General features: G+C 45.6%; 16 protein-coding genes and 1 long non-coding RNA gene across 33 annotated transcripts in view; 6 read left to right on the forward strand and 11 right to left on the reverse strand.

Moving 5' to 3' along the window:
• Nucleotides 1–127,957: 127,957 nt before the first annotated feature.
• On the reverse strand, nt 127,958–136,794 carry LOC310769025 (phospholipase A2 inhibitor NAI-like). The gene is made up of 5 exons (XM_083628066.1): nt 136,649–136,794; nt 135,483–135,605; nt 132,998–133,150; nt 128,791–128,937; nt 127,958–128,276 (listed from the first exon to the last, which is right to left on the reverse strand). Exons 1-5 carry the CDS (start codon nt 136,698–136,700, stop codon nt 128,098–128,100), a joined length of 654 nt encoding a protein of 217 aa, XP_083484192.1. The 5' UTR covers nt 136,701–136,794; the 3' UTR covers nt 127,958–128,097.
• Nucleotides 136,795–154,045: 17,251 nt separating this feature from the next.
• On the forward strand, nt 154,046–164,588 carry LOC310769002 (phospholipase A2 inhibitor gamma subunit B-like). Of its 2 annotated transcripts, XM_083628028.1 has the most exons (5): nt 154,046–154,176; nt 155,292–155,414; nt 158,304–158,456; nt 163,001–163,147; nt 164,346–164,588. In XM_083628028.1, the coding sequence occupies exons 1-5, from the start codon at nt 154,125–154,127 to the stop codon at nt 164,549–164,551; spliced, it is 681 nt and encodes a 226-aa protein (XP_083484154.1). In that variant the 5' UTR covers nt 154,046–154,124; the 3' UTR covers nt 164,552–164,588. The 2 variants fall into 2 exon arrangements, with proteins under 2 accessions (XP_083484154.1, XP_083484155.1); XM_083628029.1 differs by lacking the exon at nt 158,304–158,456.
• A 14,646-nt stretch (nt 164,589–179,234) lies between these two features.
• On the reverse strand, nt 179,235–310,222 carry LOC310769234. Of its 2 annotated transcripts, none has more exons than XR_014551556.1 (3): nt 310,144–310,222; nt 303,679–303,827; nt 179,235–179,353 (listed from the first exon to the last, which is right to left on the reverse strand). It is a non-coding gene; the product is annotated as an uncharacterized lncRNA (long non-coding RNA). The 2 variants fall into 2 exon arrangements; XR_014551557.1 differs by lacking the exon at nt 179,235–179,353 and adding an exon at nt 240,630–240,721.
• Nucleotides 191,870–237,006, forward strand: LOC310769035 (phospholipase A2 inhibitor and Ly6/PLAUR domain-containing protein-like). Of its 2 annotated transcripts, none has more exons than XM_083628090.1 (5): nt 191,870–191,972; nt 210,682–210,804; nt 217,195–217,347; nt 235,577–235,723; nt 236,641–237,006. In XM_083628090.1, the coding sequence occupies exons 1-5, from the start codon at nt 191,921–191,923 to the stop codon at nt 236,793–236,795; spliced, it is 630 nt and encodes a 209-aa protein (XP_083484216.1). In that variant the 5' UTR covers nt 191,870–191,920; the 3' UTR covers nt 236,796–237,006. The 2 variants fall into 2 exon arrangements, with proteins under 2 accessions (XP_083484216.1, XP_083484215.1); XM_083628089.1 differs by lacking the exon at nt 191,870–191,972 and adding an exon at nt 209,259–209,342.
• On the forward strand, nt 240,638–254,737 carry LOC310769036 (phospholipase A2 inhibitor gamma subunit B-like). The gene is made up of 5 exons (XM_083628091.1): nt 240,638–240,778; nt 242,141–242,263; nt 246,184–246,333; nt 253,333–253,479; nt 254,382–254,737. The coding sequence occupies exons 1-5, from the start codon at nt 240,727–240,729 to the stop codon at nt 254,534–254,536; spliced, it is 627 nt and encodes a 208-aa protein (XP_083484217.1). The 5' UTR covers nt 240,638–240,726; the 3' UTR covers nt 254,537–254,737.
• LOC310768979 (phospholipase A2 inhibitor gamma subunit B-like) lies at nt 268,178–275,739 on the reverse strand. Its single transcript, XM_083627980.1, has 5 exons — nt 275,660–275,739; nt 274,499–274,621; nt 272,150–272,299; nt 269,416–269,562; nt 268,178–268,453 (listed from the first exon to the last, which is right to left on the reverse strand). The coding sequence occupies exons 1-5, from the start codon at nt 275,709–275,711 to the stop codon at nt 268,194–268,196; spliced, it is 732 nt and encodes a 243-aa protein (XP_083484106.1). The 5' UTR covers nt 275,712–275,739; the 3' UTR covers nt 268,178–268,193.
• On the reverse strand, nt 283,481–291,014 carry LOC310768025 (phospholipase A2 inhibitor gamma subunit B-like). The gene is made up of 5 exons (XM_083625729.1): nt 290,935–291,014; nt 289,785–289,907; nt 286,604–286,753; nt 284,764–284,910; nt 283,481–283,851 (listed from the first exon to the last, which is right to left on the reverse strand). Exons 1-5 carry the CDS (start codon nt 290,984–290,986, stop codon nt 283,592–283,594), a joined length of 732 nt encoding a protein of 243 aa, XP_083481855.1. The 5' UTR covers nt 290,987–291,014; the 3' UTR covers nt 283,481–283,591.
• Nucleotides 310,223–332,171: 21,949 nt separating the features above from the next.
• LOC310769312 (protein RoBo-1-like) lies at nt 332,172–344,616 on the reverse strand. The gene is made up of 5 exons (XM_083628332.1): nt 344,231–344,616; nt 337,006–337,125; nt 336,178–336,333; nt 334,861–335,004; nt 332,172–333,784 (listed from the first exon to the last, which is right to left on the reverse strand). Exons 1-5 carry the CDS (start codon nt 344,274–344,276, stop codon nt 333,582–333,584), a joined length of 669 nt encoding a protein of 222 aa, XP_083484458.1. The 5' UTR covers nt 344,277–344,616; the 3' UTR covers nt 332,172–333,581.
• Nucleotides 344,617–353,912: 9,296 nt separating this feature from the next.
• On the reverse strand, nt 353,913–393,884 carry LOC310768873 (urokinase plasminogen activator surface receptor-like). 5 transcript variants are annotated; one of them, XM_083627756.1, is made up of 10 exons: nt 392,729–392,902; nt 391,157–391,737; nt 367,857–368,312; nt 365,599–365,712; nt 364,856–364,891; nt 359,532–359,678; nt 358,389–358,526; nt 356,792–356,968; nt 355,720–355,851; nt 353,913–354,884 (listed from the first exon to the last, which is right to left on the reverse strand). In XM_083627756.1, the coding sequence occupies exons 3-10, from the start codon at nt 367,936–367,938 to the stop codon at nt 354,682–354,684; spliced, it is 1,029 nt and encodes a 342-aa protein (XP_083483882.1). In that variant the 5' UTR covers nt 367,939–368,312; nt 391,157–391,737; nt 392,729–392,902; the 3' UTR covers nt 353,913–354,681. The 5 variants fall into 5 exon arrangements, with proteins under 5 accessions (XP_083483882.1, XP_083483884.1, XP_083483880.1 ...); XM_083627758.1 differs by lacking the exons at nt 391,157–391,737; nt 392,729–392,902 and adding an exon at nt 393,865–393,884; XM_083627754.1 differs by lacking the exons at nt 391,157–391,737; nt 392,729–392,902 and adding an exon at nt 390,851–391,147.
• On the forward strand, nt 370,140–382,238 carry LOC310768898 (urokinase plasminogen activator surface receptor-like). The gene is made up of 7 exons (XM_083627799.1): nt 370,140–371,270; nt 374,338–374,466; nt 376,537–376,674; nt 377,722–377,865; nt 379,056–379,202; nt 380,087–380,218; nt 381,996–382,238. Exons 1-7 carry the CDS (start codon nt 371,222–371,224, stop codon nt 382,211–382,213), a joined length of 957 nt encoding a protein of 318 aa, XP_083483925.1. The 5' UTR covers nt 370,140–371,221; the 3' UTR covers nt 382,214–382,238.
• Nucleotides 393,885–394,808: 924 nt separating the features above from the next.
• Nucleotides 394,809–409,001, reverse strand: LOC310768903 (phospholipase A2 inhibitor NAI-like). Of its 2 annotated transcripts, XM_083627807.1 has the most exons (8): nt 408,526–408,972; nt 407,077–407,259; nt 405,571–405,690; nt 403,718–403,852; nt 400,479–400,619; nt 399,309–399,452; nt 398,224–398,361; nt 394,809–395,757 (listed from the first exon to the last, which is right to left on the reverse strand). In XM_083627807.1, the coding sequence occupies exons 2-8, from the start codon at nt 407,123–407,125 to the stop codon at nt 395,552–395,554; spliced, it is 933 nt and encodes a 310-aa protein (XP_083483933.1). In that variant the 5' UTR covers nt 407,126–407,259; nt 408,526–408,972; the 3' UTR covers nt 394,809–395,551. The 2 variants fall into 2 exon arrangements, with proteins under 2 accessions (XP_083483933.1, XP_083483934.1); XM_083627808.1 differs by lacking the exon at nt 403,718–403,852 and having other exon boundaries at nt 408,526–409,001.
• Nucleotides 409,002–413,119: 4,118 nt separating this feature from the next.
• Nucleotides 413,120–418,559, reverse strand: LOC310768693 (interferon-inducible GTPase 5-like). The gene is made up of 3 exons (XM_083627338.1): nt 418,423–418,559; nt 417,072–417,699; nt 413,120–415,374 (listed from the first exon to the last, which is right to left on the reverse strand). Exons 2-3 carry the CDS (start codon nt 417,662–417,664, stop codon nt 414,171–414,173), a joined length of 1,797 nt encoding a protein of 598 aa, XP_083483464.1. The 5' UTR covers nt 417,665–417,699; nt 418,423–418,559; the 3' UTR covers nt 413,120–414,170.
• Nucleotides 418,511–429,119, forward strand: LOC310768645 (interferon-inducible GTPase 5-like; the record flags this gene model as incomplete). Of its 2 annotated transcripts, none has more annotated exons than XM_083627185.1 (3): nt 418,511–418,733; nt 423,769–424,471; nt 425,950–429,119. In XM_083627185.1, the coding sequence occupies 3 exons, from the start codon at nt 418,511–418,513 to the stop codon at nt 427,115–427,117; spliced, it is 2,094 nt and encodes a 697-aa protein (XP_083483311.1). In that variant the 3' UTR covers nt 427,118–429,119. The 2 variants fall into 2 exon arrangements, with proteins under 2 accessions (XP_083483311.1, XP_083483312.1); XM_083627186.1 differs by lacking the exon at nt 418,511–418,733 and adding an exon at nt 420,268–420,323.
• A 1,461-nt stretch (nt 429,120–430,580) lies between these two features.
• On the reverse strand, nt 430,581–435,943 carry ZNF576 (zinc finger protein 576). 3 transcript variants are annotated; one of them, XM_083627920.1, is made up of 3 exons: nt 435,864–435,943; nt 434,568–434,793; nt 430,581–433,769 (listed from the first exon to the last, which is right to left on the reverse strand). In XM_083627920.1, the coding sequence occupies exons 2-3, from the start codon at nt 434,785–434,787 to the stop codon at nt 433,180–433,182; spliced, it is 810 nt and encodes a 269-aa protein (XP_083484046.1). In that variant the 5' UTR covers nt 434,788–434,793; nt 435,864–435,943; the 3' UTR covers nt 430,581–433,179. The 3 variants fall into 3 exon arrangements, with proteins under 3 accessions (XP_083484046.1, XP_083484045.1, XP_083484047.1); XM_083627919.1 differs by having other exon boundaries at nt 435,703–435,927; XM_083627921.1 differs by having other exon boundaries at nt 430,581–433,697; nt 435,703–435,921.
• Nucleotides 435,944–438,375: 2,432 nt separating this feature from the next.
• On the reverse strand, nt 438,376–443,692 carry ZNF428 (zinc finger protein 428). Of its 2 annotated transcripts, XM_083627968.1 has the most exons (4): nt 443,464–443,692; nt 442,911–443,024; nt 440,250–440,348; nt 438,376–439,752 (listed from the first exon to the last, which is right to left on the reverse strand). In XM_083627968.1, the coding sequence occupies exons 2-4, from the start codon at nt 442,996–442,998 to the stop codon at nt 439,187–439,189; spliced, it is 753 nt and encodes a 250-aa protein (XP_083484094.1). In that variant the 5' UTR covers nt 442,999–443,024; nt 443,464–443,692; the 3' UTR covers nt 438,376–439,186. The 2 variants fall into 2 exon arrangements, with proteins under 2 accessions (XP_083484094.1, XP_083484095.1); XM_083627969.1 differs by lacking the exon at nt 442,911–443,024 and having other exon boundaries at nt 443,464–443,611.
• An 11,641-nt stretch (nt 443,693–455,333) lies between these two features.
• LOC310768845 (basal cell adhesion molecule-like) lies at nt 455,334–483,144 on the forward strand. 5 transcript variants are annotated; one of them, XM_083627703.1, is made up of 10 exons: nt 462,158–463,052; nt 464,073–464,777; nt 464,941–465,088; nt 468,197–468,321; nt 471,382–471,583; nt 474,262–474,404; nt 476,985–477,150; nt 478,374–478,509; nt 479,631–479,735; nt 481,927–483,144. In XM_083627703.1, the coding sequence occupies exons 3-9, from the start codon at nt 465,010–465,012 to the stop codon at nt 479,719–479,721; spliced, it is 942 nt and encodes a 313-aa protein (XP_083483829.1). In that variant the 5' UTR covers nt 462,158–463,052; nt 464,073–464,777; nt 464,941–465,009; the 3' UTR covers nt 479,722–479,735; nt 481,927–483,144. The 5 variants fall into 5 exon arrangements, 4 of the variants coding, with proteins under 4 accessions (XP_083483827.1, XP_083483829.1, XP_083483826.1 ...); XM_083627701.1 differs by lacking the exons at nt 462,158–463,052; nt 464,073–464,777 and adding an exon at nt 455,334–455,457; XM_083627700.1 differs by lacking the exon at nt 464,073–464,777 and having other exon boundaries at nt 462,464–462,681.
• Nucleotides 483,145–494,280: 11,136 nt separating this feature from the next.
• The window catches only part of CADM4 (cell adhesion molecule 4), a 131,482-nt gene continuing 50,918 nt past the window's right edge, over nt 494,281–574,844 (reverse strand). The window contains exons 2-9 of the mRNA XM_083627646.1: nt 508,866–509,012; nt 507,565–507,717; nt 504,334–504,474; nt 503,232–503,393; nt 501,000–501,090; nt 499,662–499,834; nt 498,415–498,543; nt 494,281–496,679 (exon numbers count right to left, since the gene is read on the reverse strand). Of these exons, the coding sequence (XP_083483772.1) occupies nt 496,570–496,679; nt 498,415–498,543; nt 499,662–499,834; nt 501,000–501,090; nt 503,232–503,393; nt 504,334–504,474; nt 507,565–507,717; nt 508,866–509,012 (1,106 nt within the window). The 3' untranslated portion in view covers nt 494,281–496,569. The remainder of the gene's footprint in view (nt 496,680–498,414; nt 498,544–499,661; nt 499,835–500,999; nt 501,091–503,231; nt 503,394–504,333; nt 504,475–507,564; nt 507,718–508,865; nt 509,013–574,844) is intronic.

Raw genomic sequence — 574,844 nt, forward strand, 5'->3', positions numbered from 1 at the left:
TTTCCAGAAGTCCAGGCAAATTTGCCAGATTTCTCTGATAGTCAGAATCACGAATTTATTTATTTTTGGTAAGTGTCTTTCCAGTTTCCTTTGTTGTACAGTAATAAAATCCACAGTGACTCACAATCTAGATTTCCTCTGTCCCATTAAATGCACTTGTTTTGGGGCTAAAGAATTGGTCCACTTGCTCTTTAAAATAAGTTGGTTACATTTAAGAGCAGGTGGGATGGGGGAATGCAGGGCTTTGTCCAGAGTAGCTAGCGTATTTAAGGGACTGTCTTTTACTGGGGCTGGATATACACAAGCTCAGCTCCACGTCATTTGCCTTATATATGCAGCTGTATTTAGATATGCAGCGACAGTGGCAAGGGGTCTTTATGCTAAGAAGTGGAAAGTTGTGAGAATACCCTGAAAGGAAGAATGGATGGTGAAAGCCTTAGAATTGTGTTTTAATATTCTGCTGGAAGCTACCCAGAGTGGTTGGGGAAACCCAGCCAAATGGGTGGGGTATAAATATTAAACGATTATTAAATGATTATTATTGTTGTTGTTGTTGTTGTTGTTGCTGTTATTATATGCAGAGATGGCAAAGGTAAAGGAGGAGAAGCTACTATAACTGAGGCCCGTCCCCACGTAATGCATTGGATCTGAGGGGTAGGCAGAGGGCAAAGCCTCCCTGGACGGCATGGAGGGGGGAGTGAAATGAGTCTAGATTCCCCACTCCCCATACACACACACACACACACACACAGAGAGAGAGTGGTACCTCTGGTTATGTACTTAATTCGTTCCGGAGGTCCGTTCTTAACTTGGAACTGTTCTTAACCTGAAGCATCGCTTTAGCTAATGGAGCATTCTGCTGCTGCTGTTCTCATCCTGAAGCAAAGTTCTTAAACCGAGGTAATATTTCTGGGTTAGCAGATTCTGTAACCTGAAGCGTATGTAACCTGAAGCATATGTAACCCGAGGTACCACTGTGTGTGTGTGTATATGTGTGTGTGTGTGTGTGTGTGTGTGTGTGTGTGTGTTTGTCTAATGTTGCCACCTTGTAAAATTTATTTATTAATGCATGTTTTTCTTTTTGTAAATGTACCAAAGCATGAAATAAAATAAAATTGGGATTATGAGGTTTTCTCTGGTCAGTCGAGGCTGTACGTGCTGTGTCCAGTGCGTGATGTGGTTGTGGAACTTGCCATTCTTCTGACAGAAGATGTTGTATGTGGGCATGGGGGGGACAAAAATGGTGGGAGTGTCAGTTGTGGGGAGTGAGAAATGTCCCTATTTTCATCTGAGGAATGCTGGAGGGTATGCAGTGGCTACTGAACATCAATATGAAGGTGCTGGGAACAGTCATTTGGAGTTCTGGAGTGAAGTGTCTTCCATATGTTGAAGATGCCCAACTCTAGAAACTCCATAGCACAAACTCTGGATTGGTGCCTGGATGCCATGGTGCATAACAGCCTATAAACTGAGCTTGACCCATGAAAAGCTAGAGGCTTATGACTAAGTGATTTCTGGGTCTTGGAGATAGGTCAATTGCTTGGCAGCCTGGACACAGGGGTTCATGCACTGGTAACCTAAAGACTTGACATTGGCAGTATGCAGTGGGGCTGTCTTTGTATCAGGTCCAGAAGCTGCAGCTATTGCAGAACACAACAGCCAGAGTGCTCATAGCAGCAGGCTACTGGCCACATGTCACTCTGTTGCTGAGAAATTGGCACTGGTTGCCAATTTGCTGCCAGGTAACATTCAAGGTGCTTATGTCTATTTCCACAGATTCCTGAGCAATGTGAGCCCAAAGGGCCTTGAGGAGTGTGCAAACCCTTATGCTACACCTCAAGCAGTGAGTTTCTTTGATGGGGCAATTCTTGTAGCTCCCTACACATCTGAGGTATAGTCAGCCTTCAATTCACAGGAAGCCATTAGTGCAACAGGACAGAGAAAAGCTGTTATTCCTTTCTTATAACACTAGAATTTGTGGGCAGCCAATGGCAGTGAATGCCAGAAGATTTGAGAAAGATGGCAGAAAGTACAGTGGTTACGAATGGGATCTTTTCCGGAGGCCTGGCCATATCCCAAAATCTTCATAACCTGAGGCCCCCTTTCTGCACATGCGTGCGGCGCTGTGGAGCACTTCTGCTGAAGAAACATGGTTTCACAATTTCTTTCTAAAATCACCAAGCTGTTCATTTGGCTGAGTAAGGGAAGCCAAAGGAGAGAGAAAAACGGGAAACTATGGAGGCCTTGAGTAATCTATACCAGGAGTGGGGAATCACTGACCTGGGGGCCAAATGCAGCCACTGCATGCCCCTCCACAGGGCCTATGGGGGGGGAGGTAGTACATCCCTGTTTGGGATCACAAGGGGGACATCAGAAAATGTTTGCATATATTGTGTGAAGACTAGCATTTATATTTTGACTACATAAAATGCCATGATGCCTCTTCCTCCCTCTGCTTCCTCTTCTGTCAACATGCCCCTGCTTACTTGTCCGCATGGAAACAGAGAGTTGGCGCTGAAGTCCTGGTGAAAGGTAGCGTGACTGGGCATGGTGAGAGGTGAATGAGAAGGCGGACTTCCCTTGCCTCTCCTGTGGACGATGTGCTCTGCTCTCTGAGGGGACTGCCACCCGCCTCTGAAGTGTGGGATATTTACCATGCAGCGAAAGCAACACTGCATGTTTGCTAGATAGGCAAATGACAGGAGCTGAAGCCCTCTGAGTATTTTCCTGTATGGTTCCTAGAAGGAAATCTGAAAGACACTCCCACTGTGCCCCATTTATTGAGGGTGTGGGCACTTCCTCTTCCTTTTTGCTCTCTCATCATTATTCTTCCAGCAATGTAGAACCATTTGCTTGTCTGAGCTCCAAAGCTCAGACTCCACCATCAGCTTGACCAAAGTATGTCTTTGTAACTGGATTACCATTTTAAGCCTCTGGACAAAGCTGCTGTATCTGTTACTCTTCAGCAAGTATTCTGAATGAGTATATGTTATCTTTACCTTTTGCAAGCAAGAATCTGTGTGATTATTGTTTTAAGGGGGGGGGGAGGAAAGACTTTTTAAGCAGCAAGGGGATACACTCTGCTGAACTTACAAACATGAGGAAGGGAGGATAATATCTAATAAATACAACTTTTCTGAGCATCAATACACATCTCTACTTGAAGGGCAGCAGGTGATGTCATTATGTGATGTCATACCATCATGTTGTGCTTGTGGGGGGGCACCCACATACTGGGGCTCAGGTTGGTGCCTCTGGTCACAGGTGTCTCCTCCTCCTCCTGCAACAGGCTACTCCCCCCCCCCCAAAAAAAAACCCCAGGAGGGGCATGAAAAGAGTAGAGGTGAGATCAGCTGCACACAGACATGGAAAAATCCCTGGATAGCAGACTTAGGCAGATGTGAGGTGTTTGGGGATCGTCTTGGTAATGATTTCATGGACTAAAACCCACTGGAAATGAGCTATTGTATTCATCAGGCCCGACACTCTGTGAAAATAGTGTTTTTACTAAGAAAGAGTTGACTCAAACTTTTGTGGAACCAGGAGAAACCTGAGTCCCCCTAAAAAATGGAGGCAAAGCTTGCTGGCTCTCTTTAACTGTGAGGCCGAATTGTCTGCCTCAACATTCAGTCTGAGCTGTTACATGACTGAAATGTGTCCCAGTATAGGACTGTCATTGATTAATCTCCCCCAGGAATTTCAAAACGACACTTTAAGAAGTATCTGAATTTGTACAAGAGGGATAGGCCACAACAAACTTTAAAGTAAACACCTTAGAATATTTACATGGTTTTGCAGAAGAAAATATGCTGCACTCATTGACTGAGTCTTAAAGAATTCCTGAAGTATTAGCTTTGGTGGGGGTTGCACAGCACATCTGCTGTGGCACTCCCCATTTTACCTCTAGTGGCGAAATGGGATAGACCATTCTTGACAGCAAGGCAGCCCAAATTCTGCCATTCTTCTCTGGTGGGGTCTTTATCTTCCTTCCATTTCTTTTTTCTCCCCATTTTACCTTAAGTGGAGAAATGGGATGCACCACCCAAAGTCGGCTAATATTAATTGATTAAAATTGGACCTGAAAGTCTGGCCAGGGATTTCACCCCTTTCCGCTGCCAAAGCTATCTCCCACCTCCAAGCACTATTATTTTGCCCAAGAAATGTTGCTTTTGGTAAAGACTCTCCTCCCTGGAAGAGAGGGGGGTGGTTGTGGGCGGGAGCCCGAGCTCTGCCCTTAGCAGGGGGCATTAGCCCCCTGCCTCCCCCACTCACCTGGATGGCGCCCACGCCCATCGGCAGGCACCCAACCAGGTGCCTCCGAGGGGGCGTTTACAGCAGCATTTTGCTGCGGCGCCAGCCTCTCCTCGGCCTCATTCTTCTCCGTCGTCTCGTCGCGAGTCATCGCAGGGAAAGTCATCGCAGGGAAGAGCTCAGCCACGAGGTTTGGTGTCGGGGGGTGTTTGTGTGTGTGGTGGCTGTCTGGTTCCTGGCTTGCCTTTTTAAATTTAGGAGGCTTGCGTGCGCTCATTGCTTTACTGCTTTTAAAAACCTAGGCACCCAAGTTTGCCTTGCTGTCTTGCTGTGTCCCCTTTTCTGTGTAAAAACCTACATTTAACCTTTTATTTTCCCCCACTCCTGGTGCTGGATTTGTTTGGGCGGTTTAAGTGAGAATTACCTTTCTTAAGCTGCAGCTTGTTCCTTTGCCCAGCACATGGTCTCTCCACCACCAGCGAGGTCTGAGTGTGAGTGCTGTCTTTCTATCTCCCTTGTCTCCTCACTTTCCTTCCCCGGCCTCTGCCTTGGTGGCTGTGCATTTTATTTTAATTTTGGCCAGGGTGCCTGTATGTTTTTTCCCTCTATTGCCCTTGCCTGTCCGATTGCCTGGCTGGTCTGGGTGACTGAGTGGGTTTGCCTTACATTTTAATTTGTTGGCCAGGGTGCTTGTACGTTTTCCCCCTCCCTTGCACTTGCCTGTTCCTCTCTAATTTTAAGTCGTGTGTGTGTGTGTGCTGGCAGCGTGTGTTTGTGCCTGCCGTTTGTTGATTTATTACTCTTTTAGTGTGGGTTTGAGTTACCCTGCCATCCCTTCCATTGGTACCACTTAAATCGGGAGCCCCCTCTGAAATTTTAAATGATGCCAGGGCTTAGAATAGACTGTGCACTTAAACCTCACCCCTCTTACTTTATCTAAGCCACCCCCCCCCCTTCGCTTGGCATTTGGGGGAAGAAATAAGGCAGGGCTTGGGGCGGACAATTCAGGGTTTCTGATCAGGGAACCATTCCTCAGCATTGTACATTTATACGTTTAGAACCTTTGAAGGTGTACCTTTGCCTGGTTCTTGTCATTGGCTTCACTTGCCAGTACAGGGTCCCTAAAGAAAACCACTTTTAAACAAACAAACAAACAAACAAACAAAAAAGGTTGCGGCTTATAGACCCTTACTGAAAAGTCCAGGCTAACCCATGGTTTATATTTCCACTTCATTTTGGCTCACTGTAAAGGACAGCTATTTTCCTTTTCTTCTAAACTTTTCCTTGCCCGGCGTGTTCATTTTACCCCCTCCTCCCCCCCAACTCCCCCCAGGCTTTCCTTCTCCTCCCTCCACCCCTCCTCCCTCCCAGCACCCCCCACCCTTTCAGAGTTTCCTTTGCTTCTTGCCTGAGTCATCACAGTTACCAGACAGGTTTTTCAACTGCTGGGGCAGACTTGATTGCTCTGAGTGACTGGCAGTTTGTTAGGCATTGTCTTTAAGCACCTGGCAGTTCAGCAGCTCTGGTTGCATTGTCAGTTTAACTAACCAGCGGTTTGACCATTTGCAGTCTTTTGTCTGTTTAAGCACCCTTATGGAGCTGACCTTGTGGGCAGAGATTTACTTTTCTTTATTTGGCAAAGTTTCCTTTGTTTGGTAGAAGTTTTCCCAGTAGTGAGATATTCCCCTTAAGAGCAACCTCACCCCTCCTTTTCAGAGGGCCACTGGTGTGGGCCTGGAATCTCGTTGATTTCCTTTTCTCTTAATTTGGCTGCAGCTTCTGGGCATTTCCTAGTAAGCAGCTATTTTCAATTCTGTTTGATTACTTGGTGTTGCTTTGCACCTAGATTTGCCTATCATTTAAAAGGGGCAACATTTAATTTTAGGCAATTATCTTCCAATTCTGTCTGACTGCAGTTGGGGTTTCTTTGTGTATGGGTCTGTTCCTTGGAGCCAGGTGCTAACAACTAGCTGAGCGCTGCTGCTTGAACTCTTGCTGGGTTGTAATTTAATAAATATAAATAAATACAAGTGGTGCATTTAAGTGACGTATAGCTTATTCTGTATGGGACCCCATGCATATTCCTTCATTGCAGAGGATTGAATGAGAATTTATTTATTTATTTATTTAAAAGGCTCACTGTTCTGCTGAAATGCTGGTAGAAGGACCATTTCCTTAAGTGTATTTTTCCTACATTTTCATTTGATAGCAGTTCCTGTGTCTGTTGTTCTCTGATTGTTCTATTGTATCATCCCTCTAAATCACTAGGAGTTTTACCTGAGGAAGCAGCTCTATATAATTGATTGTGTGCATCTGCCTGAATTGTATATTGACTAACAGATACATAAATTAATAAGGAAATACTTTCTGAGCATACTATTGCATGGAATTTGCACGGTGTAGTTAATTCAGCTGAAGTTAAGAATTTATATAGCCAAGCATTAATAATCAACTCAAGGAAACATTGTCTTTGGCAGCATTTTCCTTCTGCTGGGCCTCCAGCATTACCTTTTGTTTTGCAAAGTGTTAGTTAAAGGACATTTCCCTGAGAGCAATTTTCTTTGATTCCATTTGATTGCAGTGGGGGGGGGGGTGCGTTGCTCTGCTGTTCCTATTGTTTCATCACTACATGCTTGTGAGTTGCTCCTCAGGAGGCAGGTTTAAATATTTAGCTGTGTCTATCCACCTGACCCATTAGTTTGGTGGCAAATAAATAAATTTATAGACATATACAAACGGAACAGTCAAGTGATGAATAATTATTTCATATCATCGTCAGTTACGGTAGACAATTGATAGTATCAGCAATTAATTCTACTTACAGTGGTAATTGATTGAACAAATAATACTGGATTAGATTTTAATAAATAACACTAATAATAAATAATAATAACAATAAATAAACAAATAAATAAATAATAGATAAATAATAATAGAATAATAATAATAATAAATAATAATAAAATAAATGGATAAATAAAAAATTAAAATAAAGAATATTATTAATAATAATATATAATAAAAAAATAAAGAGAATAAGTGGATGGCATCACATACCAAGATTAAATTGATTAATTAATTAAATAAATCTAAAGATAAATATATAAATAGACAAATAAAATTAATAATAATAAAAATAAAATTAATAATAAATAATTTACATATATTTCGGAACCCTCAGTTGCTTAGATCGTGGTGACAATAATGCCAAGGTTGCAGGTTCGATCCCTGTATGGAACAATTGCATATTCCTGCATTGCAAGGGGTTGGACTAAATGACCCATGGGGTCCCACACAATTCTAGAGAGCCTGCATAGCTCAACTGGTTAGAGCATGGGGCTGATAATGTCAAGGTTGCTGGTTTGATCCCTGTATGGAACAACTGCATATTCCTGCATTGCAAGGGGTTGGACTGAATGACCCTCGGGGTCCCAAACAATTCTAGAAAGCCTGGATAGCTCAACTGGTTAGAGCATAGTGCTGATATTGCCATGGTTGCTGGTTTGATCCCTGTATGGGACCCCTGCATATTGAATGAGATATTATAATATGAAGTAGGAAGCATCATATATATATATATATATATATATATATATATAGTAATAAATAACACACGCACGCACATACTAATTGGATAAACAATTGAACATTTAACCAAATACTTGGAAAAATCGTTATTTATTATAAGTAAATCAATCGTTAATTAGTACATTCGTTTCAGAATCTATAACATGTGCCTGTACAACTGCTTGTAAACAGTAGCACGTGTTTGTGGCAGTAGCTTTAGTGCGTTATCCATGGCACCTAAGAGGAAGTGCTCTGCCGCGGAATCGGCTCACACCTCAGGCTGCATGGGTGCCACATGGACGGGATAATAACCCCAAACCTATTTCACACTACGTAAATGCCTTTAGATCATTCATTGGTGATTATGAGCAGCATTTTTTCGAGCAATCCCTAACCCCATGCCCTCTGCTGCTACCCCTGATATGATACTAGATTCCCAGGTGGTTCCAAAGAGCCCACCTCTCACCCAGGTTGATGACCTCCCAGGCACCTCTGTCGCCCTCTTCAACGATTCTCAGTTCTCAGATGCAGGCCCAAGCTCTCGGGCAGTAACTGCGGCAGTGCAAACTAGGCCTCTGGCCCTCATAACTGCATTGGGTCGCCTGTGCGGAGGCCGCCAGCCTGTGTCAATAACCCTGTTGCGTCCAGTTCTTCCGGTTCTTTGTAGAATAAGCAGCCCAGCAGCTGGAGGGGGAGCTTCCGACAGTTGAGGGGGGACAAACCGTCAGGCAAAAGACGCACCAAGAAGAAGCACGTGTGTAAGAAGAGCAAGTCAAAAATGGGCGACATGATGAAGAGTCAGGACAGCCTGTGCGCTTTCTGGGGTGGCCGCCACCATTAGCTATGATAAAAGTCCGAAGGAAGGCTTCCAGGATCCCTCTAGCATGCTGGGATCAAATTGAAAATGGCACCTGGCTGTGGCGGTCATCCCGTATGTTGAGAAGAAGCCATTAGATTCTTATTGCACGGGTAAGCCGGACCTGAGAAGGGAGCCAAAGCGCAAGGTATGTTGGGAATTCAATAAGGGGTCATGCCAAAGGCAGTCTTGTAAGTATCTGCACGAGTGCGAGAGGTGTGCAGGGGTACTCCCAGCCGTAGTGTGTTACAAAGGGAAGCAGCCCTTTCGGGGAGGCGGGGTTCCAGTTCCAGAGAAGCCCCCGCAGCAGGGAACAGACGATAGGGACCCTCTGGGTCTAGCATTTTCCCTGATCCAGCTCCCTCCTCTCCACATTCTTCGATCAAATTCTTCGATCGGGCAGGCTGTCAGTTGGTCTCAGACACCCACACCACAGGGTCCGACTTTCCAAGTCGGTTAAGGCAGATCTGGAGGTGTGGATGACATTTTTGGAACACTACAATGGGGTATCCCTATGGCAGGATGTTCTAAATTTGTCCTCAGATTTCCAGGTCCAATCAGATGCGGCAGGGTCCCTGGGCTTTGGCTTGTACTTCAGGGGATGATGGTGCGTGCAATGATGGCCAACGGGGTGGCAGGGCCAGGCCATCATGCGGGATCTCACCTTTCTCGAGTTTTTTTCCAATAGTAGTGGCCGTTCACATCTGGACGGAGGAGTTTCGAAATCACCGTGTGTGCTTCAGGACCGACAACCTGGCAGTGGTGAACATACTGGCCAGGCAGTCACCTTGGTCTGCAAGGGTCTCCTCCCTTCTGCGGGCGTTCGTTCTCCGGTGCCTTGAGTACAACATAATTTTTTCAGCCAAATTCATTCCGGGGACCAGTAATGATATAGCCGATGCCTTGTCTCACTTTCAGATATCTCGCTTCCGGTCGCTAGCACCTGGAGCACAACTGTTGCCCGAACCCTTTCCGGAGCACCTGTGGAACGTTGGAGACGCAAAGTGATACAGGGAGTATTAGCGTCTGTCGCACCCTCCACTCTCAGGTCTTACAAGAAAGCCTGGTGCAATTTCCTGGGTCAGGTCTGGGTTATCTGGGCTGTCGCATAACGTGCCACCCACCACTGACGATGTTCTACCTTTCCCATCTTGACGATTTGGGACGTGCTCCCAAAACCTTAAAGATACATGTAGCCGCCATCAGCTTCTTTTCTAAAGCCACATTTTCCTCCGACCCATGTAGCGACTTCCTGATCCGCAGAGCTATTGAAGGTTGGGGCAGGTTACAACCCCCCAGGGCCGAGGGCCGTAAGCCAATTTCTTATGGGTTGCTATCTCAGATACGCATAAGCTCAGGTCAATTTGCTGGACCAAGTTTGAGGCCCGCCTCTTTTCTGCAGCGTACGCTATTGCCTTTTTTTGCGCTCTGAGAGTTGGTGAGGTTGTGGTTGAAGTTAGCGCAGGAGGTTCAACGCGCGGCCTCCTTAGGGAGGACGTGCAGTTGTCCGAATCTACTTTGACGGTGCGGATACGTCAGTCCAAAACTGATCAGGCCGGTAGGGGTGTTCTAGTTAAGCTTACAGTGTCGGCGCAGCAGGGCCCATGCCCGGTAAAGGACACTAGGCGGTACCTCTACCTCAGACCACCCGGCCCGGGTCCGCTTCTGGTTCACGAAGATGGGTCACCCTTATTGAGACACCAATTCACCAGGGTACTCCGCAAAGCTATTGAGGCTTGTGGTTTATCTTCCCAGGAGTATGCTGCGCACTCATTCAGGATTGGCGCTGCAACAACAGCCGCCCACTTGGGTCTGCCTGCGGATAAGATTAAAGAAATGGGCCGGTGGAAATCCAACGCTTATAAAAGTTATATTCGCTAGAATGCACTCTGCTATATTACCCCTACTTACCTGTTTTTTCTGTCCTTTCATCCTCAGCTGTGCTCAGGAGAAGTGTGTGGATTTGCGGACACAGTATAGTCCATTGGGCCCGCGTACGGGCGGTCAGCTGCGGCCTCGCGCCTAATCTTGGTTTACCACCTGGAGTTCGAGTTTCCTGGTTTTCGAGAAGAGGCATGCGTTGGGAAGAGCTTATGCCATTGCTGTGGGAGAAAGTAGCCACGTTCGGCCCTCCCGACATCCTTGTCATTCAATTAGGAGAGAATGACCTTGCTAACAGAAGGAGTGTGGACTTGTTGTGGAACATAAAAAGAGACTTGGATGCGTTTGCTGCCTTGTGTCCCAGAACGACGGTGTTCTGGTCCTCCTTCCTGAAGATAATTTTTTGGCGCGGTGCGCAGAGCTGTATGGCCATTGAGAAACCAGGAAACTCGTAAATCGGGCAGTGGCCCGTTGGGTGCGCTTCATGAATGGCCGAGTCATTTATCATGACTGTATCCGGATCGGCGACCAAGCCTTATACCGGAATGACGGGGTGCATCTCTCAGACCTGGGGAACGACATTTGGTTAGATAGTGTCATCAACAGCATTTGGGATTGGTTACAGCCATGAGGGTATTGGCGGCGAGCCTTTTCGGCTCGGGTGGCGGTTAGGCATTGGAATAATGTGTTGTGGTGTGTCGAAGGGCTAGGTGTGGCCATCGCCTATGCCTTCAATTTTTGGGTATTCCGTTAAAGGAATCTGGCAGTCGTGTACTCTGTCCGATGCCTGCTTGGCGGGAGGCCATGGCACGACCCTCGGTGACATCAGGGGAGAGCCTATAGTTGGATTAGCATCAACAGGCTCCACCTACTGGTGAATAAACCCCCTTGTTTTAGACATCCAATGCCTAAGCCAATACCTTTTCACTGCTGTAATCAATAAAGTTGTGGCCTTTTTCTTGCCCATTAACCTTATATCACGTGTCCTTGCGTATTTATTTCACATTGCGGGGGTCGGGTGCTCGAACCACAAAATGATACAACATACATGATTTGCCATATATATTTATTTTGGACATGATTCAATGACCTCATTTGCGCATGAAAGTCAAATACAGCCTGTCTTTGAGGAGGAGCTTCTAGACTTCTAGAAAGAAAGCCTGGGAGCCCTCAGGCTGAGACCACCCCTTCTTCAACCCCTAGGTGAAACGGTGGTGTCTTCTGTGGCATCCTCGTCGATTGCTCCAGTGCACTCTGCTTGAATGATCTCAAATCCCAATGATCCAAGATCAGTCTCTTGCAACCCATTACACACACCAGCTGTTGCACAGCCTCGGACAGCGCCCAGGATGCTGCTTCCCCCTGTTGGGAAAAACAGACACACATATTTTTGGAATCCAAATCCCACTCCCTCAAACAGAAGGGGGGAATTACGGTAAGTGGGGGGTGGGTCAGCCATTAAAGCAGAAGAAGAAAGGAACAAGGACTTGTGCTTCCTTTGAAAGGGAGAGGAATGAAGCATATGGTCAAGCTACAAGGGATCTTCAATCAGGATAGTTTGTTCCTAATATTTGTTTTTATTTAACCAAATACATACTGAGAGGTGCAGTATCCCCAAGTCCATTGGGGGAGCAATGGGGGCAGTTGCCCACTCTTGTTCCTTTCTTCTTCTGCTTTAATGGCTGACCCACCCCCCACTTGCCGTAATTCCTTCCTGGAAACATGATGAACAGCCCAGCAGTGCCTGAGAGTGAGACGAAGGAGCCCAATGGGCTGCAGTGCCCGAGTTGCATCGCCATCTTTTCAGACGAGTGTGAGGGCAGGAAGAACGTCAGCTGCAGAAATGAGGAGGATCAATGCTTCTATGTTGGGGGTCGCATGAAGTTCGGTGAGTCTTGTATGATGTAGTGCAGCTAGAGCCGCATCTGTACTATGCATTTAAAGCAGTATCACGCCACTTTGAGCCGTCATGGCTTCCTCTAAAAGATGCTAGGATATTTTGTTTATTAAGGGTGCTGAAAGTTATTAGGAGACCTACGTTGCCCTCGCAGAGTAAGGGGATGGGCAGGAGCCCAAGGAGGAGGGATATGTGCGCAGGGAGGTGGGAGGAGGAGGAGAATACAGGGAAGGGGCTAGTGATTTCTGCGGTTCTTGTCTGGAACCCTATGCCTCTTGATTCCATTTTTCCCCCAGCAACACCTTAAAAGCTCATTCAGATAGGCACATTCTCTATTCCCTTTTGCTGTTCATTCCAATGAGTTTTAAATGTTTTAATGGTTTTAACTGCTAATATAAATATTTCTTGTAAACCCCTACTGCAAACAAGTGGTATACAGATTTTGTTAAATAAAAATACATCTTAAAAAATGCACTTTAAATTGGAGGGGGGGCAGGATGGAAACCCACAGGCCCAGGGGCCAAAGGCATTCCTCTTGGACTCTTTCTCTCTGGCCCTTCGGATCCTCCTTAGCCACACCTCCTTTCCCTAGGCCACACCCTTCACAAGCCCCACTTCATACCCTACCTGTATGCTTTGGCCTGGCTGGATTGTTGCCCCTGAACTCTTGTTAACCTGGAGGGAGGACAGAGAGGGGGGTTTGAATGTATGTATAAAATGGCCTGCTGTGTAAAGGTGAATTTTACTTCTGTTTCCATTGGCATGTGGACCTCCCAGAAGGTCACCCAGACTGGAAAAAGGCTCTTGGTCTGAGAAAAGTTGCCCACCCTTCTGTTTGAGGGAGAGGGTTTTGGATTCAAAAAACATGTGTGTGTTTTTCCCAACAGGGAAAAGCAGCCTGAGGGGCGCTATCCGAGGCTGTGGAACAGCTAGTTTGTGTGACTACTATGAGGGGTTGCTGGAGACTGATCTTGAATCATTAGGAATTGAGATCACTCAATTTGAGTGCACTGAAGCAATGGACGAGGATTCCAATGAGCTGTAGCTGAGAGAAGGCAAACCACCACCGCCCAGAAGAACCCACCATTTATGGAAATTGGAGGCCTAGTGGTTGAAGCAGGGGAGGTCTCAGCCTGAGGACGCCCAGGCTTTCTTTCCAGAAGTCTAGAAGCTCCTCCTTAAAGACAGGCTGTAGTTGACTTTCAGGTGCAAATGAGGTCATTGAATCATGTCCAAAATAAATATATATGGTTAATCATGTGTGTTGTATCATTTTACCAAAAGCAACATTTCTTGGGCAAAATAATAGTGCTTGGAGGTGGGAGATAGCTTTGGCAGCGGGCAGGGGTGAAATCCCTGGCCAGACTTTCATTTTTTTAAAAAAATAATATTTATTGCTTTTCCAACAATTTAAACAAAATGAAATATACAATACAATACAAAAACACTACATAATATAACATAAAAACACTACATAACACTAACACAGTAGACTGACAAAACTAAATGAAAACAATTTAAAACACACCAAACAATTTCATTATCTTATCTTTCATTCACTTATTTCAGCGACCTCCTCTCACCTCCCTTTTTGTATTCCACTTCTATTAATTCTTTCAGCAATTCCTTTCCATCTTCCTCTGTTTTCTATCCTATAATTATCTTAACATTCCTAACCTTATTTTACTCTAATAATCTAGTTATACTTAGTTCCTTATCACATTTCTACTAAAGCCATATCACTTCATTTCCACCTTTTTCTAACATTCATTAATTTTACAGCATTTCTGTAAATAGTCTTTAAACTTTTTCCAGTCTTCTTCCACCGACTCTTCTCCCTGGTCTCGGATTCTGCCAGTCATTTCCGCCAGTTCCATATAGTCCATCAACTTCATCTGCCATTCTTCCCGGGTGGGTAAATCTTGTGTCTTCCAATACTTCGTGATGAGGATTCTTGCTGCTGTTGTTGCATACATAAAGAAAGTTCTATCCTTCTTTGGCACCAATTGGCCAACCATGCCCAGGAGAAAGGCCTCTGGTTTCTTCAGGAAGGTATATTTAAATACCTTTTTCATTTCATTATAGATCATCTCCCAGAATGTCTTAATCCTTGGGCATGTCCACCAAAGGTGAAAGAATGTACCTTCAGTCTCATTACATTTCCAACATTTATTGTCAGGCAAATGGTAAATTTTTGCAAGCTTGACTGGTGTCATGTACCACCTATATATCAATTTCATTAAATTTTCTCTTAAGGCATTACATGCCGTGAATTTCATATCTGTGGTCCATAACTGTTTCCAGTCAGCCATCATTATGTTATTGTCAGGGAACTGACATCGGAGCCAGGAGTGGAGGCAAGGCTCCCAAGCGATGCCGCAGAAGTGCCCAGCAGGGAGAGAGGGGACTCATCGGCTGGGGAAGATAATCAGCGTAACACCAGGGATATAGGGGGGCGGATAGGGGAATCGGAGAGGGGGCTCCAGGACTCTTCGCCGGAGACCAGCGGGGAGAGCACAGGTCCTCTGCTACCCACACCCACCCTGCGCAGAAGACTTCCGCGCAGGGAAAGTAGGCGTAGACTTGGCGTCAAAGAACTTCTTTGCTGGAAGAAGTTCAAGAAACGCCCACTGACGGATTCTGCTAGTGACTGAAACAGCCACGAAGTGAAGGGCTGTCCAGCCACGAAAAGGTTTAACCAGGCAACCTCGCCAAGAGTGGTGGCAACTTATGCATGAGCAACCCCATATAACCATTACAGCAATCCGTCAGTCCCTGACGTTGCTTGTGCACAGCGACAGGCAGGCAGCACCATGAGCCAAACCGGAGGAGCCGGCGCCACGGAACAAGCAGCTGGAGTGCAAAATCTGGTGGAGAGGAACCGAGATTTGGCACAGCATGTGGCTCTCTTGACGGCATGGCTGGACGAAAGGCAGACTCAGGATGCACAGGTCAGACCCACCCCCGTTGCAAGAAATGTACCGGGACTGGTACACAAGTTTGGGGGGAAGCCCCAGGACTATAACGCGTTCCAAATGGAAATAGAGTACGCTTTGGAATTGCAGCATGATGACTTTGCTGATGATGGGGAAAGGGTGGCCTATATTGTCGGGCATCTACAGGATGGGGCTCGGGAATGGATCAGGCCCCTAATGGCGACACAAAATGCTGCCTTGAAGAACCTTAGGAAATTCTATCACGCGATGGATACAATGTATTCCAGTGAAGTGGAGCAAAATGTGACTCGACGGGAATTGATGGGGTGCAAGCAGGGGAGCCAATCAGTTAGAGACTACTGGTCAGGTTTTGCGATGCTGATCTACCGGCTCGGGTGGGATCTGGACTCGGAACCCATTCAAATGTTGTTTGAGGAGGGGTTATCCCCAACGGTGAAGGACGAGCTTTCCCGCGCGCCCCGCCCGCAGTCGATGGATCAGCTGACCAAGGCTGTGCTTGCGATTGGAGTAAGGCAGGAAGCGCGGTCTCAGGAGAAGCGCGAAGGGAGAGGGGAATGTTGCCATGACTACCGCATTCCTGAAATACCGAGGCAGCCTTCCCAGCCGGCTGAGCCAATGGAAATAGAGGGCGCGTGAGAGAGAGAGGTTTCAAACTCCAGTGAAGGTCGCAAGAAGGAGGGAAAGGATTGGAAAACCACCAAGAAGTGTTTTCTCTGCCAACGGCCAGGACATTTTGCCAGGGTCTGCCCTCAAAGAAAGGCATGGCAAGGGATGGTGGGAGCCGCTGGCTGTGAGGAGGAGGGGGAAAAGGAGCAGGCGCAGGGAAACACCAATGCTTGGCTGCCAATCAGCGGGCACAGCAGCCAGGCCAGCAACCAATAGAAGTGCCCCAGCCAGACCCCCCCCAAGGCAGCTATAGCCATAGAAGTGGTGCTAGAACTCCCGAATGGGCACCCAGTTAAGTTATTAGGGATGAGCTGGCTGGCACTACATGATCCAGTAATGGCATGGCATCAGCGGACAGTCACCTTTGGGTCAGCTCACTGCTTGGAACACTGTCTGGGGGGGGAAACCGAAGGATGACTGTGGCCAGGGTGGCTGGGATGGCTGTGGAGCCAAAAGGGGAGGTACCACCACACTATGCTGACCTGCAGGAGGTCTTCAGCGAGAAGGAGGTGGATAGACTACCCCCCCCATAGGCCCTTTGACTGCCAAATCAACTTACTCCCAGGGGCTCAGCTGCCGGTGGGTAAACTGTATGCCATGTCGGACCGGGAAATGCAGGAGTTGCGGGAATTTATTGACAAGAACCTGAAAAGATGTTTTATAAGAGAATCAAAGGCAGTGGGGGGCAGTCCGGTGTTCTTTGTGGACAAAAAGGATACTAATCAGCCTAGATTAGTCGTAGATTTTAGGGCCTTGAACCTTGTATCTGAACCCGTGACCTTCCCAATGCCCAGGATTGACGACATTTTAACACGGGTGAGGCAGGGGAAGATTTTTACCAAGCTGGACCTCAGGGGGGCATACAATTTGATCAGGATGAAGGAGGGGGACGAATGGAAAACCACCATGTTCACCCCCCTAGGAGCCTTCGAGTACTTAGTTATGCCCTTCGGATTACAGTCGGGCTCCGCCTGTTTTCAAGCTTTCATGCACCACGTGTTGGGGTCCCTGCTGTACAAGAACTGCGTAGCCTTTTTGGACGACGTCTTAATCTATTCGGACAATGAGAAGCAACATGTCAGAGACGTCAGGGAAGTGCTAAAGAGACTGCAGAAGCACCAGTTGTGGGTCAAGCTGGAAAAATGCCAATTTCACGCCAGAGAAGTCGAGTTTCTGGGGTACAAGTTGTCAGACAAGGGCCTAGCTATGGACCCCAGCAAGGTGCAGGCGGTGCTGGAATGGAAGACCCCCAAAACCCGGAAGGACGTGCAGAGGTTCCTAGGGTTCAGCAACTTCTACCGGAAGTTCATCAAGAACTTCACCCACTTGACAGCGCCCATCACAGATTGTCTCAGTAGCAAAAAGAAGTTCGTCTGGACAGAAGGTGCCCAGCAATCCTTTGAAAGGCTGAAGAAGGCGTTTGCTTCGGAAGAGCAGCTCCTGCACGTGGATCTGCAGAAGCCAATGAGGCTGGAGACCGACGCGTCAGACCGGGCCATCGGAGCGGTACTGTTGCAGCTGGGGGACCAGCAGAGCTGGAGGCCGTGGGCCTTTCTCTCTCTCTCTTTTTTTAAAGATATTTATTGAGATTTTACAAAGAAAATTACAATATAAGAAAAGAAAAAAAAGAAAAAAGAAGACAAAGAAAAAAGATACAAAAATACAGAAAAAATACAAAATATGTAAGAAATAAAAAAACAATTAAAAACAAATCAAACTTTTCATGTCTTATATTTCAATTACTCGTTTCCTGACCTCCTCACACCTCCCTTTTTTGTATTCCAGTTCACATAGTTAATTCAGCAAATCCTTTCCCTCTTTGTTTTTATCCTAATTATAAATCTTGACATGTTAAACATCATATTTTCATCTAATTATCAATCCTTTGATATATTCTTTTAATTTTGTTACTAAAACCATCTCATTTCAATCCTGCATCATATTAACATTCATTAATTTTACAGTGTTTCTGCAGATAGTCTTTAAATTTCTTCCAATTTTCTTCCACCAACTCTTCTCCCTGGTCGCAGATTCTGCCAGTCATTTCCGCCAATTCCATATAGTCTATCACTTTCATCTGCCATTCTTCCAAGGTGGGTAGATCTTGTGTCTTCCAATACTTCACGATGAGTATTCTTGCTGCTGTTGTTGCATACATAAAGAAAGTTCTGTCCTTCTTTGGCACCAATTGGCCGACCATGCCCAGGAGAAAGGCCTCTGGTTTCTTCAGGAAGGTATATTTAAATACCTTTTTCATTTCATTATAGATCATTTCCCAGAAAGCCTTAATCTTTGGGCACGTCCACCAAAGGTGAAAGAATGTACCTTCGTTTTCTTTACACTTCCAACACTTATTATTGGGCAAATGGTATATTTTAGCAAGCTTGACTGGTGTCATGTACCACCTGTATATCATTTTCATAATATTCTCTCTTAAGGCATTACATGCCGTAAATTTCATACCTGTGGTCCACAACTGTTCCCGGTCAGCAAACATTATGTTATGTCCAACATCTTGTGCCCATTTTATCATAGCAGATTTAACCGTTTCATCCTGAGTATTCCATTTCAACAGCAAGTTATACATTCTTGATAATGTCTTAGTTTTGGGATCTAACAGTTCTGTTTCCAATTTTGATTTTTCCTGGAAGCCAATTTTTTTGTCCAAGTTATAAACCTCCCTTATCTGATAATAATGAAGCCAATCTCGCACTTTATCTTTTAGTTTCTCAAAGCTCTGCAGTTTCAGTTTGTCACCCTCTTGTTCCAGAATCTCCCAATATTTTGGCCATTTGGCCTACATATTGAGCTTTTTCTGAGCCTTCGCTTCCATTGGTGATAACCACCTTGGTGTTTTATTTTCAAGTAAGTCTTTATATCTTGTCCAGACATTGCGCAGTGCTCTTCTGACAATATGGTTTTTAAATGCTTTATGTGCTTTAACCTTGTCATACCACAAATATGCATGCCACCCAAAAACATTATTAAAACCTTCTAAATCCAAAATGTCTGTGTTCTCAAGAAGCAGCCATTCTTTCAACCAGCAAAATGCTGCTGATTCATAGTAAAGTTTAAGGTCTGGCAGGGCAAATCCACCTCTATCCTTTGCATCAGTTAATATTTTAAATTTTATTCTGGGCTTCTTGCCCTGCCAGACAAATCTAGAAATATCTCTCTGCCACTTCTTGAAACAATCCATTTTGTCCAAAATTTGCAATGATTGAAATAAAAATAACATTCTTGGCAATACATTCATCTTTATAACAGCAATTTGACCAAACAAGGAAAGCTTCAGATTTGACCATATTTCAAGATCCTTTTTCACTTCTGACCAACATTTGTCATAGTTATCTTTAAATAAGTTTAGGTTCTTAGCGGTCATATTAACCCCTAGGTATTTTACTTTCTTAACCAGTGTTAAACCCGTCTCCTTCTGAAACCTCTCTTTCTCAATCGGTGTTAAGTTTTTCTCAAGAACCTTAGTCTTTAATTTGTTCAACTTAAATCCTGCCACTTGACCAAATTCCTGAATCAGTTCTAATACTCTTTTAGTACTAGATTCTGGCTCCTGTAATGTCAATACTAAGTCATCTGCAAACGCTTTAAGTTTGTACTGTTTAGCTCCGACCTGAATACCTTTGATCAAATGGTCCCTTCTAATCATGTTTAGCAAAACCTCCAGGACCGAAATAAAAAGCAATGGGGAAATTGGGCAGCCTTGTCGTGTCCCTTTCTCCATCTTAAATTCTTCTGTCACCACATTGTTAACTATCAGTTTAGCCTTTTGTTCTGAATAAATTGCACCTATACCATTTTCGAAACCTTGACCAACTCCCATCCCTTGAAGATTTCTCTTCATAAAACTCCAAGAAATATTGTCGAAGGATTTCTCCGCGTCAACAAATATCAAAACTGCTTTTGTATTAATGTTCACTTGCAACTTCTCTAAAATGTTAATTATATTTCTCGTGTTGTCAGACAAGTGTCTACCCAGGAGAAAGCCAGCTTGATCTTTATGTATCTCCTCAACTAGTACTTTTTTCAGTCTTTTAGCCAAAATATCTGCAAAAATTTTGTAATCCACGTTAAGTAGGGATATGGGGCGGTAGTTCTTAAGTTGTGTTTTTTCAGACTCAGTTTTCGGTATAAGTGTAATATAAGCTTCCTTCCACGACTCTGGCGCTTTTTTCCTCTCCAAAATTTCATTACAAACCTCCTTTAGTGGTCGAATTAGCCAATCTTTCAAAGATCTATAATATTTTGAGGTTAAACCGTCCGGCCCTGGAGATTTGCCCAGCTGCATATTTTGGATGGCACCTTCCACCTCCTGATCTGTTATTTTATAATTCAAGATTAATTTATTTTCTTGAGAGATTTTTTGTAGTCCATTTGTTCTTAAAAACTGGTCTATATCAGTCTCTTTCTGTGGCCCTTGTGTATATAGTTGTTTAAAATATCTCTGGAAGCACTTTCTAATCTCCACTGGATTCTGTATATTCTTTCCATCCACTTCCAAGTTTGTGATGGTGTTCAGTTTTTGTCTTTTCTTCATCTGCCAAGCCAGCAGTTTCCCACATTTTTTAGCCGATTCAAATGTCTTTTGTCTCATCTGCTTGATTTTCCATTCTGTTTCCTGATTTATCATTTTCATATATTGTACTTGATATAGCTTTATTTCTCTCAGAATCTCTTGCGACTTTGGTTTCACTCTTAGTTTCTTCTCTCCTTCTTTTATTTTCTCCAAAATTTTGTCTTTTTTCTCATTTTGAGTTCTCTTCTTTATTGCGTTCTGTTGAATCAGAAACCCTCTCATAACCGCTTTGCTTGCGTCCCAGATTACTCTTTTTTTCAACCGTGGTATTCAAATTTATCTCGGAATAGTCTTTCAAAGTTTTTTGGGCCTTCTTGGTAACCTCTGGATCTCTAAACAGGGTGTCATTCATTCTCCATCTAAAGGAACCAATTGGTGTTAATTTCATCTCCATTCTCACAGCATTATGGTCGGAGCAGGTTTTAGGACAAATTTCCGCTTTTCGAATTTTGGGAGCCAGTCCTCTAGTTGTCCAAATTTGGTCAATTCTTGTCCATGTCATTTTGGCTTCAGAAAAGAAAGTTCCCTCCCCACCCAGGGGGTTCTTAGTTCTCCAGATGTCAATTAAGTCCATGTTGTCAGTCATGTCAAAAAAGGTTTTCTTTTTTTTCTTTTCTTTTTATTAAGTTTCATTTAAATAGCCAAAAGGAAAAACAAATCAACCGTTACAAAAAATATATATCCAAACATAACATAAATATAACATCCGTTACAGTTCTTTGTCTTCACACTTAAATCTTTATATCTTTAAATGCTTAAATCATTCCTCTACACACCTATTGACTTCCATCCCTCCCGATTTCAGGCTTCTTAGTATAAATAATTTCTTTCTCCTGCAGCTGATAATTGTTATTGATTTACACATCGTAAGATCTATATCGAACCTGCTATAGTTTTTAGGTTTCTATAATTCCCTTCAATGTATATCATAAATTTATTCCAGTCGCTAATAAACTTTGTATTTTTTTGGTTTCTGATTTTTTGTGTCATTTTTGCTAGTTCAACAAATTCAAATAATTTTGTTTGCCAATCTCTGATTGCTGGGGTGTTTGGATTTTTCCAATTTTGGGCAATTAATATTCTAGCGGCAGCTGTAGCATACTGGAATAATGTCTTATCTTCTTTTTTGATTTCATCCCCAATTATTCCTAGTAGGAAAGCCTCTGGTCTTTTGGGAAATGTATATTTAAATATTTTTTTTAACTCATTATATATAAGTTCCCAATATTTCTTCATTTCGTCGCATGTCCACCACATATGGAAAAAATTACCTTCTTTGATTTTACACTTCCAGCAGATCTTATTTCCTGTTTTATACATTTTCCCTAGTTTTGCCGGTGTGATGTACCACCTATACATCATCTTTTCCAAATTTTCCCTAAGTGTGACACATGCCGTGAATTTCATTCCACTAGCCCATAATTTCAACCACTTATCATATTGTATATTGTATCCCAGATCCATTGCCCATCTTGTCATGACCGCCTTTATTTCTTCATCTTTGGTGTCCCATTCCAATAATATATTATACATTTTGGATAATAATTTGGATTTACCTTCAATTATTTCTATCTGAAATTTGGATTTCTTCTCGTTCATCCCTACTTTTTTATCTTCTATCCATGCTGCGTTTATTTGATGGAATTGTAACCAGCCTGTTAATTTATCTTTCAACTCCTCATATGTTCTCATCTTCCATCCGCTTTCTGATCTTATCAGTAGGTCTTCATAGGTCAGCCTTTCTCCTTCCATATTTACTTTTTTAGTTATTAAAATATCAGTTGGTGATAGCCACCAGGGTGTTTTCCATTCTAGGAGTTTTTTATTTTTCTCCCACACTTCATATAAAGGCCGTCTAATAATATGACTTGAAAACCCTTTATGTACCTTTTCTTTGTTTTGCCATAAATAGGCGTGCCAGCCGAACCTATTGTCGAACCCCTCTAGGTCCAATAAATCAGTGTTTTCCAGATTAATCCAATCTTTGATCCAACAGAGGCAGGCGGCCTCGAAATATAATTTCAGATTAGGTACCGAGAATCCCCCTCTTTCTTTCCGATCTGTAAGAAGTTTGAATCTAATTCTCGGTCTTTTCCCTTGCCATATAAATTTCGAAAGAGTTTTTTGCCAATCTGTAAACATTTTAGAGCCTCTGATCACTGGGATATTTTGAAACAAAAATAACATTCTTGGGAGTAAGTTCATTTTTATTGCCGCCATCCTTCCCGTCCACGAAAGCTTCACTCTATTCCACGTATCTAGGTCTTTTTTAATCTCCTTCCATGTTGTAAGATAGTTATCTTGAATCAGATTTATATTTTTTGTAGTTAGCCAAATTCCCAGATACTTTATTTTTTTTGCCACCTTAATTCCATTTTTTACCTCCAATTTTTCACTTTCATCCTTTCCCAAATTTTTAATCAACATTTTTGTCTTTAATTTATTTAATTTGAAACCGGATACCTTGCCAAATTCTTCTAACAACTCCAAGGCCTTACCAACACTTTTTTGCGGATTTTCCAGGGATAACATCAAGTCATCCGCATACGCTTTTAGTTTATATTCTTTTGTTCCTATTTTGATCCCTCGGATCTCTGGTGTTACTCTTATTTTATTTGTAATTACCTCTAGTACCATAATGAATAAAAGCGGGGATAGAGGGCATCCCTGTCTTGTTCCTTTTTCAATTTTAAATGAATTTGTTAGGTTGTTATTTATAATCAGTTTTGCCGATTGTTTCGAATATATTGCTTTTATTCCATCCATAAACTCGCCCTCTAGCCCTGCTTTCTCCATACTCTTCAATAGGAACTGCCATGAAACATTATCGAATGCCTTTTCGGCATCGATGAAAATCAGCGCCGTGGGTATTTCGTTCTTGCATTCCAAATATTCAATAATATTTATGATATGCCTTACATTATCTTTAAGTAACCTATTTGGAAGGAATCCTGCTTGATCCTTATGTATTAGATTTACTACACATTTTTTAAGTCTGCTTGCCATCACCTCCGCAAAGATTTTATAATCGTTATTTAAAAGTGATATGGGTCTATAGTTTTTCATATTCAATTTATCCGTGTCTGGTTTAGGGATCATCGTAATGTGAGCCTCTTTCCATGTCTCTGGTACCCTTCCTCCTCTTAATATGTTGTTCATGATGTCACATAGCACTGGCGTTAATTGATTTTCCAATACTTTATAATATTTGGCTGATAATCCATCCGGTCCTGGGGCTTTCCCTGGTTTCATCTTCCTTATCGCATCTTGGATCTCTTCTGCTTTTATGGGGTTATTTAATTGAATTCTTTCTTCCTCTGTTATGGTCTTCCCGCTGTAATCTTCTAGATATTTTTCTATTCGGGTTATTTCTTCCTCTTCTTTTTTATACAACCTCTCATAAAATTTGAGGAAATTTTCCTTTATTTCTTTTGGATCTTCTATCAATTGCTCCTCTATTTTTATCTTGTTTATTACGTTTTGTTTTTGCCTTCTTCGTAATTGCCAAGCTAATAATTTACCCGTTTTGTTAGCTGACTCAAAGTATTTTTGTTTCATTAATTTCATTTTCCATTCAATTTCTTGACTTGTTAACATTGAGTACTGAGATTGTAACGTTTTTATTATTTGCATGTTTTGTTCATCTTTCGGATTTGTTGTTAATTTTTTCTCACACTCTCTTAACTGGTTAAGGATTTCCTCTTTCTTTTGTTCTCTTACTTTCCTCCTGTAACTATTTTGCTGGATAAAAAACCCCCTAAGACCGCCTTACTGGCGTCCCAAACTATATCCATACTTGTTTCTGTATTAAGATTCAGGCTGAAATAATCTTTTAAGGTGGCTTTAGCTTTTTCCACCACATCTTCACTCTCCAATAAGTGTTCATTCATTCTCCATCTGAACCCGCCCTGTGATTTGCCTTTTATTTCTAGAATTACCGAGTTATGATCAGAGAGAGTTCTAGGTTGAATTTCACACTTTGTAGTTCTTAATGTAAGATCCCTTGAGACCCAAATTTGATCAATTCTACCCCAGCTCTTGTGTGGCTCTGAGAAGAAGGTGAATTGCTTCTCTGTTGCATGTTTGTATCTCCAGATGTCTATTAAGTCTAAGTTTTCCTCCAAATTATTGAAGGATCTTGGCAGTTTCCCGTTTGCTTTTTTTTCTTTCCTGATTGTCTAATTCTGGTTTCGGCACTCCGTTGAAATCTCCCAGTAATATCGTCTTGTTATACTCTAACTCCAGTAAAATTTGTTCCAGCTTCTTAAAGAATTCTGGTTTATTCAGATTTGAGGCATATATGTTTATCACATTAAGTTTTTCACCCTGGAAATTAATTTGTACTCCCAAAATCCTTCCTTCATCATCTTTACAAATCACTTTGGGTTCCCATTTTTCTTTCACATATATCGCTACCCCTCTTTTCTTTTCCGCTATACAATTTATAAGCTCAACTCCCAAGTTTTTGTGTACCAGGATATGTTTATGCTTTTTAGTCACGTGTGTCTCCTGTAAGCAGATTAAATCGAGATTCTTTCTTTTCAACACATTTATAATTTTATTCCTTTTGGTTTTTTCATTCAAACCGTTCACATTCCACGACAAAACTTTCAAATTCATTTTAATGACTACTTTCCAGTTTACAGTTAACTAATAATTTAAATTCGAGTGGTTTTGTTTTCTCTATTCTCTTCCTCTTCTTCTTCTTCCTCTTCCACTACTACCTCTCCCTCTTCTTCTTCGTCTACTCCTTCTTCTCTGCCTTTATCTTCTTGATCTTTTCCTATGTCTTTTTTCCTTCTTCTCTCTTCTGGTTCCTCCTTTTTTCCTTCATATCATGTCAAAAAAGATTTTCGGTAGTCTGCCGTCTTTAGTAATTACCTGTCTTTGCGACTTGTCCATATTTGTAGACACCACTCCGTTCATATCCCCCATCATGATGATATTATAAATGATATTCTATTCTATTATAGTCCATATAGTCCATATAGTCCAACAATGTCTCATGCAACTTCTTAAAAAATTCAGATTTTCAACTTCCGGTCAGCGCCGGCGACCGTAATGGCGGATTTCCTCTGAACACCGGAGGAAATCGGCTTCGTGGAGCTGGGGTTCTACCGCTACGGCGAAGCGGGGACCCGAAAAAAATCACAGGTGGGGAAGCCTGTGAACTGAAGGCTCGGCGGGCTCCATTTGTGCCCCCCCTCGCTGCAAAGGAGCCTTTTTAAAGGCTCCGGAACGGACCGGGGGTGAGGGGTGCGGAGCTGAGAGCTGTCTACCCATCTCCGCGAAGTGAAGCCGCACAGCCAGGGTCGGAGAGCGCTGATTTCTTTTCTGGCTAATTGGACTCAAAAACAACTACCCGTGAGTAGGAATTTGACATATATTGGGAAGAAATTACTAAGAATTCGGCCGAAACGGGGGAAGGTAAAAACAGGAAGTCTGCCTTCCCGGACTGTTAACAGATCAAAGTAAAGAGACTTCAAAGCTGGGCCTTGGAAAGAGGAGTTCTCGGGAGGATTAAAACCCAATATCTGAAGAGAAAACCTATTCCACTGTTAGCAGGAACAGTGGATAGATATTTGAAAGATCTTAGACCTGCAAGGAAAGAATTTTTAAAATACATCTGCTGACTTTAAAACTTGGGAACGGACTGCCTATGACAGAGAAGCCGATCAGAGGGATCTGTCAAATGGAGAATGGAGTTTAAAGTTTGATTTAGCTCTGCAAAGGATACAGTAGCTGGGAAAGGAAAGGAACATTTTGGGACTAAAAATTTGATACTAAGAAACGGGGACTTTTTGAACATTATTGGATATAAAGTTGCAATAAGAAGTTGGTTTGAGACCCCTAGTGGTAACTACGTTGCAAAGACACTTTAGACTGCAAGCTTTGCTGTGGGAAAATTCCTATTCTATCAAAACAAATTCCTCAAGTGTGTGACTGACCTTGGGAGTGCATGTGAGTGGTATGGCAGATAAAGCAGAGTTGACACAGGAGAAAACTACCAGGTCCGGAAGACAATACAAAGTAGACACTACGAGAAGGCCTTCAACGGGGGGTGTAGTGGGCACAGCAGGAGCTGTTGCCCCACAGGCAAAATTAAAGGTTATGTCAACTGATGAACTGTTAGCCCAAGCACTGGGTAAAATTGATGCATCTTTGGAGAAATTGGCAAACAGAGTTGAAGAGACAAATAAACAAGTAGCAGAGGCCTGTGCAAAAATTGAAGCGAACACTGCAAGCATTAATTTGAATACCTCAAGTATAAATGAACTAGGGAAAAAGGTGAACTCTAATACGCAGTCTATTGAAAAATTATTGGAAGAATCGGCGTCAACTAGAAAATTGACTGAAGAAGCCAAGGAAATTGCAACTGCTGCCCAGGAACAGATTCCACCGGTACATAAGAAATTTGAAGAGTATGATTTGACGTTGTCGATGATAGATCTTGAAAGAAAAGCGAGAAACTTAAGAATAAGAGGCGTGCCAGAAAGTGAGGATAATTTGGTAGAATTTCTTACAAAAGAATTTACACAATTTTGGCAAAAGGACCTGAGGGAGGAAGAATTCACTATTGTGAGTGCTTTCAGACTTGGCAGAAGACAAGGAAAGAACAAAGCAAGAGACTGTCTGATAATTTTGAAAACTAAGGAAGAAAGAGACAAGATACTGAACTTACATTACCAAAGAACCCTGGAAATTGGGGACACCTATGTGGAAATCTTCAAAGATATACCCAAATATATCTTGGAGGTAAGGGCCCACTACAGAGACTTGGTTGCCTTGCTGAGGAAAAACAGAATAATTTTCAGGTGGGAATTCCCCCAAGGCCTATCTTTTAAATATAGAGGAAAGAAAATAAGAATAAGGACAGTGAATGACAAGGACAAGTTTTTGAAAGACCACGAAGAGGACCTGCAGAAGGAAGTGGACTCTGCTGAGGATGTATTGATGCCAGGACAAGGACTCTTGGAGATTGCAAATTTGATATCTGGACGCTCCGGCCCAAGGAGAGATAAGCCACCGACAGAAGAAGAACAACAACTTGGTGCAGTAGGAGGGAAAACTAACTAATCAATCATGTCTCTGCAACTTTTAAGCTGGAATTGTAATGGTTTGAACTCCCCTAGAAAGAGAAAAGAGATATTTCATATATTAAAGAAAGAACATCTGGACCTGATTTGTTTACAAGAGACTCATGTCACGAGGCTACACAGGAAAATATTGGTTAATAAAAGATTAGGGCAAGAATTTATTTCGTCTGACAAAGTTAAAAAAAGAGGAGTGGTGATTTATGCTAAGGAGAAACTCTCACCGAAATTTACCCTTAAAGATGAGCAAGGAAGATATTTGGCCATTGAAATTCAGTTTCAAGGGGAGAAATTTTTGATAGTAGGTGTGTATGCACCAAATGAAGGGAAGTCGGAATTTTTCAAGAAACTGCATGAGACTTTGATGGATTTTATGGACTACAATATAATTTTGATGGGGGACATGAATGGAGTTGTATCAACCAATATGGACAAGGCCCAAAAACAGGTAGTTACCAAAGATGGTAGACTACCAAAAACTTTTTTTGAAATGACTGACAACATGGACTTGATCGATATTTGGAGAACTAAGAACCCCTTGGAGAGAGAAGGAACATTCTTCTCTGAAGCCAAGATGACATGGACCAGAATTGACCAAATCTGGATTACTAGAGGAATGGCTCCAAAGATAAAAAAAGTGGAAATCTGCCCCAAAACATGCTCCGACCATAACGCTGTAAAGATGGAGATGAGGTCAACAACAACCGGTACCTTTAGATGGAGGATGAATGACACCTTATTTAGAGATGAAGAAGTATACAACAAGGCCCAAAAGACTTTAAAAGACTATTTTGAATTAAATTTGCCAACAAATGTGGAGAAAAGAGTAATCTGGGACGCAAGTAAAGCCGTGATGAGAGGGTTTTTGATACAACAGAATGCATTAAAAAAGAGAAGGCAAAATGAGAAAAAAGATAAAATTTTGGAGAAAATTAAAGAAGGTGAGAAAAAATTGAGAGCCAAGCCGAAGTCACAAGAGATTCTGAGAGAAATAAAGATATACCAAACACAATATATGGAATTGATGAATCAGGAAATAGAATGGAAAATTAAACAAATGAGACAGAAGACATTTGAATCGGCGGATAAATGTGGGAAATTACTGGCATGGCAATTGAAAAAAAGACAAAAACTGAATACAATTACAAACCTGGAAGTAGAAGGAAAAGACATAAACAATCCAAATGAGATAAGAAATTGTTTCTAGAAGTATTTTAAGCAATTATACGCACAAGGGCCACAGAATGAAAGGGACATCGATGGATTTTTGAAAACAAATGGATTACAAAAAATCTCACAGGAAAGTAAAGCATTGTTGAACTGTAAAATAACAGATCAGGAGATAGAAGGTGCCATCTTAAATATGCAATTGGGCAAATCTCCGGGACCGGACGGACTGACTTCCAGATACTATAGATCCTTGAAGGATTGGATAGTACAACCTCTGAAGGAAGTCTGCAATGAGATTTTGGAAGGGAAAAAGGTACCAGAATCGTGGAAAGAGGCCTACATTACACTTATACCGAAAACAGAGACTGAAAAGACCCAACTTAAAAACTACCGTCCCATATCCTTATTAAATGTGGATTACAAAATTTTTGCTGACATTTTAGCCAAGAGATTGAAAAGAGTATTGATTGAAGAGATACATAAGGACCAAGCGGGCTTTCTGCCGGGAAGACACATATCTGACAATTTGAGGAATGTAATTGACATTTTGGAAAAGCTAGATGTGGATATAAATACTAAAGCTGTCTTGATATTTGTGGACGCGGAGAAAGCCTTCGACAACATTTCTTGGAGTTTTATGAAAAAGAATCTACAGGGTATGGGGGTAGGCCAAGGTTTTGAAAATGGTATAGGTGCAATATACTCTGAACAAAAGGCCAAATTAATTGTAAATAATGTGGTTACGGAACAATTTAAGATTGAAAAAGGGACACGACAAGGATGCCCAATTTCCCCTTTACTTTTTATATCGGTCCTGGAGGTTTTGCTGAATATGATTAGAAGGGACCGGTTGGTTAAAGGTATACAGGTCGGAGTTAAACAGTATAAATTGAGAGCATTTGCAGATGATCTAGTTTTGACGTTACAGGAGCCAGAATCTAGTACTAAAAGAGTTTTAGAACTAATTCAAGAATTTGGTCAAGTGGCAGGATTCAAACTGAATAAGACCAAAACTAAGGTTTTAGAGAAAAATATGACATTGTTTGAAAAAGAGAAATTTCAGAATGAAACAGGTCTGTCTGTGGTGAGGAAGGTGAAATATCTGGGGATTAACATGACATCTAAAAATGGGAACTTATTTAAAAATAATTATGAGAAATGCTGGTCAGAAGTGAAAAAAGATCTCGAAACATGGTCAAATTTGAAGCTTTCCTTGATGGGTCGAATAGCAGCTATAAAGATGAATGTATTGCCTAAAATGCTGTTTTTGTTTCAAACATTACAAATTGTGGACAAGATGGAATGTTTTAAGAAGTGGCAGAAAGATATTTCTAAATTTGTCTGGCAGGGCAAGAAGCCTAGGATAAAATATAAGATTTTAACTGATGCAAAAGAAAGAGGTGGCTTCGCCCTGCCAGACTTCAGACTCTATTATGAGCCAGCAGCATTCTGCTGGTTGAAAGACTGGCTGCTTCTTGAAAACACAGACATTTTGGATTTAGAAGGTTTTAACAATGTTTTTGGATGGCATGCATATTTGTGGTATGACAAGGTTAAAGCTCACAAAGCGTTTAAGAATCATATTGTTAGGAGATCTTTGTTTAATGCTTGGACTAGATATAAGGATTTATTGGAAAACAAAACCCCAAGGTGGTTGTCACCAATGGAAGCGAAAGCTCAGAAAAAACTCAATATGGAGGCCAGTTGGCCAAAATATTGGGAAATTTTGGAGCAAGAAGGAGATAGACTGAAATTGCAGAGTTTTGAGAAATTAAAAAACAAAGTCCGAGACTGGTTACATTATTTCCAGATAAGGGAGGCATACAATTTGGACAGGAAAATTGGCTTCCAGGTGGAAAAATCTAAATTAGAAACAGAAGTGCTAGAACCTAAAACTAAAATCATGTCAAAAATGTATAACTTGCTGCTGAAATGGAATACACAGGATGAAACGGTTAAGTCAGCTATGATTAAATGGGCACAAGATCTCGGACATAACATCATGTTTGCTGATTGGGAACAGTTATGGACCACAGGTATGAGATTCACGGCATGTAATGCCTTAAGAGAGAATATTATGAAAATGATATACAGGTGGTACATAACCCCAGTCAAGCTTGCAAAAATATATCACTTGCCCGATAATAAATGCTGGAAATGTAAGGAAGTTGAAGGTACATTTTTTCACCTATGGTGGACGTGCCCAAAGATTAAGGCCTTCTGGGAAATGATTTATAATGAAATGAAAAAGATACTTAAGTATACCTTCCTGAAAAAACCAGAGGCTTTTCTCTTGGGCATAGTCGGCCATTTGGTACCAAAGAAAGACAGAATTTTCTTTATGTACGCTACAACGGCAGCAAGAATACTTATAGCAAAGCACTGGAAGACTGAGGATCTACCCACTCTGGAAGAATGGCAGATGAAGTTGATTGACTGTATGGGACTGGCAGAAATGACCGGCAGAATCCGCGACCAGGGAGAAAAGTCAGCAGAAGAAGATTGGAAGAAATTTAAGGATTATCTACAGAAATATTATAAAATTAATGAATTTTGAAAAGATGTTGGTTTGAACTTTGGTGGGGACTAGCTGTTATGATAAAGATAATGGGGATTATAATGGTTTATGTTATTAAATTTAAAAAAAAAGCTGAATGGAAAATAAGGTTTCATTTTAAAAGGAAAGTTAAGAGATTAGGATTTGCTGAATTAATAAGGTGAACTAGAGAACAAGAAGGGGAGGTATGAGGAAGTCAAAGAAATATGTGATTGAAAAACTGTTATTGAAATTGAATTGTTTTTAATATTTTTCTTTTTCTTTTTTTGTGTTTATATAAAATTGGAAAATCTAATAAATATTCATTAAAAAAAAATCAGATTTCCCCTCATTCGGTGGATAAACTCCTATTATCAAAAATTTCTCTCCTTGAATTTGAATTTCGATTGCCACATATCTTCCTTGGTCATCTTTGAAGATAAATTTCGGTGATAGGCTCTCTTTGGCGTAAATTACAACTCCTCTCTTTTTAACCTTGTCCGATGAAATAAATTCTTGGCCCAATCTTTTATTAATCAATACTTTTCTATGTAGCCTTATCACATGAGTTTCCTGTTAGCAAATCAAGTCTAATTCCTCCTTTTTCAATAAATGAAAAATTTTCCTCCTTTTTTCCGGGGAGTTAAAACCGTGAATGTTCCAACTTAATAATTGCAGAGACATGGTGTAATTATTTTACTTTCCTCCAACTGCTCCAAGTAGTTGTTCTTCTGTCAGTGGTGTCTCTTTCTCTAGTTTGTCCAGCCCCAAAAGTGGTGGTCCTAAATCTAATGTTCCTGGTTTTAGTGCTCTTGGCTCTTCTTCTTCTTCGGCTTCTTTTTGAAGGTTTTCTTCGTGATCTCTCAAAAAATTTTCCTTGTCTTCCACTGATCTTATTTTGATTTTTTCCCCTTTAAAAGTAAAAGAGAGGCCTTGGGAAAACTCCCACCTAAAAACAATTCTGTTTCTTCTCAAGAGGGCCACCAGATCGCCGTAATTAGTTCTAAGATCCAATAAATATTTTGGAATATCCTTGAAGATCTCTACTCTTGATTCTTGTATCTCCAAAGTCTGCTGGAAATGCAGGCTCAATATTTTGTCTCTCTCTTCTTTCGTTTGGAGGGTAACCAAACAGTCTCTCACCCTGTTCTTTCTCCCTCCTCTTCCAAGTCTAAAAGCACTTACTATCTGAAGTCTTGCTTAGCATCCAACTTCCAAAATTCTGCAAATTCCTGCATAAGAAAGTCACTTAAATTATCTTTTTCAAGTTCAGGTACCGCCCTGATCCTCAGATTAGTCTGTTTTTCCTTAAGTTCGATCATGGACAAAAGTGACCAGTGGTCCTTGAGCTCTTTACATATCGGTGGGATCTTTTCCTCTACAGCCGACGCTTTTTCCTTTGCTTCCTCAGCTGCCTTTTGATTTGAAGCGGATTCTTGCAACAGTCTTTCAATAGATTCTGTATTTGAATTCACCTTCTGCCCCAGGTTGTTGATGCTAGTAGTATTTTGGTCAATTTTAGCTGTTGCTTCTGTAACTTGGTTACTTAATTTTTCCAAGGTTTCATAAATTTTATTTAATACTGAAGTAAATCCCTCTTCAGTAGCCATTCCTTTAGACCCAGCCTGTGCAGGATCTTTCCCTTGTGCAGGATCTTTTCCTTGTGGTACAGAAGGGGCAGATACAGATGCAGAGGCAGATACGGATGCTCTGTGCTGCTGCGTTACACTAGTCTGCTGCTGTCTAACCTTTCCCGATCTTGTTGTCTTTTCCTTAGGCAAGTCTGCCATACCACTTTATCTGAGGATCTAAAAGTCAAGGTCAATCCACGGCCAAAACTTGTTTTGCAGCGGAAGCTTCCCAGGCCAGTCGAGAGTGTAAAATCCCCTGGCTAGTTGCAACAATTTCAATGTTCCTCTAGGGGGACACAGTAACGATCAAAGTATTGCAATAGAGTATCTTTTCCGACTTTCCAAAGTCCCCCTTCAACAAAAGAAAAGCAACAGTTCCAAGTCCAAAGAAGCCCTCAGAATAAAAGTATCTCACTTGCAGCGTTAACTGTCACAAAGTTGCATTTTCCATAAATAGTGCGATTCTCAGTACGTCAATTTTTTTAATCCTGGCAGTCCATTCCCAAGGGTTAAGTGGTGGTCTTTATTCCTTTTTCTCTCCTTTTTTTTTTTTTTGCAGGCAAAGTATACTTTCCCCTCTTCCCTCCCCTCTCCTGCAATTCAGGGAGGGAAGTCTTTTGATCTGACATTAGGATTTGAGTCCTTTTAAACCCAACTCTCCAGTCTTAGCTTGATCAGTCTTTGCTTTGATCTATATACAGAAAAGGAAGGCGGACTTCCTGTTTACACCTTCCTGTTTCAGTGCCAAATTTATCCTCTTTTCGTTAAATTCCCCGGTCTTTAAGCTTGACCTACTCACGGGTAGTTGTTTGTTAGCCGAATTGTCCCAGGAAAAAGGTCAGTGCTCCCCGGCAACAGCTGTGCGGCTTCGCTCCACGGAAGAAGCAGTTGGCTCTCAGCACCGCGCCAGACTCCCCATTTCGCTCTGGAGCCCCTTGCGGGGGTTCCCTCGCAAATGGGGGGGGCGCTAAAGGTGCCCGCTGAGTCCCACGATCACAGGCTTCTCCCGCCTGTGGTTTTCTAGAGGGTCCCCACGTCGCTGTCGCGGTTAGACCCCGTTCCCGTGGAACTATTCCCTAACAACTGGAGGGAATCCACCATTACCGATGGCGCCGCCTCCAGAAGTCTGCGTGCGCCTTTTTCTCGAGGAAGCTGAGCAAGTTGGAGCAAAACTACATGGTGTATGACCGCGAACTGCTTGCAATTTATGCAGCATTTTGACGATGGAGACATCTGCTAATAGGGGCGCAGCACAATATCCAGGTGTGTACGGATCACAAGAACTTGGAATACTGGAGGACTGTGCGAGTACTCAACCAGAGACAGGTTCGATGGGCACAGGAGTTCTCCAAGTTTTTCTTCGAGATCCGGTACGTGCCGGGAGAGGAAAACGTAAGAGCAGATGCTCTCTCCCGGAAGCCGGAGTACATGGAAGGAGAGGGACCGCCAGAAGTCAGACACGTGTTCCCCGAGAACCGATGGGTGTGTGGGGGAGTGTTGGTTGGGAAACGAGAACTAACCGGGCTTACTAGAAACGACGAATTCACTCAAACAAAAATCAGGGAACTCAGAGACGGAAGGGAAAACCATGGAGGGTTTGAGGGAAAGGAAGGGGTACTGTACTACAAGGGAGCGCCGTACGTACCGGGGGAGACCTTGAGGGGAAGGGTACTCAAACAACTCCACGACTACCCAACAGCAGGGCATTTTGGTCAACACAAAACCATGTTGCTTGCCAAGATTCCTGGCAATTGAAATTCAAGTTCAAGGAGAGAAATTTTTGATCGTAGGAATTTATGCACCGAATGAGGGGAAATCTGAATTTTTTAAAAAGTTGCATGAGACATTATTGGACTATCTGGATTACAATCTGATTTTGATGGGGGATATGAATGGAGTTGTATCTACAAACATGGACAAGGCACAAAGACAGGTAGTTACCAAGGATGGTAGACTACCAAAAACTTTTTTTGAAATGACAGACAATATGGACTTAGTGGATATTTGGAGAACAAAGAACCCCTTGGGAAGAGAGGGAACCTTCTTTTCTGAAGCCAAGATGACATGGACTAGAATTGACCAAATATGGGTAACTAGAGGAATGGCACCAAAGATAAAGAAAGTGGAAATCTGCCCAAAAACTTGCTCCGACCATCACGCTGTAAGGATGGAGATGAAGCAAATATCAACTGGCTCCTTCAGATGGAGGATGAATGACACCTTATTTGGAGATGAAGAAATGTATAAAAAGGCCCAAAAAACTTTGAGAGATTATTTTGAAATAAATATGAACACTAATGTAGAAAAAAGAGTAATCTGGGACGCAAGCAAAACTGTTATGAGAGGGTTTTTGATACAACAGAATGCAATAAAGAAGAGAAGTCAAAATGAGAAGAAAGATAAAATTTTGGAGAAAATAAAAGAATGTGAAAAGAAATTGAGGGTAAAACCAAAATCGCAGGAGATTTTGAGAGAAATAAAATTATATCAAGTACAATATATGGAAATAATGAATCAGGAAATAGAATGGAAAATTAAGCAAATGAGACAAAAAACATTAGAATCCTGTAAGACCTATTGCAGTCGTTAAGAGTCGTCAACAGGCTCATCACAGCTATCTGCCAATCACCCATTCCCACCACCCTTCTGAGTAATACCCCTCCCCACCTTCTCACTATATAAAAGGATTTGGCAACTTCTGTTTCAGTGTATCTGAAGAAGTGTGCGTGCACACGAAAGCTCATACCAAGAACTAACTTAGTTGGTCTTTAAGGTGCTACTGGAAGGGGAAAAAAATTTTGTTTTGACTGTGGCAGACCAACACGGCTACCTATCTGTAACTGAAAAAAAGACAAAAATTAAATACTATTACAAATTTAGAAGTGGAAGGAAAGAACATACATAACCCAAATGAGATTAGAAATTGTTTCCAGAGGTACTTTAAACAATTATACTCACAAGGGCCACAGAAAGAAATGGACATAGACCGATTTTTGAAGACAAATGGATTACAAAAAATCTCTCAAGAAAGTAAATTAATGTTGAACTATAAAATATCTGAACAGGAAGTAGAAGGTGCCATTCAAAATATGCAATTGGGCAAATCTCCAGGACCGGATGGGCTGACTTCTAGATATTATAGATCTTTGAAAGAGTGGTTAATACAACCTTTGAAGGAAGTCTGCAATGAAATTCTGGAAGGGAGGAGGGCACCAGAGTCGTGGAAAGAGACGTATATTACACTTATACCGAAAACAGAGACTGAAAAGACTCAGCTTAAGAACTACCGCCCTATATCGTTACTTAATGTGGATTACAAAATTTTTGCTGACATTTTGGCCAAGAGATTGAAAAAAGTATTGATGGAAGAGATTCATAAAGACCAAGCGGGCTTTCTCCCGGGAAGACATTTGTCTGATAATTTGAGGAACATAATTGATATTTTGGAAAAATTAGAAGTGAATATAAACACTAAAGCAGTTCTGATATTTGTGGATGCGGAGAAAGCTTTTGACAATATCTCTTGGAGTTTTATGAAAAAGAACCTACAGGGGATGGGGGTAGGCCAAGGTTTTGAAAATGGTATAGGTGCAATATATTCTGAACAAAAGGCTAAATTAATTGTAAATAATGTGGTGACGGAAGAATTTAAGATAGAAAAAGGGACACGACAGGGGTGCCCAATCTCCCCATTGCTTTTTATATCGGTCCTGGAGGTTCTGCTGAATATGATTAGAAGGGACCGGTTGGTTAAAGGTATACAGGTCGGAGCCAAACAGTACAAATTGAGAGCATTTGCAGATGATTTAGTATTGACGTTACAGGAGCCAGAATCTGGTACTAAAAGGGTTTTAGAACTAATTCAAGAATTTGGTCAAGTGGCAGGATTCAAACTGAACAAGTCAAAAACTAAGGTTTTAGAGAAAAATTTAACACCGATTGAAAGAGAGAGGTTTCAGAATGAGACAGGCCTGACTGTGGTTAAGAAAGTGAAATACTTGGGGATTAACATGGCAGCAAAAAATGGGAACTTATTTAAAGATAATTATGAAAAATGTTGGACGGAAGTGAAAAAAGATTTAGAAATTTGGTCAAATTTGAAGCTCTCCTTGTTGGGTAGAATTGCAGCTATAAAGATGAATGTATTGCCTAGAATGCTGTTTTTGTTTCAAACATTGCAAATTGTGGACAAGATGGATTGTTTCAAGAAGTGGCAGAAAGATATATCTAGATTTGTCTGGCAGGGCAAGAAGCCCAGAATAAAATTTAAGATATTAACTGATGTAAAGGAAAGGGGTGGATTTGCCCTGCCAGACTTTAAACTTTACTGTGAATCAGCAGCATTCTGCTGGTTGAAAGACTGGCTGCTTCTTGAGAACACAGACATTTTGGATTTAGAAGGTTTTAACAATGTTTTCGGGTGGCATGCATATTTGTGGTACGACAAGGTTAAAGCACATAAAGCATTTAAGAACCATATTGTCAGGAAAGCTTTGTTCAATGTTTGGATAAGATATAAGGATTTATTGGAAAATAAAAACCCAAGGTGGCTGTCACCAATGGAAGCAAAAGCCCAGAAAAAGCTCAATATGGAGGCCAAATGGCCGAAATATTGGGAAATTTTGGAACAAGAGGGAGATAGATTAAAACTGCAGAGTTTTGAGAAACTAAAAAACAAAGTGCGAGATTGGCTTCATTATTATCAGATAATGGAGGCATATAATTTGGACAAGAAAATTGGCTTCCAGGTGGAAAAATCAAAATTAGAAACAGAACTGTTAGAACCCAAAACTAAGATTTTGTCAAGGATGTACAACTTGCTGTTGAAATGGAACACACAGGATGAAACGGTGAAATCTGCTATGATTAAATGGGCACAAGATGTTGGACATAACATTATGTTTGCTGACTGGGAACAGTTGTGGAGCACAGGTATGAAATTTACGGCATGTAATGCCTTAAGAGAGAATATTATGAAAATGATATACAGGTGGTACATGACCCCAGTCAAGCTTGCAAAAATATATCATTTGTCTGATAATAAATGTTGGAAATGAAAAGAAACTGAAGGTACATTCTTTCACCTTTGGTGGATGTGCCCAAAGATTAAGGCTTTCTGGGAAATGATCTATAATGAAATGAAAAAGGTATTTAAATATACCTTCCTGAAGAAACCAGAGGCCTTCCTTCTGGGCATTGTTGGCCAATTGGTGCCAAAGAAGGATAGAACTTTTTTTATGTACGCTACAACAGCAGCAAGAATACTTATTGCAAAGTATTGGAAGACACAAGATTTACCCACTCTGGAAGAATGGCAGATGAAGGTGATGGACTATATGGGATTGGCAGAAATGACTGGCAGAATCCGAGACCAGGGAGAAGAGTCGGTGGAAGAGGATTGGAAGAAATTTAAAGACTATCTACAGAAATACTGTAAAATTAATGAATGTTAGAATGATGTTGGATAGAAATTAAGTGGTTTCCAGCTGTAATGCTTTAAGAATATGGAAAAAGGGTATAAATAGGTAAAAACATAATTAAAATGATGTTGGATTGGAAATAAGTGGTATTAGCAACAAAGTTAATAAGAATATGCAAAAATGAATTGATAATGGATGAAAATACTGAGTTATAAAATGTTAAGTTATAGAGATAAGATAAATGAAAGAGGGTAAGGATTTGCTGATTTGATTATTTAAATGGGAATACAAGAAGGGGAGATGTGAGGAAGTCAAAGAAACAAGCAAATGAGTTTTAAGTTATGAAAAAGAATTGTTTTTAATTTTTCTTATTTTTCTGTGTGTTTATTCTTATTTTTTGTTTCTTTTATGTGTTTTTGTATATTTGTTTTTGTAAAATCTTAATAAATATTAAAAAAAAAAACCATGTTGCTTGTCACCAGGCAGTTCTGGTGGCCAAAGGTGAGGGAAGATGTACGGGAATATGTACGGGGGTGCGACCACTGCCAGAGGGCAAAGGGGGAGAGGGCTGCAACCGCAGGGTTACTGGAGCCCTTACCCACGCCGGGAAGACCCTGGGAGGTGGTATCCATAGATTTTATGACAGATTTGCCCAAGTCAAGGGGGAAGACAGCAGTCATGGTAGTAGTCGACCTGCTAACAAAAATGTGCCATTTCAACGCTTGCTCGCATGCGGTAACGGCAGAGGAAACAGCCAGGTTGTTTGTGGATCACATATTCAGGCTGCATGGAGCTCCCTCAAGGGTCATCTCGGATCGCGGGAAACAATTTACTTCCCGGTTCTGGAGGAAGCTCATGAGCCGCTTGTTGCAGGTCGAGGTGGGCTTCTCGACAGCGAGACACCCAGAAACCAACGGGCAAGCAGAAAGAGTGAACAGTATACTCCAGCAATACCTACGCTGCTACGTCAGCAAGAGACAGAACGATTGGGTAGAGAAACTAGTGCTGGGCGAATTTGCGTACAATAACGCTGAACATGTGTCCACGGGAATGAGCCCGTTCATGGCCAATTATGGGTGTCACCCCAGGGCCTTCCCGGGGAGGGGGGAGGAAGGGTGGAGCATACCTGCGGCAAAGCAGTTTGTGGAAGAAATGGAGGCCTTGCACCAGCAACTTAAGATGAACTTGGAACGAGCCAAGGAAATTTACAAGAGGCAGGCAGACAAGCACCGTCGGGAAGGGGAGACCATACGGGTGGGAGACCGGGTATGGTTGTCAACCCAAGGGTTACCTTTTAAGGGAGGGTGCAAGAAGTTGCGGCCAAGGCGGCTGGGACCTTTTGAGGTAACACAGCAGGTAAACCCCGTGGCATTCAAGCTCAAGTTGCCGGACAGCATGAAATTACACCCGGTGTTCCATAGGTCCCTACTCTCACCGTACAGGGAGGGGCAGGAATTCCCGGGGCGAGAGGGAGAAGTCACCACACACCCGCAGGTAGAGGAGAGGGAACTCCACAACCAAGCCACGGAAATACTCGATTCAAGATGGCGAGGGCGCCAGGTGGAGTACTTGGTGGCTTGGGAGAGAGAACCCGAGTCAGAAAACACGTGGGTTCCTGCGGAGGCTATCAATGATGGGTATCTTATGGAGGAGTTCCACAGCCTGTTCCCAGATAAACCTAAACCACTAGCGAGATTCTGGGAGGAGCAATTTGGAACCACAGATGATGAAGAGGATTTTGTGGGTTTTCCTGCCTCCGAAGAGGAGGGAGGAGAGGCGTCAGAGGAAGAGGAATCGGACTGGGAGGGCCACCCCGCAGGAAGAGATCGGAGCGGGTGGGAAGCGGAGTTTGAATCCTCAGAGGTTGTCGACAGCTCCTTCCGGGGATTCCCCGCATCGTCGGCCAAGGGAAAGCGACGAAGTTGGGTCAAAAGGTCGGGCCGGGGGTGGAGGGGGTCCTGGGGGGGAAGGTGGATGTCAGGGAACTGACATCGGAGCCAGGAGTGTAGGCAAGGCTCCCAAGCGATGCCGGAGAAGGGCCCAGCAGGGAGAGAGGGGACTCATCGGCTGGGGAAGGAAATCAGCATAACACCAGGGATAAAGGGGGGCGGATGGGGGAATCGGAGAGGGGGCTCCAGGACTCTTTGCCGGAGACCAGCGGGGAGAGCACAGGTCCTCCGCTACCCACACCCACCCTGCGCAGAAGACTTCCGCGCAGGGAAAGTAGGTGTAGACTTGGCGTCAAAGAACTTCTTTGCTGGAAGAAGTTCAAGAAACGCCCACTGAGGGATTCTGCTAGCGACTGAAACAGCCACGAAGTGAAGGGCTGTCCAGCCAGGAAAAGGTTTAACCAGGCAACCTCGCCAAGAGTGGCGGCAACTTACGCACGAACAACCCCATATAACCATTACAGTTATGTCCAACATCTTGTGCCCATTTAATCATAGCTGATTTTACCGTTTCATCCTGAGTGTTCCATTTCAACAGCAAGTTATACATTCTTGACAAATTCTTAATTTTTGAATCTAACAATTCTGTTTCCAATTTTGATTTCTCCACCTGGAAACCAACTTTTTTGTCCAAATTGTATGCCTCCATTATTTGGTAATAACGGAGCCAATCTCGCACTTTATTTTTCAATTTTTCAAAACTCTGCAATTTTATTCTGTCACCGTCTTGTTCCAAAATTTCCCAATATTTCGGCCATTTGGCCTCCATATTGAGTTTTTTCTGTGCCTTCGCTTCAATTGGTGACAACCATCTTGGGGCTTTCTTTTCTAACAAATCCTTGTATCTTATCCAAACATTAAACAATGCTTTTCTAACAATATGATTTTTGAATGCTTTATGTGCCTTTATCTTATCGTACCACAAATATGCATGCCAACCGAATACATTATTGAAACCTTCCAAATCCAGCACATCAGTGTTTTCAAGAAGCAGCCATTCTCTCAGCCAGCAAAAAGCAGCTGATTCATAATAGAGTTTAAGGTCTGGCAGGGCAAATCCACCTCTTTCTTTAGCATCAGTTAATATCTTAAATTTTATTCGAGGCTTCTTGCCCTGCCAGACAAATCTAGAAATATCTTTCTGCCACTTCTTGAAACAATCCATCTTGTCCAAAATTTGCAATGTTTGAAACAAAAACAACATCCTTGGCAACACATTCATTAACAATTATAACTTCAGATTTGTCCCTATTTCTAAGTCCTTTTTCACTTCAATCCAACATTTTTCATAATTATCCTTAAATAAATTCACATTTTGGCAGTCATGTTAACCCCTAGGTATTTCACCTTCTTAACCAATGTTAATCCTGTCTCCTCCTGAAACTTCTCTCTCTCATTCACAGTTAGATTTTTCTCTAAAACTTTAGTTTTCATCTTATTCAACTTGAAACCTGCTACCTGTCCAAATTCTTGAATCAATTCCAATACCTTTTTAGTACTAGCTTCTGGCTCCTGTAAAGTCAATACTAAGTCATCAGTGAATGCTTTCAGTTTGTACTGTTTAGCTCCCAATTGTATACCTTTAACCTCTTGGTCCTTTCTAATCATGTTTAACAAAACCTCAAGGACCGATATAAAGAGCAATGGGGAAATTGTGCAGCCTTGTCGTGTCCCTTTCTCAATCTTAAACTCTTCTGTCACTACATTATTCACAACTGATTTTGCCTTTTGTTCTGAATAAATTGCACCTATACCATTTTCAAAACCTTGACCTACTCCCATCCCCTGTAGATTCTTTTTCATAAAACTCCAAGAAATATTGTCAAAGGCTTTCTCTGCATCCACAAATATCAAAACTGCCTTAGTATTGATATTCACTTGCAATTTTTCTAGAATATTAATTATATTCCTCGTATTATCAGACAAATGTCTGCCCGGGAGAAAGCCCGCCTGGTCTTTATGAATTTCTTCTACTAACACCTTTTTTAATCTTTTAGCCAGAATGTCTGCAAAAATTTTATAATCCATGTTAAGCAGCGAAATGGGGCGGTAGTTTTTGAGCTGTGTCTTTTCAGTCTCTGTTTTCGGTATAAGTGTAATGTAAGCTTCCTTCCACGACTCTGGTGCCCTTCTCCCTTCCAATATTTCATTACAGACTTCCTTCAGTGGTTGTATTATCCATTCTTTCAAAGATCTGTAATATCTTGAAGTCAAGCCATCTGGTCCTGGAGATTTACCTAATTGCATGTTCTGGATGGCCCCTTCCACCTCCTGGTCCGTTATTTTGTAATTCAACATTAACTGTTTTTTCTTAGAGATTTTGTGTAGTCCATTTATTTTCAAAAATCGACCAATATCCATTTCTTTATGCTTCTCCTGTGTGTAAAGTTGTTTAAAATAACTCTGAAAACACTTCCTAATCTCCATTGGGTTCTGTATATTCTTTCCTTCCACTTCCAAATTCGTAAAGGTATTAAGTTTCTGTCTTTTTTTTCATTTGTCAGGCCAACAGTTTTCCCTGTTTCCCTGGCCAGACTTTCAGGTCCAATTTTAATCAATTAATATTAGCTGACTTTGGGTGGTGCATCCCATTTCTCCACTTAAGGTAAAACGGGAGAAAAAAGAAATGGAAGGAAGATAAAGTCCTACCAGAGAAGAATGGCAGACTTTGGGCTGACTTTCTTTAAGACTTTCTTTAAGTCAATGAGTGCAGCATATTTTCTTCTGCAAAACCATGTAAATATTCTAAGGTATTTACTTTAAAGTTTGTTGTGGCCTGTCCCTCTTCTACAAATTCAGATACTTCTTAAAGTGTCCTTTTGAAATTCCTGGGGGAGATTAATCAATGACAGTCCTATACTGGGACACATGGGCTGAAGTGCCTGAGTTGCATCAACATCTTGTCAGACGAGTGCGAGGGCTTGAAGACCGTCAGCTGCAGAAATGAGGAGGATCAATGCTTCTACGTTGGGGGTCGCATGAAGTTCGATGAGTCTTGTATGATGAAGTGCAGCTAGAGCGGCATCTGTACTATGCAGTTAAAGCAGTATCACGCCACTTTGAGCCGTCATGGCTTCCTCTAAAAGATGCTAGGATATTTTGTTTATTAAGGGTGCTGAAAGTTATTAGGAGACCTACGTTGCCCTCACAGAGTAAGGGGATGGGCAGGAGCCCAAGGAGGAGGGATGTCTGCGCAGGGAGGTGGGAGGAGGAGAATACAGGGAAGGGGCTAGTGATTTCTGCGGTTCTTGTCTGGAACCCTATGCCTCTTGATTCCATTTTCCCCCCAGCAATACCTTAAAAGCCCATTCAGATAGTCACATTCTCTATTCCCTTTTGCTGTTCATTCCAATGAGTTTTAAATGTTTTAATGGTTTTAACTGTTAATATAAATATTTCTTGTAAACCCCTAGCAGTTTTTACTGCAAACAAGCGGTATACAGATTTTGTTAAATAAAAATACATCTTAAAAATTGCACTTTAAATTGGAGGGGGGGCAGGATGGAAACCCACAGGCCCAGGGGCCAAAGGCATTCCTCTTGGACTCTTTCTCTCTGGCCCTTCAGATCCTACTTAGCCACACCTCCTTTCCCTAGGCCACACCACTCACAAGCCCCACTTCATACCCTACCTGTATGCTTTGGCCTGGCTGGATTGTTGCCCCTGAACTCTTGTTAACCTGGAGGGAGGACAGAGAGAGTGGTTTGAATGTATGTATAAAATGGCCTGCCTTGTAAAGGTGAATTTTACATATGTTTCCATTGGCATGTGGACCTCCCAGAAGGTTACCCAGACTGGAAAAAGGCTCTTGGTCTGAAAAAAGTTGCCCACCCTTCTGTTTGAGGGAGTGGGTTTTGGATTCAAAAAATATGTGTGTGTTTTTCCCAACAGGGAAAAGCAGCATGAGGGGCGCTATCCGAGGCTGTGGAACAGCTAGTTTGTGTGACTACTATGAGGGGTTGCTGGAGACTGATCTTGAATCATTAGGAATTGAGATCACTCAATTTGAGTGCACTGAAGCAATGGATGAGGATTCAAATGAGCTGTAGCTGAGAGAAGGCAAACCACCACCGCCCAGAAGAACCCACCATTTATGGAAATTGGAGGCCTAGTGGTTGAAGCAGGGGAGGTCTCAGCCTGAGGACACCCAGGCTTTCTTTCCAGAAGTCTAGAAGCTCCTCCTTAAAGAAAGACTGTACTTGACTTTCAGGTGCAAAGGAGGTCATTGAATCATGTCCAAAATAAATATATATGGTTTATCATGTGTGTTGTATCATTTTACCAAAAGCAACATTTCTTGGGCAAAATAATAGTGCTTGGAGGTGGGAGATAGCTTTGGCAGCGGGAAGGGGTGAAATCCCTGGCCAGACTTTCAGGTCCAATTTTAATCAATTAATATTAGCCGACTTTGGGTGGTGCATCCCATTTCTCCACTTAAGGTAAAATGGGGAGAAAAACGAAATGGAAGGAAGATAAAGACCCCACCAGAGAAGAATGGCAGAATTTGGTCTGCCTTGCTGTCAAGAGTGGTCTATCCCATTTCGCCACTAGAGGTAAAATGGGGAGTGCCACAGCAGATGTGCTGCGCAACCCCCACCAAAGCTAATACTTCAGGAATTCTTTAAGACTCAGTCAATGAGTACAGCATATTTTCTTCTGCAAAACCATATAAATATTCTAAGGTATTTACTTTAAAGTTTGTTGTTGCCTGTCCCTTTTGTACAAATTCAGATACTTCTTAAAGTGTCGTTTTGAAATTCCTGGGGGAGATTAATCAATCACAGTCCTATACTGGGACACATTTCAGTCATGTAACAGCTCAGACTGAATGTTGAGGCAAACAATTCTGTCTCACTGTTAAAGAGAGCCAGCTAGTTTTGCCTCCTTTAATATCTTCTCCCACCAAACCTAGCAAGAATCCTTCCGGCTTTTTGGGAAAGCTATACTTAAACATGTGCTCTGGTCCATGGGGTCACGAAGAGTCGGTCACGACTAAACGACTAAACAACAACAACAATACTTAAACATCTTTTTTAACTCGTTATAAATCGATTCCCAGAACTCTTTTAATTTATTACATGACCACCACATATGATAGAAGTCGCCATCCTTTTCCTTGCATTTCCAGCAAGTTTTACTACTAGTTCTGTCCATTTTTGCCAATTTGGTAGGAGTAAGGTACCAACGATAGACCATCTTCATAACATTCTCTTTTAAGGCAGAACAAGCGGTGAATTTTATACTCTCATTCCAGAGTTTGGCCCATACATCATAGTCTATGTTGTGTCCTAGATCAATAGCTCATTTTATCATAGCTTCTTTTATAAGTTCGTCTTTTGTATTCCATTCTAATAGGAGATTATACATTTTTGAAAGTAGCTTAGACCTACTTTCTATAATGTCTATTTGAAATTTCAATTTTTTTGTCTTCAAATCCTAATTTTTTGTCATCTTTAAAAACATCATTGACTTCATGGTATCGCAACCATCCTGTCAATTTTCCAGCAATACAATCATAAGGCTTCAATTTCCAACCTTTTTCGGCCTTCATCAGAATCTCCTCATAGGTGGCCCTTCTCCCTTCTATGTTCAATTTTTTAACTGTTAACATATCAATTGGTGACACCCACCACAGTGTTTTCCTTTCCAACAAATTCTTGTTTCTGTCCCAGACTTCAAATAAAGCACCCCTTATCACATGATTTGTAAACCCTTTATGCACTTTTGCCTTACCATACCAAAGATAGGAGTGCCATCTATTGTTGTGCCCCTCCAAATCTAACAGATCTGGGTTCTCCTGGGTTATCCACTCCTTTATCCAACATAAACACGCCGCTTCATAATAGAGTTTCAGATCAGGTACAGCGAACCCCCCCCCCCTTTCTTTCTTATCTGTCAATATTTTAAATTTGATCATTGGTCTTCTCCCTTGCCATATAAAGCGAGAGAGAATCTTTTGCCACTCTTTAAATTGTCTTAAACCTCTTATTATCGGGATTGTCTGGAACAAAAATATCATTTTCGGTAATAAGTTTATTTTGATCGCTGACATTCTTCCAGTCATTGACAGCTTTAGTCTGTCCCATACAGTGGTGCCCCGCAAGACGAATGCCTTGCTAAACGAAAAACCCGCAAGACGAAAGGGTTTTCCGATTGTTAGCGGCTTCGCAAGACGAATTTCCCTGAAGGCTTGCTGTGGGAGGTCCTGGAACAGAGGAGAAGGCGCGCAGCGCTTCTCCTCTGTTCCCGGGGCTTGCGGTGGGAAGAGGGTTTTTCCTCCCCACCGCCAACATTCAGAACAGCATTCTGAATGTTGGTGGTGGGGAGGAAAGCCCTCCTCCCACCGCAAGCCTTCAGGTCCGGGAACAGAGGAGAAGGCGCGCAGCGCTTCTCCTCTGTTCCCGGACCTTTCTTGAAGACTTGCGGTGGGAGGAAGGTTTTCCTCCCCACCGCCAACATTCAGAATGCTATTCTGAATGTTGGCGGTGGGGAGGAAAACCTTCCTCCCACCGCAAGCCTTCAGGACAGCGCTTCTCCTCTGTTCCCGGACCTGTCCTGAAGACTTGCTGCGAATGTCTGCCCCGCGCGAGGGGCGCTCTGAACCATGCGCCCCTCGCGCGGGGCAGCAGGCTGCTATCCTCAGCTTGGGGAGCCCTGTGGGGAACGCCTGCAGGGCTCCCCAAGCTGCAGATGTCTACCCCGCGCGAGGGGCGCTCTGCTTCAGAGCGCCCCTCGCGCCGGGCAGCAGGCTGCTATCCGCAGCCTAGGCAGCCCTGAGGGAACTCTTCTGAAGGCTGGCGGCGGGAGAAGGGCTTTTCTTCCCACTGCCAGCCTTCAGAAGGCTGTTCTGAAGGCTGGCGGTGGGGAGAAAAGTCCTTCTCCCCCCGCCAGCCGTCAGAAGAGGTCCAGGGACAGACTGTCCCTGGACCTGGTCTGAAGGTGGTCTCCATAGGAACGCATTAATTGATTTTCAATGCATTCCTATGGGAAACCGTGCTTCGCAAGACGAAAAACTCGCAAGAAGAAAAAACTTGCGGAACGAATTAATTTCGTCTTGTGAGGCACCACTGTATTTCTAAATCTCTTTTAATCTCCTTCCAGACTGGTTGGTAATTGTCCCTGAATAAGTTTATGTTCTTTGCCGTCATCCAAATTCCCAAATATTTAACTTTTTTGACCACCTTGATTTCAGTTTCTTGTTCTAACCTTTCTTCTTCACTTTTTTCTAAATTTTTGCCTAACATTTTCGTCTTTGTCTTATTCAATTTAAATCCTGCCAATTGCCCAAATTTTCCCATTTCTTCCAATGCTATTTTTACACTTTCTTGAGGTTCTTCTAAGGTTAATACCAAGTCATCCATGTAGGCCTCAAGTTTGAATTCTTTGGCGCCTATTTTGACCCCTTTTATCTCTGTTCTTCCTCTCAGGCAATTTATTAGTACTTCTAATACACTGATAAAAAGCAGCAGAGATAGTGGGCACCCTTGTCTGGTGCCCTTTGTAATGTCAAATGAGTCTGTTAAGGTGTTGATCACAATTAATTTTGCTTTCTGCTCTGAGTAAATTTCCTCAATTCCTTTTAAAAAGGTGCCACGCATTTAAAGATATGAAGATTTAAGTGTGAAGATAAAGAACTGTGATGGAAACTGATGTTATTTTTATGTTATGTTTGGATATTATTATTATTTTTGTAACTGTTGATTTGTTTTTCCTTTTGGTTATTTAAGCGAAACTCAATAAAAAGAAATTAAAATAAAATAAAATAAAAAGGTGCCACAGATCCCCATCTTTTCTATACTCTTCTTCATAAATGACCAGGATACGTTATCAAATGCTTTTTCAGCATCGATGAACATCAGTACGGCTGGCTTATAATTTCTTACTTCCAGGTATTCCAATATATTAATAATATGTCTCACATTATCCTTCAATTGCCTACCTGGCAAGAAACCTCCCTGGTCTTTATGAATTAAATCATTTAATATTATCTTCAATCTGTTGGCCAAGATAGCCGCAAAAAGTTTATAGTCATTGTTTAACAATGATATCGGTCTGAAATTTTTAACACTCTGATGGTCCGTATCTTGTTTGGGGATCAATGTTATATAAGCCTCCTTCCAGGAGTTTGGTATTTTCCCTTTTCCTTGCAAAATAGCATTCATTACTTCCCCTAGAACCGGTACTAGCTGCTCACCAAGTGATTTATAATACTTAGAGGTTAACCCATCCGGTCCTGGGGCTTTGCCTTGTTTCATCTTCTTTATTGACTTTTGGATTTCTTGATTAGTTATTGGGGCGTTTAATTGTTCTCTTTCCTCCAATGATATCTGTTTTCCTTTATAAATTTCCAAATATCTTTCTATCTTTTTTATATCTTCTTTTTCTTTCCTGTAAAGTTCCTTATAGAATCCTTGAAAGGCTCTTCTTATTTCTTTTGGATCTTCCGTCAGCTGTTCCCCTATCCTGATTTTATTAATTAAATTTTGACTTTGACGTTTTCTCAGCTGCCATGCCAGAAGCTTTCCAGTTTTATTTGCTGATTCAAAATTATTTTTGTCTCATTAATTTTACTTTCCATTCCACTTCTTTATTCACCAACATGGAATACTAATAGTCTGTTTAATTTGTTCATCTTTTGGTTTTATTATCAATTTTTTCTCATTTTCCATGAGTTGAACCAGAATTTCTTCTTTTTTTCTTTCTCTTTCTTTCTTTTTATGGCTATTTTGATGGATTAGGAAACCTCTCATGACAGCTTTATTCACGTCCCATACAGTGTCCAGACTGGTTTCTTTATGTAAATTCCATTCAAAATAATCCTTAATTGTCTCTTTCGCTTTCACTACTATTTTTGGGTTCTCAAATAAAGTGTCATTCATCCTCCATCTAAATGAGGATTGTTCTCTACCTTTTAATTCCAGATAAAGCGAATTGTGGTCTGATAGAGTTCGTGGAGTGATCTCAATTTTATTTACTCTGGAAACCAGTTCTTTAGAAACCCAAACATAGGCTATTCGACTTGAGCTTTGGTGAGGTTCCGAGAAAAAGGTGAACTGTTTTGTAATTGGGTGTTTCCACCTCCAGGTATCTAATAAACCAAAGTTTTCAACCAATTCAAAGAAATTTTTGGGGAGTTTACCCTCATTTATATTTTTTCTCTTTGACATTCTATCCATTTCTGGCTTAACCAACCCATTACAATCCCCCATCAGAATTATTTTCTGATCTATAAACTCCATCAATCTTTCCTCTAATTTTCCAAAAAAATCAGCTTTATTTCCATTAGGGGCATATATTCCCACAAGAATTATCTTCTCACCCTGTAATGAAATTTGCACCACAATCACTCTCCCCTCATCATCTTTGGAAATCAATTTAGTATCTAATCTCTCCTTTATATATAACACCACCCCTCTTTTTTTATTAACATTGGAGGTTACAAACTCTTTTCCCAGTCTTCTATTAATCAAGACATGTCTATGTTTTTTAGCAACGTGAGTTTCCTGTAAACAGATTACAAAACATTCTGTTTTCAAAACGTGTTCGACTTTATTTCGTTTAGATTTTTCATTAAACCCATGAATATTCCAAGTAATCAGTTTCAATGTCATTTCTCTCTTTAATTTGTAGAGAGAGAAAGTTAAATTCTAGTGGTTTTGCTAATGTCCTGTTCGTCCTCTTCCTCTTCTCCCTCTTCTTCTCCTTCTCTTTCCCCTTCCTCTCCCTCTCCTTCTTCCTCTTCTTCTTTATTTCGTGCTTTCTTTTTCTTCTTTTTGTTTTCAGCTTCCCCATAGAGGTCTGCTCTGGTAAATCTGGGCTCAACAAGGCTTCCTTCCATCTTGCCTAATTCCTTCTCATATCTTCTGGAGAATTTCTTCACCTCTTGTAGATCTGTTAATCTGAATTTTTTATCCTTGTAATAAAAAGAGATTCCTTCAGGGAACTCCCACCTATGTTGAATTCCATTTTTCTTCAATGAAGTCACCAGTTGTTTGTATCCATCTCTTTTTCGAAGGAATCTAATCGGGATCTCTTTAAATATGATAATTTTTTTTTTCAATATACTTTTTATTAGTTTACAACAAAAATCATGCATTTTTAACCAAATTTTCACAAATTATACTTTTGAGACTTCCTTCGATTTTTCTGGTAATCATCCATATATACTCCTAACTATAACGCATTTCCTTTTTGCATTGCCTTTTAACTTTCACCTTTACCAATATATATTTTCCCAAACAATACATCTTAACCTTTACAGTGCTTCTTGAAACCCCACTAGCGTTGTTTGTGAATCACATAGATTTTTCAGATAATCTACAAACTTCCCCCAATGTTCGATGAACTTTTGATTTTTAGAATATCTTATTTTTCCAGTCAGTTTATCTAACTCCGCATAGTCTATTAATTTCGTTCTCCACTCTTGAATTGTCGGTGTTTCTTCCTGTTTCCACTTCTGGGCTAGTAAAATTCTTGCTGCCACAACTGCGTACTGGAATAGCTTACAGTCTTTCCTTCTTATCTCCTTTCCTGTGATTCCTAAAAGAAAAGCTTCTGGTTTCTTGACAAAAGTATATTTTAACATTTTTTTCAATTCGTTATATATCCCTTCCCAGAAGTTCTTAACTTTCTTGCATTCCCACCACATGTGATAAAATGTTCCCTCCCTTTCCCTACATTCCCAACACTTATTGTCTGTTTTGTACATTTTAGCTAACTTAACAGGTGTAATATACCATCTGTAGAACATTTTCATCACATTTTCTTTCTTTAAATATGATAATTGGTCTTCCATCAATTAATAACCTGCTATTATAACTCATTTTCAAAATTGCATTCTGCATCTCTAATGAGTTAAAAATTATCAAACAGTCTCCAGGTAATTTTTTGGTTTTGGCTTTTACAGAACTCACCTTAATTCTAAACACATTCTCTATTGTGTACTCAATTTCTTTTTCCTTCAAATCCATCCATCTTGCCAATTCCTTAATCATTTTTGTTTTAATATCCTCATTTGGCTCTTCTACAACACCTCTGAATTTTAAATTTTTCGTTTTCTGCCTCATAGCCATGAGAGCCATATTGTCCCAGATCTGTTCTTGCATTTACTGACCTCAACCAGGTCCTCTTTTATTCTATCTGTCTCTTTTCTATTTTCCTTAACTTCTTTCTGAGTTCGTTTGGCTAGCTCTTCTGTTGTTTTAGATCTAACCGTCAAATCTTTAATTTTACTTGACAATTCCCCCACCACTCCTTCTATTTTCTTATCCAGAGTTTTTTGCACTTCCACAATTTTTTCTCCATATGTGGTTCATTTTGTTTAAATTCTTCCTTTATTTTTAACCAGAGAATGTCTAAATCCTTAATTTCCTCCTGTTTTGACTGTCTTCTATCACCTGGAGTTCCTCCAATTTTTTCCCCATTTTCCCCTGACATTTTTAGACAAGAAAATCAATATTAAGTACTTTCACCACCGGGGGGGGGGGTAATTACATCAGAGAGCTAGAGATCGTATTTATCAGAGATTAAAATTTAAACTATGGCCTCTAGGGGGCTTTCTTTCCCTTCTCCTCACAGTGACTTTCAGTTCTTTTCTTAACCAAACATTCCAAAATTCACCCCTTTAAACATATATCAGCTATATGACAACTGTACTCAAATATTATTTTGAAGAAAGGAAAGGGGAGAGAAACAGGGAGTGATGTACATAAAAAATATACAAGCATTGTCCCATGTAGTGTTACCATTTAGATGTCACCTTCACAACTCAGTCCAAAATGTTTAGTTCATATATTGACCATCAAATACTATTCAGTTTGGGGGTCCTCTTCTGTACTCTCCTTTTATTCCATCTCTTATATACTCAATCCCACATATAAGTTCAAATATAGGTTCCAATATAAACTCAAATAAAAAACCATACAGGTCCATAAAAGTCCTTACAACTCCAAATATAGCTGTGGTCCACTGTAATCCACTCAGGGGATCAGAACGTAAATTTCCAGCCACCTGAGGCTTAATCCTCACAAAGTATCAGTATACGATGTTTTCCCCAATTTATCTTCTTTCCTCTTATCGTACTTCAAGGGGTATAGAGCTATAAGGTATCATCCTCCAAGGGGTATAGAAATAGTCACAGTTTAATTTCAAACCTCTACTGTATGTGAAATCAGTTACCAAGACAAAAGATCCCCAAACACCTCGCATCTGTCTAAGTCTCCTCTCCAGGGCTTTTCCCATGACTGAGACTGTGTGCAGCTGATCTCAACTCTATCCCTTATCATGCCCCTCCTGGGATTCTTTTTTGGGGGGGAGAGAAGGGGAGTAGCCTGTTGCAGGAGGAGGAGGAGACACCTGTGACCAGAGGCACCAACCTGAGCCCCAGAATGTGGGTGCCCACCACACACAAGCACAACATGAGGGTATGACATCATGTCATGCCATCACCTGCTGCCCTTCAAGTAGAGATGTGTATTGATGCTCGGAAAAGTTGTATTTATTAGATATTATCCTCCCTTCCTCATGTTTGTAAGTTCAGCAGAGTGTATCCCCTTGCTGCTTAAAAAGTTTTTGCTTTTTTCTCCCCCTTAAAACAATAATCAAAACGATTCTTGCTTGATTCTTGCGGAATCGCTTCTACCTGGAGCTGGATTGGGTGGCTCCTGCGGACCAAACAGACTGCTGCATTCTGGTTTCTATTGTTCTAGGACCAATCAGACTGCTGCATTCTGAATCCTATTGTTCAAGGACCAATCAGACTGCTTTATTTTGGATCATACTCAACTCAGTACATAACAGTGAGAGTTCATTCTTGGAAACTTACAGGAAGAAACTCAGAGGGCTTCAGCTCCTGTCATTTGCCTATCTAGCAAACATGCATTGTTGATTTGGTTGCATGGTAAATATCCCACACTTCACAGGCGGGTGGCAGTCCCCTCAGAAGGCGGAGCACATCACCCGCAGGAGATGCAAGGAAAGTCCACCTTCTCATTCACCTCTCACCCTGAGCACTCACGCTATCTTTCACCAGGACTTCAGCGCCACGTCTCTAGATCCATGGGGAGAAGCAGGCAGGGGCATGTTAGCAGATGAGGAAGCAGACGGAGGAAGAGGCCTCATGGAATTCTCTGTAGTCTTACAAAAATATAAATGCTAGTCTTCACACAATATAGGCAAACATTTTCTGATGTCCCCCTTGTGATCCCAAACAGAAGAACGATGTACTACCTCCCCCCCCCCCCATAGGCCCTGTGGAGGGGCATGCAGTGGCTGCATTTGGCCACCAGGTCAGCGGTTCCCCACTCCTGGTATAGATTACTCAAGGCCTCCATAGTTTCCCAATTTTCATTCTCCTTTGGCTTCCCTTACTCAGCCAAATGAACAGCTTGGTGATTTTAGAAATAAATTGTGAAACCATGTTTCTTCAGCAGGTACATTGTGAATCCCCTCGTCTTCAGCAGGTACATTGGGTGAGCACCACTTTGAGGCAATCAAAATTTGGGCTAATGTTAGATTTCTCACAAGCTTCAACTGGCACAGCTTGCATCAGCCTGCTGAACCAGTCCAGCTGTGCCAGAACCCTGTTGTCCCAATGGCCAGCAAGATGCCTGTGCAAAGCCTCAAAGCAGAACTGGACAGCAACACCAGTTTGTCCCACCCTGTCCCCCCACTTGTGATTCCCAGCAACTGACATTCACAGGAATACTGTCTCCAACACTTGAGGAAGAACATGGCCAAATTGGTTAGTATCCATTGATAGCCTTATCCTCCATCAGTTTCTTCTAATTCTCAATCAAACACATCCACGTTGCTGCCCATCTTTACTTCCTGAGAGCAAATTCCAGAGTTTAACCGTATGCTATTTCAAACAGTACAGTGGACCTTCGGGTTACGTTACCTTTGGGTAACGTAACTTTTGGGTTGAGGATGTAGCAAACCAGGAAGTGGGTTTGCCACTCGAGCACACGCAGAAGCGCTCTACGCACCTCATGAATGCGCAGAAGTGCTCCACGGCGCTGCACACATGAGGAGAACAGGCGCCTCAGGTTACGAAGATTTCAGGATACGGCCAGGCCTCCGGAACAGATCCCATTCATAACCAGAGGTACCACTGTACTTTCTTCCATCTTTCTCAAATCTTCCAACATTCACTGTCCTTGGCTGCCCACAAATTCTAGTACTGTGAGAAAGGAATAAAAGCTTTTCTCTCTCCTGTTGCACTAAAGTCAAAGGATCTCAGTGCTTGAGGTGTAGCATAAGGGTTTGTGCATTCCTCAAGGCACTTTTGGCTCACATTGCTCAGGGATCAGTGGAAATAAACATAAGCACCTTGAATGTGACGTGGCAGCAAATTGGCAACCAGTGCCACTGTCTCAGCAACAGAGTGACACGTTGGCAGTAGTCTGCTGCTATGAGCACTCTGGCTGTTGTGTCCTGCAATAGCTGCAGCTTCTGGACCTGATACAAAGACAGTCCCACTGTCCCACTGCATGCTGGCATGATCAAGTCTTGAAGTTACCAGTGCATGAACCACTGTGTCCAGGCTGCCAAGCAATTGACCCAGAAATCACTCATTCTTAAGGCCTCCAGTTTTTCACGGTTCAAGCTCAGTTTGTTGGCTGTCATGCACCATGGCATCCAAGAACCAATCCAGAGTTTCACTCCAAAACTCCAATTGACTCTTCCCAACAGCTTCATATTGATGTTCAAGAGCCACTGCATACCCTCCAACATTCCTCAGATGAAAACATGGACATTTCTCACTCCCCACAACTGACACTCCTCCCATTTTTGTCCCCCACCCCATGCCCCCCCACAGCATTTTCTATCAGAAGAATGGCAAGTTCCACAACCACATCACGAACAGGACACAGCACGTACATCCTCCACTGACCTGAGAATACCCCATTATCCCAGTTTAATTTTATTTATTTTATTTCATTTACTAGAGAAAAGCATGCACCAATAAATAAATTTTAGAAAGTGGCAACATTGGACACAAACATAAAAGATCTTTGGGGTAGAAGGGAAATCTAGACTCTTTGCACTCCCCCCTCCATGCCGCCCAGGGAGGCCTTGCCCTCTGCTTGCCCCTCAGATGCAATGCATTATGTGGGGAAGAGCCTCAGTTTTAGCAGCCTCTCCTGCTTTACCTTTGCCATCTCTGCATATTCTAAGGCTTTCACCATCCATTCTTCCCTTCAGGGTATTCTCACAACTTTACACCTCTGAGCATAAAGATCCCTTGCCACTATAGCTGCATACATAAACAGAGTTTGGAAATTTGCTGACCAATATCGCCTGCCAGAAGGGTTCTGGACTCTTGGAAAAGTCAGTTTGATTTCCCCTCCCCATCCCTATATTATATATCATACCTCCCAAAAGCTTAGCCTTCCTACAGGTCTACCACATGTGACAGAATGGCCCCATGCAATTCTTACATTTCCAACATTTTTTTGGTACATTCTTATATATTCGATCTAAGCTCTTCAGAGTGAAATAACATCGGTACATCATCTTATAATAATTCCCTCTTATAATATGAAGAAGAAGATGGTGAAAGAAGAGGACATGAGCCCAATGTCACTCTCCCCACCCCCTCCATTGTGATTACCAACATCTGGGAGTCGCATTCTTCTTAGAAGAAACAATGTGAAGAATCTAAGCTGACAGTAAATTATGTAGCAGCATTATATATTACACAAATATATGCATAATACAGTGGTACCTCAGGTTAAGAACTTACTTCAGGGTATTCTCACAATTTTCCAGCTATGAGCATAAAGATCCCTTGATTTGGAATTTTGCTGATCAATATCCCCGACCAGAAGGGTTCTCGACTCTTGGAAAAATCAGTCTGATTTTTGATTTTTTTAAAATCATTATATAACATGTCCAAAAAGACCTTACCCTCCTTGCAGGTCCACCCAATGTGACAGAATGACCCCTTGCAATATTTACATTTCCAACACTTATTAGGTGCATTCTTATACATTTGAGCTAACCTCTTTGTGTTGAATGGTTTATTTAAATATTAAGGTTCCTTATTGTTTTACAAGATGTGTATCTCTTTAAAGGCCAGAGCAAATATCATGACCTAGTTTTACAGCAGTGAAACAGTATAGCAGATGCTGTTAAGTTGTGTTAATTAAGCTGTGTCAGCAATTGGATATAGTATACAGTAGTACCTCTGGTTAAGAACTTAATTCGGTTCGGAGGTCCGTTCTTAACCTGAAACTGTTCTTAACCTGAGGTACCACTTTAGCTAATGGGGCCTCCCGCTGCCACTGGGCTGCCGCCGCCTGATTTCTGTTCTCATCCTGAAGCAAAGTTCTTAACCCGAGGTACTATTTCTGAGTTAACAGAGCCTGTAACCTGAAGCATCTGTAACCCGAGATACCACTGTACTAACATTGCACCAAGAAAACTCTCCCAGGACATCTGTGGTGCTGCCACTCTCCATCTCTCATTGTCCAAATGCCAAATCCACATCATTCTCAATGTCAAATCCACATCATTCACAATGTCTTTGAGTTTCATCAGCATCACAAGAGAAACCAAAGCAAAGGACGTGGAGCTGTGCTTGTGTATATCCAGTAAAAGATAGTCCCTTAAATCTGCAATCTCCTCTGGACACAGACCTGCAACCCCCCCACCTGCTCTTAACTCTGTTGTTGTTTAGTTGTTTAGTCATGTCCGACTCTTCATGACCCCCTGGACCAGAGCACTCCTGTCACCCACTGCCTCCCAAAGTTTGGTCAAATTCATGTTAATGGCTTCGAGAACAGTGTCCAACAATCTCGTCTTCTGTCGTACCCTTCTCCTGCCCTCAATCTTTCCCAGCATCAGGGTCTTTTCCAGGGAGTCTTCTCTTCTCATGAGGTGGCAAAAGTATCGGAGCCTCAACTTCAGGATCTGTCCTTCCAGTGAGCACTCAGGGCTGATTTCTTCAGAATGGATAGGTTTGATCTTTTTGCAGTCCATGGGACTCTCTTAACTCTAATCAACTTATTTTAAAGAGCAAGTGGACCAATTCTTTACCCCAAACAAGTGCATTTAATGGGATGGAGGGGATCCAGGTCACTGTGCATTTTATTACTATACCACAAAGGAAACTGTGAACAGACATTTGTCCCCTTTTCAAAAAAGTTCATGCTGTCAGGGAAACTGCCTTGGCTTCCAGAAGCCTAATCCAATTTCAGTGCTGTAACCTGATGGGACCCGTTTCCCCACATCCAGGGTTTAGAAATTGAGGCTGGCACAGATTAGGAGGGACGTGTCCTTGGAGTTATTGGAAGGGGGAAGAGATTTAATTGCTTTTCAACACTGTGCTTTACATTATGGTATAGCATAATTAGAATTCTAGCAATTTATGACACTGTCCTGAATCCATTGTTCCTGGTGCTGTCAAAGTGCTCCTTGCAATCCTCTATAAATTCCTCCAACTAAGCCTCTTCATGCATCAGTTCCTTGCTTGGCCCAGTGCTGTTCTCAAACTCTTTCCTGCCTTTTCTGCTCTCTAGAATGATGAAGACACTCCTGATCTCCTGCCTCCTCTTGGCCCTGCTTCCTCCAGGTGAGCAGAACCACATCCGCTGTGCTGTTCGTCATGTTTCCAGGAAGGAACGAAGCGGGGGGGGGGCGGTCAGCCATTAAAGCAGGATGAGGAAGGAACCAGGACTTGTGGTTCCTTTGAAAGGGAGAGGAATAAAGCACAAGGCCAGATTACAAAGGATCCTCAATGATATATTGTTTTGTTCCCAATATTCAATTTTTATTTAACCAAATGCGAACAGAGAGCTGTGGCATCCCCAAGTACATTGAGGGAGCGAGAAAGGCCGTAATTCTCTCTTCGATGAACCAGAATTCTAGCTCATATTTAAAGCAAAGAGTAAGTTTCTTGCATTTGTAGAAATTTATGATAGGAGACAATGTATAGGCACTATTCTTCTCATATTTTGGAGGGGAATTACCCTGCCCCCCCATGCAAACAATATGTTTCCTGATGTTACACACCACCCGAATCTCTGAGTGGAGTCAGATGCCAGGGGTACCAGATGTGCTTACCATAGTCTGTCATGTTTGCTGGTCTGATGGGAGTTGTAGTACAACAACTTAAGGAGGGTTAAAGGTTTCCCCACACCTTCTCTACTGGTCCTCTCCCTCAAACTGCAGGAGCCATCTTGGACAATCATTCTCTGGTCTATGCAAGGCCCACCCCCATTCAGAGTTTAAGAACTACAGAGGGAATATATATAGAAAGCATTATGTAGCTGAACAATGGTCCATCTAGTCTAACCTCTTATTCTTGCCATGGGTCCTATGGGAAGGCCGTAAGAAAGATCTGAGTGCAACAGCTCCCTTTCTGCGGTTTCCAGTAACTAGTTTTCAGACAAATAGTGCCTCCAATGTTGCAGAAAAAATATATCAATTGAGGATGGTAACCATGTATTTATCTAGTCCGCTTTTGAAGCTATCCAAGTCGATGGCCTTTGTTACCTCTTGTAAGATGAAGTTTGGAGCAGAAAGTGTTGTGTTCATGTACCTTGACGCAGACCTATTCCTCCTACACAGTTACTAATGTTTTCCAAATCCATTTTCCCCCTGTCTGCAGTGGCATCTCTGATATGTGAGTCTTGTTTCAGTCAAGGAAAGGATTGCAGAAATGCAACCACTGAGGAGTGTGACGGTTCCAGTGACCAGTCCTGCTTCTCTATCATTGGAGTAGGCAAACTGTGTAAGTGAGAAGAACTTTCAGCCTCTTTGATCACCAAAACGTAAACCCCCAGACTCACTTTCGAAGGCCATATCTTAGCCACAAGCCACGGAACATGACTTTTCATGAAGTAGTGTTCTAGGTTCTGCATTGCCTGTAGGAGCAGGGAAGAAATTCAAGTCAGTTCATATTTAAAGGTGCATTTACTCAATTGGCAGAGCAAAACAAAGCCATCCTTCAGAATCTGCCCTTCTCCCATTTTTGCAATTCAGTTGTCCAGCCATGTAATCAATAGACAAATGCACACACTAGGGTAAAGTGTGCATACAATAACGTACAACAGCTTTTGTAGTTGGAGTCAGTCTGTGTGGTTCCTATCTCCCAGGCCAAGTGAAAAATGACCTGCAAGGGAGAGAGCTAGTTTGCCAGGATTCACAGCCAATATGGTCAACAAACATCCCCCCACCCCCAAGGGGGAAACCATGTCTACTTAAATCAGTATGACCCTGCAGATAGGGCCTAAGAGTAAAAATAACATTCAGAGTAAATGTTGATGGGGGGTGGGGGGAGTTGGAAACTGATATGAAAATGTGGAGAAATGAATTTAAAATAAGAAACCAAGAGAAACTGATACTGACATATTGCCCCTTCCTAATTGCCTGTGGTACATGCTCCCTTTATGAGCTCCACCATCGACTCTCATTGGTCCAGTTACAGGGTGGATTTGGTTTCAATCATGATTTCAATTACTAGTCAGTAAGACTTGATTTAATTTATTTATTTTTACAGAAAGACTCATCCTTGCTGGTATAATCTTAATATTTACAATGAGATGAAGGTTTCCTTTTTCGAATAATAAATTTTCAGAGTAGTTTTTACAGTTACATCAAAAATTACTGATTTGGTTATACTATTAGAAATACATTGACAGATAATTATGAAATTTTTGTGAGGTTTAATAAATTAACTGTTTATATTTGGACAATTTTCTGCTGTACTTTATTGGAAGGGAAAAATAATCATTTAATTAATAACAATTTAAACAATTTATTTAACTAAAACAATAACATTATAGCATATGTATGCATGTTTGTTAACTGATGTGGTTAAATGTTTTTTTAAGAAATACATTGGAGGGAGTTATAGCACACATGAAAAACTTAAAACAAATCCTTATTTCCTGATGAGGATAGCCTTTGGACTATAATGTAACTTAAATAGAAAACTATCTTTAGAAAGAATTTTCCACCAAAAGCATTTTTTTAAAAAATACAATTTAAATTTTAAAAGTCCAATTTAAATTTTAAAAATTCTGATTTAAATTTTAAAATCTGATTATTTTGATTTTTAAAAAAATTATAATTGATTTTAATCCACCCTGTCCAGTTACCTGGGCAGCCACAAAACTTATTTCATTGATGAATTCCTTCCCATGAAACCTCCTGAACTGGTCCCATTCGATAAGGAGAAGGGTGGTAGAAACCTCTGGACAGCCAAAGGTTCTCCATTCCTGACTCACATTCAACAAATAAATAAAACTGGAGAAATCTCTTTCTGCTCCAAGCAGGGCCTGCTCAAGACAATTGGATACCTGAGGCAAACCATGAAATGTTCCCCACCCCGCAGACCCGGAAGAAAGGGGTGAATGAAGATTAGGCCTGGGCGATTTATTGATATATCGCCCCAGGACTGGTATGAGGGGCAGACTGTGATGACAGCTTCACTCAGCAGTAAATCAGTGGGGGAAACCCCGCCTATCCTGAGTCCCTCTGGCTCCAGCACCCAGCACACTGAGGAAAAACTAAACAAGCTGCAGCCTGGAGCTGGAGGCAGAGGGACTCAGGAGGGGTGGCAGTTTCATGAAAGATATATCGCTGAGTGAAATCACCATCGTGGTCTGTCCTTCAAACCGGCAGTGGGAGAAACAAGCTGCATGATGAGGCTTATAAAGGTTATTCCTCCCTCCCTCCTTAAACTGCTTGGGTTAAGAGCACACCGCTGCCCTCGCCTCAGCCCAGCAATTTTGCGGAAACCCCAAATGAGCCAGTAGTGGGCCAGGGGCTCAGTTAAAGTGCTCCCCCTCCCCAGCTTCAAGAGCCTGGGTGGAGTGCAGGCTCCGGCCAGAGACAGCCTTGGCTGCCACCTGGCTGCCTTTTACAGCACAGGAGGAAAGACGGAAGCCACTCTGACAGTCAAAGGCAGCCAGGCAGTGCAGACAGCCCTGCAAGGCACAGGTAGGGTGGCTTTGCAGCCTGCGCTTTACAAATGACCACCCCACAAGGAAAGAGGCAGTGTGCCTGCACGGGCACCAGAGAGGCGGAGGGAGCCTCAGAAAGGAGCTCCGAGGTGGTATTTGATGCGGGTGGCGCTGTGGGTTAAACCACAGAGCCTAGGACTTGCTAATCAGAATGTCAGTGGTTCGAATCCCCGCGACGGGGTGAGCTCCCGTTGCTCGGTCCCTGCTCCTGCCAACCTAGCAGTTCGAAAGCACGTCAAAGTACAAGTAGATAAATAGGTCAAGGTAAATAGGTCTGGCATTTCTGTGCACTGCTCTGGTTCACCAGAAGTGGCTTAGTCCTGCTGGAACATGACCCAAAATGAGCATCGCAACCCCAGAGTCGGTCACGACTGGACCTAATGGTCAGGGGTCCCTTTACCTTTTAAATTACGATGAGGGAAATCTGAAACCAGCGAGACGAACTGTTTGAAAAGGACTGGAGTAAATTTGTACCATATATGAATAGACATTGCAAACATTTGAAAACATTTGCAGGATTGATTTAAAATATTTTGTTAGGTTATGATTTGATACCTGTTTATAAATATTAGAAGTAAGTCTTTTAAGTATGGAGATAAAGTAAATAGGGTGATTTAGAAATGCAAAATAAAAGTGATTGCATATGGAAGTCAGGGAGGGGGATGAGAGGAAGTCAATGCTCAATTTGAGCAAACATATATGTGATGTAGAAATTTTATTTGGTAGTTATAAAGGAAAAAAGAAATTTTAATAAACATTATATTAAAAAAGAAAAAGGAAGGAGCTCCAAGGTCCCTGTCACGAACAACAGGGACATGGGGTGGCTCTGCTGGGGGAGAGGAACTGATGAGGAGGTGGCAGATCTTGCCTCCAAGGATCACACCACAGCTTCAAAGGCAGCAGCATCAGGCGATGCTTTTCTTGGTGGTCAGATCCCCTGCCCCTCTGGATCCTGCCACATAAGGTGATCATCAATCCTTGCCTCATGGGTGGACCAGCCCTATCTCCATGTCTAGTTGTTTCCTATTTGTTATGTACTGAGTTGAATAGGATCCAAACTGCAGCAGTCTGATTGGTCCTAGAACAATAGGATCCAAAAGGCAGCAGTCTGATTGGTCCTAGAACAATAGGATTCAGAATGCAGCAGTCTGATTGGTCCTAGAACAATGCAGCAGTATGATTGGTTGGCAGGAACCACCCAATCATGCTCCAGATAGAAGTGAATCCACAACCTGATTGGCTTACAGTAGAATTCCGGAATTAGCCAATCATGTGCAGCCCATTGTGTAAATAATGTATATAAAGCAGATACTTTGAGGGGACTTTCATTCATTCCTCCTCACCACTATGAGCTGAATAAAGAGCATGAAATCACTTTGCGACTCTGAGTATATTTCACTATTCCAATTCCTTCTTTTATAGCACTTTTGGGGTCAAGAGTGGTTGTCAAGTCCTGCATCGATAGAGAGTTGTGCGAGGAAAACTATGCCAGTGTCTCCATAAGCTCAGCACTGTACCTCCACAGCAAGTCAACCTGCTGCAATACAGATATGTGCAACAGCGGACCTCCTGAAAGTAAGTATCATCATCAGGAAAGCTGGTCCCGTAAAACTCAAGTAATGAGAGATGTCAAAGAAAGACAAACAAGTTTTTGGCAGTGTCCTGATGTCAGGGACTGGCTAGACAAGGAGGAATGGTGGCAGCCAGTCACTCCAGGAGGTGCCTGAGGGTGACACTAGGAAAGACGATTTATTTGAGCTTTATTTGGGGGGTTGAAAGTCATTCATTATTACCGTTAGAGACTTCTGACAGGAGCTTCACAAGATCATTTTTGATAGCGTGCAAGCCCACTCACCACGACAAGGTGATGATCCAGCGAGTGAGAAGGCAGTATGATACCTCTGGATTGGCCAGGCCTTCTACAAACATCCGCAACATGGGCTCCTGTCTTCCCCAACAGAACAGTGCTTTCTAAGAGGATATTTGCATTATTTAACAACATAGAATAGTAAAAGACAAACTGCAGATAGAACAAAACCAAAAACCATGTATCAGTAACAAGATTAATTGAACAGCATGCAGCATTCATGAGCAAATATTACAAGGAAGCTTCACAGTTCTACCTTAGTCCTAGAAACATTCCTCACATGATGTTACTCACAGTCCCTCTCCTGCAGCAGCTTCTGATATTTACAACCCTACAATTCCTTCAAAGAGCTTAAGGTGTCGTGTCTGGCTCCCCTGCTCACCATTTTAGCCTCAAACACCCGTGTAAAATAAGTCAGGCTAAGGGGCAGTGTCTGGCCCCAGATCACACAGCAAGTGTCGTGGCTCAAGTACAGATTTGACCTCTGGTCTCCTCCCACCCTTGTTCCTGATGTAGATGTTCACATTCCCTTGTTCCTGATGTAGATCTTCACTCACCCTCCTTCCTTGGTGGGAGGAGACACCATTTTGTGGTTCACCTTAGCATTCCCAACACCCTAGTGTAAGCTTTTCTTGTAAACACTATAACAACACTAGGACAAAGAATTCTGGGAGTGGTAGTTTCTTAAGGGTGCTGAGGGTTAATTGGAAAACCCCTATTCCCCTCACAGAGCTATGGATTAGCAAACAAACCCCACACAATAGCTCTTATTAGCTGGCATTTTTTCTTAGGTGAAATCATGATTTTACCAAAACTAAGCACATGTTTTCCCAGAAGTGTTTTTTAAGGACAAAACTACTAAGAGCTTTCCTTCTCTTTCCTGCTCTTGGGAAGAGGGCTATTTTGTAGAATTTTATCATCATTTGTGTGCATCTGTGGCTGCCATTTTGTCTCTCAGAATGCCCCCCCAGTGGTGCTCAGTGCTAAGCCCAATTGCTTAAAGTGATATCCCTGTGCTTGAAATGTTTGCTGTGAATGTGGCCCCAGTCAGAAATCTCTTGCACCATGCCTTAATGTAGCCCTGGATGAATGGAGCATGGCTGAAGTGCTGGAAGGTAGTAGGCATCCATCTTGGAAGGACTACAATTCCCACCCCTCACATACAGCAAGTTGTGGTTTGCATCTGCAAAAGAAATACATTGACTAATTGCAATGTTGGTGTGGTGATTGTTTTCCAGTGCCTGACACTGAGACAAGGGAGCCCAATGGGCTGAAGTGCCCGAGTTGCATCAACATCTTTTCAGACGAGTGTGAGAGCAATAAGACTGTCAGCTGCAGAAATGATGAGGATCAATGCTTCTACCTTGCGGCTAGCATGGACTTCGGTGAGTCTTGTATGATGGAGTGCAGCTAGTGCCCCATCTGTACTACACATTTAAAGCATAGATTTTGTTAAATAAAAATACATCTTTAAATTTGCACTTTAAATTGGGGGGGAGGGGTAGGATGGAGACCCACAGGCCCAGGGGCCAAAGGCATTCCTCTAGGACTCTCTCTCTCTGGCCTTTGGGATCCACCTTAGCCACACCTCCTTTCCCTAGGCCACACCCCTCACAAGCCCCACTTCATACCCTACCTGTATGCTTTGGCCTGGCTGGATTGTTGCCCCTGAATCTTGGTTACCTGGAGGGAGAACATAGAGGGGGGGTTGAATGTATCTAGAAAATAGCCTGCCGTGTAAAGGTGAATTTTACATATGTTTCCATTGGCATGTGGACCTCCCAGAAGGTCACCCGGACTGGAAAAAGGCTCTTGGTCTGAAAAAAGTTGCCCACCCTTCTGTTTGAGGGAATGGGATTTGGATTCCAAAAATATGTTTGTCTGTTTTTCCCAACAGGGGGAACCAGGATCCTGGGCGCTATCCGAGGCTGTGCAACAGCTGATGTGTGTAGTGGGTTGCAAGAGACTGATCTTGGATCATTGGGATTTGAGATCATTCAAACAGAGTGCACTGACGCAATCGACGAGGATGCCACAGAAGACACCGTTTCGCCTAGGGGTTGAAGAAGGGGAGGTCTCAGCCTGAGGGCTCCCAGGCTTTCTTTCTAGAAGTCTAGAAGCTCCTCCTCAAAGACAGGCTGTATTTGACTTTCATGCGCAAATGAGGTCATTGAATCATGTCCAAAATAAATATATATGGCAAATCATGTATGTTATATCATTTTACCAAAAGCAACATTTCTTGGGCAAAATAATAGTGCTTGGAGGTGGGAGATAGCTTTGGCAGCGGGAAGGGGTGAAATCCCTGGCCAGACTTTCAGGTCCAATTTTAATCAATTAATATTAGCCGACTTTGGGTGGTGCATCCCATTTCTCCACTTAAGGTAAAATGGGGAGAAAAAAGAAATGGAAGGAAGATAAAGTCCCTCCCAGAGAAGAATGGCAGAATTTGGGCTGCCTTGCTGTCAAGAGTGGTCTATCCCATTTCGCCACTAGAGGTAAAATGGGGAGTGCCACAGCCGATGTGCTGCGCAACCCCCACCAAAGCTAATACTTCAGGAATTCTTTAAGACTCAGTCAATGAGTGCAGCATATTTTCTTCTGCAAAACTGTTGTGTATTGAGTCAAAGGATTTTATATCTGTATTATTATTGTCTGTATATGCATTAGGGTAAAGTAACTGCCTTTTGGTTCCAGAGGGTACAGCTACTATTGGTTCATTTAAGCTGTTGTATTTGGATCCTCTGTCTTATTGGTTTCCTCCAAAAGGCAGGACTGTGATTGCCTGATATTGTTCCCTCCAAAATGTATCCCTTCTAGCTAGTTCCCTGTCCCTATAAATGTAGCTCTCCCCTCCTCAGTTCTTAGTCTTGTTTGCTTTAATAAAGAAGTGTTACTACAGAACTGTCTCCAGCATATTATGTCAAGAGAGCTGAAATCACAAACCCCACGTCACAACAACTGGCGACGAAGGTGGGATCCGGAATGCTGAGGAGCGGTTAAACGCAGCCCTGCCTCAGAGTCCGGATTGTAGCTAAGAACAAGACTCACTGGCCAGCTGAGAAGACGACCCTGCCCACAGGACAATGGAGAGTCCAAGGGTATTGGAGCCCTTCCAGCCATCAGAGCCCCACACGTGGGAAGACTACGTCGAACGCTTCGAGTTCTTCGCAGTGGCTCAAGGGATCACCGATGCCAGCAAAAGAAGGGCCACATTCCTGAGCTACTGTGGGCCTGAGACCTTCAAGCTGGCCAAGGCATTGCTTGCTCCAGCGAAGCTAAGTGAGACACCTCTCAAAGATATTCTTGCCTGCCTGACAAGCCATTTGGCGCCTACTGAGACCAAGATGGCCCGGCGGTTGGAGTTTCATAAGAGGCAGCAGCGTGCTGGGGAGTCTGTATCTGCATTCCTAGCTGAACTGCGGAAGCTCGCTCAGCACTGCGACTTCAAAGATCTGGAAGAGACTCTCCTGGATAGGTTTATCGGTGGTCTGAGCAGCAAGAAAGCCAGAAGACGCATCGTGGCTAAAGAAGAGGTTACCCTTGCTTCAGCCTTGAAGGAGGCCACCGCCACGGAGAATTATGAAAGAGAGGAGCTTGATGCCAGTCGCAAGGCCCCTAAGCCACAGATAGAAGTTGCGCATGCCATGGACGAGCTAGAGGCTACTCCGAGCCAAAGCCCAGTCCGTGGGGTCGAGTCAGTGCGTCAGGCCTGCACAGTGCACAAAGAGCACCGAGGCAGGTGCCCTGGTTGTGGCGGAAACCATGAGCGGAAGAGTTGTCGTTTCCGGGATGCTATGTGCCGGACGTGCGGGAAGACAGGTCACATCGCCAGGGTCTGTAGATCGGCAGCGTTGGGAGCGACAGGAGCACCTAGACTGGAGCATCGCAGACCGCCCACGGCAAACCATGTTCTAAAGGACTGCCACTACGTAACGGAGATCAACGGGAGGGTCGTGCAGTTTCCAGCGCAAGGCAAGGCACACGTCAAGGTGAAGATTGAGGGTCAGCTGTGCGACATGGAGGTGGACTCCGGATCTTGATTCACTATCGTGTCGGACCAGACCGCGAGGACATTCTTCCCCAGGGGTAAGTTGCCCCCTCTGGAGCCCTTCCCGGCAACTTTGCAGTCATACTCAGCAGGCCGCATCCATGTCATGGGAATGTGTGCCGTGAGAGTACAGTTCCGGGACAAACAGGCGGTACTCAAACTGGTGATTGCGAAGGGCAGTCGCCCCAGTCTCCTGGGCACTGACTGGTTCCCTGCCCTGGGACTGAGTATATCAGGGCTTAATTCAATCCAAACCTGCCCTGAGATGAGCGAGGCATTATGCAAAGAATTTGCTGGTCTCTTTAATGGGAAACTGGGTTGTTATAAAGGGCCCCCAGTTGACTTCGAATTGGACCCTGGGGTGGCCCCAATCCGACTCAAACCAAGGCGAGTGCCATTTGCACTGCAACCCAAGTTTGAAGCAGAGCTGGATAAATTGGTCAAGCAGGGAGTTCTCTCACCCGTGGACTCTGCTAAGTGGGAGACTCCAATCGTCACGCCCCTTAAAGCAAATGGGGAAGTCAGGATCTGTGCAGATTACAAATGTACTATCAATAAGGCACTCAGGGGAAACTCATACCCCATTCCAGTCATATCACATCTGTTGGCTAAACTGGCTGGGGGCAAGGTGTTCGCCAAAATTGACCTGGCACAAGCTTACCAACAGCTGCCAGTAACCCCACAATCAGCGGAAGCACAGACTATTGTCACACATAAAGGGGCGTTCAGAGTTAACAGATTACAATTTGGAGTTTGTGTGGCCCCAGGGATTTTTCAAGGGCTCATGGAACGCCTGTTAAGAGGTCTGCCGGGGGTCTTGCCATTTTTTGATGACGTTTTGATTGCTGGAAAAGACCCACAGGAACTGGTTGCGCGTGTCCGTGCAGTGTTGCTCAAGTTCAAGGAGGTGGGGTTGCAACTGAAAAAGGAAAAATGCAGTTTTGGGGTGCCAACTGTGGATTTCTTGGGGTTTAAAATTGATGCATCAGGCATCCACCCCACAGATGCTAAGATTAAGGCCATCATCGAGGCACCACGACCACAGAACAAGACGGAGTTGCAGTCATTCCTGGGACTTATTAACTTTTATCATTCGTTCTTACCCCAGAAAGCTTCGGTAGCTGAACCATTACATAGACTGTTGCAGAAAAAGAATGTGTGGCGATGGGGGCAGGGGCAGCAGAAGGCTTTTGACTCCTTGCGAGGAATGCTGAGTAGCAGGAGCGTCCTTGCTCATTATGATGAGTCGAAGCCGCTGGTCCTGGCATGTGATGCCTCTCAATACGGCCTGGGGGCGGTGCTGAGTCATAGGGAACCGGATGGGTCGGAAAAGCCCATCTCTTTCTATTCCCGTACGTTGTCGCCCACGGAGCGCAACTATGCTCAAATTGACAAAGAGGCGCTTGCAATTGTGGCAGGAATCAAAAAGTTCCATGATTATGTGTATGGTCGCCATTTCTCCATTGAAACGGACCACAAACCACTGTTAGGGTTGCTCAACCCAAACAAACAAACGCCACAAATTCTCTCCCCCAGAATGTTGTGTTGGTCTATATTCCTGAACGGGTTCCAGTACACCTTGACCCATGTGCCGGGGAAACGGATGTGCCACGCTGATGCGCTGAGTCGATTGCCCCTTCCTGGCGGGAGCAATGAGGATCCTGCTCCAGCGGAGCACATAATGATGCTGGAAACACTTCCGGGGGCTCCTGTAACGGCTACTGATATAGCTGAGAAAACGAGGAAAGATGCTGTTCTCTCCCGTGTGCTCACTTGGGTGGGGAGGGGGTGGCCAGGTGGTCCGCATGAAGACAAATTCAGGCCTTATGCGACAAGGCAGCACGAGTTGTCCATGCATAAGGGTTGTCTCCTGTGGGGAGATAGGGTGATCATCCCAGCACCACTGAGAAACAGGGTTCTTGAGACGCTTCACATGGGACACCTGGGAATGGTCAGGATGAAGTCGCTAGACCGATGTTATGTGTGGTGGCCTGGAATGGACCAGAACATAGAACAATGGGTACGAACATGCAAGGCATGCCAAGAGGTGCGGCCAGAAGTGGCCAAAGCACCAGTTCACTGGTGGGAGCAGTCCAGATCTCCCTGGAGCCGGCTGCACTTAGATTTTGCTGGGCCATTCCAGGGGAAGGTCTTTTTGGTTATCGTCGATGCATATTCCAAATGGTTAGAAGTGGCGATGATCCCTAGCATGGCATCAGCTGCCGTAATCAAGGTGTTGAGGCAGCTGTTTGCAACCCACGGGTTACCTGAGACCATTGTATCAGATAATGGGGCAGCTTTTGTATCCCAAGAATTCAGGGCATTCTTGGCTGATAACTTCATAAGAGGGGTCACATCCGCGCCCTTTCACCCATCCTCCAATGGGCAGGCTGAGCGCATGGTAAGAACAGCCAAAGAATCCATTGCGCGCTTAATGGAGGGTAACTGGTCAGCTTGCATCGCGCGAATGTTATTTTTGCAGCATGCGACGCCGTGTACTGCGACGGGCAAGTCGCCAGCTGAGCTGCTCTTGGGTAGAAGACTGGTAACGGTGCTGGATTATGTCCACCCGGATAAAATGCCAAACCGTAATTCAAGAGCAACCCCCCAGGCTGAGACTGACACAACAAGGTATCTCGCCCCTGAAGATCTGGTCTGGGTGAGGAACTATTCACGAGGTTCGCGGTGGGTGGCTGGTGTGGTCACCCGGACTAGTGGACCTGTGTCGTATTATGTGACCTTGGAAAATGGGCAAGTTTGGAAGAGACATATAGATCAGCTGAGGCGCCGGGCGCTCAGCAGGGAGGGGTCAGATAATTCATCCCTGGCTAATGACGCAGAGCTGCAAGACCAGAGTGAAAATGGCCCAGAGGTGCAGTCACCAGGGGCTTCAGCAAATGAACCAGGGTCTGCTAGTCCTCAGGATGACGAGGTACAAGTAGGGGACCCTGCGATGTCTGGGACTCCATCTGTTCCTGATGAAACCCCTATAGCACCCCCCTACCACAGGTAACATCCAATCCAGAACCGGCAACACCTGTTGTCAGGAGATCAAGTAGAGTTTGTAGGCCCCCACAGTACCTGAGAGATTACGCTCACTAGGGGGGGAGGGGTGTTGTGTATTGAGTCAAAGGATTTTATATCTGTATTATTATTGTCTGTATATGCATTAGGGTAAAGTAACTGCCTTTTGGTTCCAGAGGGTACAGCTACTATTGGTTCATTTAAGCTGCTGTATTTGGATCCTCTGTCTTATTGGTTTCCTCCAAAAGGCAGGACTGTGATTGCCTGATATTGTTCCCTCCAAAATGTATCCCTTCTAGCTAGTTCCCTGTCCCTATAAATGTAGCTCTCCCCTCCTCAGTTCTCAGTCTTGTTTGCTTTAATAAAGAAGTGTTACTACAGAACTGTCTCCAGCATATTATGTCAAGAGAGCTGAAATCACAAACCCCACGTCACAACAAAAACCATGTAAATATTCTAAGGTATTTACTTTAAAGTTTGTTATGGCCTGTCCCTCTTGTACAAATTCAGATACTTCTTAAAGTGTCGTTTTGAAATTCCTGGGGGAGATTAATCAATCAATCACAGTCCTATACTGGGACACATTTCAGTCATGTAACAGCTCAGACTGAATGTTGAGGCAGACAATTCGGCCTCACAGTTAAAGAGAGCCAGCAAGCTTTGCCTCCTTTTTTTAGGGGGACTTAGGTTTCTCCTGGTTCCACAAAAGTTTGAGTTAACTCTTTCTTAGTAAAAACACTATTTTCACAGAGTGTCAGGCCTGATGAATACAACAGCTCATTTCCAGTGGGTTTTAGTCCATGAAATCAGTTACCAAGACGATCCCCAAACACCTCACATCTGCCTAAGTCTGCTATCCAGGGCTTTTTCCATGTCTGAGACTGTGTGCAGCTGATCTCACCTCTACTCTTTTCATGCCCCTCCTGGGTTTTTTTTGGGGGGGGAGTAGCCTGTTGCAGGAGGAGGAGGAGACACCTGTGACCAGAGGCACCAACCTGAGCCCCAGTATGTGGGTTCCCCCCCCCCACAAGCACAACATGATGGTATGACATCACGTCATGCCATCACCTGCTGCCCTTCAAGTAGAGATGTGTATTGATGCTTGGAAAAGTTGTATTTATTAGATATTATCCTCCCTTCCTCATGTTTGTAAGTTCAGCAGAGTGTATCCCCTGGCTGCTTAAAAAGTCTTTCCTCCCCCCCCCTTAAAACAATAATCACACAGATTCTTGCTTGAAAAAGGTAAAGATAACATATACTCATTCAGAATACTTGTTGAAGAGTAACAGATACAGCAGCTTTGTCCAGAGGAGCTGGATTGGGTGGCTCCTGTGGACCAATCAGACTGCTGCATTCTGAATCCTATTGTTCTAGGACCAATCAGACTGCTTTATTTTGGATCCTATTCAACTCAGTACATAACACCCCTCCCCTCTAAGTTCCAGTCCTGCCCGGGAGGTTGCATTCATAGTCCTCAATGTATGCTAGCCACCTATGTATGCGTTGCGGCCTAGGGTGTTCCCTGGTCAGGGATTTGGGTTCTGGCTCGTGTTCCGAGGATGCTGGCTGTGATGGGGCCGTTTGGTCTGGCGCAACCAGTTCGCTCAGTCATGGCTCTGGTCCCGGTGTCCTTTCGACCTTGCGGGTCCTCTCTGTATTTACTGATTCTGCCTCCCCTGCAGCCCCTCCTGCTCTACGGGCCTCACTGTCCCACTGTTCCCTTGGGACCCCTCTGACCTGTCCTCGTCCTGGGAATCGTTTCTCCTGGGAATCGTCGCTGTAGCTGGTTGCAGTGGCAGTGCCAACATTGCTCCCCCTCCGTTAACACCTCGTACGACACGGGGCCAATGACCCTGGTGACTGTGGCGGGTACCCAGGGTACCCATGCCGGGCCTGCCCGCAAATTCTTTGCATACACTGGGTCCTGGGCCACGAAGGTCCGGTGGTTCCTGCCTTCTCCCACCACTACCTCATCCTGAGCTTATAGTAGCGAGGACTGGAAGTTTTCCCCAACTGTCTGCTTTATATACATTATTTACAAAATGGGCCCCACATGATTGGCTGATTCCGGGATTCTCGTGTAGGCCAATCAGGTTACGGATTCACTTCCACCTGGAGCTGGATTGGGTGGCTCCTGCGGACCAAACAGACTGCTGAATTCTGGTTCCTATTGTTCTAGGACCAATCAGACTGCTGCATTCTGAATCCTATTGTTCTAGTACCAATCAGACTGCTTTATTTTGGATCATACTCAACTCAGTACATAACAGTGAGAGTTCATTCTTGAAAACTTACGGGAAGAAACTCAGAGGGCTTCAGCTCCTGTCATTTGCCTATCTAGCAAACATGCATTGTTGATTTGGTTGCATGGTAAATATCCCACACTTCACAGGCGGGTGGCAGTCCCCTCACAGAGCAGAGCACATCGTCCACAGGAGAGGCAAGGAAAGTCCGCCTTCTCATTCACCTCTCACCCTGAGGACCCTGAGAACTCACGCTATTTTTCACCAGGACTTCAGCGCCACGTCTCTAGATCCATGGGGAGTAGTAGGCAGGGGCATGTTGGCAGATGAGGAAGCAGACGGAGGAAGAAGCCTCGTGGCATTCTATGTAGTCTTACAAAAATATAAATGCTAGTCTTCACACAATATAGGCAAACATTTCCTAATGTCCCCCTTGTGATCCCAAACAGAAGAAGGATGTACTACCTTCCCCCCCCCCACATAGGCCCTGTGGAGGGGCATGCAATGGCTGCATTTGGCCCCCAGGTCAGCGGTTCCCCACTCCTGGTATAGATTACTAAAGGCCTCCATAGTTTCCCAATTTTCATTCTCCTTTGGCTTCCCTTACGCAGCCAAATGAACAGCTTGGTGATTTTAGAAAGAAATTGTGAAACCATGTTCCTTCAGCAGGTACATTGTGAATCCCCTCGTCTTCAGCAGGTACATTGGGTGAGCACCACTTTGAGGCAATCAAAATTTGGGCTAATATTAGATTTCCCACAAGCTTCAACTGGCACAGCTTCCATCAGCCTGCTGAACCAGTCCAGCTGTTCCAGAACCCTGTTGTCCCAATGGCCAGCAAGATGCCTGTGCAAAGCCTCAAAGCAGGACTGGACAGCAACACCAGTTGTCCCCATCCCGTCCCCCCGCTTGTGATTCCCACCAACTGACATTCACAGGAATACTGTCTCCAACAATTGAGGAAGAACATGGCCAACTTTGTTAGTAGCCATTGTTAGCCTTATCCTCCATTATTTTCTTCTAATCCTCAATCAAACACATCCACGTTGCTGCCGAACTTTACTTCCTGAGAGCAAATTCCAGAGTTTAACCATATGCTATTTCAAACACTACAGTGGACCCTCGGGTTACATGGCCTTTGGGTAACGTAACATTTGGGTTGAGGACGTAGCAGAGCAGGAAGTGAGTTTGCCACTCGAGCACACACGGAAGCGCTTTGCGCACCTCACGAATGCCCAGAAGTGCTCCACGGCGCTGTACACATGAGGAGAACAGGCGCCTCAGGTTACGAAGATTTCGGGATACGGCCAGGCCTCCGGAACAGATCCCATTCATAACCAGAGGTATCACTGTTCTTTCTTCCATCTTTCTCAAATCCTCCAACATTCACTGTCGTTGGCTGCCCACAAATTCTAGTACTGTGAGAAAGGAATAAAAGGTTTTTTCTCTCCTGTTGCACTAAAGCCTTCCTGTGAATTGAAAGCTGACTATACCTCAGGTGTGTAGAGAGCTACAAGAACTGCCCCAGTCAAAGGATCTCAGTGCTTGAGGTGTAGCATAAGGGTTTGTGCATTCCTCAAGGCACTTTTGGCTCACATTGCTCAGGAATCAGTGGAAATAAACATAAGCACCTTGAATGTGACGTGGCAGCAAATTGGCAACCAGTGCCACTGTCTCAGCAACAGAGTGACACGTAGGCAGTAGCCTGCTGCCATGAGCACTCTGGCTGCTGTGTTCTGCAATAGCTGCAGCTTCTGGACCTGATACAAAGACAGTCCCAAGGCATGCTGGCATAATTAAGTCTTGAAGTTACCAGTGCATGAACCACTGTGTCCAGGCTGCCAAGCAATTGACCCAGAAATCACTCATTCATAAGGCCTCCAGTTTTTCACGGTTCAAGCACAGTTTGTTGGCTGTCATGCACCATGGCATCCAAGCACCAATCCAGAGTTTCACTCCAAAACTCCAATTGACTCTTCCCAACAGCTTCATATTGATGTTCAAGAGCCACTGCATACCCTCCAACATTCCTCAGATGAAAACATGGACATTTCTCACTCCACACAACTGACAAACACCCCATTTTGGTCCCCACATGACCCCTCCCCACAACATTTTCTATCAGAAGAATGGGAAGTTCCACAGCCACATCACAAACAGGACACAGCATGTATATCCTACACTGACCTGAAAATACCCCATAATCCCAGTTTTATTTTATTTCATATTTGATACATTTACGAAAGAAAAGCATGCACCAATAAATAAATTTTAGAAAGTGGCAACATTGGACACAAACATACAAGATTTTTGGGGTAGAAGCGAAATCTAGACTCTTTGCACTCCCCCCTCCATGCCGCCCAGGGAGGCCTTGCCCTCTGCTTGCCCCTCAGATGCAATGCATTATGTGGGGAAGAGCCTCAGTTTTATCAGCCTCTCCTGCTGTAACCTTTGCCATCTCTGCATATTCTAAGGCTTTCACCATCCATTTTTCCTTTCGGGGTATTCTCACAACTTTCAACCTCTGAGCATAAAGAAACGATCCCTTGCCACTGTAGCTGCATACATAAACAGAGTTTGGAAATTTGCTGACCAATATCGCCTGCCAGAAGGGTTCTGGACTGTTGGAAAAGTCAGTTTGAATCCACCCCCTCCCCATTATATATCATGCCCCAAAAGAGCTTAGCCTTCCTACATGTCTACCACATGTGACAGAATGACCCCTTGCAATTCTTACATTTCCAACATTTTTTGGTGCATTCTTATATATTCGATCTAAGCTCTTTGAAGTTAAATAAAATCAGTACATCATCTTATAATAATTCCCTCTTATAATATGAAGAAGAAGATGGTGAAGGAAGAGGACATGAGCCCAATGTCACTCTCCCCACCCTCTCCATTGTGATTACCAACATCTGGGAGTCCCATTCTTCTTAGAATAAACAATTTGAAGAATCTAAGCTTTATATATATATATGCATTATATATATATATATATATATATATATATATATATATATATATACACACACACATAATACAGTGGTACCTCAGGTTAAAAACTTATTTCAGGGTATTCTCACAATTTTCCAGCTGTGAGCATAAAGAGCATAAAGATCCCTTGCTTTGGAATTTTGCTGATCAATATCCCCAACCAGAAGGGTTCTGGAAAAGTCAGTCTGATTTTTGATTTTTTAAAAATCATTATATAACATGTCCAAAAAGACCTTACCCTCCTTGCAGGCCCACCCAATGTGACAGAATGACCCCTTGCAATATTTACATTTCCAACACTTATTAGGTACATTCTTATACATTTGAGCTAACCTCTTTGTGTTGAATGGTTTATTTAAATATTAAGGTTCATTATTGTTTTACAAGGTGTGTATCTCTTTAAAGGCCAGAGTAAAAATCATGACCTAGGTTTACAGCTGTGAAACAGTATAGCAGATGCTGTTAAGTTGTGTTAATTAAGCTGTGTCAGCAATTGGATATAGTATACAGTAGTACCTCTGGTTAAGAACTTAATTCGTTCCGGAGGTCCGTTCTTAACCTGAAACTGTTCTTAACCTGAGGTACCACTTTAGCTAATGGGGCCTCCCGCTGCCACTGGGCTGCCGCCGCCTGATTTCTGTTCTCATCCTGAAGCAAAGTTCTTAACCCGAGGTACTATTTCTCAGTTAGCAGAGCCTGTAACCTGAAGCATCTCTAACCCGAGGTACCACTGTACTAACATTGCACCAAGAAAACTCTCCCAGGACATCTGTGGTGCTGCCACTCTCCATCTCTCATTGTCCAAATGCCAAATCCACATCATTCTCAATGTCAAATCCACATCATTCACAATGTCTTTGAGTTTCATCAGCATCACAAGAGAAACCAAAGCAAAGGACGTGGAGCTGTGCTTGTGTATATCCAGTAAAAGATAGTCCCTTAAATCTGCAATCTCCTCTGGACACAGACCTGCAACCCCCCCACCTGCTCTTAACTCTGTTGTTGTTTAGTTGTTTAGTCATGTCCGACTCTTCATGACCCCCTGGACCAGAGCACCCCAGACACTCCTGTCACCCACTGCCTCCCACAGTTTGGTCAAATTCATGTTAATGGCTTCGAGAACACTGTCCAACAATCTCGTCTTCTGTCGTACCCTTCTCCTGCCCTCAATCTTTCCCAGCATCAGGGTCTTTTCCAGGGAGTCTTCTCTTCTCATGAGGTGGCAAAAGTATCGGAGCCTCAACTTCAGGATCTGTCCTTCCAGTGAGCACTCAGGGCTGATTTCTTCAGAATGGATAGGTTTGATCTTTTTGCAGTCCATGGGACTCTCTTAACTCTAATCAACTTATTTTAAAGAGCAAGTGGACCAATTCTTTACCCCAAACAAGTGCATTTAATGGGATGGAGGGGATCCAGGTCACTGTGCATTTTATTACTATACCACAAAGGAAACTGTGAACAGACATTTGTCCCCTTTTCAAAAAAGTTCATGCTGTCAGGGAAACTGCCTTGGCTTCCAGAAGCCTAATCCAATTTCAGTGCTGTAACCTGATGGGACCCGTTTCCCCACATCCAGGGTTGAGAAATTGAGGCTGGCACAGATTAGGAGGGACGTGTCCTTGGAGTTATTGGAAGGGGGAAGAGATTTAATTGCTTTTCAACACTGTGCTTTACATTATGGTATAGCATAATTAGAATTCTAGCAATTTATGACACTGTCCTGAATCCATTGTTCCTGGTGCTGTCAAAGTGCTCCTTGCAATCCTCTATAAATTCCTCCAACTAAGCCTCTTCATGCATCAGTTCCTTGCTTGGCCCAGTGCTGTTCTCGAACTCTTTCCTGCCTTTTCTGCTCTCTAGAATGATAAATAGTGCCTACAATATTGCAGGGGGAAAAAATCAATTGAGGATGGTAACCATGTATGTATCTAGTCTGCTGTTGAAGCTATCCAAGTCAGTGGCCTTGGCTGCCTCTCGTAAGATGAAGTTTGTAGCAGAAAGTGTTGTGTTCATGTACCTTGACGCAGACCTATTCTTCCTACACAGTTACTAAAGTTTTCTAAACCCATTTTTCCCCTGTCTGCAGTGGCATCTCTGATATGTGAGTCTTGTTTCGGCCAAGGAAAAGATTGCAGAAATGCCACCACTGTGGAGTGTGACGGTTCCAGTGACCAGTCCTGCTTGTCTGCCAGTGGAAAAGGCAAACTGTGTAAGTGAGAAGAGCTTTCAACCTCTTTGATCACCAAAACGTAGGTTCTGCATTGCCTGTAGGAGCAGAGAAGAAATTCAAGTCAGTTCATATTTAAAGGTGCATTTACTCAATTGGCAGAGCAAAACAAAGTCATCCTTCAGAATCTGTCCTTCTCCCATTTTTGCAATTCAGTTGTCCAGCCATGTAATCAATAGACAAATGCACATACTAGGGTAAAATTGCATACAATAACCTACAAAAGCTTTTGTAGTTGGAGTCAGTCTGTCAGGTTCCCATCTCCCAGGCCAAGTGAAAAATGACCTGCAAGTGTCTGCCAGGATTCACAGCCCATATAGTCAACAAACATCCTGCCCCCCCCAAGGGGGAAACCATGTCTACTTAAATCAGTATGACCCTGCAGATAGGGCCTAAAAGTAAAAATTACATTCACACTAAATGTTGATGGTGGGGATGAGGAGTTGGAAACTGATATGAAAATGTGGAGAAATGAATTTAAAATAAGAAACCAAGAGAAACTGATAGTGACATATTGCCCCTTCCTAATTGCCTGTGGTACATGCTCCCTTTATGAGCTCCAGCATCGACTCTCATTGGTCCAGTTACAGGGTGGATTTGGTTTCAGTCACGATTTAAATCACAAGTCAGTAAGACTTGATTTTATTATTTATTTTTACAGAAAGACTCATTCTTGCTGGTAGAATCTTAATATTTACGAGATGAAGGTTTTGTTTTTGGAATAATAAATTTTCAGAGTGGTTTTTACAGTTATAACAAAAATTACTGATTTGATTATACTATTAGAAATACATTGACAGATAATTATGAAATTTTTGTGAGGTTTAATAAATTAACTGTTTATATTTGGACAACCTTTCTGCTGTACTTTATTGGATGGATACTCTGGTTTCTCTTCAGATCGTATAAATCTTTCGCCTTTTTTTATTGGATGGAAAAAATAATCATTTCATTAATAACAATTTAAACAATTTATTTAACTAAAACAATAACAGTATAGCATATGTATCCATGTTTCTTAACTGATGTGGTTAAATGATTTTTTAAGAAATACCTTGGAGGGAGTTATAAAGGTAAAGGTACCCCTGCCCGTACGGGCCAGTCGTGTCCGACTCTAGGGTTGCGTGCTCATCTCACTCTAGAGGCCGTGAGCCGGCGCCATCCGCAGACACCTGCGGGTCACATGACCAGCGTGACGAAGCTGCAGCTGGCGAGCCAGCACCAGTACAGCACATGGAAATGCCATTTACCTTCCCGCTATAAAGCGGTACCTATTTATCTACTTGCACTTAAGAGTGCTTTCGAACTGCTAGGTGGGCAGGAGCTGGGACCGAACGACGGGAGCTCACCCCGCCGCGGGGATTCGAACCGCCGACCATACGGTTGGCAAGTCCTAGGCACTGAGGTTTTACTCACAGCGCCATCCGCGTCCCTGGAGGGAGTTATAGCACACAAGAAAAACTTAAAACAAATCCTTATTTCCTGATGAGGATAGCCTTTGGACTATAATGTAACTTAAATAGGTTCTCCAAACAGCCAAAGGTTCTCCATTCCTGACTCACATTCAACAAATAGATAAAACTGGAGAAATCTCTTTCTGCTCCAAGCAGGGCCTGCTCAACACAATTGGATACCTGGGGCAAACCATGAAATGTTCCCCACCCCGCAGACCCGGAAGAAAGGGTGACTGAAGATTAGGCCTGGGTGATTTATTGATATATCACCCCAGGACTGGTATGAGGGCAGACCGTGATGACAGCTTCACTCAGCAGTAAATCGGTGGGGAAACCTCGCCTATCCTGAGTCCCTCTGCCTCCAGCAACCAGCACACTGAGGGAAAACTAAACAAGCTGCAGCCTGGAACTGGAGGCAGAGGGACTCAGAAGGGGTGGCAGTTTCATGAAAGATATATCGCTGAGTGAAATCACCACCGTGGTCTGTCCTTCAAACCGGCAGTGGGAGAAACAAGCTGCATGACGAAGCTTATAAAGATTATTCCTCCCTCCCTCCCTCCTTAAACTGCTTGGGTTAAGAGCACAACGCTGCCCTCGCCTCAGCCCAGCAATTTTGCGGAAACCCCAAATGAGCCAGTAGTGGGGCAGGGGCTCAGTTAAAGTGCTCCTCCTCCCCAGCTGCAAGAGCCTGGGTGGAGTGCAGGCTCTGGCCAGAGACAGCCTTGGCTGCCACCTGGCTGCCTTTTACAGCACAGGAGGAAAGACGGAAGCCACTCTGACAGTCGAAGGCAGCCAGGCAGTGCAGGCAGCCCTGCAAGGCACAGGTAGGGTGGCTTTGCAGCCTGCGCTTTGCGAATGACTACCCCACAAGGAAAGAGGCAGTGTGCCTGCACGGGCACCAGCGAGGCGGAGGGAGCCTCAGAAAGGAGCTCCGAGGTGATATTTGATGCGGGTGGTGCTGTGGGTTAAGCCACAGAGCCTAGGACTTGCCGATCAGAATGTCAGTGGTTCGAATCCCCGTAACGGGGTGAGCTCCCGTTGCTCAGTCCCTTCTCCTGCCAACCTGGCAGTTCGAAAGCACGTCAAAGTGCATGTAGATAAATAGGTACCGCTCTGGCGTTAAGGTAAATGGCGTTTCTGTGCGCTACTGTAGTTCGCCAGAAGTGGCTTAGTCATGGTGGCACATAACCCGGAAGCTGTACGCTAGCACCCTCGGCCAATAAAGCAGCCAATAAAGCTAGATTAGCATCGCAACCCCAGAGTCGGTCACGACTGGACCTAATGGTTAGGGGTCCCTTTACCTTTTCAACTTGTGATGGGGGAAATCTGAAACCAGCGAGACGAACTGTTTGAAAAGGACTGGAGTAAATTTGTACCATATATGAATAGACATTGCAAACATTTTAAAACATTTGCAGGATTGATTTAAAATATTTTGTTAGGTTATGATTTGTTACCTGTTTATAAATATTAGAAGTAAGTCTTTTAAGTATGGAGATAAAGTAAATAGGGTGATTTAGAAATGCGAAATAAAAGTGATTGCATATGGAAGTCAGGGAGGGGGATGGGAGGAAGTCAATGCTCAATTTGAGCAAACATATATGTGATGAAGAAAAAAATTTTGGCTGTTATAAAGAGAAAAAGAAATTTTAATAAACATTATATTAAAAAAGAAAAAGGAAGGAGCTCCAAGGTCCCTGTCATGAACAACAGGGACATGGGGTGGTTCAAATGGGGGAGAGGAACTGACGAGGAGGTGGCAGATATTGCCTCCAAGGATCACACCACAGCTTCAAAGGCAGCAGCATCAGGCAATGCTTTTCTTGGTGGTCAGATCCCCTGCCCCTCTGGATCCTGCCACATAAGGTGACCATCAATCCTTGCCTCATGGTTGGACCAGCCCTATCTCCAGGTCTAGTTATTTCGTATTCCAATTCTTTCTTTTATAGCACTTTTGGGGACAAGAGTGGTTGTCAAGTCCTGCATCAATACAGAGTTGTGTGATGCAGACTATGCCAGTGTCTCCATAAGCTCATCACTGGGCACCCTGATCAAGGTCTCCTGCTGCAAGACAGATATGTGCAACAGCGGACCTCCTGAAAGTAAGTATCATCATCAGGAAAGCTGGTCTCACAAAACTCAAGTAATGAGAGAGGTCAAAGAACGACAAACAAGTTTTTGGCAGTATCCTGATGTCAGGGACTGGCTAGACAAGGAGGAGTGGTGGCAGCCAGTCGCTCCAGGAGGTGCCTGAGGGTGACACTAGGAAAGATGATTTCAAACCTGATTCAGACTGGTGGGACAAGGAGGAGCCACTGACAGAGGGAACCAGAAGGGAAGCATTGGAGCCATAGTATGGGGGTGGCGGGAACTAATAGAACAAAACCCAAAATCCCAATAAGAAGATTACCTGAACAACATATAGCATCTATTAGCAAAAATTACAAATGAGCATCACAGTTTTACCTTAGTGCTAGAAACACCCCTCCCATAATGTTACTCACAGTTCCTCTCCTGCAGCAGCTTCTGGTATTTGCATCCTATGCTTTCCTCCAAAACGCTTTAGCTCCCGCTCACCATTTTAGCCTCAAAATATCCAGTTAAATAGGTTAAACTGAGAAATGGTTCCTGGCCCCAGGCCACTCAGCAAGTGTCATGGCTACAGTGGAATTTGAACCCTGGTCTCCTAGATTCTAGTCCAACCCTCTAACCACTACACTTCACTGGTTCCTTGGTTTCCCAGAGTTCTAGCCCCCAAACCTAGAGTGACCCATTGTCTTTGATGCATTTGCATTTGTAGAGATATTTTTAGTGGGACAGGCCTCTTTCCTTCTTGTATGGGAAGGAACTGATTTCTTTTAGGTTTGCATTCAGGGAATTAATATCTTCAGGTTAAAGCAAATGCTAAGTAAGATATAGTCGATGCAATGGGCTCCAGTGCCACCTAATTACTAAGTTATAGAGGAACACTATCTACACAAAGGTGGTGCAAAGAATAAAAAGTTTAAAAAATTACATTTGTTGCTCCACTCACTTTCACAACAGGCCCTGCCACTGGCATGCGGCCTTGAGAAGCTTGCCTAGAAGGAAATGTGGCCCTCAATGAAAACAGTTAATATGAAGGTTCAGTCTGTAAGCCCCGGCTAGGCAACTGGCATACACCAGCTGCTGACGCAGGCCTGTATCACCATCCTTTTCAAACTAGAGACAGAAGCTAGAGTTGGGATTTGAACCAAGAACACCAAAGCTGGAAGCTGCGCTGAGCTGGAGCCTGGCTTAGTGAGCTACCATGAATTGCATCCTGAGACCCTCAGGGGCAGAGGAAGATAGGAATAACAGCACACCAGTCCTGCTCTTTGCTTGGTATCCAATAGTTTGTTCACAGGCTACAATAATGAATGTTTTTAGCTTGATCCAGTGTTCCTCGATCTTATCAGGGAATTCTGAAAGCAGATGGTCCTTAAGAGTCGTTTGGAAGCAATCCCACTTAATGGGATCTTGAAGGGCTTGAGTGCTCATTTTGCGCCTTTGTTTCCTTCCTTGAAGCCGGCGTTGAGGTAAAATTGTCAGGGAACTGCCATTGTCAGGGAACTGCCATCAGTGCCGGAGGGAGAGAGCAAGCTCCAGAGGGATTCCAGAGAGCGTCCCGGGATGGGGAGAGGTAGCCCAGCTTCTGGGGAAGAGAATCAGCGTAGCACCAGTGGAGAAGGGGGGCAGATGGGGGAATGGCGAGGCGGTCCCATGACTCCTTGCCAGGGACCAGCGGGGAGAGTAAGGGTCCTCCGTTGCCTACGCCCTCCTTGCGCAGAAGGCTTCCGCGCAGGGAGAGTAGGAGGAGACTAGGCGTCAAAGAGCTTCTTTGCTGGAAGAAGTTTAAGAAACACCCACTGACGGATTCTGCCAGCGATTGAGACAGCCACAGGTGAGTGGCTGTCCAGACAGAAAAGGTTCACTCAGGCAACCCAGCCAGGTGTTGGCACCGGCTTACGCACGAGCAACCCCTAGAACCATTACAGCCATCGTGGAGCGTATTAGTCGGTGATCTGTCCAGCAGTTGTTGGCACTCGTCATCGCTCTGGTAAGGAGCACATCATGGCGATCTTTAGCACAGACAATGACATAGTCCAAGAGGTGCCAGTGGCTTGATCAAGGATGCCACCATGAAGTTTTAAATTTATTTTTCTGTCAAAGGAGTGTGTTGGTAATAACAAGGATGTGCGCTGCACATATTGTCAAATTTAAAATCACCCAGGAGGAAGAGTTTATTTTCCTTAGGCGTTTCTGATAGGACTGTATCCACTGAGAGTAAATTTTTTCTTTAATGCCTTCATTGGCATCCAGTGTTGGTGCATAAGCACTTATAATAGCAGCCTGTTGGTTTTTGGTGAGCTTTATTTGGGGGGTTGAGAGTCACTCATTATTACTGTTAGAGACTTCTGACAGGAGCTTCACAAGATCATTTTTGATAGCGTGCAAACCCACTCACCACGACAAGGTGATGTTCCAGTGAGTGAGAAGGCAGTATGTTACCTCTGGATTGGCCTGGCCTTCTACAAACATCCGCAAAATGGGCTCCTGTCTTCGCCAACAGAACAGGGCTTTCTAAGAGGATATTTGCATTATTTAACAACATAGAATAGTAAAAGACAAACTGCAGATAGAACAAAACCAAAAACCATGTATCAATAACAAGATTACTTGAATAGCATGCAGCATTCATGAGCAAATATTACAAGGAAGCTTCACAGTTCTACCTTAGTCCTGGAAACATTCCTCACATGATGTTACTCACAGTCCCTCTCCTGCAGCAGCTTCTGATATTTACAACCCTACTTTTTCCTCCAAAGAGCCCTCATGCTCTCCATTTTAGCCTCAAACACCCATGTAAAATAAGTCAGGCTAATGGGCAGTATCTGGCCCCAGGTCACCCAGCAAGTGTTGTGGCTCAAGTACAGATTTGACCTCTGGTCTCCTCCAACCCTTGTTCCTGATTTAGATGTTCACATTCCCTTGTTCCTGATGTAGATCTTCACTCACCCTCCTTCCTTGGTGGGAGGAGGCACCATCTTGTGGTTCACCTTAGCATTCCCAACACTCTAGTGTAAGTTTTTATTGTAAACGCTATAACAACACTAGGACAAAGAATTCTGGGAGTGGTAGTTTCTTAAGGGTGCTGAGGGTTAATTGGAAAACCCCTATTCCCCTCACAGAGCTATGGATTAGCAAACAAACCCCACACAATAGCTCTTATTAGCTGGCATTTTTTCTTAGGTGAAATCATTATTTTACCAAAACTAAGCACCTGTTTTCCCAGAAGTGTTTTTTAAGGATAAAACTACTAAGAGCTTTCTTTCTCTTTCCCGCTCTAAGGAAGAGGGCCATTTTGTTGAATTTTATCATCGTTTGTGTGCATCTGTGGCTACCATTTTGTCTCTCAGAATGCCCCCCAATGCTGCTCAGTGCTAAGCCCAATTGCTTAAAGTGGTATCCCTGTGCTTGAAATGTGTGCTGTGAAAGTGGCCCCTGTCAGAAATCTCTTGCACCATGCCTTAATGTACCCACGGATGAATGGAGCATGGCTGAAGCACTCCACTTGCAGAAGTGCTAGAAGGTGGTACGCATCCATCTTGGAAGGGGAAGCACAATTCCCACCCCTCACGTACAGCAAGTTGTGGTTTGCATCTGCAAAACAAATACATTGACTAATTGCAATGTTGGTGTGGTGTGGTGATTGTTTTCCAGTGCCTGAGACTGAGACAAGGGAGCCCAATGGGCTGCAGTGCCCGAGTTGCATCGCCATCTTTTCAGACAAGTGTCAGGCCAAGAAGAACGTCAGCTGCATAAATGAGGAGGACCAATGCTTCCACATTGGGGCTCGCGTGAACTTTGGTGAGTCTTGGATGATGGAGTGCAGCTAGTGCCCCATCTATACTACACATTTAAAGCATAGATTTTGTTAAATAAAAATACACTACAGTGTGGTGTAGTGGTTAAGAGCGGTAGTCTCGTAATCTGGGGAACCGGGTTCGCGTCTCCGCTCCTCCACATGCAGCTGCTGGGTGACCTTGGGCTAGTCACACTTCTCTGAAGTCTCTCAGCCCCACTCACCTCACAGAGTGTTTGTTGTGGGGGAGGAAGGGAAAGGAGAATGTTAGCCGCTTTGAGACTCCTTAAAGGGAGTGAAAGGCGGGATATCAAATCCAAACTCCTCTTCTTCTTCTTCTTCTTCTTCTTCTTCTTCTTCTTCTTCTTCTTCTTCTTCAAAACATCTTTAAATTTGCACTTTAAATTGGGGGGGAGGGGGAGGATGGAGACCCACAGGCCCAGGGGCCAAAGGCATTCCTCTAGGACTCTTTCTGGCCCTTCAGATCCTACTTAGCCACACCTCCGTTCCCTAGGCCACACCACTCACAAGCCCCACTTCATACCCTACCTGTATGCTTTGGCCTGGCTGGATTGTTGCCCCTGAACTCTTGTTAACCTGGAGGGAGGACAGAGAGAGGGGTTTGAATGTATGTATAAAATGGCCTGCCGTGTAAAGGTGAATTTTACATATGTTTCCATTGGCATGTGGACCTCCCAGAAGGTTACCCAGACTGGAAAAAGGCTCTTGGTCTGAGAAAAGTTGCCCACCCTTCTGTTTGAGGGAGTGGGTTTTGGATTCAAAAAATATGTGTGTGTTTTTCCCAACAGGGAAAAGCAGCATGAGGGGCGCTATCCGAGGCTGTGGAACAGCTAGTTTGTGTGACTACTATGAGGGGTTGCTGGAGACTGATCTTGAATCATTAGGAATTGAGATCACTCAATTTGAGTGCACTGAAGCAATGGATGAGGATTCAAATGAGCTGTAGCTGAGAGAAGGCAAACCACCACCGCCCAGAAGAACCCACCATTTATGGAAATTGGAGGCCTAGTGGTTGAAGCAGGGGAGGTCTCAGCCTGAGGACACCCAGGCTTTCTTTCTAGAAGTCTAGAAGCTCCTCCTTAAAGAAAGACTGTACTTGACTTTCAGGTGCAAAGGAGGTCATTGAATCATGTCCAAAATAAATATATATGGTTTATCATGTGTGTTGTATCATTTTACCAAAAGCAACATTTCTTGGGCAAAATAATAGTGCTTGGAGGTGGGAGATAGCTTTGGCAGCGGGAAGGGGTGAAATCCCTGGCCAGACTTTCAGGTCCAATTTTAATCAATTAATATTAGCCGACTTTGGGTGGTGCATCCCATTTCTCCACTTAAGGTAAAATGGGGAGAAAAACGAAATGGAAGGAAGATAAAGACCCCACCAGAGAAGAATGGCAGAATTTGGTCTGCCTTGCTGTCAAGAGTGGTCTATCCCATTTCGCCACTAGAGGTAAAATGGGGAGTGCCACAGCAGATGTGCTGCGCAACCCCCACCAAAGCTAATACTTCAGGAATTCTTTAAGACTCAGTCAATGAGTACAGCATATTTTCTTCTGCAAAACCATATAAATATTCTAAGGTATTTACTTTAAAGTTTGTTGTTGCCTGTCCCTTTTGTACAAATTCAGATACTTCTTAAAGTGTCGTTTTGAAATTCCTGGGGGAGATTAATCAATCACAGTCCTATACTGGGACACATTTCAGTCATGTAACAGCTCAGACTGAATGTTGAGGCAGACAATTCGGTCTCACTGTTAAAGAGAGCCAGCTAGTTTTGCCTCCTTTAATATCTTCTCCCACCAAACCTAGCAAAAATTCTTCCGGCTTTTTGGGAAAGCTATACTTAAACATGTGCTCTGGTCCATGGGGTCACGAAGAGTCGGTCACGACTAAACGACTAAACAACAACAACAATACTTAAACATCTTTTTTAACTCGTTATAAATCGATTCCCAGAACTCTTTTAATTTATTACATGACCACCACATATGATAGAAGTCGCCATCCTTTTCCTTGCATTTCCAGCAAGTTTTACTACTAGTTCTGTACATTTTTGCCAATTTGGTAGGAGTAAGGTACCAACGATAGACCATCTTCATAACATTCTCTTTTAAGGCAGAACAAGCGGTGAATTTTATACTCTCATTCCAGAGTTTGGCCCATAGTCTATGTTGTGTCCTAGATCAATAGCTCATTTTATCATAGCTTCTTTTATAAGTTCGTCTTTTGTATTCCATTCTAATAGGAGATTATACATTTTTGAAAGTAGCTTAGACCTACTTTCTATAATGTCTATTTGAAATTTCAATTTTTTTGTCTTCAAATCCTAATTTTTTGTCATCTTTAAAAACATCATTGACTTGATGGTATCGCAACCATCCTGTCAATTTTCCAGCAATACAATCATAAGGCTTCAATTTCCAACCTTTTTCGGCCTTCATCAGAATCTCCTCATAGGTGGCCCTTCTCCCTTCTATGTTCAATTTTTTAACTGTTAACATATCAATTGGTGACACCCACCACTGTGTTTTCCTTTCCAACAAATTCTTGTTTCTGTCCCAGACTTCAAATAAAGCACCCCTTATCACATGATTTGTAAACCCTTTATGCACTTTTGCCTTACCATACCAAAGATAGGAGTGCCATCTATTGTTGTGCCCCTCCAAATCTAACAGATCTGGGTTCTCCTGGGTTATCCACTCCTTTATCCAACATAAACACGCCGCTTCATAATAGAGTTTCAGATCAGGTACAGCGAACCCCCCCCCCCCTTTGCATTCTTATCTGTCAATATTTTAAATTTGATCCTTGGTCTTCTCCCTTGCCATATAAAGCGAGAGAGAATCTTTTGCCACTCTTTAAATTGTCTTAAACCTCTTATTATCGGGATTGTCTGGAACAAAAATACCATTTTCGGTAATAAGTTCATTTTGATCGCTGACATTCTTCCAGTCATTGACAGCTTTAGTCTGTCCCATATTTCTAAATCTCTTTTAATCTCCTTCCAGACTGGTTGGTAATTGTCACTGAATAAGTTTATGTTCTTTGCCATCATCCAAATTCCCAAATATTTAACTTTTTTGACCACCTAGATTTCAGTTTCTTGTTCTAACCTTTCTACTTCACTTTTTTCTAAATTTTTGCCTAACATTTTCGTCTTTGTCTTATTCAATTTAAATCCTGCCAATTGCCCAAATTTTCCCATTTCTTCCAATGCTATTTTTACACTTTCTTGAGGTTCTTCTAAAGTTAATACCAAGTCATCCGTGTAGGCCTTAAGTTTGAATTCTTTGGCGCCTATTTTGACCCCTTTTATCTCTGTTCTTCCTCTCAGGCAATTTATTAGTACTTCTAATACACTGATAAAAAGCAGCGGAGATAGTGGGCACCCTTGTCTGGTGCCCTTTGTAATGTCAAATGAGTCTGTTAAGGTGTTGATCACAATTAATTTTGCTTTCTGCTCTGAGTAAATTTCCTCAATTCCTTTTAAAAAGGTGCCACAGATCCCCATCTTTTCTATACTCTTCTTCATAAATGACCAGGATACGTTATCAAATGCTTTTTCAGCATCGATGAACATCAGTACGGCTGGCTTATCATTTCTTACTTCCAGGTATTCCAATATATTAATAATATGTTTCACATTATCCTTCAATTGCCTACCTGGCAAGAAACCTCCCTGGTCTTTATGAATTAAATCATTTAATATTGTCTTCAATCTGTTGGCCAAGATAGCCGCAAAAAGTTTATAGTCATTGTTTAACAATGATATCAGTCTGAAATTTTTAACACTCTGATGGTCCGTATCTTGTTTGGGGATCAATGTTATATAAGCCTCCTTCCAGGAGTTTGGTATTTTCCCTTTTCCTTGCAAAATAGCATTCATTACTTCCCCTAGAACCGGTACTAGCTGCTCACCAAGTGATTTATAATACTTAGAGGTTAACCCATCCGGTCCTGGGGCTTTGCCTTGTTTCATCTTCTTTATTGACTTTTGGATTTCTTGATTAGTTATTGGGGCGTTTAATTGTTCTCTTTCCTCCAATGATATCTGTTTTCCTTTATAAATTTCTAAATATCTTTCTATCTTTTTTATATCTTCTTTTTCTTTCCTGTAAAGTTCCTTATAGAATCCTTGAAAGGCTCTTCTTATTTCTTTTGGATCTTCCGTCAGCTGTTCCCCTATCCTGATTTTATTAATTAAATTTTGACTTTGACGTTTTCTCAGCTGCCATGCCAGAAGCTTTCCAGTTTTATTTGCTGATTCAAATTTTTTTTTTGTCTCATTAATTTTACTTTCCATTCCACTTCTTTATTCACCAACACGGAATACTAATAGTCTGTTTAATTTGTTCATCTTTTGGTTTTATTTGTTGAGAGAGTCAGAACTTACAGGGTTAAGAAGTTCTGAGTGACGCTTCACATTCTCGGAGGCGTGTTTAGAACACTGGGAGTGGTTAGTATCTCTGAGAGAGAGAGAGAGAGAGACACGCAGTGTGAGTCTAGCCGCACACAAGATGAGTGCGCTGTCACCGGGAAGATTAATGATCTGTTGATCTGTACGAGATTAAAGCTACTTGTAAGATAAGGAAGACACCGAGCGTCTGCCTGAGTTATTGCTGCACACAAGGCTTGCTTCTGATGCTGTGTTAATCTCTGCTAACTGGAGCTGGAAGCTCGGAGACCTGGAGCAGAGACGCGCCACGGAAACATGTGGGCTCCATGGGTCAAGGAAGCTGCCAGTAAAGGTCCCAAAGGTTATGGGCGATCAGCTGACGCTGTGAAGCAAGCCAAGCCAGCTGAAGCTAGCTGGGGAGCTGTGCCTTTGATCGTGAGGCAAGGAGCTCGCTGGGAGGAGCTGTGCTGTACCGGGTGCCGGGAGAAGCTACTGGTCGTAAGTAAGCTGGGCCCCGGGGGAGAAGATGGCAGACAGCCATGAGTTGCGTGCAGTCCCTTTTGAAGAGGCCCCCTTTTTGGAAGCCCCCTTTTTGGAAGCCCAAGGGGGGCTGGAGCCGTGTCTGAAAGCTGCTGCGATGCTTTGACACGCCAACGTGATGGGCAGCCGTGTGCTGGAAAGCTGCTGAAAGCTGGGAAGAAGAAAGCAGAGGCAAGCTGTTCCTCTGGAAGCTGTGCACCCAAGTTTGGGGGTGCAGGCCAGAAAGGCCAGTCCAAGGGTCTTGAGTGCCAGGCTGTTTGGCAGGAGCTGGAGAAGGTTTGCAGAGAAACCACAGAGCTGGAAGCCAAAGGCCACGTTCCCAAGCCTCAATGCAGAGAAGCCTCAAGGAGAGCTGCTGGCAAGAGTGTGGGGGCACTGACGTCCAAAGGCCGAAGCTGTCCACAGAGAGAGAAAGGGCAGGAAAGTCCCAAGGACATTTCCCATGGGAACCAGCCCGGGAGAAGAGGCCAGCGTGGGAAGGCGCAGGATCGGCCGGAAGGGGAAGGAGGTGCTTATCAGCTGTTTGCGTCGATGGCTGTTTTGAAAGACACCTGTAAAGGCCCTAAGGAGGGGGGCAGAAGGAACTCTGTTGCAAAGGCAACGAAGGACAATGTGCTACATTGGGTCATTGACTCTGCTGCTAATAGACATCTCGTGCCTGAGTCACCTGGTGTCCAGATAAAAAACTGCAGAGCTGTTTCAGCTGGGAAAACAGTGTGTTTTGCTGATGGGTCACAAAGGCTTGTAAAAAAGTCTGGGAATGTTTATCTTTCTTTCCTACAGGCGCAGCTGGAAGTCTACGTGGCGCCGGGACTGAATTGTTGTCTTTTGTCTGTACCGTGTCTTTTACAGGAGGGGTACATGGTTTGTTTTGAGAACAATGTCTGTACAATTTCCAGAGGGGGGAAGCAACTGGTACGTGTTGAGAAAAATCAGAACAACCTCTTTGTTCTGGAAACAATACCTCTGGAGGAAAAGAGAGTGGGGAAAACTGGGAAAGCAAACATTCACACTCATGTTTCATGTGCATGCGTGTGGCACAAGAGGATTGCACATGGGTCTTGTGATGACTTGCAGATGTTATCAGAATGCACCAAAGGGTGCAAGGTAAGAGAATGTGGTGAAACCCTAAATTGCAGAGCTTGCAGGAAAGCCAAGAGCAAGGGATGCAGTTATCCCAGGGTGGAGAGGGTAACCACAAAGCCTTTTGAGCTTGTGCACGCAGACCTGTTTGGGCCTATGCCTCAGCCAAGTCTGGGCAAAGCCAGGTTTCTGCTGATTTTGATCGATGATTTTAGTCGGAACTCCTGGGCTTTTTCGCTGCAATCGCAGGAGGAAGCAACGCAACTGATCAAAGATTGGGTTGCGGAGGTGGAACAGAGGCTCTCCACCAAGGTGCAAGGTTTCAAGTGTGACCGTGGTTCAGAGGTCACTGGGTCTGCTCTAAAGAGTTTCTTTCGCCAGAGGGGGATACGTCACAAGGTGACTTCGCCTCAGGAGAGTGGCGTGGCAGAGCTGAGGAGTAGAGCTCTGGTTCAAGTTTCAGAAGTCCTATTGGGTGACTCTGGGTTGCCTCACAGTTTCTGGGGGGAGGCAGTAAAAACGGCCAATTTCACGATGAACAGGTGCTACAATGCAGTGGTAGGTGACACCCCATATTTCTTGCTCAACGGACAGAAGCCGCAGGTGCATTTCTTCCGTTCGTTTGGTTGCAGGGCCATGGTGCCTGTACCAAAGTGGTTGCAGCAAGAGGGTGGTCCAAGGTACCAGGAAATGATCTTCTGTGGGTATGAACCCGCAACCAAGGGGTGGAGATTTGCGTACCCAGAAGGTGATCAGACCAAGCTTCTGGTCAGTAAGCATGCTGAGTTCAAAGAGCAGCAGGAAAGTAGCTCAAGGCGCAAAGTCAGCCATGACATTGTCTCAGATTGTTTGTCTGAATCTGAATCTGAGCAGGAGGGAGAGCCAGGTAATGGTGATCTGGTCGATGATCAGGATCAGCACCAGGGGGAGGCGTCTCCACAGGTTGTGAAAGGAGTGTCCAAGAGTGAGCCCTCATCTCCTGTTAGAGTGATGGAGAAAGCTCACAGACGGGTCAAGTCAGAGGGGGAGTCTGACGAAGAAGACACACTTGCTGACCCCAGTGGGTCAGAAGAAGAACCCCAGTTTGTGCCCAGGCGGTCTTCACGGGCAACAAAGGGAATTCCACCTGAGAGGTTTCGAGTCACAAATGCGTGGGTTGGTCTCGCACAGTGCGAACCAGAGATTTGTGAGGAGACTCAACAGGCAGGTGGGAAGGTGTGGGACACACAGAGGTCTGTAAAGGTGTGTTCACAAGTCCTCTCAGAATGTGATGCGAGAGGGGGTGTTGAGAGAGTCAGAACTTACAGGGTTAAGAAGTTCTGAGTGACGCTTCACATTCTCGGAGGCGTGTTTAGAACACTGGGAGTGGTCAGTATCTCTGAGAGAGAGAGAGAGAGAGAGACACGCAGTGTGAGTCTAGCCGCACACAAGATGAGTGCGCTGTCACCGGGAAGATTAACGATCTGTTGATCTGTACGAGATTAAAGCTACTTGTAAGATAAGGAAGACACCGAGCGTCTGCCTGAGTTATTGCTGCACACAAGGCTTGCTTCTGACGCTGTGTTAATCTCTGCTAACTGGAGCTGGAAGCTCGGAGGCCTGGAGCAGAGACGCGCCACGGAAACGTGTGGGCTCCATGGGTCAAGGAAGCTGCCAGTAAAGGTCCCAAATTATTATCAATTTTTTCTCATTTTCCATGAGTTGAACCAGAATTTCTTCTTTTTTTCTTTCTCTTTCTTTCTTTTTATGGCTATTTTGCTGGATTAGGAAACCTCTCATGACAGCTTTATTCACGTCCCATACAGTGTCCAGACTGGTTTCTTTATGTAAATTCCATTCAAAAGAATCCTTAATTGTCTCTTTCGCTTTCGCTACTATTTTTGGGTTCTCAAATAAAGTGTCATTCCTCCTCCATCTAAATGAGGATTGTTCTCTACCTTTTAATTCCAGATAAATCGAATTGTGGTCTGTTAGAGTTCGTGGAGTGATCTCAATTTTATTTACTCTGGAAACCAGTTCTTTAGAAACCCAAACATAGTCTTTTCGACTCGAGCTTTGGTGAGGTTCCGAGAAAAAGGTGAACTGTTTTGTAATTGGGTGTTTCCACCTCCAGGTATCTAAGAAACCAAAGTTTTCAACCAATTCAAAGAAATTTTTGGGGAGTTTACCCTCATTTATATTTTTTCTCTTTGACATTCTATCCATTTCTGGCTTAACCAACCCATTACAATCCCCCATCAGAATTATTTTCTGATCTATAAACTCCATCAATCTTTCCTCTAATTTTCCAAAAAATTCAGCTTTATTTCCATTAGGGGCATATATTCCCACAAGAATTATCTTCTCACCCTGTAATGAAATTTGCACCACAATCACTCTCCCCTCATCATCTTTGGAAATCAATTTAGTATCTAATCTCTCCTTTATATATAACACCACCCCTCTTTTTTTATGAACATCGGAGGTTACAAACTCTTTCCCCAGTCTTCTATTAATCAAGACATGTCTATGTTTTTTAGCAACGTGAGTTTCCTGTAAACAGATTACAAAACATTCTTTGTTTTCAAAACGTGTTCGACTTTATTTCGTTTAGATTTTTCATTAAACCCATGAATATTCCAAGTAATCAGTTTCAATGTCATTTCTCTCTTTAATTTGTAGAGAGAATAAGTTAAATTCTAGTGGTTTTGCTAATGTCCTGTTCGTCCTCTTCCTCTTCTCCCTCTTCTTCTCCTTCTCTTTCCCCTTCCTCTCCCTCTCCTTCTTCCTCTTCTTCTTTATTTCGTGCTTTCTTTTTCTTCTTTTTGTTTTCAGCTTCCCCATAGAGGTCTGCTCTGGTAAATCTGGGCTCAACAAGGCTTCCTTCCATCTTGCCTAATTCCTTCTCATATCTTCTGGAGAATTTCTTCACCTCTTGTAGATCTGTTAATCTGAATTTTTTATCCTTGTAATAAAAAGAGATTCCTTCAGGGAACTCCCACCTATGTTGGATTCCATTTTTCTTCAATGAAGTCACCAGTTGTTTGTATCCATCTCTTTTTCGAAGGAATCTAATCGGGATCTCTTTAAATATGATAATTGGTCTTTCATCAATTAATAACCTGCTATTATAACTCATTTTCAAAATTGCATTCTGCATCTCTAATGAGTTAAAAATTATCAAACAGTCTCCAGGTAATTTTTTTGTTTTGGCTTTTACAGAACTCACCTTAATTCTAAACACATTCTCTATTGTGTACTCAATTTCTTTTTCCTTCAAATCCATCCATCTTGCCAATTCCTTAATCATTTTTGTTTTAATATCCTCATTTGGCTCTTCTACAACACCTCTGAATTTTAAATTTTTCTGTTTCTGCCTCATATCCATCAGAGGCATATTGTCCCAGATCTGTTCTTGCATTTTACTGACCTCAACCAGGTCCTCTTTTATTCTTTCTGTCTCTTTTCTATTTTCCTTAACTTCTTTCTGAGTTCGTTTGGCTAGCTCTTCTGTTGTTTTAGATCTAACCGTCAAATCTTTAATTTTACTTGACAATTCCCCCACCACTCCTTCTATTTTCTTATCCAGAGTTTTTTGCACTTCCACCAATTTTTTCTCCATATGTTGTTCATTTTGTTTAAATTCTTCCTTTATTTTTAACCAGAGAATGTCTAAATCCTTAATTTCCTCCTGTTTTGACTGTCTTCTATCACCTGGAGTTCCTCCAATTTTTTCCCCATTTTCCCCTGACATTTTTAGACAAGAAAATCAATATTAAGTACTTTCACCACCGGGGGGGGGGTAATTACACCAGAGAGCTAGAGATCGTATTTATCAGAGATTAAAATTTAAACTATGGCCTCTAGGGGGCTTTCTTTCCCTTCTCCTCACAGTGACTTTCAGTTCTTTTCTTAACCAAACATTCCAAAATTCACCCCTTTAAACATATATCAGTTATATGACAACTGTACTCAAATATTATTTTGAAGAAAGGAAAGGGGAGAGAAACAGGGAGTGATGTACATAAAAAATATACAAGCATTGTCCCATGTAGTGTTACCATTTAGATGTCACCTTCACAACTCAGTCCAAAATGTTTAGTTCATATATTGACCATCAAATACTATTCAGTTTGGGGGTCCTCTTCTGTACTCTCCTTTTATTCCATCTCTTATATACTCAATCCCACATATAAGTTCAAATATAGGTTCCAATATAAACTCAAATAAAAAACCATACAGGTCCATAAAAGTCCTTACAACTCCAAATATAGCTGTGGTCCACTGTAATCCACTCAGGGGATCAGAACGTAAATTTCCAGCCACCTGAGGCTTAATCCTCACAAAGTATCAGTATACGATGTTTTCCCCAATTTATCTTCTTTCCTCTTATCGTACTTCAAGGGGTATAGAGCTATAAGGTATCATCCTCCAAGGGGTATAGAAATAGTCACAGTTTAATTTCAAACCTCTACTGTATGTGAAATCAGTTACCAAGACAAAAGATCCCCAAACACCTCGCATCTGTCTAAGTCTCCTCTCCAGGGCTTTTCCCATGACTGAGACTGTGTGCAGCTGATCTCAACTCTATCCCTTATCATGCCCCTCCTGGGATTCTTTTTGGGGGGGAGAGAAGGGGAGTAGCCTGTTGCAAGAGGAGGAGGAGACACCTGTGACCAGAGGCACCAACCTGAGCCCCAGAATGTGGGTGCCCACCACACACAAGCACAACATGATGGTATGACATCACGTCATGCCATCACCTGCTGCCCTTCAAGTAGAGATGTGTATTGATGCTCGGAAAAGTTGTATTTATTATCCTCCCTTCCTCATGTTTGTAAGTTCAGCAGAGTGTATCCCCTTGCTGCTTAAAAAGTTTTTGCTTTTTTCTCCCCCTTAAAACAATAATCAAAACGATTCTTGCTTGATTCTTGCGGAATCGCTTCTACCTGGAGCTGGATTGGGTGGCTCCTGCGGACCAAACAGACTGCTGCATTCTGGCTTCAAGTGTTCTAGGACCAATCAGACTGCTGCATTCTGAATCCTATTGTTCAAGGACCAATCAGACTGCTTTATTTTGGATCATACTCAACTCAGTACATAACAGTGAGAGTTCATTCTTGGAAACTTACAGGAAGAAACTCAGAGGGCTTCAGCTCCTGTCATTTGCCTATCTAGCAAACATACATTGTTGATTTGGTTGCATGGTAAATATCCCACACTTCACAGGCGGGTGGCAGTCCCCTCAGAAGGTGGAGCACATCACCCGCAGGAGAGGCAAGGAAAGTCCACCTTCTCATTCACCTCTCACCCTCCATAGTTTCCCAATTTTCATTCTCCTTTGGCTTCCCTTACTCAGCCAAATGAACAGCTTGGTGATTTTAGAAAGAAATTGTGAAACCATGTTTCTTCAGCAGATACATTGTGAATCCCCTCGTCTTCAGCAGGTACATTGGGTGAGCACCACTTTGAGGCAATCAAAATTTGGGCTAATGTTAGATTTCTCACAAGCTTCAATTGGAAGAGCTTCCATCAGCCTGCTGAACCAGTCCAGCTGTTCCAGAACCCTGTTGTCCCAATGGCCAGCAAGATGCCTGTGCAAAGCCTCAAAGGAGAACTGGACAGCAACACCAGTTTGTCCCACCCTGTCCCCCCGCTTGTGATTCCCAGCAACTGACATTCACAGGAATACTGTCTCCAACACTTGAGGAAGAACATGGCCAAATTGGTTAGTATCCATTGATAGCCTTATCCTCCATCAGTTTCTTCTAATCCTCAATCAAACACATCCACGTTGCTGCCCATCTTTACTTCCTGAGAGCAAATTCCAGAGTTTAACCATATGCTATTTCAAACAGTACAGTGGACCCTCGGGTTACGTTACCTTTGGGTAACGTAACTTTTGGGTTGAGGACGTAGCAAACCAGGAAGTGGGTTTGCCACTCGAGCACACGCAGAAGCGTTCTATGAACCTCACGAATGCGCAGAAGTGCTCCACAGCGCTGCACACATGAGGAGAACAGGCGCCTCAGGTTACGAAGATTTCAGGATACGGCCAGGCCTCCGGAACAGATACCATTCGTAACCAGAGGTACCACTGTACTTTCTTCCATCTTTCTCAAAGCTTCCAACATTCACTGTCCTTGGCTGCCCACAAATTCTAGTACTGTGAGAAAGGAATAAAAGCTTTTCTCTCTCCTGTTGCACTAAAGGCTTCCTGTGAATTGAAAGCTGACTAAACCTCAGGTGTGTAGGGAGCTACAAGAATTGCCCCAGTCAAAGGATCTCAGTGCTTGAGGTGTAGCATAAGGGTTTGTGCATTCCTCAAGGCACTTTTGGCTCACATTGCTCAAGGATCAGTGGAAATAAACATAAGCACCTTGAATGTGACGTGGCAGCAAATTGGCAACCAGTGCCACTGTCTCAGCAACAGAGTGACACGTAGGCAGTAGTCTGCTGCTATGAGCACTCTGGCTGTTGTGTCCTGCAATAGCTGCAGCTTCTGGACCTGATACAAAGACAGTCCCACTGTCCCACTGCATGCTGGCATGATCAAGTCTTGAAGTTACCACTGCATGAACCACTGTGTCCAGGCTGCCAAGCAATTGACCCAGAAATCACTCATTCTTAAGGCCTCCAGTTTTTCACGGTTCAAGCTCAGTTTGTTGGCTGTCATGCACCATGGCATCCAAGAACCAATCCAGAGTTTCACTCCAAAACTCCAATTGACTCTTCCCAACAGCTTCATATTGATGTTCAAGAGCCACTGCATACCCTCCAACATTCCTCAGATGAAAACATGGACATTTCTCACTCCCCACAACTGACACTCCTCCCATTTTTGTCCCCCACCCCATGCCCCCACACAGCATTTTCTATCAGAAGAATGGCAAGTTCCACAACCACATCACGAACAGGACACAGCACGTACATCCTCCACTGACCTGAGAATACACCATTATCCCAGTTTAATTTTATTTATTTTATTTCATTTACTAGAGAAAAGCATGCACCAATAAATAAATTTTAGAAAGTGGCAACATTGGACACAAACATAAAAGATCTTTGGGGTAGAAGGGAAATCTAGACTCTTTGCACTCTCCCCTCCATGCCGCCCAGGGAGGCCTTGCCCTCTGCTTGCCCCTCAGATGCAATGCATTATGTGGGGAAGAGCCTCAGTTTTAGCAGCCTCTCCTGCTTTACCTTTGCCATCTCTGCATATTCTAAGGCTTTCACCATCCATTCTTCCCTTCAGGGTATTCTCACAACTTTACACCTCTGAGCAATACACCTCTGCCACTATAGCTGCATACATAAACAGAGTTTGGAATTTTGCTGACCCATATCGCCTGCCAGAAGGGTTCTGGACTCTTGGAAATGTCAGTTTGATTCCCACCCCTCCCTATATTATATATCATACCCCCAAAAACCTTAGCCTTCCTACAGGTCTACCACATGTGACAGAATGACCCCTTGCAATTCTTACATTTCCAACATTTTTTGGTACATTCTTATATATTCGATCTAAGCTCTTCAGAGTGAAATAACATCGGTACATCATCTTATAATAATTCCCTCTTATAATATGAAGAAGAAGATGGTGAAGGAAGATGACATGAGCCCAGTGTCACTCTCCCCACCCCCTCCATTGTGATTACCAACATCTGGAATTCCCATTCTTCTTAGAAGAAACAATGTGAAGAATCTAAGCTTACAGTAAATAATATAGCAACATTATGTATTATACAAATATATACATAATACAGTGGTACCTCAGGTTAAAAACTTATTTCAGGGTATTCTCACAATTTTCCAGCTGTGAGCATAAAGATCCCTTGCTTTGGAATTTTGCTGATCAATATCCCCAGCCAGAAGGGTTCTCGACTCTTGGAAAAATCAGTCTGATTTTTGATTTTTAAAAAATCATTATATAACATGTCCAAAAAGACCTTACCCTCCTTGCAGGTCCACCCCATGTGACAGAATGACCCCTTGCAATATTTACATTTCCAACACTTATTAGGTACATTCTTATACATTTGATCTAACCTCTTTGTGTTGAATGGTTTATTTAAATATTAAGGTTCATTATTGTTTTACAAGGTGTGTATCTCTTTAAAGGCCAGAGTAAATATCATGACCTAGTTTTACAGCTGTGAAACAGTATAGCAGATGCTGTTAAGTTGTGTTAATTAAGCTGTGTCAGCAATTGGATATAGTATACATTGGTACCTCTGGTTAAGAACTTAATTCGTTCCGGAGGTCCGTTCTTAACCTGAAACTGTTCTTAACCTGAGGTACCACTTTAGCTAATGGGGCCTCCCGCTGCCACTGGGCTGCCGCCACCTGATTTCTGTTCTCATCCTGAAGCAAAGTTCTTAACCTGAGGTACTATTTCTGAGTTAGCAGAGCCTGTAACCCAAGGTACCACTGTAGTAACATTGCACCAAGAAAACTCTCCCAGGACATCTGTGGTGCTGCCACTCTCCATTTCTCATTGTCCAAATGCCAAATCCACATCATTCTCGATGTCTTTGAGTTTCATCAGCATCACAAGAGAAACCAAAGCAAAGGACGTGGAGCTGTGCTTGTGTATATCCAGTAAAAGATAGTCCCTTAAATCTGCAATCTCCTCTGGACACAGACCTGCAGCCCCCCCACCTGCTCTTAACTCTGTTGTTGTTTAGTTGTTTAGTCGTGTCCGACTCTTCGTGACCCCCTGGACCAGAGCACACCAGGCATTCCTGTCATCCACTGCCTCCCACAGTTTGGTCAAATTCATGTTAATAGCTTCGAGAACACGGTCCAACAATCTCGTGCCCTTCTCCTGCCCTCAATCTTTCCCAGAATCAGGGTCTATTCCAGGGAGTCTTCTCTTCTCATGAGGTGGCCAATGTATCGGAGCCTCAGCTTCAGTATCTGTCCTTCCAGTGAGCACTCAGGGCTGATTTCTTCAGAATGGAGAGGCTTGATCTTTTTGCAGTCCATGGGACTCTCTTAACTCTAACAAACTTATTTTAAAGAGCAAGTGGACCAATTCCTTACCCCAAACAAGTGCATTTAATGGGAGTGAGGGGATCCGGGTCACTGTGCATTTTATTACTGTACCACAAAGGAAACTGTGGACAGACATTTGTCCCCCTTTCAAAAAAGTTCATACTGTCAGGGATACTGCCTTGGCTTCCAGAAAGCTAATCCAATTTCAGTGCTGTAACCTGATGGAACTCATTTCCCCACATTCAGGGTTTAGAAATTGAGGCTGGCACAGATTAGGAGGGACGTGTCCTTGGAGTTATTGGAAGGGGGAAGAGATTTAATTGGTTTTCAACACTGTGCTTTACATTATGGTATAGCATGATTAGAATTCTAGCAATTTATGACACTGTGCTGAATCCATTGTTCCGGGGTGCAGGCAAAGTGCTCCTTGCAATCTTCTACAAATTCCTCCAACTAAGCCTCAGTTCCTTGCTTGTTCTCAAACTCCTTCTTGGCTCTTCAGCTCTCAGGAATGATGAAGACACTCCTGATCTCCTGCCTTCTCTTGATCCTTCTGAATCCAGGTGAGCAGAACCAAAGCTGCTGGGGTGTTCATCATGTTGTTATAGCGTTTACAATAAAAGCTTACACTAGGGTGTTGGGAATGCTAAGGTGAACCACAAAATGGTGCCTCCTCCCACCAAGGAAGGAGGGGTGAGTGAAGATCTACATCAGGAACAAGGGAATGTGAACATCTACATCAGGAACAAGGGTGGGAGGAGACCAGAAGTCAAATCTGTACTTGAGCTACAACACTTGCTGGGTGACCTGGGGCCAGACACTGCCGCTTAGCCTGACTTATTTTACATGGGTGTTTGAGGCTAAAATGGAGAGCATGAGGGCTCTTTGAAGGAAAGAGTAGGCTTGTAAATATCAGAAGCTGCTGCAGGAGAGGGACTGTGAGTAACATCATGTGAGGAATGTTTCTAGGACTAAGGTAGAACTGTGAAGCTTCCTTGTAATATTTGCTCATGAATGCTGCATGCTGTTCAAGTATCTTGTTATTGATACATGGTTTTTTGTTTTGTTGTATCTGCAGTTTGTCTTTTACTATTCTATGTTGTTAAATAATGCAGATATCCTCTTAGAAAGCACTGTTCTGTTGGCGAAGGCAGGAGCCCATGTTGCGGATTTTGTAGAAGGCCCGGCCAATCCAGAGGTATCATACTGCCTTCTCACTCACTGGATCATCACCTTGTCGTGGTGAGTGGGTTTGCACGTTATCAAAAACGATCTTGTGAAGCTCCTGTCAGAAGTCTCTAACAGTAATAATGAGTGACTCTCAACCCCCCTAATAAAGCTCACCAAAAACCAATAGGCTGCTATTATAAGTGCTTATGCACCAACATTGGATGCCAATGAAGGCATTAAAGAAAAATTTACTCTCAGCTGGATACAGTCCTATCAGAAACGCCTAAGGAAAATAAACTCATCCTCCTGGGTGATTTTAAATTTGACAATATGTGCAGCGCACAACCTTGTTATTACCAACACACTCTTTTGACAGAAAAATAAATTTAAAACTTCATGGTGGCATCCTTGATCAAACCACTGGCACCTCTTAGACTATGCCATTGTCTGTGCTAAAGATCGCCATGATGTGCTCCTTACCAGAGCGATGACGAGTGCCAACAACTGCTGGACAGATCACCGACTAATACGCTCCACGATGGCTATCAAATTTTACCTCAACGCTGGCTTCAGGGAAGGAAACCAAGGCGCAAAATGAGCACTCAAGCCCTTCAAGATCCCATTAAGTGGGATTGCTTCCAAACGACTCTTAAGGACCATCTGCTTTCAGAATTCCCTGATAAGATCGAGGTACACTGGATCAAGCTAAAAACATTCATTATTGTAGCCTGTGAACAAACTATTGGATACCAAGCAAAGAACAGGACTGGTGTGCTGTTACTCCTATCTTCCTCTGCACCTGAGGGTCTCAGTTTGCAATTCATGGTAGCCCACTAAGCCAGGCTCCAGCTCAGCACAGCTTCCAGCTTTGGGGTTCTTGGTTCAAATCCCAACTCTAGCTTCTGTCTCTAGTTTGAAAAGGATGGTGATACAGGCCTGTGTCAGCAGCTGGTGTATGCCAGGTGCCTAGCCGGGGCTTACAGACTGAACCTTCGTATTAACTGTTTTCATTGAGGGCCACATTTCCTTCTAGGCAAGCTTCTCAAGGCCACATGCCAGTGGCAGGGCCTGTTGTGAAAGTGAGTGGAGCAACAAATGTAATTTTTTAAACTTTTTATTCTTTGCACCACCTGGTTCTCCCCTTTGTGTAGATAGTGTTCCTCTATAGCTTAGTAATTAGGTGGCACTGGAGCCCATTGCATCTAATACATTTTTCTTAGCATTTGCTTTAACCTGAACGTATCAATTCCCTGAATGCAAACCTAAAAGAAATCAGTTCCTTCCCATACAAGAAGGACAGGGGCCTGTCCCACTCAAAATATCTCTACAAATGCAAATGCATCAAAGAAAATGGGTCACTCTAGGTTTGGGGGCTAGAACTGCGGGAAACCAATGAACCAGTGAAGTGTAGTGGTTAGAGGGTTGGACTAGAATCTAGGAGACCAGGGTTCAAATTCCACTGTAGCCATGACACTTGGTGAGTGGTCTGGGGCCAGGAACCATCTCTCAGCTTAACCTATTTCACTGGATATTTTGAGGCTAAAAAGGTGAGCAGGAGCTCAAGCGTTTTGGAGGAAAGCATAGGATGTAAACACCAGAAGCTGCTGCAGGAGAGGAACTGTGAGTAACATTATGGGAGGGGTGTTTCTAGCACTAAGGTAAAACTGTGATGCTCCCTTGTAATTTTTGCTAATAGATGCTGTATGTTGTTCAGGAAATCTTCTTATTGGGATTTTGGGTTTTGTTCTGTTAGTTCCCGCCACCCCCATACTATGGCTCCAATGCTTCCCCGCTGGTTCCCTCTGTCAGTGGCTCCTCCTTGTCCCACCAGTCTGAATCAGGTTTGAAATCTTTCCTGGTGTCACCCTCAGGCACCTCCTGGAGCGACTGGCTGCCACCACTCCTCCTTGTCTAGCCAGTCCCTGACATCAGGATACTGCCAAAAACTTGTTTGTCTTTCTTTGACCTCTCTCATTACTTGAGTTTTGTGAGACCAGCTTTCCTGATGATGATACTTACTTTCAGGAGGTCCGCTGTTGCACATATCTGTCTTGCAGCAGGAGACCTTGATCTGGGTGTACAGTGATGAGCTTATGGAGACACTGGCATAGTCTGCATCACACAACTCTGTATTGATGCAGGACTTGACAACCACTCTTGACCCCAAAAGTGCTATAAAAGAAAGAATTGGAATAGGAAATAACTAGTCCTGGAGATAGGGCTGGTCCACCCATGAGGCAAGGATTGATGGTCACCTTATGTGGCAGGATCCAGAGGGGCAGAGGATCTGACCACCAAGAAAAGCATCGCCGATGCTGCTGCCTTTGAAGCTGTGGTGTGATCCTTGGAGGCAAGATCTGCCACCTCCTCGTCAGTTCCTCTCCCCCATTTGAGCCACCCCATGTCCCTGTTGTTCGTGACAGGGACCTTGGAGCTCCTTCCTTTTTCTATTTTAATATAATGTTTATTAAAATTTCTTTTTCCCTTTATAAGAGCCAAATAAAATTTCTTCATCATATATATGTTTGCTCAAATTGAGCATTGACTTCCTCCCATCCACCTCCCTGACTTCCATATGCAATCACTTTTATTTTGCATTTTTAAATCACCCTATTTACTTTATCTCCATACTTAAAAGACTTACTTCTAATATTTATAAACAGGTATCAAATCATAACCTAACAAAATATTTTAAATCAATCCTGAAATGTTTTAAAATGTTTGCAATGTCTATTCTTATTTTGTACAAATCTACTCCAGTCCTTTTCAAACAGTTCATCTCGCTGGTTTCAGATTTCCCCCATCGCAAGTTTAAAAGGTAAAGGAACCCCTGACCAATAGGTGCAGTCGTAACAGACTCTGGGTTTGCGACGCTCATCTCGCTTTATTGGCCGAGGGAGCCGGCGTACAGCTTCCGGGTCATAAGGAAGGAGGGAGGGAGGAATAATCTTTCATAATTATCTGTCAATGTATTTCTAATAGTATAACCAAATCAGTAATTTTTGATATAACTGTAAAAACTACTCTGAAAATTTATTATTCCAAAAACAAAACCTTCATCTCGTAAATATTAAGATTATACCAGCAAGAATTAGTCTTTCTGTAAAAAAAAAAAATTAAATCAAGTCTTACTGACTTGTGATTTAAATCGTGACTGAAACCAAATCCACCCTGTAACTGGACCAATGAGAGTCGATGGTGGAGCTCATAAAGGGAGCATGTACCACACGCAATTAGGAAGGGGCAACATGTCAGTGTCAGTTTCTCTTGGTTTCTTATTTTAAGTTCATTTCTCCACATTTTCATATCAGTTTCCAACTCCCCTCACCCCCCATCAACATTTAGTGTGAATGTAATTTGTACTCTTAGGCCCCATCTGCAGGGTCATACTGATTTAAGTAGTTTCCCCCATGGGGGGGCCAGGATGTTTGTTGACTATATTGGCTGTGAATCCTGGCAGACTAGCTTTCTGCCTTGCAGGTCATTTTTTCACTTGGTCTGGGAGATGGGAACCTGGCAGACTGACTCCAACTACAAAAGCTGTTGTAGGTTATTCTATGCACACTTTACCCTAGTATGTGCATTTGTCTATTGATTACATGGCTGGACAACTGAATTGCAAAAATGGGAGAAGGGCAAATTCTGAAGGATGGCTTTGTTTGGCTCTGCCAATTGAGTAAACACACCTTTAAATATGAACTGACTTGAGTTTCTTCCCTGCTCCTACAGGCAATGCAGAACCTAGAACACTACTTTATGAAAAGTCATGTTCCGTGGCTTGTGGCTAAGATATGGCCTTAGAAAGTGAGTCAGGTGGTTTATGTTTTGGTGATCAAAGAGGTTGAAAGTTCTTCTCACTTACACAGTTTGCCTTCTCCACTGGCAGACAAGCAGGACTGGTCACTGGAATCGTCACACTCCTCTGTGGTGGGATTTGTGCAATCTTTTCCTTGACCTAAACAAGACTCACATGTCAGAGATGCCACTGCAGACAGGGGGAAAATGGGTTTAGAAAACATTAGTAACTGTGCAGGAGGAATAGGTCTGCGTCAAGGTACATGAACACAACACTTTCTGCTACAAACTTCATCTTACGAGAGGCAGCAAAGGCCACTGACTTGGATAGCTTCAAAAGCAGACTAGATACATACATGGTTACCATCCTCAATCGATATATTTTTTTTTCCTGCAATATTGTAGGCACTATTTGTCTGAATACTAGTTACTGGAAACCACAGAAAGTGAGCTGTTACACTCAGATCTTTCTTAGGGGCTTCCCTTAGGACCCATGATAAGAACAAGAGGCTAGACTAGATGGACCATTGTTCAGCTACATAATGCTTTCTATATATATTCCCTCTGTAGTTCTTAAACTCTGTGAATAGGGGTGGGAAATGAATAGACCAGAGAATGACTTTCCAAGATGGCTCCTGCAGGCTGAGGAAGAGGACCAGTAGAGAAGGTGTGGGGAAACCTTTAACCCTCCCGAAGTTGTTGTACTACAACTCCCATCAGCACCAGCAAACATGACAGACTCTGGTAAGGACATCTGGTACCCCTGTGACCTGACTCCACTCAGAGATTGGGGTGGCATTTAACACCAGGAAACTTAAAGTTTGCATGGGGGGCAGGGTAATTCCGCTCCAAAATATGAGAAGAATAGTGCCTATACATTGTCTCCTATCGTAAATTTCTACAAATGTAAGAAACTTACTCTTCGCTTTAAATATGAGCTAGGATTCTGGTTCACCGAAGAGTGAACTACTGCCTTTCTCGCTCCCTCAATGTACTTGGGGATGCCACAACTCTCTGTACGCATTTGGTTAAATAAAAACTGAATATTGGGAACAAAACTATATATCATTGAAGATCCTTTGTAATCTGGCCTTGTGCTTTATTCCTCTTCCTTTCAAAGGAACCACAAGTCCTGGTTCCTTCCTCATCCTGCTTTAATGGCTGACCCCCCCCCCCTGCTTCGTTCCTTCCTGGAAACATGACGAACAGCACAGCGGCTGTGGTTCTGCTCACCTGGAGGAAGCAGGACCAAGAGGAGGCAGGAGATCAGGAGAAGAAACATACTCTTTGTTGTACATGAAACCTAGGATTCTGGTTTATCCAAGAGTGGGCAACTGCCCCCATTGCTCCCCCAATGGACTTGGGGATACTGCACCTCTCAGTATGTATTTGGTTAAATAAAAACAAATATTAGGAACAAACTATCCTGATTGAAGATCCCTTGTAGCTTGACCATATGCTTCATTCCTCTCCCTTTCAAAGGAAGCACAAGTCCTTGTTCCTTTCTTCTTCTGCTTTAATGGCTGACCCACCCCCCACTTACCGTAATTCCCCCCTTCTGTTTGAGGGAGTGGGATTTGGATTCCAAAAATATGTGTGTCTGTTTTTCCCAACAGGGGGAAGCAGCATCCTGGGCGCTGTCCGAGGCTGTGCAACAGCTGGTGTGTGTAATGGGTTGCAAGAGACTGATCTTGGATCATTGGGATTTGAGATCATTCAAGCAGAGTGCACTGGAGCAATCAACGAGGATGCCACAGAAGACACCACCATTTCACCTAGGGGTTGAAGAAGGGGTGGTCTCAGACTGAGGACTCCCAGGCTTTCTTTCTAGAAGTCTAGAAGCTCCTCCTCAAAGACAGGCTGTATTTGACTTTCATGCACAAATGAGGCCATTGAATCATGTCCAAAATAAATATATATGGCAAATCATGTATGTTGTATCATTTTGTGGTTCGAGGACCCGACCCCCGCAATGTGAAATAAATACGCAAGGACACGTGATATAAGGTTAATGGGCAAGAAAAAGGCCACAACTTTATTGATTACAGCAGTGAAAAGGTATTGGCTTAGGCATTGGATGTCTAAAACAAGGGGGTTTATTCACCAGTAGGTGGAGCCTGTTGATGCTAATCCAACTATAGGCTCTCCCCTGATGTCACCGAGGGTCGTGCCATGGCCTCCCGCCAAGCAGGCATCGGACAGAGTACACGACCGCCAGATTCCTTTAATGGAATACCCAAAAATTGAAGGCATAGGCGATGGCCACACCTAGCCCTTCGACACACCACAACACATTATTCCAATGCCTAACCGCCACCCGAGCCGAAAAGGCTCGCCGCCAATACCCTCATGGCTGTAACCAATCCCAAATGCTGTTGATGACACTATCTAACCAAATGTCGTTCCCCAGGTCTGAGAGATGCACCCCGTCATTCCGGTATAAGGCTTGGTCGCCGATCCGGATACGGTCATGATAAATGACTCGGCCATTCATGAAGCGCACCCAACGGGCCACTGCCCGATTTACGAGTTTCCTGGTTTTTTCAATGGCCATACAGCTCTGCGCACCGCGCCAAAAAATTCTCTTCAGGAAGGAGGACCAGAACACCGTCGTTCTGGGACACAGGCAGCAAACGCATCCAAGTCTCTTTTTATGTTCCACAACAAGTCCACACTCCTTCTGTTAGCAAGGTCATTCTCTCCTAATTGAATGACAAGGATGTCGGGAGGGCCGAACGTGGCTAATTTCTCCCACAGCAATGGCATAAGCTCTTCCCAACGCATGCCTCTTCTCGAAAACCAGGAAACTCGAACTCCAGGTGGTAAACCAAGATTAGGCGCGAGGCCGCAGCTGACCGCCCGTACGCGGGCCCAATGGACTATACTGTGTCCGCAAATCCACACACTTCTCCTGAGCACAGCTGAGGATGAAAGGACAGAAAAAACAGGTAAGTAGGGGTAATATAGCAGAGTGCATTCTAGCGAATATAACTTTTATAAGCGTTGGATTTCCACTGGCCCATTTCTTTAATCTTATCTGCAGGCAGACCCAAGTGGGCGGCTGTTGTTGCAGCGCCAATCCTGAATGAGTGCGCAGCATACTCCTGGGAAGATAAACCACAAGCCTCAATAGCTTTGCGGAGTACCCTGGTGAATTGGTGTCTCAATAAGGGTGACCCATCTTCGTGAACCAGAAGCGGACCCGGGCCGGGTGGTCTGAGGTAGAGGTACCGCCTAGTGTCCTTTACCGGGCATGGGCCCTGCTGCGCCGACACTGTAAGCTTAACTAGAACACCCCTACCGGCCTGATCAGTTTTGGACTGATGTATCCGCACCGTCAAAGTAGATTCGGACAACTGCACGTCCTCCCTAAGGAGGCCGCGCGTTGAACCTCCTGCGCTAACTTCAACCACAACCTCACCAACTCTCAGAGCGCCAAAAAAGGCGATAGCGTACGCTGCGGAAAAGAGGCGGGCCTCAAACTTGGTCCAGCAAGTTGACCTGAGCTTATGCGTATCTGAGATAGCAACCCATAAGAAATTGGCTTACGGCCCTCGGCCCTGGGGGGTTGTAACCTGCCCAAACCTTCAATAGCTCTGCGGATCAGGAAGTCACTACACGGGTCGGAGGAAAATGTGGCTTTAGAAAAGAAGCTGATGGCGGCTACATGTATCTTTAAGGTTTTGGGAGCACGTCCCAAATCGTCAAGATGGGAAAGGTAGAACATCGTCAGTGGTGGGTGGCATGTTATGCGACAGCCCAGATAACCCAGACCTGACCCAGGAAATCGCACCAGGCTTTCTTGTAAGACCTGAGAGTGGAGGGTGCGACAGACGCTAATACTCCCTGTATCACTTTGCGTCTCCAACGTTCCACAGGTGCTCCGGAAAGGGTTCGGGCAACAGTTGTGCTCCAGGTGCTAGCGACCGGAAGCGAGATATCTGAAAGCGAGACACGGCATCGGCTATATCATTACTGGTCCCCGGAATGAATTTGGCTGAAAAAATTATGTTGTACTCAAGGCACCGGAGAACGAACGGCCGCAGAAGGGAGGAGACCCTTGCAGACCGAGGTGACTGCCTGGCCAGTATGTTCACCACTGCCAGGTTGTCGGTCCTGAAGCACACACGGTGATTTCGAAACTCCTCCGTCCAGATGTGAACGGCTACTACTATTGGAAAAAAACTCGAGAAAGGTGAGATCCCGCATGATGGCCTGGCCCTGCCACCCCGTTGGCCATTGTTGCGCGCACCATCGTCCCCTGAAGTACAAGCCAAAGCCCAGGGACCCTGCCGCATCTGATTGGACCTGGAAATCTGAGGACAAATGTAGAACATCCTGCCATAGGGATACCCCATTGTAGTGTTCCAAAAATGTCATCCACACCTCCAGATCTGCCTTAACCGACTGGGAAAGTCGGACCCTGTGGTGTGGGTGTCTGAGACCAACTGACAGCCTGCCCGATCGAAGAATTTGATCGAAGAATGTGGAGAGGAGGGAGCTGGATCAGGGAAAATGCTAGACCCAGAGGGTCCCTATCGTCTGTTCCCTGCTGCGGGGGCTTCTCTGGAACTGGAACCCCGCCTCCCCGAAAGGGCTGCTTCCCTTTGTAACACACTACAGCTGGGAGTACCCCTGCACACCTCTCACACTCGTGCAGATACTTACAAGACTGCCTTTGGCATGACCCCTTATTGAATTCCCAACATACCTTGCGCTTTGGCTCCCTTCTCAGGTCCGGCTTACCCGTGCAATAAGAATCTAATGGCTTCTTCTCAACATACGGGATGACCGCCACAGCCAGGTGCCATTTTCAATTTGATCCCAGCATGCTAGAGGGATCCTGGAAGCCTTCCTTCAGACTTTTATCATAGCTAATGGTGGCGGCCACCCCAGAAAGCGCACAGGCTGTTCTGACTCTTCATCATGTCGCCCGTTTTTGACTTGCTCTTCTTACACACGTGCTTCTTCTTGGTGCGTCTTTTGCCTGACGGTTTGTCCCCCCTCAACTGTCGGAAGCTCCCCCTCCAGCTGCTGGGCTGCTTATTCTACAAAGAACCGGAAGAACTGGACGCAACAGGGTTATTGACACAGGCTGGCGGCCTCCGCACAGGCGACCCAATGCAGTTATGAGGGCCAGAGGCCTAGTTTGCACTGCCGCAGTTACTGCCCGAGAGCTTGGGCCTGCACCTGAGAACTGAGAATCGTTGAAGAGGGCGACAGAGGTGCCTGGGAGGTCATCAACCTGGGTGAGAGGTGGGCTCTCTGGAACCACCTGGGAATCTAGTATCATATCAGGAGTAGCAGTGGAGGGCATGGGGTTAGGGATTGCTCGAAAAAATGCTGCTCATAATCATCAATGAATGATCTAAAGGCATTTAGGTAGTGTGAAATAGGTTTGGGGTTATTATCCCGTCCATGTGGCACCCATGCAGCCTGAGGTGTGAGCCGATTCCGCCGCAGAGCACTTCCTCTTAGGTGCCATGGATAACGCACTAAAGCTACTGCCACAAACACGTGCTACTGTTTACAAGCGGTTGTACAGGCACATGTTATAGATTCTGAAACGAATGTACTAATTAACGATTGATTTACTTATAATAAATAACGATTTTTCCAAGTATTTGGTTAAATGTTCAATTGTTTATCCAATTAGTATGTGCGTGCGTGTGTTATTTATTACTATATATATATATATATATATATATATTGCTTCACATTTCATATTATAATATCTCATTCAATATGCAGGGGTCCCATACAGGGATCAAACCAGCAACCATGGCAATATCACCACTATGCTCTAACCAGTTGAGCTATCCAGGCTTTCTAGAATTGTTTGGGACCCCGAGGGTCATTCAGTCCAACCCCTTGCAATGCAGGAATATGCAGTTGTTCCATACAGGGATCAAACCAGCAACCTTGGCATTATCAGCCCCATGCTCTAACCAGTTGAGCTATGCAGGCTCTCTAGAATTGTGTGGGACCCCATGGGTCATTTAGTCCAACCCCTTGCAATGCAGGAATATGCAATTGTTCCATACAGGGATCGAACCTGCAACCTTGGCATTATAGTAACCACGATCTAAGCAACTGAGGGTTCCGAAATATATGTAAATTATTTATTATTAATTTTATTTTTATTATTATTAATTTTATTTGTCTATTTATATATTTATCTTTAGATTTATTTAATTAATTAATCAATTTAATCTTGGTATGTGATGCCATTCCACTTATTCTCTTTATTTTTTTATTATATATTATTATTAATAATATTCTTTATTTTAATTTTTTATTTATCCATTTATTTTATTATTATTTATTATTATTATTATTCTATTATTATTTATCTATTATTTATTTATTTATTGTTATTATTATTTATTATTAGTGTTATTTATTAAAATCTAATCCAGTATTATTTGTTCAATCAATTACCACTGTAAGTAGAATTAATTGCTGATACTATCAATTGTCTACCGTAACTGACGATGATATGAAATAATTATTCATCACTTGACTGTTCCGTTTGTATATGTCTATAAATTTATTTATTTGCCACCAAACTAATGGGTCAGGTGGATAGACACAGCTAAATATTTAAACTTGCCTCCTGAGGAGCAACTCACAAGCATGTAGTGATGAAACAATAGGAACAGCAGAGCAACGCACCCCCCCCCACTGCAATCAAATGGAATCAAAGAAAATTGCTCTCAGGGAAATGTCCTTTAACTAACACTTTGCAAAACAAAAGGTAATGCTGGAGGCCCAGCAGAAGGAAAATGCTGCCAAAGACAATGTTTCCTTGAGTTGATTATTAACGCTTGGCTATATAAATTCTTAACTTCAGCTGAATTAACTACACTGTGCAAATTCCACTGTGCAATAGTGTGCTCAGAATGTATTTCCTTATTAATTTATGTATCTGTTAGTCAATATACAATTCAGGCAGATGCACACAATCAATTATATAGAGCTGCTTCCTCAGGTAAAACTAGTGATTTAGAGGGATGATACAATAGAACAATCAGAGAACAACAGACACAGGAACTGCTATCAAATGAAAATGTAGGAAAAATACACTTAAGGAAATGGTCCTTCTACCAGCATTTCAGCAGAACAGTGAGCCTTTTAAATAAATAAATAAATAAATTCTCATTCAATCCTCTGCAATGAAGGAATATGCATGGGGTCCCATACAGAATAAGCTATACGTCACTTAAATGCACCACTTGTATTTATTTATATTTATTAAATTACAACCCAGCAAGAGTTCAAGCAGCAGCGCTCAGCTAGTTGTTAGCACCTGGCTCCAAGGAACAGACCCATACACAAAGAAACCCCAACTGCAGTCAGACAGAATTGGAAGATAATTGCCTAAAATTAAATGTTGCCCCTTTTAAATGATAGGCAAATCTAGGTGCAAAGCAACACCAAGTAATCAAACAGAATTGAAAATAGCTGCTTACTAGGAAATGCCCAGAAGCTGCAGCCAAATTAAGAGAAAAGGGAATCAACAAGATTCCAGGCCCACACCAGTGGCCCTCTGAAAAGGAGGGGTGAGGTTGCTCTTAAGGGGAATATCTCACTACTGGGAAAACTTCTACCAAACAAGGGAAACTTTGCCAAATAAAGAAAAGTAAATCTCTGCCCACAAGGTCAGCTCCATAAGGGTGCTTAAACAGACAAAAGACTGCAAATGGTCAAACTGCTGGTTAGTTAAACTGACAATGCAACTAGAGCTGCTGAACTGCCAGGTGCTTAAAGACAATGCCTAACAAACTGCCAGTCACTCAGAGAGCAATCAAGTCTGCCCCAGCAGTTGAAAAACCTGTCTGGTAACTGTGATGACTCAGGCAAGAAGCAAAGGGAACTCTGAAAGGGTGGGGGGTGCTGGGAGGGAGGAGGGGTGGAGGGAGGAGAAGGAAAGCCTGGGGGGAGTTGGGGGGGGGGAGGAGGGGGTAAAATGAACACGCCGGGCAAGGAAAAGTTTAGAAGAAAAGGAAAATAGCTGTCCTTTACAGTGAGCCAAAATGAAGTGGAAATATAAACCGTGGGTTAGCCTGGACTTTTCAGTAAGGGTCTATAAGCCGAAACCTTTTTTGTTTGTTTGTTTGTTTGTTTAAAAGTGGTTTTCTTTAGGGACCCTGTACTGGCAAGTGAAGCCAATGACAAGAACCAGGCAAAGGTATACCTTCAAAGGTTCTAAACGTATAAATGTACAATGCTGAGGAATGGTTTCCTGATCAGAAACCCTGAATTGTCCGCCCCAAGCCCTGCCTTATTTCTTCCCCCAAATGCCAAGCGAAGAGGGGGGGGTGGCTTAGATAAAGTAAGAGGGGTGAGATTTAAGTGCACAGTCTATTCTAAGCCCTGGCATCATTTAAAATTTCAGAGGGGGCTCCCGATTTAAGTGGTACCAATGGAAGGGATGGCAGGGTAACTCAAACCCACACTAAAAGAGTAATAAATCAACAAACAGCAGGCACAAACACACGCTGCCAGCACACACACACACACGACTTAAAATTAGAGAGGAACAGGCAAGTGCAAGGGAGGGGGAAAACGTACAAGCACCCTGGCCAACAAATTAAAATGTAAGGCAAACCCACTCAGTCACCCAGACCAGCCAGGCAATTGGACAGGCAAGGGCAATAGAGGGAAAAAACATACAGGCACCCTGGCCAAAATTAAAATAAAATGCACAGCCACCAAGGCAGAGGCCGGGGAAGGAAAGTGAGGAGACAAGGGAGATAGAAAGACAGCACTCACACTCAGACCTCGCTGGTGGTGGAGAGACCATGTGCTGGGCAAAGGAACAAGCTGCAGCTTAAGAAAGGTAATTCTCACTTAAACTGCCCAAACATATCCAGCACCAGGAGTGGGGGAAAATAAAAGGTAAAATGTAGGTTTTTACACAGAAAAGGGGACACAGCAAGACAGCAAGGCAAACTTGGGTGCCTAGGTTTTTAAAAGCAGTAAAGCAATGAGCACACGCAAGCCTCCTAAATTTAAAAAGGCAAGCCAGGAACCAGACAGCCACCACACACACAAACACCCCCCCGACACCAAACCTCGTGGCTGAGCTCTTCCCTGCGATGACTTTCCCTGCGATGACTCGCGACGAGACGACGGAGAAGAATGAGGCCAAGGAGAGGCTGGCGCCGCAGCAAAAGGCTGATGTAAATGCCCCTTCGGAGGCACCTGGTTGGGTGCCTGCCGATGGGCGTGGGCGCCATCCAGGTGAGTGGGGGAGGCAGGGGGCTAACGCCCCCTGCTAAGGGCAGAGCTCGGGTTCCCACCCACAACCACCCCCCTCTCTTCCAGGGAGGAGAGTCTTTACAAAAAGCAACATTTCTTGGGCAAAATAATAGTGCTTGGAGGTGGGAGATAGCTTTGGCAGCGGGCAGGGGTGAAATCCCTGGCCAGACTTTCAGGTCCAATTTTAATCGATTAATATTAGCCGACTTTGGGTGGTGCATCCCATTTCTCCACTTAAGGTAAAATGGGGAGAAAAAAGAAATGGAAGGAAGATAAAGTCCCTACCAGAGAAGAATGGCAGACTTTGGGCTGCCTTGCTGTCAAGAGTGGTCTATCCCATTTCGCCACTAGAGGTAAAATGGGGAGTGCCACAGCAGATGTGCTGCGCAACCCCCACCAAAGCTAATACTTCAGGAATTCTTTAAGACTCAGTCAATGAGTGCAGCATATTTTCTTCTGCAAAAACATGTAAATATTCTAAGGTATTTACTTTAAAGTTTGTTGTGGCCTGTCCCTTTTGTACAAATTCAGATACTTCTTAAAGTGTCGTTATGAAATTCCTGGGGGAGATTAATCAATCACAGTCGTATACTGGGACACATTTCAGTCATGTAACAGCTCAGACTGAATGTTGAGGCAGACAATTCGGCCTCACAGTTAAAGAGAGCCAGCAAGCTTTGCGTCCATTTTTTAGGGGGACTCAGGTTTCTCCTGGTTCCACAAAAGTTTGAGTTAACTCTTTCTTAGTAAAAACACTATTTTCACAGAGTGTCAGGCCTGATGAATACAATAGCTCATTTCCAGTGGGTTTTAGTCCATGAAATCAGTTACCAAGACAATCCCCAAACACCTCACATCTGCCTAAGTCTGCTGTCCAGGGCTTTTTCCATGTCTGAGACTGTGTGCAGCTGATCTCACCTCTACTCTTTTCATGCCCCTCCTGGGGTTTTTTTTTGGGGGGGGAGTAGCCTGTTGCAGGAGGAGGAAGAGACACCTGTGACCAGAGGCACCAACCTGAGCCCCAGTATGTGGGTGCCCCCCACACACAAGCACAACATGATGGTATGACATCACATAATGCCATCACCTGCTGTCCTTCAAGTAGAGATGTGTATTGATGCTCGGAATAAGGTGGGTGATCAGAAACACCGAAAAAAGGTTGAAGCAAGTCCCCTTCGAGTCCCGCCTGTGTGAGTAAGACCGTCTTCAGCAAAGCAGGCTGATAAAGAGGCTCGGCTTGGAAAATAATTACCATCCTTCACCTTATATCAATTAACCCCCAGCTTCTATCAGCTTCTATCAGCAAAAGGACACTGGGAGCTGACGGAAGAGCTCTCAAACCTTCCTCCCTTCCTCCCTTTTCCTGCTCCACCAAATAAACATATTGAGAATCAGTGCTTGCTGTTGAGCTAAGCAGGAGAAAGCTGCAGATACTCCCACATTCATCCATCGGTGCTACAAATTAGGTAGAAACACTTGAGGACAACTGGCTTTCTAATTGGAAGACAACTACCCAACATGGTCCTCACCAGAAAGATATGTAAGGAGTTGGGTATCTTGCCAGATATGCCACTTAGCCCCCCGGGACCCGGAAAGAGACAAAGTAAAATTATAAATTATTTCCCCAAGAGAGAGGAATGCTTGAGCGAACAAATTGAACTAATTATTGACGAAGTCACTCCTCCCCCCCTTACTTATCTCGAACGGTCACATTACCTCAAAGAGCTTCAACAAAACTCTGGAAAAGTTGTATTTATTAGATATTATCCTCCCTTCCTCATGTTTGTAAGTTCAGCAGAGTGTATCCCCTTGCTGCTTAAAATGTATTTTCTTCCCCCCCAAAAAAACAATAATCACACAGATTCTTGCTTGCAAAAGGTAAAGATAACATATACTCATTCAGAATACTTGCTGAAGAGTAACAGATACAGCAGCTTTGTCCAGAGGCTTAAAATCGTAATCCAGTTAGAAAGACATACTTTGGTCAAGCTGATGGTGGAGTCTGAGCTTTGGAGCTCAGACAAGCAAATGGTTCTACATTGCTGGAAGAATAATGATGAGAGAGCAAAGAGGGAGAGGAAGTGCCCACACCCTCAACAAATGGGGCACAGTGGGAGTGTCTTTCAGATTTCCTTCTAGGAACCATACAGGAAAATATTCAGAGGGCTTCAGCTCCTGTCATTTGCCTATCTAGCAAACATGCAGTGTTGCTTTCGCTGCATGGTAAATATCCCACACTTCAGAGGCAGGTGGCGGTCCCCTCAGAGAGCAGAGCACATCGTCCACAGGAGAGGCAAGGGAAGTCCGCCTTCTCATTCACCTCTCACCATGCCCAGTCACGCTACCTTTCACCAGGACTTCAGCGCCAACTCTCTGGTTCCATGGGCACAAGTAAGCAGGGGCATGTTGACAGAAGAGGAAGCAGAGGGAGAAAGAGGCATCATGGCATTTTATGTAGTCAAAATATAAATGCTAGTCTTCACACAATATATGCAAACATTTTATGATGTCCCCCTTGTGATCCCAAACAGGGATGTACTACCTCCCCCCCCATAGGCCCTGTGGAGGGGCATGCAGTGGCTGCATTTGGCCCCCAGGTCAGTGATTCCCCACTCCTGGTATAGATTACTCAAGGCCTCCATAGTTTCCTGTTTTTCTCTCTCCTTTGGCTTCCCTTACTCAGCCAAATGAACAACTTGGTGATTTTAGAAAGAAATTGTGAAACCATGTTTCTTCAGCAGAAGTGCTCCACAGCGCCGCACGCATGTGCAGAAAGGGGGCCTCAGGTTATGAAGATTTTGGGATATGGCCAGGCCTCCGGAAAAGATCCCATTCGTAACCACTGTACTTTCTTCCATCTTTCTCAAATCTTCTGGCATTCACTGCCATTGGCTGCCCACAAATTCTAGTGTTATACGAAAGGAATAACAGCTTTTCTCTGTCCTGTTGCACTTATGGCTTCCTGTGAATTGAAGGCTGACTAAACCTCAGATGTGTAGGGAGCTACAAGAATTGCCCCATCAAAGAAACTCACTGCTTGAGGTGTAGCATAAGGGTTTGCACACTCCTCAAGGCCCTTTGGGCTCACATTGCTCAGGAATCTGTGGAAATAGACATAAGCACCTTGAATGTTACCTGGCAGCAAATTGGCAACCAGTGCCAATTTCTCAGCAACAGAGTGACATGTGGCCAGTAGCCTGCTGCTATGAGCACTCTGGCTGTTGTGTTCTGCAATAGCTGCAGCTTCTGGACCTGATACAAAGACAGCCCCACTGCATACTGCCAATGTCAAGTCTTTAGGTTACCAGTGCATGAACCCCTGTGTCCAGGCTGCCAAGCAATTGACCTATCTCCAAGACCCAGAAATCACTTAGTCATAAGCCTCTAGCTTTTCATGGGTCAAGCTCAGTTTATAGGCTGTTATGCACCATGGCATCCACGCACCAATCCAGAGTTTGTGCTATGGAGTTTCTAGAGTTGGGTATCTTCAACATATGGAAGACACTTCACTCCAGAACTCCAAATGACTGTTCCCAGCACCTTCATATTGATGTTCAATAGCCACGGCATACCCTCCAGCATTCCTCAGATGAAAATAGGGACATTTCTCACTCCCCACAACTGACACTCCCACCATTTTTGTCCCCCCATGCCCACATACAGCATCTTCTGTCAGAAGAATGGCAAGTTCCACAACCACATCACGCACTGGACACAGCAGGTACAGCCTCCACTGACCAGAGAAAACCTCATAATCCCAATTTTATTTTATTTCATGCTTTGGTACATTTACAAAAAGAAAAGCATGCATTAATAAATAAATTTTAGAAGGTGGCAACATTAGACAAACAGACACACACACACATATATATATATACACACACAGTGGTACCTCGGGTTACATATGCTTCAGGTTACATACGTTTCAGGTTACAGAATCTGCTAACCCAGAAATATTACCTCGGTTTAAGAACTTTGCTTCAGGATGAGAAGAGCAGCATCAGAATGCTCCATTAGCTAAAGTGATGCTTCAGGTTAAGAACAGTTCCAAGTTAAGAACGGACCTCTGGAACGAATTAAGTACGTAACCAGAGGTACCACTCTGTGTGTGTGTGCGTGTGTATGGGGAGGGGGGAATCTAGACTCATTTCACTCCCCCCTCCATGCCGTCCAGGGAGGCTTTGCCCTCTGCCTACCCCTCAGATCCAATGCATTACGTGGGGACGGGCCTCAGTTGTAGTAGCCTCTCCTCCTTTACCTTTGCCATCTCTGCATATAACAACAACAACAACAACAACAACAACAACAACAACAATAATTTAATAATCATTTATTTATTTATACCCCACCCATTTGGCTGGGTTTCCCCAGCCACTCTGGGTGGCTTCCAGCAGAATATTAAAACACAATTCTAAGGCTTTCACCATCCATTCTTCCTTTCAGGGTATTCTCACAACTTTCCACTTCTTAGCATAAAGACCCCTTGCCACTGTCGCTTCATATCTAAATACAGCTGCATATATAAGGCAAATGACGTGGAGCTGAGCTTGTGTATATCCAGCCCCAGTAAAAGATAGTCCCTTAAATACGCAAGCTACTCTGGACAAAGCCCTGCATTCCCCCATCCCACCTGCTCTTAAATGTAACCAACTTATTTTAAAGAGCAAGTGGACCAATTCTTTAGCCCCAAAACAAGTGCATTTAATGGGACAGAGGAAATCTAGATTGTGAGTCACTGTGGATTTTATTACTGTACAACAAAGGAAACTGGAAAGACACTTACCAAAAATAAATAAATTCGTGATTCTGACTATCAGAGAAATCTGGCAAAATTGCCTGGACTTCTGGAAATCTAATCCAATTTCACTGCTCAGGTATGGATTATGGTGTAACCTGATGGGGCTTCACTTCCTGGGTGGTGAAATTGAGGGTGCCACAGGTTAAAGGGGGGAAATGCCCTTGGAGCTCTTGGAAGGGGGAAGAGATTGATTTACCCCAAATGCAACTGAACTGAGTGAAGGGATCTGGGTCACTGTGCATTTTATTACTGTACCAAAAAGGAAACTGTTGACAGACATTTGTCCCCCTTTCAAAAAAGTTCATGCTGTCAGGGAAACTGCCTTGGCTTCCAGAAACCTAATCCAATTTCAGTGCTGTAACCTGATGGGACTCATTTCCCCACATGCAGGATTGAGAAATTGAGGCTGGCACAGATTAGGAGGGACGTGTCCTTGGAGTTATTGGAAGGGGGAAGAGATTTAATTGCTTTTCAACACTGTGCTTTATATTATGGTATAGAACAATTAGAATTCTAGCAATTTGTTGCACTGCCCTGAATCCATTGTTCCTGGGTGCTGGCAAAGTGCTTCTTGCAATCCTCTACAAATTCCTCCAACTAAGCCTCAGTTCCTTGCTTGTTCTCAAACTCAGTTCCGTGCTGTTCTCGAACTCCTTCTTGGCTCTTCAGCTCTCAGGAATGATGAAGACACTCCTGATCTCCTGCCTTCTCTTGACCCTTCTGAATCCAGGTGAGCAGAACCACAGCTGCTGGGCTGTTCATCATGTTTCCAGGAAGGAATTACGGTAAGTGGGGGGTGGGTCAGCCATTAAAGCAGAAGAAGAAAGGAACAAGGACTTGTGCTTCCTTTGAAAGGGAGAGGAATAAAGCATATGGTCAAGCTACAAGGGATCTTCAATCAGGATAGTTTGTTCCCAATATTTGTTTTTATTTAACCAAATCCATACTGAGAGGTGCAGTATCCTGGAGTCCATTGGGGGAGCAATGGGGGCAGTTGCCCACTCTTGGATAAACCAGAATCCTAGGTTTCATCTACAACAAAGAGTATGTTTCTTGAACTTTTTTCCTGTTTGCTTACCTCATCGTCCACTCAAATTCTACCCCTTCCTCCTGAAACTTTGTTCTCAATATTAAATTTTACCAAATGCATACAGAGGTGTGGCATCCCCAAGTACATTGGGGGAGCAAAAGAGGCAGTAGTTCACTCTTCAATAAACCAGAATCCTAGCTTAAATTGAAACAAGTGGTGTCCAAAATTTTTCAAAGAGGGCCAGATTTGATGAAGAGAAAAACCAAAGTTGTTAACCTTTTATTTCAGAGTGGAATTATCCTGCCCCACCCCATGCAATCTTTTAGTTTGCTGGTATTACACACCACCCCAATCTCTGAGTGGAGTCAGGTCCCAGGGGTCCCAGATGTGCTTACCAGAGTCTGTCATGTTTGCTGGTGCTGATGGGAGTTGTAGTACAACAACTTCGGGAGGGTTAAAGGTTTCCCCACACCTTCTCTACTGGTCCTCTCCCTCAGACTGCAGGAGTCATTTTCTACAATCATTCTCTGGTCTATGCAAGGCCCATCCCTATTCACAGAGTTTAAGAACTACAGAAGGAATATATATAGGAAGCATTATGTAGATGAACAATGGTCCATCTAGTCTAGCCTCTTGTTCGTGCCATGGGTGAAGCCCGAAAGCAGGATCTGAGTGCAACAGCTCCCTTTCTGCCGTTTCCAGTAACTGGTATTCAGACAAATAGTGCCTCCAATGTCCCAGAAAAAAAAAATCAATTGAGAATGGTAACCATGTATTTATCTAGTCTGCTTTTGAAGCTATCCAAGTCGGTGGCCCTTGCTGCCTCTCGCAAGATGGCGTTTGTGGCAGAAAGTGTTGTGTTCATGTACCCTGATGCAGACCTATCCCCCCTACACAGTTACTAAAGTTTTCTAAACCCATTTTCCCCTGTCTGCAGTGGCATCTCTGACATGTGAGTCTTGTTGGAATGAAGGAAAAGATTGCAAAAACGCCACCACTGAGGAGTGTGACTGTTCGGAGTCAATTTAGTCCGGGGGTCCGGCACACTTCCCTGGCGCAGCTCTGCTCTTTCTCAAAGACCTTTGACTCCAGCAGAGTAAACACAGCAGAAGGAGAAGCAGGAACGTTCTGTCGTGTGGTAATAACTCAGGCTGAAACACAGCAGTCTCCTTATCTTTAAAGTCTTTATTTTCGTACAGATCAACACATCGTAAATCTTCCCGGTGAGACGCAACCCATGTCGACTTTCTCCTTGTGCGACTAGGCTCACACTGCGTGCGTCTTTCTCTCTCTCTCAGAGATACTGGCCACTCCCAGTGTTCTAATCCCGCCCTCAGAATGTGAGGCGTCATCACTCAGAACTCTTAACCCTGTAAGTTCTGAGCCACTCCCAACACCCCCTCTCGAATCACGTTCTGAGAGGACTTCTGAGTGTTCAACACCTTCCCCATTGCCTTTCGCCCCTTCCTGGCATCGTTGTTAGGCACCTGTTGAACCTCACAAACCTCAGGTTCGCACTGTGCGAAACCAACCCACGCATTTGTGACCTGAAACCTCTCAGGTGGAATTCCCTTTGTTGCCCGTGAAGACCACCTGGGCACAAACTGGGGTTCTTCTCCTGACCCACTGGGGCCAGCAAGAGCGTCTTCTTCATCAGAGTCCCCCTCTGACTTGACACGTCTGTGAGCTTTCTCCATTATGCGCACAGGAGATGAGGGCTCACTCTTGGACACTCCTTTCACAACCTGTGGAGACGCCTCTCCCTGGTCCTGATCCTGATCATCGACCAGATCACCATTATCTGGCTCTCCCTCCTGCTCAGATTCGGATTCAGACAGACAATCTGAGACAGTGTCATGGCTGACTTTGCGCCTTGACCTATTTCCCTGCTGCTCTTTGAACTCAGCATGCTTGCTGACCAGAAGCTTGGTCTGATCACCTTCTGGGTATGCAAATCTCCACCCCTTTGTCGCGGGTTCATACCCACAGAAGATCATTTCCTGGTACTTTGGACCACCTTCTTGCTGCAACCACTTTGGTACAGGCACCATGGCCCTGCAACCAAACGAACGGAAGAAATGCACGTGTGGCTTCTGTCCGTTGAGCAAGAAATATGGGGTGTCACCTACCACTGCATTGTAGCACCTGTTCATCGTGAAATTGGCCGTTTTCACTGCCTCCCCCCAGAAACTGTGAGGCAAACCAGAGTCATCCAGTAAAATCTCGGATGCTCGAACCAGAGCTTTACTCCTCAGCTCTGCCACGCCACTCTTCTGAGGATACGTCACCTTGTGACGTATCCCCCTCTGGCGAAAGAAACTCTTTAGAGCAGACCCAGTGACCTCAGAACCACGGTCAAACTGGAAACCTTGCACCTTGGTGGAGAACCTCAGTTCCACCTCTGCAACCCAATCTTTGATCAGTTGCGCTGCCTCCTCCTTAGCTTTCAGCGTGAAAGCCCAGGAGTTCCTAGTAAAATCATCTGTCAGCACCATCAGCCACTTGGCCTTGCCCAGACTTGGCTGTGGCATACCTAAAAGGTCTGCATGCACAAGCTCAAAAGGCTTTGTGGTTACTCTCTCCACCCTGGGATGGCTAAATCCCTTGTTCCTGGCTTTCCTGCAAGCCTTGCAATTCAAAGGTTTACCACATTCTTTTACCTTGCAACCTTTGGTGCACTCTGATAACATCTGGACGTCCTCACAGGACCCATGTGACATCCTCTTGTGCCACACGCAAGCACACGACACATGAGTGTGCCCCCTCCCTCTAGAGGTGATTCCAGAACAAAAAGATTGTTCTGACTTTTCCCAACACGTACCAGTTGCTCTCCACCTCTGGAAATGGTACAAACATTGTTTTCAAAACTCACAGAATATCCCTCCTGTAAAAGGCACGGTACAGATAGCAGGCAATGTTTTATCTCAGGGAGAACATAAACCTTCACTTCAGCCTGTAAAAAAGAGACAAACATGTTAGAAACATGGGTTACACGTCCCTGTGAACCTGTAACAAATCTAACTGTTTTCTCAGTTGAAACAGCCTTGCAGTTCCACATTTGTCCATCAGGTGGCGCGGTGACCAGATGGGCATTCGCAGCCGAGTCAACAACCCAACGTAGGACTCTCCCCCCTCCGGAGCTGTCCTTCTTTGTTGCCTTAGCAACTGACTTCCTGCAGGTGTTGTTGTTGTCCAAAACTGCCATAGAAGCAGTCAGCTGATAAGCCTTCCCACGCCTGCTCCCTCTGTTGCCATGGAAACCCGCCTGGTTCCCATGGGAAGCGACCTTGGGACTTTCCTGCCCTGGCTCCCTTGCTCTCTGTGGGCAGTTGCGACGCAGGTGTTCCGGAGAACCGCAAACAAAACAGCAACGAATGGAAAACTTTTCAAACTTGCCTTTGGACGTCAGTGCCCCCCCACTCTTGCCAGCAGCACTACTCGAGGCTTTTCTGCCGTTGGGAAAATGGCTTTTGGCTTCTGCTGTGGTTTCTCTGCAAACCCCTTCCAGCTCCTGCCAAACAGCCTGGGCACTCTCAAGACCCTTGGAATGGCCTTTCTGGCCTGCACCCCCATTCTCTGGTGCAAAGCTCTTCTCTTCTCTCAGCCGCTCTCCAGCATGCAGCTCACGTGTAGGGGCATTCCGGCAGCCCTCCAACACAGTCCCAGCCCCCTCTGGGCTTCCTGGGCGTTCCTCAGCCCCTGCAGCATCTGTGCAGCATCTGGCCCCCTCTGGGCGTCCCCCAGGCTGACATCTAGCCCCCTCTGGTGTGGCTCCCACTCTTCTCAGTGCCTGCCAACCTTCCCAGGGCTCCTTCCCGTCTGCCTCTTCAAAAGGGACGGAGTACAATTCATGGCTGTCTGCCATCTCTCCCCCGGGGCCCGGCCTACTCACGAATACCTCCCGGTCCGGCAGATCTCAGCTCCTCCCAGCGAACTCCTGGCTGGCACCAGCTACTCCTTAGCTGGCCTTTGGCTGCTCCTCAGCCTCTGTGCCTGCAGTTTCACTTCCCAGCGTCTCATCGGCTGGCCTCTGGCTGCAGTCCTCTCACACGCACGAACGTTGCTTATCTTTAATGCTGACCTCCATAACCTGTTCGGAGTCAATTTAGTCCGGGGGTCCGGCACACTTCCCTGGCGCAGCTCTGCTCTTTCTCAAAGACCTTTGACTCCAGCAGAGTAAACACAGCAGAAGGAGAAGCAGGAACGTTCTGTCGTGTGGTAATAACTCAGGCTGAAACACAGCAGTCTCCTTATCTTTAAAGTCTTTATTTTCGTACAGATCAACACATCGTAAATCTTCCCGGTGAGACGCAACCCATGTCGACTTTCTCCTTGTGCGACTAGGCTCACACTGCGTGCGTCTTTCTCTCTCTCTCAGAGATACTGGCCACTCCCAGTGTTCTAATCCCGCCCTCAGAATGTGAGGCGTCATCACTCAGAACTCTTAACCCTGTAAGTTCTGAGCCACTCCCAACAGTGACGAGTCCAGTGATCAGTCCTGCATGTCTGCCCTTGGAGTAGGCAAACTGTGTAAGTGAGAACTTTCAACCTCTTTGAGCACCAAAACGTAAACCACCTGACTCATTTTCTAAGCCCATATCTTAGCCCCAAGCCACGGAACATGACTTTTCATAAAGAAGTGTTCGAGGTTCTGCATTGCCTGTAGGAGCAGGGAAGAAATTCAAGTCAGTTCATATTTTAAGGTGTGTTTACTCAATTGGAAGAGCAAAACAAAACATCCTTCAGAATCTGCCCTTCTCCCATTTTTGCAATTCAGTTGTCCAGCCATGTAATCAAATGCACATACTAGGGTATACAAATGCACATACTAGGGTAAAGTGTGCATATAAGAAACTACAACAAAATCAAGCAACAGTCACCTAATTCATAAGAAGAGCTAAAAATAAAGATAGAAAAGATGGATATCAGTAGCAGCAACAATACCCCAAACCAAGTTTCCGTTCAGCAGCCTCAGCTTTTGTAGTTGTAGTCAGTCTGTCTGGTTCCCATCTCCCAGGCCAAGTGAGAAATGACCTGCAAGGTAGAGAGCTAGTCTGCCAGGATTCACAGCCAATATGGTCAACAAACATCCCCCCCACCCCCATGGGGGAAACCATGACTACTTAAATCAGTATGACCCTGCAGATAGGGCCTAAGAGTGAAAATAACATTCACACGAAATGTTGATGAGGGGTGGGGGGAGTTGGAAACTGATATGAAAATGTGGAGAAATGAACTTCCCATGAAACCTCCTGAACTGATCCCATTCAATAAGGAGAAGGGTGGTAGAAGGGTGGTTCTCCATTCCTGACTCACATTCAACAAATAGATAAAACTGGAGAAATCTCTTTCTGCTCCAAGCAGGGCCTGCTCAACACAATTGGATACCTGAGGCAAACCATAAAATGCTCCCCACCCCGCAGACCTGGAAGAAAGGGTGACTGAAGATTAGGCCTGGGCGATTTATTGATACATCACCCCAGGACCGGTATGAGGGGCAGACCGTGATGACAGATTCACTCAGCAGTAAATCGGTGGGGGAAACCCCACCTATCCTGAGTCCCTCTGCCTCCAGCACCCAGCACGCTGAGGAAAAACTAAACAAGCTGCAGCCTGGAACTGGAGGCAGAGGGACTCAGGAGGGGTGGCAGTTTCATTAAAGATATATCGCTAAGTGAAATCACCATCATGGTATGTCTCTCATACCGGAAGAGGGAGAAAGAAGCTGCATGACGAGGCTTATAAAGGTTATTCCTCCCTCCCTCCTTAAACTGCTTGGGTTAAGAGCACACCGCTACCCTCGCCTCAGCCAAGCAATTTTGCAAAAAACACAAATTACCACTGGCTCACATGACCCAGTAGTGGGGCAGGGACTCAGTTAAAGTGCTCTCCCTCCCCAGCTGCAAGAGCCTGGGTGGAGTGCAGGCTCCAGGCAGACAGCCTTGGCTGCCACCTGGCTGCCTTTTTCAGCACAGGAGGAAAGACTGAGCCCACTCTGCCAGTCGAAGGCAGCCAAGCAGCGCAGGCAGCCCTGCAAGGGATAGGTAGGGTGGCTTTGCAGCCTGAGCATAGCAAATGACCACCCCACAAGGAAAGAGGCAGTGTGCCTGCATGGCCACCTGCAAGGTGGAGGGAGCCTCAGAAAGGAGCTCTGAGGTGGTATTTGCTTAAATGTATAGATTTCAAGATAAGGTATGTTAAAAATGTAAGGAGAGGGAAGGGAACTTCTTTCATATGTGGTGGATGTGTCCTAAGATTAAAGCCTACTGGGATGTGATATATAATGAACTGAAAAAGATTTTCAAAAATAATTTTTGTAAAAAACTAGAGGCTTTTTTATTAGGGATAATAGGTGAAAAAATTCCCCAAAAGACATAAATATATTTATGTATGCTACCGCGGCAGAAAGGATACTTTTAGCCCAGAAATGGAAGCAGCAGGAACTTCCAACGTTGGAAGAATGACAGACAAAGATGATTGAATACGCTGAGCTGGCGAGAAATCCGAAACCAGCGAGACAAAGTGTTTGAAAAGGACTGGAGTAAATTTGCACAATATATGAATGAACATTACAAACTTTTTAAAACATTTACAGGATTGATTTAAAATATTTTGTTAGGTTATGATTTGATACCTGGATATAAATATTAGAAGTAAGTCTTTTAAGTATGGAGATAAAGTAAGCAGGGTGATTTAGAAATGAGAAGATAAAAGTGATTGCATATGGAAGTCAGGGAGGGGGACAGGAGGAAGTCAAAGCTCAATTTGAGCATAGATATATGTGATGAGGAAATTTTATTTGGTTGTTATAAAGGAAAAAAGAAATTTTAATAAACATATTAAAAAAGAAAAAGGAAGGAGCTCCAAGATCCCTGCAACGAACAACAGGGACATGGGGTGGCTCAAATGGGGGAGAGGAACTGACGAGGAGGTGGCAGATCTTGCCTCCAAGGATCACACCACAGCTTCAAAGGCAGCAGCATCAGGCGATGCTTTTCTTGGTGGTCAGATCACCTGCCCCTGTGGATCCTGCCACATAAAGGTAAAGGGACCCCTGACCATTAGGTCCAGTCGTGACCGACTCTGGGGTTGCGGCGCTCAACTCGCTTTATTGGCCGAGGGAGCCGGCATACAGCTTCCGGGTCATGTGCCAGCATGACTAAGCCGCTTCTGGCGTACCAGAGCAGCGCATGGAAACACCGTTTACTTTCCCACCGGAGTGGTACCTATTTATCTAATTGCACTTTGACGTGCTTTCAAACTGCTAGGTGGGCAGGAGCCTCATGGGTGGACCAGCCCTATCTCCAGGTCTAGTTATTTCCTTTTCCAATTTTTTCTTTTATAGCACTTTTGGGGTCAAAAATGGTTATCAAGTCCTGCATCGATACAGAGTTGTGCGATGCAGACTATGCCAGTTCCTCCATAACCTCATCAATGTGCATCCACAGCAAGATATCCTGCTGCAAGGCAGATTTGTGTAACAGCGGACCTCCTGAAAGTAAGTATCATCATCAGGAAAGATGATCTCACAAAACTCAAGCATACTTGTTGGGTGGGATGCACCACCCAAAGTCGACTAATTATTGATTCAAATTGGACCTGAAAGTCATCCCTGCCCGCTGCCAAAGCTATCTGCCATCTCCAAGCACTATTATATTCCCCAACAAATGTTCCTTTTGGTAAAATGATACAACATACATGATTTGCCATATATATTTATTTTGGGCATGATTCAATGGCCTCATTTGTGCATGAAAGTCAAATACAGCCTGTCTTTGAGGAGGAGCTTCTAGACTTCTAGAAAGAAAGCCTGGGAGTCCTCAGGCTGAGACCACCCCTTCTTCAACCCCTAGGCGAAACGGTGGTGTCTTCTGTGGCATCATCACCCATTGCGTCAGTGCACTCTAATTGAGCAATCTCAATTCCTAATGATTCAAGATCAGTCTCCATCAACCCCTGAGTGTAGTCACACAAACTAGCTGTTCCACAGCCTCGGATAGCGCCCGGGATGCTGGCTCCCCCTGTTGGGAAAAACATACACATATATTTCTGGAATCCAAAACCCACTCCCTCAAACAGAAGGGTGGGCAACTTTTCTCAGACCAAGAGCCTTTTTCCAGTCTGGGTGACCTTCTGGGAGGTCCACATGCCAGTGGAAACATATGTAAAATCCACCTTTACACAGCAGGCTATTTTATACATACATTCAAACCCCCCTCTCTGTCCTCCCACCAGGTAACCAAGAGTTCAGGGGCAACAATCCAGCCAGGCCAAAGCATACAGGTAGGCTATGAAGTGGGGCTTGTGAGGGGTGTGGCCTAGGGAGAGGAGGTGTGACTAAGGTGGATCCCAAAGGCCAGAGAGAGAGAGTCCTAGAGGAATGCCTTTGGCCCCTGGGCCTGTGGGTCTCCATCCTACCCCTCCCCCCCCAATTTAAAGTGCAAATTTAAAGATGTATTTTTATTTAACAAAATCTATGCTTTAAATGTGTAGTACAGATGGGGCACTAGCTGCACTCCATCATGCAAGACTCACCGAATTTCATGCGAGCCCCAATGTGGAAGCATTGGTCCTCCTCATTTCTGCAGCTGACGTTCTTCCTGGCTTCACACTTGTCTGAAAAGATGGCAATACAACTCGGGCACTGCAGCCTATTGGGCTCCCTTGTCTCACTCTCAGGCACTGGAAAACAGTCACCACACCAACATTGCAATTAGTCAATGTATTTCTTTTGCAGATGCAAACCACAACTTGCTGTACGTGAGGGGTGGGAATTGTGCTTCCCCTTCCAAGATGGATGTGTACCACCTTCCAACACTTCTCCAAGCGGAGTGCTTCAGACATGCTCCATTCATCCAGGGCTACATCAAGGCATGGTGCAAGAGATTTCTGACTGGGGCCACATTCACAGCATACATTTCAAGCACAGGGATACCACTTTAGGCAATTGGACTTAGCACTGAGCAGCACTGGGGGGCATTCTGAGAGATAAAATGGTAGCCACAGATGCACAGAAACGATGATAAAATTCTATGAAAATGATTTACAGGTGGTACATGACCCCAGTCAAGCTCGCAAAAATATATCATTTGCTCGATAATAAATCTTGGAAATGCAAAGAAACTGAAGGTACATTCTTTCACCTTTGGTGGACGTGCCCAAGAATGAAGGCTTTCTGGGAAATGATCTATAATGAAATGAAAAAGGTATTTAAGTATACCTTCCTGAAGAAACCAGAGGCCTTCCTTCTGGGCATTGTTGGCCAATTGGTGTCAAAGAAGGACAGAACTTTTTTATGTACGCTACAACAGCAGCAAGAATACTTATTGCAAAGTATTGGAAGACACAAGATCTACCCACTTTGGAAGAATGGCAGATGAAGGTGATGGACTATATGGGATTGGCAGAAATGACCGGCAGAATCCGAGACCAGGGAGAAGAGTCGGTGGAAGAAGATTAGAAGAAATTTAAAGACTATCTACAGAAATATTGTAAAATCAATGAATGCTAGAATGATGTTGGATTGAAATTAAGTGGTTTCCAGCTGTAATGCTTTAAGAGAATATGAAAAAAAGGATTATAAATAGGTAATAATATAATGGTAAGGATTTGCTGAACTAATAATTTGTGGTGGAATACAAAAAAGGGAGGTATGAGGAGGTCCGGGAAACAAGTTAAAGGAAAATAAGCAATTGAAAATTTATGTGTTCTTAATTTTTTTTTTATTCTGTATTTTTGTTATATATCTGTTCTTTCTTTTCTTTTCTTTTATTGTAATATCTTAAAAAATCTTAATAAATATCTTATAAAAAAAAGCACTGAGCAGCATTGGGGGGCATTCTGAGAGACAAAATGGTAGCCACAGATGCACAGAAACGATGATAAAATTCTACAAAATGGCCCTCTTCCTTAGAGCGGGAAAGAGAAAGAAAGCTCTTAGTAGTTTTATCCTTAAAAAACACTTTGGGGAAAACATGTGCTTAGTTTTGGTAAAATCATGATTTCACCTAAGAAAAAATGCGAGCTAATAAGAGCTATTGTGTGGGGTTTGTTTGCTAATCCATAGCTCTGTGAGGGGAATAGGGGTTTTCCAATTAACCCTCAGCACCCTTAAGAAACTACCACTCCCAGAATTCTTTGTCCTAGTGTTGTTATAGTGTTTAAAATAAAAGCTTACACTAGGGTGTTGGAAATGCTAAGGTGAACCACAAAATGGTGCCACCTCCCACCAAGGAAGGAGGGGTGAGTGAAGATCTACATCAGGAACAAGGGAATGTGAACATCTACATCAGGAACAAGGGTGGGAGGAGACCAGAAGTCAAATCTGTACTTTAGCCACAACACTTGCTGGGTGACCTGGGGCCAGACACTGCCGCTTAGCCTGACTTATTTTACATGGGTGTTTGAGGCTAAAATGGAGAGCATGAGGGCTCTTTGAAGGAAAGAGTAGACTTGTAAATATCAGAAGCTGCTGCAGGAGAGGGACTGTGAGTAACATCATGTGAGGAATGTTTCTAGGACTAAGGTAGAACTGTGAAGCTTCCTTGTAATATTTGCTCATGAATGCTGCATGCTGTTCAAGTAATCTTGTTATTGATAAATGGCTTTTGGTTTTGTTGTATCTGCAGTTTGTCTTTTACTATTCTATGTTGTTAAATAATGCAGATATCCTCTTAGAAAGCACTGTTCTGTTGGCGAAGACAGGAGCCCATGTTGCGGATTTTGTAGAAGGCCCGGCCAATCCAGAGGTATCATACTGCCTTCTCACTCACTGGATCATCACCTTGTCGTGGTGAGTGGGTTTGCACGTTATCAAAAACGATCTTGTGAAGCTCCTGTCAGAAGTCTCTAACAGTAATAATGAGTGACTCTCAACCCCCCAAATAAAGCTCACCAAAAACCAATAGGCTGCTATTATAAGTGCTTATGCACCAACATTGGATGCCAATGAAGGCATTAAAGAAAAATTTACTCTCAGCTGGATACAGTCCTATCAGAAACGCCTAAGGAAAATAAACTCATCCTCCTGGGTGATTTTAAATTTGACAATATGTGCAGCGCACAACCTTGTTATTACCAACACACTCTTTTGACAGAAAAATAAATTTAAAACTTCATGGTGGCATCCTTGATCAAACCACTGGCACCTCTTAGACTATGTCATTGTCTGTGCTAAAGATCGCCATGATGTGCTCCTTACCAGAGCGATGGCGAGTGCCAACAACTGCTGGACAGATCACCAACTAATACGTTCCATGATGGCTATCAAATTTTACCTCAACGCCGGCTTCAGGGAAGGAAACCAAGGCGCAAAATGAGCACTCAAGCCCTTCAAGATCCCATTAAGTGGGATTGCTTCCAAACGACTCTTAAGGACCATCTGCTTTCAGAATTCCCTGATAAGATCGAGGTACACTGGATCAAGCTAAAAACATTCATTATTGTAGCCTGTGAACAAACTATTGGATACCAAGCAAAGAACAGGACTGGTGTGCTGTTACTCCTATCTTCCTCTGCACCTGAGGGTCTCAGTTTGCAATTCATGGTAGCTCACTAAGCCAGGCTCCAGCTCAGCACAGCTTCCAGCTTTGGGGTTCTTGGTTCAAATCCCAACTCTAGCTTCTGTCTCTAGTTTGAAAAGGATGGTGATACAGGCCTGTGTCAGCAGCTGGTGTATGCCAGGTGCCTAGCCGGGGCTTACAGACTGAACCTTCATATTAACTGTTTTCATTGAGGGCCACATTTCCTTCTAGGCAAGCTTCTCAAGGCCACATGCCAGTGGCAGGGCCTGTTGTGAAAGTGAGTGGAGCAACAAATGTAATTTTTTAAACTTTTTATTCTTTGCACCACCTGGTTCTCCCCTTTGTGTAGATAGTGTTCCTCTATAGCTTAGTAATTAGGTGGCACTGGAGCCCATTGCATCTAATACATTTTTCTTAGCATTTGCTTTAACCTGAACGTATCAATTCCCTGAATGCAAACCTAAAAGAAATCAGTTCCTTCCCATACAAGAAGGACAGGGACCTGTCCCACTAAAAATATCTCTACAAATGCAAATGCATCAAAGAAAATGGGTCACTCTAGGTTTGGGGGCTAGAACTGCGGGAAACCAATGAACCAGTGAAGTGTAGTGGTTAGAGGGTTGGACTAGAATCTAGGAGACCAGGGTTCAAATTCCACTGTAGCCATGACACTTGCTGAGTGGCCTGGGGCCAGGAACCATTTCTCAGTTTAACCTATTTAACTGGATATTTTGAGGCTAAAATGGTGAGCAGGAGCTCAAGCGTTTTGGAGGAAAGCATAGGATGCAAATACCAGAAGCTGCTGTAGGAGAGGAACTGTGAGTAAAATTACGGGAGGGGTGTTTCTAGGACTAAGGTAAAACTGTGATGCTCCCTTGTAACTTCTGCTAATAGATGCTGTATGTTGTTCAAGTAATCTTCTTATTGGGATTTTGAGTTTTGTTCTGTTAGTTCCCGCCACCCCCATACTATGGCTCCAATGCTTCCCTTCTGGTTCCCTCTGTCAGTGGCTCCTCCCTGTCCCACCAATCTGAATCAGATTTGAAATATTCTTTCCTACTGTCACCCTCAGGCACCTCCTGGAGCGACTGGCTGCCACCACTCCTCCTTGTCTAGCCAGTCCCTGACATCAGGATACTGCCAAAAACTTGTTTGTCTTTCTTTGACCTCTCTCATTACTTGAGTTTTGTGAGACCAGCTTTCCTGATGATGATACTTACTTTCAGGAGGTCCGCTGTTGCACATATCTGTCTTGCAGCAGGAGACCTTGATCTGGGTGTACAGTGATGAGCTTATGGAGACACTGGCATAGTCTGCATCACACAACTCTGTATTGATGCAGGACTTGACAACCACTCTTGACCCCAAAAGTGCTATAAAAGAAAGAATTGGAAAAGGAAATAACTAGACCTGGAGATAGGACTGGTCCACCCATGAGGCAAGGATTGACGATCACCTTATCGTCCAGCATCCAGAGGGGCAGGTGATCTGACCACCAAGAAAAGCATCGCCTGATGCTGCTGCCTTTAAAGCTGTGGTGTGATCCTTGGAGGCAAGATCTGCCACCTCCTCGTCAGTTCCTCTCCCCCATTTGAGCCACCCCATGTCCCTGTTGTTCGTTGCAGGGATCTTGGAGCTCCTTCCTTTTTCTTTTTTAATGTAATGTTTAATAAAATTTCTTTTTTCCTTTATAAGAGCCAAATAAAATTTCTTCATCACATATACGTTTGCTCAAATTGAGCTTTGACTTCCTCCTGTCCCCCTCCCTGACTTCCATATGCAATCACTTTTATTTTGCATTTTTAAATCACCCTATTTACTTTATCTCCATACTTAAAAGACTTACTTCGAATATTTATAAACAGGTATCAAATCATAACCTAACAAAATATTTTAAATCAATCCTGAAATGTTTTAAAATGTTTGCAATGTCTATTCTTATTTTGTACAAATCTACTCCAGTCCTTTCCAAACAGTTCATCTCGCTGGTTTCAGATTTCCCCCATCGCAAGTTTAAAAGGTAAAGGAACCCCTGACCAATAGGTGCAGTCGTGACAGACTCTGGGTTTGCGACGCTCATCTCGCTTTATTGGCCGAGGGAGCCGGCGTACAGCTTCCGGGTCATAAGGAAGGAGGGAGGGAGGAATAATCTTTATAAGCCTCGTCATGCAGCTTGTTTCTCCCACTGCCGGTATGAAGGACAGAACACAATAGTGATTTCACTCAGCGATATATCTTTCATGAAACTGCCACCCCTCCTGAGTCCCTCTGCCTCCAGCTCCAGGCTGCAGCTTGTTTAGTTTTTCCTCAGCGTGCTGGGTGCTGGAGGCAGAGGGACTCAGAATAGGCGGGGTTTCCCCTCCGATTTACTGCTGAGTGAAGCTGTCATCACGGTCTGCCCCTCATACCGGTCCTGGGGTGATATATCAATAAATCGCCCAGGCCTAATCTTCAATCACCCTTTCTTCCCGGTCTGTGGGGTGGGGAACATTTCATGGTTTGCCTCAGGTATCCAATTGTGTTGAGCAGGCCCTGCTTGGAGCAGAAAGAGATTTCTCCAGTTTTATCTAGTTGCTGAATGTGAGTCAGGAATGGAGAACCTTTAGCTGTTTGGAGAACCTATTTAAGTTACATTATAGTCCAAAGGGTATCCTCATCAGGAAATAAGGATTTGTTTTAAGTTTTTCTTGTTTGCTATAACTCCCTCCAAGGTATTTCTTAAAAAATCATTTAACCACATCAGTTAACAAACATGGATACATATGCTATAATGTTATTGTTTTAGTTAAATAAATTGTTTAAATTGTTATTAATGAAATGATTATTTTTTCCTTCCAATAAAGTACAGCAGAAAAGTTGTCCAAATATAAACAGTTAATTTATTAAACCTCACAAAAATTTCATAATTATCTGTCAATGTATTTCTACTAGTATAACCAAATAAGTAATTTTTGATATAACTGTAAAAACTACTCTGAAAATTTATTATTCCAAAAACAAAGCCTTCATCTCGTAAATATTAAGATTATACCAGTAAGAATGAGTCTTTCTGTAAAAAAAAAAAATTAAATCAAGTCTTACTGACTTCTGATTTAAATCGTGACTAAAACCAAATCCACCCTGTAACTGGACCAATGAGAGTCGATGGTGGAGCTCATAAAGGGAGCATGTACCACAGGCAATTAGGAAGGGGCAACATGTCAGTGTCAGTTTCTCTTGGTTTCTTATTTTAAGTTCATTTCTCCACATTTTCATATCAGTTTCCAACTCCCCCCACCCCCCCATCAACATTTAGTGTGAATGTAATTTGTACTCTTAGGCCCCATCTGCAGGGCCATACTGATTTAAGTAGTTTCCCCCCTGGGGGGGCAGGATGTTTGTTGACTATATTGGCTGTGAATCCTGGCAGACTAGCTCTCTCCCTTGCAGGTCATTTTTCACTTGGTCTGGACAACTGAATTGCAAAAATGGGAGAAGGGCAGATTCTGAAGGATGGCTTTGTTTTGCTCTGCCAATTGAGTAAACACACCTTTAAATATGAACTGACTTGAGTTTCTTCCCTGCTCCTACAGGCAATGCAGAACCTAGAACACTACTTTATGAAAAGTCATGTTCCGTGGCTTGTGGCTAAGATATGGCCTTAGAAAGTGAGTCAGGTGGTTTATGTTTTGGTGATCAAAGAGGTTGAAAGTTCTTCTCACTTACACAGTTTGCCTACTCCACTGGCAGACAAGCAGGACTGGTCACTGGAATCGTCACACTCCTCAGTGGTGGGATTTGTGCAATCTTTTCCTTGACCGAAACAAGACTCACATGTCAGAGATGCCACTGCAAACAGGGGGAAAATGGGTTTAGAAAACATTAGTAACTGTGCAGGAGGAATAGGTCTGCGTCAAGGTACATGAACACAACACTTTCTGCTACAAACTTCATCTTACGAGAGGCAGCAAAGGCCACTGACTTGGATAGCTTCAAAAGCAGACTAGATACATACATGGTTACCATCCTCAATCGATATATTTTTTTTCCCTGCAATATTGTAGGCACTATTTGTCTGAATACTAGTTACTGGAAACCACAGAAAGTGAGCTGTTGCAGTCAGATCTTTCTTAGGGGCTTCCCTTAGGACCCATGATAAGAACAAGAGGCTAGACTAGATGGACCATTGTTCAGCTACATAATGCTTTCTATATATATTCCCTCTGTAGTTCTTAAACTCTGAATGGGGGTGGGAAATGAATAGACCAGAGAATGGATGTCCAAGATGGCTCCTGCAGTCTGAGGGAGAGGACCAGTAGAGAAGGTGTGGGGAAACCTTTAACCCTCCCGAAGTTGTTGTACTACAACTCCCATCAGCACCAGCAAACATGACAGACTCTGGTAAGGACATCTGGTACCCCTGTGACCTGACTCCACTCAGAGATTGGGGTGGCATTTAACACCAGGAAACTTAAAGTTTGCATGGGGGGGCAGGGTAATTCCGCTCCAAAATATGAGAAGAATAGTGCCTATACATTGTCTCCTATCATAAATTTCTACAAATGCAAGAAACTTAACTCTTTGCTTTAAATATGAGCTAGGATTCTGGTTCACCGAAGAGTGAATTACTGCCTTTCTCGATCCCTCAATGTACTTGGGGATGCCACACCTCTCTGTACGCATTTGGTTAAATAAAAATTGAATATTGGGAACAAAACAATATATCATTGAAAATCCTTTGTAATCTGGCCTTGTGCTTTATTCCTCTCCCTTTCAAAGGAACCACAAGTCCTGGTTCCTTCCTCATCCTGCTTTAATGTCTGATCCCCCCCCCCCGCTTCGTTCCTTCCTGGAAACATGACGAACAGCCCAGCGGCTGTGGTTCTGCTCACCTGGAGGAAGCAGGACCAAGAGGAGGCAGGAGATCAGGAGTGTCTTCATCATTCTAGAGAGCTGAAGAGGCAGGAAGGCGTTCGAGAACAGCACTGGGACAAGCAAGGAACTGATGCATGAAGAGGCTTAGTTGGAGGAATTTATAGAGGATTGCAAGGAGCACTTTGCCAGCACCCCGGAACAATGGATTCAGCACAGTGTCATAAATTGCTAGAATTCTAATCATGCTATACCATAATGTAAAGCACAGTGTTGAAAACCAATTAAATCTCTTCCCCCTTCCAATAACTCCAAGGACACGTCCCTCCTAATCTGTGCCAGCCTCAATTTCTAAACCCTGGATGTGGGGAAACGAGTCCATCAGGTTACAGCACTGAAATTGGATTAGCTTTCTGGAAGCCAAGGCAGTGTCCCTGACAGTATGAACTTTTTTGAAAGGGGGACAAATGTCTGTCCACAGTTTCCTTTGTGGTACAGTAATAAAATGCACAGTGACCCGGATCCCCTCACTCCCATTAAATGCACTTGTTTGGGGTAAGGAATTGGTCCACTTGCTCTTTAAAATAAGTTTGTTAGAGTTAAGAGAGTCCTATGGACTGCAAAAAGATCAAGCCTCTCCATTCTGAAGAAATCAGCCCTGAGTGCTCACTGGAAGGACAGATACTGAAGCTGAGGCTCCGATACATTGGCCACCTCATGAGAAGAGAAGACTCCCTGGAATAGACCCTGATTCTGGGAAAGATTGAGGGCAGGAGAAGGGTACGAGATTGTTGGACAGTGTTCGCGAAGCTATTAACATGAATTTGACCAAACTGTGGGAGGCAGTGGATGACAGGAATGCCTGGTGTGCTCTGGTCCAGGGGGTCACGAAGAGTCGGACACGACTAAACAACTAAACAACAACAGAGTTAAGAGCAGGTGGGGGGGGTTGCAGGTCTGTGTCCAGAGGAGATTGCAGATTTAAGGGACTATCTTTTACTGGATATACACAAGCACAGCTCCATGTCCTTTGCTTTGGTTTCTCTTGTGATGCTGATGAAACTCAAAGACATCGAGAATGATGTGGATTTGGCATTTGGACAATGAGAAATGGAGAGTGGCAGCACCACAGATGTCCTGGGAGAGTTTTCTTGGTGCAATGTTACTACAGTGGTATCTCGGGTTACAGATGCTTCAGGTTACAGGCTCTGCTAACTCAGAAATAGTACCTTGGGTTAAGAACTTTGCTTCAGGATGAGAACAGAAATCAGGTGGCGGCAGCCCGGTGGCAGCGGGAGGACCCATTAGCTAAAGTGGTACCTCACGTTAAGAACAGTTTCTGGTTAAGAACGGACCTCAGGAATGAATTAAGTTCTTAACCAGAGGTACTACTGTTTACTATATCCAATTGCTGACACAGCTTAATTAACACAACTTAACAGCATCTGCTATACTGTTTCACAGCTGTAAAACTAGGTAATGATATTTACGCTGGCCTTTAAAGAGATACACATCTTGTAAAACAATAAGGAACCTTAATATTTAAATAAACCATTCAACACAAAGAGGTTAGCTCAAATGTATAAGAATGCACCTAATAAGTGTTGGAAATGTAAATATTGCAAGGGGTCATTCTGTCACATGGGGTGGACCTGCAAGGAGGGTAAGGTCTTTTTAGACATGTTATATAATGATTTTTTAAAAATCAAAAATCAGACTGATTTTTCCAAGAGTCGAGAACCCTTTTGGCTGGGGATATTGATCAGCAAAATTCCAAATCAAGGGATCTTTATGCTCACAGCTGGAAAATTGTGAGAATACCCTGAAATAAGTTCTTAACCTGAGGTACCACTGTATTATGCATATATTTGTGTAATATATAATGCTGCTACACAATTTACTGTAAGCTTAGATTCTTCACATTGTTTCTTCTAAGAAGAATGCGACTCCCAGATGTTGGTAATCACAATGGAGGGGGTGGGGAGAGTGACATTGGGCTCATGTCATCTTCCTTCACCATCTTCTTCTTCATATTATAAGAGGGAATCATTATAAGATGATGTACCGATTTTATTTCACTCTGAAGAGCTTAGATCAAATATATAAGAATGTACCAAAAAAATGTTGGAAATGTAAGAATTGCATGGGGCCATTCTGTCACATGTGGTAGACCTGTAGGAAGGCTAAGGTTTTGGGAGGTATGATATATAATATAGGGGGGGAATCAAACTGACTTTTCCAAGAGTCCAGAACCCTTCTGGCAGGCGATATTGGTCAGCAAAATTCCAAACTCTGTTTATGTATGCAGCTACAGTGGCAAGGGATCTTTATGCTCAGAGGTGTAAAGTTGTGAGAATACCCTGAAGGGAAGAATGGATGGTGAAAGCCTTAGAATATGCAGAGATGGCAAAGGTAAAGCAGGAGAGGCTGCTAAAACTGAGGCTCTTCCCCACATAATGCATTGCATCTGAGGGGCAAGCAGAGGGCAAGGCCTCCCTGGGCGGCATGGAGGGGAGAGTGCAAAGAGTCTAGATTTCCCTTCTACCCCAAAGATCTTTTATGTTTGTGTCCAATGTTGCCACTTTCTAAAATTTATTTATTGGTGCATGCTTTTCTCTCGTAAATGAAATAAAATAAATAAAATAAAACTGGGATAATGGGGTATTCTCAGGTCAGTGGAGGATGTACGTGCTGTGTCCTGTTCATGATGTGGTTGTGGAACTTGCCATTCTTCTGACAGAAAATGCTGTGGGGGGGTATGGGGTGGGGGACAAAAATGGGAGGAGTGTCAGTTGTGGGGAGTGAAAAATGTCCATGTTTTCATCTGAGGAATGTTGGAGGGTATGCAGTGGCTCTTGAACATCAATATGAAGCTGTTGGGAAGAGTCAACTGGAGTTTTGGAGTGAAACTCTTAATTGGTGCTTGGATGCCATGGTGCATGACAGCCAACAAACTGAGCTTGAACCGTGAAAAATTGGAGGCCTTATGAATGAGTGATTTCTGGGTCAATTGCTTGGCAGCCTGGACACAGTGGTTCATGCCGTGGTAACCTCAAGACTTGATCATGCCAGCATGCAGTGGGACAGTGGGACTGTCTTTGTATCAGGTCCAGAAGCTGCAGCTATTGCAGAACACAACAGCCAGAGTGCTCATAGCAGCAGACTACTGCCTACGTGTCACTCTGTTGCTGAGACAGTGGCACTGGTTGCCAATTTGCTGCCACGTCACATTCAAGGTGCTTATGCTTATTTCCACTGATCCCTGAGCAATGTGAGCCAAAAGTGCCTTGAGGAATGCACAAACCCTTATGCTACACCTCAAGCACTGAGATCCTTTGACTGGGGCAATTCTTGTAGCTCCCTACACACCTGAGGTTTAGTCAGCTTTCAATTCACAGGAAGCCTTTAGTGCAACAGGAGAGAGAAAAGCTTTTATTCCTTTCTCACAGTACTAGAATTTGTGGGCAGCCAAGGACAGTGAATGTTGGAAGCTTTGAGAAAGATGGAAGAAAGTACAGTGGTACCTCTGGTTACGAATGGGATCTGTTCCGGAGGCCTGGCCGTATCCTGAAATCTTTGTAACCTGAGGCGCCTGTTCTCCTCATGTGTGCAGCGCCGTGGAGCACTTCTGCGCATTCGTGAGGTGCCTAGAGCGCTTCCGTGTGTGCTCGAGTGGCAGACTCACTTCCTGGTTTGCTACGTCCTCAACCCAAAAGTTACGTTACCCAAAGGTAACGTAACCCGAGGGTCCACTGTACTGTTTGAAATAGCATATGGTTAAACTCTGGAATTTGCTCTCAGGAAGTAAAGATGGGCAGCAACGTGGATGTGTTTGATTGAGGATTAGAAGAAACTGATGGAGGATAAGGCTATCAGTGGCTACTAACCACTCAGCCATTGTGACAACAGGGTTCTGGCACAGCTGGACTGGTTCAGCAGGCTGATGGAAGCTGTGCCAATTGAAGCTTGTGGGAAATCTAACATTAGCCCAAATTTTGATTGCCTCAAAGTGTTGCTCACCCAATGTACCTGCTGAAGACGAGGGGATTCACAATGTACCTGCTGAAGAAACATGGTTTCACAATTTCTTTCTAAAATCACCAAGCTGTTCATTTGGCTGAGTAAGGGAAGCCAAAGGAGAATGAAAATTGGGAAACTATGGAGGCCTTTAGTAATCTATACCAGGAGTGGGGAACCGCTGATCTGGGGGCCAAATGCAGCCACTGCATGCCCCTCCACAGGGCCTATGGGGGGGGAGGTAGTACATCGTTCTTCTGTTTGGGATCACAAGGGGGACATCAGAAAATGTTTGCCTATATTGTGTGAAGACTAGCATTTATATTTTTGTAAGACTACATAGAATTCCATGAGGCCTCTTCCTCCGTCTGCTTCCTCTTCTGCTAACATGCCCCTGCCTACTTCTCCCCATGGATCTAGAGACGTGGCGCTGAAGTCCTGGTGAAAGATAGCGTGAGTTCTCAGGGTGAGAGGTGAATGAGAAGGCGGACTTTCCTTGCCTCTCCTGCGGGTGATGTGCTCCGCCTTCTGAGGGGACTGCCACCCGCCTGTGAAGTGTGGGATATTTACCATGCAACCAAATCAACAATGCATGTTTGCTAGATAGGCAAATGACAGGAGCTGAAGCCCTCTGAGTTTATTCCTGTAAGTTTCCATGAATGAACTCTCACTGTTATGTACTGAGTTGAGTATGATCCAAAATAAAGCAGTCTGATTGGTACTAGAACAATAGGATTCAGAATGCAGCAGTCTGATTAGTCCTAAAACAATAGGAACCAGAATGCAGCAGTCTGTTTGGTCCGCAGGAGCCACCCAATCCAGCTCCAGGTGGAAGTGAATCCGTAACCTGATTGGCCTACATGAGAATCCCGGAATCAGCCAATCATGTGGAGCCCATTTTGTAAATAATGTATATAAAGCAGACAGTTGGGGAAAACTTCCAGTCCTCGCTACTATGAGCTCAGGATGAGGTAGTGGTGGGAGAAGACAGGAACCCCCGGGCCTTCATGGCCCAGGACCCAGTGTATGCAAAGAATTTGCGGGCAGGCCCGGCATGGGTACCCGCCACAGTCACCAGGGTCATTGGCCCTGTGTCGTACGAGGTGATAACGGAGGGGGGGCAATGTTGGCACTGCCACTGCAACCAGCTACAGTGACAATTCCCAGGAGAAACGATTCCCAGGAGGAGGACAGGTCAGAGGGGTCCCAAGGGAACAGTGGGACAGTGAGGCCCGTAGAGCAGGAGGGGCTGCAGGGGAGGCAGAATCAGTAAATAAAGAGAGGACCCGCGAGGTCGAAAGGACACCGGAACCAGAGCCATGACTGAGCGAGCTGGTTGCGCCAGACCAAACGGCCCCATCACAGCCAGCATCCTCGGAACACGAGCCAGAACCCAAACCCCTGACCAGGGAACACCCTAGGCTGCAACGCATACATAGGTGGCTAGCATATGTTGAGGACTATGAATGCAACCTCCCGGGCAGGACTGGAACTTAGAGGGGAGGGGTGTTATGTACTGAGTTGAATAGGATCCAAAATAAAGCAGTCTGATTGGTCCTAGAACAATAGGATTCAGAATGCAGCAGTCTGATTGGTCCACAGGAGCCACCCAATCCAGCTCCAGGTGGTAGTGAATCCACAACCTGATAGGCCTACAGGTGAATCCCGGAAGTAGCCAATCATGTGGGGCCCATTGTGTAAATAAAGCCGAATAAAGAGCATGAAATCCATACTCGACTCTGAGTATATTTCACCCACTGTGCCCCATATTGTTGAGGGTTTGCGCACTTTGCTCTCTCATCATCATTCTTCCAGCAATGTAGAAATATGTACTTGTCTGAAGCCCCCTGAGTATTTTCCTGTATGGTTCCTAGAAGGAAATCTGAAAGACACTCCCACTGTGCCCCATTTGTTGAGGGTGTGGGCACTTCCTCTCCCTCTTTGCTCTCTCATCATTATTCTTCCAGCAATGTAGAACCATTTGCTTGTCTGAGGTCCAAAGCTCAGACTCCATCATAAGCTTGACCAAAGTATGTCTTTGTAACTGGATTACCATTTTAAGTCCCTCTGGACAAAGCTGCTGTATCTGTTACTCTTCAACAAGTATTCTGAATGAGTATATGTTATCTTTACCTTTTTTAAGCAAGAATCTGTGTTATTATTTTTTTAAGGGGGGGGGGAAGGAAAGACTTTTTAAGCAGCAAGGGGATACACTCTGCTGAACTTACAGACAGGAGGAAGGGAGGATAATATCTAATAAATACAACTTTTCCGAGCATCAATACACATCTCTACTTGAAGGGCAGCAGGTGATGGCCTGACGTGATGTCATACCATCATGTTGTGCTTGTGTGGGGGGGCACCCACATACTGGGGTTCGGGTTGGTGCCTCTGGTCACAGGTGTCTACTCCTCCTCCTGCAACAGGCTACTCCCCCCCAAAAAAAACCCAGGAGGGGCATGAAAAGAGTAGAGGTGAGATCAGCTGCACACAGTCTCAGTCATGGGAAAAGCCCTGGAGAGGAGACTTAGGCAGATGTGAGGTGTTTGGGGATCTTTCGTCTTGGTAATTGATTTCATGGAGTAAGACCCACAGGAAATGATGTTGTGTTCATTAGGCCTGACACTCTATGAAAATTGTGTTTTTACTAAGAAAGAGTTAACTCAAACTTTCGTGGAACTAGAAGAAACCTAAGTCCCCTTAAAAAATGGAGGCAAAGCTTGCTGGCTCTCTTTAACAGTGAGACCGAATTGTCTGCCTCAACATTCAGTCTGAGCTGTTACATGACTGAAATGTGTCCCAGTATACGACTGTCATGGGTTAGACCACTCTTGACAGCAAGGCAGACCAAATTCTGCCATTCTTCTCTGGTGGGGTCTTTATCTTCCTTCCATTTCTTTTTTCTCCCCATTTTACCTTAAGTGGAGAAATGGGATGCACCACCCAAAGTCGGCTAATATTAATTGATTAAAATTGGACCTGAAAGTCTGGCCAGGGATTTCACCCCTTCCCGCTGCAAAGCTATCTCCCACCTCCAAGCACTATTATTTTGCCCAAGAAATGTTGCTTTTGGTAAAATGATACAACACACATGATAAACCATATATATTTATTTTGGACATGATTCAATGACCTCCTTTGCACCTGAAAGTCAAGTACAGTCTTTCTTTAAGGAGGAGCTTCTAGACTGCTGGAAAGAAAGCCTGGGTGTCCTCAGGCTGAGCCTTCCCCTGCTTCAACCACTAGGCCTCCAATTTCCATAAATGGTGGGTTCTTCTGGGCGGTGGTGGTTTGCCTTCTCTCAGCTACAGCTCATTTGAATCCTCATCCATTGCTTCAGTGCACTCAAATTGAGTGATCTCAATTCCTAATGATTCAAGATCAGTCTCCAGCAACCCCTCATAGTAGTCACACAAACTAGCTGTTCCACAGCCTCGGATAGCGCCCCTCATGCTGCTTTTCCCTGTTGGGAAAAACACACACATATTTTTTGAATCCAAAACCCACTCCCTCAAACAGAAGGGTGGGCAACTTTTCTCAGACCAAGAGCCTTTTTCCAGTCTGGGTAACCTTCTGGGAGGTCCACATGCCAATGGAAACATATGTAAAATTCACCTTTACACGGCAGGCCATTTTATACATACATTCAAACCCCTCTCTCTGTCCTCCCTCCAGGTTAACAAGAGTTCAGGGGCAACAATCCAGCCAGGCCAAAGCATACAGGTAGGGTATGAAGTGGGGCTTGTGAGTGGTGTGGCCTAGGGAAAGGAGGTGTGGCTAAGTAGGATCTGAAGGGCCAGAGAGAAAGAGTCCAAGAGGAATGCCTTTGGCCCCTGGGCCTGTGGGTTTCCATCCTGCCCCCCTCCAATTTAAAGTGCAATTTTTAAGATGTATTTTTATTTAACAAAATCTGTATACCGCTTGTTTGCAGTAAAAACTGCTAGGGGTTTACAATAAATATTTATATTAGCAGTTAAAACCATTAAAACATTTAAAACTCATTGGAATGAACAGCAAAAGGGAATAGAGAATGTGCCTATCTGAATGGGCTTTTAAGGTATTGCTGGGGGGGAAATGGAATAAAGAGGCATAGGGTTCCAGACAAGAACCGCAGAAATCACTAGCCCCTTCCCTGTATTCTCCTCCTCCCACCTCCCTGCGCAGACATCCCTCCTCCTTGGGCTCCTGCCCATCCCCTTACTCTGTGAGGGCAACGTAGGTCTCCTAATAACTTTCAGCACCCTTAATAAACAAAGTATCCTAGCATCTTTTAGAGGAAGCCATGACGGCTCAAAGTGGCCTGATACTGCTTTAACTGCATAGTACAGATGCGGCTCTAGCTGCACTTCATCATACAAGACTCACCGAACTTCATGCGACCCCCAACGTAGAAGCATTGATCCTCCTCATTTCTGCAGCTGACGGTCTTCAAGCCCTCGCACTCGTCTGACAAGATGTTGATGCAACTCGGGCACTTCAGCCCATTGGGCTCCCTCGTCTCACTCTCAGGCACTGGAAAACAATCACCACACCAACATTGCAGTTAGTCAATGTGAGGGGTAGGAATTGTACTCCTTCCAAGATGGATGCCTATTACCTTCCAGCACTTCAGCCATGCTCCATTCATCCAGGGATACATTAAGGCATGGTGGAAGAGATTTCTGACTGGGGCCACATTCACAGCATACATTTCAAGCACAGAGATACCACTTTAAGCAATTGGGCTTAGCACTGAGCAGCATTGGGTGACATTCTGAGAGACAAAATGGCAGCCACAGATGCACACAAACGGTGATAAAATTCTACAAAATGGCCCTCTTCCTTACAGCGGGAAAGAGAAAGAAAGCTCTTAGTAGTTTTATACTTTAAAAACACTTCTGGGAAAGCATGTGCTTAGTTTTGGTAAAATCATGATTTCACCTAAGAAAAAATGCCAGCTAATAAGAGCAATTGTGTGGGGTTTGTTTGCTAATCCATAGCTCTGTGAGGGGAACAGGGGTTTTCCAATTAACTCTCAACACCCTTAAAAATCTAACACTCCCAGAATTCTTTGTCCTAGTGTTGTTATAGTTTTTACAATAAAAGCGGGACTTCCGGTCGGCGCCAGCGCTGAATGGCGGTCTCCCGCTGATCTCTGCTCAGGGAGACTGCTCCACGAGTTCGGGTCTGACCGCTACGGCGAAGCGGGGACCCCTAAAATCACAGGCGCGGAAGCCTGTGAGCACGGAGACTCGGCGGGCACCTTAAGCGCCCCCCCTTACTGCAAAGGAGCCTTTTTAAAGGCTCCGGAGCGGCATCGGGTGAGCGGGGTGCTGAGAGTCGCTACCCAGCCCGTGGAGTGAAGCCGCGTCGCCATTGACGGAGAGCGCCGATTCCTTCCTGACATTTGGAACCTAATTGGATTATCCGTGAGTAAGACTGAACAACAACTTCAAAAGAATACCTGAAAATTGGCTGAAAACGGAGAAGGCAAAAAGTAAGGAAGTCTGCCTTCCCCGGACTGCATGATAGCTAAAGCAACGAAATACAAAGCTGCAATTTGACAGTAAATAGCTTTAAAACTGACTGACTCAGACATTGGATTTAAACCTCCCCCTCAGCAGGCAGGAGCAGGGGGGGGGATTTTGATTTGTACTACCTGCATGAAAGAAGTATAGAAGTGGAGGTTTCTACCGTTTTAAACCCTTGGGAAGGACTGCCTGGAAAGTAAGCCACCGGGACTGAGAACTGTCATTAGAGACTTGCTACAAAGTTGGTGTTTTGCCTTTTTATTACAAAGTGAGGATTTTATTTGCTACAAGTTTGGGACTCTGGAAAAGTTACAAATTGACAGTACTACTATTGGAAACATATTGGAAAATTGGTTGCTACTTTTGAAGGGAATCCTTGTTTCTTTGTATTCTGAACTTTGGACTGCTCCCTCTAGAGGGTTGTAGGGAAACAGTTATTAATTACACTGTAAAGAACAAGCTGGTGGAGTTTTCCATTTGAAAGTAATTCCCGTGGGAAAGACCTTGGGACATGAGTGGCCCAGCAGAAGAGATAACAACAAGAGCTAAAAGTAAAGCTGCACAGAGAAAAAGGGGCTCAATATCAGGTTCAGCTGCAGCAGGCGCAGTTACAACTTTACCTTTGGAGCCAGTGACACAGGCACTAGTCAAAATAAATGAGGCTTTGGAAGCTCTGACAAAGCAGAGCACAGAGAACTCCAAACAGCTGACAGAACTGTCAACAAAATTAGATTTAAATACAGAGACAATAAATAAATTAATTCAAGAAAATGCTGTAACCCGAAAGATTGCTGAGGAGACAAAAATTTCTGCAGAAACTACACAGGAAAAGTTAGTACCAGTCTGCAAAAAGCTGGATGAACATGAGGCGGCCCTGTCTTTATTGGAACTACAGAGAAAAGATAGGAATCTGAGACTGAGATTGATTCCAGAAAGTGAAAAGGATAATTTGATAGACCTTCTTACAAAAGAGTTTTTGGAATTTTGGCAGGATAATTTGAAAGAGGAGGAATTCAAGATAGTAACCGCTTTTAGACTGGGCAGGAGACAAAATAGAAAGAGCCCAAGGGACTGTTTGATAACTTTAAGATCTAAGGAGGAGAGGGATAAAATACTAAATTTACATTTTCAAAGAACTCTGGAGATTGAAGATTCCTATGTGCAGATATACAAAGATATTCCTAAATATATTTTGGAAGTGAGAGCTCATTACAAGGACTTGGTCACTCTGCTGAGAAAGAATAATATTTAGATGGGAGTTTCCACAAGGCTTGTCTTTTAACTACAAAGGAAAGAAAACTAAAATAAAAACAGTGCAAGATAAAGAACAATTTCTGGAAAGGAACGAGGAGGACCTTCTGAAGGAAGTGGTGGAACCTACAAATCTAGAGGAAGTACCAGATATTTCAAATTTATCTTTTGGGCTTAAAACACCAACAAGAGAAGAACTGCTTGGAGCAGTTGGGGGAACAACTAAGTAAATAACAAGATGTCTCTGCAATTTCTAAGCTGGAATTGTAATGGACTAAATCTTCCCAGAAAAAGGCGTGAGGTTTTTCATATTTTAAAAAAAGAACAATTGGACTTGATTTGTCTGCAAGAAACCCACGTGACCAGAGTACATCGAAAATTACTTATTAATAAAAGATTAGGACAGGAATTTATTTCATCAGACAAAGTGAAGAAAAGAGGAGTGGTGATTTACGCAAAGGAAAAGTTGGCCCCTAAATTAATTTTTAAAGATGAACAAGGAAGATATTTGGCAATTGAAATTCAAGTTCAAGGAGAAAAATTATTGATAACAGGAATTTACGCTCCAAATGAAGGGAAGTCAGAATTCTTCAAGAAATTGCATGAGACATTAATGGACTATCTGGATTACAATGTAATTTTGATGGGAGACATGAATGGAGTGGTCTCTACAAATATGGACAAAGCACAAAGACAGGTGGTTTCCAAGGATGGGAGACTACCAAAGACTTTTTTTGAAATGACAGATAATTTGGACCTGATTGATATTTGGAGAACAAGGAACCCCCTTGAGAGGGAGGGAACTTTCTTCTCTGAAGCAAAAATGACCTGGACTAGAATTGACCAAATTTGGGTAACTAGTGGGATGGCATCAAAGATAAAGAAAGTGGAAATCTGCCCAAAGACTTGCTCCGACCATAATGCTGTAAAGATGGAGATGAGTTTAACAACAGCTGGCTCCTTCAGATGGAGGATGAATGACTCCCTATTTAGAGATGAAGAGGTGTACAAAAAGGCCCAGAAAGCGGTAAAGGACTACTTTGAGATAAATCTGAGAACAGAGGTGGAGAAAAGAGTAATTTGGGACGCAAGTAAAGCCGTTATGCGAGGATTTTTAATACAGCAGAACGCCATAAAAAGGAAGAGACAGAATGAGAAGAAGGATAAGATTTTGGAAAGGATAAAAGAAGGAGAAAAAAAATTGAGATCAAAGCCAAAGTCACATGAAATTTTGAGAGAAATTAAGTTTTATCAGAGGCAGTACATGGAACTGATGAATCAGGAGTTTGAATGGAAAATAAAACAAATGAGACAAAGGACATTTGAATCGGCAGACAAATGTGGGAAACTTCTGGCATGGCAATTGAAGAAGAGACAAAAATTGAATATGGTTACAAGCCTAGAAGTTGAAGGAAGAAATATTTATAAACCAAATGAGATTAGAAACTGTTTTCAGAGTTATTTCAGGAGTTATTTTATGCACAAGGGCCGGTGAATGAAAAAGAGATAGAAGAATTTCTTAAAAAACATGGATTACAAAAAAATTCTGAACAAAGTAAAGTGATTTTGAATCAGAAGATAACTGAGCAAGAAATAGAGGGAGCCATTCAAAATATGCAATTGGGGAAATCTCCAGGACCAGATGGATTGACTTCCAGATACTACAAAGCTCTGAGAGAATGGTTGGTACAACCGTTGAAGGAAGTCTGTAATGAAATTTTAGAGGGGGAAAAGGCACCCGAATCGTGGAAAGAAGCGTATATTACACTTATACCAAAATCTGAGACTGAGAAGAACCAGATTAAGAACTACCGCCCTATATCATTACTTAATGTGGATTACAAAATTTTTGCAGACATTTTGGCAAAAAGACTGAAGAGAGTTTTGGTGGGAGAGATTCATAAAGACCAGGCTGGCTTTCTTCCTGGAAGACATTTATCTGACAATGTGAGAAATATAATAGACATTATGGAACTATTGGAAGTTAATATTAATACTAAGGCAGTATTAATATTTGTGGATGCGGAGAAAGCCTTTGACAATATCTCTTGGAGTTTTATGAAGAAGAATCTTGAAGGGATGGGGGTAGGCCAAGGTTTTGAGAATGGTATAGGTGCAATTTATTCTGAACAAAAAGCAAAATTAATTGTAAATAATGTGGTTACTGAAGAATTTGCTATTGAAAAAGGGACACGACAGGGGTGCCCAATATCCCCATTACTCTTTATATCTGTCTTGGAGGTTTTATTAAACATGATCAGAGGGGACCAGCTGGTTAAAGGGATCCAGGTCGGAGCTAAACAATATAAACTGAGAGCGTTTGCAGATGACCTAGTATTAACTTTACAAGAGCCAGACACTAGCACGAAAAGAGTTTTAGAGCTAATAGCAGGTTTTAAGCTGAATAAACAGAAAACGAAAGTATTGGAGAAAAATCTAACAGTTGATGAAAGAGAGAGGTTCTACAGTGAAACTGGATTAATGGTAGCAAAGAAAGTGAAGTACCTGGGGATTAATTTGACATCTAAGAATGTGAACTTATTTAAAGACAACTATGAGAAATGTTGGACAGAAGTTAAGAAAGATTTAGAAATATGGTCAAATTTGAGACTTTCCTTGTTGGGCCGAATTGCTGTTATTAAGATGAATGTTTTGCCGAGAATGCTGTTTTTGTTTCAAACATTGCAGATAGTGGATAAAATGGACTGTTTCAAGAGGTGGCAGAAAGATATATCTAGATTTGTCTGGCAGGGCAAAAAGCCCAGAATAAAATTTAAGATATTAACTGATGCAAAAGAAAGAGGGGGATTTGCCCTGCCAGACTTAAAACTGTATTATGAATCAGCGGCTTTTTGCTGGCTGAAAAATTGGCTACTTCTTGAGAACACAGACATTTTGGATCTCAAAGGGTTCAATAATAGGTTTGGTTGGCATGCATATATATGATATGACAAGGTTAAAATTCATCAAGGATTCAAAAACCATACTGTTAGGAAAGCACTATATAATGTATGGATTCGGTATAAAGATTTGTTGGAAAACAAAACCCCTAGGTGGCTGTCACCAATGGAAGCTAAGGAAGTGAAAAAACTTAATATGGAATCTAAATGGCCAAAATATTGGGAAATTATAGAACAAGAGGAGGAAAAAGTGAAATTACAGAGTTATGAGAAATTGAAATCTAAAGTAAGAGACTGGCTTCATTATTACCAGATAAATGAAGTGTTCAAACAGGACAGGAAAATTGGCTTCCAGGTGGAGAGATCAAAATTAGAAACAGAATTGCTAGAACCCAATACTAAGAATTTGTCAAGAATGTACAACTTGCTGTTGAAATGGAATACACAGGATGAGACGGTTAAATCAGCTATGATTAAATGGGCACAAGATATTGGTCATGACATTATGTTTGCTGACTGGGAACAGTTATGGACCACCGGTATAAAGTTTACGGCATGTAATGCTTTAAGAGAGAATATCATGAAAATGATTTATAGGTGGTACATGACCCCAGTCAAGCTTGCAAAAATTTATCATTTGCCCAATAATAAATGCTGGAAATGCAATGAAACTGAAGGTACATTCTACCATCTTTGGTGGACGTGCCCAAGGATTAAGGTCTTCTGGGAAATGATCTATAATGAAATTAAGAAGGTTCTTAAGTGTACCTTTCACAAGAAACCAGAGGCCTTTCTCCTGGGCATGGTAGGCCAATTGGTGTCAAGGAAAGATAGGACGTTTTTTATGTATGCTACAACAGCAGCAAGAGTTCTTTTAGCAAAGTATTGGAAGACACAAGAACTACCCACGCTGGAAGAGTGGCAGACGAAGGTGATAGAATATATGGGACTGGCTGAGATGACTGGCAGAATCCGCGACCAAAGAAAAGAGACGGTGGAAGAAGATTGGAAGAAATTTAAAGTTTATCTTAAGAACTGTTGTAAAATTAATGAGTGCTAAAATGTCATGGGTAATGTAAAACAAAAATGCAGTGATAAATAATTGGGTAAGAGAAAAAGGATTAAAGAAAGTGAATTACAAGTAATTGGAATTAGGGGTTGCTGAAAAAGTTTAAAATAGGGATGCAGAAAAGGGAGGTATGGGGAAGTCGTTGAAATAAGGTTTAAGAAAAAGAGGTTATGAAATTATACGTGTTTATATGTTTGTCTGTCTATGTATTGTCAGTTGTATTGTGTTTTAATTTATGTTGGAAAATATATAAAAATTTATATTAAAAAAAAATAGTTTTTACAATAAAAGCTTACACCAGGGTGTTGTGAATGCTAAGGCGAACCATAAAATGGTGCCTCCTCCCACCAAGGAAGGAGGGGTGAGTGAAGATCTACATCAGGAACAAGGGAATGTGAACATCTGGTGATGGTGATACAGGCCTGCGTCAGCAGCTGGTGTATGCCAGGGGCCTAGCCGAGGCTTACAGTTTGAACCTTCGTATTAACTGTTTTCATTGAGGGCCACATTTCCTTCAGGGCAAGCTTCTCAAGACCACATGCCAGTGGCAGGGCCTGTTGTGAAAGTGAGTGGAGCAACAAATGTATTTTTAAAAAAACCTTTTATTCTTTGCACCACCTGGTTCTCCCCTTTGTGTAGATAGTGTTCCTCTATAGCTTAGTAATTAGGTGGCACTGGAGCCCATTGCATTGACTATATCTTTCTTAGCATTTGCTTTAACCTGAAGATATTAATTCCTTGAATGCAAACCTAAAAAAAATCATACAAGATTGCAAGAATGCAAACCTAAAAAAAATCCCATACAAGAAGGACAGGGGCCTGTCCCACTCAAAATATTTCTACAAATGAAAATGCATGAAAGAAGATGGGTCACTCTAGGTTTGGGGGCTAGAACTGCGGGAAACCAATGAACCAGTGAAGTGTAGTGGTTAGAGGGTTGGACCAGAATCTAGGAGACCAGGGTTCAAATTCCACTGTAGCCACCCAAAGTACAGAGGGGCTTAAAATGGTGATCCAGTTACAAAGACATACTTTGGTCAAGCTGATGGTGGAGTCTGAGCTTTGGAGCTCAGACAAGCAAATGGTTCTACATTGCTGGAAGAATGATGATGAGAGAGCAAAAAGGAAGAGGAAGTGCCCACACCCTCAAGAAATGGGGCACAGTGGGAGTGTCTTTCAGATTTCCTTCTAGGAACCATACAGGAAAATACTCAGAGGGCTTCAGCTCCTGTCATTTGCCTATCTAGCAAACATGCAGTGTTGCTTTCGCTGCATGGTAAATATCTCACACTTCAGAGGCGGGTGGCAGTCCCCTCAGAGAGCAGAGCACATCGTCCACAGGAGAGGCAAGGGAAGTCCGCCTTCTCATTCACCTCTCACCATGCCCAGTCACGCTACCTTTCACCAGCATCCAACATTTATTTGGTACATTCTTATACATTCAAGCTAAGTTCTTTAGAGTTAAATAACATCAATACATCATCTTATAATAATTCCCTCTTATAATATGAAGATGGTGAAGGAAGAGGACATGAGCCCAAAGTCACTCTCCCAACGCTCTCCATTGTGATTACCAGCATCTGGGTTTCTTAGAAGAAACAATGTGAAGAGCCTAAGCTTACAGTAGATTATATAGCAACATTATATATTACACAAATATATACATAATACATAATACTAACATTGCACCAAGAAACCTCTCCACAGATATCTGTGATGCTGCCACTCCCCCCCCCCCCGCGCATTCCCCAAACGCCAAAATCCAATTCATTCACACTGTCTTTGACTTTCATCACAAGTGAAGCAAAAGCAAATGACGTGGAGCTGAGCTTGTGTATATCCAGCCCCAGTAAAAGACAGTCCCTTAAATACGCTAGCTCCTCTGGACACAGACCTGCAATCCCCCCCACCTGCTCTTAAATGTAACCAACTTATTTTAAAGAGCAAGTGGACCAATTCTTTAGCCCAAAAACAAGTGCATTTAATGGGACAGAGGAAATCTAGATTGTGAGTCACTGTGGATTTTATTACTGTACAATAAAGGAAACTGGACAGACACTTGTCTCCCCTTACCAAAAATAAATAAATTCGTGATTCTGACTATCAGAGAAATCTGGCAAAATTGCCTGGACTTCTAGAAATCTAATCCAATTTCACTGCTGAGCTTTGAATTCTGGTGTCACCTGATGGGGCTTCACTTCCTGGGTTGTGAAATTGAGGGTGCCACAGGTTAAAGGGGGGACATGTCCTTGGAGCTGTTGGAAGGGGGAAGAGATTGATTTACCCCAAATGCAACTGCATTTAATGGGAGTGAGGGGATCCGAGTCACCGTGCATTTTATTACTGTACCACAAGGGAAAGTGTGGACAGACATTTGTCCCCCTTTCAAAAAAGTTCATGCTGAAGGAGAAAATGCCTTGGCTTCCAGAAACCTAATCCAATTTCAGTGCTGTAACCTGATGGGACTCGTTTCCCCACATCCAGGGTTGAGAAATTGAGGCTGGAACAGATTAGGAGGGACGTGTCCTTGGATTTCTGGGAAGGGGGAAGAGATTTAATTAGTTTTCAACACTGTGCTTTACATTATAGTATAGCATGATTAGAATTCTAAAAATTTGTGACACTGTCCTGAACCCATTGTTCCTGGGTGCTGGCAAAGTGCTCCTTGCAATCCTCTACAATTTCCTCCAACTAAGCTTTAGTTCCTTGCTTGTTCTCGAACTCCTTCTTGGCTCTTCAGCTCTCAAGAATGATGAAGACACTCCTGATCTCCTGCCTCCTCTTGACCCTTCTGAATCCAGGTGAGCAGAACCACAGCTGCTGTGCTGTTCATCATGTTTCCAGGAAGGAATTAAGTGGGGGGGTGTCAGCCATTAAAGCAGGAGAAGAAAGGAAGAAGGACTTGTGCTTCCTTTGAAAGGGAGAGGAATAAAGCATATGGTCAAGCTACAAGGGATCTTCAATCAGGATAGTTTGTTCCCAATATTTGTTTTTATTTAACCAAATCCATACTGAGAGGTGCAGTATCCTGGAGTCCATTGGGGGAGCAATGCCCACTCTTGGGTAAACCAGAATCCTAGGTTTGATCTACAACAAAGAGTATGTTTCTTGAACTTCTTTCCAGTTTGATTACCTCATCGTCCACTCAAACTCTGCCCCCTCCTCCTGAAACTTTGTTCTCAATATTAAATTTTACCAAATGCATACAGAGGTGTGGCATCCCCAAGTACATTGGGGGAGCAAAAGAGGCAGTAGTTCACTCTTCAATAAACCAGAATCCTAGCTTAAATTGAAACAAGTGGTGTCCAAAATTTTTCAAAGAGGGCCAGATTTGATGAAGAGAAAAACCAAAGTTCTTAACCTTTTATTTCAGAGTGGAATTATCCTGCCCCCACCCCATGCAATCTTTTAGTTTGCTGGTATTACACACCACCCCAATCTCTGAGTGGAGTCAGGTTCCAGGGGTACCAGATGTGCTTACCAGAGTCTGTCATGTTTGCTGGTGCTGATGGGAGTTGTAGTACAACAACTTCGGGAGGGTTAAAGGTTTCCCCACACCTTCTCTACTGGTCCTCTCCCTCAGACTGCAGGAGTCATTTTCTACAATCATTCTCTGGTCTATGCAAGGCCCACCCCTATTCACAGAGTTTAAGAACTACAGAAGGAATATATACTAGTTTCCAGAAACTAGTATTCAAATAGTGCTTCCAATGTTGCAGAGAAAAAATATCAATTGAGGATGGTAACCATGTATTTATCTAGTTCGCTTTTGAAGCTATCCAAGTCGGTGTCCCTTGCTGACCCTTGTAAGATGGAGTTTGTAGCAGAAAGTGTTGTGTTCATGTACCTTGACGCAGACCTATTCTTCCTACACAGTTACTAAAGTTTTCTAAACCCATTTTCCCCCTGTTTGCAGTGGCATCTCTGACATGTGAGTCTTGTTTCAATGAAGGAAAAGATTGCATAAATGCCACCATTGAGGAGTGTGACGAGTCCAGTGACCAGTCCTGCTTCTCTTCCCGTGGAGTTGGCAAACTGTGTAAGTGAAAAGAATTTTCAACCTTTTTGATCACCAAAATGTAAACCCCCTGACCTTGACAGTTCAAGAAGGACACTGACAAACTGGAACGTGTCCAGAGGAGGGCAACCAAAATGGTCAAAGGCCTGGAAACGATGCCTTATGAGGAACGGCTAAGGGAGCTGGGCATGTTTAGCCTGGAGAAGAGGAGGTTAAGGGGTGATATGATAGCCATGTTCAAATATATAAAAGGATGTCACATAGAGGAGGGAGAAAGGTTGTTTTCTGCTGCTCCAGAGAAGCGGACACGGAGCAATGGATCCAAACGACAAGAAAGAAGATTCCACCTAAACATTAGGAAGAACTTCCTGACAGTAAGAGCTGTTCGACAGTGGAATTTGCTGCCAAGGAGTGTGGTGGAGTCTCCTTCTTTGGAGGTCTTTAAGCAGAGGCTTGACAACCATATGTCAGGAGTGCTCTGATGGTGTTTCCTGCTTGGCAGGGGGTTGGACTCGATGGCCCTTGTGATCTCTTCCAACTCTATGATTCTATGACTCACTTTCGAAGGCCATATCTTAGCCACAAGCCATGGAACATGACTTTTCATAAAGTAATGTTCTAGGTTCTGCATTGCCTGTAGGAGCAAGGAAGAAATTCAAGTCAGTTCATATTTAAAGGTGTGTTTACTCAATTGGCAGAGCAAAACAAAGCCATCCTTCAGAATCTGCCCTTCTTCCATTTTTGCAATTCAGTTGTCCGGCCATGTAATCAATAGACAAATGCACATACTAGGGTAAAGTGTGCATATAAGAACCTACAACAAAATCAAGCAACAGTCACCTAATTCATAAGAAGAGCTAAAAATAAAGATAGAAAAGATGGATATCAGTAACAGCAACAAAACAAGCCAAACAATACCCCAACCCAAGTGTCGGTTCAGCAGCCTCAGCTTTTGTAGTTGGAGTCAGTTTGTCAGGTTCCCATCTCCCAGGCCAAGTGAAAAATAACCTGCAAGGCAGAGAGCTAGTCTGCCAGGATTCACAGCCAATATGGTCAACAAATATCCCACACACACCCCGCCCCCATGGGGGAAACCATAACTGCTTAAATCAGTATGACCCTGCACATAGGGCCTAAGAGTGAAAATAACATTCACACTAAATGTTGATGGGGGTGAGAGTTGGAAACTGATATGAAAATGTGGAGAAATGAACTTGAAATAAGAATCCAAGAGAAACTGACACTGACATATTGCACCTTCCTAATTGCCTGTGGTACATGCTCCCTTTATTAGCTCCAGCATCGACTCTCATTGGTCCAGTTACAGGGTGGATTTGATTTCAATCAAATCAATTTCAATCATGATTTAAATCACTAGTCATTAAGACTTGATTTAATTATTATTTTTTTACAGAAAGACTCATTCTTGCTAGGATGGGTGGCAGTTTCATTAAAGATATATCGCTGAGTGAAATCACCATCATGGTCTGTCTCTCGTACCGGCAGTGGGAGAAACAAGCTACATGATGAGGCTTATAAAGGTTATTCCTCCCTCCCTCCTTAAACTGCTTCGGTTAAGAGCACACCACTACCCTCGCCTCAGCCAAGCAATTTTGCAGAAACCCCAAATCACCAATGGCTCACATGAGCCAATAGTTGGGCGGGGACTCAGTTAAAGTGCTCCCCCTCCCCAGCTGCAGGAACCTGGGTGGAGTGCAGGCTCTTGGCTGCCACCTGGCTGCCTTTTTCAGCACAAGAGGAAAGACGGAGCCCACTTTGCCAGTCAAAGGCAGCCAAGCAGTGCAGGCAGGCAGGTAGGGTGGCTTTGCACCCTGCACTTTGCAAATGACCACCCCACAAGGAAAGAGACAGTGTGCCTGCATGGACACCAGTGAGGCGCAGGGAGCCTCAGAAAGGAGCTCCGAGGTGGTATTTGCTAAAATGCATAGAACTCAAGATAAGGTATGTTGGAAATGTAAGGAGAGGGAAGGGAACTTCTTTCATATGTGGTGGATGTGTCCTAAGATTAAAGCATACTGGGATGTGATATATAATGAACTGAAAAATATTTTCAAAAATAATTTTAGTAAAAAAACTAGAGGCTTTTTTATTAGGGATAATAGGTGAAAAAATTCCCCAAAAGACATAAATATATTTATGTATGCTACCACGGCAGAAAGGATACTTTTAGCCCAGAAATGGAAGCAGCTGGAACTTCCAACGTTGGAAGAATGACAGACAAAGATGATTGAATACGCCGAGCTGGCGAGACTGACGGGGGGAAATCTGAAACCAGCAAGACAAAGTGTTTGAAAATGACTGGAGTTAATTTGTACAATATATGAATGAACATTACGAACATTTTAAAACATTTACAGGATTGATTTAAAATATTTTGTTAGGTTATGATTTGATACCTGGATATAAATATTAGAAGTAAGTCTTTTAAGTATGGGGGTAAAGTAAACAGGGTGATTTAGAAATGAGAAGATAAAAGTGATTGCATATGGAAGTCAGGGAGGGGGACGGGAATAAGTCAATGCTCAATTTGAGCAAACATATATGTGATGAGGACATTTTATTTGGTTGTTATAAAGGAAAAAAGAAATTTTATTAAACATTACATTAAAAAAGAAAAAGGAAGGAGCTCCAAGATTCCTGCAACGAACAACAGGGACATGGGGTGGCTCAAATGGGGGAGAGGAACTGACGAGGAGGTGGCAGATCTTGCCTCCAAGGATCACACCACAGCTTCAAAGGCAGCAGCAGCAGGCAATGCTTTTCTTGGTGGTCAGATCGCATGCCCCTGTGGATGCTGCTGCATAAGGTGATCATCAATCCTTGCCTCATGGGTGGACCAGTCCTATCTCCAGGTCTAGTTATTTCCTTTTCCAATTCTTTCTTTTATAGCACTTTTGGGGTCAACAATGGTTCTCAAGTCCTGCATCGATACAGACTTGTGTGATGCAGATTATTCCAGTGTCTCCATAACCTCATCAATATACTTGCACAGCAAGCTCTCCTGCTGCAAGACAGATATGTGCAACAGCGGACCTCCTGAAAGTAAGTATCATCATCAGGAAAGATGATCTCACAAAACTCAAGTAATGAGAGAGGTCAAAGATGTCAGTGTTTGCAAAAAGCAAAAAAAAAAAAAAAAGGAAAGGGTTCTGACCTCCCTTTGTCTCTTCAGCCTGGTGCTCGGACCCTTGTCTGCATAAAAGAATCCACAAGAATATCCTTGCAGAGTTTTATTCTTAAAAGTCTTTGTGCAAAACACGACTGAATAACTATACACACCAGCAGTAACCAACCAACCATCCCAAACACCAGCCTCAGCAACAAACTAACATTTCTCACTTATATATGCAACTTGCTGCAAGCCGCTGAGTCATGCTGACCCAGCTTTATTCACATTAAAGAAACAGCGGCCATTTTAGCTGTGACAAAAGAAAGACAAACAAGTTTTTGGCAGTATCCTGATGTCAGGGACTGGCTAGACAAGGAGGAGTGGTGGCAGCCAGTCGCTCCAGGAGGTGCCTGAGGGTGACAATAGGAAAGAACATTTCAAACCTGATTCAGACTGGTGGGACAGGGAGGAGCCACTGACAGAGGGAACGAGCAGGGAAGCATTGGAGCCATAGTATGGGGGTGGCGGGAAATAATAGAACAAAACCCAAAATCCCAATAAGAAGATTACCTGAACAACATGCATCATCTATTAGCAAGAAATACAAGGGAGCATCACAGTTTTACCTTAGTCCTAGAAACACCCCTCCCATAATGTTACCCACAGTTCCTCTCCTGCAGCAGCTTCTGGTATTTACATCCTATGCTTTCCTCCAAAACGCTTGAGCTCCCGCTCACCATTTTAACCTCAAAATATCCAGTGAAATAGGTTAAGCTGAGAGATGGTTCCTGGCCCCAGGCCACTCAGCAAGTGTCATGGCTACAGTGGAATTTGAACCCTGGTCTCCTAGATTCTAGTCCAACCCTCTAACCACTACACTTCACTGGTTCATTGGTTTCCCAGAGTTCTAGCCCCCAAACCTAGAGTGACCCATTTTCTTTGATGCATTTGCATTTGTGGAGATACAGTGGTGCCTCGCAAGACAAAATTAATTCGTTCCGCAAGTTTTTTCTTCTTGCGAGTTTTTCGTCTTGCGAAGCACGGTTTCCCATAGGAATGCATTGAAAATCAATTAATGCGTTCCTATGGAGACCGCCTTCAGACCAGGTCCGGGGACAGTCTGTCCCCGGACCTCTTCTGAAGGCTGGCGGGGGGAGAAGGACTTTTCTCCCCACCGCCAGCCTTCAGAACAGCCTTCTGAATGTTGGCGGTGGGGAGGAAAGCCCTCCTCCCACCGCAAGCCTTCAGGACAGGTCCGGGAACAGAGGAGAAGGCGCGCAGCGCTTCCCCGCTGTCCCCGGAGATTTCCCTATGGGCTTTCGTCTTGCGAAGCAAGCCCATAGGGAAATTCGTCTTGCAAAGCCGCTAAAAATCGGAAAACCCTTTCGTCTTGCGGGTTTTTCGTTTAGCGAGGCATTCGTCTTGCGGGGCACCACTGTATTTTTAGTGGGACAGGCCTCTGTCCTTCTTGTATGGGAGGGAACTGATTTCTTTTAGGTTTCCATTCAGGGAATTAATATCTTCAGGTTAAAGCAAATGCTAAGAAAGATCTATTAGATGCAATGGGCTCCAGTGCCACCTAATTACTAAGCTATGGAGGAGCACTATCTACACAAAGGGGAGAAGAACCAGGTGGTGCAAAGAATAAAAAGTTTAAAAAATTGCACTGAAGGAAATGTGGCCCTCACTGAAACAATTAATACGAAGGTTCCATCTTTAAGCCCCGGCTAGGCTCCTGGCATACACCAGCTGATGACGCAGGCCTGTATCACCATCCTGTTCAAACTAGAGACAGAAGCTAGAGTTGGGATTTGAACCAAGAACCCCAAAGCTGGAAGCTGCGCTGAGCTGGAGCCTGGCTTAGTGAGCTACCATGAATTGCATACTGAGACCCTCAGGTGCAGAGGAAGATAGGAGTAACACCACACCAGTCCTGGTGTTCCTTGGTTTGGTATTCATTAGTTTGTTCACAGGCTGCAATAATGGATGTTTTTAGCTTGATCCAGTGTACATCGATCTTTTCAGGGAATTCTGAAAGCAGACTCCTTAAGAGTCATTTGGAAGCAATCCCACTTAATGGGATCTTGAAAGACTTGAGTGCTCATTTTGTGCCTTGGTTTCCTTCCTTGAAGCCGGCGTTAAGGTATAATTTGATAGCCCTCGTGGAGTGTATTAGTCGGTGATCTGTCCAGCAGTTGTCAGTACTCGTCATAGCTCCGGTAAGGAGCACATCATGGGGATCTTTAGCACAGACAATGACGTAGTCTAAGAGGTGGCAGTGGTTTGATCAAGGAAGCCACCATGAAGTTTAAAATTAATTTTTCTGTCAAAAGAGTGTGTTGATAATAACAAGGTTGTGCGCTGCATATATTGTCAAAAGTAAGATTCTGTTCTGTTGCTGTTTTCAATTCCTTCTTTTCCAATAGTCCCAGGCCACAGATCGAAATCTCGCCCAACCCCTGCATTAAAATCACCCAGGAGGATGAGTTTATTTTCCTTATAGTTTCTGAGAGTAAAATTTTTCTTTAATGCCTTCATCAGCATCCAGTGTTGGTGCATAAGTGCTTATAATGGTAGCCTGTTGGTTTTTGGTGTGCTTTATTTGAGAGGTTGAGAGTCACTCATTATTACCGTTAGAGACTTCTGACAGGAGCTTCACAAGATCATTTTTGATAGCTAAGCCTACCCCGTGTATCAGATGTTCTTGTTACAGAAGAAAGTGTAGCCTCCTTTTCCTTCTACTCAACTGCCTCGTTCCTTGAGTCAGAACGACTGAATCTGTATCCACTGCCCATGTGCCGGTTCATGAGTAAGGACTTCCAGATTTCACGATCCTGCCCCATTACCATTTGCCAATCGCCATGGGACTTTTTGGGTTTTGGATGGGTTTTTGGAAGACGCCTGTGTGTGAATTTGTTTTATGTGTGTAGATCAGTACATGCTGACCAAGGCACAATCTTCCCAGTAGGGCTCTGTTCCGATGGCATGAGTAGTCACAATGAACCGGTAAATTGCTATCTGCTGCAGCCTTCATCTGTCTTCACAGCTGTTCTAACATACCGCTTGTAATCATCAGCCTGTTCTGCCATTGAGGACTTTTTGGGATCATTCTTTCTCTAGCTCCTTCCCTTTGACCTTACTGCCTTGAGTGCCCCTGCTGGGAGTACGAGATTCCCGACGGCTTCGCTCACTCAAGTCATAGGAACGTGCAAACCAACTCACCACAACAAGGTGATGATCCAGCAAGTGAGAAAGCAGTATGATACCTCTGGATTGGCCAGCCCTTCTACAAACATCTGCAACATAGGCTCCTGCCTTCGCCAATGGGAACAGGGCTTTCTAAGAGGATCTTTGCATTATTTAACAACATAGCATAGTAAAAGAAAGACTGCAGATACAACAAAACCAAAAACCATGTATCAATAACAAGATTAATTGAACAGCATGCAGCATACATGAGCAAAACTTATAAGGGAGCTTCAGTTTTACCTTAGTCCTAGAAACATTCCTTGCATGATGCTACTCACAGTCCCTCTCCTGCAGCAGCTTCTGATATTTACATCCCTGCTCTTTCCTCCAAAGAGCCCTCATGCTCTCCATTTTAGCCTCAAACACCCGTGTAAAATAGGTGAGGCTAAGGGGCAGTGTCTGGCCCCAGGTCACCCAGCAAGTGTCGTGGCTCAAGTACAGATTTGAACTCTGGTCTCCTCCCACCCTTGTTTCTGATGTAGATGTTCACATTCCTGTGTTCCTGATGTAGACCGTCACTCACCCCTCCTTCCTTGGTGGGAGGAGGCACCATTTTGTAGTTCTCCTTAGCATTCCCAATACCCTGGTGTAAGTTTTTATTGTAAACACTATAACAACACTAGGACAAAGAATTCTTGGAGTGGTAATTTCCTAAGGGTGCTGAGAGTTAATTGGGAAACCCCTATTCCCTTCACAGAGCTATGGATCAGCAAACAAACCCCACACAATAGCTCTTATTAGCTGGCATTTTTTCTTAGGTGAAATCATTATTTTACCAAAACTAAGCCCATGTTTTCCCAGAAGTGTTTTTAAGGACAAAACTACTAAGAGCTTTCCTTCTCTTTCCCACTCTAAGGAAGAGGGCCATTTTGTAGAATTTTATCATCGTTTCTGTGCATCTGTGGCTGCCATTTTGTCTCTCAGAATGCCCCCCAATGCTGCTCAGTGCTAAGCCCAATTGCTTAAAGTGGTAGCCCTGTGCTTGAAATGTTTGCTGTGAATGTGGCCCCAGTCAGAAATCTCTTGCACCATGCCTTAATGTAGCCCTGGATGAATGGAGCATGGCTGAAGCACACCGCTTGGAGAAGTGCTGGAAGGTGGTAGGCATCGCTCTTTGAAGGAAGAGTACAATTCCCACCCCTCATATACAGTACATTGTGGTTTGCATCTGCAAAAGAAATACACTGACTAACTGCAATGTTGGTGTGGTGTGGTGATTGTTTTGCAGTGCCTGAGAGTGAGACGAGGGAGCCCAATGGGCTGAAGTGCCCGAGTTGCTTCTCCATCTTGTCAGACGATTGTGAGGGCTTGAAGACTGTCAGCTGCAGAAATGAGGAGGATCAATGCTTCTACGTTGGAGGTTTCATGAAGTTCGGTGAGTCTTGTATGATGGAGTGCAGCTAGTGCCCCATCTGTACTATGCATTTAAAGCAGTATCATGCCACTTTTAGCAGTCATGGCTTCGTCTAAAAGACGCTAGAATACTTTGTTTATTAAGGGTGCTGAAAGTTATTAGGAGACCTACGTTGCCCTCACAGAGTAAGGGGATGGGCAGGAGCCCAAGGAGGAGGGATGTGTGCACAGGGAGGTGGGAGGAGGAGGATACAGGGGAAGGGGCTAGTGATTTCTGCAGTTCTTGTCTGAAACCCTGTGCCTGTTTATTCCATTTTTTCCCCAGCAACACCTTAAAAGCCTATTCAGATAGGGACATGCTCTATTCCCTTTTGCTGTTCATTCAATTGAGTTTTAAATTTAAGAGTTTAAAAGAGAGCCAGTGTGGTGTAGTGGTTAAGAGCGGTAGTCTCGTAATCTGGGGAACCGGGTTCGCGTCTCCGTTCCTCCACATGCAGCTGCTGGGTGACCTTGGGCCAGTCACACTTTTTTGAGGTCTCTCAGCCCCACTCACCTCACAGAGTGTTTGTTGTGGGGGAGGAAGGGAAAGGAGAATGTTAGCTGCTTTGAGACTCCTTAAAGGGAGTGAAAGGCAGGATATCAAATCCAAACTCTTCTTCTTCTAAATGTTTTAATGGTTTTAACTGCTTTTATTGCTAATGTAAGTATTTCTTGTAAGTCCCTATCAGTTTTTACTGCAATCAAGCGGTATATAGATTTTGTTCAATAAAAATACATCTTCAAATTTGCACTTTAAATTGGAGGGGGCAGGATGGAGACCCACAGGCCCAGGGGCCAAAGGCATTCCTCTAGGACTCTCTCTCTCTCTCTCTCTCTCTCTCTGGCCCTTCAGATCCTACTTAGCCACACCTCCTCTCCCTAGGCCACACCCCTCACAAGCCCCACTTCATACCCTACCTGTATGCTTTGGCCTGGCTGGATTGTTGCCCCTGAACTCTTGGTTACCTGGAGGGAGGACAGAGAGGGGGGTTTGAATGTATGTATAAAATAGCCTGTCGTGTAAAGGTGAATTTTACATATGTTTCCATTGGCCTGTGGACCTCCCAGAAGGTCACCCAGACTGGAAAACGGCTCTTGGGCTGAAATAGGTTGCCCACCCTTCAGTTTGAGGGAGAGGATTTTGGATTCCAAAAATATGTGTGTGGTTTTTTTTCCAACAGGAGGAAGCATCCTGATGGGCGCTGTCCGAGGCTGTGCAACAAGTAGTACGTGTGACTACAATCAGGGATTGCTGGAGACTGATCTTGAATCATCAGGATTTAAGATCACTCAATTACAGTGCACTGAAGCAATGGACGAGGATGCCACAGAAGACACCACCATTTATGACGGCCTAGTGGTTGAAGCAGGGGTGGTCTCAGCCTGAGGACTCCCAGGCTTTCTTTCTAGAAGTCTAGAAGCTCCTCCTCCAAGACAGGCTGTATTTGACTTTCATGTGCAAATGAAATCATTCAGTCATGTCGAAAATAAATATATATGGTTAATAATGTGTGTTGTGTTATTTTACCAAATGCAACATTTGTTGGGGAAAATAATACAGTGGTACCTTGGGTTAAGTACTTAATTCATTCTGGGGTCCGTACTTAACCTGAAACTGTTCTTAACCTGAAGCACCACTTTAGCTAATGGGGTCTCCTGCTGCTGCTGCTGCCGCGCCGCCAGAGCACGATTTCTGTTCTCATCCTGAAGCAAAGTTCTTAACCCAAGGGACTATTTCTGGGTTAGCGGAGTCTGTAACCTGAAGCATATGTAACCCGAGGTACCACTGTATATCCCATTTCACCACTAGAGGTAAAATGGGGAGTGCCACAGCAGATGTGCTGCGCAACCCCCACCAAAGCTAATACTTCAGTAATTTCTTTAAGAATCAATCAATGAGTACAGCATATTCTCTTCTGCAAAACCATGTAAATATTCTAAGGTATTTACTTTAAAGTTTGTTGTGGCCTGTCCCTCTTGTACAAATTCAGATACTTCTTAAAGTGTCGTTTTGAAATTCCTGGGGGAGATTAATCAATCACAGTCCTAGACTGGATGACACCGATTTACAGCGAAATTATACGCTGGGGGGAGGTGTTTGTTCGCCCCAGAACATTGGTATCACTTTAACTTACTGCGTTCCATCATACCTTTCCTCCCTTTCGACTGTTGCCCATAGACTGGCCTTCACCAAAGCGAGGTTTAACGTTTTTCCCTCCAATGTCCTGAGACATAGGTTCTCAAAGGGCCAAGCCCCCGCCGTGTGCGTATGTGATAAGGTGACGCCGGAGTCGCTCCAGCACATTATGTTCACTTACCCCTTGTTCAATGTGCCACGGGCAAATTTGTTGGGATCAATCATACAGAAACTAGAGGGTACCCCACCAAAATTCCACCTTGCCCAAATCTTGCAGGACAAGGATACCCACACGACCCTGAAGGTGGCTAGGTTCCTAGTTGCTGTCCTTTCCCAAAAGCGACGCCAAGGAGCACTACAAACAAATTAAGGCGTAGTAAGCCTTTCCATTTTATAGTATTTTATTGTTATAGTGGTGTTTTAGCGATTGTTTTTTTTTTATTTCCCTACGGCACAAGCTGTTATTTAGGTGTTGTTTTTACCTGTATGGGCCTATGGCCGTAATAAATTTCTCAAATTTCTCAAACTCACAGTCCTATACTGGGACACATTTCAGTCATGTAACAGCTCAGACTGAATGTTGAGGCAGACAATTCGGTCTCACAGTTAAAGAGAGCCAGCAAGCTTTGCGTCCATTTTTTAGGGGGAGTCGGGTTTCTTCTGGTTCCACAAAAGTTTGAGTTAACTCTTTCTTAGTAAAAACACAATTTTCACAGAGTGTCAGGCCTGATGAATACAACAGCTCATTTCCTGTGGGTTTTACTCCATGAAATCAGTTACCAAGATGAAAGATCCCCAAACACCTCGCATCTGCCTAAGTCTCCTCTCCAGGGCTTTTTCCATGACTGAGACTGTGTGCAGCTGATCTCTCCTCCGCCCTTTTCATGCCCCTCCTGGGATGATTTTTTTTGGGGGGGGAGTAGCCTGTTGCAGGAGGAGGAGGAGACACCTGTGACCAGAGGCACCAACCTGAGCCCCAGTATGTGGGTGCCCACCACACACAAGCACAACATGATGGTATGACATCACGTCAGGCCATCACCTGCTGCCCTTCAAGTAGAGATGTGTATTGATGCTCGGAAAAGTTGTATTTATTAGATATTATCCTCCCTTCCTCATGTTTGTAAGTTCAGCAGAGTGTATCCCCTTGCTGCTTAAAAAGTCTTTCCTTTTTTCTCCCCCTTAAAATACCATATTTTTCAGCCCATAGAGCTTCCCCCGACCCCAGCCCCTAGAACAGGAAGCTCTCCACAAGCTGTGGGAGAGCTGCGCGAAGCCCGAAGCCTGGGGGGCACTGAGCTCAGCGTGCCCCAGGCTTCAGGGTGCAGGCAGCTCTCTGCAAGCCGTGGGAGAGCTGCACGAGTCGCGCAGCTCTCCCATGGCTTGCGGATAGTTTCCTGAAGCCTGGAGAGCAAGAGGGGTCGGTGCGCACCTACCCCTCTCGCTCTCCAGGCTTCAGCAAAAGCCTGCATTCGCCCCATAGGACGCACACACATTTCCCCTTCATTTTTGGAGGGGGAAGCGTGCGTCCTATAGGGCGAAAAATACGGTAATAATCACACAGATTCTTGCTTGAAAAAGGTAAAGATAACACTCATTCACTCAGAATACTTGTTGAAGAGTAACAGATACAGCAGCTTTGTCCAGAGGGGCTTAAAATGGTGATCCAGTTACAAAGACATACTTTGGTCAAGCTTATGATGGAGTCTAAGCTTTGGAGCTCAGAAAAGCAAATGGTTCTACATTGCTGGAAGAATGTTGATGAGAGAGCAAAAAGGAAGAGGAAGTGCCCACACCCTCAACAAATGGGGCACAGTGGGAGTGTCTCTCAGAGTTCTTTCTAGGAAACTTACAGGAAGAAACTCACAGGGCTTCAGCTCCGGTCATGTGCCTATCTAGCAAAAATGCATTGTTGGTTTGGCTGCATGGTTCATATCCCACACTTCACAGGCGGATGGCAGTCCCCTCAGAAGGCGGAGCACATCACCCACAGGAGAGGCAAGGAAAGTTCGCCTTCTCATTCACCTCTCACCCTGAGCACTTTCACCATGGGTGCCAGTAGGCAGGGGCATGTTGTCAGAAGAGGAAGCAGACAGAGGAAGTGTCATGGGATTTTATGTAGTTCTACACAAAATGTTAATGCTAGTCTTCACACAATATATGCAAACATTTTCGGAGGTCCCCCTTGTGACCCCAAGCCAAGAAACAATGTACCACCTGCACTCACACACGCTCTCCTGGACCCTGTGGAAAGGCAGGCAGCGGCTGCATATGGCCCACATGTCAGAGGTTCCCCACTCCTGGTATAGGTTACAAAAGGGCTCCATAATTTACCAGTTTTTTTTTCTTTCCTTTGGCTTTCCTTACTCAGCCGAATGATCAGCTTAGTGATTTTAGAAAGAAATTGTGAAACCATGTTTCTTCAGCAAGTACACTGTGAATCCACTCCTCTTCAGCAGGTACACTGGGTGAGCACCACTTTGAGGCAATCAAGATTTGGGCAAATGTTAGATTTCCCACAAGCTTCAACTGGCCATTGGTTACATCAGCCTGCTGAACCAGGCCAGCTGTTCCAGCTCACTGTTGTCACAATAATAATAATAATAATAATAATAATAATAATAATAATAATAATATATTATTTATACCCCGCCCATCTGGCTGGGCCTCCCCAGCCACTCTGGGCGGCTTCCATAGAAACCAAAAATACACTAAAATATCACACGTTAAAAACTTCCCTGAACAGGGCTGCCTTAAGATGTCTTCTGAATATCAGGTAGTTGTTTATCGCTTTGACATCTGCTGGAAGGGCGTTCCACAGGGCGGGCGCCACTACCGAGAAGGCCCTCTGCCTGGTTCCCTGTAGCTTTGCTTCTCGCAATGAGGGAACCGCCAGAAGGCCCTCGGCGCTGGATCTCAGCGTCCGGGCAGAATGATGGGGGTGGAGACGCTCCTTCAGGTATACTGGACCGAGGCCGTTTAGGGCTTTAAAGGTCAGCACCAACACTTTGAATTGTGCTCGGAAACGTACTGGGAGCCAATGTAGGTCTTTCAAGACCGGTGTTATATGGTCTCGGCGGCCGCCCCCAGTCACCAGTCTAGCTGCCGCATTCTGGATTAGTTGTAGTTTCCGAGTCACCTTCAAAGGTAGCCCCACGTAGAGTGCATTGCAGTAGTCCAAGCGGGAGATAACCAGAGCATGCCCCACTCTGGCGAGACAGTCCGCAGGCAGATAGGGTCTCAGCCTACGTACCAGATGGAGCTGGTAAACAGCTGCCCTGGATACAGATTTGACCTGTGCCTCCATGGACAGCTGTGAGTCCAAAATGACTCCCAGGCTGCGCACCTGGTCCTTCAGGAGCACAGTTACCCTATTCAGGACCAGGGAATCCTCCACACCTGCCCGCCTCCTGTCCCCCCAAAACAGTACTTCTGTCTTGTCAGGATTCAACCTCAATCTGTTAGCTGCCATCCATCCTCCAACCGCCTCCAGACACTCACACAGGACCTTCACCGCCTTCACTGGTTCTGATTTAAAAGAGAGGTAGAGCTGGGTATCATCCGCATACTGATGAACACCCAGCCCAAACCTCCTGATGATCTCTCCCAGCGGCTGCATGTAAATGTTGAAAAGCATGGGGGAGAGGACAGAACCCTGAGGCACCCCACAAGTGAGAGCCCAGGGGTCTGAACACTCATCCCCCACCACCACTTTCTGAACACGGCCCAGGAGGAAGGAGCGGAACCACTGTATGACAGTGCCCCCAGCTCCCAGCCCCTCAAGACGGTCCAGAAGGATGTTATGGTCGATGGTATCAAACGCCGCTGAGAGATCCAGCAGAACTAGGAAACAGCTCTCACCTTTGTCCCTAGCCCGCCGGAAATCATCAACCAGTGCGACCAAGGCAGTTTCAGTCCCATGATGAGGCCTGAATCCCGACTGGAAGGGATCCAAATGGTCCGCTTCTTCCAGGCATGCCTGGAGTTGTTCGGCAACCGCTCGCTCAATCACCTTGCCCAAGAATGGAAGATTTGAGACTGGGCGATAGTTGGCCATCATGGCCGCATCTAAAGATGGTTTTTTAAGAAGCGGTTTAATAACCGCCTCTTTCAGCAGGTCTGGGAAGGCTCCCTCACGGAGGGAAGCATTCACCACCCCACGAAGCCCATCGCCCAGTCCTTCCCGGCTAGCTTTTATAAGCCAGGATGGGCAAGGATCCAGGAGACAGGTGGTTGGTTTCACTCGTCCAAGCAGCCTGTCCACATCCTCGGAGGTAACAGATTGGAATTGATCCCACTCAACTTGACTAGACAGAACTCTAGCACTCTCCCGCCCCGGCCCTGCTCCCACGGTGGAGTCTACTTCTTCCCGAATCTGAGCGATTTTATCTGCAAAAAACTTTGCAAAATCATTGCAGGAGAACATGTGGCCCGTACTGGGCCCCGATGTTGCAGGTGGTTCCGCTAAATTGTGAACCACCTGAAAAAGTCTCCTGCTGCTGTTTTCTGCAGATGCAATAGAGGCGATGAAGAAATTCTTCTTCGCCGTCGCTATCGCCACTTGGTAGGCTCGACGTTGAGCTCTAACCTGTGTCCGGTCAGATTCGGAATGAGTTATCCGCCACCGGCGCTCTAGCCGTCTCAACGATTGTTTCATTGCCCTCAGATCCGTGGAAAACCACGGGGCTGCCCGGGCTCCATGCAATCGGAGAGGGCGCTTCGGAGCCAAACAGTCAATAGCCCTGGTTAACTCCACATTCCAGGGGGCCACCAGGGAATCAGCTGAAAGGCCATCAACATGGGATAAAGCATCCCCTACCACTCTCTGGAAACCATTTGGATCCATTAAGTGGCGGGGGCGGACCATCCGAATTGGTCCCACCTCCCTGCAGAGGGGATGGGTCGCAGAGAAGTCCAGTTGCACCAGGAAGTGATCTGACCATGGCACTTCTTTCGTTTTGCTTTTACTTAGTGTCAGATCACCAACATCCATAGAGGTAAACACCAGGTCCAAGGCATGTCCACGGCTATGGGTTGGGCCAGACTTATTCAGCGACAGCCCCATGGAGGCCATGCTTTCCACGAAGTCCCGAGCAGCCCCTTGTAAGGTCGTGTCGGCATGGATGTTAAAATCCCCTAGGACGACCAAGCTAGGTGTCTCCAGGAGAACATCCGCCACGACCTGAAGCAGCTCGGGCAGGGAATCCTTGGTGCAGCGGGGAGGTCGGTACACCAAAAGGAATCCTGTACTGCCTCTATTGCCCAACTTCCAGAACATGCACTCGGAAAACTGGGTCTTCCCAATAGGACGCCTGGTGCAAACTAATGACTTCCTAAAAATCACTGCAACCCCCCTCCCCGCCCACATGACCTGGGTTGCTGTGTGTAAGAGAAACCTGGTGGACAAGCAGCGGCAAGGACAGGCCCATCTGCTTCATCCAACCAAGTCTCTGTTACACATGCCAGGTCAAGTCCTCCATCCATGATCAAGTCATGGATGGCAGTGGTCTTATGAATCATTGACCTGGCATTGCACAGCAGCACCTTCAGGTCATGTGGGTATCCCTTGCTGATTCTAGTATCCATCCAGTCAGGACCAGACCCGGAGGCAGGAATAGTCCTCAGACAACGACTAAACCTGCCCCCTCTGTAATGACATGGTCTAGTCTTAGCGTAACTCCTCCTCCTACCCGTGATCACTGAGATCGGTTGTCCCAGTGCATCCCCCCCCCCCTGTGGAACATGCCCCAGCCATTTTGTGGGCTGGGGCCCACTCCCCGGCAGCCCTGACCCCTCCCCCTAAGAACAAAATAACACCTTAAACAAACAAACAAAACCAATAAAACAATACAAACAAAAAAATGTAAAAAATTCCCCAAGCCCAACCAAACATCCATCCCACCCCCACCCCCCACATACAAAAAATCCAAAAGAAAATTTTTAAAAACATTTTAAAAACACTCTGTGCCCCTCCGGCAGTAACAACTGTCCTAGTGAGGCCTGTCAGGCCCCGCCCTGGGCAGCAGCAGCAAGCAGCACGCAGTCCTTGTGAGGCTTCAGGCCCCGCCCCAGGCCAGATGGTAAGTGGCAAGAGCAGGGCCCTCAGGCACTCACTCAGGGGAGTCTTCCTGGGCAGCAGGCAGCAAGCAGTCCTTGTGAGGCCTGTGAGGCCCCGCCCTGGGCTAGGTGGTAAGTGGCAAGAGCAGGGCCCTCAGGCACTCACTCAGGGGAGTCCTCCCAGGCAGCAGGCAGCAAGCAGCAAGCAGTCCTTGTGAGGCTTCAGGCCCCGCCCCAGGCCAGATGGTAAGTTGCAAGAGCAGGGCCCTCAGGCACTCACTCAGGGGAGTCCTCCTGGGCAGCGGCAGCAAGCAGCACGCAGTCCTGCCAGCCAGGTGCCAGCCAGGTGCCTGTGCAAAGCCTAAAAGCAAGACTGGACAGCGACACCACTTGCCCCATTTGCAAATCCCAACAACTGACTGGGAATTTGTGGATATAAACTTGAGCACCTTGAATAGGACCTGGAAGCAAATTGGCAACCAGTGCCACTGTCTCAGCAACAGAGTGACACATGGCCAGTAGGCTGCTGCTATAAGGAGTGTGGCTGTTGAGTTCTGCACTTGCTACAGCTTCTGGACCTGATACAAAGGCAGTCCCAGTGCATGCTGCCCTAATCAAGTCTTGGATTTACCAGTGCATGAACCACTGTGTCCAGGCTGCCAAACAATTGACCTATCTCCACGACCCCGAAATCACTCATTCACAAGGCCTCCAGTTTTTTCAAAGTTCAACCTCAGTTTGTTGGCTGTCATGCACTATGGCATCCAGGCACCAATCCACAGTTTGCGTAATGGAGATTCTAGAGTTGGGTATCTTCAACATATGGATGACATTTCACTCCAAAACTCCAAACGATTGTTCCCAATAGCTTCATGTTGATGTTGAATAGCCACTGCATATCCTCCAACATTCCTCAGATGAAAATAGGGACATTTCTCACCCCAAAACTGACACTCCTCAACCCGTGCCCCATAAACATGGACACAAAATCTGTAAGACATCTTTAGTCCCACTAGCACACAATAAATAAATATATTATTATGAGTTTGGGGGTTGCTAATGTCTACCAAGTCCATCTAATCCCTAGGTCAAGGAAGTGTTAAAAGCTAGTCAAGCCTCCTAATTCCCAGAGCAGCCAAAGCCAGCTTCCTGGTGAGATGATGAGGGATCAAGTGGCTCCCTGTGAGATGGAAAATGGGTGCAGCCCTCTCCCTCAACAGACAGAGCAAGAGTTGAGAGCAGAGTTTTTGCAATGATGTCAGCCAGATGTCAAGCAGCAAACTAGGAGAAAGAAAGATAGAGCAATCCTGAAGTCTTTTTGAAACCAAGGCTATGGGAGAAACAAGACCTTTTTGGATGTTAATGCTGTGAACCTCTCCATCATAGGGTCAGGTTTTATATACATGCAAATAAACCATCTGTGAAAAAGGCACAACGGTCTGCACTGTGCCTCATTTTCAAAGGAAACATGAACCCTGGGTAAGCACCAGGGACCCCTGGACTCTCGCAGTTCTGAGATTGGGGTGCTATGCAACAATATAATAATAAAACAGCAGTGTGTACCTGTGCCAGAGACAAAGGCATGATGAGTATGGACTCCAAGGCCTTTAAGGCATGTGGCTGAAATCCCTTCCTGGAACTTTATTTAGATATCCCCCTATTAAAGCACATTACCAGCAAGAGAAGAATAGATTGCATCTTTCTTGTGCCATCTGATTTATTATTTTTTTGGCAGTGCTTCCCAGAGCCATGTGAACCTGCACCTGAACACTCACTCCAGCCTCACCTTTCAGAATGAGGCCCACTTTTCACTCTGTTTAACAGAGACAGTTCCTGGGTTCTCTCTCACTTGACTTTTGGGGAGAATTAAATCCAAAGTAAGTGGGCATAATATTTTGGCCATGCAACCTATATATACTGTCATGGTAGGGTTGCCATATCCCCCAAAGTGAAAATCTGGACAAAATGACACCATTTTCAACACAACACTCTCCTTTGCAGATGGCACACTTTATAGTAACCTTGATTTACTTGCTGTACTATAATCAATGTTTTGTGTTTCCAGGCGCCCTACCCCCACCCCACCTAGCAGTGGCGTAGCGTGGGGGGTGCAGGGGGGGCCGGCCGCACCAGGCGCAACATCTGGGGGTTAGGGTTAGGGCGCGCAAATCCACGGGTTAGGGGGCACAAATCCACGGGTTAGGGGGCGCAAATTACTTGCCTTGCCCCGGGTGCTGACAACCCACGCTACACCACTGCCACCTAGCAGACTATTTTAAACCATAAATAATGAGGCATGACAAGTTCTTATTTTAGGTCAAACAGCCCAAGGATTTCCCTGAACAGTGCCGGATTTACGTATAAGCTAAACAAGCTATAGCTTAGGGCCCCACTCTCTTGGGGGTCCCCAAAAAAATAAAGGGGGGGACTGGATGTACATTTCCAAATATAAGATAAAAAACAAATAAAATAAAACCTACACACAGCAGCAGTGAATTGAGTTTTATTATTACAGTCACAGACCAGTTCCGGCTCACTTACAATATCAGGAAAATCATAAAACAAAACAGGAATACATTGAATTGCAATTGGGTATACCAGAGACAATTCAGATATAGCGGCAATTAAAAATATATATTAAATCTTGATTATGAAAATATAACCTAAAATTGTCATTTAAAACCTTAATCATTTTGGTAGTATTGCTTGTTCCCTAAGTTTTATGGCAGTCGCACAGAATTTGGCCACCCTTAGCGTGATCTCTAGATCCTTGTCCTCTACCAGTAGTTATAGACATTGAAGTTCGGGCCCATTTAGAGATTTTTGTATAACAGGAGTGATAAATACCGAGCGTATATCCCAGTAGAAACGGCAGCATAACAAGACATGAGAGACAGTTTCTACCTCCATCAAGCCGCATGGATAGACTCATTCTATGTATGGTGTTTTGTTTTGTGTAGGCTCCTATGATTTATTTTTTATTTAAAAAAAAAGTTTTCTAAGTTGTATGTCTTTGTTTCTCTTGATCCTTTTACATGGTTTTGTATATTTTGTGGTATTTTATGCATTGTGATTTGCTGTTATTTTTATTGATTATAGATTGGTAATTCTTTATTGTGGTTGAACTGTTTAATTATTATTTGCTGATATTTAATTTTACTGTTTACTATTAGATTCTGATGGATTGTTGAATGTTGCTTTGTTTAATATAAATTGTTTAAAGTTATTGTGACTTTTATATTGTTTTATGTTTTATTATATTTTTATGTCTTATTTATATGATGTTAGCTGCTCTGAGCCCGGCTTTGGCCAGGGAGGTCGGGATACAAATAAAAATTATTGTTGTTATTATTATTATTATTATTATTATTATTATTATTTAAGTAATGGGCCCCGCATGCTAGCCTGCTCCCTAAAATATCACCGGTTTGCTCATTTCTATATATAGGTATAGGAAAAGGCGAAAGATTTATACGATCTGAAGAGAAACCGCGACCAAGGAAAAGAGACGGTGGAAGAAGATTGGAAGAAATTTAAAGTTTATCTTAAGAACTGTTGTAAAATCAATGAGTGCTAAAATGTCATGGGTAACGTAAAACAGAATTGCAGCGATAAATGATTGGGTAAGAGAAAAAGGATTAAAGAAAGTGAATCATAAGTAATTGAAATTAGGGGTTGCTGAAAAAGTTTAAAACAAGGATGCAGAAAAGGGAGGTATGGGGAAGTCGTTGAAATAAGGCTTAAGAAAAAGAGGTTATGAAATTATACGTGTTTATATGTTTGTTTGTCTATGTATTGTTAGTTGTAATGTGTTTGAATTCATGTTGGAAAATCAATAAAAATTTGTAATATATATATATATATATATATATATATATATATATATATATATATAGGTATAGGGTGCCTACATTCTGCTATTTATAATTATTATTATAATTAGCATCAACTTCCCTTCCCCTCCCCTTGATGGTTAATTTTAATTATCTTTTACTGCTGCATATTCTAAATATTCCATGTTCTATCGTTATCCATTTAATCTCAGATTACTTTATACTACGGATTTTTTTTCAAATCCTGTTAACATTTTAATTTGTTCAGAGTGATTTTTAAAATATTCTACAAACCATTTTAATTCAATTTGGATACAATAACGGAACTGGAGGCCCCTCGACTGTCCTCAGGTCCAGTATTAGACCACTTTTACCAGATATCCCCAGCCAATGTGGACAGACTCCTCTGAGCTGGAAAGCCCACCACCTGTCCTCTTGACCCGTGCCCATCCTGGCTGATTGGAGCATGTCCAGACGAGGTGCTGGGCCCCCTAGGGGATATCATCAATTTTTCCCTTGGCACCGGGACATTCCCAGGGGAATTGAAAGAGGCAGTGGTGCACCCGCTCTTAAAGAAAACATCATTAGATCCTTTAGATCTATCCAATTACCGCCTGGTTTCAAATTTTCCATTCCTGGGTAAGGTGATTGAGAGAGTGGTTGCTGAACAACTTGGTGGGTTTCTGGATGAAACATCGGCTCTGGATCCATTCCAATTCAGCTTCCGCTCTGGTCATGGGACCAAGACGGCTCTGGTTGCCCTAACAGATGAGCTCCATAGGAAGCTGGATCGAGACGGGTGGGGGCTGCTGATTCTTTTAGACCTGTCAGCAGCCTTCAACATGATCGATCACAAACTTCTGGACCACCACCTTGCCGACGTGGGGATCCAGGGCACAGTCCTTCAATGGCTGTGCTCGTTTCTCTCTGGTCGGGGACAGAGGGTGGCACTTGGGGGGGAACTGTTGTCATGCCACTCCTTGGTGTGTGGAGTGCCACAGGGGGCAATACTCTTCCCGATGCTTTTCAACATCTTTATGCGCCGCCTCACTCAGCTTGTCTGGAGTTTTGGCTTGGGCTGCCAACAGTATGCTGATGACACCCAACTCTATCTGTTGATGGACGGCCATCCTGACTCAGCCCCAGACACACTGATCAGATGTTTGAAAGCTGTGGCTGGATGGTTACATGGGAGCCGGTTGAAGTTAAATCCTTCAAAGACAGAGGTCCTTTGGCTGGGTCGGGATGATATGGGATGGGGGGGGGACAACTCCCATCTCTTGCGGGGGTGCAGTTAGTGCCAGCACCGTCCGTTAAGAGTTTGGGTGTAATCTTTGACACCTCCCTTTCAATGGAGGTGCAGATTGCAGCTATAACAAAGGCGGCATTTTTTCATCTCCACCAAGCTAAGCAGTTGGCTCCTTACCTCTCTCGCCCTGACCTAGCCACAGTGATCCATGCAACGATCACCTCCAGGCTTGATTACTGTAACTCGCTCTACGCGGGGCTGCCCTTGAAGCTCATCCAGAAACTCCAGTGGGTGCAGAATGCCGAGGTGAGGCTCCTTATGGGGTCCTTGCTGTGGGATCACATTCACCCTGTGCTATACCTTCTGCACTGGCTCCCGGTGGAGTACAGGATCAGGTTTAAGGTGCTGGTTTTAACCTTTAAAGCTGAATACGGCCTAGGACCCTCGTACCTACAGGACTGCCTCTCCTGGTATGTCCCACGGAGGACCTTACGGTCTTCAAATAAAAACATCTTGGAGATCCCGGGCCACAGGGAGGTTAGGCTGGCCTCAACCAGAACCAGGGCTTTTTCAGCCGTGGCCCTGATCTGCTGGAACACTCTGTCACAAGAGAATAGGGCCCTGCAGGACTTGACATCTTTCCGCAGGGCCTGCAAGACAGAGCTGTTCCACCAGGCCTTTGGCCAAGGTACAGTCTGACCCCTTCTCTCCTTCCGTAATCTTCACAGAACTCTAGCCCAATGCTTGCCATTAATTTAATTTAATTGATTCTGAACTGATTTTAGAATGTATTTCAATTAATTGACTGTGATTTTATGTAAACTGTGCTATTTTTACTGTTGTTAGCTGCTCTGAGCCTGGCTTCGGCTGGGGAGGGCGCGGTATAAATAAATTATTATTATTATTATTATTATTATTATTATTATTATTATTATTATTATTTCTTAAAGACCCCGTTCGTCCTGCTCTCTCATTTTACTAGTTAAAATAGCCATTTCTGCATATTCCATCCATTTCCTCTGCCATTTCTCCTCATTTGTTGGAACTGGACCCTCCTTAAATTTCTGAACATATACCATTTGCTGTAGCTGCATATAAAAACTCCCCCCCCCCCCGCGATCTCTAAGGACCTCTACACTATTTATTCCTAAGAGAAAGGCTCCCAGTCCTTTTTCCAAAAGACCTTTTAAACAATTTTTTTTCCATTTCATTGTATATCATCTCCCAGAAGCCCTTGGACATTTTACATATCCACCACATATAAGGCACCTTCCTTCTCGTTACATTTCCAGCAGGTATCTGATTTGTACATTTTTGCTAACTTACTAGGTGTCAGGTACCATCTATATATCTTTTTCATAAAATTCTCTTTTAATGTATAACATGCTAGAAATTTTAAATCTTTTTTCCATAATTTCTCCCACACACTGAACTTTATATTATGTCCTAAATCCCTCGTACAATGTATCATAGCTGATTTTACTAGTTCATCCTTTGTCTCCCATTCTAGAGGTAACTTATACATTTTGAACTGCCTGTAAGCTCCCTTTCAAATTCGGAAATTTGATTCATAAATCCATTTCATTTGTCCTATCTGAAAGCTTCATTTAATTGATAATGTTGTAGCCAATCCATCACCCCCTTCCTGATTTCTTCAAATTTCTTTAATTTTATCTCTTGCTCTGAAAAGTCCAAGAGATCTCTGTACATTGCCCAATGTTGTTCTGTCTTCCGTCTTTTCAGAGAAATTGCTTCTTTGGGTGAGAGCCATAAAGGTGTTTTCATTTCCAGCAGGTTTTTATATTTTTCCTATACCCTATAAAGGTTCTTTCTAACTGCATGGTTCATGCAACTCTTAGGTATTTTAGCTTTATCATACCATAGATATGCATGCTAGCCAAAATTATTATCATGTCGCTCTAAGTCTAGCAACTGAATAATCTTCAGTATTAACCACTCTTTCAGCCAACAAAGTCACGCAGCCACATAATAGAAACGTAAGTCCGGCAGTAAGAATCCATGACTGTCTTTAATATTTCTCAAATCTCCCTGGACATCTGTGATGCTGGCACTCTCCCTCATTGCCCAAATGCCAAAGTCCATGTCTTTCACACTGTCTTTGGCTTTCCTCGGCATCACAAGTGAAATAAAAGGAAAGGAAATGTATCTCTCTCTCTCTCTCTCTCTCTCTGTCTCTCTCTCTCTCTCTCTCTCTCTCTCTCTCTCTCTCTCTCTCTCTCTTTCTCTCTCTCTCTCTGTGTGTGTGTGTGTTTGCATATATCCAGTTTCTGAATAAGCTAGTCTATTAAATCTGCAAGCTCCTCTGGACAGAGACCTGCCCCCCCCACCAGCACTTAGCTGTTACCAAATTATCTTTAGAAACAAATGCACAAATTATTTTCACCAAACACAAGTGTTTTTAATGGGATGGAGGAAATCTAGACTTTGAGTCACTGTGCATTTTATTACTGTACAACAAAGGAAACTGGACAGACACTTGTCTCCCCTTACCAAAAATAAATAAATTCGTGATTCTGACTATCAGAGAAATCTGGCAAAATTGCCTGGACTTCTGGAGATCTAATCCAATTTCACTGCTGAGCTTTGAATTCTAGTGTAACCTGATGGGACTTGTTTTCCCATATCCAGGGAGGTGAAATTGAGGCTGGCAGAGAGACGTGTCCTTGGAGTTATTGGAAGGGGGAAGAGATTTAATTTGTTTTCTACACTGTGCTTTATATTATGCTATAGCACAATTAGAATTCTAGCAATTTGTCCTGAATCCATTGTTCCTGGTGCTGGCAAAGTGCTCCTTGCAATCTTCTATAAATTCCTCCAACTAAGCCTCTTCGTGCATCAGATACTTGCTTGGCCCAGTGCTGTTCTCGAACTCCTTCCTGGCTCTTCAGCTCTCTAGAATGATGAAGACAGTCCTGATCTCCTGCCTCCTCTTGGCCCTGCTTCCTCCAGGTGAGCAGAACCACAGCTGCTGTGCTGTTCATCATGTTTCCAGGAAGGAACTAAGCGGGGGGTCAGCCATTAAAGCAGGACAAGGAAGGAACCAGGACTTGTGGTTCCTTTGAAAGGGAGAGGAATAAAGCACAAGGCCAAAAAACAAAGGATCCTCATTCATAGATTGCTTGTTCCCAATATTTATATTTATTTTTATTTAACGAAATGCGTACAGACAGGTGTGGTACCAGAGTCTGTCATGCTTGCTGTAGCTGATGGGAGCTGTACTGCAGCAACTTCAGGAGGGTCAAATATTTCCCCACCCCTGCCCTACAGATCCTCTCCCTCAGCCTGCAGGAGCCACCTGGGACAACCATTCTCTGGTGTGTCCAAGGCCCGCCCCCATCCACAGAGTTTAAGAACTACAGGGGAAATATATATAAGGAAGCATTGTGTAAATGAAAAATGGCCCATCTAGTCCAGCATTTTGTTCTTGCCATGGTGCCTGTGGAAAGCCAACAAGCTGGAGCAGAGTGCAACAGCTCCCTTTCTGTAGTTTCCAGAAACTGGTATTTAGAAGCATAGTGCCTCCACTGTTGAAGAAAGAATATTTCCACTGAGGACAGTAGCCAGCAACATACTCATTGTCCCCCATTAAGCCCTTGTTGAAGCCATTCATGTTGGTGGCACTCCCTGCCTGTTATGAGGTGGACATCATAGGAGGAACTGTCATGTTAATGTACCTTTATACAGACCTATTCCTCCCCCTGTCTGCAGTGGCATCTCTGATATGTGATACTTGTTGGAATCGAGGAGATCTTTGCGAAAACCCCACAGATACGTTTTGTAACTCGTTCAGTAACCAGTCCTGCATGTCAGCACTTGGAGAAAGCAGTATATGTAAGTGAGAAGAACTTTAAACTTTTTGACCACCAAAACATAAACCCCCAGGGTCATGTTCTAAAGCCATATCTTAGCTACAGACCATGGGATATGGCTTTTTCACAAAGCAGTGTTTTAGATCCTGCATTGGATGTAGGAACCAGAGGGAAATTTAAGTCAGTTCATATTTAAAGGTGAGTTTACCTAATGGGCACTTTCCAAAACAATAGGCAAATCAAATCAAAGCCCTCCTTCAACATTTGCACTTCTCCCATTTTTGCAATTCTAGTTGTCCAGCTGTGTAACAAGTCCAAAAAATGCACATACTAAGGCAAGGTGTGCATATAAGACCCTATCTGCGCTCCAAATTTAAAACAGTGCCACACTACTGGGAACAGTCATGGCTTCCCTCAAAGAATCCTGGGAACTATAGCCTGTTAAGAGTCCTTAGACCCCCTATTCCCCTCACAGACCTATATTCTCAGAGTGGCTTAAGAGTCAATCATTTTCCACTGGGAACTGTCACCCTTCAATAGAAACAGTGTTACACACCCTTAACATGAAGGCGGCTTACAACAGGAAAGGATTTCCATGATTACAAGCATAAGAGCAGGGCAGTAGCTAGGGGGTGATGAGGAAGGCCCCAGCCAGGGGCGCTGGGAGGGGGGGCACAAAATGGGCTAAAAAATAGGTCAATAATAATAATAATAATAATAATAATAATAATAATAATTTATTATTTATACCCCGCCCATCTGGCTGGGCCTCCCCAGCCACTCTGGGCGGCTTCCATAAAAACCAAAAATACAATAAAATATCACACGTTAAAAACTTCCCTGAACAGGGCTGCCTTAAGATGTCTTCTGAATGTCAGGTAGTTGTTTATCGCTTTGACATCTGCTGGAAGGGCGTTCCACAGGGCGGGCGCCACTACCGAGAAGGCCCTCTGCCTGGTTCCCTGTAGCTTTGCTTCTCGCAATGAGGGAACCACCAGAAGGCCCTCGGCGCTGGACCTCAGCGTCCGGGCAGAATGATGGGGGTGGAGACGCTCCTTCAGGTATACTGGACCGAGGCCGTTTAGGGCTTTAAAGGTCAGCACCAACACTTTGAATTGTGCTCGGAAACGTACTGGGAGCCAATGTAGGTCTTTCAAGACCGGTGTTATATGGTCTCGGCGGCCGTCCCCAGTCACCAGTCTAGCTAAATATGTCTATAAATAAAAATATTGATTATTGCCTCCTAAGAAAAGGTTTTAAATAGAGGGTCTTTATATGATATGTGGGGACCCTGTCTGTGGCTAGGGGGAGCAATTTGTCCATGGCTAGGGGGCACAATCTGGACGGTCCTGCCAAGGGCACAAGATCACCTGGCTACGGCTCTACATAAGAGAAGTAGTCATAAACAATAAAACACATCAAAACGTATACAACAAAACTGAACAATTTCCAAATAAATCATAAGAGCTAAAAATATCAGTTACAGCAACAACAAAAAACAAGCAATACAGAAAACAAACTCAAGAGTTTGTTCAGCAGCCTCAGCTTTTGTAGTTGGAGTCAGTCAGTCAGGGTCCCACCTCCCAGGCCAAGTGAAAAAAGGCCTGCAAGGCAGCAAGCAGGTATGCCAGGACTCACAACCAAGATGGTCAACAAACCTCCTGTTCTCCCCATGCAAGGAGCCATGGCTGCTTAAAGCAGTATCACCCTGAAGATAGGGCCTAAAGGGGGTGGGTCACATTAAAATGTTGGTGAATTTTCATGAAGACTTTAAAAATGTAGGAAACTGATGTGAAAATGTGGAGACCATGAACTTAAAACAAGAACTCAGGAAACTGAAACTGACAATTTCCCCCAATCTAACATGCTCCCTTTGTAAGCTCCACCACAGTCTCTCATCAGACCAGTTTCCTGTGCTCCCATAAAGCTTATTGCATTGATGAATTGCTTCCCATTAAGCCTCCTGAACTGATCCTATTCAATGATGGGAGGGAAGGTAGAAACTTCTGGAGGGTCAAAAGTTCTCCATCCCTGCCTCACATTCAACAAATAGATAAAATTGGAGGTCTGTCTTTCCGCTGCAAGCAGGGCCAGCCCAAGCCATTTTGACACCTGAGGCGAACCTTGAAATGCTGCCCACCTGTCAGGCAGGGAAGAAGGGTGACTGAAGATTTACATCAGGAACAAGGGGGTGGGGGTGGGAATCCACACTGGTGTTAAGTGGGCAACAAAGCTGGGAGGAGGCCAGCAGCACCTCCTAATTGCCAAGAGGCCACTGCAGAGGCGGAATTCGGGGGGGGGGGGTGGACTGCCAAGAAGGAAGCTCTTGCACACCACAGATGCAAAGGCAATAGCAGCCTGAGGGGGGTGATAAAATGGCACACTGCAGGGGGCAGCACTTATTGTGGGGCTTGGCCTGCAGCGTGCCTGAGCCACACATCTCTCCTGGAAGTGATACGGTGGCTTGGGTGCCTGCAGGCTCCGCACCTGGGCAGATTGCCCAGACTCCCAAGGAGGTAGCTCCACTGCTGCTCAGCAGGCAATCATCTCACCTTTCCTTGTGGGAGGGCTGGCCTTGTCTCCAGGTCTAATTATTTCCTTCCAACTCTTTCTTTCATAGTTGGTCTGAAGACACCATTTGTGCTCAAGTCCTGCATGAATGCAGACATTTGCAATGGAGGCTATTCCAGTGTCTCCATATCATCATCTTTGTACGCCCACAGCAACATCTTATGCTACGAGTCAGATTTGTGCGACAGATTTGAACCTCCCAAAAGTAAGTATCATCATCAGGAAAGATTGTCTCCCAAACCTCAAGTAATGAGAGGTCAAAGAAAGACAAACACGTTTTTGGCAGGCGTTTGGCAGGCATTTGTTTCTCGATTTTACAAATAGCCCTGAATCTGGCAGAACAGTTCCCAACTGCATTTAAAATGTTTTTGTCTTTTTGAGGGAAAAGAGGGTCAACCAAAGAAGAGTCAGATGAATCAAGAAAAATGAAATGTGGATCTATTTAGTGGGGTATTTTTTATTTTTATTTTTTGCTTGTAGGTTATAGATAATGATGTGCCGTGTAAAGGGAAAGTAAACATTGAATATTAGGAAAGCTCAAATATTATGTCAAACAGAAGTTTCTTAGTTACAGGTAGGTAGCTGTGTTGGTCTGCCGGAGTTGAAACAAAATAGAAAAAATCCTTCCAGTAGCACCTTAGAGACCAACTAAGTTTGTTATTGGTATGAGCTTTTGTGTTCATGCACACTTCTTCAGATAATATATTGTCCATTTTGGAAGTATAACCTGACTCTGCTATTCAGCGGAGGGAAGTTGTTGTTGTTGATGATGATGATGATGATGATAAATTATACCCAATACCCAAAGGTCTCAGGGTGGTTCACAGAAAAGATCACAATATATATATAATCAGAATTTTAAAATAACCAATAACACACTCCAGAAAAGAGCCACATTTTAAAAGTATACAGGATGTCAGGCAGATGAACTGAAGGTTAAAAAGGAACGTTTTTGCCTGCTACCTAAAGGAGACATTCCACAGACAAGGATCCACTGCAGAGAAGGATGATGTGCACCAGGTACAGACAAAGGCCTGTATAACCATCCTTTTTAAACTAGAGACAGAAGCTGGGGTTAGGATTTGAACCAAGAACCCCAAAGCTTGAAGCTATGCTGGGCTGGAGCCTGGTTTAGTGAGCTACCATGAATTGAATAGTGAGGCCTCCTCAGGTGCACAGCAAGATAGGAATAAGAGCACACCAGGCAGTGCAAACTGGTAAGGCAGTATGATACCTCTGGATTAGCCAGGCTGTTCTATAAATATCAGGAATGTGGGATCCTGCCTTTGCCAAAAATAGAGTGCATTCTAAGAGGATATCTACATTATTTAATAACATAGCATTGTAAAAAGGGGAAAAAATTGCTGAGAGAACAAAACCAAAAACCATGTTTAAATAACAAGATTACTTGAACAACATGCATCATCCATTAGCAAAAATTAGAAGGGAGCTTCACAGTTTTACCTCATTCCTAGAAACACCCCTGGCATGTCACAGTCCCTCTCCTGCAGCAGCTTCTGATATTTACAACCCTATTCCTTCCTCCAAAGAGCCCTAATGCTCTCCATTTTAGCCTCAAACACCCGTGTAAAATAAGTCAGGCTAAGGGGCAGTGTCTGGCCCCAGGTCACCCAGAAAGTGTCATGGCTCAAGTACAGATTTGACCTCTGGTCTCCTCCCACCCTTGTTCCTGATGTAGATGTTCACATTCCCTTGTTCCTAATGTAGACCTTCACTCACCCCTCCTTCCTTGGTGGGAGGAGGCACCTTTTTGTGGTCGCCTTAGCATTCCCAACACCCTTTTATTGTATGCTTTTATTGTAAACACTACAAACAACATTAGGACAAGGAATTCTGAGAGCGGTAGTTTATTAAGGGTGCTGAGAGTTGATAGGAAAACCCCTATCCCCCTCACAGAGCTACCATTTAGCAATCAATCCCCACATAGTAGCTCTTATTAGTTAGCATTCTTTGTTAGGTGAAATTATAATTTTATCTAGAATTAAGCCCATCTTTTTCCAGAATAGATTTTTTTTAAAAAATCAGAAAACTGTTGAGAGTTTTATTCTTCTTCCCCTCTCTAAGAAAGAGGGCCATTTTGTAAAATTTTGTCACCAGTTTGTGTGTATCTGTAGCTACCATTTTGTTGCTCAGAATGCCCCCCAAAGCTGCTCAGTGCTAAGCCCAATTGCTTAAAGTGGTATCCCTGTGCTTGAAATGTTTGCTGTGCATGTGGCCCCAGTCAGAAATCTCTTGCCCCATGCCTTAATGTAGCCCTGAATGTATGAAGCATGGCTGAAGCACTTTTCTTGGGGAAGTGCTGGGAACTGGTACACATTCCTCTTTGACGGGGCAGCACAACTCCTACCCCTCACATACAGCCAGATGTGGTTTACATCTGCAGACGAAATACATTGAGTGGACCCTGACTACCAGCAACGTTGGGGTGGTGATTGTTTTACAGTGCCTGCACGTGAGATGAGGGAGCCCAATGGACTGAAGTGCCCAAGTTGCATCTCCCTCTCGTCACTTGATTGCGTGGCTGAGAGTACCGTCGACTGCATAAATGAGGAGGATCAGTGCTTCTACTCTGCCGCTTACATCGACTATGTGGATGACTGCCAATCCAGTGAGTCTTGTGTAACGGCTAAGGCCCATCTGCACTATGCATTTAAAGCAGTATCATGCCACTTTGAACATTCATGGCTTCCCCCCAAATGCTGGGATACTTAGTTTATGAAGGGTGCTGAAAGTTATTAGGAGACCCAGGATGCCCTCACCGAGTGTCAGGGATGGGCAGGAGCCCAAGGAGGAGGGATGTGTGGGCAGGGAGGTGGGCGGAGGAGGAGGAGGAGGATACAGGGGAAAGAGCTAGTGATTTCCAGGGTTCTGTGCCACCCATGAGGCTGCTCTTGGAGGAGTTAGGAGGAGGGGACCAGGAGATGGAGGAGGCTGCAGAAGAGCTGCAGGAGGTCTCCTTTTTTCTTCCCACTCACCCAAGGAGTTTGAAGAGCCTTTGGTGCTCCTAGAGAGAGTCATATAGCTTTGGAAATCTCGGGATCCCTCCTCCACTTCCAATTGTCCCGTGCATAAAAAGCAAAGGTTGGAGTGCTTTTCCATTTTCACCCAGAACGGAAAACGGCTCTTTTTCAGAAAAAGGTTGCCCACCCTTCTGTCTGAGGGAGAGGTTTTGGATTAAAAAAACATGTTGTTGTTGTTTTCCAACAGGGGAAACCCACCTGATGGCAGCTATCCGAGGCTGTGCAACAAGTAATACGTGTGACTACGTTAAGGGGTTAAGGGAGGCTGATTTTTATTATGAAGGAATTATGATCGCTGAAGCAGAGTGCACCAAAGCAATGGACGACAATGCCAATGAGCTGTAGCTGAGGGAAGGCAAACCACCACCACCCAGAAAAACCCACCCTTTATGGAAATTGGCGGCCTAGGGGTTGAAGAGGGGAGGTCTCAGCCTGAGGACTCCCAGGCTTTCTTTCCAGAAGTCTAGAAGCTCCTCCTCAAGGACAGGCTGTATTTGACTTTCATGTTCAAAATAAATATATATGGCAAATAATGTGTTTTGCATTATTTTACCAAATGCAACAATTATTGGGGGAAATAATAGTGCTTGGGGATGGGAGATATGTTTTGCAGGGATGAAATCCAAGGTCAGACTTCCATGTCCAATTTTAACCTAACCCAGAAATAGTACCTTGGTTTAAGAACTTTGCCTCAGGGTGAGAACAGAAATCGTGCAGCGGTGGCGCAGCAGCAGCTGGAGGCCCCATTAGTTAAAGTGGTGCTTCAGGTTAAGAACAGTTTCAGGTTAAGAACAGACCTCCAGAACGAATTAAGTTCTTAACCCGAGGTACCACTGTACTACCTGCACCCCAGTCCCCTAGGCCCTGTGGAGGGGCATGCAGTGGCTGCATTTGGCCCCCAGGTCAGCGGTTCCCCACTCCTGGTATAGATTACTCAAGGCCTCCATAGTTTCCCAATTTTCTCTCTCCTTTTTCTTCCCTTACTCAGCCAAATGAACAGCTTGGTGATTTTAGAAAGAAATTGTGAAACCATGTTTCTTCAGCAGGTACATTGCGAATCCCCTCGTCTTCAGCAGGTACATTGGGTGAGCACCACTTTGAGGCAATCAAGTTTTTGGCTAATGTTAGCTTTCCCACAAGCTTCAACTGGCACTGCTTGCATCAGCCTGCTGAACCAGTCCAGCTGTGCCAGAACCCTGTTGTCGAAATGGCCAGCAAGATGCCTGTGCAAAGCCTCAAAGCAGGACTGGACAGCAACACCAGTTGGTTCCATCCCGTCCCCCCGCTTGTGTTTCCCACAAACTGACATTCACAGGAATGCTGTCTCCAACACTTGAGGAAGAACATGGCCAACTTGGTTAGTAGCAATTGATAGACTTCTCCTCCACTATTTTCTTCTAATCCTCAATCAAACACTTCCACGTTGCTGCCCATCTTTACTTCCTGAGAGCAAATTCCAGAGTTTAACTATCTGCTATTTCAAACAGTACAGCGGGCGCTTGGGTTGTGTTACCTTCGGGTAATGTGACTTTCGGGTTGTGGACGCAGCAAACCTGGAAGTAGGGTTGCCGTTCATGCACATGCAGAAGCGCTCTGCGCACCTTGTGCATGTGCAGAAGTGTTCCACAGCGCCGCACACATGTGCAGAACAGGCGCCTCCGGTTACGAAGATTTCAGGATACGGCCAGGCCTCCGGTACAAATCCCGTTCGTAAGCAGAGGTACCACTATACTTTCTTCCATCTTTCTCGAATCTTCCAACATTCACTGTCATTGGCTGCCTACAAATTCTAGTACTGTGAGAAAGGAATAACAGCTTTTCTCTGTCCTGTTGCACTAAAGCCTTCCTGTGAATTGAAAGCTGACTAAACCTCTGATGTGTAGGGAGCTACAAAAATTGCCCCCAATCAAAGGATCTCAGTGCTTGAGGTGTAGCATAAGGATTTGTGCATTCCTCAAGGCACTTTTGGCTCACATTGCTCAGGAATCAGTGTAAATAAACATAAGCACCTTGAATGTGATCTGGCAGCAAATTGGCAACCAGTGTCACTGTCTCAGAAATAGAGTGACACGTAGCCAGTAGCCTGCTGCTATGAGCACTCTGGCTGTTGTGTTCTGCAATAGCTGCAGCTTCTGGACCTGACACAAAGACTGTCCCACTGCATGCTGGCATAATCAAGTCTTTAGGTTACCAGTGCATGAACCCCTGTGTCCAGGCTGCCAAGCAATTGACCTATCTTCAAGACACAGAAATCAATCATTCATAAGGCTTCCAATTTTTCATGGTTCAAGCTCAGTTTGTTGGCTGTCATGCACCATGGCATCCAAGCACCAATCCAGACTTTTACTCCAGAACTCCAATTGACTCTTCCCAACAGCTTCATATTGATGTTCAAGAGCCACTGCATACCCTCCAACATTCCTCAGATGAAAACATGGACATTTCTCACTCCACACAACTGACACTCCCACCATTTTTGTCCCCCACCCCATGCCCCCACACAGCATTTTCTGTCAGAAGAATGGCAAGTTCCACAGCGACATCACGAACAGGACACAGCATGTATATCCTCCACTGACCTGAGAATACCCCATAATCCCAGTTTTATTTTATTTCATGTTTGGTACATTTACAAAAAGAAAAGAATGCACCAATAAATAATTTTTCGAAAGTGGCAAGACTAGACACAAACATAAAAGATTTTTGGGGGAGAAGGGAAATCTAGACTCTTTGCACTTCCCCCTCCATGCCGCCCTGGGAGGCCTTGCCCTCTGCTTGCCCCTCAGATGCAATGCATTATGTGGGGAAGGGCCTCCGTTTTAGCAGTCTCTCTTGCTTTACCTTTGCCATCTCTGCATATAATAATAATAATAATTTAATAATAAATATATTATTTATACCCCGTCCATTTGGCTGGGTTTCCCCAGCCACTCTGGGTGGCTTCCAGCAGAATATTAAAATACAATTCTAAGGCTTTCACCATTCATTCTTCCTTTCAGGGTATTCTCACAATTTTCCATCTCTGTGCATAAAGATCCTTTTGCCACTGTACCTGCATACATGAATACAGCTGCATATATAAACAGAGTTTGGAATTTTGCTGACCAATATCACCTGCCAGAAGGGTTCTGGACTCTTGGAAAAGTCAGTTTGATTCCCTCCCCCCCCCATTATATATCATGCCCCAAAAGACCTTAGCCTCCCTACAGGTCTACCACATGTGACAGAATGACCCCTTGCAATTCTTAAATTTCCAACATTTTTTTGGGTACATTCTTATATATTCGATCTAAGCTCTTTAGAGTTAAATAACATTGATACATCACCTTATAATAATTAACTCTTATAAAATGAAGAACAAGATGGTGAAGGAAGATGACATGAGCCCAATGTCACTCTCCCCACCCTCTCCATTGTGATTATCAACATCTGGGAGTCCCATTCCTCTTAGAAGAAACAATGTGAAGAATCTAAGCTGACAGTAAATTATATAGCAACATTATATATTACACAAACATATACATAATACTAACATTGCACCAAGAAAACTCTCCCAGGACATCTGTGATGCTGCCACTCTCCATCTCTCATTGTCCAAATGCCAAATCCACATCATTCACGATGTCTTTGAGTTTTCATCAGCATCACAAGAGAAACCAAAGCAAAGGACGTGGAGCTGTGCTTGCGTATATCCAACCCCAGTAAAAGATAGTCCCTTAAATCTGCAATCTCCTCTGGACACAGACCTGCAATCCCCCCCACCTGCTCTTAACTCTGTTGTTGTTTAGTCGTGTCTGACTCTTCGTGACCCCCTGGACCAGAGCACCCCAGGCACTCCTGTCATCCACTGCCTCCCACAGTTTGTTCAAATTCAGGTTCATAGCTTTGAGAACACTGTCCAACCATCTCGTCATCTGTCGTACTCTTCTCCTTGTGCCCTCAACCTTTCCCAGCATCAGGGTCTTTTCCAGGGAGTCCTCTCTTCTCGTGAGGTGGCCAAAGTATTGGAGCCTCAGCTTCACGATCTGTCCTTCCAGTGAGAACTCAAGGCTGATTTGTTCAGAATGGATAGGTTTGATCTTTTTGCAGTCCATGGGATTCTCTTAACTCTATTTTTTTAAAAAAAAAATAATATTTATTAAGAGTTTAAAGATTACAAAAAGAGAAAAAGAGTTAAACAAAACAAAACAATACAATACAATACAAGAAAAACAAAAACACTACTTGTACACTAATCTTAACAAAACAAAAACAATTAAAAACACATCCAATATTTCCATATCTTATCTTTCATTCACTTGTTTCAGCGACCTCCTCGCACCTCCCTTTTTTGTATTCCAGTTCAGTTAGCTATTTCAGCAAATCCTTTCCATCTTCCTCAGTTTTCTGTCCTATAATTTATCTTGACACAATCTAGCCTTATTTTTCCCTTTAATCCATTAACAATCTATTTTTACTTAATTCTTTGTAACATTTCTGCTAAAGCCAAATAACTTCATTCCAGCATCCTTCTAACATTCATTAATTTTACAGTATTTCTGTAAATAGTCTTTAAATTTCTTCCAATCTTCTTCCACCGACTCTTCTCCCTGGTCTCGGATTCTGCCAGTCATTTCTGCCAGTTCCATGTAGTCCATCAACTTCATCTGCCATTCTTCCCGGGTGGGTAAAGCTTGTGTCTTCCAATACTTTGCGATGAATATTCTTGCTGCTGTTGTAGCATACATAAAGAAAGTTCTATCCTTCTTTGGCACCAATTGGCCGATCAAGCCCAGGAGAAAGGCCTCTGGTTTCTTCAGGAAGGTATATTTAAATACCTTTTTCATTTTGTTATAAATCATCTCCCAGAATGTCTTAATCCTTGGGCACATCCACCAAAGGTGAAAGAATGTACCTTCAGTCTCATTACATTTCCAACATTTATTGTCAGGTAAGTTATAAATTTTTGCGAGCTTGACTGGTGTCATGTACCACCTGTAAATCATTTTCATTAAATTCTCTCTTAAGGCATTACATGCCGTAAACTTCATGCCTGTGGTCCATAACTGTTCCCAGTCAGCCATCATAATGTTGTGTCCAACATCTTGTGCCCATTTAATCATAGCAGATTTCACCGTTTCATCCTAAGTGTTCCATTTCAACAGCAAGTTATACATTCTTGACAAATTCTTAATTTTGGGATCTAACAATTTTGTTTCCAATTTTGAGGGATTCTCTTAACTCTAACCAACTTATTTTAAAGAGCAAGTTGACCAATTCTGTACCCCAAACAAGTGCATTTAATGGGACAGAGGAAATCTAGACTTTGAGTCACTGTGCATTTTATTACTGAACAACAAAGGAAACTGGACAGACACTTGCCTCCCCTTACCAAAAATAAATAAATTCGTGATTCTGACTATCAGAGAAATCTGGCAAAATTGCCTGGACTTCTGGAAATCTAATCCAATTTCACTGCTGAGGTTTGAATTCTGGTGTGACCTGATGGGGCTTCACTTCCTGGGTGGTGAAATTGTGGGTGCCACAGGTTAAAGGGGGGAAATGCCCTTGGAGCTCTGGGAAAGGGGGAGAGATTGATTTACCCCAAATGCAACTGAATTTAATGAGAGTGAGGGGATCCGGGTCACTGTGCATTTTATTACTGTACCACAAGGGAAACTGTGGACAGACATTGGCTTGGAAGCCTTGGCTCCCAGAAACCTAATCCAATTTCAGTGCTGTAACCTGATGGGACTCGTTTCCCCACATCCAGGATGGTGAAATTGACACTGGCACAGATTAGGAGGGACGTGTCCTTGGAGTTATTGGAAGGGGGAAGAGATTCAATTGGTTTTCAACATTGTGCTTTACATTATGGTATAGCATGATTAGAATTCCAAAAATTTGTGACACTGTCCTGAACCCATTGTTCCAGGGTGCTGTCAAAGTGATTCTTGCAATCTTCTATAAATCCCTCAAATTGAGCCTTGTCTTGCATCAGTTCCTTGCTTGGCCCACTGCTGTTCTCAAACTCCTTCGTGGCTCTTCAGCTCTCTAGAATGATGAAGACACTCCTGATCTCCTGCCTCCTCTTGACCCTTCTGAATCCAGGTGAGCAAAACCACAGCTGCTGGGCTGTTCATCCTGTTTCCAGGAAGGAACTAAGTGGGGGGTCAGCCATTAAAGCAGGAGAAGAAAGGAACAAGGACTTGTGGTTCCTTTGAAAGGGAGAGGAATAAAGCATATGGTCAAGCTACAAGGGATCCTCAATCATAGATAGTTTCTTCCCAATGTTTATATTTGTTTTTTTTAACCAAATACACACTGAGAGGTGCAGTATCCCCAAGTCCATTGGGGGAGCAATGGGGGCAGTTGCCCACTCTTGGATAAACCAGAATCCTAGGTTTGATCTACAACAAAGAGTATGTTTCTTGAACTTCTTTCCTGTTTGCTTACCTCATCGTCCACTCAAATTCTGCCCCTTCTTCCTGGCATCCCCAAGTACATTGGGGGAGCAAAAGAGGCAGTAGTTCACTCTTCAATAAACCAGAATCCTAGCTTAAATTTAAAGCAGTGGTGTCCAAACCTTTTTCAAAGAGAGCCAGATCTGATGAAGAGAAAAGCCGTGGCAGCTGACCAAAGGGCCAACCAAAGTTGTTGAGCATTTTTTAGGACTGAAGTTGTTGAGGTTTTTTCAGGATTATACCCCTGGAAAATAAACTGCCACAGGGGCCGGATTAAACTGACCAGTGGGCCCCTGAAATGGACTTTGGCCATGCCTGATTTAAAGCAAAGAGTAAGTTGCTTACATTTGTAGAAACTTATGATAGGATAGCACACAATCTATAGGCACAATTCTTCTCATATTTCGGAGCGGAATTATCCTGCGCCCCCCATGAAATCTTTTAGTTTGCTGGCGTTACCCACCACCCCAATCTCTGAGTGGAGTCAGGTTCCAGGGGTACCAGATGTGCTTACCAGAGTCATGTTTGCTGGTGCTGATGGGAGTTGTAGTACAACAACTTCGGGAGGGTTAAAGGTTACCCCACACCTTCTCTACTCGTCCTATCCCTCAGACTGCAGGAGCCATCTTGGACAATCATTCTCTGGTCTATGCAAGGCCCACCCCCATTCACAGAGTTTAAGAACTACAGAAGGAATATATACTAGTTTGCAGAAACTAGTATTCAAATAGTGCCTCCAATGTTGCAGAAAAAATATATCAATTGAGGATGGTAAACATGTATTTATCTAGTCCGCTTTTGAAGCTATCTAAATCGGTGGTCTTTACTGGCTCTCGTAAGATGGAGTTTGTAGCAGAAAGTGTTGTGTTCATGTACCTTGACGCAGACCTATTCTTCCTACACAGTTACTAAAGTTTTCTAAACCCATTTTCCCCTGCCTGCAGTGGCATCTCTGACATGTGAGTCTTGTTGGAATGAAGGAAAAGATTGCAAAAATGCCACCATTGAGGAGTGTGACGAGTCCAGTGATCAGTCCTGCATGTCTGCCCTTGCAGTTGGCAAAGTATGTAAGTGAGAAGAACTTTCAACCTCTTTGATCACCAAAACGTAAAACCCCAGACTCACTTTCTAAGGCCATATCTTAGCCACAAGCCACGGAACATGACTTTTCATAAAGTAGTGTTCTCGGTTCTGCATTGCCTGTAGGAGCAGGGAAGAAATTCAAGTCAGTTAATATTTAAAGGTGTGTTTACTCAATTGGCAGAGCGAAACAAAGCCATCCTTCAGAATCTGCCCTTCTCCCATTTTTGCAATTCAGCTGTCCAGCCATGTAATCAATATGCAAATGTAAATACTAGGGTAAAGTGTGCATATAGGAACCTACAACAAATGAAGCAACAGTCACCTAATACATAATATATAATACATAAGAAGAGCTAAAAATAAAGATAGAAAAGAAGCCAAACAATAGTCAGTAACAGCAACAATAGAAGCCAAACAATACCCCAACCCAAGTTTCCGTTCAGCAGCCTCAGCTTTTGTAGTTGGCGTTAGTCTGTCAGTTTCCCATCTCCCAGGCCAAGTGAAAAATGACTTGCAAGGGAGAGAGCTAGTCTGCCAGGATTCACAGCCAATATAGTCAACAAACATCCTGCCCCCCCCCCCAAGGGGGAAACCATGACTGCTTAAATCAGTATGACCCTGCAGATAGGGCCTAAGAGTGAAAATAACATTCACACTAAATGTTGATGGGGGGGGGGAGTTGGAAACTGATATGAAAATGTGGAGAAATGAACTTCAAATAAGAAACCAAGAGAAACTGACACTGACATATTGCCCCTTCCTAATTGCCTGTGGTACATGCTCCCTTTATGAGCTCCAGCATCGACTCTCATTGGTCCAGTTACAGGGTGGATTTGGTTTCAGTCACGATTTAAATCACTAGTCAGTAAAACTTGATTTAAAACATTTTTTTACAGAAAGACTGATTTGGTTATACTATTAGAAAAACATTGACAGATAATTATATAAAAAATGAGGTTTATTAAATTAACTGTATATATTTGGACTTCTTTTCTGCTATAGTTTATTGGAAGGAGAAAAATAATCATTTCATTAATAACAATTTAAACAATTTATTTAACTAAAACAATAACATTATAGCATATGTATCCATGTTTGTTAACTGATGTGATTAAATGATTTTTTTAGAAAAACCTTAGAGGGAGTTATAGCACACATGAAAAGCTTAAAACAAATCCTTATTTCCTGATGAGGATAGTCTTTGGACTATAATGTAACTTAAATAGAAAACTATCTTGGGGGGGGGGATCCTCCAAAAGCATTTTTTAAAAACCAATTTAGATTTTAAAAATCTGATTTAAATAAAAAAATTCTGATTTAAATTTAAAAATCTGATTATTTTGATATTTAAAATTTATTTATATCCACTCTCGTCAGCCACAAAACTTATTTCATTGATGAATTCCTTCCCATGAAACCTCCTGAACTGGTCTCACTCAATAAGGAGAAGGGTGGTAGAAACCCCTGGACAGCCAAAGGTTCTCCATTCCTGACTCACATTCAACAAATAGATAAAACTGGAGAAATCTCTTTTTGCTCCAAGCAGGGCCTGCTCAACACAATTGGATACCTGAGGCAAACCATGAAATGTTCCCCACCCCGCAGACCTGGAAGAAAGGGTGACTGAAGATTAGGCCTGGGCGATTTATTGATATATCGCCCCAGGATCGGTATGAGGGGCAGACCGTGATGACGGCTTCACTCAGCAGTAAATCGGTGGGGGAAACCCTGCCTATCCCGAGTCCCTCTGGCTCCAGCACCCAGCACACTGAGTCTCTCATACCGGCAGTGGGAGAAACAAGCTGCATGACAAGGCTTAGAAAGGTTATTCCTCCCTCCCTCCTTAAACTGCTTGGGTTAAGAGCACATTGCTGCCCTTGCCTCAGCCAAGCAGTTCTGCAGAAACCCCAAATGAGCCAGTAGTGGGGCAGGGGCTCAGGTGCTCCCCCTCCCCAGCTGCAAGAGCCTGGGTGGAGTGCAGACTCCGGCCAGAGACAGCCTTGGCTGCCACCTGGCTTCCTTTTTCAGCACAGGAGGAAAGACGGAGCCCACTCTGCCAGTCAAAGGCAGCCAGGCAGTGCAGGCAGCCCTGCAAGGGATAATTAGGGTGGCTTTGCAGCCTGCGCTTTGCAAATGACCACCCCACAAGGAAAGAGGCAGTGTGCCTGCACGGGCACCAGAGAGGTGGAGGGAGCATTAGAAAGGAGCTCCGAGGTGGTATTTGCTAAAATGCATAGAACTCAAGATAAAGTATGTTGGAAATGTAAGGAGAAGGAAGAGAATTTCTTTCAAATGTGGAGGACGTGTCCTAAGATTAAAGTCTACTGGCGTATGATATATAAAATACTTTTAGTAAAAAACCAGAGGCTTTTTTATTACGGATAATAGGTGAAGAAATTCCCCCCAAAAATACATAAATATATTTATGTATGCTACCACAGCAGAAAGGATACTTTTAGCCCAGAAATGGAAGCAGCTGGAACTTCCAACGTTGGAAGAATGCCAGACAAAGATGATTGAATACGCCGAGCTGGCGAGACTGACGGGGGGAATCCGAAACCAGTGCAACGAACTGTTTGAAAAGGACAGGTTATGATTTGATACCTGTTTATAAATATTAGAAGTAAGTCTTTTAAGTATGGAGATAAGGTAAGTAGGGTGATTTAGAGATGTGAAGATAAAAGTGATTGCATATGGAAGTCAGGGAGGGGGACAGGAGGAAGTCAAAGCTCGATTTGAGCAAAGATATATGTGATGAGGAAATTTTATTTGGTTGTTATAAAGGAAAAAAGAAATTTTAATAAACATTATATTAAAAAAGAAAAAGGAAGGAGCTCCAAGGTCCCTGCCACGAACAACAGGGACATGGGGTGGCTCAGCTGGGGGAGAGGAACTAACGAGGAGGTGGCAGATTTTGCCTCCAAGGATCACACCACAGCTTCAAAGGCAGCAGCATCAGGCGATGCTTTTCTTGGTGGTCAGATCCCCTGCCCCTCTGGATCCTGCCACATAAGGTGATCGTCAATCCTTGCCTCATGGGTGGACCAGTCCTATCTCCAGGTCTAGTTATTTCCTTTTCCAATTCTTTCTTTTATAGCACATTTGGGGTCAGCAATGGTTCTCAAGTCCTGCATCGATACAGAGTTGTGTGATGCAGACTATTCCAGTGCCTCCATAATGTCATCAATGTACATCCAGAGCAAGATCTCCTGCTGCAAGACAGATATGTGCAACAGCGGACCTCCCGAAAGTAAGTATCATCATCAGGAAATATGGTCTCACAAAACTCAAGTAATGAGAGAGGTCAAAGAAAGACAAACAAGTTTTGGGCAGTATCCTGATGTCAGGGACTGGCTAGACAAGGAGGAGTAGTGGCAGCCAGTCACTCCAGGAGGTGCCTGAGGGTGACCCTAGGAAAGAAGATTTTAAACCTGATTCAGACTGGTGGGACAGGGAGGAACCATTGACAGAGGGAACCAGCGGGGAAGCGTTGGAGCCATAGTATGGGGGTGGTGGGAAATAATACAACAAAACCCAAAATATCTTTTTTAATTTTTTTAAAATTCAAAGTTATAACAAAACATATTTTCCAAAAACATATCCTTATTCCCCCCCCATTTTTCCTCCCCCCCTCCCCCACAAAACCCATTCCCCCACCCCACCCCCCGACTTCCCTCAGTTCCAGTCTTTGGTTTCTCCAATAATGCTATTTTCTGCATGTTACAGAGTTGTATAGATCCTCCAACTGTTTAGCTAATTATTATCAGTAAAAAAAATAATTGTGAATGTTTATTCAAAACCTGCCAAGGAGTCCAGTTCGCTTTGTTGCGTCTTCAAATACTTTGTGAAAGGTTCCCATTCATCCTTAAAGTCACAGTTATCTTTGTCCCGTAGCTTATGAGTCAATTTTGCCAGTTCTGCATAATCCATCAATTTTTCTTGCCATGATTCTTTAGTTGGGATTTCTTCAGTCTTCCATCCTTGTGCTACCATAACTCTCGCGGCCGTTGTCGCGTACATGAAGATGTTTTTCAACTTTTTTGGCAGGTCTTTCCCTACAATCCCCAACAAAAATGCCTCGGGTTTTTTAACAAATGTTCTTTTCTTCAGTTCATTTCCCAAAAATTTTTAATTACTTTACAATCCCACCACATATGATAAAATGTTCCCTCCTTTTCCTTACACTTCCAACATATGTTTGAACTAGTTTTGTACATTTTCCCTATCTGCACTGGTGTTGTGTACCACCTGTACATCATCTTCATGTAATTCTCCTTCAATAGGGAAGTATTTTAAGTCAGTTTTCCATAATTTAACCCAATCCTCCATCATAATGTTGTGACCTACATCTTGTGCCCATTTAATCATAACTGATTTTACCTCTTCATCTTTCGTCTCCCACAAAACCCAAAATATCGATAAGAAGATTACTTGAACAACATGCAGCATCTATTAGCAAAAATTACAAGGAAGCATCACAGTTTTACCTTAGTCCTAGAAACACCCCTCCCATAATGTTACTCACAGTTCCTCTCCTACAGCAGCTTCTGGTATTTACATCCTATGCTTTCCTCCAAAAAGCTTGAGCTCCCGCTCACCATTTTAGCCTCAAAATATCCAGTGAAATAGGTTACGCTGAGAGATGGTTCCGGCCCCAGGCCACTCAGCAAGTGTCATGGCTACAGTGGAATTTGAACCCTGGTCTCCTAGATTCTAGTCCAACCCTCTAACCACTACACCTCACTGGCTCATTGGTTTCCCTGAGTTCTAGCCCCCAAACCTAGACCAACCCACTTTCTTTGATGCATTTGCATTTGTAGAGATATTTTTAGCAGGAGAGGCATCTGTCCTTGTGTGGGAGGGAACTGATTTCTTTGAGGTTTGCATTCAGGGAATTGATATCTTCAGGTTAAAGCAAATGCTAATAAAGATCTATTAGATGCAATGGACTCCAGTGATGCTTAATTACATATTATAGAGAAACACTATACAGTGGCACCTCGGGTTACTTACCCTTCAGGTTACATACGCTTCAGGTTACACACTCCGCTAACCCAGAAATAGTGCTTCAGTTTAAGAACTTTGCTTCAGGATGAGAACAGAAATCGTGCTCCGGCAGCACGGCAGCAGCAGGAGGCCCCATTAGCTAAAGTGGTGCTTCAGGTTAAGAACAGTTTCAGGTTAAGAACGGGCCTCCGGAACGAATTAAGTATGTAACCAGAGGTACCACTGTATAGACAAAGGGAAGAACAAGCAGGTGGTGTAAAAAATAAAAAGTAAAAAAAAATACATTTGCTGCTCCACTCACTTTCGCAACAGGCCCTGCCACTGGCATGTGGCCCTGAGCATCTTGCCCTGAAGGAAATGTGGCCCTCACTGAAACAATTAATATGAAGGTTCCATCTTTAAGCCCCAGCTAGGCTCCTGGCGTACACCAGCTGCTGACACAGGCCTGTATCACCATCCTTTTCAAACTAGAGACAGAAGCTGGGGTTGGGATTTGAACCAAGAACCCCAAAGCTGGAAGCTGCGCTGAGCTGGAGCCTGGCTTAGTGAGCTACCATGAATTGCATACTGAGACCCTCAGGTGCAGAGGAAGATAGGAATAACAGCACACCAGGCAATGTGACTGGTAAAGCAGTATCATTCTTCTTCTTCTTTGGCGATCACTCGTAGCCAAGTAAGATTGTCTTTCATAAACACGGTTTTAACAATGAGACCATAAGTGACTGTGGAGGCCAATTCTGGAACCACACGTCCTTCCACAGTGGGGACATTGGTTTCTGGGTGGGAGTTGATCATGGTGTGGATTTGCCAAGCATGCCTTCCTCTTAGCACGTTTCTCCCTTACATCCTGAGTTCGAGTGTCTTCAAAGCCCATGACACCTTTGGTAAAGGCTGTTCTCCAACTGAAGCACTCGCAGGCCAGTGTTTCCCAGTTGTCGGTGTTTATACTTCATTTTTAAAGATTTGCCTTGAGACAGTCTTTAAACCTCTTTTGTTGACCACCAGCATTATGCTTTCCATTTTTAAGTTCAGAATAGAGTAGTTACTTTGGGAGACGATCATCAGGCATCTGCACAACATGACCAGTCCAACGAAGATGATGTTGAAGAATCATTGCTTCAACACTGGTGATATTTGCTTCTTCCAGTACACTGATATTAGTTCGCCTGTCTTCCCAAGTGATGTGTAAAAATTTTCAGAGACACCGTTGATGAAATCTTTCGAGGGGTTGGAGATGGTGTTTATAAGTGGTGCATGTTTCACAAGCATACAGTAAGTTTGGTAGTACAATAGCTTTGTAAACAAGCATGTTGGTTTCCCTGTGAATGTCCTGGTCCTCAAACACTCCGCACTTCAATCAACAGGAAGCTGCACTCACAGAGCTCAGGGATGCTGGATTTCGGCATAAGTGTTAGCCCTTGTGGAAAGATAACTGCCTAGGTAGGAGAAGTGATTGACATTTTCCAACGTTACACCATTGAGTTGGATTTGTGGAGCTGCAGAGGGGTTATTTTGTACTTGTTGGTGCAGTACTTTGGGTTGTTGTTTTTTGTTTTTTGTTTTGGATGATGAGCGACAGGCCAAACTTTTCGTAAGCTTGTGAGAAGATATTTAGGATGGTTTGGAGGTCATCTTGTGAACGTGCACACGCTAAGTTGTCATTAGCATACTGAAGCTCTATGATGAAAGTTACTGTAACCTTACTCTTTGCTTTCAGCCTGCTCAAATTGAAGAACTTTCCATCTGTTAAATATATGATTTCTACTCCGGTGGGGAGTTTCCCTTTGACAAAGTGTAGGATCATGGCAATGAAAATAATGACTAGAGTTGGGGCAATAACACAACCCTGTTTAATCCCTGATCCCACTGTGAATGGTTCACTTTGAAAGCCGTTGTTATCTGCGATTGTTGCTGTCATATTATCATGGAAGAGTCGGATGATGTTTACAAATTTATCTGGGCAGCCAATTCTCAGAAGGACAGTCCATTACGATTTACAGTGTCAAAAGCCTTAGGTCAAAAAACGACATATACGGGGGTTGGTTTTGATCTCTGCATTTTTCTTGAAGCTGTTGAGTGGTGAAAATCATGTCCACTGTCCCCCAAAACCATTTTGGGATTCAGGAAGGGTCACCTCGGATATTGTTAAGAGATGGTTTGCTAAGATCCTTGCAAGAATTTTGCCACCTGCAGCTAATAGAGAGATGCCTCAATAGTTTCCGCAATCAGTTCTGTCACCTTTTTAAAAAAAATAAATGATAATTTTGGCATCCTTAAGTCTGCTGGGATCTCTTCTCCCAGATTTTTTTGATGAGCTTGTGAAGTTGTTGTGTAAGAATTCGTGAGAGGACCTCAGCAGTTAAGGGGGAGTTGTGGTTAAGGAGATGTTGGTAATGTTCTTTCCAGCACAGTGCAATAGCTTCTTTATCTTTTAGACATGTGATACTATCTGCTGAGCGTAGGGGGCATATGCCATGATTTATTGGCCCGTAGCAGGCTGCAATAATGGATGTTTTTAGCTTGGTCCAGTGTTCCTCGATGTTATCAGGGAATTCTGAAAGCAGATGGCCCTTAAGAGTCATTTGGAAGCAATCCCACTTAACGGGATCTTGAAGGCCTTGGGTGTTCATTTTGCGCCTTGTTTTCCTTCCTTGAAGCCTGCGTTAAGGTATAATATTGATAGCCACTGTGGAGCGTATTAGTCAGTGATCTGTCCAGCAGTCGTCGGCACTCGTCATAGCTCTGGTAAGGAGCAGATCACGGCGATCTTTAGCACAGACAATAACATAGTCTAAGACAGCGGCAGGCAACCTAAGGACCATGGGGCGGATGTGGCCCAATCACCTTCTCAATCCGGCCCGTGGACGGTCCAGAAACCAGCATGTTTTTACATGAGTAGAATGTGTCCTTTTATTTAAAATGCATCTCTGGGTTATTTGTGTGGCCTGCCTGGTGTTTTGACATGAGCAGAATGTATGCATTTATTTACAGTGCATCTCTTGGTTATTTGTGGGGCATAGGAATTCGGTCATATTTTTTTCCAAAATATAGTCTGGCCCACCACATGGTCTGAGGGATGGTGGACCAACCCATGGCTGAAAAAGGTTGCTGACCCCTGGTCTAAGAGGTGCCAGTGGTTTGACTGAGGATGCCTCCAGGGAGTTTTAAGTTTATTTTTCTGTCAAAAGAGTGTGTTGGTAGTAACAAGGTTGTGCGCTGCACATATCGTCAAAAGTAAGATTCAGTTCTGGTTGCTGTTGCCAATTCATTCTTTCCCAATAGTCCCAGGCCACCAATCGAAATCTCACCCAACTCCTGCATTAAAATCACTCAGGAGGATGAGTTTATCTTCCGTAGGCATCTCTGATAGAGCGGTATCCAGCTGAGAGTAAAAAAATTCTTTAATGTCTTCATCGGCATCAGTGTTGGTGCATAAGAACTTATAAGAGTAGCCTGTTGGTTTTTGGTGTGCTTTATTCGAAGGGTTAAGAGTCACTCGTTAATGCCAGTAGGGACTTCTGACGGGAGCTTCACAAGATCATTTTTTATAGCAAAGCATACCCCATGTACCCGAAGTTCTTGTTCAGATAGACCTTTCCAGAAGAAAGTGTAGTCTCCTTTTTCTTCCTTCAGTTGTCCCTCGCCTGCTCTTTGAGTCTCTTGAAGCGCTGCAATATTGATGTTAAAACATTGCAGCTCTCTTGAAATGATGGCAGTTCTGCATTCAGAGCGCTCGCTATCTGTGTTATCTGACAAAGTCTGTATATTCCATGTTCCAAAATTCAATTGTGTTTTACAACCGCTAGGTGGTGACCCCACTGTGTGCGGTCATCAAGTCAGGGGAAAAGGGAGGCAGACTATGTTTAGGGCACCTTTTCTAGCCCCTCCCCCTTTCCAGGGTGAGCAGAGTGGATCCTAAAATGGGCTGCTCAGTCATGGATACAGCTGCCGAGCTGCTCAACTGCCTCATTCCTTGGGTCAGAGTGACTAAATATGTATCTACCGCCCATGTGCTGGTTCATGACTAGGGGCTTCCAGATTTCATGATCCTGCCCCCATTACCATTTGCCGATCGCCAGAGGACTTTTGGGGTTTGAGTTAGGAATGGGTTTTTGGAAGACACCAGTACGTGAATTTGTTTTATGTGTGTAGATCAGTGCATGCTGACCAAGGCACAATCTTCGCAGTAGGGCTCTGTTCCGATGGCATGAGTAGTCACAATGAACCGGTAGATTCCTATCTGCTGCAGCCCTTATCTACCTTCACAGCCGTTGTAACATACCACTTGTTATCATCCACCTGTTCTGCCGTTCAGGACTTTTTGGATCATTCTTTGTCTAGCTCCTTCCCTTTGACCTTACCGCCTTGGGTGACCCTGTTAGGAGTACAGGATTCCTGATGGCTTCGCTCACACGGGTCATAGGAATGTGGAAGCCCACTCACCACAACAAGGTGATGATCCAGTGAGTTATAAGGCAGTATGATACCTCTGGATTGGCCAGGCCTTCTACAAACATCTGCAACGTGGGCTCCTGCCTTCGCCAACAGAACAGTGCTTTCTAAGAGGATATCTGCATTATTTAATAACATAGCATAGTAAAAGAAAAACTGCACATAGAACAAAACCAAAAACCATGTATCAAGAACAAGATTACTTGAACAGCACGCAGCATTCATGAGCAAAAATTACAAGGGAGCTTCACAGTTTTACCTTAGTCCTAGAAACATTCCTTGTGTGATGTTACTCACAGTCCCTCTCCTGCAGCAGCTTCTGATATTTACAACCCTACTCTTTTGTCAAAAGAGCTTGAGGTGGCATGTCTGGCTCTCCTGCTCTCCATTTTAGCCTCAAACACCCGTGTAAAATAAGTCAGGCTAAGCGGCAGTGTCTGGCCCCAGGTCACCCAGAAAGTGTCATGGCTCAAGTACAGATTTGAACTCTGGTCTCCTCCCACCCTTGTTTCTGATGTAGATGTTCACATTCCCTTGTTCCTCATGTAAACCTTCACTCACCCCTCCCTTCTTGGTGGGAGGAGGCACCATTTTGTGGTTCACCTTAGAATTCCCAACACCCTAGTGTAAGCTTTTCTTGTAAACGATATAACAACACTAGGACCAAGAATTCTGGGAGTGGTAGTTTCTTAAGGGTGCTGAGAGTTAATTGGGAAACTCCTATTCCCCTGACAGAGCTTTGGATTAACAAACAAACCCCACACAATAGTTCTTATTAGCTACCATTTTTTCTTAGGTGAAATCATTATTTTACCAAAACTAAGCAGATGTTTTCCCAGAAGTGATTTTTTAAGGATAAATCTATTAAGAGCTTTCTTTCTCTTTCCCCCTCTCGGGAAGAGGGCCATTTTGTAGAATTTTATCATCATTTGTGTGCATCTGTGGCTGCCAATTGCTTAAAGTGGTATCCCTGTGCTTGAAATGTATGCTGTGAAAGTGGCCCCAGTCAGAAATCTCTTGCGCCATGCATTAATGTAGCCCTGGATGAATGGAGCATGGCTGAAGCACTCCACTTGCAGAAGTGCTAGAAGGTGGTAGGCATCACTCTTTGAAGGAGGAGTACAATTCCCACCCATCAAATATAGCAAGTTGTGGTTTGCATATGCAAAAGCAATACATTGACTAAATGCAATGTTGGTGTAGTGTGGTGATTGTTTTCCAGTGCCTGAGTATGAGACGAGGGAGCCCAATGGGCTGAAGTGCCCGAGTTGCTTCTCCACCTTATCAGACAAGTGTGAGGGCTGGAAGACCATTAGCTGCAGAAATGAGGAGGATCAATGCTTCTACGCTGGGGGTCGCATGAAGTTTGGTGAGTCTTGTATAATGGAGTGCAGCTAGGGCCCCATCTTTACGGAAGTATCATGCTTCTTTGGGCAGTCATGGCTTCTGCTAAAAGACGCTGGGATACTTTGTTTATTAAGCATGCTGAAAGTTATTAGGAGACCCACGTTGCCCTCACAGTGTGTCTGGGATGGGCAGGAGCCCAAGGAGGAGGGACGTGTGCACAGGGAGGTGGGGGGAGGAGAATACAGGGAAGGGGCTAGTGATTTTTGCAGTTCTTGTCTGGAACCCTGTGCCAGTTTATTCCATTTCCCCCCAGAAATACCTTAAAAGCCTACTCAGATAGGGACATGCTCTATTCCCTTTTGCTGTTCATTCGATTGAGTTTTAAATGTTTTAATGGTTTTAATTGCTTTTATTGCTAATGTAAGTATTTCTTGTAAACCCCTAGCAGGTTTTACAGCAATCAAGCGATTTATAGATTTTGTTAAATAAAAATACATCTTAAAATGGCACTTTACATTGGGGGGGCAGGATGGAGACCCACAGGCCCAGGGGTCAAAGGCTCTAGGACTCTCTCTCTCTGGCCCTTCGGATCCTCCTTAGCCACACCTCCTATCCCTAAGCCACACCCTTCGCAAGCCCCACTTCATACCCTACCTGTATGCTTTGGCCTGGCTGGATTGTTGCCCCTGGACTCTTGGTTACCTGGACGGAGGACAAAGAGGGGGGTTTGTATGTATCTAGAAAATAGCCTGCCGTGTAAAGGTGAATTTTACATATGTTTCCATTGGCATGTGGACCTCCCAGAAGGTCACCCAGACTGGAAAAAGGCTCTTGGTCTGAAAAAAGTTCCCCACCGTTCTGTTTGAGGGAGAGGGTATGTATGTTTTTTTTCCCCAACAGCATATGTATGTTTTTTTTCCCAACAGGGGGAAGCACCATGATGGGTGCTGTCCGAGGCTGTGCAACAGCTAGTATGTGTGACTACGGTGAGGGGATGATGGAGACTGGTCTTGAATCATTAGGAGTTGAGGTCACTCAAGCAGAGTGCACTGAAGCAATGGACGACGATGCCAATGAGCTGTAGCTGAGGGAAGGCAAACCTCCACCGCCCAGAAAAGCCCACCATTTATGGAAATTGGTGGCCTAGTGGTTGAAGCAGGCGTGGTCTCAGCCTGAGGACACCCAGGCTTTCTTTCTAGAAGTCTAGAAGCTCCTCCTCAAAGACAGGCTGTATTTGACTTTCATGTACAAATGAAGTCATTGAATCATGTCTAAAATAAATATATATGGCAAATAATGTGTGTTGTGTCATTTATCCAAATGCAACTTTTGTTGGGGGAAATAATAGTGCTTGGAGATGGGAGCTAGATTTCAGGTTTGAAATCCCTGGCCAGCCCTCCATGTCAAATTTAATTGTGTCCACTCTGTGCTCCCTTGTTGTCAGGGGTAGTGCATCCAGTTTCACCACAGCAGCCATGCTCCGTAACCCCCACCAAAGCATCCCTTTCCACTTTGAGGCAATCAAGATTTGTGCTAATGTTAGATTTTCCACAAGCTTCAACTGGCACTGCTTGCATCAGCCTGCTGAACCAGTCCAGCTGTTCCAGAACCCTGTTGTCGAAATGGCCAGCAAGATGCCTGTGCAAAGCCTCAAAGCAGGACTGGACAGCAACACCAGACATTCCCCCCCCCCCCCGCACTTGTGATTCCTGACATTCAGAGGAATACCGTCTCCAACACTTGAGGAAGAACATGTCCAACTTGGTTAGTAACCATTGTTAGCCTTATCCTCCATTATTTTCTTCTAATCCTCAATCAAACACATCCACGTTGCTGCCCATCTTTACTTCCTGAGTGCAAATTCTAGAGTTTAACTATGTGCTATTTCAAGCAGCACTTTCTTCCATCTTTCTCAGATCTTCCAACATTCACTGCCATTGGCTGCCCACAAATTCTAGTACTGTGAGAAAGGAATAACAGCTTTTCTCTCTCCTATTGCACTAAAGGCTTCCTGTGAATTGAAGGCTGACTAAACCTCAGGTGTGTAGGGAGCTACAAGAATTGCCCCACTCAAAGGATCTCACTGCTTGAGGTGTAGCATAAGGGTTTGTGCATTCCTCAAGGCACCTTTGGCTCACATTGCTCAGGTATCTGTGGAAATAAACATAAGCACCTTGAATGTGACCTGGAAGAAAATTGGCAACAAGTGCCACTGTCTCAGCAACAGACGGACACATGGCCAGTAGCCTGCTGCTATGAGCACTCTGGCTGTTGTGTTCTGCACTAGCTGCAGCTTCTGGACCTGATACAAAGACAGCCCCACTGCATACTGCCATAATCAAGTCTTGAAGTTACCAGTGCATGAACCCCTGTGTCCAGGCTGCCAAGCAATTGACCTATCTTCAAGACCCAGAAATCACTCATTCATAAGGCCTCCAGTTTTTCAAGGTTCGAGCTCAGTTTGTTGGCATCCAGGCACCAATCCAGAGTTTCACTCCAAAACTCCAATTGACTCTTCCCAACAGCTTCATATTGATGTTCAAGAGCCACTGCACACCCTCCAAAATTCCTCAGATGAAAACATGGACATTTCTCACTCCACACAACTGACAAACACCCCATTTTGGTCCCCACATGACCCCCCCACAACATTTTCTATCAGAAGAATGGGAAGTTCCACAGCCACATCACGAACAGGACACAGCATGTATATCCTCCACTGACCTGAGAATACCCCATAATCCCAGTTTTATTTTATTTCATGTTTGGTACATTTACAAAAAGAAAAGAATGCACCAATAAATGATTTTTTGAAAGTGGCAAGACTAGACACAAACATAAAAGATTTTTGGGGGAGAAGGGAAATCTAGACTCCTTGCACTCCCCCTCCATGCCTCCCAGGGAGGCCTTGCCCTCTGCTTGCCCCTCAGATCCAATGCATTATGTGGGGAAGGGCCTCCGTTTTAGCAGTCTCTCCTGCTTTACCTTTGCCATCTCTGCATATAATAATAATAATAATAATTTAATAATAAATATATTATTTATACCCCGTCCATTTGGCTGTGTTTCCCCAGCCACTCTGGGTGGCTTCCAGCAGAATATTAAAATACAATTCTAAGGCTTTCACCATTCATTCTTCCTTTCAGGGTATTCTCACAATTTTCCATCTCTGAGCATAAAGATCCTTTGCCACTGTACCTGCATACATGAATACAGCTGCATATATGTATAAACAGAGTTTGGAATTTTGCTGACCAATATCACCTGCCAGAAGGGTTCTGGACTCTTGGAAAAGTCAGTTTGATTCCGCCCCCCCCATTATATTTCATGCCCCAAAATACCTTAGTCTCCCTACAGGTCTACCACATGTGACAGAATGACCCCTTGCAATTTTTAAATTTCCAACATTTTTTTGGTACATTCTTATATATTCAATCTAAGCTCTTTAGAGTTAAATAACATCGATACATCACCTTATAAAAATTAACTCTTATAAAATGAAGAACAAGATGGTGAAGGAAGATGACATGAGCCCAATGTCACTCTCCCCACCCTCTCCATTGTGATTATCAACATCTGGGAGTCCCATTCCTCTTAGAAGAAACAATGTGAAGAATCTAAGCTGACAGTAAATTATATAGCAACATTATATATTACACAAATACATACATAATACTAACATTGCAGCAAGAAAACTCTCCCAGGACATCTGTGGTGCTGCCACTCTCCATCTCTCATTGTCCAAATGCCAAATCCACATCATTCACGATGTCTTTGAGTTTCATCAGCATCACAAGAGAAACCAAAGCAAAGGACGTGGAGCTGTGCTTGCGTATATCCAACCCCAGTAAAAGATAGTCCCTTAAATCTGCAATCTCCTCTGGACACAGACCTGCAATCCCCCCCCACCTGCTCTTAACTCTGTTGTTGTTTAGTCGTGTCTGACTCTTTGTGACCCCCTGGACCAGAGCACCCCAGGTACTCCTGTCATCCACTGCCTCCCACAGTTTGGTCAAACTCATGCTGGTAGCTTCGAGAACACTGTCCAACCATCTCGTCCTCTGTCGTCCCCTTCTCCTTGTGCCCTAAATCTTTTCCAGCATCAGGGTCTTTTCCAGGGAGTCTTCTCTTCTCATGAGGTGGCCAAAGTATTGGAGCCTCAGCTTCACGATCTGTCCTTCCAGTGAGAACTCAGGGCTGATTTCTTCAGAATGGATAGGTTTGATCTTTTTGCAGTCCATGGGACTCTCTTAACTCCAACCAATTTATTTTAAAGAGCAAGTGGACCAATTCTGTACCCCAAACAAGTGCATTTAATGGGACAGAGGAAATCTAGATCATGAGTCACTGTGCATTTTATTACTGTACAACAAAGGAAACTGGACAGACACTTGTCTCCCCTTACCAAAAATTAATAAGTTTGTGATTCTGACTATCAGAGATATTTGGCAAAATTGCCTGGACTTCTGGAAATCTAATCCAATTTCACTGCTGAGCTTTGAGTTCTGGTGTCACCTGATGGGGCTTCACTTCCTGGGTGGTGAAACTGAGGGTGCCACAGGTTAAAGGGGGGACATGTCCTTGGAGCTGTTGGAAGGGGGAAGAGATTGATTTACCCCAAATGCAACTGCATTCAATGGGAGTGAGGGGATCCGAGTCACCGTGCATTTTATTACTGTACCACAAGGGAAACTGTGGACAGATATTTGTCCCCCTTTCAAAAAAGTTCATGCTGAAGGAGAAAATGCCTTGGCTTCCAGAAATCCAATTTCAGTGCTGTAACCTGATGGGACTCGTTTCCCCACATCCAGGGTTGAGAAATTGAGGCTGGAACAGATTAGGAGGAACGTGTCCTTGGATTTCTGGGAAGGGGGAAGAGATTTAATTAGTTTTCAACACTGTGCTTTACATTATAGTATAGCATGATTAGAATTCTAAAAATTTGTGACACTGTCCTGAACCCATTGTTCCTGGGTGCTGGCAAAGTGCTCCTTGCAATCCTCTACAATTTCCTCCAACTAAGCTTTAGTTCCTTGATTGTTCTCGAACTCATCCTTGGCTCTTCAGCTCTCAAGAATGATGAAGACACTCCTGATCTCCTGCCTCCTCTTGACCCTTCTGAATCCAGGTGAGCAGAACCACAGCTGCTGTGCTGTTCATCATGTTTCCAGGAAGGAATTAAAGCAGGAGAAGAAAGGAAGAAGGACTTGTGGTTCCTTTGAAAGGGAGAGGAATAAAACATATGGTCAAGCTACAAGGGATCTTCAATCAGGATAGTTTGTTCCCAATATTTATATTTGTTTTTATTTAACCAAATACATACTGAGAGGTGCAGTATCCCCAAGTCCATTGGGGGAGCAATGGGGGCAGTCGCCCACTCTTGGGTAAACCAGAATCCTAGGTTTCATCTACAACAAAGAGTATGTTTCTTGAACTTCTTTCCTGTTTGCTTACCTCATCGTCCACTCAAATTCTGCCCCTTCCTCCTGAAACTTTGTTCTCAATATTAAATCTTTATTTTACCAAATGCATACAGAGGTGTGGAATCCCCAAGTACATTGGGGGAGCAAATGAGGCACTAGTTCACTCTTCAATAAACCAGAATCCTAGCTTAAATTTAAAGCAGGGGTGTCAAAACCTTTTTCAAAGAGAGCCAGATCTGATGAAGAGAAAAGCCGTGGCAGCTGACCAAAGGGCCAACCAAAGTTGTTGAGCATTTTTTAGGACTGAAGTTGTTGAGGTTTTTTCAGGATTTTACCCCAGGAAAATAAACTGCCACAGGGGCCGGATTAAACTGACCAGTGGGCCCCTGAAATGGACTTTGGCCATGCCTGATTTAAAGCAAAGAGTAAGTTGCTTACATTTGCAGAAACTTATGATAGGATAGGAGACAATGTATAGGCACAAATTTTCTCATATTTCGGAGCAGAATTACCCTGCCCCCACCCCATGCAATCTTTTAGTTTGCTGGTATTACACACCACCCCAATCTCTCAGTGGAGTCAGGTTCCAGGGGTACCAGATGTGCTTACCAGAGTCTGTCATGTTTGCTGGTGCTGATGGGAGTTGTAGTACAACAACTTCGGGAGGGTTAAAGGTTTCCTCACACCTTCCCTACTGGTCCTCTCCGTCAGACTGCAGGAGCCATCTTGGACAATCATTCTCTGGTCTATGCAAGGCCCACCCCCATTCACAGAGTTTAAGAACTACAGAAGGAATATATACTAGTTTCCAGAAACTAGTATTCAAATAGTGCTTCCAATGTTGCAGAAAAAATATATCAATTGAGTATGGTAACCATGTATTTATCTAGTTCGCTTTTGAAGCTATCCAAGTCGGTGGCCCTTGCTGACCCTTGTAAGATGGAGTTTGTAGCAGAAAGTGTTGTGTTCATGTACCTTGATGCAGACCTATTCTTCCTACACAGTTACTAAAGTTTTCTAAACCCATTTTTCCCCTGTCTGCAGTGGCATCTCTGACATGTGAGTCTTGTTTCAATCAAGGAAAAGATTGCAAAAATGCCACCACTGAGGAGTGTGACAAGTCCAGTGACCAGTCCTGCATGTCTGCCCTTGGAGTTGGCAAACTGTGTAAGTGAGAAGAACTTTCAACCTCTTTGATCACCAAAACGTAAACCCCCAGACTCACTTTCGAAGGCCATATCTTAGCCACAAGCCATGGAACATGACTTTTAATAAAGTAGTATTCTAGCCTCTGTATTGCCTGTAGGAGCAAGGAAGAAATTCAAGTCAGTTCATATTTAAAGGTGCGTTTACTCAACTGGCAGAGCTAAACAAAGCCATCCTTCAGAATCTGCCCTTCTCCCATTTTTGCAATTCAGTTGTCCGGCCATGTAATCAGTAGACAAATGCACATACTAGGGTAAAGTGTGCATATAAGAACCTAAACCAAGTCAATCAACAGTCACCTAATTCATAAGAAGAGCTAAAAATAAAGATAGAAAAGATGGATATCAGTAACAGCAACAAAACAAGCCAAACAATACCCCAACCCAAGTGTCCGTTCAGCAGCCTCAGCTTTTGTAGTTGGAGTCAGTCTATCAGGTTCCCATCTCCCAGGCCGAGTGAAAAATGACCTGCAAGGTAGAGAGCTAGTCTGCCAGGATTCACAGCCAAGATGGTCAACAAACATCCCCCCACCCCCACGGGGGAAACCATAACTGCTTAAATCATTATGACCCTGCAGATAGGGCCTAAGAGTGAAAATAACATTCAGACTAAATGTTGATGGGGGGGGGGAGTTGGAAACTGATATGAAAATGTGGAGAAATGAACTTCAAATAAGAAACCAAGAGAAACTGATAGTGACATATTGCCCCTTCCTAATTGTCTGTGGTACATGCTCCCTTTATGAGCTCCAGCATCGACTCTCATTGGTCCACTTACAGGGAGGATTTGCTTTAAATCACAATTTAAATCTCTAGTCAGTAAAACTTGATTTAAAACTTTTTTTTACATAAAGACTCATTCTTGCTGGTATAATCTTAATATTTACAACTAGATGAAGGTTTCATTTTTGGAATAATAAATTTTCAGAGTAGTTTTTAAATTTATATCAAAAATTACTGATAATAACTGATTTGGTTATACTATTAGAAAAACATTGACAAATAATTATGAAATTTTTGTGAGGTTTAATAAATTAACTGTTTATATTTGGACTTCTTTTCTGCTGTATTTTATTGGAAGGAGTAAAAATAATCATTTCATTAATAACAATTTAAATAATTTATTTAACTAAAACAATAACATTATAGCATATGTATCCATGTTTGTTAACGGATGTGTTTAAACGATTTTTTTAGTAAAACCTTAGAGGGAGTTATAGCACACATGAAAAGCTTAAAACAAATCCTTATTTCCTGATGAGGATAGTCTTTGGACTCTGATGTAACTTAAATAGAAAACTATCTTTGGGGAGGGGGATCCTCCAAAAGCATTTTTTAAAAAACCAATTTAAATTTAAAAAATCTGATTTAAATCTGATTATTTTGATTTTTTTAAATTGATTTTTATCCACTCTGTCATCCACTTTGGCAGCCACAAAATGTATTTCATTCATTAATTGCTTACCATGAAGCCTCCTGAACTGATCCCACTCAATAAGGAGAAGGGTGGTAGAAACCTCTGGACAGCCAAAGGTACTCCATTCCTGACTTACATTCAACAAATAGATAAAACTGGAGAACTCTCTTTCCACTCCAAGCAGGGCCTGCTCAAGACAATTGGATACCTGAGTCAAACCATGAAATGTTCCCCACCCCGCAGACCGGGAAGAAAGGGTGACTGAAGATTAGGTCTGGGCGATTTATTATTTTTTAAAAAATAATATTTATTACTTTTAAAGATTACAGAAAAGGAAAAGAAAAGGGGGAAAAAAACAAAAGAGAAAAAACAAAAAAAGAAACAATACAATATAATAAATAAACAATACAAAACACAACCTAAACACATTAAACTAAACACATTAAACTAAGCTAAACAAAACCCTAACCCACCCTAACCCTAAACAAAACAAAACAAAAACCATTTAAAAACATACATCACACCTTTTCCATACTCTATCTTTCATTCCCTTGTTTCCTCGACTTCCTCTCACCTCCCTTTTTGTATTCCACTTCTATTAATTGTTTCAGCAAGTCCTTTCCATCTTTCTCTATTTTCTATCATATTATAAATATCTTAACATATTTTTTAACCTTATTTTTCATTAAAACTAAAATGCTTATATATGCTTAACTCCTTATAACATTTCTGCTAAGGCCATAAAATTTCTTTCCACCATTTTTCTATCACACATTAATTTACAGTATTTCTATATATAAACTTTAAATTTTCCAATCTTCTTCCATCATCTCCTCTCCCTGGTTTCGGATTCTGCCAGTCCTTTCCATCAATTCCATATAGTCCATCAACCTGGAGATCTTATGTCCGAGGCTCTTAACTCTTTTCCAGGTCCCTTCTGCAGGTCTTCTTCATATTCTTTAATGCCAAAGAGCAGATCTCGAGAAGACTCCAACCTAACAATGCTTTTATTCCTTCTGGACAGGTCAGCCAGATTTCCATAGTTGAAACTAAGGTCTATAAGGTGTTTCATGACAGGTTTCAAAATTCCTCCAAATCCAAAGGCCCCCAGAACTCCAATCTCCTCCAGACCCAAGTCCATGTCCCAAAAGTCAGTTAATCCCTGCATAGAGGGATCTTTCCAACTTTCCTTCTTCTGTCCAAGCCGGGATCTGATCCTCAAAATCTGGCTTTTTCTAGATTCAATCATAGAAGGCCTCAACTTATAGTCCTCAATTTGCTTCTGTAAGACTGAGGATCCCGCATGTATTACTTTAGGTTCAACAACCACAGCTTTCTCTTTCTCCTCCACAATTTGTCCTGCCAAAGTAGATTCCTGTACCAAGTCCTGAATTATTTCTGTATTGGTGCTCACTTTTTGTCTCCAATTAGTCACTTTTTGTTCCAAGTTGTCAATTTTAAAAGACATGTCATCCGTCTTCTTATGAAGCTGTTCCAGTGAATAGCTTATCTTACATAATACCATCACAATGGCTTCTCCTGTCAACATTTTAAATGGTCCAAGGTCAATCTCTGGTTCTCACAATTTCTTATCTTGCAGCTGGCGATTCCACCAGTTACACTCCTGTAACAGTTTCAAAAGCTCCCTCTAGAGGGAAACAGTCTCCACTTGTATCAATCCTTTCAAACACAACTCAAGCCATAAAGATAGTTTCAATTTTCAGTTACTTTTCCTCCTTTTTAAACACAGAAGAGGACAATGGAAACAGTATCTTTATCTTATTTAACTAGCTGTCAAAAACGTTCTGTTCTCAGTCAATGAACTCTCCCAAAACTTCACTCTTTCTGGCAGCCCTTTTCCAGATTCAGAGCAGTGGTAATTTGGTTTTTCACGCTCTCCTGCAGGCTCGCTAAGTCCAAAATTTTCCCCCTCTTCTCCTGCTTCCAAGGGGGGTTTTGTAGTTTTAACCGATGGAAATTTAATCCTTTGCCAAAAGCTTTCAAAGGCTTTAGCTTGTAGCGTCTTTGCTTCAATCTATTTACAAAAGAGGAAGGCGGACTTCCTGTTTAAGACCTTCCCGTTTCGGTGCCAAATTAAGGTATTTAAAGATCCAATTTTCCGTTCTACTCACGGGTAGTTGTTTAAAATCCAATTGTCCACAGGAAAAAGTCAGCGCTCTCCGGCAACAGCAATGCGGCTTCACTCCGTGAAAGAAGCAGTCAATTCGAAGCACCGCGCCACTAACCCCACGTTGCTCCGGATCCCCAAAACAGGGTTTCCACGCGAGTAGGGGAGGCGCAGAAGGTGCCAGCCGAATCCCAAGTTCACAAGCTTCTCCCGCTTGTGATTTCAGTGGGTCTCCGCCTTCGCTGTGGCGGTCAGACCCTGCTTTCCACAGAGCAAGTTCCTCCTGATCGGAGGAGCTCCGCCATTGCCAGAGGCGCCAACCCGGAAGTCAGGTCTGGGTGATTTATTGACATATCGCCCCAGGAGGGGCAGACCGTGATGACAGCTTCACTCAGCAGTAAATCGGTGGGGGAAACCTCACCTATCCTGAGTCCCTCTGGCTCCAGCACCCAGCACGCTGAGGAAAAACTGAACAAGTTGCAGCCTGGAGCTGGAGTCAGAGGGACTCAGGAGGGGTGGCAGTTTAATTAAAGATATATCGCTGAGTGAAATCATCATTGTGGTCTGTCCTTCATACCTGCACTGGGAGAAAAAAGCTGCATGGACAAGGCTTATACAGCTTGTTCCTCCCTCCCTCCCTCCTTAAACTGCTTGGGTTAAGAGCACACCGCTGCCCTCGCCTCAGCCAAGCAGTTCTGCGGAAACCGCAACCTGCCACTGACTCACATGAGCAAGTCGTGGGGCGGGGACTCAGTTAAAGTGCTCCCCCTCCCCAGCTGCAAGAGCCCCAGCCCTACTCCTGCTTGCACACAAGTAGGAGTGGTATCTCAGCTGCTAAGCAGGGGAACTGCGAGCCATGTCACCCTTTCCTGTTGAGGGGGCACGGCTGCCCACCTCTCAATGGAGAAGTTTGAAGGAGCCCCCACCTTGCGTGAGTCAACAGTGGAGTGCAGGCTCCGGGCGGAGACAACCTTGGCTGCCACCTGGCTGCCTTTTTCAGCACAGGAGGAAAGACGGAGCCCACTCTGCCAGTCAAAGGCAGCCAGGCAGTGCAGGCAGCCCTGCAAGGGATAATTAGGGTGGCTTTGCAGCCTGCGCTTTGCGAATGACCACCCCACAAGGAAAGAGGCAGTGTGCCTGCACGGACACCAGCGAGGCAGAGGGAGCCTCAGAAAGGAGCTCCGAGGTGGTATTTGCTAAAATGCATAGAACTCAAGATAAGGTATGTTGGAAATGTAAGGAGAAGGAAGGGAATTTCTTTCTTTTTTTATAATAATATTTATTAACATTTCAAGAAATTACAAACATAAGAAAAAAAATTAAAAAACTGAAAAATTAAAAATTAAAAACAAATCAATTTTTCCATAGCTTATCTTTCATTTACTTGTTTCCTTGACTTCCTCACACCTCCCTTTTTTGTATTCTAGTTCAATTAGTTAATTCAGCAAATCCTTTCCATCTTTGTTTTTATCTTAATCATTTATCTTAATATGTTGTGACTTTACATTCTCACCTGTTGACAACCCATTTTTACATACTCCTTTATAACATTATTGCTAAAACCACATAACTTCATTCCAGCATCCTTCTAACATTCCTTAATTTTGCAGTGTTTCTGTAGATAGTCTTTAAACTTCTTCCAACCTTCTTCTACCGATTCTTCTCCCTGGTCTCGGATTCTGCCAGTGATTTCCGCCAATTCCATGTAATCCATCACCTTCATCTGCCATTCTTCCTTGGTGGGTAAATCTTGTGTCTTCCAATACTTTGCGATGAGTATTCTTGCTGCTGCTGTAGCGTACATAAAGAAAGCTCTGTCCTTCTTTAGCACGAATTGGCCGACCATGCCCAGGAGAAAAGCCTCTGGTTTCTTCAAAAAGGTATATTTAAATACCTTCTTCATTTCATTATAGATCATCTCCCAGAAAGCCTTAGGAAGGGAATTTCTTTCAAATGTGGTGGACGTGTCCTAAGATTAAAGTCTACTGGGATATGATATATAAAATACTTTTAGTAAAAAAAACCAAGGCTTTTTTATTAGGGATAATAGGTGAAGAAATTCCCCCAAAAAAGACATAAATATATTTATGTATGCTACCACGGCAGAAAGGATACTTTTAGCCCAGAAATGGAAGCAGCAGGAACTTCCAACGTTGGAAGAATGACAGACAAAGATGATTGAATATGCCGAGCTGGCGAGACTGATGGGGGGAATCCGAAACCAGCACAACGAACTGTTTGAAAAGGACAGGTTATGATTTGATACCTGTTTCTAAATATTAGAAGAAAGTCTTTTAAGTATGGAGATAAGTTAAGTAGGGTGATTTAGAGATGTGAAGATAAAAGTGATTGCATATGGAAGTCAGGGAGGGGGACAGGAGGAAGTCAAAGCTCAATTTGAGCAAAGATATATGTGATGAAGAAATTTTATTTGGTTGTTATAAAGGAAAAAAGAAATTTTAATAAACATTATATTAAAAAAGAGAAAGGAAGGAGCTCCAAGGTCCCTGCCACGAACAACAGGGACATGGACTGCCGGTATGAGAGACTCAGTGTGCTGGGTGCTGGAGGCAGAAGTACTCAGGATAGGCGGGGTATCCACCACCGATTTACTGCTGAGTGAAGCTGTCATCACGGTCTGCCCCTCATACCCAAGGCAGCAGCATCAGGCAATGCTTTTCTTGGTAGTCAGATCCCCTGCCCCTCTGGATCCTGCCACATAAGATGACCATCAACCCTTTCCTCATGGGTGGGCCAGCCCTATCTCCAGGTCTAGTTATTTCCTTTTCCAATTCCTTCTTTTATAGCACTTTTGGGGTCAAATATGGTTCTCAAGTCCTGCATCGATACAGAGTTGTGTGATGCAGACTATGCCAGTGCCTCCATAACCTCATCAATGTACATCCACAGCAAGATCTCCTGCTGCAAGACAGATATGTGCAACAGCGGACCTACTGAAAGTAAGTATCATCATCAGGAAAGCTGGTCTCACAAAACTCAAGTAATGAGAGAGGTCAAAGAAAGACAAACAAGTTTTTGGCAGTATCCTGATGTCAGGGACTGGCTAGACAAGGAGGAGTGGTGGCAGCCGGTCACTCCAGGAGGTGCCTGAGGGTGACACTAGGAAAGAACATTTCAAACCTGATTCAGACTGGTGGGACAGGGAGGATCCACTGACAGAGAGAACCAGAAGGGAAGCATTGGAGCCATAGTATGGGGTGGCAGGAATTAATAGAACAAAACCCAAAATCACAATAAGATTACCTGAACAACATACAGCATCTATTAGCAAAAATTACAAGGAAGCATCACAGTTTTACCTTAGTCCTAGAAACACCCCTCCCATAATGTTACTCACAGTTCCTCTCCTACAGCAGCTTCTGGTATTTACATCCTATGCTTTCCTCCAAAAAGCTTGAGCTCCCGCTCACCATTTTAGCCTCAAAATATCCTGTGAAATAGGTTACGTTGAGAGATGGTTCCGGCCCCAGGCCACTCAGCAAGTGTCATGGCTACAGTGGAATTTGAACCCTGGTCTCCTAGATTCTAGTCCAACCCTCTAACCACTACACCTCACTGGCTCATTGGTTTCCCTGAGTTCTAGCCCCCAAACCTAGACCAACCCACTTTCTTTGATGTATTTGCATTTGTAGAGATATTTTTAGCGGGAGAGGCATCTGTCCTTGTGTGGGAGGGAATTGATTTCTTTGAGGTGTGAATTCAGGGAATTGATATCTTCAGGTTAAAGCAAATGCTAATAAAGATCTATTAGATGCAACGGACTCCAGTGATGCTTAATTACATATTATAGAGGAACACTAACAGTGGTACCTCGGGTTACTTACACTTCAGGTTACATACGCTTCAGGTTACACACTCCGCTAACCCAGAAATAGTGCTTCAGTTTAAGAACTTTGCATCAGGATGAGAACAGAAATCATGCTCCGGCAGCACGGCAGCAGCAGGAGGCCCCATTAGCTAAAGTGGTGCTTCAGGTTAAGAACAGTTTCAGGTTAAGAACGGGCCTCCGGAACGAATTAAGTATGTAACCAGAGGTACCACTGTATAGACAAAGGGAAGAACAAGCAGGTGGTGTACAAAATAAAAAGTAAAAAAAAAAATACATTTGCTGCTCCACTCACTTTCGCAACAGGCCCTGCCACTGGCATGTGGCCCTGAGAATCTTGCCCTGAAGGAAATGTGGCCCTCACTGAAACAATTAATATGAAGGTTCCATCTTTAAGCCCCAGCTAGGCTCCTGGCGTACACCAGCTGCTGACACAGGCCTGTATCACCATCCTTTTCAAACTAGAGACAGAAGCTGGGGTTCAGAACCAAGAACCCCAAACCTGAAAGCTGCACTCAGCTGGAGCGTGGCTTGGTGAGCTACCATGAATTGCATACTGAGACCCTCAGGTGCAGAGGAAGATAGGAATAACAGCACACCAGGCAGTGTGACTGGTAAAGCAGTATCATTCTTCTTCTTCTTTGGCGATCACTCGTAGCCAAGTAAGATTGTCTTTCATAAACACGGTTTTAACAATGAGACCATAAATGACTGTGGAGGCCAATTCTGGAACCACACGTTTCTGGGTGGGAGTTGATCATGGTGTGGCTTTGCCAAGCATGCCTTCCTCTTAGCACGTTTCTCCCTTACATCCTGAGTTCGAGTGTCTTCAAAGCCCATGACACCTTTGGTAAAGGCTGTTCTCCAACTGAAGCACTCGCAGGCCAGTGTTTCCCAGTTGTCGGTGTTTATACTTCATTTTTAAAGATTTGCCTTGAGACAGTCTTTAAACCTCTTTTGTTGACCACCAGCATTACGCTTTCCATTTTTAAGTTCAGAATAGAGTAGTTACTTTGGAAGACCATCATCAGGCATCTGCACAACATGACCAGTCCAACGAAGATGATGTTGAAGAATCATTGCTTCAACACTGGTGATATTTGCTTCTTCCAGTACACTGATATTAGTTCGCCTGTCTTCCCAAGTGATGTAGAAAAAATTTCAGAGACACCGTTGATGAAATCTTTCGAGGAGTTAGAGATGGTGTTTATAATTGGTGCATGTTTCACAAGCATACAGTAGGTTTGGTAGTACAATAGCTTTGTAAACAAGCATGTTGGTTTCCCTGTGAATGTCCTGGTCCTCAAACACTCTGCACTTCAATCAACAGGAAGCTGCACTCGCAGAGCTCAGGGATGCTGGATTTTGGCATAAGTGTTAGCTCTTGTGGAAATATAACTGCCTAGGTAGGAGAAGTGATTGACATTTTCCAACGTTACACCATTGAGTTGGATTTGTGGAGCTGCAGAGGGGTTATTTTGTACTTGTTGGTGCAGTACTTTGTTTTTTTGGATGTTGAGTGACAGGCCAAAGTTTTCATAAGCTTCTGGAAAGATATTTAGGATGGTTTGGAGGTCATCCTGTGAGTGTGCACACACTACGTTGTCATTAGCATACTGAAGCTCTATGATGAAAGTTACTGTAACCTTACTCTTTGCTTTCAGCCTGCTCAGATTGAAGAACTTTCCATCTGTTAAATACAGTGGTACCTCGCAAGACGAAATTAATTCGTTCTGCGAGTTTTTTCATCTTGCGAATTTTTCATCTTGCGAAGCACGGATTCCCATAGGAATGCATTGAAAATCAATGCATTCCACAAACTTGCAAGACGTTTTCATCTTGCAAAGCAAGCCCATAGGGAAATTCGTCTTGCGAAGCAACTCAAAAAATGAAAAACTCTTTCGTCTTGCAAGTTTTTCATCTTACGAGGCATTCGTCTTGCGAGGTACCACTGTATATGATTTCTACTCCGCTGGGGAGTTTCCCTTTGACAAAGTGTAGGATCATGGCAATGAAAACAATGAATAGAGTTGGGGCAATAACACAACCCTGTTTAACACCTGATCCCACTGTGAATGGTTCACTTTGAGAACCATTGTTATCTGCGATTGTTGCCTTCATATTATCATGGAGGAGTTGGATGATGCTTAAAAATTTATCTGGGCAGCCAATTCTCAGAAGGACAGTCCACAGGGCATTACAATTTACAGTGTTGAAAGCCTTAGGTCAAAAAATGACATATACAGGGGTTGGTTTTGATCTCTGCATTTTTCTTGAAGCTGTTGAGCGGTGAAAATCATGTCCACTGTCCCCCTAGAAGGCCAAAAACCATTTTGGGATTCAGGAAGGGTCACCCCGGATATTGTTAAGAGATGGTTTTCTAAGATCCTTGCAAGAATTTTGCCACCTGCAGCTAATAGAGAGATGCCTCGATAGTTTCCGCAATCAGTTCTGTCACCTTTTTTTAAAAAAATAATTGATAATTTTGGCATCCTTAAAGTCTGCTGGGATCTCTTCTCTCTCCCAGTTTTTTTTTATGAGCTTGCGAAGTTGTTGTGCAAGTTCAATTCCACCCACTTTGAAGACCTCGGCAGGTATTCCCTCAGGTCTGCTGGCTTTCCCCCCCCCCCCCCGTATGATTAATAGCTGTACACAACTGTCAGGGAATCAGGAGCAGGAGCACGGGGGAGAGAGAAATTGGAGAGCGAAGGGGAAGAATCCGAGGGCAGCATAGGGGAGTATGACAGTGGCCCGAGAGATTCCATGAGCTTCTCCAGCGAATCAGAAGATTCCCAGAAGGGGGCGCCGATGGTCAGGGCAAGGGGGGTCCCAGGGGGGACGCACCAGAAACAAGGAGCCAGAGGGGAACCCCAAAGCAGCAGTGGGGGATCGGGACCAGTTTCCCCACCAGAGCGTAGTGGGGGGGAAGAGTCACATGTGTCAGGGCCAGCGTCTCCTCCAACGGGGAGAGAGAGTGAGTCAGGGCTGACCACGCCTCCAATGGAGGGGAGGTCAGTTGCAGCTAGCCCCCCCCAGAGGGGGAAGCAGTGACAGCAGCAGCAGTGAAACGGTCAGGAGAAAAGTTACCGGCTGGGCGCGCGCGCCAAGTTCAAATGTACAGGCGCGGGGGAACAGCAAGAGACCCGGATGGGGAACCAGCTCCTAAAGCCCGCCGGAGGGAGGGGGAAGGCTCAGGGGACTCAGCGTCAGAAGAGTCTAGAAAGGGCGAGACCCCAACGGCCAGGCGGAACCAGAGGCGGAAGGAACTGAGGAAGAGGTGGAGTAAGGCTAGGATCTTAAATTGGTGTCAGGGGGGAGGAGACTCAGACGGAGCATCAGCGGTCTGACAGTTGAGACGTAGAGTTGCGCGCTGCGGCTCTGGAAGTGAAACTGAACTTCAATAAAGACTTTTGTACTTAACAACGAAGCAGCGTTGGTCCTTTGTGAGCTGAGACCTTGGGCAGCTCTGACAACAACTCTCCCAGATTTGGAGATACTGCAAGCTCATCTCTAACTTGTTTTTGCAGAATTTGTGAGAGGACCTCAGCAGCTACGGGGGAGTTGCAGTTAAGGAGATGTCGGTAATCTTCTTTCCAGCACAGTGCAACAGCTTCTTTATCTTTTAGAAGTGTGGTACTATCTGCTGAGCGTAGGGGGCATATGCCATGATTTATTGGCCCAAAGATGATCTTTGTGGCTTTGTTCACAGGCTGCAATAATGGATGTTTTTAGCTTGGTCCAGTGTTCCTCGATGTTATCAAGGAATTCTGAAAGCAGATGGCCCTTAAGAGTCATTTGGAAGCAATCCCACTTAATGGGATCTTGAAGGTCTTGGGTGTTCATTTTGCGCCTTGTTTTCCTTCCTTGAAGCCTGCGTTAAGGTATAATATTGATAGCCATTGTGGAGCATATTAGTCAGTGATCTGTCCAGCAGTCGTCGGCACTCGTCTTAGCTCTGGTAAGGAGCAGATCACGGCGATCTTTAGCACAGACAATAGCATAGTCTAAGACAATGGCAGGCAACCTAAGGACCATGGGCCGGATGTGGCCCAATCACCTTCTCAATCCGGCCCGTGAACGGTCCAGAAATCAGCGTGTTTTTACATGAGTAGAATGTGTCCTTTTATTTAAAGTGCATCTCTAGGTTATTTGTGGGGCCTGCCTGGTGTTTTGACAGGAGCAGACTGTATGCCTTTATTTAAAATGCATCTCTGGGTTATTTGTGGGACATAGGAATTCGGTCATATTTTTTTCAATCACATGGTCTGAGTGATGGTGGACCAGCCCATGGCTGAAAAGGGTTGCTGACCCCTGGTCTAAGAGATACCAGTGGTTTGACCGAGGATGCCTCCAGGGAGTTTTAAATGTATTTTTCTGTCAAAAGAGTGCATTGGTAGTAACAAGGTAGTAACAAGGTAGTAACAAGGTAGTAACAAGGTTGTGCGCTGCACATAGAGTAAGTAAGATAGAGTAAGTAAGATAGAGTTCTGGTTGCTGTTGCCAATTCCTTCTTTCCCAATAGTCCCAGGCCACCGATTGAAATCTCGCCCAACTCCTGCATTAAAATCACCCAGGAGGATGAGTTTATCTTCCTTAGGCATCTCTGATAGAGCGGTATCCAGCTGAGAGTAAAAAAATTCTTTAATGTCTTCATCAGCATCCAGTGTTGGTTCATAAGCACTTATAAGAGTAGCCTGTTTGTTTTTGGTGTGCTTTATTCGAAGGGTTGAGAGTCATTCATTAACGCTGGTAGGGACTTCTGACAGGAGCTTCACAAGATCGTTTTTTATAGCGAAGCCTACCCCATGTATCTGAAGTTCTTGTTCAGATAGACCTTTCCAGAAGAAAGTGTAGTCTCCTTTTTCTTCCTTCAGTTGTCCCTCGCCTGCTCTTTGAGTCTCTTGAAGCGCTGCAATATTGATGTTAAAACATTGCAGCTCTCTTTCAATGATGGCAGTTCTGCATTCAGAACGCTTGCTATCTGTGTTATCTGACAAAGTCTGTATATTCCATGTTCCAAAATTCAATCGTGTTTTACAACCGCTAGGCGGTGACCCCATTGTGTGCGGTCATCCAGTCAGGGGAAAAGGGAGGCAGACTATGTTTAGGGCACCTTTTCTAGCCCCTCCCCCTTTCCAGGGTGAGCAGAGTGGATCCTAAAAAGGGCTGCTCAGTCATGGATACAGCTTCCGAGCTGCTCAACTGCCTCGTTCCTTGAGTGGGAACAACTGAATCTGTATTCACCGCCCATGTGCTGGTTCATGACTAGGGGCTTCCAGATTTCATGATCCTGCCCCCATTACCATTTGCCGATTGCCAGGTGACTTTTGGGGTTTGGGATGGGTTTTTGGAAGACACCAGTACGTGAATTTGTTTTATGTGTGTAGATCAGTGCATGCTGACCAAGGCACAATCTTCGCAGTAGGGCTCTGTTCCGATGGCATGAGTAGTCACAATGAACCGGTAGATTCCTATCTGCTGCAGCCCTTATCCACCTTCACAGCCGTTGTAACATACCGCTTGTTATCATCCGCCTGTTCTGCTGTTGAGGACTTTTTGGATCATTCTTTGTCTAGCTCCTTCCCTTTGACCTTACCGCCTTGGGTGACCCTGTTAGGAGTACAGGATTCCTGATGGCTTCGCTCACACAGGTCATAGGAACGTGCAAACCCACTCACCGTGTATTCCTTCATGTTACTACATTCTTTGGGTTCAAGTTGGGAGTCCGTTGCCACTCAGATTGCTGTTCAGCCAACTGCTCAGATCACAGTAGCACATGTTACTGCCGTGATTCTGAATGAAGCGGACAGGCGAGGTGCTAGCTGCATGGGTAAGGGGGAGTCTTCACAGACGTCATCCCAGAATGCAGTGGAACCACCAGATGGTGCCAAAGCTTTGAAGGCAGTGAAATGCTACTCGTGTGGACGTCTAGGCCATATGAAGAGGGAATGCAGATTTCCCAGGGCCAAGACAGAGCAGCGCAGTGAAGGCTGATCGCATGGAAAAGGCAAAGGCAAAGGTCCAGTGTCCAGGACAACGCAGCACAAGGCAATGGTCTCACGCTTCACTCCAAAGGTTGCAAAGGTCCAGAAGACGTCTAGATCTTTCTTCGTGGTGGATTCGGGCGCAACGCGCCACTTATGCAACGACAAGCAACTGTTCGTGTCTTTTACACCGCAGGAAGGTGCAATTCACCAGGCAGATGACCACATGATCCCCAGTCAAGGCTACGGAACTGTTGTTCTTCACAATTTTGACTTATCGATACACAATGTTCTCTACGTTCCAGATGCTGCACACAATCTACTCAGTGTTGCACAGCTGAATGAACGGAAAATTGACGTTTCCTTCAAGAACAAGAAGTGCACCATCACAAAGAAAAACGATTATGTATTGCATGCTAAATATGTTGATCGTTTGTTTGTTTTGTATTTTGATGATGATGTGCAGGATGAAACTTGTTGCATTGCAGGTTCTAACAAAAGTTTGCATGCAGGATGTATTCATGATTTCCCAGGAAATTTGGTCATTTGCATTTTGAGGCAATATCTAAAATGCCTGCCTTGGTTGAAGGTATGACTATTAAACCCTGCAGGTACCACATGAAGTGTAAGGCATGCGCAGCAAACAAAGTGAAAATGGCTGCGAAAGGTAAGGTGTCTAGTAGGCAAGCTACAGAACCATACCAGGTAGTGCATGCTAATTTGGTTGGTCCACTGTCGCCCTCTTTGGGTGGAAACAGGTACTTCATGGTTCTCATTGATGCATTTTCCAGGTATATTTATGTGTACAATCTCAAGCAGAAATCAGAGGCATTTCAAAGGTTCAAGGAATTCTGTGCTTTGTTGGAAAATGTGCATGGTAAGAAGATAAAGACTCTTCACTGATCGCGGGGGGAGGGATTCACTTCTCAGCAGTTTGAAGCTTTTCTGACTGAGAAAGGAATTCAGCACGATTTGTCTAGTCCTCGCTCGCCATGGCAGAACGGACTTTGCAAGAGGGCAAATCAAATATTGCTTCAAGGGTTAAAAATCTTGCTGCATGATGCCAATCTTCCAGAGAGTTATTGGGTGGAATCTTTGGCTTGTTTTGTTTACAGTTATAATCGCAGGTTATCTTCAGCGATTGGTTGTACCCCCTATGAGAAGATGTTTGGCAAGAACCCTTACATCAAACACATGAGAATTTTTGGTTCTGACATGTGGGTTCACACACCACAAAGCTCCAAGTTTTTTAAAAAATAATTTTTATTAATTTTCCAACACAAATATACAATTTTATCAAAATTTCCACCAATTTGGTTCTTTTTGGACTTCCTTCAGCTTCTCTGGCAATCATCCATATTTACCTCTCAATTATGCATTTCTCTGTTTATATTGCCATTAAACTTCCCTCCCACTCCTGTTTCTTTTTAACAATATATCTCAACTTTCACAGTGCTTCTTGGAACCCCGCCAGTGTTGTTTGCACATCACATATTCTTTTCAGATATTCAACAAATTTCCCCCAGTCCTCAATGAACTTTTGGTCTCGAAGATATCTAATTTTTCCGGTTAGTCTGTCCAGTTCTGAATAGTCAGTCAGCTTCAGTCTCCATTCTTCTATTGTCGGTATTTCCTCTTGTTTCCATTTCTGGGCCAGTAGAATTCTTGCTGCTGTGACTGCATATTGAAAAAGTTTACAGTCTTTTCTTCTTATTTCATTCCCTGTAATTCCTAAAAGAAAGGTCTCTGGTTTCTTTACAAATGTATATTTTAAAATCTTTTTCATTTCATTATAGATCATCTCCCAGAAGCCCTTCACTTTCTTACACTCCCATCACATGTGATAAAACGTACTTCTTTTTCTTTACATTTCCAACACTTATTACACGTCTTATACATTTTTGCTAATTTTACCGGTGTAATGTACCATCTGTAAAACATTTTCATAACATTTTCTTTAAGTACCGTGCAAGCAGTAAATCTTAAATTCTCTTTCCACAGTCTTTCCTAATCCTCAAACTGAATATTATAACCGAAATCTCTGGCCCATTGTATCATTACCGATTTAACTTCTTCATCTTTGGTATTCCATTCCAACAATATTTTATACATTTTGGACAAAATTTTACAATTATTATTTATCACGTCTGTCTGGAACTTTGAATCTTTTTCCGCATAACCACTTTCTTTAATGTATTTTTAAAACATTTCATTAACCTGAAAATAGTGCAACCAATCATATACATATTCTTTGACTTGTTCATATGGCTTTAATTTCCATTTTCCTCCTTCTTTGGTTATCAATTCACCATATGTAATCCAATTGCCTCTCATATTTATTTTCTTTACACTCATAACCTCTAATGGAGACAACCAGTGTGGAACTTTTGGTTCTAATAGATTTTTATACCTATCCCATATTTCAATTAATGAACTCCGGAATATGTGGTTCCCAAAGCCTTTATGGATTTTCTTCTTTTCACACCATAGATACGCGTGCCATCCAAATCTGTTATCAAATCCTTCTAAGTCTAATAACTCTTTATTCTCTAATTTTATCCATTCTCTCAACCAGCAAAGCCATGCTGCTTCGTAGTACAGTTTCAAGTCTGGCAGGGCGAAGCCTCCTCTTTCCTTTACATCCATTAATAACTTAAATTTAATTCTCGGCTTCTTGCCCTGCCAGATATACCTTGAAAGCACTCTTTGCCACTCTCTAAAAATTGCTACCCCCTTTAATATGGGGATAGTTTGAAATAGAAATAACATCTTTGGAAGGACACTCATTTTTATCATTTTTACTCATTTTTATTTTTTATTTTTTCATTTTAATTAAATTCTTCCCCATACCTCTAGATCTTTCTTTATTCCATTCCAGACCGGTATATAGTTGTTCTGAAACAAGTCAATATTTTTGGGAGTTAACCAGATTCCTAGATATTTGACCTTTTTCACCACCTCTATCTCTGTTCTTTGTTGCATTATTTCTATTATACTTTGATCCATATTTTTTGTAATTATTTTGGTTTTCTTCTTGTTTAATCTGAACCCTGCCACACTTCCAAATTTCTCAATCTCATCCAAGACTTCTTTTACACTTTCTAATGGTTCTTCAATCGTAATTACCAGATCATCTGCAAAGGCTTTTACTTTATATTCATTCTGACCAACTGTTACCCCTTTTATTAGTTCATTTTGTCTCATTGACCTCAGGAAAACCTCTAGGACCATTATAAATAGTAATGGCGAGAGTGGACATCCCTGTCTAGTTCCTTTTGTTATTTTTATGTCTTCTGTAGTCACATTATTTACAATTAGCTTTGCTTTCTGCTCTGTATAAATTGCCTTTATCCCATTAAAGAACTCAGTCCCCACATCCATAAACTCTAAATTCTTCAACATAAAGTCCCAAGCAATATTGTCAAAGGCCTTTTCTGCATCAACAAACATTAATATGGCTTGTTTCTCATTCCTAGCAGTCAGATATTCCAAAATATTAATTACATTTCTTATATTATCTTTCATCTGCCTGCCTGGAAGGAAACCTGCTTGATCTTCATGAATAATTTCTTTCAATATTTTTTTCAGTCTATTCACTAAAATCCCTGCAAATATTTTATAATCTGTATTGAGCAGTGAAATAGGCCTATAATTTTTCACTTGTGTTAAATCTGAGTCTTGTTTAGGGATCAATGTAATGAATGCTTCTTTCCATGTTTCTGGGATGTCTCTTTCCTTTAAAATATTGTTCATAACTTCTTTCAATGGTTGCATTAAAACCTCTCTCATTTCTTTATAGTAGCCTGCTGTAAATCCATCTGGTCCTGGGGCTTTCCCTCTTTTCAGTTCCTTTATAGCTTCCTTTATCTCCTCATTTCCTATTGGGGCATTCAGTTGGTCTTTCTTTTCTGTTGGGATCTTTTGCACCTTTTTTTCTTTCAAAAATCATTCTATTTTCCTCATGTTGTTTCTTTCTCTGTTTCTATATAAATGTCTGTAAAAATCCAAAAATCCTTTTCTGATTCCCTTCGGGTTATCAATCTCTTCTACGTTTACAGTGATTTTATTGATCGTATTTTGCTCCTTTCTCTTTTTAATTTGCCACACAAGCCATTTGCCAGATTTGTTCGCAAATTCAAAAAAATTTTGTCTTAGTCTTTTGATGTTCAATTCTATTTCTTTATTTATAATCATTGCAAATTGTGTTTGCAAAGTCTTGATCTCCTGTTTTATTTTTGAGTTATTTGGTTTTTTGATAAGTTTTTGTTCATTATCCATTATCTGCTTTAAAATTTCTTTTTTCCCTTTTTCTCTATGCTTATTCTTCACTGAATTCTGTTGAATAAAAAAACCTCTCAACACTGCCTTACTTGCGTCCCATGCTACACTCATCTTCGTACCTTTGTTACTGTTCTCCACAAAATACTCAGTTAGTTTCTTTCGTGCTTTTTCTATAATTTTTTGATCATCTAAGAGGCAATCATTAATTCTCCATCTGAAAGTTCTTTCCTCAAATCCTTTCAGTTCCATTTTTATTGGATTGTGGTCCGAGATTATTCTTGGTTGAATCTCAATTTGTAGAATTCTTGGGGTCAATTCGTTCGAAACCCATATTTGATCTATTCTTGACATTGACTGATTAGGTTCAGAGAAATAAGTGAACTGTTTGTCCAATGGGTGTCTGAGTCTCCAAATATCTATCAAGTTATGGTTTTTGACCATTGAAAAAAAAGTCTTAGGTAATTTTCCTTCTTTGCTTGTTCCGTCTCTTAGTCTATCCATCTCCAATGAAACCACCGTTTTTCTTCTAGCATTTTGTAAAAATCAGTCTTATTTCCATTAAGTGCATAGATCCCGACAATTATCAAACTTTCGCCCTGCCATTTGATCTGTACTGCTATAATTCTTCCTTCTTCATCTTTGAAGATTTGTTGTGCTTCAATTTTACTTTGGATGTATAAAACTACCCCTCTTTTTTTCTCTTTATCTGATGATATAAATTCATTTCCTAATCTTTTGTTAATCAAAATTTTCCTGTGTTTCTTTGCGACATGTGTCTCTTGTAAACATATAATGTCCAGTTTTTTCTTTTTTAAAAATTGTTCAACTTTATTCCGTTTTTTTTCTCATTCATCCCATTAATGTTCCAATTCCATAGTTTTAGTGCCATATTGATTTCCAATTAAATAAATTTTATTTATTTTTAACTCTTTTATAATTTATCTGTTTCTTCTTCTTCCTTTTCTTCTTCATCTTCTGTCTTTTTCCCATTCTCTTCTTCTTCTTCCCCCGATTCTGATTCATCCTTGGCACCTGCTCCTTTGACTTCTTCAGCTTCCTCTTCTTCTGCTTTTAGTTCCTTATACCTTCTAAGAAATTTTCCTTTTTCTTCTGGACTTGTCAATCTGCGCTCTTTAGTTTTGTAGAAAAATGAGATTCCCTCTGGAAATTCCCACCTAAATTCAATATTGTTCTTCTTAAGTACCTGCACCAATGGTTTATATGGGCCTCTTCATTTTAATAGTCTTATTGGTATGTCTTTAAAAATGATTATGTAACTTCCATCTATATATAATCTTTTCTCTCTATTCTTCTGTAATATCAGATTTCTCATTTCTCTGTCCTTAAAAGTAATCAAGCAGTCTCCTGGAAGTTTTCTTGTTTTGGATGTTCTTACTCTCATTCTAAATGCATTTTGTACTGTTTTAGCTACCTCTTCTAACGGTAACTCCATCCATTGGGCTAATTCCGTTATCAATCTTTCTTTAATATTTTCATTCTGTGTTTCCGGGACGGCTCTCAGCCTCAGATTAATTTCCCTCTGTCTCAGTTCATTCATAGCAATCAAATCTTTAATTTCTTCTTGAGATTTGTTTAGTTCCATCATCTCCACTCTGATCCTCTCTTCCTCTCGCTTCACTTCCTTCATTTCTTGTTTCGTCCTCTTAAAGCCCTCCTCCAATGAATGAGTTCTCTTAGATACCTCTTTTATTTGCCCTTTCAGTTCATTAACTGTCTCATCAATTTTTTTATCCATTTCCCCAATTTTATTGTCCACTGATTCTAATTTTGATTCTAAATTCTTTTCACTTTGTTTTATTTCATCAAACATCCTCAAAATTTCTTTAAACTCTGCTTCTTGTTTAGACCCTTTCCTCTCTGCAGGTGTCCCCCCATCTGCTCCCTTCTTTTGCTGGTGTGACATTTTTCAGATTTTATATTTAACCAACTTAGTATAAAATATAAAATATAGTCAAATTAATAACCTAAATAAAACAGAAACAATCTTCTTGCCACCAATTAGGCTATTCCACCAGATGATTAGTTCGGGTATAGACCAAGCAGAATAATGTAAGATGATATTAATCTTCTTGTCACCAGTTAGGTTATCTCCAAATAGGTTTTTGCAAATTAATCCACAACTGTCTTCAAGGAAGAGTAGCTAAAAGTCAAATTAAATCCGCCCAAGGAAAAAGGAGTTCCAAAAGAGAGAAAATATCTTAGTCCAAAATTATATCCAATTGTCAACTCTTTCCAAAATTTATCTAGGTGTCCAATATCCGGAGGTAAAGTTCGTAAATGTGGAAAAAAAAGTTACCAATTTCTAAAACTGAAGAGGCACTTGTCACTTTCAGATATTATGTCTCTCCCAAAAAAAAAAAAGAAAGGAAAACTTGAAAAACAAAATGTAATGTCTCATTCCCACCACTAGGGTTGTATGTAATTTACCACTTTAAAAGTTCCAATTCGTTAAAAAAAGAAAAAAGAGGGGGGGAAAGAGAAGTTCCAATACTTATATGTCTTAAGTGACAGGAGAACTAAGTTCTTCTTTAATAATAAAGCTCCAAAACAAAGATTTAAGAGTCTTATATTCTTTGTCTCCGCAATGCTGTAATGCTACGGACCGAAACGAGTCTTAAGAATGGAGTCGGAAGCTCCCTTTCCGTTTCAGAACTCTTTGTTCTTTGTTCTTTTAAAAGTGAAAGTAGCAAACCGCAACCACCCTCTGCTTTCCCTTCTGTAACATCGAGGGCTTCAAAAAAACCTAAAATCTTCACTTTCTGCTCCCCCTTTTGGCTTTAAAAATCCTTAGGGCTTGTAACTTCTTAAAGAGTTACTTTTTAAAAGTTCAGGGGGAGAAGAGAAACAATAACCCTAGCGGCAACTTACTTTCTGTTTCCAGCTGTGCGCACTGCGCTGCATCTGTGTTGATTCCAGATGACAGCCAAACTCCTCACTTTTATATTTATACTCCGAATCCTTCCTTAGTCTGTTTCCATCAAATTTATAATCCAATTTGGTTCAGATTTCTTCTATTTTGAGAATGAAGCGCTCCTCTTGCAAGCTCGAGGCTTCGCTATTTGGATATAGAAAATGGCTTCCCTTAGCCCGCTGCCCACTCCGCCGTTCTCTTCGCCCCTTTTGGGGTTACCTGACGGCCGTGTGGGTTGCTCCTGGCTTCGCTGGGAACCTGTTCCTCTAGATATCCCCCCAGAGGTTAAATTTGGGGGCTACTGCACCCTGTAGCACCCCTTTTTATCCAAAATAGCACAGGATTCACCTCGCGGTAGAATCCCTGCTTGCGGGAGAGTCACGCTCCACCGGAAGTCTACCACAAAGCTCCAAGTTAGGCAAGCGTGGATTGCATGGTATCTTTCTTGGGTATCAGAAAGGTTCTTACAGAGTAATGATGACTGACTCTAAGACAATTAGGCTCACAAGAAGTGTTGAGTACAATGCCAAGTGGGGGGAGAATGTGGGAATTTTCCAATGTTATCCTGATGACAGTGATGAGACTGAGGATAGGCAACAGCCACAGCAACAGCAACAGCAACAGCAACAGCCACAGCTGCTGCAACAACCCACTGATGAAGGTCCTGATTCTGAGTCTGAGACTGAATCGGGTGATTCAGAGGATTTCAAGAGTGTGAAAGCTTCTATGCGACCCTCTGAATGCTCTGATCGAGAAAAATTGGAAGAATCATTGTTCACTATAGGTCACTTTTCTCCTAAGAAGGAAGAGGAGAGTGTTGAAGACCTAAGGCTAATTTGCAGGTCTCAGAGAGCCACAAAGGGTAGACCTCCAAAGAGATTTGCTGATGAGTTTGCTAAGACAGCAGTAGCCGCTGTTAAAAGCTCCAAGAAGGTATTTGAAGCTTCAAGTTTCCAAGAAATCCAGGATTTGGATTCAAAGGATGCTGAGCCATGGTTAAATGCCATGAAGGCTGAGCTTGATTCCTTAGAGAGGAACAAAACATGGGAGCTAGTTCCAGTAGTTCCAGGAATGAAACTGCTTGGAAGCAAATGGGTCTTCAAAGCAAAGACTGATCAAAATGGCAAGATAGTCAGACACAAAGCCAGATTGGTAGCCAGAGGTTTTTCACAGGTACCAGGTGAAGACTATCACGAGACCTACTCACCCACCGTGAGGTATGAGAGCATTAGGTTTATGCTCAAGCTTGCTGCAGAGGAGAATCTACACGTTAGTCACCACGACGTGAATACAGCTTTTCTGTACGGATCTCTAGGTGAATCTCTTTATATGCTTCCACCTGATGACGTACAGGTAAATCAGGGATTTGTTTGTGCTCTGAAGAAATCCCTTTATGGTCTCAAACAAAGTGCACGGTGTTGGCACACAAAACTCACTGAAGTATTGTTTTCTCTAGGTTTTCAGCAAGGGAAAGCTGATCCATGTGTATTTGTCAAAGAAGAGGGGCAAAAGAAGCTGTATTGCTTGTTTTATGTTGATGATATTCTGTTCTTTTGGAAAGATGTCACAATGTACAATAACGCCCTAGCTCAACTGAAAGAGCATTTTGACATGAAAGATCTTGGTGAGGTAAACAACTACCTATCTCTGGAAATAGAGAGAGATCAAGATGGTAACATTCTAGTACCCCAGTCACGGAAAATTGCTGATGTGTTAAGCAAACTAAACCTGATGGATGCTAACCCTGTAGACACACCGATGACAACAGGTTATCAGGTAGATGACACTGAAGGAGCATTTTCTGACACTACACTGTACAGAAGTGTGCTAGGTAAACTAAACTTCATTGCCAGATGTTCAAGACCTGACATTGCTGTTAGCTGTAATTTGCTAAGCAGACAAGTCAACAATCCTACTGTTAAGGACTGGAAAGCTCTGAAACGCATAGCTTGCTATTTGAAAGGCACTATGCATTACAGACTGAGATTTAACAATCAGAAGTCTTGAGATATTTGCAGATGCAAGTTTTGGTAGTGACACTATAGACAGGAAAAGCACGTCTGGAGTTTGCTATATGTACAATCAGGGTCTTTTTGATTGGTCATGCAAGAAGCAAACAACAGTTAGCTTAAGTACTTGTGAAGCTGAACTGAATGCACTGTCTTATTCACTTAAAGATTGTGAATGGTTGTTACAATTGTGCAAAGACATGAAAATTCCTGTCAAATGTCCAATCCAGGTTTATCAAGACAACAAAGCATGTTTAGCTTTGCTGAATTCTGAAGGTTGTAAGCAAAGCATGAAGCATTTGCAATTGAAACTGCAACATGCTAGGGAATGTATTCAGAAGGGACTCGTAACAGTGTCCTATATGCCAGGTAATGAAATTCCTGCTGATGTATTGTCCAAGGTTGTACCAAGGGATCAACACTGTACCTATGTGCAGAAGTTGGGTTTGTACTGATATTGTACAAACACACTGCCCAGTGATATTCACAGAAAGGGGGAGGGTGTTGGCTTCTGTTTTCTTCACTGTGCAGCAAAATGCTTGTCACAAGACAACTGTTCACATTCCACAGTCAGAGGTACTGTTGGGTTCCCACGGGAAATGGGAGACTGGATGTGACGTACACTGGTTTCCTGTTTTTCACTGTTCTCTCGGTGTTCTTTGTTTCCGAGGGACTTGCTTATCTGCTCTCACAGAGGCAGGATGCATGTTTGTATTCTCTCAGCATAGAGTGTAAATAAAGTTAAGAATGTAGGCACATACTGCTTATCCTTCTGCTGTGTGGACTACTCTGCTTGGGCTCAAGATAAGACAAACCTGTATCAGCTTCAGATGGGCCGAAGCTGGTCAAAATCTCACAACCACAACAAGGTGGTGATCCAGTGAGTGATAAGGCAGTATGATACCTCTGGATTGGCCAGGCCTTCTACAAACATCTGCAACGTGGGCTCCTGCCTTCGCCAACAGAACAGTGCTTTCTAAGAGGATATCTGCATTATTTAATAACATAGCATAGTAAAAGAAAAACTGCACATAGAACAAAACCAAAAACCATGTATCAAGAACAAGATTACTTGAACAGCACGCAGCATTCATGAGCAAAAATTACAAGGGAGCTTCACAGTTTTACCTTAGTCCTAGAAACATTCCTTGTGTGATGTTACTCACAGTCCCTCTCCTGCAGCAGCTTCTGATATTTACAACCCTAGTCTTTTGTCAAAAGAGCTTGAGGTGGCATGTCTGGCTCTCCTGCTCTCCATTTTAGCCTCAAACACCCATGTGAAATAAGTCAGGCTAAGGGGCAGTGTCTGGCCCCAGGTCACTCAGCAAGTTTCGTGGCTCAAGTACAGATTTGAACTCTGGTCTCCTCCCACCCTTGTTCCTGATGTAGATGTTCACATTCCCTTGTTCCTGATGTAGATCTTCACTCACCCCTCCCTTCTTGTTGGGAGGAGGCACCATTTTATGGTTCGCCTTAGTATTCTCAACATCCTGGTGTATGTTTTTATTGTAAACACTATAACAACACTAGGACAAAGAATTCTGGGAGTGGTAATTTCCTAAGGGTGCTGAGAGTTAATTGGGAAACCCCGATTCCCCTCACAGAGCTATGGATTAGCAAACAAACCCCATACAATAGTTCTTATTACCTCCCATTTTTTCTTAGGTGAAATCATTATTTTACCAAAACTAAGCACATGTTTATCAGAAGTGATTTTTTAAGGATAAAACTGCTAAGAGCTTTCTTTCTCTTCCCCGCTCTAAGGAAGAGGGCCATTTTGTAGACTTTTATCATCATTTGTGTCCATTCGTGGCTACCATTTTATCTCTCAGAATGCCCCACAATGCTGCTCAGTGCTAAGCCCAATTGCTTAAAGTGGTATCCCTGTGCTTGAAATGTATGCTGTGAATGTGGCCCCAGTCAGAAATCTCTTGCACCATGCATTAATGTAGCCTTGGATGAATGGAGCATGGCTGAAGCGCTCCGCTTGGAGAAGTGTTGGAAGGTGGTACGCATCCATCTTGGAAGGGGAAGCACAATTCCCACCCCTCACGTACAGCAAGTTGTGGTTTGCATCTGCAAAAGAAATACATTGACTAACTGCAATGTTGGTGTGGTGTGGTGATTGTTTTCCAGTGCCTGCGAGTGAGACGAGGGAGCTCAATGGGCTGAAGTGCCCGAGTTGCCTCACCATCTTGACAGATGAGTGTGAGGGCAATAAGACCATCAGCTGCAGAAATGAGGAGGATCAATGCTTCTATGCTGGGGGTCTCGTGAAGTTCGGTGAGTCTTGTATGATGGAGTGCAGCTAGGGCCCCATCTTTGAGGAAGTATCATGCTACTTTGAGCAGTCATGGCTTCTGCTAAAAGACGCTAGGATACTTTGTTTATTAAGGGTGCTGAAAGTTATTAGGAGACCCACGTTGCCCTCACAGAGTGTCTGGGATGGGCAAGAGCCCAAGGAGGAGGGATGTGTGTGCAAGGAGGTGGGAGGAGGAGAATACAGGGAAGGGCTAGTGATTTCTGGGGTTCTTGCCTGGAACCCTGCGCCAGTTTATTCCATTTTTTCCCCAGCAACACCTTAAAAGCCTATTCATATAGGGACATGCTCTATTCCCTTTTGCTGTTCATTCCAATGAGTTTTAAATGTTTTAATGATTTTAACTGCTTTTATTGCTAATGTAAATATTTCTTGTAAACCCCTAGCAGTTTTTACTGCAAGCAAGCGGTATATAGATTTTGTTAAATACAAATACATCTTAAAATTTGCACTTTAAATTGGAGGGGGCAGGATGGAGACCCACAGGTCCAAGAGCCAAAGGCATTCCTCTAGAACTCTCTCTCTTTCTCTGGCCCCTCAGATCCTACTTAGCCTCACCTCCTTTCCCTAGGCCACACCCCTCACAAGCCCCACTTCATACCCTACCTGTATGCTTTGGCTTGGCTGGATTGTTGCCCCTGAACTCTTGGTTACTTGGAGGGAGAACAGAGAGGGGTGTTTGAATGTATGTACAAAATAGCCTGCCATTCATAACTTCATAAAGGTGAAGTTTACATATGTTTCCATTGGCCAGTGGACCTCCCAGAAGGTCACCCAGACTAGAAAACAGCTCTTGGTCTGAAAAAGGTTGCCCACCGTTCTGTTTGAGGGGGAGGGTTTTGGATTTCAAAAATATGTGTGTGCTTTTTTTCCCCAACAGGGGAAACCACCCTGAAGGGGGCTCTCCGAGGCTGTGCAACAGCTAGTATGTGTGACTACGGTCAGGAGATGCTGGTGACTTATCTTAAATCACTGGGATATGAGATCACTCAATTAGTGTGTACTGACGCAATGGACGATGCCAGTGAGCTGTAGCTGAGGGAAGGCAAACCTCCACCGCCCAGAAGAAACCACCATTTATGGAAATTGACGGCCTAATGGTTGAAGCAGGGGTGGTCTCAGCCTGAGGACTCCCAGGCTTTCTTTCCAGAAGTCTAGAAGCTCCTCCTCAAAGACAGGCTGTATTTGACTTTCATGTGCAAATGAAGTCATTGAATCATGTCCAAAATAAATATATATGGCAAATAATGTGTGTTGTATCATTTATCCAAATGCAACATTTGTTGGGGGAAATAATAGTGCTTGGGAATGGGAGCTAGATTTCAGGTTTGAAATCCCTGGCCAGCCTTCCATGAGGCATTGTAGCATTTTATGTAGTCTTACACAAAATGGAAATGCTTGTCTTCACACAATATATGCAAACATTTTGGGAGGTCCCCCTTGTGACCCCAAGCAGAGGAACGATGTACCATCTACACCCCCATCTCCTGGGTCCTGTGGAGAAGCATGCAGTGGCTGCATTTGACCCCCAGGCCAGAGGTTCCCCACCCCTGGTAGCGATTACTAAAGGGCTCCATAGTTTCCCATTTTTCTCTCTCCTTTGGCTTCCCTTACTCAGCCAAATGAGCAGCTTGGTGATTTTGGAAAGAAATTGTGAAACCATGCTTCTTCAGCAAGTACGGGTGCTTTCCGAGGCTGTGCAACAGCTAGTATGTGTGACCACGGTCAGGAGATGCTGGTGACTTATCTTAAATCATTGGGATATGAGATCACTCAATTAGAGTGCACTGACGCAATGGACGAGGATGCCAATGAGCTGTAGCTGAGGGAAGGCTGTATTTGACTTTCATGCGCAAATGAAGTCATTGAATCATGTCCAAAATAAATATATATGGCAAATAATGTGTGTTCTATCATTTATCCAAATGCAACATTTGTTGGGGGAAATAATAGTGCTTGGAGATGGGAGCTATATTTCAGGTTTGAAATCCCTGGCCAGCCCTCCATGTCAAATTTAATTGTGTCCACTTTGTGCTCCCTTGTTGTCAGGGGTAGTGCATCCCGTTTCACCACAGCAGCCATGCTCCGTAACCCCCACCAAAGCATCCCTTTCCACTTTGAGGCAATCAAGATTTGTGCTAATGTTAGATTTTCCACAAGCTTCAACTGGCACTGCTTGCATCAGCCTGCTGAACCAGTCCAGCTGTGCCAGAACCCTGTTGTCGCAATGGCCAGCAAGATGCCTGTGCAAAGCCTCAAAGCAGGACTGGACAGCAACACCACTTGGTTCCATCCCGTCCCCCCGCTTGTGATTCCCACCAACTGACATTCACAGGAATACTGTCTCCAACACTTGAGGAAGAACATGGCCAACTTGGTTAATAGCCATTGTTAGCCTTATCCTCCATTATTTTCTTCAAATCCTCAATCAAACACATCCATGTTGCTGCCCATCTTTACTTCCTGAGAGCAAATTCCAGAGTTTAACTATCTACTATTTCAAGCAGCACTTTCTTCCATCTTTCTCAGATCTTCCAACATTCACTGCCATTGGCTGCCCACAAATTCTAGTACTGTGAGAAAGGAATAACAGCTTTTCTCTCTCCTGTTGCACTAAAGGCTTCCTGTGAATTGAAGGCTGACTAAACCTCAGATGTGTAGGGAGCTACAAGAATTGCCCCAATCAAAGGATCTCACTGCTTGAGGTGTAGCATAAGGGTTTGCGCACTCCTCAAGGCACCTTGGGCTCACATTGCTCAGGTATCTGTGGAAATAAACGTAAGCACCTTGAATGTGACCTGGAAGAAAATTGGCAACCAGTGCAACAGAGGGAGACATGGCCAGAAAATTTTTTGAAAGTGGCATTATGTGGGGAAGGGCCTCAGCTGTAGCAGCCTCTCCTCCTTTACCTTTGCCATCTCTGCAAATTATAATAATAATAATTTAATAATAAATATATTATTTATACTCTGCCCATCTGGCTGGGATTCCCCAGCCACTCTGGGTGGCTTCCAGCAGAATATTAAAATCCAATTCTAAGGCTTTCACCATTCATTCTTCTTTTCAGGTTATTCTCACAACTTTCCACCTCTGAGCATAAAGATCCTTTGCCACTGTACCTGCATACATGAATACAGCTGGATACATAAACAGAGTTAGGAATTTTGCTGACCAATATCCCCTGCCAGAAGGGTTCTGGACTCTTGGAAAAGTCAGTTTGATTCCCCCCCCCCCCCCAATTATATATCATGCCCCAAAAGACCTTAGCCTTCCTACAGGTCTACCACATGTGACAGAATGACCCTTTGCAATTCTTACATTTCCAACATTTTTTGGTACATTCTTATATATTTGATCTAAGCTCTTTAGAGTTAAATAACATTGGTACATCATCTTATAATAACTAACTTATAATATGAAGAAGAAGATGGTGAAGGAAGAGGACATGAGCCCAATGTCACTCTCCCCACCCCCTCCATTGTGATTACAACATCTGGGAGTCCCATTCTTCTTAGAAGAAACAATGTGAAGAATCTAAGCTGACAGTAAATTATATAGCAACATTATATATTACACAAATATATACATCTGTGATGCTGCCACTCTCCCTCTCTCATTGTCCAAATGCCAAATCCGCATCATTCACACTGTCTTTGACTTTTATCAGCATCACAAGTGAAACAAAAGCAAAGGACGTGGAGCTGTGCTTGTGTATATCCAGCCCCAGTAAAAGATAGTCCCTTAAATCTGCAAGCTCCTCTGGAAACAGACCTGCAATCCCCCCCCCCACCTGCTCTTAACTCTGTTGTTGTTTAGTCGTGTCTGACTCTTCGTGACCCCCTGGACCAGAGCACCCCAGGCACTCCTGTCATCCACTGCCTCCTGCAGTTTGGTCAAACTCATGCTGGTAGCTTCGAGAACACTATCCAACCATCTCTTCCTCTGTCGTCCCCTTCTCCTTCTGCCCTCAATCTTTCCAAGCATCAGAGCCTTTTCCAGGGAGCCTTCTCTTCTCATGAGGTGGCCAAAGTATTGGAGCCTCAGCTTCATGATCTGTCCTTCCAGTGAGCACTCAGGGCTGATTTCTTCAGAATGGATAGGTTTGATCTTTTTGCAGTCCATGGGACTCTCTTAACTCTAACCAACTTATTTATAAAGAGCAGGTGGACCAATTCTGTACCCCAAACAAGTGCATTTAATGGGACAGAGGAAATCTAGATCATGAGTCACTGTGCATTTTATTACTGTACAACAAAGGAAACTGGACAGACACTTGTCTCCCCTTACCAAAAATAAATAAATTTGTGATTCTGACTATCAGAGAAATCTGGCAAAATTGCCTGGACTTCTGAAAATCTAATCCAATTTCACTGCTGAGCTTTGAATTCTGGTGTCACTTCCTGGGTGGTGAAATTGAGGGTGCCACAGGTTAAAGGAGGGACATGTCCTTGGAGCTCTTGGAAGGGGGAAGAGATTGATTTACCCCAAATGTGACTGAATTTAATGGGAGTGAGGGGATCCGAGTCACCGTGCATTTTATTACTGTACCACAAGGGAAAGTGTGGACAGACATTTGTCCCCCTTTCAAAAAAGTTCATGCTGTCAGAGAAAATGCCTTGGCTTCCAGAAACCTAATCCAATTTATGTGCTGTAACCTGATGGGACTCGTTTCCCCACATCGAGGATGGTGAAATTGACGCTGGCACAGATTAGGAGGTATGTGTCCTTGGAGTTATTGGAAGGGGGAAGAGATTTAATTGGTTTTCAACACTGTGCTTTAAATTATAGTATAGCACGATTAGACTTCTAAAAATTTGGGACACTGTCCTGAACCCATTGTTCCTTGGTACTGCCAAAGTGCTTCTTCTAATCTATAAATTCCTCCAACTAAGGCTCTTCATGCATCAGTTCCTTGCTCAGCCCAGTGCTGTTCTCGAAAGCCTTCCTGGCTCTTCAGCTCTCTAGAATGATGAAGACACTCCTGATCTCCTGCCTCCTCTTGACCCTTCTGAATCCAGGTGAGCAAAACCACAACTGCTGTGCTGATCATCCTGTTTCCAGGAAGGAACTAAGCGGGGGGGGGGGGGGGGTCAGCCATTAAAGCAGGAGAAGAAAGGAACAAGGACTTGTGGTTCCTTTGAAAGGGAGAGGAATAAAGCATATGGTCAAGCTACAAGGGATCCTCAATCATAGATAGTTTCTTCCCAATGTTTATATTTGTTTTTATTTAACCAAATACATACTGAGAGGTGCAGTATCCTGGAGTCCATTGGGGGAGCAATGGGGGCAGTCGCCCACTCTTGGATAAACCAGAATCCTAGGTTTCATCTACAACAAAAAGTATGTTTCTTGAACTTTTTTTCCTGTTTGCTTGCCTCATCGTCCACTCAAATTCTGCCCCTTCTTCCTGAAACATTGTTCTCAATATTAAATCTTTATTTTACCAAATGCATACAGAGGTGTGGCATCCCCAAGTACATTGGGGGAGCAAAAGAGGCAGTAGTTCACTCTTCAATAAACCAGAGTCCTAGCTTAAATTTAAAGCAGTGGTGTCAAAACTTTTTTCAAAGAGGGCCAGATTTGATGAAGAGAAAAGCCGTGGCAGCTGACCAAAGGGCCAACCAAAGTTGTTGAGCATTTTTTAGTTGTTGAGGTTTTTTCAGGATTTTACCCCTGGAAAATAAACTGCCACAGGGGCCGGATTAAACTGACCAATGGGCCCCTGAAATGGACTTTGGCCATGCCTGATTTAAAGCAAAGAGTAAGTTGCTTACATTTGTAGAAACTTATGATAGGATAGCACACAATCTATAGGCACAATTCTTCTCATATTTCGGAGCGGAATTATTCTGCCCCCCCCCCATGAAATCTTTTAGTTTGCTGGCGTTACACACCACCCCAATCTCTCAGTGGAGTCAGGTTCCAGAGGTACCAGATGTGCTTACCAGAGTCTGTCATGTTTGCTGGTGCTGATGGGAGTTGTAGTACAACAACTTCAGGAGGGTTAAAGGTTTCCCCACACCTTCTCTACTGGTCCTCTCCCTCAGACTGCAGGAGCCATCTTGGACAATCATTCTCAGGTCTATGCAAGGCCCACCCCCATTCACAGAGTTTAAGAACTACAGAAGGAATATATACTAGTTTGCAGAAACTAGTATTCAAATAGTGCCTCCAATGTTGCAGAAAAAATATATCAATTGCGAATCTTAAACATGAATTTATCCAGTCCGCTTTTGAAGCTATCAAATTTGGTGGCGTTTGCTACCTCTCGTAAGATGGAGTTTGTAGCAGAAAGTGTTGTGTTCATGTACCTTGACGCAGACCTATTCTTCCTACACAGTTACTAAAGTTTTCTAAACCCATTTTTCCCCTGTCTGCAGTGGCATCTCTGACATGTGAGTCTTGTTTCAATGAAGGAAAAGATTGCATAAATGCCACCACTGTGGAGTGTGACGATACCAGTGACCAGTCCTGCATGTCTGCCCTTGGAGTTGGCAAACTGTGTAAGTGAGAAGAACTTTCATCCTCTTTGATCACCAAAACGTAAACCCCCTGACTCACTTTCTAAGGCCATATCTTAGCCACAAGCCACGGAACAAGACTTTTCATAAAGAAGTGTTCTAGGTTCTGCATTGCCTGTAGGAGCAGGGAAGAAATTCAAGTCAGTTCATATTTAAAGGTGTGTTTACTCAATTGGCAGAGCAAAACAAAACATCCTTCAGAATCTGCCCTTCTCCCATTTTTGCAATTCAGTTGTCCAGCCATGTAATCAATAGACAAATGCACATACTAGGGTAAATTGTGCATATAAGAACCTACAATAAAATGAAGCGACAGTCACCTAATTCATAAGAAGAGCTAAAAATAAAGATAGAAAAGATGGATATCAGTAGCAGCAACAATACAAGCCAAACAATACCCCAACCCAAGTGTCGGTTCAGCAGCCTCAGCTTTTGTAGTTGGAGTCAGTCTATCAGGTTCCCATCTCCCAGGCCAAGTGAAAAATGACCTGCAAGGCAGAGAGCTAGTCTGCCAGGATTCACAGCCAAGATGGTCAACAAACTTCCTGCCCACCCCCCCCCCCACGGGAGAAACCGTGACTGCTTAAATCAGTATAACCCTGCAGATAGGGCCTAAGAGTAAAAATAACATTCAGACTAAATGTTGATGGGGGGGTGGGGGAGTTGGAAACTGATATGAAAATGTGGAGAAATGAACTTCAAATAAGAAACCAAGAGAAACTGATACTGGCATATTGCCCCTTCCTAATTGCCTGTGGTACATGCTCCCTTTATGAGCTCCAGCATCGACTCTCATTGCTCCAATTACAGGGTGGATTTGATTTAAATCACAATTTAAATCACTAGTCAGTAAAACTTGATTTAAAACATTTTTTTACATAAAGACTCATTCTTGCTGGTGTAATCTTAATATTTACAACTAGATGAAGGTTTTGGTTTTGGAATAATAAATTTTCAGAGTAGTTTTTAAAGTTATATCAAAAATTACTGATTTGGTTATACTATTAGAAAAACATTGACAAATAATTATGAAATTTTTGTGAGGTTTAATAAATTAACTGTTTATATTTGGACTTCTTTTCTGCTGTATTTTATTGGAAGGAGAAAAAATAATCATTTCATTAATAATAATTTAAATAATTTATTTAACTAAAACAATAACATTATAGCATATGCATCCATGTTTGTTAACTTATGTGATTAAACGATTTTTTAAGAAAAACCTTAGAAGGAGTTATAGCACACATGAAAAGCTTAAAACAAATCCTTATTTCCTGAGGATAGTCTTTGGACTATAATATAACTTAAATAGAAAACTATCTTGGGGGGGATCCTCCAAAAGCATTTAAAAAACCACACAATTTAAATTTAAAAAATCTGATTTAAATTAAAAAAATCTAATTTAAATTTAAAAATCTGATTATTTTGATTTTTTAAATTGATTTTTATCCACTCTGTCAGCCACAAAACTTATTTCATTGATGAATTCCTTCCCATGAAACCTCCTGAACTGGTCCCACTCAATAAGGAGAAGGGTGGTAGAAACCTCTGGACAGCCAAAGTTTCTCCATTCCTGACTCACATTCAACATATAGATAAAACTGGAGAAATCTCTTTTTGCTCCAAGCAGGGCCTGCTCAACACAATTGGATACCTGAGGCAAACCATGAAATGTTCCCCACCCCGCAGACCCGGAAGAAAGGGTGACTGAAGATTAGGCCTGGGCGATTTATTGATATATCGCCCAAGGACCGCTATGAGGGGCAGACCGTGATGACAGCTTCACTCAGCAGTAAATCGGTGGGGGAAACCCCACCTATCCTGAGTCCCTCTGCCTCCAGCACCCAGCACGCTGAGGAAAAACTAAACAAGCTGCAGCCTGGAGCTGGAGGCAGAGGGACTCAGGAGGGGTGGCAGTTTCATCAACGATGTGAAATCATCATCGTGGTCTGTCCCATATACTTGCACTGGGAGAAAGAAGCTGCATGGACAAGGCTTATACATCTTGTTCCTCCCTCCCTCCCTCCCTACCTCCCTCCCTCAAACTGCTTGGGTTAAGAGCACACCGCTGCCCTCGCCTCAGCCAAGCAGTTTTGCGGAAACCCCAACCTGCCACTGGCTCACATGAGCAAGTAGTGGGGCGGGGGCTCTGTTAAAGTGCTCCCCCTCCCTAGCTGCAAGAGCCCCACCCCCGCTCCTGCTTGCACACAAGTAGGAGCGGTATCTCAGCTGCTAAGCAGGGGAACTGCAAGCCATGTCACCCTTTCCTATTGAGGGGCACGGCTGCCCACCTCTCAATGGAGAAGTTTGAAGGAGCCCCCACCTTGCGTGAGTCGACAGTGGAGTGCAGGCTCCGGGTGGAGACAACCTTGGCTGCCACCTGGCTGCCTTTTTCAGCACAGTAGAAAAGACGGAGCCCACTCTGCCAGTCAAAGGCAGCCAAGCAGTGCAGGCAGCCCTGCAAGGCACAGGTAGGGTGGCTTTGCAGCCTGCGCTTTGCGAATGACCACCCCACAAGGAAAGAGGCAGTGTGCCTGCACGGGCACCAGAGAGGCGGAGGGAGCCTCAGAAAGGAGCCCCGAGGTGGTATTTCCTAAAATGTATAGAACTTAAGATAAGGTATTTTGGAACTGTAAGGAGAAGGAAGGGAATTTCTTTCAAATGTGGTGGATGTGTCCTGTAATGGTTCTAGGGGTTGCTCGTGCATAAATCGGCGCCACACCTGGCTGGGTTGCCTGAATTAACCCTTTTCTGTCCAGACAGCCACTCGCCCGTGGCTGTCTCAATCGCTGGCAGAATCCGTCAGTGGGCGTTTCTTGATCTTCTTCCAGCAAAGAAGCTCTTTAACGCCTAGTCTCCGCCTACTCTCCCTGCGCGGAAGCCTTCTGTGCAAGGAGGGTGTGGGCAGCGGAGGACCCGTGCTCTCCCCACTGGTCCCCGGCGAGGAGTCATGGAGCCACCTCGCTGATTCCCCCATCTGCCCCCCTTCTCCACTGGTGCTACGCTGATTTCCTTCCCCAGAAGATGTGCTGCTTCTCTCCCTCCCGGGACGCTCTCCGGAATCCCTCTGGAGCCCTCCCTCTCCCTCTGGCTCCGATGGCAGTTCCCTGACATGTCCTAAAATTAAAGTCTACTGGGATATGTTATATAAAATACTTTTAGTAAAAAAACCAGAGTCTTTTTTATTAGCGATCATAGGTGAAGAAATTCCCCCCAAAAAAGACATAAATATATTTATGTATGCTACCACGGCAGAAAGGATACTTTTAGCCCAGAAATGGAAGCAGCTGGAACTTCCAACGTTGGAAGAATGCCAGACAAAGATGATTGAATACGCCGAGCTTTCGAGACGGACGGGGGAAATCCGAAACCAGCGCGATGAACTGTTTGAAAAGGACAGGTTATGATTTGATACCTGTTTATAAATATTAGAAGTAAGTCTTTTAAGTATGGAGATAAAGTAAATAGGGTGATTTAGAAATGCAAAATAAAAGTGATTGCATATGGAAGCCAGGAAGGGGGACAGGAGGAAGTCAGAGCTCAATTTGAGCAAAGATATATGTGTTGAAGAAATTTTATTTGGTTGTTATAAAGGAAAAAAGAAATTTTAATAAACATTATATTAAAAAGAAAAAGGAAGGAGCTCCAAGGTCCCTGCCACGAACAACAGGGACATGGGGTGGCTCAAATGGGGGAGAGGAACTGACGAGGAGGTGACAGATCTTGCCTCCAAGGATCACAGCACAGCTTCAAAGGCAGCAGCATCAGGCAATGCTTTTCTTGATGGTCAGATCTCCTGCCCCTGTGGATCAGCAAACATAAGGTGATCATCAACCCTTTCCTGATAGGTGGGCCAGCCCTATCTCCAGGTCTAGTTATTTCCTTTTCCAATTCTTTTATAGCACTTTTGGGGTCAACAATGGTTCTCAAGTCCTGCATCGATACAGAGTTGTGTGATGTATATGGCAGTGCCTCCGTAACCTCATCACTGTACATCCAGAGCAAGGCCTCCTGCTGCAAGACAGATATGTGCAACAGCGGACCTCCCGAAAGTAAGTATCATCATCAGGAAAGATGATCTCACAAAACTTAAGTAATGAGAGAGGTCAAAGAAAGACAAACAAGTTTTTGGCAGTATCCTGATGTCAGGGACTGGCTAGACAAGGAGGAGTGGTGCCAGCCAGACACTCCAGGAGATGCCTGAGGGTGACACTAGGAAAGATTTCAAACCTGATTCAGACTGGTGGGACAAGGAGGAGCCACTGACAGAGGGAACCAGCGGGGAAGCATTGGAGCCATAGTATGGGGGTGGCGGGAACTAATAGAACAAAACCCAAAATATCAATAAGAAGATTACTTGAACAACATGCAGCATCTATTAGCAAAAATTACAAATGAGCGTCACAGTTTTACCTTAGTCCTAGAAACACCCCTCTCATAATGCTACTCACAGTTCCTCTCCTGCAGCAGCTTCTGGTATTTACATCCTATGCTTTCCTCCAAAATGTTTGAGCTCCCGCTCACCATTTTATCCTCAAAACATCCTGTGAAATAGGTTAGGCTGAGAGATGGTTCCTGGTCCCAAGCCACTCCGCAAGTGTCATGGCTACATTGAAATTTGAACCCTGGTCTCCTAGATTCTAGTCCAACTCTCTAACCACTTCACATCACTGGCTCATTGGTTTCCCAGTTTTCTAGCCCCGAAACCTAGAGTGACCCATTTTCTTTGATGCATTTGCATTTGTAGAGATGTTTTTAGTGGGACAGACTGGTAAGGCAGTATGATGATTCTTCTGCTTTGGCGATCACTCGTAGCCAAGTAAGACTGTCTTTCATAAACACGGTTTTAACAATGAGTCCGTAAGTGACTGTGGAGGCCAATTCTGGAACCACACGTCCTTCCACAGTGGGGACATTGGTTTCTGGGTGGGAGTTGATCATGGTGTGGATTTGCCAAGCATGCCTTCCTCTTAGCACGTTTCTCCCTTATATCCTGAGTTCGAGTGTCTTCAAAGCCCATGACACCTTTGGTAAAGGCTGTTCTCCAATTGAAGCGCTCTCAGGCCAGTGTTTCCCAGTTGTCAGTGTTTATACTTCATTTTTAAAGATTTGCCTTGAGACAGTCTTTAAACCTCTTTTGTTGACCACCAGCATTACACTTTTGATTTTTAAGTTCAGAATAGAGTAGTTACTTTGGAAGACGATCATCAGGCATCTGCACAACATGACCAGTCCAACGAAGATGATGTTGAAGAATCATTGCTTCAACACTGGTGTTATTTGCTCCTTCCAGTACACTGATATTAGTTCGCCTGTCTTCCCAAGTGATGTGGAAAAATTTTCAGAGACTCCGTTGATGAAATCTTTCGAGGAGTTGGAGATGGTGTTTATAAGTGGTGCATGTTTCACAAGCATACAGTAAGTTTGGTAGTACAATAGCTTTGTAAACAAGCATGTTGGTTTCCCTGTGAATGTCCTGGTCCTTAAACACTCTGCACTTCAGTCAACAGAAATCTGCACTCACAGAGCTCAGGGATGCTGGATTTTGGCATAAGTGCTAGCCCTTATGGAAAGATAACTGTCTAGGTAGGAGAAGTGATTGACATTTTCCAACGTTACACCATTGAGTTGGATTTGTGGAGCTGCAGAGGGGTTATTTTGTACTTGTTGGTGCACTACTTTGTTTTTTTTTTGGATGTTGAGCGACAGGCCAAACTTAACATAAGCTTCTGGGAAGATATTTAGGATGGTTTGGAGGTCATCCTGTGAGCGTGCACACACTACGTTGTCATTAGCATACTGAAGCTCTATGATGGAAGTTACTGTAACCTTACTCTTTGCTTTCAGCCTGCTCAGATTGAAGAACTTTCCATCTGTTAAATATATGATTTCTACTCCGGTGGGGAGTTTCCCTTCGACAATGATAATTGTCAGATCATTTGTAGGATCATGGCAATGAAAACAATGAATAGAGTTGGGGCAATAACACAACCCTGTTTAACACCTGATCCCACTGTGAATGGTTCACTTTGAGAGCCATCATTATCTGCGATTGTTGCTGTCATATTATCATGGAGGAGCCGGATGATGTTTACAAATTTATCTGAGCAGCGAATTCTCAGAAGGACAGTCCACAGGGCATTAAGATTTACAGTGCCGAAAGCCTTAGGTCAAAAAACGACACATACGGGGGTTGGTTTTGATCTCTGCATTTTCCTTGAAGCTGTTGAGCGGTGAAAATCATGTCCACTGTCCCCCTAGAAGGCCAAAAACCATTTTGGGATTCAGGAACGGTCACCTCGGATATTGTTAAGAGATGATTTGCTAAGAACCTTGCAAGAATTTTACCACCTGCAGCTAATAGAGAGATGCCTCAATAGTTTCTGCAATCAGTTCTGTCACCTTTTTTTAAAAAAAAGATAATTTTGGCATCCATAAAGTCTGCTGGGATCTCTTCTCTCTCCCAGATTTTTTTGATGAGCTTGTGAAGTTGTTGTGTAAGTTCAATTTCACCCACTTTGAAGACTTTGGCAGGTATCCCCTCAGGTCTGCTTGTTTTTTTTGTTTTTCATATGGTTAATAGCTGTACACAACTCTGCCAGATTTGGAGATACTGCAAGCTCATCTCTAACTTGTTTTTGCAGAATTTGTGAGAGGACCTCAGCAGCTACGGGGGAGTTGCAGTTAAGGAGATGTCGGTAATGTTCTTTAAAGCGGTGTAATAGCTTCTTTATCTTTTAGAAGTGTGATCCCGTCTGCTGAGCGTAGGGGGAATATGCCATGATTTATTCGCCCATAGATGGTCTTTGTGACTTTGTTCACAGGCTGCAATAATGGATGTTTTTAGCTTGGTCCAGTGTTCCTCGATGTTATCAGGGAATTCTGAAAGCAGATGGCCCTTAAGAGTCATTTGGAAACAATCCCACTTAATGGGATCTTGAAGGCCTTGGGTGTTCATTTTGCGCCTTGTTTTCCTTCCTTGAAGCCTACGTTAAGGTATAATATTGATAGCCACTGTGGAGCATATTAGTCAGTGATCTGTCCAGCAGTCGTCGGCACTCGTCATAGCTCTGGTAAGGAGCAGATCACGGTGATCTTTAGCACAGACAATAACATAGTCTAAGACAGCAGCAGGCAACCTAAGGACCATGGGCCGGATGTGGCCCAATCACCTTCTCAATCCGGCCCGTGGACGGTCCAGAAATCAGCGTGTTTTTACATGAGTAGAATGTGTCCTTTTATTTAAAATGCATATCTGGGTTATTTGTGTGGCCTGCCTGGTGTTTTGACATGAGCAGAATGTATGCCTTTATTTAAAATGCATCTCTGGGTTATTTGTGGGGCATAGGAATTCGGTCATATTTTTTTTCAAAATTTAGTCTGGCCCACCAAATGGTCTGAGGGATGGTGGACCAGCCCATGGCTGAAAAAGGTTGCTGACCCCTGGTCTAAGAGGTGCCAGTGGTTTGACCGAGGATGCCTCCAGGGAGTTTTACATTTATTTTTCTGTCAAAAGAGTGTGTTGGTAGTAACAAGGTTGTGCGCTGCACATATCGTCAAAAGTAAGATAGAGTTCTGGTTGCTGTTGCCAATTCCTTCTTTCCCAATAGTCCCAGGCCACCGACTGAAATCTCACCCAACTCCTGCATTAAAATCACCCAGGAGGATGAGTTTATCTTCCTTAGGCATCTCTGATAGAGGTATCCAGCTGAGAGTAAAAATTTGCTTTAATGTCTTCATCAGCATCCAGTGTTGGTGCATAAGCGCTTATAAGAGTAGCCTGTTGGTTTTTGGTGTGCTTTATTCGAAGGGTTGAGAGTCACTCATTAATGCCGGTAGGGACTTCTGACAGGAGCTTCACAAGATCATTTTTGATAGCGAAGCCTACCCCATGTATCTGAAGTTCTTGTTCAGATAGACCTTTCCAGAAGAAAGTGTAGTCTCCTTTTTCTTCCTTCAGTTGTCCCTCGCCTGCTCTTTGAGTCTCTTGAAGCGCTGCAATAGTGATGTTAAAACATTGGAGCTCTCTTGCAATGATGGCAGTTCTGCATTCAGAACACTCACTATCTGTGTTATCTGACAAAGTCTGTATATTCCATGTTCCAAAATTCAATTGTGTTTTACAACCGCTAGGTGGTGACCCCACTGGGCGTGGTCATCCAGTCAGGGGGAAAGGGAGGCAGACTATGTTTAGGGCACCTTTTCTAGCCCCTCCCCCTTTCCAGGGTGAGCAGAGTGGATCCTAAAATGGGCTGCTCAGTCATGGATACAGCTGCCGAGCTGCTCAACTGCCTCATTCCTTGGGTCAGAGTGACTAAATATGTATCTACCGCCCATGTGCTGGTTCATGACTAGGGGCTTCCAGATTTCATGATCCTGCCCCCATTACCATTTGCCGATCGCCAGGGGACTTTTGGGGTTTGAGTTTGGGATGGGTTTTTGGAAGACACCAGTACGTGAATTTGTTTTATGTGTATAGATCAGTGCATGCTGACCAAGGCACAATCTTCGCATCTGCATCAATATGCAGATGATACCCAGCTCTACCTCTCTTTCAAATCAGAACCAGTGAAGGCGGTGAAGGTCTTGTGTGAGTGCCTGGAGGTGGTTGGAGAATGGATGGTGGCTAATGGATTGAGGTTGAATCCTGACAAGACAGAAGTACTGTTCTTGGGGGACAGGGGGCGGGCAGGTATGGAGGACTCCCTGGTCCTGAATCAGGTAACTGTGCCCCTGAAAGACCAGGTGTGCAGCCTGGGAGTCATTTTGGATTCACAGCTGTCCATGGATGCGCAGGTCAATTCTGTATCCAGGGCAGCTGTCTACCAACTCCACCTGGTACGCAGGCTGAGACCCTACCTGCCCGCGGACTGTCTTGCCAGAGTGGTGCATGCTCTAGTTATCTCCCACTTGGACTACAGCATTGGACTACTGCAATGTGCTCTATGTGGGGCTACCTTTGAAGGTGATCCGGAAACTGCAATTAATCCAGAATGTGGCAGCTAGACTGGTGACTTGGAGTGGCCGGCGAGACCACATAACACCAGTCTTGAAAGACCTACATTGGTTCCCAGTATGTTTCCGAGCACAATTCAAAGTGTTGGTGTTGACCTTTAAAGCCCTAAACGGCCTCGGCCCAGTATACCTGAAGGAGTGTCTCCACCCCCATCGTTCTGCCCGGACGCTGAGGTCCAGCGCCGAGGGCCTTCTGGCGGTTCCCTCATTGCGAGAAGCAAAGCTACAGGGAACCAGGCAGAGGCCCTTCTCGGTAGTGGCGCCCGTCCTGTGGAACGCCCTCCCATCAGATATCAAGGGGATAAACAACTACCTGACATTCAGAAGACATCTGAAGGCAGCCCTGTTCAGGGAAGTTTTTAATGTGTGACATTTTAGTGTATTTTTGGTCTCTGTGGAAGCCGCCCAGAGTGGCTGGGGAAACCCAGCCAGATGGTTGGGGTACAAATAATAAATTATTATTATTATTATTATTATTATTATTATTATTATTCACAGTAGGGCTCTGTTCCGATGGCATGAGTAGTCACAATGAACCAGTAGATTCCTATCTGCTGCAGCCCTTATCTGCCTTCACAGCCGTTGTAACATACCACTTGTTATCATCCACCTGTTCTGCCGTTGAGGACTTTTTGGATCATTCTTTGTCTAGCTCCTTCCCTTTGACCTTACCGCCTTGGGTGACCCTGTTAGGAGTACAGGATTCCTGATGGCTTCGCTCACACGAGTCATAGGAATGTGGAAGCCCACTCACCACAACAAGGTGATGATCCAGTGAGTTATAAGGCAGTATGATACCTCTGGATTGGCCAGGCCTTCTACAAACATCTGCAACGTGGGCTCCTGCCTTCGCCAACAGAACAGTGCTTTCTAAGAGGATATCTGCATTATTTAATAACATAGCATAGTAAAAGAAAAACTGCACATAGAACAAAACCAAAAACCATGTATCAACAACAAGATTACTTCAACAACATGCAGCATTCATGAGCAAAAATTGCAAGGGAGCTTCACAGTTTTACCTTAGTCCTAGAAACATTCCTTGTGTGATGTTACTCACAGTCCCTCTCCTGCAGCAGCTTCTGATATTTACATCCCTACTCTTTTGTCCAAAGAGCTTGAGGTGGCATTTCTTGCTCTTCTGCTCACCATTTTAGCCTCAAACACCCGTGTGAAATAAGTCAGGCTAAGGGGCAGTCTCTGGCCCCAGGTCACCCAGCAAGTGTCATGGCTCAAGTACAGATTTGAACTCTGGTCTCCTCCCACCCTTGTTCCTGATGTAGATGTTCACATTCCCTTGTTCCTGATGTAGATCACTCACACCCCCCACTTCTTGTTGGGAGGAGGCACCATTTTATGGTTTGCCTTAGTATTCTCAAAACCCTGGTGTATGTTTTTATTGTATACACTATAACAACACTAGGACAAAGAATTCTGGGAGTGGTAATTTCTTAAGGGTGCTGAGAGTTAATTGGGAAACCCCGATTCCCCTCACAGAGCTATGGATTAGCAAACAAACCCCATACAATAGTTCTTATTAGCTACCATTTTTCCTTAGGTGAAATCATTATTTTACCAAAACTAAGCACATGTTTTCTCAGAAGTGATTTTTTAAGGATAAAACTACTAAGAGCTTTCTTTCTCTTTCCCGCTCTAAGGAAGAGGGCCATTTTGTAGAATTTTATCATCGTTTGTGTGCATCTGTGGCTGCCATTTTGTCTCTCAGAATGCCCCCCAATGCTGCTCAGTGATAAGCCCAATTGCTTAAAGTGGTATCCCTGTGCTTGAAATGTTTGCTGTGAATGTGGCCCCATTCAGAAATCTCTTGATCTCTTGCACCATGCCTTGATGTAGCCCTGAATTCAGCCCATGGCTGAAGCACTCCGCTTGGAGAAGTGCTAGAAGGTGGTAGGCATCCATCTTGGAAGGAGGAGTACAATTCCCACCTCTCACATACAGCAAGTTGTGGTTTGCATCTGCAAAAGAAATACATTGACTAATTGCAATGTTGGTGTGGTGTGGTGATTGTTTTCCAGTTCCTGAGACTGAGACGAGGGAGCTCAATGGGCTGAAGTGCCCGAGTTGCCTCACCATCTTGACAGATGAGTGTGAGGGCAATAAGACCGTCAGCTGCAGAAATGAGGAGGATCAATGCTTCTTCATTGGGGGTCTCATGAAGTTTGGTGAGTCTTGTATAATGGAGTGCAGCTAGGGCCCCATCTTTAAGGAAGTATCATGCTACTTTGAGCAGTCATGGCTTCCCCTAAAAGACGCTAGGATACTTTGTTTATTAAGGGTGCTGAAAGTTATTAGGAGACCCACGTTGCCCTCACAGACTGTCTGGGATGGGCAAGAGCCCAAGGAGGAGGGATGTGTGTGCAAGGAGGTGGGAGGAGGAGAATATAGGGAAGGGCTAGTGATTTCTGGGGTTCTTGCCTGGAACCCTGCGCCAGTTTATTCCATTTTTTCCCCAGCAACACCTTAAAAGCCTATTCAGATAGGGACATGCTCTATTCCCTTTTGCTGTTCATTCGATTGAGTTTTAAATGTTTTAATGGTTTTAACTGCTTTTATTGCTAATGTAAATATTTCTTGTAAACCCCTAGCAGTTTTTACTGCAATCAAGCGGTATATAGTTTTTGTTAAATAAAAATACATCTTAAAATTTGCACTTTAAATTGGAGGGGGCAGGATGGAGACCCACAGGACCAGGGGCCAAAGGCATTCCTCTAGGACTCTCTCTCTCTGGCCTTTGGGATCCACCTTAGCCACACCTCCTTTCCCTAGGCCACACCCCTCACAAGCCCTACTTCATACCCTACCTGTATGCTTTGGCCTGGCTGGATTGTTGCCCCTGAAGTCTTGGTTACCTGGATGGAGGACGGGGGGGGGGGTTGAATGTATGTATAAAATAGCCTGCCATGTAAAGGTGAAGTTTACATATGTTTCCATTGGCCAGCGGACCTCCCAGAAGGTCACCCAGACTAGAAAACAGCTCTTGGTCTGAAAAAAGTTGCCCACCGTTCTGTTTGAGGGGGAGGGTTTTGGATTTCAAAAATATGTGTGTGCTTTTTTTTCCCAACAGGGGAAACCACCCTGACGGGTGCTCTCCGAGGCTGTGCAACAGCTAGTATGTGTGACTATGGTCAGGAGATGCTGGTGAATTATCTTAAATCACTGGGATATGAGATCACTCAATTAGAGTGTACTGACGCAATGGACGATGCCAGTGAGCTGTAGCTGAGGGAAGGCAAACCTCCACCGCCCAGAAGAAACCACCATTTATGGAAATTGACGGCCTAATGGTTGAAGCAGGGGTGGTCTCAGCCTGAGGACTCCCAGGCTTTCTTTCCAGAAGTCTAGAAGCTCCTCCTCAAAGACAGGCTGCATTTGACTTTCATGTGTAAATGAAGTCATTGAATCATGTCCAAAATAAATATATATGGCAAATAATGTTGTATCATTTATCCAAATGCAACATTTGTTGGGGGAAATAATAGTGCTTGGGGATGGGAGCTAGATTTCAGGTTTGAAATCCCTGGCCAGCCTTCCATGAGGCGTCGTAGCATTTTATGTAGTCTTACACAAAATGGAAATGCTAGTCTTCACACAATATATGCAAACATTTTGGGAGGTCCCCCTTGTGACCCCAAGCAGAGGAACGATGTACCATCTACACCCCCATCTCCTGGGTCCTGTGGAGAAGCATGCAGTGGCTGCATTTGACCCCGAGGCCAGAGGTTCCCCACCCCTGGTAGCGATTACTAAAGGGCTCCATAGTTTCCCATTTTTCTCTCTCCTTTGGCTTCCCTTACTCAGCCAAATGAGCAGCTTGGTGATTTTGGAAAGAAATTGTGGAACCATGCTTCTTCAGCAAGTACTTTGTGAATCCACTCATCCTCAGCAGGTACCCTGGGTGAGCACCACTTTGAGGCAATCAAGATTTGGGCAAATGTTAGATTTCCCTCAGGCTTCAACTGGCCAGAACCTACATCAGCCTGCTGAACCAGGCCTGTTACCATCAATTTTGGACGAGCAAAGACTTTATTAAATAGTTGGGTATAATGATTTCATCCGATATAGACCAAATTGTAAAATTTAAATTTGAATCAAATTATAAATGAGATTTCTTTTGATATTGAAAGGTGGGGACCTCAAAATGAATGTTGTTCCCAAGTTTTTATACATTCTTAGAGGATTACCAAAAATAGCCCCAAATTTTACTTCCAAAAAATAAATCAACTATTTAGATCGTGCCTATGGGGTACAAAGCCACCAAAAATATCACTACATAAAATGCAACTTCCAACTAAGGAAGGTGGCTTTGGTCTCCCAAATCTGAAACTATATCACCAGGCCTACCTGCTGAGTAAGACTAATGATTGGAGAGCTAGCAGGAATCCCAACTGGGCTACTCTCGAATATAGTTTCTTTGAACCTCTTGTAGGGTGGACTAAACTCAACTCCAATTTTATGAAACAACCTATTATCCTGGAGACTATTAAAGCTCCTATAAAAATGTGGATGAATATAAATAAAAATAATGATGACCCCTATCAGCATGAGAAATTAACAATATGGGCCAACCCAAAATTAAAAATTGGAAATCAAGTAATAATTTGGCGAAATTGGATGAAAAAGGGTATTTTGACATTGAATCAATTAAATGACAAATTTGTGGAACATAAGACTTTGCATGTAAAGTATGGATTAACCAGTGAAACACAATGACAATACATCCAATTGATACATATGTTGGAAAGGCAGTTTGGCCCTAACGCTATAGCAGCATCAGAAACACCCATGCTGCTACAAGATTTAATTTCTGCAACAAAAACAAAGAACTCTACACACTTGCACTATAGAAAACCCTACTCAACAGAAAGAAGTATGATTTAGAATATGATAGACAAAAATGGAGTGAAGAGTTAAGGGTACAGATAACAAATGATATATGGGAGTCAAGTATAAAATCAACAGAAATAGCTTCTATGGATCTAAGACTAAGACTTATTCAGCAGAAAATAATATTCAGAGTCCATTGGACTCCAGCAAAACTTTACCAGAAGAAAATAACAAATGCAGACAACTGCTGGAGATGTGGAAGTAAAAATGCAAACTTAGTACATATGATGATTAACTGCCTGATGATAAGATCATTTTGGTGTGAGGTGAGGATATATATAGCAAGAGTAATAAAAAGAAATTGTTATTTAGGGGATTTGAATTTAATTCTAAATTATATACCAGAAATGTGGGAGATTACAAGGAGATTACAATGTATATTAGAAGCAAAAAAAACTTGTTTTGATGAATGGGAAGAGCCACAAAAAGATCCCATTGAGCACATGGATCAACAATATGGACAGACTAGTTACATAAGAACGAATTGCATATCGACGCAAATTAAGAATGGATAAATATGAAGAAATCTGGAAGGAATACTTAAGCGATAAGGCGGAAAGTGGTGGGAAGTAGGGGAGGAGAGGTGGGGAAATATTGTTAAAAAGGTGTAGTTATAGGTATATCAGTACTCAAATCTGAATTGTTAAATTGTGTTATTAGTGTCATTGTGGTTTTTGTTGTATGGGTTTTTTGTGGTTGCTATTTGTATTGAAAAAATGATTAAATAAATAGAAAAACCAGGCCTGTTGTTCCAGAACCCTGTTGTCACAATGGCCAACCAGATTATTTATTTATTTCATTTCTATACAGCTTTATATTTTAAAGAAAAATCTCAAAGCGGTTTACAAAATATTAAAACATCCAAACAAATTTTAAAAAACTGTAGAAAGTCAAATATAGCGTTTACAGTCAAAGCAATATAATTGACATAAAACTAAAATATTATCTTAAAGATTTCAAAATAAAACATTGCAAAGGAGGTCAACTACAGAATACATATTTAACACAACCAAAGTTACCGTAACAAACAAAAAAATCTTAAACATTTCCCCCCCAAAAAAAACCATTTCCAAGTGAAATCAAAATTTAAAACAGCATAATTTAAAACAGCACATTTAAAACAGCAATACAATATTTTCATTTTTTTTTTTTTATAAAATTTTTATTAGGTTTTAAACACATAATAAAAGACAATACAAGACAATACATAAACAAACAAACATATAAACACGTATACTTTCTTAACATTTTTTCCTTAACCTTCTTTCGGCGACTTCCCCATACCTCCCCTTTCTGCATCCCTGTTATCAATCTTTTCAGCATCCCCTAATTTCCATATAAGACTTTCTTTAGATCTTATTTCTCATATCCAATTGCTAGTCGCTGCAATTCTGTTTTGCATTACCCAAAACATTTTAGCATTCATTAATTTTACAACAGTTCTTAAGATAGATTTTAAACTTCTTCCAATCTTCTTCCACCGTCTCTTTCCCTTGGTCGCGGATTCTGCCGGTCATCTCAGCCAGTCCCATATAGTCTATTACCTTAGTCTGCCATTCTTCCAGTGTGGGTAGTTCTTGTGTCTTCCAATACTTTGCTAATAATACTCTTGCTGCTGTTGTAGCGTACATAAAAAACGTCCTGTCTTTCCTTGACACCAATTGGCCTACCATACCCAGGAGGAAGGCTTCTGGTTTCTTCACGAACGTGCATTTAAGCACCTTTTTCATTTCATTATAAATCATTTCCCAGTAAACCTTGATCCTTGGGCACGTCCACCAAAGGTGATAGAAAGTACCTTCAGTTTCCTTACATTTCCAACATTTATTATCGGGCATGTGATAAATTTTTGCTAGCTTGACTGGGGTCATGTACCACCTATAGATCATTTTCATGATGTTCTCTCTTAAGGCATTACATGCCGTAAACTTTATACCGGTAGTCCATAACCGTTCCCAGTCAGCAAGCATAATGTCATGGCCAATGTCTTGTGCCCATTTAATCATAGCTGATTTAACCATCTCATCCTGTGTATTCCATTTCAACAGCAAGTTATACATTCTTGACAAATTCTTAGTATTGGGTTCCAAAAGCTCTGTTTCTAATTTTGACCTCTCCACCTGGAAGCCAATTTTCCTGTCCTGTTTAAAAACTTCATTTATCTGGTGGTAATGTAGCCAGTCTCTTACTTTAGACTTCAACTTCTCATAACTCTGTAATCTCACTTTCCCCTCCTCATGTTCTATAATTTCCCAATACTTTGGCCATTTAGATTCCATATTAAGTTTTTTCACTTCCTTAGCTTCCATTGGTGACAACCACCTGGGGGTTTTGTTTTCCAGCAAATCTTTGTATCGAGTCCAAACCTTATACAATGCTTTCCTAACAATATGGTTCTTAAAACCTTGATGGATTTTTACCTTGTCATACCATATGTATGCATGCCAACCAAATCTGTTGTTAAACCCTTCCAAATCCAAAGTGTCTGTGTCTTCAAGAAGCAGCCAACTTTTCAGCCAGCAAAACGCCGCTGATTCATAGTACAGCTTTAAGTCCGGCAGGGCAAACCCCCCTCTTTCTTTTGCATCAGTTAATATCTTAAACTTTATTCTGGGCTTTTTGCCCTGCCAGACAAATCTAGATATGTCTTTTTGCCACTTCTTGAAACAATCCATTTTGTCTAAAATCTGCAATGTTTGAAACAAAAACAACATTCTAGGCAAGACATTCATCTTAATAACAGCAATACGGCCTAACAAGGAAAGTCTCAAATTTGACCATACTTCTAGGTCTTTCTTAATTTCTGTCCAGCATTTCTCATAGTTATCTTTAAAAAGATTCACATTCTTAGATGTCAAATTAATCCCCAGGTATTTCACCTTCTTTGCTATTATTAAACCAGTTTCACTCTGGAACTTTTCCCTTTCAACAGCTGTTAGATTTTTGTCCAGTACTTTCGTTTTCTGTTTGTTCAACTTAAAACCTGCTACTTGACCAAATACTTGTATTAGTTCTAAAACTCTTTTCGTACTAGTGTCTGGCTCTTGTAAGGTTAAAACTAAGTCATCTGCAAATGCTCTCAGTTTGTACTGTTTAGCTCCGACCTGAATCCCTTTAACCAGCTGGTCCTCTCTAATCATATTTAATAGAACCTCCAGGACAGATATGAAAAGTAGTGGGGATATTGGGCATCCCTGTCGTGTCCCTTTTTCAATAGCAAATTCTTCAGTGACCACATTATTTACAATCAGTTTTGCTTTTTGCTCAGAATAAATTGCACTTATACCATTTTCAAAACCTTGGCCTACCCCCATCCCTTGGAGATTCTTTTTCATAAAACTCCAAGAAATGTTGTCAAAGGCTTTCTCCGCATCCACAAATATTAATACTGCCTTAGTATTTATATTAACTTCCAATAACTCCATAATGTCTATTATATTTCTCACATTATCTGACAAATGTCTTCCTGGAAGAAAGCCCGCTTGGTCTTTATGAATCTCCCCCACCAAAACTCTTTTCAGTCTTTTTGCCAAAATATCTGCAAAGATTTTGTAATCCACATTGAGTAATGATATAGGGCGGTAGTTCTTGACCTGGTTCTTCTCCGTCTCTGTCTTTGGTATAAGCGTAATATATGCTTCTTTCCACGAATCAGGTGCCTTTTTCCCCTCCAAAATTTCGTTACAGACCTCCTTCAACGGTTGCATAAGCCATTCTTTCAAAGCTTTGTAGTATCTGGAGGTCAGTCCATCCGGTCCTGGAGATTTTCCCAATTGCATATTTTGAATGGCTCCCTCAATTTCTTGATCAGTTATCTTCTGATTCAAAATCACTTTGTCTTGTTCCGAAATTTTTTGTAATCCATATTTTTTAAGAAATTCTTCAATTTCTTTGTCGTTCACTGGCCCTTGTGCATAAAGTCTCCTGAAATAGCTCTGAAAACAGTTTCTAATCTCATTAGGTTTATAAATGTTTTTTCCTTCAACTTCTAAGTTGGTAACCGTATTCTGCTTTTGTCTCTTCTTCAGCTGCCATGCCGAAAGTTTCCCACATTTGTCTGCCGATTCGAATGTCTTTTGTCTCATTTGTTTTATTTTCCATTCAATCTCTTGATTCATCAATTCCATATATTGTCTCTGATAAAACTTGATTTCCCTCAGGATTTCATGAGACTTTGGTTTAGATCTCAGTCTTTTTTCTCCTTCTTTTATCTTATCCATGATCTTGTCCTTTCTCTCATTCTGTCTCTTCCTTTTTACGGCATTCTGTTGTATTAAAAATCCTCTCATGACAGCTTTACTTGCGTCCCAAACCACTCTTTTTTCCACTTCTGTTCTCAGATTTATCTCAAAGTAGTCTTTAACTGCCTTCTGGGCCTTTTTATATACCTCTTCATCTCTAAATAGGGAGTCATTCATCCTCCATCTAAAGGAACCAGCTGTTGTTGAGTTCATTTCCATCTTTACAGCGTTATGGTCGGAGCAAGTCTTTGGGCAGATTTCCACTTTCTTGACCTTTGATGCCATCCCACTAGTTATCCATATTTGGTCAATTCTTGTCCATGTCATTTTTGCTTCAGAGAAGAAGGTTCCCTCTCTCTCTAGAGGGTTCCTTGTTCTCCAAATGTCAATCAGATTTATATTGTCCGTCATTTCAAAAAATGTCTTAGGTAATCTCCCGTCCTTGGAGATCACCTGTTTTTGTGCTTTGTCCATATTTGTAGAGACCACTCCATTCATATCTCCCATTAAAATTACATTGTAATCCAGAAAGTCTGTTAATGTCTCATGCAATTTCTTAAAAAATTCCGACTTCCCTTCGTTTGGTGCATAGACTCCTATTATCAATAATTTTTCTCCTTGTATTCGAATTTCAATTGCTATATACCTTCCTTGTTCATCTTTGAATATTAATTTCGGGGCCAACTTCTCCTTTGCATAAATCACCACTCCTCTTTTCTTCACTTTATCCGATGAGATAAATTCTTGTCCTAATCTTTTGTTGATAAGTAATTTTCGATGTAACCTAGTCACATGGGTTTCCTGTAAACAAATCAAGTCCAATTGTTCTTTTTTCAAAATGTGGAAGACTTCTCGTCTCTTTCTAGGAAGGTTTAAGCCATTACAATTCCAACTTAAGAATTTCAAAGACATCTTGTTATTTATTCAGTTGCCCCTCCAACGGCTCCAAGGAGATCTTCTGTTGATTTTCTAGCTCCAAAAGATAAATTCGAAATGTCTGGTAGGTTTTCTAGGTCCGTAGGTTCCGCCGTTTCCTTAAGAAGGTCCTCCTCGTTTCTTGTCAGGAACTGTTCTTTGTCTTGCACTGTCTTTATCTTAATTTTCTTTCCTTTGTAGTTAAACGACAGACCTTGTGGGAACTCCCATCTAAATAGTATGTTGTTCTTTCTCAATAGGGTGACCAAGTCCTTATAGTGGGTCCTCGCTTCCAAAATATTTTTAGGAATGTCTTTAAAAATCTGCACACGTGAGTCTCCAATTTCAAGGGCTGTATGGAAATGCAGATTCAATATCTTATCTCTCTCCTCCTGAGATCTCAGAGTTATAAGGCAATCTCTTGGGCTCTTTCTGTTCTGTCTCCTTCCCAGTCTGAAAGCAGTTGTTATCTTAAATTCCTCCTCTTTCAAGCTGTCCTGCCAAAATTCCAGAAATTCTTTTGTCAAATATTCTATCAAGTTGTCCTTTTCATTTTCTGGAATCGATCTCAGTCTTAAATTTTTATTTTTTCTCTGTAGTTCCAGTAGAGACAGAGCAGCCTCATGTTCTTCCAGCTTTTTACAGACTGGTACTATCTGTTCCTGTGTATTTCCTGCAGAAAGTTTTGCTTCCTCTGCCGAAACTTTTGCCTCCTCTGCAATCTTTCTAGTTATCTCATTCTCTTGAACTAATTTATTTATAGTCTCTGTATTCAAATCCAATTTTGTTGACAATTGATTCAGCTGTTTGGAGTTTTCAGTGCTCTGCTTTGTTAGCACTTCTAGGGTTTCATTTATTTTGACTAATGCTTTGGTTATTGTTACTGTATCCATGGAAGGAGCTGCAGGTGGTACAATTGAGCCTCTTCTTTTTTGTTCAGCTTTGCTTTTGGCCCTTGTTGTTCTCTCCTCTATTGGGCCACTCATATCCCAAGGTCTTTCCCACGGGAATCACTTTCAGGTGGAAAATTCCACAAGTCTGTTTCTTACAGTAAATAGTAGTAGTTATTTCCCTTTAGCCTCTAGATGGAGCAGTTCAAAATTTCCAGTGCAAAGTAACAAAGTTCCCTTCCCAAGCAAACAAAGGTAGCAACCAAATGTCCTATATTCTTCTAAGTAGCCAAGTTGTATCTTTCCAAAGTATCTTTCCAAAATTCCAAACTTCTGTCAAATCAAGTCTTTAGTTGTAATCCAGCAGAACACCTACTTTGTAGCAAGTCTCAAATGACAGCTCTCGGTCCCGGTAGCTCACTCCCAGGCAGTCCTCCCCAAGGGTTTAAAGCGGCAGAACTTTCCCTTCCAAGCCTCTCTCGTGCAGGCAAAACAGTTCATAAATCTTCCCCCCCTGCCCCTGCTTGCTAAGGGGGGAGCTGGGTCCGATGCCTGGGTCCTTCACTTTTAAAGCCTTTCTGACAATTGCAGCTTCCTATTTCGATGCTTTATTTACATGCAGTCCGGAGAAGGCAGACTTCCTTATTTTAAACCTTCTCCGCTTTCAGCCAATTTACGATTATTTCCTTGTAAATTTGTTGCTCAATCTTACTCACGGTAGTCCAATTTGTAATCCAAATGTCAGGAAGAAGTCGGCGCTCTCCGTCAATGGCGACGCGGCTTCACTTCACGGGCTGGGTAGCGGCTCTCAGCCCAGCGCTCCCCCGCTGCCACTCCGGAGCCTTTAAAAAGGCTCCCTTGCGATAAAGAGGGGCGCTTTAGGTGCCCACCGAGCCTCCTTGCTCTCAGGCTTCTGCGCCTGAGATTTTAGGGGTCCCCGCTTCGCCGTAGCGGTCGGACCCGAACCCGTGAAGAGCCTCCCTGAGCGAAGCTCAGCGAGAGGCGGCCATTAGCGCTGGCGCCAACCGGAACAATATTTTCAGAAGCATGACACGGCTGTTTGGCAGGCACAAAAAGATGGGGCAGAAGAATCCCGTACTTAGGGTTTGGGGTCAGGCATAGCGATGTCCCTCTGGTCTCCCCAGGAGCCTCTTTAGTAAAGTTGGTGAATCTGGCCCCGCCCCCTAGGGTAGGCCAGGTCAAAAAGGCCTTGCAGGAAGCGGCCTTCACAACTCACAGCTGGGCGATGCCTGTGCAAAGCCTAAAAGCAGGACTGGATAGTGACACCACTCTCCCCCCCCTTGTGATTCCCAGCAGTTGATATTCAAAGGAATACTATCTCCAACAGCTGGGGTAGGATATGGCCAAGTGGGATAGTAGCCATTGATAGCCTTATCCTCCATGATTCCTTTTTCTCTAATCCTCAGTCAAGCAAATCCAAGTTGCTTCCTGTGAGCGAATTCCAGAGTTTAACCATGTGCTATTTCAAGGAGCATTTTCTTCCATCTGTCTCAAATCTTCCAACATTCAGTTTCATTGGCTGCCCACGGATTCTAGTGTTATGAGAAAGGAATGAAAACGTTTATCAATTTTTATGTATTTTTAGAACCCACCTTATTTCTCTGATTGCAAATTGCTTAAAACTGTTCTGAATCTTATGCTTTAATCCCACAATCCATCCTGAGACTTTAAGGTGAGAAACAGATAGTCAATAACAACAGCAAGAAGTAGTGAACACACTGGGAATTTTCAGGGGTAGTGGGGGGGGGTTGATCACCACCAGCATGATCCATCGCTGTGGCTGGAGACTTGATCTGGAATCTGACCTGCAGAAGTCATTGTATCATAGAGCTGGAAGGGAGCGCCCCCCCGTCATTTAGTTCAACAACTCAGGTGATAACTGCTCAAATGACAAAACTAGACATGACCCCAGGAAGGTGTACGTATTTGGAATTCTATTCCACCTTTTGCTGCAGATATGTGGGATTGTTACATGTCACATTGTAGCCTTATGAGGCTTTGCCCTCGGGTGGGAAAAATATTGTGCCCGGGAAAGGGAAGTCAACAGACACTCAAGGAATAGTTTCAGAGAAAAAGCTTTATTTCTACCATCCATGAACTGGTAGAAGGAGCAAGTGTGATAACTCACAAAACAAGCACGGGTTCACAGTCATTTGCACAGAGCATATATTCCCCTTCTAGTTCCCTCCCCTTTCTCCTCCTCCTCCAGGAGTCCTGCCCATGAGTTCCTCTGAGCATGAACAGAAAGCTCCTATCTTTGGGACTATTGTGGACTCTTCCCAGGAAAGGGGGTGAGAAGCCAAGGGGTTTCAGCATGTCCAACATGTTGCAACTGAATGAGATAAGAGTCAGTTCTGTTCTTTTAGCGAGGTCAACTGGCCTGAGAAATTGTTCTATTCAGCTACCTTTGTTACAGCAGAGCAAATGAGCTAATGCCTTTTAGCTGCTGAGAAAATGATTTTGAAAAGCTTTGAGAAGCTTTGAGCCTGCTTTGGGGGGGGGTGACTTCGGGCCTAGGTGGGGTCACCTGTCCTCACCTTCCTTCAACATGTCTGTTTACAATCCAGCACAGATTGCTGGCATGAGTGGAACTTCTGTTCTGTATTGCTTTTGTTTTTCAGTCTCTCTCCGAGAAGACGGCAAGGAGTGAAGACATGTTTTCTTTGTCATGTTTTATGTCTAACTAATATGTAGCCTTAGTATTATATCTACGCCTCAGGCCTCTTCTGTTGCGCAGTTTACACTACTGAGTAATGTGTGCTCAAGTATGCACTGCAGCTTGAGTCACTGACGAACGTCAGAGGAGCAGAGGTCGATGGATCTCCGCAGCAGCTGAGAGGGGAGATGCTCCAGCTGGGGCTGAGCCAGCTGGCTTTTAATCCCCAGTTCCAACAGTACCTGGGTCAGAAAGTACGATGGCAGTGCACTGCGTGTTCCATGGCAGGTGAATACTTTCTGGTTCCAATGGGCTTTTGGGAACTGACTACTTTAAATTAAGGGATGGTGCCATGATGTTTTTATTGCAATCATTGGCATGGTTTTAATAGTGTGTGTGTGTGTGTGTGTGTGTGTGTGTGTGTGTGTGTGTGTGTGTGTGGTTTTAACTCTACCATTGTTTCACAGGTGCAAAAATGTTGATGAGCTGGCCAAGTCTGATGGGGTTTTTGCTCCTCTTCAGGATGATGAAAATCATAGGCATGGTTTTAATAGGTTGTGTGTGTGTGTGTGTGTCTTTTTTCTTTTCTTTGTTGACTTCCTGTTTGTCTGCCATGACGATCGGATGTGCCAACTTCTGTGCTGGTATTAGAGGATAATATGGGAGAAATTATCCTCCCAACCCCCCAAGGGTCAGGAGGGCACTCCACCTGCAGATCGTCTGATATCTGCTGCCCATCCAGAAGAAAGAGGGGGTAGGGGACGCTGGGTGTACACCGCACGGTTGTGGCAACTCCCGAAAGTCAGTGTCAAGAGCAGAAAACACCTGCTTTTTAAGATAAAAATTCACACTTAATTAACAGGCATGCCCTGAACCATCAGAGTTAAAATAACTTGCTGATTTCATCAGCCACTAATAAGGAATCGATCTGGGGAAAGACTTCCATTGTGACTAAAATACAATGGCTTGAAAAATGTAAGTGGACACTATCTTAATTATGAAACGAACTGGTGAAATCTTGATTATGACTCTGGCAATGATCATTAAGGGAAAGATGAAAGGAATTCCTGATGGAGTTATTGTTTTAGTGTGGAGGAATCATCTCATTAACAGCTAGATGGAGGCCAAGAGGAGAGTTTGAATAGACCAGTGGTTGCATACATAAATGAAAATGAAGTGAAGGATCAACATCGGAATGGATTATTGACTAATTAAGAAATGCAATGTGATATTAGATGATTAGCACTCCGCAAAATTCAGAGCATGTGAAGTCACACAAAGATATATAATTTGGCAATATACTTGGCTTTTTTATTATATTGTAATTTGGAATGTTATAATGTGGTTTTTATTGAATTATTAAATTCAAAAACTTAATAAAATATTATAAACAAGAACAAAAAAAGTTTTCTGATTTTTTTTGCTCCTCTTCAGGATGATGAAAATCCAATAAGATTGTGAAGAGCAGGAATGAGAAGCTGTGGTCCTCTAGACCAGTGTTTCCCAACCTTGAGTCTCCAGCTGTTTGTTTGTTTGTTTGTTTTTTAAAAAAGCACCCGCAATCTCTCTCTCTCCCTCCCTCTTTCTATTTCTCTGATAATAGAGTCTAGATTAGGAGTACTTGGGAGGGGGAAGAGATTTAATTTGTTTTCAACACTGTGCTTTAAATTATGCTATAGCGCGATTAGAATTCTAGCAATTTGTGACACTGTCTGAACCCATTGTTCCTGAGTGCTGGCAAAGTGCTCCTTGCCATAATCTATAAATTCCTGCAACTAAGGCTCTTCATGCATCAGTTCCTTCTTCCATCGGGGGGGTTGGCATATGTATTTCCCCTCCCTCTTTGCTCTCTCATCATCATCCATCCAGCAATGTAGAACCTTGTGCTTGTCTGGGCTTTGGAACTCAGACTCCATCATAAGCTGGACCAAAGTATGTCTTTGTAACTAGATCTCCATTTTAAGACGGCCTGGACAAAGCTGCTGCATCTGTTACTCTTCAACAAGTATTCTGAGTGAGTAAATGTTATCTTTACCTTTTACAGCAATAATCTGTGTGATTATTAAGGGGAGAAAGGGATAAAGACTTTTTAAGCTGCTGTACTCAAAGCATGAGGAATGTAGGATAAAATCTAATAAATACATCCTAGCATCAATACATATCTCTACTTGAAGGGCAGCAGGTGATGGCATGATGTTATGGCATGACATCATGGTGTGTGTGTGTGTGTGTGGTGGGCACCTACAATCTGGAGCCCAAGTTGGCGCCCCTGGTCACAGGTGTCTTCCAATCCTGCTGCAACAGGCTCTTCCCTTTCTCCCCCCCCAAAAAAAAACCCAGGAGGGGCATTAAAAGGGCAGAGGAGAAATTAGTTGCACATAGTGTCAGTCTTGGGAAAAGCCCTGGAAATAAGGAGACATAGGCATCAGGGACCTTTTGTATTGGCAACTGATTTCAAGAGGTGAAACAGGATGTGTTGCCTCTGCCCTAATGTGTGCAGTATTTTTCACATTGTTTAGCTGGTGAACTGCAACAAAAAACTTGAGGAAGTGTGAATTTCAAAGCATAACAGAGATCTGGTGTGAATTATGTTGTTCCTGATTAAAATGCCAATTTCTCCAGCATTCTTAGTTGGGATCAACGGGAATCGGAGTCTTTCAACATCTGGAAGGCCACAGGTTCTGTACCCATTCTAAATGTTTCTTCTCTGTATTTTTTTAAGGTTGTGTTTACTATACACAATCCAGTTTATTGATGTCTTTCTCACAATAAGTGGTGTCCCACCTGTCCCAGGGGCGGCAGAAAAATGGCACTGGCATCAGCACCATTTTCCAGCAAGCTCTTGCCAAAATCTCATGAAATCTAACCAGAACTTGCTGCCGCCATGCCAGTTTGTGCTGTTGCCACGCAACCTAGGGAAGGGATGCTTTCGTGTGAGTTACACAGCACGGCTGCTGTGCCATTCCCCATTTCACCTCAAGTGGCAAAATGGGATGCACCATCCCTGACAACAAGGGAGCCCAAAGTTGACACTTTATTGATTAAAATTGGACATGGAAATCTGGCTAGGGATTTCACTCCTGAAATATATCTCCTATCTCCAAGCACTATTATTTTTTCCAACAAATGACGCATTTGAATAAATGATAGAACACACATTATTTGCCATATATATTTATTTTGGACATGATTCAATGACTTGATTTGCACATGAAAGTCAAATACAGCCTGTCTTTGAGGAGGAGCTTCTAGACTTCTGGAAAGAAAGCCTAGAAGTCGTCAGGCTGAGACCTCCCCTCTTCAACCACTAGGCCGCCAATTTCCATAAATGGCGGGTTCTTCTGGGCTGTGGAGGTTTGCCTTCCCTCAGCTACAAGCTCATTGGCATTGTCCTCCATTGCTTTGGTGCACTCTGCACGAATGACCGCAATACTTAATCTTTCCAAAAGAAATTCAAACAACCAATCAGTCTGGTTACAGAAAGAAGCTGTTGCACATCCTCGGAGAGCACCCAATACGTCAGCTCCCCCTGTTAGGAAAAAAACACACACATTTGCTTTTGGAATCCAAAACCCTCCCCCTCAAACAGAAGGGTGGGCAACTTTTTTTCAGACCAAGACCCTTTTTTGATTCTGGGTGACCTTCTGGGAGGTGCACATGCCAATGGAAACATATGTAAAATTCACCTTTACGCGGCAGGCTATTTTCTAGATACATTCAAATCCCCCTCTTTGTCCTCCCTCCAGGTAACCAAGAGTTCAGGGGCAACAACCCAGCCAGGCCATAGCATACAGGTAGGGTATGAAGTGGGGCTTGTGAGGGGTGTGGCCTAGGGAGAGGAGGTGTGGCTAAGTAGGATCCAAAGGGCCAGAGAAAGAGAGTCATAGAGGGATGACCTTGGATCTTGGGCCTGTGGGTCTCCATCCTTCCTCCTCTTCCAAATGAAAGTACAAATTTTAAGATGTATTTTTATTTAACAAAATCTATATATTGCTTGATTGCAGTAAAAACTGCTAGGGGTTTACAAGAAATATTTACATTAGCAATAAAAGCAGATAAAACCTGAAATATACTCAGAGTTGAGTGTTGATTTCATGCTCTTTATATTAGCTCATGATGAACAGGGAGTGGCTATATATACATTATTTACACAATGGGTCCTGCATGATTGGCTGATTCAACTCCCCTCCTGGAGCCTGATTGGGCTGCTGCTGCAGGCCAATCAGCTTGCTGATTCACTTCCTTCTGGAGCCAGATTGGGCGGCTCCTGCAGACCAGTTAGGGTGCTCCCATCTAGGATCCTACTTGCCTATTGTTCTAGGATCTAAGCTCAGTACATAACGTGGGTCTCCTAATAAACTTCAGAACCCTTAATAAACTAAGTACCCTAGCGTCTTTTAGAGGAAGCCATGACTGCTCAAAGTGGTGTGATACTGCTTTAAATGCATAGTATAGATGGGCCCCAAATGCACTCCATCATACAAGGCTCACCGAAAGTAAAATGAACCCCAAAGTAGAAGCATTGATCCTCCTCATTTCTACAGCTGACGGTACTGATGTACTCGCACACGTCTGTGTGGGATTCGAAGCAAGCCGGGCACTTCAGCCCATTGTCCTCCCTCTTCTCAGGCTTAGGAACTGTAAAACAATCACCACACCACCCCAAGATGGGGGTCAATGTATTTCTTTTGCAGATGCAAACCACAACTTGCTGTATGTAAGGGGCAGTAATTGTTCTCCTCCTTCAAAGAGGGATGTGTACCACCTTCCAGCACTTCTCCAAGCAGAGTGCTTCAGCCATGCTCCATTCATCCAGGGCTACATTAAGGCATGGGGCAAGAGATTTTGACTAGGGCCACATTCACAGCATACATTTCAAGCACAGGGATACCACTTTAAGCAATTGGGCTTAGCACTGAGCAGCATTGGGGGGGCATTCTGAGAGACAAAATGGCAGCCACAGATGCACACAAACGATGATAAAATTCTACAAATTGGCCCTCTTTCTTAGAGCGAGAAAGAGAAAGAGAAAGCAAGCTCTCAGCAGTTTTATCCTTTAAAAAATCTCTTCTGGAAAAAGATGTGCTTAGTTCTAGGTAAAATAATGATTTCATAAAGATAATAATGATTTCAATAAAGATAGTAGGTAATAAGAGCTGTTGTGTGGGGTTTGATTGCTAATCCATTACTCTTTGAGGGGGATAGGGGTTTTCCTATAAATTCTCAGCACCCTTAATAAACTACCTATCACATAATTCTTTGTCCTAGTGTTGCTATAGTGCTTTCAATAAAAGCATACACCAGGGTGGGGAAAATGGTAAGGCGAACCACAAAATGGTGCCTCCTCCCACCAAGGAAGGAGGAGTGAGTGACCATCTCCATCAAGAACAAGGGTGGGAGGAGACTAGAGTTCAAATCTGTACTTGAGCCACAACACTTGCTGGGTGACCTGGGGCCAGACACTGCCCCTTAGTCTGATTTATTTCACATGGGTGTTTGAGGCTAAAATGGTGAGCAGGAGAGCCAGACACGCCACCTCCAGCACTTTGGAGGAAAAGGTAAGATGTAAAAAGCAGGATCTCTGACAACGTTATATGGAATTAAAATTAGGCCACAATTGTATGTAGGAAGACCTTGGCTTAGGTCTTGGGCGTGTATCCCTCCCGGCCCCCCAACCGGGGGGAACTGGGGCTCATCAGGGTAAATGGGATAGGAGGGTGCTCTGCGAGACATAAGTGTAGCAGGCAGCCAAGCCCATATCCCCACACACAGGGTAGTTCACTGACAACCTTTCAGTGTATGGCCAGTGAGACCCATATATATAACCCCTTTAAGAGGGAACCTGGAATTGCCACCACAGGGGGGTGAGCCACCCCTTTATGCCCCCCCCATTACAGGGAAGAAAGGACTAAAGAATTCCACCCAAGGCCATAACCATTGTGACAAGTTGCTATGGGGAAGACAAAACCTGCCAATGCAAGAAAATTTCTTCCCAGTCCTTCAACAGCAACCAGTCAAAGACCGTAGTAGCACCTACTAAACAGGAAGAAAAAGTTAACCTGCAAACAAGAAACATTAAACAAAGGGAGGGTAGGGAGGGTGAATCTCCGGAGCCAAATGCCTGGCTATTGTCAGCTCCAGCCCCTATTTATAAATGGGGCTGGCCCCACCTCCCAGCAAGAAACTTGATTACTGAGGCTGGGTGTGAACCTCCAGAAATTAACACTGAGAGGCAAGCCAGCCCCTGTTTGCCAGTAAGCTCCCTGGGAACTGTAGCACCACGCACGATCCCGCAAAGGGCACCAGCAGTGTAAAGTGTGAATGCTCATTTTTGCGCCACCTGCTTGTTCTCCCCTTTGTGTAGATACTGTTCCTCTATAGCTTAGTAATTAAGTGGCACAAGAGCCCATTGCATCTAATAGATCTTTATTTGCATTTGCTTTTACCTGAAGATATTAATTCTCTGGATGCAAACCTAAAAGAAATCAGTTCCCTCTCGCACAAGAAGGACAGGGGCATGTCCCACTAAAAATATCTCTAAAAAGGCAAATGCATCAAAGAAAGTGGGTTGGTGTAGGTTTGGGAGCTAGAGCACTGGGAAACCAATGAGCCAGTGAGGTGTAGTGGTTAGAGGGTTGGACTAGAATCTAGGAGACCAGGGTTCAAGTTCCACTGTAGCCATGACACTTGCTGAGTGGCCTGGGGCCAGAACCATCTCTCAGAGTAACTGGATAATTTGAGGCTAAAATGGTGAGCGGGAGCTCAAGCTTTTTGGAGGAAAGCATAGGATGTAAATACCAGAAGCTGCTGCAGGAAAGGAACTGTGGGTAACATTATGGGAGGGGTGTTTCTAGGACTAAGGTAAAACTGTGATGCTCCCTTGTATTTCTTGCTAATAGATGCTGCATGTTGTTCAGGTAATCTTCTTATTGGGATTTTGGGTTTTGTTCTATTATTTCCCGCCACCCCGATACTATGGCTCCAATGCTTCCCTGCTCGTTCCCTCTGTCAGTAGCTCCTCCCTGTCCCACCAGTCTGAATCAGGTTTGAAATCTTCTTTCCTATTGTCACCCTCAGGCACCTCCTGGAGCGACTGGCTGCCACCACTCCTCCTTGTCTAGCCAGTCCCTGACATCAGGATACTGCCAAAAACTTGTTTGTCTTTCTTTGACTTTTCTCATTGCTTGAGTTTTGTGAAACCATCTTTCCTGATGATGATACTTACTTTCAGGAGGTCCGCTGTTGCACATATTTGTCTTGCAGCAGGACATCTTGCTGTAGATGTAAATTGAATCCATTAGGGAGCCACTGGAATAGTTTGCATCACACAACTCTGTCTTGATGCAGGACTTGCGAACCATTGGGATCGTGTAAACTAGTAAAAAAGAATAGGAAGGAAATAACTAGACCTGGAGACAGGGCTGGCGCACTCATGAGGAAAGCTTTGATTATCACCTTACGTGGCAGGATCCACAGGGGCAGCAGATCTGACCACCAAGTAAAGAATTGCCTGATGTTGCTGCCTTTGAAGCTGTGGTGTGTAACTTGAAGGCAAGATCTGCCACTTCTTCGTCAGTTCCTCTCCCCCATTTGAGCCACCCAATGCCCCTGTCATTCGTGGCAGGGACCTCGGAGCTCCTTTCTGAGGCTCCCTCCACCTTCGCTGCTGTCCATGGAGGCACACAGCCTCTTTTCTCGAGGGGTGGTCATTCTCTCCAGGAGAAAAGATGCAGCCCACCCTCCCAAGTGAAATCCACAAGGCACAGGATTCAGTCTCACTCAATCTTCGCCTCACTCTATCTTCGCTTGCAGAGCATGGCTGCCTGCGCTGCCTGGCTGTCTTCGACCGGGAGGGTGGCCTCCGTCTTTCCAACTGTGGTGAAAAAGGCACGCAGGTGGCAGCCAAGACGACAGCCAAGACGACCTCCACCCAGAGCGTGCACCTCACCACTGGCTTGTGTAAGATGGGGGCTCTTTCAAGCTTCTACACTGAGCAGTGGGCAGCCATGCCCCCCTCAATGGGAAAGGGTGATGGAGCCCATAGTACACCAGGTGAACAGCTGGGATACCTCTCCTACTCATGTGCAAGCAGGAGCGGGGTCATGGCTCTTGCAGCTGGGGAGGGGGAGCAGTATGAGCCAGTGGTGGGCTGGGGTTTCTGCAAAACTGTTTGGCTGAGGTGAGGGCAGCGGTGTACTCTTAACCCAAGCAGTTTAAGGAGGGAAGGAGGGATGAACAAGTTTTATAAGCCTTGTCATGCAGCTTGTTTCTCCCCTTAACGGTATGAGGGACAGACCATGATGATGATTTCACTCAGTGATATATCGTTGATGAAACTGCCACCCCTCATGAGTCCCTCTGCCTCCAGCTCCTGGCTGCAGCTTGTTTAGTTTTTCCTCAGCGTGCTGGGTGCTGGAGGCAGAAGGACTCAGAATAGGCAGGGTTTTCCCCACCGATTTACTGCTGAGTGAAGCTTTCATCATGGTCTGCCCCTCATACTGGTCCTGCGGCGACATGTCAATAAATCGCCCAGGCCTAATCTTCAGTCATCTTTTCTTCCCGGTCTGCGGGGTGGGGAACATTTCATGGTTTTCCTCAGGTATCCAGTTGTGTTGAGCAGGCCCTGCTTGGAGCGGAAAGAGAGATCTCCAGTTTTATCTAATTGTTGAATGTAAGTCAGGAATGGAGAACATTTGGCCCTCCAGAGGTTTCTACCACCCTTCTCCTTACTGAATGGGATCAGTTCAGAAGGCTTCGTGGGAAGCAATTCATCAATGAAATAAGTTTTGTTGCTGCCCACGTAACTGGAGCAATGAGAGTCGATGCTGGAGCTCATAAAGGGAGCATGTACCGCAGGCAATTAGGAAGGGGCAATATGTCAGTATCAGTTTCTCTTGGTTTCTTATTTTAAGTTCATTTCTCCACATTTTCATATCAGTTTCCAACTCCCCCCCCCCCCCATCAAATTTAGTCTGAATGTTATTTTCACTCTTAGGCCCTATCTGCAGGGTCATACTGATTTAAGCAGTCATGGTTTCTCCCGTGGGGGGGGGGGTGGGCAGGAAGTTTGTTGACCATCTTGGCTGTGAATCCTGACAGACTAGCTCTCTGCCTTGCAGGTCATTTTTCACTTGGCCTGGGAGATGGGAACCGACAGACTGACTCCAACTACAAAAGCTGAGGCTGCTGGATGGACACTTGAGTTGGAATATTGTTTGGCTTGTTGTTTTTATATCAATTATGTGGCTGTTGCTTTTGTTGTAGGTTCTTATATGCACATTTTACCCTGGTATGTGCATTTGTCTACTGATTACATGGCTGGACAACTGAATTGCAAAAATGGGAGAAGTGCAGATTCTGAAAGATGGCTTTGTTTTGCTCTGCCAATTGAGTAAACGCACCTTTAAATACGAACTGTCTTGAATTTCTTCCCTGCTCCTACAGGCAATGCAGAACTTAGAACAACTCTTTATGAAAAGTCATGTTCCGTGGCTTGTGGCTAAGATATGGCCTTAGAAAGTGAGTCAGGGTGTTTACGTTTTAGTGGTCAAAGAGGTTGAAAGTTTTCACTTACGCATTGTGCCAAATCCAACAACAGACATGCAGGACTGGTCACTGGACTCATCACACTCCTCAGTCTCGCCTCGGCAATCTGTTCCTTCACTGTTCCAACAAGACTCACATATCAGAGATGCCACTGCAGACAGGGAGTAATGGGTTTACAAATCCTTAGCAACTATGTAGGGGGAATAGGTCTGTGTCAAGGTACAGAAATACAACACTTCTGCTACAAACCCCATCTTACGAGAGGCAGCAAAGGCCACCAACTTGGAAAGCTTTGAAAGCGGAATAGATAAATTAAGGGTTACCATCCTCAATTGATATATTCTTTCTCCAACACTGGAGGCACTATTCATCTGAATACTAGTTTCTGGAAAGAGAGCTGTTGCACTCAGGTCCTGCTTTCGGGCTTCCCATAGGACCCATGGCAAGAACAAGATGCTGGACTAGATGGGCCATTGTTCATCTATGTAATGCTTTCTATATATATTCCCTCTGTAGTTCTTAAACTCTGTGAATGGGGGTGGGCCTTGCATTGACCAGAGTATGATTCTCCATGATGGCTCCTGCAGACTGAGGGAGAGGACCAGTAGAGAAGGTGTTGGGAAACCTTTAACCCTCCTGAAGTTGTTGTACTACAACTCGCATCAGCTCCAGCAAACATAGTAAAGGCTCTGATAAGTGCATCTGGTACCCCTAAAACCTGACTCCACTCAGAGATTGGGGTGGAGTGTAACACCAGCAAACTAAAACATTGAATTTAGGTAGGATAATTCCACTCCAAAATATGAGATCGTCTCCTATCATATACATTGTCTCCTATCATAGGTTTTTACAAATGCAAGAAACTTACTCTTTGCTTTCGATATAAGCTAGTATTCTGGTTTATCAAAGAGGGAGCTACTGCCTCTCTTACTCCCCCAATGTACTTGGGAATACCACACCTCTCTGTACGCATTTGGTTAAATAAAAATTGAATATTGGGAAGAAGAAAAATCTATCATGGAGGATCCCTTGTAGTTTGGCCTTGTGCTTTATTCCTCTCCCTTTCAAAGGAAGCACAACTCATTGTTACTTTCTTCTCCTGCTTTAATGGCTGACACCCCCACCCCCACCCCGCTTAATTCCTTCCTGGAAACATGATGAACAGCACAGCAGCTGTGGTTCTGCTCACCTGGATTCAGAAGGGTCAAGAGGAGGCAGGAGATCAGGAGTGTCTTCATCATTCTAGAAAGCTGAAGAACCAGGAAGGAGTTCTGGAATTTATAGAAGATTGCAAGAAGCACTTTGACAGTAGCCAGGAACAACGTGTTCAGGACAGTGTCACAAATTGCTAGAATTCTAATCATGCTATAAGATAATGTAAAGCACAGTGTTGAAAACCAGTTAAATCTCTTCCCCCTTCCAAGAACTCCAAGGACACGTTCCCCCTAATCTGTTCCAGCCTCAATTTCTCAACCCTGGATGTGGGGAAACGAGTCCCTTCAGGTTACAGCACTGAAACTGGATTAGGTTTCTGGAAGCCAAGACAGTTTCCCTGACAGCATGAACTTTTTTTGGAAGGGGGACAAATGTCTCTCCAGAATTTCCTTTATTGTACATTTATAAAATGCACAGTGACTCACGATCTAGATTTCCTCAGTCCCATTAAATGCACTTGTCTTTGGGGTAAAGAATTGGTCCACTTGTTCTTTAACATAAGTTGGTTACACTTAAGAGCAGGGGGTGAGTTTGCAGGCCTCTGTCCAGAGAAGCTTGCAGATTTAAGGGACGATCTTTTACTGGGGCTGTTTTTCTTCTAAGAAGAATGAGACTCCCATATGTTGGTAATCACAATGGAGGGGGTGGGGGGAGTGACATTGGGCTCATGTCCTCCTTCCTCACCATCTTCTTTTTCATATTCTTATTTAGACATGTTTATTGTAAGAGAGAATTATTATAAGATGATGTACCAATGGTATTTAACTCCAAAGTGTTGCGTATATAGCAGATTAATTGCGCTGCAGAAAGCATGCTGGGGAGACCACACATTCAGGAAACAACGAAGAAATGCAAAAAAATCTTTTGCTTGGCTTTAATTACAAAAACAAAAACTCCTCTTACATTAAATCTGTAAGTATGACCCATTCACCAGAGTACTGAGAGAGGTACACACTGCTCTTTATATCCAATTGCTGATGCAGCTTAATTAACACAACTTAACAGCACCTGCTATACTGTTTCACAGCTGTAAAACTAGGCCATGATATCTACTCTGGCTTTTAAAGAGATACGCATCTTGTAAAACAATAATGAACCTTAATGTTTAAATAAACCATTCAACACAAAGAGGTTAGCTCGAATGTATAAGAATGTACCCAATAAGTTTTGGAAATGTAACCATTGCAAGGGGTCATTCTGTCACATGGGGTGGACCTGCAGGGAGGGTAAGAACTTTAGGACATGTTATATAATGATTTTTTAAAAATCAGACTGACTTTTCCAAGAGTCCAGAACCCTTCTGGCTGGGGATATTGATCAGCAAAATTCCAAAGCAAGGGCTCTTTATGCTCACAGGTGGAAAGTTGTGAGAATACCCTGAAAGGAAGAATGTCCCTATTTTCATCTGAGGAATGTTGGAGGGTATGTAGTGGCTATTGAACATCAATATGAAGCTGTTGGAAATGATCGTTTGGAGTTTTGGAGTGAAGTGTCATCCATATGTTGAAGATACCCAGCCCTAGAAACTCCATAACGCAAACTCTGGATTGATGCTTGGTTGCCTTGGTGCGTGACTGCCAACAAACTGAGCTTGAACTGTGAAAAGCTGGAGGCTTATGACTGAGTGATTCCTGAGTCTTGGAGATCAATTGCTTGGCAGCCTGGACACAGTGGTTCATGCACTGGTAACTTAAAGACTTGATTATGGCAGCATGCAGAAGCTGCAGCTATTGCAGAACACAACAGCCAGAGTGCTCATAGCAGCAGGCTGCTGGCCACGTGTCACTCTGTTGCTGAGAAAAGTGGCACTGGCTGCCAATTTGCTGCCAGGTCACATTCAAAGTGACCACATTCAAAGCTTTATTACCACAAATTCCTTATTATTCCTTTCTCATAACACTAGAATTTGTGGGCAGCCAATGACCGTGAATGTTGGAAGATTTGAGAAAGAAGGAAGAAAGTGCTGCTTGAAATACACATAACATATTTTTCGCTCCATAAGACACACTTTTTCCCTCCTAAAAAGCAAGGGAAAATGTGTGTGCGTCTTATGGAGCGAATGCAGGAGGGAGGCAGGCAAGAAAAGCCCCCAAGAGCTGCACACAAGCTCTGGGGAGGGAGAACGGACTGACTGGCCGCATCAGTCCCTTCTCCCACCTCCTAGAAAAGCCCACAGGAGCCGCGCACCCTTTAAAGAGCGCACGGCTTCTGCGGGCTTTTGCGGGAGGTGGAGGAATTCCCCCACCTCATAGAAAAGCCAGTAGAAGCCGTGCACCCTTTAAAGAGTGCACCACTGGCTGCGTCAGTCCCTTCTCCCACCTCATAAAAAAGCCCGCAAAAGTTTCTCCCGCCAGCCCCTATAAGCTCCTGAGCAGCTCTGGTGTAGTCCACGAAGCCTCCGCAGGGCAGCGGGATGAAGGCTCCCCGCTGCCCTGCGGAGGCTTCGGGGGCTACCCCAGAAGCCAGAACAGCTAGAGAGAGTGCTGTGCAGCCCCCCTAGCTGTTTTAGCTTCTGCCTTAGCGGCGCAAAGCCTCCACAGGGCAGCGGGGAGCCTTCATCCCGCTGCCCTGCAGAGGCTTCACGCGGCTATCCCTGGCTTTTGCGGGAGGTGGCGGCAAAAGCCAGGGATAGCCGCGCTCCCTTTACAGAGCCGAGTGGAGTGTGTGTGTGGCTCTTGGGGGCTTTTCCCCAAGGAGGGAGATGGGCTTCCTTTCTCCCTCCTTGGGGAAAAGCCCCCAAGAGCCACACACACACTCCACGCAGTTTGTGAAAGGAAGCACTGAGCAGAGCCTGGGATGCATACAGGCTCTGCTCAGCGCTCCCTTTAAATAATATTTTTTTTCCTTGAATTCCCCCTCTAGAAACTAGGTACACCTTATGATCAGGTGCGCCTTATGGAGCAAAAAATATGGTAGTTAAACTCTGGAATTTGCACTCAGGAAGTAAAGATGGGCAGCAACTGGGATGTGTTTGGTTGAGGATTAGAAGAAAATAGTGGTGGAGAAGTCTATCAATTGCTACTAACCAAGCTGGCCATGTTCTTCCTCAAGTGTTGGAGACAGTATTCCTGTGAATGTCAGTTGGTGGGAATCACAAGCGGGGGGACGGGATGGGGACACCTGGTGTTGCTGTCCAGTCCTGCTTTGAGGCTTTGCACAGGCATCTTGCTGGCCATTGCGACAACAGGGTTCTGGCACAGCTGGACTGGTTCAGCAGGCTGATGCAAGCTGTGCCAGTTGAAGCTTGTGGGGAATCTAACATTAGCCCAAATCTTGATTGCCTCAAAGTGGTGCTCACCCAATGTACCTGCTGAAGACGAGGGGATTCACAATGTACCTGCTGAAGAAACATGGTTTCACAATTTCTTTCTAAAATCACCAAGCTGTTCATTTGGCTGAGTCAGAGAAGCCAAAGGAGAGAAAAAATGGGGAAACTTTGGAGCCCTTTTGTAATCTATACCAGGGGTGGGGAACCTCTGACCTGCGGGCCAAATGCAGCCATTGCCTGCCTCTCCATTGCTTATACCATTCTTTAAAAAGAACTTGAACTCTATCTGAAACTGAACTGGATTTAAAATGGAGGACTGAGAAATAATACAATGCCAATTGATGGAATGATTTATAAATATGTACTTTACCAAAAAGGCATCTGTTGGCTAAAGGTCAAGATAAAAAGAAGAGGACAAGATTATTTACTGTGAATACCGGCTAAAATAAATTTAGTAACTTTGATTTATTATATTGGATTCTCTTTACTGACTGCCAATATCGGGAGATTTTAAAAGGTGCTACAATGCAGCATTGAGAGACAGAAAATGGAAGGCTGTGCCAGACTCCTGGGAGCATCAGAGAGCCCCAACACCATGGTCTTAAAAATTTTACTTATAGTTGTGAAAAGGAACGTTTTTAGTAATTGAAATCTATATTAATATTTTATGTTGGATTTTTTTTTTTACGTGAATGGATGCAAAGATTTGAATATATAATTGTTAAAAATTGATATTTGTGGGAGAAGGAATAGGTTTGAAAAATAGGTTTCCTCTACTGCAGGCATCCCCAACCTTTGGCCCTCCAGATATTTTGGACTACAATTCCCATCAGCCCTGACCATTGGTCCTGCAAGCTTGGGATCATGGGAGTTGTAGGCCAAAATATCTGGAGAGCCGCAGGCTGGGAATGCCTGCTCTACTGAGTCTATGACCTTGATAAAGTACTGATAAAGCTAAAAAGAATACATGCTGTGGTGGGAAAGAACTCTGTGTTTTGGAATTAAACTCTATAGAGGAAGCTGGGAAAAGGAGAGAGAATTGCCCCCCCCCCCGGTCAATCTAAACTGGAAACGGCAAAAGGAAAAGGTTTAGTGCTAAAACTAACTAGTCAGGCCACAAGGCAAGATAATTTAAAATATGAATTGTTTGATTCACTTTTAGATATTAAAATAGAATTTGAGCAGATAAAAGAAGATGTTAACAATGCAGCCTCTAAAAAATTTAAAATACCAGTACAGTGGTACCTCAGGATGCGAATGGACTCCATTCCGGAGCCCCGTTTGCATCCTGAACAGAACGTAAGACACAACAGCGTATCTGCACGTGCGCGGGTCGCGTTTCGCCACTTTCGCGCATGCGCGTGATGTCATTTTGACCATCTGCGCATGCGCGAGTGGCAAAACCCGGAAGTAATGCACTCCGTTACTTTGTTACTCCTGGGTCGCCGCGGAGCACAACCTGAAAGCACTCACCCTGAAGCGTATTTATCCCTAGGTATGACTATATACTTTTAGAGGCTGCGAGGCCATTAAAAGAGGTGAATGCACAAACCACCAAGGTGGGACTGGTAGACAAACGAGGTCTGAGGAAAATTCAAGGGCAAGTAAGAATAGTCAAAGACAAAAATGAAATTGCATGTGTAATGATATGGGAGGACCTGACTGATAAAGATGGTACCTCGTGTGAAATTATTTGAGAGGCTTTGACTGCATTAGAGAAGAAACAAAAAGGAAGGGCAAAATATTTAAGAGGCTACCGTATGTGGTGGCAATGTAAAATTATCAAAAATGCCTGGGGAAAGACATATAAAGATTTGAAGAAAATGTGGGAAATGATTGTTGTTTTTTTAAAAAATGAAGTTATATTGAGGTGTACAGGACTTGATGGATTATTTGAGTGAAAGACTTTGTTCCAACATGCTAGATTGGATGCCAGGCCAAGACTGATGGAAGGAAGAAGCCCTGGCCATGCAGGACAAATTATTACAAAAAACGGGAATTGTTTGATGCATAGTTTTTAAGCTTTGTGTATAGATCTTTACATTGGTATAACTCATGGGTCAGCAAACTTTTTCATCAGGGGGCCAGTCCACTGTCCCTCAGACATTGTGGGAGGCTGGACTATATTTTGAAAAATATAAATACCCTGCAAGCCAGTCCCACAGCTGCCTCCGGACCTAGAAGTGGAACACACTCTGCACACACTCAGGAGCACGTCTCGGCGGGTAAGCCGCACACACAGAGCGCTGGGCAGGCACCAGACAGCTCACCCTCCAGCTGTTCTAGCATGGCCACCGAGCACACCACCAGTAGCAGGGCCGAGTGGGGCGCCAGGCGCAGGGCCAGCAGGCACGCCAAGCTCCAGCTGAAGCCATGATGCCCATGGCATGGCCCACGACCACAGCCGGCCTCTCCATCCGTGGCCGTGCTGGGTTTACTTCAGCATGTGGGCAGCAAGGCTTCGGATTGGCTGCAGGAACTTCCTGCAGCCAATCCGAAGCTGCGCAAGCATCGCCACCTGCCCAGAACCTGTCGCGAATTCCTCGCGGCGCTTTTTAGCGAAACGCTCAGAGTCCCAGGTTTCTTTTCAGTGCAGTCTTTTTAATGTGAGCTATATACAAGTATTTACAAAAACAGTCCATACAGAGTACCTGCTCCTTAAGGCAAACGAATACTCTCCACCACAGCATCACCACACCACAGCACAACCACCACACTCTGTTGAGCAGGCTTTCCTTTTTAAAACAGGTGATAGCCAATCACATTAATCACATTCCTGCTGAGTCACTCTGACCCAGCACTTCACAGAGTATTGCATCAGCCTGTTGAAGCCTGCAGACTTACTCAGTATCCTGCGAATCCCAACACTCCTCCTTAAGTCAAAGGCTTGAGACCTAATAATTCTCTTAAGTCTCGAAATTTAGGAGCATCCAAACATTTTGTATACAAATCCGCCACATTACATTTTGTGTTACAGTGCTGTACCTTTAACACATTTCTTTCCAAAGCATTTTTCACATTTCCGTATCTTATAGCAATATGTTTACTCTTGCTCTTAAAGTTCTGTTGGTTAGCAAGCTGTTGTGCAGCCATGTTGTCACTTAGCACAGTGATTGGCATTTCAGAAGGTATTCCAAGCTCTTTTGTTAGACAAGCAAACCACTCTATTTGTGACACACATTCGCTTATGGCTGAGTACTCTGCTTCACAAGTACTTGTGGCAACAAATGTTTGTTTCTGGGATTTCCACTGAACCAGGGCATTTCCAATATATATGGCATAGCCAGTGGTAGACTTTCCATTTTCTCTGTCCCCCCAGCTGGCATCAGCGTATGCATACACTTGCTGATCATATCTTGTATCCAGCACCAGTTTGTAATCTTTTGTGCCTTTCAGATACCTTAGGATTCTTTTAAGTGCTACCCAATCTCTCTGAGCCGGGTCTGCACTTCTTTGGCTTAACATGTGCACTGCCAATGTTATGTCGGGTCTTGTCCAACAACTTAAAAATAACAGAGAACCCAACAGAGAATGAAATGCTGTTGCATTCTCACATTTTTGTCCTTCTGGTTCATTTTTGTACTGGGTAGTTATGGGAGTGTCAACCTCATTTGCTCTCTCCATTCCATATGTCTTCAGTAACTTTTCGATTTTTCCCTTCTGACTCAGAGAGTAGACACCCTCTTCATTTCTCTGAACCTCTACTCCTACTCTTCAACAAGTATTCTGAGTGAGTAAATGTTATCTTTACCTTTTACAGCAATAATCTGTGTGATTATTAAGGGGAGAAAGGGATAAAGACTTTTTAAGCTGCTGTACTCAAAGCATGAGGAATGTAGGATAAAATCTAATAAATACATCCTAGCATCAATACATATCTCTACTTGAAGGGCAGCAGGTGATGGCATGATGTTATGGCATGACATCATGGTGTGTGTGTGTGTGTGTGTGTGTGTGTGTGTGTGTGTGGTGGGCACCTACAATCTGGAGCCCAAGTTGGCGCCCCTGGTCACAGGTGTCTTCCAATCCTGCTGCAACAGGCTCTTCCCTTTCTCCCCCCCCCAAAAAAAAAACCCAGGAGGGGCATTAAAAGGGCAGAGGAGAAATTAGTTGCACATAGTGTCAGTTTTGGGAAAAGCCCTGGAAATAAGGAGACATAGGCATCAGGGACCTTTTGTATTGGCAACTGATTTCAAGAGGTGAAACAGGATGTGTTGCCTCTGCCCTAATGTGTGCAGTATTTTTCACATTGTTTAGCTGGTGAACTGCAACAAAAAACTTGAGGAAGTGTGATGCTTTCGTGTGAGTTACACAGCACGGCTGCTGTGCCATTCCCCATTTCACCTCAAGTGGCAAAATGGGATGCACCATCCCTGACAACAAGGGAGCCCAAAGTTGACACTTTATTGATTAAAATTGGACATGGAAATCTGGCTAGGGATTTCACTCCTGAAATATATCTCCTATCTCCAAGCACTATTATTTTTTCCAACAAATGATGCATTTGAATAAATGATAGAACACACATTATTTGCCATATATATTTATTTTGGACATGATTCAATGACTTCATTTGCACATGAAAGTCAAATACAGCCTGTCTTTGAGGAGGAGCTTCTAGACTTCTGGAAAGAAAGCCTAGAAGTCCTCAGGCTGAGACCTCCCCTCTTCAACCACTAGGCCGCCAATTTCCATAAATGGCGGGTTCTTCTGGGCTGTGGAGGTTTGCCTTCCCTCAGCTACAAGCTCATTGGCATTGTCCTCCATTGCTTTGGTGCACTCTGCACGAATGACCGCAATACTTAATCTTTCCAAAAGAAATTCAAACAACCAATCAGTCTGGTTACAGAAAGAAGCTGTTGCACATCCTCGGAGAGCACCCAATACGTCAGCTCCCCCTGTTAGGAAAAAAACACACACATTTGCTTTTGGAATCCAAAACCCTCCCCCTCAAACAGAAGGGTGGGCGACTTTTTTTCAGACCAAGACCCTTTTTTGATTCTGGGTGACCTTCTGGGAGGTGCACATGCCAATGGAAACATATGTAAAATTCACCTTTACGCGGCAGGCTATTTTCTAGATACATTCAAATCCCCCTCTTTGTCCTCCCTCCAGGTAACCAAGAGTTCAGGGGCAACAACCCACCCAGGCCATAGCATACAGGTAGGGTATGAAGTGGGGCTTGTGAGGGGTGTGGCCTAGGAAGAGGAGGTGTGGCTAAGTAGGATCCAAAGGGCCAGAGAAAGAGAGTCATAGAGGGATGACCTTGGATCTTGGGCCTGTGGGTCTCCATCCTTCCTCCTCTTCCAAATGAAAGTACAAATTTTAAGATGTATTTTTATTTAACAAAATCTATATATTGCTTGATTGCAGTAAAAACTGCTAGGGGTTTACAAGAAATATTTACATTAGCAATAAAAGCAGATAAAACCTGAAATATACTCAGAGTTGAGTGTTGATTTCATGCTCTTTATATTAGCTCATGATGAACAGGGAGTGGCTATATATACATTATTTACACAATGGGTCCTGCATGATTGGCTGATTCAACTCCCCTCCTGGAGCCAGATTGGGCGTCTCCTGCAGACCAATTAGGGTGCTCCCATCTAGGATCCTACTTGCCTATTGTTCTTAGGATGTACCCTAAGCTCAGTACATAACGTGGGTCTCCTAATAAACTTCAGAACCCTTAATAAACTAAGTACCCTAGCGTCTTTTAGAGGAAGCCATGACTGCTCAAAGTGGTGTGATACTGCTTTAAATGCATAGTATAGATGGGCCCCAAATGCACTCCATCATACAAGGCTCACCGAAAGTAAAATGAACCCCAAAGTAGAAGCATTGATCCTCCTCATTTCTACAGCTGACGGTACTGATGTACTCGCACACGTCTGTGTGGGATTCGAAGCAAGCCGGGCACTTCAGCCCATTGTCCTCCCTCTTCTCATGCTCAGGAACTGTAAAACAATCACCACACCACCCCAAGATGGGGGTCAATGTATTTCTTTTGCAGATGCAAACCACAACTTGCTGTATGTAAGGGGCAGTAATTGTTCTCCTCCTTCAAAGAGGGATGTGTACCACCTTCCAGCACTTCTCCAAGCAGAGTGCTTCAGCCATGCTCCATTCATCCAGGGCTACATTAAGGCATGGGGCAAGAGATTTTGACTAGGGCCACATTCACAGCATACATTTCAAGCACAGGGATACTACTTTAAGCAATTGGGCTTAGCACTGAGCACCACTGGGGGGCATTCTGAGAGACAAAATGGTAGCCACAGACGCACACAAACGATGATAAAATTCTACAAATTGGCCCTCTTTCTTAGAGCGAGAAAGAGAAAGAGAAAGAAAGCTCTCAGCAGTTTTATCCTTTAAAAAATCTCTTCTGGAAAAAGATGTGCTTAGTTCTAGGTAAAATAATGATTTCATAAAGATAATAATGATTTAAATAAAGATAGTAGGTAATAAGAGCTATTGTGTGGGGTTTGATTGCTAATCCATTACTCTGTGAGGGGGATAGGGGTTTTCCTATAAATTCTCAGCACCCTTAATAAACTACCTCTCACATATTTATAAATGGGGCTAGCTCCACCTCCCAGCAAGAAACTTGATTACTGAGGCTGGGTGTGAACCTCCAGAAATTAACACTGAGAGGCAAGCCAGCCCCTGTTTGCCAGTAAGCTCCCTGGGAACTGTAGCACCACGCACGATCCCGCAAAGGGCACCAGCAGTGTAAAGTGTGAATGCTCATTTTTGCGCCACCTGCTTGTTCTCCCCTTTGTGTAGATACTGTTCCTCTATAGCTTAGTAATTAAGTGGCACAAGAGCCCATTGCATCTAATAGATCTTTATTAGCATTTGCTTTTACCTGAAGATATTAATTCTCTGGATGCAAACCTAAAAGAAATCAGTTCCCTCTCACACAAGAAGGACAGGGGCATGTCCCACTAAAAATATCTCTAAAAATGCAAATGCATCAAAGAAAGTGGGTTGGTGTAGGTTTGGGGGCTAGAGCACTGGGAAACCAATGAGCCAGTGAGGTGTAGTGGTTAGAGGGTTGGACTAGAATCTAGGAGACCAGGGTTCAAGTTCCACTGTAGCCATGACACTTGCTGAGTGGCCTGGGGCCAGAACCATCTCTCAGAGTAACTGGATAATTTGAGGCTAAAATGGTAAGCGGGAGCTCAAGCTTTTTGGAGGAAAGCATAGGATGTAAATACCAGAAGCTGCTGCAGGAGAGGAACTGTGGGTAACATTATGGGAGGGGTGTTTCTAGGACTAAGGTAAAACTGTGATGCTCCCTTGTATTTCTTGCTAATAGATGCTGCATGTTGTTCAGGTAATCTTCTTATTGGGATTTTGGGTTTTGTTCTATTATTTCCCGCCACCCCCATACTATGGCTCCAATGCTTCCCTGCTCGTTCCCTCTGTCAGTAGCTCCTCCCTGTCCCATCAGTCTGAATCAGGTTTGAAATCTTCTTTCCTAGTGCCACCCTCAGGTACCTCCTGGAGCAACTGGCTGCCACCACTCCTCCTTGTCTAGCCAGTCCCTGACATCAGGATACTGCCAAAAACTTGTTTGTCTTTCTTTGACTTCTCTCATTGCTTGAGTTTTGTGAAACCATCTTTCCTGATGATGATACTTACTTTCAGGAGGTCCGCTGTTGCACATATTTGTCTTGCAGCAGGACATCTTGCTGTAGATGTAAATTGAATCCATTAGGGAGCCACTGGAATAGTTTGCATCACAAAATGCTGTCTTGATGCAGGACTTGAGAACCATTGGGATCGTGTAAACTAGAAAAAAAGAATAGAAAGGAAATAACTAGACCTGGAGACAGGGCTGGCGCACTCATGAGGAAAGCTTTGATTATCACCTTATGTGGCAGGATCCACAGGGGCAGCAGATCTGACCACCAAGTAAAGAATTGCCTGATGTTGCTGCCTTTGAAGCTGTGGTGTGTAACTTGAAGGCAAGATCTGCCACTTCTTCGTCAGTTCCTCTCCCCCATTTGAGCCACCCAATGCCCCTGTCATTCGTGGCAGGGACCTCGGAGCTCCTTTCTGAGGCTCCCTCCACCTTCGCTGCTGTCCATGGAGGCACACAGCCTCTTTTCTCGAGGGGTGGTCATTCTCTCCAGGAGAAAAGATGCAGCCCACCCTCCCAAGTGAAATCCACAAGGCACAGGATTCAGTCTCACTCAATCTTCGCCTCACTCTATCTTCGCTTGCAGAGCATGGCTGCCTGCGCTGCCTGGCTGTCTTCGACCGGGAGGGTGGCCTCCGTCTTTCCAACTGTGGTGAAAAAGGCAGCCAGGTGGCAGCCAAGACGACAGCCAAGACGACCTCCACCCAGAGCGTGCACCTCACCACTGGCTTGTGTAAGATGGGGGCTCTTTCAAGCTTCTACACTGAGCAGTGGGCAGCCATGCCCCCCTCAATGGGAAAGGGTGATGGAGCCCATAGTACACCAGGTGAACAGCTGGGATACCTCTCCTACTCATGTGCAAGCAGGAGCGGGGTCATGGCTCTTGCAGCTGGGGAGGGGGAGCAGTATGAGCCAGTGGTGGGCTGGGGTTTCTGCAAAACTCCTTGGCTGAGGTGAGGGCAGCGGTGTACTCTTAACCCAAGCAGTTTAAGGAGGGAAGGAGGGATGAACAAGTTTTATAAGCCTTGTCATGCAGCTTGTTTCTCCCCTTAACGGTATGAGGGACAGACCATGATGATGATTTCACTCAGTGATATATCGTTGATGAAACTGCCACCCCTCATGAGTCCCTCTGCCTCCAGCTCCTGGCTGCAGCTTGTTTAGTTTTTCCTCAGCGTGCTGGGTGCTGGAGGCAGAAGGACTCAGAATAGGCAGGGTTTTCCCCACCGATTTACTGCTGAGTGAAGCTTTCATCATGGTCTGCCCCTCATACTGGTCCTGCGGCGACATGTCAATAAATCGCCCAGGCCTAATCTTCAGTCATCTTTTCTTCCCGGTCTGCGGGGTGGGGAACATTTCATGGTTTTCCTCAGGTATCCAATTGTGTTGAGCAGGCCCTGCTTGGAGCGGAAAGAGAGATCTCCAGTTTTATCTAATTGTTGAATGTAAGTCAGGAATGGAGAACATTTGGCCCTCCAGAGGTTTCTACCACCCTTCTCCTTACTGAATGGGATCAGTTCAGAAGGCTTCGTGGGAAGCAATTAATCAGTGAAATAAGTTTTGTTGCTGCCCATGTAACTGGAGCAATGAGAGTCGATGCTGGAGCTCATAAAGGGAGCATGTACCGCAGGCAATTAGGAAGGGGCAATATGTCAGTATCAGTTTCTCTTGGTTTCTTATTTGAAGTTCATTTCTCCACATTTTCATATCAGTTTCCAACTCCCCCCCCCAATCAACATTTAGTCTGAATGTTATTTTCACTCTTAGGCCCTATCTGCAGGGTCATACTGATTTAAGTAGTCATGGTTTCTCCCGTGGGGGGGGTGGGCAGGAAGTTTGTTGACCATCTTGGCTGTGAATCCTGGCAGACTAGCTCTCTGCCTTGCAGGTCATTTTTCATTTGGCCTGGGAGATGGGAACCGACAGACTGACTCCAACTACAAAAGCTGAGGCTGCTGGACAGACACTTGAGTTGGGATATTGTTTGGCTTGTTGTTTTTATATCAATTATGTGGCTGTTGCTTGATTTTGTTGTAGGTTCTTATATGCACATTTTACCCTAGTATGTGCATTTGTCTACTTATTACATGGCTGGACAACTGAATTGCAAAAATGGGAGAAGTGCAGATTCTGAAAGATGGCTTTGTTTTGCTCTGCCAATTGAGTAAACGCACCTTTAAATACGAACTGTCAGGGAATCAGGAGCAGGAGCAATGGGGAGAGAGGGATTGGAGAGCGAAGGGGAAGAATCCGAGGGCAGCGTAGGGGAGTATGACAGTGGCCCGAGAGATTCCATGAGCTTCTCCAGCGATTCAGAAGATTCCCAGAAGGGGGCGCCGATGGTCAGGGCAAGGGGGGTCCCAGGGGGGACGCACCAGAAACAAGGAGCCAGAGGGGAACCCCAAAACAGCAGTGGAGGATCGGGACCAGTTTCCCCACCAGAGCGTAGTGGGGGGAAGAGTCACATGTGTCAGGGCCAGCGTCTCCTCCAGAGAGGGAGTCAGGGCTGACCACGCCTCCATCGGAGAGTGGAGGAACGGAAGGGAGGTCAGTTGCAGCTAGCCCCCCCGAAGGGGGAAGCAGTGACAGCAGCAGTGAAACGGTCAGGAGGAAAGCTGCTGGCTGGGCGCGCGCGCCAAGTTCAAATGTGCAGGCGTGCGGGACAGCAGGAGACCCGGATGGGGAACCAGCTCCTAAAGCCCGCCGGAGGGAGGGAGACGGCTCAGGGGAATCAGCGTCAGAGGAGGCTAGAAAGGGCGAGACCCCGGCAGGCAGGCGGACCCAGAGGAGGAAAGAGCAGCGGAAAAGGTGGAGCAAGGCTAGAATCTTAAATTGGTGTCAAGGGGGAGGAGACTCAGACGGAGCATCAGCGGTCTAACGGTTGAGACGTAGAGCTCCGCGCTGCGGCTCTGGAAGTGAAACTGAACTTCAATAAAGACTTTTGTACTTAACAACGAAGCAGCATTGGTCCTTTGTGAGCTGGGACCTGGGGTAGCTCTGACAGCACCCTTAAATACGAACTGTCTTGAATTTCTTCCCTGCTCCTACAGGCAATGCAGTACTTAGAACAACTCTTTATGAAAAGTCATGTTCCGTGGCTTGTGGCTAAGATATGGCCTTAGAAAGTGAGTCAGGGGGTTTACGTTTTAGTGGTCAAAAAGGTTGAAAGTTCTCACTTACGCATTTTGCCAAATCCAACAACAGACATGCAGGACTGGTCACTGGACTCATCACACTCCTCAGTCTCGCCTCGGCAATCTATTCCTTCACTGTTCCAACAAGACTCACATATCAGAGATGCCACTGCAGACAGGGAGTAATGGGTTTACAAATCCTTAGCAACTATGTAGGGGGAATAGGTCTGTGTCAAGGTACAGAAATACAACACTTTCTGCTACAAACCCCATCTTACGAGAGGCAGCAAAGGCCACCAACTTGGATAGCTTTGAAAGCGGAATAGATAAATTAAGGGTTACCATCCTCAATTGATATATTCTTTCTCCAACATTGGAGGCACTATTCATCTGAATACTAGTTTCTGGAAAGAGAGCTGTTGCACTCAGGTCCTGCTTTCGGGCTTCCCATAGGACCCATGGCAAGAACAAGATGCTGGACTAGATGGGTCATTGTTCATCTATGTAATGCTTTCTATATATATTCCCTCTGTAGTTCTTAAACTCTGTGAATGGGGGTGGGCCTTGCATTGACCAGAGTATGATTGTCCATGATGGCTCCTGCAGACTGAGGGAGAGGACCAGTAGAGAAGGTGTTGGGAAACCTTTAACCCTCCTGAAGTTGTTGTACTACAACTCGCATCAGCTCCAGCAAACATAGTAAAGGCTCTGATAAGTGCATCTGGTACCCCTAAAACCTGACTCCACTCAGAGATTGGGGTGGAGTGTAACACCAGCAAACTAAAACATTGAATTTGGGTAGGATAATTCCACTCCAAAATATGAGATCGTCTCCTATCATATACATTGTCTCCTATCATAGGTTTTTACAAATGCAAGAAACTTACTCTTTGCTTTCGATATAAGCTAGTATTCTGGTTTATCAAAGAGTGAGCTACTGCCTCTCTTACTCCCCCAATGTACTTAGGAATACGACACCTCTCTGTACGCATTTGGTTAAATAAAAATTGAATATTGGGAAGAAGAAAAATCTATCATGGAGGATCCCTTGTAGTTTGGCCTTGTGCTTTATTCCTCTCCCTTTCAAAGGAACCACAACTCATTGTTACTTTCTTCTCCTGCTTTAATGGCTGACCCCCCGCTTAATTCCTTCCTGGAAACATGATGAACAGCACAGCAGCTGTGGTTCTGCTCACCTGGATTCAGAAGGGTCAAGAGGAGGCAGGAGATCAGGAGTGTCTTCATCATTCTAGAAAGCTGAAGAACCAGGATGGAGTTCTGGAATTTATAGAAGATTGCAAGAAGCACTTTGACAGTAGCCAGGAACAACGTGTTCAGGACAGTGTCACAAATTGCTAGAATTCTAATCATGCTATAAGATAATGTAAAGCACAGTGTTGAAAACCAGTTAAATCTCTTCCCCCTTCCAAGAACTCCAAGGACACGTTCCTCCTAATCTGTTCCAGCCTCAATTTCTCAACCCTGGATGTGGGGAAACGAGTCCCTTCAGGTTACAGCACTGAAACTGGATTAGGTTTCTGGAAGCCAAGACAGTTTCCCTGACAGCATGAACTTTTTTTGGAAGGGGGACAAATGTCTCTCCAGAATTTCCTTTATTGTACATTTATAAAATGCACAGTGACTCACGATCTAGATTTCCTCAGTCCCATTAAATGCACTTGTCTTTGGGGTAAAGAATTGGTCCACTTGTTCTTTAACATAAGTTGGTTACACTTAAGAGCAGGGGGTGAGTTTGCAGGCCTCTGTCCAGAGAAGCTTGCAGATTTAAGGGACGATCTTTTACTGGGGCTGTTTTTCTTCTAAGAAGAATGAGACTCCCATATGTTGGTAATCACATTGGAGGGGGTGGGGGGAGTGACATTGGGCTCATGTCCTCCTCCCTCACCATCTTCTTTTTCATATTCTTATTTAGACATGTTTATTGTAAGAGAGAATTATTATAAGATGATGTACCAATGGTATTTAACTCCAAAGTGTTGCGTATATAGCAGATTAATTGCGCTGCAGAAAGCATGCTGGGGAGACCACACATTCAGGAAACAACGAAGAAATGCAAAAAAATCTTTTGCTTGGCTTTAATTACAAAAACAAAGACTCCTCTTACATTAAATCTGTAAGTATGACCCATTCACCAGAGTACTGAGAGAGGTACACACTGCTCTTTATATCCAATTGCTGATGCAGCTTAATTAACACAACTTAACAGCACCTGCTATACTGTTTCACAGCTGTAAAACTAGGCTATGATATCTACTCTGGCTTTTAAAGAGATACGCATCTTGTGAAACAATAATGAACCTTAATGTTTAAATAAACCATTCAACACAAAGAGGTTAGCTCGAATGTATAAGAATGTACCCAATAAGTTTTGGAAATGTAACCATTGCAAGGGGTCATTCTGTCACATGGGGTGGACCTGCAGGGAGGGTAAGAACTTTGGGACATATTATATAATGATTTTTTAAAAATCAGACTGACTTTTCCAAGAGTCCAGAACCCTTCTGGCTGGGGATATTGATCAGCAAAATTCCAAAGCAAGGGCTCTTTATGCTCACAGGTGGAAAGTTGTGAGAATACCCTGAAAGGAAGACTGTCCCTATTTTCATCTGAGGAATGTTGGAGGGTATGTAGTGGCTATTGAACATCAATATGAAGCTGTTGGAAATGATCGTTTGGAGTTTTGGAGTGAAGTGTCATCCATATGTTGAAGATACCCAGCCCTAGAAACTCCATAACGCAAACTCTAGATTGATGCTTGGTTGCCTTGGTGCGTGACTGCCAACAAACTGAGCTTGAACTGTGAAAAGCTGGAGGCTTATGACTGAGTGATTTCTGAGTCTTGGAGATCAATTGCTTGGCAGCCTGGACACAGTGGTTCATGCACTGGTAACTTCAAGACTTGATTATGGCAGCATGCAGAAGCTGCAGCTATTGCAGAACACAACAGCCAGAGTGCTCATAGCAGCAGGCTGCTGGCCACGTGTCACTCTGTTGCTGAGAAAAGTGGCACTGGCTGCCAATTTGCTGCCAGGTCACATTCAAAGTGACCACATTCAAAGCTTTATTACCACAAATTCCTTATTATTCCTTTCTCATAACACTAGAATTTGTGGGCAGCCAATGACCGTGAATGTTGGAAGATTTGAGAAAGAAGGAAGAAAGTGCTGCTTGAAATACACATAACATATTTTTCGCTCCATAAGACACACTTTTTCCCTCCTAAAAAGCAAGAGGAAATGTGTGTGCGTCTTATGGAGCGAATGCAGGAGGGAGGCAGGCAAGAAAAGCCCCCAAGAGCTGCACACAAGCTCTGTGTGGCTCTTGCGGGCTTTTCCCCAGGAGGGAGAAGGGACTGACTGGCCGCATCAGTCCCTTCTCCCACCTCCTAGAAAAGCCCACAGGAGCCGCGCACCCTTTAAAGAGCGCACGGCTTCTGCGGGCTTTTGCGGGAGGTGGAGGAATTCCCCCACCTCATAGAAAAGCCAGTAGAAGCCGTGCACCCTTTAAAGAGTGCACCACTGGCTGCGTCAGTCCCTTCTCCCACCTCATAAAAAAGCCCGCAAAAGTTTCTCCCGCCAGCCCCTATAAGCTCCTGAGCAGCTCTGGTGTAGTCCACGAAGCCTCCGCAGGGCAGCGGGATGAAGGCTCCCCGCTGCCCTGCGGAGGCTTCGGGGGCTACCCCAGAAGCCAGAACAGCTAGAGAGAGTGCTGTGCAGCCCCCCTAGCTGTTTTAGCTTCTGCCTTAGCGGCGCAAAGCCTCCACAGGGCAGCGGGGAGCCTTCATCCCGCTGCCCTGCGGAGGCTTCACGCGGCTATCCCTGGCTTTTGCGGGAGGTGGCGGCAAAAGCCAGGGATAGCCGCGCTCCCTTTACAGAGCCGAGTGGAGTGTGTGTGTGGCTCTTGGGGGCTTTTCCCCAAGGAGGGAGATGGGCTTCCTTTCTCCCTCCTTGGGGAAAAGCCCCCAAGAGCCACACACACACTCCACGCAGTTTGTGAAAGGAAGCACTGAGCAGAGCCTGGGATGCATACAGGCTCTGCTCAGCGCTCCCTTTAAATAATATTTTTTTTCCTTGAATTCCCCCTCTAGAAACTAGGTACACCTTATGATCAGGTGCGCCTTATGGAGCAAAAAATATGGTAGTTAAACTCTGGAATTTGCACTCAGGAAGTAAAGATGGGCAGCAACTGGGATGTGTTTGGTTGAGGATTAGAAGAAAATAGTGGTGGAGAAGTCTATCAATTGCTACTAACCAAGCTGGCCATGTTCTTCCTCAAGTGTTGGAGACAGTATTCCTGTGGATGTCAGTTGGTGGGAATCACAAGCGGGGGGACGGGATGGGGACACCTGGTGTTGCTGTCCAGTCCTGCTTTGAGGCTTTGCACAGGCATCTTGCTGGCCATTGCGACAACAGGGTTCTGGCACAGCTGGACTGGTTCAGCAGGCTGATGCAAGCTGTTCCAGTTGAAGCTTGTGGGGAATCTAACATTAGCCCAAATCTTGATTGCCTCAAAGTGGTGCTCACCCAATGTACCTGCTGAAGACGAGTGGATTCACAATGTGCTTGCTGAAGAAACATGGTTTCACAGTTTCTTTCTAAAATCACCAAGCTGTTCATTTGGCTGAGTCAGAGAAGCCAAAGGAGAGAAAAAATGGGGAAACTTTGGAGCCCTTTTGTAATCTATTCCAGGGGTGGGGAACCTCTGACCTGGGGGCCAAATGCAGCCATTGCCTGCCTCTCCATTGCTTATACCATTCTTTAAAAAGAACTTGAACTCTATCTGAAACTGAACTGGATTTAAAATGGAGGACTGAGAAATAATACAATGCCAATTGATGGAATGATTTATAAATATGTACTTTACCAAAAAGGCATCTGTTGGCTAAAGGTCAAGATAAAAAGAAGAGGACAAGATTATTTACTGTGAATACCGGCTAAAATAAATTTAATAACTTTGATTTATTATATTGGATTCTCTTTACTGACTGCCAATATCGGGAGATTTTAAAAGGTGCTACAATGCAGCATTGAGAGACAGAAAATGGAAGGCTGTGCCAGACTCCTGGGAGCATCAGAGAGCCCCAACACCATGGTCTTAAAAATTTTACTTATAGTTGTGAAAAGGAACGTTTTTAGTAATTGAAATCTATATTAATATTTTATGTTGGATTTTTTTTTTTTTACGTGAATGGATGCAAAGATTTGAATATATAATTGTTAAAAATTGATATTTGTGGGAGAAGGAATAGGTTTGAAAAATAGGTTTCCTCTACTGCAGGCATCCCCAACCTTTGGCCCTCCAGATATTTTGGACTACAATTCCCATCAGCCCTGACCATTGGTCCTGCAAGCTTGGGATCATGGGAGTTGTAGGCCAAAATATCTGGAGAGCCGCAGGCTGGGAATGCCTGCTCTACTGAGTCTATGACCTTGATAAAGTACTGATAAAGCTAAAAAGAATACATGCTGTGGTGGGAAAGAACTCTGTGTTTTGGAATTAAACTCTATAGAGGAAGCTGGGAAAAGGAGAGAGAATTGCCCACCCCACCCCCCCGGTCAATCTAAACTGGAAACGGCAAAAGGAAAAAGTTTAGTGCTAAAACTAACTAGTCAGGCCACAAGGCAAGATAATTTAAAATATGAATTGTTTGATTCACTTTTAGATATTAAAATAGAATTTGAGCAGATAAAAGAAGATGTTAACAATGCAGCCTCTAAAAAATTTAAAATACCAGTACAGTGGTACCTCAGGATGCGAATGGACTCCATTCCGGAGCCCCGTTTGCATCCTGAACAGAACGTAAGACACAACAGCGTATCTGCACGTGCGCGGGTCGCGTTTCGCCACTTTCGCGCATGCGCGTGATGTCATTTTGACCATCTGCGCATGCGCGAGTGGCAAAACCCGGAAGTAATGCACTCCGTTACTTTGTTACTCCTGGGTCGCCGCGGAGCGCAACCTGAAAGCACTCACCCTGAAGCGTATTTATCCCTAGGTATGACTATATACTTTTAGAGGCTGCGAGGCCATTAAAAGAGGTGAATGCACAAACCACCAAGGTGGGACTGGTAGACAAACGAGGTCTGAGGAAAATTCAAGGGCAAGTAAGAATAGTCAAAGACAAAAATGAAATTGCATGTGTAATGATATGGGAGGACCTGACTGATAAAGATGGTACCTCGTGTGAAATTATTTGAGAGGCTTTGACTGCATTAGAGAAGAAACAAAAAGGAAGGGCAAAATATTTAAGAGGCTACCGTATGTGGTGGCAATGTAAAATTATCAAAAATGCCTGGGGAAAGACATATAAAGATTTGAAGAAAATGTGGGAAATGATTGTTGTTTTTTTAAAAAAATGAAGTTATATTGAGGTGTACAGGACTTGATGGATTATTTGAGTGAAAGACTTTGTTCCAACATGCTAGATTGGATGCCAGGCCAAGACTGATGGAAGGAAGAAGCCCTGGCCGTGCAGGACAAATTATTACAAAAAACGGCAATTGTTTGATGCATAGTTTTTAAGCTTTGTGTATAGATCTTTACATTGGTATAACTCATGGGTCAGCAAACTTTTTCATCACGGGCCAGTCCACTGTCCCTCAGACCTTGTGGGAGGCTGGACTATATTTTGAAAAATATAAATACCCTGCAAGCCAGTCCCACAGCTGCCTCCGGACCTAGAAGTGGAACGCACTCTGCACAAACTCATGAGCACATCTCGGCGGGTAAGCCGCACACACAGAGCGCTGGGAAGGCACCAGACAGCTCACCCTCCAGCTGTTCTAGCATGGCCACCGAGCACACCACCAGTAGCAGGGCCGAGTGGGGCGCCAGGCGCAGGGCCAGCAGGCACGCCAAGCTCCAGCTGAAGCCATGATGCCCATGGCATGGCCCACGACCACAGCCGGCCTCTCCATCCGTGGCCGTGCTGGGTTTACTTCAGCATGTGGGCAGCAAGGCTTCGGATTGGCTGCAGGAACTTCCTGCAGCCAATCCGAAGCTGCGCAAGCATCGCCACCTGCCCAGAACCTGTCGCGAATTCCTCGTGGCGCTTTTTAGCGAAACGCTCAGAGTCCCAGGTTTCTTTTCAGTGCAGTCTTTTTAATGTGAGCTATATACAAGTATTTACAAAAACAGTCCATACAGAGTACCTGCTCCTTAAGGCAAACGAATACTCTCCACCACAGCATCACCACACCACAGCACAACCACCACACTCTGTTGAGCAGACTTTCCTTTTTAAAACAGGTGATAGCCAATCACATTAATCACATTCCTGCTGAGTCACTCTGACCCAGCCCTTCACAGAGTATTGCATCAGCCTGTTGAAGCCTTCAGACTTACTCAGTATCCTGCGAATCCCAACACTCCTCCTTAAGTCAAAGGCTTGAGACCTAATAATTCTCTTAAGTCTCGAAATTTAGGAGCATCCAAACATTTTGTATACAAATCTGCCACATTACATTTTGTGTTACAGTGCTGTACCTTTAACACATTTCTTTCCAAAGCATTTTTCACATTTCCGTATCTTATAGCAATATGTTTACTCTTGCTCTTAAAGTTCTGTTGGTTAGCAAGCTGTTGTGCAGCCATGTTGTCACTTAGCACAGTGATTGGCATTTCAGAAGGTATTCCAAGCTCTTTTGTTAGACAAGCAAACCACTCTATTTGTGACACACATTCGCTTATGGCTGAGTACTCTGCTTCACAAGTACTTGTGGCAACAAATGTTTGTTTCTGGGATTTCCACTGAACCAGGGCATTTCCAATATATATGGCATAGCCAGTGGTAGACTTTCCATTTTCTCTGTCCCCCCAGCTGGCATCAGCGTATGCATACACTTGCTGATCATATCTTGTATCCAGCACCAGTTTGTAATCTTTTGTGCCTTTCAGATACCTTAGGATTCTTTTAAGTGCTACCCAATCTCTCTGAGCCGGGTCTGCACTTCTTTGGCTTAACATGTGCACTGCCAATGTTATGTCGGGTCTTGTCCAACAACTTAAAAATAACAGAGAACCCAACAGAGAATGAAATGCTGTTGCATTCTCACATTTTTGTCCTTCTGGTTCATTTTTGTACTGGGTAGTTATGGGAGTGTCAACCTCATTTGCCCTCTCCATTCCATATGTCTTCAGTAACTTTTCGATTTTTCCCTTCTGACTCAGAGAGTAGACACCCTCTTCATTTCTCTGAACCTCTACTCCTAAGTAATTCTGAATCTCTCCCAAATACTTCAGTTTGTATTTGTTACCTAGGCTGTTTAAACCAAGACACTTGCTTTTGTGCAGTTGTTATTAGACAGATATCGTCAACATACAAAAGTAAATAACAAACACTTCCTTGCACCATTGCTGAATATAAACAGGAATCAGCCAGGCTTTGTTTGAATCCCATCTTTTTCAAAGTTGTATCTATGCATTGATGCCATAGACGTGCACTTTGGTGCAAACCGTATAGTGCCCTTTGCAGCTTTAACATCATGCTGTCTTTTTCCAGCTCATAACCTGGTATTTGCTGTAAATACACCTCGGTGTCAATAGGAGCATTTAAATATGCTGAGGCAACATCAAAATGATTAACTTTTAACCCTCTCAGACTTGCCATTGCTAAAACTGATTTTACTGTTTCAGCCTTTGCTGTTGGGGCAAACACTTCATCATAATGTATCATTTTTCTTTGTGTAAAGCCCCTTGCAACCAACCTGGCTTTCCTCTGACAGCTACCATCAGCCAGCTTTTTCACTTTAAAAACCCACTTACAGCTTATGGGCTTTTTACCTTCAGGCAATTCTGTAGGTACAAACACGTTGTTTAGCAGAGAGTTATACTCTGCCTGCATTGCCTTTAACCACGCCTCTTTCTCTAGAGTAGGTAACTCTTGCACTTCTTCAAAGTTTTCTGGCTCAGTTACACAAACCTGGTTTATGGTGGCTGGGAACCCATAACGGTCTGGAGGTTGACCTTTATTACTTCTTGTAGACCTCCTTGGTTCATTAATCTCACCCCCTGGGCTACCTTCAGGACTGCTTTTGGGGTGGATTGACTCTGTAGATCTACTTGCTCCTGTCCCTGTTGCACGTTCTTCTCTCCCCTGCTCCATGCTAGCAGCTGGAGAAAAATACTCAACCTTTACCTCCTCCCTTTCAGTTTCTCTGGGAGAGCTGCCAATTCTTAGCTTTGTTTCAACTGCCTTATCAGGTACGCTTGGCAGTAAAACTTTTTCTGGCAGCAGGTTTGCATGTATCTTGGGCCAATTTCTTTGCTCATTAAAGCTGGCTAATCGACTATAACTCAAAAGATTTTTATCATCTTCAAACCTGTAGGCTTTCGTACCATTTTCATACCCAAGAAATAGCAACTGCTGTGCCCTTTCCCCACCTTTTCCTCGGTTCTTTACAGGTATGTCAACCCACGCCTTTGTCCCAAAGATTCTCAAATGTTGCAAACTGGGACTTTTGTTATAGAGAATTTTATAGGGTATGTCATCTAGTACCCTTGACCACAAGCGATTCCCAATATAATTCGCGGTCTTAATACTCTCAGCCCAGTATTTAATTGGAAGATTTGCATCTGCTAACAATGCTTTCATTTGTGTCTGCAAGACACCTCCCCTACGCTCTGCTACTCCATTCTCCTGAGGCGTCACCACATTGGTAAGCCTATGTTTAATCCCTTGGGAACGCAACCAGTTTCTTAGGGAGCTTGCCATAAACTCTCCTCCCCTGTCTGTCTGAATAGAGCACACCTTTTCGCCAAGTTGCCTTTCTACCCTTCTTACCCAGAACTTCAAAGTTTAATAGATAGACCCAGTCAAATCTAGAATAGTCATCCACTAGGATCAAACAGTACTTGTTATGGGAGACACTTGGTGGAAAAGGACCAGTTACATCAGCATGAATCAACTCCAGTGGTTTTTTGGTTTCTCTCTGGCTTGCTCTTGCTACTGGGCAAGCCCTGCTTTTAACCTCCTTGCAGATATTACAGTCTAAGTAATTATCACAACTTTTTATGTTTTTCATCCCCCCACACAACTCCAATGTTTTGTTCAGCACCTTAAAGCTAGCATGAGCCAGACGCCTGTGCAGGAGATGAATACACATATCATGGGTTGGGACATTTTGCACATTCGCAACCTTAGACTCACACTGCAGTACATACATATTAGTTCTAAGGTTAGCATTTGCCAACACTGCCCCATTTTGCTTTATCTGGCACTGATCTCCCACAAAGTTTACTTCAAAGCCTGCTTTTGCCAAGTCTGGAATACTCAGGAGATTGTTTTGCAAACTAGGCACACACAACACATTCCTGAATGTGTGTCCCAGCTGTGGGAACACAACCTCCCCCTCACAAACCACATTAGCTTTCTGGCCCGTAGCAAGACTTACATGTTTTTTGTTTGAAGCCCTAGCATCAGTTAGCAATCCTTTTCTTTTACAAAAGGTTTGAGAAGCTCCACTGTCCAGAACCCACAGCTCTTCCTTTTCTTGACCATCTGCAGACACCCAAGCGGTAGACTCTCTCTGCTGCCTCCTGTGCTTCTGCTGTTTTTGTTGTTTTCTCGGGCAGTCCCGCAGCAGATGTCCACTGGACTTGCAGCAAAACACCTTTTTACTTTGTTGACCACCAGCTGGTCGGCAGCAGCTCCTCCTGGCTGTTTCTCTGGCTCCCGACACCTCTGCTCTTCCCGGCTGTTGTTCCCTCTGGGATGCTCCAACGGCTGGGCTGAGGTCATCTTTCGCTCTGCACGCCTGTCCTCCTCTGCATACAACCGTCCAGTAACGTATTCCAGAGTCAGCTTATCAGTCTCTACCGACTCGAGGGAGTTGACCAGCATATCATAGCTGTCATCAAGGGAACTCAGGACTATAAAGACTTTGTCCTCTTCCCCCACAGGCCTCCCTCTTAAGGCTAGCTCCTGGAAACAGCCTGTTAGGAATTTTAGGTGGTTTACCAGGGAGTCCCCCGGTTTCTTCCAACACCGGTACAGTCTCCTGGTCAGTGTTATCAGTGAGCCAGCTGTCTCTCACACACGGACAGCCTTGAGCGCATTCCACGCCTCACTTGCCGTCACCTTATCAGCTACGTAGACTAGCTGGCTGTCGTCCACTCTAAGAATGATCGTAGCCAAAGCTTTCTCATCCTTTTCTAGCTGGGCCTCTGCTAGTGCCAGCTTTTCATCGTCGTCCTCATCCTCCTCGGGGGCTGCAGTGGAGTTTCCACCACCTTCCACAGGCCCTCACGCTTGAGGAAGTGTTGCATGCGGACTGACCAGATGCTGTAGTTTGTGGCCGTCAGCTTCTCCAGCAACACGCCAGTTCTGGACTGCTCCATCCCTGCAGCTCACCTCCAGCACCCATGGCTAGATAACTGTACTCTTGCTCAGTGGAAGCGTGCTGAGCCCATAACCCTGTCGCGAATTCCTCGCGGCGCTTTTTAGCGAAACGCTCAGAGTCCCAGGTTTCTTTTCAGTGCAGTCTTTTTAATGTGAGCTATATACAAGTATTTACAAAAACAGTCCATACAGAGTACCTGCTCCTTAAGGCAAACGAATACTCTCCACCACAGCATCACCACACCGCAGCACAACCACCACACTCTGTTGAGCAGGCTTTCCTTTTTAAAACAGGTGATAGCCAATCACATTAATCACATTCCTGCTGAGTCACTCTGACCCAGCACTTCACAGAGTATTGCATCAGCCTGTTGAAGCCTGCAGACTTACTTAGTATCCTGCGAATCCCAACAGAACCATCCGCAGCTTTGGATTTTCAACAGGAGCTTCCTGAAGCCAGTTCGAAGCTGCGCCAGTGTCACCGCCCACCCAGAAGCCGTGCCAGCGTTGCGAAAGTAAGTCCCCATGTGGCAAGGCATCCTCAGTGGGCGGGGACCGACCGAGCGGGTGGCAGGGTTTGCAGGCCGGATCTATGAGCCTGGGGGGGCCGCATCCAGCCCCTAGGCCATAGTTTGCCGACCCCTGGTATAACTTCTAAAAGTCACTTGTAAGAAGATGAAGAAGGTTTTAAAATTGGATTGTTAAGTATATAAGATTTTATGGACGTGAATGAACAAGTATACAGTAATGGAACCAAGAGGGGGGGTGGAGGGAAATCGATGAAAAATTATGTTTTTATTTGGTTATGGGGGGTTTTTTCCAGGGGTTTTTCATTTTGTTATTTTTGGAAAATTAATAAAATGTTATTCAAAAAAGAAAGTACAATGGCAGTGCACTGCATGTTTCATGGCAGGTGAAGACTTTCTTGTTCCAATGGGCTTTTGGGAAATGACTACCTTAAATGAAGAGCTGGTGCCATGATGTTTTTATTGCAATCATTGGCATGTGTGTGTGTGTTGTTTTAACTCTACCAATGTTTCGCAGGTGCAAAACTGTTGATGAGCTGGCCAAGTCTGATGGGCTTTTTGCTCCTCTTCAGGATGATAAAAATCCGGGCAGATTTTAAAGAGCTCCTATAGCAGGAATGAGAAGCTGTGGTCCTCTAGGCCAGTGTTTCCCAACCTTGGGTCTGCAGCTGTTTGTTTTTTAAAAAAATAATTTTTATTGAAGATTTTCTTGAATTACAAAAGCACAAGCAGTCTCTCTCTCTCTCTCTCTCTCTCTCTCTCTCTCGCTCCTTGCCTGCATGTCTGTCTGACAGTCTCAGATAATAGAATCTAGATTAATAGGGATGTGAAATTGAGGCTGGCACAGATTAGGAGGGACGTGGAGTACTTGGAAGGGGGAAGATACCGTATTTTTCGCTCTATAAGACGCACCCGACCATAAGACGCACCTAGTTTTAGAGCAGGAGAACAAGAAAAAAATATTATCTTCCTCTCTGTGCAGCGCCCCTTCAGCGAAGCGGCAGGAGAAGCGGAGCCCCTTCCATTTCTCCTCCAGCTTCGATGAAGGGGCGCTGCGCAGAGAGGGAAAGCTGCGCAGCGCCTCTCTAGCGAAGAGCAGCCAGGAGAGCAAGAGAGATCGGTGTGCACTGACCCCTCTCGCTCTCCTGGCTTCAGCGAAATTGGAAGGGGAATTTGTTTTCAACACTGTGCTTTACATTAGGGTATAGCACAATTAGAATTCTAGCAATTTATGACACTGTCCTGAACCCATTGTTCCTGGATGCTGGCAAAGTGCTTCTTGCAATCTTCTATATATTCCCCCAACTAAGCCTCTTCGTGGATCAGTTCCTAGCTCAGCCCAGTGCTGTTCTCGAACTCCTTCCTGGCTCTTCAGCTTTATAGAATGATGAAGACACTACTGATCTCCTGCCTCCTCTTGGCCCTTCTTCCTCCAGGTGAGCAGAACCACAGCTGCTGTGCTTTTCATCATGTTTCCAGGAAGGAACTAAGTGGGGCTCAGCCATTAAAGCAGGAGAAGGAAGGAACAAGGACTTGTGGTTCCTTTGAAAGGGAGAGGAATAAAGCATATGGTCAAGCTACAAGGGATCCTCAATCATAGATTGTTTGTTCTCAATATTTATTTTTATTTAAACAAATACATACTGAGAGTTGTGGTATCCCCAATTCCATTGGGAAGAAGTTATCCACTCCTGGATCAACCAGAAACCTAGCTTTCATCCACAACAAAGGGTATGTTTTTCCACTTTTTTCCAGTTTGTTTACCTCATCATCCACTCAAATTCTGCCCCTACCTTCTGAAACTTTTGTCTCTCGCTCACTTCAGCTAGGTGTTTTCCCCATTTTCTGTCCAGCCCAAAGAGTTTCTCTTAACTTCCTTCTTAATGAGTTAATGACTGACTATCATCAGCCTTTTATTCCTCCAATGACCCCATCCAGCTAGCTCCACTGACAGAGGCTCCAACTCTAGGGGGCCCTGGGGTTCCTTGACACCCCCAAAATATTTTCTGTAGGTGCCCCACCTCTGTCCTCTGCCACTGCCTCACACCACTCACCTTATTAATCCCAGGATTACTCTCCTCCTTTGCTGCTATCAGTGCTGTGTCTATTAACCTCAATTTCTTCCCTTCACCGCCATCCCTTCCACTTTCCAGTGCGTAATTAGTTATAAGTGAAGGGCAGATTCAGGTCCATATTAGTGAGTCTGTATAAGAGTGAGAAACAGAGAGTAAGAAAGAGAAAGATTCCAGATAAACATATGCAGAGTGTTATGTCAACAATAGGAGGTTTTTCTCCACTCAGGGGTGTCCTGGTGATACAAAATGCACCCCAAGGATATTGAGTCCCATTTCATTACTGAACTCCTCAGGTTGGCTTGACACAGACTAAAGACAAGTCGAAGTAGTTGTTCCAGTTCCACTGAGCTGCTTGCCCATAATTCATTTTCAATTCAATAGGCAATATGTTGAAACTCATCCTACAGGTACTCACATTAAAGCTTAGGGCCCCCCCACCTCCTCCATGAGGTTTTATCTCCTCACCACTTCTCAAATAAATATACCTTTCCTTTTTAAGTTCTGCTAGTGCACATGTGGAGCATCTTTGACAAACTCCAGTGCCCATCATCCAGAGCCATTGGTCATGCTTTCTGGAGCTGATGGGAGTTGTAGTTCAGCTACTTGTGGAGTGTCAAAGGTTTCCTCACACCTGCCCTACAGGTCCTCTGTCTCAGACTGCAGGAGCCACCTAGGACAATCATTCTCTGATCTCTCCAAGACTCAGCCCCCATTCACACACAGCTTAAGAACTACAGAGGAAATATATATAGACAGCACTACATAAGTGAAAAATGGCCCGTTTGGTCCACTATCTTGTTGTCACCATGGTGAACCAGATGCCTATGGGAAGTTTGCAAGCAGGATCTAATTGCAACAGCTCCCTTTGTGCACTTTCCGGAAACTGGTATACAGAAGCATAGTGCCTACAGTATTAGAGAGAGAAAATATCTCTTGAGGCTGGAAGCCAGCAACAGACTTATTAACCCCCTTGAATTTATCTATTCCTTTTCTTAAGCAATCCAAGTTGGTGGCCATCACTGCCTCTCATGAGATGAACTTCATAGGAGGAACTAACATGTTCATGTGCCTTAATGTACCCATTTCCCCTATGTGGATGGTACTAAGGTTTCCTAAACCCATCTCCCCATGTCTGCAGTGGCATCTCTGAAATGTGAGTTATGTTGGAGTCAAGGAAAAGACTGTGAAAACGCCACCATTCAGGAGTGTAATACAGACATAAATCAGTTCTGCATATCTGGCATTGGAGACGCCAAAATGGGTAAGTGAGAAGAACTTAAGGCCTTTTTGACCACCAAAACTTAAATTCCCAAACTCACTTTCTAAGGTCATATCTTAGTTATAAACCACAGGATGTGGCTTTTCATAATGCAGTGTTCTAGATCCTGTATTGCATGTAGGAACCAGAGGGAAATTCAAGTCAGTTCATATTTAAAGGTGAGCTTACCTACTTGGCTCTTTCCAAAACAATATGCAAAGCCAAACAAAGCCCTCCTTCCACATCTTCACTTCTCCCATTTTTGCAATCCAGTTCTGCAGTCACGTAATTTATATTTTATTCTAGGTCTGTTCCCCTGCCAGATGAATCTAGAAATACCTTTTTGCCATTCCTTGAGGTGTCCTGTCTTGCCTATCACCGGTATCGACTGGAATAGAAACAGCATTCTATGCTGGTGAATTTTCATGAGGACTTTTCAAAAGTTCTCCATCCCTGCCTCACGTTCAACAAATAGATAAAACTGGAGGTCTCTCTTTCCACTCCAGGCCAGGCCAGCCCAAGATATTGTGACACCTCAGGAGAACCATGAAATGCTGCCCACCGGCCAGGCAGGGAAGAAGGGGGGACTGAAGATCTACATTAGGAACAAGGAGGTGGGAATGGGGATCTACACTGGAATTCTGTGGAAATAAGATGTACATTGGCAACAAGGCTGGGAGGAGACCAGCAGCACCTCCCAATTGCCAAGAGGCACCATTTGGAGGGGCTGCCAGGGAGATCTGGCCTCCAAAGCATGAAGCACAGCTGCAAAGGTGGCAGCAACCTGCAATGCTTTCATTGGAAGCTGCCCCTGTGGATTCTTTCCTCTCATGTGGGCAAGCCATGTCTCCTGGTCTTGTTATTTCCTTCCAGTTCTTTCTTCTATAGCTGGTTCTGCGAGCAAATTTGTTTTCAAGTCCTGCGTCAATGGAGAGTTTTGCCATGCAGGCTCTTCCAGTGCCACTGTAACATCAGATATGTACATGTTGATCAAGACCTCCTGCTGCAACACAGATATGTGCAACAGTGAACCTCTCAAAGGTAAGTAGCAGCAGCAGGGGGGCGGTTCAAGAGGGCTGGTTGCCCCCAGGTGCATTCACTTCCCTCTCCCTGCTGGGAAGACCCCTCCCCAGACCCCACCAACATCACTGCCACCCAGCCCTGACAGGAGGCGTTTCCAGGCAGGGCAGGGGCAACTCACCTTCCCCTTGAGGAGAGAAGAAGAGGCGGGGACACCATGGAGGTGAAGGGCAGGCCTCTCAGCAGAGTCTGCCTCCCTCTTTCCTCCAGTCCTTTTCCAAATTAGAGACAGAAGCTCAGGTTGGGATTTGAACTGAGAACCCCAAAGCTTGAAGTTAGGCTGGGCTGAACTACATATTGAGGCCTCCTGAAGTGTGACTGGTGAGGCAGTATGATGCCTCTGGATTGGCCAGGCCAACCTCGCCAGATATTATTCACAGTCCCTCTCCTGCAGCAGCTTCTGGTATTTACCCTTTTCTCCAAAGAGCTCACCATTTTAGACTCAAAACACCCTGTGAAATAGGCCAGGCTGAGAGATCATGGCTGGCATAAGGTCACCCAGCAAGCATCATGGCTTGAGCATGGATTTAAACCCTGGTTTCCGAGATTCTAGTCCAACCCTCTAACCACTACATCACACTGTCTCATTGGATTCCCAGAGCTCTAACCCTTCCTCCAAAACCTAGACTCCTCCTCTTTCTCTGATGCATTTTTAGAGCTATTTTTAGCAGAACAGACTCCTTTCCCATTTCTGTGTGAGGAATTTAATTTCTTCAGGTTTGCATCCTTCTAAAGCAAATGCTAATAAACCAATATTAGATACCATGGGCTCCTGTGCCACCTACACAAATCCTTCCTTCACCTTTTGTTCCATTTTCCCAATTTGAAGATGTTGTCCTAAGCTGCTATTAGCCCTATGGAGGAAGGGGAAAGCAAGCAGTTAGTCTGGTTGCAGAGCCACCCCACCCATGAGGTAAGGTGAGATGACCTCCTCAGGCAGCAGGATCCACAGAGCCAGCCTCCAAGGAATGCTTTGCCTTCTGCTGCTGCCGCTGCCACCAACACAGTAGTGCCCATCTTGGAGGCTGGAAACGAGTGTCAAAGCGGGGGGAGGGAATTACCACACACACACAGGACTACGTACTTGCCTTTAGCAATCCCCCCACCCTGGTGTATACTGTTGTATACAGCACTACAAAGAATTATGGGAGTGGTAGTTTGTTAAGGGTGCTGAGAGTTGGTAGGAAAAACCCAAACCCCCTCACAGAGCTACGGTTTAGCAATCAACCGCCACAAAATAGCTCTTATTAGCTACCATTTTTTCTTAGGTGAAATCATAATTTCACCTAGAACTAAGCACATATTTTTCCAGAACAGATTTTTTAAGGAGGAAACTACTCAGAGTTTTCTTTTTCTTCCTATCTCTAAGAAAGGGGGCCATTTTGTATAATTTCATCACCATCTTGTGTGTATCTGTGGCTACCATTTTGTCTCTCAGAATGCCCTCCAGAGGTGCTCAGTGCTAAGCCCAATTGCTTAAAGCAGTATACTTGTGCTTGAAATGTATGCTGTGAATGTGGCTCCAGTCAGAAATCTCTTGCACCATGCCTTAATGTAGCCAAGAAGGAATGGAGCAAGGCTGCAGCACTGTACTTGGAGAAGTGCTGGGAGCTGGTACACATCCCTCTTGGAAGGGGGAGCACAATTCCCACCCCTCACATACAGCCAGATGTGGTTTGAAGCTGCAAACTTACTGCAAGTTTGGGGTGGGGTGGTGATTGCTTTACAGTGCCTGAGCCTGAGAAGAGGGAGGACAATGGGCTGAAGTGTCCAAGTTGCGCCTACTTTGGAGCAGATCAGTGCCGAGCTCAGAAAACCGTCAGCTGCAGAAATGACGAGGACCACTGCTTCTACTTTGGGGGTAGCATCGGTGTTGGTGAGTCTCTGCAATCAGTGAGTGCAGCTAGGGCCCCATCTGCCCTATGCATTTAAAGCAGTATCACGCCACCTTGAACACTCAGGAGCCAGGAGGAGGAGACCAGGAAGCCAGATACAAAGCAGGAGAAAGAGGCAGGAGAAGAGTTTCAGGGTGTCCCTTTTTCTTCCCATCCATCCACCCTCCCTCAGAGTCTGGAGAGCTCTGGAGACCCAGAGAGAGTCATAGCTTTTGAAACTTGGGGTCCTCCCTGCACTTCCACTTTTCCCATGCCTAGAAAGCAGAGTTCCCGATTGTTTTCCACGTGCAACATCCTTTCTAGGCATGGGTCTGATTGGTTTTGCCTTGCCCCACTGCTTTCCTCCCAGGAAATCTGCAGGCGAAAAACCAATTGCTTATTGTTCCAATTCTGCACCGAACCACAGGGTTTTACCCAGGGTAAAGCAGCAGAGCAAATAGAAGAAGGGATGAGCCCTGGGTATCTTCAGGACACAGAGCTACCATTTCCATGATTTTCTTGGAAAAGGGGTTGATTGTTAAACCACTCTGGGAATTAGGCTTAGCCAAGGGAGGGTGGTTAATGCTACTCTGCTGAGCAAGACAAGTTCTTTTGACTCACAAAACTTAGGTAGCTTGTAGTCAGGCCCAGGCTGCTGCTGTCATCCCCCAAAGCTGGACCAAGTTGGAACAATCCTAATTCTCCATCACTTGAACTTGAACTAAGAACTGAACCATAGAGTTCCACTGGAACCTGAAGTGGAGCCGGCAGAAATGACTGCTCTGTTAGCAAGTCTAGATGTGCCCCAGGGTGACAGATAGATGCCAGGAATATACTGGTGACAGGCAGATGCATATTGAAAAAGTGTACCATATTGTGCTGTTCTGAAAACTACAAGATCATTGATAAACCTTGATGAATTGCTGCCTGGAACCCTGTAGCTGTTTATTCCATTTTTTCCTAGCAACTCCATAAAACATTTTGTTTAGACACACCTATCCAGACATGTAGATCAGGATGCATTCCATTCCCTTTTGCTATTCATTCTAATGAGTTTTAAATATTTTAATGGTTTTAAATGCTTTTATACCTAATGTTAATATTTCTTGTAAACCCCTAGAGGTTTTTACTGCAATCAAGTGGTAAATAGATATTTTTAAATACAAACACATCTCAACAATTGCACCTTAATTTTTGAGGGGCCAGGATGGAGACCCTCAGGCCCAGGGGCCACAGGCATCCCTCTAAGACCCTCTCTCTCTCTTTGGCCTTTGGGATTCTCCTTAGCCACACCTCCTCTCTCTAGGCCACTCGCCTCATAAGCCCCATTTCATACCTATCTGGTTTGGCCTGACTGGATTGCCCACAGGCATGTTTGTGTGGTTTTTTTCGACAGGGACTTTTACGCTAAAGGCTGCTGCCCGAGGCTGTGCGACGGCAAGTATGTGTCACTTCATTGATGGAGTGGCAAAGCTTGTGAATGAAAATATCGGAGCCGGGACCACTAGAGCAGAGTGCTTCAAAAAAAACCACTCTGCCCATGAGCTGTAACTGAGAGAGAGTGCAAATCTCCAGCTCCCAGAACAACCCACAATTTAGGGAAATTGGCTGCCTTGTGAAGCCTCCCAGCCTTCATTGCCAGAAGTCTAGAAGCTCCTCTTCAACGACAGGTTGTATTTGACTTTCATGTTCAAATGAGGTCATTGAATCATGTCCAATATAACTATATATGCCAAATAATGAGTGTTGTATTGTGTGTTTTTTTACAAATGTAACATTTGTTGAGGGAAACATTTGTCAGGGATGTAGCAGAGTCAGATGACTGGGAAAGGTCTGACTCTGAGACTGAGAGAACGCAGTCACAGGCAGAGCCAGAGTGGGTGATTTGAGCCCCACACCCTTCAGAGTTTCAAGACATTTTAGAGCAGCAGACCCAGGAAGCTCACAGTCTGGGAATGAAGGGGGAGACGACCTTGGGGGAGTTGCTAGGCAACATGGAGGAAAGCAGCATTCAGAGTACTCTTCTTTAGAGAGTGGGGATGAAGTCTGCCCACTTTCTCCATGAAGCAGGAGAGAAGAAAGGGTTAAGATGCAACGGAAGGACAAGAGGGGAAGGGCCGGACATTGTCAGCCTTCCTGTTGCGTACACGGCAGGGACACACACTGGGCAATTCTTAGCTGAGAATGGCATGCTCATGCCACTCTCTCTGTGTTAATTGTTAATAAACTTACCATAAATCTTCCAAGAGGCTCATTAATTCTTATCGGAGCTTGTTTGCCTGCCTGAGATCATTACATCTCCCTAAGAAAGAGGGCTGTTTTGTAGAACATTGTCCACCATTGTGTGGGGGGGGGTGGCTACCATTTTGTATCTTGGAATGTAGCCCTGAGTGAATGGAGCAAGGCTGAAGCACTGCACTTGGAGAAATGCTGGAAGCTGATACAATTCCCGCCCCTCACCTACAACGAGATGTGGATTGCATCTGCAAAAGAAATACACTGAGCAGACTAACGACAAGGGTTGTTTGACATTGCCTGAGTATGAGCAGAGGATGCCCAATGGGCTCCGGGCCCAAGTTGCTTCTCCCTCATGTCAGATAGTTGTGTGGCTCAACTATAAAAATAAGGAGGATTGCTGCTTCTACTATGGAGTTCGCATCAGTACTGGTGAGTCTTGTTTAACGGGGTGCAGCATTTACAGCAATATCAAAAATGGTGGGAAATGTAGATTATTAAGGGGGCTGAAAGTTATTAGGAGACCCCCCTCAATTACCCTCAAAGAGTATCAGGGATGGACAGGGCCCCAAAGGGGGTGATGTGTGGCCAGAGGAGGCAGGCGCAGAGGAGTTGGGTGGAGGATACGGGGAAGGGGCATAGGAGCTAACTCCTAGGAGCTGTGTGGGCTTTGGCCCCCACAATAAAATATTTGAGGTGGTTGCCCCCCCCCCCAAGTTAATGGACATTGCAATTGTGCACTGCATCATGTGATCAGTTATGCAGGGCACGGCTTGCCTGAGCCGCCACAATATTTTATTCAAGGCATCACAGGGAAGGGGCTAGTGAATTCTGGGGTTCTGTGCCACCCGTGAGGCTTCTCCTGGTGGTGGTCCTGGAGAAGTCTGAAGGAGGAGACCAGGAGAAAGAGGAGACAGTAGAAGAGCAGCAAGGGGTATGAGCTTTCGTGTGCATGTACACTTCTTCAGATAGTTTGGAGAGTTTGTGGTGCACCCACAGGCAGTCATATCTTTGGAAACCTCTGGATCCCCCCCTCCACTTCCATTTGTCCCATGCCTGGAAAGCACAGTTCCAGGTGGTTGTCCACTTGCACCATCCTTTCCAGGCACAGGTCTGATTGGTTTTGACTTGCCCCACTGCCAGTGGTGGAGCTTCATGCTCCGGCACCGGGGGGGGGTAGAGAGCAGGCAGGGGCAGGGCTGGTGCGCATCCTGGGGGTATGGCAGACCGACCGTAGGGGCACGTCCTGGGGGCGTGGCACCCAGCGTGTGCAGGGGGACAGCCACGATGGAGCACCGCCGGGTTCGCACTGCTGGGAGCGGTGCGCTCCCCCCTCACGCCTCTTCCTCTGCCAGTGCCCACTGCTTTCCTTCCAGGAAATCTGCAGAAAAACCTGATTGCTGATTGTTCCAATTAAGCACTAAACCACAGGATTTTTCACAGGGGAAAGCGGTGCAGAGATTTGGGTGACCCCTGGCTGTGTTCAGGACACAGAGCTACCATTTCCTTTTTTCTTTTGAAATTTTTTTTATTCAACTTTTCATAACACATTTCAATTTAAACATATCATTTACCTTCACATTTGGATTTCCAGAGTCCCTTGACTTCCCCCCACCCCTCTCTGGCTTCCATATCTATCCTTTTCTTCAGCTTATCTTTATTTTTTCCAATTTATTATATCTATTTTTCCCATTCTCTCTCAAACTTCTTCTCGTCCTGGTCTCTCATTCTCCCGGTCACTTTTGCCATTTCGGCATAGTCCATCATCATCATCCAATCGTCTTTGGTTGGAACTTTATCCTCTTTCCATCTCCGGGCCAATAGTATTCTTGCTGCTGTCATTGCCTACATAAAAAGTTTTTTTCTGCTCTCTCTCAGCTGGCAACAAAGACTGCTCTGTTAGCAAAAATTGGCACCTCGGTTGGAGGCGATGGGGTAGGCAGGGCACCCAAAGTGTGCTGCATGGGAGCCTTTTATAATTTGCTTAGGGTCAATTTGGAGAGCATCCCATTTCAAACTTGGATTTTCTAGAAGCACCTGCGAGAGACAACTGGAAAGAAATAGCTACATCTGCTAAAAAATAATAATCCTGTCATTGCTTATCAAAATGATGCATTCTACCATATTTTTGGCCAATGGGGTAATATAAGAAAAGAAAATCCTACAAGCACCAAATTTGTAAGCGAATACTTACAAATTGATAGGATAGGAAGTGATAGGAAGATAGGACACCTCAATGAATGGCAAATGGGTATTTCTAGATTCATCTGGCAGGGGAACAGACCTAGAATAAAATATAAATTACACGACTGCACAACTGGATTGCAAAAATTGGGAGAAGTGTGGATGTGGAAGGAGGGCTTTGTTTGGCTTTGCATATTGTTTTGGAAAGAGCCAAGTAGGTAAGCTCACCTTCAAATGTGAACTGACTTGAATTTCCCTCTGGTTCCTACATGCCATACAGGATCTAGAACACTGCTTTATGAAAAGCCACACCCTGTGGTTTATAGCTAAGATATGGCCTTAGAAAGTGAGTCTGGGAATTTAAGTTTTGGTGGTCAAAAAGGCTGAAAGTTCTTCTCACTTACCCATTTTGGCGTCTCCAATGCCAGATACGCAGAACCGATTTATGGCTGTATTACACTCCTGTATGGTGGCGTTTTTGCAATCTTTTCCTTGACTGAGACATAACTCACAAGTCAGAGAGGCCGCTACAGACATGGGGAGATGGGTTTAGAAAACCTTAGCACCATCCGCATATGGGAAATAGGTACATTAAGGTACATCAACACGACAGTTCCTCCTACAAAGCCCATCTCATGAGAGGCAATGAAGGCCACCAACTTGGATGGCTTAAGAAAAGGAATAGATAAATTCAAGGGGCTTAATAAGTCTGTTGCTGGCTTCCAGCCTCAAGAGATATTTTCTCTCTCTAACAATGATTTAGAAAATTGGAAATTGGAAAGTTCAGATACTTTTTAAAGCGTCGTTTTGAAGTTCCTGGGGGAGGTTAATTAATCACAGTCCTATACTGGGGCACATTTCAGTCATGTAACAGCTCAGACTTGCCCACCCAGAGCTCACTGCATGTTGAGGCAGATGAGTTTGGTCCAGCAGCTAAAGAGAGCCAGCAAGCTTTGCCTCCACTTTTTAAGGGGAATTTGGGTTTCTACTGGCTCCACAAGGAAGTAAGATCTGCCTTGACTCTAGCATTCCTTGTTTTCCACTGCATGCATATAAGCTACAGAGAAAAATCTCTCACCTTCCAAATCCACTGCCACATGTGTCTGTGTCATAGTCAGTAAATTGTAGTGTTCAAACTCTTTCTTAGGAAAAACACAATTTTCAAACAGTGTCAGGCCTAATGAGCACAGCAGATCATTCCCTGTGGGTCTTCCTCCATGAAATCAACTGCCAAGATGAAAAGTCCCCGACGCCCCATATCTGCCTATGTCTCCTCCTCTCCAGGGCTTTTTCCAAGACTGAGACTGTGAGCAGCTAATCTTTCCTCTGTCCTTTTTATGCCCCTCCTGGGGTTTTTTCAGTGGGAGGACAAAGGGGAAGAGCCTGTTGCAGCAGAAGGGGAAGACACCTGTAACCAGAGGCACCAACCTGGGCCCCAGATTGTGGGTGCCCACCACACACACACACACACACACACACACACACACACACACACACAATATGATGCCATGACATCAACATCACATCATGCCATCACCTGCTGCCCTTCAAGTAAAGATGTGTATTGATGCTAGGAGCGGATGTATTGATTAGATATTATCCTTCCTTCCTCATGTTTGTGAGTTCAGCAAAGTGCATCCCCTTGCAGCTGAAAAAGTCTTTACCCCTTTCTCCTCTTAATAATCACGCAGATTACTGCTTGTGAAAGGTAAAGAAAACATTCACTCACTCAGAATACTTGTTGAAGAGTAACAGATACAGCAGCTTTGTCCAGGCAGGCTTAAAATGGTGATCCAGTTACAAAGACATACTTTGGTCAAGATGATGATGGGGATTGAGCTTTAGAGCTCAGACAAGCAGATGATTCTACATTGCTGGATGGATGGATGGATGGATGGGGAGAGAGAAAGATGGAGAGGAAGTGACTACACCCTCCCCAGAGCGGGGCACAATGGGAGTGTCTCTCGGAGTTCGTTCTGGGAAACATTCAGGAAGAAACTTGGAGGGCTTCAGCTCCTGTCATGTGCCTATCTAGCAAACATGTATTGCGTGGCAAGTTTCCTCCCCCAATGAAATGAAGACTCAGACACATTGTGTTAAGGTTAATGGGCGTAAAAGGCCACAACTTTATTGATTACGGAATTGAAGGTATTGGCCTTAGGCATTGGCTCCTATCGACTACCCGGCACGGTGACCGGGAAGGGTTGAACACAAACCGCGGGAGTCCTGTTGAAGTACGCCAACTAGGATCCCACGGGTGTCACCGCTCGGGGGCGTGCCGGCGGCCCTACCTCTCCAGGCTTCGGACAAGGCCACGCCCCCCCTGGGAGTCCTCTACCGGACTACCCCTTCTTCTTGGGGGAAGGTGATGGCGCTCCCTTCCCCCCTCCTTCTTCCTCAAATTGCCCCATGCCAATGGCGGCTGGGCGAGGGGGAAAAGAGGGCGGTCCCTGGGCGTGCCTGGCCTTAAGTAGCCCAGGCTGCGCCTCCCCTCACCCGCCGATTGGCGGGCTGGGTTGCAAGCACGCCCAGGGATTCCCCAGCTCTCGCGGGGGCAAGGGAAGCCCCCGCGAATGTGGGAGGGCCCTGCCCGCAACACCCTCTCCTCTGCAGGCTCGGAAAGGGCTTTGTTGATTTGGCTGCAAGGCAGAGCACATCACCCGCAGGAGTAGCAAGGAATGTCTGCCTTCTCACTCACCTCTCACCTTGCCCAGTCACACTATCTTTCACCAGGACTTCAGCGCCACCTCTCTGTTTCCATGGGGACAAGTAAGCCGGGCATGTTGGCCGAAGAGGAAGCAGAGGGAGGAAATGGCGTCATGGCATTTTAGGTTGTCTTACACAAAATGGAAATGCTAGTCTTCACACAATATATGCAAACATTTTTGGAGGTCCCCCTTGTGACCCCAAGCAGAGGAACAATGTGACGACTGCACACCCTTCTCCTGGGCCCTGTGGAGAGGCAGGCAGCAGGTGCATTTGGCCCCCAGGTCAGAGGTTCCTCACCCCTGCTATAGATTACAAAAGGGCTCCAAAGTTTCCCAATTTTCATTCTCCTTTGGCTTTCCTTACTCAGCCAAATGAACAGCTTGGTGATTTTAGAAAGAAATTGTGAAACCATGTTTCTTCAGCAAGTACATTGTGAATCCACTCGCCTTGAGCGGGTACACTGGGTGAGCAATCAATATTTGGGCAAATGTTAGATTTCCCACAAGCTTCCACTGACTAGAGCTTACATCAGCCTGCTCAACCAGTCCAGCTGTTCCAGAACCCTGTTGTCGCAATGGCCAGCAAGATGACTGTGCAAAGCCTCAAAGCAGGACTGGACAGCAACAGCACTCTAACCCCTTATGGTTCCCAGCAACTGACATTCAGAGGAATACTGTCTCCAACACTAGAGGAAGAACATGGCCAACTTGGTTAGTAGCCATTGATGGCCTTATCCTCCATTATTTTCTTCTAATCCTCAACCAAACACATCCATGTTGCTGCCCATTGTTACTTCCTGTGAGCAAATTCCAGAGTTTAACTATGTGCTATTTCAAGCAGCACTTTCTTCCATCTTTCTCAAATCTTCCAACATTCACTGTCATTGGCTGCCCACAAATTCTAGTGTTATGAGAAAGGAATAACAGCTTTTCTCTGTCCTGTTGCACTAAAGGCTTCCTGTGAATTGAAGGCTGACTAAACCTCAGGGGTGCAGAGAGCTACAAGAATTGCCCCAATCAAAGAATATCAATGCTTGAGGTGTCACATAAGGGACTGCATACTCCTCAAGGAACCTTGGGCTCACATTGTTTGGGAATTTGTGGAAATAAACATAAGCACCTTGAATGTCTTGAAGTACATGAACCACTGTGTCCACACAGCCAAGCAATTGACCTAACTCCAAGACCCAGAAATCAATCATTCACAAGGCCTCCAGTTTTTCATGGTTCAAGCTCAGTTTGTTGGCTATCCTGCACCATGGCATCCAGGCACCAATCTGGGGTTTTGTGTATTGGGGACTCTAGAATTGGGTATCTTCGACATATGGATGACACTTCACTCCAAAACTCCAAATGACTCTTCCCAACAGCTTCATCTTGATGTTCAGTAGCCACTGCATACCCTCCAACATTCCTCAGATAAAAACAGGGGCATTTCTCACTCCCCACAATTTACACTCCCCCCATTTGTCGTCGTCCCCCATTTTAGTTGTTCCCCACCACCACCATGCCCACACACAGCATTTTCTATCAGAAGAATGGCAAGTTCCACAACCACATCTTTTCACTCCCCCTTCCATCCTGCCCAGGGAGGCCCTGCCCTCTACCTGCCTCTCAGATCCAGTGCATTATGTGGGGAAGGGCCTCAGTTGTAGCAGTCTCTCCTCCTTTACCTTTGCCATCTCTGCGTATTCTAAGGCTTTCACCATCCATTCTTCCTTTCAGGGTATTCTCAAAACTTTCTACGTCTGAGCATTTCCAACACTTATTTGGTACATTCTTATTCAGTGGTACCTTGGTTTTAGATAGCTTAGCTTATGAACAACTTGGAAATAGAACACTGCAAACCCAGAAGTAGGTTTTTTGGTTTGTGAACTTTGCCTTAGAAGCTGAACATGTTCCGCTCCTTGTTGAGTCTGTTCCGTATGTACATTGAGTCTTCTACACCTATCAGAGGCTTCCTGTTGAGTCTGTCGGCTGTTGAGTCCCAAACACCCACATAACACAGAGATGACATTTGGAGCTTTTGTTTTTGCTATTTTTTTGCAGTTTGTTTGTGTGGCTTTTTCATTATTTTCACTGTCACTTTTTCTTCATTTCATGGAACTGACTTGTGCTGTGGCTTGCGACTCCGTTTTTGTGACATGTGGTTTGTGACTTCATTTTTGTCACTTGTTTTTGTGACTGTGTGGAACCCTGCTCAGCTACTGATGATTGTGTGACTGCAGAAATGGATAAAAGCCCCCCATCCAAACTATTACTATCATCAGTGCAAGTAAGGAAAAAATAATTTAAATTTTTATCATCTATAATACTGTCTTATTAATTTTATAGTACAGTACTTTGATTATTGCTTTCATTTTATGGATCGATGGTCTCATTAGATAGTAAAATTCATGTTAGCTTGATGTTTTAGGGTCAGGTTACCAGATGTCCCCGTTTCCCAGGGACAGCGCCCGGATTTGCAAATCTGTCCTCTGACAAATTCTGTCCCTGGAATGTCCCCGGATTCCATTAAATATCCCCAGGAAAGGTGACACCCTGCTCTCCTGGAGTGATATGCAGCTGGAGGGGTGGGAAGATTTTGCACAGGCAGAGGCAGAGGTGGGGGGGATCAAAGAGTGCGAAAGAAGGGCTTTGCGCCTTGCCCGGCAGAGAAACTGCTTGCCTTGCGCCCCTCCTGGGCAACAGCAAGCCACCCGCCCATGATTCCTAAGCCTCCCCCGATCTCCTGTCCCCTTCCCCCTTCGTTTTGAGAGATCGCAGGTGGTCGGCTGTTGCCCAGGAGCGGCGCACGGTGTCTCTGCTAGGCAAGGTGCAAAGCTCTTCTTTTGCACCCAGTGAAACTCTCAAAATGAAGGGGGAAGGGGGCAGGAGATCGGGGGAGGCTCAGGAGTCACGGACAGGTGGCGCACCATTGTCCAGGACGGGGCGCAGGGTGCACGGTTTCTCTGCTGGGCAAGATGCGGTGGGGTGATATGATTTTGATCCCCTCGGCCAACTGGAGTGGCGGCGGAACTGGCGCAGAGCAGGGCAGTTGAGCGTGAGAGACAGCATGAACAAGAGCATGTCCCTGATGGCCGGGAACTGCAGAAGTCAAACTGGAGCAGGGAAGCCTTGTGTTCTTTAAAGTTGAGGCTCCTTGAGTTGAGGTACCTCAGTTGCCGGAGGTTGGCCCAGATGCCCCTCAGAGGTCCTTTCCAAATCTATGAATCTGTGATCGTCCCACAGTCGTATTCTCAAACTCTGCTTCCAACTCCACACCGCAGGTTTCTCTCCTCCTCCGGACTTCTGAAGACAGCAAAACAGCTGATGTATAGATGTAATTAGGGATAATAAAGCATGTAATTTATTTATCTTTTAAAAAGTGTCCCCAGATTCATTGAAACAAATCTGGTAACCATATTTTAGGTGTTGTTTTTAAAAGTCTGGAATGGATTAATCGATTTTGCATTACTTTCTATGGGAAAGCACACCTTGGTTTTGGAACGCCAGCTGTTCCAGAACCCTGTTGTTGCAATGGCCAACTAGATGCCTGTGCAAAGCCTCAAAGCAGGACTGGACGGGAACACCACTCTCCCCACTTGTGATTCCCAGCAGCTGATATTCAAAGGAATACTGTGAGCGAATTCCAGAGTTTAACCACCTGCTATTTCAAGCAGCACTTTCTTCCATCTGTCTGGAATCCTCCAACATTCAGTTTCATTGGCGCCTCACAGATTCTAGCGTTATGAGAAAGGAATGCAAACCTTTATTAATTTCTAAAATATTTTTAGAACCCACCTTATTTCTCTGATTATAAATTGCTTTAAACTGTTCTGAATGTTATGCTTTAATCCCACAATCCATCATGAGACTTTAAGGTGAGAAGCAAGTAGTCAATAACAACAGCAGGAATTTCCAGGGGTAGTGGGGGCTTTGATCACCACCATCTGTCCATCGCTGCGGCTGGAGACTTGATCTGGAATCTGACCTGCAGAAGTCATAGAATCATAAAGCTGGAAGGGACCCTCAATGGACACCTAGTCTGACAAGTCAGGTGATAACTGCTCATTTGACAAAGCTAGACATGACCCCAGGAAGGTGTACCTGGGTCAGAAAGTACGGTGGCAGTGCACAGGTGAAGACTTTCTTGTTCCAATGGGCTTTTGGGAACTGACTACTTTAAAGGAAGAGCTGGTGCCATGATGTTTTTATTGCAATCATTGGCATGGTTTTAATAGGGGGTGGGTGGGTGTTGTTTTAACTCTACCAATGTTTCACAGGTGCAAAAATGTTGATGAGCTCGCCAAGTTTGATGGGGTTTTTAACTCTCCTTAGGATGATGAAAATCAGAGCAGACTTTAAAGAGCTCCTATATCAGGAATGAGAAGCTGTGGTCCTCTAGGCCAGTGTTTCCCAACCTTGGGTCTGCAGCTGTTGAATTACAAAAGCACAAGCAGTCTCTCTCTCTCTCTCTCTCTCTCTCTCTCTCTCTGTCTCAGATAATAGAAGCTAGATTAGTAGGGATGTGAAATTGAGGCTGGCACAGATTAGGAGGGACGTGTCCTTGGAGTACTTGGAAGGGGGAAGATATTTAATTTGTTTTCAGCACTGTGCTTTACATTATGGTATAGCACAATTAGAATTCTAGCAATTTATGACACTGTCCTGAATCCGTTGTTCCTGGGTGCTGGCAAAGTGCTCCTTGACATCATCTGTAAATTCCTCCAACGAAGCCTCTCCATGCATCAGTTCCTTGTTCAGCCCAGTGCTGTTCTCAAACTCCTTCCTGGCTCTTCAGCTCTCTAGAATGAAGAAGACACTCCTGATCTCCTGCCTCCTCTTCACCCTTCTTCGTCCACCACATGTGCTGGAATGTGCCTTCTCTTTCTTTACATTTCCAACATACATTAGAAGCAGTTCTATACATCTTTGCTAATTTTATTGGTGTTAAATACCAAATAGAATTGATGCTTTTGAATTATGGTGCTGGAGGAGACTCTTGAGAGTCCCATGGACTGCAAGAAGATCAAACCTATCCATTCTTAAGGAAATCAGCCCTGAGTGCTCACTGGAAGGACAGATCCTGAAGCTGAGACTCCAATACTTTGGCCACCTCATGAGAAGAGAAGACTCCATGGAAAAGACCCTGATGTTGGGAAAGATGGAGGGCACAAGGAGAAGGGGACAGCAGAGGACGAGATGGTTGGACAGTGTTCTCAAAGCTACAAACATGAGTCTGACCAAACTGCGGGAGGCAGTGGAAGACAGGAGTGCCTGGCATGCTCTGGTCCATGGGGTCATGAAGAGTTGGACACGACTAAACGACTAAACAACAACAACCATCTATACATCATTTTCATATAATTTTCCTTCAATAAACAGCACACTGTAAATTTCAGGTTTTCTTTCCATAGTTTTCCCCATGACTCAAGTTAAATATTGTGCCCTATATCTTGTGCCCATTTTATCATTACTGTCAACGAAGCTCAGATGCTGACAGAAGAAGAAGAAGCAGGCATAGAGAGAGAACAGTTAACAGTGGAGGACAGAGAGGAGGGGGAGAGCAGATGTAATCTGAGCTCTGAGACAAAAGACAGGGCCAGAGTGACAGGCTGATATGTGAGAGCTCCAGTAGTGAGTCAAACATTGGCATACAGGAAGCATTCTCTCCCAAATCTCATAGGATCTCAAAAGTGGCCGAGACGCGCAAAAGATGCTGGAAGAGAAGGTGGGGGCTTCCGTGCTGGGGAAGGGGGAGGAGCTTAGTCCGGGCAACTCCATCTTCTAGAGAGGACGATGAGGAGAGGAGCTCCGTCCTAGTTTGTTGTTTTAGCAATAAATTTGAAATAATTAACAGCCAGAGTAATTTCGCGTTTGTGAGAGAGACGAAGCCATAACAATTACTGATTTAACTTCTTCATCCTTCGTATGCCATTCTAGCAACAATTTATACATTCTAGACAGTAACTTCTCCTTATTTCCCAATAATTCCTTTTCAAACCTTGAATATTCTGTACTAAATCCTCTTTTCTTATCTGCTTTAAACACTTCAATTGATCATACTGCAACAAATCTGTGACTAACTGTCTTATATCTTCCATGGGGTTTTCTTTTCCAACAATTTTTTATATTTTTCCTATACACCATAGATTGCTTTTCTTATTACATGATTCAAAAAACCTGTATGTACTTTGGTCTTTTCACACCACAAATATGCATGCCATCCGAATCTGTTATCATGACCCCCAAGGTCTAATATCTCTGTATTTTTTAGAATTATCCATTCCTTTAGCCAGCAGAGACAAGACACCTCATAATACAATTTTAAATCTGGCAAGGAGAAGCCCCCTCTTTCTTTATCATCTGTTAATAATTTATATTTAATCCTTGGTTTCTTCCCCTGCCAGATAAATTTAGTTATATCTTTTAGCCATTGTTTGAAGTGTCCATCCCCACTGGACACAGGTATTGTCTGAAACAAAACTGAATGTATTCTTGGCAATACATTCATCTTTATAACAGAAATTCTTCCCCCAAGTGATAAATTTATTCTTCCCCAAATTTCCAAGTTCTTTATCTCTTTCCAATTTGTTTCATAATTATCCTTAAATATATTTACGTTTTTAACAGTTAGCCATACACCCAAATATTTCACCTTTCTTCAATTGTTAGTTGTGTTGCTAGTTGTAATTCATTTATATTTTCTTCAGTCATATTTTTTACCAATAATTTCATTTTATTTTTATTTAACTTAAATCCCGCTACCCGTCCAAACTCATACATTTTGTTGAGTACCCTTGGTATGTTCACCAATGGATTCCAGAGCTACCATTTCCATGAATTCTGGGAAGAGGGGTTGATAGTTAAACCACTCTGAGAATTAGGCTTAGCCAAGCAAGGATAGTTAATGATACTCTGCTGAGCAAGACGAGCTCTTGTGACTCACAAAGCTTAGGCAGCTTGTAATCAGGCCCAGGATACTGCTGTCACCCCCAAAGCCAGACCAAGGTTGGGAGTTTGTAATCCACAATCCTAGTTCTCCATCACTTTAACTTGAACTAAGAACTAGACCATAGAGTTCCACTCAAACCCGAAGTGCAGCTGAAAGAAAAGACTGCTGTGTTAGCAGGTCTAGGGTGCCCCAGGGTGGCGGACAGCTGCCAGGAACATACTGGTGACAGTCAGTTGCATATGAAAATAAAGCATCCTTTATTTCCCTCATGGCTGGGCCAGCTCTATATTAGAGGAAAGTGTGCATAGAAGTGCATCTATTAGTGAAGAATAATTTACAAAATACAATTAAGTGGGGAATCCTAAACATAAGGAACCAGTTTCAAGCAGGCCTTCATAAGAAGTTGGCATAAAGTACGCCAGTTCCAAACTGCATTTAGTTGGAGCAGATTAGGGAGGAAGGACATGAAAATGAAGATTTCAAGATTCTTGGAGTCTTCTTCTCTAAAAAGCTGGCGTTGGCATTGCCAAGACTGCCAAATAATCATGCTGGAGTGGAGGGTTCTTTCCCTTGGGGTATTTCCAGAGTGTCACTATTTTCAGTTGGGATTGAATCACACACTGCCAAATTCAGGTTGTACAATTAAGGCTGATCTGGAGCTCATGTACAACCAACCCACTTACAAAGAACAAAACAAAACAGGAAATGCACTGCAAAGTGTGACATAGCAATTGCTTTGCACAATGTTTTTTAACTTCCCCACAAACAAATCAAAATAAATGCTCAGTCAATAGCCAATGTTGTCTAACCTCCCTGCAAACATTCTGCAACCAAATGAGAGTGGATGCTCAAGCAAGTTGCCTGGAAGCTGCCCTAGTGCAAGCATTGTTAGTATTTTCCACTGCCACTATTGCAGAGGGTCACGTGATCCAATGATTTCATTTCTTATCACTGTGTGTGTGAGCGGAAGTCAAGCCAACAAACTTCCGTTTTTGCTCTCTGCCCAGCTAAGGGCTAGAGGGGATGTGTGAGAAGGAGCTCACACAAAATGCCATGTTTCTTTTGTTTCTTTTGCTGTAAATAATAAAATACTTGATGCCACAGTTCCTGCACCATTTTGCTTTTGCTGGCTCTGCTACTACACTTTATATTGTGCACATGTCTTTTGGATGTGTGCCGATGCTTTCTACGGGACTCCAGCAAGAGTCACCTCCCATCAAGCATGTCCAAAGTCCGGCCAGCGGACCAACTGCAACCCGTGTTCCAGTTTAAAATGGCCCATGCAGGCTGGCAAGAGGGGAGGCTTCACTTGCCATGCGTGCGTGTCCTGTCTGAGCTGATTCTGGTGTGAGGACCAAGGGCAGGCAGGCAGGCAGGCAGGCAAGCCAGGGACGTCTTTACCATTGGGCATAGTGGCGCGGCGAGCCAGGGCGCCAAGCAGTGTAGGGCACCAGGTGGAGAGTCCAGGGAGAATCCGGGGAGGGGAGAGCAGGGAGGTAAGTGAGGCAGAGCAGGGGCTTGGTGGCTGCGCGCCTCCAGTGTCCATCGGAGGCAGGAGGCTCTGGGTGCTTTCCCGCAATCCAGAGCTCTCTCCGCTGGCTCCGAGACACACCACCTCCTCAGCTGTGTAGTGTGTGCTTGCATCCCAAGTTCTGCGCATAATAAACGTGACTCTACCACCGCTCCTCCTGTCCACTCTACCTCGAAAGATCCCCGTGCTCGAGGCTACATGCTGCAACTGCTGCCCCCAGCGCCCCTCTCTCCTTCCCTAGCTTCTCCACCGCCTTGCTCGGAGCCTGCCTCCTCCCGCTGCCCACACCACCTCTGCACTCCTTCTCCTTCACATGAAACTCATTTCCTTCCCCTGCCCAATCCCTTCCCAGTCAGGCTCTCTCCTCCCCCCCCCCCCACTTCCTCCCAAAGTAAGGATGGCGAGACTGCGACTGAGTGAGCGCGCTTCTCTGCTGCGGCGACGCAGATGGCCCAGGTCGCTTCGCCTGTCCCTGCCCGGACGAGACCCCCACCTGCCTCCCCCATCGCGCCCGGCTGCCCAGCACCACACCAAGATCCTGTTAGTTTCTGTTTGCCACTGAGCAGCTGCTTAGAGTCACAGGACTCTGTTTACATTCCAGACATATTCCATACTATTGGAAGTCTTACGGGAGACGGGAGACAGGATGTGACGTTAGTGGTTTCCTGTTTCCTTTGTTCCTTTGTTTCAGTTGCTCTCTGCTTTCATAGAGAGAGGATGTGTTTTTTGTCTGCGTAGCTTAGTAATAAAACTCTTTGCAATGTAGCCCAAACCTCTCGTCTCTTTCCTGTGCTGGAAACTCTGCTGAAGAATGTGCCTGAGGCCTTATCAAAGGCTCAGGTTGTTAAACACGTCGGGAAGCGATTCCGCAGCACAGGGCAGCAGTGTGAGGGCAGTAGCAGCCTTTCCTAAAAAAGGTAAACAACTTTGGGGTTCCCCCCCTTAAAAAACGTCAACAATTCTGGGAAACAAGGGGGGCACTGGAGGGATCTTTGCACCACGGCACCAGATATGCTTAAGACGGCCCTGCCCTAGCCTGCGTTTTGTCTCCAGCGTGTGTGCAAAATTCCCAGCACTGGGTAATCAGCAACCAATCATGCCATCTTCTCTCCTTTGAGCCAAGTTGGCTGTGCACGAGAAAGTCGAGGGGTGGCAGAGGAGAAATGACACCACCCAAAAGAAACACACACCTGTGGCTGCCAAGTCGAGCGCTCCCCTGGATGGTATCCCTTGCTGCAGGTGGCAGCAGCAGGAGACAAGAATTGGAGGGGTGGGGAGGGGGAGGAGGGGGGGAATGGGCGGCTTCTCTCTTCTCGATCCACTTGGTTCGTTTCTTACGGGGGGGGAAGAACCCTGAGAAAATATGCTGGAGACGAGAAAAGTTAAGATGCCTCTGTTTAAGCGAGTGGGGATAGTTCCGTCTTCTGCCCAGATTTTCACCCTGCAGGCACATTTACACAAGAAAGGGCCCTGAGATACGCCTTTGAGTTGGGATGTCTCTTTTTTATGGATCGCTGGTGAAGTAGAGAGGAAATGCAAGAGAGCAACTTTAGAATCAATAGCATGTTGTTTGGTTTTTGTTTAGCAACAAGGTGCTTTCATTTGACTTGCAGGGTTCGTTAGAAATTAGGCAGTTGTGAATAATCCCCTGGAATGATTGCTACCATCAGCACAAATTGCATATTCTCTTATGCATGCATGTTTCAGTTGTTCAAAAATTATCAAGAGTACCCTTCACAACAGACCTGCGAAGTAGGTTAGGATTTGTCCCAGCCTACTTCACAGGACTGTTGTGAAAGGTACAACAGTACAAATTTTGAACACTAGAACCATGCATATTTAAGGGAATGTGTAATTTTGCAGGTGGGACAGGGAACTAGGACTAATGGAATGGCTTGCTTGATGACATAGTGTGAACACGACATGTATACCTGGTGTTATGTTCCTGTTAATATTTTTTGAACTTAAAAGTTGACAGACAACCTTTATTACAGTGGTGCCTCAGGTTACATACGCTTCAGGTTACATACGCTTCAGGTTACAGACTCTGCTAACCCAGAAATAGTGCTTCAGGTTAAGAACTTTGCTTCAGGATGAGAACAGAAATCATGCTCCGGCGGCGCAGCAGCAGCGGGAGGCGCCATTAGCTAAAGTGGTGCTTCAGGTTAAGAACAATTTCAGGTTAAGAACAGACCTCCGGAACAAATTAAGTACTTAACCTGAGGTACCACTGTACCAATAATATGTAATGTACTTTACAGTGTTCCTGACATATATTTCAGCTTCCTGGATATATTTTTTTCATCTGGCCTTCAGATATGAAAGGCAGAGTGATTTGTCATCCATGTGACGAAATGAAAAGTATGCCGTTCGCAATGAACTTTGCATAAAATAGTTAATTTGCATTTAATTTTAATGGTTCAAAGAATGTCAGGCAAAATGGTCAGCCCTCATGCATATTCACTTCATCAGATCTGGCCCTCTTTGAAAAAAGTTTGTGGACACCCCTGCCCTAAAGATTTGGAGATCCTTGGTTCTTTTGGAGGAAGGGTCTGGGGGGGGGGGGTGCTGGAGCAAGAGAACAGAGCCAGGACTCCTCTAACAGAGGTGGAAAAAATGGGTTTCAGAAGATCAGGAAGTGAGAGCCAAAACTCCTACATCCTTTCTTTCCAACTTGGGAGGTTGCAGAGTCAGGATAGAAACATTTCTATCTGCCTGCTGTGTTTTTAGCTGGGTATCACTGCTAGCAAGGCTGCCAGGCACACAAGCTGAAATGCATAAAATACTTCCAGCCAGAATAATAAACCAAGTTGGTTTCTTATGGTGCTACAGCACCCTCTGGTGAATGTCTTGGGAGGGTTCTGAAAAACAGCATCATGATTCCCAAATTCTCTATGGATGGTTGTGCTGAAAAAACTAAGCACATTTTAATTTAAAAATGTGATCTTGTGAAATGGGCTTGATTAAAATGAATTGGATGGAGCTGAGGCATTATTTTAAAATTGTGTGCAACTGTCAGCGATGTTAAGAATTAGCACAGGCTCATTGTCTTCTGCTCTGAGATCCCATAAATATCGTAACTAAATCAACCTGTCTGAATGGGGCCAGAGTCAGTTTCTCTCAGGGACCCGGTTGTTATTACCTACTTATTTCCTCTCACTTTTTTATTTTCTTAGTGCTGCTTGGCCTTTTCATTTTTATTTTTATTTTATAATTTTTATTGAATGATTTTATGTTACAAAAAAAAAATACAGCCATACTACCACTAAATATAATTAAGAAATAAAAATTACATACATCAATATTTAGTTTGTTATTTGTTATTTACTGTCTTATTTCCTCCCAAACATTCCATACAAAAACACACATATGTGCAGACACCCACACACCCACACCCACACACAAAATGATAATAATGAAAGTAAATATTTTTTCCCCTTTTATCTTCCAAAATCTTTTCTTCAACTTTGACTTCCTGTCAAGTCCCTTTGCATATATTTTATCTTGCAATCGAATGTACACAAAACAATAAACCTTTCTATATAAATTTTCTAATACATTCTAAAAACATAATAAATCCTTAATTGTTGTCCACCTCCTTTTAGTTCCTTTATCACTCGAATGCTAACACAGAGTCAAAACTATTATTGTATTTCTGAACATATATTCTATAACCATCCCATTTTCCCACAAATTTTTGCTTTGAGTTTCATCTGAGTTTACTTGTCAGTTGAGCCGTCTCCACCAATTCCTGTAATTTGATTTGCCAATCTGTTATTTTTGGAGCCTCGTGATCTTTCCATCCCTTGGCCACAAGTATATGAGCTGCTGAGGTTGCATACAATAATACCTCTCTTAGATTTTTTGGGATCTCTTTATCTAAAATACTTAATAGAAATGCCTCCGGTTTTTTAGTAAAAGTTTAGCTTGGCCTTTTCAAACACAACAAAAGAGAGAAAACCCATAATTAAACCTCTCTCTCTTCTCTGCCTCCACTCCACTCAGGAGGAGAAAGTAGCAGGAACGATTTAGAGGCTAATCCCCTAGCCCAGATTAAGGAAGTAATAAAATGAACATAACCTGCCACTTAGAAAGATATTTTGCTGATTGGAACTTACTTTTGTAGGTAAGCATTGCAAAAGGATCTTGTCCAAGGTATGAGTGGATAATTTATAGGATGTTTTAAGTGTAGCCAGCACTTTAATTCTGCTTTGAACTCATTCCACACACACACATGGAGAGATGGAGAAAGAGAGAGAGAGAGACAGAGAGAGAGAATGGAAATAGCGGGCAAGATGACTATGAAATCCAAGAGATATCACATGTGACAGTTCTTTGTAAAGCTTAAGTATATAGGGTGATCTGAATACACATTCAGAACTGGTAGCATAGTGGCAAATTCAGAAATGCAGGGTCCCTCCATGATAGTCATAGCCACGCCCACAGGGAACCAAGCAGAGGGCCTTCTCGGTAGTGGCGCCCACCATGCGGAACACCCTCCCACCAGATGTCAAAGAAATAAACAACTATCTGACTTTTAGAAGACATCTGAAGGTAGCCCTGTTTAGGGAAACTTTCAATATTTGATGAAATGTTGTATTTTAATATTTTGCTGGAAGGCACCCAGAGTGGCTAGGGAAACCCAGCCAGATGGGCGGGGTATAAATAATAAATTACTATTATTATTCTAAGATTATACAATAATCTTATGGAATAATAATAATTAGGAATGTATTACAATCAATGCAGATCTCCATGTGTTAGCTTTCAGCTAGATCTTCTCTTTTCTGTGCAGCTATCTGGGCAGATGGTTTGATACGCTCCAATATCATCTTTCAGAGTGACTTAAGTTGCGTTTTCCTTGAAATTCCATTGAACGTGACAAAATGTACATGTCATTGTCTTCAAACGGAAGCACCTTGCATTGTCAGTGTTATTAAACGCTTAGTTTTGGAGTGCACAGAACAACAACTTTTTCATACTTCCTACATACCTTCTCCAGAGTGACCCTTGGAGCCAACCCTCAGTGGCTGACGCACCTCTGGAAAGGCTTGAAGGATCGGAGATAAAAATGGATATAAAAACATTTGTTACAGAATGTCTTAATAAGCAACTCCCAACCCTTAAAATACCTCCAAGTGACGTAGATAAGAATATACAGGGTCCCCACCTGTCAATCATCTGTATAGCAACAACTGAGGGGTATTATAATTAAGACAGCATGATTGTTTTTGAAGAGGGAAGCTATGAGCACCTTTTGAGATTCTTCTGACCTGCCTGTAGAGGGACATAAAATCTTAATTTTTAATGACTGCTGCCTTTGAATAAGCCAAGAGAAGATAAAATGGGTGTGGGAGCCTTGTAGCAACAGTTAATGCACCTCAGTCACAGTCAACAGGCTTTTGGCATCAACAGAAGGATCCCAGCATAAATTTTTGACTTAGTAGGCTGCTCTATACTGAGTCAGACCTCTGCTCCTCCATCTCGCTCAGAGCTGTCAATACTGTTTGGCAATGGCTTTCCAGGGTTTCAGATAAAGATATTCCCCAGACCTATCTAGAGGTGCTGGGAACTGAACCTGGTACTGCCTGCATGCAAACTGTGTCCTTAACCACTGTGCCAAGGAACTTCCCCCACCCACAGACTTAACGAACTTTTTGGATCTGAAATCTGAAAAGCAAGGCCCACATATTGAAGGCGGGGGCAATTTCTGATAAATTCGTTGTTTTATACTCTTTGTAAACCACTTTGCGTTTCTATTACAATCAAGTGGAGTATAATTTTTGTGAGGTAATAAATTTAAGTGGGGGGGGAGGGGGAATTGTCGGAGGTATCTGACGTGTCCAACCAGGTATAGGGTCGTATATAAATTCAACAAATAATAATAACAACTGCCATGCCCATTGGAATTGCCATGTCACATGGCATAGCATCATTCTGAGGGGGGTTTCTGCAGAAAAAATGGTGTACCTTTCACCTAGGAAGCATGACATAATATGGCAAAGGACCCTCTGGGAAGAGAAAATGGCTCCTACTGAAAAGAGCTCTGCTGTTGCTGTTCTTACTTCAAGATGGCCGCTGGTTTGTCTTACATCCAGCTGGGTGGTGGGATGTTTAGCTGTAGTTGCCTCGGCTTCTTCTCCCTCTCACCCACAGCTTTGTTTTAGCTATAATTATATTTGTACACCACTTAGAGGTGGCAGTTCATAAATCTTTAAAGATTTTTTTTAAGGCTTACAAATCAATCACTATATAGTGGAACCTTGGTTCCTGAACTTAATCCATTCTGGGAGTCCATTTGATTCCTGAAACGGTTCAGGAACCAAGGCGCAGCTTCCAATTAGCCGCAGACCTTCCTGCAGCCAATGGGAAGCCGCGGAAGCCACACCGGACATTCAGCTTCCAAAGAACGGCCCAAAACCGGAACAATCACTTCCAGTTTTTGATCGTTCGGGAGCTGGAACGTTCAGCTCCCAAGGCATTCAGGAGCCAAGGTTCTGCTGTACAGCTTTGGGCAAATGTTGGCAATGCTGTTCTCTATGCCTTTGAGACCCATGAGGTGTCTCAATGTGTCTTTGACACCTGTGAGGTGTATTTTCAGGGCCCACCTTACTCCTGTGTAATTTTTCGGTTATGAATTTTCTGAATTTCACACTGTTAGTTGTTTAAATTTCTATGTTGCTTCACCTGGCTTTGACCCTTCCCCACAACAGCCTCACCTTCTCCACAGCTCAAAGAAACACCATGCAAGAGAATGTTGGCCATTTGCTGCTTCATTGTAGAAAATCCAGCCAATCCAATGGAACAGACAGGAAATAGCTTCCCTCCAAGAACTTTATTAATTATGACATAGGCAGCAATCGGTTTTCGCAAATGTCAGCCAAATGTCACGTTCCAGCAGGTGAACAGAGAAGAAGAAGAGGAGAAGAAGGGTTTGGACTTGATATCCTGCCTCTCACTCCCCTTAAGGAGTCTCAAAGCGGCTAACAATCTCCTTTCCCTTCCTCCCCCACAACAAACACTCTGTGAGGTGAGTGGGGCTGAGAGACTTCAAAGAAGTGTGACTAGCCCAAGGTCACCCAGCAGCTGCATGTGGAGGAGCGGGGAAGCGAACCCGGTTCACCAGATTAAGAGTCTACCGCTCCTAACCACTACACCACACTGGGCAATCATGGCTGCCCCACAGGAGAGGCGGGGAAGCAGCAGCTCCAAAGGAAGTAGGGAACAACTCTTAGTCCATTCCCAGAAAAGCAGAATGACGTATTCAGATCTGTAAGAACGAGTGGAGCAGTGGCCAACCTGTGGTTCCAACATCATCATGGGTGGCACAATTCCCATCATCCCTCACAACCGGCCATGCTGGCTGGGGCTGCTGGGAGTTGGAGTTCAACAACATCTGGAGGACCACAGGCTTCCAGATCACTGCACAAGAGGAGCCTCAGGCCCAGGGACCAAATGCAGCCCTTTGGGCCTCTTTGCCTGGCCCTTGGGATTCACCCTAGACCTTTCCCTAGCCACACCCCTCAGTGGCCTTGGTTCACCTCCAACTTGAATGTTATGGCCTGGCTGGAATATGCCCTTATACTAACACCAGCTCCCTCAGCGTGAAAGCGAGATGAGCACAACCCCATAGTCGCCTTTGACTGGACTTAACTGTCCAGGGGTCCTTAACCTCTCAGAATGACTCTTGCTTGTCTGAATGGACAACAGAGAAGGCTGTGCAATTGTACATTGAAACTACCCTTCCATACAATGGCAATGTCAAAAGAGATTCTGTAGAGCACAACAAGCAATTAACACACCGTTCATCCAAAGTGGGGGGGTGCATTAACTTCCAACTGGTGCAGAATTAAACTGTCTCACAGAATGTGAGCTTTCTTGTTTTATTTGTATTCTGCAATGCTTTTGGGAGGCTGGTGTATCAGGAAATACACACTGGCTCTGCAGGTTTGAGAGGCTATTGGGGCGGAAATTGTTTGCTATGTTTCCAGTAGATGCACAGCCTTTCAAAACAGATTAACTTAGGCCAATAAATTTACCATATGACAGGCTGAGAAGCCATTCTAGTGAGTGGTGGTTTTCCTTTCCTACAGACCATTTTCACTCGATGTAATACCAGGTGTAAGGAATCGGTGGCACTCCTGGTATGGCAAATATGAGGTATTATCCAACAACACCTGGTGGGTCATAGGTTCCTCATCCCTGATCAGTGCCCCACCATATACATAAAATGCACATTTGACAGATTTTTGAGAGAACAGAATCTGGCTGGTATTTCTTTTATTGCTTAAAAAAATTGAAAGTTAACACACATGTAACTTTGACATACACAGAGAAGGACAGCATTTCTGCAGCACTGAGTGTGATCTTTAAGCAAATGATGGGCTGTCAGTAGCAAGAGGGTTATATGGATTCTGTTCCTTCATTCCTGCATATCACACCCTTGTGCTGCAATAAATCTACCTTCTGTATAGCCATCCCTTTTTTAGTCATTGCTTTTTTAAAAAAATGCAAATATATATATATTTGTGTATATTCTGCTGATAGCTGAGTTTATGAAAAAGAAGCAAACAGATGCAAAAAAGTGTGCCTGATATATATATATATATATATATATATATATATATATATATATCCACCTGATTGGCCAATTTCTTTTATTTCCTTGTTACTAACATTTTGTCTGGGGGAAGGAGGGGCACAGAGCATGCACCACTTTTCTCATGGGAATCTAGTACTAAGTGGAATCTAACCCACTTTTATAGCTTTGCACTTTGTTGGCTGCACATATTGGTTTTCAATATTTGCCCCACCCAGTGATGCCATCAGGGCAAGACATTTGGGGAAGAAGCCCGGGGCCTCATGCAGTAAAATGAGCAGCAGGGTCCCCAAACACAGTAGAATTGACTGACTTTAAAATGTGGTGAGTGAAATGATACACATTTCCATTAAATCCAAAGTCTATACCTAACTGAACCAACCAGAGATTCTACCCTTCCTCCAAAGGTTTCTCAAGAGGCCCTTTTCCCCTTCATGTTATTGGTATAGCAACTCTGAGAGCAAGTGACTGGCCCAAAGTCACATTGTGAGTTCCATGGCTGTGCAGGGATTTGAACCCAGGTCTCATAAGAAAAGCCCCTGCTGGGTCAGGACAAGGGGTCATCTACTCCAGTGTCCTTTTCTCACAGTGGCCAGTCAGGTGCCTATGGGTAACCTTGGTCCATGTCCTATGTTCTGTTCATCACACTGGTGATGGCTCTGATATATGAGATGAGTTTGTTGACCTTCCGTAGGACTAAGGTCTCCCCCCCCCCAATAGTCATTAGCAATACACCCTACATACAGGGGATAGGTGGAGAAGGCCTGGATACAGTACAAAGCTCCTTCCTTCAAAGTGTGGTGGGCTTAGGTTGAAGTCAACATTAGAAGACGTTGTGGGGCTGTGAAGAGCTTTCTGACCGTACTCAGTCCATAGCATCAGTGAAAGATGTAGGGCAACATGCAGAAATATTCCGAGAGGGGAGATATAAGTAGGGGTGAGCAAATATGTCGGTTTCAGTTTCTCTTCATTTCTCATTTTTCCAGCCTTAAGTTCAGTTCTTCACATCAGTTCATTGCTGTTGTTTTTAAAAAGGCCTTGTGAAAATTCAGCTACATTTTATTGCATATTTCATCCAAATAGACCCCCGTTTGTCTGCAATTCTGCATAACGTACAAATTTTTGCAAAGCAATTTTCCCTTACATGATGCATTTTGACTGATGTTTTTACGAATAGGTGCATTTTATGCACATTTTACCTGAGCACATGTATTACACATTACTGGGCTGGAGAACTTCACTGCAAAATTCAGAGAAGTGCAAAAGCTCGCAGAATGGCTATGTTTGGGTGTGCTTATTGTTTTGGAATTTGCAAATCAAGTAGGTTCACCTCTAAATGCAAAATGGATTGAATTCTTCTCCCGTTCCTGGCTGGAATGGATGTCTGGGGTGGAGAACTGAAGGAAAACTTACAGGAGCAGAAGAAAAAGCAGGAGAGGACCAACAGAAGTTGTGGGAGGGAAGATATAAAAAGAATCAAGACCAACGGGCAAGAAAGAGTAACCCTGCCAGGACAGACAGGGCCAGACTATATTGGGAGGGGACTCCTGGTGCACTGCTGCACAGGTTGACCTTGACTTTGACATTGCGGCCAGCAACAAACAGCACTTCGGCTCCCATTTCGCACATGGTCTTGGTGGCGCATCCTGTGAAGGCAACCTGTTGGTGCTTGGATTCCTCTGTAACAAAGGACAGAAAAGTAGAGTTGCGGAATTGCCCGAGCAAAAAGGAGGGTGCAGATTTGTATAGAACTTCCATGTGCTAATTTATAGGTAATGCCTATTTAGAAATCATTCCTATGGCTATGTACATGCAACATTTTGTTCTAGAATCAATGGGGAGCAAGTTCTCTCTCTCCCCCCCCCAACCTGGTCAACACAATCTAGAGTTGTTGCATATTGCTTGCTCCTGAAAAGAGCTTCCTGAGAAACTGGTTTCATTCCAAAAATGAAAGCTTGCTGCAATTGGCTCTGTTGCCCCACGACGTGTATGTTTGAAAACAGACGTAGGCGGTCCCAGCAAATTGGAGGGGTATCCACACCTGCCCAATGGCACTGTGGGTGGGAGTATGCAAAGATTGCAAGGGGAGAGTTTTCGAACACATACCAAGTAACCACACCCACCTGCATGGAGAGCAGGATCTACACTCAACCTAGACTGAAAGCAGCATTTTGGGGATGAGCTTGAATGACCCTGTACTGAGAAAAACTGTATTTTTGCTCTACAAACAGCTAAGTGTGTACGCAGCCTCAAACTGAAATAGAAATACAATATCACTGTTGTGGGGTAAACTGTCCCCAGGTGACCTCTAGGTTCCACTCAGTCTGCTGTCCTGGTGCTAATTTTGTTGATGGGCAACTTCATGTGAGGCACAAGGAGCTCAGCGCAGTGCGGATACAGTGACAGCAGCAACACACCTACCCTGCGTTGAGCTCCCTCTCAGGAACCAGCAGCAACACTCAGCATTGGGAAGCCAGGTAAGCAACACTGCCCTGCCTTGTGTCACCCTGCCAACCAATTACTCTGCAATTAGGATGGAGCTAACCTTTCTGTCTGTCATCTAACCATGGGATACTGGGGTAGCCAATAGGGTGCCCTCCCAAGGTTGGACTCCAACTCCCAATAGCTCTTGCCATCGTGGCCATCAGTCAGAGATTATGGAAGTTGTAGACTACTGACATTTGGAGGCCATCGCATTGGCTGCCCCGATCTAGCCCAATACCGATTACCCCTCCAGTATTACTTCCCCACTTACCGTTTTTGGCAGTGGTGGCAAAGTGCATGCACTGTGTCAGAGTCCCAGTGCAGGCTAACTCCGTGTTGTTCAGACAAATATCAGAGCCAAAGACAAAGCAAGAATTGCAACGAATGCCGTTAGGCTGCTGTGACGCTTTTTGTACTGTGGGTGGAGGAGAGAAAAGGGATGTGATCTCCTGCCACGTTCAACATCTCTAAAATCTAGTTTCCTTACATATGATAAAGTAGAGGGAAGCCTTCCTCAAGCTCAGGATGTTTTGGACTACAATTCCCATCAGTTGCGCTGGCTAAGGCTCATACAGCCGATGGGAGTTGTGGTCCAAAACATCTGGAGGGTGCCATGTTGAGGAAGGATGGAGTTCATGGCACCCTTCTCCACACACAGAAACATTAGGTTTAATTAGGTTCTACACATATATAGGCCACACTTCATGAAAAGGTGCAGACAAAGCGTAAGACAGGGAGCCCTACAGTGCATGCATTAGTGTTGCCACAGTCAGTATGTTGTCAGTCTTAACATGTAAAACTGTGTTCTTGCCCAGTAACTCTTCAAAGCCAGTGAATTCCAGATTATGCCTAGTTCTGTCCACAATCCACATGGCTTTCAGATTTGGACACGTATATACTGCATTGCAAATACTTTCATATTTCCCTCAAAAAAATTTTTTAAAAAAATAATTATTTAGTAAAAAGCAATTGGAAGGGACCTTTGCCTTGCCCATGCTTTCACCATTTTGGTCAACATCTCTAAAGTTAACGTAAGAACATAAGAGGAGGCTGTTGGATCGGGCCTGTGGCCCATCGAGTCCAGCATCCTGTTCTCACAGTGGCCAAGCTATGGATTCGAGCACAATAACATTCTCTTCTCCTGTGGTTTCCAGCAACTGGTACTCAGAAGCATTGCTGCCTCCAACTGTGAAAGAGATAAAATCTTTTCTCCATCAACTTTCTCCATGCTATTTGTAAATGGAAAAGTCCCAAATGCTGCAACTGTTCTTCCCAGAGGAGTCATTCCATCCCCTTTATCATTTACCTTTTCTTAACCTCGTCCAATATACTTTTTGAGGTGGGACAAACATCTTTGGAATGGTTTTAGAGAACCTCCTTGTGGTTTTCTTTGCAAGGGTGTGCGCCTACATCTGGACCCTGAGCATGACCACATTCTACACAAAAGGACTCAAGATATTCATAGCCTAGAAGGCTTTCCAACTGTACTAGAACTCTGCTCCAAGGTTTAGTGAGCATACCGATTAAACCAGCCCCACACAGAAGTCCTGACCAGTTCCTTTTACACAAGACAACCCCAGTTCCTTACCAATTACTGTGTTGACATTACAGCGGTCGGCCCGGCAGCAACTGGAGTTCCAGCGCATGCGAAAATCGCCCGCCACCAGTCCATAGAACTTGTTACAGAGGCGATCGTCCGAGTTGCATTTCTTTTCATAAGTTGGGTTCTCTATGTCCTGGGACCCTAAGAATGGAAAAGTCTGTTAGACTGAGAAGCCATCCCCTTATCTGTGCATCTCCTTCTCTGAGGTAGAGAAGGATATAGCCCCTTACTGTAACAACTGGACATGGGGAAATAGTTGTGCGTGGTAGTTGATACTAGTCCTACTCAAAGTAGAGCCGTTGAAATCAATGGACATGGCTTAATCAGGTCCGTTAATTTCAGTAGGTGTGTTTTGAGTAGAATTTAGCTGGATGCAACCCAAAACTTTCTTTAAAAGGTGGGTCAGGAATCTTTGGACCTCCAGATGTTTCTGAACCACAACTCCCATCAGCCCCAGCAAGCATGGCCAATGACCAGGGGTGGTGGGGATTGTAGTTCAGCAGCAGCTGGAGGGCCTAAATTTCTTCACACCTGCTTCAAAGCCCCACAGATGTTCCTAAAGACCCTGCACATAATGGTACATTGCTGGAGCAGAGCAGAATCTCAGAATGTTTAACTTTAGACAATAAATACTGGGACTTCTCACCACTCGAGAAATTGGGGTGAGGATCATGATACATTTTAAAAACAGGAGAATCAGCCCATCTGCATGCTTAAATCAACAGAGGGACTAGATATAAACTTTAATGGTTTGTAGCTCTCAGAAGTCTGGCAGCAGAGAAAGGTTAAGGCGCAAACTCACAACCACCCTACCTGTGTCTTCATCCCGGGCAATGGTGATGCAGCTGTTGACTGTGTCAGTGCATTTTTGTGGGGTTGTACTGCAGTTGTAACCTTCAGTGCTGGTGCAGTTGAAGCAGTAGATAGCATCACCTGTGGAAGAACAGAGAGGGGAAAGTGCAGCCATTAGGGCTGAGGCTGACAGCAGAACCATTCAATCACATGCCAACTTCCCCCTGAACCAAAAACCATAAACCAGAAGTGAAACTCGGGGAGGGCTCAAGTTCATCTGAAAATCACACCCTCGCAAATCCCAAAGCCTTTCCTTTCTTAGATCCAAAATATATGGGAGATATTATATTAGATCAAACAGGGTCGTCTTAAGCAAATCCGGCACCGTGGTGCAAAGATCCCTCCGGCGCCCCCCCCCCCGGCCACTCCAAAACACGGGAGAGGGCGGTAGAAAATGTCCTCTGCCTCCCCCACCACCCTGATCCCCGGCTGTGGCGGTTATCAAGCAGGAAAACGTGCTGGTGGACATGCTCTCCAGAGTCTGGGCACCCGGGAAGGCTGCATGCCGCCTTTTGGCAGGAAGCAGAAGGAGGACAACTACCAGGAGCAGGGCTGTCTTTAGCAGATGCAGAGGCTTGGGAGGGAAGCAGCTTCCCTCCTAAGCCTCTGCGGGGATTGCTCTCCTCCTGTGAAAGCTTGGGAAGGAAGCTGCACGCCCGCCAGCCATATAGTTGGCGGGGCACAGCTGGTGGGCGTGCAGGGAAAGGGGAGATTGCCGGCAAAGCAGTGCAGCTCTTCCACTCACTAGAGCGACCCTGAGAGGCCAGCGCCCTGGCGCAACAAACCACTAACACCAATGGGAAAGACGGCTCTGAGATCAAATACATATGGGAGATATATATGGCACAATTATGTGATGGCTTTGAAATATGCACTTTTGACATATTCAGAAGCATTCTCTTTCACATTGTTTCACAGAACTGAAATTGACGTTCCAAACCATGCCTTCTCACCACAGAATACTTGGCTTCTCTCTCTTTCATGCTCTCTCTCTCTCTCTCTCTCACTCGGCTCCACACACCAGGATAAGCTTTATGTGCTGAATTTCTGCTCATTCATCCAGCTATTAAAGGATCATGAACTTTGGCAGAAGAAAGAAGTGTCCTCCCTTTTATTCTTTTTTGAAAAATAGGATATGCCTGAATGGATGACTTGTCAGAGAGGTTAATCACACTAATTAAGCAAGCACACACCCATTCCTTTGCTGTTCAGGAAACTGGGCCAAGCCCTGTACCAGACTGGCTCACCAGCCCCCATGGCTGAACCAAGGATTAGACGACTCATTCTGGATTGAAAAGTTCAAAGGACATGATGGCAGAAGGTCCCATGCAACCTTCTCTTCGTCTTTTACAGTGCTGTTCCTTTGCAGCATCTGAAGATGAAAAGAAGCTGTATTTGGTCAATATTAGTCCTTGTATAGATCAACTTGGGTTGCATATCTAATTCAGGGCCTGATCTGGTGCTTGGGATTGGCCCCATTCTGACCCAGGATGGGTTTTTGGAAGACGCCTGTGCGTGAATTTGTTTTATGTGTGAGGATCAGTGTGCGCTGACCAACGCACAGTCTTTGCAGTAAGGCTCTATTCCTTCTTCTTTTTTTCAAATACATTTTTATTAAATTTCCACTTTAAACAACAAACAATAAATTTCCACATTCATCTACTCAACTCCTTTTCCACCACTCTGCTGAGCAATGACTTCCCTCCCTCCCGGCCACAGGCTTTCTTTTTCAATCTACCGTATTTTTCGCTCTATAACACGCACCAGACCATAACACGCACATAGTTTTTAGAGGAGGAAAACAAGAAAAAAAATGTTCTAAACAAAACAGTGGATATATGATTTTTGTGGTTCATGCTGTGGCCACAGACATGTGATCTGACAGTGAGTTTGGAGTAGCCCAATGCAAAAATCCTGAGGATCCATGTGGATCCATGCTTTGTAACCACGTTTTAATTGGGGAAGGAAGGAAAAGCACTCAAGGGACAAGGAACACGCATAGGGTGTGTGGAGAAGGATGCTGCTAATAATGCAGGAGAGGAGTTTAAGGGGAGAAGGAACACGCGTGGGGTGTGTGGAGAAGGATGCTGCTAATAATGCAGAAGAGGGGTATAAGGAGAGAAGGCTCCTCTCCCCTCCTGCTTTGCTCCTTTAAAGAAGCAGGCTCTCTGTCCCTCTCTCCTCCCCACTCCGCAGCTCTTCTCCCGCTTTGCTGTTTCAAAGCGAGCCACGGAGGAGGGAAGGAAGGGGAACCATGGATCCTCTGCTCACGACTGCAGCAGATCCCCTCCGCCACCCGCAGGCATTCGCTCCATAACACGCACAGACATTTCCCCTTACTTTCTAGGAGGAAAAAAGTGAGTGTTATGGTGCAAAAAATACGGCAGATCTCACAGTTTCCTGTCCTTTCCAGAAATCTACATCGTAAGATTTATTTCAGTCCTGCTAATGTCTTCAAACTTCTACAGTTATTACTTATATAGTCAATAAATTTTCTCCAATCTCTTTGGAATTTTGTTTCTTCCTGGTTTTGGATCAGTTTTGCCAGTTCCGCATCATCTTCGTCTGCCACTCCTCCAACGTTGGTAACTCCTATAATTTCCAATTTTGGGCTAATAAAGTTCTCGCCGCAGTTGTTGCATACATAAATAATTTTGATTTGCCTTTCCAATTTCCTCTCCTATCAAGCCAAGCAGTAAGGCTCTATTCTGATGATATGAGTGTCACGATGACCAGTATTCTTATCTGCTGTAGCCTTCATCCGCCTTCACAGCCATTGTAACATGCCACTTGTTATCTTTCTCCTGTTCTGCCGTTGAGGACTTCTTGGATCATTCTTTGTCTAGCTCCTCCCTTTTGACCTTACCGCCTTGGGTGACCCTGTTGGGAGTATGAGACTCCTGACAGCTTCGCTCACATGGGCCATAGGAATGTGCAAGCCCACTCACCATGACAAGGTGATGATCGAGACCCGGGATAATCCACTGAATTCTGGGTCAACCTGAATCAGCTCGATTTGATTCAGGATCCTAGCTTTGGCCGGAGAACTTGCACAGCTCTAATATCAACATGGGAGCAAAGAGGCCTGCAAGAAGTAGCACTGCCCCCAAAGTTTCCTGCTCCTCCTATTCTCACACCTGCAAATGCAGGCTGGCCCTGAGGGATGGCAAGGAGCTTAGTGCTTTTAGCAGCTGCGTGGCAGGCCAAAATTCAACAGGTTCAGCCTTTTCTAGTTCAGAAATACAAACTGTGTGGGAAGCTTCACCCATTTACATTCTGCCTGTCAGACACTTTGTTACTTGTAAGGCCACTGATTTGGTTTTGGTGCCCTCCACTCCACCCGAATAAGAGGACGCCAATTTGCATCCTGCACAAATTTTATGCGAATCTGTGCCCTCTTTCGTAAGTGGACTGGAGGGCCCAACCTACATATGGTGTATTGGACCCACAGAAGTTTAGGCCACACAAAATCCAGTTGCCTTTAAGGAGCCGCAAGGTCAGTGTTGGCTCCAAGTTTTGGAGACTTCTTCAGCAAAAGACACACCGTGGAGGACTTCACAGGCTCTCAAATTTCAGCAGTGCCCTGTGTGGTGCTAAAATTCAGCATGCGCCCACCCCACTGCCTCTCGCATTCTACAGCATTGTTGTGGCACTCCCTGTAGCACCCAGTGTGGCCGAAAAAGTAATAACACCCTAAAACCACCTCTGACACCCACCCATGTGGCCTCCTTGCTGCAGGAAGTACAGAGGAGGTCTCTCACCAGTGAGGCCCGTTACTGAGGCATGGACCCTCAGCAATGCCTGACCATCAGCCACACTTGAGAGTCTTCATTGCATTTGCTGCAACAGCTTAACGCTGCTCCCCATTTAAACTCTGCTAAGGTGCAGCGTGACTTAGGCTGGGAGCAAAAAGTTTTGCTTCGGTGGAAAAGTCCATGAAGCCAGAGGCTGAAACATGGCAATCTTTGTACCTGCATGTGTATAGCAGATCTTATCTGTTCTTAGTTTTAGAAATTCTTCTACCCTGCAACTGAACCGGGATGGAGGTTAGAAAAAGAGCACGTAGAAAGCAAGGGAAAGTCTGCTCTTTACACAACAGGAAATGCACAGAGAGGTAAGAACAGGATAGGGTGCCACCATATATGCTCCATGTCATAAAAATAGTGGAGCCAGCACCACCACCATTGACTTCTATGTGAATTGAGCTGATTTGTGGCTGAAATGTCTATGCATAAGCCCTTGTTGGTCTGTCACCTTGAGGAAGGACCATAGCTCAGTGGTCAAGCAATTGTCACTGAGCTATGGCCCTTCCTCAAGGTTCAATTGAACCAAGGTTGCAGGTTCAATCCCTGGTATCTCCAGGCAGGGCTGGCAGAGAACCCTGTTTGAAATCCTGGTGAGCCTCTGCCAATGCTCTGACTCCTGTGTTAAGGTAGATTCCTTCCCAGGATGCAGGGAGGAAGAAGGGGGACCCTGCACACTAGCCATGCCCCAAATGCCTCCATCCCATCTGGTAGCGCTCTTGACGTTTGCCCATGAAGCAGGAAGATCTGGTGGGGGAATCTTTGGGAGCCTACAGACTGCCAATATTTTGCAGGAGATATGCAAACGCATGGGGTAACTATGCCCCTGAAAGACCAGGTGCACAGCTTGGGAGTCATTTTGGACTCACAGCTGTCCATGGAGGCACAGGTCAATTCTGTGACCAGGGCAGCTGTCTACCAGCTCCATCTAGTACGCAGGCTGAGACCCTATCTGCCCTCAGACTGTCTTGCCAGAATGGTGCATGCTCCCTTGGATTACTGCAATGCTCTCTATGTGGGGCTACCTTTGAAGGTGACCCAGAAACTAAAACTAATCCAGAATGTGGCAGCTAGACTGGTGACTGGGAGTGGCCGCCGAGACCACATAAGACCAGTCCTGAAAGACCTACATTGGCTTCCAGTATGTTTCCAAGCACAATTCAAAGTGTTGGTGCTGACCTTTAAAGCCCTAAACAACCTTGGCCCAGTATACCTGAAGGAGCATCTCCACCCCCATCATTCAGGTCCAGCACTGAGAGCAGCCCTGTTTAGGGAAGTTTTTTATGTTTGATGTTTAGACCCGAGCAATTGAAGAGGAATAAAGTGTTCTGTCACCCTAGCACAACAAATCCACTTTTAATCAATCCTACTCCACAGGGAAAGCTGGGAACTGTAGTTCAGGGAAGGAAATAGGGGTCCCCTTACAACACCCTTAACAAGCTACAACTCCCTGAATTATTTTGGGGAATCCACAACTGTTCAAAGTAGCATCATAGTGCTTTAAAATGTGTGGTATAAATGTGGCCATGGTCAAAGCATTGCATAAGCTTTGTGCAAGCAAATCAGGATGAAGGCAAAATAAATGGGTCATCTTAAAGGAGTCCTTTGCACATCCTGATAAATGTGCAATCCATCGTGCATACAGGAAATCCACCTTCAAACATCCCTGTTCAATGCACAAAGGTAACCTGCATTACCACACTTCTCCCACCATATGCTAAAGGTGAACACATTAATAAGGCCCTAGTGTTGGAAAGTTACCAGTCCCTCCTTCTGTGCCTTTAATAGCTCCTTGGTCTGCAGGCAATAGCAGCTGATAAGCCTTATCCCTTTGCCTTCAAAAGCCCCTGCTGGATTCTGTTGAGCACGTAGCTGTTAATGACACAGGAGCATGACACAGTGTATTCTCCCTGGTTAGTTGGCAACCCTCTCTCTTGAATCTTCACAATTTTTTAAAATGTTGGTGTGCCCCCCCCCATTCACTTAGAAATGAGATATCGTTTCTTGCAAACAAATGCTGAACAACTCTAAACCTAAGAATCCTGGGAACTGCAGTTTGTTACAGGTGCCAAGAGTTGCCAGGAGACCCCTATTCCCCTCGCAGAACTACAATTTCCAGAGTTTCCTGGAGAAAGGTTCTGATTGTTAAACTACTCTGAGTACTGTATTTCTGTGAGTGAAATAGGAGTCACCTCTACAATTCCCAGGATTCTTCGTGGCGAAGCAATGGCTGTTTAATGTGGCATGATACTGCTTTGAATGTGCAGTGCAGACGGGACCCCAATGTAACTTAAATAAAACAAGAATGGTTAAGTTCTTTTTTTGCAGCACCAGAGTGTTTAAAATGTTTCACAACTATTACCGTAATTGTCCTTAAAACACCCCCTGCATGGGAGGGCTGCCAGATTTTTCACCAGTGCTGCTCCTGTCCCTTTCAACAGTAGCCTGACATTGATAAATTAAACAAATGAAGTCTTTCCTACTTGTTTGGCTCCATGCCAGGAAATAAGCTCCACTTAGTAAATGTCTGCATGACAGGCTGTTACTACACCTTGCTGGCACATTTGCAAAGCTAAGCAGGGTCCGGTAGGGTTTCAGATTGGATGGGGGACTGCATGTGGAGATTCCTGCATTGCAGGGGGTTGGAACAAATGACCCACAAGGTCCCTGATGATTCTATAAGGCGTGGAAGAAAGCCAGATTTAAAAGATGGCAACCCTTTCTTTTTCTGTGGGTCATTATGCCCATACTGAAATGGAACTGAGAGCATGGACTCTTCCACACTCCTAGATAGCTTCCTGATGCCGAACTGTGTTGAGCCACAGCAGAGAATTACCACTGCTATCGCCCATTCTGTTCCATTCCCACAATCCTTCAAGCAGATTATTACCTTCACCCGCTAAGCTTGCATCAAAAGGACAGGGTCAAAGTACAACCTTTCTCAACTAGCGTTGCCAACTGGCCGGGGAAAACGACTCCGGCTTGCTCCTACACCTTCAGGGGGAGGTTCAACAGATGAAATCAGCAGGTGAAGCTCCCCACTCCCCACAAACATTCAACACCTTCTAATCACTAAAGGGGGAGCCAGTCCAAAAATAGGTGACCCTGGCCAGGCACTCGGTAGGCAAGTACAGCGCAGGCACACATTCTGAGAAACCAGAGATAGAAATCTGGAACCCACCTGCAGCTGTAACAGAAACTTGCATGATCAAATTGCATGCTACCGAACTCTTAACGGTGCCAGAGTCCTGCAATAGTCAACTTACCACCCAGAGAATTCACACTTGGAGGAAACTGGGGTCCTTTAATTTTGAGGGGCCAGTAGTAACCCCTTCACCGCTAGGGGAGGCACTCTGCAAAGATCAATCCGGACCGTGACTTACCTGTAGCCAACAGAGCCAACAGGAAGGAAAGAGCCAAGAGAGACATGGTGCCGCAAAGTGGAATCGGCTCTGCTTTCAGGAACCTGAGCCAGAAGCCACCTGTCCTCTGGGGAGTTTATACAGCTGGGACTGGGAGGGACAGGGTTGTGTTACTCCGAGGGCACAGAGCTGGGTTGAGCAACAGTGCGCTTTTGTGATGCCCTGGGCAAAACCAGCCTTGGCCTTTCAAGTTGTCAAGCTGCCCCTCCCATCTTTCCTCTTCACTTCCCTGAAGACTTCTCTCCTTTTAGATGCCAGCATCCAATGTAATTTCTGTAAATCGCACCTCCCTTCTTAAATCCTTTACAGCCACCCTCCTCCCCATAATGCGTCACTCTAAGGAGGTCACATTTACTATCTGCTTCCCCCTCCCTTCAAAAAGTCACAGATTAAAACAGAATGCATGCTTAATGCTTGTCCTTTACTGCATAATGCTGTTGTGTAACACCCAAGGAATGCCTTTTTCATTATTGTCTTATTAGACAAGCTGTTGCAAGTGAGTAGAAAGAAATATTCCTTCTGAGACTTTCCAAAATGAGTGCTGGTGTTTGCAGCAGTGCCACACTCTTGCACAAATCAGCGGGTCCCTGCAACAGCACAGCACCAAAAGATGGATGTCCCAATTTACACTAGAGGAATGTTGGAGAGTATGACATAGAGCGTGTTAGGGTTGCCTGCTTTTTTCAGCAGGCCTCTGTAGATGTGCCTCTAAAAGCAGCTTGGCATACAGACCTTAGCAGGAGCCATTGGGCTGCAATAGTTGTAGTTTTGTGATTTCTCTGCGCCGCTTGAGTTTGTTTGGCCCCTCTCATTTTCATTTTTAAAATATATATATATATATCTTTATTAATTTAAAATAAATACATTTATAAAAAAACAGATGTACATACAAGTAAACAAACATACAAACAAACAAACAAATAACAGAAAAATCAAACAAACCACCACACTATCTTATCATCATATATACTCCTGATACTGAACACAATTATATAACTTATAGAGAAGAAATTTAAAACTGACTTCCAATTAATCTCACTGTACTTTATCTATCCATTACTTTATACCGCACAGTTACATATTTCTTATATAATTTCTTTTTACCTCCCTACAAACTCATATTTATACAATACAGGGATCAGTCTAATTCTGCCAAGATGTTTCCTTTTATTCCATAGTTTTCTAAATATTCTTTAAAGATTCCCCAATCCTTATAGACTTTTTGTTTTGATTGGCCTCTTACTCCTCCTGTCGCTTTCGCTAGCTGCAGATATTCTACCATTAGGATTTGCCAATCTTCCATGTTGGGTATTATTGTGTTTTTCCAATTTCTTGCTACTAAAATTCTGGCTGCCATTATTCCGTACATGAACAATGTTCTTTTCGATTTCCCTATTTCTTATGGCAAAATGCTTAATAAAAATATTTCTGGCCTCTTTTTGAATGTTAATTTAAATAATTTTTTAAGTCCTTCATATATATTATTCCAAAAACCACAAATATCTGTACATTTCCGCCACATATGCAAATAAGACCCAATTTCTTTATTACATCTCCAACATATAGGTGATCTGTTCTTATACATTTTAGAAAGTTTTTCTGGAGTTTGATGCCATCTATACGTCATCTTCATTGTGTTTTCCCTGAGATTGTAGCATGGCCCCTCTCACTTTCGACACTGCAGACACAGATGGGCAGTCACTGCCAAGCTGCATTTCATACACCCAGTTCTTCTCTTAGGAAAATAAATCTTACAAATTCCATGCACTGCACGGATTCATGAGCCAAAACAACCAAATCATGTTCCCATCACCCAACATATTAATCTCTTTTAATCCACTGACAAGGCGCTGAATCAGAGTCCCCCAAAGCTGGCACCACTCCTTTCTGAGACTCACATTCTTCACTGCACTGTTTATGCCAGCTCACTGCAAAGAGCTTGGATTAGAGAGCGCACAGCTAAACAATGGAATGCACTCCTGCAAGTTTGACATGAGGAGGATAATGTTATCAGTGGCTACTAGCCACAATGGCTATTCTCTGCTTTCACAGTCAGAGGCTGTACGGTAATTTTTCTGAATACCAGTTCCTGGGAATTGCAGGTAGGCAGAGTGCTGCAAAACCATCAACTGTCCCAAAAAAACCCGAACATCCCATTTTTGTGCAAGAGTACAATGGCCATTGGGGGTGCCTTGCTCTCACATGATTTCAAGCCAAGATCTCACCCCGAAGAAAGCATTTTTGGGGTCCACGACCTTACATGGCACCCCAGCACATGTGCTTTAGCGCACCATACCGCACCCCCCAAAAAACTTTTTCTGGGTCCACAATTTTGTGCAGGTCATGTGACATGTAGGATTTTGGACCTGGAAGACGGTGTGCCAGATTTGGATTGTGTCGTGTTGGAGGGTATGAATGCTGTTGTGCTCAAGTTCCGCTTGCCGGTATCCCAAAGGCATCTGATTCACCAAAGTGATTGGCCCTTTGATTTAATAAAAAATACCTTCATGGCCAGTCAAAACATCACAAAATACTGAGCAAGCTTTTTGAGACCACCTGAACTCTCTTCATCAGATAGGGTGGAGATATTGAGTGGGTGGGGACTGGTTTTCTATTGAAGGCATAACGTCTGCCTTGGTCAACCCAGTTTTGTTTTGTTACATAGTCTTAGAGCTTATCCCCACTCTTTATGTGCTTTAATATTTCCATGTCCAAGCGGCGTTGTTGGTTTGTTTCCTTTTGGTTTTGCCCCAGAGCTTTGCACGTCGAGGTCCCCAGGTCACTTCCAATAAAACACAATTCACACATAATTTTTGTTTAAGGTTTTTGGCATAATTTTGGCCACAACTTTATTAAAATACACAAATGTGAGTGGTTGCTTAGGCATTGGTTAAGACTATCTGTCCCCTGACCCGGGACAGAACTGAATTCCGGACTCCAGCAAAAGCCAGTAAGGGAAAACAATATTGGGGAGAAGACGGAGCTGAACCCCAGGCCCTCACTTCTCCCCACATGCTCCCAGGGGCTTGCGCAGCCCAATTCCCATTCCAGGGATTTGGACGAAAGCATGGCGAGCCCCTGGATTCCTTTAACGGGATTCCCTTGCAGCAGCAGCATCCTTACCCACAGCCAATCCTTACCCTTCCACCCACCAATTTTTTAACCAGTGCCTAACTGCAACCTTACAAGTTGTGATGATTTGCTACACAGTAGGCAAAAACCAAATGGCACCAGCCAATTAGCCAGATGGACAAAATTCCTACCAGGCCCCTACCCCAACAGCAGACGACCCCATGACAGGCATAGCAAGGTCAACGCAACCGCAATGCAAATAGGGAGGGTGGGCAGGTGATCCGGTGGTTACAGCGAAAGAGAAAGCTCCAAGCTGCGAGCCCCACAATATAAAACCTCTGGTCCCTCCCCCACAATTGGCAACATCAAATTTACCCCAGCAACCCATACATCCAATCACTGCCTAGGGCGAACTAAACGTTCCTGCCCGGCAACAGGGGGTGGCCTGTTAGACCCCACCGCAACACATGCTCTCTGTTAAGGAGAACACGCTTTCCCGCACAGAAACCTGCTCTTTAAAGCTGAATTGATGCAAACATTTCTTCAGGTTTTGTGTGGACTGCCATTTGCTCCGACTGAGCTTTAAAGAGCGGGTTTTCATGGGGAAAGCTCCAGAGCAAAGAAAGGGGGGGTGCTTGGACACTGAGCTTTAAATCTGTGCCTGGAAAAAGCAGAGGAAAGGTAAGCATGAGCCATTTCAAAGGGCACAAGACAGCATATTGGTGCTCCCAATTTTGAAGGCTGCCCTGCAACGTGACCCAGTAGACAGACTGTTCCATCAGGGCTCAAGAGAAGTCTGAGTTCCTTTTCAGATGATGAAACATAAGCCTTTCGTCTCTGACAGCTCCAGATGAAGCCACCCCTCCCCAATAAAGCAGCGGTGCAGAAGATAACCGAGAATCTGGGTGGACCAGTCCAACCAGAAAGATTATTCTATACCAGTCTGGGCAAATCAAGGTCGAGTCTGTAAGGTGGGTGGAAGAATCTGATTCCTTGGGGTTCCTATGTTCTATGTGGGGCTTCAATGGAAAGCGGGGGCATGCAATCCGCTTTTAAAAGTTAGAGCAGACTCCCATAACAGAAGAAAAAGACTTACAGACCCTTGGTAGGCTTTTGAACATGCAGCCCTGCTTTCACATGCATTTGGAGTAGTCTGTGCTCACCAGAGCTTGGCAGGAAACTGTGAGTTGGAGGTGAGTTTCTCCCGTGCGCTCAGAAAGTAGATTAGTTCCAGCAGAAACTCCCAGCATGCAGGAATACAATTCAGCCCAATCCACCTTTCTCATCTCACATGAATTACGAACCTTCTCTCACCCCTTTTGGCTAGCAGCTGTTGTTGAGGCTGGGTTAACCTTTAGGCAAAAAAAGAGCCCATCATTTTCCTGGCTTGGGAGATGCAAGCTATATACACCTGTGACATCAGCTTGAGTTGCTCAGGTATGTTTTCCTCTGGGCAGCTGAGAAGTCCCCCTTTAATAAGAACCTAAGACTAGCAATGCTGGATGAGACCATGGAGCATCAAAGTCCAACATCCTGTTAACAAGGTGACCACCCAGATGCTTGTGGGATTCCCACAAGAGCCCTCTCCCTTCCTGCAGTTTCCAGCAACTGGTATTCAGAAGCATTTTCATCTGCATTTTTTTATATGTGACGCGGGTGGTGCTGTGGTCTAAACCACAGAGCCTAGGGCGTGCCAATCAAAAGATCAGCAGTTCCAATCCCCATGACGGGGTGAGCTCCCATTGTTTGGTCCCAGCTCCTGCCCACCTAGCAGTTCGAAAGCATGTCAAGTGCAAGTAGATAAATAGGTACCACTCCGGCGGGAAGGTAAACGGCGTTTCCGTGCACTGCTCTGGTTCGCCAGAGGCAGCTTAGTCATGCTGGCCACATAACCCAGAAGCTGCTTGCGGACAAATGCCTCAGCCTATAGAGCGAGATGAGCACACAACCTCAGAGTCATCCATGACTAGACCTAACAGTCGGGGTACCTTTACCTTCCAGCCAAGTATCCCTACAGCTCCCTCCTGTGGGAGCGAGTTCTGCAGTTTAACTTTGCACTCTTCCCTCATTTGATCACTGAGACAACGACACCTTTGGGTGTCTGCAGTGTCGCCTTTGGGTGCCTGCATTAGGCTACTTTCTTTCTAACACCCCTCTCTATCCTGCATCCAAGCAAGCAAGAGTTCAAGGATACCATATTTTTCTGTGTAAAACACGCCCCCATGTATAACACACACACACGATTTGGGGGGGGGAATGCGGGGGGGGAGATTCCCCAAAGTTGTTGAGCTTTTTTGGGGGAGGATTGCACAGAATTGTTGAGCTTTTTAGGGAGGGGAGGATTGGACTATGCAGAATTGGATAAGATGACAGGAAGAATTTGAAACCAGTGGGACTAACAATTCTTGAAAGATTGGAGTAAATATACGAGTTATTTGAAAGACAATTTAACCAGCTGACTACGCTTGTAGGACTACAATAAGTTTTGTAAGGAGAACTATACAAAATATTGCAGAAAAGATTTGTGATAATGGTTTTTAAGTTATGGATTATTAAAAGTAATAGTTACTATAATAAATGTAAGAGGTTTGAAAATCATTAGACGCAGTTGATGGAAGTCTCAGGCTAATATAGCCAAAATGTTGTATAAGATGAGATTATATGTTCTGTTTGGAAAATATATGTAAAAACTAATAAAAATGTATATTAAAAAAAAGAAAGAAAACAGCCCTTGCAGCAGCCACCAATAACAATCTCCAACTCGTGGCAGCAACCTATCCCACAGCCCCACAATGCACTACCCATGTATAAGACGACCCCTAATCTTGAACATGATTTTGGAATTAAAAAACATAGTCTTATACACAGAAAAGTACGGTATATTCTGACCAGGTTAAAAAAAGCACTCGAGCAGGGTGTGAATTAAACCAGTGAGGGATGTGGCCTCAGGGAAGACCAGGGCTGGATTAATGATTAAGCAAAATAAGCCTGTGCTTAGGGCATCAAGGGGGGGCACCACAGAAATTTTCCATTGCCAGATTTTTAACATCAATGGTCACAAATTGTTCATATGCTCAGGTGAAGTATATTTAAAGAAAATCCCAACAGAACAACTATGCAGCAAGGCAGGCTTGGTGCCTTATCTCTACTCAGTATAGAAGCAGGTGTGTTTTGTAAGATTAGCTTTGAGGATCTGACCAAAGACTTTGCGATTAGAAAAAGTAGGAGAGAAAAAATTCAAGTATAAAGAAAACGGAAGTATACCAAAACAAACATTATTTTCCATCATGCTGTAGGTTTTGTTTCATTTTGAAAAAATAAAATTTTATTTTAAGGTTTATTGTTGTTTTATATTTTGAATTAGATATACATGGAGGCACCATGTATAAGTGCTTAGGGACTCTAAAGGTCTTAATCCGGCTCTGGGAGAGACCCAATGGCCAGACAGAGAGGCATTTGGCTGCATTTGGGGCCAAGGCCTGAAGTTCCCCACCCTGGTTATGGCTTAGGAGTAGAGTCTGATGTTCTGAGTAATTCTTTGCTGAATCCTGTGACTCCTTAAATATGACGCAAACACACACACACTCCCTACAGTTCACAACTATTCCTATGCATTGCTCTTCCTACAGATTCAGCAGGATTTCCCTTCCTTAGCCAAAGAAATAAGAAAAAAGTAAAACCTGAATCCTTCCTGTTGTGTAGATGGCAGGCTAGTCCTGTGACAATAGCAAGAGAGACAGAATTTTAAAATCTTCGTTCTCCTCTTGTAGCAACTTACCTTACCCACCACAAGGGGGCAGAGAAGTTCCATCAGAGTAGCCCATGCCCAGAAGCCTTAAGCAACAAATTTCAAAGGGGATATATGATGCAAATCAGAATCATAGAGCTGGGAAGAGGAAGCCTCAAAGGTCATCCAGACCAACCCTCTTCGGGTGCAGGAAATCTACTACAGAATTCTTGCTAGGTGGCCATCCACCTTAAAGACTTCTAATAAAGGAGAATCCACCATAGAGTTGTCACCCATCCCATATAACACAGGATTGTCCCGTATTTCAATGTAAAATGCCATGTCCTGTATTGATTTAATACAGGAAGCAGTTTGTCCTGTATTTCCTCTTTCTCTCTCTCTCTCTCTCTCTCTCTCTCTCTCTCTCTCTCTCTCTCTCCCTTCCCCCCCCCCATACCCTCCAATGCTTTGAAGCCAAAATTCGGGATGCCATCTTGCTGTTTTTTGTGGCAAGAGCATGCCGGCCATTTTGGTTGTCATGATCATGCGCAATTTCGTTCCCCCCAAAAGTGCTTTTTCACGTACGGTGCCCACAAATGTGTGTTTTGGGGGCACTGCATGACATTTCAGCCCTGAGAAAAAAAGCCTTTTTCAGGGTGAAATGCACCGCAAAATCGCGTGAGATCATGGCAACCAAAATGACCGCCATGCTCTCATAATTAAAATGTGGGGTGTCCCGGTCTGGGACACTTGTGGGGTGTGCAATCCCCCACCCAGTCCTGTCCTGTATTTTGGCAGACCCAAAAAAAGGTAAAGGTACCCCTGACCGTTAGGTCCAGTCGCGGATGACTCTGGGGTTGCGGCGCTCATCTCGCTCTATAGGCCAAGGGAGCTGGTGTTTGTCTGCAGACAGCTTCCGGGTCATGTGGCCAGCATGACTAAGCCGCTTCTGGGGAACCAGAGCAGCGCACGGAAACACCGCTTACCTTCCTGCGGGAGCAGTACCTATTTATCTACTTGACTTTGACGTGCTTTCAAACTGCTAGGTGGGCAGGAGCAGGGACTGAGCAATGGGGGCCAACCCTGTCAAGGGGATTCGAACCACTGACCTTCTGATCAGCAAGCCCTAGGCTCTGTGGTTTAGACCACAGTGCCACCTGGCAACTCTAATCCACCACCTTCTTAGGGAAACTGGTTCCAGTGTCACATAATACTGTCATAATTTTCTTCCTAATGTTGAGTTAAAGTTCCCTTGTCATTTTGTGGCAGTGACCCAGAGGGCCTCAATAAATGTGATAATGTGTATCCCTGTGAATCCTTGAGTGTGCTTCTAATAGAGAAGTTACGGTAGCCTGTTACTTTATGAAACTGGTGGTTTTGCAAGTTGCCATCCCATTGGGGCAGAAATACAGCTAATATGTGAATCACAAAGATACAGCTCAAAGCTAGAACAGAAGTTGCTACATGGTGCAAATGGCTACACGTAACACAGGTTCCCAACATGCACACTAACACAATGTAAGAAAACACGGTGGGAATCAGAACTTATTCAGCAGAAATTGCCAGTGCTTATTGCGCATGTGTTTTAAATATGAAATGAGGTAATGATGTATATGATTGGTGGAAATTGAAATGCTTTGTTTGAAATTTTATAAATACCACTGCCTGGACCAAGGTTGCAGTTTTGTGGAACAATTCGACTGTAACCTATTGCTTTGCAATAAACAACATTGGACTCCTAACTCCTCCCGTTTCCGAGTTTTATTGGCATAAACTCAGGAGATAAGCTATTTTTGGCTTACAACAGTTTGAAGTGAAACTGTGAAGCCATCAGATTCTACACTTTGGAGCCAAAAGGCTTCACCAGCCCGGTTTGCCCAAAGGTGAAATCCAGTACCCAGGTGGAGGGTTTCCCCTCTTAATCCCCTATTATTAATCCCAAGACCTCTTCACTGCTGCTGCTATGGGCAGCCTCCACTGCTACTCGATCAGTCCCTGCTGCTCTCAGGTGTGCAATGGAATCCTGCTGCACAGGTAAAATATTGCAGCAGCAGTGGCATGGAACAATGCCCACAACCCCGAAGCAGTGAGTGAAATAACACCCACAACAACAGCCAGGCGCAGGAGGCTGCAAAAGCATGCTACTTGGCGGTGCAAGGTCGCCTCCAGACTGTCGGTATTATGTGGGAGGCATTCCAGACAGGACATTTAGGTTTGTGTGAGTATTAAAACACCACTCTCCTGGGGCAGCGAGATCCAATTAAAAATGAAAACACTTTCTGTGGTTAGGAATATGACAGGAAAAGCAAACTTCAAGCGTGGGATGACGAAAAGATGAATGAGAAGACACATAGCCAAGCAAGTCAGGATAGATTGCTGTTTGTTGGCTAACCTCCCCACGAGCAAATCAGAACAAATGTTCAATGAAGACACCCCAGTTTACCGTGTGCTTGCTGCATTTCCAGGGCCAGGTTTTTAATGGATTTCACACTTCCTTGTCCAAAATACATACCCTGTACTTTGTAATAAAACACTACTGTGTGATGTGTTACTTCTCAAATCAGCTTCACTCCGACTGGAGTCCTTAAGCTGGTCCTTATTCATCTCTAGCCAAGGTGGGACCACCTTTGCACAGTGTAAAGACCACCCTGCCCTTTCAATACCCCTGGGTGTGTACAGAAACAGAAACGAATCTGACATTAATGAAGCTGTGCTGATGTGGACAATGCCTGGCGGGAGAGAACAGCTGTATACACTGTGGGGGACAACTTCACCGCACTCTAAGGCGCTAATGTGAACACACTCATCAGGAGTGCCAACTTGGCCCCGCGACTGTGGGTGCATGGCCCTGGCACAGAAATTTGTGGGTGCCCAGCCCCTTCATGGGGAATTTTGTGAGTGCTCGGGCACCCAGATCCCCAGGGAGTATGACACCCATAGTCTAACTTCTGCATTAAGCTTTGCGCAAGCAAATCAGGGTAGGTGCTCGATAACCACTCCGCTCTTAGGCTTTGGTGCAGCAGGCGAGAGATGGAGGTGACTGCTTAAAGGTCTTCCATGGACAGTAGCCATGCCAAGCTACTGTTCTTTGTGTCCTGCCACCACACCTGGAATGAAGGAAACAGTTCTCTAGTTTCAATCAGGGCAGCGAGAGAGAAGGAAGCCAAGGCTTCTGAGGTTGGCAGACGAGAAGCAGTTGCGAGGGTGTGTGGTCGCTTTGGGGAAGACTGACATTATTTCAAGACTGGTACTACAAGTCTGGGTGTCTCTGCCAACCTATTGCCGCCATCCTGGCATCGTTTGTAAACAGATCTCTCTTCCCTCGCAAGGAAACTGACCCTTCCCTGAAAGTTTCAGTCTGGGAAGTAGGGAGCAGAAGTCACAGAGGGTGCCGTGGAATCCAGCCTTGCATGCAACACTGCCACATTTTTGGACCAGATGCTGCAGTGCGCAGGCACCTGCGATGCATGGCAGACCAGAGCAATGTTGCAGGTGACAAAAATGCCGCATTGGCTGCAAGAATGCAACTGTGCATGCAGTGCTCGTCAAGTGCTTTCTGCCCTTCTCCTGTCTTTGGCCCTTTCGGTGGAGTCCATGCATCCTTAGGTGTCTGTCAGAGCAGTCGCATCATCATCATCAGGAGAGCGGGCAGCAGCAAGTGCAGCAGCATAGCCCCGGAGGTCAGCTCCGTGCTGCGGTTGCAGAGGGAGCCAGAGCAGCATCGGATGGAGGCATTCCGGCTCAGGCCCAGCAGCTGTGGCTTCTCCCAGCAAAGCTTCTCCAAGCTGCAGCCACGCAGCAACGTCTGGCCTTCCTCTAGAAACAAACACAGGTGAGACGTCCAGTACAGAGGCACAGGAAGGACTGGCAGATCATCTAGTCCCTGGAGCAGCTGAAAGCGGCAAAGAGGGAGATTCCAGGGGGCCCCCCTGCATTAAATGGAGCAGGCCATGCCCCCCAGGCCAACCGATTGGCTGGCCAGGGGATGACTCGATTAGGAATTCCCTCAATCGCGCGGAGGCTGAGAGCCAGCCCCCATGCGCATGGTGGGAGGGTGAAGCCTGCAACCCCACCTTCTTTCTACGTCGGAAGTGGCTTAGTAGTAATTATTATTATTATTACTACTACTATTATTATTATTTATACCCTGCTCATGTGGCTGGGTTTCTCCAGCCACTCTGGACACAATCAAACGTCAAACATTAAAAACTTCCCTAAACAGGGCTGCCTTCAGATGTCTTCTAAAAGTCAGATACAGTGGTACCTCAGGTTACAGATGCTTCAGGTTACAGACTCCGCTAACCCAGAAATAGTACCTTGGGTTAAGAATTTTGCTTCAGCGGCAGCAGCGGGAGGCCCCATTTGCTAAAGTGGTATCTCAGGTTAAGAACAGTTTCAGGTTAAGAACCGACCTCCGGAACGAATTAAGTTCTTAACCCAAGGTAGCACTGTAGTTGTTTATTTCATTGACATCTAGTGGGAGGGCATTCCACAGGGTGGGCGCCACCACTGAGAAGTCCCTCTGCCTGGTTGCCTGTAACCTCACTTATCCCGAGGGACCACTGTATTATTATTGCATAACTATAAGATCTCTAATGGCATCACCTCAATTCCACCCGCTTCCTAGTACCTACACACACATAAAGCTCACCTGTGACATTCACACACATGTTCTGGTCCCCAACGCACTTGACATGAGTCCAGTTCCCTGTGGCACATTCCCCTTGTCCTGAGTCACAGCAGCTGGCGCATTCCAGGCCATTTTCAGGCTTCCGCTTGACTCCTGGGAAACAAAGAGGAAACTGGGCTTTGACTTAGGTCAGGGGAACCCATTGACCATTCAGATGTTGTTGGACTACATTTCCCATCATCCCACGCTGGTGGGGGTTGGTAGGAGTCCAACAATATCTAGAGGTTCCTGTGTCCTTAAGTTCCTTCCAAGTTGCAGGTCCTCTGTCCCTGAAGACCACCCCTCCAAACCTAGGTCTGAGCACCACCACCAGTCCATCCTAGAAGCCAATTTCAGGACAGCAGGTCCAGTCTGCATGGATGCAAAGGGCAAGCCTCCTGTTCTAGCCCATACCTCACTGTGTCAGTTTGCTGTCACTATCCTGTTAAGTATAATTGATTTAATTCACACTGAAATGGGAATGGCTGTGTGTATTGGTGAAAAAGTTAAGTGGAAGATTCCATTGAAGTATGCTAAGCTAAATTAAGAGCAAAAAGGGCTCTCTTCTGCCTTGATGGGTGGATTATTAACCACTGTTGTTTTCTGCTAGCTAACATGTGAGTGTTTAACCTAAGATCACACTAGAGATATTGAATTGCAAATTCGCCATCTTGGAAGGGTGGTGGCTGAAGTATTTTGCTCTCAGACTCTGCGAGAGTAAGGGTGCAAATGCAGCTTTCCAGGTAAGCAGCCTCCAGCAAACTGCAGGCTGCAGGGAGAGACAGACTCTGCTTCTAGGTCTGTTGAAATTATGTCATATTTTGGAAGATGCTGAGCTTACGCCTTGGACAGACATACGCCTTATGGAACTGTTTGGATGTATCGTTTGGTGTTTCTGTTCTGTTTAGAATAAAGTTCTGCAAGGAAAGGTTTGAATAATATATAATGGGTCTGCACAATGCTTCATTTTCAAAAGGGGTCGTTTTTTATGTATCCAGTTGCTTCAAGCTGTGCACTATTAGTATCTGCAATATATTAAAGGCACAAATGTTACCTTGCTCTGAAAAGTGGCTGCAGATGCTCTTCTGTCCCGGCCGGCCATCATTACACAGCGGGGTGGAACAGCAGCTGATGTCCAGCCTTCCCGAGAGCTCTGGGAGTACATACTGGCGGCGGCACAGTGTCTCAAGGCCGCACGTCCGGTAGGTCATTTTCCAGGCACCGTCGGTCACTGGGAAGCAACATTCATTTATAAGAATAGCACATTGCAGCCTGCAAACATCTTAGAACAGGGGGTCTCAGAACTGGCTATGGCTTCATTGCTGGCCTGCTGCAAGCCAATGTACAAATTTCAGCCTTCCTCACTCCTTTAGGCTCTTGGCTTGCCTTCTCCAACCAAGTGACCTCCAAATGCTTTGGCCTACATACAACTCCCAAGAGCCCCAGCCTGCTGAGAGTTTATAGTCCCCCCAAAAAATCAGGAGGACACTAGGTTGACAAAGGCTCTCCTGGCCATTGTGTGTGGTTTGTTTCTTCCTTTTTTGCCCATCATCTCCCCCAGTTCTCACTTCCCCTCCTCCCTCCAGCCTTTGCCTCTTCCCCTCCTTCCTCTGGACCACTCATTCTTCCATCCCTCTATTATTAGGCACTGCTACTTCCTCCTCAGTCCCCTCCTCTTCATTTCCTAGGGCCCAGCTGCTTCTACCTTTGCTTCCCAAACACCTTCCTCACCTGCCTAGCTCTTAAGTTTAGAGCAGCTCTGCTAGTGGAAACCAGAGACCTGTCTGCCAGCCACATCCCTTCTGTGACTGCATAGCAGCATAGCCAGTTGTCATTCCTAGGCCCTTGCTCTTCAGTGTCGCCCATTTTGCTTCTGCAAAATGTGTATTTTGTGGTGCACACAACAGTTCCTCAGAGTTACAAATGTGCCCCCATCACCAGGTACCAAAAGGTTGTGGGACTCCTGTTTTGCATACAGCGGATGCTCGGGTCGCGAACGTGATCCATGTGGGAGGCACGTTCGCAACCCGCAGCGTTCGCAACTCGCAGCACCACACCTGCACACACGCGGGTTGCGATCCGGCGCTTCTGCACATGCGTGACTGCCGAAACCCGGAAGTAACCCTTTCCAGTACTTCCGGGTTTTTGCAGGTCTGTAACCCAAAAAAACGCAACCTGAACACCTGTAACCTGAGGTATGACTGTATTCATGATCCTCTCATGCTATGACAAATTCTCCCCACACCCTCAAAGCGCATCCCTTAACCCCTGCTGGTCTAGCACTATTGCTAATAAATTCCTTCCCAGCAAATGCAACATCCTTTTTGAGGAGGAGGGTTAATTCCGTAACACTATATCAAAACTTTGAAAGTCTACACAAACAAACATACACACATGTTTACTATATAGCGGGGGGGGGGGGCATTTTTGCCAACAGAGCACCTTGGATTGTGCAAAGATCTACAAGGTGCAGGGAGTAAGCAGGATTTGACCAACTTGGTGCACTTTCAGTATGTACTGTAAGCAGGGCTTCCTTTTTCCCAAACCGCTTTCACATTCCTTTTTTCTCCCTGCCCCCAACAGCCTCCCATTCACACTCTGTCCTTTCAATAGCCTCTGATATACGTATTCCAAAAGAGGCCCCAGCTTACCAGTAAAATCCATGCACTGGTTCATGTCCCCCAAACACTTGATCCGGGTGGCATTCCCTGGAGCACACTCTCCAGTGCCTCGATCGAAGCAGCTGTAACACTCCATGCCATTGGGCACCTGGGGAGAACTGGCCGGAACTGAAAAGGCAGAGAAGGGTGACAGTTTACTGTGTGATTTGTATTGCATTGCACTGCATTGTCTGTAATCCCAGGTCAGATTCCAACATACAATGCAACTCAGTTTTCAATATCTTTAAGTAAAACACATAATAATAATAATAATAATAATAATAATAATAATAAATTTATTATTTATACCCCACCCATCTGGCTGTGTTTCCCCAGCCACTCTGGGCGGCTCCCAACAGAATATTAAAAACACAATAAAACATCAAACATTAAAAACTTCCCTAAACAGCTGCCTGCTTTTAATGTAAGTATTTTTTTAGCGAGGGCACAGGAAGCAAGTTGTTGCACATCGTACAAACGAAACTTACTTGAGAAATAAATCATGTTCCAGTCCTAGTAGGGTTTCTCTCTCATGAAACCACTGTAGCCACAACAGTAGCCAATTAACTCTGTACATCAGGAAAGAAATTTGTAGCTAGATAAAACTCAGATCTGTGCCCTACTCATCCCTGGACTAAGTAAGCCCCACTTTTGCTGGTATATCATCTCTTTTTTAAAAAAAAAAATCTCATTTCCCTTCAACAGCCATGATTTCATCACCTCTAAGCTGATGCTTTGGGTCTTTTTCTGCATGATATTCTGGCTCCAAGCATTTATAAGTGAAAACAGAGCGCTTTAAACAAATTCCCCTCCTCTCGATTATTCAATTGTCCTCACTTTCTCGGATCCAAGCACTACTGCATCAGTCTAGAGGTCAATAACAACAGTGGATCTCATTGAGGAGGATGTGAGTTGTTTCGACTCCAGATGTTTCAGGTTACGACCCCAGATGTTGTGACTCAATATTTGACCTCACATGGAGGAGGCACATGAAGAAGGGCCTCAAGTGATGAGCACAGAGTCTGGGTTGGTTTATATGGGGAGAGGCAGTCTCCAGGTACTGCGGTCCTGAGTTCGGGACCTGCTACCCGCCACAAGAAAACTCCCCAAAGGGTTTTGCTTCTCTCCACTCACCGCCTGTGAAACGGATGTTGCAGAGGTCTGAGTCACAGTAGTAAGTATTGTGCACCTCTCGGTCATCTTCAGAGTACACATTGGCTGTGCGGTTGGATACGCCCTCCCCAGAGCAGCCTTTCATGACGTATTCGGCTATTTCCAGGTCTGGGGACATAAAATGCAGGGAATTGAAAATACGGAGAGAAACAGCCACATCAGTGCATTTAGAGCCATTAGCCCTGGAGGAAATAAGGCACTGAAATATACTCAGAGTCGCAAAGTGATTTCATGCTCTTTATTCAGCTCATAGTGGTGAGGAGGAATGAATGAATGTCCCCTCAAAGTATCTGCTTTATATACATTATTTACACAATGGGCTGCACATGATTGGCTAATTCCGGAATTCTACTGTAAGCCAATCAGGTTGTGGATTCACTTCTATCTGGAGCATGATTGGGTGGTTCCTGCCAACCAATCATACTGCTGTATTGTTCTAGGACCAATCAGAATGCTGCCTTTTGGATCCTATTGTTCTAGGACCAATCAGACTGCTGCAGTTTGGATCCTATTCAACTCAGTACATAACACCCCTCCCCTCTAAGTCCCAGTCCTGCCCGGGAGGTCGCATTCATAGTCCTCAAGGTACGCCGGCAGCCTACGTGTGCGTTGCGACCTGGGGTGTTCCCTGGTCCGGGGTTCAGGTTCTGGCTCTTGTTCCAAGGATGCTGGCTGTGATGGGGCTGTTTGGTCTGGCGCAACCGGCTCGCTCAGTCGTGGTTCTGGTTCCGGTGTCCTTTCGGCCTCACGGGTCCTCTCTGTATTTACTGATTCTGCCTCTCCTGCTTGCCCCTGCTGCTCTATGGGCCCCACTGCCCCACTGTTCCCTTAGGACTCCTCTGACCTGTCCTCCTCCTCCTGGTTTTCTCCCGGGAATCGTCGCCGTATCTGGTCACAGTGGCGGCGCCAGCATTGCCCCCCATCTGTTAGCACCTCGTATGACACGGGGCCAGTGACCCTGGTGACTCTGGCAGGTACCCATGCAGGGCCTGCCCCAAAATTCTTTGCGTACACTGGGTCCTGGGCCTCGAAGGTCCGGGGGTTCCTGCCTTCCCCCACCACTACCTCATCCTGAGCTCTATCGGGGTGAAGGCGGTCCAATCTGATTGCAAGGCGCCGACCCATTAGTAGTTCAGCGGGGCTCCGGCCAGTCGTTGAGCTGCGGGTGCTGTGCTGTGCTAGAAGGAATGTGGCAAGGCGGTACTCCCAATCCCCTTGCGTCATGCAGCGAAGGGTGTCCTTGGTGGTCCGCACCATGCGTTCTGCTTGGCCATTGGTGGCTGGGTGGAATGGCGCCGAACGGATGTGGCGGATGGCGTTCTGCGCTGTGAAGGTTTGGAATTCTCCTGACGTAAATGCAGTCCCGTTGTCTGAGACGAGAGTGTCAGGGAGCCCGTGGGTTGCAAACAGCCTGCGTAGTACCCGGATGACTGCGGACGTAGAAGTGAACGGTACCAGTGCGACTTCCAGCCATTTGGTGTAGGAGTCCACCACTATGAAGAATGTTTTCCCCTGAAAGGGGCCAGCGAAGTCCACATGCAGGCGTGACCATGGTGCTCGGGCGGACTCCCAGGACTGGACTGGGGCCCTTGGGGGATCTGGGCGGGATTCTTGGCAGGCCTGGCAGTGTTTGACCCAGGCCTCTATCTCTCCATCGATCCCCGGCCACCACACATAACTCCTGGCAAGGGCCTTCATTCTTACTACCCCTGGGTGTGTCTCGTGTAGGGCTGTGAGGACCCTTTTGCGGAGGGGATGGGGAACAACGACCCTGCTTCCCCATAACAGGCACCCCTTGTGGGCTGACAGTTCATGTTTGTGGGTTGTGTAGCCGGCGAATTCTGGCCCGGGGCTGCTGCTGGGCCATCCCCTCCACACCCAGTCCAGGACCCGGGAGATGACCCTATCTTTCTTGGAATGGTGTGCAACTTCTTGTGCCTGAATGGGGCGGTCGGGAAGCAGCTCCAGGCTCATAACCTCTTGTGCAGGTGCTGGGTCGGGGCCTGTTTCCGGTAGTGGTAGCCTGCTGAGGGTGTCCGCATGGCCCATCGCCTTCCCAGGGCGGTGAATCAGTGCATACTGGTAGCTGGCAAGGAAAATTGACCACCTGAGGACACGAGGAGACAGCACTTGGGGGGGCTGCTTTTCGGGGGCAAACAAGCCAAGCAACGGCTTGTGGTCAGTCACCACGGTGAAGGGCCGCCCGTACAAGAAATCATGGAATTTTTTTACTCCCTTCACGATTGCCAGACCCTCCTTGTCGATTTGCGAGTAGTTCCGCTCGGTTGCATTGAGTGTCTGGGGAAAGTATGCCACCGGTACCTCTCTTCCATCCGGGCATTGGTGTCCCAGGACAGCGCCAATGCCATAGGGCGAGGCGTCGCATGCTAGCACCACCGGCAGCCTCTCGTCGAAGTGTGCCAAGACCGAGTTTGAGACAAGCAAGTCCTTGACTGCCTGGAATGCGGCCTCCTGGCGCTGGCCCCACACCCAAGGGGCCCGCTTGTCCAGGAGTCTGTGTAGGGGCTCCGCTACCGCCGCCTTGTGGGGAAGGAAGGAATGGTAAAAGTTCAATAGTCCCAAGAAGGCCTGAAGTTCAGTCTTGTTCTTGGGTGCTGGGGCATCACAAATGGCCCGTACCTTGTCCCCAGTCGGGTGGACCCCTTCTGTGTCCACCATAAATCCCAGAAAGTCCACCTGAGGCACTCCTAGTAGACATTTTTCCCGCTTCACCTTGAGACCCGCCGTCTGGAAACGGTGCAGAACGGTGCGGAGGCGGTCCTCAAACTCCTCTGGTGTGGGCCCGGCAATCAACACATCATCGAAGAAGGGGGTGACGCCAGGAATCCCTTTAAGGAGAGAGTCCATTAGATTCTGGAATATGCCTGGTGCCACGCTGACACCGAATTGCAGCCGCTTTACCCTGAACGCTCCTCTGTGCGTCACAATCATCTGTGCCTCTGCTGTGGCCTCATCTACTGGCAGCTGTTGATATGCTTGGGCCAAGTCCAGCTTGCCAAAAATTTTCGACCCAGCCAGGGTGGCAAGGACATGGCTGACCACTGGCACTGGGTATGCATGGGCCGTGAGGGCCTTGTTTATGGTACATTTGTAGTCTGCGCAGATGCGGACCGAACCATTAGGCTTGACGGGTGTGATGATTGGGGTTTCCCAGGGGGCATTAGGCACCGGCTCCAGCACTCCTTGCTCCACGAGTCGGTCCAATTCCTCGTCTATACGGGGTTTCAGGGCGAACGGGACCCGGCGGGCCTTGAGCCTGACCGGTCGTACTGCGGGGTCAAGCTGTAGAGCAATGGGGGGGCCCGTATACTGTCCCAATTTCCCATCGAAAACCCCCGGAAATTCCTTGCATATGGCGTCCACGTCCACTTGTAAGCTCGTGTGGTTCACCCCGGTGATGGCTAGCCCCAGTGGTCCAAACCATGCCAATCCCAGTAAGCTAATGTAGGGGCCTTTGACCACAAGCAAGTCCAGTTGCCGCGTCCGCCCTCGGTATTGCACCCTGAAGGTCCCCACCCCCATTATGGGGACCATACATTTCTGGAAGTCCCGGAGGGTGAATGGGGCCAGCCTGAGTTTGGGACCCCCAGTAGGACACAGTTTCCTTAAGGTCCTTGCCGAGATTATGGATAGAGTTGAACCCGTGTCAAGCTCCATGCGGCATGGGGCCCCCTCTATCTGTACCTCTACATAAATTTTCTCTACATTGGGGTGGGGCAACTGGTATACCTGGAAGTCCGTGAGCTCCGTCGAGTTGCCTTGGGGTGTTGGGCCCCGGGACCTGGGGCTCTTGGATTGGTCATCTGATGCCTGGCGTCGGGTGGGCCAAGCCCGACACACCCGGGCGATGTGTCCCAATTTTCTGCACTGCCTGCACTCTGCGTTGCGGAAACGGCAGGTCCTCCTCTCGTGACTTTCTCCACAGCTTGCGCAGTTCCTTCCTTCTCGTCGAGGCAGCTGTGGTATGTGGGCTGCTTGAGTGCGCTGCTGTACTCGGTACACCTCCTCCCTGTTGGATCCTGAGTCGTCGGTGAGGTCTTTGTGGTGGACCCTCGGTTGGGACGGCTGGCTCGGCCGTGCCTCTTGCGTCGACCTTTCGGCAGCTTCCGTTGCCAGGGCCTCCTCCAGAGCGACCTGGAACGTTAGGTTCTTCTTAGCGTAGAGGTGTCATTGCAGCTTCTCATCCTTCAGGCCACCGACGAGGCGGTCACGAAGCATGTTCTCCAGCTCTGAGAAGTTGCAGAACCGGGCAGCTTGGCGGAGAGAGGTCACAAACCCAGTTACGGTTTCCCCAGGGGCTTGCCGCTTTGCGTAGAAGGCATTTCGACGAGCCACCACTGAGGGCTGTGGCGAAAAGTGCCCCTTCAGCTGTTCCATTATTGTTTTGTATGGAACAGTAGCGACGTCTTCAGGTGCAAGGAGAGCCCGGGCGATTTCAAACGTCTCCTCTCCGCAGACACTGAAGAATATTGCCCTCTTCTTGGCGTCTTCTTCATCGGTGACCCCTTTGGCTTCTAGGAGGAAGGTGAAACGGGAGGCGTACGCTTCCCAGTCTCCAGATGCTGGGTTGAACGGCGAGAAGCTGCTGTCGGTTGCCATTCTGAGTTCCTTGTGTCCCGGAGCTGAAGCCTGGATACACGGTGCGAGGCAGCGGTGCGGCAGGTGTGGTGCTGCGGTGCTGTGTGTGGCAGTCAGCTCAGTGGGATCCCATCCTCGTCGCCAGTGAAATATACTCAGAGTCGCAAAGTGATTTCATGCTCTTTATTCAGCTCATAGTGGTGAGGAGGAATGAATGAATGTCCCCTCAAAGTATCTGCTTTATATACATTATTTACACAATGGGCTGCACATGATTGGCTAATTCCGGAATTCTACTGTAAGCCAATCAGGTTGTGGATTCACTTCTATCTGGAGCATGATTGGGTGGTTCCTGCCAACCAATCATACTGATGTATTGTTCTAGGACCAATCAGACTGCTGCCTTTTGGATCCTATTGTTCTAGGACCAATCAGACTGCTGCAGTTTGGATCCTATTCAACTCAGTACATAACAGGCACCATAGCCTGAAAGTTCTTGAAGCATCTGCTCCTCACCATGTCAGGATGTTTACTTAGGTATCCCATCCGCACGATAACATGTGAAGCACTATGATACCACTTTAAACAGTCGTGTAAACATCCTGGCAGGAAAGAGCAACACTCAGGTTTGAGTCTCGGTGTCTTTCATTAAGTAAACAAGCAAGCATGCAAACAGTGTGACTCACCTGGCAGCATAAAAACTCCAGCGTAGTTGTTTGTATCTGGAAGACAATTGGGAGGCAGATGATCAGTAAAGCGGTCTGGGGCTCAAATGAGGCACAGTTGCTTCTTTCGTTTGTTCTGCCAGAACGTTTCACACCAGGCGTGCCGACTCTAGGGGGCCAAAGGCACCTTGGCCCCCTCAAAATTTGTTTTAAGGGGGCCGAACCCCCTCAGTCTTAAGGTGCCCCTGCATGCGTCACATGCGTGGCACACAATATGTGTCATAGGTACAGAGGTCTGCTCCTCCAGAGCACTCAGGCTCCTGCGTCAAGCGTACCTTGCACATGCGTCATAACACATGTGCAACATGTGTGACATCACACGTACACCTCATGTGCCAGCCCCCCCCCAATCTTGGGGGCAACCCAACGCCTTCACCAGAGATGGAGAACCTATGTCCCTCCATAACTTCCTGGACTCCAACTCCCATCAGTCCCAGACACCATGGCCAATGGCCAGGCATGATGGGGCCTGTAGGTCACATTCGCACTATACAGTTTAAGCACTATTATACCACTTAAGCAGTCCTCCCCCAAGGAATTCTGGGAACTGTAGTTTGTCAAGGGTGCTAAGAGCTGTTAGGAAGACCATTGGTTCCCCTCCTAGAACTACAATTCCCAGAGTGGTTTAACAGTCAATCCCTCTTCACAGAGGGCTCTGAGAACTCTAGGTCTGGGAGGAGACCCGTGCTTTTTTGTTCTCTTACAGAAGAGCTTGATGGTGGATGAGAAGCAGGAGCGATCCCTGGGCGTACAGAGCTGCTCGGACTGGACGCATTCATGGAACATCCCCACGCACTGATAGCACCGCAGGCTGTTGGCTGAAAGGGTAAAAACAATAGATTAGCCAAACAAAAACCATGAACACTGATGGTAGGAAAGGTGGGGTTTTGCCACTGCTAAGGCAGCACACAGGATGTGACCCCAAGACTTCCATGTTATTTCCTCTCTGGGGAGGGAGAAGCAGTTGCTGGTTGCTTTCAAACTGCTTGTAGATTTATAATTGCTTTTCTATATTCCAGTGTTTTAACAGTGTTCAGCACTGGATGACTCAGCAAGCAGACTAAGCTTGTGCTTAGGGCTAACAAAAACGATATGGGAGGGGGGGTTACATTTGACATTTTTTAATATAAAAAAGCATTAAAAGTAGCCATGATAGGGAAGAAATCAGAACTTTGTTAGACTTCCTCACACTCTTTCCTCATTTTTTATTACTTCTACCCAAATTAACCAAGGGGCATCCTACTAATGTTTATTGAAATAATGATCCTGTTATGTTCTGCAATAAATCTATTTTTTTTGTATTTTAAAACTTTATTTTATGGTTTACTGTTGTTTTTATTTTGAATTTACATTGTAGGAGTGGCCTATGGGGGTTGTGTCCAATGCTGGTTCAGCTCAGAGGGCTTATCCACACTTGTCCCATGCCTGGAAAGCACGAGTCTAAGCAGTTTTCCCCTTGCCCCACTCCTTTCCCAGGGAAAACCCGCTCTCTAGTGCTAAATTGGAGCAAATGTCAGTCTGGAGAAAATCCATTGACATTTGCTTCGATTATGCACTAAAGAGTGGTTCCCCTCGAGGGAAAGCTGCAGAATAAGAGGAATTGTGGGTCATCCCAGAGTAAACTCATTGAAATTAATGGGCATGACTAACTTAGGTAGAATTTGGCAGGAAGGAGGGTGGGGCCAAAACTAAAATTGATTGGCTTTGCCGGCCATTGGCTCTGACTCCCCCTTACTAATTGCCTCGCCCCGAAACTTTTGCAGGAGCCAATAGTAATGAGCGTGGGATTGCATATACCCACCGTGATACCACAGCGAGCGCAAGTCATCTGTTTCTTCATTTTTACAACATTTATATACCTTTTGATTGTAAGCAGAACCTTTACGCGGTTTGCAAATAATGAAACAAACATTACAATTATCAATTAAAGTTAAAAAAGAGGTGTTTGGAAAATTCAAGATGTAATTCAAATCAACAGTTGAGCTTTAAAAGAGCTTAAAACACACATCAACTTCTGTATGCCTGGATAGACTTGCCGGAACAAAGATATTTTTAGCAAACACCGAAAATAGTAAAACAAAGGTACTGCCTGGTGGTGCACAGGTTTTTCCTTCCATCCGTTCACCTATAGAACGGAGTGGAGGAGATCAAAATCCCCACACAACCTTCCTCCACCTCCAGTACAAGATGCAGGAGGGAGACAATGGCAATGGCATTATTTTTCATTGCTTGCACTGGTCCTGGGCGGGTTGGGTTGCCTGGCAGATCAGCCAAAGAGGATCTGCTATGGAGGCAGAATATCCTGGTTTCAATTATTTGGCTTCTGCAGGTAGGGCTAGGAATGTCCCTCTGCCAGAAACCTTGGAGAGCCTTTGGTGTTAGTCAGTGTAGGCAATCCTGAGATAGATGGACTATTTGTCTGACTCAGTATAAAAACTCTTTCTGTGTTCCTGCAAGAAATATTCTGTGGGAGAGGGGGAGGAAAAGAATAGAAGCCTTTCCCCCCTCAAGCCCTGCTTTGCTCTGCCTTAAAAAGGTAAAGGTACCCCTGCCCGTACGGGCCAGTCATGTCCAACTCTGAGGTTGCGCGCCCATCTCGCTTAAGAGGCCGGGGGCCAGCGCTGTCCAAAGATACTTCCGGGTCACATGGCCAGCGTGACAAGCTGCATCTGGCGAGCCAGCGCAGCACACGGAAACGCCGTTTACCTTCCCGCTAGTAAACAGTCCCTATTTATCTACTTGCACCCGGGGGTGCTTTCGAACTGCTAGGTTGGCAGGCGCTGGGACCGAGCAACGGGAGCGCACCCCGCCGCGGGGATTCGAACCACCGACCTGACGATCGGCAAGTCCTAGGCGCTGAGGTTTTACCCACAGCGCCACCCGCATCTCAAGCACCACCCGCGTCTCTGTCTTATTCCACAGCAAAAATCCACCATTAAGCAACTTAATGAATAGATCTTACCTGCAGCCAACATGGAGAAGAAGACCATAGCTATCGCCAGCACAGCCTGGCTCCTGTGCCGGAACATCTCCCGTTCTCCCATCGTCTTTGTGGGTTAGGCAAGTGGCTGTTTTCCCTTTCCAGTAAAAAGTGTGTTTGCAACAGCCGCGTCTGGCTAGGTTTAACCGGAAGATGCGTCCTGTAACCTAAAGCCAGCTGGAGGTTTCTGGGAACTCCTGCAATCCACTCTCCAAAAGCCAAAGAGGCTGGGTTTGGCAGAAGACAAGGTGCAAGATACAGTATGTTTCTCTTGGGAAATTCACCACCATTGATTTCCAGAGTACAAACAGGAGGCTTGTTTGGAGATTCCAGCTTAACACAACCTTTGTGGGTTTTTTAACTGCATAGCAAACAGAAGGGTTATTTCTGTGGACTTCAGACTCCAGAGATATTCCCCAAGCAGCCTACTTTCATCCCCTGGAAAATCAACAGAAACGTAAGATTTAGATTCATTCATCTGTATATGTAGTCATCAGGGCAAAAGATTTTGACAGTGCAAAAGTAACACAAAGGTGACATCGATAGAAGTCAACTCAGACCCAAACAGGCTGTGATGTAAATGAGCTTAAAGTGCTAATGTTCCCTGGCTGATCGTAGCATGTCCCTTTAAACAAAGATATTTCAAATGAAAATGTTAAAGAAAAATGGGATGAAATAAAAAAAGGAATTAATGCAAACCTGAATGGAATTAGGTAAAACGTACATGAATAAAAGCATAAGAAAAACTTACAGTTGTGAATCTCCCTGACAAGATATGGCAGAAACATAAGGGGCACATTGAGCCCATTAACTTTCCATGCAACGCACCGCTGCTCTTCAGGATTTCGGTTCTCCTGACTTGCTGGCCCCTTCTGAACACAGTCTAATTTCTGGGTACCCAACCATAGGGAAAAAGTCAAAAAGTGGGTTCAGAGAACCACAGTGCACTGAGGCTTCTGGGGACACCCTTCCCACTGCTGTCCTCCAAAGAGTGCTCTGGAATGGGTTTTCGCTGGGATCAAAGTATCAGATCTGTAGTACTGGAGTCTGGGGGCAAATGGAAATGCTGCCAGACCGCACTGGAGGCTGCAACAAAGAAAGCTTTTTTTGCCCTTCTCCTTCTGCTCCCAAGCCAAGAAGGCCAGCACACCCCCAAGCTAGCCGCCCAGGCAAGGAAAACTGCAGCTGCCCAGCCACTGACGGTCCAACTGAAAATTATTCACACCTGACCTTCCATGAAGGTCTCTCATGCTCCACCTCTGGGGTTGGTCAGCCTCCCATTTAAGAAATACTGCTGTACGCACAAGCACATGACCTCCGACATTTCACAAAACAAAAACAGAAGCATGTTTGTAACACCCTATTCTCACATCAAAGATACAACATAGGGTTCCCAGACCTCCAGGGCTGACCCCAGATTGAAAAAGTTTCCCCACCCCTGAACTCCCAACAGATGGATATCCAATTTCTGCTTAAATTCTTCCAAGGAAGGAGAGTTCCCTGTTAAGTTCTTATTTAATACTAGGGGCTGCTACCTGTCCTTGCTTCATTCACCAGTCGGCAACTATGCAGTCCTCAGCGTGACGGCATCCTTACAATTCATTATATAGATAGATATGGCAAGGTTACTCACTTTGTCGACCCAGAACAAGAGGCTGCTTATTAAGGCTAGCACACAACAACAACGGAAAATGAAAATATGCCCCTGAATAAAAGTTGCTGGGATTCACTAGTAAGGAAAGTGTCGTTGCATTCAGATCCTGCTTGTGAGCTCACAAGCTCATAGCTTAGCCACTGTGGGAACAGGATGCTAGACTAGATGGGCCACTGGACTGTATGTTATTAACTATTAAAGCAAATATGACTGTTTGTAGCAATTTTTTTAATAAAAAAAACTGCCTCCCAACACAACACACCTCCCCGGAAGCCTGAACAAAATTGGGCAATGCCATCCAGGGGGTGAAAAACACTCCATTTATGAGGAGGCCATGTGGGTGATGAAGCGAGACATTACCTTAGGTGTTTCAGAGTATATTTCTGAAGTTATGCCTCATAAATTTTAACAAGCTTCAATTGGAAAACAGCCAGCTCCCACACTGAGGCTGCACTCCCTAACCTTCGGTGACCAAAATTTTCCACTCAGTCTGCTTGCTGCTATTGCTGTACCCACCTGCCTGGTGTTTTCCAAGAGCTATGTTGTTATTATTTGCTACTGCAATCCATGCCACCGGGAAGCCGTAATTCTGCAACTGTGCAACAGGGAAACAAATCATTCTGCAACTGGAGTGCATTGCATTATGCAATGGCTACAGATTTCCTATGCTCACGAACTATGATTCCAGCCTTCTTTTTTTAAACACTGGCCTTAGAAACCCCTTGCACTGCTGCCAACCTGGAAAGTCAGAATACTCTTAGCTATTGGACCATCTAGTTCAGCATTCCAGGGTTTCCCAAACTTTTGTCTCCAGCTGTTTTTGGACTACAACTCCCATCATCCCTAGCTAGCAGGACCAGTAGTCAGGGATGATGGGGGTTGTAGTCCAGAAACAACTGGAGACCCAAGTTTCGGAAACCCTGGTCTACACTGTTTACACTGAGTGGCACCCAGTGTTGGCTGTTGCCCATTGGGAGCCCAAACAGTAAGGGGAGCCAGAGCCAATGGCAAGCTCCAGTTTTGGAGCCATCCTCCTCCCTGCTGAGTCCTACCAACAAAGGCAACAAGGAGACTAAAGAAGGAGGAGAGGAGGAGGAGGAGAGGAGGAGGAGGAGAGGAGGAGGAGGAGGAGGAGGCAACTGACAGCCAGGGCCATCTTCTGGCCAGGTTGTAAGTAGATATGTAGGCAGATGCGGGGCTGGCTAAGGGGACACTGTAGACCAGCCTCCACTGCTTTCAACATCTCTCCAGGATTTCAGGTGTTCCCTGGAGATGGTGGGTGGGGATCAAACCTGGGACCTTCTCCATGCCAAGCAGATGCTCTAACACTGAGTTCTGGCTGCACCTTCCATCTTTCCATCTCTTCTGAACCACTTCCCTAGGAGCCCTGCAGCCCATCTTGAGATCTGCTCTTCCCCCTTTTCACACTTCCGCTCATCCATTCTGTCCCATCCCCGAGAGTGCTGATTTCATCTGGTCCAGAGGGAACTGGCCAAGGTTCCCAGGGCAGCATCTTGTTAATGAATGGATGGGTTGCATCACCCTGTCCTCTCCCCTGCTGAGCAGGTTTTAGGACCAAGCTGCCTTTCCCAACCAGAGGCAATCAGGACAGAGAGCTGGGAGTGTACACCTCGCCAAGCCAAGTCGGAGAACAGGACAGACCGGAGAAGTGATTAAAAAAGGGGGGAAGACAATGAAGGCGGCCATAGAGCTCACCATCCTGATTGCCTTGTTGGCCACAGGTGGGTTGCCACCAGGGGAACTCCCTGCTGCTCCGAATAACCTTTCTTCCCCTTACACCCAAGAGAGAAGGCAGTCGTTCTGACTCCCGGCTCCCTCAGGTAGAGTAACTGAGGCTGCGTACACATCATGGACTTAAAGCATTCTCCCTTCCCCTTCCAAGAATCCTGGGAACTGTAGCTTACCTCTTCTCAGCACCCTTAACAAACTACAGTTTCCAGGATTCTTTGGGGTGGGTATGCTTTAAAAGTATGTGCAGCTTCAGAGCAACAGGGACAAGGGCTCCTGCACCTAAAACAATTGCACTGAAGACAAAATTTTGGTGGGGATTAGCTTGTCCTCTCACAGTGCTACAGAGTGGAGAAAAGCTGTCCCCCACAAAATTCCCTCTTCCATTCCAATATTAATGGTTCCACCCTTAGTAAGGGACCTTCTTTGTATCAGCGCCTTACTTACTCCTTTGCCTAATTCTCAAATAGAAATACGGCAACCCGTGGCTCCCATCCCTCCAATTTTAACCACACAGTTCCTCTCCCACATCATGTACTGGAATCCGACCAACCACAGGCTCATCTTCTAATTATCATCTACCGGTCCCTTTCTGAGCTGGAAAAAATAATGTGTATCCCTGGCTTTTAGCAGCACCCGTCATTGACCCTGTTCGCAGCATTCGATTCTACTGCTCCTTTCCTCTAGGTGGAAAGTGGACCCAAATTGGTTCTGACCCACAGTTCTTTCCCTCAAAAGCAGGTGGGGAATAGGGCCAGTTCCGGAGCTTGGTAAGGTCAGGCATTTGCCGAGGGTTGCCAAAATTAGCAAAGGGTCACTGCCCCCCATCTTCATTTGCATTCTCTCTTTTGACAAAGAGCATTCAAAATAGGTGTGTGAAAATTCTGAATTTTCACCCCTGCCTATTCCAGATATCCTATTCATTGTGCATTCAAAATTATTTGTGCTCATGAAGGTATCGACAATGTAGTTTTCCTTGCAGTTTTCAATACAGGTTGTGCCTTCAGAGTTTTCAGGGCAGACACGCAGCATGGCTTCCAAACCAGTACATGTTCCAGAACATCCTTCTGTTATCCTGAAACTCTTTATACAGTCATGCCTTGGCTCCCGAATGCCTTGGGAGTCAAATGTTCTGGCTCCCGAAGTGAGTGTTCCAGTTTCCGAACATTGTTTTGGAAGCTGAACGTCTGGCGTGGCTTCCACTATTGCTTCCGGTGTGCCTGAGCAATCAGAAAGTGCTCCTTGGTTTCCAAACTTTTCAGAAGTCAAACTGACTTCTGGAATGGATTCCATTCAGCTTCCAGGGTACGATTGTACAGTAATTGCTCTGATTTGTTTCTCCATCCCACTTTTGTTGCTCTACACCGCAAAAGCAGCCCTCCAGATAGAAATAATGCAATAATACTGGACAACTTCTAAAGCAGAATGATGTGAGGACAGGATAAATCCACCACTCATGCAACTGTTATTGTTGCATGAACGACGTGTTGCAGAACACATACAAACACACAAAAACAGACCTGGTGGAAAGAAACCCCCTGCAGGACTCCCTGCAGGTGCCTTGCCACAGAGTCACCCCCCTGCCACAAACACACACACACCAAACTTTCAGATGGTACCACCATGGAATTAAAATCCAGGATCCCTAGCTTTACCTGCTCCAATCGCTTCTCTTGCCGAATGGTTTCAGGGAGGCAACTCAGGAATCTCAGCCTGCATCCTGCCTTGCATATGAACACATCGCCGTACAACCTCAGAAACACCAACCTACCCACACAAGTCAGTGGGAAAACTTCAAGTGAAAGATAATTAACTCTTCCTCCTCCGTTCCTCCACTGCCCTGGGCTGAAATGGGCTTATTGGTCAGCTTGGTGCTTATTTAATATACATGGGTTCTTGGTTTCCACAAAGTCCATCAACACTTTTTCAGTGGGCCTTAGGCTGTAATACGAGCCCCGCATGCCAGGCAGCAAAGCCAATTTAATTCTGAGTGGACAAAGCTAGGATCATGCTGTTAAAGAACAACTTGCTTTTTATTGTTGCTCAAAGTGCCTATTCCACAGGTATTGCTTGGTTTTTTTGCTACGGTCCCATCATTCTACTAGGTACTAGTTCTAACAGCATTTTGGTGCTGTTTGGAGTGCTTCCTTCCCCTTTTTGCTTTAAAACTGAGTTGTGATTTATTTGCTGGTGCGTATTGTTCCGAACTCCTTTGTGAAACTTCTTCTATGAAGAGGAGCATATGCTTTTTTAAAATAAAAATTTAAAAGTTAATCAAATGTGGGGGGGGTTTAAAAAAAAAATATTTTAAAAACAGCCCAAACCTCACCCTCAATAAAACACAGAGAGATGAGGAAATCCTTGTTCCTTTAAAAAAAAAAAAGTGTTGTAAGGTAGGCATGTCCAGACCCCGAGAAGGCCCCTGTACATTTAAGGCAGAGGTGGGGAAACTGAGGCCTGGGTCCCAAATGTGGCACTTGAAGCACTTTCGGTCTGGCCCTCACAACACTCTCCAAACCTACCTCCCTCCCCAGCCACACCCTCGCTGTCCCTGCTTCACACCCTCTGTGAAATTGTTTTTTCTGGTTGGAATCTGTCCTTGAACTCTGATCACGCTTCTTGCTTGGCTGGAGGGAGCGGGGTGGGAGTATGTTTGTGTGTGTGCAAATCCACCTTCTATACAAAGGCATTTTTTTTTTTTTTTTACATTTACTGCTTCACCCTCTTTTGCCTCTGGCCTCACCCACCACTGGCATGTGGGTTTTTTATATTCATTTTTGCTTTTCTAAAAGCGAAGGCAAAGTATCCCAAAGAAAGGCAACCTCTTGGCTGGTTGCTGATCTGAAGAAGGGCTTTCAACAGAGGTTAGGTGCCCATCCATCAGGGATTTTTTCAGCTGCAATTCCTGCTTTTGCAGGGGCTAGATGGCCCCTGAGGTCCCTTCCAATGTTGCCCCAGGAAGGTTCCCCATCGCCAGATTTAAGGGGTGCCCAGTTCCACAGGGACATCTTATCCAAGCACTCTGATGGGGAAAGACTCCTTTGCAAAATGTCATTTCAGCTTTGCTTCCTGAAGCTCGTGGCCTGTCTTGCCACAAGTGCCTGGGGACACGTGAGAATTGCACGAACCAGCAGCAACTCTGTGGCAGCAACGAGACGCTTTGCATGGAGGAAACCCGAGCTACCTACGGTACGTGGCCTGGGGAAGAGGTTGCCAACTGACCTGGCCTGCGCATGTCCCTTGATCTGCAGCAGGGCCGTCTTACCCATAGGTGCTAGGGGTGCAGGGCACCCGGGCGCCGGGCTCTCAGGGGTGCCAGGCCAAGAGTCCAGGGCCGAGATTTGGAGTCCAGGGATTGGGAAGAGCCGACAGCCGCTGCTGAGTGGAGCAGAGCCTGTTGGAGAACCGCAGCTCTTCTGCTGCGGGTGAGCGAGGCACTGAGGCAGCCGGCCGGCTCCGCCCTCCTGCGCACCAGGGATTGGTGGACCATCGAGAGGTCTGCCCAGCGCACACTGCACACACAAGGTGCCCTGTTTCGCTCAGTCGCTGCCACTGCCGCCTTGGGCTCCTCTGTTGCTGCTGTGGCAGCTGGCCAGGCCAGCTCTGCCGTGCACATCTCACAGGCCCGCCCTAAAAAAAGGTCGACACATATGCTTAAGACGGCCCTGATCTGCAGAATGTGGTGCTTTAAAAAAAAAATGTTGCAGAGAGTTGTGCATCACCACCTGCCTGCAATGTAGTGGTCAGAGTGTGGGAGTGGGACCTGCGAGACCTGAATTCAAATCCCCACTCAGCCGTGAAGCTCACTGGGTGACCTTGAGCTAGTAGTCACCCCAAATCTCACCCTAACTAAAGTACCTCACACAGGGCTGTTGTAAGGATAATGCAGAGAAGGGGAGGAGGCATGTGCACCACCTAGAGCTCTTTGAAGAAGGCATAAATGCAATAATATACGAAATAAATCCAGCCGCTGCACAGGCACAGTGACACACTGAAAGGGTAGTAGCCCTTTGCTGTCCCAACAGGAAAAGTTGGTCATCATTCCCTCTAGATGCCCCACTCACCTTAATGAACAGGTTCATCAAGCCTGTGTTTGGGCTGTGTTTTGCCCGGTGCGTCACAATTTCTGCCCAATTTGGAATAGTCTTATCTCAGATCTCTATCACTTAAAAAAAATATATCATGTGTGACCTTGGCTGGTTAGCTTTGTCTCCAGGCAAGGAGGATCATTAGCTGCCCGTTTAAGGGCTTCCTGGCCTGGCATTTAACATTCAATTTGCTGCTTCAGAGGTTTATGTGTTTGTTTAAAGGAAGCATATGACTAAGTAGGAGAAGGCACTGCTGTAGGTTAACATCGGGCAGGAAAACAGAGGTCAGTTCTGAGAAGCCTAGAGGCCTAATTCACTACCTTTTGGAACTTTTCTCTTTGCAGAACTCAGCAGGGAGGAGGAGGATGGGTTCAAAACCAGAATCAGCTGGCTCTGCCTGCCATTGGCTCTGGCTTCACCTATTGTTGGTTTCCCTGCTGGGGTGGCACATCTTGTTTTGCAACTTACTGCTATGCATACTTATCCCTAATATAGGGTTGCCATACAGTCGTACCTCGGAAGTCGAACAGAATCCATTCCGGAAGTCCGTCCGACTTCCGAAACGTCCGACTTCCAAAGCGCAGCTTCTGATTGGCTGCAGGAAGCTCCAAAAGAACATTTGAAGACCAGAACAGTCACTTCTGGTTTTCAATCGTTCGGGAGCCGAAACATTCGACTCCCAAGGTATTTGGGAACCGAGGTATGACTGTATTTCAAAAAGCAAAAATCTGGACACAAAATGTTGTTGAGGGGTTTTTGGAGGGAAATTGCCCAAAAAGTTGTTTGGGGGAATCGCCCAAAAACAACACTTCCTGCTTCTGTTGTCAAAAAACCCAGACATTTTGCCTATTTTTGAAAATTCCCCCCGGATGGTCATTTTGCCATTGCAATCCCGGACGTGTCTGGAGGAAAATGGACGTATGGCAACCCTACCTAATATATGCCTTTTTATAAGTATTGTTTCGTTAGTATTGCAAAATTCGGATAACTGCAAATTCTGAAGGATGGCTGTGTTTCGTCTCCTTTTTTTAAAAGTGTGGATTTCATAAGCTCACATTTAAACATGAACTGAAGCAAATTCCTCCCCCCTCCCTAGTGATCAGTGGGTTACTTGTTTGTAAGCCTCATCATGCACTTTAGCTACCATCTTGCTGTGCCTTCCCTTCTCTAGGCCCCATAAGTGAGACCCTGAAGAGAGGGTGCACCACATTCCAGTACTGCCAGTCCTACTTCTCCACCCGCAGGGGCTTCATATCACGAAGCATCTACTGCTGTTCCGAAGACCTTTGCAACGATGTCCCCTACAATGGTAAGAGTCCCCAGAGTATGGTCAACCCTGAAGTGAAAATACTCAGACCTCTGCGCTCTTCAGAGACATGTGTGACACACTGGAAAAAGAGCTGGCTTGCTTACTTTCATGAGCCACTAACTATGGTCACATTCACACCATACATTTAAAGCACTATGATACTGCTCTACGCTGTCATGGCTTCCCCCAAAGAATTCTGGGAGCTGTGATTTAAAAGTGCCAAGAAGAGACCCTTGTTTCCCTCACAGAGCTACCATCATTCCCTCTTCACAGGGAACTCTGGGAACTGTAGCTCAGGGAGGGAAATAGGGGTCTCCTAACAATTCTTGGCACCCTTAACAAACTACAGCTCCCAGAATTCTGTGGAGAAGGCTTGACTGCTTAAACTGGTATCATCATGCTTTAAATTTTTGGTGTGAATGTGGCCTATCTCCTGCTCTCTATATGGGACAGTCAGTGATGTCAAATATTTATTGTTGTTATTTTGGTTTATTACCCATCCTTGATCAGGAGTCCCCAAATGGGTCACAACCATTTAAAACAACAACAGTGAAAACAGTTTGAAACAAATTCCAGTCGCAAGAGTAGGGTGGGTCCCAAATATATATATATCTGTCAAATGTCAAAGGCCAATGCAAACAGGTGTGTCCTCTGCAAATGACCAAAATATGTATAATGAAGGTGCCAGACGCACCTCTCTGGTGAGGGAATTCCACAACTCAGGGACTGCTGCAGAGAATGCCCTCTGCCAAGTCACACTCACCCCAAATTTCTGAGGGAGGTGGAACCACCAAGAGGGTCTGTGCGAAAGGAAGTGGCCTTTTAGATATTTGGGGTCTACATTGTTTTCAGGGCTTTAAACATTGGCATGGGCTCCTTGACCACCTTCTGGACTACTGCTGCCACCGAAGCTCCTGAGGGAGGTAGAACCACCAAGAGGGCCTCTTAGAATGTGGATTTTTGAGGTGCTATTTACTGATGCCTTCCACAAGCAGTGCTCGTGGGCCTCAGAATTGGTGACCCTTCTTTTTTCTTGCCTTCCCGCAGTCACGTACAGCACCGAACGCAACGGAGTGGAGTGTTACAGTTGCATCGGCAGTTTGGAGGAGTGTAATGGGACCAGCATTCCCACAGCCCACTGCAGAGGTAAAGAGAACCGCTGTGTGGAAATCTCTCGCCAGTGGCTGCCAGGTAATCTATCTGAGAGGTGTTTTTGTGCCCTTCCAATTTGTCACTTCTTTCAAAATTCAGGCCCCCACCCCACCCCTGGCACAGTTGCCCCAAAGCTATAACTGCATCTATGGTTCCCCCGCTTTGATGTCAAAAGGCATTTTGTACGTCCTCAAGCCCTGCTGGAAAAAAAAATCCATTTAAAATAATAATACGGTGGAACCTTGGTTCTCAAAAGGCTTAGTTGATGAACAAATTGGTAAGTGTTCCGGTTTTCGTACGTTTTTCGGAAGCTGAACATCCGAATGGGCTGTCAGCTATTGTTTCCGGAGCGCCTGCACCAATCAGAAGCCGCGCCTTGATTTTCGAACGTTTCAGGAGTCAAACGGACTTCCGGAACAGATTACATTCAAGAACCAAGGTTCCACTGTAATAATAATAATTACTAAACTGCTCCCATCAGTACCCCACTGTGATGCCAAAAGGCTTTGGGGGATGGACCCCAGAATTTGCCCTTTAAAAAAACAACAGTTTAAACGTTGTGTGCGTGTACGCATTTTACCAACCACTTCTGCAGATCCTCGGCTGAGGTTCTGGGATGCCAAAAGGTTTTTGTGATTCCCCGACTCCCCAGAGTGTAAAGAAAAGAAAATGAAAGAAAAGCCACACTCACTTTGCACTTTGGTATGTTGGCCCTGCCCACCTTGGCATGGGGGCAGCAGGCCCCAGCCCTTGACCCCAAAAATGATTAGCCAGCCCTGATAGAAACAGAGGTGTATCTGCTGAAGAACCCCTGCTGGTTTTTGTGGCAGAAGCCATGTGTGCATTGCAAAAGATCTCAGGTTGGATTCTAGAGTGCACTCTCAGTTCATGTGGGGCAATGGCCTGGCCTCTCCAATGTCCCGTGAGAACTGGCAGTGTGCTGGTGGTGCCTGGTGCCCATTGGAACTGGAGGAGCAGAGGGAGAGGAGACCAATGGAAAGTGGAGCCAGAGCTATTGAGCGATGGAGGCATCCTCTGCCTGGTTGTACGTAAGTGCACATTGTACTGCAAGAGAAGATCAAGGAGTCCTACATGGTTGTCTACTCACTGCGAACGCATTGAGCTCCTCTGTAGTGTGCTTGGCATACAGAATAGTCCAGCCCTTCGCTCAAATACATTCCCCAACAGCCATTGGCAAGGATCTTTGACACCCTCCTCTGTTTCTACAGGAACAGGTCTGGTGGAGCCCATCATCAAAGGCTGTGGGAATTACCCCAAGGAGGAAACACTCTTGGCATACAGCATAGGAGGCAAAATCAGCTACGTGGCCATTCGTGTCTGTGAAGGTTCCAGGTGCAACAACAGCTCTTTCAAAGGTAACTGTGGATTGCAGGTTTCTTGGGATGACCCAAATTGGAGCGGCAAGAGTCCCGAGACAATTTCGACTCAAATGTGCATGCCAAAATTAAAATAAAACTTTGGGTGCTTTGTGTTTAAAATTTCATCCCCACTGAGGACTTTATAACCAAAACTTGAAAATTGCAAAAACTCAGAATTCCGGTTTTTTAAAATATATCTGGATTGCATAGATGTTTTTTTTAAGTCCTTTTGGCTCACATGTTCCCCCCCCCCCATATAAAAATATACCACCCACAAAAAGCAGCATTATTAGGCAGTAAATATCTGTGAACAAGACTGGGCAATATTTATTATTATATTTAATAATAATACATTTATATCCCACAAGGGCCAGAAAACTGGGGGGGGGGGCAAAGCAGTTCCCCCAAATGTGGGTTAACTACCCTCCTACAAGTAAGCACACAGGCAATAACCCAACACAATAGCTTTCGCTCTCTTCCCCCCCCCCCCCCAGCATCTCTGATCCTGGAAATAGTATATGGTCATCCCTGAATAATAGCCATGAATTTGTCCAATCTTTTTTAAAGTCCTGCATTACATCAAAGCTCCTCTACTCTCACTGTCTCTGTATGACTGTGTCAGAAATGGAATCCAGGAATTTCTGATTCCAAATTTTGTCCCACATGTCATTCTGGCCTCAAAAAATGCAAATAGCAGCTTTGGGGAGATGAGGTTTGTGTTGGGGCTGGAAGAGAAAGAGTTAAACTCCTCATTCCTGCAGTCCAGAAGCTGCTCAGCTCTCCTAACAGCTGCTATTTGCAGAACAAACAAACAGAATCATGGTAACTGTCACACCTAATTTGGCCCTTACTGAAAAAGACTTTTGTCTCCTACCTTTCAGAGTTTTCTGTGAGGGAACTCAATGGACTGGTGTGTTACAGCTGCCTAGATACAGGAAATGATGAATGCAGCGCAGGGAATATGCAACTCATGAACTGCGTGGGAAACATGGACCATTGCATGAATGTCATAGGTAAGAGATGGTGCAAGATTTATGGCAAAAGATGGATGGAGGCTTTTGAGTAGGCGGAGCCTCCTTAGGTGGTAGTAATGATTATTATCTTACCATTCTAAAGTGCCTAACATTTTCTAAGTGTTGTACCTATACTAAAAGATAGGGCTGTCCCTGCCCACAGGCACACAATCTGATAGGCATGATATGAAAGGAAAAGGGAATGGGGAGGGTAAAGGAAAGCAAGCACCAGAGCAGGTGTGCCTTCACTCACCAGTGGATTGGGCCAGGTTGGTTTCCTCTTTGTTGTGATCCTAAAATACCTTCTTAGGTCCAACTCACATGTACCAATCACGGTACTAGCCAAGGTAAGTTCTCGTTCCTAAGGCCTACAGATGGCTTACTTGCAGCACTGGAAAGCCCAAATGGTTTAAGAACCCAAAGCATACATGCACACCAATTAATACACAGCATGATAATAAATGGCCTCAGCCCAGTATACCTGAAGGAGCGTCTCCACCCCCATCGCTCAGCCCGGACACTGAGGTCCAGCTCCGAGGGCCTTCTGGTGGTTCCCTCACTGCGAGAAGTGAGGTTACAGAGAACCAGGAAGACGGCCTTGTCGGTAGTGGCACCCACCCTGTGGAATGCCCTCCCATCAGATGTCAAGGGAATAAACAACTATCTGACTTTTAGAAGACATCTGAAGGCAGCCCTGTATCAGGAAGTTTTTTATGTTTTATGTTTTATCGTGTTGTTAATATTCTGTTGGAAGCCACCCAGAGCGGCTGGGGAAACCCAGCCAGATGGGCAGGGTATAAATAATAAATTATGATGATGTTGATGATCCTACAGCCAGGGCCGGTCCAAGACATTTTGGCACCTGAAGCAAACCACAAAATGGTACCCCCCACACACACCCTGCCCAGGGAAGAAGTGTGAGTGAAGATCTACATCAGGAGCAATCGGGGAGACAAATCAGCCTTATTCAGTGCGGGATGTGGGAGTCAAAGAGTTTCACAGCAGGGAAAGGGGCCCATTCTGAATCATGCCAGGCAGGTGCAGAGCCCAGGAGAGCCCATAGGGCAGCCAGGAGACATTCCCAGCTCTATCTGAAGATGTCAGAGACTGAACCTGAGACCTTCTGCATGCAAAGCAGATATGGCCCTTCCTCAGAGTCCTGTCACATTCTGGCCCTTTCAGCTTCTGGTTACAGGAAACTGAGTAAGTTGATTTGCACCAAACACAAGGAATGCATGATTAGGATTCAGATGAAGGATGGATGAGAAATTTGATTCAGGATGCATTTAAAGCCGAATCAATCAAATTTGCACTTTCTGAAACAATACGCAAACCGAAACACAGCGATCCTACAAAATTCACACTTCTCTGAATTTTTCAATGCAGTTCTCCAATCAAGCAATGTTCATAGGAATACATATATTAGGGGAGAGTGTGCATCGAAATGAAGCTATAAAATGCATTGGATACAAAAATGCATTAGATTGTAGGGAATCGCTTGCCCAAAATGTGTCACATTAGTCAAAAGTGCCTGGAATGATGTCTTTGTTAGGAGAAATTTGCCCTGAAATGCTGGTGAATTTCTGTGTGTGTGTGTGTGTGTGTGTGTGTGTGTGTGTTTGCAGCAGAAATGCGACGAACTGAATTTAAGATTGGGGAAATGAGTAATGGAGAGAAATGAAATTGACCAATACTCCTGTCCCTACTCATATGATCTGATCCCTTGTCTTGGGAAGATATGCAACTCCCTTCCCTCCTCTCCTCTCTTCCAACGCAGATTACGTCCGCGGTGCCACCCTCCGAGCTGGCTGCGCCAACCAGCAGCTCTGCCAGGATACGGTCTTCTATGGAACACTGCTGCCCAAGCTTCCCGTCAGCTACATGACCTGCTGCCAGGGCCCCTTCTGCAACGGAGGGCTGGGCCAGGGTGGAAGGAGAGGTGAGGGCATCCTCTTTGCCCTGCTGGCAGCCTCATTGCTCATAGCCCTGAACTGAACCGCAAATGCCTTCTTCACCTGTCTGCCCCTGTGATGGGATGGTGAGCTGCTTGTGCGTAAAATCCTGATCCCTCAGAGTTTGGCTAAGTTCCCAAACCTCTGTCTGTGATGGAGCTCCTTAAGCATGGCTCCATCAATCGCTCGTTGAATCGGACAGTGGGCGTTTACGGAACTTCTTCCAGCATAAAAGCTCCTTAACGGAAACACGTCTTCTGGACTCTCGGCGTGACAGTTTCCGCCGAGGAGTGGGTGTTCCTACGGGAGGTCCTGAAACCCCCCCACTGTTCTCGCTTGAAGTATCTCTGAGCTCTCCCTCCAACTCACTTTCCCTTGGAACTCCACTTCTCCCCCTGCTGGTCCCCTCCTCCGCTGAGTGGTCTCTCTCACCCTCCATGAGCCCTTTCACCTCCTTCGTCTCAGATGACAGTTCCCTGACATCCACCTCCCCTCCAGGGCCCCCTTCACCCCCTTCCCTCCCCTCCTCTGCGGGAGGCGAGGGAGCAAAACCCCTGAAGGAACCTCCCTCATCTTCCGAAGTTTCGAACACTTCCCTCCACCTTTTGCTGTTCCCGGTTTCCAAGTACTCCTCCTCCTCGGAGTCGGTACCTCCTTCCAACTCCGATTCCCTGAATCCCTCCAGTTCCTCCTCATCGTCGGTGGTGCCAAAGTACTCCCTCCGGAACCTCGCTACTGGCTGAGGTTTCCTGGGGAACCTTTGGTGGAACGTTTCGATCAAGACCTCGTCATGGACCTCCTCTGCCTTCACCCAGGTGTTTTCTGACTCTGGTTCCCCTTCCCACGCGACCAAATACTCCACCTGATTCCCCTTCCACCTGGAGTCGATGATTTCTGCCACATAGTTGCGGCTTTCCCTTTCTTCTATGGCTGGCCCCCGTGCGGATACCCCTTCACCTTCCCCCCTGTATGGTGACAGTAATGACCTGTGGAATACTGGGTGCAGTTTCATGTGGTTCGGTAACCGGAGTCTGAAAGCCACTGGGTTGATCTGTTGGATGACCTCAAATGGTCCCAATCTTTTGGGTCTCAATTTCTTGCAACCCCCCTTGTACGGCAACCCTTGGGTTGATAGCCAGACCCGACTCCCCACCCTAATTGTTTCACCTTCCCTTCTGCTCTTGTCTGCCTGCCTCTTATATTCTTCTTTGGCCCTTTCTAAGTTGTGTTGGAGTTGACGATGGATCGCTTCCATTTCTTCTACAAAAAGTTCAGCGGCCGGAACACTCCATCTCTCTCCTCCTTCCCCTGGAAACGCCCTGGGGTGGCACCCATAATTAGCCAAAAATGGGCTCATCCCGGTGGACACATTCTCTGCATTATTGTAAGCAAATTCCGCTAGTGCCAACTTTTCGACCCAATCGTTTTCTCTGTCATTGACATAGCACCTCAGGTATTGTTGAAGGATACCGTTTGCCCTCTCCGCCTGCCCATTGGTCTCAGGGTGCCTGGCAGTCGAAAAGTTGACCTCTACGTGCAACAAGCTCATAAGCTTCCTCCAGAATCTGGACGTGAACTGTTTCCCTCTGTCGGACACCAACCTCAAGGGGGCGCCATGCAGCCTAAAAATATGTTCTACAAACAATTTCGCTGTCTCTTCCGCCGTGACTGCATGTGAGCAAGCTACAAAGTGACCCATCTTAGTTAACTGGTCTACTACGACTAGTATGGCGGTTTTCCCCTGGGATTTGGGCAGATCAGTCATAAAATCTATCGACACCGCCTCCCACGGTCGTTCTGGTGTGGGTAACGGTTCTAATAAACCCGCTGGTGCCCGCCTTTCTCCTTTGGCTCTCTGGCATTGGTCACACCTTCTCACATACTCCCGTACATCCTCCCTCACCTTGGGCCACCAAAACTCCCTGGTCACCAACCACATGGTCTTGTGTTGCCCAAAATGCCCCGCTGTGGGATTGTCGTGCAACTGTTTGAGTACTCTCCCCCTCAATTCCCCTTCGGGTATATATAGTGCCCCTTTGTAATACAATGCCCCGTTTCTTTCTTCAAAACCTCCGGGGTCTTCTCCCTCTCTCCTTAAACCTCTGAGCTTATCCTGGGCGTACTCATCATTTACCGTCCCCTCTACCAGTTCTCTTTGCCCCACCCAGGCCGCACCACACACCCAGTGGTCCTCTGGGATAATATGTCTCTCTTCTGGCGCTCCCTCCCCCTCCAAATATTCAGGTTTGCGAGAGAGAGCGTCCGCTCTGATGTTTTCTGGACCTGGCACGTAGCAGATTTCAAAATGGAATTTGGAGAACTCCTGGGCCCATCTCACTTGTCGCTGGTTGAGCACTCGTGCTGTTCTCCAATACTCCAAATTCTTGTGGTCCGTACACACTTGCACCTTATGCTGTGCGCCAATTAGTAAGTGTCTCCATCTCCGGAACGCTTCGTGAATGGCGAGTAGTTCTCGGTCATATACCGTGTAGTTCCTCTCGGATTTGTTCAGCTTACGCGAAAGGAAGGCACACGGTCTCCATTCCGACTTATTGCTCCCTGGCTGAAGCAGTACTGCCCCCACCGCCCGGTCTGAGGCATCAGTTTCCACTCTCATGGGTTTTTGTAAATCCACATGCAGGAGCTGTTCTTCCGAAGCGAATGCCTTTTTCAATTCCTCAAAAGCGTGCTCCGCCTCTGCCGTCCAAACGAATTTCTTCTTGCTGCTTAGACAGTCCGTGATGGGAGCCGTTAAGTGGGCAAAGTTCTTGATGAATTTACGGTAAAAGTTCCCAAACCCTAAGAACCTTTGCACATCTTTTTTGGTTTTTGGTGTCTTCCATTCCAGCACCGCCTGGACCTTGCCTGGATCCATGGCTAATCCCTTGTCTGATAAGCGGTACCCCAGGAATTCCACCTCCTTGGTGTGGAACTGACACTTCTCCAATTTCACCCACAACTGGTTTGCTTGCAGCTGGCTCAGCACTTCCCTGACATCCTTCACATGCTGCTCCTCATTCTCCGAATATATATCAGCACGTCATCGAGGAATGCCACGCAATTCTTGTAGAGCAAAGGTCCCAGTACATGGTTCATGAGCGATTGAAAACAGGCGGAGCCTGATTGCAATCCGAATGGCATAACGAGATATTCGAAAGCCCCTAGGGGGGTGAACATCGTTGTCTTCCATTCATCCCCCTTCTTTATTCGTATCAGGTTGTACGCTCCTCTCAAGTCCAGTTTCGTGAATATCTTTCCCTTCCTCACCCTGGTCAAAATGTCATCAATCCTGGGCATGGGGAAAGTCACTGGTTCTGACACGGCATTCAGGGCCCGGTAGTCCACGACCAATCTCGGTTTATCCGTGTTTTTTTTGTCCACAAAAAACACTGGACTGCCCCCCACCGCTCTGGACTCTCTGATGAAACCTCTCTTCAGGTTTTTGTCAATAAACTCCCTCAACTCCTGCATTTCCCTGTCTGACATGGCGTACAGCTTGCCCACGGGGAGCTGGGCCCCAGGGACCAGGTTAATCTGGCAGTCAAAGTCTCTATGCGGTGGTAGTTTATCTGCTTCCCTTTCGCTGAAGACCTTGCTCAGGTCAGCGTATTGTTTGGGCACCTTCCCTTTGTTCGCCACTTCCGTCCCTGCTATGGAGGCTTTTGCCCCTTCTGGCACCTTTCCCTCTTTGCAGTGTTCCAGGCAATGTCCTGACCCAAAGGACACCACTCTCTGATGCCAGCCCACTAGCGGGTCATGCAACGCTAGCCAGCTCATTCCCAAAATGACTGGCGCCCCTCCCAGGGTGGCTACATTGAACGCTATCCTTTCGGTGTGCCTTCCCACCCTCATAACCATTGGGACGGTCTGTAGGCTAACTTCTCCCCCCAACAGCTCCCTCCCATCGATCGTGGTGACCTGCAGGGGGTTGCTTAAAGGGAGTGTCTGTATCTGGTGTTCAGCTGCAAACTCCTTGCTCATAAAATTACAGGAGCTGCCTGAGTCTAACAGCGCCTTGGTCTTTAGTGGGTATCCGTTTGCCAGCTCTAGCAACACCTCTATTACTAGGGCTGGTCTTGGAGGTTCCGGAGTGGGCACTTTTACTGCTCCTTGGCCTGTCTGCAGTGCCCTGACAGAGGCAGACAGGCGTTGGCTTTTACTGGCTCCTGGACTTCCTCCTCCTTCCCCCCAACAGCCCCCGCCATCCCTTGCCATTCCTTTCTTTGCGGGCAGACTCTGGCAAAGTGACCTGGCTGCTGGCAGAGGTAACATTTCTTGGCGCTCTTTCCCTCCTTCTTCCTCCCTTCACTGGGATTTGAAACTGCGCGCGCGCGCGCTGTTCCAACTTCCATCGGCTCTCCGGGCGGGAAACTTGGCTCTGGAATCTCTGGAATGCGGAAATCCCTCCAACGCTCTCCTTTCCCCTCCCGCTTCTCCAAGGCTCTTGCCTCCTGGCGCGCTCCAATGGTCAGCGCTGATTTGGTCAGCTGGTCCATAGACTCCGCCCTGGGCGCCCGGGAAAGTTCGTCTTTCACCGCCGAAGAAAGCCCCTCTTCAAATAGCATTTGAATGGGTTCCGCCGATAGGTCCCACCCCAATCTATGTATCAACATTGTAAACTCAGTCCAGTACTCACGAACCGATCGGCTCCCCTGTTTGCAAGCCATCAATTGTCTGCGTACCAGTCCCTGTTCAATCTCGCTGGAAAACATCAAATCCATGGCGCGAAAAAACTTCCTCGCGTCCTTCAGCATGTCACTATTCCCTGCCATCAGGGGCCGGACCCAGTCTCTCGCCCCTCCTTCGAGATGGCCAATCACAAACGCCACTCGCGATGCCTCATCGGGAAAGTCATTAAACTGCAGTTCAAGAGCATACTGCATCTCTGTCCTAAAGGCTTGGTAGTTCCTGGGGTCCCCCCCAAACTTCTGCACCATTCCTGGCATCTTTCTTGCTAGTGTAGCGCCTTTTGCCTTTTCTGCATCCTGCGCCCTCCTTTCTTCTAGCCTCGCCGTTTGCATTGCTAGCTGGAGTTCCAACACTCTGTACCTTTCTTCCAGAGTTGGACCTTCTCCAGCTCCTGCTGCTCCTCCGGTTCCGGCTGGGTTGCTCATGATGCCTCTCTGCACAAGCTGCTTTCAGGGACTGTCCGATTGCTGTGATGGGATGGTGAGCTGCTTGTGCGTAAAATCCTGATCCCTCAGAGTTTGGCTAAGTTCCCAAACCTCTGTCTGTGATGGAGCTCCTTAAGCATGGCTCCATCAATCGCTCGTTGAATCGGACAGTGGGCGTTTACGGAACTTCTTCCAGCATAAAAGCTCCTTAACGGAAACACGTCTTCTGGACTCTCGGCGTGACAGTTTCCGCCGAGGAGTGGGTGTTCCTACGGGAGGTCCTGAAACCCCCCCACTGTTCTCGCTTGAAGTATCTCTGAGCTCTCCCTCCGACTCACTTTCCCTTGGAACTCCACTTCTCCCCCTGCTGGTCCCCTCCTCCGCTGAGTGGTCTCTCTCACCCTCCATGAGCCCTTTCACCTCCTTCGTCTCAGATGACAGTTCCCTGACAGCCCCCATCCCAAATGCAAAACTCCTGTAGATCAGCCTCCACGGAAAGGCAATCCCTCTATCCCAGGTCTGGCAGTGCCCCACCTGCGTCACCAAGGTGTGTCTTTCTTTGGGAACGTGATGGGAGCAGGACTTCTGGAAGTCTTCCTACCCATAAGGCCTTCCTTTTTATCCCTGCCAGGTTTCACTGAACTTCGCCAACCCTCCCACAACATCTCAAAAGGACGCAGCCCGCAAGAGGGCAAGCTGTTTGCTTCTTTAACTTTCCACCCACGTCCGGTGCAGCCACTCGGGATTACTTGCTCCCGGAGCTTTAATAAGATTATATAATGGAAAAACCAGGCCATCTCTCATGGCCCCTGAGCCACCCCCTTGAGTGTGAAAAAGGGCTTTTAACGTCACGTTTTGTATTTCCCTTTTTTTTTTTTTAGCGGCTGCCTCTCTCAACTCATCTCAGAAGGTTGAGAGGGAGGGGGAGAATAAGCAAGTGGAAAACCAAATAAATGGCTTGGAAAGCAGTGGCGCAGCTGGGTTAGTTCCAGCCTCGGATCGAGGGAGATTAATTTCTAGTTCATTTCTGCAGATTTCACGCCAGTGCCTGGTCTGTTTGTTGGCAGGACCATCTTCAGCTGTAGCAGGTTGCAATTTCCAACCTTGCAGTGTCTCTAGTTTGGCCAGAAAAGGCAAGGCTTTTGATATACAGTGGTACCTCAGGTTACGAACTGAATTCGTTCCGGAGGTCCATTCTTAACCTGAAACCATTCTTAACCTGAGGTACCACTTTAGCTAATGGGGCCTCCAGCTGCCACTGCACCGCCACCACACGATTTCTGTTCTCATCCTGAGGTGAAGTTCTTAACCTGAGGTACTACTTCGGGGTTGGCGGAGTCTGTAACCTGAAGTGTTTGTAACCCAGGGTTTTTGTAACCTGAAATACTACTGTACTCTTCCTGGAGGATTTCCCCCCTACTTCTCCCCACACACACACCCAAAAAAAACTTTATAACATTCGTTATAACCCCAGATGGGTGGGGTAGAAATAATAAATTATTAGAATTTTAGAATTAGAATTAGAATTAGAATTAGAATTAGAATTATTAGAATTAGAATTAGAATTAGAATTAGAATTAGAATTAGAATTAGAATTAGAATTAGAATTAGAATTAGAATTAGAATTAGAATTAGAATTATTCTGTTGAGGGATTGCACAGGCAAATGAGCTGCAATCTGACTGAAGATGGGTCATCACAATACAGTGGTACCTCAGAAGTTGAATGGAATCTGTTCCGGAAGTCTGTTCGACTTCCAAAACATTCGGAAACCAAGGCGCAGCTTCCGATTGGCTGCAGGAAGCTTCTGCAACCAATCGGAAGCCGCAGAGCCACGTCGGATGTTCGGGTTCCAAAGAACGTTCACAAACCGGAACACTCACTTCCGGGTTTTCAGCGTTCAGGAGCCAAAACGTTCGACTCGCAAGGCGTTCAGGAACCAAGTTACGACTGTACATCATAAAAGCATCTTTGGGACAAAGGAAAAGTGGGGATGATTGGGGAGTCCCAGGGCAATTCAGGTTCAAATTCCTGCTCATCCTGAAAGCAAATTTGGTGATGTTGGGCCAGATTCTCACTTTCAATCCAGCCTACCCCATAGGGTTGTTGAAATGATAAAACAGGAGGTAGACCATGAACAGTACTCTGTGCTCCATAGAGGGAGGACAGGAGAAAAATATAACTACATAAATGAATGAAGATGGATGGAGAAATACAGAGAGGAAGCTGACTTAAGGGCGCATCCACACTCCTTCTTGTCCCATGCCTCGAAAGCTTGGGTCCAAGTAGTTCTCCAATTGTCCTGTGCTTTATAGTCATGGATCTGAGCAGTTTTCTGTTTGCCCTGCTGCTTTCCAGGGAAAGCCCTCTCTTTAGCTCAGAATCAGAGCAAATGTCAAGCAGTAAAGAGTGGTTTTTCCCGGGGGGTGGGGACGCGACACAACAAGCAGAAGTCTGGATGAGCCCAGAGGTCACTGCCAGGCAGGGGATGGTGGTGATTTGCAATAATTTAACATGCAACATTAAAAATGGCTTAAGACAACTTACAGTAAAAGGGCCATTTACATATTGCAAAAGTTTGCTTGTTTTTAACTGAGGGCCCCAGAATATCCATGCACATGTACGACAATTTGCGCTTGTGCTGCTATCAGGGTGGTCATACACAATTGTGCTTTCAACACTGGTTGTGCCCCCAAGGTTTTGGGGTGATCATATTGCTTCCTTTCTAAGCAGTGCCTATCCCGCAACTTCCTTGTGAAATCCCGCAACTTTTTACACCACAAATGTTCTTGTTTGCCTTCCTTCTGCTTTTTGTTATGCCATAGCCCTTCTGGACAGCAATAATAAATTCACCACAAATGCACTATTGTTGTGTCAAGACTGTGTTGCAGAATGCATCCACAGTAAAACGCCAGCCTCAAGGGTCCCTTGCTTGATTTCTCCTGGAAAGGGTAAATTCAGATTAAATGGCCAACAATGTCCTGCAGATGCTGTTTTTAAAAAAATGTTGCACACATGAGGAGCACCCATGATAGATACCTATCTGGAAGCACCCAGAGAGAAAGGGGTTGGGGTGGAGGTGACCGGTTAAGCCCAAAACAGCACATGGAATAACAATATTTAAAGCAGTTGCTATATTGCAGGTTGATGGCTGGATCTTGACTTTGAAGCCTGATGCTTTAGAGTTTTCTGTGTTTGTTCCTCAGAACTGGGGTTGGGGGGTCCTCATAAGCTTGTCAATAGTTCCTTGTTAAGGGAAAACAAGGGCCACATTCACACCATACATTTAAAGTACTTTGATACAGCTCTAAATAACCATGGCTTCCCTCAAAGCATTCTGGGAGCCGTTGTCAGTTAAGGGTACTGAGAGCTGCTCCCCTCCCAAAGAGACCATACCCAGAGTGGTTTAACAATCCATCTTCACAGAGGACTCTGGGAATTGTAGCTCTGCGAGAGGAATAGAGGGCCTCCTAGCAGCTCTCGGAACCCTTAACAAACTACAGCTCCCACAATTCTTTGGGTGAAGCAGCGCCCTAGGTTCTTCCCTATCCAAGGTCTCCCTCTTACCTTGGACTCTGCTTTCAGATGCAAGGCTTTCTGGCTGGAGATACCATCCTCTTCTCTTCAGGAGTGACTCAGTTTCCCACTTCCCTGTATTCCTTCCTCCTTTGAGGAGGAAGGGCTGAAACCGCCCTAAAAATAACCAGATGCCGGCGACTGTTCCGGAGCCAACTCCGCTCTGCTTTGCTAGAAAACACCGCTCCGATTCCAAGCTCTCGGCATGGTTCCCACAGTCATTTTTCATCTTCCAGAGTCCGCGAGGGCCCTCCCCAAAGCCAGCAGGTTGCTGTGCCTCATTATTATCCTAATTACCTTGCATCACGGGAGGGTACGGCCTTTTTATGAAACATGCTGTTTGGCTGCAGCTCAGCCCTGATGGTTTTAATTCACATCCGTAAGCGAAGGAGCAGCTTCCAGAGGGTGGGAGACGATGCATTAAGGCTCCTCCTGACTTGCTTGTGCAAAGACTACACCGTGGTTAGATGCCAGGTACTTCCAGAGAAATTGTTTGACGATCATCCACCCTGATTTGTTTGCGGGGAGGTTGGAGACTGTGTTGGCTCCTTAACGAGCATCCTTTCTGTGTGGAGGTGTGATGCCCTTGCATCACAGGAAGTGTCAGTCACTTTCCAGCACATCTTCCCATCACTTTCCTTCTTGCACAACCCAAAGCGGGTTTGTTATGCAGGACCTCCCAATCGACTTCTCTCGCCCTTTTAAGAATGGCTGCTAGCCAAGGTGACTGTTCTACACCCACAGTAAGCCTCTAAACGCCAGCTTCTGAGATGCATGGGTGTGGAGATTGCACTTGTGCTCAGGCCCAGCTTCTCGGCTTCCCATAGGCATCTGGTTGGCCGCTGTGAGGTTAGATGGGCCTTTGGCATAGCTGTCAACTTACAGATTTGAAAATAAGGGACCAGCAGCCTCGAAAATAAGGGATCGGCAGCCAAAATAAGGGATTTTAGTCAACCAGCCGAAATACGAAGTTAAAAGGGACCAGATAATTTTGGAGAGCAGTGTCGGCTTTTGGCCCTTCATTTCCAGAGATTGCTGCTCAAGACACCAGCTGATGAAACACTGCGAAATAACTACAAGCAGCAACCACTTTTTGCACAAAACGAAGTCCAAGCTACGAAGATGCTGCTGCAGTTCTGTATCTTTTCTCTCGTGCTCCATCTGCAGCTCTCAGTTCCATCAGGCGGGGTGGGAGGAAGAGGGGGGGAGATAGCGCCCGAAGTTAACCCGCAGATCAGACCATCTATGCTAGTCTACCACTACAAATATATGGGAGAAGCACTTGCGGTCCTTCCTCCGCTCTCCCCCTCTATGGTTAGCCCTTGGAACACCTGCCCGCGCCTCTGCCTCCGCCTCCGCCTCCACCCCTACTCCTCTCTCTGAACTGCTTTCTCTATGGTTGCCCTCGCTCTCCTCTCAAGGCTCCTCAGCAATTCATAGGCCACGCCAGGCTGCCCATCTCATCCGGGTCCTTTGGTGGCACAGCCACAGTACGACCTAGTGGGAGCGGCAGCGGCGGGCAGAGGGGAGATCCCAGGCAGAGACGCTCAGTTTGGTGGCTGTGAGGAGGATGGCAGCGGAAGGGCCCGAGGCTCCCGCCAGTCCCGGCAGGGAGGGGCTCCCAGGGGCCGAGGCTGGTGAGAGGAGGCCAGAGGGGGGTGGGCCGGGCAACCAAGCAACACAGTTGGAGCCTCCCTCCTCCCTGGCCAGCAGGGAGAGAGGGAGAAGAGCTGCTTCCTTTGAAACCCAGGAAATTTAAGGGACATCATCAATAAGGGACAGCAGTGGGACACGGAGCTGGGATAAAGGAGTTTCCCGCCAAATAAGGGACGGTTGACAGCTATGGCCTTTGGTTTGATCCAGCAGAACTCTCTTTATGTCCTATTGCTGGGGTGGAGAACCTCACGCCCAGGGTGTGTGTGGAATGCAACCTGCCATGTCTCTCTTTCTGGCCCTTGGGTCTCTCTCCCCACCATCATTCTTCTCTCCCGGCCAGCTAGAAAGGATCCCAAGAGACAAGGCAGTGAAAAAGCTCCGCCAAATATTTAGGAGAGTCCTTGTGCGCTTTGGGTTTTGAAAATCCAAAAACATGCCCTTTTGGTGGGAGTGGGGGAGAGAGACATCATTTAATAAAATAGGAATACAGTGGACGCTCGGGTTGCAAACGTGATCTGTGCGGGATGCACATTTGCAACTCACAGTGGTGCATTGCACAAGAGCGGGTTGCAATTCGGCGCGTCTGCACATGTGCAAAGTGCAATTTAGGGCCTAAATTTAACCCGTAAGTAACCCACTCCAGTACTTCCAGGTTTCGGCGGTCCGCAACCCAAAAAAACGCAACCTGAAGCGTCTGTAACCTGAGGTATGACTGTATAGGAAGCTGCTTTATATTGAGTCAAGTTCCTGATCCATCTAGCTTAGTATGTTGGGATAGCTCAGCCAGTAGAGCATGAGACTCTTAATCAGAGGGTCGTGGGTTTGAGCCCCACGTTAGGCAAAAGATTCCTGCATTGCAGGCGGTTGGACCAGATGACCCTCATGGTCCCTTCCAACTCTGCAGTTCTATAACTTGATGATTCTGCAGCAGCTGTCTGGGATCTCAGACAAGATTCTCTCCCAGGCCTCCCGAGAAATGGCAAGGACTGAACCTGAGACCTTCTGCATGCAAAGCAGACGCTAAACAGGAGGGAGGTGTGCGTTTGTAGCTGTAGGTGAGCTTATTTTGAAATTAATGCTTCCGAAGGTCTTTGGCAAAAGCTGGCATCGGATCCCATGGGAACACATCCTTCTCTTGGCTTGCTAACATAACACAAACAAGTCGTAATTATTTTCTACTGCAAAATGTCAGTAGGGATGGTGCAGACCTCTGTGTGTGTGTGCGCGTGCATGCACACACACGCACATGTTTAAGAAATTTAAGGACTGCAGCTCAGTGACTGAGCATCCACTTTGCATACAAAATTCACTTCCTGGCATGTCCAGGTGCAGCTGGGAAAGTCACTTACCTGAAGGCCTAGATAACTGCTGCCAGTCAGAGCCATAGAAAACACTGAGTGAGATGAGTCAATGGTTTGTCTCCTGGTATAAGCAACCTCCCGTGTTCTACACACACCCCTGTCTCTCTATGTGTGCATGTGCACACACACACACACTTATATCTTACCTCATACACACAAACACTTTCAGAACTAATTTCTTGGGCTGGCGTCTCCGTCAGGTTTCGCTTGCCATAATATATATGCATAATTCCTTAGGCTCGCTGTCACTCCGGCGAAACTGGTTTTGCAGGGTTTTGGAGCTGCAAAATTAAAAACTAACGCAACCCATTTAATAAGAGGCAAAAGTACACACTGCCACCAGTGATCCTTCTTTCGAGTGGCCTTCAGTTCTCGGGGGGGGGGGATGGTTGAAGCCTCTCCAAAAACGGGAGTTGATGGCAAGCAATGCTGCACTCAGAATGGCCCTCTCTGACAACTTGAAGGGTTTTTTCATCAGGATCTAAATCTCTTAATTGTTGGCAATACTGAACAGTGGGTGCTTCTAGATGTGGATGACACAATCACTGCTGTTCTGCTTTTGGCCTGTGGAATAGCAGGTTTCCAGATTTCTAATAATACAGAGTTAAGCAAACCGTCCTTTCCATAGTGTAGAAGCATCCAATAGAAATATAGTGTGGAAGAATCCATCAGAAAGCATGAGAATGATTGTGAACCTGGAAAATGTAATATTTTGTCTTCCCAACCTACAGGCTTTGGTTTTTGTTGAGGTGTCCCTTAACACAACCACGTTTGAGACTTGTGTTTGTGAGCCTGCATAGATGTCCCTCATGCAGGCAGTGAGAAGATGAGACTCTTAAAAATCAAATGCCCACTCTAGCCAAGAAAGGGCATTGCATGTGAACAGTAGGTGTGGGAACTGCCCCTCCAAAAGCACCCTATTACAACATTGGGTGTTTTGTTTATTGTTTATTTAGTTCATAAAATTTTCATACCACTTAATTGAGAAAAAAATAAAACAACAAAATTATCATTAAAAACAGCTATTTAAAATATTCCAAAAAAATTTAAAATCAACAATGAGCTAAAAAAAAGATTAAAACACACTTTGACATTCTACATATCTGGGTAGGCTTGCTTAAGCAAAAAGGCTCTTAGCAGACACTGAAAAGAGTACAATGAAGGCTGCTGGCTGATGTCAATAGGCAGGGATGCTGCCACAAGAAAAGGTCAATTTCTTACAAATATTTTGTGGCATCTGTAATTGAAGCAGTCAAGCAGGCATGCAATATGTGGGGTAAGACTGTTCACAGGTAAACTGGTCCCAGGTTGTTAAGGGCTTTATATACCAATAGTAACTCTTTGAACGTGGCCCAGCAGCAAATTGGTAACTACTACAGGCCTCTGGACAAAGGTGTCCTCTGTTGACCAGGGTCTTAATCTTTTGCCGCAGCATTCTGCACTAACTGCAGCTTCCAGATCAAGCACAAGGAAAGCCCCGCATGCTGCGCATTGCAGTAATCCAGTCTTGGCATGGCATGTAGACAGTAGCGGAGCAGTGCTTCAGTGCCACCTCCTTCCAGGCAGATAAAGGAGCCCCAGTAGCCGACAAGCACCTATTCCCATGTATGCAACCAACCTTCAAAGACTGGCCTGATCCTTTCTTGAAGGCTCACCCAGACAGCCGCCATTGTGGTCAAGCCATCCATGCCAGCCACCAGGCAGAAGCAGCCACCATCAGTAGCATCTGTGGGCCAGAAAGCTCTCTGGCTTGGTTGCAGAAGGACGTTTTGCAACACTCAACAAAGGAATCCGGCCCCATCAGTTTGGAATAGATATCCTCATAGCTGCTGCACATGGTCTCAGTGGCACAGCCTTTCTGAAGGGTCACAGTTCTGTTCTCTGGGAAAGAAGGAAGACAGGTTTTTTGGATTTTTCAAGGGCCACATTCCCTTCTGGGCAATCTTCTGAGGGCCGCATGGCAGCAGTGGGTGGAGCCAGAGGGGAAAGTGGGCGGGGCAACTAATGGAAGCTTCGCCTTGTAGGGCAGGCTAGTTTTTACCCACACTTAAACAACCCTCTCCATTATCGAAGTTCAAGGACAGGCAAAAAAGAGAGAGACTTGGCCTAGGGAGAGTTCTGTAGAGCATGAGACTCTTAACCTCAGGGTCGTGGGTTCGAGTCCCACAAGAAGAAAGATTTCTGCATTGCGGTGGGGTTGGACTAAATGACCCTTGTGGTCCCTTTCAACTCTACAATTCTATGATTCTATGAAGGCCAAATAGAGATACAGTCGTACCTTGGAAGTCGAACGGAATCTGTTCCAGAAGTCCGTTCGAATTCCAAAACATTCGAAAACTGAAGTGCAGCTTCTGAATCTTCTGCAGCCAATCGGAAGCCTTGGGAGCCCCAACAGATGCTCGGCTTCCATAAACCAGTGTTTTTTTCTGGGGGGTGAGGGGGGACGCATACCCCTAAACATTTTGTGAATCTAACTTTGGCCTCATTGAGGGGCAGTATTTCTTTCTTTCTTTCTTTCTTTCTTTCTTTCTTTCTTTCTTTCATGTTTTAAATGAACAAAAATTCACCCAAAAAGTAAAAACAGTAATATATGTTACATCAGATCACAATAAATTATTCTTACACATATAACGTAAGAAGTATTTCAATATGAGTAGGAAAAGGAGAGTACCCCTACTCACTGCCAAAAATAGTTCGCAAACTGGAGCAGTCACTTCCGGGTTTGCGACGTTCAGGAGCCAAAACATTCAGGAACTAAGCTGTTTGAAAACCGAGGTACGACTGTACCTGGTAGCTCCCCACTCCTAAATTGGAGATTTTTAGAGCAGCGTAAAACCTGCATCACATTCCACCTATGGACACTAGAGGGCGAAATGGTCCTCTTATACTAAGACATTTCCTACAAGTAAAGAATGAGTGAGAAATTGAGGGGCCCTCCAAAAAAAGGATGTTTTATTGCAGGTGTATTCTGCAACATGTTCTTAACACAAGGATAGTGCATCTGTGGTGGATTTGCTCTGTGATGCTTCCCCAATGCTGCCACATCCTTGCTGTCCGGAGGGGCTTTAAAACTCAACCAAAGCAGGACAAAAATAAACCAGAACGTTTGTGGCATAAATAGTTACGGAGATAGGCACTCATTGGAAGTGAAGCAGTGTGGTTTCCCCAAAACAGATGCAATGCTCAATCTTTTGAAAACGGGATAGCGTGTGCAAACGCCTTGATAGCATCAGGAGCACAAATCAATACGGAGGTGAAATTAAAAGGATGTCTTCAGAGGCCGTGAAATTGACCACAATCTGCGTGCTTCACTGTGGGAGGCTTATCTGGGATCAGGGCAACCTAAACCCTTTGCTTTGGCGCATTCTACATGTCTGATGTTGGAGAGGCACACCTAATCCATCCAAAAAGGAAGACTCCAGAATGTTTGTTTACCCACACTTTTATAACACTTTAACTGTCAAGGTTTCCCCCTCGCCCGCCGAGAATCCAGGGAACTGTAGTTTGTTAAGGGTACTGGGAATTGTTAGGAGACCCCCTCCTACCACCCTCACAGGACTACAATTCCCAGAGTGGCCCAAGTAAAAGGGTTGGTTGTTAAAACCACTTTTAAATCCATGGCGTGGATGGTACAAAAGCAAGAATCTCCTGTCCTCAAAGGAACCCTGCATGAATAACCGAGTTCAGATGTGGATAAAAGAAGGGACACCAAGAACAGTGACTCACACAGAGAAGCGATGGGGCACCTCACCTGAGAACAGGTCACTTGACTGCATCCTCTCTGTCAGGAATTATTTCCTACCTGACGGAGAGGTGTTGCAGAATTAATTGCTCCTGGCACAATGGTACCTCGGTTTTTGAACGTAATCCATTCCGGAAGACCGTTTGACTTCTGAAACGTTTGAAAACCGAGGCGCAAAGGGCATTCTGCAAATTCAATGGAGAAAAAATGCTCAGCAGAAGCCGTTCAACTTCTGAGGCATGTTCGAAAACGGAAGCATTTACTTCTGGGTTTTCAGGTTTTCGGCGTTCAAAACCGAAACATTCAGCTTCCGAGATGATCAAAAACCGAGGTACCGCTGTAGATACTGATTGAGAGGGATCAAAGCCGGAACAAAGATGTAACAAATAACCTCCTCTGTGTATGGAGACTCTCCTTGTTTAAGGTAATTTCACATGGCCCTCAAGCAGTGTATCCCAAAGGGTGGATTCCTGTAGCAGCAGTTTTTCTGATCCATGCTTCTCTCTAACACTTTGAGATAAGGAGTTGTGCCCTCTTTAGCATCTGATCAGGCCAACAGGCATACTTCCCAGTCCTCTGTATACGCACCCTTGCCGCTTTCTTACCTCTGTCGATGACACGTACGCACTGATCCATGACTCCTGTGCAATTTAAAACTTGCAGTCTGTCCTGAGCACACTCCCCATGCCCAGACTCCTGGCAAGTATAGCATTGCAGCCCATTGGGCTGTCCGGAAGTTATGACTGTAGAGTAAAAAATGGGGGGGGGGACTTTACTGATGCTGATCTATTCAATTTCTTAAGTCACCTTTCTCCAAAATGCCTCAAGGCAACTTACAGAAATGATGGGTTTATGCAGGGGTCAGCAAACTTTTTCCACTGCCCCTCAGACCTTGTGGGGGCCAGACTATATTTTTTTTTGGGGGGGGGAATGAACGAATCCCTATGCCTCACAAATAACCCAGAGATGCATTTTAAATAAAAGCACACATTCTGTTCATGTCAAAACATCAGGCAGGCCCCACAAATAACCCAGAGATGCATTTTAAATAAAAGGACACATTCTACTCATGTAAAAACACTCTGATTCCCAGACCATCCGTGGGCCGGATTTAGAAGGCGATTGGGTCAGATACAGCCCCCGGGTCTTAGTTTGCCTACCCATGGTTTTATGCAATGCTGGACCAGCAGGGTTCTGCTGGCCCTCTCCTCTGAGCCGGGCTCCGCACTCAGACTCCCCCCCCCCCGATGATGCAACATCATACACATGACGTCACAGAATCGTAGAGTTGGAAAGGACCCCACGGGTCATCTAGTCCAACCCCCTGCAGTGCAGGAATCTCATCTAAAACATCCCTTACAGAATAGTGCGTGCAATGCACACCAGTGTGTGACATGCGCTGGACCCCCTCAATCTTGGGCACAAGACAGCCCCTCTATCTTCTGAAAAATGAGTGCAATTTTTACCTAAATTAAACATTCTGTGGAGTTCCTATTTTTCAAAATATTAATTTGGAAGAGGCGCGACGACTCTCCTGCAACTCTCCTGTTCATTGCCATGGGGCTTGTGCTGGGGGACTTTCCTGCAGACTGTGTCCTAGATTGTTATTATTTGGCATACAGGCAGGAGCCTACACCCAGGCGGTACCTACCTGGCAGAAGGTTATCAGAGCACGGCGATTGTCATTTACCTGGGAAGCTCCTGTTGTTGCAGTTGGAACTGCTGCAGACCTTTTGCTCAACAAAGGCAAAATCTCTCCCGATCTGGTACGCCACCAATGTGTCCTTAAAGGAACTGCCTCCACATCCCTTTATGATGGGTTCTGTTTCTTCACCTGGAGAAGCAATCATCAGGTGATGTCCACACACAACAGGACCATTTTTGGATCTAAGAAATGCAGCTAGTAGATTGTATTCCAATGGACACTCCACTTTTAACTCCATTTATTATCTCACTAAATACATATTACAGCTTCTCCATATACTGTATATGTTTAAAATTGCATGGTGGGTGTTATTTTGCTGTTCCATGGAACAGCTTCCACAGTATCCACTGCATTGAGGCATTGCTCCTTTTTTCCAATTAGCTGGAAGTGCAATAAAAACAGATTTCACACAGAACTTAATATAGTTCTATATTATCCAGCAATGCCAATGGCCAAGATCCATCTATGTCTACTCAAAAGTAAGCCCCTTTCAGCAAAGGTCTCTTGTAATTTGAAGTTTCCAGTTAGCTGACTCCACTCATTTCATTTCATTGCATGGATATGGGTTAGTGGTGCATTGCCCCTTAATTGCCCCATATTTGTCAGTTTCCGTTCCCCACTGTAGCGGAGAAGAGTAGCAAATTATTTGCTTCCTGATTTTTCTTTCCTTTCTTTTATGGCTAAATAGCTCTCTTTCACTATAAAAGGAGTATAAAAATATGCAAGGAAATTAGTAATTAAACTACTGACCCACCAAGCAGGAAACAGAAGCCCTCTAACAAGGGGCAATTTATCATGAATCCAGCAGGAAGAAGTAAAATGGTGAGAACAAAAAAAAACAGAAAGCATTTAATTAAAGGAACAGTTGCCTCTAAAGGTTTTCGTAGTGCTTTGCCTGTCCAGCCTAGAAAGACCAGCTCTGCAATTGCATTTTATTGCAAAACACACAGTCTTAAAAACATAGGAGAGCAACTCAGAAATATGTTTTTCCAACACCATGTGCATCATTTGCAATGGTGATTACGCAGCAGGTTGCGGTTGCAGAGGTTTCCCTACACCTATTCGCTAGTGACCATCACATCCTTAGCGATGCCTTAGTCTCTCCTATCCCTGTGCCTGTGCATTTTGAATGCTTTGGTACCCACTTGGCAATACCTGGCAGGAAGCGCTGGGAGATCTGCACGCACTGGTCTTCACTCCCATAGCATGGCTCTGTGGGCGCATTGAGGCCACATTCAGCTGCGCTCCCGATGCAGGTTTGACACTGCACACCATTTTTTGATCCGTTTCTGTGAACTGTTGGAAGCAACAGTGAGCAGCAGGGGGAAGAGAAAGAGATCATCAGTTTCCAGTCCATTTCACCACCTGAGGCAAAATGGAAATTGCTGCCTGCCACCCCCCTCTCACCCATATGCCCACCATTTCTGCTGCCTCCTCCCAGCTCTCAGCAAACTTGGCAAAAGCAAGAGCACTCCTCAGAGCACTGCCATTCAGCTCCTCCCCACCCCAGGGAGGGGTCACCTGATCAGCAACATGGCATGCAGGAACACCCTGGCTGTCACCAAACTCAGCAGGAGCCAGGGCGCTCCTCAAAGCATTCCACCTGGGGAAGATAAGCAGCAACACTGTGCGCTGCAACACCTCCCTCTTGGCAGCAGAAGAGGTGGGGCAGGCAGAATGCCACCTCTTGCACTTCTGCCACCTGAGGCGGACTCTTCACGCTACTGAGGCATCTGATCAAGGCCTGTATTTTAAAATGAGCTTAAAGATATATTTGCAAATGTTTGTATGTTTCATGCCAGGCAGAAACCAGCTGGCTAAGTACTTTGGCAGTTGTTTATCTTCCTGCTCTCCTGAACAAGGGCCCCCCTGATTTATAGCAGTAGCACGAGACAAGTTTCTCAAAGTTGTAAAAGGGAATTACAGGCTGGGAGCAAATGTTACACTGACCCTACATATTACAGAATACAATCAAGCTGCAAAAACACTAATTAAGAGTTGGTAAATAGTAAGATTTATTGTTTAACAGAAAATAATATCATGTGCCTCCCATCAGACTCTAGCCATATTTTCCTAAGGTTTAAGGTATACTGAGAGAGTTAAAGGGCAATAAATTTTGGGAAGAGCTAATGGAAAAAGCAGCTGGCTGGGAAAGGGGGGTGTAAACTGAAGAGGCTTCTTTTGAAGCTGTTTTTTACTGAGTTCCTTTTTTACTTTGCAAAGGCCTTTTCTCCTAAAAAGCTATGTTATGTATGAGATTTGTTGGCTTAATGTAATTATGCAAAGGATTTAGAAAGTAAGAAATGTTAGATTCTTATGTTAGATTCTTATTTCATTGATGGTGTGTGAGAATGTGAACCCAAGATCTCTGTTTAGATAGAATTTAATACCATGAGCCATTTGTTTTAGCCATTTGTTTTGGAATGCAGGGGCAACAGGGGCAAAAGGTGATCTGGTAATTAAGGTGCCTTGTCGAGGCAAATGTAAGATATATGGCTACTTGTCTGCCATTTATGGATAGAAGGAAATATAGCTCTTTGTCTCCCATAAAAGGTAATAGGAAATGGGTGTATCTTTTATGATTGGTTCTAGCAAACAGCCAATAGGAATTTCAACCAGGCTGATTGGACAGAGGCAGCCAAAGGAGGAGCAAGGGGGCTGGGCTGAGGAAATATAAGTGCTGGCCATCAGGGCTGGAGGGGGCAGAGCTTTGGTAACCATATACCACTGTGCCTATCATTTATTTGTCTGACAAATAAATTATTATTTTAATTTCTCTATTGCTGCGTTGAATATTTCATTCCAGCTAAGCGTTAACCACAAGCAGGGTGCTACACTACCTTATGGGCGGGCCGGCTCTGTCACATCCCCTAATTGGGGGATGTGTTTTCCCTCTGGCAGATGATGTGTGATGATGAAAGAATGGGCCTTTTCCGTAGTCTGTGGAATACTATCCCCATGAAGGCTTGCCGGGCACCAACACTGATAACTTTTCAGTGTTAACCTTTTTCTTTGCAGCAGATGGTGATTGGTTTATTGTTCCTTGGGGAGCTGTTCTGTGGTAGCCAGACCTATGTTAGGGGGATGGAGGGGTTGGGTTGCAAGTTCTCCATTAATTTCAGCATGTCTACTCAGAGTAGGACTGGCTTTGGATACAACGCAATAAGTTTTGGCTTTCAATTGTTTTGTTTTTCGTGTTCTGTATAGCTTGCTTTACTCTGTCACTTTGAGACACTTGTGCAAAGAGGAGAACATGCTGAAGAAGAAGAAGAAGAAGAAGAAGAAGAAGAAGAAGAAGAAGAAGAAGAAGAAGTTGTTGTTGTTTTATTATTAGGAATTCATTAAGGAAAATGTTCCATCAGCACAAGTATTCCAGCTTGCTCTGACATAACATTATTCCCTCTCCTGCCCCTGAATACTGAATACTATTGGGCCCCCCACAGATTGCAAGCCAATTTCAGGGAGCACACCAAGGGAAAGGAGGGGAGGCCCCACTCTGCTAGCAGAAGTCCTTGCATGGACGTCCACTAGCGGGACTAAATAGTTGAATATGTGACTAAGTATATATACACTGTCTCTGCTTTTTAAAAAGCAGAGACATCACCTTGCCAACAAAGGTCCATATAGTTAAAGACATGGTTTGCCCGGTAGTGATGTATGGAAGTGAGAGCTGGACCATAAAGAAGGCTGATCGCCGAAGAATTGATGCTTTTGAATTATGGTGCTGGAGGAGACTCTTGAGAGTCCCATGGACTACAAGAAGATCAAACGTATCCATTCTGAAGGAAATCAGCCCTGAGTGCTCACTGGAAGGACAGATCCTGAAGCTGAGGCTCCAATACTTTGGCCACCTCATGAGAAGAGAAGACTCCATGGAAAAGAACCTGATGTTGGGAAAGATGGAGGGCACAAAGAGAAGGGGATGACAGAGGACGAGATGGTTGGACAATGTTCTTGAAGCTAGCAGCATGAGTTTGACCAAACTGCGGGAGGCAGTGGAAGACAGGAGTGCCTGGCATGCTCTGGCCCATGGGGTCATGAAGAGTCGGACATGACTAAACGACTAAACAACAACAACAATTTTAACTGTTGCTATATCTGTATTGTCCCTGTTATACCTAATTGCAAATTCAAATGTATCCCTATCATGTTTTATGACTTCCTTGTATGTGGGCTGGAACTGGTCTGTGACTGAAATAATAAATTCATTCATTCATTAGTTGAATAGGCTTATTATTATTATTTATTTATTTATTTATTATCATTATTATTTATTACTGGCAAAGCACTGAGGTGATGTTTTCATGAAAGTGTTTATCACTGCCCCCAACATAGCCTCATGGCTAAATTCAGATCACATCAACATGGGCATGCACCATTTCTGTACCACATACCATCACGTGTCAGAGGCTGGCATAGATCGAAGGAGCAACAAATCATTGACCAGTTTAAAGATCCCCTGTTCCCTTTATGATAGCGGCGGCACAAATTTGAGTCACCACAGCCCAGTTTCACCGTTCCTGCATCCACTGCAAACAAAAGATCAAACAAAAGAGTTAACCCATTGCCAGCATAGGGTGCTATTGCAAGTGTCATATTAGATTTGCAAAGGATGTTATGCCTGGTCCAGGTCCAGTGTAAATAATTTTGTAAATAAACTCAAAGAAGAAGAAGTGGGGCCTTAAAATTCCCCACTGCTGGTGAGCAGACTGGCAGGTGCACAGGTCCCCTGGTCAGTTTTCACCTCTGTGGTGAGATGTACTTTAATTAAAGTACAGTGGTACCTCAGGTTACAGATGTTTCAGGTTACAGATACTTCAGGTTACAGACTCCACTAACTCAGAAATAGTACCTCGGGTTAAGAACTTTGCTTCAGGATGAGAACAGAAATTGTGAGGCAGTGGGAGGCCCCATTAGCTAAAGTGGTACCTCAGGTTAAGAACAGTTTCAGGTTAAGAACGGACCTCCAGAACGAATTAAGTTCTTAACCAGAGGTACCACTGTACAGAGATTTTTTACGTTATAGCAAGTATTTAAACTATGGGAAATGCTTGAATTATGGGACTAAGCTGTGTCAGCCAGAGGACCACATTCTCGGTAACCTTCCACAGGTCACATGCCAGGGGTGGATCGGGTGAGAGGCAAAAGTGAGTGCAGAAGCAAAGGCAAATTTCACCTTTGTACAGTAGGCAAGTTTCTGCATGCATTCACACACCCTTCGTTGTCCTTCACCCGAGGAAGCATTATCAGGGTCCAAGGACACATTCCAGCAAGGCAGACACACTCAAGCATAGTCTGGAAGGCCTGTAGCCTGAGAACAGTTGCAAGAGCCAAACAGAGAGAGTAGGAGAGTCACATTCACCCCCTGGGGCTGAGATTCCCTACTGCTGCTCTATAGCCTTCCATGACAGATGCTCAGAGGCCTGCTGCTTCCAACCATCAATGATCCTGGAGCAATGCAGAGCATCTTGCCCAACCCCATTTCCTCACCAGACGTTGGCCAGCTGCTGCCTCTTGTCAAATTTTGAGGAATGTCCATAGAGAGGCATGAGCCCCAATCAAATGGTCGCTAATGCACTTCTGATCTCCTGCCACTGTCTGAATAACAGTGTCCACCTGTCCCTATTTTCCAGGGACAGTCCCAGATTTATAGAAGCCGTCCCGGTTTCCGATTTGGTACCCGAATGTCCCTCTTTTTCTTAGGATGTCCTTATTTTCATCGGAGGAATGTTGGAGGATATGGGGTTATGCAATCCCCAAGCCAAGAGCCAGTGTGGTGTAGTGGTTAAGAGCAGTAGACTCGTAATCTGGTGAACCGGGTTCACTTCCCCGCTCCTCCACATGCAGCTGCTGGGTGACCTTGGGCCAGTCACACTTCTCTGAAGTCTCTCAGCCCCACTCACCTCACAGAGTGTTTGTTGTGGGGGAGGAAGGGAAAGGAGAATGTTAGCCGCTTTGAGACTCCTTCAGGTAGTGATAAAGCAGGATATCAAATCCAAACTCTTCTATACAACCTTTAGAAGGCAGCCCTGTCTAGGGTAGGTTTTTTAAAATGTTTAACATTTTATTACTATGTTTATATATTGAAAGCTGCCCAGAGCACCTGGAGCAACCCAGTCAGGTGGGTGGGGTATAAATAATAAAATTATTACTATTATTATTATTATTATTATTATTATTATTATTATTATTATTGGATGGGACACCCCTATTTTCATTGGAGGAATGTTGGAGGGTATGCACTTACAACCAGCGTAGTCCTTGGTCTCAATGAAGCAAGCGTCTTGAGACTGCTCACAAACCTCCACTTCGTTCTTTGCACACTTCCCGTTCTTGCTCAAGCACTTCTGACATGTCAAGCTGTCGGCTGGAGAAAGACACAAAGATAATGTCTGCTTTTTCCATGCTACGTTAACCTGTGCTGGAGATGCACAGGCCCTCTCAGAGGCCCAGAGAGGCCACTTCCAGTTTTTGAGATGCTAAGTCATAAGAACAGCTAGTAGTAGCTTGTTCATGTAGTTAACTGATTTCATCACGGAATAAGCTTGTGCCATCTGAACGGACATATTTCTCTTTATACTATATTTGCACCGGTCTGTCATCACCCTGCTTTCATGGGCTGTCTCCCAAGGTTCTAAAGGTGGGGAAAGGAAGAGGGGCAGGAAGAAAAAGTAGGGGGATCCATATCTGTATTAAGTGACTTGGAGAGGAAGAAAGGTCCCTGCGTGTGTGACAGTTGTAGTCTTCTGTGGACAGGGGGGAAAGCGAAGGGAGGAACTGGGGGAAAGGCAGGTGGAATTGGGTTAAAAGTGGCATTTGGAGGAATGGGATGTAAGGAGGAAGGGAGGACAGTTTCAGGGCTCTGGGTAAGAACTACTTGTCAGTTTCTTCCTCCTTAGTCTCAAATTCCTCTAAGAAATTCCTCTAAGGAAGAAGAAAGGTATGGGCCAAAGCTGGCTTAGTTGCCCCTGCCTGTCATTGCCTCTGACTCTTCCTGTATTGGGCTCTAGCGCCACCTACTGTTGGGCTCCTTGCCTTCTGCCCTACCAGTCCAATGCAAACCAACCGCCACTTCTGCTTCAACTAATGTTTCAACCCTGCCCCTCTGATCTTGGTGGGATCTAAGCTCAGTGACGGCTTCAATCTTATGCACCATCTGAGAGTAAGCACTGTGAGTGCTGCTTCTGGAAAAGAAAAAGTAACATGCATATGATTGCATTGTAAAGTTAGCTATATGGCGGTCAAACAAATTTCCTGTGGCTTTTGCAAACTAAAGTTGAAAGCTCAAATTTTCTGGGGGGTGGGGAGAGCCGGAATAGAGGAGCCCTTAATAAAATCCAATGGCCCCTTTCTCCGGCCCACAAGTTTTAGCCATATTTATGACCCCCTCCTATAGCTGGTGACACAGGAAGTCCTATTGAGTTCAATGGGAAATACTCTCATTTCAATGTATATAGGATTTCAGCCTAAGTGAGACAACACAAAGGGTAAGGGGGATGAAGCTATTCTGCCCCTTCCCCTGTAATCTAAGTACCACAAAAGTCCACTTCTAGAGGGCTAAAGAATTAATTGCAATATATTGTATAGCTGCATATCTTTCAGACATCTTAGTCCCCATCCACCTGAATTGTCCTCTATGCAAGCCTGGCTGAAGTTAGCAGGGCTTGGCCCAAGAGGTGTTCTCAATAGATCAACCCACTCAGTTCCCAGATCACACAATGTGCACATGCAGCCAGATGCACCTGAGACTTACCTGCACCAAGGCAGAATATGAAGATCACAAGGGACACCTGAAACTTCATAGCAGCTTTGATGTTCAGATGAGGAGGAGCAAACCTGGCTTGCTTCAGAGGTGAGGGCTTGTCAGGGAGCTGACTTCAGAAACATAGAAGGATGTGTTTGAAACCTTCAGAACAGGAGATGATGAAGGGAAGAACTGGAAAGAACAGGGGGAAACCGGCGCTTTAGGTCTTTTATTGTGGGAAGGAAGAGCGCTGCAAAAATGCACAGATGACTCTGTCCATAAGCGAATGGTACAAATTTGCATTCAAGCACCGATTTATTGATTGCAATTATATCCTGCTCTTCCAATCCAAGGAGCCCAGGGTGGCAAACAGATAAACAATTTAAAAACAATGCAAAAAACATTTTAGAACAGTTGATGACATTCTAAAAACAATTGCAGTTAAAAACATCTCAAAGCAGTTACAATTAAAAACATGCTTCCAATCAATGATCTCGAGGTTGCCAGGAATAGTATTCTTCAGCCACCAAATGCCTGGGTAAACAGGACTGTTTTCAGATTCCTCCTGGATGTTGGTAATAATGGAGACAGGTACACTGCACTAGGGGGGTCATTCCACAACTGAGGAACTACCACTGTAAAGGGCCTTTTAGATGCATAGATGCATCTGGGCAAATTAAGATGCTGGATTGCTGAGGTCTTGCCTATCTGCAGTGCCCCCAGACACTCTGTAAGCAAAATAAAACTTTCTAATTTTTACATTTTACAACAGGGAGGGTTCATGGAAATGACCCAAAGGGTCACCCTCTAGCAGCACCCCTAACATGGAAATCCAGTTTCCCAGCTAATTTTCATCACCCTCCTTACAGAACTTGGGATGGAGAAAGTTCCCAGCAGTTGCTATCTCAAATAAGAGACGTTGAGCTCGCAACACCTGTCCGTTTCAGACTCAGGTGGTACCTGTTCACTTAAGACTTCGGGAAGAGGGAGAAATTGGATTCAGTTTGCATCTGAAGGCAAAACTAATCACACTCTGTGAAACAATATGCATTCCGAAAACCAACCACCCTTCCACATTTTAATTTTACAATGCGATTCTGCAAAAATGTACATGCTAAAGTGTATATTCACTAATGTGCTTCTTGGTGAAGCTAACATACTAAAATGCTGCTGGGTTTTCTAATTGCAGACTGTTGTAGAAATGCGGACAACTGAATTTAAGAGTGGGGAAACGGGAAACTGTAATTGACCAATTTGCCATTCCCTCTTACAGTTTAAATTAAATGAAGAAGATGATTTCTTCTAAGTTTTATCCAGAACAGACCCATTGAAATTAACGGGCTTAATATAATCATGCAAATTAATTTCAGTGGTCTGCTTTGAGTAAAACTTAACAGGATACCACCCAATGCTACTGAAAATGACTTAATCGCTGATCAGCTCCACCCCCACACTTACCAGTTGTGGTTGATTTTTGCAGAGGCACAAATGGATCTCCCTGCAGGTCAGTCTCATTACCTTGTGGTTCATATGCTGTTAAGTGCTTATCCCAAACGCATCTCTGTGTCTTATCTTCTGCCTCCCATCCACACAGGAGCCTGGCCATATGGCCCACACCCCTTCCTCCCCGTCATCAATGCCACTCCCGCACTTCCATGAATCGAGAACGTTTATCATATCCAAATACGACCGAGTTCACTGCACCAAGTTGGAACATGTCATTTCTGAGGAACTGGATTGTTGCGACATGTGCCGCCACTTGGCCAACACACGAGGATTGGGAAGTCTGGGCAATCTTGAAAAACCTCATCAGAACAGTTTCTGTTTAGCAGCCACAGACCAACAGTCATTAATTATCCAACTCTCTTTCTAGCGGCCTTAAAATGTAAACCCAGGTCAGGGGCCCAGCGTGGCCCTCGTGGTGTTGCAGGATTACAGAAGTTGGCCAGCCCTTCCATTAGGCAGACTGAGGCAAAGACCTCAGGCGGTGGGGTGGACATGTAAAAGGGTATTGGGAAATGATCTATGATGAATTGAAAAAAATGTTTAAAAGTACTTTCCCCCAAAAAAGTACTTTGGGGATAATTCAGTCTGAAATCCCCAGGTGTCAAAAAAGGTTATTTATGTATGCAACAGCTGTGGCCTGTGTTTTGTTAGCCCCAAAATGGAAAACGAGCGAGGTCCCAACCAAAGAAGAATGGCTACTTAAGTTGACAGAATATGCACAACTTGCAGACTTAACATATAGAATAAGAGAACAAGAAGAACATGCGTTTAGAGAAGATTGGAAAACATTTATTGAATATATGGAAAATAATTGGGTACAGCTGAAAAAGCTGGTGCCATTAAGATAAATTAAACAGTGTAAATAAGTTTTGACGGATGCAATAATGGAAAACTGACTGGTATAGTGTTTGTAAAACATGCAAGGATTTAAGATATGTAAAATGAACCATGGAAAGAAAATAAGCGATGCCATTGATAGCTTAAGGATGTAAAATGAGTATTTGAAATTGAAAAACAGAAAATTTAATCCAGAGGTGAGGCCCTCCAGCTCCAGCTCCTCCCCTGCTCTAGGTAGGACCAATGGGGTCCTCAGAGCGAGGAAATCGGGGCAAGGTGCTTGTGTCACCATCACAGTTTTTGCTCTAGCAGTTAATTGTGTCTAAAATTAGGGCCTCGTACTAAAGCAGAGGCAGAAGTGAAAGTCCCCAAAAAATGTAAGCTGGGAGGGAGGCCCCTGGTGCAGGTAGTGCAGATCACGTAACACCAATAAATCAATTTGTAAAAGAAGTTTGTAATAACTTTTGGCGTGTGTGCCCTATGTCATCTACAAATAAATTACAGCAAAAAGTAGTGTGTTTAGCTCATCTGTGATGAACAGGGCCTTCGCGGAACTATTTGGTATCTGAGGTGAAGGACAAAATAGCGAATTCCTCAGACAGAAGCGGAGTGGGCTGACAGTTGAATCTCAGCCCACATCCACATCTTACAGTTAAAGCATTATCATACCACATGGCTTTCCCCAAAGAATCATGGGACTTGTAGTTTGTTATGAGTGCCGAGAGTTGTCAGGAGATACCTGTTTCCCATTCCCCGAGCAGTTTAACCATGAATTCTTCCACGAAGGGAACTATGGAAATTGTAAGTGATTCTTTGAGGCCACTGATTCAGCATAGGCAGGTAAATAACTGGAGCCTAGCCAAGTTTCCAGGGGCGTTTTCAACGCCAGAATAGGGTGTTACAGGAACCTTGAATGCTCGCCCTAAAAAAAAAAGTCCTGCATTTATTTCATTTTCACTCGTTTGGCTGCCTCTCTCAGTAATTTCTTTGTGTACATTTTTTAAAAGAAAAATTCTTCTTTGCTAAGAGGCCAAGTCAGGAATCATGTAACCCGTTAAGGTTTGCAATACCAAATCAGATCAGAAGAGCGAGCCATGCTTTCTATCCCCACTTTGAATAGAACATTTTCACACAGATCTGCAACCCTCCCAAATTATGGCCGATGTGATTCTCAGGGGATGTTTTCCCCCCCTCCTTGAAATCAGCACACCGAAAATTGGCTCAATTCTAAGCATTATATTTTGCTGGAGAGCCAGTGTGGTGTAGTGGTTAAGAGCAGTAGACTCGTAATCTGGGGAACCGGGTTTGCGTCTCCGCTCCTCCACATGCAGCTGCTGGGTGACCTTGGGCTAGTCACACTTCTTTGAAGTCTCTCAGCCTCACTCACCTCAGAGTGTTTGTTGTGGGGGAGGAAGGGAAAGGAGACTGTTAGCCGCTTTGAGACTCTGTAGGGTAGTGATAAAGCGGGATATCAAATCCAAACTCTTCTTCTTCTTCCTCTGTGAGCTACTAACTTTCACGGACTTATTCACAGGCTAAAGTGTGTTGCTTGGTTATAAATGGCAATTTCTAACTGAGGGTTTTAGAAAAGCTTTCCACACCTAAACAGCTCCAAAGAAACCAGATGAAATATTCAAGAGACTTCACAAATAAGCATGAGGACGACAGATAATGCCTTAACAACTTTATTAATGGTAGCAGGGAAATATGAGTTTTACACCACGGGAGAAAATGGGGAAGGGGGAGCTACGTAATTAGAAACTGCCAGATTTGGCAATTTCCTCAACATGCATTTTCTCACGTACAAACACACACTCCCCTTTCCCTCTCCTTCCAATGCAGCAAAAGGATTGCAAGTAAAAATTTTGCAGGTGTTATTCCAGAAACTGCATGGCCCTGCCCTCTAGTGGCATGCTAGGGAAACTGCTGTTAGAGACACAACATGACTTTCTCCTCCTCCTCCCCCACCTCCAGTCCATGCCTTGGATTGGATTCTGAAATGATCATATGGGATCTCATGGTCCAGGTAAGTATTTTGCCCTCCCTTTCCCTCACCTCCTTGCACACTGTAAAATGAGCCACTTTCCGACAATGTCCATCACTTGCAGCCAGCGGTCTGTGGGCCCATAGAATCATAAGGGTAGAGTTGGAAGGGACCACGAGGATCTGTCGGCATGCAGAGGGCCGGGAGGTCAGCTGGCTAGCCCCGGCTGGGCCGTCTCCTTCCAGCCGTCCCACTGCAAAGACCATCATCTCTGCTCCGACGTAAATCAGTTACCCAGGCTTCTAAGCCAGGGCACACTATCAGCAGATTGAGCTGCACACACAGAATAGGTGTGAGGCTTGTGGAAGCATACGACAACTACAGATTTATTACTCATAAATCAGGACAAAGAAACATGGGAAAAGAGAATGGGAAAAGCAAAAGCTATACACAACAGAAGTTCCCAGCAAGCTGCGCTGGAATGTAAACAGGCATGTGACACGCAACAATTCCACACGTCTGTTCCTTAAGGTGGAATGGAAATGTCAACAGGATCATCTGGTCCAACCCACTGCAATGCAGGAATCTTTCACCCAACGTGGGGCTCAAACCCTCAGCCCCGAGGTTAAGAGTCGCATGCTCTACCGAGCTAAGATGACTACATTGTTAGACTTGCGACCCCAGTTAAGTGGTCAGGGATAATGAGAGCTGGACTCCAACCATATGGGCCACTACCTACCCCAATGGGTAGCTCCTTTGCAAGGTCTTAAGACAGAGGCCACTGGAAGCTCCGCTTCCCAGGATCTTCTAGCCCAGCCTTATAATTCACTGCTAGCCTGGTCGCCGCAAGTGACCGGGAATTCCATGCAGATCAAGTGACCAGGCAGGTGGAGGAGAGACAGATTGCTCCATCCAGTAGTGACTGGGATTGGTAGGGCAGGAGGAAGGGAGCCCAACAGGAGGCAAAGCCAGAGCCTATAGCAGGTTCCTAATAAGAAATATGTGTACAGCCTATTTTCATAGAATCACAGAGCCCGATGGGACCCCCGAAGTCCATCCCCCCGCAATGCAGGAATATGCAGCTGTCCCTTACGGGGAATCGAACCTGCAACCTCGGTGTTGTCAGCACCATGCTCTAACCACACTGAGCTATCCAGCAGAGGTGGAGCCGACTAATCCCAGGTCTGCCCCACACCAACCACCCTGCTGAGTTGCACCAGGGAACCCCTGAAAACTAAAGGGGAGGCAGCTGACAGCCAGTGTCACCCAAAAGACTGTGTTGTGAACTGCCCTGATATCCACGGGTAAACAAATTAAATAAATAAATAAATAAGAATAAGGTGGTGACCAACAGGGTGCTAATTTGAGGTGAGCAGGGCAGTGTGCCAGTCACCCTAATCGACCAGGCTTCATGGGGCTCCATACTTGCATCAAGCTGCTCTTTCGATTCCACCAGCAAGTGGCCTGGGCTGCTGCAATACGCCGCATTGTCTCAAGTGCCACGGAGCTCCCCTCCACCAGGTGGCGCTCTGACTCCACTGCTTCGAAGGAAGTAAAGCACATAGACACCAGCCCTTTGTTCTTAAAGGGCCAGGCCGCATCCCTCCAATTCCACCAGGCTTAACTTCTGCCCGTTTCAATCATATGCATTTATAAGGACAACCGAATGGGAAAATCCCAAGTGTTAGCAGTGTGACATTTGCCGCTTTTGAAACCTGCAAAAAGTATCGTTTTTGTTGTATGTTTATTTATACTCCACCTTTTCCCCTGACGGGGACTCAAGGCAGCTTACAGACAAAAGTAAGAATAGCTAAAAACATAGCAGCATCACAGCACTTAACACGTTTTATTGTGGCCAGGAAGAAAGCATGTGAGGGCCAGAGTCCGATTCCATCAGCTGCATGAGATGGTGTAGAAAGTTTGATAATACATTAGTTTCCTTTCCTACAAGCCCTTCTCCACCTATGTCCATGGATATATCTCTAGGAAACATTCCAAATTACGTCATGTATCTGAGGCAAAGTGAGCTCCGGTTTCCAAAAGCTGAAGCTACCACATCTGTTACTAAACCTGCCACTGAATGCTTAACGGCACAGAACAGACAAGTCTTTGGTCCTCCAGATGTTGACGGACAACAGTGTTAAAGGACTACAACTTCCATCACCCCAAGTCAACATGGCCAATAGAAAGGGAAGATGGGAGTTCTGGTTCAGCAGCATCCAGAAGGCCACAGGTTAGTCATGTAACATTATCATAAAACAGTACGGGGAACCAATTGCCTTCCATCTGTTGGGTTACAGCTCCCATCAGCCCAAGTCAGCATGGCTTACACCAGGGTTTCCCAAACCGGGGTCTCCAGCAGTGTTGGACTACAATTCCCATTATGCCTGACCACTGGTTCTGCTGGCAAGGGATGATGGGTGTTGTAGTCCAAAAACAGCAGGAGGCCCAAGTTTGGGAAACCCTGGCTTACATGCAGCGGTGATGGGTTCAGCAACATTTGGAAGGGTGGCCGCCCCTGAGTAACAGAGAACTGTGGGACACTGCACAGAAATTGCTCGTCTAAATCTTGCTCTCGTTCCAATGGGAGATGGCGGCCTCATGCAACTCCCATTCGTCAAAACCAGGTTCCAAAACAAGATCATGGTCCCATGACTCCATAAACTTCAACAAGTAGATCAGCCATGATGAAGCTAAAGCAGGAACATAACAGTGCTAAGGCATCTGAGGAAGAGTCACAGAGGCGCCTAGGGACTGCCGCCTTATTCCAGCTGCCTCAGACTTCGCTTTCAAAGGCCTTCATAAGGACCCTTTGGGAGTCATTGGCCAGCTCTTCCAAGCACTGGCTCAACATGTAGTAAGTAGTGTGGAAGGAAATCCCGCCGGAAGCCAGGGCTCCGTAAATCGGGATCCGGTGGATGAAGAAATTGGCCACCACCAAGCCTGTCCCGGTGGCCTTCCCCAGCAACCCAATGACCACATCCCTGTTGATGCTCTGGCCTAGAGTGCTGTGGACTTCGGCCCTCAGGACCTCCAGCGGTTTCCCCGACCGCTCGGCCAGACGGGTCAAGGACGCTGCATCGAGGCCAAAGTCCTGCCGGTAGGTGGACAGCTTCCTCAGCAAAATGGAGACATCACAGGTGAAGGCCAGGCCCGGCAAAGGGACGGCGGCCACCAAGCTGGAGATCAGAGCTACCTTCCAAACCTCCTGGTGAAGGAGCTGCCTCTTCTTGTCAATGATAACCGAGGAGACATTGGGCAGCGACAGCAGGAAGGCATGGCGCTTGTGACTCGGAAGTTCTTGCTCCAGGGTTTCCTCGAAGACTTGGAAGTCAAACTTGTCAATCTCGAAGCTGCTGAGCAAGAAAACCTTGGTGTCTGCCAGCCCGGCCTTGGCGAGCTTCTCCCAGCAGTCAGTCCGGATCTCCTCCAGGACTTCCTCTTCAGTTGGAGGGTTCTTCCGCCTCTTCATGGACTCCAGGTCGTTGTCCAGCTTGGTGCGCACAAAATAGAACCGCTTGCCTTCTTTGACAATGGCCTTGGCCAAACGGACGTGGTTCTCCTTAAACCTCTCCGAGGCCAGGATGATGAAGAAGTCGTAGCGAGAAAACTCCACCGCTTCTAGGTAGCTTTCGGCCTGGAAGTTGGGTGTGCCAATGCCAGGGAGATCCCACAGGATGACGTTGGGGTGGCCGGGGTAAGGATATGGCGTAGGCTGGGCTGTGGTCTCCGTCACGCCCGTCTCCGCGGCTCCCTCCTCCTCATCGCCCACACCCCTCAAGGCGTTGACAAAGGTGGATTTCCCAGCGCCCGACTCCCCCGTGACGCCAATGTCAAGTTGGGCATTCCAGAGGGTCTCCAGGCTGCACTGAATGCGGGTCACCACTTCTGAAAGGCCTCCCAGCTCATAGGCCTCCTGGATCTCTGCAATCTCCTGCTCGCTGATCACCTCGTAGTCCAAGCGAGTGGGCTTTAGGACCCTGTGGGGGTAAACAGGACACAGCAAAGGATAGGGAGCAAGAACTGGGATTAATATTGTTAACTATAATTGATCTCCTATTATATTAACATCATTAGTATCCAATGACTAGAATTAATATCATATGAAATTAAAGTTGTATTGTGGAGTGCTCCATTCCATTTCCCATTCCCCTTCCATTTCCCATTGGTCAGCAGGCATTCCACAGCAATTAAGCTCATTCAGAGGTTGCCACCCTTTTCGTTTTTTGTTAAATTTTCCATTTTATAATTTTAAACGCTCATTTTTACAACCTTAAGATATCAATGACTTCCCTTCTTCCCTGGTTCATTTTACATATCATAAATCCCTGCATATTTTACAAAAACTATACCATTCAGTATTCCATTATTGCATCCATCAAAACTTATTTACACTGCTGAATTTATCTTAATGCTGTCAGCATTTTCAGCTGCACACAATTATTTTCCATATATTCAATAAATGTTTTCCAATCTTCTCTAAACGTATGTTCTTCTTGTTCTCTGATTCTATATGTTAAGTCTGCAAGATGTGCATATTCTGTCAACTTAAGTTGCCATTCTTCTTTGGCTGGGACCTCACTCATTTTCCATTTGGGAGCTAACAATACATGGGCCGCAGTTGTTGCATCAATAAATAACCTTTTTTGACACCTTGGAATTTCAGTCTGAATTATCCCTGACAGGAAGGACTTTGGTTTGGGGGTGGGGGGAATACTTTGAAACATTTTTTTCAATTCATTATGGATCATTTCCCAATACTCTTTCACCATTTTACAGGTCCAAAGAGGTAGAGGTAACATTCTTTCATATGTGATGGCCTTGTAAAAGGTTGCCACCCTTTTTGGATCAGTGGACACCTTTGGAATTCTGAGAAAGTCAACACTACGCTACACCAGATTTGCACAGCTTTATTTGATTACAACTTTGGGTAACAGGAGCATCTTGGCGGTGGGGGTTGTTGCTTGTAAACAAACACTGTTTTCTCCACAGGGGATGCACAAACAGAGACCAACTAGGCCACTTCTCTGGTTGCTTTGCTCCGAGCAAAAGTCCTGATGACACTCGAGGCCGCCAGGATATAAATATCGGCCTGCGGCTGTAATTTACATTCCTTGTCATGCTACAAGAACATCAGCCAGAGGCCCTTGTCCTTATGAGCGATGTGCCCGTGCCCGCAGGCACCTGGCCTCAAAACTCTGTTCATGAAGTCTCTGTAGGTCTTCTTCCATTAAACTTAAGAACCTAAGAGCCCTGGTGGATCCGATTGGCTGATTGGCCCCGGAAACAATGCCGACAGCCAAAACAGACATTCAGCTTCCAAAAAACGCTCACAAACTGGAACACTTACTTCCGGGTTTGCGGCGTTCGGGAGCCAAAACGTCCGAGTACCAAGGTGTTTGACAACCAAGGTACGACTGTATTATGACTATCCACTTTCTCTGTGTCACACTTAATTTTACTCACCTCTATCGTGTCCTCTCCCTTTAATCACCTTTTTTTCTATACTGAAAAGCCCCGAACCTCATAGGGGAGTGGCTTCATCCCCTTGATTACTTCGGCAACCCTTTTCTACCTCCGCAATATTATTATCGTCGTCATGAATCTTAGTCATGTTCATTCATTGATAATGATTCTATGATCCTACAGTTCGCTTAAGCTGGTTTGCCTGACTTACCTCTCATATGTGTGGACGTCCTCCAGCAACACTTTTCGCAGCTGGGGGCAGTCCAGGGCGTAGGGTTCAAAAGCAGAGATCAGGAAGACAAAGGGCTCCCCGAGACCGTGGGCCCCCAGCGACTCAGCACAGACACCCCGCAGGGCCTGCAGGGCCTCGGGTCGGTTGTAGTGCTCCCCCATCAACCGCTTGAGGGTATGAAGATCCAAATCGGCCTTGGTGCGGGCAAAATAGACCTTCTTGCCAGCCGCCCGGGCCTCCCTGGCCAGGTGGGCATGAGTCTCGTCAAACTTGCCATCTGTCGCTATGACAAAAATGTCAGCCTCCTTCAGCCACCGGTCGGCCTGCCCGTCACAATCCAGAGCTAGTTCCCATATCAGTAAATTGGGGTGCGATGGGTCGGGGTACATGACAGGCCCCCCGGATTTAGGCGGGGCCTCCAACGGGGCACATCCGACATCGTTTTCAGTCATCCCACGCAAGGCATTGAGGAGGGCCGATTTTCCTACCCCAGATTTTCCCACAAGGACCACAGAGACATCCCCTTGCTCTGGGGAGCTCAGCGCAGAGCCCTGGGGGGTCTTTAGAGCCATGTTGGGTGCGGGGAAACAGGGCTTCTTGAGGGATGCTGTGGAGATGTAAGGAAAGGGGAGAGATGGAAGGAGAGAGAAAAACAACATTACTTAGAGGCTGTGATTAAACACAAGGAACTTGGCTGTATATATTTTAAGTCCACACACACACATAAACAACCACCAAAATGGAATAAGCCAGGCCTCAAGCTGAGGACCGCAGCCATGGTGTATCTCCCAGGTAACCTGGTCCTGAATGGTATGAGCTGGTATAATCTTGAACCTGGGTAGCAGATCGGCAAGCAGTACAACCCCCGCAAACAAGGTGTTATATGCTGGCGGGGGGGGGGCAGTTTCACCCCAAACGGGCAGCCGGTACAGATCTCAGAGCAGGAGTGCTGTGTGCTAACAGGGCCTCACTCCTGGAGAATTCTGCAGCTTCCAGATCAAGTTGCAAGAGAAGCCCCACAAAAAGAGCATTGCAGTAATCCAGCCTTGAAATCACCAGCCCCTGAAGTCGGTCACCCCCCGCCAACAAAAGACGCGACCCTTCTCCTATTCTATGGCGTAAGAGGGCTGCTGCTTCTTAGGCAAGAAAACAGGTTGATCTGGCGGACACAGCGGCGCACTAATGCGGAAAGAGGCCGGAGAGTATTTTTGCCTTTTCCATCAGGCCGGGGAGAAGATCTTCAGGCAGCCAGAACGACCCGCCGTCTGATACTTCGTTTTTTGGAAGCTGAAGAAGATGGGGAGACACCCGCCGGCCTGGGCTTGCTTACCCGCTACAAGGCTGCGCCCCGGGACCGTCCGCTCGGCTTCCCTGGCGTTGTCCCCCTTTGGCTGCTTCCTCAACCCACCCGCCTGCCGATGCGCTCTGATCTGTTTTCCCTGCGCATCCCAGAGACGTCAGACGAGCCTTTCCGCCTGCCAAGCACAGCCAGCCGGGAGAAAGAGGAGGATCCGCCGTCTCCGCCCCCTCCAATAGGTTTCTATTTCCCAGCTTTTGCTTTGCGCGTCATCTGGAGCCGGGGCGCAGCAGCATCCAAGCTTCTCCGCCCTCGGAAGACCCGGAGAGACGGGCGACGGACGGGTAGGTCTTGCCCCTGGGACGCCTCCCTTCCCGAAACCTTTTCATTTTGGGGGGCGGCCGGGTGGGGTTGGCTGGCTGGCAGCCATCCAGGACTCCTGGGTTCCTTTTGTTGGAGGGAAACGGGGAAACGGAGAAGTTGGTGTTTTTGCTTTTGTAGCAGGCATTCTCCCTATCCTGTAAGACCAGAACCGAAGTCGGGGGTGGGGATCCGGGACACGCAAAAGAGAGCATATTTATGCACGCAGCGCCTAATTAAAGCTGTTTTTTAAAAAATAAATTATAAAAATCTGAGCCGCGTTTCTCCAGGATCCAAAATCCTCACTTGGATTTTACTTTATTTGTATTAGGACCAACCCCGCAAAAGATCACAAAATAGTGAGTAAGCTTTTGAGCTCTTCGGCGTTCTTCCGCATCAGGCTTGATGTTCAAAAACAAACGGAAAGAGAGCAGTTAAACGAACAAGGGCAATTATTGACGGTGTGTTGTGCTCAGAAAGGCCTGCATCTATCAAGATGGAGGCCGGCAGGCTTGTTTTGAGTATTAAACGTCTCTGTCAAGGTCTTGGGTTACAACCAGGATTCTGTGACAAAGAAGCCATTGGCTGACCCCCATGTTTGGGAAAGTCTAGCAGTTCCCCAGATCTGCCTCCAGCAAAACACACCTGTTCTTATGGCATTTGCTGTCACGGGGAAGGGCTTGTAGCTCAGCTAGTAGAGCATCTGCTTTACAGGCAGAAATTTCCAGGTTCAATGCCTGGCAACATCTTCAGGTAGGCCTGGGAATGTCCTCTGGATAGCTGCTGCCAATCAGTGTAGGCGCTTCTGAGCTATGAACCAACAGCTCGGAGCGTGATGTGGCCACCAACTCAGAAAGTTGTGACATGTTTCCTGACAGGAGTGAGACCCTGTCAGCCTATAACTCCTCTGCTCTGATATCTGCACTGGTGGCCAGTTTGCTGCTGGTTAGTTTTGACATGCTAGTATTAGCATATAAAGCCCCTTAACTGCTTGGGGCCAGTTTACCTGCAGGATCAACCTCATCCCATAAATGCTTTGATCTGAAGAACTGGCACTCTTGCAGGTGCCAAGTGATGTAACACACTGTTTGCACTAGTTAAGAAATCAGGCTTTTAGGGGTTGTTTTGGTTTAATGTATAAGTTGCTTTTTGAGTTGCTTTTCATTTGTTGTTTTTTAAGTGACTGATAAGTTCGATAACTAAATAAAGCATTAATAATAATAATAATAATCTGTCCTCATAGAACTAATATTCTGCTGCTGATCCTGAAAGTTGCATATAACCATTGTGACCACTGAGAGTTTTCTCCTCCATTAATTTGTCTAACCCCATTTAAGCTGAAAACACGTACATATTATATATAATATGCATCGGATAATTAAAAGCCGAAGACCAGGCAGAAAAGAAAGGTTTGTGGCCTGTTGCCTAAATATAGGTAATGATGGGGAGAGTGTTCCATAACTGGGGAGCCACAACTGAGAAGGCCCATTCTTGTGCTTATTGCTCTCACTTCACCCTTGCACACTTCCCTTTGGTGTCTGGTTGGCCAATGTGGGAACAGGCTTCTGGACAAGGTAGGCCTTTCATGGTCTGATCCAGGAGAGTAGTTCTTAGTTCTTCTCTTACAACCTCTAGGTTTCCCCCAGGGGCTAAGGAGTGTTCCTTTAACAAAATTTAGAGTTCTATCCAGTGCTGGTTTGCTCAGAAGGAGACCCATTGAAATTAATGGGATGTGGCTAACTGAGGCCCACTGATTTCATCGGAACTGCTCTGAGTAGAGGTTGGATGCAGCCCTTCGTTTTTGACAGGAAGAAAGAAACCAAATATTTGATTTTTATCTGTTGGGCTCGTGGGCTGGCTTTGTTTGTTTAAAGTGGACAGAGGTGGCTTTGCTTTGGAAACAGGACTCCTGACTGGGACATATTTTTAGTGGTCTGATGCTGGAGCCAAAGTCGTCTTTCTTTATATAGGCTGACTTACTGGGTTCTTTTTCTAGGCACTTTTCCCCTGTCGTTTGGGGACTGGTGCATCCCTTATTATCCAGTTTCCTCCCTTTTGACTCTGGTTGCTATTAGATTGTAAGCCTGCTGGCAGAGCTTTTAACTGCAGACAGTGCCTAGCAACTCTCTGTTGTTGTTATTATTGTCACTTATATAAATTTGCCTTTCTTCCTCTCCTTCATCCGAGGACTACAGGGCAGCTTACAATATGAAAACACCAACAAATACATAACATAGCAACAAGCAAAAACAGTAGATTCCCCTCACAGTTTTAAAGACCATAGATTGTTTAATTAGCCAAAGGCCTGGTTGTACAGGGACGCAGGTGGCGCTGTGGTCTAAACCACAGAGCCTAGGGCTTGCTGATCGGAAGGTTGGCGGTTCAAATCCCCGTGATGGTGTGAGCTCCCGTTGCTCTGTCCCACCTCTTGCCAACCTAGCAGTTCGAAAGCACACCAGTGCAAGTAGATAAATAGGTACTGCTGTGGCGGGAAGGTAAATGGCGTTTCCATGCGCTCTGGTTTCCGTCACGGTGTCCTGTTGTGCCAGAAGCAGTTTAGTCATGCTGGCCACATGACCCAGAAAACTGTCTGTGGACAAACGCCGGCTCCCTCGGCCTGAAAGCAAGATGAGCACCGCAACCCCATAGCCGCCTTTGACTGGACTTAACCATCCAGGAGTCCTTTACCTTGTACAGGAACTGTCAGGGAATCAGGAGCAGGAGCACTGGGGAGAGAGGAATTGGAGAGCGAAGGGGAAGAATCCGAGGGAAGCGTAGGGGACTATGACAGTGGCCCGAGAGATTCTATGAGCTTCTCCAGCGAATCAGAAGATTCCCAGAAGGGGGCTCCGATGGTCAGGGCAAGGGGGGTCCCAGGGGGGACGCACCAGAAACAAGGAGCCAGAGGGGAACCCCAAAGCAGCAGTGGAGGATCGGGACCAGTTTCCCCACCAGAGCGTAGTGGGGGGGAAGAGTCACATGTGTCAGGGCCAGCGTCTCCTCCGGAGGGGAGGGAGAGTAAGTCATGGCTGACCACGCCTCCATCGGAGAGTGGGGGAATGGAGGGGAGGTCAGTTGCAGCTAGCCCACCCAAAGGGGGAAGCAGTGACAGCAGCAGTGAAACGGTTAGGAGGAAGACTGCTGGCTGGGCGCGCACGCCAAGTTCAAATGTACAGGCGCGCGGGACAGCAGGAGACCCGGATGGGGAACCAGCTCCTAAAGCCCACCGGAGGGAGGGAGAAGGCTCAGGGGAATCAGCGTCAGAAGAGGCTAGGAAGGGCGAGACCCCGGCGGGCAGGCGGACCCAGAGGAGGAAGGAGCAGCGGAAAAGGTGGAGCAAGGCGAGGGTCTTAAATTGGTGTACAGGGGGAGGAGATTCAGAAGGGTCATCAGCGGTCTGACAGTTGAGACGTGGGGCTGCGCGCTGCAGCTCTGGAAGTGAAACTGAACTTCAATAAAGACTTTTGTATTTAATAAGAAAGCAGTGTTGGTCCTTTGTGAGCTGGGACCTTGGGCAGCCCTGACAGTAACGTTATTTGCTTGGCACCTAAAGATATGGAACGAAGGCGCCAGGTGAGCCTCCTTGGGGAGAGCACTCTACAAAGAGGAATCTAACCATACTACAAACATAAGCATATATTACGATTTTTTCCTTTGGGGGCGTAGGGTAGGATATGTGCTTGAGCGCCCTCCTAATTCCTGGATCCAGCACAGCATTCATTTCCTGGAATAGCCCAGGCTAGCTTCCTGGTGAGGTAACGGCCCTCAAAGCATGGGCCATTAAGGTAACCAAGGAAGTGGCTCTGAGATAGATCACAAATGGATGGCTCCCCGCTTCCTCAACTCACTGTATGGATGGTCAATACATATAGTGTGAAAGAGGGAAGGAGGGAGGCAGGCAGAGATAAGCATCTGCCCATGCATCCCTAAAGAGCACACAGAACTGCAGTTAGCATTCTCTTTTTTTCCCTCCATCCTCTTTTTTTTAAAAAAAAATTATTTAATCATTTTTCAATACAAACAACAACCGCAAAAGACACTACAACAAAAACCACAATAACAAAAATAACACAATGTAACAATTCAGATTTAAATACACTGATATACCTATGATTGCACCTTTTAAACAATTTCCCACCTCTCTCTCCTCCTTCCACTTCCCACCACTATCCGCCTTATCGCTTAAATATTCCTTCCAGATTTCTTCATATTTATCCAGTTTTAATTTGCGTCGACATGCAATTCGTTCGTATGTAGCTACCGTATTTTTCGCTCTATTTGTTGTTTAGTCGTTTAGTTGTGTCCGACTCTTCGTGACCCCATTGACCAGGGCACGCCAGGCACTCCTGTCTTCCACTGCCTCCCACAGTTTGGTCAGACTCATGTTTGTAGCTTCTGTCCCCTCCAAAAAATTAAGGGGAAATGTGTGTACGTCCTATGGAGCGAATACAGGCTCCTTGGCTTCAGCGATAGCAACGCGAAGCCTCCGAAGCGCAGAGGGATCGCCCCCTCTGCGCTCTGGAGGCTTTGCGTTGCTTTCGCTGAAGCCTGGAGCGGTGTGGACCGACCCCTCTGCGCTCTGGAGGCTTCAGGGATAGCCGCCTGAAGCCTTCGGAGCACAGCGAGAGTTCCCGCTGCGCTCCGCAGGCTTCAGGTTCCTTTCGCTGAAGCCGGGAGAGCAAGACTCTCCTGGCTTCAGCAGAGAGGGAGAGCTGCGCAGCGCCCCTTCAGCCAAGCGGGAGGAGAAATGGAAGGGGCTCCGTTTCTCCTGCCGCTTCGCTGAAGGGGCGCTGAGCAGAGGGGGGAGAATTTTTTTTATTGTTCTCCCCCCCAAAACAAGGTATGTCCTATAGAGCGAAAAATATGGTAATCTGTCCATATTATCAATCCATGTGCTCAAAGGAATCTTTTTGCGGCTCTTCCAATTCATCAAAACAAGTTTTTTTGCTTCTAATATAGCACGGTACATCCATTTTTTTTTTTTTTGACCCCTTGTAATCTCCCACGTCCTCTTTGCAGCTCCAGCCATGGCCGGTTCCTCCGTCCTGGACGAATCGCACCTGAAGATCCTGAAGGCCCAGTATGAGGCCCAGAACGCCAGCGGTGCCGCTTCCCAAATCCAGGCTCTGGTGGACTGTGTGAACACCCTCAAGATCCAGGTCGGGATCCTGGGAGAGCGTGGCTCAGGGGTGAGCACTCTGGTCGCGGCTCTCCTGGACAAGCCCCGCCGGGTGACGGATCCATGGGCTTATCTTCGAGAGGCCCCTGAGACCACGAAGCAGCCAGTTGTCCACGCTCACCCCATCTACCCTGACCTCACCCTGCATGACCTGCCAGGCTTTGAGGCAACGGAGAAGCCGTCCGTCTACCTCAAACGCTTGGGCGACCTGAGCAAATTCAGCTGCTTTGTGGTGGTGGTCGGGGATGGAGGCTTGAGGGACAGCCACCTCCAAGTCCTCAAGGCCATCAAGCAGAAGGGGAAAGGCCTCATCCTGGCACGCACCAAGGTGGACTTGGACCTGCACACAGCCGAGCGGCGGCTCAGATCCAGGTACAATCCGGCCGAGCAGCTGGGGCTGATCCGGAAGGAACTGGCAGGTGTTTTGACCAAGCATGGGATGGACCCCAAGAAGGTATTCCTGGTGTCAGGGCTGGAGACGGACAGATATGAGTTTGCACGCTTTGAAGACAGCCTGGAAGGAGAGGTGCTCAATTTGAAGAGGTGAGTCGGGAAGCGAGTGCCTCTCTTGATTCACTTATTTATTTGTGAGTTGCCTCCAGTATCTACGCTCCAAAGCAATTTACAGAGATATCCTTAAAAACAGCTAAAATAAAAAGAGCGCAAGAACAACCAAGTATGGGGTTTTTAAAAAAAAAATGATTTTTTTTTATTTAACTCATTTTTTTTATTTAAATCAGATTTTTAAAATAAATACTTTTGGAGGAAAAATCTTTCTAAAGATAGTTTTCTATTTGGGTTACATTATAGTTCAAAGGCTATTCATCAGGAAATAAGGATTTGTTTTAAGTTTTTCATGTGTGCTAAAACTCTTTCTAAGTTTGTTTGTTTTTTAATTGTTTAACCACATCAGTTAACAAACATGGATACATATGCTATAATGTTATTGTTTTAGTTAAATAAATTGTTATCAAGGAAATGATTATTTTTCTCCTTCCAATAAAGCACAGCAGAAAAGTTGTCCAAATATAAACAGTTAACTTATTGAACCTCACCATAATTTCATAGTTATCTGTCTATGTATTTCTAATAGTGTAACCAAATCAGTAATTTTTGATATAATTGTAAAAACTACTTTGAAAAATTATTCCAAAAATGAAACCTTCATCTGGTTGTAAATATTAAAATTATACCAGCAAAATGAGTCTTTCTGTAAAAAAATGATTTGAATCAAGTCTTACTGACAAGTGATTTAAATTGTGATTTAAATCGATTTGATCCCCACACCCGCACTAGATTATGCTTTGCAAAATACTGCATTGTTTACTTCCAATGAAAGGAGCCTACCATCTCCTGAGGGAGTATGTTCCACTGCCAAACAGCTCTTACTATCAGAGTTTTCCCCCATGTTTAGTTGGAATCTCCTTTCGTGGACCATTGGTTCGAGTCCTGCCTTCCAGAGCAGGAGAAAACAAGCTTGCTCCATCGTCTTCTATGTGACAGTCCATCAGATAATTGAAGATGGCCCCTCAAAACCATACTCTCTTCTAAGACCATGCAAACCATCTTATAATTATTTTACAATAATAATCATAATTAGGGATGCATCGCAACAATCAATGCAGAACTCCCATGAGTTGCCTTTTAGCTAGATCCGCTATTTACAATGATTTAGAGTCCTCCAATATCTTCTTTTGGAGTTGTGTTTTCCTCGAAGTCCCATTGTACTTGCAGCCCATTCTCTTGAAATGGGAGCACCTTTTCAGTGTTCCTAAGTGCTTCACTGTGGAGCATACCGTAGCTAAAAGCTCCCCTTTCCTTCTCATTGGGTGGCCCTAGGAAGCTGGAGACAGGGAGAGTGCTGGGACCCTGCTGCAAAAATACCAATTGGTCGGCCATCCCCTCCGACCCCAGACCACTACACCACTGGCTTCGGCTTTGCCAACTGCCAACGTGCAACTCCTGAGGAAATGCAGCCCCAGACTATGGATATTTATTATTCTGTTCTCACTCCTCTCTAGAACTCACGATGGAAGCCTGGAGGATTTGAACAAAGTGAGCCAGAAGAAGATCAAGGAGCTGTACGCGATCTGCCAGGACGGCACCTTGTCAGAAGTCCCAGCTGTGATCTCATCCGTGTTGACGGACCCCACACAAATACGACTGGACGTCGCCGTGATAGGTGAAGTTGGCTCAGGGAAGTCCTCGCTGGTTAATGCTCTGAGAGGGGTGGGCTGTGGGGAACCAGATGCGGCCCCCACTGGGGTGACCGAGATGACGAAGAAAGCCGTGCCCTACCTGCTCCCAGCTGTCCCCAACCTTTACCTTTGGGACTTGCCAGGAGTGGGGCTGACAGAGGAAGACGTGAGCCACCTGGATCTCAGCCACTACGACTTCTTCCTGCTGGTGGCCTCGGAGCGCTATAAGCACACCCACAGCTGCCTGGCCAGAGCCATCACCTCAGCAGGGAAGCAGTTCTTCTTTGTGAGGAGCAAGATAGATGTGGATGTGGAGACCCGGCCTGGGAGCCAACCCGTCGCCAGAGAGGAAGTGCAGAGTCAGGTGCGGAAGAGCTGCGAGGAAGCTCTGAAGAAGGACGGTGTGGACTCCCCACAGGTCTTCCTGGTCTCCTGCCTCAAGCCAGATGCCTTCGACTTGCTGCTCCTCCTGGGAGCCCTTAGCAGCAACGCTCCGGACTTGAAGAAGAAAGCTCTGAGGAAAGCCCTGCCAACCGTCCTGTCCCGAGTGGTTAGGCGGAAAGACAAAGTGTTGATGAAAGATGTGTGGGGGAAGGCCCTTCAGAGCTGCCTCTTCTGTGTGGAGCATCCCCAGCCGGACGTGGTCGACAGCCTCACCACCACCATTGCCAGCTTCTGCATAGAGTTTGGCCTGGATGAGGCCTCCTTAGAGTACACTGCCCAGGCTACCGGCACAACCCGCCGGCTGCTTCAGGCAGTGATCCAAAGCCCCTTTGCTAAACCACTGGACCCTGTGTACGTGCTCAGCCTCATCACCAAGCCGACCTCCCTGACCAGCTGGGCATGGAGCTATGTGCCCTATTTGGGGCGGGGTGTCAAGGTGGAGCCCGAAATCTCCTTTGAGTCCACCTACCAGATGTTGAGGCGAGCTGTGGTGGAACTGTCTGAGAATGCAGAGGCGGTGCTGCTACTGGCCTACACAGAGAAATAGAACTGGGTAGGAACTGATTTAGAGGGTGTGACGCTGCACACCACCCTTAACAATATAACCTATCAACGTAGAGCATAAGGAGGATGAGATGGAACAAGACCAAGGGTCTCCAAGGAGAGTGGCGTTACGATGGATTTTAAAAAGTAAAGCGTCCAACTGCCTTGGTTATATTCCATCATGACCATCTGAGACCAAGACTTGTGGCAGAACTTGGCTATAAGAGGGGGGGGGTCTATTTGTTGCTGAGATGAGAAGCGACACACTGGGTTGCATCACTTTAGCCAGGGAAGACAGGGGTGTCACACGATTCACCGCAACTATCTGCTGAGGCAGCTATGCTAATTTCTTGACAACACCAGCCTTCTGTTGGGAGGGGAGGGGATGAAGAGTCAGTTCTGTAAGCCCCCAGTGGTATAGTGTGCACAAAGTTGTTGAGACCCCAAAATTGTTGAGCTTCTTTGAGGAAACCTCCCCCGAAAATAGCGATTTTATGCTTTTGGAGCTGTTTTTGCTGTTTATTGCATTGCATTGTCATACATCCAGGTTTTCCCTGACATTTTGCAGATTCAAGATTTTTGCCACTTTTACACCTGAAAACCAGGACATGTCTGGAATGTTCTTGACATATGGCAAGCCTAGCACAAGGACAACTTTACCATCTTACATGATTTTTTTTTTAACGGAGCCAGTTCAAAACAAATCCTTTTTGAACTCAGCTCATGCATTGTTAAGCATTGCCTGTGAGAGTCATTCATTGCCCTTTTGCAGTGCTTACCAATCCACTGGGCTCACACTGGTCTCGCCTTGAAAATGTCCCCCTGAAAGGGTGCCGGTTCTCGTTTTAGGACTGTAATGAATGGAAGAGGGGAAGATTGTCTAAATGCTCCTTGCTGCCCAGTTCAAACCAAGTAGGCAGAAATGTTGTACAAATTAGCCTCAGCCACAGGGCAGAGCCAGCTGGGTTCCTGTTCCCTCCCTTCCACCTCTCCTTGTATTTCTTTGTCTTTGGTTGCTTATTGTGTGATCTTGTTGTTTCAATAATCTTATTACAGCGGAGGCTGGCACAGGTCAAGTGGAGCACTGCCTCACCAACGTTGAGTGCACCCACCTGCCTGCCACCTCCTTTTCAAGCGGTCCATGGCTGCCAGCTTCCTTCTCCTCAGTTTGTGTTGGCTTTGCGTAACTCAACAAAGGGAGGAGGAGGAAGACAATTTTATTTGGTGCTCTTTGGCTCAGGCTCCATCTACTGCTGGTCTCGCTGCCTTCCATCCCCAGTGGGCACCACCAGCCACAACTTACTTGTGAATTCAAGAACCCTCCGAAGAGCAAATTTTGACTAATTGTTCTGATTGAGAGTAACTTTCAACATGCAAAAAGCAAGTTGCCTTAGGAGCACTGCTTGGCCTGGGTTTAGAAACCCTTGGTTTAGAAACAAATACCTTAAATCACAGCCCAACCCTTGCTTGACTTTGAATGGCAGACAGGGAGTGGAGGTGGGAGGGAGAATGAAAGTGCAAAACCTCTTTGTTTGCACAAAACTAGGTGTGCATCTTTTCTTCTGGGACCCTGATCTATGCGCCCAGAAGGATTGACATGTGCTCTTCCTTTTCAGAAGTATTTGTTCTTTCAAGGAACAGAAGAGCCACCGAGCCTGTATTGGGAATGGAGCCTCAGAGGCTTTGTGTTGTTCAAACTGTTTTGTTTTTTTTAAAGGCAAACACAAGTTGTTGATGGGCACTAGGAAGAGTTATTAGTCAGCCACTCATTATCTATGGCATGTTATGTATTTAAGTCATGCTGCAAGATGCTGCTAGAACGGCCTGCCATTCCTTATTAATTGCTTGCTCAGTAATAGGATGCTGATGCTGGGGTGGAGCCCAAACAGCTGTTTATTCGCGAGTCTCTCATCCGGCACTTGCTCAGCTCAATGCAAGAACTGTTGTTTATGTGGCATCGCTTGCTGTTACCTATATGATAAATAAAGTTGTGAAATGGTGGGAAATGTTGATGTTATATGAAGGTGAGATTGAAATCTTTACTTGGTTATTAATTTTACACCAGGGTTTCCCAAACTTGGGTCTCCAGCTGTTTTTGGATGGCAATTCCCATCACCCCTAACCACTGGTCCTGCTAGCTAGGGATGTAGTTGTAGTCCAAAAATAGCTAGAGACCCAAGTTTGGGAAACCTTGTTCTCCACCTACTATATACAGGGTGGTATCTACCTTTGACCTGCCATGGCCACTGGTGTGTAATTATGGGAGATGTAGTCTAGTCCCAGGTTCCCTATCCCTGCCTTGCTGACCAATCCGGGCAACATTTTCATTGCTGTACAGTTATACCTCGTGTTGCGTTAGGTTCATGTTGTGTCTTTTCGGCTTGTGAACGCAGCAAACCCGGAAGTGTATACTTGCAGGTTTCTCCCCACATGCATGCGCAGAAGCAGTCTATCGCGCTCTGTGCTTGCACAGAAACTCCACTCTAGTTGTGGACTTTTCGGGATGCGAATGGCACCCCAAAACGGATAGTGTCCACAACTAGAGGTACCACTGTATTGAGATAGCAAATCATAGAATTGTAGAATTGGAAGGGACGCCCCCCCCACCTCCCGGTCAACTTTGGATTACTTCCAGAACAAATCCATTGCTGTCCTGAGTAATGTTCCTGCCCCCTTAACTTAAAAAAACCAGTAGCTATATTTATACATCTCAGAAGCCACTATTATTTAAAAGTTCACAATATTGCCATAAGACTTTGCGGAAACTTACTGTAACTCTTGGCTCAGATAGGAGCAGGATACTGGTGACTTTCTACCCATCCATCTCCCTCCCAAAGCATGCTAGACTCTTCTTTTCCTACAGCACTAATGTGACACAACGCAAATCCACAACGCAAAACCTAGATCTAGGTTCTATTTAAGTACTTGTGATTAGCTATGCGTGCCATCAAGGAAGCACGTTAAAAAACAGGTTGTGTGTGCTTTGATCTGGAAAGGAGTGTGTGTGTGTGTGTGTCTAACTGTGACTTCCTGGCTTGTTCGCTCATGCGGAAGGAGAAGAAAACAGTCCCACGCAGGCAAATATGGAGAGCATAGGAAGCTGCCTTCTACAGAGTCAGAACCAATGGTCCATCTCGGTTAAGTCTTGCCTAGATGGATGGGAAACAGCTTTCCAGGATTTCAGACAGGGCTTTCACCAAGCCCTACCTGAACATGGATGAAGACAGAACCTGGGACATGCACCTAGACACTTCTAGTAGCCCTAGCATTTATGGGCACAGCATACTTCCCTGCTTTTAAGACACATTTCATTGCTAAGCAATTTTCCTCCTCCCGCTAAAATATCCATTGTGTGCTGGGTGGAATGTGGCTGAGCGAGTATGGCAGGCACCTATTGGATACTGCCTGTTTTATCTATGAGTAAAGAGCAACAACTCATTATCCCACATTAGACACGTGCATGCAAATCACTGTTAACGTTTCTCAGTTTTATTTTGTGAATTCAGATGCTGAGCTTTCTGCTGTGCTCCTCTAGCACAGGAGTACTTGTATAGCCCTGTAGCAATATATGAATAATGGCAATGACAAGCTGTAAATGGGGATACAGCTCTCTCAAGACAGCCACACAATTAATTTTAATGGGAAGAGCCATTTTTAACTACTACTACTATTACTACTACTCCTAGAGTTGCATTAGTGAGGAAAGAAAGAAATCGTGGGCTGCTTTTATTATCCGGCGTGGAAATTATAACATGAAAAGGGCCAGGAGCTGAATCTGAGGTGCCATAAGCAGTATTATACTACTATAAACGGTCATAGCTCTTCTCCAAAACATCCTACTTGGTTAAGGATTCCGAGAGCTGTGAGGAGACCCCTATTCCCTTCACAAAGCTATAGTTCCCAGAGTGGTTTAACAATCAATCCCTTTCCCTAGTCAACTCTAGGAAATGTAGCTCTGTGACGGGATTAGAGATCTCCTGACAACTCACAGCACCTCACAAACAACAGTTCCCAGGATCCTTTGGGGTAAAGCCATGACAATTTAAAGCCGTATAACACAGCAGGCTGTAGTGCAGGAGGGGCCTAAGTGCCTATTTGGGCAAGCAAAAGCCATTCCATGTGATCCAGCATGGTTTAGCAGTGTTCACAGCTCAGTTTTGGGAGAACGTAAGGTCTCATGTTCCATCTGCAACATCACCAGTTTAAAAGGATCTGGGATTTGAGAATGTTCTCAAATGTCAGGTGGCAAAAACAGTACTGGACCAAGCAGACCAATGACTCAGTGTATATATAGTGACTCAGTACAAAGTAGATTTATTTGTTAGTGTTAGGTGCCTTGGAATGGAGACTATGCTTTCAATTTCTAGCTGGCAGTGCCACCAAGTGGACAGCATAGGGCTGTCACATTTCTAACACATCGCACTGGCCAGAAGAGCCAGCGTAATCTGTTCCATGCTTGAGTAGCAAACAAACTAGAGTGTAAGAACTACAGTGGTACCTCGGGTTAAGTACTTAATTCGTTCCTGAGGTCCGTTCTTAACCTGAAACTGTTCTTAACCTGAAGCACCACTTTAGCTAATGGGGCCTCCCGCTGCTGCCGCCGCGCCGCCGGAGCACGATTTCTGTTCTCATCCTGAAGTAGTTCTTGACCCGAGGTACTATTTCTGGGTTAGCGGAGTCTGTAACAAGGGACAAGGAGGGGGATGGAGAAAGGGTAAAAGGTAAAGGGACCTCTGACCATTAGGTCCAGTCACGGATGACTCTGGGGTTGCGGCGCTCATCTTGCTTTACTGGCCAAGGGAACCGGCGTACAGCTTCCGGGTCATGAGCCTGCATGACTAAGCTGCTCCTGGTGAACCTGAGCAGCGCACAGAAACACCGTTTACCTTCCTGCCAGAGTGGGTAATCGGCGGACTTCAGCAGAGTATCATGCAGCCTAATGTCTGGGGAAAGAGGGCAGGAAGGGGGAAAATGCAGAAGGAAGGCTGAAATGGATGGAGGTAGCAGAGAGACTCTGCAAGACACTGGCTCAGATCTCTGGGAAGCACAGATATGTACTTCCCCCAGCAGCCTGCTGGGTGGGGAAGGAAAAGGAAGGAGAGAAGAGAGGTGGCCCTGCCCACTTTTGACTCTGCCTCCCTCCCTCAAGGGAATGCAGCCATCAACGAAAATGATTCTCCACTGCTCGGCTATTGAGAACGTAATTTATATTGTCTTCTGCAGTGCTTTTCCTCTTAAAAAAAGAAGGTGCCAGTATTCACCATGAAGTTGTAAGTGCCATGTTTTTAACCACTGCTTTTCTTCTAGGAAAAGAAAAGGTGCCGGTACTGTGTACCCTAGAGTACCCCCAGGGAAAAAAGCACTGGTATTCTGCCTCCAATCAGCCGCACTCTCACTTGAGTAGAGAATCCAGTCAGGATACTCACAACTGAAGGGGTTGGCTCAAATCCAAAGCTGTGTATAATTCAGGTTTAAAAAGCAAGAGAATAATCTCACTTGAATTCTCCTTTCCCTATAAAAAAGCACTTGTAGGGTTTAATCAGCTGACTTAACTTCTACTCTGCACCCTCAAACAGTTAACTCTTCCCAACCTTCTGCAGGAAGCAAGCAAGGCTACCCAGAAAGTCCAAGCTTGGGCAGGTGGGAGTGCAAAAAGTGTGCCCTTCATGACAGCCAAGCATCCAGAAAAGGCAAAATACTGATGGAAGCTTCCCTCCCCTTTGACCAGTAGCAAATCTTGCCATGAACTAGGTGGAAGTCAGCATCTCCTAAAAGTGAATATTCCCATCCTTGGTCCTTCAGTTGTCCTCACTCTATGGAGACAGCACTTCCTATAAGGAAAATACAGCTTTGTATATATCCCTTTACCAACTATTCTTCCTGGCTGAAGCAAACCAGATGTGACACCTCCTGAAAATAGCGGCTTCCCCCTTCTGTTTCTGAACCAGAAAGGACCCATCAATCCTGTTCCTTGTCTCATTCTGGCTCTTCATCTCACACAGCAATGCCTGTCATCTTCCTGCCTCCATCTGGATCCAGGGAATAGATACGAAGCTACAGCTTATATTAGAGCTCCCCACGGGCATGGCGGATGTAGTGTTCATGCAGCCCAGCCTCCTGGTTAAAGCTCTCCCCACAGTCCATGCAGGAATAGGGGAGGGAGGGCAGCAACTCCTGGGTCTGCTGGTGGAAAGCCTGGTGCCGACGCAAGTTTGAAAGTTGTCGGAAGCTCTTGCCACAGTCCGGACACTGGTGAGGCAAGCTGTGGCCCGCAGCATGGCCCAGGCGGTGACGCTGGTAGTTGGCCAACTGGCTGAAGCGGCGGCCACAGTCATGGCAGTCAAAGGTAGGGCGCAAGGAGTCAGTAGAGTCGGAGGGCGGGGCTGGCGCATGGCCCCGCTGGTGGCAGATGAGCGCACGTGAACTCTCAAAGGCCTTGTTACATATGAAGCAGACAAAAAGAGCATCACGCAGATTGGCCTGAACGAAGTCCTCCGGGTGTTCCCGCTTCATGTGCCGCTCCTTGAACTTCTCATCTGGGAAGGTGATCAGGCAGTGAAAACACTGATTGGCACCCAGGCTGTCTGGAGATGAAGAGAAACAGAGGGAATCAAGCAGGGCCTGGCAGAACCTGCAGCTTACTTTGCAGAACCTCCCTGAAGAGAAGGAGAAACAGGTGGAGAGAATGCCATGAAAAGTCTGCCTTCCTGGCAATCAGTTTTTCATCAGCAGGACACTATTCATTCTCACAACTTTTGGACTATGCAAGCTATGTGGGCTTAAGTCAGCATTGTACACAAACTATTGAGGAGGTGGTTGCATAAGCTACTCTCCATCAGCTGTTGATGAAGTGTGATACCTGATAGCAGAAGTGGGGAGAGGGGAGATACCAAGCATCAGCTGCCTTTACACACTGTTGTGTTTCTCCAGTTAAGTAATCACTGTGGAACACTTTGGCTGTTCCCTAGCAGGGATAAAGGGAGAATGAAGAGTTGATTAGGAGAAGGGCCTCACATGCAAACTATCAGGATGAAAGTGACATAGGCAATAAAAGTGGACAGGCATTCCTCACCTAGAGGCAGTGGTTACTTACCTGAAAGTGAGCATTAAATTAAGTAGCAGTTTTTAAGATTTACCTCTATAGTCATGAGAGCTAGAAGCTTTCCCCTCATTTTTTAAAGAAAGCTAGGAAACTGCAGAACCTGGGCAATACATTGGGTTGCATGCATAGACCTAGAGCTGGCTGTCTGCACTGCAAATGGTGCCATGCAGAAAACCTGTGTCTCATGATGCCATGCAGTCACATCCTTGTTCATATTTCAGAATGCTGGCAGAGAAACATGATAAAAGGAAGAAGATTATGACTTCTAATGCAACTTTTTAATAAGGGTGCTGTTTCACCAGTTGGAGAATCGTTTAAATTCTAAAAGCAAGAACAAAACCATAGTACTCACAGATTGTACTGTTGCTAGGGGGTCCTTTTTCTCTGTCATTTGTGCCTGCGCAGACAGGGGGCAGGATTGTGGAGCTCACCTCCTCTACACAGATAGGCTCTGGCTTACAGATTGTTAGATGCTCCTGGGCTATTGAAACATCAAGCCCATTGCAGTCCGACACCTTTGTAAGAAGTTGCTCAGTCAACAGTGGCGTACTGACTGCAGAAGAGTCAGCCATTGCTACCTGTAAGAATGAAACCAAGTTGTGAGCAAAAAAACCAATCCCCCTTGGCTCCCTTCCTCATACACAACTCAGGTTATGCCCATGTGTGATAAACTCCTTTTTAAAGGAGATGCTCCTCATAGCTTCTGCTTCCAGGAAATGTAAAGAGCAGTTAGCGAAGCAGCTTTTTTCAACATACTGTTTCAGGTCAACCAAGCGAAGAGGCACCTGTAAACTAGAAGACTCTTGTTGTTGCTGTTTCTGTGCAAACATTACTGAAAGTGTTGTCTTCCAAGGAAAAATAAATGCACAAGCGTACAGTTGTTGCTTTTTTAAAGACCGCCATTGTGCTAGCAAAAGACATTCTAAGAGGCTATTACTACTTGTTCCATGGACCAGCTTACCAGGTTTTTGGTAATCATCATCACCATCGTATTATTTATTATATTTCTATAATACACTTCATCCAAGGATCACATGGTGCTTTACGAACCAAAAACGTGAAAATATATAACATGCTAATAAACACAACAATCACCACCCAACGTGGCTTGAAAGGTTGTTTTAACTAATAAAGTGCTATACATCTGGGCCCGCCCCCAATATTTCCTCTTCGCTGACCGTCTCCTAAGAAGAGCCTCCTCCCTCCCTCAAAAGCGCCCACCTCACCCCTAGCCCCACAATATCGCAATATCATCAAGCCGGGAGGGGGAGAGCCCTCGTGGGACTACAACTCCCACAATCCCCAGCCATGGGTCCCGCCGGCTGCTGCCGCCGGGAGCTAGAGACCCCGGAATGGCCTGCTGTGGGGACCATAGGCTCCCAGCCCCTCCTCTAGGCTAGCGGTGCCCCCTCCCCACCTACGCGGCGGCTCAGCCCAGAGCAGCCTCTCTTCCTCCCTCCGCCCGCGGTCAAGTCTCCCAACTTCATCTCTCGCCAGTCCCTCGACTGTTCCAGCTCCTCCTCAGGCACTTCCCTCTGCCATCTCTCCACTCCCGGCCCTTAAGAAACAAGGAAAAGCCTCTCTCGAAAAGGCCCGCTCAGCTCCCCTGTCAACGCGAAAAAATAAAAATGCACATCTCAACCGTCACCTTTCTCTACGTTTCTTTTTTTTCCCACACTGTGTTTTTTTCCCCTGCTTCCGGGGACCTTCCATCTCCAACAAGGCCCTCCCTCGCCAATTTCCTGTAGGGCGATGTCTAAACATCCACCTGACTAATATCCATGCACATACTTTTATGTCGTTGCCGCCGCAGCTTTTTATTCGTGTCCTGGATACAGGAATAGACTGGGACTGGGGAGTCTTCGCGCGTTTACCCCTCTGTGGTCCCTAGACGGGCACACTCCGTGATTATTTTTTCAGGCAATATTTTAGACAGCCCTGGTGCGACGTAAGGGGCGCGATGCGTCCAAATAAGACGTTGACGATAGGTGGGAAGGCTCTTTTACCATAGAGTTATGGGATAAGCGCAGTCACCTCAATGAGGTCGCCTCCGATTCGTCTAAGTCAGTCTATGGTGACGACCATAGATTTCGTCGCTTTGTTGAAAAAAGGGGGCTTATGCGCATGCTCTTTCCTGCTTCCGATCCCAGCCGCGAAGTGGAGGGCTGAGATGGCGGGGCGCATGCGCTGGCTTGATCAGCCGAGGCCAGCTCTGTGCTTTTAATAGCAAGCATAACGGGAAGATGTTCAGCAGGTGAAGCTTTGGCCAAAGCTGCGGATAGGAAGGAAATCTTCACCGGCTGAAATTCTGCCTGGCCGTTCCTACTGCCGTGCCAAAGGCAGGGCAGCTCTACCATGCAACTTTCTCTTATTTTAGCCCCCGCTTTCCTTGTTTTCATTCACACACACACAGGGGGCGGACCGTGAGATGATGATGACGGTTCTCACACTTTCCACAAATTGCATGATTGCTCGTTTCGAGAGCGAGTATAAAAGTATTTAATAGTCGTCCTCATCATTATACCCCGTCTTACATGGTAAACAATTTCCAGAGGGTTTAGATGTGTTAGGACTGTTGACATCAAAATCAACAAGTCTTGTGGTGCCTTGAAAGACCAACAAGTGTTTTTTTATTGTGGCATGAGCTTCCAGGAGCCAGAGTCCACTTCCTAACAGAAGAGCTCTGCTGGATCAGGCAAATGGTCCATCGGAGCCCAGCATCCTGTTCTCACTGTGGTCAACCACGCGGCTCTTCATGTAAGCCTGCAGCTAGCTGCTTGTTCTACCCAGCAATGGGTGAAACCAGAACATGTTTTATAATGAAGGCAGAACTGAGCAGATTTAAATCCGTTTTGGTTCACAATTAACAACACAGCTTGTTCGTTAAAAACAATTGGAGGCAGCACCAAAAAGCAATGTTTTTAAAATAAAAACTAATATTGTAAGTGGCATTTTGTTTATCATACCTATTCTGAAAACTGAAGTTGCTGTCTAGAATAAGGAACTGGAATGATGGAAGTCTCATGAAAATCTGGGTAATCTGGAGAAACAAATCACTCTTGAGACAGCCTTGCAAACTTTCAAGGTATAGCTATAGAGCAGGGAGGAGGAAAGCCTACAACTCCCATCATCCCTAGCTATGCAAATTTACTTGTGAAATCCCACATACTGGGACTTGCTTGACAGGAAGTACCGTATATAGGATATAGTATTTAAGGATACACAGTAGTGAAGGGATATGCCACCCAACAGAGCTGCAAATATGTGCGTCTGAATTAACAGATCCTGACAGAAGGAAATGTTTGCCCAACAGTTTCAGTGCTTAAAAATAAAGGAGTTCATTCTGTATTAAGAGCTACCTGGGAACTATGCCAAAGCAACACAGCTATTTCCTAATATGTGCTTCAAGTGCATGAGACAAGCGTGTTCATCTTTCCTAACAGAGCTAAACCACCACACATATGGCAGAACGGTAGCTCCTAAGCTATACTACAGATCTATTTAGCTTCTCCCTCAACTGTCACCTGGCAGCAGCTATGCCGTCAGGCTGCAGCAGATGGAATAAAGGGAATGAGGGCTCCTCCGTCAGCTCTGCTGGGAGACCAGTTCCATTTGGCTCCTCTGTTCCCAATTCCAGCTACTATTTATTTAACTTAAGAATTGGTGTGCGAGTTGAAATTGTTCCTCTTCTGTCCCCATCTCTTTTCCTTTTTGTGTTCTGTCGCTTAGATTCCATGCATTGATGGTAGCATTTTTACTGGTGGTATGTAAGCTTCCTTTCATTTCTGTGTCTTCTCCCTGTACTTTTGGCTACTCCAAAAGCAGCTTTCAAACAGGAATTGGACGTTAAGGCTGCTTCGTTGGTGCTCTAGTTGTTTCTCTAGCAGGGATTGGGGACCTGGGGACCTCTAAATAGTGTTGGACTCCAATTCCCATCAGCCCCAGCCAGCATGGCCAGTGGAAAGGGATGATTACAACTATCTTCACCCCTGGCCCCTGGCTATGCTTGCTGGGGCTGATGAGAGTTGCCATTCAGCCAACACCTGGAGGGTCAAAGAGTTCCCCTGCAACTGAAATAGCCCCTCATCCATCTCTGCAGCCAAATCCAGTGCCATTGAGCTTCCCCCATTCACGAAGAGAGAGATGGGCACAGTGAGAAGTCACACATACAGAATCACTTTTATTAAACCGACTCTCCCAGCTACTGCGAAGAGAGGTTGTTAATATTCATGATTGATGCTGAATGGATGCCGTCTCTAGAAGCCGCTCTCTTTGAAAAGCCAAACACACGCACACGCACACACAGAGACAGACGGAACACAGCTTCGGTTCAGCATGGACCACCCAGGTGCCAAAGATGGTGACAAGCGAGAGGATGGGCACCTAAATTGGGGACTGTCTACACAGTAAGAGGGTGGGCAGCAGGGATGCAGGACCCTTGTGCACAGGACATGCCGTTCTAACCCAGCCCTTTCCTCCTCCCTCAACCTTGAGATAGGCCTGGAATAAAATCTCACCTGGTTCAATTGTTTAAAAATGAGCAACACGCCCAATACTGCTTAGTGCTTCCATTGCAAAAAGCCCATTGACATGGGCTCCCTTTGGGGAATAATTAGCTAGGACCTACAGGCGCCAGACCCGTAGATAGCTCCTCTCTCTGGGGGCAGGGAGAAGGCAACAGCTCCCTTCCCTTCAGGTGGGCAGGGGGCTCCTGCGTTTGCTACACTTACTCTGAGGAGGCAGGGCATGCAGGAGGGATTGCTCCGAAGCAACCGCGTACCCTCCCAACTCTCCTCCCCTCCTGCTAAATTCATTTTAGAAAAATAGAATGAAACTAAAAGAGGACCTCAAAAAATAAAAAAATGAAGGAGGCTTCACTTCTCTCCCAGAGTCCTGGCCAGACAGATCCCTCGGCAGGCGCCACTGATTAGATTAGGGAGTGGGATTGGGGAGGGGTAGAAAAGATGTGCTCTACAGCTCTCCTCGGGCATGGAGCATGTAGTGCTCGTGAAGTTCTGACACCAAGCCAAACTCCCCCGGGCACTCGGTGCAGTGGTACGGTCCGTCGGCCCCATCTATGTCCTGGTCCCCATTGGCCTCCCTCTGGGTGGGGGAGGGGGGGAGCTTGTTATGGGGAGCGGGCGGGGGGCTCCAGCACCAGCCGTGTTCGCAGCGATGACCCTCCAGGGTGGCCGGGGAGGCAAAGCCCAGGCCGCACTCGGCACATATGTAGTGAAAAACTCGGGCCCGGCCAGAGTTGGGGGCTGCTCGCCCTTCCTGGTTGTTGGGGTTACTAGGCAGGATCAGAGGCGGTGGCTGTTTGGAGGAAGAGGAGCCGCTGTGTGGCCGCTTGCGCCCCTCGTGGTAGCTGCGGTGCACCTTCAGGGCGCGCGAAGTGCCGAAGCCACGGCCGCATTCGGGGCATTCATGCCACTCAGGGCTGGGAGCCAGCGAAGAGCTCAGCTGATCCTGCCCAGCCTCTCCGCCATCGTCCACCGGCTCCCCAACTGTCGCCTGCAGCTCTTTGCTCCGGGGGCCTAATAAAAGAGGCAGAGGAAGGGGGGAAATGCAGTGAGGTACAAACAACAACACCTCCAGGTTTTGGAGTTACAGCAAGTTCTTCCCATCTGCCTAATATTTATTTGATTTTTTTGCATATCAGCTTCTGTCGTTCAAAGCGGGTGGGGGAAGTCAAACCCTGGAGCTGGGGAAGTTCTGGGGCTCAAAGCCAGCCTGAAAGCCACACCCTGTAATCCAGAAATTCTGCTAACTCCTCTAAAATGTGCAAGCATGGCAAGGGCTACAGTTAGCGGTATTGGAAGTGCACTCCTGAAATGCTCAGAGGTGCTTTCTTCATGACTAGCATGAGGCTGATGAGCTGAATCCCTGGCACTGTGAACAGGTGGCTAAATCCAGACTCAAATTGAGCCCCAGCTCCAACACAAGACCCCCCTCTAACAATCTAGTTCAGTCATTTTGCTACACAGCACAGGGAAAGTTTGCTTTGTAATATGACGTTTTCATGTCCTTGTACCTGGAAGGCTTTGGGCTGATGGGGTAGGGGGGCTGCTGTCTCCGGAAGATACAGATGTAGCTTCAGATTCATCCTCTTCCTCGTGCATGGTGGAGACACCTAGAAGAATCACAGTCCATAACTGGCAGAACCTCAGACAGCTCTAGGCTAGTTCATCAGAGGAGGAGGCTTGAATACAGATGCATTCAAAAGTAAGGACTCATCCCAAATATCCCAATGCATTAATGATTTTCTATCTCCACCTTCCCTCCCCTTTCCACACACATAGCTCCACATCCCTCATGATTAACTACTCTTTTGAAACCTCAAATATGTTTCATGCACCTATTTATATAGATATAACGCACCTTTATCCACCAAAGGTCTCATTTGAAATGTTGTACCTTCAAAATATATTCTTAAAAATGCAGCTCCTTTGTGTAACACATTACCCACCTTTACAATGAAGTAGGATACTGACCAAAATAAGTAAGTAGTCAAGATACTCAACACCCCTTGAATCAACTCTGGCTACACCCATGTCTATTTTGCAGGTGGCAAACTGAGGCTGAGACCATTTTGTGAGCTGAGATTTTAAGGCAGGGTGCCCCCAGGACAAAAGACACTTCCAAGGCCATGTTCTCAACCTAAGGGACTAGATATTTGTTCCTCTTCTTCTTTTTAAAAATGGAAAGAATAAAGCCAAGACTGAGAATACTAAAATCTGTATCTAGTTCCCATTGTCACACTTTCCATGTGCTTGTGCAGAACTAAGAAAGACACACAACCTTGCCTGAACCCTCATTCCACTGAAAGGCTAGCCATCATAAATGAAAGCCCATCAAAAGGTCTCACAAGAGTTTTCCGCTCCTGAATGATGCTCAGGCTTGCACAAGTTTCCAGGAGAAAAATGTATATTCTGCAACTGCCTTTTTACAAGTTCTAGGTGTCTGAACTGGGTCCCTGACATAGGGTGGATGAGCAGACAGTGTGGCTCAACTGCTGTGTTTAGACTGGGAGAAGGGGGGAAGAGAGAGAGAGACCCAAATTCAAAACCCTCATCATCTGTGAAGCTTCATTCACTTACACCTTCTTTTGCAAGTTTGTTGTTGGGTTATTGCATATATTTATTTCTTTTTTTAGCCCACCCTAAGCTCCATGGTAATATAATATGCCTAAAAAATGAATCAAAATGATGATTTTGGTCAAAGAGAGCTCACAATGAACCAAGCAGATCATACATCTGTATGCTATAGAGGCTGGCCACAAACTGAGCACTGCCATGAACACATGCCAGCCATGCAGAAGAGATCACCGTAAAGACAAGTATCTCCTCCTCAGTGCCTACTCCTGCTCCACAAATGTCACCTTTCAATTGGGAACTGAGATTTCAAGGCCAATAGGTCTATAGACTGAGAGAATATAATACAGTGGTACCTCGCAAGACGAATGCCTCGCAAGACGAAAAACGCGCCAGACGAAAGGGTTTTTCGTTTTTTGAGTTGCTTCGCAAGACGATTTTGCCTATGGGCTTGCTTCGCAAGACGAAAACGTCTTGCGAGTTTGTTTCCTTTTTTCTTAAAGCCGCTTGAAGAGGTGCAGTTGCGACGGACCGTGCTTCGCAAGACGAAAAACATCGCAAGACGAAAAGACTCGCGGAACGAATTAATTTCGTCTTGCGAGGCACCACTGTATACAGAGAGCCTGTTGTATCAGGCCAATGGCCCATCTAGCCCAATATCCTGTTCTCACAATGGCCTACCACATGGCTATGGGAAACCAGGGAGAAGGATCCAAGCACAAGAGCTCTCTCCCCTTCCAAGGTTTCTTGCAAGTGGGATGGATATTACCTCTGACAGCCTTATACTCTGCCCCTTCTCCACGAACCCACTTGGTAGAAGGCTTTTCTTTCCCCCACAGCCCCCCATGCCCCGCAGTCTGCTAAGAAGCTACTATTCTGCACTTTCCATGCTGCCTGCAAAAGAAGGCACCTCCTCTGCTCTACAGCCAGAATGGAGACACAAACCACTCCAGTAGACTACTAACAAAATACTAGTAGCTTCAATGGGCTTATTTAAACAGCTGTGCTACTCAGCTCTCGGGAGCCAATCCAAGAATAGCCCACTAACAACAGGTGGGGTGTGGGTGGGGTGTGGATCATGCCTACTATGAAAACAAACCAATGCTTAGTACTCAGCAGTGCCATGGTTAGAGAGTGGGACAAATGTTCTCGTAAAAGTTCTGCAGCTGCATGCACCCTTCCTTGTAGGATACCACCCCCTAGTGCCCTGTTGAAACAACTGCAGCCAGTGGGAAAGTTAACGGTAACACCAAACCCTATGCAGCCTAGCTCTACAGGATGCTAACATCCAGCCCTCTCATGCGAACGGAGACTTACTACTCTCAGGGCCTCCCTTGGATGTAAATCAATTGTTACTCTGCTTAGGTGGGCCAGCAGACCTGCAAGTTGGCAGGAAAAGGGCACCTGGAAGAATTTTATTATGCTCCCAGTCCCCCTAGCGCAGTGGGTCTGGCTCCTACGTACAAACCAAGGCTCCCTCTACCTGACCACACAGGCCTACTGGCAGGAGGGAGGGAAACTCAAGCACCCCCATACCCTACCCTCCCACCCCCTCAAAGCAAACGGGAGTTCTCCCTTGCAGCTCACTACACTTTGCTCACCAGTCGAAGTCCCCTCCTCCTCCTTCTCCTCCTCAAAGCCAATGTCCTCTGAGCTCCCAGCTTCCACATGCTTGGGTACTTCAGACATCACCCCTTAATGCCAGCAGCCCAAACCTGGAAGAGGAGCAGAACTAGTTATAAATGCCTGGCAGGGCATGGATGGAGGCACTGGGGGGCCTGGGGGATTTGCAGGGGGTGGGGGAGGGAGAGAGACCCCAGAGAGCATAGGAGGATGAGGGAAAGAGTGGGGGGCTCAAGGGGAGACTTCATCCCACAATGCACTGGGGCTGACACTGTATGGACCACTCCCATAATGCTCTGGGAGAGCAGAGGTCAGCCCCTCGCCCCAGGTATGGAACAGAGCTGAGTTCAGTCCCTATAATGCTCTGGGGCTCCATGGACCACAAGAGGAGCCCACAATCCCATGCTGCACTGCGACTGGAGGGGTGGGGGGTATTAAGGACCATGGGGGGAGGGCAGGCAAACAAATAAAAAATCTGCCCCTTTCCCATAATGCACCGGGCGCGCGCACACACGCACACCCAACACTCACCGGTTCCTCCGGATTTGGGGAGGGGCAGCCCGGTCCCCTCTAGCCACAGGACCCTCGCTGCGCAAGCGCAGACAGGGAAAGCAGGCGGGGCCTGCCCGCTCAGCGCTCGTCTCCCCTTGCGCGTGCGCCGTTAGGGCCTCGACGGCAAAGGCGAAGCTATTTGCGACTCTGCTCTGCGCATGGGCGGGTGACGAAGAAGGGGCTCGGCGGCCAGCGCGCCGCGCATGCCCGTCTGGCAGGTCGCGGCCTTGGGCGGCTTTCCGAGTCGTGTGGCCGCGCTTGCGCAAGAAAGGCAGCTGTCGCGCCGTGGGGAGGCCTTGCGCATGCGCCTAGGAATTAACCCATTCGATGCGGGGAAGGGGAAACAGAGAGAAATAAATAACTGTGGATTTTGCAGCGCATCCCTGAACGTGCTCACTCGGGTGCAAAGCCCCATTAAAGTCAATGGCCCATGCGCAATGTAGGATTACTTACATAGGACTAAGTGAACTTTCCTACTTGTCTTGGCGCAGCCTTACCCAGCCCTCCAGATGTGCGGTAAGGCTCCAGACACCTGGACCCATTGACAGCAGGCGGGCTCCTCTACTGCACACTTTTCGGCGCCTGCCGAAAATATTCTTATTTAATAAAGCGTGCCCGGATGCTTAGAAAAATTGCACGAGTTTTCATTCGTTTTGGTCTAATTTTATTGTGGTTTTAAACCTTCTGTACGGTTTTTAAATTATGGTTGCAATTTTTTGTGCGTGGTGATTTTATTGGTTTTGCTTTTTTGCAAACCGCCCCATCAGGTTCTATCTACAATCTACAATCCCATCATCCGTGAGCTTTGACCAACCCCCTGCTGGGGCTGATGGGAGTTGTAGTCCAACAACAGCTGGAGGGTCGACAGCCAGGGCTACTTTAGCGTTTTGCAACCGCGAGAGATACCAGTGAGGTCACAGGCCTTAAGGACCATCTCCTTCCTTCCCCGCCTCCAAGGTTGTTCGCTCTATTCATCACTAAAGCCATCACCCTGGGTAATAGAGGTCACCTGCCTTCCCTCATTTGTTAAGGATACTTTCCTTTCAACGTTGCTTTCCTCCCGTTAACATCTGGAGGGGCCATAGGTTTTCCCCATCCCTGATCCCAACCATCCAGCGTTCTCTCCGCCCGGCTGACAACGGAATGGCACGGAGGTGTTGACCATATTGGGCAAAAGATCCCTGCATTGCAAGCTCCTCTTGAGGCGACTATGCTGTAAGTTCTAGACTCCCTCTGTAATAGGTATTTTATGGTCTTAGGTATATGGTAATGTTCATAAGTGTACCAACCAAGCACATACATAGATCAGCACAGGAAGGCCAACCTGGAACCATTTTGATTCCTAAACTCACCAAATCTTTTCTCTGCAAGGTCAAAATGGAAAAGCCTCCCCATTGTCTTTTCATTCACAAATCCTGTCTTAAGGATATGTCTGTTTGAATAGGGTGTGAGCCTGTGACCTGGCCCAGGAACTAAGTATTTATCATTACAAAAGACTAGCCAGGCTACCCAGGAAATCCAATCAAGTAACCTGCCAGACAGGAGATAAACAAGGACAAGAGAAAAACAACATTTAAATTTCTGTGATCTAGGTATGATGTATCTGAGGGGTGGTCTTAGGTTACACCCCTTCTGTGATGTATGTATGATGTTTCTGGGGGTGGTCTTGATCTACAGGATGGGAATTTCAAAAGTCTTTATAAGGCCTTGCACACTATTTTTCTGAGTCCTCCTTTCCTGCATGTGAGGGGAGCACCCTATTGCAACAGATCAATAAAGATCAAGCTTACTAGCTGCTTTGCTTCTCAATATTCTCTGGTTGGCCTCTGTTATTTTCTCTTACCAATAGGGAACCTATGTAAGGACTCTATATGGGCTCTTGGATACCCCATAAGGGAAAAGGGCAATTTTCGTTTACAACACCTCCATGCAGACTGAAAGTGAAAATACGTGAATAAATCATATTTCTTAAAACTACGACAGCCTCCGCTGCAACTTCAATTCTCCGAAGGAGCACAGTCCCCTGAAATTTTTGCTACCACTCGGCAGAGAGTGCGGGTGGCGCCCAGCTTTTTTAACGGTATGAAACTCGGGAGTCCTCGAGGCTGCATCTAGCAACAATTCGAAGGATGAGAAACCTGCAGCCTTCCAGATGTTATTAGAACTACAACTTCCATCAGCCCGAACTAGCATTGACAACAGCCAAGAATGATGGGAGTTGTAGTTTCAACATCTGCATGAGAGGGAGGAAAGCAATGTAGAAACGAAAGGGGATGGAAGGCGGGGCCTGTCATTCTCAGCTCCCCAGAGTTGCTGTGAAGCCACCTCTATTATACAAAATAATTGCCCCTGGTGGTTGTGGTGTCCATATCGGCAGAGGGAAATGGGAGTTGGAGATCAACAGAAAGCCACACATCGCCTCCATCACCTGTTTATTGCTCTCCCAGCCGGTTATATTTGTCAAAAGCACAGGAAGAGGAGCCCCTCTCTGGGAACAGGGTTTTGGTCTCTTTTGCTAGAGGTTTGCAATGGGGGTGCTCAGTGAGACGCTCTCCTGCCTGGGTTTTGCGGGCAAAAATCGAGATAGTAAGGGACTCATGATGGGTTAGAAAACAGGCAGACAGCAGCCACGAGAGGGAGCTCGTGTATTAAGCCAGCTGCATGAGAAATCCAGCCTTGGGCGGGGGAAAGCGCGGCTGCATGGCGCTGCTTTTACGCTTCAAGGGAGGCAGCGCGCACCAGTGGTAAGCGCGTTGGGGCTTGCAATAGGCAGATGCGTGGCCTGGGGCGGGGGTTGTGCCTTAAATGGGACCTTAATTATTATGGATCTACTCTGAGGCAAGCTTAGTGGGATGCCACCCGCTGTCCCGACGACGTTTATTGAAACATTCATTCAGGGAGACTATATACTATAATAGGACATCGTTTTCCAGTGCATTTTTCTCATAGCACCCCTTATCGCAAAAAAAAAGGCTGATCTGTTGGAGGGAAGCGACTTCGCCTCTCAGGAGCACTAAATCCACTGTAGTTCTTCGCCTGGAGTTTGCCGGTATGTGACTGAATCCAGCCCGTGAAATAGCAGCAAAATACCTCCTAAAACAAACAGACGCAATTTCCCGCTGCCCCTTTAAAATAACGGGGAAGAGGGGAGAGAGAGTGGTTAGAATGAGGGTGATGTCATCTTCCTGGGGGGTCACGTGGGGCTGCTGATTGCTACTGAATGAAGTCAGATTTATTTTTATTTTATCCCCCCGCCCGCCCCCAGCGGAGGTACGGAATGCAATCCACCTATGGGAGCTTTCCGCTTGGGCTGCTGCGTCTCTCTCGTGTTGCAGATACTTTAAAACGGTCAGGGCTCATGCAACGTCTCACTGGAGCGAGTCCTCTGGGCGGAGGGAAGGTTTTGCAGGACTGCGCAGAGTTCCAGCCAGCTGCTAGATGGTGGGGAAGGTGATCCAGTGATGGACCGGGAGGAGCTAGAGCAGGCACAGGGAGCCTCTCCCACCAGCTGCATGGCCAATGCTGATCTGCGGTGATGGTGCCAGCAGTTCCAACATCATTTAGGGTCACAGAGCCTGGGCTAGAGCTTGTTCCCTGCCCTGGGAGGGCAGCACCCACATGCTCTGACACGTCGAGCGATGCTTTCTCTTTTCCCCCCATTACGTTTTATTAAGTTTTAACATTTTTAACATATACAATCGAAAGAGAATTTCGTCTTTTCTCTTATTTTTAGCAACTTTCCATCCCTATTTTCCATGGAGTTGCGCTCTCTCCCCTGCTGCCTTGGTTAGCGCAAATACATTTATTGTTTATACCCCACCCATCTGGCTAGGTATAAATCCACATTTACACCATACATTTAAAGCATTCTTCTACCACTTTAACAATCCTGACTTCCCCCAAAAGAATCCTGGGAGATGCAGTTTGTGAAGGGTGTTGAGCAGGCTTCCTCAAACTCAGCCCTCCAGATGTTTTTGGCCTACAACTCCCATGATCCCTAGCTAGCAGGACCAGTGATGAGGGGTGATGGGAATTGTAGTCTCAAAACATCTGGAGGGCCGAGGTTGAGGAAGCCTGGTGATGAGCTTACAGACCTACAGTTCCAAGTATCTTTAAACTACAATGCCTAGGATTCTCTCCATGACTCTTAAAGCGGTATAAGAGTCCTTTAAATGTACGCTGTGGGTGCCTAATTGATATGTCTGACATTTATTACAACAGATGGCGGGGAGAGGGCAGGAGGCCGTGATATAGCTGGTTGCTTCTTAGCGATAGCAGCATTTTTGCAATCAGTCCCCGTGAAATTTGGCTCTTCCTCCTCGTCACAGATAAACTCGGGCCTGAAAATAATTCCTTTTTAGAGGAGGAAGGCATGTTGCACCTTGAATTTGCCTTTTTTGCCTTTTTTTTGCACCTTCCAAGCCACCGGCGGCCTTCACTACATCAGCACCAGCAGGACTACTCATTAGGTAGTTGAAGCACGTGCTTAGGGCACCCAGAAAGCAAAGGCATGTACACAAAAATAGGTTGCGGGGGGGGGGGTTATATAAAAAAAGAACTTGACGTTTGATTATTTTTTAAGCATCAAAGTAGACATCCGGAAAGAAGTTATATTAATTTCAACATACCTTTAAGTTTTGCATCATTTCAAAAAACAAAAAGTCATTTTACAGTTTTGAATTGCTTTTATTTTGAATTGCATATGGGGTGCGGAATGACGGGCAACACACACACACACACACACACACACACCCTTGCTGCGTCATCTCCTCCATTTGATCTCTCGTTTCTCACTTGCACCCATCTGCCATTGACACCAGCCCATCCGTCTTCCAGGGATCCGTTTGAGTTTTTGTGTTTTTTTAATGAAAGAAGATGAAGAAAAAGCCGAGGTGAATGATTTATACAAGAGCTGTGAAGCGCTTTGAAGGATTGAACCATGCGACACAGAAGCAAAGCATTCTTTAGAAGCCTAATTCCTTTCCACCAGGAACAGGAAAAGGGAGGCCTTAAAATTGGCTACCCAGTGACGCGCGCGGGCCCAGAGTTACGACTTGCCCCAGCCCAGCCAGAAGAGCTTTGCACCTCCGTGCCAAAGGAACAGCCAGCGGCGCGTGCAAAAGGCTCCCCGACGCGCGCCTTGCGCGCTCATACCTGCACCGCGTCTCCAGCCGCCTCCGCTGCTGCGCTTTCATCCCGTCTTGTCCGCGCTTGTCCCGCCCGGCCTCTCCAAGGAGCTCCTGCGCGCTTCCCCGGGCACTTTGCCTGCGAGCCGGCCGAAGCCCTTGATCTCTTAACAAGCCGAGTTCAGAGCTGACAGTGCCGGACCCGAGCAGGCGCTTTGGTTCGCGCTGACCCAGGTCCGCCCGGGGAGTTTTCTCCAGCGCGCTTTTCACTTTTCGGTGTAAGGTTAAGATCCAAGCAGCTCCTTCTTTACCTAGTCCTAGGTCCTTCAAGGGCTGGGAGGGAGGAGGGGCACAGGCCCGGGGCTCGAATTTGCATACAGTTCGCATGTGCTAGTTTACTAGCTATCGGAGCGGTTTAACAATCAATTCGTCTTCCTAGGAAACTGGGGGTACTATAGCTCTGTGCGGGGATAAAGGGCCTCCTAACAATTCTCGGCTGCCCTATAATTAGAAAAGGATATTATTTTATAACATAACATGAAAAGGACCAGGAACGGGCTTTGTGATCCCATATGCACTATACCGACGAAGCAGTATTATGTTACTATAAATAATCATAGCTGTTCCCCAATTAATCTCGGGAACTGTAGTTTGTTAAGGGCGTTGTTAGGAGACCGGTGTATTGCCATCACCCTTATAAATTCCAGAGTGGTTTGACAATCCCCTTGAGGGATAGCTCAGTAGAGCACGAGACTCTTAATCTCAGGGTCCTGGGTTCGAGTTCCACATTGCGTGAAAGATTTCTGCATTGCAGGGTGCTGGGCTTGTGGTCAATTCCAGCTCTATTACCTATTCAGTGCCTCTTTTCAGGGAAATCTGGGAATGGTAGCTCTGTGAGGGGTGGGGAGTCTCCTAACTCTCAGCCCCCTTAATAAAAACTATGGTTCCTAGGATTCTTGGGTGGGGGGAGCTGTGACGGTTTAAAGTGGTATGAAACTACAGTGGTACCTCGGGTTACATACGCTTCAGGTTACATATGCTTCAGGTTAAATAATAATAATAATAATAATAATAATAATAATAATAATAATTTATTATTTGTACCCCGCCCATCTGGCTGGGCTTCCCCAACCACTCTGGGCGGCTTCCAAAAGAATATTAAAATACTGTGATACATCAAACATTAAAAGCTTCCCTAAACAGGTTACAGACTCCGCTAACCCAGAAATAGTACCTCGGGTTAAGAACTTTGCTTCAGGATGAGAACAGAAATCGTGCTCCGGCAGCAGCGGGAGGCCCCATTAGCTAAAGTGGTGCTTCAGGTTAAGAACAGTTTCAGGTTAAGAACGGACCAATGGAACGAATTAAGTATTTAACCCGAGGTACCACTGTACTTGAAACGTAAAGTGCCGATTGGGCCTTGTGGGGGTGTGACAAAACATCATTTGTTCTTAAGTCCGCATCCCAGTTAAACGCATTCCAGTGGACATCATTGCCCACCCTCAACAATAATTCTCTCTTATAGGCCTTGTGGTGGAGACTGGAGAGGGATTAGGAGATCTGTCCTTGTCTACAGATTTTGTCCTAATCAAAAACAGCTACTTATCAGCAAAAACAGAAACGCAATCATGGAAGATTCAACTAACTGGAGCCAGCCTTGCCCGCCCCCCGCCCCCCCCATATTGGGTAGCATGATTACAAGACCCAGGAACTTAAGCCGTGACATCAAGGACTCATCCAGCTGCTCATCTTCCTCTGTCACCTGCCAGCAGTGCTCATGACAAAACATGTTGGTCTCTCTGTGCAAAAAAGGACAGGCAGACACAAAAGATGATACAAGGAATGTCTACATTTAGAAATCAGTGGGGGAGCATTTCAGTTTCCCAAGAGGACATTCCACAGCAGACTAGAACATTGCCCTTGTCTGCCGGAAGAATTTTAAAGGGAAACATTCCAGGGCAAAATAGCCAAATTAGAATGTAGCACAGAGTTTTATTCTATCTGTTTGGGCTTGAATAGAGGCGATGGCTTTGTATCCCATTAGAGATTAATTAACACGGCAAATCAAGAACAACCAAGCACTGCTGTTGTGAATGGTCACTGTGTTTATTTTGCAAATATTTAAGGTTTAATTGAACTGCCGCAGTTCACTCGGCATGGCCATTTGACCCCACTATTATTGCACACTCAGAAAATCATAGAATTGGAAGGGATCCAGAGGGTCATCTAATTCAGCCCCCTGCAGAGAGGGAATCCTATCTACAGCCATCCCTGAGCAGGCTCAGACTACAGTACCAACCTTCTGGTTGGCAGCCAGACACACTGATTCATTGCGCCACAGATACAACAACAACAACAACAACTTTATTACTAATAGCGCAGTCTTTAAGGTGCCAGAAGACTCTTTGTTTTGTTGCTTTAAAAATACATGCTTGTGAAACTACAGTGTGTAAGAATTGGGTCTCTGCATCGGCCAGTGTAAGCAACACCTAAGGCAGAATCAGTGCTAGACCCCAAATTCAAATCACTGCAGAGACAGAGGGCGCATCATGTGGGGCTATTGGCCTCAAGTTTCTTTTTTAACCTGCATCGTGGGGGAAATGGACTAGAATAGCAAGTGACTAATAAGTCTATCAGCACCTTCATTGTACAGCTTTTGATGTATCCTGAAGATACAGGCCTTTCTCCTGGCCTTTGACACTTAAGATTATACATTTTTAGGATCTGTTCTAGTTCTGACTGTCATTTTAAAAAAACACAAAAAACACCTCTTTTAATGCTCCATTTTATATTGCTGTAACCTGCCCTAGGACCTTCTGGTGAACAGCAGATAATAATAATGATGATGATGATGATGATGATGATGATGATTGCTTAAGAACTTTCTTTAAATCATACCTGCCAGCATAGGCTCACATTTCTGTATTCTGTCTTTTTGAAGTGTTTCAGTTTATTCTACTTTTGTTTTGTTTTGGAAGAGGCAAAGAATACTCGGAAGCTCGAACACAGCTTGTGCTCAGATCCTGGATTTCTTTTCATTGTTTTCTATGGGCCACTCACATTTCTGCTATGAAGCAGGCAGAAGGCGTGGGAGGGGATTCCGAAGGACTCAGGGAAGTTTAATCTTCAAACAATTTGAATTGCATCTCCAGCCTTTTCCTGCTGATGTTGCCCAAGAGGCTGTTAGGGACCAGCTAAGATTTCACACTGCTGACAGCGTGTGGCATCCAACTCAGCGCTACTCAGAGTAGATCCATTATAATCAATGGACTGATGTTAATGGCAGAGCCATATTCTGCGTACGGCTAGTGTTGCGTCAAACGCACTATCGTTCACCTTTCACCGCAAATGGGTTTATTCTGACGTACAAGATCCAGCTTCTTCCAAAACAATGGGATGATGGAACTGTTACAAACGTACACTAAACTGGTTGGGGTTTTTAATGTGCTCCATTTTCAGAACAATATTGCAAGGTAGGTTAGACTAAAAGATTGTGATGAGCCCAGACTCACACTCAAGAGCTATGGCGGTCCAGCGTCTGCAGCAGGGTCCCTGCCTCCAGCATCCTAGAGTCACCCAATCATCATGAAAGGGGAGCATTTTTAGCCACTGAAGAAGTGGTCTTCTCATCTGATCAGAGCCAATCAGAGTGAAAGGAGGTGAGTCAGCTACTGGGGATTGGCTCCTGGGGCCACTCCAGAGAAGATGTACAGGAAGAACAAGAAGGTGGGGCCCAGCGACAGAGCATATGCCCATGCTGCCCAGGGCGGGCGCAGTCCCAAGGGGGGCGGGGGGCATGGATGGTGCCCCCCCAGGTTAGGGATAGCCACTTGGGTGCATTGGGCAGCGCACACACCCTGCAGCCAGGGGTGGGACGAGCTGCCAATGGCTGACATTTGGCGCACCGCCCACCCATGACTCCCAAGCCTCCCCCAAGCTGTCAAAACGAAGGGGGAAGGGGGGGTAATGCCACTGGCAAAGCAGCGCAGCTCCCCCCTTCCCCCGACAGCTCGGGGGAGGCTTGGGAGTCGAGGGTGGGCAGTGCGCCAAATGTCACCCCCTCTTAGCGAAGACACCTGGAGCAGTCCACCCCCACCGCACCTCCCTTCCTCCGCCCCTGACGATGGGGATTTTCTGTATGTTCCAAAGCTAGGCATTTAGGAACGCTGAAAACAACAAGGGCTTCCGTTTCGAGAGAATGGTGTGCAGGTTCTGTTACGTGCAATCGAACTTCGTGGAAAGCACAACTCAGGTCAATCCATATTAAGGTATTGGAGCACTCAAAATCCCAGCTCCGTGCACAGAAAATAGCAGATCTAGCTAAAAGGCAACACATGGATCCCCTATCATTATTACTGTATAATAATGTTGTATATTATTGTTAAAAGGTAAAGTACCCCTGGACGTTTAAGTCCAGTCAAAGATGACTATGGGGTTTCTGTGCTCATCTCGCTTTCAGGCCGAGGGAGCCGGCGTTTGTCCACAGATAGCTTTCCGGGTCATGTGGCCAGAATGACTAAACCACTTCTGGTGCAACAGAACACCATGACAGAAGCCAGAGTGCATGGAAACACTGTTTACCTTCCTGCCGCTGCAGTACCTATTTATCTACTTGCGCTGGCATGCTTTCGAACTGTTAGGTTGGCAGGAGCTGGGACAGAGCAAGGGAGCTCACCCCATTGCGGGGATTCGAACCACCAACCTTCCGATCGGCAAGCCCAAGAGACTGTGGTTTAGACCACAGTGCCACATAATTTATAAGATTATTGTACGGGTAATTTTCATTTTGCATGGGGGTTCCGTGCTGGACTCCCGTATGTGTTGATGCAGTGTGCCTAGAACCATACCGTTCCATTATTCTATGACCCCATCTGAAACCCAAACAGCCACTGCTGGTCAGTGTAGGCGGTACTGAGATAGCTGGACCAATGGTCTGTGTTATATACTGAAGTTCTCACCCTGGGCCAGCAGGGGGATACTGTAGATAGTTTTCACTCAGTTCCACATATGCAAATAAGGAATTGAAAGTGACGTTCAGTGATTGGATAGATACAGAAAGTTGTTTCTGTTGCGTTGTAGTGGAGCTCTATATAAGCAGGCTGGCTGAACCCTTCAGTTCAGTTCTGTTCTGGCCTGTGAATAAACAAGAGCTATTTGAAGAATCACTGTGTCGTCTGATATGTTCACCCACAACTTAACAGTCTGACTCAGCCCAAGGCAACTTCTTAACCTACCCACTTGATGGACATGTGCTTCCAAGGAAAATGGAAGCTGGGTAGGGAACTGAAACCTAATTCCAAACACTAAATATTTTTGGGCCGGATTCACCTAACAAACCCAGTGCAAAGACTTCTCTTGCACGATGGATCTTTCCCCTTCTTCTTCCCTGCGCCCCTGAGGTTGGCTGGAGGTGGGGGCTTTTTTTGGAAAAACTCCCTGAACAGTGTGGAGGGATGAGAGGGAGGATCTTGCCATCTGGCAAGATGAATTGCATCTGGAGACAGAAAATTTGTAAGAGAGCAACATTGAATTCTACTTGTACAGCCTAATATTTATCAAAATATTTCAAAGGCATATGTTCCGACCAAGACAAGCAAGTTAATTGCTTATTATATAATTACCAGTGCATTTTTAAAAAATAATTATAATAAAAAATTGTGTCCCAGGCTCTCCCAGCTAGAATGATGTAGAAGCCTCCCCTGCCAGCCACCTGAAAAAATGTTGTTTGTCTTAATGGCATTCTTTTAACTTCTCTCAAAATCCTCACAGATGTTTTGCTTCAATGGGACTCTCCAGATTTGCTTTGAAATGTGGTGGCAGATCTAATTGCGCTCCTGGTTCCTGCCGAGTAATTAAAGGTGCCATTTTGCGCTTCCCGTTGCGCTTTAATTTGTTGCTTTGCTTCCTCTGCTCTTGTGCCTTTAACTGGCATGAAAAGATAAGGAACTGCCTTTCCTCCCTTAACTGATGCACGACAAGCTGCGGTTAACGGCATAGGAAGAGGGGCAGCTTTTTTTTAAAAAAAAAAAAATGGCAATCTCTCTGCCACACATCCAATTGTTGCTTCTTATTCCACAGCAACGGCCAAGACCCTCCCAGTTGTGTGTTTACAGTGGGGCTCTCAAAGCTTTATAATAACCACAAATGTCGAGGTGCAAGGCCCCGGAAAACTGAATTGGCACATCACCAGGGGATCAGGTGCCAATTCTGGGACAAAGGCCCAGGTAATTAGCTTCTGGGACACCTGGTTTTATCGTTAAAACATTACTCCATGAGCAGCGTGCGACATCTCCAAAGGACCTGTATTTGAGTTTTATTTACATGCCGTCCCGGTTTCCGATTTGATCCCAGAATGTCCCTATTTATGGCGTCCCTATTTTCATCAGAGAAATGTTGGCGGGTATGGAGCTATGTGACCCCCAAGCCAAGGAGATAAGTAACTACACTACTTTTAGAAGAGGTCTGAAGGCAGCCCCAAATGTTTAATGTTTTTATATATGTTAGAATCCACCCAAAGTGGCTGGGGCAAACTAGTCAGATGGCCATAAATAATAAAATTATTATGATTATTATTATTATGGAATAGGATGTCCCTATTTTCATTGCAGAAATGTTGGCGGGTATGAGGGTCCCCGTGCCACCAAAGACTTCCTGAGCCAACGCTTCAGCATCAAACCCACCCAGCCTTTGCCCCGCCCACCCTGCTCTGTGATGTCATTGGGACTCATGGTTTTCTAAGGAAAGGACGGAGCCAGCAGCTGCCCAGCCCACTTGGGGTGCAACAAACCAGTCCCTCCATGTGAAGGTGGTGATGGATGGACCCAGCTTCTCCTTTCCCTCTTAAGTGGTCAGTTTCCTTCTTGCTGTTTGTGGGTAGCCAGGGGATATCCTGAGTGGTTATTTCCTTATAGTGTGCACAAACACAAGAATTCTCATGACACAAAACCACTCTTAAACGGATGTTGCTGCTCACCTCTTGCTGTGTTGACTCTAATAGCTCAGAGCAGAGGAAAACGCCTCACACAGGGCTGTGACCACTGTTGTTTTACTATGAAGGTGCCCATATTCATGTCTGAGGCCCTAAAAAACCTGACATCAACACCAAATATCTGAAAAACAGCCTCTTTCTCTACAGACACTCTTGGGTGTTAAGATTGTCAGAGGTGAGGGGTGAGGGTTTCTGGGCAGTTTTGCCGCCCTCAGAAGTTCAGCGGGTGGCAGGCCCAGGAGAGGGCTTTCTTTGTGGTAGCTCCTCAGCTGCAGAATTCCCTCCCCATAAAGGTGAATCTGCCACCTTAGTTATGTAGTTTTTGTTGAATGCTAAAGATGCAACTATTTGCCCTGGCTGTTGACATCTGAGCTATATAGTTTAGGACCCACCCTAGTATCTTGATTGTAGGATGTTTTCACTTTTTAATGCTCTGTTTTTTAATTATTGTACTGTTGTTGTTAAATTGTTGTAACTTGCCCTAGGATCTCCTGAAGAGTGTGTGAGAAGTCATAAAAGTATTAGTAATCATTATCTTCATAGCAACAGTATCGTATTATGTTAAGTTGCTTTGATATTTTCTTTTTCTTTTTCTTTTTTTGCAAAAAGCTACAAATGTAAACAGCAGCAGCAATAATGCTACCCCCATCTTGCCGAGGCCCAGCTTGCCTCAACCAGAAGTCGGACATTTAAGTTTCTCCATTCCCATACTTTTCTAGCAGAGATTCAGCAGGCATCCTTGCTTTTGACTTTCAGGTGTCTCTTGAAGGCTTTTTTTTAAAAAAAATGCCCACAGGTCTATGCAGTTGTTTAAAAGTTTTATTTCGTTTTAACGATCTTTTGGTATTGCTTTTTAAGTTTTCTCTTTGCAGTACACCTCCCTGATGTCTTACGAGAGGGTGATATTTTCATAAACAAGATAAACAAAAAGTCATATTGCAAGCCCAGTTTTGAAAAATGACTCCGAGAGTGAGCATCCCAGAACAGATACCTCAGAAAAGAGTCTCCGCCCCGCCCCTGCAATACCTCCCACCCCATTTGCTAGAATGGCCTCCCCAAGTAGACCCACCCACTTTCTTAAGGTTTAGGTGCTAAGTTAGGGTGCTTCCATTTGGGCATATTGGCAGAACACGGATTTTCAGAGTAGGGACCTGATGGGATATTCATATCGCATTCCTGTAATCACTGTTTTATCTGGGGTGTCTCATTGTTATGCTGCTTCTGTCGTTTTTATGATTTCTCTTTTAAGCTTCTAAATCTATTGTTATGGTGATTGTCTTGTGCTCTTTTTTTATGATGATAATGTTATTTATTATGTTGCCTTACAGTGATTGTTCTGTGTTTTTAGCGTGAGCCGCTTTGGGAATGTTAGCTTGAAATGGGAAATGGGCTATAAATATTTGAAATGATATATAAATACAAAACAGTCCCTTGTCACCAACCAGTGGCCCAATACATTAACAGGGCTGCTTCGGCTAGTCCATGTTGGTTGATCCCTACTAATGCTCGTGATTTTATTTAATTCACCGTTGCTGCGCCGACAGATGACACAGGAACCTTCGGATTTGTCAGCCGCTCTGATTAGCTTTTCTTGTGTCACAGGGCGGGAATAAAAATAGCTTAAACAAATAACTAAACAAATAAATGGTAGGCTTTCTAGGCAAAGGGTCCAGCTGGAGTAAGTGCCTCATGTTATCTCTTCCTCCTCTGTCTCTGTCTCTCTGTCCTGGAAAGCTTCCCACAGTTTTCTTGGCTTAGTTGACTTTGCACAGATAATGGTATAAAGTTCTTACTGTTATTTCGAAGGAGAATTTAATACATTTGTGCCTTATCTAGCCTGGCTAGGACAAATGCAGTTCCCACGTGGTTATTCTCAAGGTTATAGCAACAACCAAGTTACCTTGTACTTTATAATACTTGAAATAAATGGAAGGAAGTTTCAGTGGTGGTAGGCTGGTAATCTCAGCAACAAAACTCTCATGCTCTCAGGGAGAGGGCCATACAGACCCCCCCCCCAAGTGTCCCTATTTTCCAGGGACAGTCCTGGAGTTACAGAAGTCGTCTCATTTTCTGATTTTATCCCAGAATGTCCTGCTTTCCCTTAGGACAGGGACAGTCCTGGATTTACAGAAGCCGTCCCATTTTCTGATTTTATCCCAGAATGTCCTGCTTTCCCTTGGGACATCTCTATTTTCCATAGCTGTCAAGCGTCCCTTATTTGGCAGGACAGTCCCTTATCCCAGCGCCATGTCCCGCTGCTGTCCCTTATTGATGATGTCCCTTAAATAAGCTACTGAAGGTAATGGGGCCCTTTCTATGTCTAGCTGTCCTTTGTCAACAACAGATTGTTGCTGGTTTTTTGTGTTGAATATATGCTATATGGTAATTTATGGACCTAATAGGTATCTAAAGCCATTTGCATGCAACAAAATATGTATTTTATCAAAGTAATTGTTGATCCCTTATTTTGGCTGCTGATCACTTATTTTCGGGGCTGCTGTTCCCTTATTTTCAAATCTGTAAGTTGACAGGTATGCTATTTTCATCAGAGAAATGTTGGAGGGTATGGAGTTATGCGACATCCCCCCCCCCCGAGCCAAGGAGATAAGTAACTATACACCTTTTAGAAGACATATGAAGGCAGCCCTGTAAAGGGAAGTTTCTGAATGTTTAATGTTTTATTATGTTTTTTATATATGTTGGAAACCACCCAGAGTGGTTGGGGCAAATGGGTGGGGTATAAATGTTGTTGTTGTTGTTGTTGTTAAATAGGATGTCCCAATTTTCATTAGAGAAATCTTGGAAGGTATGGGGAGATACATGTATCTCCACACCCCAAAATTTCTCACACTGCTCTTAGCCCAAAATGGTTGGCATCCAATCCATCTTAAAACTAGGGTCATATATGTACCATTAACTGTGTGACCTACAGACCTTAACTCACTTTAAGTCCACTTATATCCGCACTGTAAGAGTGAAGTAAAAAGCAAAGGTTTGGTCTCATGTCCAATGAGTGAGCAGCCATATATTTACCCAGTTCAGGAGTGAATTACCTGAGTTAACCCTGAAGGCTGCAACCCCCATACACACATTACCTGGGAGTAAGTCTCACTGAACCCAGTGAGGCTGACTTCTGAGTAGACATGCACAGGACTGCACTGAAAAAACATGGAACTTTGTCTACGTACGTGTGCCAGCAATTATTTAAGTTTAGCCAACTGCATGGTGTTCTCTTCTCTGTTACTTGAATTACGATGTTGGCCAGCACAGTCTCCTTTGCTTGCATGAGTAGCAGAGAATCTACAGTAGCCTCCTGTGTGAAAGGAGCACAAGGTTTCCAGCTGGCTGCTTGGTTTTCAAATGCCAGCCTGCTTGTATTTTGCTGCTCATGAAAATGAGCCCTTCTAGATAAGACCAAGGCCATGTTCACTCCATACACTGAAAGCCCTATGCTACCACTTTAAATAGTCATGGCTTCCAGCAAAGAATTGTAGGGGGAAGAACATAAGCTCCAACATTTCTCCAATGAAAATAGGGACGTCCTAAGGGAAAGCAGGACCTTCTGGAATGAAATCTGAAACCGGGACGGCTTCTGTAAGTCTTAGAAAATAAGGACACTTGGAGGGTCTGGAAGAATTCCAGGTTGGCTAAAGGTGCGGAGAGAGCTGTTAGGAGACCCCTATTCCCCTCACAGAGCAACAATTCCCAGAGTTCCCTGTGAAAAGGGATTAGTTGTAAACAATTCTGAGAATGATATATCTGTGAGGGGAACAGGGGCCTAACAACCCTCAACACCTTTAACAGACTACAGCTCCCAAAATTCTTTGGTGGACACCATGACCTTGTAAAGTGGTACCATAGCGCTTTCATCTTTTGGTGTGAATGGCCCCCACTATTACATCTAATACAGCAGGAGTAACCGATTTGATGCCCTCCACATGTTGCTGGACTTTAATTCTCATCCCTGACCACTGGCCATGTTGACTGATGGGTGCTGGAGGGTGACAACATCTGGAGGGTACCACACTGACTATCCCTATATAACACAGCAATCTCCTTCCCACGGTAGCCAACCAGGGAACTCCAGAAAGCCCACAGCCAGGGCCTGATGGCAACAGTCTTCTCTTATTAGTATTCAGTGTAGGGTACCAGATGCAAAAGATGACAGAGCGCCAGCTTGTCTTGCATGACAAGCTACACCTGCTCAAATTCCCTCTTCTAACATGAACAACTTGCCCCTTCTGCATGACAAGTGACACCCTATTCAACGCAGTTATTGCAGGCGCAGGAGCACCATCTCTCTTCGGATCTGGCTGCTCCAGCCAAGACTGGTTCCTTTTGCTTGTTGGGTTCCTTGCTTTTGCCACACTCTCTGCTCTCTAGACCCACCCCCCCTCCTGCCTCAGAGACCCTTTCCTGGTCTGCACCTGGCCTGGCATGCTGCAGGTAAAAGAATCTCCTTCAAGAGCCACAGAGGGGAGTGACTAGTTAGCAGGGTGGGCAGGTGGCAAACCTTCTGCACAACTGCTACGGCTACAGGAGCCTTGTCCGCTTTTGTATCTGGTCACCCTGGCAGCTACTAGGAGAAGGGCTGTAGATCTGTCACTGGCAGGTTCCACGGTTCAATCTCTGACAGCTCCAGGTAGAACTGGGAAAGATCCTTGCCTGAAATCCCAGCCAGTCAGTGTAGACCAGGAATGAGGAACCTACAACCCTCCTGAGGTTGCCTGACTACAACTCCCATCACCCCCTGACCGTTGGCCATGCTACCCAAGGGGAATTGTAGTCCAACAATATCCAGAGGGCCGCAGGTTCTCCCCACTGGTGTAAGGTAAAGGGTAAAGGGAACCCTGACCATTAGGTCCAGTCGTGACCGACTCTGGGGTTGCGGCGCTCATCTTGCTTTATTGGCTAAGGGAGCTGGCGTACAGCTTCCAGGTCATGTGGCCAGCATGCTCTGGCGAACCAGAGCAGCGCACAGAAACGCCGTTTACCTTCCCGCCGGAGCGGTACCTATTTATCTACTTGCACTTTGACATGCTTTCGAACTGCTAGGTTGGCAGGAGCAGGGACTGAGCAACGGGAGCTCACCCCATCGCGGGGATTCGAACCGCTGACCTTCTGATCAGCAAGACAACACTGAATTATACCATACTGGTGTAACTCGGTATAATGCAGCTCCCTATGTACAAGCCTTCTCCTCCCAAGAAGGGATGGGTGGTTTACACAGGTGGGGGCTCATTTGTGTATCTATGCACACATGCCAGAACCATTTTACCCACAATGTGCTATGCAGGGGGGAACTGTGAGGGTTTACCTATTGGGGCACAGAGTGAAGTGACTTGGATTCCTGGTTTGGACAAAGTTTGCATCCCACCTAGAGCAGCTGGGTGCAAAAGGGGAGAGAGTTCTTGTGCCCTGAATAGTTCTGATGAAGAGGGGATTTCAGAAGGAAGGGCATGCTTAAACCTGAAGTTTCCTCTACTATGCAGCTACTCAAGGTGCCAAAGTCCTGTCTCCTTTTGCACCCGGGCAAGCTAATTAAGTGGTACACAGCCTCTGAACATGGGAACTCCAAGTAACTGTTGTTGGTAAGAACCACAGACAGACCCATCCCCATTCCAGCCAGCAGCCATCACCTCATCTGGGAACAAAACAGTCCTTGAACGAGGAGTGGGGAGAAGCTGTGGACATTCGGGTGCCGTTACGACTCCAACTCCCATCAGTTCTAGCCAGCATGGCTGTCCAGGACCAGGGCAATACTGTATCTCTGAAACATAAATTGCATTTCTTAACGTTCCTAAGCTAGCACAGCTTTGCCTGTTTCCATAATGTCTCTGTCCACCACAGAAAGCTGCTTTTCCTCTAGGACTCGCAATGGGACAACCCTTTGGGCACCGAAGAGTCTGAATTGAACCATTCAGTGACGCAGGTCTAGATCAGGGGTGAAAAACGTCATGCCTAGGGTCCAGGCCTCTCTGTTTGGCCCTCGGGACCAGGGCTGGCCCACTTATGAGGCAAGGTGAAGCAACTGCCTCGGGTGGCAGGATCCACGGGGGCAGCAGATCTCAATGCAGATCTTCATTACCCCCTTGTTCCCGACGTAGATCTTCACTCCTTCCCTTGTGGGGAGGAGGGGAAGCATTTTGTGGTTCACATCACGTGCCAAAATATCTTGTTCCGGACTTGCTCAGGACTCTTTGCAGGTCACATGACTCACATCCCTTCTCCCCGCCAGACCCCTCCCCTCTCTGGCCTGCTTCACCCCTTGGGTCTATTTGTCTGTCTGGAATGTGTCCTTGAACTGTGGTAGTGCCTCTTGAAGGAGAAAGGTGTGTGAGCTTGTGTAGAAATTAAGTCTACTGTACGAAGGAAAAATGTGCACCTGCTCCTCTTTTGTCTCTGGACCTGCCCACGGCGGCCATGTGGCCCTGAGAAGGTTCCCCAGAAGAGAATATGGCCCTTGGGCTGCAAAATGTTCCCCACCCCTATAGAGGGCTTTAACTATAGAGACGCTACGGACCAGACTATACCAGCAATACCACTGCTGAGAATCAGGGGAGCTCTCCGTTTAATACAGAAGCACAGCCCATTTGTGACTTTTCGGTCGCAATGGGCTTACATTACTTTCTAGAACACGACTCCCTTGTTGCGCTTATGATGGAGGGGAACGCATTTCTGTAAAATGAACATGTGAAACACACGGCATCTGCTCCCGAGTACAGTACCTAATGCTTTTTTTAAAAAAGAAAAAGCGTTCGTTCCCCTGAAGACTGTTTTGGCTCGTCCAGTGTTCAGTATGAGGGAAAAAATCGCACCAAGGTCATTCTTAAGAGTCCTTGTGGTCCGGCTGCTGTAAAGGTTGGGAAGGAAATGTCGACTCTGAACGTTTTTGTTGTGCGAGGCTGGGGCCAGTTTTACTTTCATTTCTGCACAGCTGCGGACTTTGTTCCCCAAAGCAAAGAAACAACTTGAGGGGAAAACCTTTGTGTGATGTGCATGCATGAAGAGTCAGGTTGCGCAAAACCTTCAGCAGCTTCCCTGCGGCAAGCGAGGCCAAAGGTCCAAGTGGAAATTCCCCAGGTGGAGAAACCCGATCTTCACATCGCTTCAGGGGTCTGACTCCTGCCAAGATCTCAGCATCTCAAGCCTTGAGATACGATCACAGATTTTGCCCCCCACCACGCAAATTTATTCTGCTCTGTTAATCTCACTGCTCTTTGCCCAGCTTTCGTGAGAGGGGGTGTCATAATCAGACCCCCTGTCCTTTCCTGGAGGAGGGCATTCCGGGCCTGTCTGCTTGCTCTGCTATGCGAACGCTGCGTCTGCAAAAGTTAAACTGGCAAACATAGCAATTTGTTACGAGGGTTCGGTTCCGAAACGTGTCCTCCCACCCAATCTCCAACAGGCCCAGCCCACCAGGGGAATTATTATAGATGGCCAAAAAATTAACAGTATAACTTGCTGTTGAAATGGAATACGCAGGATGAAACGGTTAAATCTGCTATGATTAAATGGGCACAAGATATTGGTCATAACATTATGTTTGCTGACTGGGAACAGTTGTGGACCACCGGTATGAAATTTACGGCATGTAATGCCTTAAGAGAGAATATTATGAAAATGATTTACAGGTGGTACATGACCCCAGTCAAGCTTGCAAAAATATATCATTTGCCCGATAATAAATGTTGGAAATGTAAAGAAAATGAAGGTACATTCTTTCACCTTTGGTGGACGTGCCCAAAGATTAAGGCTTTCTGGGAGATGATATATAATGAAATGAAAAAGGTATTTAAATATACCTTCCTGAAGAAACCAGAGGCCTTTCTCCTGGGTATAGTCGGCCAATCGGTGCCAAAGAAGGATAGAACTTTCTTTATGTATGCAACAACAGCAGCAAGAATACTTATTGCAAAGTATTGGAAGACACAAGAGCTACCCACCCTGGAAGAGTGGCAGATGAAGGTGATGGATTATATGGAATTGGCGGAAATGACTGGCAGAATCCGTGACCTGGGAGAAGAGTTGGTGGAAGAAGACTGGAAGAAATTTAAAGACTATCTTCAGAAACACTGTAAAATTAATGAATGTTAAAATGATGTTAGATTGAAAATAAGTGGCATTAGCAACAAAGTTAATAAGAATATGCAAAAATGAATTGATAAATGGATGAAAATATAGAGTTACAATATGTTAAGATATAGAGTTAAGATAAACGAAAGAGGGTAAGGATTTGCTGATTTGATTATTTAAATGGGAATACAAAAAGGGGAGGTGTGAGGAGGCCAAGGAAATAAGATAACGAGTTAGGGTTACAAAAATGGATTTGTTTTTATTTTCCTTTTCCTATTTTATGTATTTTTCTATGTTTCTTTTATTGTATTTCTTTCTTTTTATATGATCTTTTAAATTCATGTCTTTGTAAAACTCCAATAAATATCTTTAAAAAAACAAAAACAAAAAATTAACAGCCTGCAGTTACAACAAGTCGTACCCCCACTCCGTAATTTCCCATGCGGAGAACAGCCGCCTGATCCGGTTACGGGTGGCACCATCGGACTCTCCTGGTGTGTTTGCGCGCGTGTGGGGCTCCCCAAATTCTCAGACCAGTCATGCCCACCCCTAAGATTCAGCTCCTTCTCCTGTCGGCCGGCTGCGAAAGTTGCGGTTGGTCGCAAGAGTAGGAGAGGGACCTTTCACCCACCGCAGCCGCCTTTGCGCTCTGGTGGCGCGACTATCTTCCCCCGCGTCTGCAAGAACTTAGAATTTAGAATTGCGCCTTCGGTTAGGGACGCGCCAGCAGACCAGCTCCAGCGCTGTTGCGCCGGCGGGTGAGTCGGTCCTGGGGCAGAGAGAGACGCAGGGCGCCCTACCCCGCTACCTTTCACTTCCCGGCTGCCTTCTCTACCTCATCCCCGCCCCTTGCCCCCCCCGCCCCCTTTCCCGTCGCACTTTCTTTGTGCCTTTCGTGCTTGAACTTCTTTACACCCCGACGGATCTCTCTGCGTGCGCGTCGACGGAGCTGCGTCTTCAGTTCTTCAACTGGCCGCTCCGGTTTAGTTTGTTATTAACTTCTTTCCCCACCCCTTTGGCGCGGGCAAACAAGTACAGAGACGCCTCTCGGTCTCGTGGGGGGAGAGACACAGAGAGAGAGAGAGAGAGAGAGGAAGAGAAAGGTTGGTGCTTGGTGCGCAGGGGAAGCAGAGGTTGGGGAGACGGTTTGTTTCGGGGGTGCAGCCAGAGCGCCCCACTTCTTCTTCTGTTAAGCGCGGCCGGTTTCCCACGCGCGGGTGCGAGGCTGCTAAACGCGGTGGCTTTCTCGCTTCTGTTTTCTTTAAGGGCGAACCAGGAAACGGAGGAGGGAACTTTCTCATTACCCAAAACAGAAGGCAAGCAGGCAGCTGGGCGATGATGGCGCAGTTTCAACAGAAGCTCTTCTGGCTGGTGGCGGCTGGCCTGGCCGTGACCCTGCGCACCAGCCAGGCAGGTGAGTCGAATGGCACAACACTCTGGAAAACAAGGAGCCGGTGCGGAATTCACTTCGCTGGCCCACCTTTTAAAACTGCCCCGTGCTCCTGCTGCCCCTTTGCTTTGAGAGGCCACAGTGGTAGGGCGGGTGCTTGGCATGCAGAAGGTGGTGGTGGGGGGTGTTAATCCCCGGAATCTCCATTTAAAAGGATCAGAGAGCAGTTGATGGGATGTACATGTCTGTCTCAGACCCCAGAGAGGTGCTGCCAGTCTGAGTGGGCAGCGCTGAGTGAGATGGACCCATATGTAGCAGCTTGACATTTTGCAGGCAAAACCTTTTGATTGCTTCCTGTTAATTGAGCATTCACTCTGCAAGTGTTATTCCGCACTGCAGTTTTGGGAAACTGGACTTGTTGCACAAGAGCACTAACCTCATTTTAAGTTGTACAACCTGAATTTGCCGGTGGGTAACCAAATCCAGCATGGAAATAGCGAGCGCCTGGAAGCTTTTCTGGCTCGATTTCTGCATTTCACATTGTTGCCGAAGGCCTTGTGAGAAAGAGCTGGCAATCTTCTTTCCCACTCTCACGAAGCTTTAGTTCTGCTTCTGTGTGGTAAGACCAGTTGGGCTGGGAGATCTTGTGAGGCAAGGGAAGAGCCAGTCCACCCCAGAATCGGCATCGAAAACAGAGTTTGTAATTAATGAAAGGATGGCGAGAAGATGAACAAGAAGTGTTTTGTTGAGCCAGCTGTATGGTCACCTACACACTGCAGCCGACACACTAATGCGTCACAACACACAGTTTGGAAATCTCCGGTGTAGTGGCCAGGAGACTTAACACACACAGCATACCTTTAAAGCACATTCAAAGCACTATTCCGTCTGAAGAACCCTGGGAAACGTCGTTTGTTAAGGGTGCTGGGAATTGTAGTTCTGTAAGGGGCAAACTACCATTCCCAGGATTCTGTTGTGGTGGCGGGCAGGGGAAATGTCCTTTGAGTGTGTTTTAGAGGTATGGTGTGTATGCAGATTGTGTTACAACTCAGAAAGGTCCACTTGAATCTTAATAAGTATTATTATTTTATTATTTACATACGGATAAACTCTTTTGACTGCCTTTGACAAGCCAGTCTGTCCCACCCACTGTAGCCACCCCCTCTAAAAATTTGGGGGTCACCTTCCTTTCAGGATTGTTGTAAAGATGACAACTGGATGCAAATTCTAAATATTACTGAAAGAGATTTTTGGGCTCAGGCTTGCCCGGGTGTTCGTAGACATGTGTGGGCTGGCTTTGGGTTCTTGGAGAACGGATCTAGGAAGTGTTTGCAGAGTCAGGCCATCTGTCTGTCTGTCTCAGTATTATTCATGATGACTAGCAGCAACAACTGTCCACAGTTTCTACAGGGGTCTTCTTCTCTCTCTGCCCGACTTTTGAGATTACCTGCAATCTTTTGCTTTCAAAATGCCTTCTTAGCCACAAGCTGTGACCACATCTTTTAATAGAAGGCGCTCTGTGCATGCTTGTTTTGCCCCCGGGGTTTTGTCAAGGGCCTATGGGACAAGTTTTGAGGTTGAGCCTCTGCAATCAGTAAGACTAGGAGGCAGTGTGGTGTAGTGGTTAGAGTGTCAAACTAGGATCTGGGGGAGACCAGGTGTTCAGATGCCCACCTGGCCATGAAGCTCACTGGGCGTCCTTGGGTCAGTCACTCACTGCCTCTCAGGCTAACCTACCTCACAGGGTTGTTGTGGACATTAGAGGAGAACGGGGAGAAACATGTATGCCATTGTGAGCTCCTTTGAGAAAGAGGGTGGGAAAGAAATGCAATAAATAAATAATACAGATATGGTTTGGCGAAAGGGACACAAAGATGTAGAAATGTTTGCATATATATAAATAAACATTTTCCTTCCTAACTGAAAGCACCAATCAAGGCTGCTTAACACATTTAACGGTTTCAGTTTCAGTATATGTCTTTCTCTCTCAAGCATGAAGTTTCTTAGGGGCAAAGTGTTGACAGTTAAAAACCTAAGCAGGAAAACAAGCAGAAAATCAGCAATTGAGGCTGCTCAATACATTTAAATGTTAGTTTCATTATGATGATGATGATGATGATTTTAAATTTGTGCTCCACCCTTCAGCCAAAGATCTCAGGGTGGTTCAAAGCACAGAAATACAAAACGAAAACACATAATAAAGACCAGAACAAACCCATAATCCCTCCCCAACCAAAATGAAGGACACAAAAAGGTTTTCAGTGTAGAACAAAAATAGAATGAAAAATGGCCTTTTGCAACAAACAAGGAAACCAAGAAAGGAGCCAACCAAACTTCATGGGGCAAGGAGTTCCATAATCTCCCTCTCACCCCTTGTATCCAGATGCACTTCGACCCTAGGTGGGACAGAAGGAACCGCCTCTCCTTCCTACCTTAAGAGAGCAGGAAGGATGATACAGAAGGAAGTCCACACCAGACATTTAAATCACTCTTATGTTCCCCCAACCCCACCTCAAAGGAACTTGGGAACTGTAGTTTGTTGCAGGGACTGAAAGTCTTTAGGAGACCCTCACAGATCCACAATCAACTACAGTTCCCAGGATTCTTTGGGGGAAGCCTAGGCTTAGATTCGCCATCCCAAAATGTACAAGGATTACATAACATAATCCCTTCTTTGTGTGCCTTCTCCACGAACGGTCCGGAGAGTGTCAACACAAGAAGGGGCCTTTTCTGCAGTGGCTCCACGTTTATGAAATGCTCTCCCCCGGGGTGGTTTGCCTGGTGCCATCACTATACACATTTAGGCACCAGGCAAAAATGTTCCTCTTCAACCCGGCCTGTGGCTGACTTACATCTGATGCCCTTTTAAATGTGCTGTGGAACAGAGGACTGTTGGTTTGTTTCTGTTCTTATTTTTGACACGTGTTTTGTTTTGTTTTGTAATTTTGTGTTGTGAACCACCCTGAGACCTATGGGGTAGGGCTGTATACTTTTTTTGAAAAATAAAAAAGTAGGAGATGAGAAATAAGAAGTGGGTGCCGGAGTTGATCTAGCCAACAAGCTTGGGGGACCTGTTGGTTCAGAGTGGGTGGCGGCCTCTATCTCATGCCATCCCCTCTTTTATAATTCCAGAGGTCTCCATCGTCCTTCACAGCGACCAGGAGGGTCCTGTCCTTGAGGGCGGGAACGTGACTCTGGAGTGCCTGGGCAGTGAAGGAGAGGAGATGAGCGGATTCACTTTCCAGAAATACAGCAAGGTGAGGATAACTTCCAGATGTAATTGCAAGACAAAGCAGCGAGGAGGGAGATGGGCAGCTTGCTCAATAGGGGGCACTGTGCTGCGGTTGCGGAACATTTGCTTGCAAATAGAGTCATACCTCATGTTACGTTTGCTTCATGGTACGTTTTTTCAGGTTGCGTCCCGCAGCGACCCCGAAGTACTGGAAAGGGTTACTTCCAGGTTTTGCTGCTCACGCATGCGCAGACATGCAAAATGACGTCATTCGCAGAAGCGGCAAATCGCAACCTGTGCATGCGCAGACGTGCCACTGCGGGTTGCGTTCTACTCATGTTGTGAACGGGGCTCCGGCACGGATCCCATTCACAACCAGAGGTACCACTGTAGTACAACGGGCAGCACCCAGAGGGGCATCCAAAGTTATTTCCTAAGTTCAGGTGTGCGTGCTGTTGCTTTTCTTCATCCAAAATGGGCCCCATCCACGCACAGTGGAGGAGCGATGCAAGTAGGACGAGTGGCTGAAAGGTTTGCAGAAGTAGAACGTTGTTGTTTTGAAAAAGCCTAGGGCAGGAGATGGGGAAATCCCAGGGCAGCGCAAGGGAGGCTGAGCATGCTCTGTGCTCCGGCTGCCGTATGCTGACTCACTTGCGGCTGGAGATAGAGATAGAGAAATTATAATACTGGAATGTAGCAGACAGGCTCCTGATCAGCAGAACTCCATTCTGCAACACCCCCACTTTTGGACTTTGTAACAGCCAGGCCTTTTTCTCAGGGAATCTGGGAGTGGGTTTGTATTAGCTATCCTAGAAGCGTAGAGTTGGAAGGGGTCCCATGGGTCATCTAGTCCAACCCCCTGCAATGCAGGGATAATGATCCTGACCAGATAATTCTCAGTACTACTTCACCATGCTAAAATTCCCAGGATTCTTTGGGGCACAACCGCGGCAACACCAGTATAAAAGGCAACATCCTAGATAGCTCAGTCGGTAGAGCAGGGGACTCTTCATCTCTGAGTTGTGGGTTTGAGCCCCATGCAGGGCAAAATATTCCTGCAATGCAGGGGGATGGATTAGACCCTCGAGGTCCCTTCCAGTTCTACAGTTTGGTGTTTCTTATGTGGGCAGGACCCTTTTGCTAGGCCTCAGGTGGGCAAGTTTCAGGTAACTCTCAGCCTAACTACATGTGGTGGGTAGCATGTAAAATGGAGGTGGGGAATGGCAGAGAGAGAGAGAAAAGGGCGACAGAAAGGAAGCGAGACAAAGGGATGGCCCCACTTACCTTCTGCTCTGATGTCACCTACACCGGGCTCCAGCCCACATTAGGCTCCAGCCCTACCGTCTGCCAATGTCTACTCTACCCCCAACCCCAAAGGATTGCCCCAAATGTGACAGCTGCCCATCTCTGACTCAGGCAAGAACAAGCTAAGGACAGAGATTGGTAACTTAGGCTGAGCACACACTATACATTTGAAGCACGTTTCCCATCCTTGCAAAGATTCCCGAGAACAATAGTTTACCCCCTGTGGTGCTGCACCCTTACCAAACTACAGTTCCCAGGATTTTGGTGGTGGTGTTTTTTGAGGGGTTGTGGTTTGAATGTGTGGTGTGTGCAGCCTTATTAGTAAGGATTTGGTAGGATAAGAACTATGTGATAGTATGGACAAGTATATTTCAGAATTGGTCTGGACCCAGTTTCGTTGTAGCAACATCCCTCACAGAACTTGAGGAATTGTACATTTGCACTGCGGCTGGTAATCGCTTGGCCCAGAATCCATACTCCTCTTTGAATGACGGTTCTCCCCTACCCAGCCAACTCAAGTCTCTTGGTTCGCAGCCCCTATAGTGAAACAGGTTTGTTGTGTGAACATGCTGTTCGTGAGGAGGAAAGGTCTTTAAAGAAAGGCTTTGCTAAACCCAAGCTGCTCACATGTAGACTTGAATGAAGAGTTCTGGAGGAGGTTTTTTATGACAGGTGTTTTGTTGACTGGAGAGGGAATGGGAGGCTGCTGTTAAGCAGGATTGGGAGGTGATGGGAGAAATGGGGAGGCCACAGCTCAGGATTAGGGAGTGTCTGGGGAAAACAATAATAAAGGCCACCAAGTGGCCACTAGGGGGCACTGTTTCCAGGAAGTAGAACCATGCCCTGCAGCTGCTGGGAGTCAAGATGGCAGCAATTAGAGCAGAGATTGGGAGCTTTTGGTCCTCTAGATGCTGTGGGATGACAACTCTCTTATTTCCTGTCTGCCTGTTGGCAATGCTGGCTGGGGCTGATGGGAGCTGGAGTCTAACATGATCTAGAAGGCCACAGATTCGACATACATGGCAGGAACACTGTTAGAATTCCTGCTCCGTGATTACAGTCATGGGATTATTGTCTATCACATGACGGTGTATATTTTGACTCCACAGAGTGGAAAGTGACGGAGACAGGATGTTTGTGTTACTGTGTTCCGTGAAGTGGGACTATTGTCCTTTGTTTTTTCTCTTTGCTGTCTGATGCTAGAGAGAGAGGGAGCCATGTTGCAGTGTTCCGTGTTTATATGTAAATAAAGTAGATTAGCCAAAATGCTGAGTTGCTGAGGTCTGTTACGCAAGCTGCGAAGACTCTGCAGATCCCTAAGTGTGCCGATGTCTGTTGGCAGCGGTCGCTGTGATGTTCGGGCTGAAGAAAGCTTTTGAAGCTCCCGAACGATCGACCAGGAGGGAGAGAACATGCCAATTGGGCATGTGTCTCTGCCAGGGTCCTACTCGAGTGTAGGACAAGCTCCTGACAACTAAAGGCCAACTAAAGGAACCTTATTTTTGGCTCCCTTTGCTTCCTCGCTCAACCGCGGTGCAGCTGCTCCGATTGCTGTGTGCCACCCTAGACTCCAAACGCAACGCTTAACAATGGTCAGGTCTCCAACCAAAATGCCTTAACGTTCACTGAACGGCCCCAGGATGCATTGAAGCCGATGTTGGTGTGGCTTGAGTGGCGTGGTGCTCAGAAGGGGACCTGTGCCACCGCCAGTTGGCATTTCGGGTAGCGCCATCTTGCAAAGGGCGTTGACTAACGCGAGGCATTCCTCTCCCTGTTGCAGTGGCTCCACTCCTGGATCTCCCTCGACAAAGCCAGCGAGATGCGCTGCTGGTTTTACGATGTCAGCGTCAGCTACGACGACGGCCGCCTCCAACTTGCCATCAGTGGACTGAAATCTTGGCACGCTGGACCTTACCGCTGCGCCGGCTCCAACAGCACCAACAATGCCTCTGTCTCCAATGAGCTGGACCTGCAGATGGAATGTACGTGGGAAAGTTTCTTCCTTCCTCTGGCTCCTAGTGGGTGATGGAGAAATAGCAGGTGGGGATTAGCGGGGCTGCCTTTGCAGCTGGCCTTTGGCAATTTGTAGGTAACTGGCCGGAGTGTAACCTCTTGCAGGGACTGTTGGTGCCAGCCCTGCCCTCGCTCCCTTAGCCACACACACCCCAGCTATGGCCATGGCCTTTCTTTAAGGAAGAGTAATAAAGAAGAGCACTCCTGAGCACCAACAGAGTGCTTTCTAACTTATCCTGAGCACATGTGACTTGTCAACGCACGTTTAGAATATGAACGCCATCAGCACTTCTCTCCTCAGGACACAGGAATTGCTCAGCCCTCTTTTGACAGCATCCTGAGCCCATAAAATATATCAGAACTCTTCTTCTTCATGATTGATTACATCACAGATGTTGTTGTTATTTTTTTATTATGACTTATTAAATTTGTATACTGCCCTATACCCGTGGATCTCAGGGCAGTTCAAAACATAAAACCACAATATAAAAAAACACAAAATACATCCTAAAAATGGCAATGAACACATTTTAAAGGGGCATTAGATGTCAATCAGCCCAAGGCCTGGTTGAACGCTTTTGCCTGGTGCCTAAAAGTGTATTATAATGCTCTCCCGGGGGAGAGCATTCCACAAATGGGGAGCCACCACAGAAAAGGCCTGTTCTTGTGGTACCACCCTCTGGACTTCTCGAGGAGGAGGCACACGAAGAAGGGCCTCGGAGGATGATCTCAGGGTCTGCGTAGGTTCATATGGAGAGAGGTGGTCCTTGGGGTATTGCAGTCCTGAGCCGTTTAAGGCTTTATAGGTCAGAACCAGCACTTTGATTTTGCCCGGAAACTAATTGGTAGCCGGTGCAAGTTGGACCAGTATCATTGAACTCCAATCCCCCATCAGATTACTTGCCCCCCATATAATGCCACTCAACTACTTCGATCTGTGGAAATGACACATTTACAAGTGCCACATGACGTTCTGCACTTGCAAGGAGCTGATCCTTCAGTGTGGCATCACCTGCCCTTTGGGACTCCCAGGTGACGTCATTGGGCTGCTTTTGGCGCCTGCCAACATTTTGCTGAATCGAGCGGATCCAGACATGTAGATTTGGCGTGCATTTTAATACGCTGGTTTTATTTCCACCGTGCATATTTTTAAAACTGCTGATCTTAAATACAGAAAAGAATTAAGCCAGCTTGTTTTTAAATATCTGGTTTTTATTGGCAATCCTCATGCATGTTTTATGCAAACCACTGAAGAGCTTTTGATGATTAAGTGGTACGGAAATCCTCTTTGAATAAAATCAGCCCCATCCGGCGTGGTCAGTGATGATGAGAGGTGATGAGCCCAACAACATCTGGAGTGCCACAGGTTCCCGAACTTTGGCTTACTGTGATACCCTTGTGCCACAGCGAGAGTCTGTGCTGGTGCTCTGTGCCTGCTTGATTTAACCACGGACTGGTGCATATGTGCGCGGGTTTGCAAATTCTACAAACTTTGGTCCCAATGGAACAGTAAAGGCAGCGGCTCATTACCCACGTTCTGTATTTCCGGGCACGCATGACCTGTCATCAAATGACAGCACATACTGAAGATCAAACCTTCAGGCATTTTCTGCATGGGCCATCGCAGCTCTTAATGGAATGGGGAAGCCTTTTAAAAGTTGTTTCTCACAATCTAAAATATCTCTCTGGGGCATATCCCTGCAGCAGACTTCTTTAAAAACAACAACAACAAACAAACATCACCTTCTTCCCAGGGAATTCTGGGAAACGTAGTTCTGCAAGGCTTCATTAGCAGCACCCTCGTTAAAGGGAAATTCCTAGGATTGAACTGGGCAGGAGGCATAGGAAGTTAAAGTGGACCTAAAACCTATCTTACGCAACTGTTTTAAAGCATTTTAATTTAGCTACTCACTTTCATGATTACTTTGTACTCTTTTTCTTTTGTTGTATGCTGCTGCCCTGGTAGCGTTTGTTTGTTTGTTTGTTTGTTTGATGCCACAGTGGCATATACAGAGTTTTTCTACGTAGATTCTATCAGCAAAGCTCAATCAGCACAAACTCTCATTTTGCATCACTTGCACCTAAAACTCAGTAAAGAAGGGGTGAGGGAGTAACTAAAAACATCAAGAAAGGAAGGAGAGAGACGGGAGACGATGACGATGAAAGAAAGGCACATCTGCTTAAGCCTCTCCTTCTGCTCATATTATTTTGCTAGGGGAAAACGAAAGATTTACGGTAAATGGTTAACCAGGCTTGGAATTCCCAAGTTTATGCCTTCATATAAAAGTTGCTTGAACCCAGTCAGGCTGGAGATATTTATAGCAAATGCTTTGAAATTGTGATTATGGAATATTAACAACAACAACAACAACAACATATCAGTAATGTGTCAATATTAGTCCTGATATTATTTATTTATTTTGTTGAATGTTTCTTATTTATTCATTTTGTTAAATCTGTGTTCCACCCTTCATTCAAAGACCACAACATATATTAACTTTTAAAAAATCAACCAATCAAATCAATCAATCAACACGGGTTACTTGCTCACTCAGCAGCAATGGGATCTAGGTGACAAAAACCCAGGGATGGCATTATGATGATGATTACTATTACTATTATTATTAAAATCTCTCTCCTGCTCCAGATCTGCACAGCATCCTCCTTGCTCGCACAAACACCTGGTGTGGGACAGTAGGAGATTCTGTCACGATGCTTGAAGGCAGCGACTTGCACCTTCGGTGCTCTGCAGGTGCTTCAAAGCCCCCGCTCTACGAATGGACCCGAGAGGTGAGAAGACCTTTAGATCTTTAGAGCAGGGCCAGGGAATCTTATCTCTGCCAAGCCCCACTGGCCCGCAGACCAGTTACTTATGCGTTGTAAAAGACATGTTGCAACACGTAAGAAAAATAGCACAGGGCTGGTTGCCGGGTGGAGAGCGGCATGGTGGCGAAGCTGCCAGCACCTTTGCTAAGCTAAGCAGGCTCCGGTATGGTTTCAGATCGGATGGGCGACTGTGCGTTGAGATTCCTGCATTGGGGTGGGCGGGCTAGATGACCCTCAGCTCTACAACTCTGTGGCCCCTTCAACCCTTGGCTGCTCCTATTGGGATCCAAGAGGAGGCCTAGCCAAGAATGTGCGGTTGGGGCAGGGCGGGGGGGGGGGCTTAATGTAGGGGAGGAGAGTGCCTGGGCACATGTGGGGTGCACCAACTCCACCCCCAACCCATGGGTGTTTATGGGGGATTTTTCCAGCGGAGGCCAAAGTAAAACACTGAATGTTGGGAGCCAGCTAGTTTCTCTCCCAAAAACTGTGGAGAAAAGTGCCTGAAGATTTTGCCTCATATCTCAGGTTTTGCAAATGCTGTAAACTACTTCTTCTTGATCTTCTTGTTCTTCTTGTTCTTCTTCTTCTTCTTCTTCTTCTTCTTCTTCTTCTTCTTCTTCTTCTTCTTCTTCTTCTTCTAAGATTAAAGGCTGGCAATTACGATTTCTACGTGGTGGTGGTGGGTCAATTGCCAGCTGCACGCATATAAGTGGCCATGCCTGAGCCGTCCTTTGTTGAGTAGGAAAGCTCCTCGTAAGGATGGCCAGCCTGTCAGAAGCTGCTTTTGCACCCAGGCCTTTAAAGCACGTAGCTTTCCCCAAGGAATCCTGAGAAGGCGTAGTTTGCACCCCTTCCCAGAGCTACAGTTCCCAGCACCTTGAGTGAACTACAGTTCCCAGGATTCTCTGGGAGGGATCCATGTGTTTTAAAAGTATGGTGTGTCTGGGGGGGGGGGGGAGGAATGCAGCCAGACATGTCCACAAGGAATAGGGAGAAACGGATGCATGAAGCATGTGCAAGGACACATGTCCCCCTCCTGGGTTTAAGCCCTCGCATGTTCCCTTAAAATGCTTGAATAGGACTCAGAGCTATACTAGAACTAGCCCTGAAGAGGGAGGCAGCTGAAATGGCACACCTGCCCCTTCTATTGGAGAATATAGTTTTAAAATATACTTATATATATATATGTTTGTTCAGGTTGATGCACCCTGTTGGGTTTTGTCCTAGTAGTTTTGTGGCTACTTAGCAACCCTGGAGAAAGGATTCCTTTCGCCCCACTAAAAGTGGGCTTGCAATATCCTGACCCCTCTGTGCTTGGAAGAACCTACCCGCTCTTTCATTCCAAGGCAGTACAATGAGATTTTCGCCCCAGAGGGAAGGAAGGGACCCCCCCCCCAGCCCCAACCCTCCAACACATACGTCAAATGTTTGCCCCTATTCTTCACAAACAGGGCATTTCCTGGAATCTGCACCCCCCCACACACACCATCATTCACTGCTGCTGAGGCAATGTTTGTCGAAAACCCAAGTCCATTGTATTTTTCCGCCCTTGCCTTATTTGCACTTCCATAGTTTGACATGACGATGGAGAGTGCTATTAAAGCCATTGTGCGAACGCAGGGGAGAGCATTTCAAGGTGAAACCAGCTTCTTGTCCAAACACAGTGGCTTTCCACCTGTGAATTTTGCTCCTTCGTAGTCACCTCAGCTCCCCCTTGGCCCTGTGCCCATGTTAGCGTTGTGAGGTAAAACACAGATCCAGGAAGCCTGTGTTTACCTCATCGTCATAACAGGCTGTCCTGCTCTTCGTTAACAGGACTCGCCCCCCAAAATCACAAGGTGAGGAGAAAAGTGTGGGTCGTACATATTTGGGGATTCGAAGATGGATCCCCAAATGTGCTCGGCCAACATTTCCCCCCTCATTTTGCGATGGGGGGGCGAGTCCAGTAAGCAGACATTTTGTGCTGAGGGGAGCTGGAGGGGAGGGATACACCTGTCTCAGTTAAATCCTACTCAGGCTGGGCCTAAAGTTAGTCACGTCCATTGTTTTCAGTGGGTCTACTCTGAGTAGGACTAGCATTGGCTGCAACCCAAACTTCTATGTCGTCATTCTCTGCCCCCGTTCTACTAGGACGCCTGGCTCCTCAGGGATACCCCAGCCCCTATAACTATTACACACACCCTCAAAGTAAAAAACACACACTAATTTCTGGAAATTTAATTGCGGAAGAGGGGGCGGGGGATGAGTGCAGGCAGTATTTGACTCAGGTGTTCCCAGTGTTGTTAAAGGGTGTGTGTCAACAAATGTAAAGATACTTCAATAACTGATAGGCAAGTTAATCTTTCTGTTTTTTGTTGTTTTGTTTAAATAGAATAACTTTATAAACTATTGCACTCGACTAGGATTTAGGTTTTCACTGTTTAGCATCCGCTTCTCTTGCCGTGCCTAGTTCAGTGCTGAGTTTGCAAATGGCTGGAGGCTTGGATCTTTAAAAAAGTGCTCATAATTTTAACAGGGTTTCTTCCCCCCCCCCCTCCCTTGCAGGGAGACGACTGGGTTCTGGTCTCCAGCGACTTGACGCTTTCCAAGGTGGACCGGGAGCAAGCCGGGACCTACACTTGCCGGGCGCAACACCCCACCTTGCCCCAGTTGACCAAGAGCAAGTCGATCCGTCTGTACGTGGAGGGGAGCGAGCGCGGATTCACCCTCGGTGAGAACAACCCTTCGCCTGCACCCACAGGAGCCCTGCCTAAGCCCACGTTTCGGAGGGTGAACCCCAGGCACCCCACCACCCTGGGCTGTGCCACCCACTTTCTTCCTGAAGGCAGCTGTCACCTCCCTCGTCAGGGACCGTCTTCAGTCTTTACCCCCCAAGTCCTCTTTCTCAAAGAATCATAGAATTGCAGAGCGGGAAGGGCATGGAAATCCCTGAAATGCAGGAATTCTCCCTTTACTAATCCAGTAGCATCACGAACTTGATACAACCATAGCCCAGTCCCAAATGAGTCTATAGGGAAGGAAAGCCCTGCTCAGTTCAAGGGGGCTTCGTCCCAGACAATATGCACAAGGAATGGGCAAAGGCATGTCTGCTGACAGGACCATTGGTAGCTGCTAAGCCACAGAAATAAACCGAGCCTCCATGTTTGCAGCTGTAGCTAGTTTCCCCATCACAGAGACACAGAAAGTGTGGTTTCTAAGAGGAGTCCACACATGTCACCAACCTGAAAAAGCGGGTTCAAAGGCATGGGCAGAAGAATGTCTAGATGACATTATTATTATTGCTGTTGTTGTTGTTAGTTTTTTTTTCTGGGGGGAAACTCACCAAGAAGTTTGTTTGTTTGTTGGGGGCCCAGTCACAGTGCCACACACCCCGCCCCAGGCAGTGGCTAAATGTAATATCTGATTAATAAACTCAAGCAGTCAATGATCGGGATTAGAAAGGGCCACAACTTTATGTGATTATGGATAATAGATGGAATTTTTGGGGGGCTCAGGTATTGGGTGTAGGCATTCCAGCCTCCAGACAAAAAAAAATCATAATTGTTTGATTTTTAAAAGGTACAGGAACCCCTGCGTTCCTGCTAAAAAACCAACAACCTTGGTGATGATGCTTACTGTTACTACAAGTCCCCTCATCCCTGACCTTGCTGGCTAGGGCTGATGAGAACTGAAGTCCACCCCCACCCAGATGACCACAGCTTCCCTGTCCTTTTCTCAAGGGCTGCTGGTCAGAGGCAGCAGTGGTTCTGAATGCCAGCCTCTGGCAGCTGCAGGAGAGGAGGGCGAGTGCCCCGAGTCCTGCTTACCACTTTGCCACGAGCACCTGATTCACTACCAAGAACCACTGGCCTGATGCAGCAGGTCTCTTCTTGCACCCTTCGCTGAAGGTGCTGACCTGGCTTGCCTTTGTCGTGTCTGCCTTGTTCCCTGCAGAGTCTGTGCTATCCCTTAGCACCCCAATGCTGGCCCTGGCTGTGGCATTGCCTGCAGTGCTGCTACTGCTGGTGATCTTGGTCTTCGCCTTCCTGATCCCCAGGCATCGGGCAGCTGCCAAGAAGAAAGCCGGCCTGTGAGTACTTTGCGGGGTTGTATTGCTGGGGGAGTTTAATGGTCTGCTCTAACCCTGTTGCATTGGGTGGGTGGGGTGTTAAGTAAAGGTAAAGGGACCCCTGACCATTAGGTCCAGTTGTGGCCGACTCTGGGGTTGCATCGCTCATCTTGCTTTACTGGCCAAGGGAGCTGGTGTACAGCTTCCAGGTCATGTGGCCAGCATGACTAAGCCACTTCTGGCGAACCAGAGCAGCGCACGGAAACGCCGTTTACCTTCCCGCTGGAGCGGTACCTATTTATCTACTTGCACTTTGACATGCTTTCGAACTGCTAGGTTGGCAGGAGCAGGGACCGAGCAATGGGAGCTCACCCCGTCGCGGGGATTCGAACCGCCGACCTTCTGATCGGCAAGTCCTAGGCTCTGTGGTTTAACCCACAGCGCCACCCGTGTCCCTGGGTGGGGTGTTACTTCACTGTTAAAGCAGGAGCAGGGAACAGATCAGGCTGAGAGAGACAAATGTAGCAGCCAACCAGCCATCTCTCTCTCTCTGGTACCTGGGGTTTTCCATCTCCTTAGCCAGATCCTTCTCCCCAGGCTCCCTCAAATACTTGCACCCCAAGTATTTGTGCCTGGGTGGAATGTGTCCTTGATTTCTGATAACACCTCTTGCTTGCCTCTATATAAAGCACAGAGAGGGGTTTGTGCATATGAAACCTTTACACGCTGTGCAAAGGTAGCTTTTACTTTTGTAACTCCACCCACTTTTGCCTCTGGACCCACCCATCTCTGGTGTGCGGCCCCCCAAGGAGGAAGGAAATGTGGCCCTCGAGCTGAGAAAGGACAGCATCTTCCTCTCTTCCTGGCTGTGCAGATAATCCCAGTTGCAGCCCAAACAGTGGTGGTTTAATTCTTCCTTCCTTGGGGCCTCTTGCGATTAATTGGTTCCATTAATATACACATACGGACAAACCTGTACGTGTAGAATGAGCCTGAAAAATGAACCTCCTCCACTGGACTTTTGTGTCACTCTATGGCAGCTTAATTTCTTTTTTAAAAGAAAGAAAGAAAACGTTTTGCACTCTTATCAAGTGATGGAGAAAATGAAACCCGAATGCTAATGTCCACCTTTGTCTTTCCAGGGAAGACTCCGGCCAGCGTACCCCAATCTACAAAGGCAGCCTGGAGTCTGTGCCTTCCTCCGTTGGAGATACGCATCCCCTGGTGATGTAATAAAGAAGACACAGGTCAGCAGAAGTGCAAAGGATGTCTGACGCCATCCCCTTTCCTGTCCATTCCCTTCCTTTAATCCAAAGGTCCAAAGTCCTGGAGGGGCAGGTGTTTGCCTGTTTTTGATGCCTCCTCAGTTCGGAATTCCATAGGGGATCTAGAAAGCAGCGCAAAATCTGGGGTTCTCCTGAGAATATTTGCAGCAGTCGGCCTCTTGGTCATTTATCAAGGGCAATCTGTCGTGGCATCCGTAAGTAACAGCTGTGCAAGTGCTCCCCCGTGTGGACACAGGAGGGTAATGCAGGCACAGGTTTCAGGCAAGGGTGAAGTAGGAATGGCTGAATCAACCCAGTTTGGTTTCTCGTCGTCTCCGCCCCCCCCCCATCTTGAATTTCCCCCTTTTCCATTTCTGCTAGAACACTTTTTTTTTTTAAAAAAGAAGCCCACATGAAATTCATATGCATTTTCAATATTATTCCTCTGGATATACATATTTTTGTGTAGGCTTAACTCTTCATGTGTGCCTTTGGGGAGCGTTGAAGTCAACTGCGTCAAAAATGTGGAGACATTCGCTTCGCGTATTGGTTTGGGAATTGCATTTATACCCTAATCTCCAATTTAAAGACCAGTTGGCCAGCCCTACCATTAGGGTGAGGCAACCACATGGGGCAGCAGCTGCTGGGAGGTGGGGCAGCAGCAAGGGGTCGGAGCTTTGTGTGCCACACAACACCCCCACCCTCGACCCACTAAGCCACCCTCCTGCCCTGAGGTGTGATAAGAGGAAACCATCCCATTGTCAGCACTGAAGTAAAGTTCAGTTTCCAGTCCAGTTAGTTCTGTACTTGGCAGTGGGAAGACACCTTGTTGTTCGTCTCAGGTAGTTAAAAGAGCTCAGGCCTGTCCTCCTGAGTATAGCTTGGGCAGACAGATATAGTGTATCGTGCCCTGTTCTTTCTCCCTCTCCACTGCCCCAAATCTGCCTCCTGAGGTGCTCACCTCAGCTCGTCTCACACGAGGACTGCTTCATCCCTGCGTGATTAGCGGCACTTGCCAGAAATCCCCCTCCCCTTATTTCTGTAGAACCGTTAAAATATACAGAAACCTTCACCTCATATGCAGCTGTACTAAGATGGATGCTGCAAGCAGCCCAATCCGTAACAGCGACTTTAGCTTAAAAGACGTGCACTCACTTACCACGTTGCTACTTAAAATATCACTTCCTCGGGGTACCTTTCCTTACCCTCCAGCTCTGGTTTAAATATTTAAGCAGCTGACTGGATGCAGCTGAAGAAACAGATCCAGAATAATAGGAGAACCGGAGATGTAATGAAGGACTGCTCAAAATTATGGGAGTCACCGCAGTGGCGTAGCGTGGGGGGTGCAGGGGGGGCCGGCCGCACCGGGCGCAACATCTGGGGGTTAGGGTTAGGGGGCGCAAATCCACGGGTTAGGGGGCGCAAATCCACGGGTTAGGGGGCGCAAATCCACGGGTTAGGGGGCGCAAATTACTTGCCTTGCCCCGGGTGCTGACAACCCATGCTACGCCACTGAGTCACCGTAGGGATGGGGGAAGGGGTCTAGAGCAACACATGGCTGTCATTGACTGTTTTCATTCTCAAGCCTTGTGTGAGTGACAGGACCAGAGCTAATTTATTTTTTATGGGGAGGGGGTTAAAAGAAAAAAAAGGTGCCAGTATTTTTACCTTGATAGAAATGTTGTAGGTCCCAGCATAAAATGGCTACTGTGGACAGCAAGAAAGAGAAGCCGCTAATTTGTACGGGTCATAAAAGAAACACCATCACAAAAGAAGCCCTGGGTATAGCCTACACTTCTTTTTGTCCTGCTTCTTTTCCCCTGGGGGAAAACCGCTCTTTAGTGCTCAGTCAGAGCAATTGGGAGTTCAGATTTCCCTTGGATTGCTGTTTGTTCCGATTCATCACTAAAGAGCGGGTTTTCCCTCGGGAAGGAGCGAGGCGAGAGGGAAACCGCTTGGGCCTGTGTGCTTTCTAAGCATGCCACAAAGGAAAGTGTGTGTGAGCCCCACGTGGCCCCCTAAGGGAGAATGCCCTATTTGCCTGCAGTTGGTTGCTGCGTTCCATTGGAGAGGGCAGGTGCCACTCAAAGTGGGGTGGAACTGTGCCAATGCTGTGGCTCAGCCTGCAGTCATAAGATTTCACAACATCCTCAGCTCTTTTCTTTTCTCCTAGGGTGAAATGGATCTCCCTCCTTTCTTCTGTCACTTTCAAGACCCAGCTTCTTCGGAAACTATGGGATGGTGGGGATGCTAACAATGTACAGCGGTTGTTTTTGTGTATATGTTTGGGGCAGTCATTGAGTTGTTTTTTTTTGGAAGGAGGGAGGTTGGAGCTATCGAGACCAAAAATGTAAGGGGCGATGGTGATGCTGAAGTGTGTATGAATCCCCCCTCCCCTTTCTGGGTTACTTGCTCTTTGTCTGCAGTTCTCCCCTTCTTGAGGTTGAGATGTTCTTTTCTGCCAGCGGACTGCTTTTCGACCTCTTGCTTGTCCTCGCAAGTGTTAGCCCCTTCCGGTTCAGAGGGACGCATGCCGCCTTCGGAAAGTGGTTTTGCTTCCGGTCAATTGGCAAGAGTTAGACTCAGAGCCACTGCAGAAGGATGTGCCCTGCAGAATTTAAAAACAACTAAACCTGGCCCCTTCGCGCCGGAACTTGCCCCCTAGTTCCCCACAGACTGTTTTGCTTGCTGAGAAGGAAAACCGGCACAAGAGTGTGGCTGAATTTTTTTTAAGATCCCACCCAGGACAGGAACGTCCTGGGCCCCTTGGGGAGGAAAGGCATGGTATAAATTATATATGTAATATAATATTAAGCTAAGTTTAACCACTTTCTAAAATCCCCAGGCAGCAAAGAGGGGCTCCCCTCATTTCTTCCTTCCGAGAGCTCTCATCCTGGAGTCTTGGGGGCACCTGCCATTGCTGTTTCTTTATCTCTTTCCGCAGCAGACCCTGGATTTCTGCCTGACGCTGCAAAGAGCAAGGCTAAATAATTAGTAGTCACTTTGTTCCTGTAGCGATTGTTGAGGAGTTCTCCCACTTTGGGGGAGGGAGTGGGGTTCTGCTCCTTGCTTTGAAACGTAACCCCCGCTCAGGGTTCCTTGGGGTTCTTCCTTTCCGTGCCTTCCTTGGCCTTTCTCTGCAGTCCTGCACCAAAACGCGCAGAGCCTTCTTGCTCGAGCTCTGTGCTAGTTCCGAGACCAGGAAGCGGCAAGATGTGCCTTGGAATTTCAGTTGTTCCTCGCTATTATTTGCATGCTAACACGCGGGGGGCGGGGGGGGGTTGTAAAGAAGAGTGAGTGTATATCATGCTTGTCTCTGCAGCACGCAGTTTAAATGTCCCCCTATCCGGCACTTCCTTTCATCAAAATAAAAAATAACAAAATCTTGCAACGGTGGCTGTTTGGAGCGTGCGGCGCCGGGGTTCCCCCTCCCCCTTTTATCACCAGTGTTCTCCATGGGACCCAGGGGGGATATAAACCAAGCCAAGCCACAGACGGGCACGGCTTCTCACCACTTCTTCCAGAACCGGAGCCATAAAAGGCCTCTCTTGGAAATTAAGTCCTTGTAAAAACACCACCATCCCCTGTGTCTGCATATAGGTCAGAGGCGGAGGCTGTACATCACGCAAAATCGGCAGTCAGCGCGTTCACCCTGGGCAAAGGGCGAGCAGGATGGTGCAGTGGCTGCAGCGTTAAGAAACCGACCTGCAGCCGGGTTTCTGCGGTTGTACAACCGCGGCTGTTTTCCTGCTGGGGCAAACTAGCTTTTGGTCTGTTTTGGCTTTGGCACATGGTACTGTGCTGGTCTTTGTAATAATTAATTTTATTATTTATACCCCGCCCTTCTGGCTGGGTTTCCCCAGCCACCCTGGGCGGCTTCTGGCACATATAAAAACAATAATAAAAAGTCCAACCTTCAAAACTTGTACTCAGCATAGAGGCCGCTGTTGGCCCAGCTACTTACATCTGCACACAGACAAACCACCTCAGTGAGCCTTATCAAAGGTGGCAGAGTAGGAAATGGCTTGACATTTTTAATGCTCCAATTCAACTAGCTCCTTGTATAATCCCCATTGCTGTATTGACTAAAAATGGTGTTCACAGAGTTGGAAGGGACCCCAGGGTCATCTAGTCCAACCCCCTACAATGCAGGAATCTCAACAATGGGTCCCCCATCCAGTTTGAAGCAACACAACCCACCTAGTCCTGGGTTAACAGCAGAGCAAATAGTACATTGCAAACCTCTTCCCCAGAGTGTTGATCCCAACTAATGCAATCTACTGAGAAGTACAGTATAAATGCAGTTGTTAGGGCTGGTCACTTAATAGAAACTCAAAGTGCATTCAGCGAGCTCTCCCCAATCTACTGCCCTTCATCTGCTTTGAACTGCACGTATGCTGGCTAAGCATGATGGGATTTGTAGTCCAAAATGTCTGGAAGGCACTAGACCAGGCTTCCTCAAACTCAGCCCTCCAGATTTTTGAGACTACAGTTCCCATCATCCCTGGCCACTGGTCCTGCTAGCTAGGGATGATGGGAGTTGTAGGCCAAAAACACCCGGAGGGCCGAGTTTGAGGAAGCTTGCATTAGATTGAGGAAAGCAGAGTTAAGCGGTGCAATGAGGAGGCTCCTGTTTTTGTCTGCATCAGTGTTTCCCAACCTTGGGCCTTGAGCTGTTTTTGGACTACAACTCCCATCATCTCTAGCTAGCAAGACCAGCGGTCAGGGATGTTGGGAACTGTAGTCTGAAAACAGCTGGAGAACCAATGTTGGCAAACACTGGTCTCCATGGATGTAAGATGGTGCTCAGCATATTCTTTCTCCTGCCATAACCCTCTCTCCAACTTGTGTGAGGTCTTGTAAAATAGGTTGGTACAATTGGAACTTGCAATCACACCTTATAGCACAAATCCCTTGAGCCGAAGGCTCCATGCAACTTTTATGTCGGTTCAAAGTATTATAGAATTGCAGGGTCATCTGGTCCAACCCTCTGCAATGCATGAATCACAACTAAAGAATCCCTGGCATGTGGCTATGCAACCTGTGTTTAAAAACCTCCAAGGAAGGAGAGCTCGCCACCTTCCAAAGTAGTCCATATCACTGTCAAACAGCTCTTAACATCAGAAAGTTCTTCCTAATGTTTGGTCATAGTCTCCTTTCTTGTAATTTAAATCCAATGGATCAATCCCTCTGGAGCAACGAGAAAACAAGCTTGCTGCATCTTCCCCAAGATACTTCATAGCCCTTAGCTGACCCTGCTTTGCCGTTAAAGACAATTTTTTTACTAGAAGGGACAAAGATTGCCAATACGCTCAGTGTAGCTTAAAAGATGCCTCAGTCATTTGCTGTCGGTCATCACTGCCCAACTATCTCATGCAGTAGTTTCATTTCTCGCTTAATCCCAGGACATGAGATGCAAGAGGGTTTTGTGCCAGCAGCTGCAATCCTAACCCCACTTTTCGGGGAGCGAGCCCTACGGAATGCACTGGGACTTCCTTCTGACTACAACTCCCAAGTTCCATCCTCAAAAATGACAAGTTGATTTGAAGAGGGGAGGGCATAAGATTAGCACAGTGGGTGCCCTCCTTCCCTGCCCCCAGTGCCCAGTAGGGAGCTGTTTGCAGAGAGAGAGCGGTAAAAGTTAATGTGGGATGTAATGCATGCAGCACAGTCTTATGAGCTGTTGCCATTTGATGGCCGCCATGAAAGTTGGTGCCCATGACTGCAAAAAGAGAACAGAGTTTCTGTAAAAGGGGCAGAGGCGGCACTGCCAGGCAGCCTTCTAAGCCAGCTTGTTGCAGAAAGGGAACTTCAGCTGCAGATGCAAGCAGGAGAGAGAGCTGTGCCCCACATTTAGCATTGCTAAATGTCCTCCCACTTTTCAGTAGGGCTTCCTGTGCTTTGGACAGCTGTAGGACAGGTTGTCATCCAACGGGTGAAGCTTTCCTCTCTGCCATATCAACATCTTGTTTTTGCAGTTCAGCCTAGCGCAGTCCTTCCCTTCTCCCTCTCCACCAAAAGGCACCATTTCAGCTTTCAGGAAAGAGGGATGGGGTGGGGGGTGGAGTGGAGTGCGCTCAGCTTCCAGCAGCGGGGAAAGGAGTGATTGACAGCAAGGCTCAATTTTCTCTTGGATGTATTCAAGATTAGATTGCAAAACTGCAGTGCATTTTAAGAGGATGTGGCTACATCATCATCATCGTCGCCAGAGAGAGAGAGACGTGATCCCGAAGAATAATTACACGTGGCTGAAAACACAAGAGGAACGCCGCCCCCCTTCTCCCTACACTCCCTCTCAAATACTGAACCCAAAGAGGGTCTGGTAGAAAGTAGACTCAACTGCTCATACCCAGGGCAGGCTGCAAATTTATAATGCCAGATAACCCACAGCAGATTCCTCTCCCAATCTTTGCTCCCTTCCTACTAACAAAGCTCTCCTGGAGCTCTTGGTCTCTCTCATCACCTTGCACTTTGTTCAGATACTGTACCCTGTTTTCGCAAGGCCCAACCTACCCCAGACCTCTCCATGGGGTGGTACAGCCCTCAGTTGCTCTTCTTTCTCTCTTCTCTCCCCCCCACCCCGCCTCCAGGGAACTAAGTATTGCTACTTTATTTTTTTCTGGTTCACCTGAGAATCATAAAATTGTAGAGATGGGAGGGACCCTAAAGGTCCTCTAGTCCTACCCCCTTGCAACGCAGGAATCTTTTGCCCAACGTGGGGCTCGAACCCTCAACCCTGAGATTAAGAGGTTTGTGTTCTCCTGGCTGAGCTATCCCAGTCAAGCCGCCAAGCAGCATTGAACTTCCCTGCATCAGTTGATGGGATAGGGAGTTCAATCCTGTTTTCTGAAGGGCAGATTCTGGCTGCATGTCTATATGCTCCACACCAGGCATGGCGCAGGATGTCCGGTGTGGGGCAGGTGTTTGGGGCGTGGAGGAAACAGTCCCATGGGCCACATGGGGAGGTCTGGCAGGCCGCATCTGGCACAGAGGCTGACCATTCCCCACTACTGCTTTAATCAGGGACTTTGCAGGGGGTTGGACTAGATGCCCCTTGGGTACCTTCCAATTCTAAGATTCTAAGATTTATTTATTTTTTTCATCAAAACGGGGAGGAAGGGGCTTATCGGAGTCCTGGCACAGAAAACCTGGGGCTCGAGCCCCCTGTGCCATCGACATCCCTGTCACTCTCCTTTTATCAAAGTTCAGCCCCAACTTTTCCATGAAGCCTCATCCCTCATCGCCAGCTGATGCAGAAGCGGAAACACAAGGAAGGCTGCCTTTGCCCTCTCCTTATCCTTGCCTCTCCTGCCCCACTGTCTAAATTTAGGCTGCCAATTCCTCGGGGCAGGGACCTGCCTTTTGTCTGTGCGTCGCTGGGCCAGGCAGCCTACGCTCTGATGGAGCTCTGCGTGCAAATCAATGAAAACACAGAAAACCAATTACCATCCTAATTCTAGGTTTGCTCGAGAGACATGTTCCTGAAGAGGAAGCGGCAGAAAGTTCCCACTCGCCGCCTGCTTTTCCTTTTCTCGTTCCTTGCAGCTCTCTTGGTTCACAGCTATGGCCTCTTGTTGTCTGTACCCTAAAGAGGCTGGGGAGCCCTCTGTCCCTCCGTGGCATAATCCCATCATGTCCTGCCCATTCTCCCTGGGCAGCACCTGGTTCTAATCTCAGGACTCTCCCTGGACTACAACACTAAAAAGCAGCATGTTGCTATACCCAATGGTGCAGTGGTCCAGGGTTGTGCAGGGTCAAGGAGGGACACGGGTGGTGCTGTGGTCTAAACCACTGAGCCTCTAGGGCTTGCCGACTGGAAGGTTGGCGGTTCGAATCTGTGCGACGAGTTGAGCTCCCATTGCTCTGTCCCAGCTCCTGCCAACGTAGCCATTCGAAAGCACACCGGTGTGAGTAGATAAGTAGGTACTGCTGCAGCGGTAAGGTAAACGGCCTTTCTGTGTGCTCTGGTTTCCGTCATGGAGTCCCATTGCACCAGATGCGGTTTAGTCATGCTGGCCACATGACCTGGAAAGCTGTCTGGGGACAAATGCCGGCTCCCTCGGCCTGAAAGCAAGATGAGCCCCGCAGCCCCATAGTCGCCTTTGACTGGACTTAACTGTCTAGGGGTCCTTTACCTTTACCTTTACCTTTAACAGCAGCAGCAGAAAGAGGCGAAGGAGGAAGTGGGAGCAAGGCAATGGGGTCGCCACCATCACCATCCATGTCCCCACCATAGAAGGCTGTAACTCTCTGGTCCAGCGGGCCTCCAGCCATCCATCCTGCCGGCCATGTCAAATGAAAACAAGGAGAAAGTGAGCCAGGACAGGCCTGAAGAGAAGGTGGCAGCAGGAAGAGACTCTGGGTGGGGAAGCGTGTAGGTTGTAGGGTGCAGGCAGGCCCGTAGGGGGCTGGAGTTTGAGAGGTGTGGAGGGTCAAGGAGGTTATGGGGATCAAGGGTGAGAGCTGGAGCTAACTGGGCTTCATAGGTGGGGTGGGGGGTTGTCTGTAACATGAAAAACTTTAATAAAAATCTTAATGTGCAAAAGAAAAAAGCCCTCTTTTCCTAGTGATGCTGCTATAGAATAGAATGTTCCTATTTTTATGTGAGTGATATTGGAGGGTATGTCAGCGTAGCCACTATTCAGTCTAGTCAGGTTCTCTACATGGGGAGGGGGGGGTGCGTCTTGTCCTTTGCCTCAGGTGGTAAAATGTCCCTGTCTTCTTATCCGCTCGGCATCTTAACCGGTCGCTTTGCTCCTGCCCTGGGGGCTGATTGGATTAGGCACCCAAGGAAACCCTCTCGACCAAGAGGCCAGGAAGACACTCACCTTGCTAATGAGCAGAATGAGGCTCGTTAGGAACAATTTGATTCCGAGATGAGTTTGCTGCCCCAACGATCAGGCGCCATCCATCTTTGTTCTGCCGGTCGCCGTGACATTTGGGATTCGGGGACAGATGGGCCCAGCGGCCTGATTCGGAAGAGGCTGCAGAAGAGCTGCACGAGGGCTGTGAGGCCTTCTCAAACGATTGCAGGTGGAAGGCTAATAAAAAGGGCCAAGGGACAGGTAGGTCTTTTTATTTCGTACCACAGAAGCCAGGTAAAAGAGCGCAGGCAGGTTTTTTTTTTTTTTTTTAACCAAAACTGAGAAGCAGGGGCTACTTAAACTTTGTGCTAAAAATGGGATGGTATCCATGTTCCACCTCCACTGGCAGGAGCAGAGTGTCTTTGAGTACCGGTGGAACAGAATCACAAGTAGGGATATAGCTCTGTTGGAAGAGTGTGAGACTCTTAATCTCAGGGTCGTGGGTTTGAGCCCCACGTTGGGCCAAAGATTCCTGCATTGCAGGGGGTTGGACTAGATGACCCCCATGGTCCCTTCCAACACTACAGTTCTATGATTCTTAACCGTTGTGCACAGGTCCTGCTTTTGGAACCCTGGCTTCTTTTCTCCTTGTCCCATTGTGTGCTGTGATGTTGTTTTTTCAGACCGTAATCCTGCTGGTAGAGACTGCCTTGTTTTGATTGCCTTTGAGCTGCTCCGGCAGCCTTTTGGCAGAAGGTAAAGGGACCCCTGACCATTAGGTCCAGTCGCGGACGACTCTGGGGTTGCGGCGCTCATCTCGCTTTACTGACCGAGGGAGCTGGCGTACAGCTTCTGGGTCATGTGGCCAGCATGACTAAGCCGCTTCTGGCAAACCAGAGCAGCGCACGGAAACGCCGTTTACCTTCCCGCCGAAGTGGTACCTATTTATCTACTTGCACTTTGACGTGTTTTCAAACTGCTAGGTTGGCAGGAGCAGGGACCGAGCAACGGGACCTCACCCCATCGCGGGGATTCGGACCGCCGACCTTCTGATCGGCAAGCCCTAGGCTCTGTGGTTTAACCCACAGCACCACCCACGTCCCCTTTTTGGCAGAAGAGCAGGGTACAAATGCTCTAAGGAATCATCATTGTCACCATCTGGCTGGCCAATGTGAGAACAGGATGCTGGACTAAATAAGCCACTGGCTGGAACCATTAGGGGGCACTTCCATAACCTCCAATTGTCCCTATTTTCAAGGGATAGACCCAGAATTACGAAAGCCATCCCGGTTTCTGATTTGATGCAGGAATGTGCCTGTTTCCCCCACCAGTGCCAAGCTCAGGGCGGAGGAAGAGCCAGCGCTTGTCTCAAGCAATGGTGGCTGTGGCAGTGGGGGCTGTGAGGGAGAATTCCATGGCCTCTCTGTGGCCGCCACTGCCGGCCTCCTCCCTTGGGCAGCTCATAGTGGCTGCTGGAGAGCAGGCGAGGAAGAGGACAGGCTGCTGCCTGATGTGCTGGCTCTGAGGGGAAGGCAGAGGGCAGGGCTGGGTTGGAAAAGGGGAGGGGGCAGAGCAGGATGCAAGGAGTCTTGATTTAAAAATAAAAATGCTTTGTGCGTCCGCATCTAATCTTTCTCCTTTTCCAAAAGAGCCAGTGTGGTGTAGTGGTTAAGAGCGGTGGACTCGTAATCTGGTGAACAGGGTTCAATTCCCTGCTCCTCCACATGCAGCTGCTGGGTGACCTTGGGCTAGTCACACTTCTTTGAAGTCTCTCAGCCCCACTCACCTCACAGAGTGTTTGTTATGGGGGAGGAAGGGAAAGGAGATTGTTAGCCGCTTTGAGACTCCTTAAGGGAGTGTGTTTTTCTTCTTGTAAATCTACCACAGAATAAAATAAGATAAAATCTGGATTCATGTTTTGTTTTATTCAGGACAGTGGAGGGCATGTGTGCCGTGTCCCAAAGGTGTGGTGGCACTTGTCCTTCTTCTGACAGGAAATGCTCTGTGGGGTGGGGAGGGGGGGACCGAAATTGGGGGGCTAAGGAGGGTCAGTTGGGAGAAGTGAGACATGTCCTTATTTTCATCTGACGAATGCTGGATGGTATGTATGTGCTTCTTAATGCTCTGAGAGCTTGGATGTGAGACAACGGCAAGGGCCTTCAAACAGCTACTGTCTAGAAACACCTATCAAAGTGGTTGAGCTGCAGCAAGGATCCAGAATAGACAAAGCTACAAAGATGACCTGGAAGCACGAGACAGATAGAAAAAAGGGTCCATTGTTTTGTAGAACAATCTCTGGAGAGGGGCAGAGTTAGGTTAAGTGGAAGTATGGCTGTGATCCAGCAAGATAGAAAGCGCTGCAGGTAAATTCAGGCCAGGGAGACGAACACTGCAATCCCAGGCAGGCCCGGGGCCTGAAAAGAGGTGGGTGGGCACTTTCTTTTTTCTTTTTCTAGAAGGCAAATTCTTCTCCCTCCTCCTCCACTTTTCAAGAGCCTTCATTTCTCGGCTGCTCAGCATTGGACTCGCCGTTCTGCGGTGGTGGAGCTGGGCATCTGGTCGTATTAGTTGCCCAGCGAAGCCCAGGACTGTGATGATGGGAAGACACTCGCCCGCTAATGAGCACAGCGAGACTCATTAGGAGCGATGTGATTCCCAGACAGCTTTGCCTGCCTCCAGCTTAAGAGAGTTCACCGCTGTGACCCGGAACGGGGAAAAGGCAGGCGAAAGGGCACACCGAGGCAGGCAAACAGAAACTCTTAAGAGCGATGAAAGCGGTCTGAGCATCACACACACACACACTCGGCAGCCCAAGGCTTCTCTTTCCTGGGCAGAGAAGCTTCCTCCGCTTCTAAACTGCTGTGCTCCTTACCATATTACCTGCCTTCATCCTTAGCCTATGTGTGGAGGCACGAGTGACAGCCTTGGCAGCAGCAGGGCCGGCTCATGGCATTTTGACACCCGAGGCAAGCTACAAAATGGTGCGCCCTTCCCCAGCCAGGGAAGGAGAAGTGAGGAATAAGGGTGGAAAGAGACCAGCAGGGCCTCCTGTTCACCAAGACTCTGCTGTAGAGGCAGATACAGCCTTGCCACAGCCTTTGATGCCACCACAGGGTGCTGCATTCCTTGGAGGCTGATCTGCTTCCCCTGTAGATCCTGCCACCTGAGGCAGTCACCTCCCTTTGCCTCATGGGTGGGCCAGCCCTGAATGTCAGCATGGGGCATCCTCAGGCAGCCACTGGGATCCCAGTAAACCAATGTTTGTCCCAATGAGCACTGGACTGCTGGGTGCCTCCCTTTCGACATCTCACAATGCTCCACTGCGAGTCACTTTGGATTGTTAACATGGTGCGCCCTCCCCCCCCCGTCACCCCCCAGAAGGAGTGCTGCCATTTAAATTTCCCACAATGCCCCAGACCAGGGATAGCTAACATGGTGCTCTCCAGACAACCCTATCTCCAATCGGCCCTAGCTACCCTGGCCAAGGATGTTGAGGGCTGTAGTTCAGGAACACCTGGAGGAAATCATGCTGGGTACCCTGCCCCAAAATGATGCTACATCAGGACACGGCAGGCTCTCAAAATGGCCACTGTGAGAGCAATATGCTGGATTATATGGGCCATTGGCTTGATCCAGTAGGCTCTTCTTATGTAACCTGGAGCTGGTGATTTGGATATACAGTGGTACCTCGGGTTACATACGCTTCAGGTTACATATGCTTCAGTTACAGACTCTGCTAACCCAGAAATAGCACCTCGGGTTAAGAACTTTGCTTCAGGATGAGACCAGAAATCGTTCTCCAGCGGAGCGGCAGCAGCAGGAGGCCCCATTAGCTAAAGTGGTGCTTCAGGTTAAGAACAGTTGCAGGTTAAGAATGGACCTCCGGAACAAATTAAGTACTTAACCCGAGGTACCACTGTATATTATTTCTTCTCCAGCCCCCTCATGCCTTGGAATGCAGTGTGCATCTGTCCAAATTGTTTTCATCGTGCTGGGAGGCACGTCTTGGTCTTCGTCACTCAAAATCCTAGGGGTGTCACGATGAGAGCTGGAGAGTATCAGCCAAGAGGGTGCAAAAGGGATCTCAAACGGAGACCACACCAATAGATGAGGTCATGGGCATGATCCAAAAGGCTCAGCCAGATGGGCTTCTTGGCCTGATCCTGACTGGGGAAACCACAGCTGTAGGTCAGGAATAACGGAGTCCAAGGCAGGAGGACTGCATGGAGTGCTGGGTCCGTTGCTTTTACCTAGATTGCCACTCCAGCTTCTTGGGGAAGAGCGAGCAGAAAGTGCCGCAAACCCAGAATTTATGCCATTTTGTTGAACATTAAATTCCCCCCACTCCTGCAATTGTTTTAAAATATTTTTTCCGGTAGCTCCCAGTCGGAATGTTTTCCACGAGAAGAGAGTTTTGTACAGAATGACAGATGGGGGACGCGTAGAGGGACCCGGCGGAGTAATAAAAATGAGAGTGAAGGAGAGAAATGGAAGGGAAAGCAGGAACTAATGTGCAAGGCTCTCCGTCCTCAGCCGAAATGGGGGCTTAGCGCATTTGTTCAGGGACTGGAAACAGGCACAGCAGAAGACCAGGGCAGAGCAGGTGTGTGCATGTATAGATGCTGCATAAAGATGTGAGAGCAGTGCATGCAGCATGTTACAGGGGCAAGAACGTGGACAAGAGGAGCAGGAATCCAGGACCGGGACAGCAGTGGGGCAGAACGGCCACGGAGCATTAGGGATTGCAGGAAGAGCCGGGCGAGCACAATGGCTTTGGATGGGGAGCTACTCAACACCCAAGTTCACTGGGTGATCTGGGGCTATGGCTGCATCTCTCAAGCCCCAACATTACTGTGAAAATAAATCAGAGGGGTTGGGGAAGCACTTCCCCAAGGCCCTCAGAGAGGGAACGCGAGGAGGCCGATCTAGAGGACAGAATGGGATCCGGCAAAACACAGATTCGACTCCAATTTTTGGCACAGATGCTTGTGCAGCCTTGGTTGGGGACAAAGCACACTCTCCCAGCCTCCATTTCTTATCTGTGAAATGGGAGCCTCCGTGCCTCCGCGGATGAGAGTGGCTTTGGCGTTTGGCTGAGCGACGGCAGTGAACCCCCACGGGGCTTTGCTGTCCCTGTCGGCTTCATATGTCTGTTCTCGCCCCCCTCCCCCCCACTTTTGCAGCAGAAAGATTGTGACGGCAAAAGCACCAAATTTGCTTGTTGCTGCTTTAAGCTCTGTCAGTAGCATCCCTGACCCAGGAAAACAAGTTGGATCTCCTGCACGGTGTTTGCTCCAGAGGATTTTGAGGCTGGGCAGCTTGCTGGGGCTCCAAGACTGGGAAATAATAGCCCCCACCCCACCCTGTTCCTCTCCACTTTTATTGGGCACCTGGCTAGAGATGGATGCAGTGGAGAAGAATCCCCCGTTTGTCTGCTTCAACTCTTGAAGGATTGGGGAGTTGGGCAGGCGAAGAGAGCTCACATCATTACCTCCACTTCTGAATACCAGTTGCTGAAAACCACAGGAGGGGAGGGGGCTGCGCTGCTCAGGTCCTGCTTTTAGGCCTGTCCTGGGAGTCTGGCTAGCCTCTGGGAAAACAGGTTGCTGGACTCTATGAGCCCCTGGCCTGATCCAGGACAGTTCTCATGTTCTTTGCATTTGCAGAGCCAGAACCGCTTCCACAGCACGCACTCATGAACAAGGATACCACAACCACTGGTGTTAAAAGAATTAATCAGGGGGATTTATTGAAGTATCAAAGGTGGTTAAAAGGCAGACATAGATATTTACATATATATTAACTTTCGGGCGTGGGGGAAACAGTCTTGGGCTGCAGAGGAACAAGCCCCCCTGCATACTCCCGACCCCCAGTTATATATTAATTATTATATTTTCCATTCTTTTCATTTTTTTTTTTAATCTCCCCTTCCGAGACACAAACAATATAAAATAAAAACCGCGAGCCAGAGACGGACACAGAATCACACGTCGGTTTCTTTTCTTCTGTTTTGTTCCCCAGACAAAAGACAGAGGGAAAGGGGGTGGGATGGAAATTCGAGGGAAAGTGAGGAGTGGGCATCTACCTGCACAAAATGAGGGACGTCGGCAAGGATGGAAGGAACCAAGAAGACCAGGAGTGGAGTGCGGGGCGGGGGAGAAGGGAGCGGGGAAGAGACGGGGTTCAGCACCCTCCTTTTGTGGTTCAACGCTCAATCATGGGGCTGGACCATGGGGTGAGGCGGCAACTGCCTCTGGAGCAGCCATTTCCACAGGGGATTCCTCCCACTGGCAGTCACCAGCATTGCACCCTGCAGCAGTGCATTGCAGCCACCTCTGGGGCAGAGCAGCCATTTGTAACAGGGGTTCGGTTTTTTTTACCGCAGCTGTGTTTGGGGGAAGTTGAACCCATGAAAGCAACATCCAGACAGGTGCTGAGGGAGGGGTGCCTATTGCTGAGCCTCTCGTCTTGCTCTTCTTTGAGGGACTTGCCGATCCCAGCTGCTTCCGGGGAGGGAGGCCGAGCGGAGAGGGAGGGAGGAAGGGGCAAGGGGGTGTTGCGAGCGACACAGCGGTTTCTCTCTCGGGGTCTGGGGATGGGATGGCATAACATCGTGGCCACCAGGCCCAAAGGCGAGGAGAAGGAGGAGGAGCTGAAACTGGCCACAGACAAATCTGCATATGTTGACAAATTCAGACGGATGCAAATTCTTTTCCCATGTCCTCCACTCTCTGCAGAAGCTGGGCTGTGGGCCAGGGGGCAACGCTTGGCTGTCAAGGACAAAGTGTGGGCTGTGGGGGGTCAATGCGCCGATGGGGCTCCGTAGTCCCATCGCCTGTCCCCAGCTGGGCACATCACATAACAAGGACGACAGAGACAGACAGAGACACCCCCTTTCCTCTTCCCACCCTCCCTCTCCCTCCCCAAACTATCATGGCTTTGAAGGAAGAAAAAAAAAAGAGTCCAACTTGCTTCATAAGGCCCCACACGGCTTGAGCGGCCCTGGGCTTAGCAGTGGGGGGAAAGGTGCGGCTGAGAGAGATATGGGGCCAGGCGCCCTGAAGACAACTCAAAGCGACCCGGCGACTCCCAGCCTCACGCTCCTGTCATGCTGCACGCCAAACACTCCGACCCGGCGGCTCCCCTCCTCAGCGGCTGGGGGCAAAACACACCCGAGGGGGGTCCCAACTCACAGAATGGCTCTCTCCCCCCGTGGTCGCCTTCCCTGAACTTGAGAGTCTCCTCCAGGGCTGCTGGGAAGATCCTGGTGCTCCAGAGCAAAATATGTTAGCCCCATCTCCCTCCCCAGATATTTTGAAACTCAGTGCTAATATCGGAAAGAAAAGCAAATAAGCAAACCCAGAGCTAACGGGCCACAGTCCCTCCAAGGGGAAGGGCCCTTTGACACCGTGACCCACCCTCGCAGTCTCAGCAGCCCGGGATCTCTGGGTGTCCTCTCCACCTCCCTCGCTGGGTGGCTTCTACACTATTTACAAAGAGACCCAAGCCCTCCCACAGGGCTCTGCCTGTCCCCAAAGAGAAAAGGGTTGTGGCTATCCCAGCCTCCTGCTCTTTTTTATGGAAGTGGGGACATGCACACGCACACGCACTCTCTCCCACTCACACACACACACATACATCCTCCCCAGAAGTAACAGGAAATAGCTCTGGTGCAGAGGGCATGGAGGGGGGAGAGGTCAGCCAATGGCAGGAGGCGGAGCTTCATAGCTGGGGGTGGGGCTAAAGTCCTCGGTTTCAAAAATAAAACCGAACAAGTGGTGGCCATGTGTGTGTCCCCCCCTTTTTTTTACACAATGGATATTTTTTTAAGCATTTTTTTTATCTTTTTAATCCAACCCTTCTTTACCCCTCCCTCCCCTCCCCCAGCAAGAGTGGCAGCTTTTCTATAAACGTCTCTCCCCCCCTTCCTTCGGCGCTCCCCCTCCTCGGCCATTCTGCCCCCAGCGCTCAGCCCCCAGCACCCCTCCCCTTCCCCCTCCCCTCTCCCAGTCTCAAATGAAGAATTCCTCCTTGCGTTTGTGGCCGTCACCGCCATTCAGAAAGGCCTCGCGGGCTTCTCCGTGCTCGTCCAGGCCGCTTGCCTCGTGCGTCAGATAGGACCCTGTAAAAAGAGGACGGGGGTGGGTGTGAGTTGAGAAGAAGTCTGGACACAAGCAATGGTAAGTGGGGCGCACAGAGCCCTGGAGGAGACTCAAGATCTTGCTAAGGCGACTCCATTCATAGAATCATAGATTTGGAAAGGTGTAGGAATGATCGCTGGGTGCGGAGCACACTCCCACTCACAGATAAGGCCACAGCTGTCTGAACATCTTCCCCTCTGTCTAACCTTTTGCGGTCTCAGTAGTCTGCGGTGTCCTGTCTGTGACCTTTGTCTCTGAGACCTTTGTCTCCTTCGTCATAAATTGTGCAAGGGGAAAATGACGCGGTGGAAACAGGGGCCAAAATAACTTTGTACCACCCCACCATCTCGGGACTGGAAGATGTGTAAAGGTCACAGCCCAAAATGTATCTGCCTGGGTTTGCATATTGTGTCAATAAAAGGAGCCTCCACAGAGCTGGCCAGCAGCTTGCTTGCAGCTCACCTGTGCGCAGCTCATCTGCATTATCAACTCTTGCCTCATGTCCTTCACTTCAGAAAGGACCTCAAGGGTCCCCCATTCCAACCCCCTGCAGTGCGGGAATCACACCTCTAATTACATGTGTTGGTCCTCATCCCACAACTAGAGAACAGATCCTTGCTTTGGCACTATTTCTGTTTGTATGAAAGCCACACTCTGTCACCCTCAGTTTGGAATGGCTTTGAAGACACATCACCAGCTTATGCATGTGCAATGGGACCTCACGGGTGTTTAGTCACAAATACGTCCCCAATGGACTTAACTTTCAGCAATAGCTACGATCAAGGAAGAGGAATTCTGGAAGGCAGAGAATATCAGGTTCTGCTCTCTAGCGAGTGTACCCACAGCCAAGGGGGTGTGCAGTGGCAATTGGAGGAGAGCAGAACGTTCCCCCATCTGAACACATGCACCCCAAACCAACCAGGTGGTTACACCGCAAGCTGGCACCAGGGCTTGGTAGCTTCACTCACTGACTGAGCCCCGAAATCTCACGTTCCTGATTGCTGCCAAGAGCGGCTGGCCTGCCCTCTCCAACCAGCTGTGGGAACCGAAGGAGCAGATTTCTCTGCTTCTCCTTCTTCCTTTGGGGGCAGAGGTGCAGAGGGAGAGGGCAAGCGAGAGGCAACAAGGAGAATGGGAACTCTTTAAGTGTCTTGCCCAAGAATTCCTCTCCGAAATCTGCAGCTGGCCGTGAGCAACTAGAAGAAAAATGCAGGTGGTGTACACACATCCTGTACATTCTGCATCCTGTAGGTTTTTGTTGTGTGTTTTTTTTAAATACTAAGCTTGGATCCATTTCTCCGCAAACCACCTTTGATCTGAATTGAGAAAAAACCCCACCTCGCTGTGTTTTAAGCCGGCAATTGTGTACACAGCCGTAGCGTATTCCTCCCCACGTACAAAGAGGATTGGGAAAGACTGTGAGAGAGGCTGGTTTTAGGAGCCACAAAGTCCTTCCTACGGTGGCAGGAAGCCTCACTCCCAAGCCCTGCGGGGTCTCCCTGCTTTTATCATTTCAAGCTCCTCACTCCAACCCCAAAGGCTAGAAATACGCTTTTTGAATACACACACAGAGAGAGACACACATGAAATGACTGTGCTGCAAGGCAGTTTCTCAGATCAGTGGTGAGAGATAGATGGAGCAACCCAGCTTTCCTTCTATAAATCAGCACTCGTGTCTCTTATCTGCCCAGCTGGCACCAGGGTTCCGACACTGACCTTTCTGCCGGATGGAGCACCACACCATGACTATAAGCACACAGATGACGAGGAAGACCAGGAGCGCCAGGATGCCCCCGACAATGGCATAGGGCACTGAAGTCTGGGCCTCCACAATGGCCCCGGGGTCTGCCAAAGACAGGGAAAGGTTAAGGTGTGAGAGGCGGGGTGGGTGGCTGGAGGCAGTGCCCTCCGCGAGCTTCAAACTTTGGTATGGGCCGGGGCAGAAGACCTGAGCCTACCCTATTTCTGGCTGCCCTCCTGGCAGGGGGAAAGCAAACACCTCCATTGAGAGGCGCTGCCATAGGAGCAAGGGTAAGGAACTGGCGGCCCACCAGCCCCAGGCAGGATGGTGATGGGACTGGCACTCCACCGACATTTAGAGGGCCACGGGACAGCACCTAAGACCCTTAATCTGGACCAGGAAGAAAGGGTGTGGTTCCACAGATGTTAATTTTATTTGAAAGTAGTATAGTGGTACCTTGGGTTAAGAACTTAATTCGTTCCGGAGGTCCGTTCTTAACCTGAAACCGTTCTTAACCTGAAGCACCACTTTAGCTAATGGGGCCTCCAGCTGCCGCCGCGCCGCCAGAACACGATTTCTGTTCTCATCCTGAAGCAAAGTTTTTAACCCAAGGTACTATTTCTGGGTTAGCGGAGTGCGTAACCTGAAGTGTATGTAACCTGAGGTACCACTGTATTGGAAAACTGATACAATGACCTATATGGAAACTCAGCTAGGGGGGTTCAAGGAAGTTACTTAACAATGATAGGAAAATTGGGATATTAACAGTGAGGATAAATGTTTGTTTGTTTGTTTTTTCTGTTTTTATATTGCAATGTTTTCTTATTTGTTTGTTATACATTTGGAAAATCAATTAAAATTTTTGAAAAATAAGAAAGGGTGTGGTTTGGGGGGGTGTCTGGTCATCAGAAACAGCTAACTATAACTCTCACATGACTTAGCGCATCACCCGGACAAATATTTGGCAAGCAGAAAGGTTTCTCCCTGACAGGCTAACTTTCTATGTGCGGGGTTTTAAAAACGTTCTGTCATGTGAGGCCCCCCCCCCCGCTTCCCCCTGACCCACAGTCCAAAGTGGTATGGCCCTGAAACAGACTTTTAACTCCTCGCCTGCCGCATGTGAACATCAGGACAGCAGTGAACTCGGGGGTTCTGGGCTGAGCTTAGGAGAGGGGGCGGGAGCAGGTGAGCTCTGGAGCAGCAGAGAACACGTGTTGCTTACCGTAAACCACCAGCACATACTGGTCTGACGAGCGGCCATGTTTGTTGGCCACCTGGCACAGGTAGGTTCCGTTATCCAGCATGCTGAGGCTGGGGATGGTCAGCAACTCTCCCTCCGTCAAGGCCCGCTCCGGCAACGAGTCGTTGGCTCGGCTCCACTTGATGTCCGTGGGGCTGAGGGCAGAGGTCAGGACAGCCAGCGTTAACCTTACCCCTCTCCTCCCAACGCCCATCTCCGGTGGCCCCTGTGGGTCACAAGCGCCTCATCTCCCCCACATGAGCACACACAAACACACACCACTTTCCTTCCTTCCATCAAGGTTATTTGCGGCAAGCGCTGCCAGAGCCCGTGATGGATGGGACATGGAGCCGAGCGGCTGGATCAAGGGGCGCTCGAGTAATAACTCCGCTCGGGAATTGTATCCATCAGTCAGAGCGATATAGAAAGGCAAGGACAATTTGCCCTGCGTATACAGGGAAGAGGTGCCACAGAGCAAGGATGGGGGTCTTATGAAGTGGGGGGGGGGGTTCCCAGCAGGTGCTGCTTTCGTCGTGTCGCAGAAGAAGGAAAGCCTGCCCCAAATGCCCTCTGATATGCCTACTGCTCAGAGGATGTGGCCCCTCTCCAGTGTGGTGTAGTGGTTAAAAGCGGTGGACTCGTAATCTGGTGAACTGGGTTCGATTCCCCGCTCCTCCACATGCAGCTGCTGGGTGACCTTGGGCTAGTCACACTTCTCTGAAGTCTCTCAGCCCCACTCACCTCACAGAGTGTTTGTTGTGGGGGAGGAAGGGAAAGGAGAATGTTAGCTGCTTTGAGACTCCTTCGGGTAGTGATAAAGCGGGATATCAAATCCAAACTCTTCTTCTTCTTTTCTTCCAACTGCCCAATAGCAGGGCCTGAGGATGAGGGGCAGCTAACCTGATGCATCCCACCCCCCGCCCAGCCCCCCAAGATGTTGCTGGACTACAAGCATGTTGCTGGGCCTGATGGAAGTGGGCTCTGGAGAGTCAAAGCAGATTCTCCTGAAATAGTCAGGCAGGAGTTTTTTGAATAAGAGCAGAAGAGGCTTCGGAGAAGCATCTATGCCCACTTCTTTTGCCTGTGGTCAAGCAGGTTTTGAAAATGGCCTTCAGGTAGGGCCGAGAAAGACAGACTCTGCCTGAAACCCAGGAGACACGACTGTCTGATAGGACAGGCAGTCTGGAGGCAGGTGGATCTGTCTGACTCAGTCCAAGGCAACTTCCTGTGTTTCTGTTCCAGAACCTGCCCTCCCATGCTCACCCCCACCTCCAGCCTCTCCTCTAATTATGGCTTTCCCCATCCTGCGGAAGTACTCACCGCGGGTTGCCTTTGACGTCACAAGTCAGAACTAAAGTGTCTCCTTCCCGCATCACCCCCTGAGACGGATGGATCCTGGCTGTGGGAGCGACTGGGGTGGAAATAGAGAGAATAAACAGGAGGTCACGAATCAGCCCGTGCACAGAACAGTCACACTTCTCAAGCAAGGCCCGACAATTTGCAACCCTCGCCGTGGAGAGGAAACGCTTCCTTCAGACGTCAGAGCCATTAGAAGCCCGGAATTAAGGTTTTCGCTGGCATTGTGGCTGATATCAATATATGCATCCCTCCTCCTTGTCTTCTCCTTCTTAAAAGAGCTGCCTTGCCATAGAAAGAATGTGAGATTGCAAAGGAAGGCTGGAACAGTTTCCCTGGATTTTTGCATCAACCACGAAAATGAGCGATAGAAAACACTATGCATAAAAAGTAAGGAGATCTATATATAAACAGAAACACCAAAATGACACTTATTACACTACAAGGAAATTGAACGTGCAAGTAAATTGAGAGCCCACTGAAGAAAATGTGTAGGAAATTTCAGAAGAGATCTGAGTTCGCCCACCACACTACAGAACAGGGTCTCTGAACCAGGGTTTTTCTGCATTGCTTTTAAAAGACACTTGGTTTAGGCTCAGGCCTGCATTGAACTGAGTTCTGGTCCACATTCCACATGGAGCCAACCAATGGTTTGGCATGGATGTGAGTGTGCAGGCTCCCAGAGAGGAGATTGCAGTCTCTTTGGTCCCCTCCTTGGGGTTTAAGCTGCTGCACTGAGCTAAGCCATGGCTTGCCTTAAGTGTGTAGTCCAAACTCATGGTTCAGCTCCCAAGGGCAAACCTTGGTTGCGGTTGTGGTGTGTGGGGGACGAGAGCTAAACCACAAACCTGCAGAGAGCAGTGGAAGAGCCACCAGGGAGGAGCAAAGCAGCCATGACCTCCTCTGTCAGCGCCTGCACGCTCACACATTCACTAGCAGTGTCTGCAGATGTAGAGCAGGTTATTTTCACTTATTGGATTTTCCACGGCAAGGGGAAATCCGTTTTGAATGTAAAAATAAATAAATGTATGGGCTGGCGCTTAGATGACGATGACATTGGAGGGTTGCTGAGAAAGAACTGTAGGGTCATCAACAGCACCGATTTCACAATGAAGCGGCCAGGTTGCTTGCTCACTAGGCCAAGACGGCTTGAGCATATTACACCAGCCTTGTACTGGCTGCCAACTAGTTTCTGGGCCCAATTCAAAGTGCTGGTCAATAAAACCTTAAGCGGCTCAGGACAGCAATACCTCAAGGACAGCCTCTCCTCATATGAACCAGCCTGTGACCAACATCTCAGGCCTTTTTTCATGTGCGCCCTCCACGGTAGCTCTGGAGGGAGACGACAGGACTTTTCTGTGGTGACTCCCTGCTTTCCCCAGGAAGGCTCACCTGGTGCTTTCATTGCATAACTTTAGGCGCCAGGCAAAAACACTCCTCTTCTCTCAGGCCTAGGGCTACTCAAGCAATCTACGGCCTTTTAAGCTGGGAGGAGTGGGGACATTATTGTTTTGCTTGTTATGACATTGTGGGCTTTTTTGATGTTTTTATACTGTAAGCCGTCCCTGTGATCCTCGGATGAAGGGCGGTATAGAAATTCAATAAATAAGCCATTAAATTCCCTTTTGGAAGCCCCCTGCTCTCTTGCCCTGGGCATTCATTCCTCCAAGAGAAGTAAAAGGTAAAGGACCCCTGGACAGTTATGTCCAGTCAAAGGCGACTATGGGGTTGCAGTGCTCATCTCGCTTTCAGGCCGAGGGAGCTGGCGTTTGTCCACAGACAGCTTTCCAGGTCATGTGGCCGGCTTGACTAAACTGCTTCTGGCGCAACAGAACACCGTGATGGAAACCAGAGCGCACGGAAACGCTGTTTACCTTCCCGCCGCAGCGGTACCTATTTAGCTACTTGCACCAGAGTGCTTTCGAATTGCTAGGTTGGCAGGAGCTGGGGCAGAGCAACGGGAGCTCAAACCATCGTGGGGATTCGAACCGCCAACCTTCTGATCGGCAAGCCCAAGAGGCCCAGTGGTTTAGAGCCAGAGGCCCACAGCTCCGTAACCTCTGCCCACCCTACCCAAAGGAGAAGGGGAAGGTAAAGGGGCCCAGCTGGGCCCAGAATGCACTGCAGCCCTGCCGCTTGATGCCAACCCTGCCTTTGCCCTCGTCCCCCGCCAGCAAGGCCCCTGCGGTCACTTACACTGTACATCTAGCACGTACTGCGTCTCCTTCCGCTGCCCACGCAGCGTGGGGTGGGTGGCCTCGCACGTCACGACGCTGCCGTGGTCCCTGCGCTCCACCCGGAAGCGGACCACGTTGGTGATGCTGAACACTTTCCCGTTCTCCTGCTTGCTGCCTATTCCTGGGGTGGAGAAACAAAGAACATGTGCACCGGCCCCGCTGGTCAACCCCGCCGAGCGCCTGCAAACGTCCCTTTAAAGCTGAGTTAAGGCGTCACACGCCTTGCCGCGGGGCTCTTTTCTCCTTTTCTAATTTTTAAATTACATACAATTAAAATGCAACCGCCGTGCTCGGGAGGGGTAGGAGCGCATAACATTACTCCTACTTGCCTCCAACGCAAGCGCAGAGAACTTGTTCCCGGCAGCCAAGAAGCGCTGGGAGAGACCCAGAAGCAGCCTACTTACGAGTCTAAAAGGAGCCCCAAAAGAAACATCTGCCTTTAAGATGCCAAAAAGCCCTTCTATTTTAAGTATTTTCTGGGCAGGCAGGGGGAGGAGTAGGAGTAGCTGCTAATAAACTCAGCTCGTGTATATGCTGCAGTTAAAGAGACATATGGATGCAGCCTCAGCCTCAGGCGTTTGGAGATGACAACCATTATTGGGGAGACGCTCCCTAAAACCGATCCCAAGCTGAAAAAGAGCCAGCACCTTCTAGAGGTGCATTAACTGGATATCCCAGTACTAAGCTAACTCATGTCCCCAACGACAGATCAGTCTACTTCCAGTTCCTACCAGGTTCACATGTGTACATTCTGTTCCACTACTGTATTTTTTTTTTGATTGCATAAAATAATATTTAAATATGTATTTCATCTCAGTGCACACGTTTCCAAATTTATTTCACCCTAAATTATTTGTTTCACCCTAAGATGTGCATTTTTGATGGTTATTATTATTATTATTGCTTCACCCAAGCAGGAGAAAAATCTAAAGGAAAACTATGTCCCGTTCCGCACATTCCACTTCGGAAGGTCAGCTGGCATGGGAATTCACAGCTCTGCAGCTTTGGGGCCAAACTCCTACAGGAAGCTAAGTCCCTGGATTCCTCCCTCCTTCCCTCACCTTTCAGCTCTTTCCGGTCCCGGTCCCGGTACCAGCGCAGCGTGGCAGCAGGGCGTGACCTGGGGACGCTGCAGGTGAGCTCCACTTCTCCTCCTTCCACGGCCTGTTCCTTGATCTCCACCAAGGGGTTGTCAGGGGGCACTGTAAGGAACAGCAGTTGGGTTATGGGGCAGGCAGTGGGGCTGTCTCCAACACAGCACCGGATCCCACCACAGCATCACCTCCACAGGCACTGTAGATCACTGGCTCCCCCCAAAGAAGCCCAGAAACTTTGGCTCCCCTAAAAAAAGCTCTACATCTTTGACCTGCACCCCTAAAAAACAGGGCTCTCCTGCTCTCTAAAAAAACTCAACAACTTAAGGGGTAGATCACTGCCAGTTTTTAACTCTTTGAGTAGATCGCAGTCTCTTGGAAGTTGGCCTGAACTAAAACATCTCAAAACCATCTTTTAAAAACTGGCAAGACCTTCAAAAACAAAAACCCAGTTAAAATTTTATTTAGAAAACCCAATAACCCACACTCTCATAGCTAATAATTCCAGCGCTTCCAGCAACAGACCTTTCAGCCACCCAATGGCTGAGACAGATGCACCTCACTAGGGAGGGCATGCCACAAATGGGGAGCCACCACTGAGAAGGCCCTGTCACTGGGTAAGCAGTTAACCCCCAGTGGCAGCTTCTACCAGCCCCAGCCAGTGGTCAGAGAAGATGGAACATCATCTGGAAAGACACCAGTTCCCCACCACTGAACTAGGGGGTCAAATGGCAAGGGCGGTGAGCTCTTAAGGTGGGCCTCTGTGACTGTTCCAGGATTCCTCAAGATCACCAGTACAAATGCATCCTGGGAAATTCCACTTTCAGGTCAACAACAAAACAGGCCTTAAATTAGGGTGGGAAAAAATAACACCTCGGAAGCCACGGATGCGAGTGAACAGAATATCAGAGAGTCAGGAAATGGGATTTTGTTGCTCTGTATTGCTCTTCACCCAGCCCCAGTTGCAAAATTAGAATTATGGAAAAGAAGCCGACATTTGCATAATTTCCTAAGAATACCTGATTTAGCTTCTGTTAGTGCAGAATGTGGAGGCTTCCCCACCCCTTCCTTTGGTTAAATTATACAGCATACTGATTCGGAGCATGATCATACGGGTTGTCAATGCTTGGCCTTAAAAGAAGCATATGAATGTCTAGTGATTGTGTGGGAGGTTAGGTAGGTGCTTGAAATTACAGGCTGGGGAATGCAAAAGGTCTCTGCATGCAGGAGGAGGTCTCAGTTAAGGTTGCGGGAAGCCTCTTTTCTGAAAGCCTAGGGAGACTGAGCGAGGTGGACTAGCGATCTGACTCGACGAGGCAGATTTCTGTCTCCCTCTCCATCTCGCCACATCCACACCACACCATATATTTATGGCTTCCCCTAAAGAATCCTGGGGACTTTAGTTTGTCGTGCACAGAGCTGCAATTCCCAGAGCCCTGAACAAATGGGAGCTCATGACCAGACCTCACAAACAGGGGTCTTTGTGAAGATGTTTAAGGGGGAGGCCCAGAGTTCTGTCTCTTGGTGGGCACAGGACCAGAGACATGGAGGGCAAGGGAGCTGCTGCATTGACCTGTAACACCTGTGCCATGTTTGTGATTCTGCCAGAGAACAAAAAAAAGAACACTTGCAGCAAGTGCAAGCTGGTTGTCTTGCTGAAAGAGAAGGCACAGCAAGCTGAGGCCCGCCTAGTCACACCTCAAGCAACAGGACATCATGCAGAGTTACCTGATCAGAGCTGGAAGAGAGGAGACTGAGAGGAGATACGATAGTCATTTCAAATATCTTAAGGGCTGTCACATGGAAGGGGGAGCGTGCTTGTTTTCTCCTACTCCGGAGGGTAGGACTCGAACCAATGGCTTCGAGTTGTAAGAAAGGAGATTCCAACTAAACATTTGGCAAAACTTTCTCACAGTAAGAGCTGTTTGACAGTGGAATGGACTCCCACGGGAGGCTGTGGGCTCTCCTTCCCTGGAGGTTTCTAAGCACAGGTTGGATGGCCATCTGTCATGTATGATCTGGTTGAGATTCCAGCATTGCAGGGGGTTGGACTAGATGACCCTTGGGGTCCCTTCCAACGCTAAGATTCTATGAAAGCTGTGTGTGAGAGAGATTATTATAATTACCAGGGCTTTGTTTTCAGCCAGAACTCTCTGGAACAGAGTTCCGGGACCCTTTTCCCTCAAAAAATAAATGCAGTGGTACCTCTGGATGTGAATGGGATCCATTCCGGAGCCGCATTCGCATTCAGAAGCATACGCACCCCGCGTCTGCGCATCTGCGCGGGTCGCGATTCGCCGCTTCCGCGCATGCACGTGACGTCATTTTGACCATCTGCGCATGTGTGAGCGGCGAAACCCGGAAGTAATGCGCTCTGTTACTTCCGGGTCACCGCAGCGCACAACCCAAAAATACTTATCCCGAAGCTACTTCAACCTGAGGTATGACTGTGTTTTAAAAATCTGAAATTTTGGATTTCTTTAAAAATATGTTTTTATTGCTTTATCACAGGTGTGCTGCCCTGGCTCCTTTGGAAGGGTGGGGATATAAATAAATTTTGCACAAGGCCTGTGTTGGCCTCGATTCATCATAACACCGCAAAGTAAGAACGGGCTGACCTTCTTGCTAACCTCCTCCCACCTTCCAGCATCCTGACCAAAGGTCACAAAGGTACCAGGGCTGGATGAAAAACTATTTGGACACCTGCCACATCTTCCAATTCCACTAACTTTTTAGCTGGATTTAACAAGCTGAATATATACGCAAGCGGTGCTTTCTGAGGCTTCTGTTGTTCCACGTAGACCTAGAGTGGCTCCATCCACCCTTAGCCATCTCCTGTGCCAACACTTCTGGCAATGAGCCCAGTCGAAGGTTAGGCTAGAGGATCACCCCATTTCATTCCAGTTCCATGATTCTCTGAGAACTGTGCTTGTGGGTTTTGTTAGTATTTTTTTTTTTTTAAAAAAAATCTTAATTGGCTTTAATGTATCTGTGATGTGTTTCGATTATTGCAGAAGACCCGGAGGAACTGGGTGGACCGAAGAGGGTGCTTTAGGAATAATAACAACTATTATTATTATTCATGGATATGGTACTGTAACTCCTCTTTCTTCCAGTTTATGTTGCAATCCCGAAATTGGGTGGCGGCAGCTGTGGCAGAGAAGGCAGAGGTGGTGGCAGCAGGAAAGCGGCACGTACCCAGCACGGTGAGGATGGCGATCTGGTGGTGCGTGTCTTCTGTGTAGAGCTGGCAGAAGTAGCCGCCCTCATCTTCCAGGCGGGCATTGGAGAGCACGATGCGGACTTGCTTCTGGGTGAACTCCACCAGCTGGAACCGCTCATCCTTCAGGGCTGTAAGGAAAGCGAGGAAAAGGTGTCTCATGTTATGGACCAGTGAAATGAGAAGAGGGTCATCTGGGTCTGATGCTGTATGGTTTTCAATTGTATTTCTATTGCTTCTTTTATTTCTTATGTTTTATTTCATGCTGCAACTTGCATTCCATAGAATTCAAATACCTAAGAAGCAACAAAAATACAGTCTTGGGGAGGGGGGGTTCCCCACTTTTTCTCAAGTACGAGGGACTGTCTCTATTTGAGACAAGATGCCAGGTGGCATGGAGGTGCAGTTCATGGCTTCTCTAAGTGAGGATCACTCAGTCCGGGCCGGCCCCGCCATTAGGCAAAATGCAGCAGATCCCTTGGGCAGGAAGATTTAGGGCTGCTACCGAAAGCTGCAGAAGTGTCAAGGGCTGGGCGATATCTGGTTTTCAACATAGTGATATATCACCAGCGAGACATCATGATATACAGATATATCACAATGTCTGAAATAAGAATGGAGCTACGTAGAGGCAATGGCTGGCTTTGCGGTTTTTCCCGTATCGGGATTTTTGCTGGCGCCTGATCTTGTGGTTCGCTGCCCCCTGCAGGAGGCAGGGGAGAGCTGAGCTGGCAGGGTTAACAGGGGCTACAGGAATCAAGAGAAGAATTGGCTGGCTTCATGGTGTTTCCCACGTTGTGATTTTTGCACAACACACCCACACCTACACGATATATTCACAATATATTGAAAGGTCGCCCGGCCCTAGTGTGTAGTTGGATACACTTAGCATAGGGAGGGTGCCGTCTGGACTTTCTTCCTCAGTTCCCAAGCTATCTTGGGTCAGTCCTGGACTCTGACCGGGTTGTTCTTAAGTTCAGGGTGTAACCGATCAATTCCCCACTGCCCAGGTCAGATTGGCTAGTGACCCAAAGGAAGAACATTGTTGGCGTGCTTGCTTCCCCATGAGGCATCTGGCTTGGCTAACCTGCCTCGATCCATGGGCTCTGCAAGCACCTCTGATATGATACTTGTTCTCTTCTTGCAGCAGGTTGCACTGTAGTGGGCTGACCTGTAGGGGGTGCTGGTGCTGGTCCAGATGGCAGGCCCGGGATTGAGTGGGTGGCATTTCTCGTCAGCCCAGCCTACAACCCCACCGTTCCCGAAGCCCCATTCTTACCCCGTGTGCCGTTGAAGAAGAGAGTCTGGCGGGATGGGTTTTGGATCACCACTATGGAGCCATCGTACTGGTGGAGCTTGCAGTTGATCTCGGCCTGGCCGCCCTCTGCCACGGTCACATTCTCAGCTTGGACCTCCTGAGCTCTGGCTAGTGCAGGGAGAGAAAGAGAAGAATGGGTTACCATGACGTTCACGGGAGGCGAGTGGTGCTTTAATGTGAGCGGGGATTCGCCTGGGCTGAGTACCAGCACCCAAGCCCCTCTTTGCATACCAGTGAAGAATAAACTCATGCATAAAAGTAAAGGTAAAGGGACCCCTGACCATTAGGTCCAGTCGTGACCGACTCTGGTGTTGCGGCGCTCATCTCGCTTTACTGGCCAAAGGAGCCGGCGTTTGTCCGCAGACAGCTTCCAGGTCATGTGGCCAGCATGACTAAGCCACTTCTGGCGAACCAGAGCAGTGCATGGAAATGCCGTTTACCTTCCCGCCGGAGAGGTACCTATTTACCTACTTGCACTTTGACGTGCTTTCGAACGGCTAGGTTGGCAGAAGCGGGGACCAAACAACGGGAGCTCACCCCTTCGCGGGGATTCGAACCGCCGACCTTCTGATCGGCAAGTCAAAATTATAAACATTTACAGAGGATGTTGGAGCTGCCACATGAACATATTCCACCTCGCCAGATTTCTGAGTTGCTGAGCAAAGGAGTGCTCCTGAGCATGTGTAGAGAGCCCTTGTCACAATTTGCTTCTTATGTCAGAGATAAGTGAGATAAGCAGGGTTTGGGGGTAAGCCTGGGACTGTGGCTTCCAGGCTGGATTTAGAAGTTCAGCCCTGGGGAGGTCAAAGTCTTTATATCCAGTGAACCGTATAACCGTAGAGCTGGAAGGGACCCTGAGGGTCATGTAGTCCAACCCCCACAATGCAGGAAATCTCTACTACAACTGCCATCAGCCCCTGGAAGCATGGCCAATGGACGGGGTGATGGGAACTGCAGCTCAGCAACATCTGGAGGGACAGTGGTTCCCTACACCTGCTTCATATGGGGAAACATAATCACATGAGTGTGCCACACCCTCACCTGCTACCAGGGAAAAGGACACAAGGGGCACAGAGGTGTCTTGCTGTAGGAATTGTGCAATATTAAGCGAAAGGCCTGAAGCAGAAGAGTTGACCGGTTGCTTCAAATCAAATATATAACCTCCATTCCTTCTTAATTTTCAAGCTGCTGGCCGTGGCAATCTTTACTCCTTGGCTCAGCATAGTTTCCCTTTCTCTCTCCTGATCCTCTCCTCCAACCCATGCTTCTCTGTCCTGCTCTCTCTTCCAGCTTTAGCCCCCTGCTTAAAAAAAATCTGACCTTCTCTCGCATAAACACAACCTGGCCAATGGCAGCCAAAAACTCCTATCTGTGCAACCTCTCTGTGACATCAGAGCATCTCAGCCAGTCTTGAGGCTTCACTGCAACCACTAAGAACCTCTAGTCAGTGCATTAAAATGTGTTCCCCTTCACGTCTACTGTTGTATCATTGGACTTTTTTTAATGCAATCAACTCAATATTATGTAATCTAGCATGTGCGGGTATGGGAGGGAGGACACTGCCTTGAACAAACTGCAACCGTTTGCAGCAAAGTGTGCTGATTGGCTTGCTTACTTGAGTCATCTGGAGCAACTACTTTTCTGGCTTATATAGAACAGGGTTGAGGAAGCTCAGGCCTGGAGCAAGATGTGTCTCCCCAGGCCTCACAATCTGGCCTGTGAAACTCTTCCAAAGCCACAGCTCTTACTAGCCTTGCTTCACAGCTTGAGAGTTTTTGCTTGACTGGAACATGCCATTGAGCGCTGACCATAGCCTCTTGTTTGCCTGTACGGCAGGTAGAGAGAAGCCTGTGCGAGTGTGCATGGAAAGTAGCCAAATGCAGAAAGATAAAATTGACATTTGTGGCTCCTTGTTGCTCCTTCGAAGGTTGAGGGCCTGGACTGAAAAATATCCCCCACCCCAATGATCTAGACTGTGGACCAGAGGACATAAGTCAATGGCCTGTGAGAGGAGACCCCTGCCAAGCAGGTGAGGCGGAAATAAATGGCTTCTTGCCCCTCCAACTCTTTTGATGCTCAACCAACAGCCCTTTGTCTAATCAGAAGCAAAAAACAACACACGACACCCTTGCAAGAGACAAGCCAATTATTCTACAGAGTCATAAACTATGGGATATTGTGGTAATGGAAAAGGCAATAAAACAAAATGAAGATAGCAGAGGGGCTACTATGGGAGGGGGAAAACCTTTTAGGAACATTGGCTTTCAGGGCGTGTGAAGCAGAGGAAGATGGCAAGGGCTAGGAAATACAAACCATACATCTTGTGTACGTTTTTTTGGTGATTGTCTCCTCCCAAGAGAAGCGGAGCCTCCACCAGTGCAACACCGTCTCCGTGCCTTTGCCTGGTTACGTACAGGTCTCCTAAGTCACCTTTCCAGCCCAGAGGTGCTCAAGGCAAAGGACAAAAGGCTCAAGATTGGGGTGCTTTACACGCAGGCGCGGAATCCAAGTGCCTGGGGTCAGTATCGTGTCTTTCCGGCAGCTCCTCGAAACACCATGTTAAATGAATGCTAAACAGGGAGAGCCGAACGCTAATAGATGTAATAAGATTCAGAGATTTATAAGTATTATCCGTGCTACGGAAACGCCAGGAGCTGCATAAGACACCGCCACGTACAGCCCCGCACAATGCAAGCTTTACATAAATTGAGCTTTACATTCAACACTTCTCCAAACGCATTAGCTAAATTTGCTCTCTTCCTGCTTTCCGAAACGAAGGAGTTATAAAGGGTGGCGAGGCGAGGCCTTCCAATGGAGGAAGGCCTGTCCAGAGATCACCCTGACCTAGCAGCTTGGGCCCACCAGTCTCCCCCTGACGGGAGGCCCCCTGACAAAGGTTCTGGCCAAGCGCTCGACGTTCTGATCCAGGACACTCTCTTGAGGACCTCATTCCCTTCTGGACATCCTTCCAGAGGGGTCACGTGCCGTGGGTGGGTCAGGCCAGAGACAAAGGTGAATACAGTGGCATAGCGTGGGTTGCCAGTGCCTAGGGCTGCATGGAGGGAGGGAGAGAAAAAGACGGAGTACACATGCACATTCAATGGCGTCCACATCACCCAGGAGATCGCGGCAACAGAGATAAAAAAAGAAGAGTCATTCCATTGCCTGGAGAGGCCACTTCCTGGTTCGCATGGAGAAGCCGTTTCAATGGAGCCCAGTGATGAAAGCACACAGCTGTATTGAGGCAGCACCAGGTGTTGAAATGTTGTGCCCCACACTACGCCACTGAGTGGGTAGAGCAATGAAATGCGGACCTTTCTGTAGCCGACTAGTTTCTACACATATTCATGCTCTCCTCTCTGTCCTCCATCCCGTCAAGCACGACACGTGATCCCCCTAGCCAGGCCCAAACAGCCAAGGAGGGCATGAAGCAAGATCCCTGAAGAGTGGGGCCTGAGGGCCAGATAGAGAAGCCTGGAGGGACACATTTGGCCCCTGGGGCTGAGGTTGCCAACCCCTTTTTCTAACAGAGGTGCTGCTCCTGTGCGCCCTCCATGCCCTTCGTTGCAGACTGTGACCTGCAGCAACAGAAGACTTTGAACGTCACCGCTGCTGCTCTGGGCAGCCATCTCAGGCAATAGATCTTGTGCTCCAAGGTATGGCAGCAGAGTAGATAGATGGGTCCAACCCATCAGGAATGACCCACTGGGAAATTCTCCTGCACAAGCTGCAGTGGGATGAATAGAAGCTGTGTGCCTTGTGTGCTAAGCATGTGTGATTTTCCACCTCAGCTAGCCCTGACTGTAAATATATCAAGGGCTAGATCTCCTGAAAGGGTTTACTGAGCCCTTGAGAACACCCTTTAAAAAAAGCACACCCTGCATTAAGAAGAGTCGAGTTCTGCAAGGGGAATAAATTGCGCATATTAAACAAATGTGCAAAATTCCTGCATTAAAATTATTTCACATGTGTTCCCTTCCCCATACCTTCTGCTAATATTTAAATCCATTACGGAACCTCAGCGATATCTGCTTTCCCCTGTAGCAAGCCATCACTGCCTGGACACGCAAGAGAATGCACGCCTTGGCAATGAGCGTTGCTGTAATGCTCAGTAATGCTCTCCTTTGCGTCTGCTGTTATTTAGAGATTTCTCAAAGCAGCGGAGGGATGGGCAGAGACGTGAACAAATGTGCAGCAAAAAAAAAAACATCCCACAGGTGCAGAGACAAAAGATCACAGAGGCATACACCGAGAGGCGCTGGAAATGCCTACAGGAAATGCACAGCCTTAAAAGGCAGAATCTGGCCGCATGGGATTTTAGCCCTGCTCTCCAGCAATTTCTGAAAGCCACATGGCACCTGTATGCCACCCACGCTGATCCCCCCACCTGTCCGCCACGGCAGGCTGACATTGCACACACAGCGTTGTTCAGGCTGGACAGGGCTGGTGCTTGCAACCTTCACCCCAGCACTGCTTCCTGCCTTCCCAGCGGAATGCTAACATCTCAGAACCGGGAGCAGCAGAAGCCCCTGTGTGGACATGACCCGGCACATCTATACGTCCCCGGAGGCCACAGAATCTGCGTGCCCCGAAAGGAATTAATTCACAAGCACATGCCCTGGGCTCTGATCCATAAATCCAAGTTCACTTTTGACATTTACTTTTGCCGGCTCACATTCCGAACGCAACACGCAGGGAAGAGAGCCCCGGACAGCCTCGGACGACCCACGTCTTTACAAACCGCAAATTGACAGGTGTGAAAGCTAGACATCCGTCGGGCAAAAGCAAGCTCCACCTGGGTCTCGGGCGCAACGGCTCTTCAGACATTGCCTAGTCAAAGAGAAGGAAAGACTGAATGCCTCATATGCTACACATTTTCTGGTTGTGCTATAAAGAGTATTCAGCTATGAAGCTTCCTGCTACCACCTGTCATCTGAAGCGGTCGGTGCCCAGAAAAGTTTGATTGTGAAATCCTTGCAGTTCATAGAATCATAGAAGTGTAGAGTTGGAAGGGACCCTGAGGGTCATCTGGTCCAACCCCTTGCAATGTAGGAATGTGCAGCTGCCCCATACAAACTTGCAACCTTGCCATTATCAGCACCACGCTCCCAGCCAACTGAGCAGTTGTGTGAGTTGTCGCTTTGTGGGTACCAGGAATGCATGCACAAGAAGGGGCACTCATGAAAGGGTGGGAGGGATTTGCATTCCGTTATTTTCGTCCTTCGGGTTGATTTGTTTATTATAAAAATTGCCAGCGGCCTTGACGAGAAAGGTGGGATGGAAATTACGAACAAACAAAATAGAGGCACAGAAGACGGCTGGCTGGAGGAGTTAAGCAAGAGGTGGGAGGAATTTTTAATGGCAAGCGATAGAGATTCTGCTCCTGTATACATTCCTCGGCTCCCCCTTCCTCCCCACCCCACCCCATTTGCCCAGGCCCGCCTGCTGGCACCATTCGCTCCCTCTTGCGGCACACATGTCGCCCCAGCCTGCTTGAGATTCCTGAGGACGCATTCCAACCATGTGCCTCTCACTAAAGGTCACGACTTGAAAATGCCGGACCATCCATCAGGGCCCTGTGCCAGGGGTGGAGGAATTAACCCCACTGCTGCAGTGGGTCCCTCGTGGAACTCGAAGCCCTGAAAGCAAATAAGCGCTGGGAGTCAAACACCGCTAAGATCTAACCATTTCCTTGCTTCTCCCCTTCCACCCCTGGGACAGAAGGTGCCAAGGATGTGTGTGCCACAACCATCTAATCTACACCAGTAGTGCATGCTGTGGAGCAGAGCCTGCCCTTGGCACCTGCGTGGTAGGAAGAGATGCCCTCATACCATCATGCCAAACCTTGGGTGCATGCACTGCACAGCCTGCCTCCTCTTCCAAGCACAGACCCTATTTTCCAGGGACAGTCCCAGATTTACAGAAGCCATCCCGGTTTCTGATTTGATCCCGGAATGTTCTGCTTTTTCTTAAGACGTCCCTACTTTCATTGGCGAAATGCTGGAGGATGTCCGTATTTCCAATGGAGAAATGTTAGAGAGTATGGAATAGGACGTACCCCTATTTCATGGGTAGGCAAACTAAGGCCTGGAGGCCGGATCCAGCCAAATCACCTTCTAAATCCGGCCCGTGGATGGTCTGGGAATCAGTGTGTTTTTACATGAGTAGAATGTGTGCTTTTATTTAAAATGCATTTCTGGGTTATTTGTGGTAATAACCCAGTGGTTATTTGTGGTAATTCATTATTCCCCCCCCCAAAAAAAATATAGTCTGGCTCCCCACAAGGTCTGAGGGACAGCGGACCGGCCCCCTGCTGAAAAAGTTTGCTGACCCTTGCTTCATTGGAGAAATGTTGGAGGGTATGCAAGCAACTTTGCCTGCACTGGCTCTGCACCGAAGTGGCTGGGGACAGTTTAATCTTCATTTATTTATACTTCTACCCTGAGTTTCCGTCCCAGGAGCCCAAGCTAGCTAACAATAGGTCATGCAAATCCATTTCGGTGGGGCCGGCAGAAGAGAACTTCCGACAGATTGTGCCTTTTGGGAGCTGATTTGTTGCATAAGGAAAGCGAAGACGTAGCTTGATGGAAGGGAAGGTAGTTGGCAGGACAAAAAATACAGGCTATGCGGAGATTTATGTGCCTGAATTACCCTTGTCTTCTTAATAAGCCAACACTATTAGGGGTGGGGGTAGAGGGGAGGGGAGGACAGTTTTGCTGCAAGCCAAAAAATCAAAATGTCTACAAATAGCAAAGCCCGCTTTAGGAAGCTCACCGCAAGGAGAATGCACCAGACAAATGTGACTCTATTACACGAACTAATAAATCTATCAAATTTCTCAGATTGATTTTAAGTGATTGTGGTCGCACACACACACGCCATTCAGCGCCAGCAGCACATGAGCAACAATTCACTCAAAGCATTTCTGCCAAGGGAAGCTTAGGGATTTAGCTACATCTGCCTTTCTAAGGAAATCAGCCTGATCCACACCTCCCAGCCAAATATTGGGATCAGATTGCGATTCTCCCGACTTTGCGCTTCTTTGAATTTTGCAATGCAGTTCTCAGATTAAAAAACCTGCATGCCAAAAATGTGTGTAAAAATGTAACTTTAGGACAAAAGACATAATAGAAAAACGTAAAACACATTTATAAACACATTGCATTTACATCTACATATTTTCTCACCAAATACAGTGGTACCTCGGGTTAAGTACTTAATTTGTTCTGGAGGTCCGTTCTTAACCTGAAACTGTTCTTAACCTGAAGCACCACTTTAGCTAATGGGGCCTCCTGCTGCTGCCACGCCACCGGAGCACGATTTCTGTTCTCATCCTGAAGCAAGGTTCTTAACCTTAGGCACTATTTCTGGGTTAGCAGAGTGTGTTACCTGAAGCGTATATAACCCGAGGTACCACTGTACATGTTTATAAATGTGTTTTACCCTATAAGTTCGAAAATACATATTTCGAAAAGAGATTTTTGAAATGTGATTTCCCTTTCCCCTTTTTAAGATTGCAGATTAATGTGGACATGAGGCAGAACAGAATGAACTCGGGCAAAACTGATGAAGTCTGGAGACACAAAGTGATCCATCCATCAGTAATTCCAGCCGTGCTATGTAAGTTGAGCACATAATGGTGGTTTGTACACAGCCAGTGGCCAATCATCTGAGGCGAGGAAAAATCCTCTCCAACTGACAAGGCAGCGTCCAAGAGAGGCCACCATTCTTCTCTCTCCACACCCTGATTTTCAAGCCCCAACATTTCAGACCCCCCAAATAACAAAGGTATGTTTCAGCAGATGGGGGAAATGTGATGGGTTACTAACTTTTAGCAACTTAATATCACCACCGCAGAATAAACCTTATATGTTCAGCAGTATGCATAATATAGAATTTCATCCCCTCCCCTTCAAACTCTACACATCCTGATGTCCTTTAGTGTAGCATTTCTAGGCACAGATCTGGGCTTGAAAGCTTGGTGTCCAAGCATTGGGTTTTTGTTTTGTCCCAGCACTTTCCCTGGAAAAACCAGCATTTTACCGCTGAATCAGAGGGAACAGCAATTGGGTTTTCAGAGGAGTGCTGTTTGCATTGCTAGATAGCTCAGTGACAGAGCATGAGACTCTAAAACTCAGGGCTGTGTGTGTCAAGATCCACGTTGGTCCTGCATTGCAGGGGGTTGGACTAGATGATCCTTGGTGTCCCTTCTATGCTCCGATTCAGCAGTAAAATGTGCACCAGGGAAAAGGGGGGAGGGAAACCTCTTGAACACAGAGCGTTAAAGTGAGGACCTGTGCCTGGACAGTGCAGCACAAAAGGAAGTCTGGTTGAGCTCTGTCTTATTGAGGATTTCCTCCACAAAGACTAGAAATTTAAAAACAAACAAACCAGAGATTCTCAGGATGGGTGCAATGGACTCTACATCATCTGCTTTGGCGTACACCAACAGGATTGAAACCAAAAAACCTGACAAATATGAAACTGCTAATTTCTTTAACAGGCATTTTCACATATTACGAGCAGCAGCACTGAATGGGCTGAGCGGGGAATATCAGGTCAGGTAGCAACTTCAACCAGCACGTCTGTTCTTCAAAAATAAATGGCCAACACACCATCTGCAGTCTGGCAGCTCTGACAATTCTTCCTCCTCCATAGGAAAAATGGCTACTTTGATCTTGTGCAGGGGAAAAAGAGAGGCAACAGCCACTGCCTCATTTTCTCCGTCTCCACAAGAAAGACGCCTGCATCGATGCTGTGATTCACAATGTAAGGAACTGTTGCCCTTTCTGACAGCGAAAATCAAAATGGCAGCCACTCCACTGTCTTCCGTGGCAGAACAAAGATGGTTGCTCCTCAGCAACGCAGAACTGTGCTGCATTGTGGGAAGGTGGTTGACCCGGCTCAGCGGCGAACAAAGTCAGCCATGGGAAAATAAAAGCTTACCCTTCGACGTTTTGCTCTGAGCAACAAAAATGGCCGCTGTGTGAACCACCTGAGCAAAAAATAGAAAAAGAAAAGGGCCTCTTGCCTCTATCCATAGCAACATGGCTCCACTTTAGCACCATGGATACACACGGTTTCGCTCTTGCTCCAGCTGAGGAACAAACATGAGCACTCTTAGGCATCTTACAGAAATATTGCTGTTCCTTCTACCAGCCTCTCCCCCCACCACGGCCCTGCAACTCCACGCTTGCTCGGTGACAATAACTGCAGCTGATTGATGGGAACGAGGCTGCCATGGGGACTGTGTGTGCCGAGACGGATGGGGGGCAGAACGGAGTCCCTGGCAGGCAACCATAGTTCAATGCCAGCCAATGGGATGGAGCTTAGCTTTGAAAATATGCCCCCCCTCCTCTCTGGCATTCAATGCACTGCGTTCCCCTCAGCCCCTTGGAGGCAGGCAGAATCCTTCCCCCCTCCCCGGAGTTGAAAGGGGTCACAAACTTTCAATGTAGCAGAGGGAGGAAAGGTTTGGACAGGACTCCTCAGTTCTGCTCTGCAAGCCTCAGAAGGGTTTGGAGATCAGATGCCCTCTGCCTTTGTGCGGCTTCAAATCCCTTCCGGTAACACCCAAAAACTAAGGGTGTTCTCTAAAAGTCTCTCTCTCTCTCTCTCTCTCTCTCTCTCTCTCTCTCTCTCTCTCTCTCTCTCAAACAACTGGACTTGTGCCAGAGGACTCTAGGAGCAAGACGAACACACTTGGCTCTCTCTTGGCTGTTCTTCAGCACCACCAATAATGGGTGACTAGGTGGTGGCATTGCAGAGTTGGGTGGTACAAAGGGCCAATAGGGTTTTACCTAGTCCAGCAAAAGCTGCCCTCAGTGATTCAGCTTCTTAGGTAGCTTCCACACTGAGCATTTACTACAGAATAGCTATGCTTTGTTCACTCACTTTTTATGTGAGCAAAACATTCTCCCTCCCACATTTCCCCCCCTGCTGAACTTCCGGGTTTTGCTTCTCCTGAGAAAACCAAACGTTAAACCCCCGCAATGGCATGGATATCAGGTGTAGATGATCCGTTGTGTAGCTTTATAGTAGTTGCAAGCGTGGGGAGGGGGGCAGTTAGAGCCTGTATACATGGCACTAGCCAATTCCTTCTCTCTGGACCATCTCTCCTCTTTAGGAATTAACCCTCCCTTTCTAAATAGATTTGTCTTTATATCCACATCTATTCTCCCCATCCCCAACTGAAGTGGTAGAGGCAATCATGATTAGGAGTGCAACAACCGTTCCCCTTCCTCTCCCCCCCCGCCCCCCCACATACTCACTTGCAGCTTAAAGCAGAACCCCAATGATTGGTGGCTGCAAAACTGTCCACATCTGCAAGCACCACACCCCCACGCCCCATAATGCTCTTTTGCCTGCGTGGATCACTCTACCCAAGCTCAGCTCGCCATCACGCACACACTGTCTCCCATCTGTAGCATGCAGATGGGCATAAAGTCATTTGTGCCCTTCAACTGCGAGTCTTCTGGGAACAGAGGCTTCTCTCCTCTGTTTACGACTGCTGTCTTGATACATGGGGAACAGGAGGGTTAGTGCAGAAGGCTCTGGGCAGGAGTTTTGGAGAGTCGGATCTTCAGGTTTCCTTCCCTGCCCTCTGCGAGTCTACGATCCTGCCCGAAAGCCCCCTAGGACAGGAGGACTGGCCATACATCAAAACAACCTGAATCAATGCGTTAAGGGGAACAGTGTTCGGGGAAACAAGAACAAGGGCATCTGCAGACGTCCCTCCGTCTGACTCCAGAAGGGAACAATGGGTCCTGTTCTGTCCTGGCCTTGGCACCATCCATCACAGGGAGTGTTTTGTCGGGCAGCTGGCATCGCGCTGCTGCTGGGGCACGTCCTGGCACTGCATCCCGACCCCCTGGACTTGCAGATGCATTTACAGCCCCAAGCACAAGCCAAATAAAGCAAAGGACACCAGGAACATCTCTCCAGTTGGCCTGCAGTGACCTTGCATCTTATACATGGCAATAAGAAAAAAACCCGGATTTAAGAATAGGAGATTCTCATAGGGGACAGCCTAGGGCAGCCGTTTTGTATGGACAGCTCTTCTGCTGCGGTACTACCTGGATGAGAGGTTTCTAAGCCAGGTGTGGGGAGCCTGTGGTCCTCCAGGTGTTGATGAACTACAGCTAACATCCTTCCTGGCAACTGGTTCCCCATACTTGCTCAATGTACTTCTATTTCTGTTCCTCTGAAACCAAGAAACAACAACTTTGAGCCCCTCCAGATGTTCTATTTATTGCACATTCATGATGGTTTGTGTTCCTGATGCTATCGGAGTGGTCAAACCCGCAATCCAATTTCAATACTGTTTGCACCCGCAAATGTTTTGGGGTGGTCACACTGCTTAAGGGTGAGCGAGTAAGGAACAGTGGGGCAAATCTGGGCAGTAAAACAAAACACAAAACATGGGGTGTTGTCTATGCTTATACTTCTGCTAGTCACCTTCTAGGGTTCCCTGACCTTTTTAGGAATGAGAGCACACATGGGTTTTTGAGCAAGTACCATGGGCACCACATCTAGTGCTTGTCCAAGGAATTGGGTAAAAGTTGAATCCACCCAGTAGAATTAGGACTGCTCCAGACATCTTTTCTAATTGCACATTCATGATGATTTTTGTTCTCGGTGCTATTGGGGCAGTCACAGGCAATTCCACTTTCAGTAGTGCAGGCAAAGGTTTTTGGGCAGTTGCAGTGCTTCATTTCCAGTCAATGCATATCCCACAACTTCCTGCTGAAATCCCATCATTTTTTATACCACAAATGCTCTGGTTTATTTTTGTCCTGCTACGTTTGTGCTATAGCCCCTCTGGACAGCAATAATGCGGTAGCCTCGGGGAAGCATTGCAACAACTAATAAAGCAGACTAAAACCACCGCTAATTCTTGTGCCAAGAACATGTTGGGAAATATACCTGCAATGAAACACAAGTCTGGAGGGGGAACACCTTGCAATTCCTTCCCTCCCTCCTACCCAGATCGTGATGCATTCAGATCTTGCTGCTCCATGGAGGATCAAGGGCTCAAGGAAAGGCTGGGCAGCAAAATGAGGGATGTTGCCGACAGGTGTAGGCTCAAAGAGAGAAGGAGCCAGAGGTCAGCCCCCAGAGAAAATGGAAGAGAAATGCCAATTTATATATATACCTTGCCAATCCACCAAGGAACGCAGGGTACAAGGCACTGGTATTTTCTCTCTCCTTGGTTTTACCATGGATGGATGGCCCAAGGAACTTCAAGGCTGACAGGTTCAATCCACACTTTTGCTTGTCCTGTGATTTCTTCTGTTTCTTGCATTACTTCTAGGTATGGGTCCGAGAGGTTTTCCTTCTGTTCCCCAAGAAAACTCTGTTTGCTGCTGATTTGGGACAAATGTCATTCCATGGAAAACCCAATTGATGTTTTGTTTCCATTCAGTAGTAAACAGTGGGTTTTCCCAGGGAAAGCAGAACAGAACAGAACCTTTTGGACCCATGCCTAGACATCACGGAACAAACCAAAGTGTGGATGAGCCCTGAGTGGAGATTGTCTCCTAGGCCTCTCCGGTCCATCATACAGCAAAAAGGGCATGGAAGAGATGGAGAAGCCCAGTGGGAGGCGGCTGAGCAGCACAGCAGCAGCAGCAGGAGCTCCACAATCCAGTTGGGGAAAAGGCAAGGCACAAGACATTACTTTTATATGTTTTGTCCAAGGCACTAAAATACAAAACCTCATTGCATCCCTGGTTGGCTGGTCCTGGCAGCTGTGTCTGAGCCATACTGTGCTGCACAGTGAGCCGGCCTGTGCCCATAAAGCCCTGGCAGGTCCCCTTCGCCCTTAATGGGTCTTGGACTCTTCCCTGGATGAAGACCATCTGCTCCCCTTGGACATCCCACCGGCTTCAGTTCAACAGGCGTCAGGTGGAAGCTGCCATTATCCGGGGTGCCTGGCATGCTCGGCCAAAGCAGAGTTAAGGCAAGGGAGACCAGCGCCTCCCTCCCTCTATCATTCACTTTTGCTCCTGAGGATCTACCAGGATCTCCGTTCGTCAGTCATGTCCACTCAGCTGCGAATACACTCCTGGCTACAGCTTGAATGCTTTCAACTTGCAATGTCTACAAATGGACGGTTTGCCTTGCACCAAAACAGTTCCTTCTCCCACTCCTGGTATTTAAACATGGGTTTTTGTTTCACTGCAACATTGCTCAGTTATGTGCCCTGGAGAAACCTTGGTGCATGAACCATGGCTGTGGTTACACAGTAGGGGGAGAAAAGAACTCCACACATGCTCAGATTCATTGCCCTTTATTAAATTCTAAACTAGGTTCAAGGCTCAAAATCTCACGCATTAGCAGCATGGTGCGGGGACACATACACCCACAGACAGCTATAGCTATAGATATAGATACACACCGTATTTTTCGCTTTATAAGACGCACCAGACCACAAGACGCACCTAGTTTTTGGAGGAGGAAAACAAGAAAAGAAAAATTCTGATTCTCAGAATCCAGAACAGCAAGAGGGATCGCTGCGCAGTGAAAGCAGCAATCCCTCTTGCTGTTCTGGCTTCTGTGATAGCTGCGCAGCCTGCATTCGCTCCATAAGATGCACACACATTTCCCCTTACTTTTTAGGAGGGAAAAAGTGAGTCTTATAGAGCAAAAAATACGGTATATATATATATATATATATATATATAAAATATATATATACACCGTATTTTTTGCTCTATAAGACTCTCTCTCTCTCACACACACACACACACACACACACACACACACATATATATATATATATATATATATATATATATATATATGCATGCACAAACATAAAACACGTAAGAGGCAGTGTGGTACAGTAGCTACAGTATTGGACTAGGATTGAGGAGACCCCACCCAGCCACCAAGCTTCCAGCTTCACCCATTCAGGCAAACATCCGAGTTTTTCCACCAGCTGCAAATTGCAAAATGGGGTTGGAGGGAGGAGGGGGAAAGAGAGACACTGAAAAACACCTGGCAGGCCGCAATGAATGGCTGGTGACCTCTGTTTTGTTTGCTGGGTTACCCGATGATTCGCATGCGACCACACACAAGCAGGCGGAAGGACACAAGCAAAGGTTGACATTTCCGCTCCTCTGAAAGGGTCACACTCCCCCACCACCACCACCACACATACACCTGCTGTTTTCCTAACATAATAAACCAAAGCAGAGAGAGCTATCCCCTCTTCAGACTGGTGCTATTTTAAGCACCAACGCACAGGTGTTTTCAGCAAAGAAAGGGGGACCTTAGTTTGGGCAGCGCCCGCTTGGGATGGTGTCAGAGGAACCAAATCTCACACTGGGATTTGCAGGCCAACTGGGTTGGGAACTAGCCAGAGAGAAAAGGGGGGAGGGGGGAAGCAGTTCTTGCCCCTTTCCTTTGATGGTTCAGATGCACAAACCAGTATCCGCCCTGCCCCGCGTGGGATCTAAACCAAAATAAATCACCTGGCAGGGGATGCTACATTGGGCGGGGGCTGCTTTCAAAAGTTGGAAGCCCTAAGCTATGGGTAGGAATGGGGCAGAAATTCGACGCAGTTCACATTTGAAGGCAAACTTTCCTAATTCATATTTTCTGAAGCAAGATGCGAACTGAAAACACAGCCATCCTTCAAAATCCGAACCTCTCCCAATTTTGCAATGCAGTTCTCTGGTCGAGTAACGCATGCAAAACTGCACGTACCAGGGTAAAGCATGCATATAAATGCATGCAAGAGTGAAAATAAGCACATGTGCAGTATGTTAGGGGAAACTGCTTTGCGGAGAAGTCTCTTTTGTGGCCAGTTATCAAAAGCTGACGGCTACCAAGCAAGTTAGCAAATGCAAGGCTGGACAACAATAGGAAAGGGCCATCAAATTCACACTGGGCTTGTTAGGTTCCCACAGGTGTAGGGCCTGGCCATGGCTGGATGCACAAACATTGAGCTAACTGGACCCTGCAGTTGCCCAGCAGGGAGGTTTTGTACTCTGACAATGGGACCTCACTAAGGCAGCACTGAGGAATCTCTAGATGTTGTTGGACTCCATCTCCCATCAGTCATAGCCAGTTTGGCTAATGGTCAGCAATGATGGGAATTGGAGTCCAGCAACCTCAGGGTCCTGGTCCCAGTCAATAAGGTAAGTAGATAGGAAGGAGTTTTCCTCGCTCCCTCATTACTACTGGAGCCACCTGGTGAAGCTGAATGGTGGGAGACTAAGGGCAGATGTGGGTCATCTCTCATGCCAAGACTGAAAATTGCCAGTATCAGATGAATGCATGCATTCATTCGTACACATCAGTCACAGGCCCCTGTTGGAACATCATTGCCCAAAGCAGCATACAAAATTTTACAACCACACAACTGAAATACTAAAAGCCGGTAATAAGAAGCAGCGTGAAACAACCACAGCAACATTAAATATATATCTATTGAGCAATCAGATCCCAAAATGGCCTTTCTAAGCAACAGGGAAACTACTTGAGGTGGCCTGGGGCCCCTCCAGATTGTTTCTTCTTTTAAAGAGTGTATTCTGCAGCGTGTCACTGATGCAATTACAGTGCATTAGTGGTGGATTTATACTGGACTATCCCAAAACCTGTTCCAATTTATTAGTTGTCCTGCAATCCTCCCCCTTCCCAATGTTGTTGTATTATTGCTGTCTGGAGGGGGTGTTTTGATGCTAACGTGCAACAAAGTCGGGACAGGAGGAAAATAAAGTGGATCGTTTCTGGTATATGAAAGTCGAGCATTTCAGCAGGAAGCAACAGGAACCATAGAATGGTAAGGGAACGTGAGGATCATATAGTCCTGCGATGTCTAACAGGTTGATCCCTGGAAGGTTTTGGTTGATCACGGTTGATCACAGGCTCCTTTTCATCCGCCCCTGCGGCCCATCCTCCATTCGCATGTGATCGCTGGAACGGAAGACGGAGTTTTTGCTGTGAGGCTGATTGTTTCCTTAGCGATATTTTGGTGAGAAACTTTTCCCCTTTAATAAATTCCAACACTTTCCAAAAAAGCTCAACAGCTTTGACCTGAACCCCTCCCCCCAAAAGGGGTAGATCACTGCTAGTTTTTTATTCTGTGAGTAGATAGCAGTCTCTTGGGAGTTAGATGTCCCTGATCTAGTCCAGCCCCCTGAAATGCTGGAATCACAACTGAAGCACGCACCGATCAGACAGAGGTGGCATGTCCACTCCCAAACCTTTGTAGGCATAAGCAGGACCATGTAAAACCTCCCTATGGTCATCAAGATCAGAAATCATCATGAATTCGCAATAACAAGGAGGCCTAGAAGGCCAGTTTAAAGAACTGGTGCCACTTCTGAAAAGGCTCTCCTTCGCTGCTCCAGCAGTTCTTGAGAGAACAGGGACATTCACATGGGGTTTGGAGGTCTCTTACATTTGGCGGGTCTGGCCTATGGATTAAAGGCGATGATAATCAACCATTTGGACTGGGCGTGGAGGCCAGCTGGTACCCAGTTTCCAGAAAGCAGCTGAAGCCTCTGCAATGTATGACTGGCCCGGATGTGTGAAGCCTTTCGGCTTAGATGGGGGACTTGTTTTCCATGCGCATCTGCAGACTCTGGAGTCAACTGTGCATGCTTCAGATGGATGCATTCAGGCTTTCTTCCAACCCTCTCTTCCCCGGGGTGGAAGCAGCTGCCTTCCCTTCCCTTCCCTTCCCCTGGGAATTAGGGTGGTTGCATTACTAGGCATATGCGTGCTAGCGGCACGAAGCGCAGGTGGCTGGCAACAGGACTCAGGGTTGGTGCTGGATTAAATTGGGCTGGCATGGTACCCCTTCCCTCCTTCCTGGTGACTCCTTTCCCACCAGCCCAGAAATCTGTTGGTGCAGACTTCCTTCACGCCCCGGCCTGTTGCTTTCAATCCTTTTCTCCCTCGCGCAAAACTCTGGGGCAATGGCACCCTCTTAATCTGATGTTTGCTCCCTTTCCTGGACATCTATTGAACAGTCTGCCTGCCATGGTATGGTTACCAGACGTCCCCGTTTCCCGAGGACAGTCCCCGGATTTACAAATCTGTCCCCGGACAAAATCTGTCCCCGGATTTTATTTAATGTCCCCGGATTTATATTTTAAGTGTTGTAGATTTATTAGTAGGGAATGAATGTTGAGTGATTGGTTCAACGGCAAAAGACACATCATATGGGGTCTTCTGGCAAGGCAAAATGGTGGGTGCCATGGCAGCGAGCAGCTCCTGAAGCTAGCCAGAACCAACTGCAGTACCAGGCTGCTGAGACTGCCGCTGCTGCCACCACTGCTGAGGGGGAACCAGGGATGCCCAGCACACCAACTGTGGGAACCACTGACCCCCCCCCCCGTGACTCAAATCGAGCTGGGAACGAGAGCACCCAGCCGACTGCCCAGTGGTGCTCCGGGGCAGGAAAATGCCAGAGCCAACACAGGGAGGAGGAGGAGAGGAGGAGGAGAAGGAAGAGAGAGAAAGAAAAAGGAGAAAAAAGAGGGGAGCCCCAACCTTGCCACGCTGCTGAGGAAGAAAGGTAGGAGAGAGCACCCGAGCCTACTCCACAGTGGCTAGTGCTCCAAGAGAGAAGGCCAGGGCCCAGAGGAAGGCTGCGTGACAGAGGAGACCACAGAAGAGAATATATTTAAAAAATCTGGTAACCTTATGCCATGGGCCCCTCATGTATCCGAAGGAGCGTTCGCTCCTGGCTAACCCTGATGCACAGAGACAGTGCAAACAAAGCCTTTGTGGGCAGAGAAGGGAGGGGAAGGGGGAATAATGTGGCCAGACGGAGATGCATCTACCATGACCCAGGTTCAGGAGAGAGCAAGGTAGCAGGTCTGATCCGCTTGCTCCTGGGCTTCTCCTGCCCACAGATCTATGCTTGGGACTCAATGCAGTATTAAAAGTCCTGGATGCACCAAACCGCTTAACGGGAGCCTGCACGTGCTGGCTCATTAGCCAGGCGCAGCTTGCGTAGCACAGGAGAAAGAAACCAACGCACAGGGCAGGCGGGTAGGGAAGAACATACTGCCCAGGGTGCTTTTCTGGGAATCCTGGGGGGTGAGGAGAATAACATTGTACATGTTCATCCAGTCAGGAGTCAAAGCACAAAGCGTCTCGGTGGCTCCTAAATGGTGGACTCTTGGGTTGCAGGAAAATGTTATCATTATCATTACAGTCGTACCTTGGAAGTTGAACAAAATCTGTTCCGAAAGTCCATTCGACTTCCAAAACATTTGGAAATGAAAGCGTGGCTTCTGAATGGCTGCAGGAAGCTCCTACAGCCAATCGGAATCTGCAGAAGCCCCATCGGACGTTCGGCTTCCAAAAAAACACTTACTTCCAGGTTTGCAGCATTCAGGAGCCGACTTGTTTGGGAGCCAAGGCATTTGACATCCAAGGTATGACTGTATTTCTTTCTTTCTTTCTTTCTTTCTTTCTTTCTTTCTTTCTTTCTTTCTTTCTTTCTTTGTTATTTTTATTCATTTATTTTTATTCATTATTCATTTAATTTTTTATTATTTGTTTGTTTCCAATATTTATATACCACCTAGTGGCAAAACTTTCCAAGTTTAAAAAGCCATAGAGGGTAATTACTTTGAGCTAAGAGATTTGAGGGTGGGTGTGGAGGTGGAGCTTCCCTTTCCTCTGTTTGTCGACTAAAGGTCACCCCTGGAATCTACTCCCCCCCCTTCCAGTAACATCCTGGCATCTCTTCCTGTATGGCCGGAAAAGAAGTATGGAGGAGGGTGGTTTTCAGCAGATAAAGTACAAGAAGAGAAAGGGTAAAGCACTCCTGACCTGCTGCTTTGCAACTCAAACTGTCTAGAAAGCATGGGTCCAAGTGGCTTTCCCCTTGCCCTGCTCTTTTCCCAAGGAATACCTGCTCTTCAGCACTAAATCGGAGCAAATGTCAATCTGGAGAAACCCCAAGTTGCCATCTGCTCCAACTTAGCACTAAAGAGCAGTCCTTCCTAGTGGAGAGCAGCAGAACAAGAGGAAGTATGGGCAAGCCCCTAGCTTCTAGCAGTTGTTTGCTAGTAAACTAGGGGCAGGTAACCTGTGGCTCGCTAGATGATACTAGACTACATCTCCCATTGTTACTGATTATTGACCACGCTAATTGGGGCTGATGGGAGTTGGAGTGGGGGGCACAAGTAGAGAAGGGGGAGAAATGTGGTTCTCCTCACACCTTTATGGACTTTCTGAAACAACATTCAATCCAAAATGCATCCCTCCATCAAAATTCACATTTCTCCAGATTTTGTAACCCAAACGAATAACGTGCACACAAAAATTGTATATTGGAGGAAAGTGTGCATAGAAACACACAAATTAGTGAAATCAACAAATAAAGATGTGTTACGTTAGGGGAACGGGTCTGCAAAAAGGTGTACGTGTGGCATGCCAAAACGTGTGTATTAGGAAAAGAATTGCACTAAAATGCTGGTGAATTTTCACGAGGACTTAAAAGCAAGGATCTGAAAACTGATTTGGGAAAACAAGAAACTGAGAAACACCGAAACAGCCAGATTCATCCATCCCTAGCCATAGGTTCCTCTTTCCTATATTTTTCACACACCTAACACCCCAGGAGACTGTTCACACATTTCTTGCATCGTAATAGTTTGTCTGGTCCTTGATATGTTTCTTTCTAGTGTAACAAGTATTTCAAAAAACTAAAGATGACCTTTTCTTGCAACAATTGAACAGCTGCTTCTTTCTAGCAAATGTTATGTTCTTGTATGCTCCCTTCAACAGCGTAAATAAACACTCCAGTATTTAGCCATCTCCTCGCTCTATTGTTGAAAGTGATACACAACAAGAGAGACGTCAGGAAAGCAACCAGATTCGCAGCAATTAAAACAATTGAAACATCATTTAATTAAAGCAATGGTAATGAGAAGAAGGGTGTAAAACTAAAGTGGAGAAGACCTGGATGAGGCTAACCCATTCTGCTTCCAACCAGACTATGCATGGTTCCTTGGAAGAGATCCCCATTGGAAATGTTTCCCTGAAACATTATGTTAGAGTTTGCCCTTTGGCAGAGCCATGTGCTCAGCATAGAAATGCAGGTGGCAGTGCAGGGAAGGCGGGTGGAACTCTCCGTCCCTCTTCTTCTATCCACAAGCTGTCTGGTAGGTATTTTTGCAGGCTAGTAACTTCCATGGACCTATTTACAAGGGTCAGTCATGAATCCTCCTGGCCACCTGTCTTATTGAGCATCCATTCTGATTTGCTTGCACAAAGCTGAACTGACGGTTATATTATATTTGCAGAAATGGTGAAAATGATTGGGAAGATCAGACACCAAGATGACAGTAAATTTTAAAAAGAATGGTATAAATTTATAGAGTACATTAAGGAACAATGTAAAGATTTAAAGACGATAGCAGGATTGATATAGCACTTGTGATGTTTTAATAGGTAAAGGAATAAATAAGGATTTAATTAAAGTTGGATATATGTAATTAGATGCGGTTAAAATTTAAAATATGTATCTGTGGAAAACAGAAGGGGGAGGAGGGAAGTCCAGGGGTTCAGGGAACCCCGCAATTGTATAAATATTGTTGAATTTAAGTTTGATTGATGTTAATGATGAAAAACTGAAAATAAAATTTATTTTAAAAAAGATTACATCTGGTCTTTATTATTTGTTCCAATTTGTTTTACAGGGGAGGTGAAATGGCAACAAAGCATTCATCCTGATTTGTGTGTGCTGTGTTTATATGTCATCCCATTAATCATTCATTCATTCATTCTACACTTTTCAAGGCATTTCTCTGGTGTTTTCCTACCTACAGAAGCCTGGTTTTCTTTCAATTTTTTTTAAGTGGGTTTACCTTAAGGCACTCCCAGATATCCTGTTTAAAAACATTTCTCCTCTTCTTCTGGTTTCTTGAGGGAGATTAACAAGGTTGGCTATTTAGTGCCCATTTGTTCTGATTTGCTTGTAGAGAGGTTAAATGGCATTGCATCAAAGCAAGCATTAGCCCACACTTTCAGGTGCATCTCCTCATCACTTTCCTTATTGGAAAAAGTCTGATCTTTTGGGTTAGTTGTGCAATCGACTGCAACTGCACCACCTGAATTTGCTGGGATGTGACTGAACCCCATTAAAGAAACACTCCAGATGAGCCAAGAACACTGTAATTCTCTTTAACTGTGCAAACCTGACTTTCTGGTATGCAGTATAATCCCTTCTGTAGAATACAGACTGTCCAATGGCAGCCTTAGAGGCACAGGAGCTTTGTTGAGAGAGGTGGGGTTGCTACCAGGCTGCCCACAAATTTCAGACCCTACGAGTGTCCCTATATTCCATGGACAGTCCCGGATTTACAGAAGCTGTCCCAGTTTATGATTTGATCCCAGAATGATCCACATTTCCTTAGGATGTCCCTATTTTCATGGTAGCAGTGTTGGAGGGTATGGAGCAATGTGAACCCCAAGCCAAGGAGATAAGTAACTATACAACTTTTAGAAGACATCTGAAGGCAGCCCTGTATAGGGAAGTTTTTTCATGTTTAATGTTTTGTTATGCATTTCAGTATGTTGGAAGCCGCTCAGAGTGGCTGGGGCAACCCAGTCAGATGGGTGAGGTATGTTGATGATGACGACTGAAAATGAAGTCCCTATTTTCATCAGAAAAATGTTGGAGGGTGTGAAATTTAGGGCTGCCAACCTTTGAACCTAAGAGCAGCTCAAACGGCAGCCATTATTGGGAGCTGATGTTTTAGTGCCATAACAAACAAACACACACCAAAAACACCGTATTTTTCGCTCTATAAGACGCACTAGACACAAGACGCACCTAGTTTTTGGAGGAGGAGAACAAGAAAAAAAATATTCTGATTCTCAGAAGCCAGAATAGCAAGAGGGATCGCTGCGCAGTGAAAGCAGCAATCCCTCTTGCTGTTCTGGCTTCTGGGATAGCTGCACAGCCTGCATTCGCTCCATAAGATGCACACACATTTCCCCTGACTTTTTAGGAGGGAAAAAGTGAGTCTTATAGAGCGAAAAATACGGTAGTTTCCTGGGCTGATTTCTGTACATCTAACCTCTGTTCAAGGTGCAGTAGAAGACCAGACTGTTCTCCCTGCCCCCCGGCACAACTCTATTCTAGCTTGGTGGCAGCTCCTTGGAAGGGTTGGAATTGAAAACAAGACTTCAAGGCTGTCAGGTGAAGGAAGAGGAGGAAAGGGTTTCGGAGATCACCATTTCTGGATCTTGAATCCAGGCTTGCAAATGGGGGACCATTGCTACCACTGGGTTTGGGCCCCCACCTCCTGCACCTTGCAAGCAGTAGCCTGGCATGCAAAACAGAAAAAGAAAAGAACTCTAAGTAGATTAGGCTCTTCCTGTAGATTATGCACTTCCTGGCATGGAGCAAAGGGACGGGAGAAAGTGACGCCGGCTTCATTTTTTGCGAGCCAAGTCTGCCGTTAAAGGCACAGGGCCAGGGAAAAAGAAGAGGAGGGAAAGGTGAGCCAAACAAAGAAGGGGAAACATCCAGGGGTCATTCAAATGCCCCAAAAGAAGTGTGCCAGTTTAAGATTCTACCCCTTTTTCTTTTGGCTGCCAGTAAAATAAAAGGGGCAGCATTCGTGGAGGAACATACTTAAGATCACTTAACCCAGATTCACTACTCCCCCTTTTTTTGTAAAGCGGATGCGGATCTCGTGGAGCGTAAGATCAAGAAGATTAAACAAGGGTTTAATGGGTGAATCCTTCCCCACCCCCATTCTTTCCCCTCCTCCAAGTCTAGCCCATGTTTCCCAAGGAGAGTAAATGGTAAAGGTAAAGGGACCCCTGACCGTTAGGTCCAGTCACGGACGACTCTGGGGTTGCGGCGCTCATCTCGCTTTACTGGTCGAGGGAGCCAGCGTCCAGCTTCCGGGTCATGTGGCCAGCATGACTAAGTCACTTCTGGCAAGCCAGAGCAGCACATGGAAACACCGTTTGCCTTCCCGCCGGAGCAGTACCCATTTATCTACTTGCACTTTGACGGTGGACACTTCTCTTCTCATGACTTTGGCCACCTCATGAGAAGAGAAGACTCCCTGGAAAAGACCCTGATGTTGGAAAAGATGGAGGGCACAAGGAGAAGGGGACGACAGAGGACGAGATGGTTGGACGGTGTTCTCGAAGCTACCAGCATGAGTTTGACCCAACTGCGGGAGGCAGTGGAGGACAGAAGTGCCTGGCGTGCTCTGGTCCATGGGGTCACGAAGAGTCGGACATGACTAAATGACTAAACAACAACTTTGACGGTGCTTTTGAACTGCTAGGTTGGCAGGAGCAGGGACCGAGCAACGGGAGCTCACCCCATCGTGGGGATTCAAACCGCTGACCTTCTGATCGGCAAGTCTAACCCATGTTTCCCAAGGAGAGTAGCAATCTACATCAGTCACTGGAGGGCAGGCTGGTAGAAGGAAATGAGATGTAATTGATCTGGAATTAAGGAGGGAATGCAAGATGCCAGGATACTCTTGAGCAGAGCAGGGGGGGTGGGTGATGGGCAGGGAGGTAGGAGGAGGGAGGGAGACGGTGGCTGGAGCAAGCAAGGGGAGATGCGAGGGGCTTCCGCCTGGGGAACACTTTTGTCCCTTTAAATCCCTTGGTAATTTGTCCCTCCTCCTTTGACATCATAATGGGTTGCCATGGGAATGGCACTGATGAGCTTGATGCATTTTGTAGCTGGAAAGTGCCGAGGGAGCAGGGAGGGGCCCCCAGTCGCATTTCATCCTCCTGGGTTTAACCCCGGCAGGATCAGGTAGCAAAAATTAGCACGGGGAAGAACCAAGAAGTAGATGTGAGGGACGGGGAGCACGTTGTGTTACACACAATGCAATATTTCTCTTCAACACACACACACACCACCCAATACATCACCAAGGCCTTTTACTGTTCAGGCAGCAGTACCCCTTATTCCAAAAAGGGAATTTTTCTTACCCTAAAATCTCTCCCACGCAGGCAAATGAACCGTCCCTAGAGCACCTCCCAAAAGCCACAAGCAGCAAGACTGTACACTGGGACTACCTCTCCGTATCAGTCCAGTGACAGGGGCCTTGCGCTGATTTCCATAATTTATTGCCCCAGACGCTGCAGACCAGCTTTTTGCGCATTCCTGCCCACTTCAAAATTCCAAGGGAGTGGGCTGGGCCATGAGGCGAAGTAAGGCAGCTGGCCCCCAGGGGCAGCCTTGGAAAACCATTAAGGGGGAAGCCCATCTCCCCAGTCTCTCTCTCTCTCTCTCTGGCCCTTGCACCTCTCCCTGGGCCACATCCCTGCCAGGCCCCACTTTGCACCCAGAGTGTTTTTGCCCAGCTGGAATATGTTCTTTAGCTCTGATCATGCTTCATACTTGTCAGGATAGAGGCTAGAAAGGGGCATGCGCTTGTATGTAGAATCTAGCCTACTGTCCAGAGGTACAATCTGCATTTATTGCCACACCCACAGGTGCCCCCCAGAAGGTTACCATGGAGGCAATATGGCCCTCAGGCTGAAGAGTACCCTGCCTTTGGTTTATAATATTTTGCAGCAGAGGGCCTTCGAGTGACCCACCTGTGATGAAAAAACATCTGTCCTGAGGACCCTCTCCCTCAAATTTGGTGCAATCTGCCTCTTCCCACGTTCCTTTCCATACGTTATGTGGTGGCAGCAAACCTGCCTTTGCCACTTCATGTGTGCTAGTCAGGAATCCTGAAGCAACCCTAAGGTTGTGTATGCATCAGACACTTAAAGCACACACTCACAAATAAAATAAAATAAAATCCTGGGAACAGCAGTTTGTTAAGGGTGTTGAATTGCAGCTCTCTGAGGGCTGAACTACAGTTCCCATGATTCTGTTGTTGTTTTTGGTGGGGGGGCTAGTTTAAACATATGGTGTGTACCCAGCCTAACTATCTGGATGGCTGTGGCTGTTGGGATGCACATTTCCAAACTTCTCTCTCTCTCTCTCTCTCTCTCTCTCTCTCTCTCTCTCATTTGCGCATTGCATTTTTAAGCACGCACTTTAAAAATGTGCAGTTTACTCTTTTTAAAAAAAACAAAAAAAACCACAACCCTAATGTGTGGAGTGGCCTTCAATTTGAGTCTGTGGATATTGCTTTCACAATATTTGCACATATGTGGCTGTGATGAATTAAGTTTGGGCTAAAGCGATTCATCACCAGCCACACATGTGGATTGGAATTGCCAGCCTCCCAGGGAATGAAATCACCGAGAGAAAAGGAACACCCACCTTTCTGCCACTTCCATGATTGGGTGGCAATAGGAGAGGGAGAAAGATGGAAGTGCATGACCTCATCAGCTCTGCTGAAAAACCAGCACCTTTGGGTTCCTCCTCCTCCTCCTCGGAATATTCCCATTCCAGGTGGGCATTACACAAACTCTGTAACTCGTTTCTTTTTTTGTCCTCCTTCCCAATCCTTTTTTCTTTTTGTGCTATGTCCCCCAGGTTGAAAGCTTGCAGGCAGGGACTGCCTTATTACTGATATTTGAAAGCCGCTTGGGAGCTGTTTCCCCTTTTTGCTTTTTGCTTTTTGCTGAACAGAAATGCTTCAGATAAATACATGTGTTTTGAGATTAGAAATTACAGGCAGCCACGTCAGTCCAATAGGGAAGAGATGGGTGGGAATCACCAAACCAGTGATTGCCAAACTTGGCCCTCCAGCTGTTTTTGGACTACAATTCCCATCATCCCTGGCCACTGGTCCTGTTAGCTAGGGATGATTGGAGTTGTAGTCCCAAAACAGCTGGAGAGCCAAATTTGGCCATCACTGCTCCAAACCATGGTAAAATGATAGTTTTTGGGGCTAACTAAAATGTCACACAACAATGAGCAAGCTTTCAAACTCCAAGAGAGCTTTCTTCAGGCCGCACGTTATACAACGGGGACAGGAGCAAAAGGTGAGTATGATGGAATGGCCCCAGGTTTGCATGTGCCGCGTTTTATGGTGGAGTGCAGGTGTTATGCAATCTTAAGGGCTAGCAGGACATAAGACACAATAATGTCTGTTTCTCCATTGTTTTTAAAAGCAAGGAAACTAACGGTTCCAGTGCTAAGCGCAGCACACAGTTCCCTAGTGAATACAAGAGAAGAAGAAAAAGATGGGACAAAGCTGGAGATTAATTTTACGTGTTGCACTTAAGAGTCAATAGAAGCCAAATTGGGTTGTACCCAATTAGAGTGCATACCATCCAACTTGGCATTTATTGACTCTTCATCTTGCACACCGCCTAAAATTAATTTCCACTTTTTTTGCTAATAAGTCAGTGGTTTGGAGCAGGGATATGTTTGGGCCTGGAAGGATCTAGCTGAGCTTTCTGCAAAAACAAGGAGTCCCTTGGGACGCCGACACGGTAGGATGTGCAAAATGGAAGCAACAGAAACTCTGTCCCGGGGGACGGGGAGACAGAGAAGTACTCTCTGCCATTGTAGGAAAATGCAAGACACTTCAAACTTCTCCCTGGCTCTCTTTGCGCAGCCATGGCCTTATCCTGTCCACATAGCCACATAGCCACTCTTCCCACCCCCACTCCCCAAAAAGTCAGCCTCATCGCAGGTGTTGCTCCGCTTCCCTCAAGCACAGTCAATGTAAAGAATTACGCTTCCCCTTCATCTCTGCAGCCGGCATAGAATTTGCTGACATGGTGGAAAGCAGGCTGCTGCTTCCTACATGGGAAGCAGGCGACAGAGACAGAGAACAGCCCACTTCTATCGCCACCCGGCAATTACATTCCTGCTCAAAGAAGCTTTCTCCGACAGCCCACCTCAGCTCATCTCCCCCCACGCTTCTCACAAGGGTGCCTCCTTCACCTATTTCTGGCACATTGATGCTCAAACCTCTTTTCCACCTGCTTTTCCCACGCTGCCAATCTCTTGCGCAGAAGACACAAAGGCTTCCACACCTCAAATCTTTCATTTATTTCAAATGACCCGTTTTCCCACGCTTCCAGGGCAGACCAGCAAGAGAAGTGTTTCGATCCAAACTGGGTTCAAATCCCTGAACAGCCCTAAATCTCACAAGGGGACCAGGAAGCTCAACAGATTCACCTTCCCCGAGTACGGGCTACTCAGATTTGTCAGCTGCCTGGACTTCATGGAGAAATCAGTGTCTCTTTCAAGAACTCCTTTCCGTGCAAAAAGACTGAGTTTGCAAGCTCATAGTGAAGCTTAGTTATGGTTTAAAGATGAACGTGCAGTATGCTGTTGCTGCCCAGGGCTAAAACTGCAGGCACCTGATGTCTCTCCTCTCCACCTGCTGCTATGATGGTTGCTAAGCCATGGTTCGGCATATTGTTACATCCAAACCTAAGCTCCTGATTTGTCAGTCTCCAAACAAACCAGGAGCTGTAACCAAGTTATGTTCCTTTTTTCTGGATTAACATGGAAGACAAAGCGGTGGTCTTGTGCATACAGTACCATTATGTCTGCACATTCACACCATACATTTAAAGCACCGTGATAGCGCTTTCAACAGTCATGGCTTCCCCAAAGAATTATGGGTGCTATAGTTTGTTCAGGATGCTTAAAGTTATTAGGAGGCCCCTATTCCACCAAACCTGAGCTATTGTTCCTAGAGTTCCCTGTGAAGAGGGATTGATTGTTAAACAACTCTGGGAATGGTAGCTCCAGTAATTCTTTGGCTTAAAGTAGTATCATCACGCTTTAAATATATGCTATGGATGTGGCCTTAGAAGGCTTAGAGACAGGCTTCCCTGCTTGTAAAGGTAAAGGGACCCCGACCATTAGGTCCAGTCGCGGACAACTCTGGGGTTGCAGCGCTCACCTCACTTTATTGGCCAAGGGAGCCGGCGTACAGCTTCCGGGTCATATGGCCAGCATGGCTAAGCCGCTTCTGGCGAACCAGAGCAGCACACGGAAACGCCGTTTACCTTCCCGCCGGAGCGGTACCTATTTATCTAATTGTACTTCATGCTTTCGAACTGCTAGCTTGGCAGGAGCAGGGACCAAGCAACGGGAGTTCACCCCATCGTGGGGATTCGAACCGCCGACCTTCTGATCGGCAAGCCCTAGGCTCTGTGGTTTAACCCACAGCGCCACCTGCATCTTAGAACTTAGAAGGCTTAGAAACAGGCTTCCCTGCTTGTAAGTGACAGCAAGTTCTGGAAAACCACAGTAGGCCCTATCCACCAGTTACCACTGGAGACAGAATACAGGTAAGGGGAGGAGAGAGAGAGAGAGAGAGAGAGAGAGAGAGAGAGAGAGAGAGAGTTTGTGTTCAGGAACACTTTTGGAACCGTTGACATTTTATTTCCCTTTCTTAAGAAGCCATATTGGAAGTTCCACCAGTGGAAACGTTTAATGGGCTGAATAAGAACATTCTCCGCAGTGCCATGCCATAACAGCTAGGGTACCGTATGGCAAACATGACACCAAATTCTTCCTTTCCCTGCTACACACTGCTTTTTGCATGTGTTAAAATTCCTTAAACATGGTGGCACATTGCCGTTTTGATAGGCAGATTAATTTAGCAGCATATCCGCAATGGGAGATAATAGTTAGAAGGTGATTCCCCTGATGACTGGGAATCTCTCTGGGTTGTTTTGAATGAGATGCCCTTCAGAATTTGGAGGAGACAACACAAAGCCCAGGCTAGGGGTACTAGAAAGCATGCATGTGTAATCTTGTGAATATAACATCCATTTGGCAGATGGAATGGGCAGAAAGAGAGCAGCGAGTGTCTAGCTGGAGTTAGCATTCTGCACTGCCCAAGATGCTTGCTGGAGATCTGCTGCCTGCAGTTTGCCTCCCACTTACTGTCTGCCTGTAATTTTTTTAATAGAGCAAATAATGCACTCTATTTTTTAAAATAGAGCAAACATTACAAAGGGCCATGGGTAGCTCAATGGCAGGGCATCTGCTTTACATGTGGAAGGTCCCACCTTCAGTCTCCAACACAGAATCAGAGAACTGTAAATTAGGAGGGGAACCTGAGAGTCACCTAGTCCAAGCCCCTGGAATTCAGGAATCCTGCCCACATCCGTCCCTGGGTGGGCTCGAACCATCAACAACCAGACACACTGATCCATTGTGCCACAGGCTCCGGACCCAGTCTTTAGGTGGAGCTGAGAAAGGCTTTCATCTCAAACCTTGGAGGGCCATTACTGCTCAGTGCAGCTAGATGAACCAATGGTCTGAGTGCGTGTGAGACAGTTTCTAAGTGCTCTCTTCTCTATACAACAGCAGTGTCCCCGGAATGACTCACCACAAGGGGAAGTGAGGAGCGTGCAACCAGTTGCACATTTACCACCAACAGACAGACCCTTTAAAAAAGCCAACGGATTAGGGATCAGGAAGTGGGGAACCTATGGCCCTCCATATGTTGTAGGACTCCCAATTCCTATTGACCCCATGGACCCCATGGAGTCCAACAATATTTGGAGGCCCACAGGTTAGATCCTCATCCAGGTTGGATCCAGATGACCCGATGAAACCAACACGACTTAAATCAGGCCTAAGTTGGGCACATAGGTTATGCCTTCCTGGATCAGATCTCCTCCATGAATTTAATAGAACCACAAAACTGAGTTGGAAGGGACCTTGAGATTCATCTAGTCCAAGCCCCTGCAATGCTGCAATCTCAACTAGATTATACATGACAGATGGCCATCCAAACTCTGCTTAAAAACCCTCAAGGAAGGACAGTCCACAACCTCACAACCTGTTCTACTGTCTAACAGCTCTTACCGACAGAATGTTCTTCCTGATGTTTAGTCAGATTCTTGTAACCTGGATGCATTGGCTTGAGTCCTACACTCTTGGGGAGGAGAAAACAAGCTTGCTTCATCCTCCATGTGAAAGCCCTTTAGATATCTGAAGATGGCTATCACATCTCCTCTCCATATTCTCTTTACCAGGCAAAACGTACCCAATTCCCTCAACCGTTCCTCATAAGGCTTGGTTTCCAGACCCTTGATCACCTTGGTTGCCCTCCTCTGCACACACTCCAGCTTGTCCAGATCCTTTTTAAACTGTGGTGCCCAGAACTGGACACAGTACTCCAGGTGTGGTCTCACCGAGGCAAAAAACCTTCTTTCAAAACCATCCATGTTTGTGGTCATCACTGTCTGCTGTAATGGCTACCAGCTCGGATGTGGTTAGGTCTATCCTCCCTGAATTTGTCCCATCTTTCTTTGAAGCCCCAACTGAGCAAGTGGGGATAACCACATTTGGGGGCAGTGAGTTCCAAAAAGTTAAGTGCATGTTATTTCACCAGCTAGGCAATCAAATAGGGCAACTGCTTATGAACGGCCAACAATGAGGACACAATGCAAATTTATATGGTAAGAATCAGGATCTAGAAAGAATTACTAAAAGTTAAACAGAGGTTCAATGCACCTCACCGCAGTGGGGGAAACTGTGACCTGGTGATCTGGTGCTAAAGTAAGGGTGGTGGGGAGTATTTGTTTATTATTATGTTATGTATTATGTACAGTGGTACCTCGGTTTTCGGACATAATCTGTTCCGGAAGTCCCTTCGAGTTCCAAAATGTTCAGAAACCGAAAACTGAAACTGAATACTCAGAACAGAAAACTCAAAACAGAAGCTGCACTTCCTGTTTGACTTCCAAGGCATGTTTGAAAAACCGAGGCACTTCTGGGTTTTTGGCGTTTGAGTTCCAAAACGTTTGACTACAGAGGTGTTCGAAAACCGAGGTACCAATGTATTTTTATTTTGAGTTTAAATGTTGTAAACTGCCCCATGATCTTCAGATGAAGGGCAGTATATAAATATGATGATGATGAAAGTGGTAGATGGGCAACTTCAAAAACCCTGCTACTGTACTCTCTCTTGTGGTTTTAAAAAAATCTTTAAACCAGATGAGGACCAGGATTGTCCTTTGCAAAGTAGGGAACATGTCCATCCCATAAGTAAAGCTACGGGGGGGGGGCAGGGGGCAGGGCAGGAGCAGAGCCAACCCAGTTGCACCACTCTTGAACCAAGCCAAGATGGGACCACTTCCTAATCCAGACGTCTTCTGCTCAAATTGGCAGGGTAGACACCATACATTTAAAGCACATTTCCCCCGCCCCCCACCAAAGAATCCAAGGAACTCTTACGGGTGCGGGGAAAGGGAGCGCTGTGAGAGGTAAACCAGGTAAACCAAGCAAAGGTTCCCAGGATCCTTTGGCATGGCGCTTGTGCTTTAAAAAATGAATGGCGTTTATACGGCAGCTGTCTCTACCTTGCACATCACTGGAAACGACCCCCTCTCTGGCTTGGCCTGCATCGTTTGCTTGCTACTGGCAAAAACCTCCCAATTAAGCCACAGATTCCTTGCGACGTGCCCTCGCCTCATCTCAGACCCGCTATCTCTGATTGCCACCTGGGCAATTCCGAGCCGCATTTTTCTGATTTTGCTTTCCGTCCCCAAATTACTAGCCTTAAAGATAATAATAAAAAATCAACCCCAGCTACAGTGCCAGGCAATAGGCAATTTTGCCTCTGCACACATTTATAATGAATCAGCAAGTGCCAACCGAAAACAGGCAGTTTTTGCTAGAGGAGGCATCGCTTCTGATATCTCAACTCTGACTGTCTTCCCCACTGCTGAGAGCAGTCTCCAAACCGCACTCTCCAAATGGATTTGGCACTGTTCCTCTCGCCTCCAACGCCCAGCAGGGCTCAGGTGTCATCACAGTCCTTCCTCTAGGTGGCATCAGAGTTGCAGTTGCCAACTGACCCAAAACTACATTCTGCTCTGCTCTTGCACTTTTATTCACAAGTTGATAAAGCAAACAGGATCCCCCCCCCTATATAAAATAAGTATTTTGTAACTGCAGCTTTTCTCAGTGCAGAGATGCAGTGATAGGCAAAGCTTGACCTATTGGATTTCTGTCATGCAGCTGTTGAAAACACTGAAGCTATAAGAGAAGAAAAAGGTGGCAACCTTATTTGGGGAGTAAATAAGCCGTTGGGCTTCGAGTCTGATTGCCCCCATCCCTTTTTCGGCTTGTCAGACAATGCTGCCATTGGCAGGTTTGCCAACTGCCCCGTAAAATAAAGGGGTCTGTCTGCTCTGATAGCTTCAACAGCTGCTCAATGTGCAGAAATCCTTGGGTGAAGCTTTTCGCAGCACAATGACAATATGCATTATCTCCTAATGCTTGGATAGCTCACTGCTGTAAAGGCACAGCTACAATAGCCAGTTGATTAATTGTTATTATATAATTCTATCCAGACAAACATTGTACGCCAAAGCGGCTCACATCAATGAGCGGTTGCAAGAGGAGGGCGAGGTCCTACCCTCTGGCTTACCAACTTAAGAAAAGAAGGCACCCCCTTAGAAGGGAAGCAGAGGGAAAAGACAGAGAAAAGAGATCGCTTTGCCGGTCGTGGGTTCGAGCCCACATTGGGCAAAATATATCTGCATTGCAGGGAGCCGGAATAGATGACCCTGACGGTCCCTTCCAAATCTACAATTCTATGATTCAATTCTATGGTGTGTTGCATGGATAAAGGTGCTGTAACTGACCTAGAGGCCCTTATTCCATGCAGCTGATGACAGAGGCCTGAGACGGGGCTTCTGGTCACTTCTGCAGTCCAAAGGCATTGGGCCCAAGGGTCCTTTAGGGCAGGCAGGGGGGGGGAAGCATGTTCCCTGCAGCTGCTCCTTCTCTGGCCAATAGATGGGGCTTACCTGCCCTTCTGCTTGCCATGATGTGTAAAGCCTAATATGACTCAGGACTGAAACAACTCAAAGACCGCCCGTCCCCCAAAAAACCAGCCTGGGCTCTGCGGTCTTCATCGAAGGTCCTTCTCCATATGCCCCAAGTGAGGGAGGCACAGAGGGTGGCCACACAAGAATGTGCTTTTTCCGTGGTGCCTCCCCCCATCTGTGGAATGCTCTCCCGAGGGAGACGCACCTGGCACCATCTTTGTCTATCTAAGATATTTTTGTATACTCAGTCCTTAGGTAAATAAGTTGCCTTCTGCAGTGGTCCTCACCATTTAGGGACTTGTCCTTCTTAATATTTTACTGGGAGAGCATTTTATGCATTTTGCATTGTTTGCTGTTTAAAATCTTTCTGCTTTTGAAATTGCTTTTACTTGTATTTTATTAAGTCTCTCTGATACTTTTTATTTTGTATGAAGTGATTTGTTGTTGTTGTTGTTAGATGATGATGATGATGATCTTCAAAGGAGCATCCCAGTGAACGTTATTCCACTCTGGCTGCAGGCAGAGGTCAGAGTACAAAGTTAGCCCAACCCTGATCAGAGACGCATATCTACATCAGGGTTTATACTGGCTTTATGCTTTAGGCATAGCATCCTCCCCTTGCAAAGAATCCTGGGAGCTGTAGTTTGGCAAAGCTGCTGAGAATATTCTGCTAGAGATTCAGTAGGGAAAGATGCCCGTGGAGAAGGCAAAAAAGAAAGCGGTCGTGCCAGAGGGCCTGGTGTGAGAGACTTAGTACTGTGTCCTTTCGAGCTGATAGAAATGAGCCCCCACCCACAAAAGATCTCCTTGCATCTAAGTTGCTGGTCCTGGGGGGGAGGGAGGTTTGGGGGGGTGGGTAGAGAGCACCCGTCTCCAAGCTCCTGCATGACCCTTGCCACCCTCCCTGCTCTATTCATCTGCAGCTAATCACACGTTGCCATGGCGACCAGCCACCACCATTTGCATAGCCCTGGCACCATGCCATGCGGTGTTTGACTTCCAATGGGGCCTGCGAAGATGGAGAGGGAAGAGGGAGGAGGACCTGGGGAGAAGAGAGAGGCTCAGAGAAGGGCCTACTCTCTTCCCCCCTCCCCTTCCGCCTGCCTTGCTACAAAGAGCGAGTGGCAAAAAAAACCCCATCCTCCAGCTCAGGAACGCGTCAACTGTCCCCTTCCAATAATTTATAACATCGTTCAGGGATTTAGTAGCCTTGAGAAGGGTGGCTTTTCAAGCCTGGGCTGATCAATGCAGCCGTCCTTTAGAACACCCCGCCCCCTTCTGCCAGGCACCCTCAGCCTATGCAGAGGAAATTCAACAGGGAGAGCTTTCTGCTTGTATCCAAGGTGAGAGGTTCTGCAGCTGTTAAAGGCAGAGGAGCTTTGCTGCCCAAACGAACAAACAGAGCCACCTCCTCAATGGCCTTTCACCTCCCTGCACACCCCAGAAGTTTCACGGAACATCATAGTGTATGCCTTCCGCACTCCCCAACGCAAGGCAGGGAACTCAAGTTATTTTGGTGATTGAAAGGGTGGAAACAGGACGCAGGCAGCAGACCTTCTGGACTAATTGCTACAGGCCACACAGCGAAGTGATCTTGGCTCTGTGGGATGAGGATTGGAACAGCGAGACAGGGACTGATTCCAGGTCAACACACCAAGTTGGCTCTTACATGCTATGGAAAGCCACTTGGGGGGAGCAGCACTCCTCAATATGCAGAACTGCATCCTCTTTTCACCACCACCAACCACAACACGTGTGTGCTGGTAAGTTAGGGAAAGAAGCTGCAGAAACCTACAAAAGCCAACACACCGAAATGCAAGGAAACAAAGGAGGAAGTCTACAAGGGGACAATAACTTTAACATAAGGCCACATAATAGGACCTTTCTGAGCATTAGGGCTGCGAACACCATACACTGAAAGCACACAGCTTCCCTCAAAGGAACCTCGGAACTGCAGCTGGTTAAGGGCACTATGAATTGTAGCTCAGTGAGTGGGAAACCACCATTTCCCAGGTTTCTTTGGGGAAAGTCATGTGCATTGGATGTGGCTTTCAATGTATGGTGTGGATCTGGCTGAAATGCAAAGGGATTCTGCGGGCTTCTTCTTTGGCGATCCCTCGTAGCCGAGTAAGATTATCTTCCATAAACACGGTTTTAAAAATGAGACCGTAAGTGACTGTGGAGGCCAGTTCTAGATCCACACGTCCTTCCACAGTGGGGACATTGGTTTCTGGGCGATGTGGATTTGCCAAGCACGCCTTCCTCCTAGCACGTTTCTCCCTTGCGTCCTGAGTTTGAGTGTCTTCAAAGCCCATGACGCCTTTGGTAAAGGCTGTTCTCCAACTGGAGTTCTCACAAACGTTTCCCAGTTGTTTGTGTTTATATTACATTTTTTTAGATTTGCCTTGAGACAGTCTTTAAACCTCTTTTGTTGACCACCAGCATTACGCTTTCCATTTTAAAGTTTGGAATAGAGTAGCTGCTTTGGAAGACGATCATCAGGCATCCTCAAAACATGACCAGGAGGCTGCCCCCCAGCCTGTCTTGCCTGATCCACTGCTCATTCACCTTGGAGAGAGGCATAATTCTTAATTCTGCATCAGGTGTAGTTGGATCATTCCAATCACTTTCTGACGCAGAAGGAATACCTGCCTTCGGAAGCGCTGCCTCTTCGGTCTCTGCATGCAAAATGAGAAAGGCTGGTGGAGAACCGAGACTCATTCAGAAACACAGGAAGAGTCAGTACAAAGAGTCAGATAATTTGTGCATCTGGCTCAGCACACCTCGCACTGATAGGCACCAGTTGGTGGGGGGTTTCCGGGTAGAAAACATTTTCATCCCAACCTGGTGTCAGGGTGGCAGAGGAACCACCCCCCATGTTGCCAGGAACAGATAAGACAAGGAAGAGCCCTTACCATTTGCTTTTTATTCAATATTTACAGAGACAGGCTTGAGAATGCAGCCTCTTGGAATAATGGCGTTATTATTATTATTATATCTCCACCTCCCCTTCTCTCCCACTTCCTCATTTGTCAACAGCACCACCCCCTCTATGGTTGCCGCTTAGGGCCATCTGTCTTTGAGCTCTTTGCTCTCCTACTTTTAAGGCTTGCCGGGTTCTGTGAGATGGTGGGTCTGGAATACTTTCTAGTGATAACATGTCAGCCAGCTGCTCCAGCTCTGCCTCCTCCTGCTCCTCTTCTCCCATTATTTCCCAACTTCCCCCCTCATCTTCCTCTGAGCTGTGACCTCCCTCAAATCCCTGTTGTAACTCTGAACTGCCTTCTTCTGCTCTGGAAGGGTCAGGCTGGGGAGGTGGTCTCTACCATTCCTCCTCTGCCCAGTCCCTGACATCTGGAGGTACTAGGGACTGGAGATACCTGGGACTTTTGGCACTCAGTGCAGGTCAGCTGCTCTGCCACTGAGCGATGGTCCTAGAGCAGGGCTTCCCAATGGGTGTGCAGCACCACACTGGAGTGGCAGGAGAGGATAGCAAGTGTGGCAGGAAGACTCAAGCACAGTCAGTATTATATTTGGGGGCTGATTCGTGTTCTCATGCAGCTGCATTGTTTTAAACTTTCTGGATGTCCCATGGTGATATTATAAAGTAGCTGCGTTCTCTGTTATAAATCAGGCACTGCTAGGAGGGGTTTCTACTCTTTGTTTCTTATCAATAAAGAAATTGGTGTGGTGCAAGCAAATTTTTATTCTGAAAGTGTGGCCTGGAAAGTTCCAAGAACCACTGCCCTAGAGCAATTCACACTCCTTCGCATGCTTAAAAGTAAGCCTTGGGGTGCAAAAGTGATGCCTGTGTCCAATTTTTATATGTCATATATTGTTGTGAGCTTGGGGAGGGGACGGTTAGCCTGTACGATGTCCCTTCTAATCCCTGGATCCAGCAAGAGTTAAAATCTAATGGAGGATTCGGAAAAATCTAAATTAGAAACAGAAGTGCTAGAACCTAAAACTAAAATCATGTCAAAAATGTATAACTTGCTGTTGAAATGGAATACACAGGATGAAACGGTTAAGTCAGCTATGATCAAATGGGCACAAGATCTTGGGCATAACATTATGTTTGCTGATTGGGAACAGTTATGGACCACAGGCATGAAATTCACGGCATGTAATGCCTTAAGAGAGAATATTATGAAAATGATATACAGGTGGTACATAACCCCAGTCAAGCTTGCAAAAATATATCATTTGCCCGATAATAAATGCTGGAAATGTAAGGAAGTGGAAGGTACATTTTTTCACCTATGGTGGACGTGCCCAAAGATTAAGGCCTTTTGGGAAATGATCTATAATGAAATGAAAAAGATATTCAAGTATACTTTCCTGAAAAAACCAGAGGCTTTTCTCTTGGGTATAGTCGGCCATTTGGTGCTAAAGAAGGATAGAATCTTTTTTATGTATGCTACAACGGCAGCAAGAATACTCATAGCAAAGCACTGGAAGACTCAAGATTTACCCACTCTGGAAGAATGGCAGATGAAGTTGATTGACTGTATGGGATTAGCAGAAATGACCGGCAGAATCCGCGACCAGGGAGAAAAGTCAGCAGAAGAAGATTGGAAGAAATTTAAGGAATACCTACAGAAATATTATAAAACTAATGAACTTTGAAAAGATGTTGGTTTGAACTTTGGTGGTCTCCAGCTGTTATGATAAAGATAATGGGGATTATAATTGTTTTTGTTACTAAATTTAAAAAAGTTGAGTGGAAAATAAGGTGATATTTTAAAAGGAATGTTAAGAGATTAGGATTTGCTGAACTAACAAATTGAACTAGAGAACAAGAAGGGGAGGTATGAGGAAGTCAAAGAAATATGTGATTGAAAATTGTTACTGATATTGAATTGTTTTTAATTTTTTTTTCTTTTTCTTTTTCGTTTTGTCTTTATTTAAAATTGGAAAACTTAATAAATATTCATTAAAAAAAAAAAAATCTAATGGAGGATTCCACTGCTGAATTAGCTAGGCAAGGAACATAGTTATGTATGATCCAATGTATGGTCATCAGTGTAACAAAATAAGGTTGATTTTGCCAGATGGCAAATGGGTGGGTCTCCTCCTTCACCCGGCTGCTAGTGAGAAAGGCCAAAGCCAGAGAGCTGGGCTAAAAGCAGACAGAAGCCAGAGAGTGACAGCCATGCATGATTTCTGCTTGAAGCCAAGGCTGTGACTATGTCTTTTCTGTGACTTGCTTTCTAAACAGGACCCCATGTTTAGGGAAGGTTTTAATGTTTGATGTTTTATCATGTTTTTAATATTCTGTTGGGAGCTGCCCAGAGTGGCTGGGGAAACCCAGCCAGATGGGCAGGGTATAAATTATTATTATTATTATTATTATTATTATTATTATTATTATTATTATTGAAAAAAGACCTCTTGAGGTGTTAATGCTGTGATGCCCCACACTGTAGGCTCAGGTTGTATATATGTATAAATAAGCCATACAGCCTAAAGATCGTAGAACCATAGAATTGTAGAGTTGGAGGGGACCCCCAGGGGTCATCTAGTCCAACCCCCTGCAATGCAAGAATCACAGCTAAAGCATCCTTGAAAGATGGAAATCAAACCTCTGCTTAAAAACCTCCAAGGAAGGAGAGTCCACAACCTCGCAAGGGAGTCTGTTCCAACTTTACTGTCAGAAAGTTCCTCCTGGTGTTTAGTCGGAACCTCCTTTCTTATAACTTGAATCCATTGGTTCAAGTTCTAACCCTCCCCCCCAAGCAAGAAACCACCATCTCCGCTGTCCCTCACTCCAAGGAAACCGAACCCTGGGCAAGCCTGTTGAACCCCTGGAATCTCATATCACTCAGAAATTGGGGTGGCGTGCAACAATCCCACACACATGCATACACACCTCCTTTGTCAGACATTTGGGGGAATGCCATTTAAAGACTCAAATGCAAATTTTATAATAATTATAATAATAATACAAAAAGTACAATAAAACATCAAACATTAAAAACTTCCCTAAACAGGGCTGCCTTCAGATGTCTTCTAAAAGTCAGGTAGTTTTTTATTTCCTTGACATCTGGTGGGAGGGCGTTTCACATCTGGTGGGAGGGTGCCACCACTGAGAAGGCTCTCTGCCTGGTTCCCTGTAACCTCACTTCTCACAGTGAGGGAACCGCCAGAAGACCCTCGGAGCTGGACCTCAGTTTTTGCTACAGCCAGGATTATTACAGTGGTGGATGGGAAGAGAAAGGGCCTCCACTAGACTGATGCCTAGACAATCTTAGCTGAAGTATAATTACTCAGAAACGCCACATATGGAAATCAGTTTGGGCCAATTAGACAACCCGTTTCGTGCAGCAAAGTTACCGCTTTTGGCACAGCCACTGGTTTTGCGAGCGCGCCAAATGGTTGGGTGACATGTTGCGATCGCAGGCCGTCAGCTCAATGAGAGCTTGAGCCAGGAGATGGAGAGACACAGTCTCATCGCAACCAGAGCGCAAACACACACTTTCTCTCTCACAGACACACACACACACTGGCATCCTGCCACTCAAACGTCAAAATGGTTTTATGAATAGACCTCAAGACCCTGAGCATGAAGCCAAGCTCATCTGCCAAGCCTCCTCACAAGGGTTGCATGGCCACAGCATCAAGTCTCTAGACGGAACAGCTTCTGGTGCCCTGGAGAAGGACGGCGAACAAAATTAAGCATCTACCATCAAGGGGTTCTTTTTCTGGGTGGCGGGGTGTAGGGTGTAGAGACAATCTCGCTAATGAGGGAGCGAATTAGTAAGCAAAGTGAAAGAAAAACAGCAAACTTGGGAGAGAAGAAAGAGGGAGATGAGATCACAAAAGGAGAATCTGGGTCAGAGGAACTTAAAAGGAATGTTGGAAATGAGTTAAGAAAAGGGGTTGGGGGAAAAGAGAATGAAATGAGACTCAGCGAATGAGGAAACTGGTGGAGTTGCCACCTTCCTGTAAATAAGCCTGCTCCTGTGCCTTTAACGGCCCTCAGAAACTCAGAAAAGTGGCCGGTTGAGCAGCAACCTTTGCTCAGTTAAGTGAATAGATGAATCAGTCAAAAACCTTAAAAGCGGATCCATAATTAATGCGGCTTTTAAAAAATTTTTTTTAATGTTAACTATATTAAATGTAAGTGCTAATAAAATTTGCAGGTGACAGGCAGCGTCTCAGAAGAATTTTTATTGCATTTATATCCCACCAAGGAGCTTGGGGTGGTTTGTACATGCTTCTCCCCCTCCTCATTTTGTCTGCACAACAACCCTGTGAGGCAGGTTAGTCTGAGAGGCAGTGGCTGGCCCAAAGTCATTCAGTGAGTTTCACAGCTAAGTGGGGAATCATAGAATCATAGAACTTTAGAGTTGGAAAGGACCTTGTGGACCATTCTAGTCCAATCCCTTGCAATCCAGGAATATGCAGCTGTCCCATACAGGGATCAAACCTGCAACCTTGGCATTATCAGAAGCATGCTCTAACCAACTGCGCTATCCAGGGTGATTGCAATTTGAACCCTGGTCCAGCAAGTCCTAGCCCAAAACTCTACACTGCCGTTCTGGCCTTCACCCTCACATTGGGGTAAATGCTTCATCTAAGACAAGCCCACTGAAACCAATGGACAGGACTAATTAAAATCTATTGATTAGACTGGAACTATTCAGAGTAGGGGTAACATTGGGCAGATCCATTTGAAGCACACCCAGTGCACATTTAAAAGCACATGATTCCCCCCTGGGAACTGTAGCTCCTATTCTTGCCATGCTTAACAAACTACAGCTCCCACAATTCCTTGGGGGAAGTCAAGCAGAGAGGCTGTGGGCATCCTCCTCTGTGCTCCATACCCCCACAAAAGCCTTTTACATTTTGGGTGGACCTACGTTCAAAGAGCACGGCTCCCTCCAAAGGATCCCGGAAATGGTAGGTTCCTACTCACAGAGCTGCAATTCACAGCGTCCGTTCACAAACTGCAGTTCCCAGGATTCCTTGGGGACGGGGGAAGCCATGTGCTTCAAATATGCATTGGGTGGGCTTCAAAAGCATGCTGCGTGGATCTGCCTTTTCATTTAACCGGGTGACACCCCCGGCGGCAAATGAAGCTTTTCCTCCCGCTTGCATCTCCTGTACATCAAGCCGCTGTGAAAAGGCACTGCTACGGTGTGAGGAGACAAACCTCAAAAGGAGGTCAGGTTGCCAGATCAATAAGGGAAAAGAGAGCTTCCGACTCCAACCGCAAACAAACAGCTGCGGAGGTGAAGACATGAAGAGAATTTGGGCGAAGGCGGCCTTCTGCCACCATCCCTGCCCCAACTCTTTCCTCTCCGCAACTCTTAAGAAGCAGGAGGAGCCCTGCATGAGTATCAAATCTGGCAAGCAGCCACCTGCCCTGGTGCTTTGATGCCATAATTCAAAGTGGACCTGCAGAGTTCGCTTCCCACCCCCACCTCTCTTCTAAAACAGTCCGGCTTCCAAAATTGCCCACCACTACCTCCAATTCCTGACACTGACACACACACACACACACACACACACACACACACACCGCCCTCCCCATCTCAGGCTCCATCCTTGCGCCTGCTGCAATGAGATTCCGGCATGAGGCGTCGGGCGCATCAAGGATGCAGCTCACGAGGGCTGCTGATATTCTACAAAAGGGAGGCAGGGAGCATGAAACGCTGCCGCACGGCTCTCGGCCTTGAAGCGAACCCCCCCTCCCCCACCCCACCGCTCTGACCTCTGCGCTGGCGCCTGATTGATATTCTGTGTGCCTTTCTCCTGCCTGTGCCAGGCTGGCCTCGGGGAAAGAGGCAGCAAGGGGAACCCACACCTTGAGGCCTGCGGCTGGAGGCAGCTGCAAAAGGGGCAGGAGATGGCGCAGGCCAAGCAAAAACGCCATAGAGGATGGGGCAGAGACGATGCCTTCTGAGAGTCGGGCAGAAGAGGGCACCTTTAGCAAGTGCCCCAGGAGCCTCCTCGGATCCCAGAAGCAGGGCATACCAGGGTAGCATCTCCCAACCGCTGCCCACTGCCCAGCAACTGGCCTTAGAAGGCAGACTGCCCCTGAGCATGGAGATTCTGTTTAGACACCGTGGTAAATAGTATGAAGCTGTCAAAGCAAGTATCAACCTGGTAGCGCCACAACTAGTGGCAGGGGTTGATTCTGCAGGCATTTATTTCACCTGTCCCTGAATCGACTGCTAATCAATGGCCAATATATGGTGTTACGGGAACTGGGAGACCGCCTACAGAAAGAGGACTATGACACAAAAAGCTGCAGCAGTTAAAATGCCCCAATCCCCTCCTTTCGGACAACTATATCTGCCACCTTAGATCAGTCATTTGCAATTAAATCCCCATACAGAGTTTTTAGGGCTGTTCAGAGGTGACTCAGAATGCACAAGGTGCAGAGAGAGAGTGTGTGCTGGTAGGGAAGACAGCTTGCTGGCCTGCTCCCAAAATGCATATTTGGCACAGCACCTGAACAATCCTACACTCGCGCTAACTTCATGTGCATTGTCTCTCTCTCTCTTTTTTTTAGACGTTATGGCAACTGAGCAAAAGGGTGGGACAAGCTAAATTCTTCCTCCCCCTCCACGCACAAAACATCAAGAGAGCTCAATGCTTTTCTCCACAAAAAAGACAGACTGTCAATTCCTGCCCTAGTTGGCCCATCTGCAATCCAAGGATGGGGAGTATGTGACCTTCCAGATGTTGTTGGACTCCTAACCCTAACTCCCGTAAACTCCAGCCAGCAAGGCCAATGGTAAGAGGTTATGGGAGTTGAGTTCAACAATATCTGGAGGGCTGCATCTTCCCCATCCCTGCTGTCTTCCAACAATAAGAAGAAAAAAGGCTGACCTATTTTAAGGACAGGAAGAGTCCTGGGTTCACCTTGCCTTCTGTTCCATTATACTCCTCCTCCTCCTCCTCCCTCCTCCTCCTCTTCTGCAATCACTTGCAGCCAAGTAAGATTGTCTTCCATAAACATGGTTTTAACAATGAGTCCGTAAGTGACTGTGGAGGCCAGTTCTGGATCCACACGTCCTTCTACAGTGGGGACATTGGTTTCTGGGCTGGAGTTGATCACGTTGTGGATTTGCCAAACTGTGCCTTCCTCTTAACGCGTTTCTCCCTTGCGTCCTGAGTTTGAGTGTCTTCAAAGCCCATGACACCTTTGGTAAAGGCTATTCTCCGGCTGGAGTGCTCGCAGGCAAGTGTTTCCCCATTGTTGGTGTTTATACAACATTTTTAAAGATTTGCTTTGAGACAGTCTTTGAACCTCTTTTGTTGACCACCAGCATTACACTTTCCATTTTTAAGTTCGGAATACAGTAGTTGCTTTGGAAGATGATAATCAGGCATCCGCACAACATGACCAGTCCAATGAAGCTGATGTTGAAGAATCATTGCTTTGACACTGGTGATCTTTGCTTCTTCCAGTACACTGGTATTAGTTCACCTGTCTTCCCAAATGATATGTGAAATTTTTCGGCGACATCATTGATGGAATCTTTTGAGGAGTTGGAGATGGAGTTTATAAGTGGTCCATGTTTCACTAGCATACAGTAGGGTTGGTAGTTCAATAGCTTTGTAAACAAGCATTTTGGTTTCCCTGCAAATGTCCCGGTCCTCAAATGCTCTACACTTCTTTGTTACCCTATGCCTCTTCCCATCCCATTCCACAACTAGAAATACAAAAACATATATGCACTCTAGATGGATTAACCCAGAATTAACACCACCCCCTGGCTCTGTATTCTTACCACCGACACATGGGAGAATCCTTATTCCACCTTTGTGCACAACTCAAAGAGTGACAAACATTCTTTCCATCACTCTTTAAGCAATCTGATTGCGCGAATGGAAATGTGGGCAGGAGTCTGATGGGACAAACCTTTTTATTATTATTATTATCGTAATTGCAGGGGGGTTGGAATGCTTCCCTTCCATCATTGCACTTCGACAGTGTGGAATTTATCATCTGCAGAGTTTGGCTCCCTATAATTCCTTCTGTTCTTCCTCCTTCCCCTGAAGACAATCAAAACAAAAGCACCAAGTCTCCATTTGAGACTTCCCAGGCGCAAAGATAAACTTGAAACATGTTTGGGCAATGCCTGGTGGGATGTCGGAAGGCAGAGAACGGCTGGAGCTCCAGAGTTCCATATAGTTCCTTACTCATTCTCACTCACCAAGTATGGGGAAAGGAAAACGCCACTTACAGAAGGATCAGAAATATCTTCCTTGTCGCTTGAATTTGTTTTATTTTGGGGTTTTAAAAAATATTTTAATGTGTTGTAAACAGCTTTGAGATTTTTTTTCTTTAAAATAAAAAGTGGTATAAAAAAGAAATCATCATCACCACCATCATCTCACAAACACCCTTACACACACACAAGCTAACAAAATCAGCGTAACTTATGCAAACCAAGGCAACATTCATGTCATAAAGGTAAAGGTAAAGATAAAGGACCCCTGGGCAGTTAAGTCCAGTCCAAGGCAACTATGGGGTTGTGGCACTCATCTCGCTTTTCAGGCTGAGGAAGCTATCATTTGTCCACAGACAGCTTTCTGGGTCATGTGGCCAGAAGGACTAAACCGCTTCGGGCACAACAGAACACCGTGACAGACACCAGAGCACACAGAAACGCCGTTTACCTTCCTATTTATGTGCTTGCACTGGCGTGCTTTCAAACTGCTAGGTTGGCAGGAGCTGGGACAGAGCAACGAGAGCTCACTCCATTGTGGGTATTCGAACCGCCAACCTTCCAATCAGCAAGCCCAAGAAGCTCAGTGGTTTAGACCACAGCGCCACCCGCACATGCCACATGTTTAAAGCATTATGATATGAAAACAATCATGACTTCCTCCAAAGAGCTGTAGTTTCTTAAGGGTGCTGAAAGTTGTTAGGAAACCACTGTTCCCAGCACAGAGCTACAATTCCCTGAGTTCCCTGGGGAAAGGGACTGACTGTTAAAGAACTCTGGGAATGGAATAGGAGGAGAGGAATAGGAATTTCCTAACAACTCCCAGCACCCTTGAGAAACTACAGCTCCCAGAATTCTTTGAAATAATGGTTAGTGTTGGACTATGACCTGGGGGACCAGCATTCAAATCCCCACTCAGCCATGAAGCTAACACTGGGTGACCTTGGGCCAGTCATCATCTCTTAGCCTAACCTACCTCACAGGGTTGTTGTGTGGATGAAACGCAGACGTGGAGAACCTTGTACAACCACTTTTAGTACCTTGGAAGATAATGGTGGTATGCAATAAATAAATTGTGTGAATGTGGCCCAAGTACCGGTACATATTTGACCGTTTGCTTCATTTGTGCAATATATTGATTTTTTTACATTTTTACTCAAGGTATTTCTGTAACGCTTCATTGTTGAGGTTTCTACGGGGTGTAATGAATAAAATGAATAGAAACAGAAAACTTCCTTAAAATGTCTGCTTAAAGAAAAGAAAGGTCCATGGGCTTGTCTAATCTCAGCCAGGAGGGAAGAAATAACAACAACAACAACTACTACTACTACTACTACTACTCCTCACACTTTTGAATGAATGGCTTCCAGTGGATATGGGCAGGGATATAAGGGACCAGGTCCTTAAGATATCCTTGGCCCAAATTGTGAAGAGTCTTGTAAATTAATGTAAGAATTTTGACCTTGGCCCAGTAACAAATGGGCAGCCAGTGCAAGCTATTAAGGAGCAGGCTGATTTGCTGGCAGTAGTTTGCTATCTCCACCAAGAGTCTAGCTGTGACATTTTGCACAGGCAGGAGCTTTGAGCCCAGGCCCAAAGGTTCAGTAATCAAGGGGGTAGCATTCAGCTAGGTCTCACTCCGAGTAGACCCATTGAAATTACTGGTCCTAACTTAGCCAAGTTCACTGGTTTTAATGAGTCTGCTGTGGGTACAACTTAGTTGAATACCACCTTGAGGTTACCAGGGCATGAATTTATATGGCGGAAAGCTTGTTATAGACACCTAGGTTTTCATTTTGTAATTTGCAGCGCAGCATACACAACGATTCCTACCCACGATAACCGTACACACACCTGCAGGAGTGCAAGAACATCTTCCCGATCTAGAGGCCGCAGAGAACAATGGATGTTGAAAGGAACGAAGGCACTCGAAAAAGCTTTTGTTACTTAACATGCACTAGAAGCTGCAGTTTCTAGTGCCACCTCAATCAAAGCAGCCCATGATCCCTTCATGTGAAAGCACTAGAGAACCAAAGGTTTAATTCAAGTGTTGACACAATCCATGAATGTATTATCATTACGGAGGTTAAATACCCTATGGCCAACGAAGCAAGAAAATAACAATCATGTGAAAATGTGCAAGCGGCTGGATCAAGAGCTAACACAACAGAATATAACTCACAGGAGAAGGCGAGACCCACATTGTGAGATTGCAGGGCTGTTGCAGGTCCCTGCACAGAGCAATTTTAAATCATTAGTAGGGCAACTTAACAGTAAGATGTGTAAAACAGCAGCAGGTTCTCACCAAGCCAAGGGACATGGCCTTTGACATGTGAGGTATATGCTTTCGGAACCCTCCTTATTCCCATGATCGTACATCATTGATTTTTTTAAATTGCTGCAATATGCCCTGGGACGAGATGGTGAAGGTGGGAAATAAACTGGGAAAAATAATAATTCTCATCAAACCCATGGATATGGAATCCTGGAACTGTAGAGTTGGAAGGGACCTGGGGTGTCATCTAGCCCAACTCCTTGCAAATGCAGGAATCTCAACAAGATCATGCATAACAGATGGCCATTCAATCTCTGCTTTAAAATATCCAAGGAAGGAGAGTCCACCATTTCTCGTGGGAGTCCGTTCCACTGTCAAACAGCTCTAACCATCAGAAAGTTCTTCCTGATGTTTAGTCGGAATCTCCTTTCTTGTAACTTGAATCCATTGATTTGGGTCCTATCCTCTGGAGCAGGAGAAAACAAACTTGCTCCATCTTCCATGTGACAGCCCTTTAGATATGACAGCCATCTTCAAAGGTCGTGGGTTTAAGCCCCACATTGGGTACAAGATTCCTCCATTGCAGAAGGTTGACCCTCATGGCCCCTTCCATTTTACAATTCTATGATCTCCTCTCTGTCTCCTCTTTTCCAGGCTAAACATACCCAGCTCCTTCAACTTTTCCTCATAAGGCTTGGTCTCCAGACCCTTGATCATCTTGATCTCCCTCCTCTGCACACGTTCCACCTTGTCAACATCCTTCTTAAATTGTGGCATCCAGAACTGGACACAGTATTCCAGGTGTAGTCTTACCAAGGCAGAACAGAGTGGTACTACAACTTCCCTTGATCAGGACACTATAATTCTGCTGATGCAGCCTAAAATAGCACTAGCTTTTTTTCCTTTTCTTTTTTTTGCTGCTGCTGCTGCGTCACACTGTTGGCCAAGACATCGAGGAGGCAAAAGGGGTTGAGAATGGGAGCTGAGGGAACTGAATCCTGGGAAAGATCCCAGCAGGTTGGGAGGCCCCAATCCAGATCCAGACTGTCAGGGGAGAAGTCTGCCTCAGTGCCCCTGGACATCCCAAGTGCCATGTCACAGCAGATGGATGTGACTCCGCTCCTGCTTCCAGTGTTGTGTAGTGGTTAGAGTACTGAGCTGGGAAAACTCAAGTTCAAATCCCTGATGACTTGGAAGAGCCGCAAAAAGATTCAGTTGAGCACATGGATTGATAATATGGACAGATTAGCTACATATGAACGAATTGCATGTTGACGCAAATTAAGAATGGATAAATATGAAGAAATCTGGAAGGAATACTTAAGCAATAAGGCGGAAAGTGGTGGGAAGTGGGAGGAGGAGAGAGAGGTGGGAAATTGTTTAAAAGGTGCAATCATAGGTATATCAGTGTATTTAAATCTGAATTGTTACATTGTGTTATTTTTGTTATTATGGTTTTTGTTGTAGTGTCTTTTGCGGTTGTTGTTTGTATAGAAAAAAAAGATTATTTTTTTTTTAAAAAAAAAAGTTCAAATCCGTACTCAGCCATGAAGTCCACTGGGCGATTTTGGGCCTGTGACTACTTCGCAGGGTTGTTGTGAGGAAAACATGAGGGGTTGAGGTAACCATGGATGCTACTTTTATTTAACGTGAAAGCATTATTGGAAAAATGTGGAACTCGCCACGAATTTGCTTGTCATGCTTGCGCAGCGGCCAGGCTAATCTTCTCTGCATCGTTCCAATTTTAGTGTATGTTACTTTGAACTCATTGAAGCACAAGTGTAATAAGTACATAAATAAAGCTCATTATAAATGCAAAGTGGAACATGGGTGCAGGCAGAGGTAGAGGGGGCGATACTAAGGTTGAGGCCTAAGGTGTTGATAAATCAGGGCTTGAGCTGCACCACTTCAGGCTGCAGGTGGGGGCTCCTGCTGGTGAGGGAATGTTCCTCCGTGGAAAAAAGCTAATAACAACAACAACATTCCCCCCCCCCCCAGAAAACAAGCACTGTCAGGAGGTCCAGCCTCGCCTTCTGCACTGACATGTGCAGGGGATGCACCCAAATGAACAGGCTATCATGGGAATGCAAACCACAGCCTCAAAGTGGTAACATCCCAGAGGCAGTTTAGCATCGTAATGAGAACTAAGTGTGAGAGGGGCCATATTTGGACGTAAATCTCAACCAATCATTTAGACTGAGCCTGGTCTCCAGCTGTTTTTTGGACTTCAACTCCCATCATCCCTGTCCATTGGGTCCTGCTAGCTAGGGATGGTGGGAATTGTAGTCCCAAAACAGCTGGAGACCCGCATTTAGGAAACTCAGGTTTAGAGGTTTCGTAAGCCTGGAAAGAGAATCACTGAATGTTTGTTTGTTTGTTTGTTTATATTTGTATACTGCCCTTCATCCATAGATCTCAGGGCAGTTCACAGCATAAAATGCAAGGAAGAAGAATGCAAGAAAGAGAAGGATAAACGAAGTGGTAGAGAAGGAGTGTGTGTCTGTGTGTCTGTGTTGGAGAGACTGAGGGAAAAACAATGGATGCTGAATGAGTAACGGGGAGAGGAGAGGCAGGGGCGTAGGAAAGGGGAGTGGGGAGCGCCCCAAGTGCCATCATGGAGGGGGGTGACAAATTATCAAGGAACAATTACTGCCCTACTAGGGCGGTTCATAAAAAACTTTTTTTTGAAAATGCCTGCTCCAAAGGTCTTATCTTTCTACACTGGGGATTATATAGCTACATATGAAATTTCATGCATATCAGTTAATATCTTGACCCTCCTCCACGAAAACAGCTGTTTACTTGGCCGTTTTCCTATGTCGTGAAGGCTGAAATTTCAACAAAGCACGTCCCTTTGCTAGACTCTTTTCGGGCGCCTGCTAAAAGCATTCTTCTTTAGGCACGCATACCTAGATGCTTAGGAAGTTGAAGTAATTTTAATCTTAATATTTTAGCTTTTGTATGTTTTAAAGTAGGATTGTTGATTTCTCTCGATTTTACTGCTGTGGTGTTTTTTTGTTTTGGTAAACCACTTTACAGGTTTTTTAAAATAAATAAATTTTATTAGATAAATAAACAATAAATATAAATAAAATAACACAAGCCAAAACACAATCCATCCTATAGATTTAAGTATCTGTCCATAGTCGCCTACTTGTTATCAGAGGCTCAGAATCCACATTCCTTTGTAAGAAAATATGAAATAAAGTAAAACCATTTTTGCAGGCAATATATATATATATATATATATATATATTGTGGGAGGGTGGGGTGACAAGAAATTTTCAGCACCGGGTACCAGCTGACCTTCCTACGCCTCTGAGGAGAGGAAACATAAAAGAAGGGGACCCAATACATTTTTTCTTTCAGTAGATGGTGCCCATTGGGACCGGTGGGGAAGAAGACAGGAAGAACATAGGAGGCAGAGCCAATTTTGTCTCCGTCATCCTCATCTTCTAGGACAACACTGAGACTAAGGAGAAGGAAGCTGATTCTAGGTAAGAAGGCAGGCAGGTGGCAGGTGGGCGAGCTTGGTGGGACAGTGCCCCAAGCGCCCTAGTGGGCAACTTCCACACTTTTGGGCCCCGCCTACTTTTTGCTTTGGCCCTGCTTGCTGCCCACTGTGTGTGATCCCAATAGTTTTCCCCTGGGAATGTGGCCCCTTGACCCTGAGAAGCTGGCCCACCCCTGGCTTAGAACGACATGCACCAGTGAAAGTGAGTCCAGACAAAGCCTTGAGTTCACACACTGGCTCTCGCCCCAATTCCCCTTTGCCAGTGTTTAATTTCCGTTTCACAGAATCTTGGCTCGTTGTGCTGTACCAACCAGAGATCATGGTTTATAACAAACCAATTTCAAACTCTGAGTTATGAAGCTGGCTTGTCTAACTAACCAGAGCATGTTTTAAGCAACGATCTGATACGATGCAACAAGCCAAGATTCTTGAAACTGGAACAAAATGCTGGCAAAATCCTTTTCTCGGCAGGAGGAGAAGAGAGCAAGCGAGCCCAAGGCTTTGCTCTGGCTTGTTCCAGCGCGTAAATGTAGCACTTAAGCCAAGGTTTAGGGTGATGTGCAAACTGAGCCCATGTCTGTTCCAGGCTCTCAGATACAGACCAACATACAAAAGGTATCGATTGGAGCAGGACTGTGCAACTGTGATTCGCTAAGTCAGGGGTCTCCAAATGTTTTGGGCTCAGGGGCCACATTTCGAAATAACTTGAGGGCCCCACAAAATACCCACTTCACAGGAGGAGGAAAAACTGAGAATGCTGAAAACCACCACTAGCACCCCAACAACAACAACAAAAACAAAAACACAGGAAACTCACCTATATTCCCCCAAACACAAATAAAACACAGACAAAAAAGTCAGACAACACCCTTATCAAAAAACAACAACAACAGGCTACACTCCCCCAATGAAACAGCCAAAAATATGTGCAACACGCGCGCACACACACACAGAGAGAGAGAGAGAGAGAGAGAGAGAGAGAGAGAGAGAGGCAGGCAGGCAAGCAGGCAGGCAGGCAGCTTTGCAAGGTGCTAAGGGATGTGTATGCCAGGTTTTACTGCCTATTTGAAGCTGGAAATTATTATTTTTGCATACATGCCTAGTGGCTGGGGTTCAGCCTGTCAAGGAGGGAGCAGGGTTGTCACATGTAGTCCAAGTCAAAATGCACAATATGCTAAGCATGCTTTGCAACAGCCACTTCCTCTTTTCCCTTCCCCTTGTTTTCTTTCTTCTTTTTGCACAGAACCAGCAGTCATACCAGGATCACAGCATGCAGGCAAGAGGGTTAAACCACTTCCTCCTTGAGCCATTTCTTGTCTAAAATCTCCCACCGCTGCCACCACCCCACTAGTTCCTTTTTGGCTGATAAGGTGGTTTGCATCAGAAATGTGGTACAGGGAGAAAGATGTTAAGGGTCATTCTTGTGTGTCGCGATCCCAATCTGGATTGAAGCCCAAGAAAGGGAGTTGCCGACATTGCTGTGTAATGTCCCGATCAGGCTTAGTCAACAAAGTGCTCTCCAGAGGTTGTAGGCTACAACTCCCATCAGTCCCAGCAGGTACAGTGGTACCTCGGGTTACGAACTTAATTCATTCCGGAGGTCCGTTCTTAACCTGAAACCGTTCTCAACCTGAGGCGTGCTTTCACTAATGGGGCCTCCCGCTGGCACCGTGCCACCGGCACATGATTTCTGTTCTCATCCTGAGACAAAGTTCTTAACCCGAGGTACTACTTCCAGGTTAGCAGAGTCTGTAACCCGAAGTGTTTGTAACCCGAGGTGTTTGTAACCTGAGGTACCACTGTACTTAAAGCACACTCAAAGCACATTCTTTCCCTCAAAGAATCCTGGGGGCTGTAGTTTGCTAAGGGATGCTGGGAATTGTAACTCTGCGATGGTCAAACTACAGTGCCCAGAATTCTTTGAGGGAAGGAATGTGCTTTGGCAGTGCTTCAAAGGTACAGTGTGTACACAGCCATAGCCCAAAGCTTCTGGAATGCACAATATGGGGATACCCTATGTCTAGACAGACCCTTAGAGACTGTAAACAAGATTTCCATCCCAAGAGAACGAGGCAGGGCTGTGCCCGTTTCAAGAGAAATTGCCTCCTTATAGAAGCCCCCGTCTGCTATGCAAAAATATACCTGATTAAATGCCTCAACTTTTCTCAGGCTAAGGTTTCTGAGAGATGGGCTGGTCTGATCTCAGAGCCATAAAACAATTAGGTCAAAGGAGTTCTGTAGTGCCTCTGGCTAGGCCTGTTGCCAAGACACTTTTTACCTTCAAGACAATATAGTGGCACCAAGGATTGAAAGGTCATGTTTGAGACGACTCTCCTTGCTAGTACTTCTCTTTACATTGTGCAGCAGATGTGCCCTGTATGTTTGGGTTGTGCTTGTGTTACATGCGGTTGCCCACACAGTGCTTTATTGCAAGCTTTTGAAAACCCTGGAAATAAAGAGCTTATCTTTATTTATTTTTAAAACCACACACACGTTCCCAGGGTGTTTTGTTGGGAAGACATGAGACTAATACAGATGTACATAGATCAGGAATGATCTGCACCAGCAACTAACAAGGCTCTTTCATCTTTTTTGGGGGGGGGGGAAGGTTTAAAAACAGATCGGCGTAGCCAACTCAGCTTTACTCTGAGTAGACTCACTGAAATCAATGGGCACCATTAACTTAGGTCCACTCATTTTGGTGGGTATACGAGTATGACTAACATTTGACACAACTCAAGAGTTAAAGCCTTTCTGAAAGTCTCTTTAAAAAAAGAGAGGATGTGATGAATTTGCGGGTAGATTACACCCTTAATTGCAGGTTCTGAGCCACTCTGGGGTGGAGCGACAGGTCCAGAAAGCGACTTGTCCTTCTCCATATTCTTTGGCAGTGTCTGAATAACTTTTATCGCATGCCAATGAGACATTTGAGAATTGAAACCGGGCAAAGCTTGCCAGTTCTCAGCAGGCAGCCCTTCTCTAGTCCCCAGAGAAGTCAGATGCTCAATGGAGGGGTCCTGAGAACTGCCCTGGCAACCGAGCAAAGGTCAGATTCCTCACTCTCTGGATGTATGCCTGTAATCCAGTCTCTTTTCCCTGTATTTTCCAAACCTCTCCACCATGCAAAGCACATTCTTCTCCTCTCTGCCCCTTTAGAGAAGCCCACCATTATCATGGTATGATCCGGTCATGCTGGGGAAGGGAGGAGCCACAGAGCTGCAGCCAGCAGTGCCAGCCAAAGGGGAGGTGGGGGTTACTTTAGCTCCATGTTGTAGGAACCTCTCTCCCTCGACAGTGCTGTTTCCCAAGTGCTGTTCGCCAGGGCTGCAAAATCTTCTTGGTAAATCCTCTTTGAAGTGCAAAGCCATCAATGGAGGAAGACTCCACCCCCATCTACCAGCACCAGCACCCCAACAGCATTAATATGTGTGTGTGTGTGTGTGTGGATTTAGAGCTCAGACAGGTAGCGACTTCTGCATTCTCAGTTTGGTGCAGAAGTGAGAGCAGCAGAGATGAGATGGCAGGAGGTTATTACAGGTTATGTCAACATGGTGCTGAACAACCATCTCACTTTCGGCTTGCGCTGTCCAAATTCCTTAGCAAAGGATTCAATTCAGAGCCTCGGTATATCCCAAAGGAAAGCCACCGGCCTGGTTCAGATGCAACTCTAAACCCTGTTTCAATAAAACACAGTTTAAGCTCGGTTTGGCCCAGCTTCATGCATAATGACGAACTGTGATACGTTTAAACAAGGAAGCAAGTGTTTCGATCTCCCCTGGTGCGCCTTAGAGGAGAGGGAAAGAGCAGACAAGCCCAAGAATCCAGCAGGCTCATTGCAAGTAGAGCCAAATTACAGTTTAGTGTTACATCCAACCTGGATCTTTTTCATTCTGGCCAACTTTCAGTACCCAGGCTCAGAAAAGATGAGCAAAAATTGATTTAAGTGTGCTATGACTATTGGGAATTATGGGCAGGGAGCCGTTTCTTATGTTGAGGGCCACTTTCCCTCAAGGATAAATTGTTGGGGGCCAGAGCTGCAGGTGGATGAGACCAAACCAAAAGTGAGGAAACCCCAATTCTCTCTCTCTAGCTCTCTTTCTGCCTCTTCCACCCCCATTTCCCCCCTCCATGCCACCTACATGAAATTAGGCCAAGGACCACGCATGGTCCTTGGGCCAGACTGCTCACGTCTGCTGCGAAATAATATTAGTCATCGTAGCAAAAAATAGCTTCCATATTCGAACAGAGTATACCTCTGAGAGAGAGAGAGAGAGAGAGAGAGACACTGGGTATACCTGTCTCAATGAGGGTCTCCGCTTGTGTCCTTCAGGGCAGAATGCCTTTTACCAGCGAGTAAGCATAAGCCAATGAACTTCCAGTATTAGGAGGAATTACTTCCCAGGTGGAAGGTGCAGCTTCCATGTAGACAGATGCTACCCTCCCTCTGCCACCAGACTACCCAAAAAAAGTCCAGAAAACCAGATCTGTAGACTGCAGACCCTGTGCAGGCCCCCCTCAGCCACAGAGATTGGCAGGGGTCAGCCTTGGCGGCAAGGATCAAAAGTGCTCAGACAAACAATGCTCCCAGTCACCAAACTTAGGGCTACCTGGAAAAGGCTTTGCAGGTCCCCATGTGCAACTCCAGCACAGATCTATAAATCCTGAAGCGACAACACCAACACGAAGGCAAGGCGTGTTCCTGCAACTAGCCAGCAAGCGAGCATGCACACACAACACGCCAACAGTGCTTGCATATCCCAGTTCGGAACAGCAGAACTGAGCTTTCAGCTCTGTAAATCTCTCCCAAACTGCCTTGCGGTGGCACATTCATCATCGTTGTGACTCCTCTCGGGTTTCCTTCCATTCGTCAATCTGTCTCTGCCCCAGAAGTCAACCTGAGATTCCAGGAACTGGCAGGAGAGGACTAGTAGATTCGGAGGTTTCCTATACCCAGGAGTGTTCCTATTTGTGAATCGCTCTATTTGTGATCTAAGGACCCAAAACGAGTTGCGCAAAGGCTGCAAGATTGCACAATGAGAGGGATGGGGAAGCTGTCACCCCTCAAGTGTGGCTGGGCTGAAAAGCCCTTCAGCCCTAGCCAGGGTGTAGTGCAGCAGAAGCTGCAGAAAGGTAGCACAGTAATCTTGATCCTGGTTCTGTCTGAGAATGAGGATGTTTTGTCTTTTGTTTTAAAGGAACAGGGAAGTGGAGAATCTGTAGAATTCGGCAGCAGATGGATTGTGAGCATCGCCCTCAAAGGGGAGTACAGTTACTCAAGAGGTCAGGAGGGTTACTTAGACAGCAGAAAGCAGAGCTGATACAAACACCATGGAGTTGTGAGGAGAGGCAGGCGCAACTCACACTCGCTCTTCTGTCTGTAAATGCTCTTGGCGGAAGACATGAGCCTAAACCTGATATCTGAGCCACAGCAGAGAGAGAGGCTGCCACATGCATCCAGGACCCCAGCGCCCCTCAGCTGTGAGCTCACAACACCTTGGGGGGTATTGGGGCTCTCCTCTCGGCAACCGGCGGCACGTTTCTCCTGCATGAAATTAATTCCCCTTCCCCGATAATTGGAGCTGGCTCCATAATTCTAACCCTCATTAGAAGACACCTGCTCTTCATTAGCAAACCTTTGCTTACGCGCACACACAAAAATTTCATTCACCCCTTAATTAAACAAGCATTTGAACTGGCACCTCCCCAGAGGCCGATGTCTGCTTTAGGGATACACCCTTCTTTGCAAAGCAGGGACAAAGCAGGTAAGCTCAGAGACCAAGTTCCTTTACAGCTCCTACAACAGCTCGCCACAACACCTCCTGCTGCAGTGGGTATCCCATAATAATACTCAACCACCCTCTTCCAAGAATTTCGCTAATCCCCTTTTAAGCCACTTAAAGCTATCTTGTGGCAGTGGACTCAGTAACCAAGTTGTTTGAAAGAAGTACTGTACTTTCTTCTGCCTGTCCTGACTCTACTGCTGATCCATTTCATTGTTGGCAGAGAAACAATGGAGTGCGCCTCAAGGGGGGAAGTCAAACTGCTGCATTAGCAGCACCAAAGTGACCTCCCCAGGGTGCAAGCAGGGCAGCATGAATGAAGGCCCTGGGCTGCCCAGGCAACAAGACCCATCTCTTGACCACACTGATGTGGTCCAGAGGAAAGCAGAGCAATATGCTTGGCTGCAGGAGTTGCCAGAGGGAGGCGTACAAGGTGCTATCCAACCATCTTAGAAACTCCACTCCAGATTTGTGTAGGGTTTCAAAGGCAAAGGGACCCCTGACCATTAGGTCCAGTCGTGACCGACTCTGGGGTTACGGCGCTCATCTCGCTTTATTTGCCGAGGGAGCCGGCGTACAACTTCCGGGTCATGTGGCCAGCATGACTAAGCCGCTTCTGGCGAACCAGAGCAGCGCACGGAAACGGCATTTACCTTCCCGCCGGAGCGGTACCTATTTATCTACTTGCACTTTGACGTGCTTTCGAACTGCTAGGTTGGCAGGAGCAGGGACTGAGCAATGGGAGCTCACCCTGTCGCAGGGATTTGAACCACGACCTTCTGATCAGCAAGTCCTAGGCTCTGTGGTTTAACCCACAGCGCCACCCGCGTCCCGTGTAGGGTTTACTCCTTAGCATTTTCTTCTCCTGAAGATATCCCAGAAGGCAGAGGAGGTTTTAGGATCAGAGTTTTCCTTCTCCTAGATGGACTACCTTCACAGGTTGGCAAGCCCCATGTGCCTCTCACTTCCATCGACAGCGTGAGCAGAAACCACCTTCCTGACCGTTGGACCCACTATTGGTCTTACCCGCTCAGTCCTCCATTAATTTTTATTTAATGAATTGATATGTGACTTTTTACTCTTCCTTACCCCCCACCCCCACCCCAGTCTAAGGATGACTAGACAAAAATAAAATGCAACACATCAAAACAATTTAAAACCAGAGAAAATTTAAAACACTGGCAATTAAAAAATGCTCAACCTCTCATCCAGGAACAAATTATGGGCCAAGTCCAACCCGCCTCACCAAAAGATAATCACCGCCATAGGAGGCGACATTAATGAACCAAAGACCTGGCTAAACAGAAAGGTCTTAGCCTGGAGCTTAAAAACGGAAAGAGATGGTGCGAGGCACACTTTTCAAAGGAGAATATTTCACAGATGGGGAGACCACTCAAAGTCCTGTTATGCAGGCACGCTCTGCACTTTCCTCAGACAGGGCATGCAGAGGAGGACATCAGATGAAGACTGCAGGGTCCAAGCTGGTTCCGGTATAGATGGACCAAACTAGTAACCCTACCCAGAAATATGTGCACGCCAAAGAGGTTGCATGTTCCCTCTGCAGTTAGGAGGAACTGTGTTGGAAGGGAGAAGGCAGCCAGGTTGGGGGCAAGGGGGGGAGAGACGCAACCTCTAAAACGTTGAGAAACGCCAGTTTATTTTTGTCATCCACCTCTACCACGTCCCCCACACCACCCACCTCCGCTTTGCTCCTCCCTGCTCCCTGCCATTCTTTCCCCTCCAAGGAAAGTATGTTCCCAATTCTGCGGAGAAGCACACAGAGATGACAAGCTCAGATGCACAGCATGCAAACAAAGCATGTTTATGCAAGCAACAAAGTTTGCATAGATTTCTTTCTTTTTTTAACTGACCTGCATAATTTTTTTTCCAGGCTTCCCATAAGCAGCGCTAGCTTCGCTTGGCACAGAATTTGAAATGTTTGACCATAGGAGTAATGATCAGGCCCAGCTATATAACTTTGGCGCTGAGGTCCTGTTGAGAATGGAGTTGTGTGTGTATTTATTTATTAACTTATTTTGTGGGGGAGGGAGGAAAGGAGGGAGGTATTCAGAGAGAAGCTGAGCTTTTTCTGCTTGGGGCTTTAACCAAGGACTCAACTGAATGCTATTTCTTATAGTACAGGAATTTCTTATCTATCTATCTATCTATCTATCTATCTATCTATCTATCTATCTCATAGAGTTAAGTCCAAACTAGTGTGACGTGTATATGTACATGTATCATACATTTAAAGCACACAAGCCCAAAAGAATCCTGGGAACTGTAGTTTGCCAAGGTGCTGGGAACTGCAGTTTTGTGAGAGGTGAATTACAGTTCCTAGGGTCATCTAGTCCAACATCCTGCGACACAGGGATCCTGCCCACAGTTGTTCCTGGGTGGGCTTGAACCACCAGACTTCTGGTTAACAGCCAGACGCGACGACCCACGGCACCACCTGATGCTTGCTCAGGCTGTTAGGAAAACATCCTGTGCCTGTCCTCCATCCACACATACTTGCAGTGTAAGCACTGGGTCTGTCTGGAAACGTGACGGGGAGCAAACACACTTCTGACTAGCAGAGATCGTTCCCGGCCTCTGCATGCCACAGCTGTGATGTCGCTGGCCCCTATTTTCTTTCCACCACCCCCAATATCGGTATCAATAACAGAGCTAAGGAAGAAAAAGGTCTGTGGCTGGGACCTGACCCCAGGGTTACCCAGCAGCCTCCTCCATCCCAGCTTGTGTCACTAGCAGCTGCCGCATCACCATCCCGGTTGCCTTAGCAACGCCCCCATCGGCTGTTGCTAGGTGCCATAACTCTGGTGTGTAGTGGGAGGGGAGGGGGGTGCTACGGTTTAATGCTGTGTCAGCTCCTTCCTCTTCTCCCACCCGCCTCCCCTCTGCTCAAAGGGTCTCTGTGGCACCTACTGCGCAGCCGGCTGTGACAGCCAAGGTCAGACTCCCCTCGACAAGGTCAACAGCCCATCACACACCCAAGACAGCTTTGCAGATGCTTGTCAGTCCGAACCTGAGGCCTCTCCTGCTAGCCCACCCTCCGGGATTGCCTGATTGCACCCCACCAGAAACACCAGGCCATTTATTCCGCTCCCGCTAACCCACGCACCGCAAGAATCCTGGAAAATAATTAAAGCGGAACATAGTTGACTAATTTGGCAAAAAAAGGAGGGCATGCAATGAACCTCCCCAGGGGAGATTCATGGACCGCAGCCAGGGACGGCGCGTGAAGACCTCCCAGGTCCTTCCCATTGGGAGCCTCGCTGGAGCCAGAAGACGGAGCGCCAACCCACTGCCCATCTTCCACAATTAGTCCAATATAAGAGGCTTGGCCCGAAAAGCGAGAACAGTGAACAGAGCAATTATTCATTCTCTCCCCAAACACTAGGATTCATGCTCATCCAACGAATCTGATTGACGGTAGGCTTAGGACATACAAGGGAAAGTTATTTCTTCACCCGATGCATAACTAATCTGTGGAATTTGTCGCCAGAGGGTGTTGCGATGGCCCCTCTCATAAGCAGCGTTTGTTTTGGGGTTTTTTTTAAAAAAGAGTAGGTAACATTTCCTGGGGGGCAGGCATTAGCCTTCATTGACATGGCTACTTCTGTGGGATTTCTCTGAAGAGCAGGTGCTAAGTACAAAGTATAAGGGAGTTGCCTTGCTTGTGAGTTTCTGTGGGGTATTTGGCTGCCCAACAACTGGAGTCGGCCAAATGGAACTGACGCCATGTGGCAATTCTTTTCAACAATAAAAAAGAAAGGAAAAGATGCACTTAGAAGGTCCCTACGAGAGCATCCTTAACAGAAAAAAACCAACTCTCAAACAAGAGAGCCCACTCCTGCCCTTCAAAGCCTTAAAATATGGTGTGTACACAGCCTGTGGTTTGTCAAGGGTGCTGGGAATTGTAGCTCTGTGGGATACACTACAGCTCCCAGGGTGCTTTGGGGAAAAGTCATGTGCTTTAAAGATACGGTGTGTACCACAGCCCGAACCTTGAAACTGAATGGGTGTGGATGGGTGGGCACTCTGGCCAATCACAGCACACACTATTTGAAGTGGGCAGGGAAGGGGGTATCTCAGGAAGAAACTTGCCTCTCCCTTGGCAACTGTCCATAGCTCCCAAAGCGAAGCTTGTCTCTTACTTTGGGAGATCCAGATATAAGAATTTCGTACAGACACTGAAGGGGCAGAAGGTCAGGATTCCTGACATTTCCACTCACAGAGCCTGCTCAATTCTACGCTTTTGGATTGGCCACAAAGGAAGCCATTATCTTCCCTTTCCAGTTGCTGCTCCAAGCATAAGAATACATCATTTTTCAAGGAGAGATCAGTTTCTGTCTTCAAGTTCCACCCTGCTATGGAACCACTGAGAACTAGTCCTTGTCTATTAGCCTCAGTTCCCCATCTGTGCAATGGGAATAATAATAAATTAGTTCACAGGGAGCTCTGAACTTTTAGCTGGAGGAAACAGTTGTTTTTAAGACAACTGAATGCAGTTTGGGAGAGGTCTCACCTCATTTTGTTCATTTTGTCTGGAGGCCTGAAGCCTGGAGACTGTTTCCAGATGACCTGTTTATTGGGCATTCATGCTTCTTTGCTTGTGAGTTATTAGATGACATTAAATGATGATTGGGTCAGGGGAAGCTAGAGGATAAAGGCAAGCATCATCCCACACTTTCCACTACATCTTCACTTCCCTTATCACACTTTTCTGATCAATAGGGTAAGTGGATTTGTTGCACAAGAGCTCCAGATCAACTTTAATTGCACAACCCAAATTTGTCGGTATGCGACCAAATCCCACCTGAAAATAGAGGCAGCCTGGCAGTGCCTATAGGGCATATCCACACCATTCACCTCGAGAACTATAGTTTGTTAAGGGGCCTGGGAATTGCAGCTCTGAGGGGTGAACCACAGTTCCCAGGATTCTACAAGGAAGCCAGATGCTTCAAATACATGCATGGAATGGTCTAGTCTTCTCCAGTCAAAAGCCATGGACAGGTTTTGGAAGTGATTCCAAGACCTGTCCAACTCATTTGCTGGAGGTGAAAGTGGGATTGAGCGCATACACAGGAAAGGCTGCAGATCCTTTTTTTCCAAGCCGCCTTCAGTTCCCTAGAGGGGGAGGAGAAGCAAAAGAAGAAAGAAAGAAAGAAAGAAAGAAGCCCGCTATTGTCTTCCTGCTGATATGTGTGCTGTATAAACAGAGCGTTTTCACAAATGACGCCAAGAGCGGCATTCGTATTTCTCATGCCTGCAAATTGAACGAGCCACATTGATTAGAATGCACATTCAATTTGCAAAATTGTGCCACTCCGTTCTCTATTGCATTAACAACATTCCGGAGTGATGCGTTAAGAGACTAAACTCTCAGCATCACTCGGGCTCCCTAAACATCCTCCAACAGACATTGCGAGAGTAGACAATCCAATGTGCCTCCTGCCTCCCGTATTCTTTCTGAAGAGAGGCCACGAGAAGGGGTGGGAGTGGAAAGCGGGCCTGAGGCAGCATCCCTTTCACAGAAACAAGCTGGAGAGGAGGAAGGCGAACTGAAGAGTCTTTGGAAGGCAAATGGAGGGGGGTCCCTGTAGCATTAGCAGTCTACGCCCGTGGAATACATTTCACACACTCCAATATTGGGCACGTTCACTCAGAAGTTATTCACACCCAGTCCAAATGCAGTCTGCTCCCAAGTTCACATGAACTGACCCAGATCCTGCATATGTTACCCGAGGCTCTTCTCTGGATGTGGTGCAGTGGGTGAAGACATAAGAATGGGCCTTCTCAGTGGCGTCCCCATGTTCTCCCCTGAGAGGCTTGCCTGACACAGTCGACATCTGTTTTTAGGTGCCAGACAAAACATTTTCATTCACCCAGGAATTGGACGTTAATTTACTGCTAATTTTTTGAGCTGAATCTTTGCTCTTTGGTGCATATTACTGCTGAGCGCTTTTCTACGCTTGTTTTAATGTTTGCTTTGCAAGTCACTTTGAGATCACCTTTCTGGGGGGAAAGTGACTCATATAGTAAATTAATAAATAAGCATGTGTACGACGGCAGCTACTGTCATGCTAGAATGTGACAAGAGTGAGGGGGTCACAATCAGACCAATCCCAACTACCGATACCATTCCACTCAGCCAACTTTCTTTCACTGTTTCGAGTTACTATGACACAGAAACCACAATGGACCTATGGAGGCTTAAAGGTGGGACTTTTTGGCAAGGGCAGTCTGTCCTGCAGGCATTGCAGGTCCCATCGTTTGGCAGAACAAGGGGACTGTTTCAAGAAATAGATTGAGGGTGGCATGAAACAGCAGAACATTTGCAGGTTGTTTCTATTTTATTTTAAGAAATAGGTTTTCATTCCACCACATACCTCCACTTTAACAGTCATGGAGGTTCCTGGGAACTGTAGTTCCTGGGAATTGTAGTTTCTTAAGGGTGCTCATCTCACAGATCTACAGCTGTTTAAGAGTGCTTTCAATGCATGGGTGTGAATATGGCCTTGGGCTGAGCTGCTTGTGAGCTTTTCTGTGCCAGGTGCCAGAAGAACTTAGCTAGCCTTGGGTATTATGCACCTAAGTTTGGGTGATGGTGGGGGAAGAAGGAAAGACACCTTTTGCTGTTACCCTCCAGGCAGCAAAATGTCCTAGGACGGCCCTGTTATGAAGGGAGCTGCCATGACTAGCACCTGCACTTCAAAATTTATCAACACACCACCGCTGGTCACCGTAAATTAGAAGGTTACTGGTGCCAATGAAAGGAAAGCAGAAGACGTGTGCTCACCTACCTGCAATTCATTTTCTGAAAGCCTCTTATATGGGGGGAAATGTACAGCAAGAGGTTTTAGAGTGTTCTTCTCTGTAACTCATTTCCCTCCGTCTCAACCTCCTCAAAAAACAAAACAAGAACAGGAATGGCTCAGGCCTTTTGAGCCTTCCTGTACCTCTGCAAGAGTTCCAGCACACAAGCCTGGCCCAATTTGATAATGAGATCATCATTATTTAGCTTTCTAAAAACGCACACAACAGCCCAAAGGCCTCCCGAATGCATATACATAATAAAAACACTATAAATCTTTCACAGGCATGCACACACAAAAGGATAGCAGATTAAAGCAAGATAAAAGGAAAGATTAAAAATGTTTTAAAAGTTCAAAAAAATAAAGCCACAAAGACTGCCGACGAGAAACACTAGCAGATACCATCCTATAATGATGGGGGAGGGGAGGGGAGTGGGGAGAGGAGAAGGAGGAGAGAGACTTAACTGCCAAGAGAAATTCTCTCTTTACATCTCTAGAAAGACTAGAGATAGAGAAGGACCAGAGTGGAATGCTGCAGCCATACACCCACTTACTTGAGAGTAAACCCCCAGCACTTACTTCTGAGTGAACATCTTTGGAGAAGTTCCCAGCCGGTTTGGTATGGCAACCCACAAGGTCAAATTTGCATGGCACAGCAACTCATTTAGTTTTAATTCTATCAATGTATAACTGTATTTTAATAATCATTTTTTCTATGTATTTCAGTGGTTCTTGGTTTTAATCTGCAAACCACCTTGAGCCCCATCACAGAAAAAGGCAGGGTATAAATACATATACAGTGGTACCTCTGGTTATGAACTTAATTCATTCCGGAGGTCCATTCATAACCTGAAACTGTTCTTAACCTGAGGTACCACTTTAGCTAATGGGGCCTACCACTACCGCCGCACAATTTCTGTTCTCATCCTGAGGTAAAGTTTTTAACCCAAGGTACTACTTCCGGGTTAGTGGAGTCTGTAACCCGAAGTGTCTATAACCCGAAGTGTCTGTAACCCTAGGTACCACTGTATATTTAATATATATTTAAAAAGGTAAAGGACCCCTGGGCGGTTAAGTCAAATCAAAGGTGACTATGGGGTTGCAGCACTCATCTTGCTTTCAGGCCGAGGGAGCCGGCGTTTGTCCACAGACAGCTTTCCAGGTCATGTGGCCAGCATGACTAAACCACTTCTGGAGCAATAGAACACCATGACGGAAGCCAGAGCGCACGGAAATGCCATTTACCTTCCCGCTGCAACGGTACCTATTTATCTACTTGCACTGGCACGCTTTCAAACTGCTAGGTTGGCAGGAGCTGGGACAGAGCAATGGGAGCTCACTCCATCACGCAGATTCGAACCACCAACCTTCTGATGGGCAAGCCCAAGAGGCTCAGTGGTTTAGACCACAGCCACCCGCATCCCATATAAATACATACAGTGGTACCTCAGGTTAAGTACTTAATTCGTTCTGGAGGTCCATTCTTAACCTGAAACTGTTCTTAACCTGAAGCACCACTTTAGCTAATTGGGCCTTCTGCAGCTGCCCTGCCGCCAGAGCACGATTTCTGTTCTCATCCTGAAGCAAAGTTCTTAACCCGAGGTACTATTTCTGGGTTAGCGGAGTCTGTAACCTGAAGCATATGTAACCCGAGGTACCACTGAATTATACAACAACAACAACTTATCATCACATGGATGCTTTAGTTAAGATTCCTGCATTATATGGAGTTGGATTAGATGACCCTTGCAGTTCCTGCCAACTCTACAATTCTATGATTCTATGAATTCTGGATGTCAGGTCTTCGACAGCCATCCGTTTCATGCATTTTAACTGCAGATTTGCCTTTTTAAATGACCATTACTTGAGGCTTCTAAGCAAACACTGTATAAAGCTCACGACCCACTTGCACAGGTCACAACCCCCAGGTTGTGATAAGCTGGACTCAGGCCTTTCTCAAGATCCGTTGTGACCCATTTGGGCACTTGAGAGACCCTCCCACATTTTCTCCCGAGCAGCCCCACACCCTGACTCCCTTGGATGCAGTGGGGCCAGCCTCCTGGGATGACCTCCATGTATGGGGTGGTTCACAAGAAAGCTCTGGCTCACCGAAATGTTTGGAAGGTCAGAAAGGATTTCCGCAGCCCCAATTCAGACTAGCCAGTGACCCACAACTTTTGGGAAATGGAGAACGGAAGCATGCACCACCCTCAGCTACTTGCCCTGGGCACTAGTGCACCTGCTCGCTCCTTCTAGCTCACCGTGGTCCAGATCGGAGGTGGGCAGAAAGTGGCTTGGGATCTACAGTGGTCCCTCGGTTGTCAAACGCAATCCATTCCGGAAGACGGTTTGACATCCGAAACATTCGACAACCGAGGTGCAAAGGTGGTCTGCAAAGTCAATGGAGAAAATTGGGGGGGGGGAGCAGCGGGAGCCGTTCGACTTCCAAGGCGCGTTCAAAAACGGAAGCATTAATTTCCGGGTTTTCGGCATTAAAAAACCAAAGCGTTTGGCTTCAGAGATGCTTGAAAACCAAGGCACCGCTGTACTAGCAATGGGGATTTGAGCGATTTGCAGAAGATCAACAAGGTTTCTGGCTCCCAATTGTTTAACAGTAAAAAGTGATAACCCCCTTCTAATAAATAAAATCAAGTTGCTGTTATGAAAATCATTTTATATTCTATCCTTTCTCCAAGGAGCTCAAGGTAGTGCCTCCTCATTTAATCCCCACAAAAACCCTGTGAAGTAGATTAGAGAGAGAAAGTGAAAGGGAGAGGAGGAGGGAGAGAGGGGCCCAAGGTCACCCAGTGAGCTTCATGGCCAAGTGGGGATTCGAACCCTCATATCCCAGGTCCTGGTCCAACACTGTAACCACACAGGCTCTCAGAGGGACCTGGTTCCTTCGTCTGAAGGAGTAGATTCCCCCTCCCCACCATTATTTTGCGCCTGACTCTGGTTAATCATTTCAGACATTAAAAAAAAAAAGTACCGGTAGATCCCACAACCTTCCCCTGATTGAAATTGCAGGAGGTTGATCTCTAAGAGGTTAAAGGAAGAATAGCCCTGACTAACAAAAAGAAAAGGTGGAACAGACGACCTCTTTGCCTCCTTTCACCTCTGCAAGTCCCTGAAATTGCTAAAACATCACCCTGTTCCCCACACCTCCCAGAAATGGCACCCTGCCTGTCAGCGCCTCTTGCCTTAATTAAAAAGCAAAGCTAACGTCTCTTGCGGTTATCAAAGTAATGGTTATGGGGAACGGGGCGGAGGGAGGGAAGAGGAGGAAGAAAGGGAGAAGAGCAGCGGGGAGGGAGTACTGTTCCTTCTGGGCAGGCAGGGTCTGCCGGCTGCCTAGCGCGAGCCTGCATCCCCCTCCAGGCCACTCCGAGTCTGGCGCAGAGAGCAGAGGGCCCTGCCGAGATAATGGGGCCGATTACGGAAGGCAGCTGAGCGGCGGCTTTGTGTTGGCTCAGCTGTCAAGGTAACAGATTTCGTGGGGGTGGGTGGAGGGAGCAAGTGCAGGAGGCGAAGCAAGCATAGATCCCGGGAAAGGGATGCAGGATGCATGCGCAGGTATAGGAAGCGGAACGAGGCCCTTCAGCATCCTGCTTCTCGCCCAGATGTTCCCAACAGGGCGCTTGATGCGCAGCAGCTAACAACGCTACGAAAT

Source organism: Podarcis filfolensis (assembly GCF_964270895.1).
Source record: "Podarcis filfolensis genome assembly, chromosome: 8".
NCBI classification, from domain to species: Eukaryota; Metazoa; Chordata; class Lepidosauria; order Squamata; family Lacertidae; genus Podarcis; species Podarcis filfolensis.

Coding starts and splice junctions, on each gene's coding strand:
- LOC310768903 (XM_083627807.1), bottom strand. CDS start 407,125: ATGAAGTTTCAGGTGTCCCTTGTGATCTTCATATTCTGCCTTGGTGCA. Junction 399,453..400,478: donor CTCCCAGCGCTTCCTGCCAG/GTATTGCCAAGT, acceptor TTGCTTCTCCAG/GTGAAGAAACAGAACCCATC. Junction 398,362..399,308: donor CAACAACAGGAGCTTCCCAG/GTAAATGACAAT, acceptor TTTACTCTACAG/TCATAACTTCCGGACAGCCC.
- ZNF576 (XM_083627920.1), bottom strand. CDS start 434,787: ATGGCTGACTCTTCTGCAGTCAGTACGCCACTGTTGACTGAGCAACTT. Junction 433,770..434,567: donor CCCTAGCAACAGTACAATCT/GTGAGTACTATG, acceptor CCTTCTCTTCAG/GGAGGTTCTGCAAAGTAAGC.
- LOC310768025 (XM_083625729.1), bottom strand. CDS start 290,986: ATGATGAAGACACTCCTGATCTCCTGCCTCCTCTTGACCCTTCTGAAT. Junction 289,908..290,934: donor CTTGACCCTTCTGAATCCAG/GTGAGCAGAACC, acceptor CCCTGTCTGCAG/TGGCATCTCTGATATGTGAG. Junction 283,852..284,763: donor TGGGGTTCATTTTACTTTCG/GTGAGCCTTGTA, acceptor TTTTCCTAACAG/GGGGAGCTGACGTATTGGGT.
- LOC310769035 (XM_083628090.1), top strand. CDS start 191,921: ATGATGAAGACACTCCTGATCTCCTGCCTCCTCTTGACCCTTCTGAAT. Junction 191,973..210,681: donor CTTGACCCTTCTGAATCCAG/GTGAGCAAAACC, acceptor CCCTGTCTGCAG/TGGCATCTCTGACATGTGAG. Junction 217,348..235,576: donor CAACAGCGGACCTACTGAAA/GTAAGTATCATC, acceptor ATTGTTTTCCAG/TGCCTGCGAGTGAGACGAGG.
- LOC310769036 (XM_083628091.1), top strand. CDS start 240,727: ATGATGAAGACACTCCTGATCTCCTGCCTCCTCTTGACCCTTCTGAAT. Junction 240,779..242,140: donor CTTGACCCTTCTGAATCCAG/GTGAGCAAAACC, acceptor CCCTGTCTGCAG/TGGCATCTCTGACATGTGAG. Junction 242,264..246,183: donor CCTTGGAGTTGGCAAACTGT/GTAAGTGAGAAG, acceptor ATTCTTTTATAG/CACTTTTGGGGTCAACAATG.
- LOC310768693 (XM_083627338.1), bottom strand. CDS start 417,664: ATGGCTCTAAAGACCCCCCAGGGCTCTGCGCTGAGCTCCCCAGAGCAA. Junction 415,375..417,071: donor GACGTCCACACATATGAGAG/GTAAGTCAGGCA, acceptor TTACCCCCACAG/GGTCCTAAAGCCCACTCGCT.
- LOC310768898 (XM_083627799.1), top strand. CDS start 371,222: ATGAAGGCGGCCATAGAGCTCACCATCCTGATTGCCTTGTTGGCCACA. Junction 371,271..374,337: donor GATTGCCTTGTTGGCCACAG/GTGGGTTGCCAC, acceptor ATGTCATTTCAG/CTTTGCTTCCTGAAGCTCGT. Junction 377,866..379,055: donor CTCTCGCCAGTGGCTGCCAG/GTAATCTATCTG, acceptor CTGTTTCTACAG/GAACAGGTCTGGTGGAGCCC.
- LOC310769002 (XM_083628028.1), top strand. CDS start 154,125: ATGATGAAGACACTCCTGATCTCCTGCCTCCTCTTGACCCTTCTGAAT. Junction 154,177..155,291: donor CTTGACCCTTCTGAATCCAG/GTGAGCAGAACC, acceptor CCCTGTTTGCAG/TGGCATCTCTGACATGTGAG. Junction 163,148..164,345: donor TGGAGGTTTCATGAAGTTCG/GTGAGTCTTGTA, acceptor TTTTTCCAACAG/GAGGAAGCATCCTGATGGGC.
- LOC310769312 (XM_083628332.1), bottom strand. CDS start 344,276: ATGTCTCTCTTGGCTCTTTCCTTCCTGTTGGCTCTGTTGGCTACAG. Junction 337,126..344,230: donor GTTGGCTCTGTTGGCTACAG/GTAAGTCACGGT, acceptor GTTCTTCCACAG/GTGATGCTATCTACTGCTTC. Junction 336,334..337,005: donor TGCCCGGGATGAAGACACAG/GTAGGGTGGTTG, acceptor TTCCATTCTTAG/GGTCCCAGGACATAGAGAAC.
- LOC310768873 (XM_083627758.1), bottom strand. CDS start 367,938: ATGGGAGAACGGGAGATGTTCCGGCACAGGAGCCAGGCTGTGCTGGCG. Junction 364,892..365,598: donor ATCCACCATCAAGCTCTTCT/GTAAGAGAACAA, acceptor ATTGTCTTCCAG/ATACAAACAACTACGCTGGA. Junction 359,679..364,855: donor TGGAGTTTTTATGCTGCCAG/GTGAGTCACACT, acceptor TTATGTCCCCAG/ACCTGGAAATAGCCGAATAC.
- LOC310769025 (XM_083628066.1), bottom strand. CDS start 136,700: ATGATGAAGACACTCCTGATCTCCTGCCTCCTCTTGGTCCTGCTTCCT. Junction 135,606..136,648: donor CTTGGTCCTGCTTCCTCCAG/GTGAGCAGAACC, acceptor CCCTGTTTGCAG/TGGCATCTCTGACATGTGAG. Junction 133,151..135,482: donor CAGTGGAGTAGGCAAACTGT/GTAAGTGAGAAG, acceptor TTTCTTTTATAG/CACTTTTGGGGTCAAGAGTG.
- LOC310768979 (XM_083627980.1), bottom strand. CDS start 275,711: ATGATGAAGACACTCCTGATCTCCTGCCTCCTCTTGACCCTTCTGAAT. Junction 274,622..275,659: donor CTTGACCCTTCTGAATCCAG/GTGAGCAGAACC, acceptor CCCTGTCTGCAG/TGGCATCTCTGATATGTGAG. Junction 272,300..274,498: donor TGTTGGATTTGGCACAATGC/GTAAGTGAAAAC, acceptor CTTTTTTACTAG/TTTACACGATCCCAATGGTT.
- LOC310768845 (XM_083627700.1), top strand. CDS start 462,592: ATGTGCATGCATGAAGAGTCAGGTTGCGCAAAACCTTCAGCAGCTTCC. Junction 471,584..474,261: donor GCTGGACCTGCAGATGGAAT/GTACGTGGGAAA, acceptor CTCCTGCTCCAG/ATCTGCACAGCATCCTCCTT. Junction 477,151..478,373: donor CGAGCGCGGATTCACCCTCG/GTGAGAACAACC, acceptor TGTTCCCTGCAG/AGTCTGTGCTATCCCTTAGC.
- ZNF428 (XM_083627968.1), bottom strand. CDS start 442,998: ATGTCTGAAGTACCCAAGCATGTGGAAGCTGGGAGCTCAGAGGACATT. Junction 440,349..442,910: donor GGAGGAGGGGACTTCGACTG/GTGAGCAAAGTG, acceptor TGATTCTTCTAG/GTGTCTCCACCATGCACGAG. Junction 439,753..440,249: donor ATCAGCCCAAAGCCTTCCAG/GTACAAGGACAT, acceptor CTCTTTTATTAG/GCCCCCGGAGCAAAGAGCTG.